The following is a 476,443-nucleotide window of genomic DNA, read 5'->3' on the forward strand; positions in this document are numbered from 1 at the left end:
CCCAAATTTTGTGTCATTTTTTTATTGGGCTATAATTAACATACATCAGTTTCAGATGCACAACATAATGATTAGGTATTTGTATATCACCACAGCAAGTCTAGTTAACATCCATCACGTATTATCCCAACTTGACAGATGACGAAACTAAGGCTCACAGCAGTTAAATGTCTTGGCTGCAATCATAGGGCTTCGGTGTTTCAGAGCTAGGATTTGTACTCAGGTCTGTGCTCTTCCCACTGTATTTACTGCTGTTATTCTATTTACATTTGGCAGAGTGGGGAAAGTTTGAAACAGTCATCAAAGGAAATCAAATATTAAATTTACCAAAAAGAAATTTCTTGGAGGCCAATGGTAAAATTCTATATCATCAGTTCCTTTTAATGTTTTTATTTTTTAGAGAGCATGAACGGAAGAGGGGCAGAGAGAAAGGGGGACTGAGGATCTGAAGCAGGCTCTGTAGTGACAGCAGAGACTAATGTGGGGCTCGAACCCACAAATAGTGAGATTGTGACCTGCGTTATAGTCAGACAGTCAACCAACTGAGCCACCCAGGTGCCCCTGTTCACTTTAATTTTTTGGTCAACTACTGCTTCAAACACATGTACATATGAACTCCAGTGGATATAGGGTAAAGGGAGTTTATTGTAGACGGTGCACGCCAAGCAAAAGCACAGACCACAAGTACTAAACTGCCCAGGTGCCTGCCCCTTCACCAGCTGATTTTTTATCAGAACCCAGCAATCTTCCTAATATACTACCATGTTCTCCCCTTCAGTTGCCCTTATCCCATTTGTTACCCACCCCACCCATTTCTTTTTTTTTTTTTTTCAACGTTTATTTATTTTTGGGACAGAGAGGGACAGAGCATGAACGGGGGAGGGACAGAGAGAGAGGGAGACACAGAATCGGAAACAGGCTCCAGGCTCCGAGCCATCAGCCCAGAGCCCCACGCGGGGCTCGAACTCACGGACCACGAGATCGTGACCTGGCTGAAGTCGGACGCTTAACCGACTGCGCCACCCAGGCGCCCCACACCCCACCCATTTCTGCCTACCTCTTTCTGATTTCTTCTTTTCTCTCAACTAGCCAAAAGACTAGCAAAATGTATTTGCTATACATTAACATTAAAGTGTCAGTTTGTGCAAGGCACTGCAGGGAACACAGAGAAGAATAAAGTATGAGCCATGCCCTCAAGTTCAAAACAGTGAAGGGGAGACACTTAGGAACAAAATTATTACAAGAGGCAAAATACAAGAGGCAAAATACTTCACAAAGGTGAAGACTGATTCCGGGTGGATGAAGGATGGCTTACTAGAAGGGAAAAGTTTGAGCTGAGCTTTGAAGGGTTAGAATTTAGCAGGCAGGGACAGGAAAGGTGTTCAAGAAGTGGGAGTAATGAGAAGAAATCTGTGGAAAAACACGTACTCTGAGGCATTTGCATCACAGAAATGTTAAAGATAAAGCTGCAGGGGCACCTGGGTGGCTCAGTTGGTTAACTGTCTGACTCTTGATTTCAACCCACGTCATGATCTCACAGTAGGTGAGATTGAGCCTCGCATCCAGCCCTGTGCTGACAGAGTGGAGCCTGCTTGGGATTCTCCCTCCTTCGCTCTCTGCTTCTCCCAAACGTGTGAGCACGCACACTCTCTCTCTCTCTCTCCCTCTCTCCAAATAAATGAACATTTAAAAACAAATAAAAAATTTTTTAAAAAAGATAAAGCTGCAAAAGATCCAGAAAATGAGGAATCATGGGACGTTTTTAAGAAGGATAATGACTTGGTGAGAGCTCTGTTTTAGAAAGCTGACCTGTTGTGCAGCATGAAGGATGGATTATAGTGGATTGGAAAGTTAAAGGTTTCCCTGGTGAGAGGGAACAAAAATCTGATTTGGATGAGTGTGAAAAATGAAAAATGGAAACAGGTATGAAAAGCAATTTTGGAGAAATGACAGAACCTTGACAAATAACTGAATGTGAGTGACAGAAAATAATTGTAAAGCAAAAGTTTTTTTAAAAAAATTTTAAATAGACAAATCATCCAGTTTTTTTTTTTTAATGTTTTTATTTATTTTTGAGACAGAGAGAGACAGAGAATGAGCAGGGGAGGGGCAGAGAAAGAGGGAGACACAGAATCCGAAGCAGGCTCCAGGCTCTGAGCTGTCAGCACAGAGCCCAACGCAGGGCTCGAACTCACGAACCGTGAGATCATGACCTGAGCTGAAGTCGGATGCTCAACCGACTGAGGCACCCAGGCGCCCCAACATAAAAGTTTTGAGTGGTTATGTTAAAATTTTCTCTCAAGAAAAACTTGGTTTTATCCAAACCAAGTTATAAAGGAAAGAAATAACTTCTCTTGCTAATTTTCTTGGGAGGGGGAAGCATCCATCTTGATATCTTTCATGTTAAGCAAAAGGTCAACATTATCCATCCCATGAAGGTAACTAGATAATCTATTACTGGCTGAACAGGATGCATGCATATGTCCCAGTCTAGGGCCTATGAGCTTGCTCAGGAGTAAGAAGACCCAGAGAGGGGAAACCAACAACTTTCTAGTGCCTCCATGGGCCTCCATTCAAAATGATTCTTTAAAATCTGGACCTCAAGCTTGTGAGCTATCCAAGTTGTTTTGTTGTTGTTGTTCTTTGTTTTTAAATAAGTTTAATGCCTTCTATAAGCAAGGCACAGTGCCTACTACTTAGAAGGGGAAACAAGGCATAAAAACTGGGTGCCTGCCCTCATGGTGTTTACAATATAGAGATAAGGTAGATGAGAGGATAACAGTAGAATTTACTCATCCTTAGAGAGTAAAAAGGTACAAGTTCTGTTGAAGATAATAAACCACTAACTCAAGAGATGTAAAATTATGCTGTTCAATTATTCACACATTTCCTATTCTCTATTATGACAGATAAATATTGTGAAGAACTCTAATTTTTGAATCAGAGCCTGTTAGCTTTGGTAGAATACTGAGGAGCTGCAGAGTACAGAGAGTGTCCTGGCTGGAATATCAAGTGACTTTTCAGTAACAGCCCCAATTCTGGACTTACCGGTACCTGTGGGGTGTGCAGGCCTACTCAGATCTGAGAGCCAATCCCGGTTTCACAGAGATGACAGAGGGAAGACTGTGTCTCATTTCCGTTCACTCTGTAATCCTTTTCTGATTCCTTCTCCTTCTCCTTCTTCTTTTCCTTCTTCTTTTCTTGTAAGTAATCCCTATACCCAATGTGGGGCTAAATCTCACGACCCCAGGACCAAGAGTTCCATGCTCCACCGACTGAGCCAGCCAGGCACCCCTCCAATTCATTCTTACTCCTATTTGCACAACTGTCCTTTATGAAACCTCTGCTCCCTTAGAAAATACCACCATTCCAAGACCTAACACAATAGCATGAGTTGAATTCAAGTAATTTCATACTTTTTCATGCTTGGATCACACCTGGAGTAATGATTATTTCTAGGTATCATACTTAAATTTTTTTTTTAATCTTTATTTATTTTTGAGAGAGAGACAGAGTGTGAACAGGGGAGGAGCAGGGAGAGACACACAGAAACCGAAGCAGGCTCCAGGCCCTGAGCTGTCAGCACAGAGCCCGATGCGGGACTCGAACCCATGAACCGGGAGATCATGACCTGAGCCAAAGTCGGACGCTCAACCGACTGAGCCACCCAGGCGCCCCAATAGGTATCATACTTTAAAAAACATTAATAAACAATAAGTATCCAGAAAATGGTGACAAGAATAGCTAAGATGCTGAAGATCCAGATTAAACAAAGTCAAGGGGACTAAGGATATTTCACTTGGGGAAGATCTAAAAAAAATCAAAATAGCTGTCCTATAAAATCTGAAGATCTAGCATATAGGAAGAAACCGGATCTTTGCATTACTCTAGAATATAGAATAAGGAATAACAGTAATGGCTTATAAAATAAGTGTGCATCTTAAATAAGTACATATAACTAGAGGCATGATCGCTGCATTAGTTAGGGGTCTCCGGAGAGAAGGGGGAGGGAGGGGAGGACAGAGTAGGGGAGGTAGAAGGAAGGTAGATTATATGGTATTGGCTCACATGACTAGATAGATATAAATGGTATTGGCTCACACAATTACGGAAGCTGACAAATCCTACAATCTCTAGTCTGCAAGCTAGACACCCAGGAAAGTCATTACTGTAGTTCCAAATCCAAAGACTGGTAGGTGACAGACCCAGGAAAAGCCCATGTCTCAGTTTGAGTCTAAAGGGAAGAGAAAAACAGATGAGCAAGAAGAATTCTCATGAGAGACAAGTTTTTTTGTTTTTGTTTTTTTTTCTATGCAGGCCTTCAGCTGATTGGACAGGGTCCATCTACATTAGGAAAGGCAATCTGCTTTACACAATCTACAGATATGCAAATGTTAATCTCATCTAGAATCGCCCCCACAGATATACCCAGAACGATGTTTGACCAAATGTCTGGGCGCTCCAGGGTACAGTTAAGTTGACACATAAAATTAACCATCACAGTAATCATCTAACAAGAATAGTGCAGAAAGAATTTCCCAATTACAGAAATACTTCGCTATCTCCCTCCCATAGGTTTCTTTTACTCAGATATCAGTGTAGAGAAGTTAAAGTTCTTCCACTACCCATTCCCCTGATGACTATGCTTGAGAACATAGGTCATTTTGCACACATGACTTTTCCATATGCTAAAATTTGGTTTAGGAGGGAAAAAACTAAATGTGCCTAGGAAGTTTGTAGTAGTAATTCTAATAACGCAATAGGGCTCGTTTTACCTAACTGTAATAGGTTAAAGATGGCTATAATTTGCTGCCACTTCTATTAACAGGCATAGCTATCTCCCCTCCCCTTGAATCTGTACTAGCTCCAGGATGGCTTGCTTGCATGGCTGTTGATGGTGGGGTGGGGGGTGGGGAGGAGAGGTACTCTTGGCCAATAGCCAATAAAGAACCAAAGTTTCCTATCAACAGCTATGTGAATGAGCTAAGAAGCATATCACCCAGACAGGAAAGGCTTCAGATGACTGCGGCCCCAGCTATCATTTTGATTGTAACCTCACGAGAGACCCCTAGCCAGAAGTACCCAACTAAGCTGCTTCCAAATTCTGGATCCATAGAAACTAAGATGTTTGATGTTTAAGCCACTAAATTTAAATATTTCACAGCAATAGAGAATATAAAACTTTGGGGAGTGTGTGGCTAATAGTGAAGTGCTAAGAAGCCAGGTACACCATAAGAACTTATTCTCTGAGCAAATACTAATAGTATAGTAGTCTAGACAGCAGTTCAATAAAAGACATCCAATCCTTTTTATTTTTTTAAGTTTATTTACTTATTTTGAGAGAGAGCGAGCACAAGTGGGGCAAGGGCAGAGAGAGAAGGAGAATCCCGAGCAGCCTCCTCGCAATCAGTGCACAGGCCCGAGTCAGGGCATGAACCCACAATAGTGTGAGATGACAACCTGAGCCAAAATCAACAGTCAGATGCTTGACCAACTCAGCCACCCAGGCGTCCCTCATTCCTTTTTAAAGGCAGGCCAGGATGCAGGATGGGAGACATACCACATCTCTTCCAATTTCCTTGTCTGACGCTCTTCACATAGGCTCTTGAAAATGTAAAGAATAGATTCTCTAGGATAACAAGTTTGGAGCATCCCATATTATGAGAGAATTTCCACATATGTAAGAGGGGAAAGGGCAGGTCTTTGGGTCATCCTTGAACTGCCAGATCGGAAACTTCAGTGTCTTGAGTTATGCTACCAGTCACACAGGCAGTGGAAAAAATCAAGTTTTTTCTTTATGGAGCACAATGTATCAAATGATAATCTGCAGAATTCTACATTTTCCAAAGCTTTCCCCCTGCCCATGCATATATTTGAACATTACCACCAAAAGCAAAACTGGTTTAGCAGTTTGTACTCAAGATTCAGCATAGCCCACAGTGAAAATCAGTATTTAGTGAATCCAATTCATTCTCTGTAGTGATGATAAAGAATTAAGAGACATGCAATTTGTTGGGACTAATCAAAGTATTTCCTGGAAACCCATACCTTCCACATGCTCTCTCAGTGATAGCTATTAGCCTAAAAATAAGCCTAGAAGAGGCTGATATAGGCAACTCAGTGGTATGTGCTTAATTAACCTTTAATGGGCACCAGGTTGCTACATAACATGATTTGGTGAGGAGAAAATTTAGGGGAGAATGAGAAATTCTAGTTGTTAATTTCTACATAAAATTTTCCTTTTGATCAGAGAGGGCAAGTGGTTTGATATCATTTGCCAACTCTGATCCACTGGCAATGGCTGCCTAAAATACAGCACTGGATGGTACTGATAGGCAACTGTGCCCCTGTTGTGACTGCAAGGCAAGGGAATAAGGCAAATGTGCCAGGAATCCTCTATCCTTTGAGTAGAATAAAAATTCCAATCAATCAAAGTTCTAAAGAGGCTTGTTCTTTCCTATCTAGTAATTAGCTTCTTGGACTCTATAAGAGGAAGATTAGAGACAACACTGATCTACGGTTCAGCACCATGCTATGCTACCATTTGTTATCAAGGTCAAGGGGTAGTTGTTTTGGGTGGTACAGGTGGAATGCAGTGAGCACTGGGAGAACTTATATTCTTAATGTAAGTATACTACATTCAAAGCTCTTTGCCCTTGTTACCTCATTTAATTCTAATTAACCACCTAGTCTGTCTTATAGATGAGAAACATGAGGTTCAGAAAGCTTAAGTTGTTCAAAGCTGCACAATTCAAAGCCCTTGTCCGTCTGACACGAAAACCTATATTCTTTTCACAACTCCAAAAATCATTTATGTGGCCTGTGAATTTGTACAGAATACATAGGACAAAGAGAAGATTGTGCCCAGTAAGCCTAACCACAAAATTGGTTAACATTTTTTTTCTTAGTTAACAAATAGTTGTTTTGGACATATGGTTGGCCCTTGGACAATATGGAGGTTAGATGCACTGACCACATAGACGAAAATCCATGTGTAATTTTTTACCCCCCCCAAAACTTAACTACTAATAACCTACCGTTAACTTGAAGCCTTATTGATAACATAGTAGTAACACATATTTTATATGTCATATGTATTATATACTACATTACAGTAAAGCAAGAGAAAAGAAAATGTTAAGAATATCATAGGGGTGCCTGGGTGACTCAGTCGGTTGAGTGTCTGCCTTCGGCTCAGGTCATAAACTCGTGGTTGGTGAGTTCAAGCCCCACGTCAGGCTCTGTACTGACTGCTCACAACCTGGAGCCTGCTTCGGATTCTGTGTCTCCCTCTCTCTCTGCCTCTCTCCCACTCACACTATGTCTCTCTCTCTCAAATATAAAGATTAAAAAAAATTAAAAGAATATCATAAAGATTGGGGTGCCTGGGTGGCTCAGGTGGTTAAGTGTCCAACTCTGGGTTTTGTCTCAGGTCATGATCTCATGGTTCGTGAGATCAAGCCCTGCGTATGGGCTCTGTGCTAACAGCATCCCAATCTGCTTGGGATTCTCTCTTTCTCTGCCTCTCCCACACTGATGAGCACACTTTCTTTCTCAAAATAAATACACTTAAAAAAAATATATCATAAGGATAATAAAAAAATAACACAAGGAAGAGAAAATACATCTTATTGTACTGTACTTACTGAAAATACCCATGTATAAGTAAATGGGCTTGTGCAGTTCAAACCCGTGTTGTTCAAGGGTCAACTGTAATTTTTTTTTTTTTTAACATTTATTCATTTTTGAAAGATAGAGACACAGCATGAGTGGGGGAGAGACAGAGAGAGACAGAGGGAGACACAGAAACTGAAGCAGGCTCCAGGCTCTTAGCTGTCAGCAAAGAGCCCGACGCGGGGCTCGAACCCACCGACCACGAGATCATGATCTGAGCTAAAGTAGGATGCTTAACCGACTGATCCACCCAGGTGCCCCTGTAACTCTTAATTCAAGAAAATTATTTAGAATGATTGAATCTATAACTGAGAGAAGACAGTTCAACCTTGATACATCCAATATTGTGACACATGAAGTCTTTTTTTTAAGATTTTTAAAAGTAACCTCTACACCTAATGTGGGGCTGAGACTCACAACCCCAAGATCAAGGGTCACATGCTCTAACAACTGAACCAACCAGGTGCCCCAGGAAGTCTTGAGTAAGTAAAAAACTCACTGTGTGGGGTGCCTGGGTGGCTCAGTAAGTTGGGCATCTGACTTGGGCTCAGGTCTTGAGGTTCGTGAGTTCGAGCCCCATGTCAGGCTCTGTGCAGACAGCTCAGAGCCCGGAGCCTACTTCGGATTCTGTGTCTCTCTCTCTCTCTCTCTCTCTCTGCCCCCTCCCCCGCTCATTCTCATTCTCTCTCTCTCTCTCGCAAAAATGAACTAATAAATAAATAAATAAATAAGTAAGTAAGTAAATAGTTATGCACGCTTTCATATGTTCACTCACAACTCTGGTTCCAATGACATTATTTTTATATAAGATTATGTTACTTGGCCACAATTTCTTCTATTTCCCATGGAGATTTTTGGAACTTAGCCTCCACAGTGGGAGAATGCTAAAGGTCTATTAAAATGGAGTAACTGAGGGGTGCCTGGGTGGCTCAGTCAATTAAGCGTCTTTTGGCTCAGGTCATGATCTCGAGGTTCATGAGTTCAAACCCCACGTTGGGCTCTGTGCTGACAGCTCAGAGCCTGGAGCCTGCCTCTGATTCTGTGTCTCCCTCTCTCCCTCTGCCCCCTCCCCCGCTCATTCTCATTCTCTCTCTCTCTCAAAAATAAATAAACATTAAAAAAAAATTCACTGTGTTTCCAGAGGAGTTGGAAGGTAAATTAGAAATCAGGATGTATTTTCTATGGAATTAAGCTATTCTCATTTGTGAAAAACTAATAGTGAAATGTTCAGTCTGTATTTTAATTTTAGTATTAACAAATGTTAGTTTTCTGTATGTCAAACTGTTATGGTTCAAATGATGAAGTGTTTTTAGCAGCTAAAATAAAGTCACCAGAGTAAGAAAAATGTTTCAAATATCAGTTTATCACTTGCATATTAACAACAATAAAAATAAGAATTTTCTGACAAAAGAATTTTAGTTCTAAAGTATTTGGACAGCTATCACTGAAATTTTCATTTTGACATAAGATGCAGCAGGATACGGAAGACACCAAAACAAAGCACAAAAGTTATATTAAAAATTATATTCTTCTTTACTTGGCTCATTACTAATCACATTTTCTGTAACTAATTGCAGTAGCTTACTAAGCTCCTGCATTAACAATCCAGGTTTATGCCACAAATACCTGTATTAAATAAACTTTAGGGTAATAATGCTCTATCCACATTAAAAAAAAAATCAGTAGCAATTATAAAACAGGTCAACAGGTAGTCGTGCATCTAAATCTGGTGTAATATTAAAAAATAGAGAAATCTATCTGTTCTTATGTTTTAGGGAACATCAAGAGGACTCAATTGTACAGAATTCTCCCCATCTATACTTCTTCCATCCTTGGCAATGACCCTGGGTTTTCTAGTGCCAAGTCCTACACCCATCGCAGGCTACTCAAAGATAGGCTACTTGCTCTCTTCCCCAGTAAGGTGGCAGGCATAGGCCACTGTCACTCTTTCTCTGTCTCCTTCCTCTGCCCTTCTACAACTACAGCCTATCATCAAGTATTCTTTTTAAAACAATGTTATTTTCTATCCAAATTTCTAAACCATAGTCCATCCTCCATCTCTACATAAAACTATGTCAAGGCATGTTTAAACTGACAATTACTACAGTGTAACATTACTAATACAAAAAAGGCAAATAGCCATAACTGAATACAAAAATTATGCAAATGTCGACTTGAGTGAAATCACTATTTTGAACTCCAAGATGTTTAATATAAACTTTTATAAAACTAATTATGAAACACAAAGACAATAGAAATATAAGTTATTTATTAATCAATCCACTTACAAAGCAGGTGGCTTAATGCAAGCTTATTGACATCTTCACATATGATCCATGGGAACATGTCTTCCACATACAGACAGTGACGTTACTGACTGATGCATTTGCAATCTGGGGCATATTAAGCATATTTAGACAAATAAAATTAGGCTATCCTGTATATGAAAGTATCTTGATAATATGCATCCTGAAGTGGATTAAAACTTTCTCCAAAGGAGAAATGTTAGTACGTTAACTTAACTTTATATTCTATATTATGCAGTAAATCTTAACTATAGAAATTAAAATTTTTAAATCAGTGATCGACTCTTGGTAATGTATGAAGTGGGCGTCTAAAACCAGAGCAACAGTAGGTTTGTGCCTCACAGTATCTGCAGATTTACTGTTTTCAAGTTTAAAGAGAAATAAAACAAGAGACATGTAGATTCAGCTGACTTTATTTATCTTTAAACTAATAAAATCCCTTAAAAGTGATCCTGGGACCTTTAGAAGTTCTATGAATGCATAGATACCTGCCAATGACTGCAATTCTAACTCCTGACTGAATGTGTTTATTACAAAATCAATGTTAAGCAGATATCATTACTGTAACGTGCTTAGCAGAAGACTGAACAAAATTCTACATGTCTTCTTCAATTTCCCTAAAATTTTGTTAAATCTGCAAGTATGTACAATCCAGCTAATTGAAATTAATATTTAGTGTTCATCAGAGCTGTTTCACAGCAGCAAAAACTGAATCAGGGAAATAAAGTTCTAAATGATGTAGGAAAAAGATAAATACAATCAGAACAGCAGTCTATATGTATGATATCAATATTCAACTCTATCTGCGTTGTGCTGAAAGGAAAAGGATACACCAAGAACATGTCTATTGATCACTCTGGTGATGTGAATACCACCTGCATCTGATTGAATATGGTTTGTATTCTGTTCCCAGTATTAAGGATGGTATTTAACTCAGAACTCCATATTGTAAATATACAGCAGCCATTTTGTCCTAATTAAGGAATGTCTTAATACACAATATTATCATTTTCTAGAGGATCTTTATACATTAAACTAAAGCACATGATTGATTAAATTAAAGGTTAGTAATGGATAAAAAAAATTCATAATTCTCAAGACCTGGTACTATGTAAAAAACAAAAAGACCACAAAATTCTACTTACTAAAGCAGCTAATCTTGCCTGCAAGTTTAGGGTCACAAGCCCATAATATGTGCAAAGAAATGCAATACAAGGAACCATGCAAAAATACAGTAAAATGATACAGGAAAAATGTCAAACCTAGAAAAAAAAAGCTTTTATAAATACATCAAACTCAACTGTATACATAAACTGTAGGTCTAGCATTAGTTGTACCATATAGCAGAGCCGCACTCTAAGTTCAAGGCTTCCAAATCTGCGCAGGTAAGTCACGCCATCTTTGGTTGACTGCAGTACCAGGAGGATGGGAATGAGAGGGAGGGCAAGAGTTCTGAGACATGGTGTCAACTTTCACTTGGCAGCTGGGCCTCAATGTCCACTCTGCATATGGGGCACTTCTTATTGGTGATCAACCACTGGTCAACACACACTTGGTGGAAAAGGTGCATACAGGGAAGGCGCCTATTATAGGCAAACAAAACAAAAAGCAAAAATTGCAAAAGTGAATTTCCTGACAACTACACGTAGCATTTATTTTCAAATAATGATAACATGTAATAATCCATGAGTGTTTTGTAGTTAGCAGGCATCTTCCCCTTTTGTAAAAAACAAACAAACAAACAAACACACAACACTTACACAGCCTCTCTAACAAGTTACACCTATATTAACACTTTGGACAATATAATGTATAAATGACCACAATAATTAACTGTCACAACTATGAAATCAAATTATATGTAATCTTTACAATTTTAAGAACAATTACACTGGCAATTATTCTGATTTGGTTTCTATACGTGAACTGCCAACACAGAGGTTGGCAGTATGTTCCCTGTTACATAATACTGCAAATATATTTTTAATATCAAATCACTGCATTTATACGACACTTTAAAAATGTACTGCATTTAATTTTCTCTCAAAAACGTTAGAACTCATGTTGTAAATATAGCATGACATACTAATTAAGGAATGTCTTAATATGCAAATATCATTTTCTACCTAGATGATCTTTATACCTTAAACTTGAGTACCTCACTGAATAAAGGCTAATAATATTGTTTTCATGGGATAATTGTTATATCCACTTAATACTATGCTACTCCTTTAGAGGTAGGTTAATCTGTTTTGTAATATATTTGCATTATCAAACCATGTTGTATACTTTGAAATTAATACATTATATGTCAATCATATCTCAATTAAAAAATTAGTGGAAAAAATAAAAGTAGGTTAAGAAGTTAAGTGTACTACGCTAAGTTATCAATTAGAAACTGAGAAATAAAGCTTCCAGGCAATACAGGATAATATTAAATCTAAGTGAACAGTGAGATAAAAGTTACTGACTTAAAAGTGTCCATGTATACTTCCATCCACTGTTAAAAGAGTTGTCATACATTTTCAGACTTCCTAATATTTTATAAAATTAGTAGCTAAAAAGAAGCGTTCCAATTACTGCTTGAACAGGATTGTCAGTGCTGTGAAAACAACTGCCTTCCATATTTATAAACCTTCATTGGAAATCCAGTGTTCTAAAATATCCTTACATGTGGTATGGTAGCCAATTGTTCATAATATTTTTTCTGTCTCTGCCAACTAAAGAAATATGATAAAGTTATCCTTATAAATTAGGGCAACAATATCATCATACAGTTCTGTTATATATGTTTCAGAACTTGTTTCATATGGCATTATGTTACGTTAGAAAAAAACACAATAGGAATAAAACAATTACTCAAGAGATTATAAAAAGAAAATGCCTAAAATTAACAATGGGTTAGCACAGTAACATTTCTAAACTGTGCAGCTGCAAAAAGAGAATTGTCCTATAAGCTGAGGGGAAATTTTAGGGCAAACCTAATTTACAAAAGATGCTGTAAGACAAACTGCATGCAGCTAATCTGGACTGCCCTCTTTAAGATTTGGAGAATACATTAATTTACCTGCTTTAGCCTCCAAAGCCTCCAAATTCTCCTTTCTGCAAGATTTACAGAAGACAATTTGACCACAAAATTTCCCTGGCCAAATCCTGGTGTGCTGTGTATTTCCCATTCCCATCCCTTTGTTGGTCATACAGAGACTCTCATCTTTCTATTCTTCCACTCACTAGAAGGGAATTCTACACTTCAGATACTGATAACAGGATATGCAAGCAGTAATCTTTATTTGGTTTCTCGTCTACTTTCAAATCAAATCTCTCGTACAGTTCTGACAACACATTTTTAGATAATTAATGTCTAGTTACCTCACATCTTCACCTTCCTCTAAAATAGACAAACAGATAGTACATTTTTCCTCTGTGTCTTCCTCAGTCCCTTCTTCCCCATCTTGTTTGCAGTGCAGTTTCCTCTGTGAGAACCAATCAGTTGTTACCTTATTAGTAGAGATGACATTATTGAACAACTGAGTAAAGTCTGTGTTTATTTGAAAAACAAAAACAAAACAAAACCACACATTCACACCCACAACTTATTTCCCAGGTACAGCTGTCACGAATGGATGAATTAAGTGACTACCACCACCTGTTCTTTTAAGACCTTTAAATAGCATGAAAAGCAAAATCAAATGTAACAGAAACTCATTAGTTTGAATTCACTAGTTTCTATTATTTGTAATCCACAATTAGGAGGACATACAACATGAACTCTATTTTTGTCCCATCATGAATACAGTTAAATGAACTTTATCTTACTAATGAATGGTTCAAATAATATCCAAATAAATTATTGCTAATTATACTCATTAGCTTACATAGTTGAAAGGACTTAAATTTAATGGTAACACCTCACTAATACTCCTGGAAAACAGACAAAAACTACAAAGGCAGCAATTTTCATACTTTATTATTCTCTGTATATCACAGGACATTATTGCTTGTTGAAAGAAACTTATTTAATATGTCTGCACTTTAACTTCTAGATAGACTACTACATAAGGAGGGTAGAATATAAAAAATGTGTATCAATTAAATGTGCACATAAGTGACAGGCTCAATAATGGTATTGCCATATGATGAAGTTTTGTATAAGCTCTTAAAAAAGAATATGAGTGACTTGTGAGGGCTGAAAGAGAAGGAAAAGAAAATGTGCAAAACTGTGTGCATACCATCCACTTTGTGTTATTTCTGAAGGAGAAAGGAAAAACACATACATATGCACGTTATTGCAAATGCATACAAATATCTGGAACATTACCTAAGAAATCCTTAACTATGATTTTTCTTCTGGGAAGGAAGACTGGAGACAGCAGGGTAAGAAACTTCAAGTGTATATTTTTAGGCTTTCAATTAAAAAAATGTTTTTTCTTTAATGTTTATTTTTGAAAGAGAGAGAGAGAGAGAGAGAGAGAGAGAGGGAGGGAGGGAGGAGAGGGAGAAAACAAGTGGGGGAGGGCAGAGAGAGAGAGGGAGATACAGAATCCAAAGCAGGCTCCAGGCTCTGAGCTGTCCACACAGAGGGCAATGCAGGGCTCAAACTCCCAAACCGCCAGACCATGATCTGAGCCGAACTCAGACGCTTAACCGACTGAACCACCCAGGTGCCCCAGGCTTTCAATTTTTTAAAAAACTATGTATGTGTTGTTTTGGTAATAAATAATAGGGTTGCTAGATTCCACAATCTCCAAAAAGGTCCATAATATTAAACTGTATGCATTTCAATAATAATATAGACACTTCATAGAATAAATTCTTACCTTTTTGTATTTATGTGGATATGTACATCTTTCAATTGTCCCCTGGGATGCACCACGATTCACATTTCCTAATCTTTCTTCCAAATGAATCAGTTCCTGAAGGTAAGGGACAATTAGTATTAAAAACCAGGATGATTATTTCTTGAACAGCACTGTCAATATTGTAAAAGCAATGAAGTCCCATATTTATAAACCTGCAATATAAATACAGTGTTCAAAAAGCCATATATGGTAAGGCAAATCGTCTGTAATTCTTTTCTCAGCCAATTGAAGTGGTATGGCAAAGTTATCTTTACGGATTAGGGCAACATATTACTACAAGGTACTGTATGAGTCAGTTAAGTATGAATGCCAGAAGAAGATGAAATCATTGTAGTAAAATAGGGAAACAAATGAAACAATAGTTTACTGACTCCAACTTCCAAAGTGACATGAAGAAACAAAACAAAATTTCAAATATATTCAAATAATTTGTTTTTCCTGAAAATTCAAACAAGATAGTTAGCTACAAACCAAATTACTTGGGTTTTTTTCCTCCAATAATGTTTCTCTAAAAATGAGCTTAGTCAAAAGCAGTAAGTTTCCCCCACCCCAAATTTAATAGTATAGCTCTTTATCTGACATTTATATTTATTTAATTAATAAATACCTATACTCTTTTATATTAGGTATTTTCATTTATTCATCTTTAACTTTTGGGTACTTTTTGATACCAAGATAAATATCGCTTATAAATCTTTCTGTGATAACTCCCAGAAGTAGTATCAACAATTCAGATCCCCAGCCACCATGGCAATCCTATTCAACTGTGAATACTAAGAATACATACATCATATATTCTCTCTCTACATTAAAGAGAGTACTAAAGATACCGTTGCAAATTATCTCATTAATTTTATTACACACCTCAAAATTTCCCCTGAAAGGACCTCTGAATGATGTTCCATCCAATCCTGATGAAATGTAACGAATATGAGGGTAGCCTGCCATGTCAGGAACCTATTTTAATAGAAGAGATAGGCTAAATCAAGTTAAGAGTAGGCTCAAGTTTTAACACACTAAATAATTGAGACACAATTCTCTCCATTCGGCTAGTCACAAAATTGAACTTCAGTAAGTATATATAACTGCAAGTTTGCGCTCTGTAAAAGGATTAAGTTCCTCTTCAAATATAATCTCGTAAGGTAACACTTAAAATACAATAAAAACACAAACAAAACAAGAATAGCTGTTCCATGATAACAAATTGTTTTAATAAATTGTTTTATTTTGCACAAAGACTCCTAAATAGAAAATACCCAAAGTTAAGACTGCTGCTCTTAGTAGCCTAAAAACATAAAGACTAAAACCTTCGTAAAATTTTGTCACTTTCAGAGAACTTTATTAAATCATAGTAAGAAATCAAAATGCACAAAATTTTCCAATGAAACTTATTTCCCTTACTCTAACTTCCTAACGGCAATAGGTACCCTACTCCTTTTTTTGTTTGGTTCTGTTAGTGAAAGTTATTTTTTTTAATGTTTTATTTTATTTTTGAAAGAGAGAGAGAGAGAGAGAGTACAGAGAAAGGCAAAGGGAGAGAGGGGGACAAAGGATCCAAAGTGGGCTCTATGCTGACAGCAGCAAGCCCAATGTGGGGCTCGAACTTACAAACCATGAGACCATAACCTGAGCCAAAGTCAGACCTCAACCAACTGAGCCCACCCAGGTGCCCCTGTTAATCAAAGTTTTAATAGTGTTTTCTGATTCTTCTGTTAGGTGTACTCAATCCTCATTATTCATGGATCCCTTGTGAATTTGCCTATTTGATAAAATTTATTTGTAACTCCAAAATTAATACCCATGCTCTCTCAATCATTTGTGGACATGCACAGCAGCAAAAAACTCGAGTTGTCCCGTTTCCATCTAGGGTAGAACAAGGCTCTGCCTGTTTCTTTCAGCTCTTATACTATAAACATGGATCTTTTTTGCGGTCTATTTAGTGCCGTGCTTTCCACATTTTTGTGCTTTTTACTGGTGACTTTGCTGTTCAAAATGGCCACAAGCATAATGCTTAAATGCTGACTAGTGCAAGAAGGCTTCAATATGCCTTACGGACAAAACGAGCGTAGATAAGCTTCATTCAGGCATGAGTTTTGCTGGCCCATGAGCTCAATGTTAACAACTCAATAATATATAATATAATAATAATAATGGTATCAGGACACCTGATACTTTGATGTCCAAAATGGACATCAAAACAAGATTATATATTGACTGGCTGTTGTTAGCAGATCAACACTGTGACCAGATGCTTGCAGTAACCTAAACTTGCATTTACCACAAGAAAAATGGCTCTATAGTTGTTACTTCCTCAGTGTTTGCACAACTTTACAGAATGTAACTACCGTGCTTAACAAGAGTAGACTGGGGCGCCTGGGTGGCTCAATTGGGTAATTGTCCGACTTCGGCTCAGGTCATGATCTCGCACTTTGGGAGTTCGAGACCCATGTCGGGCTCTGTGCTGACAGCTCAGAGCCTGGAGCCGGTTTCAGACTCTGACTCTTGCTCTCTCAAAAATAAATAAACATTTAAAAAGTTAAAAAAAAAAAAAAAAAGAGTAGACTGTATTAGGAAAGGGAGATTCTAGGACAGAGTACTGTTCTTCCATCTTTATGTTTTTTTAAGTTTACTCATTTATTTTGAGAGAGAAAGATAGAGAGTACGATGAGGGGGAGGAGCGGCAGAGAGAGAGACACAGAGAGAGAGAAAATCCCTAGCAGGTTCCGTGCTGTCAGCTCAGAGTCCGACATGGGGCTCAATCTCACCAACCGCAAGATTATGACCTGAGCCAAAATCAACAGCTGGACGTTCAAATGACTGAGCCACTGAGGGGCCCCAATTCTTTCAATCTTTATAAAATCTCCAATATTATTTTTTAGTGAGCTTCCACTGAATCACAACATGCTTTTAGCAAGTTTATAGCTTTAAAAGACAATTCATACATGGTAAAGAATTTAAAATAAGCAATAACTTTTAACCGTCAAATAGATTATTTAAATATCTGCAACTTTCCTTATGATCAAAATCAATACTACTCACCTCTCGGCAGATAACCCAACCTCCTACACATCTCCAAGGAAAATAAAAAATCAGAAAGGAACTCCTGCCCCTCAAATTACTTAAACCTGCTCTTACCCTATACCCCTCCCTTAGTCTCCTTTGTTCCTGAGTCCCAGTTTCTTGGTGGGGGGGGGGGGGGGGGCAGCTGTAGCTGTTATTGTTGAGTGACCCCCATGCCTAAGATCTTTAAATACCAACTTACTCAGAGTTCCTTGTGCTTATGTTGTTTGACAGCTCTTTATATGCTATAACCACTGTAAAGTACTACTCCCAACTCCAAAGTCTAAATCGCAGGTATGATAGAGCATCCTGGAAACCATTCCTGCAGTGTCTTTACCCTCACAAAACAAAACAGCTCCCTAGTCTATACCACTTTTATAACCAGTAGGTATCATGAATAGCAAATTCAATCTATCTTTGCTGAACTTGTTCTGTAGAACTCAAATTGGTACTGACAAGATCTGAGTCTGTTCAAATCAGAGAATTAGTAAAGTCCTTCTGCAGATCAGAAAATAAAGAATGAATGCATCATAACCGAACCATTAGCAGTTATGACAAAATAAAGCATATGTCCTAGTGACAGTGGAAAGACTGTCATCTTGGTATAAAAGAAAAATCTTGGTCATTTTTTATGTTAAGAAGAGTACATTTCACAATGCAAATACAAATACAGATTTCAATATATCTAGTTTTTATGGCACAATTTCAGTCTAATAATTCTCAAATTCTATTAAAACACCGATATCAATTCAGAATATTTTTAAAAATTTCCAACAAAATATTTAACTTTTCTTAGAAAAGAATACTTTTAGAAGGAGAATAGGTGAGAATTCTGATATTTTCCTCCTTTACCATTAAAGGAAGAGCTCCTAGTTGTAAGTGGTGAAGTCGAGGTGGCGCATGGTAATGGGCCAAGTGAGGGTGCAGCGCTCCAGGCGTGTAAGTGGCCGCAGTCACTCCAGCTTCAATCCCCAGCTCCCTGACGAAGGAGGAGAACACTTTAACGTTTAGCCATCTTTAGAGTGTCTTGATTATCAACAGAAACGGGGGAGCGTGTTTGCATTTTTTAGAGTAATCTAAAGTTTCTTAACTGACACAGCTGAGAAAAAGATAATTTACCCCCAACACTTAACTATTCAGCAATTAAAACTCAAAAATTCAGTTCTGTGACTATGAGAAGCAAAGCATTTGTACTCAGTTTCACATCCTACAAAGGAAGGAAATATTCAATGAATTACCCTTAAGGTTCCTTCCAATCTAAAAGTCTGATTCTACTTGAGGACCATACAAAATATAGGGTTTAGTTTTCTGGTTTATATGAATGTTACAGATGCTCCCAGGACTTGTGTTTGTTGGACAATGTCTCTGGGTTACTGTCAACAGGAAAATTAGAAGAACCAACATTTCTATACCTTTTAAAGCAAGGTCAAACAAAATTCTAGAAAGAGTAAAATTGGTAAATGCCAAATTTTCATTTATTGTTTCTCATTTTATGTTTTGCCTCAAACGTCATTGTGGACCAAGATCTCAATGACTGCCTACAGACAATGGATTCAGAAAGAAAAATTAATGCAAATCTGCTTCCATTTCTCTAAAAAAGACCACACTCCTAGGAGGATGCAGGCTCCATTTCCCTTGTCAATAAGCAGGGGTTGGTGGTGGTAAAGCAGATCTGAGTACAAAGGTGGTGGTGAGGGGGGTGGATAAGGAAGTTGTGAGAGTAAGATCCATTTAGGGAGTTAACTTTAATGGCAGATACTTCCGAAAAACAATTAACAAAAAAGCTCTACTCTCATTTGACATGGTTCTCTGACCCAGAACTCAAGTTCCTCTTTCCACTCCAAGTTTCTATAACTTGCCCAGAGACAGTGCCTCACAGCTAAGCTAGAATTCAGCCTCTCCACATCACCATTCTGTATGACATTCCACTACAAAGCACCTGTTCTGATAGTTTTACCACAGGCTCCTGAGCGTAACTTTGAAATAAACATGATACTGACCAGGCAGATCTCTCTGGAGCCTGTCGAGGATGTGAGGACATAGTCTGAGGCACATGAATATGATGCCCATGACCATAGTTTGGGTGCATCCTATGTGGATGGGGTGGGGGCCGTTCATGTGCCCGCCTGGAAACACAGAACACAAAAAGACCACTGGAAATAATTGAATAATTGGTTATTTCTTAATGTAGAAAAAAAAAAATCTAGTATTATTACAAACATCTATGAATCAGTCATAAATTTACTTCTATAACAATATATTATAAAAATATAAAATAATCTATTAATAAATCAAGACACCCTAACCCCACAAATCTCAATGCTCATTTATTACAATGTCTCCAATTCAAATATCCTCCAAGGAAAAATTTTAACATTATCTTGTATGCTTTCCCTACAGCAGATATTTTACACAGAGTAACAGGAAATGAGTAGAAACAGAATTTTAAAAATTAAACACCCTAGCAAATGCTGCAGGCACAAAATAAGGGAGGAAAATGGAAACTTTTATTTTGCTTTGCTTTTATACTGTAATGACATTTACCCATTTTAATGACTAAAACTTACTTTAAGAGAAAAAACTTTTAACCTTGTGCACTGTTTTCAAACACATACAAATACATGTTAACACATCTGGGAAACGGAGATTAACTCCATTCACATCTTTATTCTGTATCCCAGATTATTATATTCTCTTCGTCTAAAGTCAGCCACATTTATAAATGTAAATAGTCATAAAATTTTAAACAAAAGATTCCAAGTATTCATTTTTATAGTCTAATTCTTATTTTCTACCACTTTCTAACATATTTACAGGTTTTCATGTGTAAGCTTAATGATTTAAAATGTAATTTTTTCTAGATACTGGAAGATACGAATTTTAAATTGCCAACTTTTAATAGAAAGAGTTACTATATTAGCATGCCAGTAATAAATAGCCAGATATTCTGGAAATAACCTTACATAACTAAAGAAAGAATTTATACATGTGGTAGATTAATTAGATCAAGAATTCTGCAAACAAACAAAAAAGGAAAGCGTTTTTGCAAACATATTCTGAAAAGGGCCAAATGGTAAATATTGCTGGCTGTTTAGGCTGTATGGCCTCTATTTCAACTACTCAATTTAGTCTTTGTGGTGTGAAAGAACACACAGACAATATATAAATGAACAAGCATAGCTGTTGACCTATAAAACTCTATTTACAAAAACAGGCAAGCAGAATTAGAGCAATACAGTTTGCTACCATGAATTAGAAAATCATATCCCGACTTTTTAAAAGAAAACAAAAAGTTCATTTATATATAGTCTTTTCATGATGTTTGGAGAGTACAATACTTTAATATTTAAATTTATAAATAAACAGGTAAAGAATACTATTTTTTCAATGTCAGTTGTTGAAAATTCTACTAGTACTCTTCTTCCCTCTGGAATAAATCAAATTAAGTCTTGACAACTTTATATGTTGTTCCTCAGGATCATCAATTTTAACATGAATCTTTACCATGTGATATTGAAGAAACCGACAAGAGACTGGTTTACAAAAATAAATGACCCTGGGTCATACCCTGAAAATGGTTTGATTTCTTTAAGTAGCCTGATATTGACTTGTTTTGTCAAGCTACCTACAACTCAGGACAAGAAAAAGGAAGATTCTAGTTAGTAAAGAATAATTTCCTAGTGAGCTGAGGATTCAGCATAGTTACATCACTTCTAAAGATTTTAGTTTTAAAAACTAACAGCAATAGAAGGAAGAGGAACACAGCGTGATCGTCTTTTAGAAAACAGAAAACATACGTTGGATGCTGCATCATCCTCCTCCTTTGAACTTCCATCCTCTGCATCACTTCATGAGGATGCAGTCTCTGTGCTGCAGGTGCTGCGGCTGGGATGTGGTGTGAGATTGGCTGGTGTGTGGGAGGAAGATGCTGAGGGATTGGTGCAGCTGTACTGGCTAAATGAGTCGGGGGTGGGGGTGCCACAGGGTGAGATGTTGCATGAGAAGATATCTGAGAATGGAAAGCATGTACAGGATGAGGAATAACATAATCCACTTGAGGTGGAGGCTGAGTCTGAGGAGGAGGGTTTCCATGAGAGTGGGGACAGGCAGAGGCTTGATGATGAAGTGGTCTTGTCAAGGAGGCATCTGTAAAAAAAATGTAGGCACCATGCAGTTGAGCATATATTGCTGTTACATATTCCTTTTGTAGTTTACAAACGTATTAGTACACGTTTAATTTTTATGGATACTGTATCAATGCTTGAGTCTGCTCAATTCTGCTTTACAACCTGCTTTCTTCTTTGAATAATCTTAGGTATCTTCTGTCAATATATATAGCTTCTCATGTCAATATATCACAGCTTCACAGCATTCTATTATAGGGATACACCAACATTTATTAGAGAAATCGCCATTGATAAAAATGGGAAACCCAACACTAAACATCTGTGTGTATGACACCTCTTGTACTCTTTCATACATATATGCACGAGTGCATGTGCACACGCGCGTGCACACACACACACACACACACACACACACTACTCACGGTTTTTGTAGCATAAATTCCTATAAATAGTTCTTAGTCTGAGAAAATCTTTTAAAACTCAGATATCAGTCAACAAAATACCCTTCCCAAAAGGTTACTATAATTAATATTTCAGTGAACAGCATACAAGAATACCTGAAACCCTATACTACTAATTTTTTTTAATGACAGAGAAAAATCTTATATTTATTAACCACTTATATTTCTTCCCAGAATATCTATTCATATTCTTAGGCTATCATTCGCCTTTTTCTCAATGATTTACAAGTATTCTTTGTATACATGGAAAGTTTGTCATAATAAGGTATAAACATTTTTCCAAATTGTCTTCTGTTAATTTTGTTTTACCATATATGCAAGTTTTTTGCTTTTGTCAAATGTAGAATTGACACTTTCACAAATATGTAAATCTTGCTTTCCTTTATGATTACTAGTTATAGAGCACTACAAAGAGAAAAGGAACTTGAGGGTTCTTCTGGACAAGACTGCAAAGATATTCTTTTATTGCTGCTCTTCTCTCTCCCTGCCCCAGGCCACTTTTCCTGAGCTATAGTAAGAAGATGAAGGGGCATATTTGCAAAGATCCTGAAATGGAAATTAGCCTTAATAAAGATGGTTTCCCCCATTTCTTCGTTATGTTTCAAAGTGGCTGCTGAAAAGTCCCTCTGAAGAATACACATCTCTCTTACTGGAGGAGATATGCATCTTTTTGAGGTCTAAAAATATGTTTGTTTCTTCCTTGGATTTCAGCCTCAATTTCACTGTATTTGGAAGATTTTCTTGGAGTCTGGTATGGAAGTATAGCCATTCTCTAGTTTCATGACAGAAGAATTACCCTGAATTTTAATCCTTTTGATTCACCCTTTGTTCAGCATGAATGAATAGGTAAGCATGAACTCATTTCAACCACATTTTCAAAGGACACCTTACTAGCATGTATTTAAAGGAATTTTTAAGTGATTTTCTAAATATCATGTTTTCAAATCTAGGCTTTACTCCAAGCCTCCAAACTCAGTACCTGGGCATAAAAAAAGAAGTCGCTATGTTTTACCATTGTTAGCTATCTTTCCTCAAATTCAGAGCATTTTTTCCAGTTTCAATTCAAAGTTTTCAATTTCTATAGTCATTAGGCAAGAAATAATATTGACAAATATTACAAAATTTTAAAGTTTTGTTTCAGAATGAATCAATTTATTTAACTCTTCAGCAATCATTTCATTTTTCAGCTTTATTGAGATATGATTAACAAATACAATTATATATATTTAAAGTGTACAATGATGATTTGACATACATATACTTTGTGAAATGATTACCACAATCAGGTTCATTAACACATCCATTACCTCACAAGTTACCATCTTTTGTGTGTGTCTGGTGAAAGTTCAGCCATTACTATAATTCACTATATATTCCAAACAAAACAGATTGCTAACCACTGTAGAAAGGTGACATTCTGCATTCCCACAGACCATTTCCCTTCCTTCTCTATTTTATGTGTTCTTGACAGTTAAAAAAAAAAGTTCTTGATATTGTTTCCTGAAAGTTCAACATGTCACTTTGACCCAGCAGCAATTGCACTCCTAGAAGTTACCCTACAGACTAAAAAACTACAATGTGATCATCAACAGAGAACTGATTTAATATACAATGGGATATTATGAGGGTATTGAGAATAGCAACCTAGATTTTTATGTGCTAATATGGAAAAAAATCTAAGATGGACTATTAAAATATTTTTAAAAATGAAAAAAAAAAAAACCAACAAACAGAGGCAAATAATATGTTATGATCCCACTTTTTTTTTTTAAAGGAGAGACATATATATACTTTTGTGTGTACAAAGAAAACTTCTGAAAGGTTTTATAAGCTACAATTAGCAATAATTGTGCCTCGGATAAACCTCATTGGCTACGATACTGCCACTGTGCAAAGCTAGGTTTTATAAGCTACAAACAGTTGTCACCTTCGATGTATCAAGATAAGTGGTATGTGAGAAGGGCCGTTAACTTCTCATTTATGTCATTCTGTAGTTTGAACTTCTTACGATGTCAAGAAAGTTACTTTTATAATAAAAGTAAAACAAATTTAAATCTGAAACACTTCTTTATTAGGGCAAAATAGGTTCCCTTTAAATTGCTAAATATATTATTTTTTGGGAGGGGGAAGAAAACCACACATTTTGAGTTCCTAATAAAAGACAATCAATTAAAGATAAATATCAATAGGTATCACAAAACAGCCTGTACATTATACCAGTGCTCATACATAGAATTTGCTCATTGGTCAATACTATGCAAAAACTGTTTCAAAACCTGTTTTCTAACTTATACTGTACATCTTAAGTTGTATTATTGAAAAGGTAAATGATATATCACCAGGTTTCACTGTACAAATTCTGGATTGACTCCAGCTGTGTGTGCAAAACCCAGATTTTTAAAATTATTGGAATGGAAGAAGAAGTCTAATGAGATATGTAACTGAAAATTATCCCTTGCATGTAATCAGAACAAAAGCAAATGTTCTTGCCAACTTCCTAATTTACTCCTGGCAGTGAATTTTCAGTGTTTGTTTGTTTTTTTTAAACCAAAGTATCTATTAAGTTTCCATTTGATTATTAGCCTGTAATATAACAAAGTAGTAAATATGTGTTGCACAGCCTAAGAGTATCTCTCATTTCTTATGATACTCAGATACCACACAGATTTCAATTTCTTCAGAAAAGCCACATCTGGCTGTATTAATTGCCTGCATCAAATGAATACAGAAATCTTTTTGCATTCGGCCAAGCTTTCTGTGCAGGTGTTCTCTCATATGCCTCAGCTGACCCTCAGAATTTTTAGTCAAAACTCACTTTCCTGTGCCTAGCAACAACTACTGAACTTTCAAATTGCCAGTTATTCCTAAAGGATAAATCTCAATCTCTTAAAATTTCCTTTCATAGGAATCTAAGGTGCCATTCAATGTACTTCAATTTCATGTATTAAAATGAAAATATTAAAATGTAAGAGACAAAATATAATACTTTTATTTCCTTGATGTTTTTAAACAACACCTGTTCTATTTAACTTAGAAGATTGTTTTGGGAATGCGGGGTGAAGAAAGAATGAAATGGAAAAAAATACACCCCAGTCTCAGGCCAAGGATATACCAAAAATGTACCAATTAGGATTAATGAAAGGTTATTTCATGGAGGAATGTACAATGGTTCATTTATAGGCCTCTAAGTTCTTTGCCTGTTAAGTTTATACTTACAAGGAGGTGGCATATAATGTCGACATGATGACAGTGAGGCTTGTGGAGGGGGCTGGGGCTGGGGCTGCGCAACCATGCTTGATCCATAGCCGTCTATGGATAATGGCTGACTCGGGGCAGCAGCAGCAGCCTGATGGCCAAAGATTGCAGCTCGGGAAGAAGAAACAGGGCAGCAGGGGTCAAATGCAGACGCTCCATGAAAACCACCACTTCCATGACTTCTGATACCATTGTTGCTCAGGTCTACTGGCAATGCCTGCTGTATAAAGAGGAACTGTATTTTATTTTTCTAAAGTTTGGTCCAAACACTGTTTCATGTTATATTATAAAAGTATTCCAAATGCAAACCAGAAAAATAGAATCTCTGAATTAAAAATTTCAAAATGGTGAAATTTTTAGTATGAAGACCTATTCAGTACAAAAAAAAAAAAAATACTATGTATATCCTGGATTGTAAAAACTGTAGTGGTTATATCAGTTTTTAAAACTCAAGCATAGGATCACGATACAAGATAAACAAAAATTAATTAATATATTATTTTAAGGTCTATTTCTCTTCCATCCTCTAGATCTTAGAGAGAAATAAACTTTAAAATAATACATCCATATTCTTCTTTACCCTCAAATTTTGATTATTAATTTAGGACTCCTTTGGAAAACATAAAACCACACCAATGAAGATTAAGGATTCAGGTAAAAGCTTGTCTGTCCTATTTCTGAACTGTGTATAGCAAGCACTCAACTAAAACTCTAATAACGCAAACATTATCCAAGACAATAAAGGGTGCAAGATTATTCAAGACGAACTATGAGCCAGCTGTGCCTCATAACCTTTTCATTTACTAAAAAATTAAAAATACGATTTAAGACAAGTCCCTTTACTAAGCTGACAAATAAACCAGACTCTAGATTCCATGTCTATTCACCAGTAATTAAGTTTCTCCCCCAAAGCATTTTGAAAAGTCCTAAGAAAAACACTTCACTTGATCACAATCTACTCTAGGGCAGATTACAAAAACCAAATTGTCCCTTTGTATTCTTAAATAATTTATTTTTAACGTTTATTTATTTTGAGACAGAGAGAGACAGAGCATGAACGGGGGAGGGGCAGAGAGAGAGGGAGACACAGAATCGGAAGTAGGCTCCAGGCTCTGAGCCATCAGCCGAGAGCCCGACACGGGGCTCGAACTCACGGACCGCGGGATCGTGACCCGAGCTGAAGTCGGACGCTTAACCGACTGAGCCACCCAGGCACCCCAATTCTTAAGTAATTTAAATACAAGTTTTTAGTGTTGCGTATAGCTATAATTTTAAAAATGTAATTAAAGGGGCACCTGGGTGGCTCGGTTGGTTAAGCATCCGACTTTGGCTCAGGTCATGATCTCACGGTCCGTGAGTTCGAGCCCCGCGTCGGGCTCTGTGCTGACTGCTCAGAGCCTGGAGCCTGTTTCAGATTCTGTGTCTCCCTCTCTCTCTGCCCCTCCCCTGTTCATGCTCTGTCTCTCTCTGTCTCAAAAATAAATAAACGTTAAAATTTAAAATAAATAAATAAATAAATAAATAAATAAATAAATAAAATGTAATTAAAGAAAATAATAATTTGATGTTCTATTTGAAATTATATGCAAGAACTGTTCAATACTGGAAGCTGAGGAGCTGGAGATGAAGAAAGCTAGGGAACTGCATTTATTAGAGGCTGAAGTCACCCAGCAGTCCTTAGAGGAATCACAGTGGTCTCTGTACTTGCAATGGACTTCTGGCTCTAGGGATAACAGAAACAAAAGGAGCTCGGACTGTTAAAAGGGAAGGAGAATGATGGCTCAGGAGAAGCAGTGGGAAGGTGAAAAAGAACTCCTTTCTTCTTCCGTATCATGTGTCTACAATCAAGCAAACATCTGGGCTCTTTCTTTTGAGTTGGCAAATACAATGTATGTCCCTTGATTTGGGGAATAAGGCTTAAGAAAAATACTGTAAGATTGTGAATTTATATCCCTTCCCTATTTTCCTATTTAGGCTAAGATTTGGCAAATGGACTAGATTATCAACATACTATGAAGATGAGCAAATTTCCTATCTTTTTCTCCAGTCAGTGATTAAGAACACTCGCAGAGGGTGAGTAAAGTAGGGTGAATATCCTCCTAGAAGGAAATGAGGGTAAAGTTAAAAGTAAAGAATCAAAAGAGAAAGGGGAAAAAAACTACAAAGAGAACCCTCTTCACAATTCCAACAGTTCAGTCAATTCTTACTCTAGAAGGAAAAGAGTGGGTAAGCAAGATGGGTACAGAAATGCAAGTATTAATTTACAAAGGTGATAAGGAATGCAAAACACTAACTGAACTGTTCTCTCAAAAGAGAACGCTACATCCAAAGGAGCAGTAAAGGCTAGAGAGTCAAGTGACTGCGGAACCTTCTCTGCTATCAGGCCTAATCCTCCTCAACTTTTTCTGCCTACCCACAACCTGGCACTAATCGTAACACATCTACACAATCAGAAATCCTCAGATCAGTTTGCTCCCCCCACTCCTCCACCTCCTGTTGTGCCCACACAAGTCTCAACTGGAGATACCTGATGTTATCTCATGAGCATGTGGCTGATTTCAGAGGCCTCTAAATGTCTATATGAGTTCCAAATTGTTTTTACCGTCAAAACTTGACTTTCTTTTCTCCTTCATACCCATTATCACCACTGAATGCCTGATCCTTAATTTTCCCCAAGTTCTGTGTGTAGTCCAAATACCTCTATTAGATATAAGTGAGTAGGTTACATTTATATTACAATGAACAAAACTGTGGAAGAGATTCTATCTATAAATAACTCACTTGGGTTAAAAGAAAATGTTACATACACAATCTCTCAAACTAGTTGTATTATTTTATTAGTTCAACAAAAGAGTCTGTAAACAAAAGGCCCATATTTTGGTAGCCCTTGAATGAATATGGGAGCAGTCTGTAGATTTACTTCATCATTTTTCTACAATACTTATAAACTCCCCCTTTAAGCTCAAATTTCTAGTGAAAGAAAATTTTGCTTTTAAGCAAAACCTTTCATTCAGTCCACTACAAAGTTTTTCTTGATGCTTCCTCATTCCCAAGAGGCAGAACAGATTTAGATGATCAGTAGATGTTAATACTTAGAACTTTTACCAGAACCAAAACATCGTCTAAAATTTCTTTAATCATATTTCCTACTAAACCCTTTCTAATTTACTCTTGAAAAACAGCAGTTCATCTTTTGTTTTTTAAGTGAATGTCCCTCTCTCTTAGTTATTTTTAATCTGTCCGATCCAGGAGAGATAACCATCAAAATTTAAAAAGATGAAGCAAGTACTTTAGGAAAGGTCAGGGAATACAGACAAAGAGTGGCTCTGAATTTTCTTTTTGACTATTTTCTAGTATATGTCAGTTACAGCTTTACCTTGAGATTATGTTTTTTTAAGTATGTACCCACTCGGATTTATATCACAATTATACACAGAGATGACACAGCAAAAGTTAAAACAGCATATAATACATGACCTTCATTTACTCCATATGACCACCAATACTAATTTAATATTATTTGACATTTTAAGCACTCACCAATATCCACTAAATTACTTAACTAGAATTTCAATTTCCCATAAACTAAAAACCTCATCTGCTCCTGAGCAACCATGTCATTGGTTTGCATCTGAGAAGGCTGTTTATTTCTAGATGAGTGGAGATAAAAGGAAGCTCTAGAGTAAAAGCTGAAGGTAAAAAACTAGGAAAATTTCCCAATTTCTCATGAATCACGTTGACACTGTAATTTCAACACTCTGAAATAAAATTCCAAAGATCAGATTCACCTTATTTAACTACAAACACTAAAAACCATTTCAGAATAAAAAACAGTATCACTTCTAATTTTTTACATCCTTGATCCTCCCAATTAGTTGCAATAATTTAGACCATCGGAAAATCCTAGAGACTTAATTAAAAAAAAAAATCGCAAACCACGAAATTAGGCCACTTTTGCAAGGGCAATAGAAATGACTTTTTTAGTATATAAAATGCATCATTAGTATTGTTCTCCCCCCCCCCCCCCCAAGGAAAGCACAATTTTTAAAAATTAAGAAAGAAACATTTATCAAATTCCACATACCTGGTCATGATAGCTGGTACCAGAACTACTATTGGCTCCACAAGGTGCTTGTACTTGTGGAGGTCTTTCCACAGGGCAAGTAGGATCACTAAAGGAGGGAGAAACAGGGACAGCCGGGTGGGGAGTATGATGGTGGTGGTGATGATGCTGAAAATGGTGGCCATGCTGCTGAAAGCAACTTGTGTGTGGATGTCCTAATGCATGGTGATTCTGTGACGACCCTCCACATGGTGAGTGCTGGGGACAGCAGGAAGGTAACCTTGGCATTGCAGGAGGGCCAGCTTCTGTTACAGCACTAGATGCAGTTCTCCTCGAGTCATCTTGAAATAAACAGAAATGCACAGAACAATCAAATAATCAGGTATCACTGTGTAAGTAATAGGTACTGTGTACAAGTAAATAAAGAGCTAAAGGAATGTTAATTGAATTCCAATCTCTGTAGGGGCACCTGGGTGGCTCAGTAGGTTGAGTGTCCAGCTGTGGCTCAGGTCATGAACTTGCACTCCACAGGTTCAAGCCTCGCGTCAGGCTCTGCTGACAGTTTGGAGCCTGGAGCCTGCTTTGGATTCTGTGTCTCCCTCTCTCTCTGTACCTCTTTCTCTCTCTCTCTCTCAAAAATAAAAAAAACATTAAAAATTTTTTTTTAAAAATTCAAATCTCTGTAAATAAGAATATGATAGTACCACATTCTTAATATGCATATCATATAATTTCAGGCAGTGATCTTCAATGGGATTTTTCTGAAAGCCTAAATTCTTCAGAAGGCTCATATCTACCATGATATTTAAACATGGAAAGAAATCATCTTTTCCTAGGTCATAACAAATGATTAACTTTAAATTGAATTTAAAACATTCCAGGTGGCTCAGTCGGTTAGGTGTCTGACTCTTGATTTTGGCTCAAGCATGATCTCAGTTCGTGGGATCAAGCTCCAAGTCAAGCTCTACACTAACAGCATGGAGCCTGCTTGCAATTCTCTCTCTCCCTCTGTCCCTCCCCACCCCCACAAACTCTCTCAAAATAAATAAATGAACTTGCATGATTGTTTTTGGAAAAGGTTATGATCCTCTAAGTAGGAAACACTGGAGTCCTGATGATGCTCTCTGCCACATGCCCAGAGTTATTTTGAAGGTATGTTCTTCCATGCCAGAAGAACTACAAAAGTGCCCTGAGAAAGTCTACCCCAGTGCTTCAAACTCACCTAAAAAACAGCACCCTTTCCCCAAGCTGCATATTATGTGGAAACCATATAAAACAGATAAAATTGGAGATAAAAATTTTTACTTAAAATATAAAAATCAGAGAAGTGGGGAGCCTAGAGCCCTAGCCTTCCCCCTGCAAACATCAGCCTCTTCCTTTCCCCGCCTGACTCCTAAGCCATCTCCTCAGAACCCTTAGGATTCTGGAGGACCACTGTTCTGGCTCTATTTCTAGAGTAACCAATACCAGGGATACCCTGCTCCTATTTGGCCCATAGAACCTAGCCAACCTCTTCTGGGTCAATTTTCCAATTTGGAATCTTCTAGTTACTCACAAACAATACGAAAATCCAACCCAAACTAGCTAAAATAATAAAGGGAATTTACAGGCTCACAAAAATGAATCTGGGTGGGGTGCTTCAGGCTCTGGTTGATATGTCTGATTGCAGCAAACCTCCCTGTAATTCTCCCAAGCCTGCCCTCTCATACATGTCCTAACCTGCCTTTCCTGATTCTCTTCTGGGCAAGGTCTGTGATCCAAACCCTGTTAGGGGTTAGTATCTCCATTCAAAATCTCTGTACATTGTTTTTCTCCAAGCTCCTAGTCTGTCCTATTTGGGCTAATTTCTTGTACTCTATTGTAAAGGTTCTTAATCTTAGAACTGTACTTCAGGAATCTGTGAACTTGGATAGGAAAAAAAATTTTTTTTTTTTTTTTGCCTTCCAGAATTAGCACTACCTTATTAGCATCAGTTGAGATGTTAAACATCACAAATAATTTGTAACCAAAAAAAAAAAAAAAAAAAAAAAAAAAGAGAGAGAGAGAGACAAAAAGAAGGTCAAGGTACCTTTTTCTTTTAATGTTTATTTATTCTGAGAGAGAGAGAAAGAGAGAAAGGAAGAACATGAGCGAGAGGAAGAGGGGCAGAGAGGGAGAGAGAATCCAAAGCAGGCTCTGCACCACAGCACAGAGCCCAACACGTGGCTCGATCCCATGAACCATGAGATTGTGACCTGAGCTGAAATCAAGAGTTGGACATTCAACTGACTGAGCCACTCAGGCGTCCCATGTGTTGTTTACTTTTATAACATAAATTATGGCAGATTCAAAGTCTGTTCCATAATTATGTCACTTTCATTCATTTGCATTCCATTTTCTTACATAACATGGACAAAGTTACAACCAGCTTATCAGGAACAGACCATGATCAACAGGCTATCTTTGCTATGCTGAATCAAACATTAATTATTTTCTATATGGTGTAATATTTGTAGCAATAACTATTATGTAACTTTACTTCTGGCAACATTTTAAGCGTTTTATCTCAGCTCCCATGCCAAAACAGTGTACAAATGAGTATCATTTATTGTGTTACTTTATAAAAAAGGATTAAAACCTCTGGAACACTAAATCCATTCAGCGGGTAGACTAAATGACCTTCCAATTCAGATGCTTTTAATTTTCAAATCCGGTTATTTAAGGATTATGTGGAACTCTAAAATTTAGGAGAAGAGTGTATAACCAGAGCAAAAAAGATGTGTAGACTAGTAAGGCTGTAACTGAAGTGACAGGATATTTATTCGTTCAGAAAGAACTTGCCTTCATTGTCTTCAAATATTTCTAATATAAAAATCCGAGTGAGAGAAGAGGAAGCATAATGACTATAATATATTTACAGCTGAATACATATTTAAAGGGTCATATCACTAACAGTTCAGCCTCAAAAAGAAGACTGACCTTATGGTTCTACTTCTTAGGGTACAGTTTGGCTTCCCATTAAATTAGTAATCTATTTTCTTATAGTAGAGAGACTCTTTGTTGCCCAAACAGGCTAGGAATCCTAAGTAAAGGCAACTGAATCTCCTCTTGTTCGAGATTACTGACCAAGGAAAATTGCCATACATTAGAAGTGAAACACAAAGATCTAATCAAATAAAACACTTCCTTTTTATTAAAATCAGCCCACAGAGTGTCCTCTAAAACTGGCCAATAACAAACCTGCACCAGAGAAATAAATTCCACAGCTCAGTAACATCAAGCTGGTTAAAGTATTTTCTTGTAATTCTAGCAGGATTACTGAGATGTATTCATGCATTTATTCATTCATTTGGCAAGGCTTACACATACTAATGGCATGGTAAAGGATCTACAAAAGGCACTGGAAAATACAATGGTGAAAATGAAAGCCCTGGTCTTTAAAATAACTTGTGCTGTTGTCTACCTCTGTTGTTTTATCTCCAGCAACTAGAAATAGGCGTGCACAATGTAGGTGGCTCAATAAGCCCTTGCTAAATATAAGTTAGCCTCACAAGGGGAAAGAGGCATGATGGAGCTAAGTGCTAAGAAGAGAGTAACTTGATCTTTAGTCCTCAAGGAGATCACCATCAAGTATGGAAACAACGTAAGATTTAAATCAACCAGCATTATAACAGCAGCACTGGGTTCTAATATAGCACAGAGCAATGCTGCCCCCCAGGGAACATATGGTAACACCTGGGGACATTTTTGGTTGTCACAACTGGAGGGGAAGTGGTACTACTAGTATTTAGTAGGCAGAGGCCAAAAATGCTGCTAAATATCCTACAATGCACAAGAACACCTCCCCCCCACCCCCCAATACAAAGGACTGTACAACACAAAGACAATAACGTCAGGGTTCAGAAATTCTGGCAGAAAGGAAGAGTGCAGGCTCCAAACCAGACTTCCTAGGTTTGAATTCTTGCTCTACTACCATATAACCATAGGCAAGTAACTTCACCTGTAAAATGAGAGGAATAATAGAATCTGCCTTGTAAGTTATCACAAAAATCAGTTAATACAGATAAATCATGGACTAACATTATAAGCTCAACAGATGTTAGCTATTATTATCCACTAGAACGTTAGTTCTGTTAGGACAGAGAATTTATGTTTTGTTCCCAGTGCCTAGGACAGTGCCTGATTATTAGTGTGTAATCAATAAACACATCTGAATAAATGAATATATAAGATATGCATGCACGAAACAAGAACACATGGAAAAGCCAGACAAATGATGAGCTGCCTGGGCATGTTGAGTTTGAGGTGACTAAAGAATGGTCCAGAGGAGATGTCCAATAGGCAGCTGGATATAAAAGTTTAAAACAAAGAGAGGGCTCTGGAAACACAAAATGTAAGGTCACTGGCATACTGCACAAGGTAGTTGAAAACGTGCAGTTATGAGATGGGCCAGGGAAAAAGGATATGAACAAGGCTGTGGGAGAAAACAGAGATGAGATTACTGCCAGGTTTTTTAACATCATGTTTGTTTTAACAAGAGTCAGAAGCAAGTTAAAGGAAGGAGTTTAAGATACAGAAGACCCTTTTAAGTGCATACAGACTTGACACAAATGTACACATGCATACTAAGATCATGGAACCAATAAAGATGCTGAAGACATAGAGAAGATAACTGTTAAAGCAAGGTCAAGGACACAAGAAGGGACAAGAGGTAGAGGATGAATAAAGGGACTGGAAGGGATGGGAAAGAGTTAAAGGACCAGGAATTAGGAGAGAAGGATAGATATAAAGGTTTTCATGGAGGGCTGGAAGTTATGAGTGCTCGAGAACCTTCATTTACTTTTTATTTTTCCCTGGGGAAATCACAGTTTTGAGGAGAATGAGAAACTTTTGGAAGGCAGGAAGAAGGAAGGAGAAGAAGGACAGGGAATTAACTGAGATACATCACCCTATGGCAACTTATTACCAAAAGCCCAAGATTAGATTCCATAAATTTATGAGGCACCAATCTGCCTAGTTCTATGATTTTCACCAGTCGCATCTAAAAACCTCGATAGGAGTAGTTAGATGGCTTGAATGATTCAAGGTTGGAAATATACAAGAAGGTGCAAAGTAAAGAACAGAATCTAAAGAACTCTACAGAACAAGTTCTATAGAGTCTTAGCAGGAAATGAAGCCAGCAGAACTGAGTGCTCCTAATATAGTCTGAATATCTGTATGTACTTCTATCAGGTTTATACAGAAAACAATTTGGCCTGGAACAAGATTCCCCTAGTCCAGAGAAATACAACACAAACAAGTCTATCCCAAAGGTAATCATCAATATAGGTAAAATAGTATCATGAGAAAACCATTCAGGTAGTAATGTCATCACTATGTTAGATATAAAATGTGAATTCTGAGCAACAAGAGTCTTAAAAAATAAATAGAGGGGCGCCTGGGTGGCGCAGTCGGTTAAGCGTCCGACTTCAGCCAGGTCACGATCTCGCGGTCCGTGAGTTCGAGCCCCGCGTCAGGCTCTGGGCTGATGGCTCGGAGCCTGGAGCCTGTTTCTGATTCTGTGTCTCCCTCTCTCTCTGCCCCTCCCCCGTTCATGCTCTGTCTCTTTCTGTCCCAAAAATAAAATAAAAAACGTTGAAAAAAAAAAAAAAATTAAAAAATAAATAGAGATAAAAGCTTTGAGACAGAATTGAAATAAAGTTGGGACTGTGTCACATAAAACCTAGACAAGAGAGTACATAAAGCTACCAGGGGAAAGGAGTGAATGAGAAAAGTTCAAATCTTTGCCTCAAATATTATTATTGACTTTGATGAAAGTATTTAACTTCCAGATGTCTTCATTTCTGAAATGGGAAGAGTTACATTAACAAGAAAGTTTTTAAGGATTAAATAATAATATATAAAACAATACAGAAGACACTCAGTATAGTACTTGGGAAAGAGTATACACTCAATAAATGAAATAAAAATTAGCCCATTTCATTTCTGCCTACATTTTTTTTTCAAAGAATATAGTATTTAAAAGACACTTTTGGGAAACCTCCTTGGATTCTGGTTTCCACTCTCAATTTCCCACAGAAGGGAGACCTAATCCAGCCACAAGCAATTTCCTAATCTATTCAATGTAACTTATGAGAATATTGTAAAAAGGAAGATACTACGAAAAGTAAAAAACAGGGTGCCTGGGTGGCTCAGTTGGTTAAGCATCCGACTTCAGCTCAGGTCATCATCTCCCGGCTTGTGAGTTCAAGCCCCACATCGGGCTCTGTGCTGACAGCTCAGAGCCTGGAGCCTGCTTCAGATTCTGTGTCTCCCTCTCACTCTGCCCCTCCCCAAAATAAGAGAGAATCTTATTTTGAGTCTCTCTCAAAAACAAACATTAAAAAAATAAAACTAAAAAATGATAGCATAAGGTGGTCTCATTATTAATGCTCATAGATATAGTCAATCTATGAGATACAGGGTCTATAATATCGCTGTTAATAAATGGTCAGCAAATTCCTATCTCTGTGCCATTGTCCAGGAAACAAAGAAGGCTAGCTTAATGCTCAGTTAAACATCTCATAGGAAAATCAATCAATCAATCAATCAATAAATAAACATCTCATAGGAGAAAGTACCAGAGGTATCATTGCTAACTGAAACATAGTAATGTGAGGTAAGAGCTGAAAACACTTAATGACATACAGGAATATCTTTGTGACCCTGGATTAGGAAATGGTTTCATAGATATGACATCAAAAGAACAAAAAACAAACAAAAAAAAAGAAACTGAGAAAATGGATATCAAGCTTTTTTAAAAACCCCTATCCTCATTTTCAATTGTTTTTGAGGACATACTTAGGAGTCAGATTGTAGGTCATATGATAACTATGGTTTAACATTTTGAGGAACTGCCAAAGTGTTTTCCAAGGCAGCTGCACCATTTTACATTTCCACCAGATGTTCATTACGGTTCCAATTCCTCTACATTCTTGTCAACACTGGCTATTTTCTGATTTCCTGTTCTTTGGTTGTTGTTGTTTTTTGGTTTTTTTGTTTTTTTTTTTTGAGTAACAGACATCCTGATGAAGATAAAGTAATACTTCTCTGTGGTTTTGATTTGCATTTCTCTAATAACTAAGTATGCTGTTTTCATGTCCTTCTTGATTAACTGTGTATCTTCTTTGGAAAAATACCTACGCAAACTCTCTGCCCATTTTTAAACTAGGGTTATCTGTCTTTTAATTGTTGAGCTGTGTGAGTAAGCTCTTTATATATTCTGGATACTAGACCCTTATCAAATATATGATTTTCAAGTATTTTTCTTACACTCTGTAGGCTGTCTTTTCACTTTCTTTTTTTTTTTAATGTTCTTTCATTATTTCATTATATATTTTGCTATTTTTACATTGTTCATTTTGTCTTTTTGTTACCCTTTTTTTGGAGTCATGGTGGATATTGCAGAGACTCATAGTTTGATATATATTACAAATATTTTCTCTTGATTTTTAATTTTTGCTTACGTTATGTATCAGGACCTGTATTTTTTTTTTCTTTTTAGAGAGCAAGTGGCCAGGAGGTGGGGAGAGGGAAAATGGGAGAAGGGGAGAGAGAGAATCTTAAGAAGGCTCCATGCCCACCACATGAGTACAATGCCAGACTGTTTCATGACCCTGAGATCATGACCTGAGTCAAAATCAAGAGTTGGATGTGCAACCGACTGAGCCACTTAGGTGCCCTTGGCCCATATATTTTAAATTTTTATGCAGTCACTTCTGTCATTCTTTTCCTTTATTTTCCAGAGTTGTATTTATTTATTTATTTTTTAGTTTTATTTATTTTTAATTTACATCCAAGTTAGCATATATTGCAACAATGATTTCAAGAGTAGATTCCTTAATACCCCTTACCCATTTAGCCCACCCTCCCCCACAACCCCTCCAAGTAACCCTCTGTTCTCCATATTTAAGTCTCATATGTTTTGTCCCCCTCCCTGTTTTTAAATTATTTTTGTTTCCCTTCCCTTATGTCCATCTGTTTTGTATCTTAAAGTCCTCATATGAATGAAGTCATATAATATTTGTCTTTCTCTAATTTCGCTTAGCATAATACCCTCCAGTTCTATCCACGTAGTTGCAAATGGCAAGATTTCATTCTTTTTGATTGCCGAGTAATACTCCATTGTATATATACATACCACATCTTCTTTATCCATTCCTCCATTGATGGACATTTGGGCTCTTTCCATACTTTGGCTATTGTTCATAGTGCTGCTATAAACATTGGGGTGCATGTGTCCCTTCGAAACAGCATACCTGTATCCCGTGGATAAATACCTAGTAATGCAATTGCTGGGTCGTAGGTAGTTCTATTTTTAATTTCTTGAGGAACCTCCATACTACTTTCCAGAGTGGCTGCACCAGTCTGCATTCCCACCAGCAGTGCAAAAGAGATCCTCTTTCTCCGCATCCTCGCCAACATCTGTTGTTGCCTGAGTTGTTAATGTTAGCCATTCTGACAGGTACAAGGTAGTATCTCATTGTGGTTTTGATTTGTTTTTCCCTGATGATGAGTGACGTTGAGCATTTTTTCATGTGTTGGTTGGCCATGTGGATATCTTCTTTGGAGAAGTGTCTATTCATGCCTCTTGCCCATTTCTTCACTGATTATTTGTTTTTTGGGTATTCAGTTTGAGAAGTTCTTTATAGATTTGTGGATACTAACCCTTTATCTGATATGTCATTTGCAAATATCTTCTCCCATTCCATTGGCTGCCTTTTAGTTTTGCTGATTGTTTCCTTCGCTGTGCAGTAGCTTTTTATCTTGATGAGGTCCCAGTAGTTCATTTTTGCTTTTGTTTCCCTTGCCTCTGGAGACACGTTGAGTAAGAAGTTGCTGTGGCCATGTCTTTTCACTTTCTTGATAATGTTTCTGATGTACAAAAGTTTTACATTTTGATGAAGTTCAATTTACCTATTTTTTCTTTTGTTGCTCTTATTTTTGGTCAGCCATTTCATTCTCACTGATCTCTTTCAGTTGAGCTATGACACTTTGGTAATATATAGCACACAAACTGAAATATGAAATCATAGTCTAATTCTAAAGACATTATTTTGCTCACATAGGATTTATTCTACAAATATGCTCTTGCTAATATAGCAACAAGAATACTTTTCCTAAAAAGAGTAATGAAAAATGGTGCTCCCCCACTTTATTACATACCTCCTATGGAAGTACCAGTCATGCTATTGCTTGTAAGAGTAGCTGAAGTCTCTGACACTGTGGGGGGTTGACTACCAGTGACAGCTGAAGCAGTATCAGAGGCCTGCTCAGAGGTAGATGGATTTGAATTGTTAATGGAAGTGCTTGTGGTTTGTGATTCCATTCTTGCAGAAGTGGTTGGTACTACAGTAGGTTCTGCAAAATACAAAATGTTTAATCAGCATTTCAAAATAGATCAGGTAATGGGTTATATTTTAATTCATGGTAACATTTTTATAATTATTAAACTTTAAAAACTTTCATAAAGCTAGCATGCAACATTAAAATGACATGCTACTAAAGTACAATTACTGCATTAAAAAAAATCAACATATATGCATATTCTAACATTCAGGTGATTACCACAGTCTTTTGAGTAACAATTATGTAAATTTTCTGATCACAAAGGAGAAAATGAGAAAAGGAAAGTAAAAGCCCCTTTACTATTTTCATATACATTGTCACAGGCTATCAGACCAGTATTACAAATTACACTTTCTCTGGTACAGAATGAATTCTAGAGTCAGACTGCATGGACACTACAGTCATAGATAAGTTACTTAAACACTCTCCATTTCCTCGTCTGTAGAACTGGGAAAGTACAGAATTTTCCTCACACAACTATTGTTAGGATGAACTGAGGTCACACATATAAAGCACTCTGTATAATGGTTTACATATAGGAACTACTTAAACATTAGCTATGATTTTTAACACTGTGTTCGTCTCTTTCTTACATGCCTTTTTCAAAAATTTGTTTGCAAATATTGATAATCATCAGTGCTTTCCAACAAAAGTAAAATTTTTGTAGAAAGTAAAAGAAATTTCAGGCAGATTTTTCTTTTTTTTCAAATTTATTTTTTAAATATACATCCAGGTTAGTTAGCATATAGTGCAACAATGATTTCAGGAGTAGATTCCTTAATGCCCCTTCCCTGTTTAGCACATCCCCCCTCCCACAATCCCTCCAGTAACCCTCTGTTTGTTCTCCATATTTAAGAGTCTCTTATGTTTTGTCCCCCTCCCTGTTTTTATTTTTGCTTCCCTTCCCTTATGTTCATCTGTTTTGTATCTTAAAGTCCTCATATGAGTGAAGTCATACGATGTTTGTCTCTTAATTTCACTTAGCTTAATACCCTCTAGTTCCATCCATGTAGTTGCAAATGGCAAGATTTCATTCTTTTTGATCAGGCAGACCTTAACTTATGTACAAGTTATATTTCCGACTGAAACAGTTGTTTAAAAGGTGAAAATAAGTCTGTCCAAAGCACAGTCACAACAATTAGATCTGAGAAGGGACTCTCTTAATGTGATACAGAATGAGAGGATAAACTATTCTATACAATGCAGTGTGCTGAGGGGATTCCTGAAACACAAATAGTGCCTGCTGATCTACATGGGACACTGTACTCTGGATGCATAAACAAATATATTTCCTTATACATAAAAAGGGGAGGAAGGAACCTCTGTTTATTGGCAAATGGTATTTAACATTTTGACCTTAGCAGTATTGACAGTTTGGGCTGGGTAATTTTCTGCTAGAGATGGGAGTCAGTACCGGCACGGCTGTCCTGTGCCTTTTAGGATGTTTAATGGCATCCTGGGCCTCAACCCATTAGACATTAGCAGTACTCTTCCCCAACTGTAAGAACCAAAAATGTCTGCAGATATTGCCAAATATCTTCAGGGGCACAAAATGGTCAGCACTTAAGAACCATTGGTCTAACTGATATACTTAATATTTTGGACTTACTTTTAATAAGATAGATGTCTTCCAATGAGAGAAACTAGTAGGGAGAAGAAGGCATCTAATGATCACTGGAATACTTATAACCCAGTGAAAGTATTCTGGTCGAACTAATTCCAATGGGTTAAAAGACTACTCTGTCACCTTTTCCTATTTACTGGCTGGCAGACATCACAGGGAAAACACACAGAGTTTCCAACATAGTAATCCTAATTTAATTAACTTTGAGTAATCTTAAATGAATCCCTAATATATTAATCACTGTCTTACAGACAATTTATGGCACTTCAAAATAAAAGCTGAGACATGGTTCAATGAAATGCAGATAATAGGAGTAAATTACCTCTCCATAAACATCTTAATTCAAAGCAGTCATACACTGAAAGCTTTGATCACCCAAGCTGCAAACAATCCATACAAGAGCTGATTGTACCAGGCCTTTCTTCCTACCTATCTTATGTATCCTTCCTCCAATTTAAAGCTAACAAATTCATATAAGGCTTATCATCTTCTTTTAAGGAAATTATGACTGACCATTTCCTTCTAAGATGTAACTAACTACTATCTGTGGGTAATTTTGACTTAAGTGGGAAAATCTACACCTAAATATTCATATATTCATACATGCTACCACTTTCCTTCACCTGTTTTCCAATTCTAGCTTTCTTTTCTTAGTTACTTGGATGCAGTTGTAAGCCGAAAGAAAACACCACAGCCAAGAAGCACAAAGGTACTGGTAATATTAGAGGATAACATAATTTTTAAAGCAATTCTGACATTTCAAATAACCAGTATTAACCACGTAAATTCAAATTATGTTGCTTTTCTGTTGTATTTAAAAAGTGTCATTTGTATTTTTCTTTTTTTAATGTTTATTTATTTTTGAGAGAGAAAGAGCATGCAAGCAGGGGATGGGCAGAGAGAGAGACACAGAATCTGAAGCAAGTTCTAGGCACTGAGCTATAAGCACAGAGCCTGACGTGGGGCTTGAACCCATGAATCGCGAGATCATGACCTGAGCCAAAGTTGGACACTTAACCGACTGAGCCACCCAGGCATCCCTGTCACTTCTATTTTTCATAGCAAAGTTAAAGCATGACAATAATATTATAAATTAAAGTAATAGGTAAGTCTGAAGGTAGCTCAAACTACCACCTGTAAAAAATAGTTTTTTCCTAAGAAAATAACTACTGAGCAACAACAATGAAAGAATTTTAGGCACAATTTATAAACTGAGGTATTTATATCAAGTGAAAAATAAGATTAGAATATCCAAAAACTTTCCAGTAGTTTAATAATATTAACAGGAAGTGGCAGGAGTTTCATTTTAGGAGCTTCAAAGGTATCTGATTTTATCAGTTCTCTTCCTAATTCTACACTGTTACTAATCCAACTTACCATCTTCATCAACAGTAAGGTCCACAACTTCTGCTGCATTTTGCCTCAAGGGTTGAATAACAGTAGAGATCCTACTGCGGTTCCGTGGCTCCTGTGGCCGACTTGTATGAGAATTTGAACCTTGGCTCCAATGAGATCTGGAGTGTCCAAGAGTTGAACGAGACCTTAAATGACATCAATATTAAATTAGTAAACATAAAAAAATGAACAAGAATTTTAGTTCTTAAGAAATCATAAGCCTTTCTTACAAAACATGTTGTGAAGTTCAAGTTATAAAGTTTCTTCTCCAAGGAAATAATGGTAACAGAATTAAAAATTATGACTAGCACAATGCCTGGCATTCAATAAAACATTTGCTGAATGAAATGTTCAACAAATGTTCACCAACCAACTGACCTGAGAATATGTGAAATGATATGTGAGACCAATCACTGGTATAAAATACAGGATTCTGTTTCTCTTTTCAATGGTTATTTTGAATATTCACCGGGTTGTAATCCAGTATTTACATTTTATTTAATACCTGAAATTATTCACCACAGGTAAAGTAACAAAAACATCAATATGTTAAACATTAAATAACACCCACACAATCTTGTATGTTGAATCCAGACTGAATTTGCAAAACATGGCTTTGAGAGTCCTAAACCAAGATAAGTTTCCGGTATTGTCCTAAGAAAGATTCAAGGTGGGGCACCTGGGTGGCTTAGCTGGTGAAGTATCCAACTTCAGCTCAGGTCATGTTCTCACGGTTTGTGGGTTCAAGACCCATGTCGGGCCTTGTGCTGACAGCTCAGAGATTAGAACCTACTTCAGATTCTGTGTCTCCCTCTCTGCCTGCCTCTGTCCCACTCATGCTCTGTCTCTGTCTCAAAAGTAAATAAACATTTGAAAAAAATTTTTTTTAAAGATTCAAGGCACCAGAGATTTTCTGGGATTAGGACAGGTAAGGATAGTTACAGCTAGTTTACTAGTTTGGTAGTCATAAGAAACATCACTTGTTTGAGCCACTTTATGCTTTGTTTGTTTTTGAGAGAGAGAGAGACAGAGCACAAGCAGGGGAGGGGCAGAGAAAGAGAGGGAGACAGAATCTGAAGCAGGCTCCAGGCTCTGAGGTGTCAGCACAGAGCCCAACACGGGGCTCGAACCCACAAACTGTGAGATCATGACCTGAGCCAAAGTTGGATGCTTAACCGACTAAGCCACCCAGGAACCCCCACTTTATGCTTTTAAAGCATGTAACCACAAACCCTCAACACCTAACACTGATATCATCTTTTATTAAGTGCATCGTGTTGTATTCCACTAAATTATCTCTAAGTATTAAAAAAAAACTCAAGGATTCAGTATAACAGTCTGAACTGAGGGTTCAGAGGGATATTATTCAAGATTCAGGAGAAAAATAAGTGTTTTAAAAAGGTGGGGCTTATGAGTTGATTTTTTTCCTCTTGCCCAAACTGAATGTAAAACTGCTTAAAGATTATTGTCAGGGGCACCTAGCTGGCTCATTTGGAAGAATATGAAACTCTTGATATTGGGGTTGTGAGTTCAAGTCCCACGTTGGGTATAGAGATTATTAAAAAAAAAAAAAATTATCTTTAAGAAAAAAAAAGAAGCTTATTGTCAGCTTGTATGGAAAGGGTGAACCAGATCCGTTAATATATAGTCATCAGGGATGTAGGCTTGACCACTCAGAAAAGAACCGGGGCTGAAAATGAATTGTAGACCCTAAGAATTTAGAAAAAAGCTCTAATTGTAAAATGAAATTCTCAAGTAACCAGGAGTATAAAGGTGAATTCTGGAGACACAGCAAAAAAAGACGCTGCATTCCAGCAAGAATTGTGGAGATCAAGGCATGATAGTAAACAAATGTCTCAGGATGAAATGGTTTTGGATGAAAAGAGAGATCACAACTTAAAATTCTTGAGAAACCAAGAGACTGTAATGAGACTAAATAGTCTATTATTTCTGGGAGGCTCTTAATGAACACATTAAAGTTCCAGGTCCACTTTGCAGTTCATGAAACCTTCAAATATTATACTAAAAACCTGATGTATAAGGAATAGTTTTCACAGAGGCCTTAGTGGTCCCTGTGATTAGTGACAACTGTCAAATCCTAAAATTAAAGAATCTGAAACACAGATGCATTCTTTCTCTCTCTCTTTTTAAAGATCTTGTTTTTAAGCAAACTCTACACCCAACATGGAGCCTGAATCCACAACCCTGAGATCAAGAGTCTCATATTCTACTGACTGAGCCAACCAGGAGGCCCTGGATGCATTCTCAGAGAGGAAAGACTGAAAGCCAGCTAAACAGTGACAAAGTTAATATCCCGTTTAACAGTAAGGAAAATAAATATGGGTCATGAGCACTGTGTGTCTTTTTCAAGATCGTGGTCCATTACTATGGTAAATGCATCTGCTTAAACATTAAGCACCTCCATGACAAGAAAGATCTCCAGTTCCACAAAGATAGGTCCTTCATTTCAGCAATCCTTGTAGCTCATAAAAACTGAGTAGTATTGTATCAAGCACTACGTACAGTCACAGGGTTAACTGTGGCACCTACCATGGAGTACTAATTTTCTTGAGTCTAGGAAAATCATTTAAAACTGAAACAGATACATTATAGAGTGCTCTCTTCCATGCCATTAGAAGCGGCACACCAATGGAAAAGTACAAATGGAGAAGCACATTCTAAGTATGTTTGTAACATGCTTCCAAAATAAACAAAAAATTAATAACACAAATTAAAACACAAAGAGCAAATGCATTTCTAAATTCATCCCAACACAAAAATCAAGGTTCATCCATAGATTAGTTTGGCATATCAAATGGAATAAAGGAACACTTGATTGCCTTTTGTATCAATATCTGTAATCATCTAAAGCACAAAATGAATAGTGTTATGGTTTCTTTTTTCCTTTTTCTTTTCTTTTTTTTCTTTTTTTTTTTGGTCAAAGTAATTCACAAAAGGGCAATATTATTTCCAGTTATTTATCAAGGAATTGTCATTCCTTTTTCATTCATTTTTTCATTCATTTTCATTCATTTTTTAGTTCAGGGTTTAGATAAAATTACTGAGTGAAGGACCAAAAAAATTACAAAAATATGTTTTATACTACATTGCCCTAATAGCACAAATTTCACTGCTATCAATGAAATCCTGAAATAGATTAGAACAAAAATGAATACATAAATATCAATACTCCTTAATATTTTTCACTACTTTTACTTTTAGTACCATTCCTAATACTTATGTTTTATTCACATCTAAAACTCAAAGAAGCTCATGAACTCTGAATCATAAAACAAACTAAATTTTGTAAAGCACTAAGTAAAACTACTGTTTATCTGCAGCATTAACTCTTAACTCCCATTGTACATTTGCAGTGCTTTTCTGTTGGTCCGGGATATGATCCAGGGAACAATTTTACTTTATTATCTTCCCAGGTGAGTCTAATGAAACCTGGTTTGAAGACCACTAATCTGGTTATGCTCAAATGAGGTCTCAAAAAAAAAAAAAAAAAAGGGTAAAAGAATCCAAGTATCTGCAGCACAAATGTTTAAATATTTACATTTAAAACTTCACATCTGCAAACAGGAATTAAAATCATACCGATAGCTTTCTCCAACTGTTACAATCTCCACCTCACTGTCAGTTGAGGTAACATTAATTTCTTCATTGGCAGTGACCTGGGGAGTGGAGGAAGCTTCAATCACCACAACATCTTCATCAATACTTCCTGGAAACAAAAAGGAAAAATGTTTTAAACTAACAAAAACTTTTACTTTGAAGGCTATGAAATTCATTATAAAAGTAAAAATCCTACCTGTCAAAAGAAAATTTTTTTAAAGACCAGAGCTAAACATACATAGTGAAAACAGTACTTACTCTCTTAATCTGTGCATCTTCATGTTTATTTCCTTTTATGATTTGTTCTTTACAACTTTTAGTGGTTTCCATATATTTTAATTTTTTTTTAATGTTTATTTATTTTTGAGAGAGGGAGAGACGACAGACTGTGAGCTGGGGAGGGGCAGAGAGAGAGGGCGACACAGAATCCGAAGCAGGCTCCAGGCTCTGAGCTATCAACACAGAGCCCGATGCGGGGCTCGAACCCACGAACTGTGAGATCATGACCTGAGCCGAAGTCGGATGCTTAACCGACTGAGCCACCCAGGCACCCCAGTGGTTTCCATATTAATTTGCATGATCTTATATAGAAATATTAATCCTGTAATATCTAAAGGTATTAAGATCTTATATAAGATATTCACATTCTAGAATAACTCTTTAATATCTAAAATAAAGATAGTATATTTGCTGTTAATTTTACCCAAGATAGATTTTATTTATGAGATATGGTATTCTTTTAAGAAATACAAAGCAGCTTTTTTTTTTTAACTTACTTAAAAAATTTTTTTTCTAACGTTTATTTATTTTTGAGAGAGAGCACAGGGGAGAGGCAGAAAGAGGGAGACACAAGATCCAAAGCAGACTCCATGCTGTGAGTACAGAGCCTGGTGCAGGGGCTTGAACTCACGAACCAGGAGATCATGACCTGAGCTGAAATCAAGAGTTGGCCACTTAACTGACTGAGCCACTAGGCACCCCAACTCTTTGGTTTTAAATTATGAAATCTGTCGTTTCTTTTGTAGTTCTTTTCTAAATTGCTCTAAGTTTGTAAAGTGCATCCTTATTTAGAGGACAGATACATCTATATTTTGTTCAATGTGTTTCCTTAATTATTGACTTCATCTAGAACTAATTTTTGTTTATGGTATTAGATAAGATTATAAATAGAATCTGGCACTCACTCTCCATGGGTAATTAGCTATCCCCAACCATTTACTGAAAAATTCATTTTCCTCTATTAAATTTTGATACCTACCTTAAATCTTCTTACGTGTTTTAGGTTATATTTTAATGCCATCTATTGATCCCCTTTGACAAAGATTCTTATGTCAGGGTAATGCTGTTTTTTTTTGTTTTGTTTTTTTTTTAAACAGCTTCTAAGATATGACTTTCATACTTTAAAATTCACATTTTGGGCTGCCTGGGTGGTTCAGTTGGTTGAGCATCCTATTCTTGATTTCGGCTCAGGTCATGATCCTAGGATTGTGGGATCAAGCCCCGCACTGGGCTCTGCACTGAGCATGGAGCCTGCTTAAGATTCTCTCTCTCCCTCTGTCCCTCTCCCTCGCTACCTCTCTCTCTCTCTCTCTCTCTCTCGTTCTCTAAAATAAAATTAAAAAAACAAAATATTTAAAAATATGTGAATAAAAAAAAGGATAAAAATAAAAGTCACATTTTGTCTCAAGGAGATACTTGCACACCCAAGCTCACAGCCAAAAGGTGAAAACAACCTAAACGTCCATCAATGTGTGAATGGATAAACAAAATACTGTATATGCATACAATGGAGTATTATTCAGCCTTTAAAAGGAACAAACTATCACATGCTACAACAAGAACAAATCTTCAGGACACTATGCTAAGTGAAATAACCCAGTTACAAAAAAATTTTTAAATACTGTATTAATTCTACTTATGTGTGGAACTAAAGCAGACAAATTAATAAAGTAAAGTGGTGGTTACCAGGGCTTAAGGGAGAGGGGAAAAGGGAGTTAAGGAGTATAGAGTTTCAGACTGCAAGAGGAAAAGTTCTGGAGATTATGTTTCACAACAATGTGGATATACTTACTACTACTTAAATGTACACTTAAAAATGGTTAAGAAGGAGGGGCGCCTGGGTGGCTCAGTCAGTTGAGCATTCAACTCTTGATTTTGGCTCAGGTCATGATCATAGGGTTGTGGGATTGAGCCCCATATTGGGCTCCACACTAAGCATGGAGTCTGCTTAAGATTCTCTCTTTCCCTCTGCCCCCCTCTCCCCTACTTGCGTGCTCTCTCTCTAAAATTAAAAAAAAAAAAAAGTTTTTAATGGTTAAGATGGTTAAACACACACACACACACACACACACACACACACACACGTCCCGTTCCATTTCTTCCCTTGCTGTATTTTTCATAAATGTGGCACGGTCTTTTTTTTTTTAATCTTTTTAAAAACTTTTGTCTCTCTTCATTACTATTACCTATCTACATCAAGCTCGCCAAGAGTTTACATGTCATGTTTTTGAAAAGAATTTCCCCATAAGAAGACTGAGAGCTAAAAATTTCACCCATTTTAAGTGTATACTTCACTGATGTCAGTAAATTTACAGAGCATAACCATCACCTCAATCCAATTTTAGAACATTTCCAATACCCTAGGAAGATCCTGTATGCCCTGTTACAGTCAAATCATCATCCCTCCATGTCCATGCATACACTCCCACAACTGACCTGCATTTTGTCATTATGGTTTGGTTTGTATTTTCAAGAGTTCTATATACATTACATATACTTTTGTGTCTGGCTTTTTTCATTCAGTGTATTATTTTTATATTTATTCATGTAGTTGTGTGTATCAATAGTTCATTTCCTTTTATGGTTGAGTGGTGTCCTATCATGTGAATATACCACAATTTGTTTATCCATATTGTTGTTGATGGACTCTGGATTTTTCTCACTTTTGGCTATTACAAATAAAGTTGGTATAAACATGAATCTGTTAAGTTTTTGCATATATACTTTCATTTCTCTTGGGTAAATACTTTCAAATGTAATTTCTGGGTACTATGATAAATTTATGTGTAAATTTTTAAGGAACTGACAAATCATTCCCACCAGGAAATCGAGGGCTCCAGTTTCTCCACATTCTCACCAATCATTATTATTGCCTTTTATTATAGCTACTCTAGTGGATGTATAGTGGTATCTCATTAATTTTCATTTCTGATGTTGAGCATTTTATTCAAGTGCTTATTATTAGTCACTTTAATGAAGTGTCTGTTCAGCTCTTTTGTCCATGTTTAACTTGGACCTTGGTCTTATTGTTGAGTTGTAAGAGTTCTTTATATATTTGTAATACAAGTCTTTTACAGATACATTATTTGTAAGTATTTTCTCCCAGATGGTAGCATGACTTCATTTTTTCCCCAGTATCTTTTGAAGCATAAAAGTCTTTAATTCTCGGGGCGCCTGGGTGGCTCAGTTGGTTAAGCGCTGGACTTCAGCTCAGGTCATGATCTCACAGTTCGTGGGTTCAAGCCCCACATCAGGCTCGGTGCGGACAGCTCAGAGCCTGGAGCCTACTTCAGATTGTGTCTCCTTCTCTCTCTGCCCCTCCCCAACTCATGCTCTGCCTCTGTCTCTCAAAAAAAGGAATAAACGGGGGCGCCTGGGTGGCTCAGTCGGTTGAAAGGCCGACTTCGGCTCAGGTCACGATCTCGCCGTCCGTGAGTTCGAGCCCCGTGTCGGGCTCTGGGCTGATGGCTCAGAGCCTGGAGCCTGCTTCCAATTCTGTGTCTCCCTCTCTCTCTGCCCCTCCCCCGTTCATGCTCTGTCTCTCTCTGTCTCAAAAATAAATAAACGTTAAAAAAAATTAAAAAAAAAAAAAAAAAAAAAAGGAATAAACGTTGAAAAAAAATTTTTTTTTAAAGTCTTTAATTCTCGAGGTACCTGGGTGGCTCAGTCGGTTAAGCATCCAATTTCAGCTCAGGTCATGATCTCACAACTTGTGAGTTCGAGCCCCGTGTTGGGTTCTGTGCTGACAGCTCAGAGCCTGGAGCCTCCTTCAGATTCTGTGTCTCCCTCTCTCTCTCTGCCCCTTCCCACCTTGTGCTCTGTCTCTCAAAAATAAACAAACATTAAAGAAAATTTGAAAAAGATTATTCTTAGAGACTTTGTTTCTCTTGTAAATGAGCTCTCTTTATTCTTTTTCTTTAAATTTATTTAATCTTGAGAGAGAGAGAAAGAGAGAGAGAGAGAGCGCGTGCGGGCAAACGAGCACGCAGGAGCTGGGGAGGGGCAGAGAGAGAGAGGAGGAGGGAGGGAAAGGGAGAAGGAGAAGCGGAGGGGGAGGGAGAGGGAGAGAGGGGGACAGAGAGAAAGGGAGTGAGAAAGAGGGATGGAGGGAAAGGGGAAGGGGTGGAGGGAGGGAGGGAGGGAGGGAGGGAGGGAGGGAGGGAGGGAGAGAGAGAGAGAGAGAGTGAGAGAAAATCCCAAGCAGGCTCCACACTGTCAGCACAGAACCCCTGAGTCCAGGCTCAAATTCACAAACTATGAGATAGTGACCTGAGTCGAAATCAAGAGTCAGATGCTTAACTGACTGTGACACCCAGGCACCCCAGTTCCCTTTATTGTTCTTTTCTCCTAGTATGTAGGTATACCATTGATACTGTACATTTATTTTTACCCAACTTTTAGCGAACTCTTGCTTATCAACACAAAGACAACAAATGTTCAACTTTCTTTCATTGTGGGGTTTATGCAATCTATTCTTTCACCCAAGGTGCCATTCCTTGGAAACGTTGAATTTCACCTCTAATACAGCTGTACATTATCAAACATATGCACTATTTCAAAAACTGGCCAGTATCTAGAAGAGGTACAAGCCCATGACAAAGATCTACAATGTACTCTCTGATACTTCAAAGAGGAGAAGAGAGCAGGCACCAGCAAATCAGTCAATGAACAATGATCTGATTTGGAGAAAGTTACTTCAGAAGTAGTTTCTAAGTTCCAAAGATTATACACCTAGACATATTGAGGTAGAATGTATTTTTTAATAGCCTATGTCTATCTTATAGGGAAAGAAAAAAAAATAGCACTTGAGTGGCTATTTAAAATAATATCCTATATTCAATTTAAAAATTACTTTTCCAATTCCTCCTTCATAATCAACCACATGACGTGGCTTAAGGCAGGAGTACAAAGAGAATTTTATATTTAAAACTAAAAGCATCGGGGCGCCTGGGTGGCGCAGTCGGTTGGGCGTCCGACTTCAGCCAGGTCACGATCTCGCGGTCCGTGAGTTCGAGCCCCGCATCCGGCTCTGGGCTGATGGCTCAGAGCCTGGAGCCTGCTTTGGATTCTGTGCCTCCCTCTCTCTCTGCCCCTCCCCCGTTCATGCTCTGTCTCTCTCTGTCCCAAAAATAAATAAACGTTGAAAAAAAAAATTTATAAAAAAAAAAACTAAAAGCATTATATATATTAATAAAACATCATAGATTCTTAATACTTCCCTTATTTTAACCCACCAACTGGACATTACCATTCTATAGGGAAAAAAGCTACACCTGCATATAAGCTTTATTACTGGTTTCTCTCCATGTATTGCACACATGAAACTAACTTAAAAACCTATAAAAAAAAAAAAACAACCAAAGATTATAAATACCTTATATGCAATTAGGCAAAACCTAACATAAATGTAACATTTTGAAGTTCCAGTGATAAGTGACACAAAGATAGCTTTGTTAATGCATTAAAATTCAATTTATATAATTTTCTATGAACACAGATTCTGTAACTAAAGGCTAGATAAGTAACTGATAGTCTTATTCTCTTGCTTAAATATTTTTCTAAAAAGGAACTTTACAAGCATAACTTGAACATAATACATATAACTAAATAATAATCTCAATAAGCAAGATTTTGGCATCTATAACCCAGTGTTTTTTTCTAGAATGACAATTATTTGAAACCAAATTTAAAGGAAATAGGAACCTAAAAGTATGAAGTTAAACTTCAATATTGCTTAAAAGAAAACCTGGTCATTTCTTATTGGACCATTTTTATTTTCACACTGACTCTTACATTTAGAAATATTAAAGGACAAGAAACTTGAGTACAGCTAAGACATTAGAGTGGTAAGACTATAGGCGATTTTAACTATTTCTTTTAAAATTACTTATGTTGTTTGTACCTTTTAAAACATCATGAGGGGAAGAAAAGAAAACCATCATGAGAAAAATAACAGGCTGTTGCCTGGAAAGAATGTTGGGTACTGTAATAATGGTTACAAAAATAATGGCTTCACTGACAGAGTTCTTCATTAACTCAGTGACCATTCCTATTCCCTGACAAGAGATCACAGATTGTCTTGGCAACATCTATAAGAAATGTCAGCCAGTATAACCATTGGTTACCCTGGTTCCTCTGTCTTAAGTCTGGCATAATAAGAATAGCTTCCAGGTGGTGCCTGGGTGGCTCAGTCAGTTAAGCATCCTACTCTTGAATTCGGCTCAGGTCATGATCTCGTGGTTTGTGGGTGCGAGCCCCGCACTGGGCTCTGTGCTAACAGTGTGGAGCCTGCTTGGGATTTTCTCTCTCTCTCTCTCTCTCTCTCTCTCTCTCTGCCCCTCCCACATGTGCATATATTCTCTCTCAATATAAATAAATACATTTTAAAGAAAAAAAGAATAGCTTCCAATTTGTGGGCACATACTTTGTGGCATACACAATATTGTGTATGTCTAGTTCTATCAAGAAACTGAAACTTAGAAAGTTTAAATGACTTGTGAAATAGTAAGCAACACTCAGAATTCAAACCTAATTTCAATTCTAAAACTCATACTTTTTTTTTTAATGTTTATTTATTTATTTTTAAGAGAGAAGGAGCACAAGCAAGGGAAGGGCAGAGAGAGGGAGACACAGAATCCCAAGGAAACTCCAGGCTCTGCTATTAGCTTGAACCTACAAATTGTGAAAGCATGACTTGAGCCAAAGTCAGATGCTTAACTGACTGAGCCACCCAGGTGTCCCTAAAACTCATACTCTGTATATAAACTACATTACAGTGCCGTAAGTACTCAACATGTTGGTGCTAATTACTATTAAAAGCATCTTCCTGTTACTAGCTGCTTTTGCTACTACTGCTGTCTTTTGCAGTAACAAACTTACAGAAGTTGTTGCTCTAACTTTGACTCCTCTTTGGGATTTTTCTGTTGGTTATCTAGCCAATAGAAATGAAAACATACATATCCACAAAGATATCTAGCTAACAGAAATGATAACATACATATCCAGGAAGATTTGTATCCAAAAGTTCACAATAGCATTACTCACAATAGCCAAATACCAGAAACAATTCAATGTCAATCATCTGACAAATGGGTAAACAAAATGTGGTACACCCATCTAATGGAATAATACAAAAAAAAACTAAATAGTAAACAGACAGTAATCACTGATAGCTGCTACAACATGGATGAACCACAAAAACATTACACTTAGGGAAAAAAGCCAGACACAAAAGATCACATATTATATTTTATTTATAGGAAATGTCCAGAAAAGGCAAGTCTTAGAGACAGCAACAGATTAGGTTGTGTAGGTCTGAAGGGTGGACAGGGATTAACTGCAAACGAGCAGGCGGGATCTTTTGGAATTAATGGAAATGTTGTAAAACCACACTGTAGTGATGGTTGCACAACACTAAATTTACTGAAAATCATTGAATCACATACCTAAAATGGATGAATTTTATGGTAGGTAAATTATACCTCAATAAAGCTGCTTTGTTTTTGTTTTTTCAGTTTTATTTTGAGAGAGAGTGAGCACGTGAGCATGAGAGTGGGGGAAGGGCAGAAAGAGAGGGAGAGAGACAATCCCCAACAGACTCCATACTGTTAGTGCAGAGCCCAATGCGGGGCTCAAACCCACAAACCATGAGATCATGACATGAGCCAAAATCAAGAGTCAGACACTTAACTGACTGAGCTACCCAGGTGTCCCCATAAAGCTGTTTTCTTAAAAAAATAAAATTTAAAAAAGGCTATAAGATATTCCCTGCCAGATACAGAACTAGACTTCAACAAATGAAAAGAAATGCCATAATCTTGAAAAGGAATACACAAAATACTAAATATGTCAGTTCACTCTAATTTAGCCAACAAATAAAATCCCAATAACAATACCTTTATATGTCTCCCCACTACCACTATCCTCAGATAAACATTCTGATTCATTTGGGGGGGCGGCCCCTGGGTGGTCTAGCCGGTTGAGTGTCCTACTTCGGCTCAGGTTATGATCTCATGGTTTTTGAGTTCGAGCCCTGTGTCAGGCTCTGGGCTGACAGCTTGAAGCCTGGAGCCTGAAGCCTGCTTTGGATTCTGTCTCCTTCTCTCTCTGTCCCTCCCCCACTCGTACTCTCTCTCCCCCAAAATAAGTACACATTACAAAAAAAAATTTTTTAATTAAAAATTAAAAAAAGGTAAGTTCACTTGGAAGAATTAACAGGCAAAGATAACCAAGAAAACCTAAGTGTCTATAATTAAAACAGTGTGCTTCAAGTATATGGAGACCAATGGAACATAAAGAAAACTCCATAAATAGGTCCAAATGTCTATGGAAATATAACATATAACAAAGATGGTATCTCAAGTCAACAGGAGAAAGAAACCTTTTAGTGATTTGGGACAACTGGACAGCCACATTAAAAAAAAAAAACGGATCTATTCTTCATACTGTACATGAGGATAAACATCAAATAGATCTGTGCTTTAAATGTAAAATAAAAAGTAAATAGAGAGGGGAAGAGCAGGGGGAAAAATGGGTTATTTCTCTCATTGACTTGCAGTGGGAAAAACTTTCCTAATTATGATTCAAAACCCAGAAATAGTAAAGATAAAGGTCAATAAATTTGACTGGCCAAAAAAAAAAAAAAATCTGGTATGGTAAAAAAAGCACTAACAAAGTCAAAGGACTAATGACCAATTTGGGGGAAATGTGTGATTATATAGTTTCTGTATCCCATTATAAAATATATAAAGCACTAAAAATGAGCGGAAGAATGAAGACCAATATCCTGATAGAAAAACAGGCAAAAGATACGAACAGATTGCTCACAAAAAATAAAATTACCTTTAAAGATATGAAAAGATATGCAACATTACTTATTTAAAAAATTAAAAATATACTGTCATACTATTTCTTACCTATCACACGGACACAAAAATCTAAAATCTGACAATAAATTCTGATAGAAAGGCTTTGGACAAACAGGCACTCTCAAATACTGATGGTGGGCATCAAAAACACAGAAAGAAATTTAGCTATTATTTTAAAAATAATACATGCATTTATCTTTGGCCCAACAATCCCCTCCTAGAATTCTATTCCAAAGATACAATGGCAAAAAACATTAAATAACATATACCAAAAGTTATTCATTGCAGTGCTGTTTATAACAGCAAAAGACTGTAAACTATTCACCAACAAATTGGCTGAACATCCTTAGGTATAACTATACAATGGAATACTATAAAGCTGTAAAAAAAAAATAAAACGAAAAGCAATGAATAAAGGAATGAAATATAGATTTAATTCCTCTATAATCTCTCTATATTGTAACAATTTTACATATTGTTAACTAAAAAATCAACAAACATATTTTTGGTAAGAGGAGAGAGAATAATACACATATTTATTTATATTATTGTACAGGAAAAAAGATGGAATAACAAAATTAAAAAGTAATGAAAACGCTTATCTGTGAGAAAGAGAAAGATAGGAAGAGAGGGCAGAGGTGGGAAACTAGAGCTCAGTGAATACAATCTTGTTTAAAAGGTTTGACTTTGGGGCGCCTGGTAGCTCAGTCAGTTAAGCATCCAACTCCTGATTTCAGTTCAGGTCATGATCTCACAGTTTCATGAATTCGAGCCCCACATCAGGCTTGAGATTCTCTCTCTCTCTCTCTGCCCCTTCCACACTCACACTATCTGTCTCTCTCAAAATAAGTAATTTTTTTTTTTTAATTACAAAAAATTTTTACTTTGTAACCAGGTAAATGTTTTACATAATTAAAAAGCAAAATTAAAGCTTTTAACAAATACCTTAAAGAAAGAAAAACTCTGAAACGAATGAACCTAAATGCATATTAAATCAATGGCATAACCAAAGAAGACTGACCAACAGCAAAAAGGAACCCAAAAAAATCTTTATTAGCATTGCTGTTAGTAATAACTGTAATATTGTAAATTGTAAATATTTTCATTTTTATTCATTTATGAATGTTCATTTATGTGTATTTATAGTACGTATAGGATAAAGCCAAAAAGCGATTGTTAATTTATTAAGAATCACAGTTTTCAATGTAAGAGTAAAGAGATCCAAATATAAAACAGAAGTTTACATAAAAATCCCTAACCCTAAACTTTCAATGGAAATAGTCATATAAAAATTAATGATTTATCGATTTCTAAAATCTTTATATTCCTAACTTTGTCCATTAAAAATGCTGAAAAGTGGGAACCCTGGGTAGTTCAGTTGGTTGGCCGTCTGGCTGTTGGGTTTCGGGTCAGGTCACGATTTCACAGTTTGTGGGTTTAAGCTCCATGCTCGGCTCTCCGCTAGCAGTGCAGAGCCTGCTTGGGATTCTCTCTCTCTCCATCTCTCTGCACCTACCCTCCTCACTAGCGCTCTCTCAAAGTAAATAAACATTAAAAGAAAAATGCTGAAATGCAGTAATAACTCAGTAGAACAACAAACACCTTAATTCCCAGTCTATAGCCTCTAACTATAACTCAGCAATGAAAGGAAATGAGGAGTAGTTTTTAAAAAATAGTTGTTTCCAGGTTTGAGGCAGGAAATGTAAACTATGGATCTGGACCATCCTGTTTTATCAGAGACCATCTTGTCAAAGACCACTGGGGTGGTATCAAAAGGACATAAACCCAACTTGAAGATGCTCCCACTGGCCAAAGGTGAAACTATTTGAACATCAAACAGAATAAAAAGATTGCTATACATCAACTATGCTAAAACCCATGAGTTCATAATGATACCTGAAAATGAAAACTCCTCTTTGGATACTGCTAGAGCACCAATTCATTCTGAAAAGTGGTAAAATCAAGCATCCATCTTGCCTTTCTCATATGGACCTCATTTCAGAATAACCAGTTAGTTGAAGAATTCTTTGTAGAAGAACCTTCATTAACAAATGTAAGCAGAATGACAGATTTAGAAAGTCAACATTTTGAAACCCCTAAATGAAAGAACGGATCTGGGCAAGATCATCAAAGCTGTTGCTAATACTACATGAAATGTTGATGGGGAACTTTAGAGTGGAAGGATCAGAATGACACCATCAGAACCCTCTAATCAATTTTAACAAGTGATACAATAGGAAATACACAGCACAACCAAGGAAGTGTTCCTGAAGTTAAATTAAATCAAGCTTTTAGATCTAAATACCAGTTGGCAGGAAATATGCAATATATAAAATAACTTAAATGGTAGGGTATCTAGAAATTGTTCTGAAATTCTCCAGGGGAAAAAAAAAATTGAGGGGTGAGAGATGAAGAATGGCAGAATGTTGAAAACTGAAGCTAGATTATGTACGTATAACTGTTTTTATGTGTGAAAATTTCCATATAAAAATAACACACAACAACAACAAAAAAACCCACCTCTATCAATGCTATCTGGAAAAGGAGGAAAAGAAATTTTCACAAATATAACTCCTAGTTATTAGGACTTTATAATTCCAAAGGTTATCTTCAAGTTTATCTTTTTTTTTTTAATGTTTATATTTATTTTTGAGACAGAGAGAGACAGAGCATGAACGGGGGAGGGTCGGAGAGAGAGGGAAACACAGAATCCAAAACAGGCTCCAGGCTCCGAGCTGTCAGCACAGAGCCCAATGCGGGGCTTGAACTCACGGACTGCAAGATCATGACCTGAGCCGAAGTCGGACGCTTAAGTGACAGAGCCAACCAGGCGCCCCTCAAATTTATCTTAAATGTTATCTTTTAAAGTTTAAAAGTAAACTTTTTTTTTTAAAGTAGGCTCCAGGCTGTGGAGCCCAATGCAAGGCATGAATGCACAAGCCCACCCAGGTGCCCCTAAAAGTAAACTTAAAACACTTAAGGCAATACAGTATGGCATGCAACTGGAAAATATGAGTATGTATCTATTGGATATATACGTGTGTGTGTGTGTGTGTGTGTGTGTGTGTGTGTACAGACACACACACACATATTTTAAGCTGTGAATAAAAATACAGTCATTAGATTAAACAGCAACAACTGGGAAATAAATGTGCATTTTCCAGTGCTAATACAAGGACTATATAAAAATTTAAGCAGCAGTTCAGATAAGGTTCACTGAACAGATCACAGAAATATGTCACTAAAATTTAACATCTACTCTCAAATTTAGCTTCTATTAGGTTATTTTCAAGTATCTGAAGCTCTTGGCAAATATTATCAGGTACAAAACTGGATGTATAAATTCTCAACTAACTGGCAACTGGGAATAACTCAAAGTCTAACAACCTAAGTCACATATCATTTTGGCTTCCTTTGCTTAAAAAGAGAGCCATAATAAATTTAAAAAACAATTAATGAGGATGAGGTAAATAGGGTTTTCCCAGAAATCTACTGATTACAACATCGGAACTAATGCTTGTTATACAATATAAGGTACTGACAACTCATTCTTAGATGACTTGGTAAAACCAGTTAAGTATATACAACTGTTACATCTTAGAGAGTTTGACGATACAACAAAATAAGACATCAAACATTCTTTCCATCAGCTCACTGTAGCAGTAGCCAGTAAGTGTTGATGGATAGTGGGTGAAAATTTTGTCCTAGCACCTCCAGAGTAACTAATACCCATCCATACAAATCATATTATTATAGTAGATAAATCTAATTAAAATTTGAGATATTCCAACCCTCTCCTAATTCCCAACACACAAAACCGTACCAGAACTGGAGTCAGAAAGCCAGCCCTAAAAATAAATCTAGAAGAAAAACCCTTCTCTTAAGAATCCAAGTCAGTTTTTGAGAGCTGAAATTTCTTGAAAATAGAACTATGTCCCATCAATATTTCAGTTAATTCTGAATATAAATCATTCTAAAGTGGCTTTACAAAGGCTTTATCTGTAATATGAGGGTGATAATAACAGAAGACACCTCGTAAGAATGCTGGGAGGGTGAAATGAGAAATACATATAGACACTCAGAACATTACCAGCATGGAGTAAATACCCAAAAAGGGCTAGTAGGTATTTTTACTATCATCATGATCATCTACTGTTGGAAGGTAAAGGAACTTGATGAAAACTCCTTGGAGGGCATTCTGATGATAATAACTAGCAAATTTTTAAATGCATGTTAACTTCCTATATACTTTTAGAAATTATTCCTCAAGATATGCTTGCATAGGTATGCAAAACTGTACATACAAGGCTGTTCAATTCAGCAAATATTCACCAACATAACCTGGCTAAATAAATTATGAAATATCCAAAGAAAGGAAATACTATGCAACCATTTTTTAAAAATGAGATAACCATACACACTAATATTTTAAAAACTTGTATTTATTTACCCTTATATATGATTCCACATTTTCTGTGTAAGAGAAGAAACTGCTAACTGAATACTTCTGGGTAATAAAACTGGGACCTAAGAAGAAGTGGTAAACTTTTGTTTTTTATTTTAAACATTCTTGGTATTTTTAAAATTCCACACTATGAGAATGTTATTATTAAACCATTATTTTAAAAACAAATAAATTAGTTCAAAACAAAACACTGGTCTAAAAACCAGGAAAAAAAAAAATAAAAGAATTTTGTTTCAACGTTTGGCTTTGTGTTTCCAGAGACAAACATTCCTCTTAAATGTATGAAAATATTATGTTGAAATAATGCAACTCTTCCAAAGACAGTAAAAACCACATGCTACAGAAAGTATTAAATAAGATTTAAAAATGAATTCTAGAGTTTGCATTTATCTTGAATAGTTGAGAGTATATGAACTCCTTACTTCCTAGAAACAACACTGATATTGACCTACATCAACTCTATCTTCATGCTTCCTACAAATTCCAGCTCCTTGGAACTTCTGCCTCACAGCACCAACCCTTCTGCCTCACTAATTTCAAGCAGAAATTGGGCTCTGCTGCTCCCTCTTCCCCAAACAAGTCTTCACATTCTAACCACCTGAGAAAAATGGCAAATATGTGGCAAAATGTAAAATATGGCAATTAAGCAAGACAACTCCTATTCTCGCCTCCCTCTTTCTCAAAAGACCTCAGAGAATGGTTGCTGTAACCTCCTCCCAGCTGTAGATGATCTCAATGAACTCTTTAAAACAAATACTTGGAGGAGCTCTTGAGGGACTCAGCAGGTTAAGCATCCAACTGTTGTTTTCTGCTCAGGTCATCATCTCACAGTTTGTGAGTCTGAGCCCTGCATTGGGCTCTGCGCTAACAGCACAGAACCTACTTGAGATTCTTCTCTCTCCCCGTCTCTCTCTGCCCCTCCCTCATGTGTGCTCTCTTTCTCAAAACAAATAAATTAACTTTTTAAAAAAAGACTTAAATACTTGGGTAGGTTAAAAAAAAATAAACTGGACATCGCTTAGACTAAAGATCCAAGTTACTGGTTTCAGGGTTCTGGCACAGATAGACAAATAGAAATGGGAATCTTGGAAGGTAAGTACTTCTGTACTTAACCTGTTACAGAAGGAGAAAAGAAACAGGGAAAAATGGCATATCAGCACAGTAGATTATTAGCAGACTCTACCCTTGACAAGCAGGACATCAGGCAAAGACTGGGAAACCTTTGTGTCACTATTACAAACCATGATCTTAGCCCTTTAAAAAGCTCTCCTCCTCCCCCATTCTTTCACATGAAATTAATCTTTTCCCTCAATTTGGACTTTATTCAACGTTTACTTCATCAACTTCCTTTAAATTACAACAAAGCGTAAAAACGGTATATATGGAACATACTTGTACTTCAGAGACTGTACATAATCTTATGCTAGTTAAATATAATATTTACTGTGAGGAGGGGAGACTGCACTCAAGCTAGTCCTCTATCAGTTATTCAATTTTAACTGATTAATCACATGCTCTACTGAGCACTGTCAGGACTAAAAGTTTGTGTTCTAGTATTGGAATAAAAACACCTCTCAAATACTTGAAATTATTTCTCAATTATAAAGATCAAGACAAGATAACTAGTAAACAATAAGAACAGAGTGCTTAAAGGAAAAATAATATTAATTACTTTTTTAGTGTTACTACTGTGGTTGAATGTGAAAGAAATCTATCACAGAGCTATCTGAAAAAAATCTGGATCTTAGAGTCATGGTTTAATACTACAGTCAGTAATTTATTTATATGGCTTAAAAATAAAAGTTAATCGAGCCTCCGATTCCTTCTCACAGCAATGAAATCCACTAAAATGTAGAAAAAACTTAAGCACAAACACAATGCAATAGCAGGTTTTGCTCAACTTAAACATTTTTACCTGAGGGAACAGTTGGATTGTTTTGGTGGTTTTCACTGGTAGAAACAAACAAATCTTCTTCTCCTTCAGTTGATGAGCTGGAAGAGGATTCGCTGCTGAGGTCATTCTCACTGGAACTACTAGAACTGGGGAGCAACGCGTATTTTCTTCGGGCTAATACTTCTCGTTTTTTCCTCTGCATTAATATCCTCTCTTTTTGTTTCTGTGTCCTCTGTGAGGAATTATTTTTCACAAATCTCTTTCTGCATGGAAGTCTCCTTAATGAACTGCTATGAAAACAGGGTCTTTTCATTAACAATCCTGAAACAGATTCTGTCTCTGTCCGAGGCCACTTTTGGGACCGTGCACTATGAGTTCTACTTTTAGCACTCAACATTGCCTGGGAATGTCTTACAGAGACTTCTTTATCCTCATCTGAAGTCACAGTGTCAGAATCTCCAAAATGCAGACTAGATGAAGGAGAAGAAAGACAATCACTAAAAGAGGAATCATTATCTTCATCGCTTGGTGTTTCTAGGTGTTGCCTCAATCCTAATATTCCCTGGTTCTCTTTAACACAATTTTGCATGTAAGAAGGGCCAGCCTGCTGGCTTTTGCGTTTTTTCCTCACAACAACACTTTTTTCTTGCTCTTGTTGGTTACCATTCATGTCCTTCTCTTGTTTTTGAGAATCATCACACAAATGAGAGAATTCATTCCCCACTTTACTGTTAATCATCTCAACTCCTGCAGGAAAACTTTTGGCTGCCCCAATGGGCTGTGGATGCAAGAGGATCCCTTTCAGACTCTCCTGTGTCTTTGGCGCATCAGAAGGAATCTCACTCTTCATATCCACTTTTAAGGTATAGAGCTTGTTATATTCAGGAGTCCATTGAGACATGGGAAACTTTAAGGGAGGCCTAGAAGACACAATTAGAGATTAAAAAGATGGTTAATGTGTTTTATTATACTAACTGAAGAGTTTCAGATTCTACTGAGAACATCCCTATAATAAGGCAGAACTGTCCTTCCCTGATATATCAGGATATAAAATGGCTATAATAAGTCATTTTACTGTTCTTTTAAGGCATATTTCTCTGATACCTCTTCCACATACTCAATTTTTAGAAATATAGTAAAGATTATAGAACATAAGCCTACTTGAAAACTTCTATTAACTAAAAACTTACTATGTATCTTACTACCTTCAGTAACATATTTGGTCAAAATCTAATAATTTCTTCAAAACCTATTACAGTAATCAGAGATTAAAGGACTAGCATTCAAAAGATTCTGATTAGTCAATGTGTTTCTCCTGGTATCCTGAAAGTGGTAATTAAATATTTCTTATACATCTAGATGGTTACCATATTAGAAAGATTACTATAAATAATGATCTAGTAAAAATATATCTTCTCTTTCCCATGGTTCTTTTCTTCATACTACTCTGTTCTCTGATGAGAATCTGAACTCAATGACAGACAAAATACACAATTACTGCATTTCCCAAAGTTTTAGATACATGCAGAAGGACTCCAGCTAAGACTGTGAGTTGCTAAAGATCATTCAGTTAGAGCAGTAGACCAGAACATAAAACCAAACTTCCTAAAACTAACCTAAATCTTTCTGCCTCTGAAATCAGGGGCTGCTGAGCAACAGGACTTGACATTAATGCACCTACATTAATGTAATGTATACACAAGAACTGTGATAATGTAAAAGTAATAAATAAATATGACTCAAAATGGAATGTATTTATTAAAAGGCAGTTAATTGTGACAAGAGCAAAATATGATTAAATAATGTTAACATTTTTAACTTTAGCATTTACTTAAGTATAACAGACACATATATTCTAAATTTATAGCTCAATGAACTCTCACAAAATGAACGTATCTATGTAACCTCTAAGATCACAGAACAGAAGATAACCAGCATCCCAGAAATCCCCTTCCAGTCATTCCACCTACTGGGAGTTGTAACCACTATCTTAACTTCTAAGACTACAGATGAGTTTTGTATTTAACAAAACTCACTTTTGTTAGGCATTTTTTTTTAAATTTTTTTTTAACGTTTATTTTTGAGACAGAGAGAGACAGAGCATGAACGGGGGAGGGTCGGAGAGAGGGAGACACAGAATCTGAAACAGGCTCCAGGCTCTGAGCTATCAGCACAGAGCCCGACGCGGGGCTCGAACTCACGGACCGCGAGATCATGACCTGAGCCAAAGTCGGCCGCTTAACCGACTGAGCCACCCAGGCGCCCCTTGTTAGGCACTTTTGAACCACTTCCTAAAAAGAAGATAAAAAGGGATTGGTAGGAAGTCTTTTCCTTCTCCACAAATGACAATTAACAGGACTATACAACCTCACAGGTCTCCCACTTTATTTTAATATATAACTATTATCAGAACTGAGGAGAGTAATTTTAAAAATGGAACAGCCAACTTCTATTTTTTGTTTGTTTGTTTTCTGAGTGGGCTCCATGCCCAATGTGAGGCCTGAACTCATGACCCTGAGATCAAGAGTCGCATGCTCCATTGACTAAGCCATCCAGGAACCCCAGAAACAGCCTACTGCTATGTAAAGCTATCAAAACCTCCATCTTCTAAATTAACTTCTATTATTATTTAGAAGAACAGGCAGTGCTGTATCCAAATCAAGCCCTGTCTGGAGTTCAGCAGGATCAGTAATAAAGGAGGAACACAAAGATGTGTGAACACATGGGCACAGCAATGAGCAAATTACAAGAGGCAGCCACTCAGACAAGGATCACCATAATTAAATGTAAGAAAACCCAAATCATGGGGGGCCTGGATGGCTCAGTTGGTTAAGCGTCTGACTTTAGCTTAGATCATGATCTTACAGTCCATGAACATAAGCCCCACATCAGGCTCTGTGCCGACAGCTCAGAGCCTGGAGCCTGCTTCAGATTCTGTGTCTCACTCGCTCTCTGTCCCTCCCCTGCTCACGTGTCTCTCTGAAAAATAAACATTAAAAACAAATACAAATCATAATAATAAGGCATGGGTTTGTGTGATTTAAGATTCAAGGGGCAGCCCACCAGGATGGCTATAATAAAAAAATATAGATAACAAGTGTTGGCAAGCATATAATAGAACTGGAATCTTCACACATTGCTGGTGGAATATAAAATGGTGTAGCCCACTTAGGAATGTAAAATGGTGTAGCCCTATTATTCATAGTACCAATTGTCACAATAGCCCAAAAGTGTAAACAAATGGCCATCAACTGATGAATAAATCCATACAATGATTATTCACAAATTAAAAGAAATGAGAGGCACCTGAGTGGCTCAGTAGGTTGAGCATCTGACTTTTGGTTTTGGCTCAGGTCATGATCTCACAGTCAGTCATGGGATAAAGCCCCGTACTGAACCTGCTTAAGATTCTCTCTCTCCTTCTGCCCATCCCCGCGTCTAAGAAAGAAGGAAAGGAAGGAAGGAAGGAAGGAAGGAAGGAAGGAAGGAAGGAAGGAAATATTAATTCATGCTACAAAGTGATATGAACCTCAAAAATGCTACACTAAAAAAAAAAAAGTCACAAGACTACATTTTTAAAGATTCCTTTCATAACAATGTTCAGAACAGCCAATGCTATAGAGACAGAAAGTAGAGTAGTCATTGCCTGGGGCAGGAGAATAGGAGGATTGGGATGTGATGGCCAAAGAGTATAGGGTTACTTTCAGTGAACTGAAAATGTTTTTAAAACTGACTGTGGTGATAATCAACTTTGAATATTGTAAAAACCTCTGACGTACACACTTAAACAGGGAGAATTGTAATGGTATGTGAATTCTACCTCCATAAGGCCGTTGTCAAAAAGTCAAGAGGGAAAGTATAAGATAACTATGGACCCCTCTCCAATCCCATCAAGTGTTACGTCATTTGGAAAAATCTGGGGATCTTCCAGAAGTCTACATCTCCCAGGAGTCTTGACGAGTTGGATCACTGAAAACATAAGTTTTATATGCTGCAGAAAAAAAACCATTTCAGACTCCTCACTCTTAATTACTAAGTTACCCTCTGAGTCCTGGTAATGGAGATCCTGAGAGGCAATGAAAACCTGCCAAAAGGACAGATCACTTCTGAGAACAGGAATCCATAAGTAAATTTACAAAGAAGTGATTCATTGCATAATTTACTAAACTCGATTTCTTTTCCATTAGTTTATGGCCCAAAGCCAAAACAATGGAACTCTTTATGGTTAACTCTGCTCTGGGTTTTGGAGAATTTTATCTGCCCAGCTGACAGCAGGGAGAGAATAAGGGACAGGTGGTATACGGTGGCCGGTTTGGGGGGGGGGGGGGGGAGGGGGGGTGCGTGTGTTTGCACACCAATAACTGTTCTCAGAGTAATCTGTCAAGCATACATCAAATGCAAAATTAACACCCCATGTTATCTAAACTGTTCCCACCAAGGGAGTACTCTAATTCATGTTCTTATTTTAAACTGAGAAAAAGAAGTTCATGAAAAGAAACAAATACCAGTACTGCATTTTTTAACTAAAAACACAGCAAAACTAACACAAAGAATCAATAAAGAATGTTACAAACTCTTTGGTATTTGATGAAATCATAATGTAGTCTTTTATTTCCTTTTTAAAAATTTTTTTTAATGTTTATTCATTTTTTGAGAGAATGCAAGACAGAGACAGAGCACAAGTGGGGGAGGGGCAGAGTGATAGGGAGACACAGAACCTGAAGCAGGCTCCAGGCTCTGAGCTATCAGCACAGAGCCCAACATGAGGCTCGAAACCACGCCCTGCAAGATCATGACTGAGTCGAAGTTAGATGCTTAATGGACTGAACCACCCAGACACCCCTCTAGCCTTTTATTTCAATAAAAATGATTGGTTGAGCTAATTTAAAAAGGAGGTTAAATATGTACTAGATATATCTATCTCCTTAGCCACATCAGGGCTGGTTTGCTATTATACATTATTTCAATACTGAATCTACAGGACTAGTACCTCTTTGTGAGTTTGATCGGATCATTTTATTGCTATGTCATGAAAGTGGCATACCAATTACTCCTGATGTTAGTATAAGATACACAACTAGTAGTAAACCTTCCGTGAAAAAAAGCACAATGACTAAAAATGTTAACTTTTAGAACTAAAAATTAGGGTTAGGATTTGGCAATTTACATCATAAATTACACTTATGTGGGGCGCTTGGGTGACTCAGTTGAGTGTCCGACTTTGGCTCAGGTCATGATCTCACAGTTCGTGAGTTCAAGCCCTGCGTCAGGTTCTGTGCTGACAGCTCAGGGCCTGGAGCCTGCTTTGGATTGTGTCTCCCTCTCTCTCTGCTCCTCCCCTGCTCACACTCTGTCTCTCTCCCAAAAATAAAGATTAAAAAAAATTTTTTTAATAAATTACACTTATGTGAGAAGTGGGAGTAAAAACTCATTAAGATTATGGATACAACTTTGAGGAACTCTGCTTCTAAACTGAAATATGTTTTATAACCAGTCATTATTACTGGTATGAACATTAACCACCAATGGTAAGTATTGTTAAGTTTAAATAAAAATTTGATGAGAGATTTTACAGAGCTCTAAAAGATTTTTAAAAACATCCATAAGATGATTTTGTATTTTTCTATTATACCACCGGGATATTAGAACATGTTTTGAATTTTTAACTCTCCTTTATTGATATTTATTTTACTATGTGCCAGTTTAAGAATATGAAATCAAGTACCTGACAGAATACTCTCTCCTAGTACACCTAAATGCTTAATAACTTCCACTACTTACAGCTAAATAGTATGGACAATACGGTTTGTTACATATTTTGAATAGTCAAAATTTCATTTAGCAAGAAAGATATTTCACCCCAAAAGGCACCATTTTGGGCTCATAACTACATTAGCAAAATGCTCCAAACAAACGAAATTTCTTTTTTTTTTTTCATTTTTTTAATGTTTATTTTTGACAGAGAGAGAGAGAGATAGAGAGAGAGAGAGAGAGAGAGAGAGAGAGAGACAGGAGACACAGAATATGAAACAAACTCCAGGCTCTGAGCTGTGAGCAGAGCCTGACGTGGGGCTTGAAGTCAGTACCACGGAAATCATGACCCAAGCCAAAGTCAGAAGCTTAACCGACTAAGCCACCCCGGCGCCCCATCAAAACAAACTAAATTTTTTTTTCAAAATTTTATTATGTTTATTTATTTTGAGAGAGAGAGACAGACAGAGTGTAAGTCGGGGAGGGGCAGAGAGAGGGAGACACAGAATCCAAAGCAGGCCCCAGGCTCTGAGCTGTCAGCACAGAGCCCAACGCAGGGCTCGAACCCATGAGTGTGAGATCATGACCTGAGCTGAAGTATGAGTTCAATTGACTGAGCCACCCAGGCACCCCAAGAAACTAAATTTCTTAAAGAGACAGTTCTGCTCTTACAGGTGGTAGGAGCACACAATCTGATAATATACTCAATTATGAAAAAGAGTGAGGGTAACCTTGATAAACTTATTAGCAAATAATAATTAACTTTCAGAGTGATTGATACCTGATGGAAAGAAGGAAGTTAGTCAGAATAACTATTGTGACATGGCCAAACTCAACTTCTTTTAGGCGGCTAGATATAATAAAAATGTGAAAAAAGACCAATGATTAAGACAACCTCACCTAACTAGGAAATAATGTTCAGAGGATAGACTGTTAGCTATCAAATAATTCACTTGACTCTTGCTGACCAAAGGCATCAAGATGAAATAAACAATTACAGACAATACACTAAAGGTTCCAGAAGAAGCAATTATAGCTATAATGTTATCAGAGTGCAGAAGAAAGTGGGATAATGTAAAAAACTTCCAGGATAAAACTCACAGAACACTTAAACTGCATTTATTGAATCAACAGTTCCAGCAGGTCCATTATGGTGTGTATCAGGGGCTGCACGATACAATGATCCAACTACTGACATAAAATTAAGATCACTGTCCTAACCCTCACAAAATTCACAAAGTGTGGAGAGAGAGAAATACAGATTATAAAACACTAAAGGGAAAAAAAAAAGAATATCTTCCAATTTGTTGGCACATACTTTGTGCCATATACAATATTCTGCATGTCTAGCTCCATCAAAATAGTAAAACTTAGAAAGTTTAAGTGACTTGTCAAATAGTAAGCAACGCTCAGAATCCAAACCTAAAATTGAAAATGAGCAAAGGAATTGAATAATCATTTCTCCAAAGAAGATATACAAATGGCCAATAAGAACATAAAAAGATGCTCAATTATTTCACTAATCATTAGGGAAATGTAAGTCAAAAATACAATGTGATACTACTTCTCACTCATTAGGATGGCTATTATCTAAAAAATAAAGTGACAAGTATCACTAAGAGGTAGAGAAACTGGACCCCTTGTACACTGCGGGTGGGAATGTATAATGGTGCAGCAGCTGTGGAAAAGAATATGGCAATTCCTCAGAAGTTAACAGAGAATTACAATATGATCCAGCAATTCCATTTCTAGTTGTATACCTAAAAGAAAGCAGGGACTCAAACAGATATTTGATACACATGTTCACAAGAGCCAAAAACAGGAAGCAAACTAAATGTCCATCAGCAGATGAATGGATAAACAAAATGTGATGTAAATACACAGTGAAATACTGCTCAGTCTTAAAACTGAAGGAATCCATATAAAAACTTGCACTAGATATTAACAATGGCTTTACTCATAATTGGCAAAACTTGGATACAACCAAGATATCCTTCAGGAAGTGAGTGGATAAACTGCGGTGCATCCAGACAATGGAATATTATTCAGTGCTAAGAAGAAAAGAGCTATCAAGCCATGAAAAAACATGCAGGGGGGCGCCTGGGTGGCGCAGTCGGTTAAGCGTCCGACTTCAGCCAGGTCACGATCTCGCGGTCCGTGAGTTCGAGCCCCGCGTCGGGCTCTGGGCTGATGGCTCGGAGCCTGGAGCCTGTTTCCGATTCTGTGTCTCCCTCTCTCTCTGCCCCTCCCCCGTTCATGCTCTGTCTCTCTCTGTCCCAAAAATAAATAAAAAACGTTGAAAAAAAATTTAAAAAAAAAAAAAAAAAAAAAGAAAGAAAAAACATGCAGGAACATTAAATGCACATTATTAAGTCAAAGAAGCCAACCTGAAAAAGCTATATATAAGCTGAATGCTTCCAACTACAGTGCAAGAAATTCTGGAAAAGACAAAACTAAGGAGACAAAAAGATTAGTGGTTGCAGGCAGTGGGCTTGAGGGATGATGAACAGGTAAAGCAAAAAGGATTTTTAGGGCAATGAAAAACTGTCTGGCATTATCATGAGGGATACATACCATTATACATTTGTCCCAACCCAGAGACATATCCCAAGAGTGAACTCTAAGGTAAACTATAGATATCTGAGTGATGACAATGGGTCAATCTAGGTTCATCTTTGGTTTAACAAAGCAGGGGGAGGAGGAGCACCTGGGTGGCTCAGTCAGTTAAGAGCCTGACCTCAGTTCATGTCATGATCTCGTGGTTTGTGGGTTCAAGTCCCACATTGGGCTCTGTGCTCACACCTCAGTGCCTGGAGCCTACTTCAGAATCTATGTCTTTCTCTCTCTCTCTCTCTCTCTCTCTCTCTCTCTCTCTCTCTGTCTCTCTCTCTCTCTGCCCCTCCCCCACTCACATTCTGTCTCTATCTCTCAAAAATATTTAAAAAATTTTTAAAGAATGTACTATTCTGGTGAATGATGTTGATAATAGGGGATGGCTATCCATGCATGTGTGGAGGCAGAGAGTATATGAGAAGTCTCTCATAAACCTCCCTCTCAATTTTGTTGTAAGCCTGAAACTGCTCTAAAAAAATATAGGCTTAAAAAAAAAAAAGGAAATTGTGACAGATGCCACAACATGAATGAAGCTTGATGACATTAAGCTAAGTGAAAGAGCCAATCACAAAAGGACAAATACTGTATGATTCCATTTATATGAGGTACCTAGCCAAATTCAGAAACAGAAAGTGGAATGGTGATCAACAGAGTATAGGGGGAGAGGGGAATGGAAATTAGTGTTAAATGGGTACAGAATTTCAGTTAGGAAAGATAAAAAAAAGTTGTGGAAATGGATGGTGGTGATGGTTGCAATACAGTGTGAATATATTTAATGCCAAACTGCACACTTACAAAATGGTTAAAATAGTAAATTTTATATGATGTATATTTTACCACAAAAAATCCAATTCCTTGTACATTTAATCCTGTTGGGGCATCTGTTTCTCAGAGGACCTGGACTAACATCCACTCCATTTAAAAACCAACTTCTTTCTTTTTTTATTTTTGTATCTTACTCTTTTTTATTTTAAATTTATTTATTTATTTTGAGAGAGTATGTGTGTGAGTGTGGGAGGGACAGAAAGAGAGAGAGAAAGAGAGAGAGAAAGAGAGAGAGAGAAAGTTCCAAGCAGACTCCTCGCTGTCAGTGTGGAACCCAACACGGGGCTGGAACTCACGAACCGTGAGATCACGACCTGAGCCGAAACCAAGAGTCAGAAGCTTAACTAATAATGTCTAAGACTTCTTAAACATTTATCATAACCTAATTTTCAGTTGCAGCAGTCCTAGAACTACAGAAGACATTTACTTTATATGTGAGGGCCCAAAAAGTTCTTGAAATAGAGAAACTGATCACAAAAGGCAATGGTAAGGCACCAAGAGATTTTCTCCTCCATAAAATTGGTAACCTGATCTATATGCTGTTTCTTGATTCATAGTAAGTATTAAATAGGAAAGTAGTTGCATCTTCCAGAAAGTCTATAGAGACCACTTTTCATATCCCTGAGAGTATCAAGGTCCAGTGTTAAAAAATAAATCTTCAAAACAGAGAATTATGGCTTGATTCAGCTCACATGTTTCCTTTGGCCTGCATAATTCAGAAACAAAATAAAACTGATGATTAGTTCTCATCAAGATCAAGAAAAAGAAGGTTTTCATCACTACATAACACTGTTCCGGAAGGGCTAGTCAAGTCATTCAAACCAGAGAATGGATATAAATAAAAGGAGGTGATTTTTTTTGGGGGGACGGGGGGTCACTATTTGCAGATGACATCAACAGATGAGATCAACAAGAAAACCACTGGAAATACTAACACAGGGAAGTTATATGTGTGTATACCACAATAATTCTCTAAAATCAATGACTTGCCTTTAAATAAACAGAAACAACTTAGAAAATACTACAGAATAACAAAAATATACCATTCACAATCGGGGTAAAAAGATTTAATATCCAGTATCACCTTTAACAAGAGACACATAGGACCTACATGAAAACAACTATTAATTACTATGAAAGTTATGCAGAAATTATTGGGAAATTTTAATATGACTCCAAAATACTAGCACATTTTTTAAATCATAAAACAAGGGAAACTAGCATTCTAGTTCTCCTAACCTTCAAAGATTCTCTGTCATCCACAGTTCTCCAGAACACATAGATCTATTCACAGTTCCATGTTAAGCAGCTCAGAATTTCTTACTTTTCTCAGTACCAAAGTAAACCCTTGATATCATCCGGGTAGAGAGGTGGTAGGACAAGGAGTATCACTGGATGGGTCTATGCTAATATAATGAGGAATGCCGTATTATATATCCATGCAAGGAGATTCAGGGACATCCTCCATTCCATGCTGCTCTAGATACTATTGCTCATGACATTAAAAGGAATGAAGGTATATATAGTACAATGGAGTTTAGAACTGTCAGGCTCTGAAAGTTGCCCAAGGAGAGGTATGCCCAGGAACACTATCTCCTCTGAAAGAGCAAAGGGGAACTGAGAAGCACAGATAGCACCATGTTTACCTTTAGAGACTTTCACAAGGGTTGACTATCTCAGCTAAAGCTCCTCTGTGAATGAAGTCTTTGTTCTCCAACGCAGAAAAGTGACTTGTTTGCAAATGACTTAGGGAAAAGAACTAGCTGACTGACCAACCAACCAACCAAACAGAAGATTGTAAAACTAAAAAGTCTTATAAAATATTCTCAAAATATTCTATGAAGCTAGAGAAAATGAGGCATTATGATAATAATCAAAAAATCTACAGCTTATCTAAGAACTACAGGAAAACATTATGGGAAAAAGATACTGAATAACAAACAGGGAAGGCGATTTTCCTTTTTTTTTTTTTTTTTAAGTTTGTATTTGGAGGGAGAGAGAGAGAGAGAGCGCGCGCAAGAACGAGCAAGTGAACGTGAGCGGGGGGGGGGGGGGGGGGGGGAGGTAGAGAGAAAGGGAGAGAGAATATCCCAAGCAAGCTCCCAGCCGCAAGCACAGAGCCCAACACGGGGCTCAAACCCATGAACTGTGAGACCATGACCTCAGTCAAAATCAAGAGTCAGACACTTAACCAACTAAGCCACAGAGGTGCCCTAGGGAAGGTGATTTTTCCATGTTTAGGTGGAATCACTAATAGAAAAGAATAAATAGTCAAGCAAAAGTAAGTGTCATTCATTTGTATACTAAACAGATCTGGGTTCAAATCTTAGACTCTGCCCCTGACTAGCTGTGTCACCTTGGGCAGATTACTTAAACTCCCTGTCTAGAAAATTGGGATAATAGTATCTATCTCATAAAACTGCTTAAAGGGTTAAATGAGAATACCTGGCAGAGTCCCTGGCATAATAGCTGTTATAAATCCCTTTTCTAGCGGTTACAGAGATAAGAAATATGATGTTTAAGACCTTTCCTTTCACCTAAATGAAATCCTTAGAGTCAATGAAGGGCATACAATCAACTGTTCCTATAGAACCTTAAAGTATAAAAATAAAGGACTAAGTTTCTTTGTCACAAAACCAATGAAAACAAATAATTCTACACTACTATGGAGGATTTAACTCTGGGGAGCTGTATGTTCCCTCATTTCTAATAGACCTTCTTTCTACTTTTGGAAAAAGGTAAATCTCTCTCAAATAATAGGTTTCTATTACTCAATGAACTTAATGATCTTGTCTGTCTTGTTTAAAATACTCTAAAACCCTCAAGTATTAGTCATCAAAGGAAAATACATCTAACATCTATTTAGGTCTCCTATCAGTACAAACTAGGTGGAGTTCAATATACAGAGTCTACTACTCTAGCCATGATTATGGTAACATCACGACCAGTAGCAAAATGAACGGTGTATCGATCCTGGAAAGGCTGAAGAGTATCAGGGAGTCAGTTTCAACCAGTTAGGAAAGCGGTACTGCAAATCAAAGGGCATACCACACAATGTCTAACATTTCTGGTACAGAAGCCTGGACTCTGGAATTTATATTGCAACATGAAATATGAAATATAAAAATTCTGCTAACAATCTGTTATGTAAAATATATTCTATCAAAAAAACGAAAAGAATCAACCAAAAAATATCTATATGCAAAAAACCACAGAACTGTACAACAGGATGTAAAAGACAATTCATCTAAGTGGAGCAACACCTCATTTCTGTATGATCAAAGATTCCAAACTGGCTTTGTTACAAATTATAAGAAAGCCATAGTTTTTTAAAATATAAAACATAAATACTATCATCATGGACATGTTATGCCTTTAGAAACACTGAAGATTAAACTTAAAGATTAATTCAAATTCATACTAATAATTCAAATTCATTTCTTGCCATTTTGTTCACTGGAACTTTGGAACAATCAACATTTAATTAAAAATAATAATAACTGGGAGCACCTGGGTGGCTCAGTCGGTTAAGCATCCGACTTCAGCTCACGGGATGATCTCAGGGTTCATGAGTGCAAACCCTGTGTAGGGCTCTGTGCTAACAGCTCAGAGCCTGGAGCCTACTTCAGATTCTGTGTGTGTGTCTCTCTCTCTCTGCCCCTCCCCGACTCATGCTCTGTCTGTCTCTCTCTCAAAAATAAACAAACATCAAAAAAAAATTTTTTTAAATAAGAACTGTACACAGCTATATATGTAGGTACAAGGAAAAATCTGATTCAAGTGTTTTTCCTTTCTAATCAAGTTTTGATTTTTACAACTAAGATAAAATTAAGGTATACAAATAAAACTGCTGAGCAGCCTTTAAAAATAAGGTAAGTTTTGCACAAAAGGATACAGAAAGTACAGATAATTTTTTTAAAGCAGGTTGCAAGATACCTGGGTGGCTCAGTCTGTTAAGCATCTGAATTTGGCTCAGGTCATGATCTCGTGGTTTGTGAGTTCTAGCCCCACAATGGGCTCCATGCTGACAGCTCAGAGCCTGGAGCCTGTTTCAGATTCTGTGTCTCCCTCTCTCTCGGCCCCTCCCCCCCCCCCCAAAATAAACATTAAAAAAAATAATAATAATAAAATAAAGCAGATTGTACATAAGGCTGCTATAAAACAATCCTTTTTTTGTAAAACAACTATTGTTTATATGTGCATGTAAGACATATAGAAAAATACATACTTAGTTTGGAACTGAAAGTGTATGAGGGAGATTTACAGCACTGGGCTGGAAGCTTTCAACTTTTGTGTTACAAACTTCTGTGTGGCTTGAATTTTTTATAAAACAATCACTTGCCCCCTTTAAAATCGAAGTACAAGGGAACACCTGGGTGGTTCAGTCATTTAAGCATCTGACTCTTGATTTCAGCTCAGGTCATGATCTCATGGTTCATGGCATTGAGCCCTGGGCTTTCAGCACACAGCCTGCCTGGGATACTCTCTCCTCCTCTCTCTCTCTGCCCCTCCCATGTACTCTCACTCATCTCTCTCTGTCTCTCAAAATAACTTAATTAACTTAATAACAAATTAACTTAAAAAAAAATAAAGTACCAGGATTTTTTAAAGGAACAAAAAATTAATAAAGACAGAATATATTTTATTTCTCCGCTGGACTAGGAGAGAACTTTGTTTTTTGTTTTAACGTTTATTTTTTTTTTGAGAGATAGAGAGCGCAAGTGGGGGAGAAGCAGAGAGAGAGACACAGAGAGAGAGAGAGAGAGAGAGAGAGAGAGAGAGAGAGAGGGAGGGAGGGAGGGAGGGAGAGAGAGAGACAAAGAATCCAAATCAGGCTCCAGACTCTGACCTGTCAGCACAGAGCCTGACCTGGGGCTCAAACTCACGAGCTGTGAGATCACGACCTGAGCTAAAGAGGGACGCTTAACCGATGACTGAGCCACCCAGGCGCCCCCCCTCCCTTTTTAAAAAATGGATTACGCTTTTTAATTATTGATACTGGTCTATGGTTTTAGGCATGTTGTTTCTGAGCTACCTTTGCAAAGAAATTTTAATACCTGGAAAATAATAATTTATCATATAACCATTTCATAAAGTCATCATTAAAAGAATAGTAATTAGTATTGTTGGGTTAACTGAAAGGAGTAAGAAGTAAAAAAAATAATGTACAAGGAAAACAAACCTTCATCATCTTTCATTCTTGATAATTCTTTAAGTAATCAATCTGCCACTTTCAAAGCTTCAAATTTACAAACTAATCTTAGAGATTACTATTTCTTAAACTTCCAGTTTCCAAAACTGAACTTCAAGTGGCCACCAGGTTTCCTTGCAGATTGGAACTCAGTTGAGTTGAAAATTCTTTTTTAAAGTGATAGAAGCCAATTTAAAGATGACCAATATTTTAAAATATGGAAATTATCTGCTTTAATACACCTAATATCTTAATCAAATTTTAACAATCTGCAAGAGCTAACTATAGAATTAAACCATACTGCTAAACAGAATCTTAAATCTTTACAGAAACACATTTACCATTTTGAACTAATTTTTGTCAATAATTTACAATGATTTGGTCTTATAGTCACATATGTTGAAAGATGCTATAGGAGAAATAAAAATCAAAAATACAAAAATAAAAGTTATTGTGGCTTAGACAAGACTCTTTGAAGAAAAACAACCTCAAAGAAACAGTCAGCACATCCTTATAAGCAAGGAAATACAAGTAGGTAGAAGGGATGCCTGGGTGGCTCAGTTGGTTGAGCGTCTGACTTCAGCTCAGGTCACAATCTCACAGTCGGTGGGTTTGAGCCCCGTATCAGGCTCTGTGCTAACAGCTCAGGGCCTGGAGCCTGTCTCGTCTCTCAAAAATGAATAAATGTTAAAAAAAATTTTTTTTAAAAAGTAGACTGGAACCAAATTATGGTGGGCTAAAAGTCAAGATGAAAAGTTCTGACTGATATTGAAAATGTCAGTTATTCAAATAGTTACAGAAAACTACTTTGTATGCCAGATCTCTGGGCAAAGATATAAGATACAGGCTCCTATCCTTCAAGAAACCCGTAATTTAGCACAAAAGAATGTAAATAGCCAAAATATAGAATGCTATAAATAATGATATAAATAATAGTACCCTCCATGGGAACACAAAGGAGGAAGCAACTGGTGTTTCTGGGAAAGGCTGCATAGAGAAGATGACATCCATGTCAAACCACGAAGGATGTACAAGATGATGGTAGCCAGAGATGGTAGTATTTAAATACTCTCATGTTTGGGGTATGGGTGTTTTTGTTTTTGTTTTTGTTTTTGTTTCAGTGGGAGGGAATAAGCTGGAGTCAAATTATCAAGAAGTGAGGAATTCTATGCTTCCACTTAACACATTTTAGAAAATTTAATTGAGGAGGTACTGTCATGACAGACGTAGGCTTGAAGGAAAAGTCAGAGAGACCAGGGAGAAAGCTTTGTTGTGATGGGAGCAGAGGGCAGCTTTAAAGGTGGGAGTGGAGGGAGGGGGGAAGTGGGGGGAGACAGGAGAGGTGAAATAAGGAAATAAGGAAAAGGCAGGATAGGAAAATGTGAGAGTCATTTAAGACAAAGAAATAATATAGGGAAACAGGAAAGAAGAAAAAAGCCAATGCCCAGTCTGGGACCTCCTGATTGGATATCTACAGGAAACGTTAAGTCTCTGTTGGAAAATAAAGTTAACTGGAAAGAGAATGCAGGGATTCAGTTTTGGATATTTTGATTTTGAAATAATAGTAAGACAACAAGGTGGGACTATGCCTAAAATATCAGGTCTGAAAATACAGCTTTTAGCTGTATCATCTACTCTATCATCTACCAAGATCATCTACTTGGAGGAAAATAAAATCACTATAGTCAATAAATTATCTGCTTTCATAAAAGTGAAAGTCAGAATATAGAGAACATACAGCTAAAAGTATTGTATGATAGAGTATGCATCATAAGTAAGACAGCAAAAAAAAAAAAAAAAAAGTCTGAGACAGGAGAAGATTTGAGAAGGCAAAACCCTGGAAGCCATTCTATTTATTAATCTTCTCCTGACTTCACATTTTGACTAACCAGCAAGACCTCGTAATATACCTCAGTACGGCTCTCACCAACTCCAGAAATTAGTGCTTCCCAACTATTTTTTATGTCATGATACACATAGAATATTCTATATGTTGGGCATTTAGGGTAGATAAGACATCTATAAGGTGCCAGCCCTGGGGCTCCAGCCATCCCAGACCCTCTATCTTCATGGCTTGAAGATATCTCCACATACCTGCAACCCAATCATAGTATACAGCTAAAAAGCTCTGCTCTAAATTCTTTATCCCTTTCTTCTGTAAACACTTTTCTTAGCAATAATTCTATATCAATTAAACCACGTGCCTTTGCTTTTAGGCTGCTGCTATATTTAAATCATCCTAACCCAGTACCAATTATTTTTAATTGAAAAGAAATTTTTTAACATCAACGAAACTAATAACAACTTGGCAATTCTTTCTTTCCTCACAGTAAAGGACTCCAATATTAACTTATTTCCTCAAGCCCTCTCCTCCTTTTACATCCTCTCATTTTGAGCAAATTACTAACCTCTGCCCCTTACTTTATAGAAAATAGAGGCTACCAAAATAAAGTCTGGCATCTCATTTCCCTTTACCCAATCTCTAACTTTTCAGTTGATATCAGGACCCTTAATCAAACATGCCCTCCTGTACTAGAAAATAGATAACAGCATCCCTCCACTCAAAAAAGGACTTAAACTGGCAACTTTATGCTATTAAGGCAGCCCAACCAAAAGCCACTATAATCAGTTATTACATGGATAAACCTTACTTCATAGTCCTTTTAAGTTTATTTAGAGAGCAAGAGTGAATGCAAGTGGGGGAGGGGCAGAGAGAGAGGGAGAGAATACTAAGTAGGCTCTACGCTGTCAGCCCAAAGCCTATGATTCCACAATTCCATGAACCTCGAGATCATGATCTGAACCAAAATCAAGAGTCAGCGTTCAACCAACCGTGCCACCTAGGTGCTCCAGCTTATATTCTTTTCTACCTACTCTCCCAGTGTGGAAGGAAAGAAGAGATGCAGGGAGAGAGAGAAGAAGGGAGGGTAGGCTGCTTTACCAAATCAAGGACTACATCCCCAGAATCAACCAAACTTGAGCCAAAATACCAGAATATGACCATGAAGCTTTCAACATTTTTTCAGAGCACTGCTCAAAAATCAAGCTAGAATCACAAACTGCAGAACCCTACAGAAGTATCTTACTTTGGAATCAATGCTGTTTTTTGCTGGTATCATATCTAGGCAAATATTCATATTAAAATATGGTATCTTTCATAATTGCAATTGTCGTGCATAAAATACTCTTCAAGTCTTATCATACTGTTCAAATAACTCCTGTTTTCTCTTTCTGTAAGGCAATAATAAATAGTCCATTTCTTTGGAAGTTAGATTTCCACAACTTCAATTCTTAGAAACATAACCTACAGGAAAATGATTCTCTGAAGGATAACGGTAATTGTCATAAAAACCACATGCAATTCAATATTCAGAGACTATTTTATTTTACATGTAATTCTAATAAGCTTAGTTGTCTGGATTCCAGGTATAACAGCAGAATATTGGTGGCAACACCTAAAAACAAGTAAGGGACAGAAGAACTAATGCACTTTTGTCCCAAAAACTATAAAGTTCAGTTTGTCTAGAATAAGATTATTTATGTGAAGAGATTCTGAGGACAACACTGTAATATAGCACAGAATAAAAGCTGATGTTCAGAATCATAATTCTGAGCCAACCAGAAAACAGATTGTTCTCAGTAAAATAAACACGTACATGGCATGTTTGAGGCATATTTACAACAATACGGTTAATAAATTTTAGTTGCTTGCAAGGAAACATGCCAATTGTGACTAACAGTATTATCTCAATTTTTATTTAACTTGACAGAGAGAGAGAGAGAGAGAGAGAGAGCAAGAGAGAGGGTGCACAAGTGGGGAGAGGGGCAGAAGGAGAGACAGAGAATCTTAAGCAGGCTCCACACTCAGCACAGAGCCTGACATGGGGCTCAATCCCATAACCATGGGATCATAACCTGAGCCAAAATCAAGAGTTGGATGTTCAAAAGACTGAGCCACACAGGTGCCCCAAAATTATCTCAATTTTTAATGAAAATGTAAAAAATAACATGAAAATGTCAATAGTACAAAAAACTGCATATAAATTCATAAAAGTGGTAAAAGAATAAAATTTTAAAATACACAAAATACTTGCAAAATACGAAACTATATTCCTAACTTACAAAGTTTCTTCAAACTGGTAAGAAGGAAAACATGGGTGACTTCTCTATCTTACCTATAATTATTTATTTATTTTTTTCTTTACCTTCTTTTTATTTTGAGAAATTTATGAAGCAAAATAACCAAATGTTTTTAAAAAGAGAGATTCAGGTTTGTTATTTAAAAACTTTGGTTCCTAGGGGGTACCAATCCTAAAATCTAAGGCTAAATATAATTAGGAGGATAAAGGCTGAACTAAAAGGTTTTTAAAGGATAAGAAAGTAGGAAACTTAGAAAACTTGTGAATATCACTGGCTCTTTCACCATTTTGACAAGGACAAACTCTGCTGTTCTAATTAAAACCTTTCTTAGAGCTGCAATTGCTATTTCAAATCAGATTTTGCAAGAGAGTTCAACAATAAACTCATTCCTAGATCAAGGTCCACTCATTTTCTAAAATGTTTAATAAAAAAGTTTCAAGGCAGAAATACATTTTTTTTTATTTTTCTGAATGTTTTAATTTATTTTTGAAGGAGAGAGAGCAACAGAGCATGAGCGGGGGAGGAGCAGAGAGAGAGGGAGACACAGAATTCGAAGAAGGCTCCAGGCTCTAAGCTGTCAGCACAGAGCCCAACGGGGGCTCAAACTCATGAACTGTGACATCATGACTTGAGGCAAAGTCAGATGCTTAACCGATTGAGCCACCCAGGTGCCCCAAGGCAAAAATACATTTAAAAGCTCCAGTTTCCATTACTTGGAGCCAAACTCCAGCCAAAGCAATTGGAAAGAGGCTCCAATCTCCCTCACCTTTTTTTACCTGTCCTGACAGTCTACAAATCATTTGCAAATGATTTCTATAATTAAAAAGAAAAAAAGAAAAAAGCCAGCATTATGGGAAAGAGAGGTAAGGCTGGAGTAACAGTATCTATGGCAAAATAATACTAATATTATTGATGATGGTAGCGATGATGATGATGATGGTGATGATGATGACAGAGACGAACAGACTTTAGGAAGTCTACAATTCCTGTTAGCATGAGTTCTCAAATACATCTGTTTGTCCATGGCAGGTTTCCTGATGACACCCTTTCTTTTTGTATCTAAAGAAGAGTTCATTTTTTGAGGCTCAAAATAAAACAGAAGTATCTGACTTTTCCCTACTTGCCTGCCCTTAAAATAAGCACACATTCTTCTAAAGCATTCCAACTTTTCTTTTTTTAAACGCTTAGAAGTGCTTTTATAAAGCTGTTCCTTATGACTCCAGAGCACAAGACAAAGCACACACACAGATACTACAACGTACTATAATACAAATGTGTGATGCTAAAACTCTTTCATCATTCAACCAAATGTCCAGGTTCAGACTTTCCAGGCATTCTGAATAGGAACTGAAGAGTCAAGTAAAAAGGACGCTAGGACCCAGCATCCAAATTTTGATTTTTAATATCATTCTCCAATAAAAAAGGAACCAGGGCTCCTCGGTTCTAGATCTGTGACAGGGAAGATACAAGATGAGCGTGGAGTAGAAAGTAAAGAACACACACACACACACACACACACACACACACTCAAAAGAACAGAGGCATGTCAAAGCGACACCAGAGCCAACCTGAAAGAGTTCCCAGTGGTCAAAAAATAGAATTGTAGCAACAAAATAAATATTATTAGATTCTAACCCGAAGTATAAAATAAATATTCATTAAACCATACTGACATAAATGACTGAACAAATTAATAAGTGGGAGCAAAGAGACAAAACTTCCTTATAGAAGAATTCCAAATGACTTATGTAAATGCATACCTTCCAGGAAGGGGGTAGAGCTTAACCCCTCTCCCTTTAGTGACTTGCTCCTGACTTGATTCCAAAGAAAGGACTAAGAAGGAGAATAACTACGATGCAGCAAATATTACCCCGGTCAGATGATCAAGGTTAATACTGTAAATCATGCTGCTAACAAGGGACTTCACCTCTGTGGGGCTCTTCTACATAACCCACACCCCCAGTGAAACCAATGAGTAAAACATTAGACAATCTCAAACTGAGGGACATTCTACAAAATACCTGATGAACACTCTTCAAAACTGTTAAGATCATAAGAAAACAATGAGAACTGAGAAACTGTGAGACCAGAGGAGACTACATTCAAATAATATCTGGAGTTTAGTTAACAGTAATGTACCAATGTCGGTTTCTTAGTTGTGACAGATGTATGATAGGCAAGATGTTAACAATAAAGGAAACTGGGTGAAGGGTACATAACAAATTCTTTGTACTATGTTTGCAACTTTTCTGTAAATGTAAAACTACTGTAAAATAAAAGCTCTATTATTTTTAAAGGGAAGGGCACTAGGGCATTATATACAAATTTCTCCCAAGGAAATCCCTTAAAAAGGGAAGAGACAAATGAGTGAAGGTGGAGCTTACCCTGCTTTCCAACTTCACCAGCCCCTCACCACTGCCAAAAACATCTCCAAAAATCTTACACTGGACTGCTGGGGAGGTAGAGGGAGGGAAATCTAAAGCTGGAACTACCATGTAAAAAGAAAAAGCTTACAACTGTCTGGTCACTCCACTGGGATAGCAAGGCATGAATCTGCATAAACTGGGAAATTATGTATAATTCATGGCATTTCTATAGAGAAATTACTAAATTCTTTACAAATTACCACTGGGAATTGGGCAAATAAACATGTGTTTCCTGGGTTAAATGTTCAGCAATCATGCTTTCATAGCCAATATGTACACAAAGCACACATGTTCCCGGGTATGTGTGTAAATGTATGTATGTTTTATCAATATTTTGTGACATTAAAAAAATATATTTTCTGACATAAAGAAAACCTATTATTAAATGAGTACAGTAAGGGAGTACACTTCAAAGCACTAAAAGTTACAGGATCTTAATCATTAAATATAATTACCTAAGTGGGAATTAAGACAAAACACTAAAATTAAGCCACCTTTTCCTTATACAAGCTAGGAAACCTGTGGTTCCAACTTTGACAACCTTGATTTGGTACTGGCCCATAAGAAATCACCATTAGGGGCCCCTGGGTGGCTCAGTCGGTTAAGTGCCTGACTCCTGACTTCAGCTCAGGTCATGATCTCACGGTCTGTGGGTTTGAGCCCCTCATCAAACTCTGTGCTGACAGGGTGAAGCCTGCTTGGGATTCTGTCTCCCTCTCTCTCTGCCCCTCTTCTGCTCGCTCTCTCTCTCTCTCTCAAAATAAAAACAATTTAAAAAAGAAAGAAAGATGGGGCACCTGGGTGGCTCAGTCGGTTAAGCAGCCGACTTCGGCTCAGGTCATGATCTCACGGTCCGTGAGTTCAAGCCCCGCGTCAGGCTCTGTGCTGACAGCTCAGAGCCTGGAGCCTGTTTCAGATTCTGTGTCTCCCTCTCTCTGACCCTCCCCTGTTCGTGCTCTGTCTCTCCCTGTCTCAAAAATAAAATAAAAAATAAAAAATAAAAATAAATAAAATAAATAAAAAAAAAAAAGAAAGAAATCACCATTAGCTGGAATGTAGGCCAAATCAAACTATCCACGTGTTATGGATCTAACTGTGCATCTCCCCCCAATTCATATGCTGAAAGCCTAACCCCCAATACCATGAATAAGAGTATAAATAGGGCCTTTAAAGAGGTAGTTAAGATTAGATAAAGTTATATGATGGGCTCTAATCCAATTTGACTGGTATCATTTACAAGAAAAGGAAATCTGGACACACACAGAGACTCAGGGAAAAGACCATGTGAAGATACAGCAGGAAGGTGGGTGGTCATCTGCAAACCAAGGAGACAGAATTCAGGAGTAACCAACCTGACGACACCTATTCTTGGACTTCTAGTCGACAGAACTGGGAGAAAATAGATTTATGTTGTTCAAGCCACCCAGTCTGAAACACTTTGTCATAGCAGCCCTATCAAAGTTACACACCATACAATAAACACTTCCTTAGTATTTTAAATATGCCAGACTGTCCCAAATATTCTAAATACAAAAATGAATAAGACATAATCTTGTCCTTAACAAGTTGGAGTCTAGCAGTTAGGGAAACATATCAGTAGGTAATTAAAATACAGTAAGTGTTATAATACAGGTATGCACTGAAACAAATTGGAGTAGAGCCTAATTCAGTTCTAAAGGGGAGGGTATGTACACCAGGGAAGGTTTTCTAGGAAGAATAAAAGGAAAAAGAGTGAAGTGGGAAGAAATAAGACTTGATCACCCTGTTTTCCATGGCAGAGGTTCTCTGAATAAAACACATATTTAATGATGAAGTATACCTACAAATGTACCAGTTTTCTGAGAGACAACATATGATCTTCTGATAAACAACATCTAATCTTCAAAAATGTCATTCTATTTCAACTATTTGTCTAGAATTATTGTTAGGAAGAAAAAGGAAAAATAAAATGACTTCTTGAGATATTTTTCAGCATTAAGAATGACTAAACAAAGGTCCAGATAATTACCAAATTTCCCCCAGAATTTGTTTCAATTTAATAATACAGGGAAGAATCCACAGTACCTAGAACCCTATACTCTCCCTTAATCTTGAACATGAACACTAAACTCCCTCCCTGTCACATCAGGCAGCAGTCTCACCTTCACTGACCTTTCAGTTGTGAGGGAACTATAAGCTATAATAGAAAGCTAAAACAGAATAAAGATTAATCCCAAAACTTGTCAAGAAATGTATCAATAATCAGCAATATAAAATGAGCCAACAACATGCATTCCAAAATTTGTTTTTAGCCATGGTTTCATGTGAAGACATAAGTGGAATATTCACTATATTCCCAACTGACACAAAGCTGAAAAGCAATGCCAACAAATTGGGCAATCTGGAAGAAATGGACAAATTCCGGAAACAGGAAGAAATAGGAAATCTGAACAGACCCATAACCAGTACAGAAACTGAATCAGTAATCAAAAATCTCCCAACAAACAAGAGTCCAGGGCCAGATGGCTTTCCAGGGGAATTCTACCAAACATTTAAAGAGTTAACACCTATTCTTTTGAAGCTGTTCCAAAAAACAGAAATGGAATGAAAACTTCCACTCATTCTATGAGGCCAACATTACCTTGATTTCAAAACCAGACAAAGACCCCACTGAAAAGGAAAACTATAGACCAATTTCCCTGATGAACATGGATGCAAAAAATCTCAACAAGATACCAGCAAACTGGATCCAACAATACATGAAAAGAATCATTCACCATGATCAAGTGGGATTTATTCCTGGGATGCAAGGCTGGTTCAATATCTGCAAATCTATCAATGTGATACATCACACTAATAAAAGAAAGGATAGATACATCACACTAATAAAAGAAAGGATAAGAACTACATGATCCTCTCAAAAGATGCAAAAAAAGCATCTGACAAAATACAGCATCCCTTCTTGATACAAACCATTAAGAAAGGAGGGATAGAAGGATCACACCTCAGGATCATAAAAGCCATATACAAAAAACGCACTAATATCATCCTCACTGGTAAACTGACAGCTTTCCCCCTAAGGTCAGGAACACGATAAGGACATCCACTCTCACCACTGTTATTCAACATAGTTTTGGAAATCCTAGCCTCAACAATTAGACAACACAAAGAAATAAAAGGCATCCAAATGAGCAAGGAGGAAGTCAAACTTTTACTCTTCACAGACGGCAGGATACTCTATGTGGAAAACCCAAAAGACTCCACCAAAAAACTACTAGAGCTGATACATGAATTCAGCAAAGTTTCAGATATAAAGTCAGTTTACAGAAAGCGATTGCATTCCTATACACCAATAATGAAGCAACAGAAAGAGAAAGCAAGAAATCGATCCCATTTACAATTGCACCAAAAACCATAATATCCCTAGGAATAAACCTAATCAAGGAGGTGAAAAATCTATACACTGAAAAGTATAGAAAGCTTATGAAATTAATTGAAGAAGATGGATTGGAAGAACAAATATTGTTAAAATGTCGATACTACCCAAAGCAATCTACATATTTAATGTAATCCCTATCAAAATAACACCAGCATTCTTCACAGAGCTAGAACAAACAATCCTAAAATTTGTATGAAATCAGAAAAGACCTGGAACAGACAAAGTAATGTTGAAAACAAAAATCAAAGCTGGAGGCATCACAATTCCACTTCAGGATGTAATACAAAGCTGTAATCATCAAGACAGTACAGTACTGGCACAAAAACAGACACTTAGATCAATAGAACAGAATACAGAACCCAAAAACGGATCCACAAACGTATGGCCAACTAATCTTTGACAAAGCAGGAAAGAATATACAATGGAATAAAGACATCTCTTCAGCAAGTGGTGTTGGAAGAACTGGACAGTGACTTGGAGAATGAACCTGGACCACTTTCTTAGACCACACACAAAAATAAACTCAAAATAGATTAAAGACCTAAACGTAATACAGGAAGCCATCAAAATCCTAGAGGAGAAAGCAGGCAAAAACCTCTTTGACCTTGGCTGCAGCAATTTCTTACTTGACATGTCTCCAGAGGCAAGGGAAACAAAAGCAAAAATGAACTATGAGGACCTCAGTCAACATAAAAAGCTTCTGCACGGCAAAGGAAACAATCAGCAAAACTAAAACACAACCAACCGAATGGGAGAAGATACCTGCAAATGACATATCAGATAAAGGGTTAGTATCCAAAATCTATAAAGAACTTATCAACATCAACACCCAAAAACCAAATAATCCAGTGAAGAAACGGGCAAACGACATGAATACACACTTTTCCAAAGAAGACATCCAGATGGCTAAGAGACCCATAAAAAAACTGCTCAATATCACTCATCATCAGGGAAATACAAATCAAAACCACAATGAGATACCACCTCACACCTGTCAGAATGGATAAAATTAACAACTCAGGCAACAACAGATGTTGGTGAGGATGCAGAGAAAGAGGAACCCTTTTGCACTGCTAGTGGGAATGCAAACTGGTGTAGCCACTCTGGAAAAGAGTCTGGAGGTTTCTCAAAAAATTAAAAATGGCACTACCCAATGACCCAGCAACTGCACTACCAAGTATTTATCCAAAAGATACAGGAGTGATGATTTGAAGGGCACATGCACCCTAATGTTTACAGCAGCACTATCAACAATAGCCAAAGTATGGAAAGAGCCCAAATGTCCATCAACGGATGAATGGATAAAGATATGGTATATATATATACAACAGAGTATTACTCAGCGATCAAAAAGAACGAAATCTTGCTATCTGCAACAACGTGGAAGGAACTAAAGTGTATTATGCTAAGCAAAATAAGCCATCCAGAGAAAGACAAATACTATATGATTTCACTCATATGTGGAATTTAAGATACAAAACAGATGGACATAAAGGAAGGGAAGCAAAAATAATATAAAAATAGAGGGAGACAAACCATGTGAGACTCTTATATACAGAGAACAAGCTGAGGGTTGCTGGAGGGGTCTTGAGTGGAGGGGAGGGCTAAAGGAGTGAGGGGCATTAAGGAGGACAGTTGTTGGGAGACACCTGGGTGGTTCAGTCAGTTAAGTATCCGACTTCAGCTCAAGTCATGATCCCACAGTTCATGGGTTTGGGCTCCACATCGGGCTCTGTGCTGACAGCTCAGTGCCTGGAGCCTGCTTCAGATTCTGTGTCTCCCTCTCTCTCTGTCCCTCGCCCACTCACGCTCTGGTGCTCTCTTTCTCTCTCAAAAACAAATAAACATTAAAAAAAATTTTTTTTAAAGTGGACACTTGTTAGGATGAGCACTGGGTATTATACATAAGTGATGAATCACTAAATTCTATTAATTATTATTACACTATATGTTAACAAACTTGGATTTAAATTAAAAATAAATAAAATTAAAAATTTTAAAAACACAAAAAAAGGAAAAAAAAGCTGAAAAGTGTATTACATACAAATTGAGTGACAAAATCAAGACCTGAAAATAAAAGCTTAGAATAATTACCGAAATCATTAAAAATAAATAAATGTAAAATACTGCCACTAAATTTAGCTTATATACAGATAAAGACATAAAGGGGTATTTTGCTTGTTTGTTTTTACCTGAATAATTTGCCTAAAGTCAATAACTGGGTAATATTCAGAGATATTCATTCACGAATGCTCCAAGCTCTCTGTCTAGTTCTATAAAAAGAGTAAATGATACAACCATCTTTTTTCAGACTCATATGAAAGTTTTCTAGTCTGAATTTATCAAATTTTCAAGACTTTTTTCACAAATCATCACCACCCACTGACTTTTGTAAAAGTTAAATAGAATAAAGCAAGTTCTACTAGCATCTTTTGTCATAGAGATACCCTTGTAAAAATTATTCTCTAAATATAACCCTAAATTTGAGGAAATCTTCCCAAAACTAATAACATATAAAAGTAAAATGTATGACAATAACAAAAAGCATAGGAGGGGAGCAAAGAGAAGTAGACTCTGTTAAGTTTTTATATCATGTGAAATAGTCCATTATTCCTTGAAGACAAAAAGTGAAAAGTTAAAGATGTAGAGCATAAACCCCAGAGCAACGACAAAAGATAAAAAATAAAACAAGTTTGGCTAATAAACCAAAAGTGAAAACAAAATATAACACACACACCAAAAAAAAAAAAAAAAAAAAAAAAAAAGCCAAAAAACTAAAAAACAAAAAAACAAAACAAACAAAAAAAACTCAACCCCAAAAGAGGAGACATGAGAAGGAAAACAAAATACAGAACAGATGGGACAAATAGAAAACAAACAGCAAGATGATGGATTAAAACCTAACTGTAACAAAACAGGGTGGTAGTGGCATAAGGATAGACTGGAGAGTCCAGAAATAGACTCATACATGTCATCAAGTGATTTTCAATAAGGGTGCCAAGATACCAGCAAAGGAATACAGTTTTCAACAAATGGTGGTGGAAAAACTGGTGAACCATGTGGAAAAAACTTAACCTCTACACCTCACACCAGACACAAAAATTAACTCAAAGGGAATCACAGACTGGGGTGTCTGGGTGGCTCAGTCGGTTAAGCATTTGACTCTTGATTTTGGTTCAGGTCATGATCTTATGGTTTGAGGGATAGAGCCCCAAGTCAGGGTTTGCACTGACAGAGCAGAGCCTGCTTGGGAATCTCTCTCTCTCCCTTTCTGCTCCTCCTCCACTCACATGGGCACACATGCATGCAATCACTCTCCCTCTCTCTCAAAATGTATAAATAAACTAAAAAAAAAAAAAAAAAATGGATGACAGACTTAGACCTAAAAGCTAAACCTTAGGGGCCCCTGGGTGGCTCAGTCAGTTAAACATCTGACTTCAGCTCAGGTCATGATCTGACGATTTGTGGGTTCGAGCCTTGCTGAACGCTGTGCCAACAGCTCAGAGCCTGAAGCCTGCTTCAGATTCTGTGTCTCCCTCTCTCTCTGCCCCTCCCCTCCTTGCTTGCATGCATGTGTGTACATGCACATGTGCTTTCTCTCTCTCTCTCAAAAAACAAATTCAGGAAAAAAATAAGCTAAACCTTAAATTTCTAAAAGAAACATAGCAAAAGATAAATGTCATCATACCATGAACAAAGGTCTCATAGAACACAAACAGCACCACTCAATTTTTATAAATTGATAAATTACAAGTGCAGTGGCCCAGTCAGTTAAGCAACTGACTCTTGATTTTGACTTAGATCATGATCTCACAGTTCACAGGTTCAAGTCCCGTGTCAGGCTCTGTGCTGACAGTGCAGAGCCTGCTTGGGATTCATTCTCTCTGTCTCTCTCTCTCTCTCCCTCCCTCCCCCTCTCTCTCTCTCTCTCTCTCTCTCTCTCTCTGCCCCTCCCTTGCTTGTGCTCTCTCTCTCTCTCTCTCAAAATAAATACACTTAAAATAAATTGAAATACTAAACTTCATCAAACTGAAAATCTGCTCTTCACAGATACCATTAAGAAAACAAAAAAGCACCATTAAAACAAAAAAGCAAGGTAACAAGCTAAATACAAAAAATTAAAAAAAAAAACCATTTACATAAGTGTAATTTGTATGTATATAAATACGTACACATAAGTTGAATATATGCAAAACTCTTTCATCTTAATAGGAGAAGCCCACCCAAAAAAAATTTGTCAGAAGATATACACATGGACAATGAGTACATGAAAAAATGCTTGATATCTTCAGTCATCAGGAAAATGGAAATTAAAACCACAATGAGATAAAACTACACACCCAATAAAAGGCTAAAATTTTTAGACCAAAACCACCAAAGGTTAACAAGGATGTGGCACAATTGGAACTCCACGTACAGATCTTTGGTAGCTTCTAATAAAGTCACACATACATCTAACCTATGATCTAGTAATTTCACACCTAGGTTTGAAAACATAGGTATACAAAAAAAATTTGTATGTGAGTGTTCATAGCTTTACTCATAACAACCAAAAATTTGGGAAAAAACAGATCAACAAGGATATATCAAACTAGGATATATAAAAATCAACTAGGATATATAAAAAAATTATGATATATAAATACCAAACTGCAGCAACAATGACAGTAACAGAATGAACCACTGATACAAGTAACATTATGGGTAAATCTCAAAAACATCCTGCTAAGGGAAAGAAATCAGATATAAAGTATATAATTCCATATATATGAAGTTATAGAATAGGCCAATCTAATCTAAGGTAAAGGCAAATTAAAACTGGTTGTGTTCTACAAAGGATTAAAGGGTAGGAGAAACAACTGAGTAGGGGGTACATGAGGGAACTTTCTGAAGTGTTGGTATTCTATTTCTTCATAAGGATTTGGGTTCACAAACAAACTTTTGGCAAAACTTAACTCATACACTTAAAATTTATGCATTTCACTGTATGTAAATTTTACTATAAAAACAAAGAATTAAACGAATATTCAAGTCTAGTTAATGATATGGAAGCTGAATTTGTTTGGGGATAAGATGCACTGATATCTAGGGGCACCTGGGTGGCTCAATCAGTTTAAGCATCCTGCTTCGGCTCAGGTCATGATCTCACAGCTCACAGTGAGTTCAAGCTCTGCGTCGGGCTCTGTGCTGACAGCTCAGAGCCAGGAGCCTCTTCAGATTCTGTCTTTCTCTCTCTCTCTGCCCCTCCCCTGCTCACACTCTGTCTCTCAAAAATAAATAAACATTAAAAAAAAAATTAAAAAAAAGCACCGATTTCAGCAATTTACTTTAAAACACATAACAGGGGCACCTGGGTGACTTAGTGTGTTGACTCTTGATTTCGGCTCAGATCATGATCTCACAGTTGTGGGATCAAGCCCCAATAACAGAACAGCACAGAACCTGCTTGGAATTCCCTCTCTCTCCCTCTCTCTCTCTCTCTCTCTCTCTCTGCACTCCACCCCTGCTGGGTCACTCGCTCTCTCACAAAATAAACTTATAAATTCATAAACTCATGAATAAATAAATCATAAAAACAAACCACCAACCAGTAAGCATGACTGAAAGATGGTTAGAAGAATGAATAGATGGACAGGTGATAAAACAAAAAACAGCAAACCATTAATTACAGAATGTAGGTGATGGGGAAATGGGTGTTCACTGTACAATTCTTTCAACTTTTATGTTTGAAATTTTCCACAACAAAATGCTAAAAGGAAAACATGATGAGCAAAAGAAGCCAAACAGAAAAAGTTCTAGAACAAATTGATTCGTAATGTCAAACATCAAATCAGTGTTTGCCTATGGCAAGAGATGGGGTGAATTTTGACAGAGGAGCAAGAAAAAACTTTCTAAGGTGATAGAATTATTTTATATCCTGATTGGAGTGTTGGCTACATGGATATATACATTTACCAAAACTCACTGAACTGTAGAGTAAAAATATATGCCTTACATTATATATAAATTATACTTAAATTAAATTGATTTCTAAAATATGTTCCCTATATCTCTCTCTGCCCCTCACCCCATCTCAAAAGTAAACATTAAAAAAAACTTAGGGGCACCTGGATGGCTGTCAGTTAAGCGTCTGACTTCAGCTCAGACCATGATCTCGCAGTCTGTGGGTTCGAGCCCTGCATCAGGCTCTCAGAGCCTGGAGCCTGCTATGGATTCTGTCTCCTCTCTGCCCCTCCCCCTCTCTCTGTCTCTCTGTCTCTTTGTCTCGAAAACAAACATCAAAAAAAATTTTTTTAAGATGTTCCCTGTAGAAAATCTGGAATATGCAGAGAAATTAAGCACGCCCATCACACCAACCAAATAAAGTATCACCATCCTTCTCTCTTCTGACAAAGACCATGCCCACTGGAAATAAAAATATACCTCATGTCTTCCTTAAAGGCAATACAGAAATACTAGTTAAGCCCCTGAATTTTGCAATCCCTTTCTCAGGTGAGTCAAAACCTACTAACTTAAATCCCTTCAACTCCATTACTACTTTTACTAACCACTGTATGCCTAAATCTCCTCATCTGAAAAATGGAAATATTTACCTTAAAGGGTTCTTGTAAATTTTAAACAAAATAATGTATGCACACGCTGGCTTTTATTATTATTTTTAAAGGTGAAGAGTCACCTAGCTTTTAGAAATCATCCTGGCAGGGGCGCCTGGGTGGCTCAGTCGATTAAGTGTCCAACTTCAGCTCAGGTCATGATCTCAAGGTTCATGAGTTCAAGCCCCATGTTTGGCTCTGTGCTGACAACTCAGAGCCTGGAGCCTGCCTCTGATTCGGTGTCTCCCTCTCTCTCTGCCCCTCCCCCATTCGTACTCTGTCTCCTCTCTCTCTCTAAAATAAATAAAACATTTAAAAATTTAAAAAAAAAAAAGACCTCAAGTGGAGAATAAGGATAAAGGCAAATCAGAGGAATGGCAGGCAGGAAGGTGGTTATGAAAATAAGATGGTTAGGGGCACCTGGGTGGCTCAGTCGGTTAAGCGTCTGACTTTGGCTCAGGTCATGATCTCGAGGTTCAAGAGTTCAAGCCCCATATCGGGCTCTGTGCTGACAGCTCAGAACCTCGAGAGTGCTTCACATGCTGTGTGTGTCTCTCTCTGCCCTCCCCCGCTCATGCCTCTGTCTCTCTCTTTCTCTCAAAAGTAAATAAACATTAAAAAAAAAATCATCCTGGCAAAAAAAATCCACAAGCTTCCCGTTTTCTCTCTTTCTTTTTTTTGGGGGGGGAGGGGGGCAGGCCTTTAATCCTCTTAGGTACACCCACCTCAAGTTAGTCTATCTTATTCAAATGAACCTCAATTCCTCTTGAAGATCATATCAAAATCCTGGGGGCACCTGGGTGGCTCAGACTGTTAAGAGTCAAACTCTTGGTTTCAGCTCAGCCCAGGCTCAGCTCATGATCTCATAACCGGATGATGGAGGCGTCACTCCATGCTGACAGCACAAAGCCTGCTTGGAATTCTCTCTCCCTCTCTCTCTGCCCCTCCTCCCACTTGCACTTTCTCTCTCTCTCAAAATAAGTAACAAAACATTAAAAAACAAAACAAAACAAAAACCCCTGAACTGTTAAAGCACCTAAAGGGTGGGGTAACAAAATAAATACAAATGAAACAAAAAACTAGATTAGGAAAGATGGCAGCTGGCTGAGAATGTAGGATCTAATGTGGTGAGCAAAACTGCCCAAGGAAACAATTTCTCCTCGGATAAAGTCCAACAAGTTTATTAAACAAAATTTGTTTTTGCTCTTCCTGTATCATTTGGGTCAAAATATGTAAGCTGGAGGATATTAAGAACATGTTCTAAAGAATAAGAACTAGAGTCATAAGGAGAAAAAACAGAGTTACTTACATTCTAATGATTGAAGGTAAAGGCATACTGAAAACTGGATTAGGAAAAACACCTCTGGGTAGAGAGCACACCCTTAATGTGAATTCAACAATATGAAAACAACGAAAGAATAATTTAAACCATGTAGATTATGCTTGCAATTCTGCTCAATAATTATATACCCAAATGAACACAAGAAAGATAAAATTTTACCATTCTCTAGTTGGTCTCACTTCCCATGTGCCTCTCGTGATATAAACATTTTACTGTGCTGTCAGATTCTAATGTTGAGAGCCATTTATTTTTCCCACAACATGGACCATAAACACAGCCTACTACTTCTTCTAGTGTTTAACAATGAAATGTGATTTGTTCCAATACTAAAGGACAAACAGGATACACTGGACTCTAAGAGACTGTATGTCTATATTTTATGGCCAACTTTAGGGATTTCCAAGGTTATTTTGACTGACATTTTTGCCTACCTTGGGTCTGTGTATTCTGACAGCAAAGTGAAAATCCTAGTGGCGAGAACTAAAATAGCAAGCCTATTAGACAACTGAGGATACTAGTAGGGAGAAACCAAGGATTCACGATCCTCTATGCTAATGTCAGCCACCTTATTCAACAAACCCTTTTTGGCTGTTTTGCTACTAGCCACTGCTCAAGGTCATAATTAAGAAGACAGTTAAGATACTATTCTATCCCCCAAAAATCTCACATTCTGGATAAATACAGTAATCTTAACCCCAATGTGGATTTCCATACATGTAAGTCTAGCCTAGACACATTTACTTATATACTTTATGGGCAATCTTTAGAATTTTGGTTTCAGTATATATATGAGTTCTTCCTGTTAGAGATAATCAGAAAAAAAGAGCAACTGAAGATTAATAAAAATGACAGGAAAGAAAAGAAAAAAAAATTTTTAAGTATTTATTTTTGGGAGAGAGAACAATCAGGAAAGCATGTGCACACAGGCTGTCAGAGCAGAGCTCTACGTGGGACTCTAACTCACAAACCATGAGATCATGACCCAAATGGAAATCAAGAGTAGGACACTTAACCAACTGAGCCACCCAGGCACTCTGAAAAGAAAAAATATTTTAAATTGAAGCTTGTTCAAGATAAAGGAAGATGACTGAAATTAAGTCCAGGCCTTAGAACTGCTACTAGAACTACTATCTGTGAAGAAAAATATTCATTCACATGGGAATAAAATGGGTAATTTCAAGAGTCTAAAAAGAATGATGTACTCTGTGATGGCAAATCACAGGATAAATACAAGTTAGGTGATCCAAACTTTTTCCATCCAAGCACCTGGGATCAGACCAGAATCTGGAAACGTTAACTAGGCAACAGAAATTAATTTTACAGTAGCTTATTAATATTTTAGAAGATATACTACCATTGATAATGTATTAGCTACCATTTATTCAGTTTACTATTTTCATTCAACAAGTATTTATTGAGAGTCTATTGTAATGTGGCCACTGTTGTAGGCACTGGGATCAGCAGCCATGAGCAGGATACAGAAAGTCTTTGCTTTCATGAAAATTAGATGCAAATGAGGACAAACAAGGCACAAGTAGACAAACAATCATGATAATTTTAGAGAGAAATCTGTGCTATTAAGAAAATAAAACAAAGAGGAAAAGCTGACCATCAGTGGGCTCCTCACTAAGAAGCTAAAGACCTGAAATATGAGAAGAAGCCACCAGTCAGCCACAGCACACAGTGCTAAAGGAAGAGCATTCCTAGCAGAGGAAACAATAAAAGAAAGATCATGTGGCAGGAAGAGGCCTAACAAACAACAGAAAGAAGGGGAGGGGAGGAAAGAAAGATGGTACACAAGCTGGATCAGAGATGGTCAAGGGCCAGATCAGGTAAGGTCTGTTAAGGAACCACGTGCCATGCTTTTATTTCATTTTATCCTCACTAAAAACTATTATCTCGAAGGAACTAAGGATTATAGAAAGTTAGGCAACTTGCCCAAAGTCTAACACACACATCTGGATCTTAATTCTGACAGAAGTTGCTGGTTTTGGTCTTTCACATTTTAAAAATTAAATGTACAGTTATGCACGCTTTCATATGTTCACTCACGACTCTGGTTCCAATGACATTATTTTTATATAAGATTATGTTACTCAGCCACAATGTCTTCTATTTTCCTTGGAGATTTTTGGAACTTAGCCTCCACAGTGGGAGAATGCTAAAGGACTATTAAAATGGAGTAACTGAAGGGTGCCTGGGTGGCTCAGTCAATTAAGCATCTGACTTTGGCTCAGGTCATGATCTAGAGGTTCATGAGTTCAAGCCCCACAATGGCCTCTGTGCTGACAGCTCAGAGCCTGGAGCCTGCCTCTGATTCGGTGTCTCCCTCTCTCTCTGCCCCTCCCCCATTCGTACTCTGTCTCCTCTCTCTCTCTAAAATAAATAAAACATTTAAAAATTAAAAAAAAAAAAAAGACCTCAAGTGGAGAATAAGGATAAAGGCAAATCAGAGGAATGGCAGGCAGTAAGGTGGTTATGAAAATAAAAATAAGATGGTTAGGGGCACCTGGGTGGCTCAGTCAGTTAAGCGTCTGACTTTGGCTCAGGTCATGATCTCGAGGTTCATGAGTTCAAGCCCCACAATGGGCTCTGTGCTGACAGCTCAGAGCCTGGAGCCTGCTTCAGATTCTGTGACTCCCTCTCTCTCTCTGCCCTTCCCTGGCTTGCACACCCTCTCTCTCTCCCTCACTCTCTCTCTCTCTCGCTCTCAAAAGTAAATAAACATTAAAAATTAAAAAAAAAAAAAAAAGATGGTTAGCTATTGGTTTTTTTAACAACCAAAATTCTCTACATATTCTCTCAGATTTATAGAGGTAAAGCAGTCTGTGTTTGACCTAGTCCTCCTCTTTTCATTTTATTATGACCAAAAAACTTTTTAAGTATAGTTGACAATGTAACATTAGTTGCAGGCGTACAACATAGTGATTCAATCTCTCTGTGTTATGCTATGTTCACCACAAGATGCTGCCATCTGTCATACAATGCTATATAATACCATTGACTATATTCCCTATTCTGTACCTTTTATTCCTATGACTTATTCATTCTATAACTGGAAGCCTGTATCTCCCACTCCCCTTCACCCATTTTGTCCATCCCCACCTCTCCCCTCTGGCAACCACCAGTCTGTTCTCTTTACTTATAGGCCTGATTCTGCTTTTTCTTTATTCATTTGTTTTATTTTTTAGATTCTACATATAAGTGAAATCATATGGTATTTGTCTTTCTTTGACTTATTTCACTTAGCATAATACCCTCTAGATCAATCCATGTTGTCACAAGTGGTGGCAAAATCTCATCCCTGTTTTATGGCTGTATAAGATTCCATAAAATGGCCATTTTCATCTGGTACTATATACAGTTCTTTAAAGAAATGTGATTTCACAGAAAGTACAATCAAATCTGTGACAGTCAGTCTGCAGATGTTTTGTAATAAAAGTATTACATCACATGATTTTCTTCACTTAATGACTACTTTCTATTAAAGAACACAGTTGTTAAAGTAGACTTAGACTTTGTAAAGTGAACCTATTTACATGTGTACTTTTTCACATATTTAAACATGATTCTACCACTAAGAGTTGAGAAGAGCCAATTTCCGTATCAACAATGTAACTTGCTACTGGTATTTATCAAAAACAAAAGTTCACATTTTGTTTAAACATGGTAAATTATACATGTAGCTTTCTCTCAAATTTCCTTGCAATCCCCACTAAATGAAAAAATATTTTAATTCACCAAAAAAGAAAAGGAGCTAACAACAAGAAAGAGCAACAAAATCTTATCATCTGACAACAACTCCCAAAAGAGAACAGAAAAAAAAAAAAAAAAAAATGACTAAGATGTCATGAAAGCTAACACAAAAATATTTCTTAAAACTGAAGGACATAAGCCCTTGCTACCTCCATCTTCAGAAATCACCATTCTCCTCATCCACTCCATTCCAGTCACAACAGCTTCTTGGCTTTTCCTTGAGCAGGCCAAGTATGCTATGCTATTTAATCTGCCCGAAATGCTTGTCCCCCAGATAGCCACAAGGATCTCACTTGTTTCCTTTCAGTCTGTGCTAAAAATGTTTCCTTGTCCTTGAGACCATCCCCGATCATCTTACATTTAAAAAGTTAACCTCACTCCCATCTTCTTTTACCAGCTCAGTTATTGCCATAATTACCATATGTAAAATTTACTTGTTTTCCCAATAGAGCCTAGTCTTTGTTTTCACCATTATTATGTGCCCCAAAGCTTAGAACACAGAGTTGGTATTCAATAAATACGTGTTGAGTTATTACTTAAAATAACCTAAAGTTGTGACACAACTATATCAAAAGAAAGGGTGAAGAAAGAAGTGTGGATTTCTTTTCCATAAGAAGTCAAAAGATAACTGGCACAGCAAGGCTCAAACGTTCTGACTTGAGAACCCCTTTAGACTCTTAAAAATAATTGAGAATCTCCCAAAAGTTTAAATTCTAGGTTATATTTAATACATTAGAAAATAAAATCAATGCTTAAAAATTTATTTTTTAAAAACAGCAATAGTAAGTCTATTACATGCTAATATTAAGTAACATTTTATCTTTTCAAAAAAGTTAAAGAGTAGTACTATTACACATTTGTGCTAATCTCTTTAATGTCTGACTTAATAGAAGAAACTTGGATTCTTAAATCTGCTTCTGTATCCTATCTAATAAGAAATCCAGGATTCTGTGTCTCCCTCTCTATCTGCCCCTCCCCCGTTCATGCTCTGTCTCTCTCTGTCCCAAAAATAAATAAAAAACGTTGAAAAAAAAATTTAAAAAAAAAAAAAAAAAGAAATCCAGCTTTTGGGCGCCTGGGTGGCTCAGTCGGCTGAGCGTCTGACTTCAGCTCAGGTCACGATCTCATGGTCCATGAGTTTGAGCCCCGCGTTGGGCTCTGTGCTGACAGCTCAGAGCCTGAAGCCTGCTTTGGATTCTGTGTCTCCCTCGCTCTGCCCCTCCCCCACTCACCCTCCTCTCTCTCTCTCTCTCTCTCAAAAATAAATATAAACATTAAAAAAAAAAAAAGAAACCCAGCTTCACACAAATATGTACTTAAAAGAGAAGAATATCTTGGGGCACCTGGGTGGCTCAGTAGGTTAACCATCCGACTCTTGATTTTGGCTCAGGTCATGATCTAGAAATTGGTGGGTTTGAGCCCCACATCAGGCTCCACAGCTAGCAGCACAGAGCTTGCTTAGGATTCTCTCTCTCTCTCTGCCTCTCTCTCTGCCTCCCACCACCCTGCTCGCACTCTTTCAAAATAAATAAACTTAAAAAAAAAAAAAAAAAAAGAGTATCTTTAATAACTTTGTCAGATAAGTGTATATACTATTCTTTGATATTAACCCAAAACAAAACTTAGTAAGTATAATTTTGTAAAGGTTACTTGCAATGTTGAATCTGATAACTTATCAATGAAACTTCTTATCATTTCATAAAATATCTATTGATTTATCTTGCACTTAAATAGATCTTTCACACATACATGACTTTGTAATATCATGCACAGGTCATTAGAAAAGTTGGTCCACAAAGTTATGCATATCTTGCAAACACTGACACATTTCATTATGCAATAGTCATTTTATACACATTTTGTTAATATCACCATCAATTTCATCAAAAAGGTCCTAAGAAGCTGCCAAACTCATAGTGGCAGATATGCATTCCAAAATTCTAATTTTTGCTTGAAAGCCTTAATTTTATCTTGGCAATAATTTCTGTCAGTTGTTTTCCCTCACTTCATTTATTTTTGAGAAAACATACACAAATACCCAAGTTTAAGTAACTACAGTTTTCATTCTTTCAAGTAAAAATACAGTTCCATTAAAAAAAAGCAACTAAGTTTGCTAGTTCATCCTGCAACTCAATCACACAAGTACTTTTCTTCAAGACAAGCATAATTTGGGATGAAGCAAAAGTGCCTTACAACATTCTCATTTTATCACATGAAACATTAAAAAGAAAAAAAATATTAAAAAGACATGTACTCAAGGGACAAGATTAATAAAACAGGTTTTACTGCTTTATAAAGAACTTTGTTAAAAGAAACTGGTTTTATTTTTGTTTTTTTCATGGTTTTCATTCTTAAATGAAACTGGCTTTGTAAATGTGTAGTAATGAAAAATATGATGACTATTAGTACAGTTTTAGCCACGGTCTGAATATGCACTGCAGGGCCAGCAGTTTTGCCCATCACTGTTTGTACTATCACTGCAAATGCCAACATAGGTAAGTAGTGAAGAAGAACTTACTATTATCAAATAGTTTCATTCAACCCAGCCAATTTGCTGAAACACTTGCAGAGCTCCCCACAAGACGCCATACTGCTGTGCTGTATACATATGAAATAGTAAGAGGAGATAGATCTTCAGGGAAAAGAAGAGGGATGGCAAGAAAATTTATCTTTCTGTGTATACCCTTCGTATCTTATGAATTTGGTACCCTGTGTACTGCTTTTATCTTTAAAACTTAAATATATTTTTTAAAAGACAACAAAATCACTGACATCAAAAGTAACTAAGCAGATATATAAGCATACTATAAGAAATATGATAGTAATACCAGAAAAAAAAAAAAACAAACCTCTTAGGAGTTCGACTTCAGCTCAGGTAATGATCTCACAGTTTGTGGATTTGAACCCGCTGTGCTGACAGCTCAGAGCCTGGCGCCTGCTTTGGATTCTGTGTCTTCCTCTCTCTGCCCCTCCCCCACTCACGCTCTGACTCTCTCTCTCAAAAATAAACAAACATTAAAAAAATTTTTAAACCATGTACATATATTAATTGCCTCAAAAATTAACTAGTTAAAAACCATACAAAATATTGTCTGGTATCTTGGTGGCTGCTCCTGCTTGGGGCCATCCCTCACCTAAGGCAGGAAGATGGTGGCTGCAAAGAAGACAAAAAAAGTCGCTGGAGTCAATTACCTCTAGTCTCCAACTTCTTATGAAAAGTGGAAGTATGTACTGGGGTACAAGCAGCTGAACATGATCAGACATGGCAAAGCAAAACTGATGATCCTCGCCAACAACTGCCCAGCCTTGAGGAAATCTGAAATAGATTATTACACCATGCTTGGCCAAAACTGGTGTCTATCACTAGAGTGGCAATAACACTGAACTGGACACAGCATGTGGGAAATACTACAAAGTATGCACACCGGCTATCATTGACCCAGGTGATTCTGGTATCATTAGAAGCATGCCAGAACAGACTGGTGAACAGCAAATCACACAAAATTTCCCTTAAATAAAACTGGCCAGAGCTTGTTTTAAAAAACAAAAAAGCCCAAAATACTGTCTGGAAAAATACTTACAAATCAGGGTTAAAAAATAAATAAATAAATAAAGCAAATACCCACATACAGGTGAGAAAATGGCTGTGAGACATACCTTGTAACAATAACTTTCCAGAAAAATGTCCATGTATTTCCACTCATATTTGAAACATTATTCTATATTATAATTAAAAATCTCATTTAAAAAGTTAGTTAAGGGCGCCTGGGTGGCTCAGTCGGTTCAGCGTCTGACTTCGGTCATGATCTCGTGGTCTAGGAGTTCGAGCCCCGTGTTGGGCTCTGTGCTAACAGTTCAGAGTCTGGTGCCTGCTTCGGATTCTGTGTCTCCCTCTCTCTCTGCCCCTCCCCGGCTCATGCTCTGTCTCTCTCTCTGTCAAAAATAAACAAACATTAAAAATAATAATAATAAATAAATAAATAAAATAAAAGGCTAGTTAAAAAGCAACAATTTCCTTCACACTAGAATGTCTGATGACTTAGTTAAAAACAATGAAGTATGCACACCTTGCCATTTTTAATTTTTTTTCTTAACGCTTATTTATTCTTCAAGAGAGAGGATGAGCAGGGAGGAGGCAGAGAGAGGGAGACACAGAATCCGAAGCAGGCCCGAGGAAGCTGTCAGCACAGAGCCCGACACAGGGCTGGAACCCACGAACTGCAAGATCATAACCTGAGCCGAAGTCAGACGCCCAACCAACTGAGCCACCCAGGCACCCCTACACCTTGTCATTTTTAACAGTTAAGTGATTAAACCCTCAACATATGAAATGTAACACAAAGTAAAATAATATTTTATTTTTTTCTATTTCATTTGATCATAATTAAGATCAAATCAGAACTTATTTATTTTAAAAAACAGAAAAATAATACAGTGTTTTATGGCAAATATAATAAATTACTACATTTATTTACTTCATAAATAAAATCTTCATAGAAATATAAACCCACTATCAACATCTAAGTTTAGGTTTCTCAGAGGATGTCCTGATCCAGGAAATAAGAGATTATTTCTATATATAAACAGAAAACTCAAGGGTGCCTGGGTGGCTCGATGGGTTGAGTGTCCGACTTCAGCTCGGGTCATGATCTTGTGGTCTGTGAGTTCGAGCCCTGCATCAGGCTCTAGGCTAACAGCTCAGAGCCTGGAGCCTGCTTTGGATTCTGTGTCTCCCTCTCTCTCTGCCCCTCCCCCACTCATGCTCTGTTCTCTCTCTCTCTCTCTCTCTCTCTCTCAAAAATAAATAAATGTTAAAAAAAAAATTAAACAGAAAACTCAAAAGCAAATTGGACTCCCCACTAAAAGGAACCAGGGCTCCTTAGAGATTCCAAGACTGAGACAGGAAAGATATAAGATGAGCTTGAACTTCTTGTTGTGCCAAAGAGAAAGGAAATACAGTATTCATAAAAAATTATGTATGTCAAAAACACAGGAGCCAGGGTGGAGAGGCTCTCACTGGACAAATGTGGGATAATTTGAGCATCAAAATAAGTAAAGGCAGTAATGGATTTATAATCCATTGAATAAAACACGAAGTAGGTAGGTTCATATTGATAATAGATAAAAGAGTGCTTCTTCCATACAACAGCCTATTGATTAGACATGGTAGAGTTTGAAACAAGCATTCTGCAACCATCAAAGTAAAGATCAACAGAGGCAAGAATCATCAATGGATGTTTACATAATGTCATTATCATCCCTAACAAAATTAACATAATTCCTTAATATCTAATATCCTTGATATATGATATCCATTCACATTCATATTTCCCCCAAAGTGTTCCAAAAATGACTTCCTACAATTGATTTGAGTGAGGATTTAAACAAGGTCAACACATTACATTTGGTTGCTACACATAAAATATTTTTAACATCGTCTGTCAGCAATTATGGAAAAGCCTAACACACAAACCAAACAACTTACACTTGTAGATTCTCCAGAATCAAACACAATCCAATGCCTTTGCTGTTCCCTTTATCTGCAAGATTCCTCAAAATTATCAGTATGGCTGATTCTTTTTAATAAATGATCACAACTCATCACCTCTAAAAAGAAGTTAGGCCCTCCCTAACCACTCAATCCACAGTACAGCTCCACTTCCACTCATTCTTCATTACATGGTCTTATTTTCTTCATGGCACTCACCACTACCTCAAACTATTCTGTTTATTATGTTTCCCACAGTAGAATGACAACTCCCCGAAGGCAAAGTGCCTTCCTCACTGGAGACCAAAAACAATACTGAGAACATGAGACATTCAATAAATACATACTGAGTAACTAAGTAATAACTCAGTACCCTTATTTAAAATGTAAGCTCAATTTAGTATTTGTTTTTAAACATTTGTAGCTCACTCCACATGTAATGATATGCATTGAATACCTGTAGAAACCTGGGTCAGCTGTTACCAAGAATCGGTGGGATCAGGAAAGAAAGAACAGAGGTGTAAGGCATTCAAACGCAATTCTGGACTTTAACTGAACGATTACAGGTTTCTGAAAGAAAAATTATTCAGGACGATTTAAAGAGCATTACCAGAAATAGAACAAATTTCATCTCTTAGTATCATATGAGAGCTATTAAATCATATATAATATCTACAACGGGAGAGAAGTATTATCTAGAACAACAAACATGGCTGCCTCCTGGGTTTGTTGTTTTTTTTCCTCACCTAATATACACATGAAGGAATTTAACTCTCAGTACAGCACTTCTTTCTAGGAATTGAATCATAATGAATACACCAATAAGTACCAAAAACACCTAACTAAAAATATGAATCATTAAATTGGGACCTAGAGAAACCTAGAAAGCCATCCCACACTTCTCATTTAACAATTGAAAGAGATCAGAAGCCAAGGATGGTTATCAATAAAGTCACCTATCTAATAAATAGCAAGCAAAGCTAGATCTAAAATCCAGATCTCCTATCTCCAACCTTATACTCTTTCATAAGATAATGTCACCCATAGAATGCTAATGTCAAGTTACGAACATACTTTAATTACTATCATTTTTAATGTCACTTTTTTTCTTCCTATTGAAGTCCTAGCTCACAGAGGGAAAAGTTAAAAGAAGACACATATAACTATGCTCTAAGTAAATAAAGCATGTTACAGAAACCCCTCTTTGGCAAAATAATAAAATGTCTAAAAAATTTAATTGGCATGACTCAAGAATTTTTAATCCCACTTTAAATTTTAAAATGAAAATAACGGGGCACCTGCCTGGCTCAGTTGGTGGAGCATGGGACTCTTTACCTGGGTGTTCTAAGTTCGAGCCCCACACTGGGTGTAGCAATTACTTAAAAAATAAGTAAAGAGCCACATATATAAGATCCACCATCCCTGTGAACAAGGAGAGAGTCTCCACTCTTCCCAGTTTTTCTTAAAATATTGTTCAGACGAATTCACAAACATCGTCACCAGCTTTTAGAATACTACTCTGAATCTTAGATGGCAAACAAATGAGCAGGGGAAAAATGTCATGTGTCCAAGGTTAATGAGAAGAAATGGACAAAAGTAAAATAATTCAAGGCTTTAAAAAAAATTAAGGATTGTTTTCAGAGTAAGAGGGCCTCTTTCTCATCCCGTTTTATCTCACAACACAACCAAAGACTACTGTTTAGTATGAAAAGCAACAGTTTATATTGACATGAAAATATTTACTAAAAAACATATAGTAACAAACCATCAAAATGTAGATCTTCACCATAATAAAGCTGAGTAAAAATAGTATTACAGAACTTCCACGTAATATCGAAATCACATTCTAACGTTTGAAAGCAAACACACACACACACACACACACACACACACACACACACAAAAATGGGAAAGCAAATGGGACCTCAGCTTATATTTTCCCCAGGCTGTTCTTTTCGACTGAAGAGGTCCCTAATACAAGAAAATTAAACATAAAAATACCAAGTAAAATAAAGTTTGTATTAAGTCGGGTTCAAAAGCTAAAACAACTATAAAATGAAGTCTATGTCAGCTGGCACCTGACCACTCCAGAGAGTTCTAAATTCATACTGCACATAAATCAAGAAACAGGAAAGCACACAATACAATGGAGTCACCTCACAGTACGAACATGAACAAATTAAATGAATACCCTATATACTTCCTGGTATTTTTAAGCACTAAAACTTGGGACTTGCGTTAAGAAGTATCTGTAAAGATCTATTATAGCCTATTTAAAAGCTATGGTGCCAAACCTCTATTTCTACAGTACAGAACAGATATTTCCACTACAGCCTTGCCACTGCCTCTGACAAATTACCTAAGGACAATAATAAAATATACAGTTTCTTTTCTAATGAGCAAACCAACTCTACACAAAAATCTGACGCGTCTGTATTTCTGCTGTTCCGCGGACGTTTCCTTGATCACATAAGACGGCAACTCCCTAACCGTCAGGGCTGACTTAGCGCCCTCCAACACCCCCGGTGCGGGTTACCTTCATCACTCCATTGTCAAATCGCACTCCCACGCCTCAGTCCTCAGTCCCCTTCCTAGACTCTAGGGAGAGTCCAAAGAGGAAAAGAAATCCCCTCACCCACACTCCCTTACTGTGGGGTGTGGGTGTGTCTGTAGACGAATGCTTTGCTCAAACACAATTAATTCTCTTGCGAAGACCCAGACCCTAAGTCACTATGCAGCCAGCAGTAACCGGCCGGTCGCCGACCCCAGCCTTCCGCGGCCGCAGCCCTTCCTCTTTCTCCCCTCCAGGCCGGCCCCTCCCCCGTTGCGCGCACGCGCGGCCTCCAATCGATCCCCTCCCCCCTAGCCCCCTCACCTTAATCATTAGCTACCCTTTTCCCAGAGTCCGGGAATCACTGGCCCAGGAAGGAAGACAGCAGATGGAAGAGGGGAAGAGGATGCGTCGAGAGCCAGTGATCTGGGCTTTCAGATCTCGGCCTAATAGGCCCCTATAGTCAAGAGCTGCGTCTGTCACCGCCACCAAACCGTACGAGCGGCAGCGCCTGGTTCGGCCCAGTTCACCCGGCCTGGGTTCAGAACGCCTGATTTGATCCCACAAGAACTCCTTCCCTGAAGCTGCGGGCGTTTCTGTGCTGCGCAGACCGAACACCTCGCCACCGTCGCCGCCACTGCTGCTGTTCTCCTGCCGCCGCCGCTGCCGCCGCCTAACCAATCCCTCCTCTACCGAGCGAGCACGACACTCCGGGTCTTTACGACAGTTCGGAAAGTGAGGGAGCAGTAGTCTTCACGCCTCCATTAATATCTGTTTCTGCGCTTGCTCAGATTCATGTTTCTCAATGTCCCGCCCCCTCTTCCTCAGCCCTCCCCCTTTGTACTTGCTTTATGAAGTCTGTTAGCGAAGCCTAACGATTTCATGAAGCTCGTTATTTTATTTTCCTTGGTGATTGTATTCTACATTTAAGCAAAATACTATTTATTGGCTAATTTTTTCGTAACTGAAAAGTACAATTAACCACAGAATTATTGACTACATTTACAGTACATTTAAACGAAAACACGGTTTACTGTCACACACAAAAAATGATACCCAAATCATACTCGCTAATGACATAAAGATCATAGCACCCCGATCTTAGGGTGAATTTGCTTCCAGAATCACATCAAAAGTGGTAACATATCCTGGGAACTGACTGTACAATCACCTACGCCTTCTTAATTATTTTATGAAAATCAGTAGATAGCAATTGCTTCATTACGTGCATTAGGAGGATGTACGGAAGGAGAATATAGGCTTTAGAATCAGTCAGACAGACTTCCTTTCAAATCCTGATGATGCCAATTAACAGCATTCGGATTCATTATACCTTTATAAATCTTTCCAAAAAAAGAAAAGAAAAGAAAGAAAACGTTAGTTACACTTCAATTTAAAAAGAAAATAAAAGGGCATCTTAGGCAAAAAATAAAATAAAATAAAATAAAATTGTTTCTTTACAAAAAGAACATTATTTACCTCAAAGGGTTCTTGTGAGATTAAATAAGACAGTTCATATAATGTTGTGAACATTATTTACCAATTAAGTGTTCAATAAACATTAATTCCCTCCCTTTGTTATCAACCTTTCTCAATATGTTTTCTTTTGTTCACTTGTGTTCTCCATACTGTTGTGTGAAGGAAATATATTAAAATAATAATAATAGTGGCACCTGGGTGACTCAGTCAGTTAAGTACCCGACTTCAGATCAGGTCATGATCTCAAGGTCCCTGGGTTCCAGCCCCACATCGGACTCTCTGTGCAAAGAACCCACTTCAGATCCTCTCTCTCTCTCTCTCTCTCTCTGCCCCTCCACTCATGCTCTCTCCGTCTCTCAAAAATAAATATTTTTAAAAAGAAAAAAAGAAAAGAAAAGATCACAGGTTTTGTGGGAAAACTGGAAGAGCATTGGAGTAGGAATTTTCCTCAGTCCTCCTATTTTCTTGCTCTAAACATAAAATTCTACCTGGACTATCTTATCTACTGCCATGGTTTCAATTGTTATTGACTCATGACTTCTCAAAATCATGTACTTCCAGAACGATATTTCCAGACCTAACCTTTTTTTCAAGCTCTTGACCTGTGCTCTTCAAGGAAGTAGACACTGGCCACATGTAGCTATTGAGCACTTGAAATGTGGTGAGTATGAATTGAGAAGCACATTAAGTGAAAAATACACATCCAATTCAAAGATACAATATAAAAAATTGTAAAAATCTCAATAATTTTAATATTCATCACATGTTGAAATAATATCTTGGTTAGATTGGGGTAAATCAGTGTTTCTCAAGCAGGGATGATTTTGTCATCCCCTCCCCCCCCCCCGGGGATATTTAGCAATATCTGGAGACATTTTTGGTGTTCACAACTTGGGGGAAGGATGGCTACTGACCTCTACTAACAAGAGGCCAGGGATGCTGCTAAACGTCTTACAATACACAGGACAACCCTCCACAACAAAGAATTTTCTGGCCAAAAATGTCAATAGTACAGTTGAGAAATCCTGGGGCTAAATAAAATATACCATTAAAGTTCATTTCACCTGTTTCTTTTACTTTTTAAATATAACTACTATAAAATTTAATCTGTAGCTCACATTATACTTCTGTTGGACAGTGTGGACTGATCTAGACCCGTATGGCTATTTTACTGGATATGTAATTTCCACTTTAATGTCCCACAGGTATCCCTAACACATCATGTTCAAAATAAATAAAAATAAATAAATGTAGGTATACATATAGGTATATAATATAGGTTACACTATAACATGGAAGGAACAGGGTGGTGTAGTAGTGCTCTGAGAACACAAAGATGGAACACCATAGTCAAACCAAGAGGAAGTGATGTGTAAACTAAACTTTGCGACATAAATGAAGACAATCAAATGAAGCAAATAGAACATTCCAGGCAGAAAAGATCAGTACACTAAGGTACAGAAACAGCAAGAAGCAAATTCTCTAATAGGATCTACTGAATGTGTTGTGCAGAGAAACTATTGAGAGATAAGGGAAGAAAAGTAGATAGAAACAGATTAAGTAAGGTTGTTTTTGCTAGCATGAGGAATTTGAACTATTTTATACTTAAAACTATGGTAAGCCATTAAAGGAAATCAACCGGAGGAGTAATAATCAGATTGACTATCAGAGATATCATTATATATTCAGAGTAGGGGCTGGATTGGAAAGGGACAAAATAGAGAGGCGAAGACCAGTTGAACTGGCAAGCAAAAAGTGACGAGGGTGGTGGAAATGAGAATGAGAAGGAAGAGACAGATACAAGAAGAGTAAACAACTGGAGTGAAGGAGAAGGAGAATCTCAGAAGCTTCCAAATTTACAGTAAGCGGTTGGGTGGAAATGCCATTCAGGAAAAAGAATGGCAAAACCCAACTTTGGGGTATGGAAATTTTGATTGGGGTGGGATGAGAAAGGAGGTTGAAAGGAAATAATTACTTCTTTATTGGGCAAGTAGAGTTTGAGGTGTCTAATATTTAGCCAAAGCGTAGATTCCAGTAAGCTGTTGGATATGTGGGTTTGGAGCTCAGGAAAAGTCTGGGCTGAAGACAGAGTTTTGATAGGAATTAACTTGTGATCGCTGAAGCAGTAATTTTGATGAGGTCACCCAGAATATCAGTGAAAAGAGACAGATATCTGGGGAAAGGTGGTATTTTAAGAGTGGAAGAATGAAAGTGGAAGTCCCAGAAAAATAAGGATGGGCCAGAACAAAAGCAAAGAAAGAAAAACCCAAACAAATAGGTGGCAGGCCAAGTGAGAAAAAGAGTTTCAATGATGAAGTGGGTGATCAAAGATATGAAATGTCCATTAGTTTGGCAATAAGGAGATCTGTAAACAAGAGTAATCTCAGTAACTGTCATACATTTTAGAACAGAGGTTCTCAACAGGGTTGACTGTGACCCCCAGGGATTGACAATGTCCAAAGATATTTTTTGTTGTCACAACGGGGAAGATGCTGGTGATATCTAATGTCTACAGGTCAGGGACATTGCTAACCATCCTATAATGCACAGGACAGCCTCTAAAACAAAGAATTATCTGGCCCAAAATGCCATAATGATCCAGTTGATAAGTCCTGGCTTAGAATGCACTGAACATTGTACATAGACAAGGACCAGTACTTTTTAATGAAAATGGTAAACTGGAAAAAGAAAGATAGACCTATATTTAGCAGGATATGGAGTCAAGAAAGGGAAGGCTTGAATCCTATCAGTATGCTCAGGGGAGGAGAGTAGCAGAAAAAGAGAAATGAAAGATAATGGAAATATAGGGATGCTCAAAGGAGACAGAGGAAATGGGATTTAAAGCTCAGATAGAAGAATTAGCCTTGGATAGAAGGGATATTCCTTTCATTGAAACAAGTGAGGAGAGGGAGGAAAGGATTGCACAAATGAACTAAATTTGTTAGCTTCAGGGGACAAGTCCAGGGCTTGCTCATTGAATGACCTTGATGTCTCTGTGAAACTCTAAGTAAGGTCATCTACTAAGGCAGCAGTTTTGGAAATGGCTGGGTGGAGAGTAATTAGGAGACAGAGATAAAAAATCAGAATAGTCATTAACATCATGGCAGGGCAGACGGTAGGTAGACAACAAATCAAAGGCAGGAAGCCCATAACAGATAGGGGGAGAGGGGTATGACTGAGAGGTCAGGTGCCAGGGAAGTTGTATTTAGGGGAATAATGGTAGATTATAGATTATAGAATTGGGAGAGATCCCTCACCTGAATAATATACAGTTTCCTGATTTCTGTGCTTCTGCTCCCACCACAATTATCCCACCACTCCCAGTGCAACCTTCAACCACTCTCAGAGTATGGTAGAAACTGATTGAGACACTAAGTTGCTTAAAATCCTTCAAGGACCTTCCATCACCTACACAATAAAGTCACAAGTCCTTGGCTTGTCAAATCAAGCTCTTCAAAATCCAGATTCCCCAGAGCCATTTTCACACCACCCATTCCCACCATTCTATTGCCTGCCCCAGCTTAGACTTTGGTGAACTTCTCAAACTACTTGTAGTTCTCCAGAAAAAAATATAGTGTTCCAGTATCTCCCTGCCTTGGCACCTACTATTCCTTCTGTCTTAAAATATCCTCCCTCTTTCCTCCATATCCTTCATCCCTGCTTTATCTGCTTAGCAAACTCTTATCCATTCCTCAAAGCCCTCCTCCATGAAACATTCCCTTTCCTTGCTCCCTTGTTCTTACAACAGAGCCAATAATCACTCCTGCTTTTGCACTCTCTTCAACCTTTGCATATACTTCTATTAGAAGTATATTTATATATACCTGTCTTCCCACCCCCCCCAAAAAAAACTAAGAATAAAACAAATCATGTCCTTTCAGTAGAAAAATACTGCTCATTAAATATTTACTGAATTTACAGAATAAGGAGATGCGGTTCTCGTCTCTATTTTTGCCACTAAGAAGCTAGAAATCCTTAATCTTAATCAAATCACTTGAAGCCTTCCAAAAATTAATTTTACTCTCCTGCGTAAAGATCACAGCTACCCAGCATATAGTCCAAACCAAATTCCGCTTGCGTGAAACTGCAGCAAAATAAAATTTACCAAATTAGCCTGCATATATGGGCCAGCAGTATCTAACTATCTAGTAGGCAGGAGTTTGAGAAGCTTGCTTTAAACACAAAAATACTGAGCTGAATTAATGGGTCACTTGCAATAAATGGGAAAAAGGAACAATTTCTACAAATTACCAAAGTCAGAGGGAAAGACTGGTATGCCCACCAACCATCGCATACTTCACAATTACAGAAAGTCTGCAAATGAGAGTAACTGAGTATGTGGTCAGCTTTGAGAGCTCTTCGGAAGAAAATGATGTTTGGAGATTAAATGTAATGAGTTAGGGAGACCTTGGGAACTTGCTGAATATAATTATTTCAATAAATATATTTCCTCAGATGAAAAGGTTTGGGAAGAATTAAAAGGACCTAAGAGATGCACTAGTCAGAATATTTAGCGATTCACAACATTTTACTTTCCAATTAATGTACAAGGATATCACTGAAACTTGAAACAGAAAAGAAAATGTTACAGATTTTACAACACTGCTGATTTAGTTGAGGCAGTACAGGACCTCATTAAAACTTTATATATAGGGCTGCCTAGGTGGCTCAGCCAGTTTGGTGTCCGACTCCTGATTTTCAGCTCAGGACACGATCCCACAGGCTCAGGATGAAGCCCTGCAACAGGCTCTGTGATGAGCATGGAAACTTCCTGGGATTCTCTCTCTGTCTCTCTCTTTCTCTCTCTCTCTCTCTCTCTCTCTCTCTCTCTCCCTCTGCCTTTCTCCCCCCGCCCCTTGTGTGTGCACTCTCTCTCTCAAATAAAAACAAATGATTTAAAACTTTGTATATAAATTTTGATTTTAGATTATAAAACACAGACTGTTTAAAGATTATAAATCTTTATTACACATACAGAGGAAGTAAAACAGAGAAACAAAGAGAAAATCTTTAGACACAGAACTTCTTTCCTATTACTAACCTACTTTAAAGTCATTTTTTAATCTAATGAAACTATTTTGAAATATAGACTAAAAAGTTGAGGAGTTGGGGTGCCTGAGTGGCTCAGTCAGTTAAGCGTCCGGCTTCAGCTCAGGTCATGATCTCACAGTTTGTGATTTCGAGCCCCACATCAGCTCTCTGCTGACAGCTAGGAGCCTGGAGCTTGCTTTGAATTCTGTGTCTCCCTCTCTCTCTGCCCCTCCCCCACTCGTGCACGCGTGTGTGTGCTCTCTCTCTCTCTCTCTCAAAATAAATATTTTAAAAAGTTAAAAAAAAAAGAAAATTTGAGGAGTTATTTGGTGGAAGGATAACCTCAAAAGAGTACAATTTTGGTAACTATTTGTAATTTTTAAAGTTTCTCTGACTGCTTTTGGAATGCAACCTTCAAGACACATTTGAATTACGAAGCACTAATACTACCCATGTGGCTCAGTTTCTGAAAAAGTGAGGCAACAAATTATGGACTAAGAGGGAGGCATAGAATGCCTGAAATTTTGTAGAAATTTCAAGTATCCTGAAATAGTTCTGGATATCTGGCCTAATTCTGGCCAGAAGTTTGAGGCCATCTGGTTCTGTGAAAGTATATTTTCAAATAAAACTATAGGAAAATGAAAGAGAAAGGCACCACCCACCATGGTCATATAGGCCTAGAAACACAACTGAGGTGTCTGAATTGATTGCCAACTGTTCTCAGAACTAGTTTCGTCTGCTAATCCCTAGTATTTATATACTCTTTGTCAAATGGTCATAAGTTTACCACTGAAGTTTCACATTAATTTAACACTTTTTGCAATGTTTTTGCAATGCTGTTTTTAAAATCCATAATTTCTGGAGGTGCCTGGGTGGCTCAGTGGTTCGAGCATCTGACTCTTGATTTCATCTCAGGCTGTGAGTTTCAGCCCTGCACCTGGCTCTGGGCTGATGGTGCGGAGCCTACTTAAGATTTTTTCTCCCTCTCTCTCTGACCCTCCTGCATGCTCTCTCTCTCTCTCTCTCTATTTCAAAATAAATAAATAAACTTAAAAAAATAAAATCCATAATTTTTGAAGGACTCACTCCTGTTAGCATTAAAAAATTCACAAGTTTCTGATCATTAAGTTAGGTTACACAATCTCCAATGTCAGAGCTCTAACCTTTCACAGTTTGCTTGTAAGATTTATACAAACCCTGCAAATATTACAATTTCAAGTATGATTTACACACTGGCAAATTATTTGCAAATTCAGAACAAGAAGTAAAAATGTTTTTATTTACTTGCTTGCTACTCACAGATCACATAAAGTTTTCTCCAAACATCAAATGTTTCCCCAAACCATACTGCAATTCTTTAATTGTCTAACGTGTACCTTGAATATAATTGTGGGCTATAGGATTACAAACAGAGACTGTGCTTTTTTAGTTTTTAGATAATACAGTACATTTGAAATATATAACATATAATGGGGGACTATTCAGAAGTATATAGAAGAAAAAAGAAGAGAAATAAATGAAACTGCCCATGTCATGAAAAGAGATTTTAAAAGTATTTTACACCTTGAATCTGAATGACTTTAGTATTCAGTGCTTCTGGTAAGATTTTAACTATTTTCACATTTTATAAAGCATAAGTCATTGTTACACTACTGTTTCAGAACATTGGAAAGATTATTTAGAGATTTTAGTTTAATATCTTATTTTGAAATTTGCTCAAAGTTTTTAAGTTTTGAAAATATGAACGGGTCAAAGTTGACGAAGAGCAAACTCTGAAATCTCATTTATTTGGATTATAAGGATAAATAAAATCATTCTACTCTGAAACCTTCAGTCTTTTAGGATTGAGTTAAACTAGGAAAGAGTGCCACCTGCTGAATAAAAACTACTTAAACATGTCAACATTGTTTTTCAGACCATCTAAAGTTCTAGCATTTTTTTCTCAAAGATGTACATTTAAGATGATCTTCAAACAGGGGTGCCTGGGTAGGTCAATCAGTTAAGCATCTGACTCTTGATTTCAGCTCTGGTCATGATCTCACAGTTTGTGAGATCTAGCCCAGCATGGAGCACTGCGCTGACAGCATAGAGCCTGCTTGGGATTCTCTCTCCTCTTCTCTCTCTCTCTCTCTCTCTCTCAGCCCCTCCCCTGCTTGTGCTCTCTTGGTCTCACTCTCACACTCTGAAAAATAAGTGAACATTTTTAAAAAGATGATCTTCAAACAGAAAATCTTCCTTAAAAAATCATTCAACTAAATGTTCTCTCGCAGTAAAAGATAATAGACTGGCCATATGTGTCTACTATCCCCAACATCATCCTGAGAAATTATAAAGGAATCAAAAAACATACAAACCCAGGCACCTGGGTGGCTCAGTCAGTTGGGCTGATGACTCTTGATTTCCACTCAGGTCATGATCTCATGGTTTGTGTGTCTGGATCCACATTGGGCTCCGCACTCACAGTGCAGAGTCTGCTTCAGATCCTCTGGCTCCCTCTCTCTTCCCCTCTCCTACACACACACACACACACACACACACACACACACACACACACACACACAAAATGTTAAAAAAAAAAGTACACCCCCCCCCAAAAAAAAAAGAAAATGGGAGCAGATTGTTAGCAAGTGAGTTATTCCTCCCAAACATCTGGAAGATAGAAATCAGATAGAGAACTAGTAACTGGTATAGCAGAGTGGAAAAATCTATACCACAAAACACTACTAAAAGGGCTACACCAATGAGGGAGCTGATATTCTTACAGAATACACCAGAGGCTAGATATATGGGCCCAAAACAAGGGAGGATGAGAAACAAATGGAGAAATGAAAGAGAGAGAGAGAGAGAGAGAGAGAGAGAGAGAGAGAGGGAGAGAGAGAGAGAGATATGAAGGATGCCTGGCTGGCTCAGTTGGTAGAGCATGTGACTCTTGATGTTGGGGTTGTGAGTTAAAGACCGACGTTGGATGTACAGATTACTTCAAAATAAAAGAAAGAGATTAATTTTAACTGTACATATAGCATGGTCAAAAGTCTCTATGCCTCTGTTAACCATGTAAAAAAATATATGGCATCTAGGCTTTGAAGTTAAAAAACAAGGATGGCAATCCTGAAAAGAAAGAGATTGAACTAGTTGAGGAGAACTAGAGCAGCTGGTATAACAACCTATACTAAATACTTGTAGGCCATACCTGCCCATACCTGCATAGCAGTAGGCATCACCTTTTTGCACAGACTTTGATTAGTTTTGCTATACTACATCATTTAAAAATATTTATTGACAAACCAAGATATGCCAGATATTTGAGGGAAAAACTGTAACATAAAAGAGACTAAGATGAACATTAAAAAAAAATGACTATAGAGAGTAGGCATAATATAACAAATCAGTGGGAAAATATTTGAAACCTCTACTATCTTCAGAAATTAAAAATGATATTGCATCCTTATAAAAGGAAAGGGATGTTACAAAAAAGCAAGAAAGAATGCTTAGAGATTAAAATGATGGTTTCTGAAACTAAAATTCAATAGAAAAGTTGAAGGATAAAGGCAAGGAAAAGAAACATGAGAGACAAGGTAAGAATTCTAGAGACCCAATCCTAGAAGTAAAATATCTAATACGAGTTCTAGGAAGGGAGAACAAAGAATATAGAGAAAAGAAATTACAAAAGAAAATAAATACCCAGAACTGAAGATGAGTTATAAAATTCCAAAATCATTTATTCATTCATCTCTTGATGGATACTCAGATTGTTTTCACCTTTTAGCTACCGTGGATAACGCTGTTATAAACATTCATGTACAAGTAGCTTTTTGAGTCCCTGTTTTCGATTCTTTTGGGTATATCCAAAAGTGGAATTGTTGGGTCATATGGTAATTATAAGATTAGCTCTTTGAAACGCCATCAAACTTTTCCATAGTGGGTGGCTGCTGAATTGTACATTCAGCAATATATGAGAGTTTTTGTTTCTCCATATCCTTGCCAACACTTGTTAACCAGTCTTTTTGATTATAGCCATCCTAGTGAGTAGAAAGTGGCAACTTAGTGTGGTTACACTCTGTTTCATTCCCTTAGTGGTTACCTTAGAAATTATTGTTACCTTTATACCCGCCTGGGAAGAATCCATAAATGGTTGAACAACATTTACCACATACACCCCCAGACACATGCACACACATCACTTATGCTATTTTTTGTCATGTATTACAACTGTATCATTTAAATGCCACAGACATTATTTTTTCACACCGCTTATTTTCACAATGTGATTTAGACTCATCATCACAATTATCATTTCCTTTGGTCTCCATTGCTTTCTGCACCTGATCTTTCATGCAAGATTTCCTTCTGCATGACAAACAACTTCTAGAACATTCTTTAATGCTTATTTTCTATGGGCAAATCTTTTATTTTCCTTGGAAATTTATTAATTTTGCTTTCATTACTGAAGTATTTCTAGCATGATAATTTTCTCACAGTACCGTGAAGATAACATTTCACTGTCTTTTGAAGCTCTTGTCATTGAGATATCAGTGGTGAGTTTAACTTCAGCTTCTTCAAAGCTAATTCATCTTTTTTTCTGGCTATTTCAACATTTTCCTCTTTGTCTTGCTTTATTAAAGTTTCATTGTTACATGCTTAAGTGAGGATTTATTTTTATATATTCTGCTTGGGCTCTGTAAGGCGTCTTAAATTAGTGGATTATCAGCAATCATGTCTTCAAAGGATTGCATCAGATCCATTTCTTCTCCTTTTCTTCTGGGATTCCAATTAAATACGTTAGATTCTCTCACTGCATGTGATATGTTGCTTGTCTTTTATATTGTTTTATTTATTTTCTAACTGCTCCCAGCTTCATTCTTGATAGTTTATTCTGTAATTTATTCTAGTCACCTAATTCTCTCTTAGATTGTGACTAATATACTAAACGATTTTAAAAATTTTTGTATTTCATTTTCATTTCTGGAATTTTTATTTCCTTCCACATCTGCTATGTCACTTTTTTATAGTTTAAAACTCCTTACTAAAATTTTCAAGCTTGATTTTTTTCAATAATCATAGTTGTTTTCCAAATTCTGTGCCTGATAATTAAAATTTCTGGAGTCCCTGTGAATTGTTTTCTTCTGTTTGGTTTTGCTGCTGATTTTAACTCATGGTCCCTTGTCTCTTTGTGTGCTTCTTTGTCGTGTGTGTGTGTGGGTGTGTGTGTGTGTGTGTGTGTTGGGGGGGGTGCTTCTTCTTCTTTAAATGTGTTCAGGACATTGTGCTTGAAATTCTACTTACAGAAATCATCTGAGACCTCTTATGTCTATGTACTATGTTGTTATGTTTATACATGATATAAACTCTACTTTGGAAAACAAAATTAACTTTTAATATTTCATACAGAAGAAAACTAAGAGCAGAAATCAACGAAATGGGGGAAAAACAGACAACTTAGAAGAAATGGGTAAATTCCTAGAAACATCCACTGACCCAAACTGAATCATAAAATAAGAAATATGAACTTACCAATTACTAGCAAGTATATAGAATCAATAAAACAAAAACCTTTCAACAAACAAAATCCAGGACCAGACAGCTTCACAGGTGAAGTCTACCAAATTTCAAAGAAAAAGTAATACCAATTCTTCTCCAACTCTTTCAAAAGTAGAAGAGGAAGGAACTCTTCCAAATTCATTTTATGAGGCCAGTATCACCCTGATACCAAAACCAGACAAGGACACCACAAGAAAAGAAAATATAGGCCAATATCTTTGGTGAACATAGAAGCAACAACATTCAATTAAATATCAGCAAATCAAATTCAACAATTCATTAAAAGGTTAGTACACCTTGATCAAGTGGGATTTATTATAGCAATGCAAGGATGGTTCAACATCTGTAAATCTGTCAATGTGATATACCACATTAACAAAAAGAAGGACAAAAATTATATGATTATCTGAATAGATGCAGAAAAGGCATTTGGTAAAATTCAACAACACTTATGATAAAGAACTCCCTACAAAGTGGGAATGGAAGGAATGTATTTCAACATAATAAAGGCCATAAACAACAAGCCCACACCTATCATCATACTCAGCTGAAAAGCTGGAAGCTTTTCCTCTCAGATCAGGAATAACACAAGGATGCCCACTTTCACCACTCTTGTTCAACATAGTACTGGAAGTCCTAGCCACAGTAATTAGGCAAGAAAAATAAGTAAAAAGCATCTGAATTGGTAAGGAAGAAGTAAAACTGTCACTATTTGCAGATGACATAATAAATACTGTATATAGAAAACCCTAAAGACTCTATCAGAAAACTGTCAGAACTGATAAATGAATTTAGTAATGTTGCAGGATACAAAATCAATACATAAAAATCTGTTGCATTTCTTTTCCTTTTTAAACATTTTTTTAGTGTTTATTATTGACAGAGAGAGAGAGAGGGAGAGAGAGAGAGACAGAGCATGAGTGGGGGAGGGGCACAGAGAGAGGGAGACAGAATCTGAAACAGATGTGGGGCTCGAACTCACGGACAGCAAGATCATGACCTGAGGCAAAGTCGGACGCTCAACTGACTGAGCCACCCAGGGCCCCACTGTTGCATTTCTATACACTAATGACAAGCTATCAAAAAATAAATTAAGAAAACAATCCCATTTACAGTTTCATCAAAAAGAATAATATACCTAGGAATAAATTTAACCAAGGAGTTGAAAGATTTGTATACTGAAAACTACAAGAAATTAAGGGAAAAAATTGAGGAAGACACAAATAAGTGGAAAGATATTTTATGCTCACGGATTGGAAGAACTAGTATTGTTAAAATGTCCATATTATCCAAAGCAATCTACAGATGCAATGCAATCCTGATCAAAATTCTCACGGCATTTTTCACATAAATAGAACAAACAATCCTAAAATTTGTATGGAGTCACAAAAGATCTGGAATAGCCAAAGCAATCTTGAGAAAGAAGAACAAAGTTGGAGGCATTGTGTTCCTTGATTTCAAACTCTATTACATCACCCCTTGAACAACATAGGGTTTAAGAACACCAAACCCCCAAGCAGTCTAAAATCCATGTATAACTTTTGACTCCCCAAAAACTTAGCTACTAGTAGCCTACTATTGACCGAAAGTCTTACTGATAATATAATCAATTAACACGTAATGTGTATATGTATTATATGCTGTATTCTTATAATAAAGTAAGCTAGAGGAAAGAAAATGTTATTAAGAAAATCATGAGGAAGATGGGTGGCTTATTTGGTTAAGCATCCAACTCTTGATTTTGGCTCAGGTCATGATCTCATGGTTCATGGGATCCTCTCTCCCTCTCTCTCTCTGCCTCTTTCTCTCTCTCTCTCTCTCTCTCTCTCAAAATAAATAAATATACTTTTAAAAATCTTTTTAAAAACAGACACATAGATAATGGAACAGAATAGAGAACCCATCTTTTATTTACTTATGTGTGCCAATACTCTCAAACCTATTCTCTAATGGTACTTGTGATAGCTTACATGAGCACAGTAATATAAGGGTAGAAACGTAGATAGATCAACACTTTAGAAAGACAATTAAAAATAAGGGAGGATAGCAAAATGCAGCCTGAAGTAATTATGAGATGACACAAGAAATACATACCATAGAATCCTGGACAATTTTTAGATGTGAGCCACAAATTTAGCTTTAGATTCCTTTTGGTCAAAGCCAATAAGTGAATGTAATCAGCTGCAAGATTCATGAACATCAGTAAGGTAATATATGTCAGAAGCAGCAGAAATTTTCCTTACATTGAGATCTGAAAAAAATATTACCATTGAAGGGACACCGTGTGACAGTAAACATTCTTTTTTTTTTTAATTTTTTTTTAACGTTTTATTTATTTTTGAGACAGGGAGAGACAGAGCATGAACAGGGGAGGGTCAGAGAGAGGGAGACACAGAATCGGAAACAGGCTCCAGGCTCCGAGCTGTCAGCACAGAGCCCGACGCGGGGCTCGAACTCACGGACTGTGAGATCATGACCTGAGCCGAAGTCGGCCGCTTAACCGACTGAGCCACCCAGGCGCCCCATAAACATTCTTAACAACATCCCTATATAAGTATCATAGTGAGTTTCATGAAGGAAAGAGAGCTGAGGTGGTCTATACCACAGTGAGATCCACAATTCTTTACGAAAGAAGGTGAGCGGGGCACCTGGGTGGCTCAGTCGGTTGATTGCCTGAGGCTCAGGTCATGATCTCATGGATAGTGAGCTAGGGCCCTGCATCGGCCTCTGTGCTGACAGCTCAGAGCCTGAAGTCTGCTTCGGATTTGTGTCTCCCTCTCTCTCTACCCCTTCCCTGCTCACGCTGTCTGTCTGTCTCTCTCTCAAAAATAAATAAACATTAAAAAAAAAGAAAGAAAGAAAGAAAGAAAGAAAGAAAGAAAGAAAGAAAGAAAGAAGGAAAAGAAAAGAAAAGAAAGAGTGAGCTTGGGGTTCCTGGCTGGCTCAGTTGGTAGAGCACGCAACATTTTTTTTAATGTTTATTTATTTTTGAGAGACAGAGCGTGAGCAAGGGAGGGGCAGAGAAAGAGGCAGACACAGAATTCTAAGCAGGCTCCAGGCTCTGAGGTGTCAGCACAGAGCCTGATGCAGGGCTCAAACTCACAAACCACAATATCATGACCTGAGCCAAAGTCGGACACCCAACCGACTGAGCCACCCACGTATTCCTAGTATGCAACTCTTAATTTTGGGGTTGTGAGTTCCAGCCCCATGCTGGGTGTAGAGACTACTTAAACAAATAAACACACAAACAAACTTAATAAAAAAAGAAAGGAGGTGAACAGCTTAACTAAAAGTAAACATACGAGAGGGAGGCTGGTATAGAAATCAAAGTGTGAGTCTGGTAATAAACTATCTCATAATCTCTTACTACAAAAACCTTCTGGGAGGTTTAGGGCCATGTGCTCTCTCACCAAGTCAAGACAAGAGCTTTGCAAGAGAGTTCTTCTATAGGAAAAATCTCCTGCATATCATCCCCTCCTGCCCTGTTGGTATGTATAGCTTATCTGAAATCCAAAAGCTAGGTAAGACAAAGACCACGGATTTAAAAAAATTTTTTTCTTTTTACATTCATTTATTTTTGAGAATCAGAGTGAGACAAAGCATGAGCTGGGGAGGGGCAGAGACAGAAGGAGACACAGAATCTGAAGCAGGCTCCAGGCTCTGAGCAAGCAGTCAGCACAGAGCCTCATGCAGGGCTCGAACCCACAAACTGTGAGATCATGACCTGAGCCGAAGTCAGATGCTCAACCAACTGAGCCACCCAGGTGCCCCAAGACCATGGATTTTAGAACACACTGCTATAGTCACAAAGAGATCAGTTATTGCATGACATAAAGAAGGGCTACTATTCTAACATTACCATGTACGTGTGGAAAACTGTTATATGTGAGAAGGGTTTCAATAGCTATGTCTTGAGTAATCAAAGATAAGGTTTTTTAGAGAATCAACCCTATAAAAGAAATGAGAGACATATTAAGTTGTGTGATGAATTCATGAATGTTCACTATACTTTTTTCTTTACTTTTGTCTATGTTTGAAATTTTCCATAATAAAAAGCTAAAGACAATATAATTACATTGAATATCCTCAAAGAGATCAATGAAGAAGTAACATTTATTTATGAAAAATAAGAAATTATAAAACAGAAATAAACAAGAATAGATGGATACATAATTAGAAATTGCATATATAGAAATTTAAATTTAATAATATAATAGAAATTTAATACAAATTTAATTATAAATATAAATATGAATATAAATATAAAATAAATAGAAATAATGTAATAGAAATTTAAAAGAAACCCTCAGGGGCTCCTGATTGGCTTAGTTCTTTGAGCATCTGAGTCTTGATTTCAGCTCAGGTCATGATCCCAGGGCTGTGAATTAAGCCCCACTTCAGGCTCCGTGCTGAGTATGGAGCCTGCTTAAGATTCTCTCTCTTTTCTCTCCCTCTGCCTTTCTCCTGTTTGTTCTCTCAAAGAGAGAGAGAGAGAGAAAGAGAGAAATCTGCAAACAACCCAACTGTATGTGAGCAAAGATTTGAGTAGATATCTTACAAAAGAAGATATACGAATGGCTGGAACAAGCATATGGAAAGACGCTCAACATATTAGTCATCAGGGAAATGCAAATTAAAACTTCAACAAAATACCCTTTCATACCCACTGGTATGGCTATAATAAAAGAGACAATAACAAGTGTTGGAAAAGATATGAAGAAAAAGAATCTTTATATGTTGCTGATGAATATATAAATGCTACAGCTACTATGGCAGTTTCTTAGAAATTAAACAAATTTACAACAAAGCCCAGCAATTCCACTCCTAGATGTCTATCCAAGAAAATGAAAACAAGTCCACACAAAGACTTATACATAAATGTTCATAGCAGCATTGTTCATAATAGTTCAAAGTGGAAACAATCCAAATGTCTATCAACTAGTGTGGAGAGACCATAATGTTTATATCTGTATGATGGAACATTGTCAGCAATATAAAGAACAACTGATACAAGCTACAAAATGGATAAACGTCAAAGAAGCTAGATGCATACACATGTTGTATAATTCATTTACATGAAATGTCTAGGAAAGGCAAATCTCTAGAAATATAAAGTATATTAGTGGTTGCCTAGGGCTGGATGTCAGAACAAGGGTGATTGCAAACAGGCATGAGGGATTATTCTGGTGTAAAAGAAATGTTCTAAAACTGGATTGTGAGGATGGTTGCACAACTTGTCAATTTACTAAAAATCATTTAATTGTATATTTTAAATGGCATGTAGATTTGCTGTAGATTGGATGTTTGTGTCCCCCCTCCCACCCACCCCAACCCCCACAATTCATATGTATTCATAGTCCTCACAAATAAGATTAGTGCTCTTGTAAAAGAGGCTCTAGAGAGTTCTCTTCGTCCTTTCTGTCCTCGCCAAACACTGAATCTGTTGGCCCCTTCATCTTGGACTTCTGAGCCTACAGAACTATGAGATAAGTATTCCTGTTCTTTATTAGCCACTCAGTCTATGGTGGTTTTCTTATAGCAGCCCAAAGAGACTAAAACATTACACCTCAATGAAGCAACCATTAACCGTTTCTTTTGTAGCCTTCCAGATCTGTCTATATGTTTATATGCATAATTATACATATTATTTTTCCTTTACAAATGAAAGCTTACCATTCAAACTATCTTCTGATGTCTAGTTCCATTTGATTTTTAAGATAGATTCTATAGATATTTCCACAGCAGTATGTGTATTGATCCATCATTCTTATTAATATGTACAGAACATTCTGCTATATAACCATACCATTGATGAATCTTTATTTCCATCAATTTTGCTATTGTAAATAATGCAGTAAATAACTCAGTACATGTTATTTCCTATAAGTATGTTATTACCTACAAGAATACATTATTACCTATGAGTAGAATTTCTGGGCCAAAAGGTCTGTGCATTGTAATTTTGTTATATGTTTTCAAATTGATCTCCAGACAGGTCAATTTACACTCCAATCAGCAATGCATGAGGATATACTAACAACACATTTTTGACAACACAAGTTAACAAACTTTTAATCTCCATGCCAACCTAAACTGTTATGAGGAAAAAAAGCACTTTCCTATATATTAACTTATCTCTTAGAAAAACAAAAATTTTCTTTCCACCGGGAACAACCTTATGGCAATATTTTTGATAACTTAGTGAAAGGGACCAATTCCTCAAAAAACACAAATTACCAAAGCTCACTCAAGAAGAAATAAATTAGTTGAAGAGCCATACACCTTGAAGAAATTGATTCTGTACTTAAAAACATCCCACAGGAAAATTCTAGATTTGGAGCACTTCAATGAGGAACTCTGCCTAACATTTAAAGAAAACATGATACTAATTCTACATGTACTTTAGCAAAAATAGAAGAGAAAGGAACATTTCCCAAATCATTTCATGGGGTCAGCGTTACCTTAACACAGAAAGTAGATAAAAACATCATAAGAAAACCTTATGCCCCATAAAAATAGATTCAAAAATTCCTAACAATGAGGCATGTACCTGGCTCATGACTCTTAATCTCAGGGTTGTGAGTTTGAGCCACACATTGGGGGTGAAGTTTGGTTAAAGAAAAACTTACAGAAACTTAAAGAAAAACTCTAACAATAAAATTAATATAACCCCACACTCTTTAAAAGGATAATATATAACTTCTGGAACAAAAGCAATTTTAAGGAAAAATTTAATTTTCCAATTGGAGTTTATCACAAGAATACAAGGTTGACTCAATATCCAAAAATCAATGAATATAATTAACCATATCAAAGACCAAAAAAGAAAAAATAAGTGATCATCTCAATAAATATGGAATAATGATTTAACAAAATTCAAAATCCAATTATGATAACAATTGTAAGTAAACTATGAACAGAAGGGGAGTTCCTCAACTTGATAAAGAGCATCTATGAAAAAACGATAGCTAACTCATACTTGCATTGAAAGACCAAATGCTTTCCTCTTAAGAACTGGAACAGTGTAAGAATATATGTTCACACCACATCTATACACCATCGCTCTAAGGTCCGAGTTAGTGAAATAAGGGAGAAGAGAGAGAGAGAGAAAGAGGGAAATGAAAGTCATATGGAATGGAAAAAAAGAGTTATTGTCTAACTAGAAAACAAAAAAAAGAATCTAAAAAAATATTGCTATCACATGTAACTTTCAAAAGGTATCAGGACACAAGATCAACATGCCATAATCTATTGTTTTCTGTATACTAATGACAAATAATTGAAAAATGAAATTGGAGCGCCTGGGTGTCTCAGTTGGCTATGCATCCGGGTTCAGCTCAGATCATGATCTCCCAGTTTGTGAGCTGGAGCCCCGCAGTGGGCTCTGTTCTGACAGCTCAGATCCTGGAGCCCCCTTCCAATTCTGTGTCTCCCTCTCTCTCTGTCCCTCCCTTGCTTGCACGCTCTCTCTCTTTCAAAAATAAACATTAAAAATTTTTTAATAAATAAATAAAAAGAAAAATATAATTAGGAAATCATACCATTGAGGTGCCTGGATGGCTCAGTTGGTTAAGTCTCCAACTCTTGGTTTCAGCTGAGGTCATGATCTCATGGTTTTGTAAGTTTGAGCCCTGCATTGGGCTCTATGCTGATGACATGGAGCCTGCTTGGGATTCCCTCTCTCTCTCTCTCTCTCTCTCTCTCTCTCTCTGTCCCTCCCCCACTCATGCTGTCTCTCTCTCTCTCTCTCTCAAAAATGAATAAACTTAAAAAAAAAGAAAATCATACCATTTACAAAGGCATCAAAAACATGAAATATTTGTGATGAAATCAAACAAAATATATGCAATATTTATATTTTGAAGGTTATTACCCATTGCTGAGAGACAGTAAAGAAAGATTGAACTAAATGGAGAGAGAATATCATGTATATGTTTGGGAAGGCAATATTGTTAAGATGTTAATTCTCTCTGAATTGATCTTTAGTTTCAACACAATTCCAATTAAAATCCTGTAAGACCTTTTGCAGTAATGGAAAAACTGATTCTTAAATTTATATGGAAATGTAAAGGATCTCAAATAGCAAAATGATTTTCTTTTTTTATTTTTAATGTTTTTATTTATTTTTGAAGGAAAGAGACACAGCATGAGCAGGGGAGGAGCAGAGGGAGGGAGACACAGAATCCGAAGCAGACTCCAGGCTCTGAGCTGTCAGCACAGAGCCTGACGCGGGGCTCAAACTCACAGACCGTGAGATCATGACCTCAGGTGAAGTCAGACACTTAACCGACTGAGCCACCCAGGCACCCCAGCAAAATGATTTTCAAAAAGGAGAACAAATTTGGAGACTCACAATAATTTCAAGAGTTATTACAAGGTTACAGTAATCAAGACCGTGTGGCAATCCTATAAGGATAGACACAGCTAATGGAGCACAACAGTGTCCAGAAATAGATCAATTGAGTTTCAATAATGTTGCCAACATAATTCAAGAAGAATAGTTTTTTCAACAAATGGTGATGAGACAATTATACTTCCACATGCGTTAAAATAAATTTTGACTGTTACCTGACACCATATAAAAATTAACTCAAAATGAATCAGAGGCTTAAGAATTAAAAATTAATACTTTTGGAGGGGGTGCATGGATGGCTTAGTTGGTGGAGATTGCAACTTTTGATCTCAAGGTTGTGAGTTTGAGCCCTATGTTGGGTATAGAGATTACTTATTTAAAACCTGAAAAAAAAAACCTTAATACTTTTTTTTTTTTTTTTGAGTTTTGGATGACCTTTATTTGTGTGTGTGTTTAATTTTTTTCTCCCAGCTCAGCTATTTATTTTAGCATTTTAAGTTTTATTTTTAAAAAATTTACATCCAAATTAGTTAGCATAGAGTGCAACAATGATTTCAGGAGTAGATTCCTTAGTGCCCCTTACCCATTTAGCCCATCCCCCCTCCCACCCCCCTTTCAGTAACCCTCTGTTCTCCATATTTTTGAGTCTCTTATGTTTTGTCCCCCTCCCTGTTTTTATGATTTTTGCTTCCTTTCCCTTATGTTCATCTGTTTTGTCTCTTAAAGTCCTCATATGAGTGAAGTCATATGATATTTGTCTTTCTCTGACTGACTAATTTCACTTAGCATAATACCCTCCAGTTCCATCCACGTAGTTGCATGTGGCAAGATTTCATTCTTTTTGATTGCTGAGTAATACTCCATTGTATATATATACCACTCCTTCTTTAACCATTCATCCATCAGTGGACATTTGGACTCTTTTGATACTTGGCTATTGTCAATAGTGCTGCTATAAACATTGGGGTGCATGTGTCCCTTCGAAACAGCACACCTGTATCCCTTGGATAAATACCTAGTAGTGCAATTGCTGGATTATAGGGTAGTTCTATTTTTAGTTTTTGAAAAATCTCCATATTGTTTTCCAGAGTGGCTGCAAAAACCTTAATACTTTTAGAAGAAAACATCAGAAAAAATTTTGGGGACTTTGGGTTAGCCAAATATTTCTTACTAAGATGCAAAAAGCATGAATCATGAAAAAAATGATAGACTGGACATCCTCACAGTTTAAAAGTCCTGCTATTTAAAAGCACCTCTAATAAAATGATAGTATAATGTAGAGACCAAGAGAAAATATTCAAAAGACACATATATAAAAAAGGACTTACAGGCACAGCTGGGTGGCTCAGTTGGTTAAGCGTCTAACTTCAGCTGAGGTCATGATCTCACGATTCATGAGTTAGAGCCCTGCATCAAGCTCTGGACTGACAGGTTGGACCTCAGAGTCTGGAACCTACTTTAGATAATGTGTCTCCCTCTCTCTCTCTGTCCCTCCCCCATTCTCTCTCACTTTCTCTCTCTCTCTCTCTCTCAAAAATAAACATCAAACATTTTTAAAAAGGATTTATATGCATACTATATAAAAAAAAACTTAAAACCCAGTAATAATGAGACAACTCAATTTTTTAAATGAGCAAAAGATTGGAACAGACATCTCCTCACATACAGATGGCAAATTAACACATGAAAACATGTCCAAAGTTGTTAGTCATTATAGAAATGCAAATGAAGACAATAACACTACATATCTACTAAAATGGTCAAAATATAATAGACTGATCATACTAAATGCTAATAAGGATTTGGAGCAACTGCAACCCTCAGATAGTGCTGCTGGGAATGCAAAATAGCATATCAAGAAAACAGTTTGGAACTTTCTCCTGAAGTTAAATATACAAGTATATTTAACATACTACCCTTTTTTGGTATCCACTCTCCCCCAAAATAAATACATATGTCTACACAAGTACCTGTATGTTAATATTTACAGTTGCCTTATTCATAATGGTAACATTAAAAACACCTCAAATGTCCATCAACTGGTCAATGAATAAACAAATTGTGGTACAACCATAGAGTGGAATACTACTCAGCCATTGGACAAAAGGAAGTAATAGTATATACAAGAACATAGATGGATTTCAACAGCATTAAGCCATGTAAAATAAACCAGAAACAAAAGGCTTCATTCCATATGATTCCATTTATATGGTGAACTGGAAATGGCAAAACTATAGACAGAAGTTGGATCAATGGTTACCAGCAACTGGGAATTCACCAGTGCTCTCTTCCAGGACCTGTATGATCTCATCTTTTATATTAAAATATCTAATCCATTTGGGATTTATCATGGTGTTAGAAATTGATTCACTTTAGTTATTAAAAATCCCAACTTTTGATCAGACATCATTACATACCTATTAAAATAGCTAAAATATTAAAAAGTAAAAGTACCAAACACTGGCAAGAATGTGGGAAATCCAGATGTCTCATAAATTGCTGGTGGAAACATAAAATGGTAAAGCCACACTAGAAGAGTTTGGCAGCTTATTAAAAAATAAACATGGCTTTTTGTTCTCTACTTTTGGAAGCTCTTTTTATATTAGGGATACTAAGCTTTTGTTTTTGACATGCCATTCACACTCCTGGGCATTTGCCCCAGAGAAATGACTTAAGTCCACACAAAAACCAACTGTGGTATATTGGTATGATGGAATACCACTCAACAATAAAATGGAACATACTGTTAATACACGCAACAGGTTGGATCTCAAGGGGCTTATGTGGAGTAAAAAAAAAAGATATTTTCAATGGGTCACATATTGTATAATTCCGTTTATGTAGCATTCTTCAAGAGAAAAAAATTAGTGGAGAATTAGTGGTTGCCAGGGGTTAGAGTTGTGTGGGTGGGGGAAAGGAGTGAGTGTGACTATAAAGGAGTGGTATGAGGGAGATATTTGACTTTTTATAATGTTTATTTATTTTTGAGACAGAGAGAGAGAGAGGAGACATAGGGCAAGCGGGAGAGAGGCAGAGAGAGAGGGAGACACAGAGAGAGAGGGAGAGCAAGCTCCAGGCTCTGAGCTATCAGCACAGAGCCCAACGCGGAGATTTGTGGTTCTGCAAACCGTGAGATCACAAGTCAAAGTCGGACGCTTAACCGACTGAGCCATCTAGGTGCCACAGCAATCTCAACTTTTGAGGTGCTGCTTAAATCTTTTTCAATTTCCTAAATTTCCTTATGGAACTCAGCCTGTTTGTGGATTTCTGCTCTTTAGATTGGTCTGTTTGTCTACTCATTAGTCAATACCAATTATTTTAACTATAAGTATTTTATGTTTTAATATCTGGTAGGCCTAGCTCACCTAATCATTGGTGTTCTTTTTCAGGTTTTCTAGGTGATTCTTGCTTGTTTCTTTTTCAAAATTAACTTTTTAATCAATTTGCCATGTCCCAGAAAAAAGGATTTGATAGTACAGGAAATGATACAGTATAAACTTGACATCTTTATGATGTCAAACCTTTTATTCAGAAAATGTGGTGTATCTATTTAAGTCAGCTTTTGAATCTTTCAAAAGTGGTTTATAATTTTCCTCATATATGTATTGGATATTTCTTGTGTTGTTTAAACTTAAGTATTTTCTTTTATAGGGTGAAGAAATTCTACCAAGTGTTCTATTTGGCCTTTGTTTGCATATATGAAGCTATTCTTTTAAGTTCATATATTTTTAAGAGAGAGAGAATGAGAATGGGAGGAGGGGCAGAGAGAGAGTTAGAGAGAATTCCAAGTGGGCTCCTAGCTGTCAGCAAAGAACCTGAAACAGGGCTGGAACTCATGAACTGATTATGACCATGAGCCAAAACCAAGAGTCAGACACTGAACCAAATGAACCACCCAAGTGCCCACTATTGCTATTGTTTTTTAATATTCATTTTATAGCATGGGTTTAATGGATACAAAAAGAAAATAAGAACAATGGCTGGGCACTTGTTATATGGTATATAATTTTACATAAGTTATTTAATTCTCAAAATCAGACTTGGAGATACACAGTGTTTCCTTTTTTTCAAGATAAGAAGATACATCTATAAACCTCAAAAGTAGAATGTGAATCTATGCTAATATGGCCCTAAAGCCCATGCTTTCAATTTCTAATCTCTTTTTCATGAATATAATCTACATATAGAAATTTTGGAAAACATAAATATACAGATTTAAAAATTATTATAAGGTGGGCATCCATAGAACTACCACGTGAATCAAGAAATAGAATATTGTTAGCATTTGAGAAGTCGTGTACAGCTCTTCCCAATCACAACCCATACCTATTGTTTAAACCTAAGCACCTTCTCGACTTTTCTGGCAGTGACTTCCTTGATTTCCTTTATATATAGTTTTACCATTTCAGTATATATTTCTAAACAACATAGTTTTGCCCATATTTATATTGTGTTTGAAATGGTACAGTATGTATTTTATGTTTGATTTATTCCAACATCATTTTTGTTGGATTTATTCAGATTGTTGCATGAAGCTATATAATTACTTTGTGATAATTATTGTATTTAAAATTTTTTTAATGTTTATTTATTTTTGAGAGAGAGAGAGAGATAGAATCCAAAGCAGGCTCCAGGCTCTGAGCTGTCAGCAGTCAGCACAGAACCTGACTCAGGGCTTGAACCCAAGAACTACAAGATCATGACCTGAGCTGAAGTCAGATGCTCAACCGATTGAGCTACTCAGGCACCCCTTGCATTTTTTTTATTTTAAGTAGGCTCCATGCCCAATATGAGGCTCAAACTCATGACCCTGGGATCAAGAGTCACATGATCTACCAACTGAACCAGCCAGGAGCCTCAATTATTTTATAGTATTGCTTTGTATGAATATGCTACAGTTTATTTACCCATTCTACTTTTAATTTGATATTTGTTGGATTTCTAGTTTGAGGCTATTACAAATTCTGCTGCTATGTGTATTTGTTTCACATGTATTTCTTGTTATATACTTAAGATATATCTCCGTCAAAGGATATGTGATTCTGTAAATTTGTTAGATAATTCTAAACTGTTTTCTAAAGTAGTTGTATCCATTTGTACTCTCACTTACTCTCAGTTCCAATTACTGTATATCTTCGCCAACACTTGGTATTATCAGTCTCTCTGATTTAGGCATCATACTGGAATATAAAGAGATATCACTGTCAATACATAATCTCCTGATTACTAATGAGATTGATCACTTTGTGTGTGTGTGTGTGTGTGTGTGTGTGTGTGTGTGTGTGTGTGTTTATGCCATTTGACTTTTTGGTGAAGTATGTTTTCAAGACTTGACTATTTTTTTCCTACTTAATTGGTTTCTTAATGTGTAGGAGTTCTTTGTAGATTCTGGTTATGAACTGAGAATTTGTTTTATGTGTTACAAATATCTCCCACTCCATGTCTTGCCTTCTATTCTCTTAATGGTAACTTCTGATGAGCAAAAATTCTTAATTTTAATGTAGCCAAATGTATCAATTTTTTCCTTTGTAGTCAGTGCTTTTTGTGTCCTCATATTTTTTTTCCTAGTCCAAGGTCATGATAATATTCTCTTAATATTATCTTTAAGGAGAGACAATCCTGAAGAATGGCCCTCAAATCACTGAGTTGGGGGGTGCCTGGGTGGTTCGGTCGGTTGAGCGTCTGACTTTGGCTCAGGTCATGATCTCACGGTTTGTGGGTTCGAGCCCCACGTTGGGCTCTGTGCTGGCAGATTAGAGCCTGGACCCTGCTTGGGATTCTGTGTCTCCCTCCCTACCCCTCCCCCTCTGGCGCTCTGTCTCTCTGTATCTCACAAAAATAAACAAAAATGTTTTAAAAAAATCATTGAGCTGAGACAACAGTCTTATGCTTTGGGCTGGAATTTACACCACTGGCTCCCCTGGTCCTCAGGCCTTCACACTTGGGTTGGAATTATACCATGGACTTTCCTGGGAATAAGGCCAGGAAATCTTCTTGATCCATAGATTCAAGACATTCAACAAAACCCAAGGAGGATACATTTTTAAAATCCACGCACCAAGACACAACTCCAGATTGCAGATGGAGTATCTTGGGATTCCTTAGCCTCCATCATTGTGTGAGATTTTATATATATATATATATATATATATATATATATATATATATATGCACACACATACATACATATATATAATCTCCCTCTCTTTCTCTCTCTACACATACACTCACACACACACACACACACACACACACACACACACACAGATATTCTCCTACTGGTTCTGTTTCTCTGAACCTTAATACACCAAAAACCTAAAAGTAATCACATTAAATATTAATGGATGAAATATTTCAGGTAAATAATTGCCAGTCTAGATTAAAAACAACAACAACAACTGTATGTTACTTAGAAAAACACATTTTAAAAATATGCAAAAAGATTAAAGGCAAAAGTTTGGAAAAAGACACACTTTGTAAACACTAACCAAGAGAAATCTGGTATAGCATTTAAGCAAAATAAAAACCACTAAAGATAAAAGGCTCACTTAACTAGTGATGAAGGTGTAAGAATTGCATATTTGTATGTATCTAATAAAGTCTTAAATTACATAAAGTCAGGGGCACCTGGGTGGCTCACTTGGTTGAGCATCCTACTTCCACTCAGGTCATGATCTCACAGTTTGTGGGTTCGGGCCTTGCATCAGGCTCTGTGCTGACAGCTTGGAGCCCGGATTGTGCTTCAGATTCTGGGTCTCCCTCTCTCTCTGCCCCTCCCACACTCACACTCTGTCTCTGTCTTTCTCAAAAATAAATAAACATTAAAATACATAAAGTCACATTTGATGGTTCCACAAACAAATCCACATTCTTGTGAATTTTGTTTTGTGTGTGCAAAAAGGTGATTTTATTAAACCATGAGACAGGGCCCATGGGCAGAAAGCTGCACTGGGGTTGTAAAGAGTGACTCATTATATAATATCTTGTGAAATTCTTAACACATCTCTCACAATAATTAATGTAACAAGAGACAGAAAGTCAGTAAGAAAATAGAAGATTTGAACTTTATATTTTGTCAAGCATTTTTGTTATTTTCAGAGGGGGTATTTATCTGACTTACCTCTTCTGTCATTACCAGAAGCTATACACTTTCCATTAAGAGAAGGACACAGCAACAATTCAACAGCTGTCAACACTAAATATCTCGGTCAAGCAAAGATATATTTTTTTTAATGCTTATTTATTTCTGAGAGAAAGAGTGAGACAAAGCGTGAGTGGGGGATGGCCAGAGAGAGGGAGACACAGAATCGGAAGCAGGCTCCAGGCTCCGAGCTGTCAGCACAGAGCCTGATGCGGGGCTCGAACTCACGGACCGCGAGATCATGACCTGAGCTGAAGTCGGACGCCCAACCGACTGAGCCACCCAGGCGCCCCAAGCAAAGATATTTCAAGATGAGAAAGATTTTAAAGCCTACTTGAAAGTGAGGGTAAAAAAAAAATGATATTGGCCAGGAGGATGATAAGCAGAGACTAAGTTCTCTCCACAAAGAAACAAACAAAACAAAACAACAAAAAAACAGAATGAACAGTAATAATTGGAGCTTAGCATTAGGAGGAAGGAAGAAAATTCTCTTTGGGAATGGAAATAAACTTTGGTGGAAAATAAGATGTTATAATAAAAAAATTGGAGTGGATTTGAAATCATCCTGAATCTTCCTTTTACTAACTCTACACTCTTGGACTAGTTATTGACATTTTGAATCTCAGGTTATGCTTCCATAAAATAAAATCATTCTATCTACCCCTATAAGGGTTAAATTTTTCTATAATAGGTTCTCAGAGCACTGTACCTATTTTCCTTCAAGCAATTTATTACTGAGTGTCTACACTGTGTTAGGAGCCCATACAATGGTGAACAAGAGAGACTAGGTAATCATTATCTTCCTAGAGTCTGGCATGCTTGGCAGATAGCAAATATTCAATATGTATTTCTTTTTTAAAATGTTTTTAATGTTTATTTATTTTTGAGACAGAGAGACAGAGCATGACCAGGGGAGGGTCAGAGAGAAAGGGAGACACAGAATCCAAAGCAGGCTCCAGGCTCTGAGCTGTCAGCACAGAGCCCGATGCGGGGCTCGAACCCATGAACCATGAGATTGTGATCTGAGCCAAAGTCGGACGCTTAACTGACTGAGCCACCCAGGCGCCCCTTAATAGATGTTTCTTAAAAGATGAGCTTATATGAAAACAAAACCCATAATGAGTGCAAAAGAATTCGATAAATGGTAATAAAATATGTTATTATTACCTTTTAAGTAGTGTTCTTCTACTTCTTTTTTTAAATGTTTATTTATTTTGAGAGAAAGTGTGAGCTGGTAAGGGGCAGAGAGAGACGGAGAGAGGGAATCCCAAGCAGGCTCAGTGCTGTCAGGGCAGAGCTGGATGGAGGGCTCCATTCCACGAACTGTGAGATGATGACCTGAGCCAAAATGAAGTTGGATGCTCAACTGACTGAGCCACCCAGGTGCCCCTTAAGTAGTGTTCTTGATGCAGAAATAAGTGCACCATGTTCCTTCATATAAGTATATTTCATTAGAGATCAAGACTGAAAAAAAAAATACATCATACTAAAGAAACATCCATTTAAAGTGAATTATTTAGGGGCACCTAAGTGGCTCAGTCAGTTAAATTCCAACTCTTGATTTACGGCCCAGGTCATGATTTCACAGTTCCTCAGCTGAAGCTCCACATTGGGCACTGCGCTGATAGTGCAGTGCCTGCTTGGGATTCTCTTTTTCTCTTTCTCTCTCTCTCTCTCTCTCTCTCTCTCTCAAAATAAGTAAATAAACATAAAAAAATAAAGATGAACTATTTAGAAAGTAATTTCAAAAACCAAAAATCATACGTTTAATGACAAAATTAAATATTCTATATGTTAAAAGTGCAAAAATATTTTTCCTCCATTTTATTTTCTATTACAAAAAATTAGATTTATGTATTGTCTATAAATAACTTCAAACTTATAAAAATAATTTAAACAGTGTACTATTAACAACTTTATACCTTTCATTTACATTTCCTAATTATTAACATTTTTGCTATATTTGTTTCCCTAATTATTAACAGTTTGCTACATTGAGTTCAGTGATTTGTAACACATCGCTACATTTGTTTTCTCCCGCAACCATTTGAAAGTAAATTGCAGATAGAAAGATACTTCTTCACGTCTAAGAACCTCAGCAAGTATCTTCTAAGGACTAAGACATTCAACATACCCACGATTTAACACTCCAGATATTTAATATTGGCACAATAACACAGTCTACTATATAAATTTCCCAACTGTCCCCAATTTCCCAATTGTTCATTTAGTAGCTTTTTTGATCCAGAACCCAAACAACAATCACTGACAAAATTTATCAAATCCCTTTAGTCTTATTTCCTACTTTTACTTTTAAGATACTGCTTTTTGAAGAATCTAGAGCTTTTATTTTGTTGAATGTCCCACAACTGTCTAATTGTTTTGTCACGATGAGATTCAGGTTAAACATTCTTGGCATTTGGGCAGGTGATGTGTCCTTCCCAAGTGCCTCAGATCAGAAGGCATAGATCTCCATTTTAAGATAATTTCATTATTAAAATTTTTTTAAAGACTTATTCACTTTAACTATCACATTAGCTTTTGCTTAGTACAACCCCTCTGTACAAGTACTCACAAAAGGTGGCAGCAGGGGAGGTTAGTGGGAAAGACACTGGAATGAGATCTTAGGTTTAGTGTCCATTTGGCCAATGATTAGCGGTGGGCACCTAGGTAACTTTCTTAAACTCTTTATTGAGAGAGAACTGAGAATTGTGCCAGATTTCTAAAGATCCTTTGAGTTCTAAAATTCTGTGACTGTGAATCAAGCTGTACGAGAGACAGAACTGGACTTGGAATCAGGAGACCTGGATTTGAGCACCGGTTCGGCCACATACCAGCTATGCGAACATGCACAAGCCATTTAATCTCCCTAAGCCTCGCATAGATTTCACCCCGCGGAATTCGGAAGGATTAAGAGGGTTGTTGCATGTCAAAGCGCATTATAGACTGGTAAGAACTACCCGAATGTCAAGTATTATTTTATGATGTCCAGTTTTTCTCCTTTTTGTTTAGTCAACCAGAGAAAAACATAAAGTGAGACAGACCTCGTCAATTTAAGTTTTAAAACCAGAAAATGCCAGTAAAAGTCCTTGTGCGTCATAATCAGTGTGTGGAATGTATAGAACAGTTTTATTCCACACCTGCTTATACTTTGATGATAAACACTGACTAAAGTTACAAAGAGGTACTCACTTGTACAGGCCGGTCCCTCCTAAGATGGTGATTGCTCTTGGGATCCCCAATTTGGCGGGGACTGTATGAGAATGGTCACGAGTACTTATAAACTAACTTCCTCACTCGGTGATCACTTTGGTGTTGAGCCCTCAGGTCCACCGGAGAGGACGGTAACCTGAGGCCAACGCAGAGGGGAAGTTGTCCTGATTTTCTAGTGAGTAGGGCAGCCCTGAAACAAACGAAGCCTCCCGGGGCTGAAGGCATGTTTCCTCCCGAGCCAGTTAGTGGGACCTGTCACCCAGGCCACCCTCAGAGCCCTCTATGTTCTTTATTTTCCAAAACTGCCCCGCGGTTTCTTTCCGGTCTTTTGATTGGAACTCGGGGAGCCTAGTTCTTTAGTGCACACTGGCCCCATTTTTTTCGATTATTCAGCAGGTCTGATAAAGTATCTCTCTGGAGGAGGTTCAGGGCGCGCACACGCCCCTCGGTCTGTGTTGAGTAACACGCGAACTATCTATGCCGCGAAGTGCCTGACACTATTGTTGCTCAAGTCTCCAGACGCTGCCAGAAAATGGCTAACGAAGAGGCGGGAGAACCGCGGCGCAGCGGACGTTGGTGCGGTTGGACGTGCCTGACCTCCCTGCCCACGCAAGGGGTCGCGCCGCCCAGGTGGCCGCGGCCGGCTCTGAGGAGCGCGCCGGACGCCGTCCCCTGCGCCAGTGCGCACGCGCGCCCGTCATCCGGGTGCTGGCTGCGGCTGCAGGTTGCGCTGGGGTGGCGGACAGGGGGCGGGGCCAGCGGCTCATTGTGCGCAGCGCTGCGCGGCGCCGGCGGCCGCTGAGGCCTGGGTCGAAGTTGGCGCTGCTGCCGCCGCCCTGCAGCCCACTCGCTGCCTCGGCAGCGCGCTGCTCTTCTAAAATGGCTGCCGCTACCGGTGCTGTGGCAGCCTCGGCCGCCTCGGGTCAGGCGGAAGGTAAAAAGATCACTGATCTGCGGGTCATCGATCTCAAGTCCGAGCTGAAGCGGCGGAACTTAGACATCACCGGAGTGAAGACCGTACTCGTCTCCCGACTCAAGCAGGTGAGGCCCGGCGAGGTCCGGGAAGGGGAGCTTAGGCCGCGCCTCGGAGCCCCCACTTCCGCCGCAGCCCCCGGCCGCCGGCAGCCGCCGGGACCCGCGGGGCGGCGCGGTGAAGAGGCCCCGGGCGGCGCCCGCGCGCGCGGGGAGGGTGAGGACCCTCCCGCGGCGCCCCCGCCCCCGCAAGCCGGGCTGGGCCTGCGAGGGACCCGCGAGGCGTCCGGGACCGGCCGTCGCAGCCGTGCGCGCCCCTGCCTCCTCCGGGACGTCCCCGCCAGGCTGCGAGGGCTGCGGACGGCCGGCGCGGCCTCCCAAGGGCGATCGTGGAGACCCGGGAGGCGCTCGGTCCCCAGTCTTTGGCGGTAGTGAGCGCGTGCATTTCTTGGCCTCGGAGGGACTGGTTACTTTGGTGACTTCTGCGAAGTTACCGTTTAATTGTGCCCAACCGTTTCCTCCCCATCTTGTGGGGGGAATTGGTAGTGGGAGTTGAGGGGTGGGTCAGAGAGAGGGTTTGTTTTTCGCTGGGTTTTCAGTTTTTGCATCAGAGCAGTAATCTGCTTTTTCATCCCTGATTATCTTTCTGGTTTGAGTGAGCGGTGGAATGGTAGTACAGGAGAAATAAGGCTGCATTATAGAAATTAGGAGAGCTCTTTTTAGTTATATACTTTCATAGCTAGCAACTTTTCTGCAGTTGAGAATGTTTAGACTTTTGTTCAGTATGATAATATGTGATATTTAATTATCTCGACTCGGTAGAATTTAAAACTCCATGTGATTTTGGTACCTAATGGTATTTCCCCGTGAAAGTTTCTCACACTCGTGTAGTTTAATTGCTCTTTTTTGAAGTCGGTTTATGAAATGACTGGCAATTCTAATGTCTTGAGGCTTGAGGTTTGCTAATTTTTTTTCGTTTTTATAAAATAAGTTTAGATAGATTGTGTAGCATATTAACTTCTCTTTCTAATGTAGGCTATTGAAGAGGAAGGAGGCGATCCAGATAATATTGAATTAACTGTTTCAACTGATACTCCAAACAAGAAACCAACCAAAGGCAAAGGTTGTTACGAGTTATGAACATATTTTAAAATATATTTTGGTTATATAACTTGCCTCTGCTCTTGTGCCACTTGCCCTGTTTATATAGTGCTACTCTTTGCTATTTCCCTCTGGCACTCTGCCTTCTTGGGTCAAGGAAGAAAAGTTACTGTTGCCAGGCTCTGGGTAACTTGTAGCCCTTAAGATTTGGCTGAAGCTGACCTGAAAGTGAGACCAGTTCTTTATTGCTTCCAAAAAATTACAAAGTCAAGTTTCATAATGTTTCTTCCTTCATAGTGTGAAGACCTGAAGAATAAAATGCAGTTTAATACATGTCTACCTTGCCCCACAATTGGCAGAGTATTGATGGAATTCCTTCCAAATCTTTCACCTTGACTCCTGCTGTTTTCTCTAATATATTAAAATTTTATAACCTTTATGTTTAGTATTTTGTTTGACATGGTGAACTTAATTTCCATTTATGCTATTATACATTTCTGATTTTCAGTGAAATTCAAAAAGACCTCACCAATCATACTAACAAGGTAGGGAAAAAATCCATGATTAATTAGCTTTAAAAAAAGTTTTAAATTATAGGGATATGTTAAAGATTTTAATTTTATAACTTTTAAATTAGGCTACAATATATTTCCAGGATATGATTTAATGAATAGGTAAAAAGTGGTTTTAAATTAACACTTTGATGATATAAATGGGACTTAGGTGTTTTAAAAATATTCTGGTAATTGAAATCTTCATTTGAATAATTACAAATTTCTGCCACCCTCCCATAAGGATAGTGGTAGAGGGTGGACATGATGTGGATATCTGGATCCAGGTACCTATTTACAAGCTCCATGTAGAGTATGTCATGGATAGCTGCAGAATTTTTAAAAATCTCACTTTCCTTATTGCTTTAAGCGATCCAAATACCACTCTATCTGCCTTGAACCAGATTGACTGTAACTAGAGTGAAATAATTTAACATTTGATCTTAAGCAATCTGTAGGTACTAGGACTGGATAGATCTTGACGCCATCTCACTATTTGAGTCTTCATATGTTTGCAAGAGTTCCCCTTTTGTGCCAAAGGAAATTGATAAAGGCTAAGGAGTATTTCCTGGGTAGGATGGGAATGACAGGTGGAAATGGAGTTTAGAGGAATAACACAGTTATCTTGAAGATCTGTGGCTTTTAATGTAACTGACACAGTGTATCACTTTGAGAGATACATTTCCCTGTGTTTAGAGAAACTTGTGCTGAGGAGCGTGTGCTGACAAACCAGCGGCTATTTCAAAATGAAGGATAAAAATTTTGGAAATAAAGTTTATCAGGAATTAACCATATATCTTATAGTGATTTTGATTCATGTCATTTATTTAGCACCTTGTGATAGTTTAACAGATGCCATGTATTAATCATAGTTCCACATTATTCAAGCTGATGATCGATTTTAGCATCTGAAGTAAACTGCATCTGATTTGTTCATTCTCACCTATTTTTAATTTCTCTGTGTATCTCTTTTTCAGTTATTAGGAATTTCATTCATCTAACCCTTAGAAATAATTTCAGAAGTATAAAATTTTAAGTTTTTCTTTTTTCTATATACAGTGTGTGTGTGTACATATGATCAATTCATTTTTTTTCCTTTATGTGGATTATTAGGATACTTGAACTTTAATTTTTCCATAACACTGTTGTGCAGGTGTCTTGGGGTCTTTAGTTAGAAGTTGTAACATTTAATCTTTTGTCTGTAGCAGGCTACTACTGAGTACTTAATGGGACTCATTCTAGAACATGCATGATAAATAGCTCTTATCTCCTTAAATTCCATTTATAATTGTACTAAAAATTCTATGAATTACAAAGACATAATGTAAATCCCAAACTAAGAACCTGGTTTGAATCAATGTGCAATTAAATGAAAGATGCCTATAAATAAGATTATTTTAAATTTTAAATTAAGTTTAAACATAATATTTTAAAAATTGAAATTTAAATATGGAAACTTAAAAATATCAATAACAATTTTAAAACCAAGAACTTGAGAAATTAAAGTGTTTTAATGTGGTGCCATTTTTTCAGTCTAATTGCTGAATTACTGCATTAAGTTCTTTTTTCCAAATCGTATTTCACTTAAAAATATCTAGCTTGAAAATAACTTCATTTTGGTCACACTACCTTTCTTCCTTCAGTGATGTGTTTCCTTTTTTTTTTTTTTTTTTAAATTGGAATTTTTACTAGATCATCTGTAAGGTTCTTTGAGTTCTGAAATTTAATGATTATATATAGCCAGGAGCCAGAAGAAAAATGCTTTCTGTTCAATTAAAATAGATGTATAAGGAAGGAAGAGTAGAGCTCATAGGTGCTCAATCATTGTAAATATTCTTTAGAACAGATTATTAGAAAAGGAAAACGAAGGGATTACTCAGAGGTAGTCATGTAGACATCAGCAAGATACAGCATATAATAGCTTGTCAGGGAAAAAAAATATTTCTCATGATCATCTTAAGGTAACAAATAAAAGTTCAAATGATGTTAAGAAAGCAAGAGATTAAGCTTAATGGACCTGGAAAATTATGTGAAATATTAAGCTTATTGTTATAAATGCAGGGTCGCTATTTCTTTAAAAAATTTTGTATGTTATAATGTTTCTGCTTAGGGGCACCTGGGTGGCTCAAACGTTCGACTTTGGCTCTGGTCATGGTCTCACGGATCATGAGTTCGAGCCCTGCGTCGGTCTCTGTGCTGACAGCTCAGAGCCTGGAGCCTGCTTTAGATTCTGTGTCTCCCTCTCTTTCTGCCCATCTCCCACTCATGCTCTGTCTGTGTTTCTCAAAAATGAATAAATGACCGGGCGCCTGGATGGCTCAGTCTGTTGAGCGTCCAACTTCGGCTCAGGTTATGATCTCACAGTTTGGGAGTTCGAGCCCCGCATCCGGCTCTGTGCTGACAGCTCAGAGCCTGGAGCTTGCTTCAGGTTCTGTGTCTCCCCCTCTCTCTGCCCCTCCCATGCTCTGTCTCTCTCTGTCTGTCTCTCTCTCTCAATAATAAATGTTAACAAAAATTTTTTTAAATGAATAAGTTAAAAAATTTTTTTAAAAATGTTTGTGTTTAGACAGAGGGAAGAGGGATCTGTATTCTTAACTGTATTTTAGAGTATTTAAAAAACGTAGTTATTGCAAGCATAAGCTTGTAATAAATTTTGATAATGTTATAGTTGGTTCTAATATTTATAAAATCTGTTTGCATGCAGTTAATATGGTGAAACAGTTTGTAGCTTATACTAATTCTCCCTTCTGAGTGTTTTTACATACAGCTCTCTTTGCTATGAACTTTTTACTAAGTAACATAGAAGAAAGCTTTACCGGGGAAATTTATTGTCCTATTATTTGGGTGTGTGTTAAGAAAGCAGTTAAACAGGTAGCGCTAACTCTTCATTAACTTGTTTTAGAGATTATAGTTTTAAGGTTTCTTTTGCTTTACTTAACAATGGCATATCGCATCCTTTTGATTTGCAACCCTTAGAGTCACCTCTGTACTGTAGCAGAAGTTATTTTATGTGGTTAATCAGTGTAGTATTCAGACGAATTGTATATAACGCAGTACTTATGATGAAACACACTTGCAATACGTGTAGTCTTAGTAAAGGTTCAAACTATTACGTGAAATCTGATTCTTTTTCCTCCTGTAGAGACAAGTATAATTTTGGGTTATAGGTTTATCCAAACACCTGATGCCTAATTTTGTGTGGAAACTACCACAGACAATGAGTTAGTTACATGTTTACTGTGTAAAGCTTTCTGAAATTTATGTCTGATAAGGATATAGTAAACTGCATAAAATATATTTAATATAATACAGTATTCTAATGTACTTTAATTCTTGCCTTTTTTTTTTTTAAACTTAGTTTGTTGGGTGTTAAGGAAACTAATCAGAACTGTGGCATTGACAAGGGCTTTGGGGACAGGATTGTCAAAAGGATAGCCTTTTGGATACCCACTAGGCTAGAAACTTTCTGAGGGTAAGGACATAGTCTTCATTTACATTAGTCTCTGTATACCTATCATAATGCTAGGCATATAATAGATACTCAGAAAATATTTGTTGGATGAATATTGACAGCCATATGATGGCTTTTTTAACTGCTTTTAGAAATGCTTATTTTGGTACTTACTTTAATTGTCTGTTTCTTTGTTGGAAGCATGTATGTCAGAGATTAATAGTGTGTTCCCTTCGAGAGGTACCTTTCCCAGTGGCAGTGGTGGCTCCCCCTTAAGCACTGACATGTAAAGTGTACTTACTCTTAGAACACATGAATCATTGCAACAGCCTTTTATTCCTTACCACTTTGTTGCTCTGTTGGAACTCCTCATAACTTTTGCTAGAATATTGTCCAGGCTTAGAAGTTGTGTATGTCATTTTTGCATCCGCAAGTCAGACCTTTTACCTCCGCCATTAGAACTTGCATTTTGTCTTACGCAGTTTATATGGTGGATTATGTTTATCATCAAAGCACTTGTGTACTTTTTCCAGCTGTTTTATTGTGTCAAACATGGTGTGTATCAAGGTAGGTAGAATTTTCTAGTTCTTTAAGACAGTGTGCTTCTTCCAAGTTAGTCCTCTTCTAGGCATTCTAAATTAGGGGCAGAGGGCTTCAGACTTTAACTCCTTTTTTGTGAACTCCTCTTTCATGAAAATAAAGTATTAGTTGTCCAGGAACTAGGGGAAAAAAATATTTATTACTAGTTGGTAGCGTCCAAAATGACTTTAACGAACAGGTTGAACAATGATTTAGGGTGTAAGGGTAGAATTCATGGGTTTATTTAATTGACTCTACTATAGTTCTCATGTATATATCATATAAAAGGGCCTCAAGGTTGTGCATTTCTAGGAGTTAACTGTTCTCATCCTGAATTCCACAGCCTAAGTTAGCCATCTATGGCAGATCTGGTACCCTGGAATAGTAGTTTGCAATATAGCTTTACAGTATTGTTTTCCTGATTATTAAAGTGAAGTAATGTTCATTTAAAAAAATTGAGTAATCTGGAGAAGTACTAAAAAGTGAAAATTGCCTATAATTCCACCACCCTGAAACTATCACAGGTGTTACTTGTTTATCCAAGGTGTGTGTGTACATGTACTCATAGATTTATGTTTACGGATTTTTTTTTCAACAACTAAAATAGGCTCACATCATACATGGTGTTTTGTTAAAGGCAGATAAAATTGAAATTTTCTCTAGTCTGGAGAACCTGAAAACAGTAGTCTTCCTCGTACATTCTTTTCATTCTACCTAGCTGCTTATTTATGCTCAGTCGTCCTAGGAACTATGTTAGAGTCATTTTGAGTTTTTAAAAATACAGATACCAGGCTCCTGCCTCCTCAGAGATTTGGTTTTGGCTGCTCTGTTGGGGGCATAGGCTTCATTATTTTCTAAAAGTTCCCCAGGTGATTCTCACACAGAGTTAAGAATGGCTGACTGATCTAGACTAGAGCTTGAAGCTTGGCACCATTCTCCTTTACCTCTTTCTGTTTGGCAGTTTTGTGTACTTTACATTTTCCAAAAAACTCCACACCATTTTATTTGATTCTGACAGCAGGAATTAGAGTTAGCCAGGAGTATTTTATTTTTATTGGTAGAATAGATAAGTAACCCATTAAAAATTGAGTTACATTTTTGCTGCCTTTTAAAATCTCTGTGCGCGTGTGCATTTTGTGTGTGTGTCTTTGTTTATAGTTTAGTTATCTATAGATGACAAAGTTGACAAATTTTTTAAACTATATATTTGGGGGCACCTGGCTGGCTCATTTGGTTAAGCTTCCGACTTTGGCTCAGGTCATGATCTCACAGTTTGTGAGTTCAAGCCCCACATCGGGCTCTGTGCTGACAGCTCAGAGCCTGGAGCCTGCTTTGGATTCTTTGCCTCCCTCTCCCTACCCCTCCCCCAATTTGTGGGTGTATATGTGGTCTCTCTCAAAAATAAATAAACAATGGGGCGCCTGGGTGGCTCAGTCGGTTGAGCGTCCGACTTCGGCTCAGGTCATGATCTCACACTCTGTGAGTTCGAGCCCCGCGTCGGGCGCTGTGCTGACGGTTCAGAGCCTGGAGCCTGCTTTGGATTCTGTGTTTCCCTCTCTCTCTGCCCCTCCCCTGCTCATGCTCTGTCTCTCTCTGCCTCTCGAAAATGAATAAACGTTAAAAAAAAAACTTAAAAAAAAAATAAACAAACATTAAAAAAATAAATAACATACTTTGGTGTTTTCTGGATTTATAATGAATAATTATCTGCAGATTAAAAAATATATAAAAAATGACCTATTGGATGGCTGCTATTAGGTCTTTTAGAAAAGTTTTATTACTAAAATATTAGTCTAATAGAAGAGATGTTAAAACATTGTATGCAATTGTATGCAAACAACACAAAGCATAGTCTGATTATTTTTAAATATTGCATGTGATTGGGGACAGGGTGTTGCTGGAAACATTCATGTTCAGTTTGGCTTATATTCTGATTTCCTCCCCTCTTAAATTGCAATTTTATGACTAACCATTTCTACATTTTATATTTTGTAAATGTTTATAGGGAAGAGTTGCTCAAGTCACAAAGTTTTTTGGCAAAATTACTTTAAACCTACTTATTGTGTGGAGTTTTTTGTTTTTGTTTTTGGAGGTGTTTCTGAACTTGAAAAGGAGAATTGCAAATCCTTATATGACCATTTTGCCTTTGGAGGAGAAAGCCAATTTATGACCCAGAATCCTTTATTCATAATTCTGAAATACAAAAGTTCTAAAAATTGGGTTTTTTTCCTTAAGTTTGGTGGCAAAAGTGAAGCTGTTTAAGGCCTTGATTTATTTATAGTCTTGATTTATCTTATTTGGCATGAATGTGCATGTATTTCATTGCACAAATATTTCTGTGATTGGTTGGGAGACCCTGTTCCAGAAGCCACTGGGAAATTTAGATTAATAAATTATATATATACATATATATGTATATATATACATTGTACTCTTCTAAAATCTGAAAATTCTGAATTATCCTTAATTATAAAATTTAAGATCTGTGGACCTATAAACATTTATGTTGCATAAATAAAGAGCTGTTTCTAGCGTCATCTTCCTTTGGTGTAAATATTTTTACTTTGCCATTTTATCCTAGACCCTAAAATCACACGAAGAATATTGCAGTGTTTTTATATGAAATTCTCTAATTCCAAAAATAGCCATGTGTTACTACTATGGATAATTTAAGATGTGATAAATTAATTTTACTTCTATTTGTATTTTGATATTCAGACTATCTTTACTGCTCAACTAATTTTCTAGTTTAGTTCCTCAAAGCATTAAAGTTAGGTTTCAGGGGTGACTGGCTGTCTCAGTCTGTAGAGCATGAGACTCTTGATCTTGGAGTTGTGAGTTTGAGCCCTACGTTGGATGTAGAGCTTACTTAATTTTTTTTTTTTTTTTTTTTTTTTTTTTTTTTTTTTTTTTTTTTTTTAATTTTAAACGGGCACCTGGTTGGTTCAGTCAGTGGAGTGTGGGACTCTTGATCTTGGCGTTGTGAGTTCCAGCGCTACATTGTGTGTAGAGATTGCTTAAAAATAAAATCTTAAAAAAAATATTAGGCTTCAATAACATTAAACTTTAAGTTAGCTCTCATCCTGGTCATACTACTTTCCTTTGCACCAGTTCCCATTTCTGTGGCACGTGCCTGAATCCTTGAAGGATTAAAGATTAGTTGATTAACTTGCTGTAGGAGTTTTGATAGCACAGGCTTAAATGAGAGAGCTATAAATGGTTACTGACTGTACAAAAAAGTGCCAAAAGTGATGTTGTTTATTGGAGTTTGAGGAGGATTTGGTTTTTCTTTTAAGTTACTTCTCATCTGTGACCTAAGTTAGGAATTCATAGAGGTACTTTGTAGCGTCATTGAAGTTGCGAATTTATAGGCCTTACTGACAGGATGGGTTTGCACATGTTTCTAGTTTGACTGGCCTGCCACCTCTTACCTTTTGTCCCCGTGAGAGCTGAATAGCAATCCAGACCTTGTTACATCCAATGTATGATTCACTCCATTATCAGTCAGGTAGCACATCTGCTCATTATATAACATTGTACTAGGTTCTGGGCTGGATGATGATCATCAGAGCTTATTAAAATGTGAGTTATATTTTATATGAGGAAAGGATGATACTTTTTTCAGTAAGGAAGAAATTACTGTATAGTTTCTAATTCAACATGTGTAAAGTAAGCCCAAAGTTACGAATTATGAAATCACTCAAAAGCTAGAGTGTAAAATTTCATGTTTTTTTTTAAATTTTGGAATTATCAAAGGTGTCTTTATGTAAAGTTTGTTCATTCTAAAGATACAGAACAAAAATGATGTCAGCTCATCTGTGAGACACCAACCAGAATTTTCTTATATTGTCTAAGAATTTAAAGGTCAGTTTCCCAAAATGGTAAAATTTCAGTTTTCTTAAACACCGTGTATCTATCAAATTATTGCTACGGTTTTATCACTGTATGTTTGAAAATCTTGTCCTTGTGGTTTTTATGTTTACAAGCTGATACATTAAATTTCTAGTGCTTTCATGTGATAGATCTGTTTAAAACAGTACGGGGTAGCAAAGTTGGGCCCTTTTGTGTACCTCTGCTTGTTGCCTATTTGTCATGCGGCATTTTAATGTGATACAGTAGACTTAAACATTTTATAGATGTGGCTTTGGGAGCCTCTCTTTATAAGACAAGAGATAATAGTATTAACGATAGGCACATTTGTAGCTACTCAAAGATCTAATGGCTTTGTGGGTTTTGAGAAGTGGGAATATAGGCCTAGGTTTAAATTGAAGCACTACCTTCACTAGCTTTGTAATCTGAATAATTTTTCAGCAATAGTTTCCTCTTTTATAGAATGGGGATAATAGTTTCAGAGTAGTTATGATGATAAATAAATACATTAATGTATACAAAACATTTATCCTGGTACTTGGACCATGGAAGCCACATAAGCAGGGATAGTGACTGCTGGTGTTATTTTTGTTGCCGTGGTGTAATTTGGTTTTCCTTTAAGTAAACTAAAGCAAGTGAAATTCACCACAGAATGTGCAAAGCATATGTAGTTTGTCATAATGCTGAAGGCTGCCGTTTTAAAGATGGTATCTTCAAACTGAGTTAATTAACCACTCCTTACTAGGATAATGTCTTTTAAGTAGGTCATAGTAAGATGTAGTGGAAAGAATTTAGGACTGGAAATGAGAAGCCTTGGCATCCTGTTCTGACAATGCTATTTACCAGCTTTGGGCAAGCTACTTAACCTCTCAGGCTCATTTTCTCTTTCATAATATTGTGATTACCTGCCCCATGTACCATACGGTGCTTAGAAAAATCAATTGAACTTTTTTTTTTCCCACATGCTTTGTAAATTGTAAAGCAGGTTATAATCATAAGGAGTAAATACTGTTTGCAAACGTTCTGAAGGAGTTCCCCCCAAAGCTCTACTCTGTAGATTACTTGGTGGTGTGTTTTGTGGTCCTCTATTTTTAAAAAGCTTTTTTTTCCCCAAAAGAAGCATCTTCAAGGTTTTTGTACTGCGGAACTTTATCAAGATGTGATGGAATGTAGTGAGCTCTTTCTCACCTCATACCATTTTCTTTTCCATGGGAGGAACATCTTCACTTATTTTTTTTTTTTTAAATATATTAATAGATGCTTTCTGACTAGCAGACTTTGTTGTCCTTTGTAGTAACTTCCATTTTTTTAAATGTTTATTGAGAGAGAGAGCGAGCATGCATGCATGTGACTGGGGGAGAGGCAGAGGCAGAGGGAGAGAGAATCCCAAGCAGGCTCCATGCCTGAAACTCTACACTCACATTGTTCATAACCTGAACCGAAATCAGGAGTCACTGACCAAGCCACCCAGGTGCTTCCCTTGTAGTAATGTCTAATTTCTATTTTCCCTAAAATACAAACACCAACATTGCAAATAGGAAGTGAATGGCACACAAGCTTCACACTTTGTCTTTTGAGTCACACAAGTCCTTAAGAGACAGGGACAAGCCCTCTTAGCCCTCTTTTACCTCAGTGGGTTAGAAGCACAAAAAGAAACCTCCACTCTTCAAAAAAATTTTTTTTTGACATTTTATTTTATTTTTCAGAGACAGAGCGAGACAGAGCACGAGTAGGGGAGGGGCAGAGAGGGGGAGACACAGAATCCAAAGCAGGCTCCAGGCTCCGAGCTGTCAGCACAGAGCCGAAAGCGGGGCTCAAAGTGTCATGACCGCCTGCTCATGACCCGAGCTGAGGTCGGCCACTCAACCGACTGAGCCACTCAGGCGCCCCCAAACCTCCACTCTTTTTTTTTTTTTTTTTTTTCAACGTTTTTTATTTATTTTTGGGACAGAGAGAGACAGAGCATGAACGGGGGAGGGGCAGAGAGAGAGGGAGACACAGAATCGGAAACAGGCTCCAGGCTCCGAGCCATCAGCCCAGAGCCTGACGCGGGGCTCGAACTCACGGACCGCGAGATCGTGACCTGGCTGAAGTCGGACGCTTAACCGACTGCGCCACCCAGGCGCCCCAAACCTCCACTCTTAATACTGTTTGCCACATACCTGGAAGGATCAGAATCTTGTTGCTTTTTTATCACTCCTTTGAGGAGAGGGTTTCGTATTGGAAGTACATGGAAGATAGGGGCTGTTGAGGAGACTAGGGAAAGGGAGGTACACTGACTTTTTTTACAGCTACCTTACCCCTAACCCTCTACCCTGGGGGTCACAGAAGCTTAAGATAGGTACATGGTAGTCCCTGTTTTAGGCAAAGGGAAAAGTTGATTAGTTGACCTCAGGAAAGAACATCCATTCAGATTTCAAAATAAATGCATTTTTAAAAAATTTAAATATTACAGTTCCAGCAGTTGTGTTTTTTTACACTATTTCTGATGCATGTGTTAGTAGGTTTTTATGGAGCAACCTGAAAATGTGAACTTCTGGCATTGGCTTGGGGGAAAATATGTATTTCTTTAAATGTGGAAAACATTTTTAAAGTTCCAACAACTGATTTGTAAAGTTTGAAGATGCGAGTTGGGTGGAGGAGACCTGTAGTCTCTCTGGAAGCTATTAGCAGTTTTCAGTCTGAAGGAGTTTCTCCTTGCCTTAATATTTGGTTTATATTTAGGCCTTTGGAAAAATACAAAACAAGCATAAAAGCAGTCCCTGTACTTAAGGAATTTCCTTTCTATAATAGTGAAGTAAGATGTATTTGAGAGTACCAGGCATATTTTATCAACTGATGGAGTGTAAGGTGTAGATTAAAGTATGAGTATTTTATTGCAGAGAAAGCTTGTTGAAGAATAGCACTAGGGATGGCTTTGTGGGGACATGAGCCTTGAACTTAACTATCAGATGTCTGGTGATAGACACAACACCGTCTTGAAGGGTGCTGCTACTTAATGGGAGAATTGAAGAGGAGAGTTTGAGTGGCATAAAGGAAAGTGTATTACGTATATCAAGTCAGTTAAGATGAAGAGTTCATGTTAGGATTATTTGTGCAGTTTGTTTTTGTGAAACAGCATGACATTCTCAAAGCTTTTTTGTTTGGGACAGCTATGAGCAGGTGGTTTATAAGCAGTTCGCATTAGTTTGGTCGATGATTTGGGAGTAGAGAGTGATACTGTGGGGTAAACTTTTCCAAATGTTTTTTGCTCTTAAAGTAATAAAATACTGGTTGTTAGCCCATTTTCCTTCTTTCGCAGGTAAAAAACAGGAAGCAGATGAGTTGAGTGGAGATGCTTCTGTGGAAGATGATGCTTTTGTCAAGGTAAAGTGTTAATTACTCAGGTTAAGATGTTTGTTTTGAGTGTAGTATTTTGCATGATGAATTCATGCAGTTTACTTGAATAATAGATGTATGTAGGTAAAATAAAGATAGAGACCTATGTAGTATTGTCAATCTCATCATAGTTGAAAAATACAATAACTGTCTTTAGTTGAATGAGACATAGGGCTAAAAATAATTTTTGTCCAGGTCTTTAAGTAGAAATCAAACATAGATGCCAGAGGAACAGCTACAGGATAATTGATATGTTAGTTCCTGGACAAAGTGCTGCAATGAAGGTATTGATAATTTATTTTTCATCTTCCCATTGCATTTAGCTTCTGTATAAAATATACAAACTAGCTTAAAGTAGTCCTTAAAATGGAGAGAAGATTGCTGATGTGTTGCTACTTAGGAAAGATCAAATTAAGAAATGTGTTTTGCCTTTTAAAGATAAATAAGCCAGTTTCTTTTGGCTAAAAATTAATGTATTTCAAAACTGACCAATCAGAAAAATAACGTATATAGTTTTAGCTGGAGTTGTGGCAGTTCTGTGTACTAAGTTATTTTTAATCACAGGGTTTTTTTTTTTTTCATGTGTGTGTGTGTGTGTGTGTGTGTGTGTGTGTGTGTGTGTTTACTAATGTGATCTGCTCCTTACTGATCATTAGGTCTTAAGTAGTGTGGCATTTGTAGGAATTATTTAATGACCATAATTCCTCTTAAATTATGTACGTTTATACCCCCATATATTCTGTTCTCTGTGTAGTTAGTCCATATGGTCATAACATCTCTGGATGTCTGTGTGCTCTACCGTGAAGTTAGCTTGTGTCCATTCACCTGGCCATCTCTTCCTACTGCTTAGCTCTCTCCCCTCCCCACGTTACAGGGACACACAGACCACAGAGTATACCACATGCCCTACACTTTGCACCTTGCACTTTGAGGGTATGCAGAGAGAAAGAAATTCATGGTGAGGATTTAACTTTGAAATCAGATAATTTTAGGAAATACTTGCCCAAGGAGCCATTAAAATTGATGATTGCATGCCTGTAACTAGCTTTTGTTTGAGCCTTTCAGAACTCTCCAGTCTCTGTATTCTGTTATTCTTGTGATACATCTTCCTTTAGGTTTGTTTCTTTGTTCTTATTTTCTCCAGGTATCTTCACTAGTGCGTGTATGACTGAGTAAAAACTATCCATAACCTGGAAAAACATTGTGGTTTAGTAAAAAACTTTTAATTTTCAAATATCTCTGTTTCAGCTCTTCAGTTCACAAAAATCTCACACTTGTTTGAACTGTTAGGAGATAGATATGTCCATTCAGCATAATAGTATTGTCTCATGTGCTGCAAAGGATAGCTTTGTGTTGTTATTAAGTGAACCTGGTCATAATGTCTAGAAGAACAGAAGAGCTTAAAAAAAAAGTCCTATTTAAATAAATCTTCAGTTCCTTCTTTGTACTTCTTTTTTCACTTTGGAAGTAACGGCATATATGATGTATTCGATTGAAATAAAGTGAATATGCTTATTTCTTAGAATTGGTAAATTTTAGAATTTATACAGTAGTGGTAAGTAAGTATTACCTATTGTCTAGACATGAATAATAGAGTAATTGCTTTCATTTACAAGTGAAGAGAATGGTCCATGTTGGCATTTCAGAATAAATAAAGTCCCCTGGGTGATTTCCCTTAGTCGATTCTCTTTTTTCTTTTCTTTTCTTTTCTTTTCTCTTTTCTTTTCTTTTCTCTTCTCTTCTCTTCTCTTCTCTTCTCTTCTCTTTTATTTTCTCTTTTTCTCTTCTCATTTCTTTTCTTTTTTCTTTTCTTTTCTTGCCTTTACCCCTGTTACATAATCATCTACTCCCATTTTCAGTCTCCAATGTTCCTCACTCATAGGTTGTGAGGTTGGTGAAACCTACTGCCCCAGAAACATCCTGCTCGCAATCACTCCACATTCTAATACAATCATATTGCTTTTCTTTGCCCATCTCCCTCAGAAATTTCTATTTCCTCACTGCAGTTCAGCTCTGAGTGATTGATAGTCATGCCACTGCACTTTTCCCCTTCTAACCCAGAAGCCTTTTCTAAAACCTGTTATATTTACCATAAGAATAGGAAAAGGGGAAGGGTGTTCATTGCTTTCAACCCTTTCTCTGCAGTTAAAGAGGAAACTAACTAGATTGCTACTTTTCTTTGTCTCTATTGAATTATTGTGAATCCATAAACTTTGAAGGTCAAACAGAATTCCTTAACAGAGACAACCCCAACCTGTGTTCCCTTGCCTATCTGGGATTGTGGCACAGTGATATATTTCAGAATAAATACATTTAATTATTTGCATTTTTCAAAAGCAGAATGTAGCAGTTGGGGTGCCTTATTATAAATTAGAAATAAATTTTGTTACAATATGTAAGACTTGCAGGGTCTTTGAAGTTAAATCAAACTGGCATATGGAGAAATCAAGTCATTTCTGTGAAGTCATATCTTCTAGGACAACTCCTGGGATGTGACTTGGTAAATATTAAATAACTGGAACTTGAAAGCATCTCCAGTAGCAATCCAGTTAGTGTGTACCTCAGTGTGAGAGATTTGGGGAGTTAGATGCATGGTTCAGTAACTTTGGTATTTGACCCCCTCTTTTTAAAGACACAGTAATTTAGTAAGGTAAAATGATTGAACTTTGACTTTGGGAATAAAGTCAAAGTATGGTAAAATTTAAAACATGTAGACACGTAAATTACCAAAAAGGTTTGGTGGATAGCCTACACTACTTTGCCTCTAGTTGTACCAAATTTTCTTACCATTAAAAGGACTGTGAATTGGAGAATCAAGAGGCACATGAACAAGATGGAAATGACGAGCTAAAGGACTCTGAAGAATTTGGTGAAAATGAAGAAGAAAATGTGCATTCCAAGGAGTTACTTTCTGCAGAAGAGAACCAGAGAGCTCATGAATTAATAGAGGCAGAAGCAATAGAAGATATAGAAAAAGAGGACATCGAAAGTCAGGTCTTTAGCCAGTTTTTTAAAAATGTGACACGGATAAATTAAGTAATAAATAATAAAAAGTATTTTTTCTAGTTCAATGTGGAAGTTTCAGAATTTTCAAAAATATCATTTTGAAGTTATTTATAAACCACCCAAAATCCTACCACCTAAGATGACCTTTTAAATTTTTGCTTGTCTTCCACATTTGTATATATTTTTATATAGTAGTTATCATGCCTTTAGTTGCTATTTATTCTACATGATGTTTTCATATAACCTACCATAATTTCATAATGCGTGTGCTATACTGTAACTTACTAGATTAATTTCTGTGTGTCAAATAGCCACTCCCTTAATTTGGACATTTACACATAAGTTGTTTTCTACCCCATTATGGATGAGTGTACCAGTTCATTCTGATGTTGCCAACAGTACTGGATGGTAGCTATTTTTTCTTTTGCTATTTTAGTAGATACAAAGGATTAATTTGCATTTCTTTGGTTATGAATGGTGGGTAATTCAAGTTTAATTTAAAGGCATATAATTTTAAAAGTATTTGATTGAAATAGACCATTTGTCTTGTTTTGAAGTATGTTAGTGTGTCTTAAAACCAATGGATTAAGGAGTCAGTACTGTTAATATTCATGCTTAGAATACTTCCATTCTACTTAGCCAAATAAATGAAGGGCTCAAGAGATTTTTGTAATCCTCTATCAGTGTGATTATTTTTATGTTGGAACAAAAAGTGTAGTCTGAATTATTAAGCATTGACTTAGTACCGACGGTATCATAGACACTGTGCAGAATACAAGGCAAGTGATAGTTGGGTATAGCATAAAAGCATTCTCATGTTACCCAGATATTTTGTAAAGCAAAGCTATTGTATACCCTTTTACTTAGGAAATTGAAGCTCAAGAAGGTGAAGATGATACCTTTCTAACAGCCCAAGTAAGTTTACATTTAGTCCTATGAATATGATATTGTGGGTGGAAGGGCTTGGAAAAGGAATCTTATTTTGACTTCATAATTCTCTAATTCATAAAACTGCTTTAAATTCAGTTTAAGTACTGGTATATACAAAATACTTAAAATTGGCAGCTGAAATTTCTGTTGCCACAAAGGTGATTGGAAGATATTATAACAAGGTTCTTACCATTTTCAGAATAAAAATAAAAATAGTCCATCCTTTCTGTTAAAAAAAAAAGAAACAAACTGAAAAACCTCTGGTTACCAGTCTTTTGAGAAGTCTACCTCTCCTTGATTTTTTTTTTTTTCTGGCAATTTGCTATGAAGTGAATCATTTAAAAGTACTAATACCCTTATTAAAGCTTTAATTAAGATTTTGTTAATTTAACACACCTAGAATGGGCATAGTATAAAAATAATAAAAGTCTCTGTTCTAGAAATTTACTCAGGGTATGTGTGTGTGTATGTGTGTGTGGAAAATGACCACTCTTCTATTGTGTGTCGTGTTGTTTTTGGTATATGTGATATAGATAGTGCATATTTTAAAGCGTGACTTACAGGGGCTATAAACACATACCGCTCAGTTGCTACAATGTTTCCTTTTTAACTTATCCTTTGTTTTTTCCTCATCTGTACTCAAGAACCCCTTTTTCATCTACCTTCTTTAAATAGTATGCTTTGAAATAGAGATAGGAGTTTCCTCTCTTTACTAGATTAAGAAAAAATAGGGATCGAGACTGTTATTTCCTTACCGTAATATTTGCCAGAAGAGTATGTAAGTGGAGCTCATACTTGTGGACTGCTTAGCTGATTGCCTCTGGTCACACCTTCTTTCCTGCAGCTCTATTGCCTTTGAAATGATGTTGAACCACAAATGCTGGTGAGGCTGTATTTTGGCTTTCTGCGTTTATTGCAGTGGGGGGAGAAACTGCATTTCTGGGAGAAATGTGTCTGATAATTTGGAATATTCAGGAAGGAAATGATAGGACTATGCATGTCTGTAGATTTGTCCCCCATACTGTCTCCAACTAAGTTAATTTCTGAGTGATAAAGAATAGGTGAGGAATATTAACTCTCAGATTAGGGGAATACCTTTTCTAGATTAACTAATTTGCAAAAAGGTAGAGTTGAGCTCCTCATATTCCTTAGCAACTAGCTTGTTAATTTGCTCCAAGCCCCACTCCTGGAGTTGTGTAGGTTGTGAGCTGTGTAAAGAGATCATTTCTAAGGTCCCCATTCACATCATAGATTACATATTTGTTATAAAAATTTAACAGATTAAAGTACCTTAAGGAGTGGATGCCTTTTTAAAAATCTTCACAAATCTTTATGGCCTGGAGATGGCCATGCTTCCCTTCTATCCTGATGATGAGTGAACGCTTACTCCTCATCAAGGGCTTTACTGTATCAAAAGATAGGGAAGGTACGTCTTCAGAGAAGTTTTCTTTCCGATTTAAAATGACCTTTTTTCTCTTTGTGAATAATGTAGAGTGGAACATTTAGCAATATATAAAAATGTTTCTATGTTTCATTGTGATCTAATGCTTCTGAACGTGTTGTTTTACTGTGTACATTAAGTAATACTACATAGAGCGTAACCATCACCCAGCTTTAGCCGTTACAACTCATGGGTAGTCTTGTTTCATTTATACCTCCTTTCACTTTTCCTTTTCTGCATTATTCAGACAAATCCTGGACATTTTAAATTTTTCATTATGTATCTCTAAAAGAGAACTTACTTTTTTACAATATCACTCCTAATATAAGATTTTTAATCTCCCTACATGTACACTTAGTATTCAGATGTTCAATTGTGCATAAGTTTTTGCTTTTTTTCTTATTTTCACAGGTTTTGTTTGAATCAGATGTAAATAAGATGTACCTACTGTGATTGATTGAAATGTTTATTAAATCTCTTTTAGTTTATAGGTTTTTTTCCCTCCATCTTTTTTCCTTCAGTTTATTTGTTGAAGAAATTGAGTTGTATATTCTGTAGAGCAAGGGTTGGCAAAGTTTTTCTTAAGGGAGTAGGTAGAAAATATTTTAGCCTTTGTGGGCCATATGGTCTGTGTTACACCTATTCAGCTCTGCCATTGTTGTGTGAAAGCAGCTGTAGACCATAGGTAAATGAACTGACATGGCTGTTTCAGTAAAAATATTTATAAAAAGAGGTATCTAGCCTCTTTTTTGCCAACCCCTGTTATAGGCTTTCCAAAGTCTAGATTTTGCTGATTACCTTTCTGTGGAGTCGTTCAACATGTGTCTTTGTTTACTGTATTCTCTGTAAATTGGTAAGTCGGTTATAGGATCTAGAGACTTGCTGTCCAATTCAGGGCACCCCACCCCAACACACCCAACTGCTGCAGAAACAGTGTTCTTCCATTTGGATGCATGTCATGTCTGGCTTTAACTTTTTGGTGATGCTACCGATCATTGATGATCCACACCCCTTTGATCAAAGTAGTATATTCTAATTCTATCATTTCTTCTTACTGATCAGCTAGGATGTTCCTAGAAATAGAAATATCTCATACTGTTTGGTTATCCAGTGGTACCATTGACAAAGGAAAGCCAGCGTATATACTTATGCCTCATTTCTTTTCCTTTTATTTACCAGTTTTGAGAATAATGAGCTGGTTTATCACTGACTAATGAGCTTTTTATTTTTCCTTTTTTTCTCCCTTAGTTTCATTTTGAACTCATGGATTTAAGTATATTTGATGTATTTCAGCCCATTGTAGTTATCCTTGTTCAGTGTTCAAACTGTCCCATCTGTATCTGTAGCTTGTGAGAGCCTCTTCATTTCAATATGATCCTAGTAGTCTTTGATTGCTTCCTTGCTTTCTGGTATGTTATGATGTTCCTTTTTCTGCTCTAGACCTAATTAGCCATTTTTTCCCTTTATAGTGGTAAATGGTTTTCAAGAAAATAGTCTCGGTGGTAGGGATGTAGTTCATTGCCGCTGGGTTTTCATGTCTTCTAGGTCTTTTCTTCCAGTGTACAGTGCTAGGGAATGTATGTGGTTTTTTGGTTTGTTTTTACTTTCAAGTTAAAAAAATTTTGAGGTCACAGGGATACTTGCAAGTTAATCATTTCCTTTGTCTTATGGTACACATAAAATAGTCTTAGAAACTTAATATCAACACTATTACCAAAAAGATTAGTGAAAATAACTTCTCCCCAGTATATCTGTCCTGAAGACGTACCCTTCTAGGAGTGAACAGACTATAGTATTTTGGACGAGTTCTGCTCTATAGGATCATATCACCAACTCATACATATTTAGGTTGACTTGTTTCATTTTATTTTCAATAATTAAGGTGTGCTTTTTAAAAAACTTGAATCTAACTTTTTGTGAGTCTATAATTCAAACTAGGAAATTTAATTTTATAATTATTTACAATATTTATGTGGTTTCAAAATCAAAGCTATGAGAAAAGTACATTCAGAAAAGTCCCTTCTGGGGTGCCTGGCTGGCTTATTTGGTAGAGCATGTGAACCTTGATCTCAGGGTCATAAGTGCAAGCCCCACATTGGGCGTAGAACTCACATCCACACAAAAAAAGTCCCCTCCACTCATTCCCTTGATGGCAAACTTTTAAATTCCTGATACATTCTTCTATTATTTGTTCCTAAAGATACAAGCAAATGGGCAGTATATTTGTATAGGAATGTATTTATTTAAAGCCAGTTTTCAGGCTTACTTACTTTAAATGTTTGGCCTTTAGGTGTTAGCCAAGAATGTGGTTCAAATTCTGCTTCTTTTAGTTGCTGATAATATTTTGACTTTGGGTGGATTCTCTTAGTTTCTAAGTCTGTAAAGTGAACATTAATTCCTACCTGCTGCATTGATGTTAGGATTAATTATAGATCCTGGCACTTAGCATATGTGCATTCTGGTTGTGATCTTGTTTACTAGCTTGAAGATACTCGTTTTACTTAAGAATTTGGGGGAATTTTTCTCAAAAATGTTTGTATTTGCTGATTCTGTAATTCTTCAAAATTTCCTCTAATCTCAGTCTCTTCAGTCTTTGGTAATCACACCATGTATATTCCTTTTTCTGTTTGCCTTTGCCCTTAATATTTCACTAATTTGATACCCTTTTTTTGTCATATGAATTCTGTGTACCCCTAAAGCCAGATTTATCTGTATCTGCTCCCCAAAACTTTCCCTAATATCTTTTATGTAGTACTTTATTGTTTACAGAGATTTTTTTACATCCATTATCTTACTCAGATGTTTATATTTATTTAGGTCATATGTTATCCCTTATTTTATGGGTAAAATTCACCTACATGGATAACACGAGTGAAACTGTTTCGTTGACAACGATAGGATAAATATCCAGGTGTTATGATGCCTGGTTTAGAATTCTTTTCACTAAATCACTGCACACTAGTAAATCTTGTTTTCTGAATTCCATTATACTCACACAGGGCTGTAGCTAAGCTCGTTACATACATGGAAATGAACAGTTAGTTCATTCCCTTCACCTGAAAATAGTAGTGTCTTATACCACAATTACTCAGTAAATTCATTCAATAAATATTTATTGAATGCTTATCACATGCCAGGTGTTTTGTGTTTTCTGTGATCTTTAGCATATTGCCAGATAGATAGCAGACAGTTGGTGGCTTAAGGTTATTTTGAAGGTTTATTTTAAAATCAGGCTGAATATAGTATTTACATACAAGTCAGGGAAAGGAGGCTTTCTAGAAGCGGTCTTCTGACATAGCACATGTTACATGTATCGCAAGATTAACCTAGGGGAAAGGAGAGAGAGAGGGGGTGGGGAGAATGTAGCTTTGTATATGAATTTTGGCATTTGACTAAGGGTTGTAGATCCTGCTATAAGGATAAACAACATGAGTACCTACCTTACAGAGCATTTTCTTAATTTTCATATGTGAAATGTTACTTTTTTTCCAAGAGAAGCTCAAAAAGTGTTTAATATGGAAGGATGCTTTACACTGTTGTTACTTATTATATTTCTCATTCTGAAAACAATCTGTTTTCGGTGGAGGAAAATTGTTTTCAGAGAAAATGCGTATCCTATGTATCATTTAGACAGGAAAAATCTCCCATTGTGTTTCTTGGTTTGTTTCGTATTACAAAGATTTTTAGGCTTATTTAGGGCTTTTGGTTTGACTTTAGCAGAACTTTGTTTACTGCACATACTGCGCAGTGAAACCTGCACTGATACGTGGCTCATCTTTTCTACTAACCCTAGTTGTTTTTGTGCTTCACCTGTGTTGTAGTTGGTTTTATTTTCTAGAAGCCGGGTCCGACTCTTCTAGGGGCATTGAAACATATGTGGTAAAGCTAGTGTTACCTTTAATTTGAGAAACTAACATTATGAGACCCTTCAGAAGACATGTTGAATAATTAGGATAAATATCTGAAAGCTCTTCAGCAAAGTAAGGCAAACCTTACCAGTTATTTTAGCAGCTAGAAATAACATTTGTAACTAGTGGAACTACAGCAGAAAGCATTTTTTAAAAAATATTTTTTAATGTTTATTTATTTTGGAGAGAGCATGGGAGGGGAGGGACAGAGAGAGGGAGACACAGAATCCATGCACAGAGCCTAACGCGGGGCTCGAACTCACGGACTATGAGATCATGACCTGAGCCAAAGTTGGACGCTTAACCAACTGAGCCACCCAGGAGCCCCAGGATTTTGTTTCTTACAAAACACACAATACTTAATTTTTTTTTTAATTTAAAAATTAAAAATTTTTTACTGTTTAAAACAGGAGATAATTTGGCCATTTTTTCTTAAACTTGTCAGTATCGCATGTCTAAAAGAATAACTGGAAAGTGGTGTTGCTGTTGGTAGATAAAGGAGAGGCAAGTTGCATTCTTTAAGTTAATTTGTTCTGCTTCCAATTAAAAGTTAAAGATATTCCAGTATATTTATTCCCCCAAGACAAATTACTAAACTAAAAGAGAAAGATAAATCACCAATTCTGGTCTCACCCCTCCTTTCCTTGCTGCCATTGCCTGTCATGCCACCCAAGTGAAAGCATTTCTCTTTTCTTTCCAAATGTTGCAGATTAGAAACATAATGATTGAAACTAAATTCTGGTTCAGCGTTGTGGTCCAGAGCAACAATAGAGTTATCAGAGCATAATGTCGCAGACTTAAGTGATAATAAGATTCACTTTGCCATGAATCAATAACCTACTTGTTCAGGACTCTTTTACTTCCTAAGCTTTTGTGGCTTAGTTGTTTCAGTGTTTGTAGTTTCCTTCATACGCTTTAGTGTGTAAAACAATTGGGCATTTCCTAACTGGGGCACTTACATGTTAGCTTAAAGTCAAAAAATCCGTTAAAATGATTTCTTAGAAATATGGTTGCTGCCAGATGTAAGTTTGAGCATATGGTAAAATATTTGACATTTTTAAAGAACGCACACTTTTCTATGAATCTAAAATTGTGTTATAAATAAATATGCCAGTTAAAGTTTTATTTACAGTTCAGTTTAAGCCTTTTTTCACTACTGGGCTGTCACTCTAAGGCAGTAGTTCTTAAAGTGTGGTCCCTGGACAACAGCATCAGCATCACCTGGAAACCTGTTAGAGATGCAGAGTCTCAAGCCCTGCCTCCAGACCTGAATTAGAAACTCTGGGTTGGTGCTTAGCAAACTGTTTTAATTAGCCTTCCAGGAGATTCTGATACAGACTCAAAGTTTGAGAACCACTACTCTAAGGCTTTGTATGTGGTAGCTTCATACCACTGTGACCGAAAAGGATCTACTTCTACTCAGCTTTTACTTTATTTATTATTTTTTAAATGTTAATTTATTTGTGAGAGAGATTGAGAGAGAGAGAGAGAGAAATAGAGTAATAGAGTCGAGGAGGGGCAGAGAAAGAGGGAGACACAGATTCCAAAGCAGGCTCCAGGCTCTGAGCTGTCAGCACAGAGCCTGATACAGGGCTCAAACTCGTGAACTGTGATCATGGCCTGAACTGAAGTCAGACGCTTAACCGACTGAGCCCCCCAGGTGCCTCTACTCAGCTTTTATTTTAAAAGTTATAAGTTAAAACATCCCTTCACTTTTTTTTCCTTTACTGAGATTAAATGCATATTTCGTTATTTGTTAAGATCTTTAATGGGAAAATGTTGGTTTTATCTTGGTGTGATTATGACTAACTACTTCAGTGGTTTTTGCACTATTTGCTTGGTAAAGGGAAAATCCCCTTGCAGTATTCCTGTTTTCAGGCTAGTACATGCTTAATTTTAGATTAGGTGAGGAGATACATATTTTAAAATTAAAATCAGTCATATTTTTTAAAAAGTGTGAGTTACTCTTTTGATTACCTAGTGTGCAAACACCTTTTTAAAAGTAGTTGGCCTCCAGGGTGTATGTGGCTGCTGTGAATTAATTTTTAACAGATCAGAGGAATGAGTAATTTGAAGATAACTGCTCTTGTAGTCTTCCCTTTGAGTTCTGAGATACCTAGAAAGAGTTTTTGTTTGTTTGTTTTATTAATATGCATTTAAGCCCTTGAAAGTGCGTGTCTTCAATTTATACTTTCTGGTACTACTTTTGAATAGTATGCCCTAAAAGTGCTTTTGAATGGAGTCACATAAGATAATCAGGTCAGTCCTTTGGCAACTGCTTGATGTGAGTAAGATTCAGATTTATATAAACTAGTTTTGAATACTGAAACTAACACAGTTTATTGATGAGCTGATTATTGATAGATTTACCTGTTTTGTCTGAAACCGTATATACCAGACATGTGCCACATTTCTCTAACTGGCCTCTGGTTCTGATTGGAAGATCCTATATATGCTAGTGATAGGTGTCCCTAATTAATGTTACTAAATTATATACCAGTTTAACTTGACTGATTTTATGCTATTACTAAAATCTAGTTTTAAGTGAATTCATTTTACATTTGATTATTCTTTGAATTTCAGGATGGTGAGGAAGAAGAAAATGAGAAAGGTATGTTTGATGCCAAGTAGAGTTTAAAAATTGCTGACATTTAGAAAAATAGCAAATTATGTGAGAACAAAAACCTTCCTTATTTGAAATCTTATTTTTGAAATGACTTTATTTTCAAATTTATCAATTTAGTGAATTAAGTTAGCATCTTGATTTCATTTTTCAATTGGTTTTAATTTTCTTTTTAACATTTAAGATATGTTCTAACTTAATGGTACATATCAGTTACTGTAGTGGACAATGCCATATTTTTTTTAACCCAATTTTAACTTTATTTTTTACAATAACTTCTAGCATACGGTAAGTTGATAACGTCCTTAAGACTGGCACTGCAGTAACTCATACGTGCTTATTGGAGTGTAACGGATAATTAATTGTATAAACGGTCCTAAAAATGGGTGATGAGGAGACTAACGTTTTGTTTGCTACATAGAGAAACTTTCGTATAGCCTTCTGACAGTTTTCATAGTTTAGGAGAACTGTCTCATCCAATACAATTACAGGGACATCAGTAGTAATACATTTGTCAGTACGAGGTTATCATGGAAGAGTTCTTGGATGGAAGTCAAAGGATCCTACTTTGGACTAGAAAGGACATGGAGCAGGGTTCTAAGCAAGGCAGAATTAAAGGCCTAAAAATGATGACGAAGTAAAGCTACTGACTGAAAATCTCAAATGCCTGAAGCCTTTCTATTTTGGGGGAATGCAAGACATCTTCAAAAACGGTAATTGCGGGACTGACTGGACAGGATGAAGACTGGAAATAACCAATTTCCTGAACGTTATGGAGCAGGCCATCTTTGGAGCCTTCTGCAGCAGTTTTCCATACGATTCTGGACTACCCAAGAATTGAAAAAGAAGAGTGAAAAAGATGGGGCCCTGAAAAACTTTGAAGACTGATTGATATCCTCAGACTGTGACCTTTCAAGACGTCACCAAGGGGATTCTGAAGGTCACAAGGGTTAAACCCAAGATGATTGGAACATTGAATAACAAATCTGCACATTTGTCACTATCTCATGGAGGAAAAAAATCTTCCATATGCCATTAACTTCTAACCACAAATGAAGAGCTGGCATCCTCAGGATGGAACCATTTCCTCACTTTTGTTGTTTGGTATTTGTATGTAGAGATCATTTTTTTCCATGAAGAATAAGTGATCCTGGGTAAAGGATTGTTTATGTTAGTTAATACCCTTGTGTTTTTTTTCCCCTAACCTTCCATCAGTGCTAATAACTGGCTTTATATTTTCTAGGTCCTATTCTAGCTTATGAATATGAAATTGTTTAAACTTCTTGTTTTGCCATATTTATTCCTGTTAAATCCTCTTAGATATAGCAGGTTCTGGTGATGGTACACAAGAAGTATCTAAACCTCTTCCTTCAGAAGGGAACCTAGCTGAGGCTGATCACACAGCTCATGAAGAGATGGAAGCTAATGCGACTGTGAAAGAAGCTGAGGATGACAACATCTCGGTCACAATCCAGGCTGAAGATGCCATCACTCTGGATTTTGATGGTGATGACCTCCTAGAAACAGGTAAAAATGTGAAAATTACAGATTCTGAAGCAAGTAAGCCAAAAGATGGGCAGGACGCCATTGCACAGAGCCCGGAGAAGGAAAGCAAGGATTATGAGATGAATGCGAACCATAAAGATGGTAAGAAGGAAGACTGCGTGAAGGGGGATCCTGTCGAGAAGGAAGCCAGAGAAAGTTCTAAGAAAGCAGAATCTGGAGACAAAGAAAAGGATACTTTGAAGAAAGGGCCCTCGTCTACTGGGGCCTCTGGTCAAGCAAAGAGGTTTGTTTTTCTATGTCAGTTCTTTACGATACTGAATTCCAGCATTCAATAAGATCACTCTACATTAAGGGGGTGGCTTCAAGACCATGTACAGTAATTAGTACTTATGATCCTGCCTATAATATTTTTGACCGTCATAAGTTACTTTAAAAAAAATTTCAAGATCTTCGTAATATGCAGTGTGTCCTACTGATTGCATTGTCGAATTGTCAGCATATATTTGGTTTTTTTTGTTGTTTTTTGTTTTTTTTTTCAAATTGACAATTTTTTTGTGTTTTATTTTTAAAAATCCTTGTGATGATGGTTAATGAACAACTATCAGTCCTAAGAACACAAAATGAAGTCAAGTCCCAGTCCTGAAATCTGGAGAAGATGGCCATATATCCACTGAATAGAATTGTCAGAAAATCTAGATCTTCAGGCATCTTGGGGAAAATCAGTGCAAGAATCCTAAGGGAATCATTTGTTCAAATAACCTAATCTAGACCTTTGGAATTGTTAATTTGTGTGAATAGCACTAGTTTGAAATGTAGTCAATATCAAGCTGTTCGATTTTTGGTTTTTTTGGGTTTTTTTTTTGTTTTCAATTTTCTTCTGGTGATTTGCTTCTTTAGCTCTTCAAAGGAATCTAAAGACAGCAAGACATCATCCAAAGATGACAAAGGTAATGAATTTTTTTCCTATTTATTTCAGTGGTAAATTGTGTATTTTCGTTAAAAAATAATAATTGCCTGGGGTTTCCTTTGACGTTTAGTCATTTAAAATATACATACTAAAATTTCTGTATGGCTTTTGTGCAGACTGTTGAGTTAAATAGATTTTCGCAAACTCTTGGTGTTATTGAGGTGTTAAGCTTCAATTAATTTGTAAACTGGTAGGAGTATGCTAAAAGTTGTATTTTTAACATTGTGTTCTAAGCACCTGTGTTGAATATTAATACAATAGATACTTCATTTTCTTGCCTTATAATTTTAGAAATATTTTATCTTTAGTTGTAGTCATTTGCAACCCATATGCACCAACCTTCTCCCTGTTCTGTCTAGTAGGAAATGTGCCATAAATGATATTTGCATATATTTGTGGAGTCTAATACTTAAAAGAAAATCAGTCTCTAACATTTGGTTTTATTTTTTTCATTGTTTAAATCAGGGCACACTTCTGTTAACATAGCCAGTATAGGGTATTTTTGATTCTTTACAATTTGCTTCTTAATTTGACTTATCTTGGGTCGATAGGAGTTTTATGTAGGAAATTCGTTTTATTTTAAATTCTTATAAGCTTAAAGATACAATATTTGGTTACTTTCTGTTACTGGGATGTCTGGGTCTCTCATGGCTGTTGCACTATAGTTTCCTCTTGTACATATGCTGTCTACTTGAAAAACATTTCCTGTTTTCTGAAAAATCACTTTAAGGGAAATAACACCAATCAGGTGTTGCAAAGTCCTAGAATGCCTCTTCAGTGAATAAATAAGGAATGTTATCTGCTTTTTGTGGTTCATTTAGTGTTATTTTGTTGGTAATTTTAATAGTTGGAATTTCAAGTGATTGTGTACTAAATTGACAGTTAATTGCAATACTCACATCCTTTTACAGTTTTGGTTAATGGACAACATTTAATAGATTTATTGAATGTTACCCTTTAAATTCAGAAGATTAGTGGTCTTGTTTAAATGTTAACTTTTTTCTATTATTGCAATTTTTTTTCTGTAATTAAGAGAAGTACCTGGGCCCAAATGTTACTGTTAACATAAAAAAAGATACGCAGTCTTCTAGTTAGCATTTCATAAAATCGATCCTTTTTTAAATGTAGTTTTTAAGAGTAGAAATGCAGCAGCCATTAATATTTAGAATGTGTCGTCTCTTCATAAGTCTACGTGGACAGTAATTTTTCAACTAAAACCTGTGGCATTAATATTTTAAAGCATTGAAAATTTTACTCTTTCTACTTACAATAACGTGCAGTTATAAAAATTGTTACTTTTAATTGCTTACATACTTTTTTTCCCTTAAAGTGGGTAAGAATTGTTCTGCAAATTAAGTCAAATGAATGAAAGCTCCCTTTTGTAACAGCACATTTGAAGAAAAGCCCTGGGGGGGGGGGGGGGGTGGTTATTGACTAGGCCTGTATTCCAAGAAATGGTACTTAGGTGTATGACAGCCTACTTTGTGTATGGAGGTAGTACAGAAATAATTCGTATAACCATTTACCTATTCTAAAGAATTTTGAGGTTTCTGATTTTATTCTTATTAATAACTTTGTTTTAGAAGATTGTTTTTAATTAAATCCAGAGTTATCTAGCTGCATATAATTCCTGTTTTATTCTTTCTCTACCAGAGAATGAAGATGAGCTGTTGGTTAGTCTTTGTTATTAAACATTTACATTTTTGAATATGGTTTATCCCTTCCTTTGACTGTTCCCTTTTGCACTCCCAATGTCTCAGGATCTAAAACCCAGGACATATGTGGGTAATTAAGCAATCTGTACATTTCTAGATGACTGCTTTCCAGTTGTCTATATTCATTGCAGTGGTAGAGTATAAATTATTAAACTTAACAGTCAAAGTCAAGACCTGTAACTGATTTTTTACCCACTTCAGTTTAACGCATGCAGTAGAAACTATACAGATGTTCAGATTTGTTTCCTCACTAGTTGTATCGTCTATTGTGTTTGATTTTAATAATAGCAAATTCCTAGGATTCTGATACAGCGAGGCTGTGCTATTAGATTTAGTTACGTCAAAAGATAATTCTATAATTTTGGAAGAAGATGGATCTAATCATTTTATTAAAAAAAATTCCAGTGGAGATACTAAAATGTCTGCTATTAAATTTGTTCTAGGCAGTACAAGTAGTACTAGTGGTAGCAGTGGAAGCTCAACTAAAAATATCTGGGTTAGTGGACTTTCTTCTAATACCAAAGCTGCTGATTTGAAGAACCTTTTTGGCAAATATGGAAAGGTACGCTGCTTTTACCTGTTTATCTATCTTTCTCGTGTCTCCGTTTGAAAGGAATTATATTCAAAACAATATTATATGAAACCTTCCAGTTTTTTTGTTTTTCTTACGACTGGTTTAAGCATAATTATTGAATTCTGTGGTAACGTAGAGTTCGTCCTATAATCTCACTCTGAGCCTGGGGATCTTTGTATTAAAAGCTTATATTATAGTTTTCTTTTTTTTTTTTTTTAATGTTTATTCATTTTTGAGAGACAGAGAGAGACAGAGCACGAGTGGGAGAGGAGCAGAGAGAGAGGGAGACACAGAATCCGAAGCAGGCTCCAGGCTCTGAGCTGTTAGCACAGAGCCCAATGCGGGGCTCAAATTCACAGACTGTGAGATCATGACCTGAGCTGAGGTCGGACGCTCAACTGATGGAGCCACCCAGGCGCCCCTAAAAGCTCATATTTTAAGCCCATTTCAGCCAAGGACTGAGTTATTCATCACATTCATCATGATTTTTCTAGGAACTAGAGTATCTAAGGCTAATCTAGTCATTTGGAAAATATTAGACAACGGGATATAGAATTTGGTGGGGGTGGGAACTGATACACCTGTCACCATACAGATTCCAGTACAGTAGTGGAAAAAAATGTAAAACTGGTGAAAATATCCTTCATCAGAAGTTGTGATATGTGCTATGATGGAAGAGTTGCCAAGAGAGCAAAAGGGAAGGCTCGACTGTGGTTGGTTCATCAGAAAAATATATACTGGCATATAAAGGGAAGATCTAACAGAAGAATAGCCAATAATTAAATGCATTAAATACTCAATTAATAGTTGTTGAATTGCATTGTAGTCGATTTGTATCCCTTAGGGCGCTCACTCCTTTCTGCCTTGTATTTTTGTTTTCATTATATGTCATATGTAATCTACTCCAGTGTAAGCTCTTTTTTTCTTAAATGTTTATTTTGAGAGAGAGAGAGCATGCACACAGAAGTGGGGGAGGGGCAGAGAGAGAAAGAGAGGGAGAATCCCAAGCAGGCTCCGTGCTGTCCCCACAGAGCGTGACACAGGGCTCGATCCCTGTGTCCTAGGAACTGTGAGATCATAACTTGAGCCAAAATCAAGAGTTGGACTCTTAACTGACTGGAGGCACCCCTCCAATGTAGTCTCTTTGATAGCAGGGACTTCATCTGCTATACTTTAAGTGCATGCGGTAGGCTTTGAAATATTTGTTAAATTAATGACCAATATTGGTGAATAACCATTCATGAATGTTATAAAAATCTATTCTGTTGATTTCAGAAGTCTTTTTCTTCTTCTTCTTCTTCTAATATAGAGTTGCCTGAGTGTTAAGGATTCTTATAGGTGTCAGATATACAACACTGAGAACTGTAGTCCTGTGATCAGCCTTGGTTTATTTTTTATTTTGTTTTCAGTAATTTATTGTTAGAGATATAAAAAGTTTTTTAATGCTGGCATTTCTTAGGACTAAAACTATATAAGGACACCGTGTACTTTTATAACAAGACATTGGGCTTTAAAACCAAGTTGTTGTTGGGGCAAGTCTGCCTTTCCCAGACTTGAGATAAAAGCTGATAGTTTCTAGCCATCCACACCACCCAGCCTCCTAAATTCCCTGTTTATCTCTTTTTGGCATTATGTCTGTCTCTCTTTTTGTTCAGCACTAGATTGTACTGCCACTTTTCTTCCTACTCATCCATCCCTGTCTCTCTTGACTTTGATAGAATTGAAATTCTTTGTCACTTTTATATTGGTGTATATTTTTAAAGCTCAAAGTGTATCTTTTTAGAGTATGTTTTTGTAGGGTGTGTTTTTAAGACTGCTTTTTTATATGTGGATGGTTCTTTATTCATTTTTTGAAATTTCTTATAGTAACTCATTGGAGAAAATTGTTAACACTCATTTAGAAACTTTCTAGAAAATTACCTCTTATTCCTCTAAGAGATTCAGGGTGGGCTTATGATAGGGGAAGTTTGGCCCAAATGCAATTGAGAATATTAATTTCTTTGCTTTCATTAATTGTGTCATTATTGCATTGATGTGACTGCTGTATTTTGGCTATAGAGTTGAAAAATTTAACACAAAGCAAGTAGATTACAATTGCTTTTTGACACTTTTTTATTATTGTTTTTAATGTTTATTAATTTTCAGAGAGGGACAGAGCGCAGGAGGGGGAGGGGTAGAGAGAGAAGGAGACCCGAAGCAGGCTCCAGGCTCTGAGCTGGCGGCACAGAGCCCGATGGGAGGGGCTGGAACTCAGGAACTGCAACATCATGATCTGAGCCGAAGTCGGATGCTTAACCGACTGAGCCACCCAAGTGCCCCTTGACGCTATTTTTTAAATGTTTATTTTGAGAGAGACAGACAGACAGACAGGGTGTGGGGAAGGACCAGAGAAAGAGAGAGGGAGAGAGAGAGTCCCAATCAGGCTCTGTGGTATCAGCGCACAGCCCATCACGGAGCTCAGTCCCACGAACCGTGGGATCATGACCTGAGCCAAAATCAAGAGTTGGACATTTAACCGACTGACCCATCCAGGAGCCCAGTTTTTGATGCTTTAGATTTTTCCCCTGGATATTTACTGAGTACTTGTATTATAAGCAAAGTAGATAATGATCACAAGAATATGAACCAAAATAATTATATATATCCAAAATGTATCCATCATCACAAATTCATGTATCCTGAATATATCCTTTTATTTGATTAGTATTAGTTCTGAAGTTTGATCTATTCAGAAATGTATGTTGTGGTAAAGTTGTAAAACTTTGTCAAGTGTTATTTTATATTCTAGGTTCTGAGTGCAAAGGTAGTTACAAATGCTCGAAGTCCTGGGGCAAAGTGCTATGGCATTGTAACTATGTCTTCAAGCACAGAGGTATCCAGATGTATTGCACATCTTCATCGCACTGAGCTGCATGGACAGCTGATTTCTGTTGAAAAAGTAAGCTTGCCTAAATGTATATAAAACGGAGGTTACTTCGAGGGCTAGCAGTGCTCAATTTAAAGAGTTTACACCCATAGAGAGTAGAATTTGGAATAGTTTTTAAGTATTATTTTTATGTTTTTACTTCTGTTTTTTCCACATTTGCTCCCCAAAACATACTTTTTTGTGATCTGAAACATAACCTTAAAATGTACTGATTTTTTTTTTTCCTGTTTAAACCTTTCAGGTTAAAGGTGATCCTTCTAAGAAAGAATTGAAGAAAGAAAATGATGAAAAGAGTAGTTCAAGAAGTTCTGGAGACAAAAAAAACATGAGTGATAGAAGTAGCAAGTAAGGATTTATTTTTTTGATAAGCACTAGACTTTTTTGGAAAATTGCTGCAAAAGTTCTCATTATGTGTTTTTCCTGGGTGGTATGATCAGGACACAAGCCTCTGTGAAAAAAGAAGAGAAAAGGTCATCTGAGAAATGTGAAAAAAAAGAAGGCAAGGATACTAAGAAAATAGAAGGTAAAGATGAGAAGAATGATAATGCATCAAGTGGCCAAACTTCAGAGTCGATTAAAAAAAGTGAAGAAAAGAAGCGAATAAGTATGCTATGTATCTTTCTTCTCAATCCCTTTCTAATGCTTTCTACCATTTCATTTTTACAGTGGAAGGGAAAACCTGAGATCCCAGTCCAGATAAATATTTAAACTTCGTTGTTAGGTGTCACTGTGGTAGAAGGGGAAGTCTTCTTTTGTACTCTTGGGAAACAAGTGTGTTCTTCCATCTAAGCCCCTTTATGGTCATTGATAGCTGTGTGACTGAGTTGGGATCTTTTGTTGTTTTTGTTTTTTTCTTTTTTAATATGAAATTGATTGTCAAATTGGTTTCCATAAGAGTTGGGATCTTTTGGTATCACTGAAAGTAATTATGTTTGTGGGTTGAGCTCTTTTTAAAGACTATTTGCAGTTAAGTTCTCATAGAATAAGTAGGTTTATTTATTTCATGCCCTATGTTGTGAATATCTGGCTATCTAAGATTTCAGCATTTTTACATGATAGTTACTGTCTTTTTTAATGAGATAGTGTTTAGACATTTGTTTATGATTTTTTTTTCCTCTTAGGTTCAAAGAGTCCAGGACATATGGTAATACTAGACCAAACTAAAGGAGATCATTGTAGGCCATCAAGAAGAGGAAGATATGAGAAAGTAAGTCTCTGAGAGGGCTGCCGTGTACTATTCTGCTGTTTTCAAAAGAAGATAGTTCGGTATCTCTATAACTTGAAAATCAAGAAAAATAGAATGTCATTACTCTTTTAAAGCTTTTTTTTTTTTTTAAACCTTTTTTTTTTTTTTAACGTTTTATTTATTTTTGAGACAGGGAGAGACAGAGCATGAACAGGGGAGGGTCAGAGAGAGGGAGACACAGAATCTGAAACAGGCTCCAGGCTCTGAGCTGTCAGCACAGAGCCTGACGCGGGGCTTGAACTCACGGACCGTGAGATCATGACCTGAGCCGAAGTCAGCCGCTTAACCGACTGAGCCACCCAGGCGCCCCCTTTTAAAGCTTTTTAAATAACCAGCTGAACTTGAAAACCAAAACTCCACATTATTTTAACTTCTAGTCCTGTTACACTTTTTTTTCTTACAGATTCATGGAAGAAGCAAGGAAAAGGAGAGAGCTAGCCTAGATAAAAAAAGGGACAAAGACTATAGAAGGAAAGACATCTTGCCTTTTGAAAAGATGAAGGAACAAAGACTAAGAGAGCATTTAGTTCGCTTTGAAAGATTGCGACGAGCAATGGAACTTCGAAGGTAGGAAAAGTGTCTCTTTTATACCTGTCGTTACCTATAGGTACATCTTTAACACTAGTTACAAACCAGATTCCTAGAAATTGTATTCCCAAGAAAGCTGTTTGCCGCTTTTAAGAAATGCAGTAAAACCTAATGATTTCTTAAGTTTGCATAGCATTTTGTAATTTACCAAGTACCTTTCCATCTGTTCTCTCTGTCTCAGCTGTTCTGTACGGTTAGGTGTGCCCATTATCTGATTGAAAAAATGGAGGCCCAGAGAGGCTAAAAGACTCTTCCAAATGCCTCATGGCTAATGAGTGGCAGAGTCGGGACTCAGACCCAAGTCTTCTGACTCCAAGTCCAATGCTCTTTCCTCTACTCCAAAGCTGCCGCCATGAAAAACATTTTAAAGGAAAAAATGATGGTGACATAAGATAGCCTCAACGTAATCTATAGGTTCTCAAGTGTCTATTTTATACCTGTCTTTACCTGTAGGTACATCTTTAACACTGGTTATAAACCAATTTCTGGAAATTGAAAGGAAGTGAAGGAATTTTGCCTTATGAACCTTAATGTGTTCAAGCTTTGACTCAAAGCAAGCATTCTCTTTAAAACAGAGAACAAAACAAAACATTTTCTATTTTTAGTGGCAGTATCTCAACAGTTTGCCATGAATGCCAATTTGCTTTCATATGTCAATTTTTTGATGCCACTTAAAATATTCTTGTGATAGTGTTTTATAATATAAATTTCCAAATATTAACCTGTCTCATTGAGAGGTCTTTTATCATGGGATTTCATCTATTCATTCACAGGAGCGTCAGGAATTACCAGACACTTGTGATGACTTAAATAGTACTGTGATTGCCACACACTTTATTAGAGAGAAATAATCCTCGCATTGCTCAGAATCCATTTGCTTTTTTTTTGATGAAGTCCTAATATGCTGAGCTTCCTATTTAGATGACAGATCAGGAGGAGAGCGTGGGAGCTGCTAGAGCAGGGATTCTCATGCCTATCAGACCAGCACCCCTGTTATGTTAAAAAAAAGTTGCAGCGTCCTCTTTACTCTGCTGAAATGTAATTGATGCATAATAGGCCTACAAATGTGTTATATGCCTATGCAAATAATTTCCAAACAACCAATATAATGCCTTAATTCTAATACAAAGGAGAAATAAAAGTAAATTATAATGAAGCATATATTCCAGATATGAATGTTTAGGCACGACTCTCTAGAAGACCTAATGAAGTAGTCAGATGTTTACAACCCTCTTTAGATTCAATGAGAATGTGACAGCTACAAATGCAGACTGATATTGGTGTGTCGTTTTGGTAAGTCAAATGCCAGGAGTGGTGTTGGCATTACAACATGATTTCTGAAATGGTGAACGACTCTTGGTGAAGGTCTTAAGAAAGTATAATTTTCCTTCTAATTGATGTGGAGTTGCATTCCTGGAAATTTTAGTATATATAAAACCATGCCAACCATGCAACCATGCAAACCAACCAACCTAGCATGTATTCAAAATGAGTGAAGTTCTAGGCTCCAGTTTTTTTAAAGGTGGTTTTGTTTTGTTTTAATGACATGAATGTCCATTATGGCATTTGAAAGTATAATGAATATTGGACGGATTTTTTTGCTGTGCTGAACTATCTGACCATTCCATGCAGTGTAAGCTATCTAGAATCCTTGGTCCCCATTCACTCAGTGCTGCTACTAATGGCCCCGATGGTCATTGGGATGATTTAAAATGCCCCTCAGATTTCCATGGGAGCAGTACTGACCCACTGAGAACCACTGGGTGGCTAGAGGAAGACATGCTGATAGAGCACACTGAGGGCCTTAGAGTGAGGGGATGACAGAAATGTGAAAAGTCCCGATACATTATCTTCATTAAGTTCAGCAAACATTTGAACTGCCTCCTGACTCAAAGAAGCACGGGCTAGTGAACAGCAAAAAAAGCCCTTAAGGGCAACCCTTTTATTATATATAGCATCTGCTATAATTCATGTTGATGGATATGATCCCAAGTCACCAAAATAAGGTCTACTTTGTTTAAGGAGATAGAACACATACTAGCTACTGGAAAATTTCCTGTCAAAAACAGAAGTTGTAGTTTTGTAAACATATTTGTAGAATATGTCCTTATTAAAATGTTGATTAACTAATGGGCTATTATTATAGTGGGATTTTTATTTAAACAGGAATCCTCTAAGAGGCAACTACTCTATAAAATTCAGCTGCTCAGTTGACAATCTTAATAAATAAGTGACAGCATTGGAATCTGTTTAAAGTTTTATTTTGAGTTCTCTTTCCAATTACATTAAACCTACTTAGATTGAGTTGAAGTTTAAACTTGCCAACCACAAGGAAAAATTCAAACTCAAAAGCTATTCTCTTTCACACAGTGCTAGCATAATTTAAGTATTTCTAAATACTGATTTTTGTTAGACGAAGAGAGATTGCAGAAAGAGAGCGTCGAGAGCGAGAACGCATTAGAATAATTCGTGAACGGGAAGAACGGGAACGCTTACAGAGAGAGAGAGAGCGCCTAGAAATTGAAAGGCAAAAACTAGAGAGAGAGAGAATGGAACGCGAACGCTTGGAAAGGGAACGCATTCGTATTGAACAGGTGCAGTCAGAAAATCTTTTCATCTTAAATAACTGACCTTTTTCAAACCCTGTGATTTTTGCCCTAAAATTTGCTTTACTTGTTGTAAAGCTTCTATAGAATGAGTTCAGCTGATGAGCATTTATTGAGTGCCCCTGAAAGATAACCATCAGTTAGGTGCTAGTTAAAAATACATTTAGCAGTGACTTTGTTCTGGCCAATTGGTAGTAACTCGAGCTCTGCAATATCATGGCAGCCTAATAGTCTGAGCATAGGACTATGAGTCCAGAGTAGTTGTAATCCAGGCTCTGTCACTATCCCAGTCTCAGCACATCATAACTTATTTCCTTACATATTAGAGTGGGAATGATTTCCCAAGGCTGGAAGGAAATAATGCCTCTCTTTGCAGAATTGCATCAAAGCACTTAGTTTCCATACATATTTAGAACTTTATTTCTAATTCCCTTTAGGTGCTTTTGTTTCAATCAAATGATGAAACTGAATCTGACCTTCCCAATTACTTGCCAGCTTTCACCACCCGATCTCTGTTATTTTTAAATGTTGCAGAACAATAGCCATAGTCTAGATTACTGATTTCTGAAGTCAGTTTTGTTTATGTATTTGTCCCAGGTATGTGTTTTGCCTGGTGCTTGCCTATGGTGGTTTCTTAATGACAGGATGAAAACAAGGTTGCACATGTACTTACCTTATGTTTTCATTTTGCATTGGTTGGTTCTTCCTTCTGTGTTGTCTGAAGGAACGTCGTAAGGAAGCTGAACGTATTGCTCGAGAACGAGAGGAACTGAGAAGGCAACAGCAGCAGCTTCGTTATGAACAAGAAAAAAGGAATTCTTTGAAACGCCCACGTGATGTAGATCATAGGTAGTTGCCTGCTTTCTTCTTTAACAGTTACATTTGTTACCTTATGCCTTTTAAACTAAGACTGACCAGGGAATTAGAAACTACAGGCAACTGTCACTGGAATAAAAGGTCATGATCAGTAGGGTTGGGAATGATTGCAGGACTGGAGTGGGTCCAATGCATTGTCAAGTAGGAAGAGTCTGCTGTCTTTCCCTTTCCCTTCCCCTTCCTAATGGCACATGTTTTTCCATTATGACTGGAAATACATGATTATACTGGGCTTCCGTGATGCTTCTCAAACTCAGACCCATTTGAAAATTCTTACAGGTTAATGCAGATAAACTTGGAAGTTACAAACTTGGGTTGTCTGTGTTCATGCTGGTTAATAGTTTTCAAAATATATATAGTTATTTAATTTTTTATCTCATAAATTCTATGAGATTTAGTTGGTTGTGTTGAAAAATACATGGAATGAATGAACTGTGCTTGGGACTTACCTGTGTAACTTCCAAAGTTAAACATAACTGAAAACGTTGTTAGAATTTTATTATAAAATGGTATCTGTTTTTTCCATTTACGAATTTTAAAACAGACCATTTTTCAACTATTTTCTCACCTGTGAACTTCCTCTAACACTATAGGACTTCATGCAGTCTGATAATTAATTCTTTGCTAGCTTGTTCTTGTAACAGTGTTTTGTGTCTTGAGTTTATTAGCCTTCTGTGTCCACAGTTCCTAGCATGTGGTATGTATGACTCCAAATAAGTGTTGTTGGTTTATTATAAAACTAATTTATATAAATGAGCAAATATTTCTCTTCAAGGCGAGATGATCCTTACTGGAGCGAGAATAAAAAGTTGTCTCTAGATACAGATGCACGATTCAGCCATGGATCTGACTATTCTCGCCAGCAGAACAGATTTAATGACTTTGATCACCGAGAGAGGAGCAGGTTTCCTGAGAGTTCAACAGTACAGTCATCATCTTTTGAAAGGTAGATGCCTTTTTGAAAGTTACTGTATTTGGTACATGAGCCTTGCTAATGATATGTTTGGTTCTCTATTAAAACTTAAGTACAACGGGTCAGGCCTGAGTGTTCAGAACAAATTGTGTGTTTGGTTTCTGTTTTCATTAATTTAATAAATTCACGTAATTAATTTATGTAGCTAGGATTCAGTGTTCAAAATTAGTTTGGGGTACCTGGCTGGCTCAGTCTATGGTAGAGCATGTGACTCTTGATCTTGGGGTCGTGAGTTCAAGCCCCGCACAGAGTATGGAGATTGCTTGAATAAATAAATTAAAAAAAAAAAAAAAATCTTTACTAGGCCACTATAACAAGGTCAAGTAGATTGGCTTTATATTTTTAACTTTGTTTAAAACTAGTTGGGAATACTGTTAGCATTGGATGTACCTCAACTGTTAAGAACAGTATGACATCCTTCAGGTTGGTAGTCACTAGAGTGTTTGATGTAATTTCCCCCAGATGCTAAAAAACAATTTTCATGCCAAACATTTAGCTCATTTTAAAAGAATAGAAGTTATTGATTATAATAATAGTTGTGGCTTTTTTAGTGTTTTTGCCTTAAGTTAATTTTTAAAGAAGTGTAATTTTTGTAAGTTATGCAAATAAAATTAAGAAAAATAGGGCCAAATAAGTACGTCTCAGGACCTGTGTTCTTTGTTTTGGATAATCAACAGGCGAGAACGCTTTGTTGGTCAAAGTGAAGGGAAGAAAACACGTCCTACTGCACGAAGAGAAGATCCAGGTTTTGAAAGGTATCCCAAAAATTTCAGTGATTCCAGAAGAAATGAGCCTCCACCACCAAGAAATGAACTTAGAGAAACGGACAGGAGAGAAGTCCGGGGAGAACGAGATGAGAGGAGAACGGTAATCATCCATGACAGGCCTGATATCACTCACCCTAGACATCCTCGAGAAGCAGGGCCCAATCCATCCAGACCAACCACCTGGAAAAGTGATGGCGGCATGTCCACTGACAAACGGGAAGCAAGGTATTTGTGTAGTTTTCAGTGTCTAGCTGGTGGTACATAACGCATTTGGGTTTAGGGAAAAAAGATGTTAGGGCATCTGACTGACTCAGTTGGAAGAGCATGTGACTCTTCATCTCAGGGTCGGGGTTTCGAGCCCCACATGGTGTAGAGATTACTTAAATAAATAAAACCTAAAAAAATTAAAAAAAAATTTTTTTTAAAGGTGTAAAAGAATTTTGATTGTAGATATCTTTGGGTTTTATTTAACAGAGTTGAAAGGCCGGAACGATCAGGGAGGGAAGTATCAGGACACAGTGTGAGAGGGGCTCCCCCTGGGAATCGCAGCAATGCTTCCAGCTATGGAAACAGAGAGGGAGACAGAGGCGTAATCACAGACCGAGGAAGTGGAACACAGGTAAGTGCTTGAGAGTTTATTGTCCACTCTTCTGTAATAAATTCAGAGGACTTATTTTTTAAGTTTTTTTTTTAAACGTTTATTAAACGTTTAATAAACGAGAGAGAGAGAGAGAGAGAGCACGTGGGAGGGTCAGAGAGAGGAGACAATCCCAAGCAGGCTCCATACTGTCATCACAGATCCCAATGTGGGGCTCAAACGCTCAGAATCGTGAGATCATGTCCTGAGCTGAAATCAAGAGTTGGACGCTCAACCTACTGAGCCACCCAGGTGCCCCAAGGACTTATCATTTTGATGAAGCCTGGATTAGTTAGATTAGAATGATTGGGAGACTAGTTTCTATAAAAGATCTTAAAATTTTTCATATTTTACTGTCACTAATTGAACATCACTACAAAGAAGTAGGATACTAGCCCTGAAAATCTGATGCCATTTTTATTAAAATTCCTACTGAAATTTGAGCATTATTAAATGTTGTAGATGAGCCTTCCTAGTGATGAATGTTTTCTCTTTAAGAAATTGAGGCTTTCATACTAGATGCAAAAATCTTTGGCCTCTTCTTGTGTTTCCCTTTCCCTTTTCCTTTTTTTTTGTCCAGTCCTCTCCTTGTTCATTCAGTAGTTTATAGTGTAGAATTGAGATATAATTTTTGTGTCTTTTTCTTTTAATTCTAAAGGTAGGTGAGTGAAATATTTCATATTTTTAAATTGCTTTTTATTCTTGTGATACTTTATTGACTTGATTATTTTGTAAGTTAATGAACCTGGCCAAAGCGAAGTATCTTCATCTCTTAACAACTCAAATGACCTTTCAACGAATCTGAAAGCATTCTATTGATGAAATACTGGCATATGAGTTGACAGTAGCACAAATAGAAAATCTTCCTAAATTATACACAAAAAAGAATTCTGAAATGTGTGTGTGTGTGTCCATTCTTCAACCTACATTATAGTATGAAGCTCTGTTTTGTATTTGAATACATATTCGATTTTGTAGCGGTATACTTTACTGTAAATTTTTTTAATCCCTTGACATTCTAGCTATACCACTATACACTTTCCATTTCATCCAGAACACTTATGAAATGGATTTGGGAGTGCATTATAAGCTTTCATGTTTTAAGTAAGTTGAAATGTTCAGTGGATCAGTTCATTGATTTCTTTGCCCTGAACAGAACTTTCAAGACGGGGTGTATAATCCAGACATTCTGCCCTATTTAGAGTAACACTTAAGGAAGGCAGTCTCACAGAGTAGCCCCTGTATTCAGATATCCATTCAGAAAAGATGTTCTGAGGAGGAGATCCTGTCCCTGCCTTGACAATTCTGTTTTTCATAATGTATGTTGTTCTGCCAGTATTACACCTATGTAGAGTACCTTCAGCCTTATTTTGTGTAGACTAAGTATTGTCACTTTTGACTCTGCGTTTCTTGGATCCTTAGTTCTGTGGCTTTTGTTTCTTTATGTTCACTACTCTGCTTTTCTCGTCATGTATGTAAGACCTTGTAAGAGTCATAGCATTGATGAGTACTGTGTGAAATAAGACGGTGATTCGTGTGTCTCTGTGCTGTTTGAGTGTTGAGCATATACCCCACCTTGATTTGTCTTCAGGTTTTGACCTTTCACTGTGCCTTCTTACATACCTATAAATCAATGCATGATGTGCCTATCTAGAAATACTCGAAGTCATGAAGGACATGCATGCTAGAAGGTATGGAAATAGAAATGACAGTGCTGAATCCTTGCCCCCTTACCCTACTCTGAAGCCCGAGCAGCTTCTCAATACGAAGTAGTTGGAAACCCTTTGCATATCCTCTTGTATTATTCACCTGTTTTCTTCTCAGACATCGTATTGATTTGCTTCTGACATTAAGAGCACACCAACATAGTGAGTTGGCATGAGGCTGAGGGTATCATGACCTTTCTTTTAATATGTGATTCTTTAGCACTATCCTGAGGAGCGACATGTGGTTGAACGCCATGGACGGGACACAAGTGGACCAAGGAAAGAGTGGCATGGTCCACCTTCTCAAGGGCCTGGCTATCACGATACAAGGCGAATGGGTGATGGCCGGACAGGAGCGGGCATGATAACCCAACATGCGAGGTAAGTAGTTATTCGGTTAAGACTTTTCTGGCAGCGTATATCCAAACCTTTGTCCTTTCCTTAAAGGGCAAAATAATTTCTGAGAGATTAAATTGCAGCTGGTAACAAACAGCCCTAGCCCTGCCCTGCCCAAACATTTCTCCATATTAACTCAAAATCTCCCAGAGATTTTATGTAGGGCAGCTAATGGTAATTTGTTAGTTTACGTTGGCATTCTGCCGTATGGATCGAGATACAGGTACATGTGTGTCTTAGAAACCAGTAGATAATGAACATAAACTTCATGTTGGAGTCGTGATCTTGTTCAGTGCCTGTCACTCCTAAAAGTTCTGGAAAGGAAGAGGAAACAAAATGTATTCTGCTTCCTTCCTTTTCAAATAGGTCTAGCAAAACTTTTGGATAGTTAACTAACCCAAAGCCTGTGTATATTCTAAGAGATGAGCTTCATTTTCCCTGTGCACTAACATCCATCGTGGCCCCTCAGCTGGCAAGTCTTTGGCCTCTCCCGGTCTTCCTTGCCCATCTTTCTTTCCCATTCCCCTGTCTTAGAAGAGGGGGCTTGACTTGGTGATCTCAGTTACTGCTATTCTCTTGGTCACTTCTACCATCAGACTTGAGTGAGTGTTTATTATATTTGGGCCTGCACAGCCTCATCACTCATTTCTGTCTTTGGGTCTAAAGGTTACCAATGCCTTTTTTCTTGATTAATCTATATCTCTTTATTTTCTGAGTTCTCGAGCTCCTTGGCAGTTAAGCACTGTTTCTCATTGCTGCTTTTCCTTTTTTGTGTGACCCACATGTTTTCTAATGCATCATATTTTTTTCCTCACCTTTTTTATTTCCTTTGCCGGCTCCTTCAGATGGTTGAACTTTAAACACCACTCTATATTTAGCTCTGTATTATGATCTTTATGTAAATACTTTGCTCTCTCTCTAAATTCAGGGTCACAGGCAAACTCATTCCTCTGCTGTTTCAGATCTTCACGTCCCATTTGTCGTCTCTAGCTTCTTTTAATTTGTTGGTGCCACTGTTCATCTCATTCACCTAGACTGGGCCTCATCTTTACATTTCTTCATTCCTAGCATAAATATGTAAATGTGGTTCTGTTTTTAAAGAAGAGTTGTAGTAGCTATGCTTTCTTCCTCATTTCAGCTTCTATCTGAGCTTCTCAAATTAGTCTTTTTCCTTCTCCGTTACGCACACTATTTACAAATTTAACTGTTAGAAATGTTTTCATACACCATTTACTTGGTTCCAAAGCCACGAGCTTTGGTCTTATTCTACTTAAAGCGTTTTACCATCGGTTTTTATCTCCCAAATTGGTTGTAGGTTTTTTTGGTGTGCGTTTTTTCCTGCGTCTCTCATTAGTACCTACTATGTTGCATTAAACATATAAAAAATCAACCTTCCTCCAGAATCCAAAAATATTGCTGTGACAATGTCCTGTAGCTCAGTGGGTAAAGTTCCTCATTGATGCTGATGCTGCTGATCTGGGGACCACACTCTGAGGGCTGCTGCTCTGTTCCATTCATGTGCACACCAGTAAATGGCTTACTCTGAGGAAGGGACTTTGAAGCAAGAGTGCCCAAGTTTGTTTGTTTGTTTGTTTATTTATTTATTTATTTTAAATGTTTTTATTTTTTTTTGAGACAGAGAGCATGAGCGGGGAAGGGGCAGAGAGAGAGGGAGACACAGAATCTGAAGCAAGCTCCAGGCTCTGAGCTGTCAGCACAGAGCCTTATGCAGGGCTCGAACTCACAGACTGTGAGATCATGACCTGAGCTGAAGTCGGACGCTTAACCAACTGAGCCAGCCAGGCGCCCCAAGAGTGCCCAAGTTTAAGTCCTCATTCCCCCATTTATTAGCTGTGACCTTGAGCAAGTCACTTAGCCTCCAGATCTCAGTTTCCTCATCAATAAAGAGGAGTTTGTAAATGGTACTTACCTCACAGAACTGTTGAAAAGAATGTTATTTAATATGGGTAAAGTACAAAGAACAGTGCCTGGTAAATGATAAGCACTTTATAGGTATTAGCTATAATTTATTCTTTTGTTCTTGACAGTTTTTTCTTTTAAACCTTTTTCAGTAATGCATCCCCAATTAATAGAATTGTACAAATCAGTGGCAATTCCATGCCAAGAGGAAGTGGCTCCGGATTTAAGCCATTTAAGGGTGGACCTCCGCGACGATTCTGAAAATTAGCTCTCTGCCATGGTTTCAAGATAATTTATTGAAATCTCCTGTAAACTTTACTTGACTACTTACGAAGAGGACCTCTGACTTGCTTGAGAGTTTTGTCAGACTTTTCTTTTTTTCTCTTTTTTTAAAATTTAACATGATTGCTTTTCTCAATTTTGGAGAAGATGTTTAAATAGTTCCGTTGTAACTTTTAATAGTTTTGTGTATCATTCAACTTTTTTTCTTGCAGCACCGAGACACATTTGAAAGGATGGAATCAAAACCATTTTGTTTAACTCTGTGTGAATATAAAGAGTAGTTTGCAGCTGTGTGGTAGTAGTTTAATTTGCAGCATTAGCTCCGTGGTGTCAGGCTCTAGAGTTCCTTCTTGTCACCAAGCATTTTCAGCCTCCATTTTGAAGGCTGTCGAAGCTTAAAACGTCTGCTGTCTAATTTTTAGAGAATAAGATTGTTCCTTGCATTTCTGAGTATTATGTAACCTATTTTTGCAGAAGGTACTGTTACATTAAGTGCATCTGTGTATCCTGGTTTAAAAAAATGTACTCTTTTTTGAAATAAACCTTCCTATTCTGTATAGTTGCTAAAGCGTTGAGAACCTTTTTAATTGTAAAATGAGAGCCGATTTTCAGGTTAGTGTAGCAGCACACTTGTTCAGGTTTGCATGGTATGAAACCAAATAGATGAACGAAACCTTGGCCATGAGGTTTGTATCACTGAGGTTTTTAGACTGAGTTGTGCAGGTAAGTGCACTTGTAGGTAATCTGCACTATTTGGTGGATAAATCCCACCTCTGGGAGTTGTGTGGGTACTAATGTTTCCATGTTCCCAACTATGTTGAGAACTGGAAAAAACCCAGGTTCTAGATTGGTGAATCAGTTGGGTTCTGTAAATACTTGTATGTGGGGAAGGCATTGTTGTCTCTGTGAAAATAAAAATCCACACCTGGAAGTGTATGTGTCTTTGTTTCCAGCTTTTTAGATGTTAGTCCTCCAGCCCTTTCTGGTGTTAAATCCAAAATCGTTGACTAGGTTTAGAGCTCTAAAGGCAGCCTTTTGGTCTTTGTTCCTAGGAAATAAATCTGACCAATTCTTCACCTTGGTAGCTGGGTACTGTGCTCTGTTACAGTGTTAGAGAGTTAACGTCTAAGCTCACAGTCTTTTAAGATTTTTTTTTTTTTTTTAAGACATCTTTTCTAGGAAAGCCCTTCAAGGTGAATTCTGAATACCACCTCTTAACGCCTCCCATATTCCTTTGTATGCAGCAGTGAATAATAATCCAAAAGGTCTAGATTCTTAGATAACTCAGCAGTTTGAATTCTCATATAAAGGGAAAGATGGAACGAGGGATCGCTCTGAGGCCACCTTTTGATTTGAGAAGGAGTCTCTGTAGAAGTTTTTGTAAATGTCTGGGTGGATATGGTCGTGCTCATGAGATGGCTCAGACCTCTGGGTGGTGTAGGCAGGCACAGTACCCTGGTCTTCGGCCTTTTGGGAAGCTGGCACTTCTGTATTGCTCTGGATTTCATTACCTTTTCTGCCCTTCTCAACTCTACAACTGAGTATTTCAATTTGTAAAGGTTGCTGGTTAAATAGAAAAATGAACTGGTACAACTGCTGACTGTACAAAATTGGAGATCTAACTGAGCGGGGTAAGGTTAGTTGTGAAGCCTGGGCCCTACCCCCAGACATTTGTGGCTGGGGCCTAGGCATATTTTTCCACAAATGTTCTCCGAGATGATTCATATGTACAGGTGGCATTGACAGTCACTATAGACATAGAGCCCAGAGTAGACAGGACCAAATGCTCTTTGAAGAGCAGCAGGCATTTTTATGGGTAATAGAGTTTTCCTCATCACTGCTCAAACACATGTTATTTCGGTTTTAGAGACCCCATCTTTTGCCAGCGCGGGTGAGATGCTCTGATTAGTGTGATTTTCTAGTTAACTAGTGGTTAATGACTTTATATAGTTGAACCACTCAGGAATGGGCAAAGGGGGACTTCTTTGTCAGCTTCAGGAGCTTTTATTCAGAGCTTTCAGAACTGTCCTGGTTAAGCTGTGAAATCTTAGTATTATTAATATTATATATTACAGAAATTTGTTTTCATTCTGTTAACTAGAGAGTCACCTCCGAGAAGGGTTTAGAAGAGTTTTAGCCTGGGCATCTGGGTGGTTCAGTCAGTGGGCATCCGACTTCGGCTCAGGTCATGATCTCACAGTTTGTGGATCTGAGCCCCACGGACAACTCTGTGCTGACAGCTCAGAGCCTGGAGCCTGCTTCAGATTCTGTGTCTCCATGTTTCTCTGTCCCTCCCCCACTCATGCTCTGTCTCTCAAAAATAAATAACTATTTTTAAAATTTTTATTTATTATTTGAGAGACAGCATGTACAAGCAGGGGAGGGGCAGAGAGAAGGAGAGAGAAGATCCCAAGCAGGCTTCATGCTGTCAGTGCAGAGCCCAGTGCAGCGTTCGAACTCATGAACTGTGAAATCATGATCTGAGCCGAAACCAAGAGTTGGACGCTCAACCAACTGAGCCACCCAGGTGCCTCAATAAGGTAACTTATGTGTGTTCTCCCCATATGTAGTTTGTGTATTCAACACATTTTCTTTCACAGTCCTAGCATTCTGTTTTGTAGAAGTTATCAAGCTGATTTTAAAACTAATGTGGAAATGGAAAGGAGTGAGATTAGCCAAAAATAATTTTGAAAAACATAAATAACAACATTTGAGGAATTATATTACCTGCTTACTGTGTGTCAGGCATGTTAAATAGGAGTATAAGTCATCACAGAAATTACTGTTAATTGAACACTTACATGGGCTAGGCATTGTTACTAGGTAATTTACATGCATTAATTAATTTCTACAAGGTTATGTTTTAGGTGAAGGTACTTTTTTTTTTTTTTTTAAGGTGTAGTTACTATTATTATTCCTGTTGTATATGTGTGGAAACTAAAGAACAGTTTGCCCAGGACCATAAATATAGCGAGTGGTAGAACTGAGATTCAATTATAGGCACATACTTATAAGAACATCAAGTCATTTCATCCAGTGTAGGGCATGTGTGTGTGTGTATAGTAAAAGTGTGTTTAACCAGTTTCCTGTTTCAGAGTTTTCTCAAGTGGTTGTACCATTTTGCTTCAGCAATGTGATGGGTAAAAATTGCTCCACAGATTCATCAGCACTTGGTATTGTCAGTCTTTTTAATTTCAGCCGCCTTGATGGGTGTACAGAACTATCTCGTAGCTTTAGTTTACATTTCCCTGTTGACCTAGGATATTAAGCATGTTTTCATACATGTATTGACCACTGATAAAGCTTTGTGAATTATGTCTTCAGATATTATCTATTCCATTTTTAATTGTGCTTTTTATCTTAAGGAATTGTAAGATCTCTCTGTGTATTATGGATACCAGTCCTTTATCAGATATATACTGGGAATATTTTCTTCCAGTCTGTGCTTTGCCTTTTCGTTGTCTTAATGGTGTCTTTTGAAAAATAGGTTTTAAATTTTATAAAGTTCAGTTTAGCATTTTTTTTTCTTTGAAAGTTCAGGGGTATTTTTGGTCCTAGGTAGAAATCTTTGCCTACCCCTACGTCACAGGTTTTTCTCCTTTGTTTCTTCTAGGCCTTTCATAGTTTTAGTTTTTACATTTACATAAAGTCCATTTCAAGTTGACTTATGTATGGCATAAACTAAGGGTTGAGATATATTTTTTCTATATGGATATCCAGTTTTTCCAGTATTACTTGTTGAAAAGGCTATCTTTTTCCTATAAATCACTTTAACACCTTTGCTTTATTTTTTTTATTTTAAAAAATGTTTTTTAATGTTTATTTATTTCCGAGACAGAGACAGAGCATGAGTGGGGAAGGGGCAGAGAGAGAGGGAGACACAGAATCCAAAGCAGGCTCCAGGCTTCTAGCTGTCAGCACAGAGCCTGACGCGGGGCTCAAACTCACAAACCGTGAGATAATGACCTGAGCCAAAGTCAGTCACTCAACCGACTGAGCCACCCAGGTGCCCCAACACCTTTGTTTTAAAAAATCAATTTACATGGGCATCTGGGTGGCTCAGTTAAGTGTGTGACTGTTGGTTTTTGCTCAGGTTATGAATGATCTTGCAGTTCATGAGTTTGAGCCCCACATCAGTCTCTGCACTGATAGTGTGGAGCCTGCTGGGGATTTCTCTCTCTTTCTCTCTCTCTCTCTGCCCATCCCTGGCTTATGCTGTCTCTCTTTCTCTCAAATAAACAAACATTTAAAAAAAATCAGTTTATATCTGTGAATCTATTTCTGGACTTTGTTCTGTTCCATTGATCTTTATGTCTGTATTTTCATGAATACCACACTGTGGTATCTTGATTACTGTATCTTTATATTAAGTCTTAAAATCAGGTAATACAGTTCCTCCATTTGTCATTTATGTTTTTCAAAATTATTTTGGCTAATCTCACTTATTTGCATTTCCATGTAAGCTTTAAAATCAGCTTCAGGGGCGCCTGGGTGGCGCAGTCGGTTGAGCGTCCGACTTCAGCCAGGTCACGATCTCACGGTCCGTGAGTTCGAGCCCCGCGTCGGGCTCTGGGCTGATGGCTCAGAGCCTGGAGCCTGTTTCCGATTCTGTGTCTCCCTCTTTCTCTGTCCCTCCCCCCTTCATGCTCTGTCTCTCTCTGTCCCAAAAATAAATAAAAAAACTTAAAAAAAAAAAAAATAAAATAAAAATAAAATCAGCTTCATAATTTGTACAAAAAAAGTATGCTGGAATTTTGAATGAAAGTGTGTTGAATATATAGATTAAATTTGGGGAGAACTGACATATTTACAAAGAATATTGAATCTTCTAATCCATAATTAGTGTTTCTCTTCATTTAATAGGCCTTCCTTAATATCTTCTAGCAATGTGTTAGAGTTTTCATTGTGTAGATTATAACACATTTTTTTGTGAAATTTTTTCCTAAGTATTTAATATTTTTGATGTTATTATAAATGGTATTTATTGTTCATTGTTAGTACATAGAAACATAATTGATTTTTGTATATTAGCCCTTGTATCTTTTCTTTTTAAGATTTTATTTTTAAGTAATCTCTACACTTAATGTAGGGCTTGAACTTACAACCCCGAGATCATGAGTCTCATGCCCCACAATTTTACCAGCCAGATGCCTGACTCTTGTATCTTTTGACCTTGCTAAATTTACTTATTAATTGTATTGACTCTGTTGTAGATGCCTCTGTTTTCCATGTGCACCATCATGTTTTCTGGAAACAAAGGTAGCATTAGATTTTCCTTACAAATCTAAATGCCTGTTTCCCCCTTTGTCTTATTGCATTGGCTAGTATCTCCATCAGAATGTTGAATAGGAGTAGTGAGGGCAGATATTCTTGTATAGTTCCCAATTTTAGGGGAAAAGCATTCAGTTTTTTTGCCATTAAGTATAATGTCACTTTTGAGTTTTTCATTTATACCCTTGATGAGGTTGAGGAAGTTCCCATCTATTCCTAGTGTACTGAGAGTTTTTATTACAAATGGATATTGAATTCTATCAAATGCTTTTTCTGCATCTGTTGAGATGATCCCTTCATTCTGTTAATAGGGTGTTGCATACTAGAGAGAATTCATACGTGGTTGTGACATATAGATAAAGATACAGATAGAGATAGAGATATATACAGCTAGGTTTGGCTTACTAAAATTTTAAGGATTTTTTTTCACAACTCAGTGATTTTAGTACTTTCATGGCTATGTGCAGCCATTGTCACGGTCAATTTTAGAATATTTTCATCACCTCAAAAAGAACCCTGTACTCTTTAAATGTCACCTCCTCCCACATTTCCCTGGCCCTCCCCCAGTCCTCACCTTCCACTGATTTATTTTCTGTCTCTATGGATTTGGCAGTTCTGGGCATTTTATGTAAATGAAATCAAGTGTTACCTTTTATGTCTGGCTTTTCTCTACTTAGCATAATGTTTTCAAGTTTCCTCCATGTTGTAGCATGTAATCAGTACTTCATTTCTTTTTATGGCTGAATGATTTTCCATTGTATAGATATACCACACATTACCCATTTTCAGTTGATGGAAATTTTGTTTTCCTCTTTTGGTTTTATAAATAATGCTGTTATAAACATCCCTGTACATGTTTTTATGTGGGAATATGTTTTCATTTCTCCTGGGTATACACCTAGGAGTGGAATTGCTGAATCATATGGTAACTCAATGCTTAATTGCTTGAGGAACTGCCAGACTTTTTTCTGTATTTCCACTTTCATTTTCTATTTCTTTTTTTTTTTTTTTTTAATGTTTATTTTTTGAGAGAGACAGAGACAGAATGCGAGTGGGTAGGGGCAGAGAGAGAGGGAGACACAGAATCTGAAACAGGCTCCTCTGAGCTGTCAGCACAGAGCCCGATGCATGGCTCAAAATCGCGAGCCACGAGATGATGACCTGAGCCAAAGTCGGCCACTCAACCGACTGAGCCACCCAGGCGCCCTTCATTTCCTATTTCTATCAACAGCATATGTAGGTTCAGATTTTTTCCCCTTTCTTGCCAATGCTTCTCTGACTTTTTGATTCTAGCCAGTCTAGTGGGTATGAAGTGGTATCTCATTGTGGTTTTGATTTGCCTTTCCCTGATGACTAATTGCACTATCTTTTCCTTTGCTTATAGGTCATTTGTACATCTCTGTTGGAGAAATGTCTATTCAGATCATTTGCCCGCTTTTTTAATTGTGCTTTGTTTACCTTTTTGTTATTGAGTTGCAGAATTTTTTTTTTAAGTATTCTATCTAGGTAAAAAGCCCTTTATCAGATATATGAAGATATATGACTCTCAAATATTTTCTTCCATTTTGTGGGTTGTCATTTCACTTATAGTAGCCTTTGAAGCACAAAAGTTTTTAATTTTGATTCAGTACAATTTTTTTTTTCTTGTTGCTTGTGCTCTTAGTGTCACTTCTAAGAATCTTTTGTCAAAGCAGAAGTCATGAAAATTTACCACTATGTTTTCTCATAAGAGTTTTATAGTTTTAGCTCATATTTAGGTGTATGATCTATGTTGAGTTAACTTTTGTGTATGGTACAAGGTAAGGGTCAAATTTTATTTTATTTTATTTTTGCATGTGTGTCATTGGTTTGTTGATAAGCACCATTTGTTGAAAAGACTATTCTTTCTCCATTGAATATTCTCGGCACCATTGTCAGAAACCAGATGGCAGTGAACAAATGGTTTTATTTCTTGACCCTCAGTTCTATTCCATTGATATATTTGTCCTTATGCCAGTATCACACTGCCTTTGTTTTTGTTGCCTAATAAGTTTTGAAATCGGTAAGTTTGGTTTCCTTTGTTGCTTTTTTGCTGTTGTTGTTGTTGTTAAGAATTTTTGCATTGTTTCCATGAAGAATAGTCTGTAGTTTTCTTGTAATGTTTATGAGGGTGATGCTGACTAAATAATGTGATAGAGAAATGTTCTTTCCTTTTGCCTTTTCTAAAAGAGTTTGTAAGATTGGTGTGTTTGTTTGTTTGTTTGTTTTCCCTTAAATGCTTGATAGAATTTACCAGTGAAAGCATGTGAGCATGGAGTTTTCTTTTGGGGAGATATTAAATTTACAGATTCAATATCCCAAGCAGACCTAGGGCTATTAAGATTTTCTGTTTCTTTTTTAACCAATTGTTATAATTTTTGCCTTTCAAGGAATACATTTATTGGTGGAAAATTATTTATTATCTTTTATAAAATCTGTAGGTTTTGTAGTGATGCCACCTCTTCCATTTCTGATATTGGAAATTTGTTTCTTTTCTGTTTGTCCCTCAATCTGTCTGGCTGAAGTAACTTTAGAGTTTCTTTCTCTCCACAAAGGACCAGCTTTTGGTTTTGTTGATGTTTTTTTATTTGTCTATTTTCGACTCATTTTTTTCCTGATCTTACTCTTTGTTATCTTCTGCTTATTTGGGTTTAATTTGCTCTTTTTCTCCCCTTATAGTGGAAACTTAGATCATTTTTAGAGGCCCTTCTTTTTTTAATTGTTGTTGTTTTTAATGTCTATTTACTTTTGAAAGAGTGTGTGTGAGCAGAAGAGGAGCAGAGAGAGAGGGAGACACAGAATCCAGAGTAAGCTCTAAGCTCTGAGTTGTCAGCACACAGCCTGACACAGGGCTCAAACTCATGAACTGTGAGATCATGACCTGAGCCAAAGTCAGAAACTCAACTGAGTGAGCCATCCAGGCGCCCCAGCTAATTGTGTTGTTTTTTTTTAAGTTTATTTATTTATTTTGAGAGAGAGCAAGCACAAATGGGGGAGGGGCAGAGACACGGAGAGAGAGAATCCTAAGCAGGCTCTGTGTTGACAGTGACACAGGGCTCAATCTCAGAGTTCATGGGATCAGGCTTTGTGCTGACAGGAACAGTGAGGTTGGGCCCCTTGTCACTGTCAACACAGAGCCTGCTTGGGATTCTTTCTTTCCCCCTCTTCCTGCCTGCTCACACGTGTGCACATGCTCTCTCTCTCTCTCTCTCTCTCTCTCTCTCAAAATAAATAAACTTAAAAAAAAAGAAAGAAAAAGATTTAAAGACTCATCTTTAAAGTTGATGGGACACAAAAACACTCGGAGAGATAAAAGGCAGAACTCTGTTATTTACAGCTCTGGCCAGGAAAAAACTTTCATTCACTGCAACACAGAGGATTGCAGGGAGTACACTAGGATCGTGGGCTCAGTAAATAGCGAGATCAAGAAGCATAGCAGAATCCCTACTGTTAGGAAAAGCAGTGAGTGACACGCATCTCATTTGTCAGTGCCTTAGCAGACACAGCCCATGGACATTGGTTGGCTGGTAGTGTCAGTGCCTGGGGTACATTCCTCTTCACGGAGATTTGGACGGGAGTCATGGTGTCTGAGGCAATGTCTTCTGTAGTGGTGAACTGGGCCAGAGCAGTGTGGTCTGGGACTAGAGACTGGTGTATCCTTTTCCAAGTAGATGCCCACGCACATTGGTATGGGTCATGGTTTCTTGTTTGTGTGTTTTTGTTCTTTGAGAGTTTTATTTTCTGAGAATAGAAACTATAAAATTGAAGTGTAAAATCCTGAAAATCTGATCAACCATTTAATCCTTTTAAAGTCACTAATTCTAATAGTTTTAATATAAACATCTTAATTTTACATTCGCAAAACTGATCACAGGATATCGGCTACTGTAATGGATTTTTTTTTTTTTTTTTTTGCGTCAAGGTTATAAACATTCCTCCTACAACTTAGAGTGTAAGTTAGACCAAGCTGCTTGTAGAATGTGAAGGCAGTGTCGGGCCTGGGAGCTTAACTTACAAGTATCTTTTCAGTACAAGGGCTTTTAAGTGCAGGGGCTTTGTGGGTGTACGGCTAGCAAAAGTGATGACAGCACCCACGATACTGCTGTAATTGAGCTAGAGTACAAGAACCCAGCTGGTTCAATCAAACCCCTAAGTGAGGGTGACCAAATCTAAAAAATCCCCAGCAGTCCAAGGGTTTTCCCAGATGGGTGATGAGAGAGGGGTTCTGCAGCAAATAGATTTTAAATTTTATGGCCTGATTTCGATGCGTGTCGTTAATACAGTCTCATGTTGTTTGCTAGTCAAAACATCCGCGGCGGAGGTTGCTGGAGCTGCAGCGTTAAAGTGCATGCAGGCCCTCAACCTTAGCCGGTCATTATGGGTCTTTTGTTCTATGTGTCGGTTCGACTGTTGGCGGGCAAGCTGCGGGGCCTTTGATCTGCAGAGCTTTGCATGAGCCACACCTGATGGCATGTGGGCCTCAACATTTGCTCTGTTTGGTTGAAACAGTGACTGATTTGGAGGGCTTGGGCCTCCGGATTGCAGAGCAGAGCAAACGCTCAGACCAAAAGTGACAAGACCAGTGGCCAGTGGGATGGAGTGCAGTTGCACTTGAAGGGCTTTTATCGCCTGCTGCCGATTTTACTCCAGAGTGCGGTGTTACCAGAAGGGGGTGTCTGGTCTCATCATTATGGGACGGAGTATGGATTTTATTATTGTCAGTGTGATTTTCATTTTCTTTTTTTTTTTTTTTTTTTTAAATTTTTTTTTTTTTCAACGTTTTTTATTTATTTTTGGGACAGAGAGAGACAGAGCATGAACGGGGGAGGGGCAGAGAGAGAGGGAGACACAGAATCGGAAACAGGCTCCAGGCTCCGAGCCATCAGCCCAGAGCCTGACGCGGGGCTCGAACTCACGGACCGCGAGATCGTGACCTGGTTGAAGTCGGACACTTAACCGACTGCGCCACCCAGGCGCCCCTGATTTTCATTTTCAAACTGGAATTTTCTGTCTCCCTTAGTAGTCCACAATGTCTGTGGAAATGGCCCTGGACAACTAAGTTTTCTGTCCTTGAGGAGGTTGGCGGGAGATCCCAGAAGAACTACCCATCTTTTTATAATCTGAATATTGAAGGTTTTTTTGCGTGGTGGAAGTTCTGGCTCAAATTGTCCCATATGGGATGAGCAGATGTCTGACCTGACAAAGTCTGTGGTTAACAGGCCCCGGAAGATCGTGCAGAAGAGGTTGTCATAGCCTCTCCAGGGGAGTCTAGCCTCTTGCCCTTATGGGATGGAGGCAGGATTGAAAATCCTTAAAGATAGGGGAGGCATTATCAAAGGGCCTCATATATAATGAGTTTTCACATACAAAGAGGCTAGGCTTACCCTCTTTAAAGATAGGAAAGATGGGTACTGAGGAGGGCACCTGTTGGGATGAGCACTGGGTGTTGTATGGAAACCAATTTGACAATAAATTTCATATATTTAAAAAAATAAATAAAGATAGGAAAAGGCACTGGAAAATTGTTTATTTAGTTGGTATAAGGTGTGAGTTATCCAAGGAGCTTTAAATTAAGAGAGAATTGGGGCGCCTGGGTGGCTTGGTCGGTTAAGCGTCCGACTTTGGCTCAGGTCATGATCTCACGGTCCGTGAGTTCGAGCCCCGCGTCGGGCTCTGTGCTGACAGCTCAGAGCCTGGAGCCTGTTTCGGATTCTGTGTCTCCCTCTCTCTCTGCCCCTCCCCTGTTCATGCTCTGTCTCTCTCTGTCTCAAAAAAATAAATAAACGTTAAAAAAAAATTAAAAAAAAAAATTAAGAGAGAATAAGGCTGAGGGCAAGATAGGGACCATTTTGGGGTCCATTTGCAGACTAGAGTTTAAAAACAAGTTATCTGAAGGGACCATTATATCTCAGTAAACTGGGACCTGTTGGAAAGGTAAAAATTCAGTTGAATGCCTTTTCTAAGAGCCCATCATTGTGTAGTTTGACAAGTGGAATATGTGTCTTGGTTACTATCAGTAACGTCTGGAACTCTGAAGGGATGAGGTGTGTCTTGTGTGGCCTTGTATTATGGCCTTTAGTATATATTGAGGCATGTTTGATTTTGATTTATATCTTGGGTATCTATGAGGCAAGAGATTCTGGGCTGTTTTTTGTTTTGTTTTTTTACCATGAGGGGACAGGACCAACTTTTAGGCAATGACCCAAACGTTTGTACACAGGTGCAGATGGGGCCATTTGCTGAGCAGGGCATGATGACTGCCTGAAGTTTGGCCACTTTTGCCGACTCTTGTATTCTATCCTTTCTTGGGGACACTGGTTAATGGAAAGCAACATGGCACTCAGCTCCCTCACTTATGGTGGTGGAGATACCGTCTGTACCCTCTGTGAGCTTTCACTACTGTTCACTTGGTTATTCCCAAGCAGCTCCACAGGTAGCTAAGGGTTCTAGAGGAGGGGTGACACCTGGCTAGGGGCTGAGAACAAAGGAGGCCATTTCTCTTGCAAGTGGAATTAAGGTCACAGAACCCATGTTTGTTTCCATCTTACAATGAGGCCTCGATAGCAGTGCTACGCTTGTGGGGTGCTGCTTTTGTGACCCAAGACGTAATGGGCAGCTGGGTACAGAGGCTCGAGATCTACAGGAGCCACTATTTCCAGGATATCTCAGTACGTGGCCAGCAATTTCTGCTCTACTGGTATATAGCTTGAGACTAAGAAGGGTAGTTTCTTGCATCTGAAGCCTATGGGCAACTTCAGGCCATCATAGGTGGTCCAGAGACCAGAAGGTAAGAGGGGAGGTTGTCAAAGCCTCTCTAGGGGAGTCTCTAAAGGCACTAAAAGAAGTGTCTGTTGATTTTCATATGGATAGATTCTAGGGCCTTTGTTGGAGGGAGCCCCATTTAAGATGGGCTCATTTCTAAGTAGTGGCATCTGTGAGATTAAATCAGAACTCGTCAATGAGGAATGTGTTGCCTTCCGAACCCAAAAAGGACTAAAAAATGTTGGACTTTGTATGTCCTTAATGAGTGTATCAAGTGAATCTCTTTGGAGATGGATGTCATCAAAATAAGGTAATACCTATGCTTTTGGAGAAAGATAAATGCAGTTAGGAGCTTGTCTGCAAAGTTATTTGTGATGGCAACACTGCCGCAGTGTGGTCTAGTTGAGGTGTATTGTGTTCCTTCAAAGGTGAGGGCAAACTGGTGAGAAGCTATGTGAATAGGCACTAAATTAAACATATTAGCCAAATCTATAATAGCTAAATAGTTGCCAGTTTCTGACTGATGGCATTAGGAATTTCAGTAATACTGGGTATTGAGTATAGGGGCCTTCGAGGAAAGAACCACAGCATTTAAGATTGCAGTAATCCAGCACGAGGTATCAGTCCTTTTCCTGGGTTTAAGAGCAGGCAAAAATGGGCTGTGAACGGGAGAAGCAGTAGGAATAACCAACCAGTATTAATCAATTGGTTGTAAAGAATAAAGTTTCCATACTTGAAGGCCCTGTTTTCACCCTTATTGGGCCATATTAACTACTATAACTATGGGTCTGTGGGGTCCTCTTTTGTCAGACCAGTTTGTAAGTGCCAAATACTTACTTTAGTTTTAATTCATTACTCATGTTCACTGTGGAATATTTTAGCGCAATGGGTACTCTGGCAGTGGGATAGGTAAGGCTGTAAAGTGAGGCATACTTGTTTTTTCTATTTAGATTATTGGGGTACCATATTCAAATTTAACCAAGTATAACTGTAATTAGAGCCCCAGCATTGAGTCCATGAAGTTTTACCAATTGATGTATTTTAGTAAATATTAAAGTTAATTCAGAACCTATATATTGTTAGAGGCGTAAGATCTAATTGGTGCCCTTTTTATTTTTTTTTTAATATATATTTTTATTTATTTAATTTACATCCAAGTTAGTTAGCTTATAGTGCAACAATGATTTCAGGAGTAGATTCCTTAATGCCCCTTAACCGTTTAGCACTTCCCCCCTCCCACAACCCCTCCAGTAACCCTCTGTTCTCCATATTTAAGAGTCTCTTATGTTTTGTCCCCCTCCCTGTTTTTATATTATTTTTGCTTTGCTTCCCTTGTGTTCATCTGTTTTGTATCTTAAAGTCCTCATATGACTGAAGTCATATGATATTTATCTTTCTCTAATTTCGCTTAGCATAATACCCTCTAGCTCCATCCACGTAGTTGCAAATGGCAAGATTTCATTCTTTCTGATTGCTGAGTAATACTCCATTGTGTGTGTGTGTGTGTGTGTGTGTGTGTGTGTGTGTGTGTATACACACCACATCTTTATCCATTCATCCATCGATGGACACTTGGGCTCTTTCCATACTTTGGCTATTGTTGATAGTGCTGCTATATACATTGGGGTGCATGTGTCCCTTCGAAACAGCATACCTGTATCCCGTGGATAAATACCTCTACTAGTGCAATTGCTGGGTCATAGGATAGTTCTATTTTCAATTTTTTGAGGAACCTCCGTACTGTTTTCCAGAGTGGCTGCACCAGTTTGCATTCCCACCAGCAGTGCAAAAGAGATCCTCTTTCCCTGCATCCTTGCCAACATCTGTTGTCTGAGTTGTTAATGTTAGCCATTCTGACAGGTGTGAGGTGGTATCTCATGGTGGTTTTGAGTTGTATTTCCCTGATGATGAGTGATGTGGAGCATTTTTTCATGTGTCGGTTGGCCATCTGGTGTCTTCCTTGGAGAAGTGTCTATTCATGTCTTTTGCCCATTTCTTCCCTGGATTATTTGTTTTTTGGGTGTTGAGTTTGATAACTTCTTTATAGATTTTGGATACTAACCCTTTACCTGATATGTCATTTGCAAATATCTTCTCCCATTCCGTCGGTTGCCTTTCAGTTTTGTTGATTGTTTCCTTTGCTGTGCAGAAGGTTTTTGTTTTGATGAGGTCCCAGTAGTTCATTTTTGCTTTTGTTTCCCTTGCTTCCAGAGATGTGTTGAGTAAGAGTTGCTGCAGCCAAGATCAAAGAGGTTTTTGCCTTTCTTTTTTGATTCTTCAGCCTGCTCATTCATTTTCCTCTGGAGTCTCAAATCAGTATTGTTAGGGTTAGAGACCTCCCTCATAGTGATGGCTATATGATTTAGGTGCCCAGGCTTAAGTTAGATTTGAATTAATACCTTGATGGGTATTTTCTCCTGTAACTGAAAATTAGAGTTTTCATTGCGATGCAGCATAAGATTGCCGGCCCCATAACCCAGAGGTTGACAGGTAGAAACTTTTCTGCTACAGGTCTGCCTTTTCCTGCATGGGGAAAGCCATGGTTTTCAGTTTCTCTGTTTGGGAGAATGGAGGGGATGGACATGGCCTGTTCTTAGGTGGCTGTCTATCCTTCCAGGGCTTCCCAGTCCACCTCCAACAGATTTGGGCTGGTACTTAAGAGCTCTAGGAGCCTCTCCTTGGGACGCTGCAATGAGCCCCTTGTCTGAAGTATCATGCCCTTGGCATTTTCTATGTAGTGGCACTTACTAAAGCCCACATACATGTCTAGTGGTCTAGCACCATTCAAGCAATTGGGTAACTTTGATAGGATATGCTAGGTGAGGTGTGATGGAGGTGCAGGGAAGAGATATTCCTCCCCAGCCCATCCCTTCCTGTTTATTGTTTATTGATTTTCTTTTTAATCACTGGTTATAGCAGTTTGATTACAATGTGTGTTACTATGTGTGTGTATTTTCTAGTCAAATCGGCAGATTCTGGCCACTTTTCTTCCTATATTTTTTCTACACTCTCTTATTCTATGACTTCATTTACATCTAGTTTTGAACTTGATGTTCCCTCAGAGGTCACTGAACTTTTATTTTTTCATTCATTTTATTTTTGTTCTTTCATGTTTACCAGTCTTTTCTACTGTACTGTCTAATCCCCTGTTAATCTTATCCTGTGAAAATTTTATTTCATACATTGGTTTTTTTCATCTCTAAAACTTCTTTGTGGGTTTTAAAAAATAAGTTTGATTTCTAAGTTCCTTGTCTGCTAATTTAACATCTCTTACCATTTCCTTTATTTGAATTTTCCCCTGGTTAGGGATCATCTTCTTGGGTTCTGGCATGTCTACTGACTTTTTATTGGATGCTGGACATTATGATTACTGCACTGTTGACTGTCTTAATTTTGTTTTCTTTTCAATGAGTGTAAGGCATTTATTTGTTGATCAGTCTGATAAATTTGAGCCTTGTTTATAGGCTGTTATGGTGGAGCCAGAATAGATTTCATTCAAGAGATAGTTCAGGCATAGTAATGTGGGATAGCCTCTTTGTTGTTGACACTGAATGCCCTAGTTGACCACTCAGAATTCATGGCTTCAGTTGGATGAAACTTGAACTTCTTGCCCTGCACAACTCTGGGAATTGTTCAGTTTAAAACTGATTTATATATATATTTTTTCAACTGCATGAGTTTCATTTGATGTGTTTGCTCTAATACTAAACAGATATTGAAGGGGATTTATATGGACTCTTTTTCTGTATAGCTCCCTTCTCTCTAGAGCTCTGTCCTGCATGCCAACTGGTCAGTCTCCATGAACTCCCATCTCTGTCTTTTCATATTTAGCATTCTGGGCTCTGATTGATTTCCCCTCCCTGTTAGGAAAATGCATCCAGGCAAAAAGATGGAGTAGCAATCATTGAGTTCACTTTACTTGTTTCTCTTCTCTCAGGGATAACAGTCCTGCTCTGTCTGTTGTCCATTGTTTGAAACAGTTCTTTTATATATTTTGTCCAGTTTAGTGATTTATGATAGAACAGATGTGACCTTTGTTATTTTATCCTTTACTGATAGTGACACACAATAAATTGCAAACAGTTGATAAATATTTTCATATACAAGTATGTATCTCCATGAACCATCACAGTAAAATAAAGAACATATCCATCATTCCCAGGTTTCCTTATGCCCCTTATCATCCATTCCCGTTCCATCTCCAGGCAACCACTGATCTACTTTATGTCCTTTATGGTATTTTCTAGAATTTGATGAGTGGAAGCATAAATATAGATTCATTTTTATCTGGCTTCTTTTACTTACCATACTTAGAGATTCATCCATGTTATTGCAGTAGTTCATGTGCCAGTAGTTCATTCCTATATATTGATGAGGAATTTCATTTAATGGATGAACTACAGTTTGTTTCTGTGTTTACCTGATAATGAACATTTGGGTTATTTTCAGTTTTAGGCTCTTTCAAATGAAGTTATTCTGAATATTTGTGTAGAGATTTTTGTGTGTGCACATATGCCTTCATGTCTCTTGGGTAAATAAGAGTGGAGTAGCTGGGTTGTATGGTTGGTATATGTTAGACTTAAGAAATTGCCAAACTGTTATTCAAAGTGATTATATTGTTTTATATTCATGGCAGCAGTATAAGAGAGTTCCAGTTATTTCACATCTTTACCAACACTTGATATTATCATTTTTTTAAATTTCAGTCATTCTAGTGGGTGTATAATGATATCTCATTATGGTTTTAATTTGCATTTTCCTGTGACTAAAGATGTTGAACATCTTTTCATGTATTTGTTTAATATTTTTCCTTATCTTGAGTTGGAAGATTTCTTGATATGTTAATACCAGTCCTTTCTTAATACATATTTTAGGAATATTTTCTCTTCAGTCTTTAGATTTCATTTTCTTAAGTGTCGTTAGGAGAGGAGAAGTTTTAAATATTGATCAAGTCTAATGTATTGACAATCATGCTTATAAAGAAATTAAATACGAAGATGTCATTTCTTCTCAGATTGATCTATAAATTCAAAACAATCCCAATCAAAATTCCATAAATTTTTCCATTAGAAATTTTCAGTCTCATTTTGTACGTATATAGAAATGCAATTATATTTTAAAATTATATAAAAATGCAACTATATAGGACCTATGATAATCAAAACAACCTTAAAGTAGCAGAAAAAATTCAAGACTCCTTCTACCTGATGTCAAGACTTCTTATTCAGCAACAAAAACCAAGATGTTATAGTACTGACATAAGGATAGAATAAAAATAAAAACCTGAACATATGTGGTTAAAGATTTTGACAAAAGTACCAATATAATTAAAGGAGAAGATGAAAATAGAGTTGAACTAATGGAATAGGCATACTAAAAATGAATCTTGATTTTCACCTCACACCATATAGAAAAATTAACTTGAGGGACATCAGCCTGATGACAGCGTGAGGGTTTTTCTTTCCTTTTAATTTACAACTTATCAGACATCCCTAACAGTGGGGAGAGAGGAGTGCCTCTAGCTAGAAGAGAGTGGCATAATACATTCCAATACTCAAAATGCTGAAAGAAATATTCCTGCAACCAAGACTACTCTATCCAGCAAGGCTATCATTCAGAATAGAAAGATAAAGAGTTGCCCAAACAAAAGTTAAAGGAGTTCACACCACTAAACCAGCCTTACAAGAAATGTTACAGGGGAAAGGAAAGACCATAAGTAGAAGTAAGAAAAGTAGGAAGCACAAAAGCAATAAAATTAAGTATATATATAAAAATTAGTCAAGGGATTCACAAAGTAAGAGGATGTAGAGTGGGAGGGGAGAGGAGTAAAAGGATGGGTATAAACTTAAGCGACCATCAACTTAATACTAATATATGCATAAGATGTCATATGTAAACCTAATGGTCACCACAAATCAAAAAACAGTAATAGATATGCAAAAAATAAAGGAATTTCTATCAATAAAGGAAGCCAGCAGACCATGAAAGAGCAAGAGCATAAAGAAGAACTACAAAAACCACCACAAAGCAAGTATCAAAATGGCAAGAAGTACATACCTATCAATAATTACTTTGACTATAAATGAACTAAATGCTCCAATCCAAAGACATAGAGTGACAGAATATATAAGAAAGCAAATTCCATCTATATGTCACATACAAGAGACTCATATCAGAAGTAAAGACACCAGCAGGTTGGAAGCAAAGGGATGGAAAAATCTTTATTATGCAAATGGAAGTGAAAAGAAAGCCAGGGTAGCAATATTTATGTCGAACAAAATAGACCTTAAAACAGACTGTAACAAGAGACAAAAACAGGTACTGTATAATCATAAAGGGAAACAGTCCAACAAGAAGATACAACACTTGTAAATATTTATGCAACATGGGAGTACCCAAATACCTAAAGCAAATAACAAAAGGAACTAAATGATAATAATACAATAATAATAGGGAACTTTTACACCCCACTTAAATCAATGGCTAGATCATCCAAACAAAATCAACAAGGAAACTGGCTTTGAGTGACACACTGAAACAGATGGACCTAAACAGATATATCCAGAGTATTCCATCATAAAACAGCAGAATACACATTCTTTTCAAGTGCACATGAAACATTCTTTGGAATAGATCACATGTTAGGCTGAAAAATAAGTCTCAACAGATTAAAAAAATGGAAGGCATACCATGCATCTTTTCCCAACCACAACACTATGAAACCAGAAATCAACCATAGGAAAAAATCTGGAAAGAACACAAACACATGGAGGTTAAATAACATGCTGCTAAACAATGAATGAGTCAACCAAGAAAGGGAAAATCAAAAAATAGATGGACACCAAGGAAAACACAAGGTCCAAAAATTTTTGGGATGCAGCAAAAGGTGCTCTAAGAGGGAAGTTTGCAGCAATGCAGGCCTACCCCAAGAACCAAGAAAAATCTCAAACCAGCCTCATACCTAAAGAAGCTAAATAAAGAAGGACAAACAAAACCCAAAACCAGCAGAAGAAAGGAAATAATAAAGATTAGAGCAGAAATAAGTGAAATAGGAACTAAAAACAAAAAAACAGATGAGACCAGGAGCTGGTTCTTTGAAAAGATTAAACAAATAAATAAACTGTTGGCCAGACTCATTAAAAAAAAAAAAGACACAAAATCAGAAGTGAAACAGAAGAAATAACAACCAACACCAAATAGTTACAAGGGGATATTAGGAAAAATTATATGCCAACAAACTGGACAACCCAGAAGGAATGGATAAGTTACTAGAAACATATAACCTCCCAAAACTGAACCAGAAAGAGATACAAAATTTGAACAGACTGATTACCAGCAATGAAATTGAATCTGTAATCAAAAAACTCCCAACAAACAAAAGTCTAGGACCAGATGGCTTCATAGGTGAATTCTACCAAACATTTAAAGAAGTTAATACCTATTCTTCTCAAACTATCCCAAAAAATAGAAAAGGAAGGAAAACTTCCAAATTCATTCTATAAGGCCAGCATTATCCTGATACCAAAACCAGATAAAGACACCACACAAAAAAGAACTACAGGTCAATATCTGTAACACAAAGATGAGATGCAAAAATCCTCAACAAAATACTAGCAAACTAAAACAATACAATAAAAAAGTCATTCACTACCATCAACTCAGATTTATTTCTGGAATGTAAGAATGGTTCTTTATTCTCAAATCAATGTGATACATCACATCAAAACAAGAGAGGATAAAAACCGTATGATCATTTCAATAGATGCAGAAAAAGCATTTGACAAAGTACAACATCCATTCATAATAGAAACTCAACAAAATAGGTTTAGAGGGAATACACCTCAACATAATAAAGGCCATATGTAAAAAACCAACAGTTAATATACTCAATGGTGAAAAACTGAGAGCTTTTCCCCTAAGGTCAACATCAACATAGGGATGTCCACTCTCACCACTTTTATTCAACATAGTACTGGAAGTTCTAGCCATAGCAATCAGACAACAAAAAGAAGTAGAAGTCATCTAAATTGGTAAGGAAGAAGTAACATTTTCACTCTTTGCAGATTGCATGATACTATATATAGAAAACCCAAAAGACTTCACCAAAAAACTACCAGAACTGACAAATGACTTCAGTAAGATTGCAGGATACAAAATCAATATATAGAAATGTTTCTATACACTAATAATGAAGAAGCAGAAAGAGAAATTAAGAATCCAATTTACAATCACACCAAAATAATAAAATACCTAAGAATAAACTTAACCAAGGTGAAAGACCTGTACTCTGACAATAATAAATTTGATGAAAGAAATCAGAGATGACAAACAGAATGATATTCCATGGTAAGGGATGGGAGGAACAAATGTTAAAATGTCCATATTACCTAAAGCATTCCACAGGTTTCATGCAATGCCTATCAAAATACCAACAGCACTTTTCACAGAACCAGAATAAATAATCCTAAAATTTGTATGGAAGCACAAAAGACCCCAAATAGCCAAAGTAATCTGTGTCTGGGTGGCTCAGTTGGTTAAGCATCTGACTTCAGTTCAGGTCATGATCTCCTGGTTCATGGGTTCAAGACCTGCATCAGGCTGTGCATTGGCAGCTTGGGATTTTCTCTCTGCCCCCCCCCCCACCTCCCTCTCAGAATAAATAAACTTAAAAAAAAAAAAAAAAACACAAAAAACTGACCTCATTAAAAATGCCTACATAAGAATAATGGGTATTCCCATTCCCAGAGAAATAATGGGTATTCCCATTCCCATTCCCAGAGAAAAGAGAAAGAAAGGAGAAAAGAGCATAATACCTGAGAGCTTCCCAAATTTGGGGCAGGGAACTGGATATACAAATTCATGATGCTATCAGAACACCTTATTTTCTGAATGCAAAAAGACCTTCTCCAAGCCATACTATATTAAAACTGTCAAAAGTCAATGATAAAGAAAAATTTAAAGGTAGCCGGGGGTGGGGGGCAGGAAGAGTAAACAATAAAGGTACCCCTATTAAGCTATCAGGAGATTTTCTCAGCAGAAACTCTAGGGTCAGGGGACTGCAATGACATTCATAATAGTGAAAGATAAAAACGGCCAGACAACTTTATCCAGTAAAGTTAAATAACCTTTAGGTATGAAGGAGGAATAAAGGTATTCCCAGAGAAACAAAAGCTGAGGGAATTCACCTCACTAGACTTATCTTACAAGAAATGTTGAAAGGAGCTCTTCAGGTTGAAACAATAAGATGAAAGTACACAAAACTCTGATTAAGGTTACAAATAGTCAGAATTAGACTACTGTAACTCTTCTTTAGAATAATATATTAAACTCTTAAGTACTGGGTTGCCTGGGTACCTCAGTCGGTTAAGTGTCTGACTTTGACTTAGGTCATGATCTCATGGTTTGTGAGTTTGAGCCCTGCATCTGGAGTCTGCTTCAGATTCTGGGTCTCCCTCTCTTCTCTGTCCTCCCCTACTCACACTCTGTCTCTGTCTCAAAAATAAACATTAAAAAAAAAAAAATTAAAAACAAAAAACTCTTAAGTACATAATAAAGGTTAAAGGAAAAGCACTAAAAATAATAATAGCCACTACAACTTGGTAGTGAAATCACAGCATAAAAAGAGATAATTTGCAACATCAAAAATATAAAAGGGGAAGAGTAAAAGGATGGAAACTATAGGAGAATTAAGATAATTTACTACCAGCAGAAAAAGGAGTGTGTATTTATGTGTGTGTGTGTATGTATGTTTGTTTGTTTTTGGTTTTTTTTTTGAGAGAAGATGCAAGTGGGGGAGAGGGTTAGAGAGAACCTTACGCAGGCTCCATCCTCAGCATGGAACCCAATGTGGGGCTCGATCCCATGACCCTGGGGTCATAACCTGAGGCGAAATTAAGAGTTAGATGCTCAACCAACTGAGCCACCCAGGCGCCCCTATATATGATATATTCTATGTTAACCTAATGGTAATTACAAAGCAAAAATCTAGAGCAGAGACATGAAACATAATGGCAAGACTCAGCAAATCACCATGAAAAACCACCACTTAGAAAGGTAAAGAGAAACAGAAGGATAAAGAAACAATGGAGAACAAAATAACCAGGAGGCAAAAGATTAAATGGTGGTAGTATATCCTTATCTATCAATAATCACCTTAAATGTTAATGGCTTAAACTCACCAATTAAAAAGCACAGAGTGCCTGGATATATTAAAAAAAAAAACCACGACCCAACTATATGCTACTGATAGGAGACTCATTTTAGTTTTAAAGACACACATAGGCTCAAAGTGAATGGATGAAGGATGATATTCCAAGCAAAGAACAAAAAGAAGACAAGCGTAGCCATACTTATATCAGAGAAAATGTATTTCAAGCCATAAAGGGTAACAAGAGACAACAGTCTCTTGTTTATATAGTGATAAAGGGGTCAATACATCAAGAATATATAACAGGCATAAATATATATGCTTCCAACACCTAAGTGCCAAAATCTATTAAGCAGACCTTAAGGAGAGACAATATAGTAATTGTAGAGGACTTAAATACCCTACTATCAGCAATAGATAGATCATTCAGACAAAATCAACAAGGCAATATTGGAATTGAAACATATTCAGAACAAATAGACTTAATAGACATATACAGAACATTCTATCCAACAGCAGTAGAATACACATTATTCTCAAATGCATACAGAACATTCTACAGGACAGATCATATGATAGGTCACAAAATGAATCTTAGATAATTTAAGATCAAAATCATACCAACTATCTTTTCTGACCACAGTGGTATGAAACTAGAAATCAAAAAAAGGAAAGTGAGAAGATGTACATATATGTGGAGACTCAACAACACACTTCTAAGCAACCATTGGGTCAAAGAAGAAATCAAAAAGCAAATTAAAAATTATCTCAAGTAAGAAAACAAAACGTATCAAGTATCGTGGGATGCAGCAAAAGCAGTTCTGAATGTTTGTAACAATAATCGTATATATTAAGAAATTAGGGGGGCGCCTGGATGGCTCAGTCAGTAGAGTATGCAACTCTTAATCTCAGAGTTAAAACCCCACGTTTGGCATGGTGCCTACTTTAAAAAGAATTTAAAAAGATACATATTTAAAAAAAAAATTGGAAAGATCAAAAATTAAGGACCTAACTTTATGCCTCAATGAACTAGAAAAGGAACAAATTAAAACAAAAATTAGCAGAAGGAAAGAAATAATAAAGATCAGAGTGGAAATAAATAAAGATCAGAAAAACAATATATGGACCAATGAAACTAAGAGCTGGTTCTTCAAAAAGATAAAATTGACAAACCTTTAGCTACAATAACTAAAGAAATCAGGAATAAAAAGACTCAAATAAAATTAGAAACGAAAGAGGAGACATTACAACTGATAGTACAGAAATAATAGAGTCATTAGAGATTACTACGAACAATGATATGCCAATGAATTACATAACCTAGAAGAAATGGATACATTTCTAGAAACAACCTATAAAGACTGAATCAGGAAGAAGGAGGGGGGTGGGTGGGAGGTTTTAGTCAGTAAGCAAAAACCTCTCAACATAGAAAACTCTCCAGGAGCAGGTGGCTTTACTTGAGAATTCTACCAAACATTTAAAGAAGAATTAATGCCAATTCTCTTTAAACTCTTTCAAAATATTAGGGAGGAGGAGGGAACACTTCCAAGCCCATTCTACAAGCCTGCATTATGTTGATACCAAAACCAGAAAAGGATCCTACAAGAAGAACTACAGATCAACATCCTTGATGAATATACATGCAAAAATTCAACAAAATATTAGGAAAATGAATTCAAGAACACATGAAAAGGATTATGCACCATGACTAAATGGAATTTATTCCTGGAATGCAAAGATGGTTCAACTCACAAATAAAAAATTTAATACATCAAGGCAATAAAATGAAAGATAAAAATCACATGATCATCTCAACAGATGCAGAAAAAGCATTTGACAAAATACAACATCCTTCATGGTAAAAACTCTTAATATTCTCACACAGAAGGAACATACCTCAACATAATAAAGACCACATACTGCAAATCCACAGCTAACATTATACTTAGTGGAGAAAAAATTGAAAGCATTTCCCCTGAGATCAGGAACAGTGCACGAATGTACACTCTCGCCACTATTCAATATGGTACTGGAAGTCTAGTTAGAGCAAGTAAGCAAGACTGAAATAAAAAGGCATCCAGATAAAAAAGGAAGAAGTTAAATTGTCATCATTTACTGATATGATCCTACATAAAGAAAATCCCAAACAATCGGTCAAAAAACTGTAGGAATTAAGCAAAAAATTTCAGTAAAGTGGCAGGTATAAAATCAACGCACAGAAATCAACTGCATTCCTTTACATAACGATGAAGCATCTGAAAAAGAAATAAAACCATCCCCTTCACAGTAGCACCAAAAACAATTAAATATTTAGGAATAAATTCAACCAAGGAAACGAAAGATCTATATAATAACCTTGCTAAAAGAAACTGAAGAAGACATAAACAAATAAGACATTCTGTGCTCATGATTCAGAAAAATTAATATTGTTTAATATTGTTTAAAATGGCCATACTACCCATCTAAAGGTTGAACACAATCTCCATCAAAATTCCAAAGGCATTCTTGACAGAAATAGAAGAAACAATTCTAAAATTTATGTGGAAACACCAAAGATCCCAAATAGTCAAAGCAGTTCTGAAAAAAGGAACAAAGCCAGAGGTATCATCATACTTCTAAATTTCAAACTGCAGTACAAAGTCATAGTAATAAAAACATGGTACTGGCACAAAAATAGACACATTGACCAATGGAATAAGAGAGTTCAGAATTAAATCCTGCATATATAATATTCAGCTAATATTCAACAAGGGAATCAAGAATACCCAATGGGGAAAGGATACTCTCTTCAACAAATGGTGTGGGGAAAACTGGATAACCACTTGCTGCAGAACAATGAAAATGGACCCCTGTTCTCAGACCAGTCACAAAAATTAACTTGAAATGGATCAAAGAGTTATAAGTCCTGATACCATAAAACTCCTAGAAAAAAATGTGGGAAAAGAAGGTCATCACTACTGGTCTTGGCAATAATTTGGGAGTTGGGAGTGATACCAAATGCAAATAACAACAAAAATCAACAAATGGGACTACATCAAACTCAAAAGCTTCTGTACAGCAAAGGGTACAATTAACATAATGAAAAAAACCTACAAAAATGGAGAAATTTTTGCAAACCATATATCAGATAAAAGATTACTATCTAAATATATAAAAACTCAGTCAACTTAATAAGAACAACAACAAATTCTTATTTAAAAATGGGTAGAAGTATATAGACCCCTGGGAATGCAAGCTGGTGCAGCCACTCTGGAAAACAGTATGGAGGTTCCTCAAAAAACTAAAAGTAGAACTACCCTAAGACCCAGCAATTGTACTACTAGGCATTTATCCATGGGATACAGGTGTGCTGTTTCGAAGGGACACATGCACGCCCATGTTTATAGCAGCACTATCAACAATAGCCAAAGTATGTAAAGAGCCCAAATGTCCACTGACAGATGAATGGATAAAGAAGATGTGGTATATATATACAGTGGAGTATTACTTGGCAATCAAAAAGAATGAAATCTTGCCATTTGCAACTATGTGGATGGAACTGGAGGGTATTATGCTAAGTGAAATTAGAGAAAGACAAATCAGATGCCTTCATTCATGAGGACTTTAAGAGACAAAACAGATGAACATAAGGGAAGGGAAACAAAAATAATATAAAAACAGGGAGGGGGACAAAACAGAAGAGACTCATAAATATGGAGAACAAACTGAGGGTTAATGGAGGGGTTGTGGGAGGGGGGAATGGGCTAAATGGGCAAGGGGCATCAAGGAATCTACTGAAATCATCGTTGCACTATATGCTAACTAATTTGGATCTAAATTTTAAAAAATAAAAAATTAAATTAAAAAAATAGAAAAAAAAAAGAAGTATATAGACCTTTCTTTACAAAAGATATCAAAATGGCCAACGGATGCATGTAAAGATGCCCAACATCACCAATCATCAAAGAAATGCAAGTCAAAACCACAAAGAGATATCACCTCACACCTGTTAGAATGGCTATCATTAATGGTTACCAACAACAGGTGTTGGCAAGGATGTGGTAAAAAGGGAACCCTTATACATTACTGGTGGGAATGTATATTGGTCCAACAACTACAGAAAACAATATGGAGGTTCCTCAAAAACTCAAAAATAGATCTACCATACAACCCAGCAATTCTACTTCTGGGCATGTACCCAAAGGAAATGAAGAGGATTTTGACAACATGTATGCACTCCCATGTTTATCACACCATTATATACAACAGCCAAGGTTCGGAAACGACTCAAATGCCCAGCAACAGATGAATGAATGAAAAAAAATGGGGTACATATACACAATAAACTATTTTTTAGCCATGAAAAAAGAAGGTATCCTTCTATTTGGGACAACATTGATGAAATTTGAGCACATTTTGCTAAGTGAAACAAGTCAGAGGATGACATGTACTTTATGATATCATTTATATGTTTTATCTAGAAAAGATGAACCTGTAAAAAACAGTAAAATGGTGGTTATCAGAGGATAGGGGTAAGAGTGATAGTCATAAAGGTACAAACTTGTAACAAGTAGAAAATAAGCCTTACAGATCTAATACACAGTGTAATGGATATAGACCATAATATGTACTAAATTATGTAATGTGATATATAAATATGTCAACATGCTATATACACTGTAAACTTACACAATTCTATGCATCAAATCTATTCAGGAAAAAAAAATTAACTTGAAAGATCACAGACCTAACTTTAAGAACTAAAACCATAACACATCTAGAAGAGAAACAAATCTTATTGATCCCAGATTTAGATTTTTGATTGGATCCTTGAAATGTAGATGAAAACTTTCAGAAATATAAGAAATGGTTTAAAAAGGAAGGTCATTGGAATATATTAGGTAAGCAAAAAGTTACTGAATTTTGTTGAATGAAATATTTATAAAGGGAAATAAATCGAAGAGTCAGTGATTAAGTACAATGTACATTTTAATTTGGCCTCCACATCATATCAGAATAATCCACTTCTAGAAAGATACAGTTTTTCAGCTTGACTGAAACTTCTTTTGGTAAATCAAAAGCACAGAAAGAGAAGCTTCAGAAAATTTCAGGCTATAACATTTGACCTTTTAATGGATGATCCAATACCCAGTTCCACCCTAAAGGAAAAAAACAAACCGCTAATGAGGTGAAGTTTCAAATGCTTACTCCAGAATCTGACTTTAAAGAATTTCCCGTAGCCTCCCTATACTGAGATCCTAATTTGGGGAAATGTAGCCTGCACCTTAAACAAGTAATTAAATCTAGGAAGACTGATAACTATTCTTTACATTAAAGGAGTCAAGAATGGGATGCAAATTTGTGAACACTTCCATAATTTTAAGTAAGAGAATGGATTTGGAGTTAGGTCTGGTTTTAAATTTCAACATTGCCAGTAGCAGTGACTTTTTGGAAGTTGCATAATCTTTCAAGTTTTTGTTTCCTTTTTTTTAAAAAAAATTTTTAATGTTTATTTTGAGAGAGAGAGAGAAAAACTGTGAGTGGGGGGAGGGGCAGAGAGTGAGGGAGACACAGAATCCAAAGCAGGCTACAGGTTCCAAGCTGTCAGCACAGAGCCCAACACAGGCTCTAACTCAGATCATGACCTGAGCCAAAGACGGAGTCTTAACCGACTGAGCCACCCAGGCACTCCTCAAGTTTCTGTTTCCTTAACTATATCAATATCAGTCTAAAACTGTTGTGAGGATTAAGAAGATAAACAGTGAAATGTCTGATACATAGTAATATCCTAATAAATATGGAGTAGTGTTATAATAATGAGTAGTAAGCAGTTAGTTTCCTGTTTCAAGGACTAGGACATTTAGTGGAACGCCAGGATTCAGATGCTACTACATTTCATTTACATGATCACCATTCATTTATAGTGACTTAATTTAGTAAGGTTAGCAGTCCAAAGAAAATTCCTCAAAAGACTGAAGACTCCACTGGGGGCTCCTGACTGGCTTAGTTGCTCAGTCGGTACAGCATGTGACTCTTGATCTTGGAATCATGAGTGCAAGCCCCACCTTGGGCCTAGGGCTTACTTAAAAAAATAATAATGAGGACTCCTTTAAATAAATAAAATAAAATTTATTTATTTATTTTTCAAGAGGGTCGGTGGAGAGGGGCAGAGAGAAGAATCCCAAGCAGGCCCCACGCTGCCAGTGCAGAGCCCAATGTGGGGCTCAATCTCATGAACCATGAGACAATGACCTGAGCTAAGATCAAGAGTCAGACGCTTAACTGAGCCACCCAGGCGCCCCAAATGAAGACTCCTTTAAAGGTGACATGTCAGCCTTTGCCTGAGTTGACTAAAGGGTAACAGAATATGCCAACCCAAAATATGCCTTTTTGACATAAATATTATTTTGAGCTGATTATTTTGAGAAACAGCAGAGACAAGAGCTCTGAAAACAGAAGCTACCCTTTTATAATGGAAATTTAAATTTATGAAGGTAATCTTCCTTTCTCAGAAAGAATATGACTAAATCACAAAAAATTTTTGTCAATGTGAAAAGACACCAATTTAAAGGTTAATATGCATAAGAAACCTTGCTTTTGTTTACTATACTTTTCCTGGTTACTTACCTAGACCTGGTCTCCTCCACACTCTTCTTTTGTCTTTATCTGAAATGATATTTAAGCCTGAATACGAAGCCACCTCTGATAGGGGCGCCTGGGTGGCTCAGTCGGTTAAGCATCTGACTTTGGCTCAGGTCATGATCTCACGGGTTCACGAGTTAGAGCCCTCTTGGGCCCTGTGCTGACAGCTCAGAGCCTGGAGCCTGCTTCAGATTCTCTCTCCCATCTCTCTCTGTGCCTCCCCCTCTCACGCACTCTCTCTCTCTCTCTCTCCCATATAATAAACATAAAAAAAAATTAAGCCTCTGAGAGTTAATTCATCTTTCTGAAGCTCCCAACTATACATGAAATATACATGTTAATATATTTTTTTTCTTATTAACCTGTCTTGTGTTACAGTGGCCTCAAGCCAAAAACTAAGAGGGGTAGAAGGAAAATATGTTTTCTTCCCTTACACAAACATTTGCTGAAAGTGCTGACTTTGGCTGGCTCTTTGTCCTAAGCTCCTGATTTATTGCACTTAATTTTTTTTATTTTAATTTTTTTAATGTTTATTTTTGAGGGAGAAAGGGAGAGAGGGACAGAGAGGATCCTAAGCAGGCTCTGAGCTGTCAGCACAGACCCTGATGCGGGGCTTGAACTCACCAACCGTGAGATCAGGACCTGAGCCGAAGTCAGACGCTTAACTGACTGAGCCACCCCAGGCCCCCTTAAATTTTTTTATAGAGAGAGAGCGTGAGCAGGGGAGAGGGGCAGAGAGAGAGAGAGAAAATCTTAAGCAGGCTCCATACTCAGCTTAGGGGATTCAGGGCTCAATCCCACTACCCTGGGATTGAGCAAAATCAACAATCAGATGCATAGGGGCACCTGGGTGGCTCAGTTTGTTAAGTGTCTGACTTTGGCTCAGGTTATGATCTCACAGTTCGTGAGTTCCAGCCCCACATCAGGCTCTTTGCTGTCAGGGCAGAGCCTGCTTCAGAGCCTCTGTTCCCCTCTCTCTCTGCCCCTCCCCTGCTCTCTTGCATGCTCTGTCTGAAATAAACTTGAAAAAAAAAGTCTTTAAAAAAAAAAAAAAGAGGTGGACAGTCAATCGATTGAGCCACCCAGGCACCCCTGTCCTTACTTGTAAAATACAATGTTATAGCTTTAGTCCAAATATGACCCTTCCTGTAAAGTCTAGGTGCCTGGGTCTCCTGCTATATTTTATTCTTGACAAATGAGTAATCTAATAAGTCTTCTAGGAGAACATGCCACAATTTCCAGTTTTATCTGGTATTCATTATTATATTATTCTATGCATTCTAAAGTTTTGTTTGTTCCATGCTTTTCACTCTGGGTCATTCTGAGTCCAGGTTAATCTCAGCCCTCATGGTAGGGTCAGCATTATATCTGGAGATAACAGAAAAATGTCTGCTTTTATAGGCTTAAGTAGCTTTCTTAATCTCCTTAATCAGTCTTTCTTAAAGTTCTTGACTTGTTAAAAAAGTTTTCCCTAGTCTATTAGTACTAATCTGTTACAATTTATTTTGTTATGTATATCACATTTTATATGCATTATTTTTAAACTTTATGACAAGGTATAAATTATGACATTTTAGTGTAGAAAACAGGCTGTGTAGTATTAATTTGCTCTAAGATTAGTGGGTACTTTTAAAAAAGACCAATAGGCCTGATTTTGCAAATTTCTGCAGGCTTGAGACAGATATGACTTTAAAAGTCCAGGGTCAGAATTTGAACACAGATCTGGCCTAGACCTGTATGTCCCCTTCCAGATATATTTGTGAGCACAGCCTCTGGAGTCAAACTGCTTGGTTTCAAATCTCAGCTCCAAAAATTAATAGGTGCGTACTTCATAGGATAATATAAAGTGAAAAAGAGACCCTGCAAGGAAAGATATGAGACAGGAAAGAACAATGCTGCTTACTCTAGTTTTGTTGGAAGTGTTCTTTCATCAACTCTGAGAGGATACAGGATGATGCCCAAGGAAAATCAGAGGCAGGAATAAAGGGAATAGGAATTTTAGTTCCCTCTATCTACATAACTTTTATTTTTTAATGTTTATTTATTTATTTATTTATTTATTTATTAAGAGAGAGAGAGAGAGAGAGAGAGAGAGAGAGGGAGAACAAGTTGGAGAGGGGCAGAGAGAGAAGGACAGACAGATACCAAGCAGGCTCTGCGCTGTCACTGCAAAGCCTGACACGGTGCTCAATTTCACAAAATGTGAGATCATGACCTGAGCCAAAACCAAGAATCAGATGGTTAACCAACTGAGCCACCCAGGCACCCCCATAATTTTTTTTAAGTTTATTTATTTATTTTGAGAAAGAGAGCCGGAGAGGGACAGACAGAGGGAGAGAAAGAATCCCAAACAGACTCCATGTTCTCAGCGTGGAGATGACATGGGGTTCAATCTCACAAACTGTGAAATTTTGACCTGACCTGAAAACAGGAGTCAGATGCTTAAATGAGTGAGCTACCCAGGCACCCTGAACTTTTATGCTATAGGAGAAAATGGATTCAATAACCCAACTTACTTATTTCACTTATTTAAAGGACAGGGAAACAATAACTATTAAAGGAATTAAAAAATTCCTCTAAATAGATATTCAAATTCATTTAAAGTGCCAAGAAAATCAAGATGAGTAAGATATGCTTCCTGTTCTTAAAAGCCTCACAATCTAGCTTAAGTGCTATAATGAGGGGAGGTCAAGAAAACACTATGTGTAATGATTAATTCTGTTTAAAGGGCTATGGTGTCTGAGAAAACTTTCACAGAAGTGGCAGACATTAGCTGATTTGGACAAAAACTTCATATTAAGGTTGGCTTGGTATAAAGATAAAGTGATCCCTTCTCAGCTCTTTCTAACTTAGTCTTCCAAAAGGATAAGAGTATCAGATATAATGAATCTACCATTGGGATCCAGTAGTTGACTATAGTTTAGAGTTGATTGGTTTTTTGTTCATTGCCTCTTGGGTTAAAATCCATCTTTATCAAGTGTTGGTCCATTAAGCATCTGACATCTGCTCAGGTCATGATCTCACAGCTTGTGGGTTCGAGCCCCATGTCAGACTCTGTGCTGACAGCTCGGGGCCTGGAGCCTGCATTAGATTCTGTGTCTCCCTCTCTCTCTGCCCCTCCCCTGCTTATGCTGTCTCTCTCCTTCAAAAATAAATAAACATTAAAAAAAAAAAATGGGGCGCCTCGGGGGCTCAGTCGGTTAAGCATCTGACTTTGGCTCAAGTCATGATCTCAGAGCTCATGGGTTCGAGCCCCACGTCCGGCTCTGTGCTGACAGCTTATAGCCTGGGGCCTGCTTCAGATTCTGTGTCTCCCTCTGTCTCTGCCCCTCCCCAACTTGTGCTCTCTCTCTCCCCTTCAAAAATAAACAAACATTAAAAACAAAGAGTTGGTCCAATTCTAAGAGTTAATCCTAGAGTTCACAATTCTAAATATGAATCAATGTCACTTCCCCATCTCTCCATTTCCCCACTTTGTAAGAAGTACCTTAATGAGATGAATATACATAAGAGAAAGACTGTTTGGTCTAAATATCAAAGTTTATTGAAATAAAATATAATCTATAATAAAAAATACTAAGGGTGTTATCACTGGTTACAGTTTTAAGTATATTAACAAAAGGTCCAACATTTTAATCCAAGAATGACACTATCCTTGTGGTACAATAACAAACATGAAATTAAATGTTGAATAATACTGAATAATTCTATCAGAAATATTTTACACTTTCCCATCTATGTTCAATATGCCTTTTTAAAGGAATAGCCTCCAAAAGTGAAACTTTTGGAATATGTTTAAGACATAGTTTTTACAATTAAATAGTTTTAACATAATTAGCATTTAAAACAATAACTTTCTTTCATAGAAATTCAGTTCAATTCTAAGCTGGGTAGATGCTTTTAGGTATCATTTGAAAAATGTATTTCAATGCTGTTTTGTATCAATTTCTAGGGGTGCTATTATTCTCAAACTGGAATTAAAGCTGGTCATGAAGCAAAATGGATGAATTGTTTCAGAAGTAGAAAGGGCATTAAGATAGTAAAGAAAAGGATAAAATAGGTGCTCATACACAATCTATATATTCAAACTCTTTGAGAACTCTATTTCAATTGGCCAATCTTGGCCTAGCACAAAAAGATCTGTATGTCATAGCAACTTCCTGACCCAAATAGTCAGACAGTGAAGTGGAGGAAGAAAACTTGTTTCTTCTTGCGACATTTCAAAATCACTTGCTCTGCAGTCATTATACCATTTCACTTCCTAGTCCCCAAAATGTGTGCCACATCCAATTATTCTGCACAATTCAAGGAAAAAGACTCACATGCACTAACTTTAGGAAATGACTTTCAGGTACCTCTGAAGTTTCACAAGTGAAGATTATCCAATTATCCCTTTTGCTGACTGCTGTGGAGCAATCATACATCATTCTTCTATGATATTGTCCTACTTGTGATGTGTGGATCTGTGAAAACAATAGTTGTCATTTTATTGAGGAAAATCGCCTTTTAACAAAAACCATTGGAAGTTTTTCAAATCCTCATCTTTAAAAATCTGTAGAACTATGATATCCACTGTACTCTGGAAAATAATGATTATATCATACAACTAAGATGTGAAAAGGAGTAAAAACTGACAAAATTGAGACACATCAGACAGATCTTCAAAGATTAAATGCCAATCTTAGTCTATAAACATATTCTACTAGTCAGAATCACTCTATAGGGTATTTTACTTATAATGCCCATTTGGACAGGTCACTGATATAGGAATTTAGATGGGAATTTGTGTTTTCTGACTTCCTATTTAAAGTTGTAACTACTAGACCCAAAGAAGCCAGCATCACCATCAGAAGAATTCTGCTTTGTATATCCTCTTAGTAGGAGGCATCTCTGCCTCTCTGTAGTGTAGTTAAGATGGATATAAAGTTTTTAAAATTCATGACAAATTATTAAGTTATTTGAAAAAATTCTTAAATTCTTAAAGTTAAAATATTAGGTAAAGAACAGGCACTGCAGAATAACAATAGAACTCTTTTTGTCTTTTAAATCTACTGTGATTTAAAGTTTAGGTTTTGTATTTGTGCTATGGTATTTCAATACCTTATATGGGAGAGTACCATGTTCTAAAAAATACTGTTATAGGGAGAGAAGTCTAAATCTCAGGACAAAAGGACAAACCCGAACTTGAAGCAACAGTTGGAAGACTTTTACCCAGTTTTTAAAAATTTAATGTTTTTAGATCAGAAAAGTGAAACTAGAAATTAGAATACTTTATGTAAAAATACATATGCATATCACAATGTATTAAACTCTAATTTCTAACAGCAGAGACCCTGGGATTAAGTAAGAGACATGCATGAATTAAAAAATTAAGATAAATCTTCAAAAGAAGTTAAAATTATCAGGGTCCTGAAATCTGTCCCTCAGACTCCATTATCTCTCTTTCGTAAATTTTTTTGGCTAACAAGCCTTCGATTTTAAACTTTGTTTTAAAGTGTCACCTGAGAAAAGTAACGTTGATTCTTCATAAGATTTTCTCAGTAGCTATAATTAATATCAGTAAAATAAAATAAAATAAAATAAAACAAAAAGCCATTATATTCCTAGAGAACCTAGGAACTCTCATCCATGCGCAAAAGTTTTACATGTATGTATTAGTGACCTGATACCAATGTGCTTTGTTACATGGAGAAAAAGGCAAAGGGAATCTAAATACTTAGATATATGAAAGATACTGGAAAAAATAGACTTTTAATGCTTTTTATACTCCCCAAATTCTCTTGATTTTGATCGTATAGTCCAAAAGCAACTGCAAAATACATTTCAGGAAGAGATAATGCCATACTCAAAGACAAGGTAATTTTACAAATTTAACAGCATTAAAAAAACTGACTTTAAGAAATATTGTGATTGGGGCGCCTGGGTGGCACAGTCGGTTAAGCGTCTGACTTCAGCCAGGTCACGATCTCGCGGTCCGTGAGTTCGAGCCCCGCGTCAGGCTCTGGGCTGATGGCTCGGAGCCTGGAGCCTGTTTCCGATTCTGTGTCTCCCTCTCTCTCTGCCCCTCCCCCGTTCATGCTCTGTCTCTCTCTGTCCCAAAAATAAAAAAAAATAAAAAAAATAAAAAAAAAAAAAAAAAAAAAAAAGAAATATTGTGATTGGGGAAAAGATCTGCACACTCAAGAACAAAAACTATATATATGATTATTTAAGTAATACTCTGAGCTTATACTTTGTCCTTTACTCAGGAGTGTTAACGCTCTGAAAAAATGAACATCCTTTACATATTTAGAGTAAACTGAGGCATAGAAAGTTTGTCCATTGAAAGATAAAACCCAGATTTTTAGACATAAAACAGTTCAGAATTCCTATTTCTAGTTCCTTAAAATACAAATTACGTACTATCTTTAATGCCTCCATGTATTTTATCAAACATTAGTAAGTTTACAATTACAGTTTAAGTTGTATGCCCAAATATTGTACGACAGGCAAAGCCTGTAGGTTTTCTATTGTATTTTAAAATAACTGGAATATTTAATAGGAAATTAAGTGAAATGTAATCATTTTGCTTTAAAGCAATTTTTTTTTAAATAAATGAGTTTGAGGACAGTTCTGGAAATTTTTGCCTTGAATGTATTTCTCCAGCAGGACTTTATAAATATCAGCTTCATATGCCAACATTAATATGAGGGCTATAATTCTTTCCTTAGATATCTATTTGCCTTCTAGTCCTCTTTTCTCTCAAGATCTCTCTTAATGACCTGAGCTGGTGATTCAGTAAAAACAAAGTGTTAAGGTTTTGTGCAAGTACAAAATGGTTAATGTTGGATTCAGTCAATTAATCTCTAATACTAACTTGCTTAATTAAGCTAAGATCAAGAAGTATGAGGAAGAATTTGAAACATAATATGGGATAAGTAGTCAAATACTAGAAATATGAGAGACTAAAACAAAATATATTATACAACTTAATCCTGAACTCTAGTCTATGCCTCACTCAACTGTTAAGCCAACAGATACCCTGAAACATGGAAGAAGTTACTTCACCTAAGCACACTGGACCAGCATATTATAAGAAACAGCTAATGCCAATTTTAGCTGCCCCAAACGGCTTAGGTTATTTATGTGTGTGTGTATTCTTAAATGGTAAAATTTGAGGGAAGGTTCCCAGATTCCTTTGACAATAGAAGTCATGGATCCTTGCTTCAAACACACACACTCATATGCGCGCGCGCGCACACACACACACTCACATGCGCGCGCGCGCACACACACACACACACACACACACACACACACACACACACACATTCTCTCTCACTCTCTCTCACACGTACTTCTAAGTGTTGATAACCTATTGTAAATCACAGCATTGTTGATTCACTGGGGTTACACATGAGGACACTTTTCATATTGCTAACAAAGACTGGTCACTAAACTTACGAAATAGCCTTTGAAAGTACAAGAAAGTGCAGTGACCATATCCATTCATTCATGTCTCTTTTGCTAGCTTTAATAGTGATCGGCTGATACAAATGTGTCCCTAATCTAGCCTACAAATATTAAAAACAAAAATGTTTAAGTTCTAACTTCTGCTAGCAGTTCATGTAACAGTTTTCAAGTACTACAAAATATTGTGAAGGAAAGCCTGTAATACACCACTATCAAATTCCAATATCCCCAAACCAGCAATGAAATGTCTGAATATGTAATTTGTTGCCTTGAGCAAATTTTAAGAATATAAAGACACAATAGCTCTAACCTTCAAGGTTGGGAAACCAGTATCTCCCAAGAAGTTTGTTTTAATAGAATTGAACATTTAATTTTTTCCTCACAGTAATCAAAGCAAACATTTTATCAGTATTACTCTTGGTATATCAAACTGAATTCCAGGAATGTAAGAAAGTCTGAGTTGGAAATATTATGTAGAAAAAAGGTTGAATTAACAAACACATTACATTTTTTAGTTATTTTTTATAAGTATACATTGACATCTACTTATCTGATAGCAGCACTGCTGGTTTTGAGTTGGTTTTTTTTTGTTGTTTTTTGTTTTTTTTTCCTTCCAGAGGGAATGCAGAATGGCAGTATTATCTTTGGAACAAATTAAGAAGATAGTAACAAATAACAGAAGAATAACTTTTACACATATATTTTTCAAGGGTAATAAATAGATAAGTATATAATTATGGAAAAATACGCCTCAAATATGCTTTTTAAAATTTCTCAGGATTTACTGTTTTGTTTTTCTTATTAAAATATAATGCACTGTCACTGCTATCTCTTCTAGGAAAAACAAACCCTAAGGTTTCATTTTCCTTCTCCAACCAATAGAGTGATATCAAGAGTAAACTTGAACTAAGGTCAACTTGCTTGAGCCAACAGAGAATTCTGTAGTAATTTGATTATTTCACCAATGTACACATATTCTAGGTTATTAACTAGAGACTCACCAGATATTTTGTATCAAAGTGTTATACCCCAAACAGGTTCTCTGATGATTTATCATGCTAGTATAGGAAATCTGAAGGAGTAACAAATGGTATAACATAACCAGACATGCAATACAGAAGGACATGACATAAAAGATACAGCTTGACCCTGGATTTTTCCCTTAGAATAATTCCTTCCATAAATAAGACCTTACTTTTTATTTTTACATACAGACTCATTCTATAAATAGTCTTGGATCATGGAGAATGTTAAAGACATAGCTTAAGAACTCTATACCACATTTTTTTTTTGTAGTCTACTGTCACCCCAGACCACAAAAAACATTCTCCAAGTGGATGCTCAGGTTAGATAAAGATGCTCCTAAACAAATTTACTGAGGCTTAGAATGAATCACATAACTACCTGCAGCAGCAATAGTCTTTTCAAAAATGACTAAATCAAACTTTTAAATATAAAGCATATATAAAAAGGACTATTAAGGATAGTAGAAATACAGGAAAATATGTGTTGCCTTATAATAAAGTTCAATAAATATTCTTTCTGAATCCTATAAACACTACAAGATGTTATAGGTCTATTTGGTTCCCATAAGTTAAAAAAGTCTGATTGCTTTTACATAAATTCCTCCCAATTCTTATCTATTTTCAAACAGATTTTTATTAATGCGTTTCACTAGACTCAGAGATTATATCTCTAACTTCCTTTCAGAAATGTGCTTTTTTGTTGGCTTTACTAAGTATACGTAATTTTCTAGCAAATAAACATGATTTAAATTTTAAGGTTCAAGGTAATTCTAGAAAAAGGTAGACATTTGAACTATCTGCTTTTCTATATTCCTGTATTTACAAGGCCTAGCATCCACTGTGGTTTCCTTCTTATCAGTTATCGCACTTTCAATAAATAGTAACTGTAGTACAAGTTACGTATATTAAAGATTTCAAAATTCCTCAAAATTTCACAACACTACAAAGTCATTAATATCTGATTTTACAGAATATGAGTATTAGTGTTATGTAATTTTTTTGCTATTGGAAAAGAAATACAACTTATTTTTTCTATCTAAATTAAACCCAAGCTCCATTATCAGTTCTCAAGATAGTATCTAAAATGTACATTCCTAAAGAAAGGTAAAGCTGTTCAAGGGCTGAACTAGTCCAATACAGGATTAAAGGTTATTTATTTGTTATTTTTTGTCTTGGTTTGTTTCTTGTGTTTTGTGTGTGTGTGTGTGTGTGTGTGTCTGTGTGTGTGTGTGTGTTTTCCTTTTATATCCCTATATTAACCCCCTGGTTTTCTTGGATTAGATAATAATTTAACATTGTAAAAATTAATTTCAGAAACTATTGTGCTAATATTTAGATTTCAGGAAGGAATCAGACAAAATCAGTTACCTCCATTCATTGTTAGAACAAAAGATAAAATAGCTTACTAACTGATATGAGTTATGAATGTCACTATGACACAAAATTTGCTGTGATTTGCTTATTTGGCTACAAGTGCAGTATTTTTTCATGTATGATACCACACAGCATTTCCAACTTGTAACGCGAAACTCCAGCTCACGAAGAGTGTACTGTGTGACTTGAAAAAGTCTGATTGTAACTAAGTAACAACCTTTCCCCTGAAAAACATGAACAAAATCCATTGGGAAATCAGGCACAGACGGTATTTATCGGTTTTTCTTCCTTTCCTCCTGTGGTTTTGTTTCTCAAGACATACAGACGCATCCAACAGAACCCACCACTTGTTACAAAATGACACAGCTATTTTTGTCCTTTTCTTTTTCTTTATCTTTTTCTCGAGGTTCCTTTCGTTTACGTTCACTATTCCCAGATTGTCTTCCACTTGATGGAGAGGCTTGTGCTGGCTGGCTTTGCTTTAAGAAAAATAAACAGGAAGAAATTACCTCAACTTTCTAAGGTGCTTAATCATAGTTATCTAGAAAGAAAAACCATAAGAGTGAAAGGAATCATTAATAAAAAAAAGTTATTTGGTCACAGACTTGTTATATGGTATCTGAGTAACTGCCTCTATCATTTTAGATAGATCTAATTAATGTATTAATTATTATAAGTAAAAGAATTTTCAAACAATAAATAATGTGGAGGATTATATTCCCTGAAGCCTCAATTCAAGAAATATTTGTTAAAGTTTATGTTAAAGAAATTGACAACTTTTGGTAAACTAAGTTCCCTAAGACCTCATCAAATACTGTAATAAACAGATTTTCAAGGAGAAAAAAAAAAAAAATCCTGAGAACTTTGAGTGTGAAATAAGTGTATTCTGTCAAATAAGAAAATGTTTTTAGTGAAGAGCTAGTAAAAATATACCAGGTTTTAAATTTTAACCTTGGAGTAATCAATATTTGAACTAGGAATATAAATACTTAGTTTAATGGAGACCTCTATGTTTAAAATTTCACCAGACCTTAAAGAGCATCTTATCTTCTTTGTATCCTAAGTCAGAGGAAGAGTTCTGGCATGGTACAGTTAAACATAAAAAAAGGAGAATTTTTTTCATTTTCTCATTTTTCATAAATCTCAATAAAATGAGATTTAACATCACATTTGCAGTGCTTAAAATGTTTAACTGGGAAAAGTGAAAAGTGGAAATGTAATAATCTTTGTTGAATACTTAGTACATGTCATACATTGGCTTAAGTACTAACCTTATTTGTCCTTAAACAGAAATCTAAGAGTTAAGCATTATCTTTTATTTTCAAGATAGGGAAAATGAGGCTGAGAGAGGTAGGGGACTTTGATCCCCCTAGTAAGGGGATACAGAAGCAGGAAATGCAATCCATGTCTATCTGGCTCTGAAGTCTACCCTGTTACCAGTAGTATTTCATACTGCCCTGGAATTTTTACAGAAGACTTTGTTCCAATTGGTTGATATTCTTTGGAGCTATTAACAACTTAAATTTGATTCAATTGCAGCAAAAATAATAAAATGCCTAGGAATAAACTTAACCAAAGAGATGAAAGACCTATACTCCTAAAACTATAAAACAACGATGAAAGACATTGAAGATGACACAAAGAAACAAAGACATTCCATGCTCACCAATTGGAAGAATAAATATTGTTAAAATGTCTATACTACCCAAAGCAATCTACAGATTTAATGAATTCCTATCACATACCAACACCATTTTTCACAGAACTAGAACAATCCTAAAATTTGTATGGAACCACAAAAGACATCAAATAGCCAAAGCAATCTTGAAAAAGAAAAACAAAACTGGAAGCTTCACAATTCTAGACTTCAAATTATATTATAAAGCTGTAACAATCAAAACAGTATGATACTGGCACAAAAACAGACACATACCTCAATGGAACAGAACAGAAAATCCAGGAAGAAACCCACAGTTAATATGGTCAACTAATCTTTGACAAAGGAAGAAAGGATATATAACAGGAAAAAGTCTCTTCAACAAATGGTGTTGGGAAAATTGGACAGCTACATGTAAAAGAATGAAACTGGACCACTTTCTTACACCATACATAAAATAAACTCAAAATGGATTAAGGACCTAAATGTGAAACCTGAAACCATAAAAATACTAGAAGAGAGCACAGGAAGTAATTTGTCTGCCATAACAACATCTTTCTAGATATGTCTCCTGAGGCAAGGAAAACAAAAGCAAAAATAAACTATTGGGACTACATCAAAATAGAAAGCTTCTGCAAAGCAAAGGAAGCAATCAAACTAAAAGGACCACCTACTGAACGGGAAAAGATATTTATAAGTGATTTATCTGATAAAGGGTTAGTATCCAAAATATATAAAGAACTTACAAAACTCAACACCAAAAAATCCAAATGATCCTATTAAAAACTGGGCAGAAGACATGAACAGAGATCTCTCCGAAGAGGACAAACAGATGGTCAACAGACACATGAAAAGATAATGACAACGACTCATCAGGTAATGCAAATCAAAACCACAATGAGGTATCACCTCACACCTGTCAGAAAGGCTAAATTAAAAAAACATAAGAAACAACAAGTGTTTTCAAGGATTTGGAGAAAAAGGAACCCTTGTGCACTGTTGGTGGGAATGAAAATTGGTGCAGCCACTGTGGAAAACAGTATGGAGGTTCCTCAAAAAATTAAAAATAGAAGTAACCTATCCATGATCCAGTAATACACTACGGGGTGTTGACCCAATGAGTACAAAACACTAATTCAAATGTATACATGCATGCCTATGTTTACTGCAGCATTATTTACAATAGCCAAATTATGGAAGCAACCTAAGGGTCCATCAGTAGATGAATGGACAAAGAAAATGCCATAGGAGCGCATGGGTGGCTCAGTGGGCTAAGCATCTGACTTCGGCTCAGGTCATGATCTCATGGCTCGAGTTCGAGCCCCATGTTGGGCTCTGAACTAGCAGCTCAGAACCTGGAGCCCGCTTCCAGTTCTGTGTCTCCCTCTATCTCTGCCCCTCCCCCACTCACACACTGTCTTTCTCAAAAATAAACATTTTAAAAATGTGGTAGATATATACAATGGAATATTACCCATTAAAAAAATGGGAGTACCTGGGTGGCTCAGTTGATTGAGTGTCCAACTTCAGCCCAGGTCATGAACTCACGGTTCACGAGTTTGAGCCCCGCATCAGGCACTGTACTGACAGCTCAGAGCCTGGAGTCTGCTTCAGATTCTGTGCCTCCCTCTCTCTCTCTGCCCCTCCCCAGCTCATGCTCTATCTCTCAAAAATAAATAAAAACATTTTAAAAATGAAATCTTGGGTTGCTGGGTGGCTCAGTCGGTTAAGTGTCCAACTTTGCCTTAGGTCATGATGTTGCAGTTCATGAATTCGAGCCCCAAAATGGGCTCTGTGCTGACAGCTCAGAGCCTGGAGCCTGCTTTGGATTCTTTGTTTCTCCCTCTCTGTCCCTTCCCTGCTCATGCTCTCTCTCAAAAATAAACATTTTTTAAAAATTAAAAAAAAATGAAATCTTACCATTTGCAATAACATGGATGGAGGTAGAGAGTACAATACTAAGTGAAGTAGGTCAGAGAAAGACAAATACCATATGATTTCACTCATACATGGAATTTAGGAAACAAAACAAATTAACAAAGAAAAACAAAGACAAAACAAAATACTCTTAACTACAGAGAACAAAGAGATGCTTCCCAGAGGAGAGGGGGATGGGGGAAATAGGTGAAGGGGATTAAAAGAACACTTAGCTTGATGAGCACTGAGTAATGCATAGAATTGTTAAATCACCAAATTGTACACCTAGAACTAATAGAACACTATGTTAACTCTATTGGAATTAAATTTTTTAACTGAAAAATCTTGCCCTCAGAATCTCAGGAAAAATAATTTTACTAAATAAGAAGTATATTAAGATAAACACAAACTTAGGACAATGCCATAAAATCCACAGGTGCTAACATGCTAATGTAATTGAAGAATCAATACCTAATTTAAAATACTTATCTTGGCACGAATCCTAGCTTTTACCTGGGCCTGTGGAGAAGCAGAAGCAGCAGCTGCTGCTGCTTGTTCCTGTTCCTGATAATATTGAGAAGCCCGTCTATCCTCCTCTTCTTGGAGTTTCTTTGCTAGTTCCAAATCACTGATTCCTTCGGGTATTTGTTCCCAGTTGATCTCTTGGCTCTGCTGTTCTTGTTGTAGAGATAATGCCATAAGATAGTCCTAAGAAATTAAATTATAAACCTCTTTAGCTTTGAGATTTCACTCAAGAACTGGTAAGTGTAAATGCAGAGGTTGTACCTACAAAACTATGAGAATGGCTTTTAAAAAACATACCAGAGCTTAAATATATATAAAAATTAAAGCTATCTAAGTGTTGAGAGCTACAATTTCAGTGATGCTGCCGTTGTTCTAAATATTCTTGGAATTCATTTAAAATTATTTCTAGAAGCAGTATATAAAGCATTCAAGAAAGCTTTAAAAACAACTCCCCTAGGGGTGCCTGGGTGGCTCAGTGGGTTAAGCATCCAACTCTTGATCTTGGCCAACTCTTGATCTTGGGTCTTGAGTTCAAGCCCTGCATTGGGCTCTGCAATGGGCATGAAACCTACTTAAATGAAAGCAAAACAAAACAAAACAAAACAAAAAAAACAATTCCCTAAAAACCAAAACCAAAAAAAAAAAAAACCCTCACCAAACTCCCCCTATGGGTGCCTGGGTGGCTCTGTCTAGAGCATGCAACTCTTGATTTTGGGGTTGTGAGTTCAAGCCCCATGTTGGGCATGGAGCCTACAAACAAAAATAAAATAAACCTTGCCCGGTTTATGAAAGAAACACATCTGCAGAAAACTGAAACAAAATAAAAAAGCATAAATAAGTTAAAATTGCCATATCATTATGCAAAGATAACTATTATTAACAATTGATATATATCCACCTAGCTTTTTCTACATTAACACACAAACTCCACCACATCTTCCAACCCCCATTTAATGTCAAAAAACTTTTTTTTAAAATAAGAATTTCCCCAAATCATTTACTAAATGGTCTTCCAAAACATGATTTTTAAAGCCAACAGTTTTCGAACATACAGGCATATTCAATTACTTAAACACCTCTTCCTCCCATCTCCCACACACCCAAATTATTTCCTCTGAGAAAAAGTGATGCATCTTCGGCTGAAAGTTGTATAATCTGGAGCGCCTGGGTGGCTTAGTTGGTTAAGCACCCAACTTCAGCTCAAGTCATGATCTCATGGTTTTTGAGTTCAAGCCCCATCTTCGACTCTACTGATAGTTCAGAGCCTGGAGCCTGCTTTGGATTCTGTGTTTCCCTCTCTCTTTCTCTGCCCCTCCCCCCTTGAGCACGTGCACATACACTCTCTCTCTCTGTCCTTCAGAAATAATAAATGAGTAAACTTAAAAATACTTAACACCCACATTCATTAAGAATTAGTACTGAATGAAACTTGACTACTCTGTTTATCTCTCCCAGTCTATCCTCAAAATAAGAGAATATTAACCACCCACAGAAGATATCTAAAAGGTGGTTATCTGTGAAGACCTTGGACTATCTAGCATGAATATCTTACTAATATGAAGAATTTGTCCTTCAAATTTTTCTCACTTCTTCAAACTGCTCTTTGCCAAGTCCCTAGGTCTTAAATCCACTCTTTCCTTGCTATTTCCACAGACAGTATCATGTATCTTTTTTCTCACATCTTACATCTTTACTACTGTAGCAATCTATTGCCTTACCTTCATTCCCTCTGCTGATATTTTTTATATATAGTGTTAGAAAAATCTTGCACATTTCTCAAGTAATATATATATTTTAAATAACCCCATAAAGCTTCTGAAGGAAAATGCGTATGTTGATTATTATAGCTGTTTGGATACTTAACTTCCAAAAGTCCAAGAAAGATTAGCATCTTTGAATCAAGGAAGTATTCTTCTGTGCAACTGCCATTATAGAGGATGACATATAATAATTAATTGGTCAAATATCGGCCTCTGTTAGACTATAGAATTGTGAGGATTGTACTATATGATTTATCTGTGAGTCCCCAGGAGCTTGTTAATAGTACCAGGAATACAACAGCTCAGTGAATATTGGCTAAATGAACAGTCTATCTTATCTACTTAAATTGTTATCAGCATCTGATGTTATCAGCATTAGACTCATGTGCCAACTGTTCAACATGACCAATTTTCTGCCTCAGTCAGGGAAGAAGTCATATCACTGTTATACTTCCAATAGTAAACACTCCTATGGCTCCAAGCCTGCCAACCTATAGCAGACAAAGATCTCATCTGTCTCACTTCTTAATGAGACTTCTACTCACTTGAGCAGCACTTGTTGTAAACGTCTGCTTACCTTGGACTCTAAGACTTTATAAGTTTTACTTTTTACCCACTGCATGCTATCTTCAAGACTCTTTTTTCTACTTTTTCTAACTACCCAAATATATCTTAAATCTGTACTCATCTCATCTCTAGCACCAGTGCTCAGCCATCATCACCTCTTGCTTGAATTGCTAGTCTCCATTTATACCTGTGTAATTCCTATGCATTCTTCACATAGCAGCCTTTAAAAAAGGTAGATCATCTTACTTCCATGTTTAACACTTGCCATATCTTCCCTACAATTAAAATAAAATTCAAACTCTGTACCATGACCTTCACAATTCAATATACACTGGCCTTCTGAACCAAAGTGTAGAGTCAATGTACAACACGTAAAATGATCATTTACCGATTTAGAAAATGTCAGGAAAATTTCACAAGCGTATAAATGAATAAATCTTTAGTTCAAAAGTTTTGGATAAGTGAATTCACATTTGAAAGGAGAATTTTAATTTTTTTTAAGTTTATTTATTTACTTTTGAGAGAGAGAGAGACAGCACCAGTGGGGGAGGGGCAGAGAGAGGAGAGAGAGAATCCCCAGCAGGCTCTGTGCTCTCAGCGCAGAGCCTGATGCAGGGCTCGAACCCATGAAGCTGGGAGATCATGACCTGAGCCAAAAGCAAGAGTCGGAATGCTTAAATGACTGAGCTACCGAGGTGCCCCAAAAGGAATGAGCATTTTAAATGATATGAAAAGAAAGCAAATCTACCTGATCTATCTGATCCTGTTGTCCTCTGTATACGGTTTCAGGATCTGAAGGAGGCCGCAGATGAAATTCTGAGTCACAGAAATTTCCATCACCATCCACATTGTGTAGGCTTTCCCAAACAACTTTTTCTTCCGTAAGAAACCCCTGGTCTGTTACCAGCAAATACAGGAGACCCTTAATAAGAAAGAAAAAAGACTGTTATATGGATCAAAACTGGTTAATATTTACAGGAAATTTCATCATCTGTATGTTTATAGCATATTAATGATTCCTAGTAGTTAGATATAGTAAACAGCAGACAAAGTAGATACCTTATTTGTTCACTGAATTAAGTCAACCTGGGTTTGAATATAGTTCATAATTGGTATACTGTAGTATAATGACATTTGGGAAGCCGCTGGCAAACTCAACTACCACATGACTTATAAATAGCCTTTGGGGGTATATAATCTCATTTTATATAACAGAAATATAATCTACAAGTTCCTTAAAAACATATCAGGTAACAAATGTTACAAAGTCACAACAAAATGATATCACATTGCCTGCTTATTAAAAAAATTAAGCTTATGACTAACCTAATTCATACTAATTTTTTCTTTTTCTGCACCATTAGCTGTTCTTCTTTTGTATACCAACAGTACTTGGTACTTATTTCTATTATAGCACTGAATCACACTGTGCCACGATTGTGTTTCCCTGCATCATTCCCGGACTATATTTTTAAATGTCTGTATCTCTGGGCCTAGGGTGGGGTGATCATAAAGTTGAAACCTAAATTTACTGAATTAATTAATGAATTCATTTGTATTTATAGTCACTACCACAGAATTTAGTACCGACTTCTAATTTTTCATACGGATTAGTTCTAAGTCCAATCATATGTAAAGTGTCCCTAGTATTACATATAAGGTTTAGAAGCCATTTTTCCTTCATATATGCCAAGGATATGGCTTTCATTTTACTTGCTCAGGGTTCCCACTGGTTAATATAGTACTTATTACTGCACAAGATTCATGCTTTTCATGTTATTTCATCACAATTAATCTTAGTAATTAAGAAACTCCTTTAAAGAGTTTGGTGGTAGGGTTAGAGAAATCATCGAATAGATCCACAACTATACAGTCAACTCATCTTCCACAAAGCAGGAAAGAATATCCAATGGAAAAAAGACAGTCTCTTCAACAAATGGTGTTGGGAAAACTGAACAGCAACATGCAAAAGAACGAAACTGGCCTCTCTCTTACACCACACACAAAAATAAATTCAAGATGGATGAAAGACAAATGTGAGACAAGAAACCATCAAAATCCTAGAGAACACAGGCAGTAACTTCTTTGACATCAGGCTGTAGGAACTTCTTACTAGATATGTCTCCTAAGGCAAGGGGAAAAAAAAGGAAAAACAAGTAACTGGGACTTCATCAAGATAACAATCTTCTATAAAGTGAAGGAAACAATCAACAAAACTAAAAGGCAACCTTCAGAATGGGAGAAGATATTTGCAAATGACGTATCAGATAAAGGGTTAGTATCCCAAATATATATAGAACTTATACAACTCAACACCCCCCCCCCCCAAAATAATCTGGTTAAAAAATGAGAAGACATGAATAGACATTTCTCCAAAGACTTGCAGATGGCTAACAGACACATGAGAGAAGATGCTCAACATCACTCATCAGGGAAATACAAATCAAAACCACAATAAGGTATCACCTCACACCTGTCAGAATGGGTAAAATTAACACAGGAAACAACAGGTGTTGGTGAGGATGTAGAGAAAGAGGAACCCTCTTACACTGTCCATGGGAATGCAAACTGGTGTAGCCACTCTGGAAAAAAGTATGGAGGTTCCTCAAAAATTTAAAAACAGAACTATCCTACAATCCAGCAATTGCACCTCTAGGTATTTATTCAAAGGATACAAAATACTGATTCAAACAGATACGTGCACCACAATGGTTACAGCAGCATTATCAACAGCTAAATGTCTACTGGTGAATGGATAAAGAAGTTGTGCAATGTATATATATGTATATGTGTATATATATATACACATATACATATATATACACATATATATGTGGAATATTACTGAGCCATAAAAAAGAATGAGATCTTGTCATTTGCAACAAGAAATCACTGAATAAACTCTGAAATTTTATTTATTTAAAAAAATTTAATGTTTATTCATTCTTTTTTTTCTATTTTTTTTTTAACGTTTATTTATTTTTGAGACAGAGAGAGACAGAGCATGAACAGGGGAGGGGCAGAGAGAGAGGGAGACACAGAATCTGAAACAGGCTCCAGGTTCTGAGCGGTCAGCACAGAGCCCGAGGCAGGGCTCGAACTCACAGACCGTGAGATCATGACCTGAGCCGAGGTCGGACGCTTAACCGACCGAGCCACCCAGGCGCCCCATAACGTTTATTCATTCTTGAGAGACAGAGCATGAGTGGGGGTGGGGCAGAGAGAGAGAGAGAGAGAGAGAGAGAGGAAGACAGAGAGTTCAAAGCAGGCTCCAGGCTCTGAGCTGTCAGCACAGAGCCTGATGTGGGGCTCAAACTACAAACCGTGAGATCATGACCTGAGCCGAAGTCAGACGCTTGACTGAGCCACCCAGGTGCCCCATAAACTCTGAAGTTTTTTTAAAAAACTAAATAATTAGTGTTGAACATTTACTATGTGTCCAGCTCTGTGCAGCACAGCTGTTTCTAAAATATGAAATCCATCCTGTTGTCTACTACTAGTTACATCCAAGAGTTAGCTCTACAGAGCTCTGATTAATTTATATGGTCACTAAATTACTCAATCAACATGAAAGTACTCATAAAGAAAAACATTTTGGCATAAACAGTTTAAAGACTTCGCTTTAAGCAAAAATTAAGCCCAGGCTCTTTTTTTTTTTTTTTTTTTTAAATCAAGTAGGTTCCAATTCATCAAATATTTGAAGACCACCATATGCTCAGTATTATGCTAAGTGCTTGAGGATTCATATCATGGAAAGTAATGATCTCTCCTTACTTTGTATTGGGTACCCTTTTTTGTGATTCCATAGAAATGCTGCATTTACCACTATCATAGCACTTTACACATTGAATTGTAGTAGTGTGTCTATTTACTTCTCTGTCTTAATGTATTTCTAGCTCCTTGAGGACCAGAGGCATGTTTTATTCATCCATGCATCCTCATTACTTAACATATTTTTAATGCCCAGTCAGGGTCTACTTTGTCCTAAAATAATTTGATAAAATAATTTAAGAGAAAACCTCAAAGTTCTTTCCAGCCAGTATTCCACTGTTGAATAAATCTGACCCTTCTATACTTGTCACCGTACACTTTAACATATCATTATATTATACAATATTGAGATTTTACAATTTATTTTATGTACATCGTATATTAGAATGGCTACTAACTAGGAAAAGAAACCACAGTCTTACTCTCCAAGGACACTTTAAGATAGGTAAATTCTGGGGGTGCGTGGGTGGCTCAGGCGATTAAGCATCCAACTCTTGATTTTGGCTCAGGTCATGATCTCATGGTACATGAGACTGAGCCCTGCACTGGGCTCTGTGCTGACAGCACGGAGCCTGCTTGGGATTGGCTCTCTCCCCCTATCTCTGCCCCTCCCGCACTCATGCTCACTCTCTCTCTCTCTCTCTCTCTCTCTCTCAAAATAAATAAGTAATCTTAAAAAAAGTTGGTTAAGTGTCTGACTTCAGCTCAGGTCATATTCTCACGGTTCTTGAGTTCGAGCCCCACATCGGGTTCTCTACTGTCAGCACAAAGCCTGCTTCAGATCCTCTATCCTCCTCTCTCTGCCCCTCCCACACTCTCTCTGTCTCTCTCAAAAATAAACATTAACAACAACAACAAAAAAGATGAGTAAATTCTGGGAGGGTTTGTTGAAAGCCATTACTACCCATAGCATATGAATATTTGTAAGCTTAACTAAAATGGTGTCTCTTTCTTGAAATAGATGTCCTGTCTTCTCATGGACCATCAGCCTCAATTTCTTCCTCTTTTAGATCTTGACATGTATCAAAAAAGTCTGTTACTAGTCCCCTGTCAACAATGCTGGTTATTACTCAACAGTTCCTTTATATAATTGCAGTGTAGAATAGCAAAGTATGTATTAATTAGTACTGAATAGTTTAGGCCCATTTGTTCCTGAGAGTCTACAATTAAATCACCATCAAGAGTATTTCTTGCTTATATATCCTAGCACTTTTCTTCATTATCTAGTCAAAGCATTCTTTTCTAAACCTTGACTCTTTCTCCCAATCTTACTCACTAGTCTCTAAACACTAATTTTTAAAAAAACAACAAATACAGGGGCACCTGGGTGACTCAGTCAGTTAAGCATCTGACTCTTGTTTCGGCTCAGGTCATGATCTCACAGTTCATGAGTTCGAGCCCCACATCTGGCTCTGTGCTGACAGTGCAGAGTTTCCTTGGGATTCTCTCTCTCCTTGCTTTCTGCTCTTTCCCTGCTTGTGTTCTCTCTCTCTTTCTAAAAAAAATAAATAAACATTTAAAGGGCTTATGTCTATCATGGGAATACTGCTCAATAAATATCATCATCATTATTAAAAGAAAGAAAATAATGTATACAAGATGCATTTATTAAATTCTTAAATTAGGTATTAATGTATACAATGTATAAGTCTTTTGTTATATGAAAATAATAAATAAATGACATTAGATAATTTTCATAATTTTTTTACCAACGAGGCAATTGGAGTCTGGAAAACAGTATGGAGGTTCCTCAAAAAGTTAAAAATAGAACTTCCCTACAATCCAGCAATTACAGTACTAGGTACTTATCCAAGGGACACAGGTGTGCTGTTTCAAAGGGGCACATGCACCCCAATGTTTATAGCAGCTCTATCGACAATAGCCAAAGTATGGAAAGAGCCCAAATGTCCACTGACAGATGAATGGAAAATGAAGATGTGGTATATATATATATATACAATGGAGTTATTACTCGACAACCAAAAAGAATGAAATCTTGCCATTTGCAATAATGTGGATGGAACTAGAGTGTAATATGCTAAGTGAAATTAGTCAGAGAAAGACAAATATCATATGACTTCACTCATATGTGGAATTTAAGATACCAAACAGATGAACAAAAGGGGAGGGAAGCAAAAATAATAGAAAAACAGGGAGGGAACAAAACATAAGAGAGTCATAAATCTAGAGAACAAATTGAGGGTTGCTGGAGGGGTTGTGGGTGAGGGGATGGGCTAAATGGGCAAGGGGCATTAAGGAAGACACTTGTTGGGATGAGCACTGGGTGTTATATGTAGGGGATGAATCACTGGGTTCTACTACTAAAATAATTTTTGCACCGTATGCTAACTAACAGGGATGTAAACTTGAAAAAAAAAATTAAAACAAACAAAGAAAACTAGGCAATTGGATCACCAAAGACAGAATGAAAAACTATTTTATCTCAAATACCCTGATAGGGGTGCCTGGGTGGCTCAGTCGGTTAAGCGTCTGACTTTGGCTCAGGTCATAATCTCACAGTTTGTGGGTTCAGGCCCCATGTCAGGCTCTGGGCTCTGTGCTGACAGCTCAGAGCCTGAAGCCTGTTTTAGAGTTTGTGTTTCCCTCTCTCTGCCCCTCCCGTTTGTTCTCTCTCTCTCTCTCTCTCTCTCTCTCTCAAAAATAAACATTTAAAATAGCCTGATAAATTAGTTCTATACAGACTATGATTTACTTGTATTAACAACATACATGACAATGTCATCATAATTTGTAAATTGATAAAATAGAAGAAAACTTGTCAAATGTATAAACAAATTAATTATGTAATTCCAGCCTTTAAATATGGTGGAAAGCACTGCCAAATATATTTTAATTTTTTTTTAATGTTTTTATTTATTTTTGAGACAGAGAGACAGAGCATGAGTAGGGGAGGGGCAGAGAGAGAGGAAGACACAGAATATGAAGCAGGCTCCAGGCTCTGAGCTGTCAGCACAGAGCCCAACGGGGGCGGACTGTGAGATCATGACCTGAGCTGAAGTGGGACGCTTAACCAACAAGCCACCCAGGCGCCCCAACACTGCCAAATATTTTTGGTTGACAAGCTTGGATTCAAATTACTTAATGTCTTTGGGCTCTTCTTTTCTTTATTATGAAGTGATATAGAGTAGGTTTAACCAGAAAATTTCTAAGATATTTTATAAATTGAAAGAACTTTACTTCTACTTAACAAGCATCTCTCTCGTCTACAAATAGCTTTCTTATCCATCCAGAGAGGCAGAGCTGTTGAGTGTGGGCTTGAAAGTCAGACTGGAGGTGCTTACACTCTGAATGGTCTCGGGCAAGTTACTTAGTGCCTTTAAGCTTATTCATTCAGTTGTAAAGTGGGAGTAATAACATCGACTCCTCAGAAGCTGTGAAAATTAAATGAGATAATACATGTAAAGTGTTTAGCACAATGCAAGGCACATAATGCTAGTTGAATATAAGATTCAATTCATGAATACCACCTAAATCTATCTCAAAATTTCTGTAGCTATCACCTTTTCCTGTCTCCCATTTAGGAGAAAATCTCTCTGCCTACACTGTAAAATCTATCACCTTAGTCTGTTTCTACATTCCTCACCCCCACCCCCCTTAAAAATTTTTTTTAATGTGACAATTTTTGATGTATCAGCCACCTTTAAAAAAAAAAAAAAACTAGGGCGCCTGGGTGGCTCAGTCAGTTAAGCGTCTGACTGCGGCTCAGGTCACGATCTTGTGGTCTGTGAGTTCGAGCCCCGCGTTGGGCTCTGTGCTGACTGCTCAGAGCCTGGAGCCTGTTTCAGATTCTGTGTCTCCCTCTCTCTCTGACCCTGCCCCGCTCATGCTCTGTCTCTCTCTGTCTCAAAAATAAATAAACGTTAAAAAAATTTTTTTAAAAAACAAACTAAATTTTGGGGTATGTGGGTGGCTCAGTTGGTTAAGCGTCCAACTTTGGCTCGGGTCATGATCTTGCAGTTCATGAGTTCTACCCCACATCAGGCTCTGTGCTGACAGCTCAGAGCTTGGAGCCTACTTCAGATTCTGTGTCTCCCTCTCTCTGCTCCTTCCCCTGCTCATGCTCACACTCAGTTTCTCTCTCTCTCTCTCAAAAATAAACGTTAAAAAAAAAATTAAAAAAAAATTTTTTTAATGTTTATTTTTGAGAGAGAGAGAGAGACAGAGCATGAATGGGAGAGGGGCAGAGAGAGAGGGAGACACAGAATCGGAAGCAGGCTCCAGGCTCTGAGCCATCAGCCCAGAGCCCGACGCGGGGCTCGAATTCACAGCCCACGAGATCGTGACCTGAGCTGAAGTCGGACGCTTAACCAACTGAGCCACCCAGGCGCCCCTAAAAATTTTTTTAAATAACTAAATTTAAAAAATCCTAAATTAATTGAATTTTTACTTCAACGTAGCCTTCTATGGAAAAAGACAAATCCCAGTATAGTCTTAGTCAAAAAGAACAGAGAATAGATTTATTTAATATGGCCTTAGCACTTATTTAGAACTGTATCTCCTCCTAAACTACTTTTTGCTTCTTATCCCTAAATGTAAAGTAAAAATGCAAACAAACAAAAGCCAACCCCAAAAACCCTGGTTTTGATATACTCCAGAGATGTCAGTAATTAAAACCAAGAGGTACAATAAACAGTTATGAATATAAAAGACATGGATATGAAGGCTGACATGGATAAGGGATGATTAAGAGGACGTCACAAAAAAAAAAAAAGAGGGTGTCATGATGGGGAAAGAACTACACAGATGTCATTATATAAACCAAAGATCTAGAAGCCAAGTGATCTATAAACACCCAAGGAATTAGTAGTTTACCTTACTCAAGAGCAAGCAGAATGGAGAAGGATCATAAGAATAAAATGGAATAATTAAATCTTAGGTATATAATTATATATATAAGAATCTAAAAGTCATGATTATATAGACAATATGAAAAGCAAAAGAGACCTACAAAGGTCTGTTTCTACTAAAGAGGTAGTTTATTTACAACTCATTTTTATACTTTCAAATTTCTTGCCTGGATAAAAAAGTCACCTTACTACCTGGAACCACAGGAATGGCACTGAAAGCATCTGCTCTCTCACTAGGGTGGGTCTCTTCCTGCTGCTTTCAGATCCTAATCTAGTTATGCTGATGAAAAGCAAAGATCTTCATAGGATCACATACTCAAAATACGGATTTGCCAAGATGATCTGCCCAGTTTAGTTGTGTACAAGATTAAGTGGTAGTACATGGAGCAAGGTAACATAAGAGATAGCAGAAATTGGGGGGGATATAGGTTACTTGTTCCTGATGGACCTGATGGATGAGGGATGAAGAGTTTAATGAAGGAATCACGGAGAGTGTTATTACAACAAATAACTAACAAGAGCTGTACTTGATTACTTTGCTAGCAACAGGAATAAACAGCAAAGGTACTTGTCCAGGACTCAGTAATGGTAAATCACAAAACTAGGAATGATAAGAGGACTTTCCAGTAACAGGAAGTCAATTAATATCTATGGTTAGGGAAAATGTCATGAGAAGCTATGCAATAAAAACCATAGATCATGTTATGTTAGATAGTTGGGAAGTGTAAGGTCGATTAGTAGACAGTATTCAGGAAAAAAAAAATATCAATTTGACTAACCCATCTATTGTGACTGTGCAATGGCAGAAGGCCTAATAAATAGTCTATGAATATGGAATCATAAAGTTAGTAAAGAGAGAATACTTTGTCGAGGTACAGGTTTTAGAAATATCTATAGTCTTCAATGCTTTACATAGAGTCATCAAAAAGTTTAACCTAACAGAGAATTTGTCCCTGCCTCTATTCAGTGCCTAAAAAAAGGAGTCAGAACAAGGATGAATACTAGAGACATTAAATACTAGAGACATATACCTTCCCTGTGGTCAAATAAAAGTCCTAGATCATATGTCTCTAGAGTTTGAAAGACTTTAAATGAAAAAAGATTTTTACACATCAGAGTTTAGTAAATTCCTAAAGAAATAGTACAATCAATAAAACAATTGTAGATGACAACCTTTCCTAGGTAATCCTTTGCCCTGCCAACACGAACTTCCTCCTTGTAGAGCTTGGTCCGGGGATGATAACGGCATATGATATGACAGGGGTATCAGAAAGCATAAAGACTCTTTCTGCAAATCATAGTAAAAAATAAGCCCCACAAATAACAGAGTTACAGACATGTATGACATTACCAATTTATTATTGGCATTTATATAAATAGTTTAATACACCACAATTTATTATTATAGGCTCCTAGTTATAGACACCATTTATCTGTAGTAGAAAGTATTCTATCCCTGTGTTAAATTTATTTTTTGTTTAAAGTATACCTGGAATTCTGTGGGATCAACTGTATTTATATTATAGGTATTCCAAAGAGTTCACAGGGGTAGGAAGATGAGAAATGATCATTAAATATGAATGCATAAAATGGCCCTAAAATCTGAGGGTCTTCAAAAGTGAAATGTCATGAAGACCTAATGTAGTATTAAAAGCAGCCATATCTTATTTGAAAAAGCAGCTTTATAATTTTTCCTTGCTTATATCCTTATTAGATCAGACTCCCTGGGGCTCAAATTTATAAAGAACTACAGAAATTCTAACAACCCAGGAATTAGTGGTAGAGAATAATAGTTTCAATGCTGAACAGGTTTAATAGAACAAGGTCACAATCTTATATCCTATTTCCTTCTCAAGCTAATGGATGCCATGATGGAGGAATGCCTTTCCTAAACTTTATATTAAGTATTCTATTTTAGGGCTTTTAGCTCTACACCAACAGCCGAAGAAATGTTATAGATTTTGTTGTAAATCAGTTAATCAGCCATTGGGTCAATGAGGAGGGAAAATGTCTCAGACTCTTACAAAGAATGTACTCATTAGGTACTCTGCCAGATGTAAAGCAGTGTCTTATTTATAGACACTCATGATTGGAAAGATAGTTTAATGGGAATACAGGAAATAGGACTGAGAGGAGTATAATGAGACATAAATAAATATGTTCACAGGCCCGTAAGATTCCTAGAAAACACAAAATTTGCATGATATTAAATTAGACTTACTTCACTAAATGTATGTTCCTTCATTAGACCCTGGTTTGAACAAACCATCTATAAAGCCATTTGAAAGACAAATGGGAGACTTGAATATGGCTTGGGTATTAGATAATACTAAAAATAATAGTTAATTTTGTTAGATGCAGTAATGGTACTGTGATTTGAAAGAAAAATGTCCTTGTTTAGACATGTATATTGAAATATAAGCAAAAATACAAAAATAGATGAAAACAGTAAATGTCAAAATTGTTGAAACTGATCAGTATAATAGGCACACATTAAATTAGTTTCATTTTTCTCTAAGTTTTCAGTTTTTCATAATAAAAAGCAAAAACAATGTTACAGTTTCAGTTTGGTGGTCACTATAGTAAAAAAGGGAAAGTAATTATTTCCCTTAGTGACTGGCCACCAAGATTGTTGTTCCAATTTATTTCTTCTGTAAAAACAGAAGAAATACCTTAGTAGAGAATGATGTTCCTCAATTCCTTTGCTTTTCTATTCTTTATTGTACCCACTTAAAGTCCCAAATGTAGAATAATAAACTAGCTACCTTTGCTTTGCCTATACTCTGATGAATACGTCTACAGAAAAATCATCCAGGAGGCATATTCACGTAATAATTACCATCCTCAATTTCTCCGGTTAGAATTTCCCCCCAGGTGCTATAAAGACTATTTCAAACTACCTCCTTCAAATCTGGAACCAAACTTACCTTCTCAGTCTTAGTAAAGGATCGTGCCTTCCAAACAACACAGAAACTAGAAGCATTCAGACAGTAGCTTTCTCTAGTTCCTGCCACCAAATCTATAAATTTACCCGTAGCTGTACTCATAGTCTATTCCTTCCCTCCTTTACAATGAACAGATCTCTTTTTCAATCACGGGTTAATCCCCTTTACCTGTGAAAACTTCTATCCTATCTCACCTTCTTAGGGGCCTTCTAACATCAATTATCTCCTCTCCTGAATCTTCAAGCTTTCTCACTCTATTGAGTCCAAACATGACCAAGTCTCTCACATGAAAAAAACAAAAACAGGGGCGCTTGGGTGCCTTAGTCGATGAAGTGTCTGACATCGTTTCAGGTGAAGATCTCATGGTTTATGAGTTCGAGCCCCGCATTGGGCTCTGTTCTGACAGCTCAGAGCCTAGAGCCTGCTTTGGATTCTGTGTCTCCCTCTTGCCCTTTGCCCCTCCCCTGCTCGCACTCTGTCTCTCTCTCTCAAAAATAAACATTAAAAAATTTTTTTAAAGACACAAAAAACAAAACAAAAAAACCCTCTGGATTCCATATGCCACTACAGCTATGAGCCATTATGTCTATGCTCCCACACAGTTTCAAATAGTTTCCTATAATCCGTTTCTAGTTCCTGACATTCCAATCACCTAACCAATTCAAATTGAGTTTTTCCTGCTACCATTCTCTAAAAGATACCAATGAAATCCATCACCAATGGACAGGTTCCCCCCCAGTGTTCTCATGTTTCTCATCCTCTCAACAGCAGTTAACAAGTGAGATCTCTGTTCTTGAAATACTCTCTCCCCATTGGCTTACATGATACCATACTCTTCAGATTTTCCTTTTCTTTTTTTCTTTCTCAGTCTCCTTTGCTAGTTCATATTCCTTTAGTTGATCCTTAAATGTTGGCACTCCTTAAATCTCTGTCCTAAGCCTTCTCTTTTCTTCTCTTCTGTATTTACCTTGTGAATCTCATCCTTTCCCCAAATTACCATTTATACCCCAAAATTATTCCAGTCTTGAACCATTTACCCAACATTTCCACTTGGAGGAATGCCTTGGAAGCAGCTCTAACAGTTCCAAGGCTGATTTCATGATGTTTCTCTTCTCCTCATCCAGTGTTCTCTGGAACACCACCATTTATCCAGTTCTTCATGCTCAGAATCCAGAAAACATTCTTTCTTATTTTTTATATCGTAATCACCAAATCTGGTTGATTATATCTCCTAAATGTCTATGGAATCTTTCTACTCTCCATTTCTTTACCATCCTCGTCCAAGTCAGTATAACATCTTACTTGGCCCTGCACAATAGACTCCTAACTGAATCCACATCCACACTTGCCTCGAAGTCCAAAGCACCTTAATGTTGTACAAGGGGGGAGGGGGGGGGGCAGGAAGATAACACATCATCTTTGAAACACTGTTTAGCCACAAAAGAAGGTTCCCTGAGAAAAACGTGGAAGCAGAGAAACAGAATGTACACATTCTATGAGTTATCATTATCTCACAGAAATGTATACTTAGTTCAGAAATAGACACATGGTAGAAAGTCTTGAGGGGAGGCATCCCTCCCCCAACCACATAGGAACAGTGGGAATACCTAGCTTGACTAGTAAAGGACTTCTGGTCAGGGACATGGCCTTGATAGAAAAGAGAAAAACATCTACAGTTCCATCTGGAGAGGCTGCATAACCACCACCAATAACAGCCAGAGATCTTATTTTCCCATTGAACTATCTCACTCCTGCTAAGCCAAAAAAAACAAAAAACAAAAAACAAAAAACAAAAAACCACAAAGAACCACTAGACCATCAGGAGACCAAGATGTGTTTCTCTTCTTAACTCAGGACTATATACAAGGTCTGGTACTTACCTATCTCTTTACCCTTATACCATGCCTCTTATTTTCTATGCTTCATACAGGCCTTCTTATAATTCCTTAAAGAGTTCTTTCCTTTCTCAGGGCCTTTGCACACAGGTTTTATATGCTTAGTTAATCCTTTTTTTTTTTTTTGCTAACTGGTTAAACTAAAAGATTCATTTTTCAGTTTAAATGTTACCTTCTCAAGGAAGTTTTTCTTGACATCCCAACTCGGTTCTAAGTCCTGATAAAGGCACCCACAGCATGTTTATGTACCCGTTACATAGTATACCTCAATAGAAATAATAACTATTTGTACAATTATTTAACATATGTTTCTTGACAAACTAGGAGGTGCTTAAATGGTAGGATCCAAAGCTGCCCTGCTCAGGCTGCAGTCCTAGTACCGGCTGAGCACCCAGACAGAATCATGTTTAATAAATATTTGACATAATCAGGCTTGATAGATATTTGTAAATGAATGAAGTGTGGACTTGAAGACATCAGATAAAGCAAGACGACTAAGCACTATATACTACCTAGCAATAATTCTGATTCTGAGGTTTTGGGGCCTTAAATTTCTGAAAAGCATGGATGATTCTGGGCTTGTACCTAGCACACATACGCCTCAAATGTGGGAGCAATACAAATGAATGCCTGCTATAACTAATAAAACAGGAAGCTAGGGCTTTAGAGTATTTTTTTAATTAAAAATTTTAATTCCAGTATAGTTAACACACAGTGTTACATTAATTTCAGGTATACAATATAGTGATTCAACAGTTCCATGTATTACTGCTTAGAGCATTCTTATATAAGCAAACAGAACATTATTTTACACCACTTTGTGCAATCATTGATTAAAGTGTTGAAGGAAATATGAAGACTTGATTTCCGACTTCAAATCAGCTTACTTTCATTTAGAGAAAGAAGGCACATTTGCAGGAAAAGAAAACTGACTGCACATTTAAATCACCTGGGGAGCATTTAAAAAATACAGATGCTTAGGCCCTACCTCCAGACAGTCTGACTTAATTGAATTGGTGATGGGCTCTTGGGCATTGGTTATTTTTTAAAAAGCTTCCAGGTAGTTCTAGCATACAATCTGGTTGAGAACCACTGGTTTAAGGAGTGAATTTGAAATGCTGCTTTTTTTTTTATTAAAAAAATTTTATTTTAATGTTTATTTATTTTTGAGAGAGAGCACAAGTAGGGTTGGGGCCGAGAGATGAAGACATAGAATCTTTTTTTTTTTTTAATGTTTATTTTTGAGAGACAGAGACAGAGCATGAGTGGGAGAGCGGCAGAGAGAGGAGACACAGAATTGAAGCGGGCTCCAGGTTGTGAGCTGTCAGCACAGAGCCTGATGTGGGGCTCAAATTCACAAACCATGAGATCATGACCTGAGCTGAAGTCGTACACTTAACCAATTGAGCCACCCAGAGGCCCTGGGAGACACAGAATCTTAAGCAGGCTCCAGGCTTCGAGCTGTCAGACAGAGGGCTGGCTGACACAGGGCTCGAACCCGTGAACCATGAGATCATGACTTGGGTTGAAGTTGGACACTTAACTGACTGAGCTACCCAGGCGCCCATGAAATGTTTCTTTTATAAACATTTTTTTTTAATGTTTGAGAGAGAGAGAGAGAGAGAGAGAGAGAGCGAGCAAGGGAAGGGCAGAGATAGAGGGAGACACAGAATCCAAACTAGGCCCCAGGCTCTGAGCTGTCAGCACAGGGCCCAATGCAGGGCTTGAACTCATGGACTGTGAGATCATGAACTGAGCTGAAGTCAGTTAAGTGTCCCACTCTTGATTTTGGCTCAGGTCATGCATGATCTCATGGTTTGTGAGATCAAGCCCCACACAGGGCTCCGTGCTGACAGTGCTTGAGATTCTCTCTCTCCCTCTCTCTCTGCCCCCTCCCCTGATCTCTCTCTCTCTCTCAAAATAAATTAAAAATAAACTTAACGAAAAAGGATAGGTGAAATATGGATAGGCTAAAAGGAATGAGATCTCTTCAAATAGGAATTAAGAAGAAATGATAGTAAAAGTGCAGAAATGGGAAAGTATAAAGTGTGTACGAAGATAGAGGAATTAAAAAAAATTTTTTTAATGTTTATTCGTCTTTGAAAGAGAAAGACAGGGTGTGAATGGGGGAGGGGCAAAGAGAGAGGGAGACACAGAATCTGAAGCAGGCTCCGAGCTGTCAGCACAGAGCCCAACATGGGCCTCAAACTCACAGACCTTGAGATCATAACCCAAGCTGAAGTCAGATGCTTAACCAATTGAGCTACCCAGGCACCCCAAACATACAGGATTATTAATGAGCAGACACACTATATGGCTGAAGCTAAGTGTTGGCAAAAGAGGATAGTAGAAAATACCTTGCATTTTTATGCTCTAGGCACTGAATGCTACTGAACATTTTTGGTATATTACAGACATGATCAGGGCAGTATCCTACCACAGAAGCCTCCCTATAAGTTGATAAACTCCTCATTGGTAGCAGCTGTAAAAATGGAAGAGATGGATGAAGAGATAACAAAAAGGATAAACCAGTAAGATTTTTGGCAGAGCCATAAATGGCATAAGAAGAATTTAAAGTCACACTGATAACTTTAATAATAGTAAACACCATCATAAAGCCAGATCCTATTCTTCTAACCTCCTTTAACCCTCAAATATACACACCCATCATTACCAGCAATCCTAGTTCTATTTCTAAGGTTTATGTTTATTTTTTTTCCTAGGAAATAATACTTTTTAATGCAGTAATCTGTGAAAAAGGGATTGAGACTTAAAACAAAAGCTGATTTGAAGTAACACTTAGATTGTGAATCCATTGCATCCTAAAGGAGTATTTAATAATTACCTTCATAATCTGATGAATAAAAGAATATTATGCTGAATTTGTTTTTATTTTGAAGTAGATCATAAGACATCTCTAAATCCAGCTTCTTTAATTTAGAATAACAATTAAATAGCTATTTCTATATCATACCTTGTATTTGGTCATGGTGCTAAAATGATTATTCCGAAAGAACACACAAAGTTCTCCTTCCTGAACCGTTGAAGTTAGTTCACATAATCCATGGTATGTCAGTTGAGTGGCTGTGTTATTTAGAAACTGCTCAGCTACAAAGCCTATGGAACCAATGCATAGTATTAGATGGAAGAATAATTTCAAAATTAATAAGTTTTTTTTCTATTTACATTGTGTTCCAAGTATGAAGAATGGCCAATCAAAGTAAGATTCTCCCTAGTATAACATGATTGACTCCAAATTGAAGATTCTTCTTTCTAATTTTGGTATGGAAGATGTGTCTATAGACATTCTCCATCGCAAAGAAACAGTTATGTGAAATTCTTTTTAACAATAAATGTATTTACTAATACTTCACCTACTTCCAAAAAGGATTTCAGGCACTATTAATAAAAGATAGAGACACAATAAAACTAAAAATCATTCAAACAAATAAGAAGGCAAGAATTAGCAATTTAAAAAGTAGGTAGGAATGAAAGATGTATATCAGTAGCTACTTTCCCAATGGAAAGATGTTTAGAAATTAAAAGTAGCCTTAACAAATTGAGTTGGTTTTAAGATGTTAACAAAGATCCCAGATAATTCTCAGTTCACAAACTGTTCAGTTTTCGCCTTAAAAAACTAAAAGTAGGTGTGAGACCAAACAGAAAACACTGAGATAACTGATGCCAGTTTTATCCTAATAGCCTCCAAACTTACACCACTCATTATGTAGCTATATCAAGGTCAAAGACAGACATGATCGTTATTGTTTTCAAAACATATGAAATATAAAGTTTCTGGGGTTTAGCTGATCTTCATTATTTGTGCACTTTCATATTTGCAAACTCACCTACTAACTAAAATTTATTTATAAATACAAAATCAGTACTTGCTATGCTTTCAGGGTCAATCTTGGATATGTGCAAAGTGGCAAAAATTTGAGTCACTCAAGGCACACATTCTCCACTGAGATCAAAAAAGGCAGCATTCTGCTTCTTGTTTCAGGTTTCTTACCAAAACAGACTCCTCACCATCTAGTAGGTGTGCTTTCTTGGGGTGATTTTTACTGTGTGAAATGGCCCCCAAGCATACTGCTGAACGTGCTGGGTACTGTTCCTAAGTGCACAAAGGCTGTGACATATCTTACAGAGAAAACACATATTTTTGCAGATTCATTCAGGCATGAGTTATAGTGCTGTTGGCCATGAATGTAATGTTAATGAATCAACAATATGTATTAAATAAGGTGTCTCTAAACAGAAACACAAATAAAACAAGGTATGCATTTATCGATTAGTTGATGAAAATCTTGTGACCAGAGGCTCACAGGAACCTAATCTTCTGTTTCCCCTAGGAGCAGTGGTTCAGTATTCACTAATTCAGTGTTCATAGACACTTTATAGAACATAACTACCAGGACTAATGAGAATCTGTATAAATATTTTAAAAGGGTTCTTTCCTTCTTTCTCTTTCTTCATCCTTTTGCTCCCTTCTTTTAATAAGGAATGTCTCAGAAGCAATGAGGGTACGGGTGCGGTGGAAGAGAATGCCCTAAACAGTTTTGTAAGTGGGCAGGGAGGTACAGATATAGGAAGGAAAGATGAACTTATGTTAAGAAACTGACACGTCAACAAGAAATTGAAAATAAACTTGGGTAGGGCCAGAGGCAGCTGGATAACATAGGTTTATTCCACTCCCTCTCCATCCCTCACCCTTACTGCCCAGCTATAGCATTTCAAGCTGCAAAGTGAGTGTAAAAAGCTACCATTATATCAAACTATTCCAAGGAATTGGTTAAGGTCGGAGGGGAAGTGCAAAAAGTTATACAGGAGGCCCCGGCCAAAGGAAATTTATAGCCCATTAGTAACTTCTTGGGTTTATACATTTAGAAGAGCTCCCCTCTTCCATTATTATCATTACTTTGCCCAGTACTAAGTTATTGGGTAGAATGCATTAGTTATATACTAAAGCACTTGCTATATAATAGTCTTAGTTTTAAGCACTATACCTATGCTGAGAAGTACCACTGTTCTATATAATACATATTTTATATAATATGTGTAATGCTTCCTTCAGAAAGATATTTATGAATGCTCCTCCCACAACTCACACAACGTCCTCTCTACAAATCCCTTTCAAAAAGATACAAAAATTCAGTGGAGATTACTGAACTCACAACATTATTCATGTGTGTGAAATTAAATAATGCAACATTAGAAAGGTCTTTCTCAGCTACTTTATTCTACAGAATAGGACATCAGCTCAGAAAGAATACATGACTTGCTCAAGGACATAAAACTAGTTATAGCAATAGTCTATACTCTATAGTTATAGACTAGAACCCAGGAGCATTATTGGTATTAAGTTTAAAAATTTAGTGCTGATTACCATAAATACAGATTGAATTCTATTTCTCCCAAGCCATAAAGCATATCCTGATTTAGACTTATAGAGAACAATGTTTCCTAATTCCTTTACCAACTCTTAAAATGACCCCTGTGATTTTCATGGAATATTTGAAAGCCTAATCTAGTTTCAAATCTTCATAACTAATTCAACAAATTTTGGGAAACAATTCTAAGTGTTACACAGCACTTTACTTATCTGTATTGCTTTTAAAATGAAAGTTTATTTGCAACATTTAGCTTAAATTTCAATTTTAATGTTCTTGATACTATTATTGATACCAAAGGTAAAAATTAATATAATGGTAATAAGAAAAATATATTACTAAAAGTAAATTTAAGTTAAAAATTGTTTTCTTGACACTAGTTTTGAAAATACTTCTTCATTCCAGAAACTCGATACTAAATTTATCAAATTACTTTCCTCTATTACTGAAGAGTTTAGAGAACATAAAAGTACTAAGTATCTTAAAGGAACTGAAATTAGAGAGGCACTAAAATTAGGCAAAAAGGAACAAAAAGGATATAGGAGAAAAGGAAACTTGTCTTATTTTTAAATATTGACTAGATTTGGCACTAAGATTTGTGCTCAAATTTAAACTCAATCAGAACTTTGTCACAGTGATAGCTTTAAACAATGACTGCCTTTTTGGTTCATCTACTGTTGATTTTCAAAAATCAAATACATTACATCAATATTTTTTCTCAAGAGGATGGGGCAAAACAATCCCTTTTACTATGACAAATGCCCAGATTTCCATTGAAAATATAAGGGCTCATATAATTTGATGCCAGGGATGTAGTAGGGAGCCCAGAACATTCTATTGTGCCATAAAATAAGGAAGTACTCAAGAAATGAAGAGACATTATTAAAAAATATGGGGGGCTCTGGGGGACTCAGTCAGTTAAGTGTCTGACTTTGGCTCAGGTCATGATCTCACCTTCTTGACTTCAAGCCCCACATTGGGCTCTGTGCTGACAGCTCAGAGCCTGGAGCCGGCTTCAGGTTCTGTATCTCCCCGTCTCTCTGTCCCTCTCCCACTTGCACTCTGTCTCTCTCAAAAATAAACATTAAAAAAAAAAGGAAAAAAAAAAGAAAATGGGATCCAGGTTGAGAGGACTCCATTGGATATATTTGAGATAATTTTAAGCATCAAAAAGAGTAATGATAATAATGGATTAGAACACACTGAATAAAAAAGAATCCGTGAGTCTACATTGATAAAAAAATTTTTTAATGGGGGAGGAGAAAACATTTATTTTTATAGAAGAATGCCAACTAACAAATGTAGAAGGAATAATAGAAATACCATAACCACTACAGTAATAGTTTATTCAGACAAGAATCAATGAATGCTCATTGTACTGGGTGAAAGATTACTAGGGAACAGGATATTAAAAGTTTCAAAGTTTCAAAGCACAACATCAGAGACTACTTATTAATTACAAAAGATAAAGGACATCTTTACAACAAAAAGATCTAGCAGATACCACCTTAATCATACTTCAACATCACCAATAATGGAAGGAGCAGACATCTTGTGCCACCTGATTTGATGCATTGGGAAAGACAGAATATCACCTATATAGTATTCCCACCAAAAATATATAACTACGGGGCGCCTGGGTGGCTCAGTCGGTTGAATGTCCGACTTTGGCTCAGGTCATGATCTCGCGGTGTGTGAGTTCAAGCCCCGCATCGGGCTCTGTGCTGACAGCTCGGAGCCTGAAGCCTGCTTCAGATTCTGTGTCTCCCTCTCTCTCTGCCTCTCCCCAACTCATGCTCTGTCTCTATCTCAAAAATAAAACATTAAAAAAAATTTTTTTTAAATATATAACTATTCTACTCATAAGTAGACAATCAAATAAATCCATAATGAGGACGATTCTACAGAAAATTGGCCTGGACTATTAACAAAAGTCAGTATCAGAGAAGACCAAAAAGAAAAAAAGAAAAAAGATTAGGAATCTGTTCTAGATTACAGGAAACTAAGTTGATTTGATAAACGATTCTTGATTAGAGCCCACAATGAAAAAACTTAAGAGCTATACAGGGCTTTATTGGGACAACAGGAAAATTAAGAATATGAACAGTATATTAGATAAAAGTACTGTATCGATCAAAAAAAAAAGTATTGAATCGATGCTAAATTTCCTGTGGTAATTTATTGTGACTACATAGGAGAATTCTTTGTTTTTAGGAGACATATGTTGAAGGACTAATGGGCAAAGTGCTGTGATATTTGTAATTAACACCCACATGGTTTAGGAAATAGTGTGTATGTATGTATGTATGTGAACAGAGAAAAAAAGCAAAACTTCAATATGTTAATAATTGGTGTATTTGGGCAAAGTGCATACATATAATCATTGTACTATTCCAACTTTTTTATGTGTTTGAGAGTTTTCAAAATAAACAGGAAAAAAATCAGTATTTAATCAGAAATAACGTGAATTCAAACTATAATCTTTAGTGTTTACGGCACATGATAAAGACTTGATAAGTATTTGAATAAATAAATATCATGGAATTATTTAAGCATTGTTTTAAACTTAGGAATAATTGTCAAAGGAAAAATTATACCTGAGAAAGCATCCGGAATTAAGTGATGAGCTCTGGTGAAGTCTAGCAGCTGCTACTGTGCTATTTTTTTCCTTATTGATTTTTGCTGCCATGCCACACCTATCATTATACCAAGGATAATGTATAATGGCAAAAAAGTACTGCCATCCAGAAGAGGTAACAAATAATATATACTCTATGTACATGTGAAAGTTCTGTACTTTTGCTTACAAGGTATTGTCATCAAAAGAAAAAAATGTTACCTGAAAGAAGGTGAAAGAATATCTAATTCTATTTAACTAACATTGCTTTTTCATCAAAAAAGAATGATAGTAAAAATATTTCTGGTGCCTGGGTGGCTCAGTCGGTTAAGCGCCCGACTTCGGCCCAGGTCATGATCTCATGGTTCGTGGGTTCGAGCCCTGCATCGGGCTCTGTGCTGACAGCTCAGAGCCTGGAGCTGGCTTATGATTCTGTATCTCCCTCTCTCTCTGCCCCTCCCCTGCTCACGCTGTCTGTCCCTGTCTCTCAAAAATAAATAAATATTAAAAAAAATATATATATTTCTTTCTTGTATTCTGTACCTTATGGTGATGAAATATTTGAATTAAAAAATAAGGAGATCACCTAAGATTAAAGCTTAATACCTTTTAATAAATAAGGATTAGATATAAACTACCTCTTAGATATTTTATTGATTCAGAAGGAAAGTTACAGGTATGGGTCAAAAAGAAAAAGCAGACTCCTTCAGCTGAACACTATACCTAAGAAAATATGAAGAAGAAAACAATAGAGGAAAGCTAATTGCTACATTAAAAGTAAAAATATCCATTGTGGCCTTTTCTTTCCTATACTATTTCCTAGTGCCTATACAAGTAACCACTCGAACTGAGTAATTACTTCAGACTACACATTTGTAGTTTCTCATAAACAAAAAACTAGTTTAGCTTTTTAATTGTACTGAATTCCAAGTATAATTATTCCTTGATATAAAAATCTGATATGCAGAATTCTACCATTACAAAATTCATATATCAAGGAATCCATCAATTCTGGTACATATTACCCAAAAATTCTATAGCACTAAAGAGGATGATTCCTTCCTTGATTTTATCAAGGAGTTCTTCTCAAGTTATAACTATATAAATTAGTTATAATGGGGCACATGGGTGGCTCAGTCGGTTAAGCACCCGACTTTGGCTCAGGTCATGATCTGGTGGTTCGTGAGTCCGAGCCCCACATCAGGCTCTGTGCTGACAGCTCAGAGTCTGAAGCCTGCTTCAGACTCTGGGTCTCCCTCTCTCTCTGCCCCTCCCCTGCTCACACTTTGTCTCTCTCAGGAAATGAATACACATCAAAAAAAACTTTTTTTAAATAGTTATAGTTTTTTGTAATCCTGGGGAATCAATGTTAGAGAAATAGGAACATTAGTTATAACAGCAGGTCGAGAAAAAGAAGAAGTGATAAAGGGACTGGATTTGTGTTGTTGGGGGTGCTAACGTTCACTTTGTTAATTAGTGTACTGCCTAAGTCCTACCCTAGTGACATTACAGCCTGCCTTGGGAAAATTGCTGTCAACAAGCATTCCCTACAGCTTCATACCCTATAAGCCTATTCACCAAAATATCACTTCTCTAGCTATCAATCCATCTGTTAACACTTTCTGAATCCTATTGTTCCCTAAGGTACTACAGAATAGCATATTGGAAGTTACTGAGATAGCTGGAATCTACACATGGCAATTTTCTTTATAGTCTATTTAATATTTTTAGGAATATATAGTAATGAGAGTTTGGATCAAGAATGGAAAGTTCTAGGGGCACCTGGGTGGCTCAGTTGGTTAAGTGTCCGATTTCGGCTCAGGTTATGTTCTCAGTTTGTGGGTTCGAGCCCCGTGTCAGGCTCTGTGCTGACTCTCAGAGCCTGGAGTCTGCTTTGGATTCTGTGTCTCCCTCTGCCCCTCCCCTGCTCATTCTCAGTCTCTCTCTGTCTCTCAAAAATAAATAAACGTTAAAAATTTTTTTTTGTTAAAGAATGGAAAGTTCTAGTGAGTAGAATTTTATTAATTGGAAGTTTTTTTTTTTTTTAACACCTTTGATTGCTCCCCTCGCCCCTATAATTAAACTTTGTTTCATTGGGTTGCAGTGAAAGAGTTGTCATACAAATTAGTGACTGATATTCCTGTATACTTACGTGTTTATTCCATGTAAAAATCCAAGATAAGTCTCCACTAAAATACTCTGTATTTTCTTGCTACTTACTTCTTGAATAAATGTGTTAAACTTACGGATCTATTGAGTAATATAATTAGTTGGGTTCTGATTAATCAATATAGTATGTAATTCATGTACCTATTTTCTTTTACATGTTCTATCTCTTGTAGTCACTTAATTTTTAATGTGGTGATTATAATCAACTTTTAATATACCCCATGTAAAAGAACTGTGTCTGAGCGACACAGTTTCTCCTATTTCTCGTGATTTCTCTTTCTTTTGCTTACCCTTTAAACAGAGGAGAATAGCAGCCTGAGTATTTGTGCATATTATGAGAAAGTGAAGGAGGTGGTAGGAAAGGTATATCCAAATACTATGGCTCCTTACAGCATTCTGGTTTCAAATATGCTCTTCCCTTCACTGATCAGAACACAGCTAAAAAAACATGAAACTATTTCTATACTGACAAATTTAGCAATTTTAATTAGTTAGGGACTAGGAAAACTGATGATCAGAGTATACTTTGATTTAAAATGGTGTTTTAATATACTATATACTAAAATGAACACTTAAGCATATAATACTCATTTCAGTCAACTAGGGGATGAATTATAAAATTCACTCAGTACTCCCAAATAATAATCCTAACCCTTTTTTCAAAAAAGAGTAATTATCAATAACTCCTGGGTAATTGACCTTATCAAAGGTAACAAGTGATTCCAAAGATTTTTAGTAGAATCCAGGCCTGATTCTAGAAGTGAAAAGTGTTGTAGAAAAACCTTTCACTGGTATCTTTATGAATAATTACTTCTTTGAATTCCCACAGGTAGCATCACTTGTATTTTTTAGAAGTCTTATTTATGACACTTAAAAGATATTAAATTATAAGACAAGTTATTTTGCCAAGAATATGTCAGATAATAGCAGCACTCACCCACCTTCACTAACCAGCTCACTATTGTCTGACTGCTTACAAGAGATGATCTTCTCCACTAGCTGGTTGTAGCTGCAGTTACCAACAGCTTTTACAATGTCATCAATCTAGAAAACAAATGACTGTCTCACTAATCACAATAAGATTAAAAACAATAACAAAGAAACCCCTATCATTCTTTAGGGTTTTATTCTAATATTATATTAAGTATAAAAGTATTACTTATTAAAAAAATCAACACCCAAGAGTTTCTAATTTTGTTTACATCTCACTATAACATATTATGAAAAATATTGCTTAGCTATATTTCAATTATACAAAAAATAATGAAATGGGATTATTACATGCAACTTTATTTCTTAAGTTGTAAAGATGCATTTAAGTGATTAAAATAAAAAGCAAACTATTTCAGGAGGAAAAATAAGAAAATTTCAGGGTTTTTTTCCTAAAAAATTAATATTTTGCATTTAAAACAAGGCAAATCTGAAGATATTAATTTATGGGATTCACAAAATTTTCCCATTTTATTTATTATTTAGTTCATAGCAAAGTATAGTGGAGATATGAGTAGATACAACTGTCATTTTCCTGAAGAAAAGTTAATATTATATTAATCAGGGACAGCATTTGCCTCATGAGTCTTACTTAAACTCTTTGTCTTTGGCAGTCTAGTAGAAAAGTAAATGTAAAGTTTAAGCTATAGGAGAATAAAACTGGGCATCTCTACTCTCCTTCCATTATACTTTGCTTTGACTACTGAAGAAAAATAGGTTTCTGGTGGCTAAACAACTTGTTTTGATTGCCATCCCATCTGTAAAATATACTTACTTATAAACAATTTACATGTACTACTGTATTGATATATATATATATATATATATATATATATAATACATATACATAATAAAACAAATATAAATACGTTGACATAAAATAAGAGGGCCAATGTTTTCTTTCTATATCCAAATGATCCTTCTTAAATACTTACTCTTTGAACACCACAAGTCTTCACATATAAGTGTACAAGTGTACAAGTAATGCTCTGGACAATGGTTCTCAAACTGGGGAGCTTGTTAAAAAGATCTAAAAGAATTCCAGACTCAAGTTGCTTCTCTTCTCAGTTGTCTAAGTTTTCATTCAATTTCTGCATAGCAAAGTTTAGGAACAACTGCTCTAGGCTATGATTTCTTTGTTCCTGCAAAATTCTAGGGTGGAAAAAGCCTCTGAACCATTGTGGGATAACTGTTGAGAAGAGCAGTTAATTGAAAAAAGTCAAAGCAGGAAACTGTGAAAATTGTTATATATACATATCTTACACATTTTATGTTAAAATACGCAAAGTATTCACTTCTTAATCTTTTAATGCAGAGCCAAATAAGGCCTTTTCTTTGAAAGCAGATCTTTTGGTTATGATTCTATGTAAACAACACAAAAGAATGAGACTTCCAGTTTCGATTTAAAGTGAAAACCTAGACCCTTAAGAAGCAATTTGAGGGCAAAATTCCTTTAGATTTTCATTATTTTTCTTAACACTTTTACTGTTTACAGCAATTTTTTTTAGTGACTCAACTTCATTAAGTCTTTCCAAAGAATCTGAATTTCCGATCTTAAAGAATCTAAAAAAATACATCTATAATAAATACAAAATCAATATACAAAAATCAATTATATTGCTATAGACCAGCAATAAACAATACAAAGATTTCAAGTTTTCATAGGCAGAATCTCTACATTTTTTTTTTTAATGTTTATATACTTTTGAGAGAGAGAAAGAAAGAGAGCATGCATGAGGGCCAGGGGCAGAGAGGAGACAAAGAATCCGAAAGTGGTCAGCACAGAGCCTGACATGGGGCTGGAACTCACGAACTGCAAGATCATGACCTGAGCCAAAGTAGGAAGCTTTATTGACTGAGCCACCGAAGCGCCCCTCTATGTTAGTATTTTATTCAATTAATTCATTTGGGAGGCTTTTATGCACTATTATGTATTACATGCTGTTAGAGAAACTGCAGACTCAGCAGTGTACAAAAGAGATGGTCTATGCTTTCATAAAGTTTACATTCTAAAGACAATAAACCAAATAAACAAGACAATAAACCAAATAAACAAATATGTTATATGCTAGGTAGCTATATATAGTGGTATGCAGCTGTTCTTTGTTCATTTTCAATGTTTAGTATTCCACAGTATGGATATACCATAATTTTTTATCATTCATCTTTTGATAGCTATCTAAATTGCTTTCACTTTCAGGCTAACAAATAATACTGCTATGAATATTCTTACACATTTATCCTGTTCTACACATAAAGAGTTTCTCCAGGGAATATGTCTTATCAAATTGCTAAGTCTTAGGTTATGCTTATCCTCAACTTTACTAGAGAACTCCAAACTGCTTTCCAAAGTAGAAAGTCAATTTATATTTTCATCAGTGGGAAATGAGAATTCTCTACATTTTAAATCTTCTCCAACATTTAGCACTGTAAGACATAAATATTAACCGTTCTAATGCCTGTATAGTGGTATCTTATTTTGGTTTTATTTTGCATTTCCCTGATGACTAGTTCATATGTTTACTACTTTTTTGGATATCCATTCTTGTCAAGTGCCTGTTCAAGTCATTTGCTTTTTTTTTTTTTAAATTGGATCAAAAGTCATGTGCTCTACTGAATGAGCCAGCCATACACCCCCTTCTGTTTGTCATCTTAAAATTCTTTTTGAAGAAAGTTTATCTGAAGAATTTTAGCTTTGTTAATCTTTATTGTATATTTACTTTATATTTTAATATTTTCCGCTCTTAGAGTGGATATATAGCTTATAAATACCTTAAAAAATATTTACTTGTAGGAGCTCTTTATACATTCTGCATGTTAGCCCTTTATTTATTTTATAAGTTATAATCATCTTCTACTCAATGACTTGCTTTTACATTTTCTTTAGGATTTCTTTAAATAATCACAAGTTCTCAATTTTAATGTAGTCATGTTTACCAATGTTCTTCATGATTAATGTATTTGTTTTAGAAATCTTTTCGTATTAAGGTCAGAAACATACTCTCAAATTTGCAGTTTTAGCTTTGACAGTTAAACATCAATGCATATGGAACAGAATTTTATTCCGTGAGTTGGGAGAAACAATTTCATTCTTTTCTAATTGGCTATCTAATTAGAAATCTGAATTGGCTACCTAACTGGCTAATTAGGCTATCTAATCTAATGGCTATCTAATTGCCTTAGCACCTTTTATTGTAAGGGCTGCCTTTCCCTTTTGCTCTACAGTGCTTATTTATCTATATATGTATAGTCTTTTTGGCTTCTCTATTCTCTGTCATTGGTCCAATTCTTAATTACAATATTTAAAATATTTCCTATCTGGAAGACCAAGTCCTCCCTGCATGTTCTGCTTCAAGAATATCACATTTTCTATTCCTGGCCCTTTGCATTTCCATATAAATTGTAGACTCCACTTGTCTCCTTCCACAACTACTCCCCATAAATCTGATGGGATTTTGTTTGGGGTTATACTGAAACTAAACTACTTTAGACAAAAAGGACATCTGTATAAATTGCCTTAAAATCTAAAATCCAAGAATAAAAACCTACATTCACATAGGTCTCTAATTTCTCTCAAATTTATAATTGTCCATACACAGGTCTTGCACATCTTTTTGTAAGATTTATTCTTAGAAACTTATGCTATTTAAATGACATATTTTTAAAATTTCGGTTTCTGTTTGTTACTTTATGTATTTGTTTTTAAAGATTTTATTTTTAAGTAATTTCCACACCCAACATGGGGCTTGAACTCACAACCCCAAGATCAAAAGTCACGTGCTCTCCCAAATGAGCCAGTCAGGCACCAACTTCTGTTTGTCATCTTAAAATTCTTTTTGAAGAGTATTTATTTGAAGAATTTTAGCTTTGTTAATCTACTTTATTATATATTTACCCTCTATTTTAATACTTTCTGCTCTTAAAGTGGATATACAGCTTATTAAGTTAATAAGCTTTTGGGGCACCTGGGTGGCTCAGTCGGTTGAGCGGCCGGCTTCAGCTCAGGTCATGATCTCACAGTCGGTGAGTTCGAGCCCCGCGTCGGGCTCTGTGCTGACCGCTCAGAGCCTGGAGCCTGTTTCAGATTCTGTGTCTCCCTCTCTCTGCCCCTCCCCCGTTCATGCTCTGTCTCTCTCTGTCTCAAAAATAAATAAACGTTAAAAAAAATAATAATAAAAAAAATTAAAAAAAATAAGCTTTTAATCTTTTCTTATTCATTAATATATTAATTTAGGGCTTTAAAAATATGGATTTAGTTATTATACAGTTTAAAACATACTCTAAGTTTCATTATGATTCTTTGAACCCAAACAATTTCTATTGTTTTTCTACTGATTTCTAGCTTAACTGCACTGTGATTAGAGGATATTTTATATTCTATATAATTTCAATCCTTAAAAATTTGTGGAAACTTGCTTTATAGCCCTGTAGTAGGTCAGTTTTTGTAAATTTCATGAATGTATATAAGTAATGTATAATCAGGTTCAAGAAAAAAACAGGAGAAAGTATCACGGACAAGAGGAGACTAGGAAGATATGATGATTAAATGCAATGTAATATCCTATATTATGGAACATCAACAACACAAATTAGGAGAAAAATGGGTGAAGTGTGTGAGACCTGAAACCATAAAAATCCTAGGGGAGAACAAAGGCAGTAACCTCTTGAACATCAGCCGTAGCCATAGCCACTTCTTTCTAGATAGGTCTCCTGAGGCAAGGGAAGGGTAAGCAAAACCAAACTCTTCCTTCCACAGTGAAGGAAACACTCAACAAAACTAAAAGGCAACCTACAGAATGGGAAAAGATATTTGTAAATAACATATCTGATAAAGGGTTCGTATCCAAAATATATAAAGAAGTTATAAAACTCAATACCCCAAAAATGCAAATAAAAAATGGGCAGAAGACATGAAGAGACATTCTTCCAAAGACATACATATGGCCAACAGACACATGAAAACATGCTCACCATCACTCGTTATCAGGGAAATGCAAATCAAAACTACAATGAGTTATCACCTCACACCTGTCCGAATAGCTAAACTCAACTACACAAGAAACAACAGGTGTTGGCAAGGATGTGGAGAAAGGGGAACCCTCTTGTACTATTTGCATTCCTGATGCAGCCACTCTGGAAAACAGTATGGGGGTTCCTCAAAAAGTTAAAAATAGAGAACTACCCTACAAGCCACCAACTGCACTACTAGGTATTTATCCAAAGAATACAAAAATGTTAATTCAAAGGGATACATGAACCCTGATGTTTATAGCAGCATTATCTACACAATAGCCAAAATAGGGAAACAGCCCAAGTGTCCATCAATTGATGAACAGATAAAGAAGATGTGGTAAATATATACAATAGAATATTACTCAGCCATAAAATAAGAAATCTTGCCATTTGCAATGACATGGATAGAGCTACACAGTATAATGCTAAGTGAAATAAGCCAGTCAGGGAAAGACAAATACCATATGATTTCACGCATCTGTGGAATTTAAGAAACAAAACAAATGAGCATACGGGGAAACAAAAAAGAAGCGAGAGGCAAACTAAGAAACAGACTCCTAATTATAGAAAACACACTGATGGTAACCAGAGGGGACGTTGGTGGGGGGACGGGTTAACTAGTTGATGGGGATTAAGGAATGCATGCATTGTGAGGAGCATTGGGTGATACATGGACATGGTAAATCGTTATACTGCACACCAGAAACTAATATTACACTGTATGCTAACTGGAATTTAAATAAAAATTTTAAAAAACAATAAAATAAATTGGTGAAGTGTGAATGAAGACTATAATATAGTTAATAGTAATGTACCAAAATTAAGTTTTGACACATGTACCAAGGTCACATAAGATTAGGAAAAATGGGGTGAAAATCATTTTTGCAAATTTCCTATAAATCTGACATTATTCAAAAATAAAAAAGTTATTAATTCTTTTTAAAAATATGCATTAATTAGGTTTTCTTTTCTGCTTCTATCAATTACAGAGAAAGATATATTAACATTTTCCAGTATGGTGATCTATTGCTATTTACAATTCTGTTAAATTTTGCTTTATGTACTTTGAGATTATGTGATTAGGTGCATACAATTTTTTCTTTTTTTTTTTTTGGTCAAAAACTGACCTTTATCCTTTTCTGACAGTTCCCATGGGTCCAAGGAATGAACAATCAATTAGGTATTTACTTTCTAGGTGTCTCCAGATACATATAAATCTAATTTTCCCCCCTCTTTTTACTTGCAATCTGTTTTTTATGTCTCTTGTAAATAACAAACTACATAGAATCACTTTTAACTAGAGGATTTAGTCCTATTTATACTTACTGTATCTATTTATATATTTGAATTTATTAAATCTATTCTCTTTGTTCCATCAGTTCAACATTCCTTTACCTTTTCTTTCCTCCTTCTTTTTAGATTAAATTTTCTCTCTTCTACTAATCTAGAAGTTACCCACTATGTTTTCTATTCTTTTCATAGTTACGCTAAAAGAGCATTATCGAATAGCACATTCTGTAATAATGGAAATATTCCAAATCTGTGTTTCTCAATAAGATATCCACTAGCCACAGGTTACTACTGAGTGGCTGAAATGTAACTAGTGCAACTCAGAAAATAAATTTTTAATTAAATTTAAATAGTCACACTTGGCTACCACATTGGACAAAAAAGTTACAGAAACTGTAACATCTAATCCTACAAAGCCAAAGTTAATATTCTCTTCTTGAACAATTCTAGGCCCTTAGAATACTTTACCTACCTTCCTCCCAACTTATGTTACTATGTTTACATATGCTAATGCTTTTTTTAAAATCCCAAAAGATAATGTTATATTTGATACAGCCCACATTTATATTTATCCACATGTTTATCATTTTATTTTCTCTTCATTCACTTTTCCCTCTGAGATCACTTTCCCTCTTTATAAAATCCGTGTTTAGACTTTCTACTAATGATGGTCTATTGCCAAGAAGCTTTTTTTTTTTTTAAATGATTTAAAAAAAAAAATTTTAAGTAATCTGTACACCCAGTGTGGGGCTTGAACTTACAACCCCGAGACCAAAAGTCACATGCTCTACTGACTGAGCCAGCCAGGGGCCCCCAACAAGCTCTTAATTTAATTAATCTACAAAATGATTCTTCAAAGATAATTTTTCTGGGAACAGGATTACAGATTAGCATTTGTCTTCTTTCAGCACACTCAGTATATCATTTCCACTATCATCTGGCTTCCAAATGTTGCTCTTCAAGAGTTAGTTATCAATTAATAATGGAGACATACCCTCTCGGTAGGTGACTCTGGTGCCTACCATCCAGAGAACTGCTGATATTTATTTGTGAGATAATTATTTGCATAATGCATAATCAGAATACAAAGAACCAACCAATTCTGAGAGAGATTTCATACAGACCTAGAGGTTTCAAACTGCTGCCTTGTTCTTTTTTCTTTCTCAGTAGCAGAATCACTCTGTCACAATTAAGTAAAACAGATAAAAATCACAGTCCTCAGGCCCTTCCAAGAGTTTGAAAACCACTGTTTATACCAGAAAAGTCTGATGAACAATTTCAGTCCTACATTTGAGTATATGCTTTTCTTTAAGCATATGAATTCAACAGTCTACCAGGCAATATATAGCTACACATATAGTCAGAGAGATGATCTGAGTACAATTTTTAAGAATTCAGGCTTAAGTTTCTCAGGCTGTCAGCTCATTTTCCTCAAGAACCTAGGCAATCTGGCACTATCATCTGCCAGGATCCAGCATGGCTCACCTTGAATATGTAAAATGTTGCACAAGGTTAGACTTTCCAGTGATGTTCTCAGAGACAGAATGCCATAAAGATACAGACACCCTGTTTATAATAAGCCATACTTTCCTTGCCTAGACTACCAGTTGCTTTTACCAATGGACAGAGATGAAGAAACTTGCTACTGTGATCTCTCCATCATTGTGGTTAGTGCGTGCAGATATGTATGCATGCTTCATACTATCAACCAATATTTACTAAGAACCTACTATGTGCCAAGCACTGTTCTATCCAATGGGATATAAGATCCCAGCCCTCATAAAACATTCTAGTAGGAGATGAGAGTCAATCAAGTAAAGAAATAAATAGGGGCGCCTGTGTGGCTCGGTTGGTTAAGCATCTGACTCTTGATCTCAGTTCACGTTTTGATCTCACAGTGGTAAGTTCAAGTCCTGCAATGGGCTGGCTCCACATTGGGTGTGAAGCCTACTTAAAAAAAGAAAAAAGAAAAATAAATAAATAAAATTCCAGATAATATTAAGTGGTAAAGAAAATCAAATCAAAGAGGCTCATGGGAGAGTAAATGACAAGAAAAGAAGGGTGACTAATTTCAATAAGTTGTCAGAAAGGGCCTCTTTTTTAGTATTTATTTTTAATTAAAATTTTTTTAAAAGTTTTATTTATTCATTTTGAGACAATGAGAGAGAGCATGAACAAGGTGGAGGAAGAGAGAGGGAGAGAGAGAATCCCAAGCAGGCTCCATGCTGTCAGTGTGGAGCCCAGTGTGGGACCTGAACTCATGAACTGTGAGATCATGACCTGCGCCAAAATCAAGAGCTGATGCTTAACAGACTGAGGCACCCAGGCGCCCCCCAGGAAAGGCCTCTTTAACAAGGTGATACTTCACCTAAGATCTGACTAATGAAGTACCAGAAACATGAAGATCTGGGAGAACAATGTGTTAGAGTAGTAGAACAATGTTCCACAGTAGGCAATCAGCTAGCACACAAACCTGAAATAGAAATGAGCTTGATATGTCTGAAGAACAGAAAGGCAGTTAGTGTTACTGAAAGACTAGTAAAAAAAATAAATAAAAATTTAAAAAATGGGAGTATTATATGAGGGAAGGTTGGACAGGTAGGCAGAACCTAGGTCAAGCAGCATATCATAAAAACTCTAGTAAGGATTTTATATTTTATTCAAGAGGAGGGTTATTTTACAAAGATCACTCTGAGTACCAAGACAATTCAATGGGGGAAAGAATAATCTTTTTACAAAGAGTACAACAAATAGTACTAGGACAACTGAATAGCCATGTGCAAAAGAATAAAACTGGATTCTTCCTAAAGCTATATATAAAAATTACTCAAAATTGATCATATTCCTAAATATAAGCAGTGAAACTATAAAACTCTTAGAAGAAGTTACAGGAGTAAATCTTTGTGACTTTGGGTTAGGCAAAACCTTCTTAGGACACTGAAAGCATAAGCAACAAAACAAACAAAATAAATTGGCCTTTATCAAAATTAAAAACTTTTGTGCTTCAAGAACACCATCAAGAAAGTAAAAAGACAGAAGCGCCTGGATGGCTCTTGATTTCGGCTCAGGTCATGATCTCATGGTTGGTAGGTTTGAACCCCATATTGGGCTCCGCACTGACAGCATGGAGCCTCCTTGGAATTCTCTCTCTCTGCCCCTCCCTTGCTCTATCTCTCCCTAAATAAATAAATAAATAAATAAATAAATAAACAAACAAACAAACTACAGAATGGGAGAAAATACACAAACCATGTATCTAATAAGAGACTTATACCTAAAATACATAAAGAACTCTTGCAGCTCAGTAACAAAAAGACAAATAGCCCAATTAAAAATGGGCAGGGAGGGGACACCTGGGTGGCTCAGTTGGTTAACTGCCCAACTCTTGATATTGGCTTAGGTCACGATATCATGGTTTGTGAGTTCAAGCCCCACATCAGGCTCTACGTTGAACGTGCAGAGCCTGCTTGGGATTCTCTGTCTCCCTTCTTCTCTCTCCCAAAATAAATAAATAACGTAACGTAACGTAACGTAACGTAACGTAACGTAACGTAACATAAATAAAAATAGGCAAGGGATCTGCAGCTATTTCTCCTAAGAAGATATACAAATGGCCAGTAAGCACATGAAAAGATACTCAACATCATTAGCCATAAAAATACAAACAAATCCACAATGAGATATAACTTTACACCTATCAGTATGACTATAATCCAAACGACAGAAAATAAGAACTGCTGGTGAGAATATAGACTCAACTTTGTAGTTGACTCCTAACTCCTTGAAGTTATAGTCAGTAGTCTTGGACAGATTTAGTAGTCCAGAGGACAGTGCCCTTAACCTCACAATTTGGCTAATTTCAGGTAAAATCACAAAAATATAATAATTAGAACATATAAATCTGATTAATTTTTCAAATCAATAAATTTTTACTACATTTGTGTTTATATATTTAACATTTTTCTACTTACCTGTGGGTCCACTAACCACCCATGGTACAAAGGAATATCAAGAAGATCAAATACTATGCATTCTGGTGTATATTCAAACACTCGAACACCAGTGAATTTTACATTTACATCCAAGCCTGTCTGTAGTTTGTGCAAGATTGCCATAGCATCACTCATATTCTGAAAATAGAAAGGAGAAGGTAAAGATGAGAAAAATCAAACCACAATGACAATGACAACAACAATAGCAAAGATATTTAAATGCAGGCACATTTACTTCTAATTTTCCATTTTATCCAATTTATTCATCCCTTCAACCAATTTTTATTAAGTACCTATGATGTACCAGGCACTAACCTAAGTTCTAAAGAGATAACAGCGAATAAAACAAAGTTCCTGATTTCATATAACTAATATTCTACTTTGAGAGACAGACATACATACATAATGTCAAGTATTTAATAAAAATTGAGCAGGGAAAGGACACACAGACTGACAGGGATGAGGGGCCTATTTTAGACCAGGAAGACTAAAGACAAAGTTTCTAGTCAAAGGTCTCCCACTTTTGGGTATACATCCAAACCCCAGCCATCTACCCCTTTTGTTTTCTTTTCCAAAAGAGAAAAAGCATATTCTTCAAATATGATGTCAGTGTGATCTATTTTTTTAAGTGATAAGAGCAGAAAAAGGATACATAAGGAGTGGATACTTCATTAAAAAAGTAGGGGAGGGAGTAATAAATAGTGTGTCTCTTCCCTCTCCAACGAAGAAATACTTGCACCCCCCAGGTTCATTATAGCATTATTTACAATAGTCAAGAGGTAGAAACAGCCCAAATGTCCACTGACAGATAAATGGATGGAGACATTGTGGTATATACATACAATAGAATATTATTCAGCCTTAAAAAAAAAAAAAAGAAGGAAATCCTATCACATGCTACAATATGGATGAAACGAGGACATTATGCTGACTGAAAAAAGCCATCACAAAAGGACAAATACTATGTGATTCCACTTATAGGAAATATCTATAGTAGTCAAAATTCTGGAAACAGAAAGTAGAATGGTGGTTGTCAGGGGACGGACAAAGAGAGAGCTGGGGAGTTGTTCAATGGGTTTAGAGTTTCATAGTTTTACAGGATGAAATGTTCTAGAGATCTGTTATCAATGTGAATATAGTTAACACTGCTAAATTATACACTTAAAAATGTTAAGGGACTAAATTTTATATTGTTTTTTTAATCACAATTAAAAATGAGCCATCAAGCCATGAAAAGACATAGAGGAAATTTAAATGTACATTACTAAGTGAAAGAGACCAATCTAAAATGGCTACATACATGAATCCAAATGATATTGTGAGAAAGGCAAAACAATGGAGACAGTAGGAAAGATCAGTGATTGCCAGGGGTTAGGAAGAGGGAGAGATGTATAGGCAGAGCACAGAAGATTTTTAGGGCAATAAAAACTACTCTATATGATACTAAAATGGTGGACACATGTCATATTACACATTTGTCAAAACACACAGAATGTTTAACCAGAATGAACCCTAATGTGAACTATGGACTTTGTGTGATATTTTGAGTCAGTATAGGTTCATCAATTATAACAATGCATCAGTGAATGGATGTTGATAGTGGGGGAAGGTTGTGTACGTGTAGAGGAGGGAAGGAGGGACAAGACGTATATAGCAACTGTGTTCTTTCCACTCAATTTTGCTGTAAACTACTTTAAAAAGGCAGGGGAGCTCTTTAAAAATGACACTTAAATAGGGGTGCCTGGGTGGCTCAGGTTGAGCATCCAACTTTGGCTCAGGTCATGATCTCACAGTTTGTGGACTTGAGCCCCATGTGGGACTCTGTACTGACAGCTCGTAGCCTGAAGCCTGCTCTGGATTCTGTGTCTACCTCTCTCTCTCTGCTCCTCTCCCGCTCATGCTCTGTCCCTCTCTCTCTCAAAAATGAGTGAGTCCTGGGAAGCTCTGAGGGGGAAAAAAAAAAAGCATTCCAGACAAAATAAGACACTAGTGCAAAAAGTGATGCAGGGAATGAGTTCGGTATTTGTGTCCATGTAATAGCAAGGAGTCTTGAATGGCTAGAACAAAAATAATTAAGTAGAAAGTAGTGAGAGATGAAGTCAGAGAAAGACATAAAAAGACAGATTACAAATATTGCTGGCCAAATTAAGAAGTCATTCTGTCCACATCTGTTTTTTCTGTAAATATAATCATATTATCTATATTGAATATTTTAAAACATGTTTTTCTAAACAATTTTAATATATTAAATATAATTGTACTTACAGAGGATATATCTGATGAAACAAAAAACTTCTCCAACATATACAATTTACTATAATTTTACTGAACCCCTACTGTTAATCAGACACTGTGCTATATATGGAAGATAGAAAATAGAAGACTATGGCCTACTGGGGGCCTTATAGTAGAAAAGGTGAACTTGAAATAAAACCTTTTATAGGGGTGCCTGGGTGGCTCTGTTGGTTCAACATCTGACTTCGGCTCTGGTCATGGTCTCACAGTTTGTGGATTCAGCCCCCCTGCAGGGTTCTGTTGTCAGCAAAGGGCCCACCTCAGATCCTCTGTCCCCCTCTCCCTCTTCCCCCTCACTTTCTCTCTTTCAAAAATAAACAAACATTAAAAAGAATCCTTTTATATTAAAACTAGGGACTCTCTCTGAAATCTGAAAAAGATAAATTAGGTCATAAGAACAGAATTCTGTTTTACCAAATAACATAAAATTCCATTCAAAGAGACTGTATGGACTGAAAACAAAAATTACTCAAATGTTTCAAACTTATCAATGAAGAATTTATAACAGAATAACACTGTTATATAGTCTGGCTTTTTCACCTTTTCCTAATAACTATGTTCTTCCAAAACAATATATTTTTTCAACTTTCCCCAAAGTTGAAACCTTGAAAATAATCAGCTCACATTTTCTCCCTTCAGTGTTGTAAAACTTTCATCATAGCAATGATGAATCTAAAAAAATAGTAATAACAGTGAGCAATTGTAGGATTATAGTTCTACTACTACTGATTTTTCATCTATATTTGTTAAATTCTTGATTGCCAGTCACCCAATTTCCTTTAGTTACTGGGCTCATGCCTACACTTTTATACACCTTCTGTATTTCTTTATAAATTATGTAGTATTAAAATAACTAAATAGACACCATTTGATAATCTCCATAAAGATTAGTAACACTGATAAAAAATGAACATTCGTAAACAAAGAACTAAAAAGGGTAAGTATATTGCCATTTTGTTCCTAAATCCGAATTATGGTAATAATATAAATCCTTGGGATGGTTGCTTACATCACAAGGAAGGATTACCATTGGTTCCTTTAAGCCAGTGGTTAAAGTGTTCTGTTTTTTGTTGTTTTTTTTTTAGAATTTTTCACAAAGGTACTTCTGACATGGTGAAATATTTTAAATTTAACACGTATTTTAAAAATATACTTGTAGTCATTTAAAAACCTGTCATACACACATACAAACACACACACACACACACACACACACACACACACACACACACAGAGTACTTTCTTGTGTTGTCAGTGTATCTATCATTAAGCAAAACTGGAAAAAGTATGCTTTTTATTTATGTTACTACTTGTGATAAAGAAGTTTTAATTAGGAAGATTTCAGCCTTACATTGGTGTCTCTCAAATATAGGCTTAAACATTTTTGCTCACATAAAATTATACAAAAAAGATTATTCAATCACACCTGTGGAACATTAAACAGGAGCTCAGACTCAGCCTTATCAGCTTGGTACATGCTGTTCTCAAAACTAATGGTAATATAATCATAATATAAATAGTTTAAGAGTTTATCTTAAATGCAGGGTATTTTTCATCTAATATGTAGTTCTCACAAGAAATGTATGTGGTTGTTAGATATTGTTTCAGCTTTGAAACAAAACTTTAATTCCAATCATTTTCCAAGAGTCTAGATCACCTTAATGGAAGTGTCTCCTGAGACTGCAAGATGGACTTGAAAAAACAAAATGCTGATACCACTGGCAAACACACGTTAATCAAGATTTTCTCAAGACTGTGCAAGAGAAGTAAAATGAATGTTGAGGATGATATATAACTACAATTGTAATTCCTAATTTCAAGTTTTGAATTAATCCAAATAGCTTCACTGACTTAATAAGAAATTCTATACATTTGATAAATAATATAAATTGAATCTTACCACTTTATACTTACAAAATGTCATTTACCGCTTTTATATATTGGAGGTTAGCATGAAATTTCATTTGAAAAGAGGTTTCTACCATGAAAAATGTTTGGAAACCATTCCTTTAAACTACAAACTCCAAAAGAATTTAAATGACTTAGCATACCAATTTGGCTTTAGCTATAGATTTCCTACCTTACAGGGTGAAGTAATGCAATATGTAGGCTCTTCAATTCTATTAGGACTAGATGATCTCACCATTCAAATTCAAGTTTTGCAATACTGCAATGAATTTTGCTTCCTTTTTGTCAATTTGATACCAGTGAAAATATGTTAGAAAGGTTGCTTTGAAAGTAAACATAAAGGTTCCAATGATGTCTATTTCTTCCTTGGCTGATCCTTCCTTCCTCTAGAAGAACCTGATTCTTTCTTGCCTTCTATTGTCAAACAGAAGAGGGATACTGAAGAAAATGAAGTTCTGCTTGCTTTCTTCCAGCTCCAATAGTTTTGAGCTTCTCCTATTTTATAAAACAGAATCTCTAAAGAACATGCAAGAAATGTGGACACACTGAAACTACAGAATTGCAGATTTTGTCCTAATGACACACCAATGACATCATTTACTCAAATTCCTCCCAAATATAACTAAATTATAAAATACAGATAAAATGAGGAAAGATGAATCAAAGACAAATTCACTTGAAAGTGAATTTTTCAAGAAAAATACCAAGTTATCATTCTACATAGGTCTGTAGAATAATATCTATGTTTCATTCCATATGGCATATATGTTCATATAAAACAGCAGCAAAGTAGGCCTATGGGCCAAAACTGGCTGTCAGCTAACAATGCTTTTTACATTTTTAAAGGATTGTAAAAAACAAAAAACAAAAAACAAAAAAACACTGACAGAGACCAATGAATACAACCATAAGTTAAAAATTGCACATCTGAATATAACAAAACTTATGTCTATTACCTGCTCATAGTTTAAACGTTGAATTTCTGAAATTTCTTTTGGCTTTGCATCAAGCATGTAATCTCCTGTAAAAAGAAAATGTGAAGTTGCCTGTTGAAAATATTACTTTTTCATTAAAAAGCTAATAGATTTTAATAATAATTGTAGAAATAAGTGACATAAAATTGACCCCCAGTTCTACACAGAGAAAATCAAAGTTAACTATTTGCTATAGTCTCAAATGTTTTTTTCAATGCACATACTATAATACTTTTGAAATTTTTCCTTCCACTTTACAATATATTTGAGCATTTTTCTGTGTCACTATAATAAAGCTCTAAAAGGTTGTGCCAAGTTTCACTGTTATCAACAATATAAACTATTACCTCATTACTTTTTTAAGAATGGGTGTTATCAGTCTTTTAAATGTTTGCCATTCTAAGAAGTACACAAAATATTTTTTACACTTGAAAAATTGACATATTTTTAAATATGTATTTTTATTTGTTACCGCCTTCTTCCCCTTCCCTGGTTTCACCTTTTTAATATATGTATGACTTTTAGTATATGTGGCACCTTTTAATCCATGTAACACCATTTTAATATATGCATTAATTTTTTTTATATAAAATGTTTAAAGTTTATTTATTTTTTGAGAGAGAGCACATACGTAAACAGAGGGAGTGGCAGAGAGAGAAGAGAGCTGACAGCTCAGAGACTGGAGCCTGCTTCAGATTCTGTGTCTCCCTCTCTTTGCTCCTCCCCTACTCACACTCAATGTCTCTCTCTCTCTCTAAAAAATAAAACATTGGGGGTCCTGGGTGGCTCAGTCAGTTAAGCGTCTGACTTCAGCTCAGGTCATGATCTCTTGGTCTAGAAGTTCAAGCCCCACATCGGGCTCTGTGCTGACAGCTCAGAGCCTGAAGCCTGCTTTGTATTCTGTGTCTCCCTCTCTCTGCCTCTCCCCCACTCACACTCTGTCTCTTTCTCTCAAAAATAAATAAAAACAAAAAACAAATAAAAACAAATAAATAAAAATAAAAATAAACAAAACATTAAAAACAATAAACAAACAAACAAATAAATAAATAAATAAAACTTTAGTGGAGTCAGGATGCAGAACATTCTAGAATTCAATATTAAATGATCCTGAATATGCTATAATAGATTGAAAAAAAAAAGTAGGTGCTAAGAGTAGAATAATTATTGTGAAAGACTCAGAGACACAACTCCTCTTTTCCTGAGGCCAGGAAAGGTTTCTGCAGAAGAGAAGAATAGCCTAGGTAAGGTAGGCAGCTTCTTAGATGGACCTCAATAATTCCTGTCTCGTGGTATTCACACCTTTGTATAATCCCCTTACCTTGAGTATGGATCTTCTGAAATTAGAATACTCAATATTGTGGTTTTGTCATGATGCTCTCCCACTTGCTCACTCTGATGAAAGCCAGATGCTGTGTTCTGAATTGCCTTATGGAGAGGCCCACATGGCATAGAACAAAAGAAGGCCTCTGGCTACAGTTAGTGAGGAACTGAGGACCTCAGTCCAACCACCTGTGACCAACTCAGTCCTACCATCAACAATGTGAGTAATCTTGAAAACAGATCCTCCTGAGTTAGGCCTAAGAATGAGACTACAGCCGCAGCTGACACCTTGACTGTAACCTCATGAGCAACCTTGAGTCAGTACTCAGCTACGCATGCCCAGATTCCTGACCAAAAGACACTGTTAATTTATATTCATTATTAAACCAGTAAATTTAGGGATGATGTGTTATGCAGCAATAGATATATTTTCAGGTAAATTTGTAATAAAAGAATCAGATATTTTTAAAAGGCTGAGTTGGAGTTTCTAAGGGAGATTTATTTATCTAAATAATCTCTTAAGAATGCTCTTTTGGGGTGCCTGGGTGGCTCAGTCGGTTAAGTGTCTGACTCTTGGTTTGGCTTAGATCATGATCTCATGGTTTTGTGAGTTTGAGCCCCACATCAGGCTTTGCACTGGCAGCATGGAGCCTGCTTGGGATTCTCTCATCCTTTCTCTGCCCCTTGCCCGCTCATGCTGTCTGTCTCTCTCAAATAACTAAATAAACCTAAAAAAAAAAAAAAAAAAAAAAAAAAAAAAAAAGAGTGGTGTTTTGGGGCACCCGGCTGGCTCAGTCAGTGGAGCATGCAACTCTTGATCTGCTGTTGTGGGTTTGAGCCCCAAACTGGATGTAGAGATTATTTAAAAATAAAATCTTTAAAGAAAAAAAAAAAAGAGTGCTGTTTTGTCTACCTTATCTAACCTTTATATCTAAAATTGGTCAGCAATACTATTTTAATCAAAAAGTATTTATTGAGTCTATTTTGAGTATTTAGTAATAGGCTAAAACAAATATTAGGAAATAAATGTTTCTCTTAAAAAACTCAATGCGGTTGGGCAAAGAACATACAAGAAACAGAATGAGATGACGTAAAGTATAATATAATATAACATGTAATAAATGCCTTAGGTACCAACTGATTTTGAAAAGAGATACTGATAAAGCTTATAGCATCTAGAAATAGCCTTTGAAGGGGGTCTTATCTAAACTGGATTTAGAAAAAGGGGCAGAACTTGGCAAGGCAGTTAAGGAAAAAGCATTTTTTTGAGGGAGAACGACAGAAAAGCACATATAAAAAATATCAGGCCATAGGGTGCCTGGCTGGCTCAGTCAGTAGAGTGTGCAACTCTTGATCTTGGGGTTGTGAGTTCAAGCACCACGCTGGGTGTAGATATTACTGAAAAACAAAATCTCAAAAAAAAAAAAAAAAAAAAAAAAAAAAGAAAAAAGAAAAGAGAAAAGAGGGGCACCTGGGTGGCTCAGTCGGTTAAGTGTCTGACTCTTGATTTCGGTTCAGGTCATGATCTTGCAGTTTGTGAGATCGAGCCCTACATCAGGCTCTGCAGTGACAGTGTGGAGCCTGCTTGGGATTCCCTCTCTCCTTCTCTCTCTACCCTGCCCCAGCTCTCACCCATGCTCTCTCAAAAGAAATAAACTTTAAGAAAAAGAAAAGAAACATCATGCCATACGGACAGGTTATAACCTGTTTATAACAGGTTTATACATGGGCCACCTGGGTGGCTTAGTCAGTTGAGTGTCCGACTTCAGCTCAGGACATGATCTCATGGTTCATGGGTTCAACCCTGAGTCAGGTTCTGTGCTGACAGCTCAGAGCCTGGAGCCTGCTTCAGATTCTGTGCCTCCTTGTCTCTGCCCCTCCCCTGTCCTCCTGCTGTCTGTCCCTCTCTCAAAAAAAATTTTTTTTAAAGTAAATACATATGAATTTATGTATAAATACATATGAATAAATGCATATGATCTATGTTATAAAGTAGTGGGAAATATGGCTGGACCAGATTACAGAAAATCATAAATAGGGGTGCCTGGATGGCTCAGACAGTTAAGCATCTGACTTTGTCTCAGGTCATGATCTCACAGTATCTGAGTTTGAGCCCCAGAGTGAGCTCTGTGCTGACAGCACAGAACCCGGCTTCAGATCCTCTGTCCCTTTCTGTCCCTGCCCCTCCCCCGCTCGTGGTGTCTAAATAAATAAACTTAAAAAAACAACCATCGTAAATAGTAAGTTTGGCTGCTTGTGAAAAATCATAAGGGATCTTTCTTTATATTTTAAGAAGTGAAATATGAAATTGGTGCTTTATGAAGATAACATTGGTATGTAGGCTAATTTGGAGGGGAGAGGAAAACAATAGAGTTTGCAATAAATCACATTATGAAGTACCAGTATACAGAGAGAAGAAAGAATTTCAAAAAAAGAACCCAAGACTTTGGGTCTGTTTCCCACCCCCCGCCCCCAAAAAAAGAACTTTAAGACTTTGTTACTAATGGGACATTCCAGACAAATAGAAATCAAGAAATAAAAACCTGGGGCGCCTGGGTGGCTCAGTCGGTTAAGCGTCCGACTTCGGCTCAGGTCACGATCTAGCGGTATTTGAGTTCGAGCCCCATGTAGGGCTCTGTGCTGACTGCTCAGAGCCTGGAGCCTGTTTCAGATTCTGTGTCTCCCTCTCTCTCTGACCCTCCCCCGTTCATGCTCTGTCTCTCTCTGTCTCAAAAATAAATAAACATTAAAAAAAAAAAAATTAAAAAAAAAAAAGAAATAAAAACCTGACAGCTACATTAGGCCAAAAACTGGAAGAGAGATTTTGGCAATAGTTAGCTTATCTCAAATGAGCATTGGGAACAGAGAAGAGAGGTCAACTCTGGGCAAAATTAAAATACTTCAACAATGACCTCCCTATGTAGTATTTATATGTAAAGATAAAATAAATTATCTTTATTTATTTATTTTTTTTTTTTTGAGAGATAGTACATGCAAACCCGAGTGAGTGGGGAGGAACAGTTAGAGAGGGGACAGAGGATTCGAACTATGCTCTGTGCTGACAGCAGCGAGCCTGATGCGGGGCTCAAACTCATGAACTATGAGATCATGACCTGAGCCGAAGTCAGACGCTTAACCAACTGAGCCATGCAGGCACCCAATAAAATATCTTTTAGAAAGTCAGACAGGGGTGCCTGGGTGGCTCAGTCAGTTGAGCATCAGACTTCAGCTTGGGTCATGATCTCACTGTTTGTGAGTTTGAGCCCTGCGTGGGGCTCTATGCTGACACCTCGGAGCTTGGAGCCTGCTTTGGATTCTGTGTCTCCCTCTTTCTCTGTCCTTCCCCCACTCACACTGTCTCTCTCTGTCTCTCAAAAAAGGAGTAAATGTTAAAAAAAAAAAAAAAAAGTCAGACAATAGCACCATCCCAACACCTGTCTTCCTTACTCATCATCATAGTCTCATCATCATGTGAGCTATTCTGGATAAAGTCATAGTATATATTCCTGCTTGTCTTCTGCTTCTTTACATTATCTTTCTACCCATGTTCTGCCTTCTACCTACACTTCTTCCCGACCTTATTTTATTAAACTTCCTAGCACTTCCTAGGTATCCTGGCTTGTCATGTTCCCTTCTCAACGCAGAAGCCCTCCAACAGGCTGTGTCCATGTTTGCCCCTGCTCTAATACTCTAGTAACAGAAATTTTCAAATTAAAATGTACTCCTCTAACCTTTGCCAATCAAAATTCTCATTCCCTTGTAGTCTCTAAGCTGGGTGCTACGAAAGCAATTAATGGTTTATCTTACAATCTTTCTACTAGTGTTTGCTTACTAACTCAAAAGTTTCTCCAGTTCCTCCAGAGAACTGAAGTAATCTCAAGAGGAGAAAATCCAAATAGCTTAGAAAATTAAACAATTTGTTCTGGCAGGGTTGGCCCTGAATGAAGTTTACTCTTGGCAAGGCAGCGTCTTCAGTACCTCTTTTCTTACATCACTCTTGCTTACTTCTCCCCCACCTCTCATTAGGATCATATTACTTTCATGCTGCCCCTAGGACTTCCAAACCACTTTAGGTACCACAGATGTAGATATTTCTTCGCTTTTCTTTTTTCCCTATTGAAATTCTCTACCCTACATCCTGCTTCCTCATGGCTTTGCTAGCTAACAATTTAATATACAAAGACATCCTAATTATTTTCGAAGAAAAATACCATGTTAACATTTTCATAGTAGAATACACTTATGCCACCACATTCACTGCACTGTTGATACCTCCAAATAACTTGCCCACAGTATGTGCTCAGTCAGTATTTGCTGGACAAGAAAAATAAAAGAAAGAAAAAGACTAGTGGGAATTTCAAATACTGTATCAAAAACACTTTTGAGGGGTGAAGGGGGAGGAGGGACATACTTTTGAGTATATGAGCGTTTCAGCATTCTTTAAATCACCTAAGAGGGTGCCCAGATGGAGACAGCACATCATTTAACCTCTCTGAGCTTTGGTTTCTTCATCTGTAAAATGAAAAAGCACTACAATTTCTGATGCTTTTAGTTCCATTCCAATCTTATCCTTTTGTACTATTAGTACCTCCACACTTAATATCTTTTGGCTCTGCTCATGGGTCTTGGCGCTACAATTGTATTCTTCATTTATGGAAACTAACAGCAAAAGAGCTCATTTAGTGTCAGAAGGTATGCAGACAAAGGCAAATAGAGTGGTGGTAATAACCAGCAGGGAGAAGGTAGGTAAATGGCATCAACCTGTGACAGTACAGAAAGCAGAGCCAGAATGAAGCTAGAAACTGTAGAGTAGCAGTATAGTTTAGGTTAACACTGACCAAGAGAAATATAATGCAAGCCACAAATATAAGCCCACATATAACTTTAAGTTTTCTAGTAACTACATTAAAAAAAAAGTAAAAATAGATGAAATTAATTTTAATAATTTATTTAGCCCAGCATATTAAAAATATCATTTCAACAGTATAAGAATTAATGATACTTTTTTTTTATTAAGTCTGAAATCCAATGTATATTTTATACTTATAGAACATTTCAATTCACATTGGCAAAATTTTAAGTGCTCAATAGCCACATGTGGCTAGTGGTTACTATACTGGACAGTGCAGGTTTAGGTGATTCTGGTCATGATCTGAGAACAAAGGAAGCAGAGAAGATAGTGATTAGATATGGAAGAGATGGGTAGGAAATTAGGTTCACAAATATATGTTCTCATTATTTAAATTATATATTTTAAACATTCAAATATCTATTGATATTTGACCATATCTGAGCTACTGCTCCTACTTCCTAATTGGTCTCAAACAGACCATCTTAAAAACTACACTTAACATGTTATTTATCCCACTTAAGAAACTAAAATAGATTAAATGCCCTACTATAGTAAACCCTAACTCCTCTACCTGGCTCCCAAGAGTCTGTAACCCATCTAATCCAATCTCCTTTCCTGTAACTATACAAAATGCAGACTTAACTACAGTCAAATTGTACTCATTTGCCACTCCTCCAAATATGTCTTACATCTTTTCACGTCTAGCTTGAACTTAAAATATTTCCACCTACCCCTAGCCTTGTAATATTCTTTTTACTTCTTTACAAGGGTTTAGGGTCTAACTATACTTAAAACCTAGTATTCTGTACTCCTCCTTCCTTCTAATACTCCTCATGACTTCACTCTCCTGGCTCTTCTCTTACCTTCCTGGTTACTTCTTCCTTTACTTCTCTATCCTCTACCCCATGCATTTCAGCAGGGGCAATGTTGTCCAGGGGGGTGGGGGGGGGAGTAGCGGGAGGGGGACAAAAACTGATTCCCCGGGGGAGAGGCCAAAAATATCTTAGCTATTATAATAGTTTGTGGCCTTCAAAGGGCACAGTACATGAAGAAATATACAGTGTGTCTGTGGTATTAAAACCTCCTGGAGGGACGCCTGGGTGGCTCAGTAGGTTATGGGTCAGACTCTTGATTTTTTGGCTCAGATCACAATCTCATGGTTCACGAGACTGAGCTCGGCATCAGGCTCTGTGCCGGACATGGAGCCTGCTTAAGATTCTCTCCCTTTCCCTCTGCCCCTCCTTTGCTGGTGTGTGCATGTGCTCTCTTCTCTCTCTCAAAAAATAAATAAATAAATAAATTTCCTAGAGTAGATGACTAGGGCAAAAAAGTCTACAAGGCTCCTTAGGGGGCAATAATTAAAAGACTGAGAAACACTGCTCTATCTCATGTCTGTACGCAGGGGAACTTCAGGGAACAATCCTGACCCTCTTCTCTCTTTATGCTGTCTCTAATAATGATCTCATCAATTTCCACAGATTTTAAATACCATTTTTATTCTGACGATTCCTAAATTCTTATCTTGAATTTCAATGTCCTCTGGAACTCATGGACTCTCCTTAGCAAAATCTTCTAGGTATTTTCTTCTCTTAATGTTTCCTTCACCTTCTAGCCTAAATGACATCTGGCTCTGGCTTGATAACACTGCAGCCTTCTCAAGTGATAGTTCTCAGGGCATCTGGATGGCTCAGTTGGTTAAGCATCTGACTCTCGATTTTGGCTCGGTCATGATCTCACAGTTTGTTGTACGGAGACCCTGCATCAGGCTCTGCACTGAAAGCACAGAAGCCTGCCTGGGATTCTCTCTCCCCCTTTCTCTGCCCCTCCCCCATTCACATGCATTCTCTGTTTCTCTCTCAAAATAAATAAACTTAAAAGTGGCAGTTCTTCTCTCTCATACTTCTTTACCAGTGAGCCTGAAGGTGGAACAAATATCTGTTTGCTCCTTGTCATTCTCTCTCCCACTCCTCCCTAAAACTTCTCAATTTTAAAACTCATGTCATCAAATACTACCCATCATCCATCCACCTGGTTGCAGTCCTCTACCAACTTCAGATTAATCCCTCTCATTCCTAGCTCATTATCTCTCTCCAACACAAATCCTGCCATAATTTTTGGTAATTTCAATATTCATAGAGCTGATCCATCCAAGAACTTAGCCTTTCTGTTCCTTGACCTCTTCTTCAACAAAAATCTTATATTCTACCTTACCTCAGAAACTCATTCCCCATGGTCATACAGCTTTGTCATTATCAGGTTCCAAAAATTCTCAGGCTCCATTAGGACCTAAAATCCACTAATTCCACAACTTTTGCCTTCAACATATTTATATCTTTATTTCCTTTTTATGCAACTTCAATTCTATGGTCCATCATTATACTCTCTCTCTACGCACATCTTCAATTCCCTAGACTCTTTCTTCAACAAATTCACTTGGCAAAACTCCAGCTCTGGTTAAATCCTGCTCCCACACTATGTAAGTCTATAGTAATGCAGCTACATGTGACTGGAGAAATCATACCACCATGCGGTCTGGTTTCACTAACTTCAGGAATCATATCACATCTCCCGTTCACTCTGCTACTCTTCTACAGACAACTATTTTATACCTTCCCTCTCATCTTTAACAACTCCTTCTTCATCCTCACTCACAGTGCATGACCTGGTTCCCTATTTCACTGAGAAAATAAAAGCACTCAAGAGACCTTCTAAAAGCTACCACAACCACATCTACCCACCTACCTGCATCTATTTTTAATACATTCTGTCTCACCTCTTATTGCTAGAGATGAACTATCTGTACTATCTAAGTCTAATTCTTCTATTTGTCAAAAGTACTCTTGGGGCACCTGGGTGGCTCAGTCAGTTAAGTGTCTGACTTCGGTTCGAGTCATGATCTCACGGTTTGTGGGTTCAAGCCCTGTGATGGGCTTTGTGCTGACAGCTCAGAGCTTGGAGCCTGTTTTCAGATTCTGTGTCTCCCTCTCTCTCTGTCCCTCCTCCACGAGCGCTCTGTATCTCTGTCTCTCAAAAATGAATAAAAACATTAAAAAAACTTTAAGTTCTTTTCCTTTTCTCCAGTTGTTTTTTTAAACAGCTTTGAGATATAATTTACAGACCATACAATAAACCCATTTAAAGTATACAACTCAATAGGTTGCAAGTATGTTAAAGGAAATCATCATAATCTAATTTTAGAACGTTTTTGTACCCACCTAAAGAAATTCTGTACCCATTAACAGTCAATCCCTATATGCCCTTTTACTCCTCCACCAATCCCAAGCAACCACTAATCTACTGTCTCTATAAATTTGTTTATCGTGGACATTTCATATAAGTAGAATCATGTATGTGGTCTTTCATGACTTGGCTTCTTTGACTTTAGCATAATGTCTTTAAGTTTTGTGTTTTATTTATTTTTTTTTACAAGAGAGAGCATGAACAGGGCAGAGGGAAAGAGATTTTTTTTTAATGTTTATTTATTTATTTTTGAGAGAGACAGAGGGAGAGAGTGCATGTGCATGCAGGAGAGGGAGAACACCAAGCAGGCTCCACACTCAGCATGGAGCCTGACACAGGGCTCCATCCCATGATGCTAGGATCACGACCTCAGCTGAAGTCAAAAGTCAGATGCTCAACCAACTGAGCCTCCCAGGCGCCCCCTACGTTTTGTTTATCTACTCATCAGCTGATGGACATTTGAGTTGTATCCATTTTTTTGGTTATTTGAAAAATGCTGTTGTGAACATTTCTGTACAGGTTTTTGTATGGACATATGTTTTTACTTCTTCTGGGTGAAATTATAGGGTCATGTGGTAATTCTATGTTTAACTTTTTAAGGAAGTGACAAATGTATTTATACCTTCATTTCCTCTTTTACACAACTTAGATTCTATGACCTGTCATTATAATCTCTCTCTACACACATTTGACAAACTGTTTTCCCAAGTAGCTATGTTATGTTACATTGCTATTGGCTATGTATCAAGGTTTCCAATTTTCTCTTATACCCACCCTGTCTGGTTTCCTCCCATGCACATGTCAAGGTTACCAACGACCACCATGGCTCAATCAATAGTCAAATTTTAGTCTTCATCCAGCTTGACCTATTACCAGCATTTGGTTCAGCTAATCTTACTCTTCACTGAAACTTCATTTGGATTCTAGGAAATCAGTCTCCTGTTTTTCTTCTACCTGGCTTGAACATGCCTGTTATTCCTTATTACACAACCTCTCATCATTGGCATGTTCCACACTCAGTCCATTAACCTTTCTCCTTCTCTTTCTACATTCATTCTTGTGATTTCATGCAGCCTACCATTTATGTATGTTGTCTGTTGCCAAATGTACATTTACAGGCTAGATCTGTACTGCCTAATACATTAGCCAGTAGCAACATATGGCTACATAATTTTAATTAAAATTAAATTTAATACTTAGGTCCTCAGGCACATATGCTGCAGTTAAAAGCTCAAGGGCCACATGTGGCTAGTAGCTACCAAAACTAGACAGCAGAGATACGGAACATTTCTATCATCACAGAAATTTCTATTGTATAGCACAGATCTAGACCTCTCCTCTGAACTCTAGATTTATGTATGCAACTGCCTTACTGAAATCTCCACTTGGATGTCAATAAACACCCTAAAACCAAAATCCTGTTATTCCTCCCTAAACATGTTCCTTCCATATTTTACCTGTTTTAGCTGATGTTAACTCAATCCTTCCAGTTTTTCAAGCCAAAAACTATGGGGTGAACCACTCTCACTCTACATTCAACTGACCACAGAATCTGACCACATTTTACAAATTTCCACTTCTACCACCTTGTTTAAAGCCACCACCATCTTTTGTCAGTTCTAATAGCATCTTTCGTTATAATAGCTTCCTGATATCCCTCCTTCTGTCCTTTCCCTCTTAAATTCTATTTTCACATAACAGCCGGAGAATTCTTATTGAACTCAAAGTCAGATCACATCAGTCCTCTGCTGAAAATCCTCTAATGGTTTCCAAGCTCACTCACAGCAAACATCAAAAGTTGCTGTATTAGCCTATAGAGCCGTATATGACTTGACCCCAATTACTTTTGGAATGTCATCCCCTTTCCACCCTCCTTGGAAGTCATACTGGCTATTCATCAAAGCACCAAGCATATTTCAGCTTTCTCCATGAAATATAATTTAGAAATTACAAAGTTTAGGGGTACCTGGGTGCCTCAGTCAGTTAAGCATCCAACTTATGAGTCATGATCTCATGGTTTGTGAGTTCGAGCCTCGCATCAGGCTCTGCACAGACAGTGCAGAACCTGCTTAGGATTCTCTCTCTCTCACTCTCTCTCTCAAAATAAATAAAATAAAAACTTAAAAGAAATCACAAAGTTTAAGAATCACTAAGCTACACTAAAAGAGGTATAAATAGAAATTCTATTTCCAGATATCTGGGTATTCAAAAGTAATCTAACCTTAACTATAAGGTTTCCCTAACCAGTGAATAGGATTAAATTATATTAATTACATAAAGAAAAGGGTCTTCCAAAAGCTGCAATCTCCATTACTTCACTAAGCCTGTATTTCACAAAAAACCAGTTAGCTAGTTGTCAAAATAATCAGCTGACAAATTTTTTTACAAAATTTTCCTTACACATTTAATTACTAAAAGAACTAAGAATATGGATTAAGATTTCATATTTGTTAACAGTATAAACATATAAATTCTTATTCATTAAATTGTAAAAGACTTCAGTGTGATATACAGCTACCCACTCTGTAAACAAGTTCTACTGAAAGCAGCTGGTCTGCAAACTGTGTATCACTAGTCTGTTTTGAAATAAGAAACTTGCCTAAGTATGCAACTTAATACACTGCTTCCTTCATCAAGAAAATTTGCTCTGAAACATTTCAGATCAACTAAACAGTGTATTTATGTACATGTTTTACATTTTGGCACAAGCCCCTATCTCACTGTGGCTTGGTAACTAATATTTCATAGACTGGCAAAGGTCCATGAATCACACTTTGGATAGCACTACTCTAAATTATCTCCTGGATCTTTAAGTCTACTCAATATATTTTTTAACACTTTCTACATGCAATGTCAGAATTTCTGTACCATTTCCCATTCTAAAATTTATTAGGAATTATTATGTATCTTGTTCTTTTCTGGAAGTTACTCAGTCTCATTTATATTACAGAATTTTAATGCTGGTTAGAAAAGCCTTCAGAAAGGTTTAACATCCAAAAACAATAACATACGGGTAGAAATTTTTAATTAAGAGCTTCAAAATTATAATTTTAAAGTAGATTATATAACAGCACTTCAGAAAGATGTAACTTGGTAATATATTAGTTTTAGAAACGTTTATTTTGAAAGAGATATAAAATCATCCACTTTTCAACACTAACCTAAATATTCCATCAGTTGTTCAGCAGTTATGATTTCCATCATCGGTGGAAGTTTCACCTGAAAAACAAAGTATTTTTTCTATAAAATCAAGTGTTTTAGGTGATTAAAGTGTTTCTTCAGTAGGAAACATATGCATGTATGTGTACATATGTTTCTACTATATGTATACATTAATAACTCATGTTACCAAAATCTTTATAACTAATCTTTATAAAATATAACACAGTCAATCCTATCACCATAAAATTTCCAGGGTGATATAAGATCTCATAGAGCCATTGAGAAATCTGTTTTCAAAGCCAAGTGCTATGCCTTTCACCACCCACTATGATTGTCACTAGGTTCCTACAAAATGCAGTTAAAGGGCAGGAAGAGGCACCAAACATGTGACAGGTCACCCATGGAGCAGTTTTACTGAAGACAGGCTTGAACACAGCTCAATATGCCATTACTTCAGTTTACCTTGGCCATTTTTATTGCTGAATGACTATAATAAATACAGTATTAAGATATTAGTCACATACTGAATAATTTGTACTGTACGATTCCACTTACAAAGTTTAAAAGCAGGCAAAATTAAACTATATTGTTTACAACTGCACACTTGGTGATAAAATTATAAAGAAAAGTAAGGAAATGGATACTATAAAAATCAGAATTATGGTTAGCCCTAAGGTAAGGGAAGGAGTTATAGTTGGAGATGACATATAAGAGCCTTCTGGGATGCTGGCAATGCTGTATTTCTTGACTTGCATGGTAGTTCCAGTGACATTTGCTTTATAATAACTTGTTAAACTGTACATCTCTGTTTTATGTATTCTACATGAGTTATAGTTCACAACAAAAAGGTTAAAAGTAGATATATACATTACAATTATATTTAAGTTTCTAAATTCAGCTGCAACACATTAGTCTCAAGGTTTTAACAGAATTGTCAGATGGGTTACAGAGATATTACAACCAATGGATTTACAACCGTAAATATTTTAACGGACTTATTCAAAAGCATACTCTTGTGGTACATTCATGGAATAGGAGAAAAATAAATACAGTAGGATGGAAACTCAAAGCAAGTATCAATGATAGGAGAACAGTAATGTAATTAAACATTCTTCAGGGATTATTTTTTGGGAATTATTTTCTGTTCAACCAAGGAAATCATTTAAATCATCAATTTCTTCAACAATTCCCCCAAGTATTAAAGAAGGTGCTCTTGGTATTTATGTTAGCAAATGTGGTAATAGCATGTCACAATTTTTTGTTTGTTTTAATCAATGAGTAAGTTTTAAAAGAGATCCCTGTAAAATAGAACAGTTTGATACCCTATGAGAGCATACAAGACAATTGACGCTTATGATTTTTTTCATCCAGGGGATTTATCAGTGATTGAAAACCAAGAGATGCCATGCAGGTTTTAATCATTACTTGATTCTAAATCATTTTTATTTTCTATGACATGTTTTTCAAAAAACTATAATGACTTTTTTTTTTTTTTTTTAGCAGTTTTAGTCTTACAGAATATTGACCAGAAAGTGCAGAGTTCCCAAATACGGTATATTTTTAAACTGAAATTCATTGACAAATTATGGTCCCCTGACTGTCTAAATAAAGTTTTATTGGAACAGTCACTCCCATTGTTTATGGATAGTCTTTGGCTGTTTCTGCACAACAATAACAGAGTTGAAACTTTACAAGAGGGATTATAGAGCCCACAAAGCCTCAAATATTTACGTACTATCTAGCCCTTTATAGGAAAAGTTTGCTTTTAGATGATTTTAGATGATTTTAGATGTTTTAGATGATTTTAACTGTTACTAGATGATGATTTTAGATCACCTTTAGATGATTTTAACTGTTACTAGAATATTTAGATGATTTTAAACTGTTAGATGATTTTAGATGATTTTAACTGTTACTAGAATATTTTATCAGGCTATTTTGGTACCACTATTGAAGGTCTGATATTTAAACCAGTAGTTTACATTCACTGTGAACGCTTACATTCTGACCAAATGTCAGAACTTGAAAGTCTCATTTACACCTAACAATGTTTCTTACATAAAATAAGACCTATACATTCTTTTGCTCCAGACAGGTTCAGTCAGAATATATTCACCAGAAAATTCCACAGACAGAGCTTATTCTCTGCTTTGGTTAATGTAGTAATCCTACTATAAAATTGTCAAAATAAGAATTAACAGAAGTCTTAATTGTGGCATTTCTGTCAAAATATGAAACCAAGGCACTAACAAGTGTATTTATTTGGGAAATACGTACTATAATCCTAGATTTCTACAAATATGATTTCAGGGTTTAGCCTTGAAATTTCCAAATAATAACAACTGCCTACCATAACAACTGCCTACCATGTGTTTGTTGCAAACAAGAAAATGACAACCTCTATACTGATTTTAGAAGTGGGACAACAAACATGCAAATATTTTAACTGACTTATTCACAAGCATACTCAGTGAAATATTCATTTCCTGAATCTTAGCCAACAAAATATTCGTGATATTCATTAAAACTAAGGACAAATAAACATAATTGTGGAGGAACGCCTGCCTCTCACTAACACTGTTGAGCCATCAACAGATTTTTTTTTCTTTAAACCGCAAAATGATCTTCCTGAAAGCTTGCTTCTCTTTTTGCTTTCCTCCACCACCATCACCTCAAAAACAAGTGGCAGGGGCAGCACCTTGGTGGTTCAGTTGGTTAAGCATCCGAATCTTGATTTCAGATCAGGTCATGATCTCACAGTTTGTGGGATCAGGCCCAGCTTCAGGATCCGTGCTGATGGCGCAGAGCCTGTTTGAGATTCGCTCTCTCTCTGAAAATAAAAAAATACTTAAGGGGTTCCTGGGTGGCTCAGTCAGTTAAGCGTCTGACTTCGGCTCAGGTCATGATCTCACAGTTCATGTGTTAGAGCCCCGGATTGGGCTCTGCGTGGACAGCATGGAGCCTGGTACCTTCTTAGGATTCTGTGTCTCCCTATCTCTCTGCTCCTCCTCCTTCACGCTCTGTCTCTCTCTCTCTCTGTCTGTCTCTCTCTCTCACTCAAAAATAAACATAAAAAATTTTAAAAAGAAAAAGAAAAAAGTACTTTAAAAAATGCTAAAGGTTTTGTTAATGATCCTAAGACTTTCACTCCTTTGTCTCTTTAGATTTTACTGAAGAAGAAACAGGTTGGGGAACAGCTAGCTAAGAATACAGAATATAACAACTGTGGTGTTTTGTCCAAATCTCTAAATTTTAAATTTTACAATGAAAAAACGAATTCAAACGAAGTAAGACCTAGATTCTCAGGTGGTCTTTTAGTAATAATCTATAACATATTCTTTTTTTAAAGATTTTATTTTGGGGCGCCTGGGTGGCTCAGTTGGTTGGGCGGCTGACTTCGGCTCAGGTCATGATCTTGTGGTCCGTGAGTTCTAGCCCCGCGTCGGGCTCTGTGCTGACAGCTCAGAGCCTGGAGCCTGCTTCATATTCTGTGTCTCCCTCTCTCTGACCCTCCCTTGTTCATGCTCTGTCTCTCCCTGTCTCAAAAATGAATAAACGTTAAAAAAAAAAAAAAAAAAGATTTTATTTTGAAGTAATCTCTACGCCCAACATGGGGCTCAAACTCATAACCCTGAGATCAAGGGTCAGTCACACGCTCTACTGACTGAGCCAGCCAGGCACCCCATAACATATTGTTTTTAAGTAAATGAATATATATAAGGGTAGTTGGAAGGTACTCTCAAATAGTTTATTCTTCCTAAAATATGAGCAAAGCTTCTCAGCATATAGTAACATATAGCTCCAAATTAAGAGTTCAAATAGAGTCTAGGAAAATAAATGATGTCCTACCCTATAAGTAAGATTTTATTGGATTAAATGGATTTCCTGAGCAAATTAATAACATAAGCAGAGAAAGAATACTGAACAAAAGGAAATAGCTACTCCAACTCCAATTATTCAACTATACAGTAAAACCTCATTAATTCAGCCCAATTATTGCCCGAGTGGCTTAGTTGGTTAAGTGTCCAACTTTGGCTCAGGTCATGATCTTGAGGTTCGTGAGTTCGAGCTCCACTTTGGGGTCTATGTTAACAGCTCAGAACTTGGAGCCTGCTTCAGATTCTGTGTCTCCCCTCTGCCCCTCCCCTTCTTGTGCTCTGTCTCTCTGTCTCTCAAAAGTATATAGACATTAAAAAAAATTTTTTTTAATTTTTTAAATGTTTATTTATTTTTGGAGAGAGAGACAGACAGACAGACAGACAGTGATCAGGGGAAGGGGCAGAGAGACAGGGAGACACAGAATCCAAAGCAGGTTCCAGGCTCTGAGCTGTCAGCACAGAGCCTGACGTGGGGCTCAAAACCACGAACCATGAGATCATGACTTCAACCGAAGTCAGACACTCAACCAACTAAGCCACCCAAGCGTCGCAACATTAAAATTTTTTTTAAAATAAGCATTAAAAATTTAATTCAGCCCAATTATTCTGTAATTCTTAGTCATTTAAAGAGTGAAGTATATTTGACCAACTAATCTTTGACAAAGCAGGAAAGAATATCCAATGGAATAAAGACAGTCTTTTCAGCAAGTGGTGCTGGGAAAACTGGACAGCGACATGCAGAAGAATAAACCTGGACCATTTTCTTACACCATACACAAAAATAAACTCAAAATGGGTGAAAGACCTCAATGTAAGACAGGAAGCCATCAAAATCCTCAAGGAGAAAGCAGGCAAAAACCTCTTTGATCTTACCCGCAGCAGCTTCTTACTTAACACGTCTCCAGAGGCAAGGGAAACAAAAGGAAAAATGAACTACTGGGACCTCATCAAAATAAAAAGCTTCTGCACAGCGAAGGAAACAATCAGCAAAACTAAAAGGCAACTTATGGAATGGGAGAAGACATTTGCAAATGATATTATCAGATAAAGGGTTAGTGTCCAAAATCTATAAAGAACTTATCAAACTCAACACCCAAAAAACAAATAATCCAGTGAAGAAATGGGCAAAAGACATGAACAGACACTTCTCCAAGGAAGACGCCAGATGGCCAACTGACACATGAAAAAATGCTCAACATCACTCATCATCAGGAAAATACAAATCAAAACCACAAAAGATACCACCTCACACCTGTCAGAATGGCTAACATTAACAACTCAGGCAACAACAGATGTTGGTGAGGATGCGGAGAAAGAGGATCTCTTTCTCGTTGGTGGCAATGCAAGCTGGTGCAGCCACTCTGGAAAACAGTATGGAGGTTCCTCAAAAAACTAAAAATATAACTACCCTACGACCCAGCAATTGCACTACTAGGTATTTATCCACAGGAAACAGGTGTGCTGTTACAAAGGGACACATGCACTCCCATGTTTATAGCCGCACCATCAACAATAGCCAAAGTATGGAAAGACCCCAAATGTCCATCAATGGACAAATGGATAAAGAAAATGTGATACACACACACACACACACACACACACACACCACACACACACACACACACACACACACACACACACACATGGAGTATTACTCGGCAATCAAAAAGAATGAAATCTTGCCATTTGCAACTACGTGGATAGAACTGGAGGGTATTATGCTAAGTGAAATTAGTCAGAGAAAGACAAAAATCATATGACTTCACTCATATGAGAACTTTAAGAGACAAAACAGATGAACATAAGGGAAGGGAAACAATAATATAAAAACAGGGAGGGGGACAAAACATAAGAGACTCAAATATAGAGAACAAACTGAGGGTTGCCGGAGGAGTTGTGGGAGGGGGAATGGGCTAAATGGGTAAGGGGCATTAAGGAATCCACTCCTGAAATCATTGTTTCACTATATGCTAATTAATTTGGGTGTAAATTTTAAAAAATAAAAAATAAAATAAAAAAAAAGAGTGAAGTATATTTGAGAACAGACTCAAGTAAGATCAAAAAACTTAAAAAACATTTTTAACTAAAATTAAAAAAATAAAAACAAATCTTCCATGTAAAGTGTTAATAAAATCTTAAACAAGAATGTAAAACATCCCAAAAGTGATATGCCGAGATTTTGACACCTATGACTTTGGTATTCTGTGGGGGGTAGAGAAATGCAGGAGACCCAATAATAACTAAGAAATAAGCAGTTTATACAGGTGATGGTAAGTACAAAAATGACCAAATAATATAAATTTTTAAATATTTAATTAGAATAGCAATAAATAAGAAATACACAGTTTGATTTATAACACCTCCACAAATTGAGGAGTTACTTGAGAAGATAAAAAGTTGAGTATTTGCCAATTTCTGCTCTTTAGGAAAGTCAGAAAAAAATTTAAGATATTCAACTTCTACTAATTGTCATATAATATGCATGTTACCCTTAATCCACAACAATCCTATGAAGCAGATTTCATTACCTTCATTCTAAGAATAAACTAATGGGCTGAAAAGTTAATTTGTCCAAAGCAGCAAAGCTGTGATGTGAATTGAGATCTGACTCCAAAAACAATTACCCTTTCCATTATACCAACATTTACAGACTTAATTGTGAGGTTTAGTTTAACATTCAAATAGAAAGTTGAGTTGGAACTCAGGAAAAACAACCATTTTTAATTTGTACATGAATTATTTTAATTTTTGTGCTGCAGTCCATTTTTGCATTACGTATGGTAAAACGGACCAACTAAACAATACAATTCCTTCTTAGTTCAAATTTCATTTATTAAAAAAATACTTTTAAGTAATCTCTACACCGAACATGGGGGGCTCAAACTCACAACCCCAAGATCAAGAGTTGCATGCTCTATGTAATTGAGTCAGCCAGGTGCACCTACTAATTTTGAATATACAATAAATCATACAGCACTCATGATTTTTTAGATGAAATTGTAAAGAAATTATTTTTAAAAATATTAGAAATACTAATGGGAATCAAAAGGAAGAAATGTAGCTTCTTTCAAAATAAAGACTAAAAAAGTTAAGAATCCTTTCAATATACCTTTAATTCTGGCTCCAGCAAATAAACGTACATATTATAAACTATTATAGAGGGGCACCTGGGTGGCTCAATCGGTTGAGCATCCGACTTCGGCTCGGGTCATGATCTCATGGTTTGTGATTTTGAGCCCCGCATTGGGCTCTGTGCTGACAGCTCAAAGCCTGGAGCCTGTGTCGAATTCTGTGTCTTCCCCTCTCTCTGCCCCTCCCATGCTCATGCTCTGTCTCTCTCTGTTTCTCAACAATAAATAACCGTTAAAAGAAAAAATTGATTGTTAAAAAATTGAATGTTAAAAAAAAAGGATATCATATATCATCTTCCTATTCTAATTTCTTATATGTATCATTAACTTATTATTTATCATTTATTATCAATTAAGAATGGTTCATTTATTATTAATTAAGAATAATTATTATACTTAAAAATACTAAAATTCAGGCTTTATAGTAAATCTATTTATCATCAGTATTTCCTCTCAGGAAAAATTTATGAGACAACCTTCAACTTAGAAAAGCCAATTTCAGGGGTAGCTCACACAGTTAAGTGTCCAACTCTTGGTTTGGCTCAGGTCATGATCTCATGGTTTCTAGGTTCAAGCCCTGCATCAGGCTCTGTGCTTACAGCATGGAGCCTGCTTGGGATTTTCTCTCTCCCTCTTTCTCTGCCCTTCCCCTGCTTGCTCTCTCTCTGAAAAATAAGTAAACTTAAAAAAAAAAAAGAAGAAAAACAATTTGAAACATGTTCGCCATCAATTTCTATCACAATAAGACCCCATTCTCAGAGTAACACCAAGGCCTATTTAAAACTATTTAAAACCATCAGAAACTGCAGATACATTCATACATACTAGATTTTCAAAAATATCCTATTTTATATGCAATCAAAGAGTTTCAGAGCAATGAAGAATGGTACAGTGGATATCTATTTAAGAAGCTCACAAAGACTGGGGCGCCTGGGTGGTTCAGTCGGTTAAGCATCTGATTTTGGCTCAGGTCCTGATCTCATGGTTGGTGGGTTTGAGCCCTGCATCAGGCTCGGCACTGACAGTGCAGAGCCTGCCTGGGATTCTCTGTCCCTCTCTCTCTGCCCCTCCCCTGCACACGCTTGCACACTCTCTCTGTCTCTCTCAAAATAAACAGACTTTAAAAAGCCTAGTTGCTGAAAAATCTACCCAAAGAATAAGTGACAATGAAAGTTTGCATTAGTTGCTTGAAAAATAGATGGGAATAGCTACTGAAGTAGTCCAGATAAGATGAAGGTGGCCTGAACTAGGGTAGTGGTAGTAGAGATAGAAGTTACTAATTAATGAAAATACCAAAGAATGCATTTCATAAACTTTGAAGGGAAAAACAAGCTCATTCACCACAGAAGCTAAGAAAGTCTCTGACGCTGGAAGGGCCAGATAATTCAGAGGACAGGGTGTGAAGTAGAGGGGGCTAAAAATGGAGGGAGTCTGTATAAAGAGCAACTGGTACCAGATCCCCAGGATTTGTTCTAAGGAATCATGAAGGCTATTTCTGCTCCTCTGACTTTATCACTGGTTCTTCCAGACTGATTTGTCCCAGACTTATTGTCCACTATTTAACTTCCAAACCACATATCCCAAGTAACATCTCAAGTTCTGAAGTAGGTGATAATCTTAGCTTGGGCAAGTTATTTAAAATTTATGTACCTCAGTTTTGCATATATGTAAAATAGGAACATTATCTACCTAAGGATTTCATGATATAATTGAAAAAATTAAGAGGAAATGCATATAATGCATGTAAAATATTTAGCAGTGTATCTGGACATAAAAATAACCAAGTACTGGGGTGCCTGGGTGGCCCAGTTGAGCGCCCAACTCTTGATTCCAGCTCAGGTCATGATCTCACAGTAGTGAGATTGAGCTCCAGGTCTGGCTCTGCTCTGTCAGCATGGAGCCTCCTTTGGATTTTCTCTCTCCCTTCCGCTCTGCCCCTCCCCCTCTCTCACGTGCATGCACAAGTGAAAGCACGTGCACTCTCTCTCTCTCTAAATAAACATTAAAAAAAATAATGGAGTACTACTATTTTTCAAAGCCATATGATTGCTGGTACCATCTATGCTCAAATGTTCTTCACGTGGCACTCAATATAGATAAGGTGGATGGGGAACGGGAAAGTTATCTGCTGAAGGACTACTGGGAGCAAGGAGAGAGGAGAAAATGAACCCATCATTAATAGGGCAACCAGCCAATGGAGTAGTCATACTATCATCAGTCCTCATCCATTTTATCTCACAAATGAAGAAAAACAATACCAATCCTAATTCTTAAAAGAGATTGGAAATGAAAGTCTCATAAATGTTACTTGCATCTACTGTGTAAACAAAACTCCACCGTGTGAAGTTATTAATCTCTTCTTACAGGATCTATATTTAAAAAAAAAAAAGGGTGGGCAGAGTCTAATATGGAATCTTTTTTTCCACTTTTATAATAAATACACTCGGAAAGACTCAAAAGAGCTTTGTGCCTACTTTGGGAAAAGGAAAATGTGAGAAAATTTGTATGATTGCAACGTTCTTATAAGTCAGGAAGTTTGAAAAAAAAAAAAGTAAAAACCAGTCTGAAGCAAGGTGTATGAAAACAGTACAAGAAAAGTTTTCAAGCAGGGAGGGAGAGGTAGAGTCATACTCATTGCTGACAAGAAGCTCACCCTCATGATGCCTCATGTGCAAGTGGTAAGAAGAGAGAGGACATCCATTTGAACATCTTTGAATTTTCCGGTAATGGCCTTTTGTTCATTTTGCTGTTGGGTTGCTCATCTCTTTCTAATTTATAAGGGCTCTTTGTAAATGAAGAAATTAACCATTAGACACATAATCTGGCAAACTGTTCCCTCAGTTTGTGGTGTGTGTTTTGGTTTAGTTTCAGGTAGCGTTTTTGGGGGGAAGAAGGGGGTTGCGGTGAGAAAGGGACTTTCTGTCTTTTTTTTTTTTTTTTAAACCTTCAGCTTTTTCAGTTTTTATAGAATCAAATGTATCAACCTTATTTTACAGATTCTAGGTGTAATGTCTGGAGAAACCAGCTTTAATATAAAAAAAATCTTGTTTCAGAATCCTGGCATTCCTCTCTTGACTTGGAGTAGGAGATGGTCTCAGTTCCTACCAAGCAAAGAGAGGGGGGAAAAAAGAATTTCCTACCTAAAAGGGCTGGGGAGAAAATGAGATGTACTTCCAGCATCTTAATTTAGAATAGCGTATTCATTCTTCTACTAAAATGCTACATAATCATTAGATATTACAAAACTATCATAATGCACAGAATAAGTTTATATAAGTTTTTTTGAGTGTTTGATTCTCAGAACCTATAACATTCTACAAGAAAACAAATGTATGACAAAGCAAGGACTCCCTCTATTAAAGTAATACTTTCATAAACATGATGATATTAATGGAGAAACTTTAAAAAATGTTCATAGTATAAAATTTAAGTTACACAAAGTAGAAAAATAATAGCATAATGAATTTCCCAAGTACCCATCACTTGGCTTCAACATTTATAACATAACTATCATGTTATCAGTATCATCAGAAACTAAATTTTTGACTTGTTAATTTTTACAAACACATCCATTTTTTTTTAGTTTTAAGTAATTTCCATACCCTAAGTGGGGTTCAAGCTCACAATTCTGAAATCAAGAGTCACATGCTCTACCAACTGAGCTAGCCAGGCACCCTGAAACACATCTAAATAAGTGGGTCATAGCCTTCAAATACACCTATAAATAGCACTGTGGGGTTTTTTTTAATGTTTATTTATTTATTTTGAGAGAGCGCGTGCATGTGCACACACACGTGGGAGAGGAGCAGAAAAAGGGGGCAGAGAGAGAATCCTAAGCAGGCTCCCTGCTGTCAGTTCAAACCATGAGATCATGACCTGAGCAGAGAGACCTGAAGTGATCAAGAGTCAGATGCTTAACTGCTTAACTGACTGAGCCACCCAGGTGCCCCTAGCATTGTTTTTGATAGATAAGATGAAAGATTAAAGAAAAACCGTAAAAAAAAACACTAAGTTTAGTCTAAAGTAAAAAAGCAAAATGAATACATATTCCAAAGCATAAATTTACCTGGTGTCAGTTAAAGAGAAATAGAAATTTGAGCCTGAATTAAATTTAATGAATAGGTTTCCTTTTTTGATTTGTTGGATTATCACAGCTCAACTATTTCAGAGATTATGAACGATCATCTACTCTTCATCAGTCCTAAGGCAACCTATCTATAATTAAAACTCCAATATTTCCAACACAGTACTGTTTGATAATTTTAACTATCATTTCTCATCCAGAACTATGGCACTTACTTTCTTTGAATCACTCAAATCCTCCCAACATGTTTATTGATTTTTCTCATTACTCCACCTTCCTTCAAAGACATAATCACCTGTTTCATTTTCAACTCTAATTCCAGTGACTCTCCACAAATCAGCCCTTGGAAAGCTCAGTCCCTGATATAACCCTAACCAGCCATTCTTTCTGTTCCTATTTCTAGGTATTAGAAAACTACTGGGGAAACAAAAAGAAACAAAGCAAAATGTATATACTACAAGTTTTTAAAGCATAACCCCAACTTATCCATTGCTACTTACTACTTTCTATTTATGCCTCAAATTCCAAGACATAATCTCTATGAGATTAGAATTTCTTTAAAATACAATGTGCCTTTCTCATACAATCCTCCCCCCCAAGCTTTAAAACCTCTCCTTGCTAATTACTGACAGGTTCAATAGTGATTGCTGATAAGGTCAATTGTTATTGTGCCAAAATGGGAGAATGAGGCCTCAATTGCCATCTGCCTCTCTATTTTACACAACCTTGTCTCTGTATCTTCCTTGTCCCATTCCTTCCATTACTTCAGAAAATGAGATTGTTGCTCCTTTGCTCTGAAGAGAACTTTACCACCTATTCTGAGGAGTCAATATTATTCTGACTTTTCAGCATCTTTGTCCTCACACCCATCCTTTTTCAGTAAAATCTTTTGTACTCCAATAGCTCCTTGATTGCTGTTGCACTTGACAATTGATAACTGACCGCTTTATTACAGTTTCTCTCCAAGACTACTATCATGACACTGTCCTATTTCCAGTTCTCAGTCATATGTCACATTATGCCTATACTGGTTTCTTTTACACTCTCTCACTCTTAATGCTTATTGCCTTTCCCCCACCAAGTTTAATCCTTGTTCTCTGCTTTCACTATTGTCTACTGGAGAATGGGATGGAAGAGGGAGTGGAGAATTACAGGGAGGAATTAAGCTGGCAATTTGTAGTTTCCCACATATTCTCAATGATAAAAAAAAAAAAATTGAGAACTATGGCTCACCACTCTCAATGAAGTATTCATTTATTCTCATACTTATGGTAAGTAAACTACCATACTTAGGTCTATGCAATAACTCCCCCATTCAGTTTTTCTCTATAATTTGACCTCTTCCCTGACACTCGACGCTTCTAGAGGCATGATGAATATTTATATTTTCATGTCCCACTATCAGACATTTCCAACCTGACACAACTAAACTTTGACATCTCCCAGCTGAAAACACTTTATCTTTTGAATGACGCAATCTCTATTACCCAGATTAGAAAAGGTGGGGTCATCTTCATTTCCTTTGTCCAGTTAGCGATCATTTAGGCTCCAACATTATCTTCATCAAAGAGAAGGGGCAGAGAATTCCCCATCCAAAAGGGCCATCCTCATCAATTCTTCATGTTACACTACACTTCCTGCTACACTACAATCTTACCCCTAGTCTAATCTCAAACAAACAAGGCCACTTCCATCATATTATTCTCAGTCGAGTTCCCTATGATTAGCTAAATATAAAGTGTAAGCACCACTTGTGTTTACAGTGAAATCTGACAGCTACTTTTTGTACCCTATTTACTATTTTTCTCTACCTCAGCCTTTCTCAAACCTTCTGGTGTCTAGACCATTACAGTTCTAAAAATTATTGAGGACCCCAAAGAGCTTTGGTCTATGTAGGTTATATCTACCCATACTTACCATACTAGAAATGAAAATTGAGAAAAATTTTAAAAAGAATAAATAAGCACATATTCCATTAACTCTCAGAGCAATGATATTATCACATATCATATAGCCTGGAAAACTCCACTGACACTTGTGAAAGAATGAGAATGAAAAGGCAAATACTAGCTTAGTATTATTATGAAAATAGTTCTGACCTCTAGCACCCCCGGCTCTCTTTGAGAAAACTGCTTTATCAGACCCTGCTTCTCTTAATCTGCCTCCCTATCAATCACTGATTACTGATGAGTAACGTTTGTGTGTAGCCATAGCCTGGAGGCAGACAGGAGGCTTAAAAACCACAGATTTATAAAATAGCCTCCAAATTAATAAGCACGCCTGCTCATTAACAGTCTAACACAAACTATCAATTTTATTTCCTGCTAATGCCATTTCCTTCCCTCTGACTCTGCACTTCCAACCAAGGTTTGAATCATGAAAAAGAACAAATCTTTTTCTGCTTCACCAGCTTTGAATACACCATTCCCTCTGGCTGGAAGGCCTTCTATCAACTCATCCTTCAGATCCAGTTCATAGATTACCTCTTTTATAAAGCTTTCCCTTGACACAACGCATCCCCAATTACCCTTTTCTAATTCCAAAGCACATTTAGAACTTATCACATTGCACTGTAATTATTTATATGTGTCTCCCCACTAAATGGGAGCTACATGAGGGCAGAGTTGCATCTTGCTTGTTTTTGTACTTCTAGTACCTCACCCGTAGTAGGAACTCAAATGTTTGATCATTTCATTGAAGCCATGTCTGAAAGAGTCAATTCAATGCTCATCTATCTCCAAGTATTTCAGATCATAGCACTTGCTCCTTCCTCTGAACTTTGGTAGTACTATTTGGTAACTAAGAGAAAAGAAAATCTAAAGAACTGTTATCCCTTCCTACAAAAAGACTAGGGTCTTTGGCCTGTATATCAAGTCTGACTCTGACATTTAAGGGCTTTCATCAAGTGGTTCTTCACCTTTCAGTCTTACTTTTTATTATTCACCAGTATGAATACTGGTCGGCTAATAAACACACATGCACGCACAGACACGCACGCACACACACAATCCATTCTATTTTCATCCCTTTTGTTTATATCCTTCCCACTCCCACAATTCCATTTCCTTATTATTTCAAATTTAGTTTTCCTTAAAAGCTTGGTATAAGACCCATCAATTCCATGAAGCTCTCTGGGGCTATGACAGACTAAAGAAAAATTTCCCCTTTTGGAATATCTAACACATTTCAATCTGTTGTTTATAACTGAAAAATTTATATTTATGTAAACAGATGTATACAATATATAGATGTATTTATAGTGTATTGCCTTGCATTGTCCTTTAATAAGTCAATGATGCAACCCCAAATAGCTCCCCAGCTAAAGCAGACACAGTCTTCATCAAACATTTGAGTGCCATTATGTACCAGATACTGCCAAGGTTTCTAATCTTATTTCTTTTGCATCAGCTCTTGCTAGTAACAGGAAGATGAAGGCACGTAATATATGCTATTTCCTTTACTTAATTTTTTTCCTAACCGGTCAGAATAATCCAGGTTATTTTTTTCTAGGAAACAGTTTATCAATGGATATACTTATCAATTAGAAAATAAGAGGTGTGCTATAAGATCCTGCATCTCAGCACCCTCAAACTGCAAGCTTGAGTAAGACACTTCAGTTATACACAACACACTGAGTCCCCTCAATATACTTAACTTTTGAAGGGCCCTTACCTTTCTTGTTCCTTTACCTTGAATATATCTTTTCTTATTTGAGTCATTACAATTTTAATTTCCTTAACCTTGACAAGTTCTGATGCAAGTAATATGCAATAATGTAATAACAGTCATAATGCCAAACTGTTTAAGCAGAAACAAATAAACAAGGCAAATAAAAATCATGCATAAAATGAAAACAATCTTTGAAAACCAAGAAGTTACGGTAACTGGGCTCAGACCAATGCTTTCCCTTAAATGGAATTTGTCTAACGGGCCACATCTTCCCTATCACCATTTCCTTAAGTATCTACACCCAAATGGAGCAAGTATTAGTTGGGAAATTGGCTAAACATAACCATCAAAACTTGTTCCCTGCTATCATGGATTGATGGTAAGTAACTTCTAAAGATCATTTTCCCCAGTTCTTCACTCTTGCATATGTGACAGTCAGTAAGAAGGAAACACAGAAAAATACAGTTAAAAAATAATCCTAGGGCTTAGGGTGCTCTAAGTCCTAGTTGTTTTTAAGAACATCAACTGAATGTTGAACTCATATTTAAACACTAGAGAGACCTGAGGTTGCCGGCAATTCTTTTACAAAATACATATAAGAATATTCTTTGGACAAGAGTCCCAGAATGAATTTCATGGGAGAACGAGGAAAGAAAAGAGGAAGCCGTCAGCTGACATGCAGCAGCTCCTTCACCCCGTTTTCCCCCTCCCCAAAAGCTGTAGGAAATAGCTGCAGAAATGTACCTTCCAGGCCAGAAGCAAAACATTGAGGATGGCCAGCAAAGGGCAGGGTCCATTCTCATTCTGAGTGATGATGGGTGTGTTCTCTTCCTTCCACTGGATCCACTTGATATGATAGACAGATTGTCCCGGGAAGCGTTCCTTGGAGGCCGCCAGTACCTGAGCTTCCTCCCCCTCCTCCTCCTCTTCTCGGCAAAGAGGCACAGCCCGGGGCAACACCGCCGCGCCCTCGCCCTCCTCCTCCTCCCCGGGGACCCGGTTCTCTGCTCCCTCCTCACTATTAAACTCAGAGCTACTGGGGAAAGAATGCAGGTTAGAGAACGACTCCAGGGAGTCCAGGCTTGGCGACTCCCCAGGAGGGCTCGGGTCGCTGCAACTGCTACTGAGGCCGCCGGCGCTGCTAGGCTCCTCGGAGCCGGCGGCCGCCAACTCTGCCCGGCAGGTGCCGGCGGAATCCGCGCGGCAGCCGGCGTCTCCGGCCGGACCCGATCCATGGTCCGCTCCGGCCTCCGCGGTCTCCGGCGAGGCGGTCACCTTGTGTTGCCCTCTCAGAGGCGCCTTCTGGGCAGCAGTGTTCTCCAAATCGCTCTCCTTCAAGTCCAAGCCCGGAAAGGAGCTGCAGGGTCCGGGGACCTGAGGAGAGCCGGCGGGAGAAACGGAGTCCAAGAGGCTCCTCCCGGCGGCCGCCGCCCCCTGCCCATTCCCGCCTCTGCTCTCCGCCGCCCATACTCCAGGACCATCTCCGGCGGCGAGCCTGGTCTCCGGTGGCCCTTCCTGCGGAGAACCTGTCCCTGGCGTTGGCCCGATGGCCACCCCGTGTTCTAGTGGCTGCAGGCTCTCGGGGCCGCTCTCCATGCCCAGCCGCCAGCCCCTCGCTCTAAGGAGACCGCGGCGGGTTCTCTTCAGCCAGCGCCTCGGACGCCATGACAGCGGCACTGGCAGCTACAGCGCCCTTGCGCGGCCTCGGCCAGGCACGTCACGGGGAGGGCACCGGGAGCGCGCGCGCGCGCCGCCGCGCGATCCGCCTGCTTGGGGAGTGACTGAGCGCCGCCGAGGGAGGGCGACCCCTACCCGGACCCGCCCCTCCTACGCGCCCGCCTGCTGGAGCTAGCTCTCGGAAGGCGTGGCGCGGCGGGCGTGGCTAGGAGGGTGTGGCCTGAAGGAAAACATCCTCTCACTATGTAGCCGGAAGTTGAACTCTAGGGCAGCCCGACCGCGCGCGGCTTCTTTAAAGGAGAGGCGGGCAGAGACTGTTTCGGTTGTGACCCTTAAGAGCCGGGGTGTGTGTGGCCCAGCCTAGGGCTCAGGATGATGAGTTGCCTGTGGTTGTGTTATTTGGAAAAGAGCTCGTCCCCGAAGAGCTGAGGAGATTTGTTTCCTCCGCTTGTAAGATGGAAAATTGAAGGAATTTCTTACGAGATGCGGATTTTTAAAGGCTGTGCATCTACTCGAGGTGTTTGGATTACTACACCGCATAAATCCCAGTCTCCCAGGGTTTTGGCTGAGAAACACCGGGCTCCTCACCAGCTACTGGTGAAAACGTTCGCCCTACTTGAGGCGTCAGTGCGGTTGTGGATACTGGCCTGCACAGGAAAAAAAAAAAGTGGGTAATTTTGGGCCAATAATAATAAATTAGCTTCTGCCTGAATTAGCCAAGTCTTTGCGGTTTTGTCAACTTGGCTTCACTTTGATGGAGTGGGAAGTGCCTGTTCCTGAAAGAGTTTTCTAATTGCAATTGATTCGTCTTAAGGCCGTGCAATTTTCAGAGAGGACAGAGTAGGCTGCAAATTTTGTTGGTGACAAAATGGGATTTGGGTCCTATTCTGACCTGTTCCCCACAAGGACGCCCCTCTCTCCCCTCCTCCCGTTTTTGTTTGTTTTTTTTTTTTGTTTGTTTTGTTTTCTGGTTTTTTTTTTTGTTGTTGTTGTTTTTTGTCTTTCAACATTTTTTAAGCTCCGGGGATACAAAAGATGACAGGGCAGGTCCTCTTTCGTGGTTAGCCATAGAAATAACTGACATCTAATGGAACGGTATCTTTCTGTATCTCTTTTCGTTCGAGAAGGTAGACAAAATTACAAATTGGTATTTCATTCACTCATTTAACACCCCTCAAGTCCAAGTACATTCTGGAAACTGTGGCACTGGCGAATAAGAGAAAGGGCTCATATCTTCTTTGGGTTTACTATCTAGTAGTTTCTTGTTTTGTTTTTTCTTATTGCTACGTTTTTATTTATCTATTTTCACATTTTTTTTTAATTTTTTAATTTATATTTTGAGAGACTGAGCAAGCAGAGGAAGGGCGGGGGCGGGGGGGGGGGGGAGGGGTAGAGAGAGAATCCCAAGCAGATTCCACACTGCCAACACAGAGCCCAATGCGAGGTTCCAACTCATAAACTGTGAGATCATGACCTGAGCCAAAAACCAAGAGTCAGATGCTTAAGGGACTGAGCCACCCAGGGTAAGACACACCTGGGTGGCTCAGTCTGTAGAACATGATCTCAGGGTCATAATTCGAGCCACACTTTGGATGTAGAGTTTACAAGGTATATGCTGCTGGATCAAGCTTTTTACAGTATTTAAGGCCATTAAGTGTAAATGAGAATATAAGAGATTTCAGGAAATTCAGAATTTAGTATGCTGCCTTGATTATAAATAGATGTCTAAAGGTGTATTATATGGCTGCCTGGCTGGCTCAGTTAGTAGAGCATGCAACTCTTTTTTTTCAACGTCTTTTTTTTTTTTTTTTTTTTTTTTTTTGGGACAGAGAGAGACAGAGCATGAACGGGGGAGGGTCAGAGAGAGAGGGAGACACAGAATCGGAAACAGGCTCCAGGCTCCGAGCCATCAGCCCAGAGCCTGACGCGGGGCTCGAACTCACGGACCGCGAGATCGTGACCTGGCTGAAGTCGGACGCTTAACCGACTGCGCCACCCAGGCGCCCCTACATGCAACTCTTAATCTCAGGGTCGTGAGTTCAAATCTCACATTGGGTGTGGAGCCACTTAAAAAAAATAATACGCTAAAATAAATAAATAAATGAAGGTGTAGTGTATGAGTAAATTGAATGACTGGATCATTTACAGGCCAGAAACCACAGAGCCAGAAAGTATGGAACACATGTCTCACATAATAGTCTTTCACCAGTTTTTTTTTTAAGACTTTGCTTAGATAGGCCTGAACTTGCTCTGGTAGTTTTCATTGGTATATGTTTCAAATGCTCACATGCATAATTTAATAATTTATTTATAATAGAAACAGAACCAATTTTTCTTTTCTATATGTTGTCAGCAACTACATAATGAACAGTGGTAAAAAATGTATGCTTGTATGTAATTATTTAAGTTTGTGAAGATGTGCATAGTTATTTTTCTAAGGGAGGCAGGGAGTAGCATCTAGGGAGAAATGTCAGAAGACAATAAGCTGAAAAATGTCTCACTCATTTTTGCTTATATGTATCTTTGGTTTAAGTTCTTGTTTTTCCCAGAATTAACAATTACCTCATCATTTTGTTTATTTGCTTAACTCTTCACCTACTAGTAGCTCAGCCACAGACTTACCAGTACAGTCACACATATCAGGTTTCCTCCCAGATCCATTTTAATCTTGGGTATTTCCCTCCTGAAACACTTCTCTTACTGTGATCTAAACTTACTGTTCTGAAGGACTGCTGCATGTGTCATCCTGGGATTTCTCTTCACTATTGTCTTAGGAGTTCCCTCCTCCTCATTTCCATGTTGATTCCTTCCTTGAATCTCCTTCTTCCTCTTTCTTGGATCTGGTGGAACATATTCTTTTTTAGCTTCCTGAGAATGAGTGCATAGGAAGCACATTTTTGGGGACTGTCTATGTCTGAAAAAGAGATAGAAGTCTACTCTACCTTTACATTTATAGTTTGGCTAGACATAAAATTAAAGGAAATACTTCTTCCTTTTGAAGTCATTGATCATTGTCTTTCAGCTTCCAAATGATTATAGAGTAGTCTGATGTTCCAGAACCTATTTCCATATTACCTATTTGCGTATTACCTATTTCTTCTCTCTGAAGTGTATTTGATTGTCTTTTTCTTCTTGGTGTTCTGACGCTTCAGTATTTGATGTTGTTTTGTTTTGTTTTGTTTTTGTTTTTAGGTAGGCTTAATGCCCAATGCAGGGCCTGAACTCAGGACCCTGAGATCAAGACCCTGAGTTGGAGAACTGTGCTGAGATCAAGAGTCAGATGCTTAATCAACTAAGCCACCCAGGTGCCCCAATATTTGATATAGTTTTGAGTGGGTCTTGCTTTATTTATTGGGATGCATACTTGATGATCACACAGCGAATGTAGAAACTTATATTCTTCAGTTCTGGAAATTTTTCATTTCTTTTATAATTCTTATTTATTCTTTAATTTTATCTATTTGTTCTATTTTCTAAGAGATTTTCTCAACTTTATCTTTCAATTCTTTTTTTAAAATGTTTATTTATTTTGAGAGAAAGAGAGAGTGCACACCCACATGCACACATGTATGCAAGACAGGGGAAGGGGCAGGGGGGGTAGAGAGAGAATCTCAAGTAGGTTCGGCACTGTCAATGCATAGCTCAATGCAGGGCTCGATCCCATCAAGTGGGAGATCATGACCTGAGCCAAGACCAAGAATTGGGTGCTCAACCAACAGAGCCTCCCAGACACCCATTCAATTATTTTTAATGCATTACTTACTGGTGCTGTTGTATATTTAACTTCCAAGAATTCTTTGTAGTTCCTTTTTATTGCTTAGAAACATCCTGATCATTCATCTCTTAGAATATTGATTACAGTTTTTATTGTATCCTTTATATTTTTGAAAGGATACCTGAACAATATGCTATAAAAAAATATACTTAGTATGGAGTTATTGATAGTTCCAGAGAGAGTGAGATATGGGCGATACAAGTGTATAACATTGGTTTTACTCTTTGGAAGGGCAAAATCTGTTTTGGGAAATAAGATATATTCACATGAAATACTGAGAATATAAGTCAGTTAATAATTCATACTAAATGAGTGGTACAAGCAATAACTTATAAAAATTCAGATGAGGAAAATCTTTTTGTATGAGATAATTGAGGAATTAAGCTATATTAGCCTAATTGAAATCATAGGCTGATTGTTACCTCAAGCTTAAGAAATCCAAAAAATATATCTCTAACTCTCAAAATTATTATTCTTTAAAATTTTTTTTAATTGAATCATAGCTAGCTACCATAACAGCAAAGTTGGTACTATCTTTGACTTTTACCCAGATTTATTTACTATTACCTCATCTGTCAAGTCTTACTGATATTATACACTCCTTTTCTATTTCATTTATCTGTAGCCACCCCCTTGCTAAGTCTTTATCACCTTACTGCTAGTGTGTATCATCATTCTAATTATTCCTCAGCCTATGGGTTTTTTTTCCCCTAAATCCTCATATTCCATAGAAATAAGTCAATAAACAATATCTACAACTTTTTAATGAAGATATAAGAGTGTAATCATGTTACTCAGAAAGAAATTTGGGGATAAGGAACTAAAGAATACCTAGGAGTATGGAACTGCTTCTAAAGAACAGGACTCAAAAGTGTGGAGGGATAGAGCAGAGAGAATTGCTTTGTTTTTATATAAACTATTTGACTTTTAAGCCTAGTCCACCTTGCTTTTATTTTGTTGATGGTGCTACTAAAAATAATTTGAAGGTTCTTTATTGTTAGCTGAACCAAAATTGGGTCAGAGCAGATTGCACAGGCTTGGCATATATACCTTTATTTCTTTTCTCTTAGCTTTCTACTCAAGATATGGTGGTGAAATTTTGAGTTAAAATCAAGTGTTTCCATGTAACTCAAATTGCGCTGGCTCTGGCCCTCATCTGCTTATGCAGAAATTCCAGCCTCCTGCAAAGTACATCCCCTGTTTAATTATTTCTGAGAGCCCCCATGAGGAGTCCCACACCTGTTCAGAAACAAATCCAATCCTATGATATTCTACCAGGTGCTGCTTCTACTCCATGCTGCTTTACCAGATGCTAGTCTGTCCTGGTGGTATTAAAGATGTATGATGGTGAATGGAGGAAAATGACCTTGTTTTCCCTTTATTTTACCTCTACTATGCTAAGTATTGTTGAAACATTTCTTTTTTTAATTTTACTTATGTAGTTTTTTTTTTTTAATTTTTTTTTAACGTTTATTTATTTTTGAGACAGAGAGAGAGCGAGCATGAACGGGGGAGGGTCAGAGAGAGAGGGAGACACAGAATCTGAAACAGGCTCCAGGCTCTGAGCAGTCAGCACAGAGCCCGACGCGGGGCTCAAACTCACAGACCGCGAGATCATGACCTGAGCCGAAGTCGGCCGCTCAACCGACTGAGCCACCCAGGCGCCCCTTTAATTTTTTAATGTTTGTTTACTTTTCAGAGAGACACACACAGAGCGTGAGTGGGGGGCGCGGGGAGCAGAGAGAGAAGACACAGAAACCCAAGTAGACTCCAGGCTCTGAGACAGCTCAGGCTCCACATAGAGCCTGACATGGGCTTGAACTCATGAACCATGAGATCATGACCTGAGCCGAAGTCAGATGCTTAACCAACTGACCCATCCAGGTGCCCCACCTATGTAGTTATTTTTAAGAGTGGGACCTAAATTTGGGTACAAATAGAGTCTAGCAGGAATGAATTCAAGGAATATATTCCATCACCTTCAACTCAAAATCCCTACTCTTCTGGTCTTAGGACAATGGTTAAGGTTTTGTTATTGCCTCACATATATAATGTCTTAGGACCTAGCTCTTCAAACACACTCCTACCAGTTTGCTAGATATCTCTCAACTTTAATACAGTTATTCTCCAAGTGTGGTTTTTGGATTAGTAGTATTAACATCACCTGGGAACTTGTTAAAAATGAAAATTCTTGGGGCACCTTTGCTGGCTCAGTTGGTGAAGCATGTGACTCTTGATCTTAGAGTCATGAGTTTGAGCCCCACATTGGGCGTAGAGCTTACTTAAAAAGAAAAAAGAAAAGAAAAGAAAAGAAAAGAAACTCTGTGTGTAAAGTCCAGTGACACAAAGGACTGTGTTTTAACAAGACCTCTAGATGATTCTGATTCACAATGAAGTTTGAGAATTGCTATTCTAGCACTAAGGGAAGCATCTCTTCCCCACCTTTATGGCAAATAAATAAACCGTAGTGCAATCCCTATCAAAATAACACCAGCATTGTTTACAGAGCTAGAAAAAACAATCCTAAAATTTGTATGGAACCAGAAAAGACCCCAAATAGACAAAGCAATCCTGAAAAAGAAAACCAAAGACATTACAATTCCAGACTTCAAGCTGTATTACAAAGCTGTAATCATCAAGACAGTATGGTACTGGCACAAAAACAGACACATAGATCAAAGGAACAGACTAGAGAACACAGAAATGAACCCACAAACATATGACCAACTAATCTTTGACAAAGCAGGAAAGAATATTCAATGGAAAAAAGAGAGTCTCTTCAGCAAATGGTGTTGGGAAAATGGGACAGCGACATACAGAAAAATGAACCTGGACCACTTTCTTACACCATGCAGAAAGATAAAATCAATATGGATGAAAGACCTCAATGTAAGACAGGAAGCCATCAAAATCCTTGAGGAGAAAGCAGGCAAAAACCTCTTTCACCTCGGCCACAGCAACTTTTTACTCAACATGTATCCTGAGGCAAGGGAAACAAAAGCAAAAAGGAACTATTGAGACATCATCAAGATAAAAAACTTCTGCATGGCAAAGGAAACTATCAGCAAGACTAAAAGGCAACTGACAGAATCAGAGAAGATATTTGCAAATGACATATCAGATAAAGGGTTAGTATCCAAAATCTGTAAAGAACTTATCAAAATCAACACCCAAAAAACAAATAATCCAGTGAATAATTGGGCAAAAGAGATGAATGGACACTTTTCCAAAGAAGACATTCCAAAACTGCTCAACATCACTCATCATCAGGGAAATGCAAATGAAAACCACAGTGAGATAGCACCTCACACCTGTCAGAATGGCTAACATTAACAACTCAGGCAACAACAGATGTTGATGGGGATGTGGAGAAAGAGGATCTCTTTTGCACTGCTGGTGGGAATGCAAACTGGTGCAGCCAGTTTGGAAAATAGTATGGAGGTTCCTCAAAAAGTTAAAAATAGAACTACCCTATGACCCAGCAATTGCACTACTAGGTATTTATCCAAGGGATACAGGTGTGCTGTTTCGAAGGGGCACATGCACCCCAATGTTTATAACAGCATTATTGACAATAGCCAAAGTATGGAAAGAGCCCAAAAGTCCACCGACTGACAAATGGATATATATATATATATATACATATATATATATATGTATATATATATATATGTATATATATATATGTATATGTATATGTATATATATATAATATTCCATTAATATTATATTAATATTCCATACACATACGCACATACACACACAGTAGAATATTACTCTGTAATCAAAAAGAATGAAATCTTGCCATTTGCAACAACGTGGATGGAACTAGAGTGTATTATGCTAAGCAAAATAAGCCAGTCAGAGAAAGGCAAATATATGATTTCACTCATATGTGGAATTTAAAAAACAAAACAGATGACCATAAGGAAAAGGAAGCAAAAAAGATAAAAACAGAGAGGGAGGCAAACCATAAGAGACTCTTAAATACAGAGAACAAACTGAGGGTTGCTGGCAGGGTGTTGGGTGGGGGATAGGCTAAATGGGCATTATAGAGGGCACTTGTTGGGGTGAGCACTGCATGTTATATGTAAGTGATGAATCAGTAAATTATATTCCTGAAGTCATTATTATGCTGTATGTTAACTAACTTGGATTTAAATTTAAAAAAATTAAAAAGTAAAAGTTACTGTAGTATAAAAAAATAAATAAACCTTAGCAAAAGTAAAAGGCTTCTAAATTCACCTTCTATAGCCAATTTTTAATTACTTTCCTAGGACTCCACAATGCTCCAAAGTTAGTCTTTTGGCCATTTTTTCTATATATTCTCCTTTGAGGAGTGTGTGTGTGTGTGTGTGTGTGTGTGTGTGTGTGTGTGTATACCTTCAAAGTCATGTCGAAACCATATTTTGTTATCCTGATCTCAAAATGCTTCTTTGTTCTTGTCTTTCCCACATTTCTCCACCTTCATATCAGTCTCTGTTACTTAGGGTTAAAACACTCAAGTACTTCCATTTAGTTTCCTCATAGTCAACAAGTCCCCTTTTTAAATTTAAAATGTTTAATATAAGTAAATATTGTGCTTTTCTAGTTAAAAAGATTAGCAAACACTTATGAGCAAATAAAGAAAGGAAAAGCCACCTTTCAGCATGCTGTGTGGAATGAAGTATTAGAGAGAACACTAGTGATACTTCACTGCATGTATATCCTCCTCAAACCTTTCTAGGCGTCTGAACACATACATATTTTTGTGAACAAAAATTGGACCATTCTGTGGGGTGCCTGGGTGGCTCAGTCAGTTAAGTGTTTGACTCTTGATTTCGGCTTAGGTCACGATCTCATGATTCGTGAGATCAAGCCCAGCATTGGGCTCTGCACTGATATCAATATATTGTGAACTGTTAACAATATATTTTGAACACTTGGAGTGCCTGGCTCGGTCAGATGGTAGAGCATATAACTCTTGATCTTGGGGTTGAGAGTTCAAGCTCCACGCTGGGTATAGAGATTACTTTAAAAAATAAAATCTTTAAAGATACCTATCTTGTGAACATCTTTAGGTATTAATTTATATTCATCTACAACATTTCTAATGAATCAATAATATTCTGTTATATTGCTGAACCAATCCCTGCTTTTCAGACATTTAGATTGTTTAACCATTTTATGAACTTCACTGTAATCAATGTCCTTGTAACTGAATATTCCTTTTTTTAAAATTTTTAAAAAATTTTACTTACTTAGAGAGAGAGAAAGACCAGGGGAGGGGCAGTGAGAGAGGGAGAGAGAGAATCCCAAGAAGGCTCTCTGCTGCCAGCACAGAGCCTAATGCAAGACTCGAACTCAAGAACTGTGAGATCATGACCTGAGCTGAAATCAAGAGTCAGACACTTAACCAACTGAGCCACCCAGACGCCCCATCTGTATTCCTTTAATAGATTTCCACATGTTCAAGTCAAATCAGGATCTGACTTTTACTTCAGTATTTTATCCACTCGTTGCTTTCCATTCTCGCTGGTGCTATCCTAGGTCAGTGAGCATGTTGGAGTAAACCTGCTAATTGATTTTGCTTTATTTTCCTTCAAGTACATTGTGTATATTGCTAGATTAAACAATGATTTTATTATTTCCATCTACCACTGAAAACCTTTAAAGGCACTTCCTTAACCACTAAATATCATGAGTTGCTCTAGCATTCAAAGCTTTTCTTAATCTATCCTCATTCTATGTAACTAGCCTTATCAATTACTAAAATGTAATAACCCTTTTTCTATACCATTTGAACTAATTATACCTATGCAAATGATTTGCTCATTTTGCTTCCTTAATTTAAAATATCTACTCTCTTTTTCTCTTAATTCCATATTAGCTTTCAAAGTCTACTCAGATTATGTCCAACTTTCTACCTCAAAACGCCCTGTTTTCAATACACCATTTAAAATACCATTATTGGGGCACCTGGGTGGCTCAGTCGGTTAAGCAGCCGACTTCGGCTCAGGTCATGATCTTGCGGTCTGTGGGTTCAAGCCCCGCGTCGGGCTCTGTGCTGACAGCTCAGAGCCTGGAGCCCGTTTCAGATTCTGTGTCTCCCTCTCTCTGACCCTCCCCCATTCATGCTCTGTCTCTCTCTGTCTCAAAAATAAATAAACGTAAAAACAAACAAACAAACAAACAAATAAATAAATAAATAAAATACCATTATTGATAAGAAAAAAAAAAAAGATTACCCTGCACGTTTGCAAAGACATCTAGTCTCTAATTAATTTGATATGTTTGGCCCAATGTAACAATGAGCAACATATAATATTGTGAATCTGAATAATTTTGGAGCTTAATGCATCCTCAGACATAATTTTTTTTTTTTTTTTGCAAATGAGGAAACTGGGGCTGAAAGAAGTCCAAGGTGAAACAGTTCCATTATTACCACAGGTTGGTGCTAGAACAGAGTTCCTGAACTTTCAGTCCAGTGTTGCTCTGTTACAATGTAGCACACACATTACAACAGAGGCCTTGGGAAAGAAAGATTGATTTCAAAATACAAAAATGTCTTGACTTGAAAAATTGTTAAAGATGTGCTGTTTAGCTAGTTAGCATTAGATTAAAATATGATCCATTTAACTAAGCAAAATTGTATTAGTAATTGTGATGACTCCTCAGCATTTGAATTGTTTATTATAAGTTAGCTTTGTTTTTTTTTAATTTTTAAATGTTTTTAATTTTATTTTTGAGAGAGAGAGACAGAGCATGAGTGGGGGAAGGACAGAGAGAGACACACAGAATCTGAAGCAGGCTCCAGGCTCTGAGCTGTCAGCACAGAGCCCGATGCAGGGCTTGAACTCATGGATGGTGAGATCATGACCTTAGTCAAAGTTGGACGCTCAATTGACTGAGCCACCCAGGCGCCCCAACATAGCTTTAAAAGAAACTAATTATATTTTAAACAATTTGGCCCCACATAAATGATTTGTTTGTTCATATAAAGTGTTTAATGCAAAGTGTTTAGTTTGTCTTATACCTTAAAATAAATGCTGACCAATATAGTGTTTATAATGGGTATGTCTTGTTATCTAGATTTCTAGTGCAAGTGTTTAAGTTTGGATAGACTTAAGAGAGATATGTGTTGGTATGAGAAATTAAAGCAATAACAATAGAGCAATTTTTAAAAAATACAATTATTGAATTTTCTTATGTCTAATATTCACTTTCTTAATATTGAAAAAATTTCTAGATTCAGAATTAAATATTTTGTGAACAATTTGATGCTCTTTTCTTCAATAGCTATTGTTAAACCAATGGTGTATCTTACAATTGAGGGTATCTTAGAATCAAGGAAATATATCATCTTTTCTGTTTTCTGTATGTTGACATTGACTTACCAAGACAACCTGGTCTTTTACATTCACTCTATCCCTCATGTTTATTTAGGATGGTGATTGTCAAACTTCAGTGTGGTTAATGCTCACATGAGGAGCCTGTTAAAATGCATGTTTCTGGGCTCCGAGCCCAAGAACTCAGATTCTCTCATTCAGAATTGGAGAAAAGCCCAGGAATCTGCAGTTTTGTCATGCATCCTAAGTGATTCTGATCCAGGTATTTCACTGGCCATACATTGAGAAACACTCATCTAGAACAATATCAGATAATAACCACGTGTGCTATTGAGAAGTAAAGTATAGTTGGTAATTGTTAATATGCATATAGTAAGAATTATGACTCATTTGGCTTCTAATTTCAATAATGAACCTCTGTAATTATGTATTGAGTATCTACGGTGTGGTGCTTTGGGGCACAGAAGGGAATATCAAGCATGGTCACACAGAAGCAGCCTAAATAGTAGGAATTGTGATGAATGGAAACCACAAGACCTGGGACCAAAAGCTGGTCCTGCATTGACTAATTTTACAAGCTTCGGCAAATCAATTTACTTCTCTCAACATGAGATTTCACCTTTTGTAAAAGAAAAAAAGGCGGGGGGAAAAGAGTGAATGATATTGCTATGTTGCTTTGCAAATGACATGGGAACATATAGGAAAGCTCTTCTAACATAGTATTATTATTGTCATTGCCCTGAATTGGTTACAATCTTGTTAAGAAGACAAGACATAAGCATCTACAAGTGAAATAAAAGTATGACACTTGAGGCTGTATATAAGGCCTACTTATGAAGTCCTTCCCAGAACGATAAGAATTAAATAACCGTATCAATATAAAATGAATCAGATTAGGTATTTGTTATAGTTCCCTTACAAGACAGGATTCATTCCAGGTCTAAAAGAAGCAAAAGTGAGACTTAGAAATCTAATCGCAATCTGAATAAATTTAAAAAGGTTGTGGCCTAATCAATTATATTATTCCTGAAAAAAAATAATAAGAGAAAGAGAGATATTGGTCTATGTGGGGCCTAAAGAAAATCCCAAAATAAAAGGGTTTGTCATAGTGCTTCCATAACCATCTAGGGTGGAGGTCACCTGAGCAGGTGGATGGCCTGGTTCCTGTCTAGTCCCTTGTCAGATTCTAATGTGGCATAGTAAGTTGGATAGTTGGATAAACTAGACAGTAAAATCATTTAATTAATTTCTTTTGCAATGATGCCTTGCTTACTAAGCTGCTTTTAATTATGATTTAGCCACTCAAGTGTTAAAAGATAAAAAAGGGAATGCAGTGACTTGCTAACATGACTATGTAACTTGTAGAAAAATAAGGTGATGTTTCGGTCAAAACATGTCTCTTGAGAGTTTAACTCCTTTGAATTAATCCTTGTCGGCTGATCAACTCAGGTTGCACTATGAAAAGTCAAGCTTCTGGATCTTCCAAACCGAGTAGTAGATCCTGGACCATGGCAGCGATAATATAAATGGATTCACCTAGTAATTTAAAAAACTGGACTATAAGATTTACAGGCAGACAAATGCAGGCTAGAAGCCCGGTCCGCCTCTGTGTTCTCATTTGTGAAATGAGATATGTCTACTTCATAGTATCATTGTGAAGACTAAAGGGGATCATGTATGCAAAGTGCCTATGGTGCTCTATGGCACTATGGCAGGAATATTGTCTTGGTAGTGTGGAAATCTCCAAATCAGGAGCAGAACAAATATTTCTTGAATGAATGATCAGTAATTACCATTCGCACCCTGTAAGGTTTTTCTGGGTGCTCTCCGCTTTGCCTCAAAGCCTTTCTATCTCTGTCCTCTGTAATATCAGAATAATAATAATGAGAGTTTCCCTAAAGTAACAAAGGATTAACTGGAGATGAGTGATATAAATGATAAGCGTTTGGTTCTAAAATGTGATTGAGATTTGTGGGGCCCTTGGGATCTAGGAAAACACTTCAGGACTATTTGGAACTTGGTCTAGTTCTCAACAGAGGTCACAAACTAAAATTCTGACAGGAATAACACAGGCTGGGGTGACATTAGACCAGCCCATCCAAGGAGGGCAGCCTCTACCCAGTTTCAGCCAACTGAGGTTTTGCAAGAACTTAAGTCTGCTTAACCTCTCAGTTTTCACAGAAAATCCGGTATCTACGTTTTAACACAAAAGCTCCTAATTGTTGAATATTGATGTATAATTAAGAAAAATGTTTTTTATTGTTATTTTATTAATTTTTATTAGAAAAATTTTTTTAGAGAGAGAGAGAGCACACATGAGCAGGGGAGAGGGGGTAGAGGGAAAGAGAGAGAGAATTTTTTTTTTTTTAAGTTTATTTTACTTATTTTGAGAGAAAGCATGAGCAAGGTAGGGGCAGAAGGAGACAGAGAATCCTAAGCAAGCTGGGCTCTGTCAGTGCAGAGCCAAACACGGGGCTCAAGCATGAGAACATGACCTGAGGCGAAACCAAGAGCTGGACACTTTACTGTCTAAGTCACCCTGGCACCCCTAAGAAAAAACTTTTAACTACAAGTCAAACCAAACATGCCTCTGAGTCTAATTTGGCTTATGAACTACCAGGTTGTGACCAGAGCTTTAAAGGCTAAGTATTAGAAAAACCCCAGGCAACAATTAGATAAACCGAGGCATATTTAAAATTTTTAGGGGCGCCTGGGTGGCTCAGTCGGTTGAGTGTCCGACTTCAGCTCAGGTCACGATCTCGCGGTCCGTGAGTTCGAGCCCCGCGTTGGGCTCTGGGCTGATGGCTCAGAGCCTGGAGCTTGCTTCCAATTCTGTGTCTCCCTCTCTCTCTGCTCCTCCCCCGTTCATGCTCTGTCTCTCTCTCTATCTCAAAAATAAATAAACGTTAAAAAAAAAATTTAAAAAAAATAATAAAAAAAAATAAAATTTTTAAAGACTATTTGGACAAAAATCAATTCAAATCAGGCAACAGATAATAATAATCTAGCAGATAGATAAGGGCTCAGAGGACCTCCATAAAATGAAGGACTTTTAGGGGCAAAAGGGGGTGGGAATAGGGAAAGTTCTACTAGGCAAAAAAGTGGGTTGGTTATTGCAAAATTAATTCCTTTAGGAGATGGTAGGAGCCTATCTGGCAGATTACCTAACTAGTGCTGATCAGGCATTTTCTGACTGTCTGGTTTAAGATTCCATTTCTGAGTAGCAACTATAATTAAGTTTCAGGTTGGTGATGTGGGGCTTAGCATAAATGGCTCCATTCTGAGCCTGCTGTTTTGTTTTTTAACACACTGTATAAAAGGAAGGGAGATAAAGGGAACGAAAAACATAGGGAGGGGATAGTTTATGATGCTTTTCTTTTAAGAAAAGAATTAGGGAAGATATTAAATAAACAAATACAATACAGTTTAATAAAGCTACATTAGAAATAAATGGTATAAATTAAATTTTGTCTAATGACAAAGTTAGGGGAGATTTAACAGAAAAGAAGTCTGAGCCATATCTTTAATAATATCTGTTTCTTTATGTTTGAAAGGAAATTGACATTTGTCACGTCTTCTAGTTGCATGCTCTACCAACTTGGGGCGCCTGTGTGGCCCAGTCAGTTGAGCATCCAAGTTCAGCTCAGGTCATGATCTCAGGGTTTGTGAGTTTGAGCCCCACATCAAGCTTGCTGCTGTCAGTGCAGAGCCTGCTTTAGATTCTCTGTCTCCCTTTCTCTCTGCCCCTCCCACACTCATGCTCACTCACTTTCTCTCTCTCAAAAACAAATAAATATTAAAAAAAAATAAATGCTTTAAGTTTTAAAAGCTATTTATTTATTCATTTATTTATTGTTTTAGAGAGAGAATATGCATGAGCAGGGGGGAGGGGCAGAAGGGGAGGGAGAGAGAGAGAGAGAGTGAGAGAGAGAGAGGGAGAGAGAGAATCTTAAGCAGGCTCCATGCTCAGCTTGGAGCCTGATGTGGGGCTCAATCCCATAACCCTGAGATATGACCTGAGCTGAAATCAAGAGTTGGACACTCAACCAACTGAGCCATCCAGGTGCCCCTAAATGCCTTAAGTTTTAAATATCATTTTTCAATGTTCTCTTTCCCCAAAAGTGGATTTTCTAAGTCCTTTTCTTCTCTGATTCTTACACAGAAAGCAAAATCCTAGCACAAAAAGTGTCTTGGATATTTTGAGCCTAGTTTTATAGAATATATAGGATAAATGGGAGAGGCATTCCTCATGGAGGGAATAAAATGTGCAAAGATGTCAAAGAGGGAAGTGACACTTGTGTTTGGGAAGACAATTGCAGGTGAACAGCAGCATATTGTAGTGATTAAGCACAAAGTTTGGAGGCAGATTTAACTTTGGACATTGGCTCTGCTACAGAATAATCTCTATACCCAATGCAGGGCTTGAACTTACAACCCCAAGATCAAGAGTTACATTCTCTACCAAGTGAGCCAGCCAGGTGCCCCATTTTTTTTCCTAGATGGCAATTTATTTAAGTTCTTTAAGCTTTCATTTCCTTACTAACTGCCAGCTGTTACTGTTATTCTGGTTTTTGTCCTTGCAGCTTTTAGAAGATAAAGTAAGAAAAGAGAGCCATGAAAGATGAATCTGGCAAGGAAGGCAAAGACCAGATCATGAAGGCCTTGCATTTTATCCTGGAAATAAAAGGATATATATATGTATATTTTTTAAAAGATCACTCTTGTAGCAACGGGGGCAAAAGGACAATGAGCGAGTAATGTGAGACAGAGAGACCAGAACTTGGGCTGTGGCCATAGAGGTGAGTGGGGGTGGTTGACAGGATGGAGATTAAACATGTGACCCTACTGGAATGGGAGAAGAGTTAGGTGATTGCTTGCACGGGGTTGTCACTAACCAAGACAAAAAAGTTAGGAGGAAAACGTGGTTTGAGTAGGTTGATATAGGGGTTTGTTCGTTTTGGGACATGTTATATTTGGTGTACTGGGAGGGTTTGGCTAGTAAATGTTAGATAGGCAATAATAACAACACCTAAAATTTTGTAATTACATCTGCCAGGTAATATTCTTAGTGTTTTACATCTACCACTTTATGTAACTCTCACAGCAGCCCTCTGAGGTAGGTCTTAACTATTCTACCCATCGTAAAAATGTCCAAAGTCGGGGCGCCTGGGTGGCTCAGTCAGTTAAGCGTCGGACTTCAGCTCAGGTCATGATCTCGCAGTCCGTGAGTTCGAGCTCCGCATCGGGCTCTGAGCTGATAACTCAGAGCCTGGAGCCTGCTTCCGATTCTGTGTCTCCCTCTCTCTCTGCCCCTCCCCCATTCATGCTCTGTCTCTCTCTGTCTCAAAAATAAGTAAAACGTTAAAAATTAAAAAAAAAAATGTCCAAAGTGTGGAACAGGTGCCTTAACTTACTCAAGTTTACAGCTGGTAAATGCCACAACTAGGATTTGGTCTGGAACTTGGGACACAAGTATAGGAAAAGTGCTGTGTGCTAGGCACTGGGGTAGAATTCATATAAGAGAGACCCAGTGAGTCATAGACATTTTAGAGTAGTAAAAACTGATCATGCACGTGAAGAATGAGAAGACAAAAGAGCCAAGAATAAAGACCTGAGGACCACCAATATTTAAAGGATAAAGAGAAGAAAAAGCCCCGGGGAAGAGATGCAGAAGAAGGCACAGTTAAAAGTAGGAAGAAAAATCAGGAGTGAGCAGGGCCTTGGAAAACACTGGAGGAAGGAATTTTGACAAGAGATGTTAACTGATCAAGAGGTCTAGTTAGATAAGGAGTATGGGTGTCCAGTGACACTGATAACAGATGTTTGATGGCCATGGCAAGATTAGCTTTCTAGGAATAGTAGGGGGTGGAAGCCAATTGCAGTGCACTGAGGTGAGGACCAGAAGTGAGAGACTGGAGTGACATGGGTTAGAAGTCCTGCCGCGTGTAAGCAAGAGAAAACAACTGTGTGAATCGGAGTGACAGTCATGGGAAGGGAAAGATTAAAAGCACAAGAAAGACATTTTTAGTGGAAGAATTAGCATGTGGTGACTGGTTCTGAGTAGATAAGGGAAGAGTCTGCGATGATTCTACCCTCTACCCCAGGTTTGGGAGAGTGGTGGTGCCATTATCAGAGACAGGAAGTTAACATATTGAATTTGGCATCACAGTGAGACATCCAGAAGGCAGTTTATTAGGAGTTGGAAGTTTCAAATGTAATTGTTGAAACATTTACCAGGATTGGCTTGAGTTGTGCAACAAGCATTTTCATGTAGTATTACTTGTGTAATATTCTGTATACAGACATATACTTGCCAAATTTCTCATTATTGCAGCTTGAGGATAACTTTTTTTTTTTTAATTTTTTTTTTTCAACGTTTTTTTATTTATTTTTGGGACAGAGAGAGACAGAGCATGAATGGGGGAGGGGCAGAGAGAGAGGGAGACACAGAATCGGAAACAGGCTCCAGGCTCCGAGCCATCAGCCCAGAGCCTGACGCGGGGCTCGAACTCACGGGCCGCGAGATCGTGACCTGGCTGAAGTCGGACGCTCAACCGACTGCGCCACCCAGGCGCCCCGAGGATAACTTTTATTATACTGGTAGTATCAAAACTGTGTATTGCTGCTAAGGAAGTAATACTATTAATTGCTGCTTTTGAATGGATGTTTGAGTATTCATGGAAGGACTGTGATACTTATATATTCTAACTAAGTAAATGCTTACATACCAACTATTACCTTCCAGGCACTGTTATAATCACTTTACGGTGTTAACTAAATTTAATCATCAAAACAATTCCATGAGACAAATATTTTATCATTCCTATTTTATAAGGAAATATTGAGGTTAGAAAGGGTGAAATAATTTGGCCAAATTCATACAGCTTACACATGGGACAGTGGGGAGCCAAACCCAGGCAGTCTATGATGGTAAATCATCAGTTTCCCATACATTTGCAAAATACCGAAAATGTGGTAAGTTAAAATTTTAAACAAAATAGCAGTTCAAACTTGTAACATTTTAATACCATTCATTATGAAGCTGGTCTTTTATGTATTTATGCTTTAAAATAAAAATGTGGGGTGCCTGACTGGCTCAGTGGGGAGAGTGTGTGATTCTTGATCTCAGGGTTATGGGTTCCAGCCCCACATTGGATACAGAGATTACTTAAAAAAAAATCTTAGGTGCTCCTGAGTGGCTCAGTCAGTCAAGAGTCCGACTCTTGATTTTGGTGCAGGTCATGATCTCACTGTTTGTGGAATTGAGCCCCATGCTGGGATCTGCTTGGGATCCTCTCTCCCTCTGTCTCTGCCCCTCTCCACCTCTCAAAAATAAATAAATGAGGGGCACCTGGGTGGCTCAGTTGGTTAAGTGTCTGACCTTGGCTAGGTCATGATCTCGTGGTTTGTGAGTTCAAGCCCCAGGTCGGACTCTGTGCTGACAGCTCAGAGCCTGGAGCCTGCTTTGGATTCTGTGTCTCCCTCTGTCTCTGCCTCTCCTCTCCTCATGTTTTGTGTCTCTCTGCCTCTCAAAAATAAATAAATGTTACAAAACAAAACAAAAAAAAAAACAAGTGAAGCCAAAAGATACCTTAAAAAAAAAAAGATTGTATTACTTTTTTTTTTTTAAAGCAATTTCCCTTTGTGTCTTTCTTTCTTTTTTTAATTTTTTTAACGTTTTATTTATTTTTGAGACAGAGAGAGACAGAGCATGAACGGGGAAGGGGCAGACAGAGAGGGAGACACAGAATCGGAAGCAGGCTCCAGGCTCTGAGCCATCAGCCCAGAGCTGACGCGGGGCTCGAACTCACGGACTGCGAGATCGTGACCTGAGCTGAAGTTGGACGCTTAACCGACTGAGCCACCCAGGCGCCCCTGTATTCCTTTTTTTTAAAGATTTTTAAAGTTCATTTATTTATTTTTCTAAGATTTTTTTTTTAATGTTTCTTTATTTTTGAGAGAGAGACATAACATAAGCTGGGGAGGGGCAAAGAGAGAGGCAAACACAGAATCTGAAGCAGGCTCCAGGGTTTGAGCTGTCAACACAAAGCTTGACTTGAGGCTCATGAATCTATTTTTTTTAATGTTTATTTATTTTTGAGAGAGAGAGAGAGAAAGAGAGTGCATAAGCAGGGGATGGACAGAAAGAGGGAGACAGATGATCTGAAGCAGGCCCTGAGCCCAAGGTGGGGCTCTAACTCACAAACCAGGAGATCATGACTTGAGATGAAGTCACACGCAATAGACTGAGCCACCCAGGTGCCCGAAAAGGGACACAAACTTAAGTTTGATATTCAGTGGTCATCTTGGTAATGCAAAATATGATTTTGGATTCTTTCCAGTTGAATTCAAAGAGAAAGTGTCATTTGCTTCTAACCATCATAAATCAATTATAAAAATTAATTTAAAATAATTATAATAAAACTAATTATATACTGTGCAACATGAAACATGCCGCAAGATCGTCGAATAACTGGAAAATCAAAATATAATTGTTGACAGCACGACCAAAAGAAAATAGTAATAAGCAAAGGTGATAGACAATGTAATGTTTGCAGGTAACTGTGTCTTTTAAGAAATGGAAAAAAAGTTCATGAAACTCTGCCATCCTTTAAGGTTTTTGTTTTTTGTTTTGTTTTCTTGAGAGACAGAGAGAGAGAGTGCACAGGAGGGGTAGAGGGGGAGGGGAGAGAGAGAGAGAATCTCAAGCAGGCTCTGCATGGTCATTGAGGAGCCTGATGAGGGGCTTGAATTCACAAAAGGTGAGACCGTGACCTCAGCTAAAGTTTGACTCTTAACACACTGAGCCACCCAGGCCTCCCTGTCATCCTTTAATAATTCCATTTATTATTATTGTTGTTATTATTTTTACTTTTAAGTAGGCTCCACACCCATCTTGGATCTTGAACCCAAGATCCTGAGATTGAGTCACATGATGTACTGACTGAGCCAGCCAGGTACCTCATTATAAATGGATATGCTCTTTAAAAAAAATTTTTTTTTCCATGTTGATTTATTGTTGAAGGAGAGAGACAGAGTGTGAGCAGGGGAGGGGCGGAGAGAGAGAATTCAAAGCTCACAAAATCCAAAGCAGGCTCCAGGCTCTGAGCTGTCATCACAGAGTCCCACATGGGGCTTGAACTCATGAGCCATGAGATCATGACCTGAACTGAAGTCAGACACTAAAACAACTGAGCTATCCAAGCACCTTGATAAATGGAAGCTCTTAATGATGGCTTTGGAATTACTGACTGACTGTATTTATTAATGTTAGAGCAAAACTATAATAATGTATTTGTCAAACTGACAAAGAAGCATACTCTTGACTTAGGCAAAGGGTAACAAATTTAAAAAATATACAGCATAAAAAGTATAGGAATACCATTTTATTATTAATAATGATACTACTAATATTTATATTTCCGAATTCAGCCTATTGAAACAGAATGCCAAATAGATAAAAGAATATCTAGTTAAATGCCATCAAAAAGTTGTAGTTAAGGGGCACCTGGGTGGCTCAGTTGGTTGAACATCCGACTTCGGCCCAGGTCATGATCTCCCAGTTCAAGAGTTTAAGCCCCACGTCGGGCTCTGTGCTGACAGATCAGAGCCTGGAGCCTGCTTCACATTCTGTTTGTGTGTCTCTCTCTCTGCCCCTTCCCAGCTCATGCTCTGTCTATCTCTCAAAAATAAATAAAAACATTAAAAAAAAAAAGTTCTAGTTAAGGGGCACCTACATGGCTCAGTCGGTTGGGTGTCCGACTTCCACTCAGGTCATGATCTTGCAGTTTTCGAGTTTGAGCCCACATCTGGTTCGCTGCTGTCAGCGCAGAGCCTGCTTTGGATTCTCTGTCCCCCTCTTTCTGCCTCTGCCCCACTTGCATTCTCTCTCGCTCTCTCTCAAAAATAAATAAACATTTTTAAAAAGTTCTAGTTAATGAAATAAAAGTGTCCTTTCTCCCTTATTTGTCATATGAATATGTTCTGGAACTAGATAGTGGCGATGGTTGTACAGCAATATGAATGTACTAAATGCCACTGAATCATGTACTTTTATTCAACTTTATTTTTTCCAGCTTTATCAAGATATATCCAACATATAACATTGTATAAGTTTAAGATGTATAATGTGCTGGTTTGATACACAATATTGCAAAATAATTATCACAGGGGGGTTAGTTAACACCTGTAACACCTCACATAATTACCATTTCTTTTTTGTGGTGAGAACATTTAAAGTCCACTCTCTTCACAACTTTCAAGTATGTAATACAGTATTAACTATAGTCACCATGCTGTTCATTAGAGCTCCAGAATGTACTCATCTTATAACTAGAAATTTGTGCCTTTTAACCAACATTTCCCTCTCTCTATCCCCAGCCCCTGGTAATCATCAATCTACTCTTTGTTTCTATGAGTTTGGCTTTTTTAGATTCCATATATAAGCATGATCGCACAATATCAGATCTCTTATTTCATTTAGCATAATGCCCTCAGAGTTCACCCCTGATGTGGCAAATGGCAGGATTTCCTTCTTTCTCATGGCTGAATAATATGCTGTTGTATGTATATACTATATCTTCTTTATCCATTCATCTATGGAGGGACTTAAGTTGTTTCCATGTTGTGACTATTGTGAATAATTCTACCATGAACACGGGAGTGCACATTTCAATGTTCTGATTTCATTTTCTGTGGATGTATACCCAGAAGTGGGGTTGCTGGATCATATGGTGGTTCTATTTTTAATTTTTTGAGGAACTATTTTCCATAATGGCTGCACCAGTTTACCTTCCCATCAACAGTGCATATGTGTTCCCTTTTCTTTGCATTCTTGCTAACACTTATTATCTCCTGTCTTTTTGATGATAGCCATTCTAATAGTGAGGATTGTGGTTTGGATTTGTATTTTCTTGATGATCAGTGTTGTACTGTTGGCCATTTGGATATCTTCTTTGGAAAAGTGTCTATTCAGTTCCTCTGCCTATTTTAAAATTTATTCTTTAGGATCCTGGCTGGCTCAGTTGGTGGAGCCTGTGACTATTGATCTTGGGGTTTAATAAATTCACGTCCCATATTGGGTATAGAGATTACTTAAAAAAAATCTTTAATAAAAAAGTTATTTTTTATTCAAGTATAATTAACATACAGTGTTATATTAGTTTCAGGTGTACAACATGAGGATTCAACAATTCTATACACTTCTAGTGTAATTAGTGGATCCTATGATAATTCTATTTTTAACTTTTTTTAAGATAAACAAATTTTTTTTTTAAGAGAGAGAGCAAGTGAGTGAGTAGGGGAGAGGGCCAGAGGGAGAGAATCTTAATAAGCAGGCCTGATGCAGGTCTGACCCTGGGATCATGATCCTGGGAGCATGACCTGAGCTGAAATCAAGAGTTGGATGCTCAAACCACTGAGCCACCCAGGTGCCCCAAGATTTTTAAAAATTTTAAGTAATCTCTACACCCAACATGGGGCTTAAACCTACAACCCTGAGATAAAAAGTTGCATGCTCTGCTAAGTCAGACAGGTGCCCCTATTTTTAACTTTTTGGGGAATCTCCATACTGTTTTCCACAGTGGCTGCACCTATTTTGCATTCCCACCAACAGTGCACAAGGAATCCCTTTTCTCCACATTCTCACCAACACTTGTTATTTCTTGTGCTTTTGATTTTAGCCATTCTGACATAAAGTAATACCTCATTGTGGTTTTGTGTTTCTCTGATAATTAGTGATGATGAGCATATTTTCATGTGTTTGTGGGCCATCTGTATGTTTTCTTTAGAAAAATGTCTATTTGGGTCCTCTGCCTATTTTTAAATTGGATAATTTGTTTCTTTGCTGTTGTGTAAATTCTTTATATATTTTTTATTTGCAAATATCTCCTCTCATTCTATAGGTTGCCTTTTCATTCTGATTGTTCATTACCCCGTGTAGTTTGATGTAGTCCCACTTATTTGGCTTTTGTTGCCTGTGACCAATGTCAAGGAGCTTATGCCTTGTTTTCTTCTAGGAGTTTCACGATTTCACGTTCTATGTTTAAGTCTTTAATCCATGGAATAGAAGTTTAAAGAACCAAAGTGAGTTACTGAGAAACCACACATGAGCTTCAAAGAAGTTGGGGTGAGGACGATAAGAGAGTTTTCCTCAGAGATGTGAAAAAGAGAGTGGTAAAGAGGACATGCTTTGGGCAGGAGACTTAGGACCATGTGATTTAAGCTGCACGCATTTAGAATGGCCAAAGCCTTATCTGCGACAAATTTTTAAACAATTCAGAAAAAATGCCATAGGCTACATCTTTCCTTTCTGGGCTTGAAGGTTTTACATCTGTTTTGATCACTGGTGGCTGTCGCTTGTTGGGACTTTGCTTTCGTTTACTTGGGTGATGTCGTGCACCACCCGAGGCAGAAAAAAAAACGAAATACAAATCTCCCTTTCATGCGAAGTTAAGACAAAAGCGGCCTCTTAACATCCTTCACTCTCCCGTTTTAGCCTTGGGGACGGTCATTAGCAGCGATAAGAACTAGGGAGCCCGGTTAGCTCTGCGGAGCTGCGCTCTCGTTGGAGGGGCGGGACCAGGAGAAACCCCGCCTCCCAAGCCCAATCCCAGCTCTCCGCCGGCGGACAGGAAGCGGCGGCAGGCCTAGCAGCCCGGGAACCGGGCCCCGTGCGCATGCGCCCGCCCCTGGGGTGCCTGGGGGAGGGGGAGGGTCGGGAGGAAGGGGTGCGGCTGGGCCTACTGGTTGGGCACCGGTGCGTCACGTGGTGAGGAAGGAGGCGGAGGCCCCAGGCTCGGGGGAGGGAGGTAGAGAAGAGGGAAGGAACGCGGGGAAGGAACGCGGGGAAGGGAGGAAGGAAACGAACGAGGGGGAGGGAGCTCCCTGTTTTGGAGGAGCTGGGAGCTTTGCCGGCCCCTGAAGTGGAGCGAGAGGGAGGTGCTTCGCCGTTTCTCTTGCCAGGGGAGGTCCCGGCTTCCCGTGGAGACTCCGGACCAAGCCCCTTCAGCTTCTCCCTCCGGATCGATGTGCTGCTGTTAACCCGTGAGGAGGCGGCGGCCGCGGAAGATGGTGTTGCTGAGAGTGTTAATTCTGCTCCTCTCCTGGGCGGCGGGGCTGGGAGGTGAGGCACGACCCCGAACGCCGGGGACGCCTTGACCACCGCGGACCGCGCGGCGGCAGCGGCGGCCGGGTCGAGCGGAGCCCAGTCGCGCCGCGCGGCGGGCGCGTCAGTCAGCCCGGCCGGCCGGCGGCGCCACTCCGGCGCGCAGCACTCCCGGCTGCCTATTGTCCCCCGCGCCCCGACCGCGTTCCCTTCCGTGGCGGGCCGTGGAGGCTCCGAGCCTCCGCCGAGGCCTTCCCTACCCCCACTGCCCCGGCGCCACGGGAGGCGGGGGTCGCCTCCCAGAGAAATAGTCTGGAGATCCGAGTCGCCGGGCGTGAGCCGTGGAGCCCAGGCCGGGGGCTCCATACCTCCAGCCTGCTCGCCGGGTTGCCGGGACTGGCAGTCGCCGCGGGGCCGGCAGTCTTTGCCTCCCTCCTTCCGTCCCCAGCCTGTGCCCGGTGGGGGATTCTGGAGTCCGCTCCACCGCGGGGAACCGCCGCGCAGGCTCGTGGGAAGTTGCGATGTGTGCGGCGGGGCTGATGTATTGTTCTTTACCCCGCTCGGCGATCCAGACTGACCCGGTTCTGCAGAGGGGCAGCCCGTGGAGGGGTAACAGTGGTCCCCTGCTTGTCTGAGACGAGTCGCTTCCGCTGTCGATAGTGCCCTGCCTCTGCCCGAGTGTTTGGAGACAGCTCTCAGGAGGGTGTGTTTATGCTCAGTGAAAACATTGTTGCCCAGGGGAAAGGGTTTGGTGGGGAGAAAGGTAAGCCGTTTCGGGATGTTCTTTGATCTGCAGGTTGGATTGTGTCTGTTAGAGGGACACTCCCTGGGTGACCCACAACTTGAGTTTTCTTAAACTCTGAGGTGGAGTAGACGAACAGTGTAGTTAGTGGGTTGTCAGACTGTAGCAACTATCCCACCCCGCAAATTGGAGTTAAATTTACCGTAAGCGGATACTTTCTTGATAACTCGGGTTTTGAAGACGATTTTTATTTCCAGCGTATCCTAGGACCGGCTGCATTGTTTTGTTGTTGTGTAAAGGGCTTCATTTCAGGTAAAGTTTTTGACTTTGCCCAAAGTGTACTTAAAACACCTCAAAGTGTGTTTAAAAACACTGAATTAAAAAAACTTCCCGGAATGCTTTGGATGAGTATAACCTAATGTGATCACTTAGAAAATGCTGTATATTTTAAGTAGTGCGTTGTTTCTGTTCTTTGTCACTTGAACTTGGCGATTGCAGAGCCAAGTGTATTTTCGACTCGAGTTCTACTTAGTCGGAGAATGATACTTTGTAGGTACACATTTGTTGTAGTTTGTGGTGTTTTTTTGTTAGATACATATTTTAGATTAAGAGCTTCTAGTAGATGTTTAGTTTTAAGAAGTATCATGTGCTACAAACTCTTATAAGGGCCTTTTCACTTAACATTTGTATTTACGTTCTGTATGTGGCTTCCAACAAATCATTTTTCTGTCTGTTCTATTTGTGATTATAGTCAGGTGTTGGAGTCTTGATTTCTAGAAGGTGGTAAAAAGTAAGACAAACACATGAGGTACTTTAAACTACTGAGGAGTGGTAATATATAAAATGACTTTTGTTTTTAAGGAATGAAACAGTAAGAATAGAAACTGGTGTAGCCTGATGGTTGAAGAAAAAGTGAATTAACGGCATAATCTTTGTGGGTTAAGACCCTTCTTACACAAAAGTCTAAATTCAAAACTCTCGAGTCATTCAGAAAGTATCCTTGCATTAAACATTAAAAGGTTACTTACTTTTTGATTTTTTTATGTTTATTTTAAGCAGAACTTAAAGACACTAATAAGAAACTTCCATTTTAAAATTAGCATCAAGATTGTAGACTTTGGGCATATGGAGATATTTGTGATTTTATTGTGATAGGAACTACCTTTAAATATGAATTTGAGCTATTTATATTTATGGTCAAGTTTGTAAGAAGTTTATATGATGATGATACACAGAATAGAATACATTCAAATTAAATGTACTTGTTTAGCATATGAAAGAAATGAATATGTTTATGTATATTAGGAGAAGTTGGATTTAACTTTGGATTTAACTTTATAGATCACTTTTACGTTCTTAATAAATGGTTTTAGTTGCTTCCCCCATTTTGATTTGCCAATCATTGTTTTGCATTAATTTTTTCTTTTAATATGACAAGTGGAAAGTTGGAAGAGAGAATGAAAGTGTTTAGAATCCTAAAACTTCAGCTTTCCTAAGGGTGTTCATTTCTAACATATGTCTCAGTCTATTGTATTTGTAGGAAGATCCCGTAAAGTTTCCAGAGTTAGTGTCTTAACAGACATGTATTCAAATGTATACATAAAAATCTTTTCTTTATTATTCGTAACGGTAGTAGAAATTTATTGAAACTATTCTGAGTAAATATAGTGCAAGGAATTTTTATGTATGTGTGAATATTACTTTTTAACACAAATATTTTGGAGAGTTGTTGTCTTTTCTCTTTTTAAAACTTAGTGTGTTTGAGAGGAGCAAAGATATTTTAGCTCTAGCAGTATTCAGTCCAATAGTACTTGATGAAATTATATATGAAATGAAGTTTAGAGTGTGGCATGTTTTTTTATATTTAAAAATCCAGTGTAAATGATTTGCTTTGTACCATGCATTCTCTAGAAATAAGTTTTCTGGAAGTTTGGCCAACAGTATTAAAAGTATCAAAGCTTAAGCTTAAGCAATTTCTCTCACTTCTATAAGGGTCTATGAAATTAATGAGAGACAGATTTTTTTTTTTTTTTTTTTTTTGGTCTCTGTCTTTAAGAGTTCTGACTGTTCATCTTTTTAACTGAGATCCAGTTAGCTGTATCATCTTGAGGCCCATTCAAGTCATGCCCTACATTAACTATGTCTTCTCTGTACAGGAGCTCTCTGAGTAGCAGGGGTTGAGGGAAAATGGGCATAGCAGGCACCTTTGTTTCCTGATGTTCTTTTTATAACTTGTTTAAGATCTGGGGTGTTTCTTATCTGATCTCTTTTACATTTTACAAAGAACTTGCAGGGTTACGGAGGGGGAGGAAGGGACATTTTTCTGATGTCTTTTGTGTGTCTGATACTGTGTTAGGAGTTTCACTTGTCAGCATTTATGAGAGAGTGGTGATATTTTACAGTTGAAGGAATAGGCTTGATGAAATAACTTCTTGAGCATCATCCACCTGCTGAGTGGTGAATTAGATCTTCAAACCCAAGCCAGCTTAACCTCAAAGCCTGAACTTTTTACCCATTGCCCCCTTATAGCCTTTTTGAAAGCAGTTTTCACATATTAGCTCAAAGGTGGCCCCTGGACTAAAACACCTTAGAGATGTGTTTTGTTTGATTTGCGGTGTCTTTAGATTTCAAATAGTTCTCAACATTGAAAAATTGGGAAATTTCTCAATGAAATTTGTGAATTTCTGGAATTTGGGGGGAAGAATTGGAAACCCCAGGCTCTTCTGGGCCGCAGTCCCATTGTCTGTAGCAGAGTGGTAGAGAGCAGTAGCTGTTCTTTTTAGACTGGGCATGTGCTACCAGTCAGTGCAGTTACTATCAGTGCAGTTACTGGTAATACACTTGGCCTGCTTCACTCATTTTTGTTACTGGTGTGGATCCTGTGAGTATGCTGTTTGCATCTCTGCCTTGGCTTCATCTTGCATAGATGAACCCAATCTTTTAAAAATATTTTTTTGACTGTAACCTATTATCCAACTTTTATTATATTTTTTTGTAATTCTTTATTTCTTCAGTAGTCTTAAAAATTTGTTAAAAGCTTTGGCATACACAGTGCTTTTTTTTTTTTTTTATGTACCATTAGATTATTTGGTATTAAAAAAATTCCTGTTTCCATGATAACAATTTGAATTTTTTTTTTTTTTTTTTTTTTTTGTAATTTGTTTTTTAATGTTTGTTTATTTTGGAGAGAGAGAGCACGAACAGGGAGGGGAGGGACCCAGAGAGAGACACATAATCTGAAGCAGGCTTCAGGCTCTAAGCTGTCAGCACAGAGCCCGATGTGGGGCTTGAACTCACGAACCATGAAATCCTGACCTGGGCTGAAGTGGGATGCTTAACTGACTGAGCCACCCAGGCACCCCAACAATTTGAAGGTCTTAAAGAATGATGGTTATAATTTTTCTGAATCACTTTATTTCAGTGAGCAAATAAGAAACCATTTCTTTTTCTACTTGGATGAGACTCAGAAAAAAGTGGTTGAGGGTCATGTAAGTAAAAACTTAGGCTTCCTTTCTTTTAAGGACAGGTTATAAACATAAACTCTGCCTTTGAATTCATAAAATGAAATGGAGTAATACATTCAGCCATAAGCTACATGTTCCAACATTGTTGGGAGATGACAGTGACAGGTTCACATATGGGAAGATTCCAAATAACAAGTCTCTGGGACTTAGACTTGTAAAATTTTGGCAATTTTTGATGGAAGTTTTTCTAAGATGTATTACACATTTACTGTGTCCTTAAAATGGGCTGACTTTAATCTTTTTTTAAAGGATTGAGGATTAGTATAAAGAACAATTGTTCTTGTTCTTGGTCTGTATTGTCATTTCTGGTTTTTTGTTTTTATTTTTAATTTTCCCAGAAGCAGTTGAAATGGGTATTCTAAGTGATTGTGCTTTTTATTTTTGTACCTAGTTTCAATGGTATTTCCAACTTTTTCGTTAGATTTCCTGACTTTCTTGCAAACTTTTAGGATATCACCTTCTAAATAGTTGTTCCTAATACATTTTCTGTGGGAAACTAAATAACTATACTTGATACATTTACACACAAGGTGGAATGAATAAGTTCTGCATCTTCTATGAAATACATGTACATGAGCTTTGTATATATACATATATATGTGTGTGTGTGTGTTTATATATGTATATATGAAAAATATATATCTATGTCTGTCTATCTATCTCTTTTAACATATGTGTTTGGTTTGGGGAGTTTAGTGTTGGGGTTGCCTTGTTCTGAACAATTAGGATGATGTTGTACCAATGTATTTTGCTAGTTAAAGAGAGGCAGGGTAGAATGAAGAGAGAAAAATGATGAATAAAGGAAGACACAATAATAAAATGCACACTCATATGGCTACAGGTAGATCATTTCCTAGATTTGAATCATGAGTACTGTGGTTCAAAACTAATATACTAGATTGTTGATATTAACCACATCTTAATATAGGCAATTGCAGTAGTCTCTGCAGGAATGTAAACTGCAAGTTAAGACAACTGTTCTCTGTGTTTAAAGAAGCAGTTAGGTAAAAGGTAGGTGACAGAGGCTCCCCATACTATCAGACTGTGTTTTATTGTTTGCAGTAAGTAACTGTTGTGTGTTACATATGGTTTCAGTGACTTTGTGATTTGCATAAAGTTAAATTTGTCTGCCTTTGAATTATATCGCATTCAAATGGTTAGAAAACTTTTGCCAAAGTTGGAGGTATATTTTTGGAATGGTCTAGCATAAAATATATATGTGGAGTAACAAAAATGGAATTTGTGTGTGTAGAGAAGTTGGGGGGCAGGGCTAGCATAGTCATTGGTTAAAGCTGCCAACACAAGTTTCAGTGAGAGGCCTGTGTGGCCACTAATGGGGAGATAAATTGTATATATGAAAGAGTGTGGACAGAAAAACACAGTGTTTTCAAATCTGAGCCCCAAGTCACAGGGCAGACATTCCAAATTCTAGGAATTGATTTGCATTTGGACTGTTTGCACATGGGCAACTCTCTGTGATATGCTTGGGTAAAGAGCCCCAGATTTTTTTTTAAGGAGGAATTGATTTATTTAATGATTGTTAGTGATTCTTCCAAGCAACTCTAAAATGGCTGCTTTTTGTGAATAAAAATCCAGTAATTCTAATTAATTTAGTTGTCAATTTTTATACTAGGTAAAGAAAGCAATGTTATAATAAGAATAAAAGGAAAAACTAATAATCCTACCAGTTTGATTCCCGTGAGGGCAGTAACATTGCTATCCTGCTGTGTGAAGGCTTTGCCTTGGTACCAGTAGGGACAGTCCTGTCTCACTAGGTTGCAGGAAATAGCAGTACTGAGAATAGTTCTTAGAGAATGTAGACTCCTTTTGATACTGGGTGAATTCATTCTGAAGCTATTACAATTCCAAGTAAACAGTGTGAGAACGTGTACAGTGAGAACATTGCTGTTTAGTCACCAGTTTATTGTAGTCTGTGGTTAGTAGGAGTCGTGAAGCTACAGTCTTGAGTGAGGAGTAAAAAGCACTGAGTTTGTCAGCGTAGACAGAAATGCCAAGATATAAAAATACAGTTCCAATTATGTATCGTAGTTGCAGTTGAAATGAGGATTTATTAAGCTAAAGGAACATTAGCCAGTTGGGGAAAGCTTTTTGAGAAAAGGGAATGACATAACAGTCTAGTAAGGTTCTTGTAGGCTTATTTGCCTGGAATGGAGAGTCCATGGCAGGAAATGAGAAGTGCTAACTGGGCCATGATAACCAGGACTCCAATTATTCATATTCTAGGCCATGATAACTGCAAGGTAGAGTATTATGGAATGTTGGTTGGAATCCATGTTGAGAAGGTGCGATATGATACAGTAGGGGATACATTAGCTGCTTGATGAATTATGTGTTTGAGTCCTTGATTAGGGTAGTAATTGTAGAAATAAATAAGGATAGAACAAGAAATCTCACAGAAGAAAAACTGGTAAAACTTGGCGGAAGTTTAAAGTGAAGCTAACAAAGTTTATTGAGGGCTCACTGTTGAATGCACATCTCAGAGGCTGTTGCACTGGAGAGAGTATGGTTTTATAAAACTTAGAGGACCTCAGTGTTTGAAGTTGAAAATAAGACATCGTAAGATTTTGAATCTAGATAGGTTCTAGTGTGGGATGTATGTCAGAGTCTGGGATTTTGTCTTACTTGCAAAACTAATAATTTTGTTGGATATTGGTTAAAAGTTTGCACAGTCTTTCAGAAATATGTGGCTCATCATATGGGAAGCAGTGCTCCAGATAGTTGCAAGGTAGAAGTTTGGTGAATTTGGAGTGGAGGGGAGGGTTAAATTTAAAGATACATTAGCAAGTATATTTTTACTTTGCAAGTATATGTTTACTCTCAAGTTGGAATTAGCCTCTCTGGTTCAAGAATATGCTTGATACTCTTGATACTATGTGAATTATGAACTTCCTATTTCAGAGATAAAGTAGGGAAAAGAATGTGATCTTTGCATTTGAGTCAAATGTACATATATGATTTTTCGAGCAGAATTGTCTTTCCATTTGCCTTTGCTTGCATTGATAATGGCAAGGCATACTCATAAACATATTTGAACTTTGGATTTAGTTTTCTTAAGACTATAGATATAATCCTATACTTATGAACTGAGTGCGATATTAATTTGCTACCTCTTTTCTTAAGAATTAATTGAGTGACTTAGTTGGTTAAGCGTCCAACTTCGGCTCAGGTCATGATCTCATGGTTCATGAGTTCGAGCCAGGCATCGGGCTCTGTGCTGACAGTTCAGAGCATGGAGCCTGGTTTGGATTCTGTGTCTCCCTCTCTCTCTCTCTACCCCCTCCCTCCACTCGCTCTCTGTCTCAAAAATAAATAAACATTTAAAAAGTTTAAAAAATAGTTTTAAAAGAATTAATTGGTATAAGTTTGTAAAAATGCTGGAGACTATGTTATGCAAATATTATTAAAATTATGTTGTTTCCAGGCCTACTTTCATTTGGAATCTATTAGTTTCAAAATACAGATAGATAAGATGTATTTCTGGAAGTCGAAATGCTAGAAAGTTGATACCAAGCATTAGAAAATAGAATTTAAGAAAAGACATAATTCCTTCTCCCGTGCAGTTTTATAACTTTTTAATATTAATCATTCAATCTTTTAAAATGCTTATTATTATGAATTTGCATTGTAGTATTTATGCAGTTTTGTAGCCTTTAAAAAATTAACGTGTAAATTGTATATGCAAAGCAGACACTGAAATATTTATCAGTGGTCTAGAGACAGTTTTGATTGTCACAACTGGAGGGATGCTACTGGCATCTAGTGGGTAGAGGCCAGAGATGCTGCTAAACATTTTACAATGCACGGGACAGCCCCCCACAACAAAGAATTACTGGCCAAAATAGTAGTGCTGAGGGTGAGAAACCTAACTCTAGAGGAAACTTGAGTCTTTTTACCTTTTTTTTTTTTTTTAAATTTCTGATCGCTTGCTGTCTTAATTGATTACTCAAGTTTCATAAGCTTCCATATTTCTATTCTGTTTAAACCTTTTTCTCCTAGTGTTCTATGCACTGTAGCTCTGAAAATTTTACTTTATCATTTATCTTCTAGCATTTCCCATTCTTCATTTTCCAGTTTGTGGTTGGGAAGTAAATCTGATTCTGTTAATTTATAATAGTGGTTGAATGACTGATAACTCATGAAGATTATTTAAAAACCAAACCAAACAAGTTGCTTGTTAACCCAGAACAGCCACAGATAGTAGGATTTTAGTTTCTGTGGGATAGTTTTGAGGGACTCATCCAGTAACTTCTGCAATCAGAATTAACTTTTACAAAATATTTCTTTGAAATTTGAACTCCTCAGTTCTTAAAAACTTTCATCTTTTTTTTTTATAACTTCATTCCCCCTTCCTCTTATTATCATCATTAACACCTTTGGCAGAATTGCACGTCCAAATATCCTGGAAGGAGGCAGAGGCAGATGGGCAGATGGTTTGGGGTGTAATATGGGAGAAGGGTGAAGTAATGAGAATGGGTTTGGGATTAAGTGAGGGTGTGGGGTAGATCTATACCAACAGTACAGTTGTAGCTGAACCTAGTGTGTGTGTGTGTGTGTGTGTGTTTAGGTAGATTGAAAGTCACAGTGTCTTATATGGGTTATTCTCTGTACTTGTGTCTGCTCTTATTTGAAATGGTATAAAGGCATTTCATTCAGTATAGAAATCTAAATTATATACATGTTTCCACTTTTGGATTTTTAAGCTGTATTTCATAAGTTAGTGGTAGAAATTTAATATATTAAGTACGTTTTAACCATTGATGTTTTGTGCCCTTTGTAATTAATTTAGCTTATAATGGACAAAAGAGCTACTTATTTTAACTTCTGAGCCAGCTAGCTTTATTATTTTAATTTTTAGAAACCACTTCATCGCAAAAAGTGGGTGTGTTGAAATATGCTTATAATTGTAGAACACACCCTACAATTGTGAACTTTTACTTAAAACTGTTAGGTGTAGATAGATGTTTCCTTGTAGAAAATGGTCTGACTCCTTTCTAGTGAAGAAATTGATAATGTGGCTTAAGTTTGAAGTCACATTGTTGAAGTAACTTTTCTGAGAATACAGTAAAGATACTTAAGTATATTGCTGAAATTAAGGACAGGATAGTTCCTGGAAGTTTAACTTTGTCATACAAGAGAACAGTTTCGTTAATGGTATTTAGTGCTTCAAGATCAAATACAAGAAGCATTGGTCAACACAGTATGATGTCTAAGACACAGTTGATGACTCAAGTTTCTCAGGAAGGAAATACACTTTTCTGTTGGGGAAAAATGCTCTTCGTACCTAATTTTAGAATTATACAAGTGAAAAGTCTGTTGAAAACAACTTGATTACAAGTAATTTTTCTGAGGAATGGAAATGTGCCAGCCTTAGCTTTTTCTTACACATCCTCCCATTTATTGTAATTGAGTTTTTCTGTAAATAGGGAGATCTGTAATGTCAAAACATGTTTGCAGAGTTTTCTTGTCCCGTTCTTAAAATTGTAGAATAACTTTCTTTGATATAGGTAGAAAAAAAAGTTTGTTGTATAATAATTGCTTTTCCACACAAAGATAATGATATTGACCCACCATCAACAAGATATATTGATTATTTTTTAATCTTGATGTTAGTGAAATTTTCATCCTATGTGTTTTGCCCTATTCTTATATTTAATTTAGATTTAAACAGAAGATTGTAGGATTTGGATTCAGAAGTTGGAAAGGAAGCTTTTGTTTGTAGCCTCATTGTGGAAAGTAAGCAGAATATGGAAAATACTCATGGAATATAGAAAATATTTAATAATATTCAGTATTCATTTATGGAACCCTTATTATATGCCAGGCAATGTTCTTAGGGCCCAGTCTTTACAACACCTCTGAAAGATAGGTTCTGTTATTTTCATTTTATAAATAGGGAGTAGGACCAGGGAGGGTAACTTTTTCAGTGTCAGGATTTGAACATGGTCAGTCTGGCTCCAGAATTCATACTGAATTCATTAAATACTATACTGCCTCTAAGAAACATGTCTCATGCCTTAAAAGGCATTATAGGGGCACCTGGGTGGCTCAGTCAGTTAAGTGTCAGACTCCTGATTTCGGCTCAGGTCATGATCTCATGGTTCGTGGATTCGAGCCTTGCATTGGGCTCTTTGCTGACAGTTCAGAGCCTGGAGCCTGTTTCTGATTCTGTGTCTCCTTCTCTCTCTGCACCTCCCCTGCTCACGCTCTGTGTCTCTCAAAAATAAATAAATGTAAAAAAAAAAAAATTACTATTCTCAAATTTTAAAAAGGGAGAGACTTTCCAAGCTTTCCAGCAGCAAGGGAGACCAAGTTATGTTTTTTCTTCTACTTCTTAGAACTTGCTGGCCATTTTTTTTATCACTCTTGCAAGTAGGTGATTTTCTGGTATTGCTTTACTTTTCCTCCAATTTTTTCTTTTAATTTAAAAATTTTGAAAATTTGTTATGTTTTCTCCATTTAATAGATCCAATCCAGTTATTCTTTACCAATTTGACACATAGGCATTTACTTGATATATATACTCTATTTTTTTCCTAACTTTGTATCTTAAAAGCTTCTATACTTTCTTTTTTAAAATTTTTTTTTTTAACATTTATTTATTTTTGAGACAGAGAGAGACAGAGCATGAACGGGGGAGGGGCAGAGAGTGAGGGAGACACAGAATTGGAAGCAGGCTCCAGGATCTGAGCCATCAGCCCAGAGCCCGACGCGGGGCTCGAACTCACAGACTGTGAGATCGTGACCTGAGCTGAAGTCGGACGCTTAACCGACTGAGCCACCCAGGCGCCCTGAAAGCTTCTATGCTTTCTGAGAGGTTGGAAGTATATGTAGTCCAATTAATATTTGTATACCTTTCATCTAAATTTATTTTATTTTTTTAAAGTTTACTTACTTTTAGAGAGAGAGGGAGGGAGAAAGAGAATCCCAAGCAGCCTCTACACCATCAGCTTGGAGCCCAAGGAGGGGCTCAAACTCACAAACTGTGAGATCATGACCTGAGCCGAAATCTAGAGTCGGATGCTTAATCCACTGAGCCACCCAGGTGCCCCTGACCTAAATTTATTAATGGTTATCTTTTGCCTTGCTTGCTTTATTGCTCATATATAAATAGATGTAAAAAAAAAAAACATACATATATATATTTTTCCCCTCTGAACCATTTTAAAGTAAGTTGTAACAATAAATACTTCGTTAATGCATCTCATAAGATTAAGGACATTGTCTTACATAACCAAGAAGATTACTTTCTCTTTTTAAGTGTGGGATGTTTAAATTTCTCATGAAGCTTGCAAGTACTAGGTACCATGTGAATTTATTACATGATTTCTGAAGGCCAGATTTCTGGCAACTACAACTGAGGACCAGAAAGTAAAATGTTGTTAGTATGCTTTTATATATGAGTAAAATAAAGTATCAGTAGAGAAAGGAGGAGACATAGAATGCTGCAGGATGGAGATATTTAATGTAGTACTCTGTATGCAGTCCGTCAGCAAATCTTGTCAGCTCCTCCTTCAAAGTATGTGCAGACTTTGAATATTTCTCACTAGTTGCACCACTGCTTTTTGGATTGATACAAACCAACATCTTCTCACTTTAATCACGGTAAACCCTGTTAACTGTTCTCCCTGTTCTCTTGTTCTCCCAATCTTTTTTCAACACTGTAGTCTGGAATCCTGTTCAAAAGGTACTTCTTTAGTCAGAAACCATCTACTCGCAAATTGTATACTTTAAAATGTTTAAAATGATGAGTTTTGTGTTACATGAATTGCACCTCAAAAAAAGCAAAAGCAAGCTAAAAAAAAAAAAAACAATTCACTGGCCCACTATTTTAAGTAAAAGCCAGAGTCCTTATAAGTGGCTTATAAGGCCCTATGTGACGTACATTGTATGCTTTTCTCCCCCACAGTACCTCTACAGTTCTTCCCTTGTTTGATTCCACTCCAGCTACACAGAGCTCTTTAAAAAGTGCCAGTCTTGCTTCTGTCTCTGGGACTTTGCCTTTGCTGGTCCTTTTTACATGAAACACTTCCCTTTTAGATTGCGGTTTTATCTACCATCTTTGTTTTTTATTTTTAAAATTAAAATTATTTTACAAATAATGGTGAAATACAAATCACATAAAACTTAACATCATGACCATTTTGTGCAGTTCAGTAGTGGTAAGTGTAGTAATTTCCCCTTATCCATGGTTTTAGTTTCCATGGTTTCAGTTACGCAAGGTCAACCCCAGTCCAGAAGTAGATGGTACTCCCAACTTAGTGTCAGAAGGTCAGTATTAGCCCAACTCTTATGTCACAGTGCCTTTGTCATTCACTTTATCTATTGCTAAGACATTTTATCGTCTCATATCATCACATATAGAAGGGTGAGTACTGTACGTTAAGATACTTTTGAGAGTGAGACCACATTCACATAACTTAAAAAAATTTTTTTAATGTTTATTTATTTTTGAGAGAGACAGAGACAGAGCATGAGCAGGGGAGGGTCAGAGAGAGAGGGAGACACAGAATCCGAAGCAGGCTCCAGGCTCTGAACTGTCAGCACAGAGCCCGATGTGGGGCTCAAACTCACAAACTGCATGATCATGACCAGAGCCGAAGTTGGACACTTAACCGACTGAGCCACCCAGATGCCCCACATTCACATAACTTTTATTACAGCATTCTAAATTATTTGATTTTATTATTAGTTGTTAATCTCTTGTGATGCCTAATTTATAAGTTAAACTTTATCATAGGTATGTATGTATAAGAAAACTTGTATGTCAAGGGTTGGTGCCTCCCCTGGGGGTCTTGGAATGTATCCCTTGCAGGTACAAGGAAGGGAAGGACTACTGTACACATATTGTTGTGCTTGGCCCTCTTAAAAGAGTCTGTGCTCACGTGTTAGTGAGGTCTTCCGATTACTTCAAGACTAACCCTTTTCTTGGCATTCTATTTGCTTACCCTGTGATTACACTCTTATAACCATCTAAAGTTACTTACTTGCTTATTTTATTGTCTGTCTTCCTTCTCTGGAATAAAGCTTCATGGGGTCAGTAACTGTTTTGTCCACTGCTGTATTCCCAGCATCTGCAACAATGTCTAGCATATTAGTAAGTGCCCATTACATATGTGTCAAGTGAACAGATGAATGATCATTGAACTGAATAATTTTAGTTTTTGTTAATTATATAAGAATCCTAAGTTTCTAAGTATGTCTGGAAAAAAAGCTTTGAATGCTTCTAATTAGTCTTTTTTTTTTTTAATTTTTTTTTAACGTTTTATTATTTTTGAGACAGAGAGAGACAGAGCATGAACGGGGAAGGGTCAGAGAGAGGGAGACACAGAATTCGAAACAGGCTCCAGGCTCTGAGCTGTCAGCACAGAGCCCGACGTGGGGCTCGAACTCACGGACCGAGAGATCATGACCTGAGCCGAAGTCGGCCGCTTAACCAACTGAGCCACCCAGGCGCCCCTCTAATTAGTCTTTTTATGTAAATTTACTTTAGAGTGGAATGAAACTACCATTTTTGTTAGTGTATTGGTCTTGTTCATTGAGTATTTTTATATGCTAATTAAACTAGGTAAGTTGAATGAGTTAGAATTTTCTCTATAAAAACTAAGTTGCTTTTTTTTCAACTATTCCATCTATTTTTTAAAATGTTATATATATTTTTAAGTTTACTTATTAATTTAAGTAATCTCTACACTCAACATGGGGCTTGAACTCATGAGCCCGAGATTAAGAGTCACATGTTCTTCTGAGCAAGCCAGCTAGGCACTCCTAAAAAGATGTTATTTTTAAAGTATTTAGCAGTTGTCATTCACTGCAGAAGTTAGATTCCAAGGGGAAATGTAGAATGTCTTCATGGTTATCTGATTATACTCAAAACTTGTAGACTTTATTGTTAACTTTTTAACTTTATGTTAAGATGAAACTTTTTAAAAAATTGTTTATTTTTTTATTTTTGAGAGAGGAAGAGAGAGAGAGAGAGAGTGAGTCGAGGAGGGGCTGAGAGAGAGGGAGAGAGCAAGAATCTCACCCAGAGGCTGCACTGTCATCTATCTGCTCAGAGCTGGACTCGGGCTCAACCCTGTGAATCGTGAGATGATGAACTGAACCAAGAGCGGGAGTTGGACGCTTAACTGACTGAGAAACCCAGGCGTCCCAATATGAAACTTTTAAAAACTCATTTTCATTTTGGGGTAAATTTAGAATTGGAATGTTAGAGCTAGAGGGAAGTTTCGTAGTCTTAGGTGGGTCACTTAACCTCTCTGTGCCTCATTTTAAGATTAATTATACTTGTTCTGTGCAGTTGTACAAGAGTTAAATTAGATAGTAATTTAGACATAATTTCCTAAATTTTTACCTATTATGTACTGTACACTCTCCTAAGCCCTTTCTTTATATTAATTCATTTAATCCATATAACAACACTTTAGGTACAGACTATTTCACCTGCTTTACAGATGGGGAAATTGAGGCACAGAGATGTTAAGTAACTTGTGCAAGATCCCTCAGCTAAATAAGTGGCAAAGCTGGGATCCTAACTCATGAAATTTAGTTCTACTTATAAGTAAAGATAATGCTTGCTAAACTGTTAGAACATCAAGTAGGATATGTTGACCTGCCATGGTAATTGAAAAACTTAGTTGCAGTAGGAATATGAGAGTTATAATTGTCCATAAAGTCATGCAAAATGGTGATAAAAAATCTGCATAGGTAATTGCAGAGACAAGTACCTGAAATGCAGTTGTGGCATCATTAGAAAATTAAAAAAAAAATTACATGGTGGAGTGCCTGGGTGGCATAGTAGGTTGAGGGTCCTGCTCTTGATTTCCGCTCAGGTCACGATCCCAGGGTCATGGGATTGAGCCCTGCATCAGGCTCTGCACTGAGTGTGGAGCCTGCTTAAGATTCTCTCTCTTACTGCTTCTGCCTCTCTCCCTTGCTTGCGTTCTCTCTCTCTCTCTCTCTCCCTCTCTCTCCCTCTCTCTCCCTCTCTCTCCCTCTCTCTCCCTCTCAAAAAGAAGGTGGGGCACCTGGGTGCCTCTGTACGTTGAGGGTCCGACTCTTGATCTCTGCTCAGATTATGATCTCACAGTCTGTGAGATTGAGCCTGTGTTGGGCTCCACGCTCAGTGCGGAGCCTGCTTGGGATTCTATTTCTCCCTCTCTCTGTCCCTCCCTGACTCTGTGTGTGTGTGTGTGTGTGTGTGTGTGTGTGTGTGTGCATGCGTGTGTGCATGCACTCTCTCTTTCTCTCTCTTCCTCTCAGAATAATCTTAAATTACCTGGTGAATAGACCTATAATTTTATTTTATTTTTTTATTAAAAAATTTTTTTTTTTAATGTTTATTTATTTTTGAGACAGAGACAGAGCATGAGCAGGGAAGGGTCAGAGAGAGAGGGAGACACAGAATCCGAAACAGGCTCCGGGCTCTGAGCTGTCAGCACAGAGCCCGACGCGGGGCTCGAACCCATGGACCACGAGATCATGACCTGGGCCGAAGTCGGACGCTCAACCGACTGAGCCACCCAGGCACCCCAATTTTATTTTTAACACATTGCATTTTGCAAATGCCAGGCATGTTAGAAATTCTGATACTTCTTGAATAAGTATCATAAGACCATGTATTTTCTGATTGATTTATACCTTATCAGCAAGGACTAGGCTCCTTTCTTTATAAATACAAATGAGGGGCGCCTGGGTGGCGCAGTCGGTTAAGCGTCCGACTTCAGCCAGGTCACGATCTCGCGGTCCGTGAGTTCGAGCCCCGCGTCAGGCTCTGGGCTGATGGCTCGGAGCCTGGAGCCTGTTTCCGATTCTGTGTTTCCCTCTCTCTCTGCCCCTCCCCGGTTCATGCTCTGTCTCTCTCTGTCCCAAAAATAAATAAAAAAAAGTTGAAAAAAAAAATTTAAAAAAAAATAAATACAAATGAAAATGGAAATTTCCATTAAACATTGAATGGATTCATTAATTCTTAAAGCAAATATTTATTGAGCACTTATTTTCTGTCTCACTTTGTTCTAGGCACTAAGGGTATATAATGGAGGGATATATGTCAATAAGAAACAATGAAGAAGACTAAAGCAGCTTTTTAGAATAAGGGTGACTGGGATACATGGTTTTAGATAGGGTGACCAAAGAAAGCTTCGGCAGAGATTTAGTAGATACCTGAATAAAATGTGGTGCCCAACCCTGCTTTGGGAAAAGATGTTCTAGGCAGAGGGATGATAAGGAGACTAATGAGGCACACAGCATAAGGGGAGAGTGGTGAGACAGTTATGGGGGTAGAGTAAGGGAATGCAGTCCCTTGTAAGGCTCGTGGTTAGCCTTGTAAGCCATGCATGGTTAGGACTGAGCAGTTGGGAGAAACATTTGGAAGTTTTTGAGCAGAGGACAGACATGATATGGCTTTACTTGAACAATATCACTTGGTATGCTATGTGAAAAATAAACTGTATAGTGGGGACAAGAGGCGAGTTACGGTTTTTGATTGCCTAGAAATTTTTGAACCTTGTTATGTTTGGCACTGATTTTCAGTCTCATGAGTTCTGTTTTCCTAATTCAAATTCCCAGCCTTCTTCATTTGCAGCTAGGACACAGGCATGTAAACTTGTCTTCTGAACGAGGCTCCTCTAATCAGAAGGCTCATTGGAGACCTGGATTCTGAATTGAGCAGACCTGTTTGCTCGCTGAAGTTTTGCCAATAGTGTACATCTTCCAAACTTCTTTTTTTTTTAAGATTTTATTTTTTTTAAGTTATCTTTATGCCCAGAGTGGGGCTCAAACTTACAACTCTGAGATCAACAGTTGCATCTTGTACCAACTGAGCCAGCCAAGTGCAGATTTTCTCCTAGTTTTATTGTTGTGTCTCTGGTAGAAAAGTGGTGTTGGAGAGGCGGGGCAGTGTTCGTGTTTTTCATGTGATATTTTTGGGATCATTGTATATATTGCTGGCTTCTAGGATACCTAGATAGTCTTGAAGAAGATAAAGGTAGAGAGGGTTCCAGTATTATTGTCAAGTAATAGACTATTACTTCAAGTAAGAGAATATTGTATGGGAAGTATGGGAATTGAATAAGATCATAATAGAGAATGCTTTAGTATTTATGGAAAAATTTGTAGGTTCTAGGTCAAGTTTCTTAGGATTTGTAGTTTGGTTTGCAAAGAACACAAAATCTTGGATTCCTCTTTGTGTCTGGTATTATTTTGCCTGATTCATGATTTCTCTTGGTTCAAGCTTGAAACTACAGAAGCAATGGTATTGTTAGTACTAAGGCATATATATTTATGTATTGATGTAACCTGGGAGAATCTAGCAAGTAACAAGGGTCAGGAATAGAGTACTGTTGACTCTTGAGCAACATGAGTTTGAATGGCACAGGTTTACTTATGGGCATATTTTATTTGATAAATACAGTACAGTACTGTAGATGTATTTTTTCTTCCTTATGTTTTTTTCAGTAACCTTTTCTGTAGTATACTTTATTGTAAGAATACAGTATATAACACATATACAAAACTGTTTATGTTATTGATAAGGCTTCTGGTTAACAGTAGGTTGTTAGTCAAGTTTTTGGGAATTGAAAGTTACACGTGTATTTTCAACGTGTGTGTGTGTGTGTTGGTGTCCCTGACCCCCACATCATTCAGTGGTCGCCTGTACTTGACAGATTGGAGTAGACAAATAAGCAGCTTAGGAGAAGGGAATCAGGATGATACGCAGTAAGGGGAGAGCAGATACAAAGGTGAGTAGGTCAGAGGCCAGGCTCTCTTCAGATGGAGTTGAGGAGATAGGTGAATCTTTGCATCAGTGAGATTTGGTGATAGAACCGCATTCTGCCCTTAATTTATGAGCTTTTGACTATTTGCTAAAGTACAGGAACATATCTCAGTTGAGTAGGTCCAGATACTCTATGTGGGAACAAGCAATTTTGTGGTATCTGACTGAGATAAGTAATGCAGGGTTGGAGATTGGCATGGGCTCCCGTAGAGTAAACTGTGCCAATTTCGTTCACTAGCTGTGGAAATCAAGGGTATACATATATATTTTCTGGGTGTTTAAAAGGTATGTTCTTATTTGGTATTTTATTACATGTTTTTCCACATCTTAGAGGTAGATGTCAGTTTAGGTTTTAAAAGGTCCCTGCCATGTGCTGTAATTTGATACTTTTCTTCTCTCTCTTTTTTTTTTTAAGATTTTATTTTTAGGTAATCTCTGCACCCAGTGTGGGGCTCCAACCCACAACCCTGAGATCAAGAGTCGCATGCTCTACCAGCTGAGCCAGCGAGGCACCCCTCTTTCTTCAGTATTATTATTATTTTTTTAATGTTTACTTTTGAGAGAGAGGGAGAGAAAATGCTAGCGAGTGCGGGGAGGGGCAGAGAGAGAGGGAGACACAGAATCCGAAGCAGGCTCCAGGCTCTGAGATCTCACCACAGAGCCTGATGCAGGGCTTGAACTCATGAACTGTGAGATCATGACCTGGTCCGAAATTGGAGGCTTGTGAACTGCAAGATCATGACCTGGGCCGAAGTCACACGCTCAACCGACTGAGCCACCCAGGCGCCCCTCTCTTCAGTTTTTATAGTCCCATCAGAAATGTGAATGGTGGCTTGCCTTGTTTATGATGAGGGTAATGGAATTATTGTAGAAAATTATGAAGTCCTTGAAACCAAAATTATCTTCTTGGCACTGCCTCCCGTTTGCTGTGTGACTCTGGTCTTATTACATATCTCTCAAATCTCAGTTTTCTTTCAAGTGGGCTAATAGTTCTTACTTTTAGGTCTTTTGGTCGGGTTAAATGAAAAATAATGTAGAACACTACAGGGCCTGGCAGATTGTAAGTGCTCAATAAGTTTTAGTTATTAGATCTGATTTTAAACATTATTTAATTAAATACTTAAGTTTATCTAGTCAAGTTATTTTTTGTATGTGGTGAGCTATCAGTGCACATTTAAATCAATTAGAATACATTTAAAAAATAAAACAGGCATATGCAGTTTTAGATTTTTAACTTTTCTGTTTAAAGATGTGAAATGTGAAGCTTTTTTAAAAAACAAATGTCTTTTAGCCACACTTTGCGTGTGAATTTTAAAATACTAGATTTCTAAAATAGGAATGGGAAGAAACAACCTTAGCTTCGTTTATGAACATATTATATGATAAAAACTGAAGATACTCTTGTTAAAACCAGGAGCAAAGTAAAAATGCTCTCACTGTTATTCAGCATGGTTTGGTAGTTCTAGTTAGTGTAGTTAAAAAAAGTGTAGTTTAAAAAAAGATAGAATTATAAAGAGAGGAATAAAAGATTTAAATAAGAAAAGCAGAATCAACAAAGTGCCAGCTAAAAGGAGAGAGGGACAAAATAATATTCTTAGACTTTTGCATGCCCAGGGGCTCATGAATCCCCTACCCTACAGAGGTACATGGATCTCTTATTAGAATTCCTCTTGTAGAGAGGGAAAAAAAGAGGGTTTATAATGAGTCAGTACTAATGAAACTAAGTGCTAAAGTGACTGTACAGATTTGATTCCTGTTTTGTTAATACTCTGCCTATTCAACTCTGCTGTTATAGTATGAAAGCTGTGAGAGAAAATACATAAAAGAATGAGCATATAGCTGTATTGCAGAAACAAATGGTTGGCTGGAATTGGCTTTTGAGTTAATTTGCTTACATCTGTTTTGTATTATTTGGGAACTTCTTCTAATCAGTATATTACCTGTGACATCAGGGCAAGGCATTTCTTGCTTAAATGATAGCACCTGTGGCAAACTAGCCCTATTAATATACTGTTAAACACTTAGATTGAAACAAGCATGTAGAAAAAGAAATATGCAGCAGCTGGTAGAAGTCGAGGGAATTTGTGTGTATACAGAAAAGTTGCCGAGCTTCTGAAACTTGAAAATGCGTACAGATCACTGGGAACCACATAGGGCTGGGTAGAGCCTGAGTTGCTTGGGAAATTCCAAAGGGGAGCCCAAGATTTTGCATTGCTAACAATTCCCCAGGAGACATCTATGCAGTCAGTCCCTGAAACACAATTTGAATAGCAAGATTCTGTGTGTGTCAAGACTCAACATCTACAAACACAAATTTCCAGTCTCTCTGATAATAGTTAATGAATGGCCTTATTTGAACACGTGGTGAGTAGTAGGCTCCCGGATTTTCTTTTAGCTTTTTAGCTTAAGTGTTGAGTTTGGAACTTCAGTACTGCTAAGAAGTTCTTGAAAATGGTGTATGTTCTTACTTTCTTAACTGATATTTTTCCCTTGATGTTTGGTTTCCCCCAGTGTTCTTTTGGTACCTGTGATCACTGGTTGTCATTTAATCTTTTTGTTTCCCCCATTTTTTACTACTTATGTCTTATTAACAAAAATGTAGTCAATTATGAATAATGATTAATTATTACTTATTATTAACAATTAATTATTAATTATTTATTAACAAAAATGTAGTTAATTATGAATAATGAGTCATTGCAGGTTGCTTAGTAGTTTCTTGGAGGCGAGTAGAATGTTGATTTCATTAATTTTCCTTAAAGATGACAAGTTGTAATATTTGAGTTGTCTTTGTTTTTGATTCTGGACTTTAAAAAAAAATTTTTTTAATGTTTTATTTTTGGGAGAGCACAAGCAGGGGAAGGGCAATGTGAGAGAGGGGTAGAGGATCCAAAGCAGGCTCTGCACTGACAGTAGCAAGTCCGATGTGGGTCTCAAGCTCAGGAACTGCAAGATCACAACCTGAGCCGAAGTCGGACGCTCAACCAACTGAACCACCCAGATGCCCCTGGATTTTTTTTTTTTTTTGGAAAATTTTATGACTTAGGGAAAGGTAAAAGAAAGACCAAATACCCATATACCTACCAGTTTGATTAAACATTTTTCTTAAAAAAATTTTAAGTAGCTTTATTGAGGTTTAATTTCCATACAATAAAATTCAACAGTTAATTTTGAGAAATGTACATAGCTGTATAACCACTTCCATAACATAGAACATTTACATCAGCCTATAAAATTCCCTTGAGCTCTTTGCAGTCAATTCAGAATACTTAAAAAAAATTTTTTTTTAATCTTTATTTTTGAGAGAGAAAGAGAGAGCATGAGTGGAGGAGGAACAAAGAGAGGGAAACAGAATCCAAAGCAGGATCCAGTCTCCAAGCTGTCAGCACAGAGCCTGACATGGGGCTCGAACTCACGAACCGTGAGATCATGACCAGAGCTGAAGTTGGGCGCTTAACTGACTGAGCCACCCAGGCACCCCCAGAATACTTTCTGATATCCCTTTTGATTTCTTCTTTGACCAATGGGCTAATTAAATGTGTGTTAAGTTTCTAATATTTTGGGTTTTGGCCACACATCTGTTACTGATTTACTTGCAGTATAGTCAGAAAACATACTGTATGAGTTCAGCCTTTAAAAATTTATGGAAACATGGTTTATAGCCCAGAATTAAGGTCTGTCTTGGTGAATATTCCATGTGTCCTTGAAAATAATGTATTGTTGTTTGGCGGAATGTTTTGGTGGAATGTTGTTTGGTGTAATGTTGTTTGGTGGAATGATTGGATCAAATTGTTTGATAGTGGTCAAGTTTTTTGTATTTTTATTTTTTTTTGTCTCCTAGTTCAGTGTGGACTGTTAATGATTTCCAACTATAATTATAATTAATAATTACAACTTCTTTCAGTTCTGTCAACTTTTTCTTCATGTGCTTTGAAGCTCTGTTATGTGATACACATTTAAGATAGTTATGTCCTTTTGATGAATTGGGAAACATCTTTCTTTACTCATAAGTTTTTTGTTTTGAAGTTTACTTTGATAATACCATAGCCATTTCAGCTTTCTTTGTATTGTTTGGATGATATAACTTTCCCATTCTTTTTACTTTAACTCATCTTTATTTTTGTGTTAAAATGTCTTTGTACAGCCTGTAGTTATATTTTCTTTTTTTGTAAAAATAAGAAAATGACTGTCTCGGGGCGCCTGGGTGGCTCAGTCGGTTAAGCGTCTGACTTTGGCTCAGGTCACGATCTCACGATCCGTGAGTTCGAGCCCCGTGTCGGGCTCTGGGCTGATGGCTCAGAGCCTGGAGCCTGCTTCCGATTCTGTGTCTCCCTCTCTCTCTGCCCCTCCCCCGTTCATGGTCTGTCTCTCTCTGTCTCAAAAATAAATAAACGTTAAAAAAAAAAATTAAAAAAAAAAAAAAGAAAGAAAATGACTGTCTCATGTTTACTTATTGGTTTAGATCATTTACATTTAATGTATTTATTGATACGGTTGAGTTTAAAACTACTATTATAATATTTGTTTTCTGTTTTCTTTTCTTTCTTTTTTAATTAAATATGCTCCACACTCAGCAATGGAGCCCAATGTGTGGCTTGAACTCACGACCCTGTGAGATCAAGAGTCAAATGTTTAACTGACTGAACCATCCAGGCAACCCATACTATTTGTTTTCTGTTAGTTTTTTACCCCCTTCTTTTCCTGCAGTTTTTTGGGACTAATTTATTTTAAAAAGATTCCATTTATCTTTGTTGGCTTATGTGTTAAGCCTGTTAGCTATTTTTTTTTTTAGAAGTTATTCCTAAGGTGTGCAATGTATATCAATAACTTATCATTATATACCTTTACATAATACACGCTTCCATTTCTCTTCTCCATTGGGCTATTATCATCTATTTTAATTCTATATCATAAATGCCACAGCATTTAATTCTATATCATAAATGCCACAGCATATGCATCTATGGCATAAATGCCACATTGTGGGTTTTTTTTCATAGTCATTTAACTTTTTTTTTTATGTAACAATCTTTAATTCATCATTATGACCTACACACATGGTTAACAATATGTAGTAATGACGCATCATATTGTGTTCTATGTTTTTCAGTTAATATTCAAAGACACTTTCTAGTTGAATCAAATCATCATAATTACTATTGCTGCATGAAAAATAGGACCTGACCAACATAACGGACTTTTTAGCAACAGTTTTGCTTCATATGCAGTTCCATATTAGTCATTTAACTTTTAAAGAGATTAAAAAAGGAGAAAATAATTATTTTTATTTTCTCATATATTCATTATTTCTGGCACTATTCTTTGTGTCAGTACAGATTTACATCTGGTATCATTCCTTCTGCCTGAAAAACTTCCTTTAACATTTCTTGTAATGCAGGTATACTAGTGATAATTTAGCAGGTTTGATGTCTGAAAAAGTGGTCATGTCACTTCACCTTCATTTGTGAGAGATATTTTCCCTGGATATAGAATCTTAGGTTGAGAAGTTTTTTGTTCTTACAGTACTATAAACATGTTGCTGTATTATCTTCTGACTTATGTAGAATTATGCTGTCATTTATACTTTTGTTCCTCTGTATATAATGTCTTTTTTTCTAGCTCCTTTGGGTTTTTTTATCCCTAGTTTTCAGCCATTTGCTTATGATTTGCCTCTGTGTGGTTTTCTTTTATATTTAATTCTGCTTAAGATTTGTTGAGTTTCTTGGTTCTGTAGATTTATAGTTAAATCTTTTACCTTTTCAACCCCCCCTTCATGTTTGTTTCCTTGTATGCTTTTTACATATAGAACATATTTATAATAGCTGTTTTAACCTCTTTGTATGCTAATTCCATCATCTCTGTAATTTCTGTCTCTATTGTCTGATTTTTTCCCAGTTATGCAGAAAAATATATTTATAGTTTCCTGATTTTTTTTACATGCATGGTAGTTTTTGAAATCATTCTGATTTTTACTTTTTTTTGTGACTTAGATTTTGTCTCTCCTTTAGATACTGTCTGATTTTTTTGGTGTATAGTTCAACTATTTGGAATCAGTTTAATCCTTTGAAATATTGCCTTTAATCTTTGCTAGGGTAAGGTCCATAACACCTTTAGTGTATGGGTAATTTTACCCCATGAATAAGGTGATGTTTTTTGAGGGCTATACCTATGCTCCATATATTGCAGGTCTTTTTTCCCTGGATAGTGGAAATATGAACACTTCTCAGCCCTTTACTGGCTTTGAAGATTGTTCTTCTTTTGTGTGTGGTTCATTTTTCTGGGCTGGCATAGTTTATTCTCTCACGTGTTCATATTAGTACTCAACCAGACACTTAAAGGGACAAGGTCTCAGCTCTCTCTATTCAACTTTCCCTTGACCCTCTAACCCACAGATTCTGAATGCCTGGCCTCACTGAACTCAGTTATTTGGCCCCTCAGTTGAGTGAGAACACCAGGCTGTTTGTGTTCTTCCACCCCACACATTGGCCTGGACACTGCTTGTAGTTAGTAAGTTGGGCCAGTTGTAGATCTCATCTCATTTTGCTTATCTTCTTATGTGTTTTGTTTAGTTTTCTAATTGTTTACGGTGAGGGTAGGTTAAATTCAGTCCCTTTTTCTCCATTATAGCCAGAAGTGGAAACTGGTTTAATAATTTGAGTCCTTTTCCTTTTTTCCTGCGTAGACTACAGTGAAAATTATGCATGTCACTTTACCCCTAAGTACTTTCAAATATATCTCCAAAAATTCAAAATATTCTGCTATATAACCACAATGTTGTTGTACTGAAGAGAACTAACAAGATCTTCTAAATATTATCCAGGACTGATTCTAGTTTGTCCAGGATTGTTTCCAAATGTTTTTTGTTTACTTCTTAATTGGATTATTTACTATTTTGCACTTTTTTTTGTTTTGTTTCTTTCATTGTTTTTGCTCTAGTATATTTGGACAATGTGATATTTATGGTTGTGTGGCTTTTCTCTGTCCTGTTGTTCTTTTTGCTGTGATAAAATGTGGATAACTTGTCTCTGAGCCGTAGTTAGAAGGGCTGATTATTTGTGTTTTACCCGCTTTTCTCCAGTCATGGGGTCATGATTATATACAACCTCTTTGAGAATTCCAAGGCTCTGTTCTCTTTTGGAATTAAAAAAAAAGTGAATTGTATGACTTCTGAGTGTTAGGGACAGACAGCATCAGGAATCCTAGGAGTCATTGCTAGGAAGTGTCAAAATGCAAATCCAGTTCTGTATTATGCTTTTCCACTTTCTCATTAGAATATTGTTTCCTTGGCTGCCTGTTTGAGAGATTATGCCATTAGATTATTCTCAGTGTTGTATTAGTGCCCTGGGTCTCTTGAATACAACAATAAAAAAATCCTCTGTTTGGTAGCCTTTTCTAATTTCAGTGCTGTAAATATCCACACCCCCCCCCCCCCCCCCCCCCCCCGGCTAATTTCAAGCTACCAACATAATGTCATTGGTTACAGATTTGGGAAGAGATCAGGTGCTTACGAGCCTGTATTAGGTCACTTCAGCATACACTGGTTATATTCTTTTCTTACTTGGTTTCAGTTCTTGAGGAATTTGTTTTTAACTTTTTTTTGAGAGATTAGTGAGTAGGGGAGTGGCTGAGGGAGAGGGAGAGAGAATTTGTTTTTAATGTTTATTTACTTTTGAGAGACATTGAGAGCAGGAGCAGGGGAGGTACAGAGAGGGAGGGAGACAGAGGATCCAAAGCAGGCTCTATGCTGACAGTCCAAAGCCCGGATGTGGGGCTCCAGCAAACTCACGGCACTGTGAGATCATGACCTGAGCAGAAGTCTGACACTTAACCAATTGAGCTATCCAGGTGCCCTGAGGGAGAGAGAATCTCAAGCAGGCTCTACACCCAGTGCAGAGCCATCCATCTCAGGACTGAGAGATCATGACATAAGCTGAAATTGAGAGTCAGACACTTAACCAACTGAGGCACCCAGGTGCCCCAAGAATTTTTTTTTTTAATATGGGAGGGTGTGCTGTTTTTTATAAGCTTTTTCCCCCCAACAGATCCCCCTTTGTTTTATTAAGTATTGGGGGGAGATAAATTACATAATTCCGTTTCAATACATTATCTTCAGTGTTTTTTTTTTCTTTTTTTATTACTGGGATTATATCATAAATACTGGTGTTTAGGCATAGCTAACCCAAAAACATGGGTCTTGTGTAGAAGATGATAAGAAGATGGACTTGGTAACCATGTGTTCCTGGATAGCATTTTTTTAAATAATGTTTTTATTTATTTTTGAGAGAGAGAGAGAGAGAGAGAGCAAGCATGAGCAGGGGAGGAAGGGCAGAGAGAGAGGGAGACACAGACTCTGAAGCAGCCTCCAGACTCTGAGCTGTCAGCTCAGAGCCCAATGCAGGGCCTAAACCCATGAACTGTGAGATTATGTCCTGAGCTAAAGTCAGACGCTCAACCTACTGAGCCACCCAGGCGCCCTTCCTGGGTAGCATTTTTTAATTTGACCCATTAAAATCTGTGAATTGTGTTTTATCTCCGTTTTAAAGATCCAGAAAAATCATTAGTCCGATCCTTTGCCAATGAAAGTAAACATTATCTTGCCTTAGAAAATTCCTTTGTGTGTGGGACAGAGAAAAGATGACTGTTTAATAACTCAGGAGTGTTCCATCCATGCAAATAAATGAGCTTTTATCACATGTCACTGAAATAGCCATGGTTATTGTTTTAAGTTATCAGAAATGGCAGAACACTTTATCTGAACTGTGACTTAAAAAGTTGACTTTTTTGGTGCTGAAAAAGGAGTGGAAGCAGTAACTTTGCAAAGCCAAGTTTGTGCTGTGGTTATTCAGTCCACTTAAATACAATTCAGTAATCCAGTGGAAATCCTACATTTGATTTTCAAAATGAAAGAAACCACCCAAAAGTTCTCATACTACAACTTTCTCATTCTTGATTTCTTCTTGATATTTTCTCTTGTGTGGGGTATTTTTTTAAACCTAAGTATAAACTTAAAATTTTTTTTAAAGGATATGGTAAATGTTTAATATAATGTTTGATTCCATTATTTAGTCTTGATTTTTAAACATTTTATACTAGTAGGCTTTATCATCTCTTATACCCTAGCTTCACTGTGTTTTCTTTGTTAGTTGCAAAGATAGTTTTGGATTCTAGTTTTGGATTCCATTCTTGTCATTTCTCTTGAGAACAGTGCATTCAATAGTACAGTGAAGTGATTCAATAATAGTTTAAATTAAATGATCCTTTAATGCCAGCCTTTGTGCTAAGCAGTTTACATGCATTTAAGGTAGCCCTTATCTCTATTTTACAGATAAAAAACCTAAGATTTTTAAAAAGTTAAAAAATTACCCAGCTCATGCAGTCATTGCTAGGAAGTGTCAGGATGCAAATCCAGTTCTGTGTTTATTCCTCAGTATGGCCTCAATTAGTGTATGTAGGTCTCAAAGGCAAGTGTGGGAGGAGGAAGTAGAGGAAGAGATGGAGGAGATGATGGTGATGATGATGACGAAGAAGAACAAGAAGAAAAAGAAGGAGGAGGAGGAGGAGGAGAATTATTTACTGTGCCTAGTGTATTGTAGGCACTTTCCTAATTGCCACCCATGGCTTAAATCATAATCCAAACAGCCTTGAGAGAGAGGTATTCTACTTCTTTCCAGTTAAAAAAAAAAAAACATTCTTTTTTAACGTTTATTTATTTTTGAGAGACAGAGCATGAGCAGGTGACAGGCAGAGAGAGAGGGAGACACAGAATCCGAAGCAGGCTCCAGGCTCTGAGCTGTCAACACAGAGCCTGACGTGGGGCTCGAACTCACAAACTGCAAGATCATTAACTGAGCCAAGTTGGATGCTTAACCGACTGAGTCACCCAGGCACACCTACTTCTCTCTGGTTTTAAGGATGGGGCACTGAAGCTGAGTCTTGCATTTGCTCAGGGAAACAAGCTAATAAATAAAGGTAATGGGATTTAAACCAAATAGTTTTTTTATTCTAGTAAAAAAATGCTTACCATAAAATTTACTACCTTAACCATTTCTAAGTGTACAGTTCAGTAGTATTAAATATATTTACCTTGTTTTGCAACCATTCTCCAGCATTTAAACCCAGATCATTTGACATAAGAATTTGTGTCCTTAACTGTACAATGACCAGTCACAGACTTGTATGTACAGAAAATTCAGTGATGGACACTTAGGCTTCATGCAGTACATTAGAGAAACCATTATAGTTTCTTTTTGAAAACATACTTGGTGTTTTATTTTATAAAAGAGGGCAGTTTTCTTTAGGAAGAAATTTTGGTTTGTTAAGGATTCACTCATGGTGAAGATGGAGAAACCAGGACCAGATTTATCCCCCTGCCTGGAAAAATCTAAGGAAACCAAGGGAAAAAAAAAAAAAAAAAGCAGAGAAACCACAGTTTTTAAGACTGGTCACCAGATGGTAAATGACAGTGATCCCTGAGAGAGGGGAAATAAATGAGTCAAGACGTATGGTTGTTGCAACTTTCTATCTTGAGAAAATTTCCATCTGCAGTGATATGAGAGGAAACCTAGGTGGAAGCCAGCTAACTCTCTGAGTTGAGAAGGTGAAACTGAGACTCAAGCAGGACCAAAGTAACTAGAATTCACAGACAGAATATCAGAGTGAAGAGCACTGCATAGAGAGAGAATCCCTGAGATTTGCGAAGGGTTCTCCTAGTGTTTGGCAGAGTATTGATCAGTGCATACATGTGAAGAAACTGTCTGAGTCCAGGGAAAGAAACAGTGCCTTGTGTTCACATAAGACAGGAAATAGTGCCTGTTCTCACTGGCCAGACTGGGAAAACTCTTAATTTGTGGAGCAATGGGGTAGACTACTCAGAAAAGTCTTCCTTCACTAGTTGGGAATAATTAGCCCTACAGTGAGCACTGCTCCAGAACCACCTAACAAATTAAAAATGCAAGGCCCAAAAGGATCAAACTGTTTCCAAGTAACTGTACTTTCTCTTACAACAAAGCCTGAGAATATCTATAAAAATACAAAAATTGCTTACCACCCAATAAAGTGAAATTTGTAATGTCTGGGATCCATTTAGTGAAAGATTATAAGGCATACATTGAAGCAAGAAAACAATAATCCATAGTGAGAAGAATAAGCAACCAATTGGAACCAACCTGGAAGTGACACAGGTATTAGAATTAACAGACAAGAGCATTAAAAGAGTTATTACTGTATTTCATGTAAGTAGAGACATAGAAAATATTAAACACAAATCTAACTTATAGAGATGAAAAGTATACTGTTTTCAATGGGAAGTACACTGGATGACATTAACAGCAGATTAGATATTGCAGAATATTAGTGAACTAGAAGACATAGCAGTAGAAACAATTCAAAATAAAAAGAGATAAAAGAATTTTTAATGAATATGAAAAACCACTAGTGGACTGTGGGAAGGGTTTGAATGACCTGATATACTTGTAATTGGAATCCTTCTGGAGAAGGATGGAGAGAGTTCAACAACAACACAACAACAACAAAACTGGAAGAAATAATGGTTGAAAAAGTGTCCAGCCACAGATCCAAGAAGTTCACTGTTAGAAAGCTCAAGAAATATGGAGAAACCAAACCACATAGTAATCAAATTATTCAAAGCCAGTGGTAAAGAGGAAAATCTTAAAAAACTAGAGAGGGTAAAGACACATTATATTCAGAGGCGAAGATGAGGATGACAGATTTCTTGTCAGAAGGAATACAATTGAAAAGATGGTGGAGCAACATCTTAAAAGTATTTAAAGAAAAATATATGAACCTGTCAGCCTATAATTCTATGCTTCATGGAAATATCTTTCAAAAATGAAGACAAAATAAAGACTTCAGACATAGAAAAGCTGGAAGAGTTTTTCACCAGCAGAATAAATATTAGAGGAAGTCATCCAGAAGGAAAATGATACTAGATGGAAATATGGATTCACATAAAGGAATAAAGAACCCTGAAAATGATGATTAAAGGAGATTTTTTTTCTTGTTATTTAAACCTCCTTAAAAGGTAATTATTTCAGGACACCTGAATGGCACAGTCATTTAAGCATCTGACTTTGGCTCAGGTCATGATCTCATGGTTGATGGGTTTGAGCTCCCTGTTGGACTCTGTGCTGACAGCTTGGAGCCTGGAGCCTGCTTCATATTTTGTGTCTTCCTCTTTTTCTCCCCTTCCCCTGCTAGCACTCTGTCTCACTGTTTCCAAAAATTTAATAAAATAATTATTTCAACCCAAACAACAACAATATATTGTGGGGTTTATAATATATATGTAAGTAAAATATACAATAGCAGTAACCTAAAGGCCAGAAGGAGAGAAATGGAAGTATATAAATGTTAGGTTCTTACACCTGACATGTTATAATATCACTTGAAGGTAGGCAGGGATAAGTTAATGAGGTGTACTATAAACCTTAAAGCAACTACTGAAATAGCCAAAGAGTTTTGCTAATAAGCCAATGAAGAGATAATAATGAAATCATAAAAAATAGTACAAAAGAAAGAAAAAGGAACAAAGTGCAGATGAGTCAAATAGAAATAACATTGATAGACTTAGATCTACCCATATTAGTAACTTTTATTTTTAAAAAAATTAATGTTTTTATTTATATTTGAGAGAGAGGTACAGAGTACGAGTGGGAAAGGGGCAGAGAGGGAGGCACAGAATCAGAAGCAGGCTTCTGTTTCTGAGCTGTCAGCACAGAGCCTGACATGGGCCTTGAACTCAAGAACGGTGAGATCATGACCTGAGCTGAAGTCAGTGCTTAACCAGTTGAGCCACCCAGGTGCCCCATTAGTAACTACTTTAAATGTAAATGATCTAGACATCCTAATTAAAAGGCAGAGATTATCAGATTGGATAAAAAGCAAGACCCAAGGGGCGCCTGGCCAGCTCAGTTGGTAGAACATGTAACTCTTGGTTTCAGGGTTGTGAGTTCAAGCCCTATGTTGGGCATAGAGATCACTTAAAGAAAAAAAGCAAGACCCAATTATATGCTGCTTATGACAACTTCATTTTAAATATCAAGATACAGATAGGTTAAAAGTAAAGGATGGAAAAAGATACACTATGCTAGTCCAAAAAAAAAAAAAGATAGTGGCCATTTTAATATCAAAGTGGATTTTAGGACATAGACTATTGCAAAGAATAAAGAAGATCATTTGTTTTTGTTTTTGTTTTTAATTTTTAATGTTTATTTGTTTTTGAGAGAGACAGAGAGACAGAGCATGAGCAGGGGGAGGGGCAGAGAGAGAGGGAGACACAGAATTTGAAACAGACTCCAGGCTCTGAGCTGTCAGCATAGAGCCGGATGCAGGGTTCAAACTCACAAACCGTGAGATATGATCTGAGCCGAAGTCGGACACTTAACCGACTGAGCCACCCAGGCGCCCTGAAGATCATTTGTTAATGATAAAGGATGAATTGATCCAAAAGGCATGATAATCATGAACATTTATGCATGTAATAACAGAGCTTCAAAAATCAACAAAGCAAACAGTTGCAGGGGAAAAACAGAAGATCACAATCATAGACAGATTTCAGTACCCCTCTCTTGATAATAGAACAGGTAGGTAGAAAAATCAGTAAGGATATAAAAGACTTGAACAATCCCATCAACCAGTTTGACCTGGTTGAAATTTATAGAATACTCAAGAAGAGCAGAGATTGACATTTCTGGAACACTCACCATTAACAGCAGAAAACACATTCTTTTCAAGTGCACATGGAATATTGTAAATATCATATTCTGGGTCATAAAATAACTATGTATTTAAAAGTATTGATATACAAAGCATGTTTTCTGGCTGTAGTGGGGTAAATTAGAAGTCAATAGCAAAAAGATAATTGAGAAAATCCTTAGTATTCGAAAATAAGTAACAGACTTATAAATAGTACATGGATCAAAATGGAAATTAGAAAGTATGCTGAATAGAATAAAATGGTAACAGCATAACAGAATTTGTGGGATGCTGCTAAAGCTGTTATTAAGGGTACATTTATAGTACTAAACATCTGGATTAGAGAAGAAGCAAAGTCTTGAATCAGTGGCATTACCTTATGCAACAAAAAAGAAGAGTAGTTAAACTCAAAGTAAGCATTAAATAAATAATGAAGACCAAAGGGAAAATCAATAAATAGAAAACAAAGATAATTAGGGAAAATCAAAGGAAATAAAAGTTTTTTTTTTTTAAATATAAATAAAATCAATAAATCTCTAGCTATCCTGATCAGGAATGAAAGAGACAAGATATAGATTACCAATATCAGGAATGAGAGAGGTAATATCACTACAGATTCAAAAAGGTGTAAAAACATAATAAGGGAATTTTGGACAATTTTATTAACATAACTTAAACAGCTTAGGTGAAATGGACAAATTCTTGCAAAGCTCATTTAAGACGTAGATAATGTGAATAGCTCTTTATATATGAAATTGAAATTATAGTTAATAACCTTTTCACAAAGAGAAGTCTAGGCCAGGATGGCTTTACTGCTGAATTCTGCCAAACATTTAAGGAGGTACAAATACGAGTGCTATATGAGTGTGTCCACAAAGTTGAAAAAGAGGTAATATTTTCCAATTCCTCTTTTACTCTGATATCAAAACTTGGCTAAGATAGTACAAAAAATAGAAAACTTCAGACCAGTGTCTCTCATGAACACAGATAACAAAGATTCTAAACAAAGTTATATTAGCAAGTCAAACCCCACAATATTGTAAAACATAGTACATTGTAACCAAGTGGGGTTTATTTCAGTAATGCAGGTTGGTTTAATATTAGAAAATCAGTCAATTTGGGGGGCACCTGAATGGCTCATTCCGCTAAGGGTCCGACTTCGGTTCAGGTCAGGGTCTCACGGTTCTTGAGTTCGAGCCCTGCATTGGACTCTGTCCAGAGAGCTCAGAGCCTGGAACCTGCTTCAGATTCTGTGTCTCCCTCTCTCTCTGCCCCTCCCCCACTCACACTCTATCCTCAAAAATAAATAAACATTGGGGCGCCTGGGTGGCGCAGTCGGTTAAGCGTCCGACTTCAGCCAGGTCACGATCTCGCGGTCCGTGAGTTCGAGCCCCGCATCAGGCTCTGGGCTGATGGCTCGGAGCCTGGAGCCTGTTTCCGATTCTGTGTCTCCCTCTCTCTCTGACCCTCCCCCGTTCATGCTCTGTCTCTCTCTGTCCCAAAAATAAATAAAAAACGTTGAAAAAAAAATTAAAAATAAACAAACAAACAAATAAATAAATAAATAAACATTTAAAAAAATTAAAAAAAAAATCAGTCAACTTTGTCACGTTAATAAGCTAAAAAAATCCATGGAATCAACATACTAGGTGTAGAAAGAGCAGGTGACAGGTCACCATCTGTCCCTGATAGTTTTTATCTATAAAGTATTAATAAAAAACTTAACCTAACCTGATAAAAGACATCAAAGACAAACTTGTGGCTAACTTTCAAACTTTTGTGTATGGTTGAAATTCCCATTACAATAAATTTTTAGAAAAATGTATGTGAAAATAAAGTACTAACATTAGTGAGACAGTTGTTTCATACATATTTATAGATATTTGAATAATCATGGAATCGTATTAGGACTAGAATGGACCTTCATTATGATACTAATTCAAACTGTTTATTTTTTATAGGTCAATATGGAAATCCTTTAAATAAATACATTAGACATTATGAAGGATTATCTTATGATGTGGATTCACTACACCAAAAACACCAGCGTGCCAAAAGAGCAATTTCACATGAGGACCAGTTTTTACGTCTAAATTTCCATGCCCATGGAAGGTGAGTAAACTTATTGCTGTGTCTGAAGTTTTCTTACATTTAGTCTGGTTAGAAGAAGAAATGTATATCATTAATTTTCCTTCTCTAATGGAAAGGTCCTCATTCTAGTCTAGAATTTGGTATATATGCTAGAAAAATGTTTTCTTTTAAAATGGATTGCCCTTTTTATATTAAGGCAACAGTCACATTTAAATGTTTTTAAATTTTGAAGCCAATCCTCTGTTGTATATTTAGTAGAGGATATATCTTTAAAGAAGAGTCTTGATTTCCCACTACTTTTTATGTATTTTATGGGTCAATAGATCTGTCTTCTGGTGCCAACAGTGAAGGTAGCTGGTTTTATGTCATTAATACTTTTAATTTCTCATTAACTCAATTTTATTAACTCTAAAATGACAGTTTGTAGACAGATCACCTACTGTACTGCTCATTTCTCAGACAGAATTGTTAAGGGATAAAGAACAGGGAGCCAGGGAAGAAAGGCAGAAATCACATTTGTTTAGTGCCTGGGGTGTCCCAGGTGCATATATGCTTTATATGCATTTTCTTTTTTAATCTTCTCAAAACCCAAAGTAAATATCTATTTATATCTGAGGAAACTAAGGCTCAGAGAAGTTAAATTATTTCTTTAAAGTTACACAGCATAGGGGCGCCTGAGTGGCTCAGTCAGTTAAGCGTCGCATCAGCTCAGGTCATGATCTCGCTGTTCGTGAGTTCGAGCCCCATGTTGGGCTCTGTGCTGACAGCTCAGAGCCTGGAGCCTGCTTCAGATTTTGTGTCTCCCTCTCTATCTACCTCTCCCCCACTCACAGGCTGTCTCTCTCTGTCTCTCAAAAATGAATGAACGTTAAAAAAAAAAAAAAAATTTAAAGTTACACAGCATAGATTTGAGCCAGACCTGACTGACTCAGACCTTGTACTTTTTTCTTTCTGTTGTTTAGGGGTACATAGATACAAAATCTTGGAGTATTCTCTATTAGACTTTGTCTTGCTTGCTGTAATTGGTAAATCTATTCCTTTTGTGTTTTTCCTATTGATACAACCCTGATTTATTGTTCACCTCCTAATAGGTTTCCCAGCTTTCTTTCCATTTATCATTAAAGCTATCCTATGGACTGCTACAAGATGACTGTTCCTTAAATGCTTACTTTTTCATGTCAGCTTATTTTTCTAAAGTCCTCAGTTAATGATTGTAAGCCACATTTCTTAACTTGGCTTTCACGATTCTCTGTAAATTAATTCTAGTCTGTTTCTGTAAACTTTGTTCCGTTTCCCAATATAAGTGTCTTTTTCACCCAGAATGATCATCTGGTTGCTGAATATACCATGAGCAGTTTGTATTCTGAGTCATTTATCTTAAATCTTGATCATCTTTTAATGTACAGTTCAAGTTCTACTTCTTTAAAAATTTACCTACACCTTCCTCAGAACTTTTAAATTGCTCATCTGTACCACTGGTATTTGATTTGTTCTGTCTTCCTTTTTATGAGTATATTTGTTTATTTTTCTATAACTTTTGTTCCTCACAGGGAGGCATCCTGGCTACTGTTTAGTAATGTTTATTTTTTGTACTTATGCTTAAGTACAGATGTACAGATGCTTGGGGCGCCTGGGTGGCTTGGTCGGTTAAGCGTCCGACTTCGGCTCAGGTCCTGATCTCATCGCTCGTGAGTTCAAGCCCCGCTTCGGGCTCTGTGCTGACAGCTCAGAACCTGGAGCCTGTTTGGGATTCTGTGTCTCCCTCTGTCTCTGATCCTCCCACGTTCATGCTATGTCTCTCTCTGTCTCAAAAATAAATAAATGTTAAAAAAAAATTAAAAGTGTGATCAGATGTACAGATGCTTAAGAAAGATATTAATGGATGAATAATTATTTTTAATCAGATATAAAATTATTAATTACTAATCATATAATAAATACTATGTAACTTAAAGTGTTCTGCACATGTAAATATTAAATTAACTTATTTTCCATATTAAAATGTAATGATCATTGTAGAAAAAAGTACTTTTAAGTTATGAAATCTCTTGCTTTGATTTGAAGGAGGTAAGAAGATACATTTAGGGTCTTTTTTTTAAGGTAAGAATATTACTGACAGCAATTTATGTAAATTTTTATGACCCTTAACTTCAGATATTTTTTAATTCCCCATTCTTTATCAGTATCATGAAATAATAGCAATCTTTCAGCCTTCCTAAGTTTTTAGTGACCACCTCGAAATAAATTTAATATTATATTCCAAATACAGTGTAACTACCAAAAGGAAAAGTCGAGATTCTAGCTGCTTTTGGTTTGGATACCACATTTCTATTACATCATTAGATTTTTATTTGATCTATGACATAATTCATGTTGAGTTTGTGGCAAAGCTAAATTCCTAGCTCTCCCCCACTCCTCCTTTTTTGTTGTGTTTATGCATGTGTGAGAGAGAGAGCATGTGAGTGCATGCTGTTTAGTCATCCATAAACTTATTTATTGACTGCTAGTTAAAAGTTACCTAGTTTAGGCTGTGGGTGGTAGAAACATAAATCAAACATAGATCTAATAGGGGCTCTAAGATGTGTGCAAGTCATTTCGCAGGAGGAAAATGTGATATGGTGCTTTATAGATAAAATACTATAGATATTCAAATGATACAAATGAGACCTGAAGCTCTCAACAAAGGGCCTGCAGCCAGGAGATCTCATGCTGTGTATAAGTGGTCATCTTAAGTACTTTTAACAGAAATCTGTTTAATCAACTATATATATATATACACTACTTTTTCTAGAGTAGATCCAAATTGAGGTATTGTATTTTACTGTTTCAATTATCATACTTGTATGTTGATGCTGTCTCAATTTGTGCCCTAAAATGTGGTCATTTTAATTATGTTGTAACATACATTAGTTAAAAATGTGATGATCTGATCGTTTTATTTCTCTCTTTCCTTGCAAAGGTCTATGAAATGACCTGGGTGGTATAGTTATAGATTTCCTGCTAAGTCTCTCCCCCTCCACCATATACAAAAAGTTAGTTTTGGTACTCTACGACCCCCTTAAACAGGATTTGTATTGATACACAAATTATGGGTTATTTGGTTAATAACAATTTATAATACAAATGAGAAGTGATTATGATAAAATAGTGTGTTGATTAGAAGACCCAGTTTTATTTTGAATATGGTTTTGGGGTGACTTTGGGCTATACCTAGTAGTCCAGTCTGTAAAATGTGTGCTGCTCTTGTGCATTGTGGCTAGACCTGTTATCTATTTTTCCATCTTTTAAAACATAATCAAGTAGAGTTTGTTTCTTCTGATTATATGGTTCAGTTTAATCCCGTAGAATCACATTGCTGTGATTTAAAAATTACAGAATATAATAAATACTGTGTAGTTAACTTAGAAAAGAGGAAAATACCTGAAAAGGGTTCTGCTTAGATGACTTGTATCTTTGAGTACTAGCACAGTCTGTGTGTGTGTGTGTGTGTGTGTGTGTGTGTGTGTGTATTAAAGTCATTCTTTGTGCTGTTTGTTTTATGCTTAAGTGCATGAGCAAACTTTTTTCAACCTGGCTTCCAAGTTTCCTAAATCAGAAAGGGTGTATCACATACCAGATTTACAGATATTAATGTTAAATGAAGAAATGTTGAGATTTTTTAAGCCTGAAGTCCATTCTTAGGAATTCCATGAATGGCACACCTGGGTGCCTCAGTCATTTAAGCCTCTGACTCTTGATTTTGGCTCGAGTTATGATCTCACGGTTTGTGGTTTCAAGCCCTGTGTTGAGCTCTGCACTGACAGTGCAGAGTCTGCTTGGGATTCTCTCTGTCCCTCTCTGTCTGCCCGTCTCCTGCTTGCATGTGTATACTCTCTCTCAAAATAAATAAATAAACTTAAAAAAAAAAAAAAGAATTCCATGAAAAACTAGTGCTCTTGAAATAAAGTTTGAAGTTGTTTGAAAATATGTAATGCCTGGGTGGCTCAGTCATTTAAGTATCCGACTCTTAGTCTTAGCTCAAGTCCTTTTCTTTCTTTCTTTCTTTCTTTCTTTCTTTCTTTCTTTCTTTGTTTTTAACTTGTTTTATTTTTTAAAATTTACATCTAAATTAGTTAGCATATAGTGCAACATGATTTCAGGAGTAGTTTCCTTAGTGCCCCTTACCCATTTAGCCCATCCCCCCTCCCACACCCCCCTCTAGCAACCCTCAGTTTGTTCTCCATATTTATGAGTCTTTTCTGTTTTGTCCCCCTCCCTGTTTTTATATTATTTTTGTTTCCCTTCCCTTATGTTCATCTGTTTTGTCTCAAAGTCCTCATATGAGTGAAGTCATATGATTTTTGTCTTTTTCTGACTGACTAATTTCACTTAGCATAATACCCGCCACTTCCATCCACGTAGTTGCAAATGGCAAGATTTCATTCTTTTTGATTGCTGAGTAATACTCCATTGTATGTATGTGTGTGTGTGTATATATATATATATATATATATACACACACACATACATACATATACACCACTCCTTCTTTATCCATAAATCCATCAGTGGACATTTGGACTCTTTCCATACTTTGGCTATTGTCGATAGGGCTGCTATAAACATGGGGGTGCATGTGTCCTTTTGAAATAGCACACCTGTATCCTGTGGATAAATGCCTAATAGTGCAATTGCTGGGTCGTAAGGTAGTTCTATTTTTAGTTTTTTGAGGAACCTCCATACTGTTTTCCAGAGTGGCTGCACCAGCTTGCATTCCCACTTTCTTTTTTTTTAAGTTTATTTATTTATTTGAAAGAGAAAGCACGAGTCAGGGAGGGGCAGAGAGAGAGAGAATCCCAACCAAGCTCTGTGCTGTTGTCACAGAACCTGATGTTGGGCTCGAACCCACAAACTGTGAGATCGTGATCTGTGCCGAAGTCAGATGCTTACTTAACTAAGCCACCCAGGCGACCCTCAACTCACTTGATCATTTCAGGGTCATGAGTTCAAGCCCTGCATTGGGCTCTATGCTGGGCATGGAGCCTACTTTAAAAAAAAAAAAAAAAAAGCAAAATTTTGAAGGTGGCTGGGTGACTGGCAAAGCCTGTGTGGTTTGGTTGAGGGTCCAACTCTTGATTTCGGCTCAGGTCATGATCTTGTGGTCCTAAGATTGAGCACCGTGCCGGGCTTCATGTTGACTGAGCATGGAGCCTGCTTGAGATTCTTTTTCTCTCTTTCCCTCTGCCCCTCTCACCCACTCACACACACACACACTCTCTCTCTCTCGCTAAAGTACAAATAAAATAAAAAGTCATGTGGGCATGTGGACAGTGCTATAGGAAAGATTGTTAAGGAAATGTAAGTATTTTGAAACATACTTCTGTAATATTGATTAGAGTATTAAAATATTTTGATAATAGATGCTAGGGTAAAAGATACCTCTTAGCTTTGCTTAGAAATTAGGAATCAGTTTTCTCAATTTCAGAAATTGCTTTACTTGGATAAGTTCTGATAAATGGGATGCCTGAGTGATATGTACCCAGAGCATTGCTTCTTCCTCTAAGCTCACTTAGCAATAAGTATATCAATTAAAGCATTTATTACATTTTATTATAACTTTGTTTACATCCATATGTCCTTTGTTCCTGCAAACTTGAAGGGCAAAGCCTGAGTTATATTCACCTTTTTTCTATAGGTGTTGGTCATTTAAGTTATACTGAATGAGTGAATGAATGAATGAATGAAACATTATGAAGGGAGTACAACATTTACAAGCATAAAATGCTGACAGGGAGATATGTAACTAATATTTATGTTAAGATCTGGCCCTTACCAGAGAGTTTAATCAGAAAAAGTAAGGTAAAATAAGTATCAGCTGCTTATTGTGTACTTAATTTTTTTAAATATTGAAAGTACTTTTTAAAAATTGTATTTTAGAGAGAGAAACAGTGCAAGCAGGGAGACGGACAAAGGGGAGAGAGAAAATCTTAAGCAGGCTCCATACTCAATGTGGAGCCCAACGTGGGGCTTGGTCCCATTTGACCTGAGCCAAAATGAAGAGATGCTCAAGCAACTGAGCCACCCAGGTGCCCCTGCATCTTGAATTTGATGGATAATAAAGTACGCTAAGATATTAGAAATCGATTTTCAGCTTAAATATTGTGTAGCCTAAAATATCTCATCCTTTTAAGCAGTTGTTTCTAATCGGTGAGTGGTAGGCAGATTTATTATATTGTGGGATGCAGGATTTTTAAAATACTTGTGGAAGATACATTTTTTGTCAGGCCTCATGTTCATGTGAAAGCATGTGATGTGCCAGGGACTGTCTTTGTTATTCCCTTTCCTTATTCTTCTTTGATACTAGGAAATGACATGTTGTATCCTACCATCCCTGGCTTCATTTGTCTTGTGTTTTAGGCTTGTACATTACCAATGTATTGCAGTTTCATTAGGAATTTTGCTTATGTGACTTAAGTGACTTTAATAAAATGTATATTTTATATTGTTCAAGTTTGGGTTTTATGTAATTACTGAAATATTATTATAGTCCTATATTGGTATAGATGAAAATTTATGAAAAATAATTATCTCTTGGACTTATCCAAGAGTATTAGTATAGCCTGAGAAAAACTCACTGCAAGATTATTTAGTAGTTATTTTTAATATAGCTCACAGTGAGATTCTAATGTGAACTAATATTTTTAAATTTATGCCTTTTGTTACAACTGTCATTAAAGAGAAGCATAAGGGATCATTCCACTATTCCTTTTTTGTTTTTAAAGTTTATTTATTTTGAGAGAGAGAGAGTGTGAGCAGGGTAGGGGCAGAGAGAGAGAGGGAGAGAAGAATCCTGAGCAGGCTACGCAGAGCCTGATGTGGGGCTCAAACTGAATAACCGTGAGATCATGACCTGAGCTGAAACCAAGAGTTGGATGCTCAACTGAGCCACCCAGGTACCCCAACTACTATTCCTATTAATAGAATTTCTATAAATTTTCTGAAATACTGCTTCATAGTGGTATTTAAAAAAATAAGTTGAACGAAAATCTAAGAACTCCAGTATAATACAGTTGATCTTTTTGGTAGGAAGTATGTGTATATTGTTATATTGAGTCATGTTTTTTTTCTTGTTGTGTGTATATATTTTTGAGCCTTTTCCTGCTTTATATCTTATTTTCCAAATTATACGCAGGTGTCTTTATTTTCTGGTCTTCTCACCACTTTGCTAACTTTATTGCCTTTCATAGATTTGATGGTTCAAATCTACCAACTTTACATTTGAGTGGAACATCACTTAGTAAAGAAACTTGTGATTTTATAGGAAGGATAATAAATATATTGAAACAGTCATAAACTAGGTAGAGAAAGGAGTATTGTGATCATTCAGAGACTGAGTGGAGTTCTCTTCTAAGTTAACGTGGATTATCTAGAGATTTCTTACGAGCCTCGGTTCTCTCAGTAAAACCCTGAATTTTAGATGTGATAATGTTTCGGCCCTTTCCTGCTTTAAAATTCTATATATTAGTAACACTCAAGTAACTAAATTAAAAAAAATAAAAACATGTAAGTTATTTTTTGTGCCGTTGTGTTTAATTATTTGGGTATGTAATAAATCAAAAATTGTTTCTATCTAATATGTGATTTGTATATAATGTAAAAAGATATTGGATTTTTTTTAAGTGCTGTAAAATGTTTTGGAAAACTCACAAGTTTCCTTTTTTTCTGATTGTGACAACATAATTCTTCCTATAGCCTTAGTAATATGTTCACAAACTGTTTAAAACAAACGGTCAGACATTTGACATTTTCTTTTGCAGTTTGCAACATAAATTCTCCCTACTCCTAAAATATGAGGGTATCAAGAATAAAGCCTAAGTAATCTGTAAAAGATATAAATATTCCTTTCTATGGATCCTGACTAGATTTGGGTTATTAGTCTGGGCGTGTCTGTATTTTATCTTTGTCATAGCAATAGTGGGGTAGCAGAAAGCTCGGATAGGACACTTTTAACTCTGTAGACAAACAAGCATACTTTGAGAAGCAGAAGTAAGAATCCAGGGAGCACAAACAGAACAGATGCCAGAACAATAAAGAAAAACAGAATAAATTTAAATTGTGTATAAATGCTATTATTGTGCTTGAGGAAAAACTAAATTTTGAAAAATACTGACTTGGCAATGAAATATTTCCCAGCAAAATTTGAGCAAGGTTGAGCAAAAATTTGTAAAGGAAAAGGCTATTTATGTAATACCTACTTTATGTCAGGTGAAGTGCTCTTTAGCATATATCATTATTTCATACTGCTTTTTGTTTTAGTCATGGATTTTCTAGGAGGTCACATTCTTTATTCTTGCCTGTTTTCTTTTTATACGGAAATTAAAAGCCTAACAAATATGTTTTTTTAAAAAAAATCTGAAGGTGGGGTACCTGGGTGGCTCTGTCAGTTAAACGTCCAGCTCTTGATCTTGGCCAGGTCATGATCTCACAGTTTGTGAGTTGGAACCCCGTGTTGGGCTCTGTGCTGACAGCACAGAGCAGAACCTGCTTGGGATTCTTGTCTCTTCCTCTCTGTGCCCCTCCCCCTACTCGCTTGTTCGGCTGCTCTCTCAAAATAAATAAATAAAACTTAAAAAAAAATCTGAAGTGACCCTGGCTATTTGAATTACTTCCTGAATCATAAGAAAAAACAAGAGCTTATTGTGCTCATGTTAATTTTGTATTTAAAAAGCTAAATTGAGAGCTGATGATTGCTCTGAGTTTAGCTTCTTAGACATTTCAACATGAAATATCATTTTTATTTTACATGTTTTTAAGCACTTACTAGGCTTTATGTGGAAGAGATGGAATGAGAGAATGAAAAGGAAATGAAAGAGTTTAAAATTTTTTTTTTTTCAACGTTTTTTATTTATTTTTGGGACAGAGAGAGACAGAGCATGAACGGGGGAGGGACAGAGAAAGAGGGAGACACAGAATCGGAAACAGGCTCCAGGCTCTGAGCCATCAGCCCAGAGCCCGACGCGGGGCTCGAACTCACGGACCGCGAGATCGTGACCTGGCTGAAGTCGGACGCTTAACCGACTGCGCCACCCAGGCGCCCCAGAAAGAGTTTAAAAACATGTTTCTGGGGAACCAGGTTGGCTCAGTTGGTAGAGCATGCGACTCAATCTCAGTGTTGTGAGTTCAAGCCCCACATTGGGTGTGGAGCCTATTTAGAATAGAATGGAAGGGAATGGAATGGAATAGACTAGACTAGACTAGAATTGAATTTGCTAAAACAAAAGTGCTTTGGGACGCCTGGGTGGCTCAGTCGGTTAAGTGTCCAGCTTCTGCTCAGGTAGTGATCTCGTGGTTTCTGGGTTCAGGCCTCGCATCAGACTCTGTGCTTATAGCCCAGAACCTGGAGCCTGATTTGGATTATCTGTCTCCCCCTCTCTCTGCCCCTCCCTGTCTCACACTCTGTCTCTGAAAAGTAAATAAACATTAAAAAAAAATTTTATGGAAAGTGCTTTTCTGACTCTAATTCTTTTAATACATCATTACCTCTAAAAGTTCATCAAAAACAGGTTTGTATCTGATCTATATTTATTTATTTATTTATTTATTTATTTATTATTAATTTTTTTATTAATTTTTTTTTTAAACATTTATTTATTTTTGAGACAGAGAGAGAGACAGAGCATGAACAGGGGAGGGGCAGAGAGAGAGGGAGACACAGAATCTGAAACAGGCTCCAGGCTCTGAGCTGTCAGCACAGAGCCCGACACGGGGCTCGAACTCACAGACCGTGAGATCATGACCTGAGCCGAAGTCGGACATTTAACCGACCGAGCCACCCAGGTGCCCCTCTGATCTATATTTAATGTCGCAGTTCCTAGAGTTGGTGATCTTAGTAAATTTCAGAAGTTAAGTATATTTTAGTAGTAGAAAAACCCATCTATCACTTTCCTCAGATGTAAATTATATTTCATTCTGAAATATTGCATGTGCAGTTGGGTTTTATATGAGATAAGTATTCCAGCTTAGTTTTAATTTAGATTCATAGCCCTTCTTGTTTTTTTTTTTCTTCAAGTGATTAAGCCCCATGTAAGTTGTTGTGCTGTTTCTTACAAGTGTAGCAAGGATTTTTTACGACTAAAGGTTATTTATTTATTTATTTTATTTTAAAATGTTTATTTATTTATTTAGAGAGACAGAGAGAGTTAGAGATCATGTGCACATGAGTGGGGGAAGGGCAGAGAGAGAGAGGGAGAGAGAGAATCCCTAGCAGGCCCTGCTGTCAGTGGGGAGCCCAATGTGGAGCTCAATCCCAAGAACAAAGAGATCATGACCTGAGCCAAAATCAAGTATTGGATTCTTAACTGACTGAGCCACTCAGGCACCTATAAAGGTTATTTGTTTATCCTGTTTCATTATACTTGAAAATTTTTTACGTAACTGTTGAATGGATATGTTTAGTTTATTGGTGTTATGCTTGTTTGGATTGTGTTATTAAAAGCATCAGTGAAATCTTATATAGTTGTGTGATACTTTTAAACTGGTAACTGTGTTTAAAAATTCTTTGGTAATTACATGTATAGTTTCTTTTTGAAAAGTTTCTGAATACTTGCTTTCCTCATTTGCTTGTATCATACATATCTTTTCTAACTTCTTCAAGTCTTTGCTTCTCTGGGTTGACAGATATTGTTAATACTTGTACATAGGGATAAAATCAAGTTGTTCTTTTGTGTGTGTCTCTGAAATCTTACATTATAACCGCTTCGAACTCCTTCTAAAATAGTCTGTACCGGGAGAATAATGATGAACCAACGAATCAAATATAGACAAAAAGTCTAGCGTATTTAGAATTTTGGATATGTTGGTGTGGGACAAATAGTCTTGTTATGGAATTTTGATCGCTGGATTCAGTGAACAAATATATTGTGTATTTTGTTGTTGTTGTTGTTTAAGTTTATTTGAGCTACAAGAGATGTTTCTGTAGTTTTAATATGCTATAATTTACTAAGTCCGCTTTCATATTTTAAGCACCTTATGTATTCCAGGCACTTTAATAGTTGCTGGTAATAGAGTAACTGAATAAGACAGGTCCTTGCTGATGAGGAGTTTATGAATTCATGAGATGGGCAGGTGTTGGATTAGGAATGACAGCTGTGATAAATGCTAAGAACGGAATGTTCAGAAGATTGCTGTGGTAACATTGGGAGATGCCATCTTGTCTGGAGGTTAGAGAAGGCCACTCTTAGGAGATGGCATTTAAATTGATCCTGGAAGGATGACAGAAGAGGAGTTGGTTAGCCAAAGAAGGGGAAGATGTGTTCTAGACAGGGGAAACAGCATGTGCAAAGATACTGAGATGAGAAGTGGCATGTTTATGGAATTGAAGGAATTTTGTATGACTTGTGCTTAAAATGTGAAGGAGAATGGTTCCAGATGAGGCTGCAGATGTACGTAAGAGCCAGATCTTTTGAGAGTTTATGTAAGTTATGGTGACAAGTTTTTTACCTAGCTGTGGAAGGTTTTTAATGATAACTAAGTGTATAAGGTTTAAAAGTTCAGTTTGGCTGTGAATGAAGAATAGTTTGGAAGAGAGTTAAACTCAACGCATTGAGGCTATCTAGGAGGCTGTTGCACTGTCCCCATGGGAGGTGGTAGCCTGGATTAAGGTGGTATTAGAGGTGATGAAGGAGAGTCAATAGATTTAGGAGATATTTTAAAGGTAGTGGTGCATAGGTGGCTCAGTTGGTTATGCGTGTGACTCTCGGTTTCTGCTTAGGTCATGATCTCACAGTTTCGTGAGTTTGAGCCCTGCTTCAGGGTCTGTGTTGACAGCAGGGAGCTTGCTTGGGATTCTCTCTCTCGCCCTCTCTCTGATCCTCCTTCACTAGTGCTGTCTCTGTCTCTCTCAAAATAAATAAATAAACTTAAAAAAAAGGTAGAATTTATTGGACTTGGTAGTGAGGTATAAAAGAAGGAGTCAAAGATGACTTTTGTGGTTTGAGCAACTAAAAGGCTACTGGGTCTACTTACTGAGATAGGGAATACTGGAACAGCTATAAATTTGAGGAGAAATCGTAAGTTCACTTTTGGACATGTTTTGTGAAATTCATGAGGAGGGCCTAGGAGAGAACTGCCAAATGCCAACATTTTAAGTTTAGGTAGAGGAGGGAATGCAAAGACTGATGAGTGGTAAGAAAAGTAGAAGAAAGCCCAAGAGTGTGGTATCCTGGAAGCCAAGGGAAATGGTGTTTCAAGTAGGAGAGTGGTCAGTTGCTGCTTTTTGCTTTTGTTATGCTGCATATTAGCAATATTCTTAATCTGTGTTACTTACTCTTTGAATTTCTTTAGTTTTATTGATCTTGCTGGATCTAATTGCACATGGTAGTCCAGGTTTGGATACATCATAGACCCATATAAATAGGGTAATAAAGTAACTTCTTTTTTGGTTTGAGTTTCTAATGATTCATGATTAATAGCCAATGTATCTTTGGGCATTTTGGTTATAAGAGCATATTAGGCCAGTATCTCTGAGTAGCCATCTCTACTAATTCTGTGGTGGTTGATTATAAGGACCCAGTTATCTTTTGAGTATAGCAAAAGATATTTTGGTTAATTTTTATTAAATTAATTTTTATAGCTTATTTTTATTAAATGTGTGAAGTGCAAACATGTTAAGTAACTTAATAAATTGTTCATTTGTGTGTATCTCTGAAATCTTAAATTGTAATCACTCTGTATTAGTTAGGTTCCCAAACTGTCATTTCTGGGAGAATAATCCTGAACCAACAAACCATGTATGAACATGAAGTCTAGCATATCAAGAATCTTAGAAATGATGGAATGGGACAAATAGTTCTGTTACGAGCAGCATTCATTGTTTTTTGTTTTTGATTTTGATCCATAGTAAAACTGTTCTGACCATATACGTGACTCCCAAAATATTTTTATGTGTCAGTTTCACAAATAGCTTACGCCCACTTGTCAGACTTAGTGAGCCTTTGACATTTTTTATTTTGAGAGCCTGTAGAAGTCACTTTGTCCATTGTAATATTGGATGATGTTTTTGAGACATGGTCATTAAACTTCACTTCTATGTATTTAAAGTCCTCAAATAGGAGATTTTACCTGTGCTTTCTGTGAACATTTAAGAATCTGCTTCTTTAAAATCTTTGCTATCTTATGCTATTTTTTCTTTTCTCATTTTTACCAACTATAAATGTAAGATGGTGGTGGTATCTTCTTCCTAAGTTCTCATCACTTCATCATCAACCAGTTATTCATAGTTTATTAGTATTAGGCCTAGAATAGAAGTTCTTATCATTGTTTTCTTTTTCTTCTGGAAGTTGAGATGATCAGCAAAGCAAATCAGAAAGCTGTCAAATGTTTTGCTTTAGCAAAGCAGCAGTATCTCTGCTTCATCAGAAACTTTATTTTAAGTGGGAGGAAGACGTAGGATAAGAAGTGCGTATAGTACTCACATCTCCAGAGGTAAGGAAACCTGAGCTACTTGAATAGCTACAGTTGGATGAGTGGAACCTGGGAGTAGCTTGGAGGAGGGGTTTGGATCCTCAGGCCTCCCTGGATCTGGATAGTTAACAGTGGCAGGAAAATTTGGACAGGAGTGGAATAATTGAGGAGCATAGGGAAGAGATAATGGTAGGTTTTATCTTTAAAAAAGAGATCTGAAACACTGAGAATGAATGCAGAAGGGCATGTTTCCTTCCCATCCCTTACTTCTCCCAAAAGGGAATAGGGAATATTGTAGTATGAAGGGATATAATCATAGAGATGTTTTAGAGTGTTTCCCACATAATGAATAATGTGCTAGCTGCCCAGACAAGTCTTCATTAATTCAGGAAGGTTTTGGAGTCCCTTCTCTGAACTAGATTCTATTTTCCTACCTTATCTTCTGCTCTCCTCCCCTATTTTTTTTTAACTGTTTGTTTGTTTGTTTATTTATTTATTTATGAAGTAAAATTGATGCATAACATCATGTAAGTTTTAGGTATACAACATTATTATTCGGTATTTTCATATTCTAGAAGTAGTAAACATCCATTTTGTTATCATCTATCACTGTACAGTTGAGCCCTTTTACCCCTTTCGCCCATCTCCCAACCCCCTTCTCCTCTGGTAACTACCAGTCTGTTCTCTGTACCTGTGAGTTTGTTTTTGTTTTGTTTTGCTTTGTGTTTTAGATTCCACATATAAGTGAAATCATATGGTACTTGTCTTTCTCTCTTTGACTCATTTCACTTAGCACAGTACTGTCAAGTTCCATCCATGCATGTTGCAGATGGCAAGCTTTCCTTCTTTTTTATGGCCAGGTATCGTATTCCATTGCATGCATGCATATATGTGTATGTATATACACATACACACCCCGTTCATTCATCACTGGACACTTAGGTTGTTTCCATATCTTGGTTATCATAAATAATACTTAAGTGAACATGGGGTGCATATGTCTTTTTGAATTGTTCTTGTATTCATCAGATAAATACATAGAAATTGAATAGTTGGATCATATTTTTAATTTTTTGAGGAATCTCCATACTGTTTTTCATAGTGACTGCATCAGTTTACATTGCTAGCAGCAGTGCATAATAGTTCCCTTTCTCCACATCCTCTCCAACACTTTTCTATTTCTTGCTTTTTTGATAATAGACATTCTAACAGGTGTGAAGTGGTAGGTCATTGTGGTTTTGATTTGTAATTCCCTGATAATTAGTGATGCTGAACATTTTTTTCATGTGCCTATTGGCCATCTGTATGTCTTCTTTGGAAAAGTATCTATTCAGGTCCACTGCTCATTTTTTAATCAGGTTGTTTTGTTGTTGTTTAGTTGTATGAGGTCTTTGTATATATTATATGTAAACCTTCTGTTGGATATATGATTTACAAATATCTTTTCTCATTCAGTAGTTTGCCTTTTTGTTTTATTTATTTATTTATTTATTTATTTATTTATTCTCTGCCAGAGTTTTTTTTAGTTTGATGTAGTCTCATTTATTTTTGTTTCCCTTGCCTTTGGAGTCAGATCCAAAACAAATATTGCTAAGGCCAATATCAAGAAACTTAACCACCTGTGTTTTCTTCTAGGAATTTTATATTTTTAGTTCTTACATTCAAGTCTCCAGTCCATTTTGAGTTATTTTTTGTGTCTGGCTTAAGGAAATGATCCAGTTTCATTCTTTGCATGTAGATGTCCAATTTTCCTAGCACTTTTTATTGAAGAGACTGTTCTTTCCTCATTTTATGTTCTTGGCTCTTTTGTGTCAATTAACTGACCATATATGTGTGGGCTTATTTTTGAGCTTTGTATTCTGTTTCATTGATCTGTGTGTCTCTTTTTATGCGAGTATCATACCGTTTTGATTACTATACCTTTGTAACAGTTTGAAGTCAGGGAGTGCGATACCTCCAATTTCTGTTCTTTCTCAAAATAGCTTTGGCTACTTGGTATCTTTTATGATTCCTTATTTGTTCTGGCTCTGTGAAAAATGGCATTGAGATTTTTGATAGGTATTGCTTAGAATCTGTAGATTTCTTTGGATAATATGGACATTTTAACAGTTAATTCTTCTAATTCATGATTATGGAGTATCTTTGCATTTATTTGTGTCTTCTTTTATCAGTATCTTGTAGTTTTCAGTGTACAAGTCTTTCACCTCCTTGGTTACATTTATTCCTAAATATTTTATTCTTTTTGGTGCTATTGTAAATGGGATTGTTTTCTTTATTTTAGAGAGGGAGAGAGGGATAGAGACTGTGTGAGCAGGGGAGATGGGAAGTGGAGAGAGAATCTCAAATAGGTTCCACGCTGAGCCCACATAGGACTTGATCCCACGGCCCTGGGATCAATCATGACCTGAGCTGAAATCAAGAGTCAGATGCTCCACTGACTGAGCCACCCAGATGTCCCAATGGGATTGTTTTCTTAATTTCTCTTTGATAGTTTGTTATTAGCACACAGAAATGCAACAGATTTCTGTATATTGATTTTGTATCCTGCAACTTAACTCATTTTTTTTAGTTCTCATAGTTTTTGGTGGCATCTTAACTGTTTTCTATATACAGTATCATGTCATTTGCAAATAGTGACAGTTTTATTTCTTCCTTTTCAATTTGGATTCTTTTTGTTTCTTTTTCTTTCTCTCTTTCTTTCTTTCTTTTTTTTTTTTTTTTTTGGTCTGATAGCTGAAGCTAAGACTTTCAGAACCATTTTGAATAAGAGTGGTGAGAGTAGACATCCTTGTCTTGATTTTAGGAAAAGCTTTCAGTTTTATTTATGTATTTTTTAAGTATATATTTCATTTTTGAGAGAGAGAGAGAGAGTGAGCAGTGGAGGGGCAGACAGAGAGGGAGACACAGAATCTGAAGTAGGCTCCAGGCTCCAAGCTGTCAGCACAGAGCCCAACGTGGGGCCCAAACTCACCAACCGTGAGATCATTACCTGAGCCCAAATCAGACTCAGCTTTCTTTTCACTGAGTATGATGTTAGCTGAGTTTATCAAACTTGGCTTTCACTATATTTCCTCTATATTTCACTACATTTCCTCTATACCCATTTCGTTGAGTTTTTATTATAAATGGATGTTGAATTTTGTTAAATGCTTTTTCTGCATCTATTGAGGTGACCATATGATTTTTATCCTTCATTTTTTTGATGTGGTGTTTCATGTTGACTGATTTCCTTGTGTTGATCCAGCCTTGCATTCCTGGAATAAATCTCACCTGATCATAGTGTATGATCCTTTATTTTTATTTATTTTCTTAAAGGTTATTTATTTTTGAGATAGAGAGTGAAAGTAGGGGAGGAGCAGAGAGAGAGAGAGAGAGAGAGAGAGAGAAAATCCCAAGCAGGCTCTGCACCATAAGTACAAAGTCCAGTGTGGGGCTTGAACTCACGAACTGTGAGATCATGATGTGAGCTGAAACCTGGAGTTCGATTCTTAATCAACTGAGCCACCCAGGCGCCCCAATGTGTGATCCTTTAAATGTATTGTTGAATTCGTTTGCTAATACTCTATTGAGGATTTTTGCATCTATATCTGTCAAGGTTGTTGGCCTGTAATTTTTCTTTTTTTTTTTGGTAGTCTTGTCTGGTTTTGTTGTCAGGGCAGTGCTGGCCTTGTAAAGTGAGTTTGGAAGTGTTTCTTCCTTTTATACTTTTTGGGAAGAGTTTGAGAAGGATAGGTATTAAATCTTCTTTGAATGTTTGATAGAATTCACCAGTGAATCTGTCTGGTCCTAGAGGTTTTTGATTACTGATTTAGTTTCTTTGCTAGTATTTGATATAGTCAGATTTTCTATTTCTTTATGGTTTAGTCTTGGAAGATAGTATGTTTTAGGAATTTATCCATTTTTTCGTAGGTTGTGCAATTTACTGGTATATAATTGTGTGTGATATTCTCTTATGATCCTTTGTATTTTTGTAGTATCAGTTGTAACTTCTTTTTCATTTCTAATTTTATTTATTTGAGCCCTCTTTTTTTTCTTGGTGAGTGAAGCTAAAGGTTTGTTTGCCTTTTCAAAGAACCAGCTGTTTGTTTCACTGAACTTCTGGATTGTCTTTTTATTGCCTATTTCATTGATTTCTATTTTGATCTTTATTATTTCTTTCCTTCTGCTAACTTTGAGGTTGGTTTGTTGTTCTTTATTTCCTTTAAGTTTCTCCTTTTTACCACTGTAGCCCCAGTGATTTTTCTCTAGCACACAGTGCATGCCTTTGTGCTTGTAGTTCCTTTGCCTGAAACCCTTCCCTACCTCTCCTGCATAACCACATGGCTCTTGCTCCTTCACTTCATTCAAGTCTCTGCTCAAATGTTATGTATTCAGAGACCTTTACTAGCATCTTTTTTTTATTTTAAGATTTTATTCTTAAGGAAACTCTGTTCTCAACGTGGGGTTGGAACCTACAACCCTGAGATCAAGAGTTGCATGCTCTACCAACTGAGCCAGCAGGCACCCCTTCCTAGCATCTTTTGTAAAATAACATCCTTCTTTCCTCTTACTGTTCTGTCCTTTTTTTCTTATTTGTTTTTCCTCATAGCACTTGTCACTACAAGACCTTCTTTCTTTCCTCCCGTGCTACCTTCCTTCCTGGTCACTAACCATGTGTAAACTATCATGTATTCTGTGAATTGTGTTGTTCATACCTGTATCTCCCACCTTAGCACTGTGCTTGTCCTAGTAAGTGCTCAGTAAATAATTACAGAATGAAGGAATAGCATCAGGAATCAAGTTCATGATACTGATCACTTTCTTTGTATGTATACTGCGAGTCTTGATCCCTTTCTTTTAACGCCCTTCCATTGACATATTTTTATTTTAGGCATAACAATACCACTGATTACACCTTTTTTTTTTTTTTTTTTGTAATGTTTATTTATTTATTTTGAGGGGGTTGGTGGAGAGAGATGGAAAGAGAGAATTCCAAGCAGGCTTCATGCTTAAAGCACAGAGCCCAACACGGGCTTGATCTCATGACTGCGAGATCATACCAAGAGTTGGGACACTCAGCTGACTGAGCCACACAGGCGTCCCTGATTACGCTTTTTAAGTCAGTCTTTCACTAGGAAAATGTCCTGTATTTTGCCATTTTGGAGCTCGCTTATATATCCTACGCAGGGAATGGTATCTTGATATGGTAGAAAGATCATTGGTTGATTAATTAAAGAATTTGGTTCAGATTCAAGCTCTAATTTTATTTGTGTGGTCTAGGTCAAATCAGCCTTATCTGATTTGTGAAATTAATAAATTTAGGTGATTTTTATGATTTTACGTGTTGGATTTATATTAAATATCTGATATTGCAAGTTTGGTTCCAGACTACTGCAGTAAAGTGAATATTGCAGTGAAACAAATCAAATGAATTTTTTGGTTTCCAAGTGCATATAAAAGTTATGTTTACACTACTCTGTAGTCTGTTCAGTGTGCAGTAGAATTGTCTAAAAGGACATATACATATCTTCACTAAAAAATACTTTATTGCTAAGAAATACTAAGTGCATCAGTATGAGCTTTCAGTAAGTTGTAATCACTAATCACAGATCACTATAACAAATACAATAATAATGAAAAAGTTAGAAATATTGTGAGAATTAACAAAATGTGACACAGAGATATGAAGTGAGCAAAAACTGTTGGAAAAATAGCACCAGTAGACTTGTTAGATGCAGGGTTGCTACGGACCCTCAGTTAGTAAAAAACACAATATTTGCAAAACATAATAAAGTGAAGCACAATAAACGAGGTATGCCTGGGGACACCTGGCTGGCCTGGTTGATAGAGCATACGACTCTTGATCTAGGGTTTGTGAGTTCAGGCCCTACGTTGGGTGTAGAGATTGCTTAAAAATGAAATCTTAAAAAAAATGAGGTACGCCTGTATATAGTAGTTTTGCTTGTCAATTATTTGGTTGAAGTAGTTACATAAAGTCAGAAAGGGTTTACAGAACACTTTTTATCCTCTCCAGTAGATAAATTTACTTATTTTCAAATGATGTAAAATACATGTAGTCTTGTGTTCTGTAATCTTGCCATTATGGTAGATTGCCTCTTCTTTATATGGGAAAGACTTACATTAATGATCTATATATATTTGTCTTCTTACAAAGAAGCTTATGTATTTTTGTGTATTTAATGTAATTTATCTACCTCAGGATCAACAGATAAGCCTGAAACTATGTCTTTCAGACTGTATAGCCCTAGAATTTCTGGGGTGGTTGCCTCAGGTACTGCCCAGTGGGGTGTCCGTGGGCTGACTATGCCCTTTCCCCTTCTACCAATCTGTTCTGTTTTATTCCTTTAAAAAAAAATTATATATATATATATATATATATATATATATATGTATATGTATATATACACACACACTATATATATATATATATATATGTATATATATGATAAATATATATGCCTTTATATATATATGCTTTTTAAAGGACTTTTGAAAAAAGGATTTTTATATTGGCATTTTAAAGATCATTTGAAAAAAGGACTTCTCTATTTCAAAACGTGCACTAGTGGAAGTAAACTGGATATATGACTCATAGTGATATATTAACATTGGGAACTTATGGAGACTCTTTCAAGGATCTTTATTAAGAATAAAGTGAATGTTGGGGCACCTGAGTGTCTCAATTGGTTGGTTAAGCATCTGACTCTTGATTTTGGCTCAGGTCATGATCTCATGATTTGTGAGATTGAGCCCTGTGTCAGGCTCTGCACTGACAGCATGGAGCCTGTTTGGTATTCTCTCTCTCCCTCTCTCTCTGCCCTTTTCCTGCTTGTGCGTTCACTTGCTCTCTCTCTCAATAAACATTAAAAAAAAAAAAAAAAAGAATAAAGTGAATGTTAAGAGATAAAGATCATGGGGCACATGGGTGGCTCAGTCAGTTAAGTGTCTGACTCTTGATTTTGGCTCAGGTCATGATTTCATGATTTGTGAGATTGAGCCTCACATCAGGCTCTGGGCTGATAGTGAGGAGCCTGCTTGGGCTTCTCTCTCCCTCTCTCTTTAACCCCTCCCTCACGCTTGAGTGCACATGCTCTCTTTTGTGCATGTGTGTGCTCTCCCTCCTTCTCAAAATAAATAAAAAAAATAAACAACAACAACAAAAAGAGATACAACCAGAGATATCAGGTATGTCTTATTAGGAAGTATAGTTTTATTTCTAGGAGTCATTGAGCCAGGTCTACCGTAGGTCTGTTTCACTCAGACATGATAGACCTCTATTCATGATGAGAGTCCTGGTCCCTGGGACTGTTGGATTACACGAACATACTTTTTTTTTTTTTTTTTAATTTTTTAAAAGTCTATTTATTTATTGAGAGAGAGAAAGTGGGAGCAGGGGAGGGACAGAAAGAGCTAGAGAGGGGAGAGAGAATCCCAAGCAGGCTCCACGCTGTCAGTGCAGAGCCCAACACAGGACTTAATCCCTCAAACCATGAGATCATGACCTGAGCTGAACACCAAGAGTGTGACACTTAACTGACTGAGCCACCCAGGTGCCCCTACACTGACACACTTTTAAGCAAGGCTTTTGCTTTTAGGTTTCTTCTCTATGTTGTTATGGTACTTCATTATTTGAGGCTTTTTGTCCTCGTATGACTTCAGTTCAAGGGATATACCTTTTATCCATTGTTATTTTCTTCTGAGAATCAAGGCCATACTCTCTTTAGTCAAAATAGCAATCATATGGAAAAAGGTAGCTTCTTTTTACTCAGTATTCTTAATGTTGTAACTGTTGTAATCTACAGGAAAGGTATTTCTGTATACACAGATGTAGAAGGTACATGACCTTCCAGAAACTTTTATAGAATTGTATCCTAAACAAACTTTATTTTGTTGTTCTGCACCTAAAGTGGTTCTGGTACCTCTATTTATTTGGTTTAGATATAGAGTGCTTTTCTAAAGCCTAGAAAGGAAAACCATTTGGTATAGCTATATCTTCAAAGCACTGAAGGTAGAGAATTGGGACCTGTTTATGTTTTTTTAAATTACTGTCATTTGTTAACTGATTTTGCCCTCCTGTAATTTCACTCCATTCTTTACATTTTTACTGTAAGAGGAAAGCCAAGAAAGAATTCCGGTGGAACTAGTATAATTAAGATGAGAGACAAAATACTGTTGATCTGTAGAATCAATATAGTGGTTCAATCTGAGGGTAGAAGAACATCCCAGGTGCAGATAACGTTCTTTATACAGAGCATCTTCCCTCTCAAAGAAAATCTAAAGTTTACCTTTTTTTTTCCCATGTTTTTAAATTTAAAGTTTATCTTTGATGACAGTGTGCTATAATAATAATAAGAAAATTAAACTTACTGAAAGAAACATAGTAAAAGGGGACAGTTTAGTCTTAGTCTTAAAAGTGGCTTAAGCATTAATAAAGAAAATTTCTTATGCTACTATTAAAATATAATATTCAGTGAGTGTTAAATAATACTATATTTTTGTCTCTTTATTATCTTATTTGTTCAGATCTGTTCAGGTTTTAAAAGACGATTTGTTCACAGAGACTGGTAATATTACATTAAAACCACTATAGCACTCAGCATGTGTTAGTTCGACTTTTTTTTTTTTTTTTTTAATGTTTATTTTTTAAGAGAGAGAGACTGAGCAGGGAAGGGGCAGAGAGAGAGAGGGAGACACAGAATCTGAAGCAGGCTCCAGGTACCGAGCTGTCAGCACAGAGCCTGTTGCGGACTCGAACTCGCGAACTGCGAGATTATGACCTGAGTCAAAGTTGGATGATTAACTGACTGAGCCACCCAGGCACCCCTCCACAAAACCATTTTTTAAAAATAAATTTTTTTTAATGTTTATTTATTTTTGAGAGAGAGACACACACAGAGTGTGAGGGGCGAGGAGCAGAGAGAGAAGGAGACACAGAATCTGAGGCAGGCTCCAGGCTGTCAGCATAGAGTCTGATGCGGGGCTCGAGCTCACAAACCATGAGATCATGACCTGAGTCGCAGTCGGACACTTAATCGACTGAGCCACCAGGCGCCCCAAAACCATTAAAAAAAAGTTTTAACATTTATTTATTATTGAGAGACAGAGACAGAGCATGAGCATGGGAGGGGCCGAGAGAGGGGGAGACACAGAATCTGAAGCAAGCTCCAGGCTCTGAGCCGTCAGCACAGAGCCCATCATGGGGCTCGAACTCACAAATCGCCAGATCATGACCTGAGCGAAGTCGGACGCTTTACCGACTGAGCCACCCAGGCACCCTGACAAAACCATTTTTAAGTGTATGCAATTCAGTGGCATTAAGTACATTCATAGTGTTGTGCACCTACCACCATTATCCCTTTTCAGAGCTTTTTCATCTTTTCAAACAGAAACTCTATACCCATCAAACTAATTCCCCCTCTCTGTCTTCTCATCAGTCTTTGGTAACCTCTATTCTACCTTCTATGTCTAGGAATTTACTTCTTCTAGGTACCTCCCATAAATGGAGTCATGCCATCTTTGTCCTTTTGTGTTTGACGTAGCAAAGTGCTTTCAAGGTTCATCCATGTTGTAGCATATATCAGAGCTTCTTTCCTTTTTAAGGCTGAATAATCCATTGTGTGTTTATACCACTTAAACATACACTTTTTTAATCCATCTGCTGGGGGACATTTGGGTTGTTTCCATGTTTTGCTATTGTGAATAATGTTCTATAAACATTGGTGTACAAGAATCTGTTTGAGTCCCCGATTTTAAGTTTTTTGGCTGTATACCTTGGAGAAGAATTGCTGGGTCATATTAGGAACATTAGGAACATATTAGGAACATATTAGGAACATTTAAGGTCATTCTAGGAACTTCTGATGAATCATCAAACTGTTTTTCCAGAGTATAATGACTTTATAAGGCAGTGTTCACTATACTTTTTCTGGCCTTTGAGCCAAAAGTTTAAACAACTAAAAGCCAAGTTTTCAGATAGTTTTTTATTCAGGGCTTATTGAGAAACTGGAAAGTAGAATGTATTTATTATTATTATTTTGTATTATGTTTAATACAGAGGTGGCAAAGAATTTATAATTCATAGAAATATTAAAATAGCATAAAGATATATATTAAACAGATGGTGGTAGAATTAAAATTAAGGAATTTGAATTCAATGGCTTAGTTAATGGAATAAATTATGCCCAGCTTCTGATTATTCATTCATAGTTAATCTGTTTCATAGATTGTGACAAACTTTAACTCAATTTGGCTTCTTTCTACCATTTGCCTGCCTTTCAGCCTCACTGTCATTCCGTTTCCTCTTTTGTTGATACATGGTTGATTTTTCAAAATATTTATTTATTTATTTATTTATTTATTTATTTATTGGGCGGGGGAGAGAGAGAGAGTGAGTGTGTATGTGTACATGTGCACATGTGAACGGGGAAGGGGCAGAGAGAGAGAGAGAGACAGAATCCCAAGCAGGCTCCTGTGGTATCAGCACAGAGCTTGATGTGGGGCTCAATCTCACGAACTGCGAGATCATGACCTGACTGATTATGCATGGGTAATTGAGAACTGATTTTATATACGATTTAGTCCAATTTAAATCAATATAGAGAATAATATTTTGTACATGTGAGATGATTTTCTTATGCTGTCAGTATCAGGGTTGGAAGGTACCTGCTTTAAGTGTTCTTAAATTGTATTACAACATTCCTCTATATTTGCTATGTGCTTAGACATTTTAAGTGATGTAGAACTATTTTTTAGGGGTAGGGAGTGTAGCATAGATTGTTCTTATATTGAACTTAAATGTCTTTCTGAAGCTTATATCTTCCCTTTTTTGCATATAGAATATGCTCTGTTTATAACAGTTTTAGGGCATAACAGTTTTGCTGAATAATAAATACTGAATGATAAATATATTAAGCCATTGGACATTTAGTGTTTTAGTCTCTTTAACAAAAGTGCTCGTTTTCAGATAGTACTTGTACAGTGAATTAAAAATATATATAATGATAAGTTAATGGTTTTTCAGAATACTGTGATCCTTTAAAAATAATGTATATATTTACACCTGCAAATACATTCAAGAATTTCCTGTCAGTTAGCAAAAATAATCTTATGAAAAGACGATGTGCAGCAAGAATTCAGGCAGGATTCCTGTTTATTCACGATAGTCTATTTTTAACTTTGTAGAGTTTCCATTTGGAAGATATGTTTGGCTTTGTTGATTATTTGGGGCAGGAGATTGAAAGCTTAAGGTTCTAACGATGCTTTTCCTAGTCTAGAGTCCTTGAAACAACACCTGAGAAGTTTTAGGAGTGGTTTCGTGAGAGTTTTAGGCAAGTAAAAAAATGAGTACAGCCTCAAAATAAAAGAGTGCCACAGTTGACATGAAATTAAAGAAAATATAAAGTTGAAAAAGGGACACTTTCTGAAGCTAATAAGTATACTGTGTTGACCATATTTACTTGAAAAGTGAGTTTTTTCTTTACGATAAATTTTATTAAAGTATAATTTACATTTTTTTAAAGTATATGTGCTGCCAAAGTGAGCATGAAGTATAATTTACATAAAATAAAATACACAGTTGGCCCTTGAACAGTGTGGGGGTTGGGACACCAACCTTCCGACGCAGTCAAAAACCCATGTACACCTTTGACTCCCCCAATACTTAACTACTGATAGCCTCTTGTTGACTGGAAGCCTTACTGATTATATACACTGTTGATGAACACATATTTTGTATGTCATATGTATTACATTCTGTATTCTTAAAGTAAGCTAGAGAAAAAATGTTATTAAGAAAGCAGTACAGTACTGTATTTATGGAAAAAATTCTATGTATAAGTGGACCCAGGCACTTCAAACCCATGTTGTTCAAAGGTCAACAGTACTCATTTCATGTGTGTAGTGTGAGTTAGGTTTTGACAAATTTATATACTTGTGTAACTGCCATTCAAATTAAGATATAGAACCTGTTCATCATAGCAAAAAGTTCCTTCATCTGCCTTTACCCTTAGTGTCTCTCTACCCCAGGCAACCACCAGTCCACTTTCTGTATAGATAGCTTTTTGCCTATTCTAGATTACATATATATGGACTTATACTATATATGTTCTTTTATGTCTTCACAAAAGTGTGTATTTTTTAGTAGTTTGATATTTTTTATTGCTGAGTAGTTTGCCATTGTATGAATAAGTCACAGTCTTTATCTCTTTACTTGTTGATAGACATTTGGGTTATTTCCAGTTTTGGTCTATTACAAAACTGCTATGGGCATTTGTGTCCAATTTGTCTTTATGGACTTGTGCTTTCATTTCTCTTGGGATATAATTGTGGGTCAGAGGGTTTTCATATGTTTAACTTAAAAAAAAGTGCCAGTTTTCCAAAGTGATTTCACCATTTTGTACTTCTACCAGCTATGTGGGAGAGTTCTAGTTATTCCATATCCTACTAACATTTGGCACTTGCTAATTGAACACTTTAGTTCAGATTCATTGAGTAGAAATTGTGCTATGTGCAGACTTTTATGACAGTTATAAAAGAGACTTGATATACTTTTAAGAGTTTAGTAATGATAGCTAATTAGTTGCCATTTATTATACATCTCCTATGTGCCAGGTACTGTGTAGCCCTTTAAAAAGTTTTACAAGATAGAATGTATTATCTTCATTTGACAGACTGCAATCCTTGGCTAGTAGATTTTAGACATAAGATTTGATTTCAAGTTTGATTCAACCCTAGATTCTTTATTTTCACCTCAATATTTTGGTCTTTCTTGTTAGTCTGTAGAGGACAATTGAGTATGATTTCAGCTAATATCATGGTCTTTTGGGCTTCTCAAATTGAACGGAGGAAGATCTAATGACAGAAGAATTAAAAGTCCCAAGGAAAAAATATGAGTTGAAAGCTGTGCTTTTGTATGTGCGTGCGTGCGTGCGTGCGTGTGTGTGTGTGTGTAAGAGAAAGAGCATGCATACTTGCTTTTCTGAGAAGTCATTAATGTAGGTGCCAGTTTTTAATGTATTATTTGAGTTGTGAAGAGTAGGGGGAAATGGCAACATTGAAGAATGACTAAAGAGAGAAGGCAGGTAGCGGTGAATAATAGTAATTGGGTCTAGAAACGTGTTTTTATGTCCAAGCAACTTAGTTGCTGTTGGAATGAACTTGTTTTTACCACGTAGGAATCAGCCTATAGACACGTTCATTCTTTAATATATCCTAGACAGTTACTGTTTAATTGAATATAATTTAGATTTGTGTCATAACAACTAGATTGAATTTTAGAGCGAAATTTTTATAAGAGAAATCTTGGACAGTATATTTCCCAAGTAGACAGATTGTGTGAAACAGTTTATATTTTGCAGACCAAAAATTTAACCAAAAAATTGTTTAAAATTTGGGTCCTTTTAATTTCATTTTTTCCCGTTTCTTCTCTGTTTTGCAGACATTTCAACCTACGGATGAAGAGGGATACATCCCTTTTCAGTAGTGAATTTAAAGTAGAAACATCAAATAAAGTACTTGATTATGATACCTCTCATATTTACACTGGACATATTTATGGTAAGTTGAACCTTAGAAGAATTCTTTTCTTTAGTTTTTTCTACACAAGGAAACACATGTATTTTGAGGTATAGACATATATTTCAGAAAGGTGGGATAAAAAACCAAGAGCACACTTTACACACTGTATGTTAGCCAATTTGCTGATAAATTATATTTAAAAAACAAAAAACAGAAAGTTGGGAGAGAGATCCTGAGGAGATTTGTAGATTTAAGTATATCATGAAGGATAATGTAATGGTCTTTGAAGAATGAAGTAACCCTTGGATCTATCTTTTCATGTATTTTTAATATTGAATTATATAGTGCCTCGTTTCTGAAAGGTATGATGTTTTGATTCTCAGTACCTACAAACTTGTTAGTTTGAAAAAATTTTTTAATGGCTTTTATAATTTTCTAATCTTTCAAGCAAGAAATTGGATCTGTTTTATAAGAAAAGAGGAAAAATCTAAAGGAAAACTGTAAAGATCATCTTAACAGCCAAAAATAATGTGACAAAGTTATGCATAGGAAAATCCATTCAGGGCCTTCCTTTCTCAGAATTTGTTTGCTGTGTTTACAGTTCTGGCAAATTTCTCTTACTACAGCTGATTAAAAAGGTACTGTAAAAAGGGATGGGGAGCACACTTCACCCAAGAGAAAGTTACATTTGACAGTTTAGTAGTGTGGGAAAAACAGTCAAAGTCTTCTGGAGAGATTAGAGAGGATCAAAGTAGTATTATAATTGTATATTGATAAATAAGATGACTCTCTGTTATTAAGACAAAGTTGACTGAAAGTTAAATTTCATTTCTATGTAATGGATTTCTGCTCAAAATCATAACATTATGAAAAATTAAGTTTTTAAAACTGTTTCTAATTTTTTTTATTATGCCAGACAAATGAGGCATTTCTATACTTACAAATTCTCACTTGTAGATGAAACTTGGTTAATGAAAGTTTTTTGTACTCTTGTAATTTTGTAAACAAAGGAAAGTGTTTTTCTGTCAGTCTAGACTTTCAGTTTCAAACTATAGTTTTCTACTATTCCCTATTTATCTTTCTGAGAAGATAACTTAGTGTCTGCAATTCTTTGCCAGGCGATGGCTAAGAAAAGTACAAGACTAATAAATAAGTTTGCAGATAGAAATCATGTCATTTAAAATACCAGTGTCTTGGGTTCTTAGCTTTAGTCCTTAGTTAATTCACAGTCAGTTAATTAATGTTAATCTACAGTTTAGAAATTGTGGAAAGCCTGATACTTATTTTAGTGAGAAAATTTTAACAGGTAAATTTAACTTTTAAGCACCATCTTCCTACTTCCACTTCTTTTTGTCATGTGACGGTTGGCGCTCAGCTTTTCTTTGTGAATATCTCAGAATACCTTTTTTTTTATCCCATATTTTCTTTCACTAGAGAAGTGTAATTGATGGGACAGTATTACAAATCTAGTATCTTAAAAAGTATTATTGGATTACTTTTTGTTCAAACTACTTCTGAAATATTTGAGACTTTCTTATTTAAAAAATGTATTTATAAAAAAAGGATGCCAAAAGTCTCATGCAGATTATATCAGGTGGGAAAAGAACTTTTTGCTTATGTAATTAGAGCAAAAACCCAAAAGATTATTTAATATCTTTATTTTGAAAGTACATATTGTGTCAGTGGATCTGCTTGCCTCTTTCTGAGTTTGAGTTAATGTAACAATTATTTATTGAGTGAGTGTTGAATGCTTGCCAGGCACTATGCTTAGGTGCTGGGAATATGATTGCCAAGGAGAGATAGAAGTTCTATTTCTGATTGTTGTTGTCTAGTTAAACTGTTTAGATTTTAACTAAGTACTAGTTGCTGTTCACATCTCAGTTTCAGCTTGATATATTTTATGTGAAAATTAGTTTCCCCAATAAATTTGTATCACATTTTTAAAATATATAAGAATGGCTTTTTAAAGGAGAATGAATTTAACATTTACGTGCAAATTAACTTTTCAAGAGTTTGTTCCTTTCATTAATAGGTGAAGAAGGAAGTTTTAGCCATGGGTCTGTTATTGATGGAAGATTTGAAGGATTCATCCAGACTCGTGGTGGCACATTTTATGTTGAGCCAGCAGAGAGATATATTAAAGACCGAACTCTACCTTTTCATTCTGTCATTTATCATGAAGATGATATTAGTAAGTACTTAAATTTTATCAAGTAGCCTTTCGCAAAGAGGCATATAAATAGTTAAACGTATGTGAGACATACAAAGTCTGAGGTGAAAATAGTTTCACAGCCAAAGTCTCAACTTAATGAAAAATAGATCTGTTATAAAGAGGTGATTTCCTTCTCAGTCCGTGCCGTTCCTACTTTGTTGATATGATACAACCAATTCTATATGAACTATGAGTCAACAACACTGATTGAACTGGAAATTCTATATTCTGATATCAGCCGGTCATTTAATGCTGTAATGCCTTTGTGTGTGTGGCCTACTGAAGTATCATTATCTTCTTATGTAAATTTCAAAGTGGATATTTGTATAGTGTTTAAGGAATATTTTAGGTATTTGGTAATATCTAAATCCTTTGAATATTTCTTTTTGGAATCTTGAAATAATGATTTCACTTTAGCTTGGTAAGACTGAAGGTTTATCATGTTAGATTTTGTCCTCTACCATGGTCTTTATATGATGGTAATTTGTCAGGAGAGTCCTTGTTTTACATTTTCAGAGTAGAAAATGTACTTAGACTTCTCCTTTTAATTTTACCATTGTCCATATATTCATGGTCATCTAATTACAAGAATGCTTTCATGAAATAATGCAGAAATACATTCCTGTAATTTAAAATGCCTCTTGAATACTTATATTTTATTTTTGACTATAATTAGACTAGCCTCTTAATTTTTTCCTATTTTCCTAACTTGGTACCTTCCTTCTGGCTTCATTTTCCATTCTACAGCCAGAAATTTATTATCAATAATTTCATTCTCACTCCTAATAATGTATTGGAAAGCCTAACCATCTTGACTTTCTGCTCTATCAGCTCTGACAGTTTCCATACTTTTTCAGTCTCTCCAGCTGCTTGTTATCGCTGATGCTGGATTGTTACAGAAAATAGCATAATTATTCTAGATGGGATGCATTTATGACTTTAGCTACTTGCTAACTCACAAATTCATTAATGCTACTTGGCTATATTTTTATTCATCCCTCTTTGATTCCTTTTCCAGTTCTCCCTCCTGGTATTTCAGACGCTTCTCAAGCTCTAAGCTACAGTCCTCTTCACATGTTGGAATATGAATTCCTCTGCCTTCCTTTCTTCCAACAGAATTACGATATACTTGATTTGCGTGTTACTTTGTAATTTTTTAGTAATTTAATCTTATTGCAGGTTCCCTTTTCTATCAGGGTATATAAATTCTTCAGCTGTGGTTTCTGTTTCTTTTGCTCCTTAAACATACCAAATACTATTTAATCTCTGGAGCAGATTATTTATAGATACTTAATGAAATCTTGAAACATTTTCCTTATAATGTGTTCTCAAAATCAAACAAGACCTTTTGGGAAAGGAGGGAGAGGAAGAGAGTAATGGACAGATTTTGAACTCATGTGTTTAATTGTATTATAATCAAATGTTATCCTTTGCTGATTTATACTTCCCCATAAGCACCCTATACTGTGTTTGTTCTGCCTTTTATGATTTCTGTTATTGCATCTTCTCTTTCATTTCCCTCCTCTTTTCTGTTTGTATGTAGGGTAAGCATATTCTGCTCTTTTTTTGCACTTTTATTTCTTCCTGTCCTATAATTGCATTTTTCCCCTTTGCATCTTACAGTAACTTCCAAATATCTTCCTTTATGTCAACCTTTCTTTTTCCCCAAAGATAATGAGTTAGCTTGTAGGATCAATGAAATTGGACGTGACTGAGTTTTCTATTCTTTTTGGCATTTAACTTTACCATTGGTTTCAGCTCTTATTTTTTATTTATCCAATTAAAATATATGTTCATGCCTTTTCACATTCTTCTTATTATATACCAATAGTGGGATTAGAGCTTACAAATAGTAATGTCAAGAGTGATTTTGTTCAAATGTTTTCAACCATTTAAAAATGTAAAAGCTTTCCTTAGCTTGCATGCCAAACCAAAGGACTCAGTTGTGCAGCAGCCTGTAGTTAGCTTACTCCTTTTCTACAGGACAGATCATTCACTTTTAATTGGCTCTCTTTTTTTAATGTGTATTTATTTTTTGAGAGAGAAACAGAAAATGAAAGGGGAGGGGCAGAGAGAGAGAGAGAGAGAGGGAGACACAGAATCTGAATGAGGCTCTGAGCTGTCAGCACAGAGCCCAACACGGGCTCGAACCCACAAACTGTGAGATCATGACCTGAGCGGAAGTCTGACCCTTAACAGAGTGAGCCACCCAGGTGCCCTTCCCTTTTTTTTTTTTGTTTTTTTTTGTTTTTTTTTTTGGTGCCCTTCCCTTTTAATTGAGTCTTTAACCTTTCTGAGTAGAATAATTAAGGTTATAGTACTAATAATAGTAGTAAGAACAGTTATTACTGTTTAATGTATGTCTGGTGCTGTATAAAGTTTTTTGCTTGCATTATTTCATTTAATCCTCATAATTACACTATCAAGTATAATAGGCACACATAGTCCCCTCTCCACAACTTTATATATGAAGAAACTTAAGGCTTAGAAAACATGTCACTTTATTATGGATCTTGTATTCTTAACCGTGTGCTTTTCTGCTTCACTCAAGGGAAAAAACTGTCAATTCTAACATTACTCCAAGGATTTCTGGGGCTTTTCTGAAATCTGTAAGCCTCTCTAAAATGACACATTTGCAACTTTTGTGGTTATAAGCCAGATTCTCTCCTTAATATATTTAGCAAAGGATATTCTACTTTATGACTAATTAAAAGGGAAAGATTTTCCTTTAATGTATGTTATTATTTTCATAGAATTTTCTTAAGTCCTAATAATTTATTTTCACAACTTAATTACTGTGTGATTGTTTAGAACACTGTGTACATGCTTGAGTGAACTTAGTGTCCGTGTGTCTGTGTGTGTGTGTGTGTGTGTGTGTGTGTGTGTGTGTTATTCTCAGCAGAAGCAAATGACCTGTGAGGTATACCACCTTTGGGTATACCAACTTTGGGTAGGCATTCTGATGAGAATTTGGTTACTCTTCTTTTAATACTGTTTTTGCACCTCTTGGCATAAATCTATGAAGCCACCATGGAGAATGATATTGCTGTTCTGGAGAACCTTAGGGAATGGCTTCTGAGGTGGTACAAGAACATAGGCACAGCTTTCAGTGAAAATATTTAATAACTTCTCCAGTCGCTTTGATACTCAGATGTGGTGGTGATAACCACATGTATTTATCATCTTAAATTCACACTTGTTCAATTCTGTACTTAGTAGTAAAAAGCACTTTCTTCTAGTACATAGAATTGTGAACAGTTATGACAAGGGTCAGAGTACCACTTAATCCTTTGTTCATGGCTTGTAAATTTGTAAATTAGATAATCTGCATAAGCAGTCTTGCTTTCTTGCCTATTTATATTCAGACATTACAGTAAGAATTCATTGATGTCGCTGTTTTTGGTTTCAGCAGCTTAGGGAGTGTTAGAATGTGGATTTAAAGGTGGCCTTGTAGATCAACTAGTTAAAACGGTTTCAGGGTTTAATTTATTTGGTCAGGATCATACAAGTTAGTGACAGACGTAGGGAGAAAGCGTAAGAGGTAATGTGTCAGAGAACTGAGGCATGCCATGTGTATGAGAATGGAGTAGAAGGGAAATCAAGATGATGCACTAGAATAGCTTTGTGACCTTATGGGAAGGTCTTACTTTTTTTATGCAAGTAAATAGGTCTCAGTTTCTATGTATAAAATGAGGGCATTAGACCAGATCTTTAATATCCCTTATCTCTTCTAAAATTGGGTGATATCTAACTACTTTTTCTGTAGAGCTGGAAATATTTTTGATTTTGCTGATTATCAAATGACTATATAAAAATTACATTTTTGCCTGTAAATGAAGTAGAAGTGTGTCCACTGCCATTAACATTTTTCTTTTGAACGGTTGTGTAATATTTTGTTGTTTCATTGGTGAATGTATTGTTTAGCAACCCATCAACTACGTGGACATTTAAATTCTTCCCCCCTTTTTACTATTAAACACTGCTGTGGTATACATTATCTTCAAAACTGCTTATATGTAACGTATACTATTTGATAGTTTTTTGGCATTTGTGTACATCTGGGAAACTATCACCATAGTCAAGATAGTGTATGTATCCATTTCCCCCCAAAATCTTCCTCCTACTCAGTGTAGTCCTTCTCTTCTCAACCCTTTTTTCCTCAGGCACTAAACTTGCAGGCTAGTTTTCATTTTGTAGAATTTTATGTAAATGTGATTTTATATTATGTACTCTTTTTTTTTAAAGTTTATTTATTTTTGAGAGAGAGAGAGAGAGAGAGAAAGCACATGCTCATGAGTGGGGGAGGGACAGAGGGAGAGGGAGAGAGAGGATCTCCAGCAGGATCTCTGCACAGAGCCTGACATGGGGCTTGAAGTCATGAACCACGAAATCACGACCTGAGCCAAAATCAGGAGTCAGATGCTTACCTGACTGGGCCACCCAGGTGCTCCTGTATTATGTACTCTTAAAAAAAATCTGACTTCTTTAATTTAGCACAATTTTTTTGAGATTCATCTATGTTTTTGTGTATATTAATAGTGCATTACTTTTTATTGATGAGTAGTATTTCATTGTATGGATGTTTATGCATTCACCTGTCAATGGACATTTGGGTTGTTTCTAGTTTTGGGTTATTAAAAATAAAAACTCTAAAGCTTTTGATAGTAGCCCATCAACTACTGATTGATTAAACATCATTTTACGTATGATAAATTTGAAAAAAGACAGGAGGATGAAATACATACTAAGGACTTTTAAATGCCTTGGTCTGTTACCTGAGGTCTAGAAAGGAGACAGTTTGGAAACTTAAGATGAACCTTGTGGAAGCAAGAGAGCAGAAGAAACACTGATCTTATAGATTCTTTTTCCCCCAAACCAACACTCATCCTTCGAAATGCAGTTCAGAAATAATATTTCTAGAAGTCTTTTCTGGCCCATCAGTTCTGGGTGTCCTCTCTTTACTGCCATTTATGTATCGGCGAGTTGTTGCTGTGTTTTGAATCCAGCAGTTTACAGGTCAGTGGTCCATATGATTGACCTCTGAGAAGAGGCATGGAAGGAAGACAGCTGTTGACTGGATGAGTAATTAAATTCAACCGATATTTAACTGTTTATGAACTGTGGATAATTGCGGCAACACTTAACACTTGGTGAATTTAAATGGATTCTTGTTTATATATGTCTAATATCCCAGCTAGACTGTAAGTTCTTTGAGGATGTGTACTCTGTGTCTATTTATTCTTGTATTGCTGATGTTTGGTAACAGTTTTTTTTTTCCCTCATTACTTGTTTTGTAAAGAAATTGACGCAATGAAAAATAACACTGACACACAATTAGGAAATTTATGTGCATACACGCCCTAATTTTGAACAGGTTCTATTTTATGTGAATCTGTAAAGTAGTTAGGGATTTAGAGCACACCTTCATGTAGAAACAGTTTTAAGTTGCAGACAGTTCCTAGTTATTGCGGATGGAATGAAGGCCAAAAGGAGGTTATTGGAGTCAGCAGTTTATAGGTCTTTGGTTAATGGATGACCTTTGAAGAGGAATGGAAACCAGCTGCTGACTGAAAAATTCAACAAATGTTTATTGATTTGTGAATGTATACGAAGGATTAAGACTTCAAAAGAAAATCCTTCAGGGGAATTTCCAGTCAGTAATATCGTCAGAATGTGATAAATGCTTAAGCAAAATGTCATCAGAGTACTGAGGGTAGTGCACACTGAGGGAGCCTTAGGGATCCTTAGGAATACTTCTTAGGGGAGATGGCATTTGACTTGAACCTTGAACATAGGGTAGACTTTTGGCTGTTAGAGAAAAGAATCTCTGAAGACAGGAGAAAGGTAGCTATTACTCTGGCTGATAATATTTGTTTTTAGCTACCACAGCTCAGGGACTTCAGAAAAGAAATGAAACTGGCATCTTCTTTGGCCTGGACTCACCCATTTTCTCTATCCCAGACTGAATAAATGGAAATAATGGTCATGTTGATTCAGTATGTTACAGGTTTTCAATACATGTTTCAGTTGTAAGTTTTACAGGTTTAATGATTAGTTATTTTAAAAATTTGAGTGTGGTTGACACATGATTAATTTATTTATTAACATTATTTGAGTGCCTAATTTGTATAAGATAGTTTGAGATCCTGTGGACACAGAGGGTCTTATCCTAATGCACCTTAGAGTCTAATGATTCTCTTTATAATTGATCAGAATAATAGAGCAACAATTCTCCTACTGACCTGATGCCCATGATCTGCTTGGCTCCCAACACTAACCCTTTCTTCTTAAAAACCAGGGATGGGGAAGGACATGCTTGTCTCAGCTTCCCATCTCTGTTTCCTGGGAGATGAGTATTGTGAGTATATGTGGAAAAGGGGACCATCTTCAGCTTCCTCTCCTTCCCAGGGACAGTCATACTATGCCTTTCTTCCCATGCTGCCCCCACCGTCCCCAAATAGAAACTGGATGTGGAGAATGGGGACAGGGTGTTTGGGAGAAAGGGACTCCTATCCCCTGGAGTTAGAAGAAAGGACATTTGGGGTGTGTCCTAGCTATTCCTTTATTCCTCCAAACTCCTCTGTTCTAAAATAAAATAATAAAATAAAATAAAATAAAATAAAATAAAATAAAATAAAATAAAATAAATAAAATAAAACAAAATAAAATAAAAATTAAATAATAAAATAATGGCCTACTTTCCCTTTTTACTCTCCATCAGTGAATCCTTGTTGGTTTTTGGCAACTTTAGGAATAAATGGCATTTTTGTGGGCAAGAACCCTACCCACCTACCCTCCAGATATTAACAAAACAGCTTTTTGTTCATTGTCTGTCTGTGGAGTCCGTCTGTTTTAAACTCAATTAATACAATAAAAATTAGATTATTTCATTGGATTTGGTAATTTATAGCATGTTAATGGAGAGATTACACCAAATGTTTTGACTGTTAGAGTCATCTCATAGGCAAGACCTTGGTTTTGCAGTCACATTTCTTTTTTTTTTTCTTTTAAAGTTTATTTATTTTGAGAGAGAGAGAGAGAGAGAGAGAATGCATGTCCTCACACACCAGCACATGTGCAGGGGAGGGACAGCGAGAGGGACAGAGAGAATCCCAAGCAGACTCCGTGCTATCAGTGATCATGCGGGACTTGATCTCACTAACTATGATCATGACCTGAGCTGAAACCAAGTGTCTGAGGCCTAACCGACTGAGGCATCCCTGCAGTCAAAATTCTAACCTGTCAGTCACAGTGAGGTGGGGAAGCCTTACTGGGAATAGTGAGGATGCAAGGTCTACTCTAGTTAGGATGCAGTAAGCAGTGGGTGTTTTATGTACCAGTTCTGTTGGACAGAGAATCTGAACAGTAAATATTTCCCTCTTCCTGGAGTGGATGATTGAGAGTTAACTGGAACTGTTTCCTGCTTGAGGTAGTATCACAATATATGTATTATTTATATTTGTCCCTCCTACAGCAAAACAAAAGCAAGAGTTTGGCATGCAAAAGAACTGGAAGAAAGGCAATAGATTTAAAGCTGATCTTTGTTTTAAATAGGCTGAATATTCTACACCAATGATTCATTCTTTGTGAAAGAATATGCTGTTTGGCCTTTTCAGGGGAACTACAGTGCATCCTATGATTTAGCATCACAATGAGGGCTTATTCATTAGTTGAACAAAGGCTTTTTCTAGAAATGGGAATTATATTGTCAGTAATTTTAGAGGGAAAATGTCATTGTCCATTTTCATAGTTAATGTGGTGACCAGGGAAAATAGGGTCTTTTAGAAGTTTTGAAAGTATGTAGGGAAAATTCTACACTTGATTCCTTTTTTTTTTTTCTGTTGGGGCAGTTTTGTGCTGACAGGATTTGAAGCATATGTAAATATTGTTTTGTTGCTTTGGAAATATATTTTTTACCCTAAATATCCAACTTTCAAAAAGGTATATCTCTAGTTGATGATATATAAAATACAATTTATAAAGAAATAAAACACTATATTTTTCTTTAGATCTAATTCTTCATGTTTCTAATGTTTTAAAGTATGGTGTACTAAATAATAGTTTTATTATTTTCATTGTCCTATAGATTTATAAATAATAGGAGTTTTAGTATTGAGAGTTTTACTATATTTAGTAAAAAGGTATTAGTATTTTAGTATTTAAATATTTTAAAGCCTGGGAACAATTATAATTTTCCCCATTGATATTAAGATCATAGTTTGCATAGTTTCAGCTGGCACAATCAGTTTTATTGCTGCTGTTCATGTGGTAAAGCAGTGAGTGCCTACAGTTAACTGGGTAAATAAGATTGAGAATGGACTCTGGAAATAAAGTATCCATGCCAGGTAGCACAAAGGAGCTGCTAGGAGTTACAGATTATGATTTTTGAGTGAGAATAGTCATAGTTATCAGTTTTTTTTAGGCCTATTCATTTGCAGGGCTGTAGGTAGAAAGTTCATTTTAAACAGGATTTGGTTGAGAGTTGGGATTGGGAAGGGAAAGGAAGTTTTAAGCCAATGCAGTGAAGTAATTATGATAATACTCGACTATTGGATTTAAGCTGAATAAACAGAAGAAAGAATATTCATAGATAGTGAGCAAGGTGGTAACATTGGTAAATGGAAAGTTCTTAGTGGTGTTGCAAGATTGTTGGAGGGAGTGTTGTGAAAAGACAGCCATGGAAAGAAAGTAGGATGTGCAAGTTGAGATTGTAAATGGGTTTCACTTATTAGTAATGACAGGTTCAAAAGAATTATTATGTAAGTGAGAACTTCAGGTAGGAGAAGATCATTGGAGAAAAGGTAAGTGTACTGGAAGGATCATCAACATTAATGTTGGAATCACTAAGAATTATGTTGGGATGATGTTAGAGAGTGACAGTGAGTTAAGAGCTAAAAATAAGGAAATAAAGGGAAGTAGTGATCTGGGGGGCAGCAAATACCTATAATGAGTTAGAGTAGTTGGTGGTATAGTCTCATGAATATAAAAGCTGGGTTACAATGACAATAGTCCTTGAGGGTCCCAAGGCAGAAGGTGGTAGATAGTTGTGAGTGTTTAGAGACATGAGGGGCAGGGGAATGTCTTCCCTAAAACAGGAAGAGTTTTTGGGTCCCCCCTTGATTCTTGCTGGAGCCTGCCTGATGGAGTTGGACAGTGCTGCAGGAGTTTCTTGACTCTCCCAGGTGGTGGACCAGAGGAGGTGATTTTCTTAAACATAGGTAGTCTCTTGATTCCAGCCGTACAACTTATTGGAGGTGGGATGAGGCTGAGTGATCTTCCTATAGGCCGTCCTTTCACCCTGGGGAATAATGGCCTGCTAGGTGATGGTTGTGTTCTTAAGTTTCTACTGGCTTCCTTTCAACTGCTGCTGATGTTAGCCTATAGATGGTGTGCTATTATACTAGTATTTGTTTGACTTCTTTAAAATATATATTTTTTTAATATTTATTTTATTTTTGAGAGAGAGACAGAGTGTGAGTAGGGGAGGGGCAGAGAGAGGGGAGACACAGGATCCAAAGCAGGCTCCAGGCTCTGAGCTGTCAGCACAGAGCCTGATACGGGGCTTGAACTCAAGAACCGCGAGATCATGATGTGAGCTGAAGTTGGACACTTAACTGACTGAGTCACCCAGGCGCCCCAATATGTGTTTGACTTCTGACTGTGGAGGAATGGTAGAAAGAAATCTACCCTAACATCAGCTACATGTATAGTGTCACAAATATGTATGTGTGTGTACACCTATGTATGTTTATTTATGTCTGTAAATATATTAGCTTTATGTATTTTATCAAATAGATGAGATACCCTTTAGGCAGTACTTGTTTGCTTACCTTAACCTTTAAAAAAATTTTTTTTTAATGCTTATTTATTTTTGAGAGAGAGAGATGGAGTGTGAGCCGGGCAGGGGCAGAGAGAGAGGGAGACACAGAATCCGAAGCAGGCTCCAGGCTCTGAACTGTCAGCACAGAGCCCTACACGGGGCTTGAACTCACAAACCGTGAGATCATGACCTGAGCTGAACTTGGACGCTTAATCAACTGAACCACCCAGGCACCCTTGTTTACCTTAATCTCAAATGCCGAGCATCACTGGCAATGTATTGATGACAAGAGTGTCGATGTGTCTAGTATTATTAATATCTGGAAAGTATTTATATTTTATTGGGTTACTATATAATAGGGACTGCTGGGTTTATATAAATCAGACGTGTATATTCTTCTTTGGCTTCCCTTATTGTATTAAAGAAAATGATGTTACACTTTAAAACAGGGACATTTTTGTTTTGTATCTGAATTCAGTAAGATAATACATTAAATGCCATGCACATTTACTGGTTCAAATGTTTGGAAGTTTAAATTCTCTTTTCCAGAAATACTTTGTAGTAGCTCTTTTTTGCCTGTGTAGAAACAGATTAAAAATATATTTGTTAGTGTGTTTTGAATGGAGGTAAATCCCAATTCCTATCATGATCAGATTATTTTTGTTATTTCTCAAGTGTGAATAGTATCAAGCTAATCAAATGATTTATATCTTGAAGTATTTTAGTTGAACTAAATTATATATAATATATATAAATTATATATAACAAAAATGTTATTTTGACATACGTATTATGTGGTGGACTTATAACCACATTGCTAACAAGCTTCACAGCTCTTTTGCTTTCTAAAACTGAAAATCTTGCATTGAGTAAATTTTGAAAAATTCTTTGAACAATGATAATAGTACATTTCCCTAAGCATGTAAAATATTTTATCTGGGTAGTATAGGGTTTATGAGATTTATCTTTAGTTAAAAGATAGAATTATTACTGTACTGTATCAGTCTTCAACTTAACTATATGATGATTTTTTGGCAAGAGTTCTGACTGGAGATAAGTGAAAAGTAGTTATAAATGAAAACATTCAGAAAATGACAATAAATACTAACACTGCTAAAGAATTTCTGATATCCTAGTCTAAGATTATTTTGGTACTGTCGGTGATTGGAAAAAATTGCTAAATGCCATTGGAAAGCAGGTATAAATGAATTGTTCTGTTCTCCTTGACAAACGTTTTCACCATGTATTAAGGCATTGCTAACTGCAGTACCAAATAGCTCCCATATTCAGTGACAAAATGCACTAAAAATTCATTAAACAGTGACAATGTAATGTGAGTATTCCTTATTAGGCAGCTTTTCTTCAATAAGTAATTCAGGAATCTGGGATACTTTTTAAAAAAAAATGTTTATTTTTGAGAGAGGGAAGAGAGGGTAAATGAGAAGGGAAGGAGGCAGAGAGAAAGGGAGACACAGAATCCGAAGCAGACTCCAGGCTCTGAGCTGTCACCCAGATGCGGGGCTCGAACTCACAAACCGTGACCTGAGCGGAAGTTGGATGCTTAACCCACTGAGCCTCCCAGGTGCCCCAAGAATCTGGGGTACTTTATTTCATGCTGTTCCCAGGTTATCTCCCAGGAGACATTCAGGTGAAAAGAGCATGGAGGATCCTGGCTAGTGCACTTCCCTACTGCTCACATTCCTTCAACTTGAACTTGGTTATATGTCCTACCTAACTTGGAACGGAGGTGGAGAATTCAGTCTGCCTTTGAACACAGGATAATGAGGACCTGTTGGTCAATGGCTGCCAAACTAAGCCAAGAGTAAAATTGTTTATTTTTTTTTTTAATGTTTATTTATTTTCTGAGAGAAAGAGCTTGAGCTGGGGAGGGGCAGAGGTGGGGAGACAGAGGATCTGAAGCAGGCTCTGTGCTAACAGCAATGAAACCAATGTGGGGCTTGAATCCTAGAACCTGAGGTCATAACCTGAGCTGAAGTTGGACGCTCAACCAGATGCCAGAAAAAATGGTTTTTCAAGTAAAAATTTTGAATAGTTAAATACTTTTTTATTGGTTAAGTGACATACTGATACGAAGGGTTTTTGGGAAGTTTATATATTTTAGTAAACACATTAGTCCCTCTGCCCCCATTTTCTTTCTTTCATTTTTCCCTTTCCTCTTTCTTTCCTTTCCCTTCATTTTCTTTCTTCCCTCTCCTCCCCTTTCCTTCCCTTGCCTCCTGTCCTCTCCTCCTGTCCCTTCTCCTCCCCTCCCATCTTTTTTCCTTTCTTATTTCTTTCCTTTCCTTTTCTTTTACTTTTTCCTTTTTCGTTTCCTTTACCCTTTCCCTTTCCATTTCCCTTTCCCTTTCTTTTCCTTTCCTTTCCTTCTAGTAGTTGCGTGGCATGCGGGATGGGGAGACCAAGGACATTTAGGGAAAGTTCACTTGAAAATTGATTGTAATGATTTAATCACAGGGTTTGTTTTTTGAAAGGCTAAGTTAAATAGTTTTTTATTTGGGAGTGGGGTCATCAGTGTTCCATGCTCATGTGTCTGTGCTCATGTCTGTGTGAGAGATAGTTTGGATTTGGCACTTCTTAAGACGGTTTTAAGAAATATGATAGAACTATAGTTTAAAGTAGTTCTTTTTTTTTTTTTTTTTTTTTTTAAGTAGTTCTTTTTTTTAAGTTTTTAATTTTAAAGAAAATACAGTTAACATGCACAGTTGTATTAGTTTCAGAGGTCAAAATAGCTCTTTTTTGTGTATGTTTTGGGAGATGTTTAATTCAACTATAAGAATTTCATCAGATGGTAAATATATATTTATTTCATTGATTTTAATTAGCCTAAGTAAGTGGTGAAATAGATTCTTATTAACTTAAATACTGACTTAATAAACAAATCTAAATTAGGGCACCACACACTGACCCATTAGTGGAAAAATAAAAACATAATGTACTAATTGAATCATAAATTTAGTTGCTTATCACATTGGAACAGAAACTAAACTTTTGAAAATGTATAGTTTCATCCATTTTATATGGCAAAATATTTTGTGTATCAGTAATTCTGAGTACAGTTTTTACTTATCTGCCTAGTTGCTGCCACAGTCATCAGCAGAGGGGTTCCTCCTTATACACATTGTTATCTTAGATAAACCATTTCCTTAGCCAGGAGTTCAGGGAAAACTAAGCCAAAGAATCAGTCCACATTCTTAGTTACTAGAGACTGGACTGTCCTAGCATGGGAGTAAAATAAAATAGTACAAAATTATGGATTTATAAATAATATCAAACTCTGAACCTGGCTTTTTAATAAAAATTAAAGTAAGGAGCAAAATTTCAAGGGATCTAAATTCTGTTAACTGCAAAAGGTGCTTAAGTATGTGTATACACTTGTCTATGAGTATGCCTGTATAATTTTTCCTTATTTATTAAAATGAGTGTTCTTGGTATGGAGGAACTTCTTCACGTGGTGGTTCAGGCAAGTTAGATTCCATTAAGAATCTGGGCAAGGCTTATTGGGATATTTTCAGGTTAAAATTATAGTATCAGAAGATGGTATTGTGATAATAACCCCAAATATTCTAAAAGGTGAGAATTAAAACTCTGGGCATATTCATATTGAAAAACTTTTCAGCCTTTGTGGTAGATTCTTATTAGATACATGTTGGATGATATTGTATTTTCCCACAGCCAAACTTTGAAATGGTAAAATAATAAATGTATTAATTTTTTTCTCATTTAGCACTTCAGTTGTATGTTTTCCACTTTGAAATCATTTAAGTTTGTTCCAACAAATATTGCAGTCCTTTAGTCCTAATTTTATTTTGAAAATTTCAAATGTAAATTCATCCCCTAAAACGCATATCCCTAAGCATATGTACATTTTCCTAAATAGCTAGTAGTGTTTCACCCCTAAAAATTTTAACATTAATTCAGTAATACCATATTTTTTTGGTATTAATTTAAATTGGTATTAATTTGGTAAAAAGAATCACATTTTTTCAGTTGTACTAAAAATACCTTTTTGACATTTGTTTATTATGTCTTTTTTAGTGTCTCTATTGCCAGGCTCCCCACCCTTAGTTCTCAACTTTTTCTGTTTTTTTTCCCCCCTTTAAGTGACATTGCTGATTTTCACATGTCTAGGTCCGTGACTTAGGATATTCTGCATTTTGGTGTGTGTTTGATTGTTTATTCATGATTAGGTTCAATGAGCATATTTTGTCAAGAATACTGTAGAGGGGTAGCTGGGCATTCCTTATTGCATTGCGTCAAGAGGCACATATCTCTCTACTACTGGTAGTGCTTCGCTTCATTATCTGGTAAATGAAGTGATCATTACCACATCTTTAGTGTGAAGTTATCTTTTTCCTTTATAATTAGTAAGTAATTTATGGGGTGATACTTTCAGTGACCATGAATATCCTGTTACCTCATATCTTTCACCTAGTGGTTTTAGTATCCATCGATGATCCTTACCTAAGTCACTTTATACATGTGAGGTTATAAAGTGGTACCTTTTTAAGTCTATCATCTCACATTTATTGATCAGAATTTTACAGCTTTTGCAGTCTTGACCTCTAATAAAAAACTAATTTAAAGTTTAAGTCAGAGTTATTAATATCAGTAAATGTAGGTTGTCCATACCACTACTTCTTAACTGCCAGTTTAAATTTGTATTGTATTGGGGTACCTGGGTGGCTCGGTTGAGCGTCCGACTTTGGCTCAGGTCATGATCTCACAGTTGGTGAGTTCGAGCCCCGCGTCGGGCTCTGTGCTGATAGCTCGGAGCCTAGAGCCTGCTTTGGATTCTGTGTCTTCCTCTGTCTCTGCCCCTCCCCCACTCATGCTCTGTCTCTCTTTCAGAAATGAATAAATGTCAAAAAAAAAATATGAATAAATAAATAAATAAATAAATTTGTATTGTATTATGATGAGCACTGGGTGTTATATGTAAGTGGTGAATTGCTTAATTCTGCTCCTGAAACCAGTATTACACTATATGTTAACTAGAATTTAAATAAATTTGAAATAAAATTATTACTATTTCCAAAGAAATAGGCCACTAGTATCCACTATAGGTTCTAGATTTTTTTTTTCTTTTTTAAAAAGTTTATTTATTTTGAGAGAACGAACGTGAGGAGGGAAGGGGCCGTGTAGAGAGGGAGAGAGAGAATCCCAGGCAGGCTCCACGCTGTCAGTGCAGAGCCTGTCGCAGGGCTCCATCTCACAAACTGTGAGGTCATGACCTGAGCCAAAACCAAGAGTCATAGGCTTAACCAACTGAGCCACCCAGGAGCCCCAAGGTTCTAGATTTTCTTAAGAAACTGCCTGCAGTATTTCTAATTATAGTTCTGTGTATTATGTCTTAAACTACTTAAGGACTTTTCAGTGCTTCCCCTCTCACCCATGTCTTGGTATTTTTATTTTGACAGTTCTCTTAATTATGGTAACTTGATTAAATTATGAAATATGTTCATGAATATGGAGAACCCTAATAAGGGAGAAGTACATGAAATTTGACAGAATGGAATAAACTTTTAAAAGACTAAAAATAATCACTGCTTAATTATAAAGGGAAAACAAATGATGATAAAATTGTTCCTGGCTAATTGCATTCACTTGAATTACACATGGAAGAAATTTAAACTCAGTCTCCTTTTACTATGCCATGGAGCATGTTCCTAAATCACTTTTCCTTGAGTCCAGTTGGTATTCATTGAAGGAATTCAAGCCAGTAGAATATTATATTAGTCTAACTGTAGTTCAGCTTGAGGTGTACATGTGCAGCATATGAAATTTAATGTGGAGGGAATGTTATAAATTACAAAATGAAGTAAATTTCAGTATTAACATACTCTATATATCTGAAGCAGGAAAGGTTGGGAAAATTAAACCTAGAATAAGGAATATTATTGTTCTTTTTAGAATTCACAAATCATTTATATGACAAAAATCTAGAGACCAGTGATATTTTATTGAGGGAAAACTTACAAACCTGCCAGGTTTTAAAATGAGAATGCTCAACAAGTATTGGTGGCTTTCATGAATTGTGACATTGTTTTTCATTTATCAGGTAATTAGTAATATCAAGCATGTGATAGTAATGACACTGCTTCTTTGTGTTGTAGACTATCCCCATAAATATGGTCCACAGGGGGGCTGTGCAGATCATTCAGTATTTGAAAGGATGAGGAAGTACCAGATGACTGGTGTAGAGGAAGTAACACAGGTAAGGATTTTAATACTAGCTTGCATTTAAGAAATGGAAATGGTCTTTGGCATGTGTTCCTGCATTAAAAAAACATATGTTCTGGAATTTCTGAAAGATTTATGCCTCTGTGGAGAGATGATGATGATGATGATGATGATTATAAGTTAAAACTTCTTTAAAATTCTTTTAATGTTTATTTATTTTTGAAAGAGAGAGACAGAGTTGGGGAGAGGCAGAGAGAGAGGGAGACACAGAATTCAAAGCAGGCTCCAGGCTCTGAGCTGTCAGTACAGAACTTGACGCGGGGCTTGAACCCACAAATCTTAAGATCATGACCTGAGCTGGTCGCTTAACTGACTGAGCCACCCAGGCGCCCCAGTGACTATTGTGTTTTTTTTTTTTAACTCTTTTTTTGACCTTCTTAAAAATAGTTATTCAAAACACAAATTTAAATGAAAAAATTATATTTATGGTAAACATTTATTATGTATTTTGTCATCCTATAAGTAGTAAGATAGAGTAATGTTGCTTGAGTTTCTTGAGTCACGAATGCAGATTTGTGCATTTCTTGATCTGCAGAGTGGGACAAACAATTCTATTTCAGGGGATCTTTCAAATACAAGTGAGATTTTATTTTTGCACTTGTTGAACAGTTATGTATCAATCTTCTAACATGTTAAAGACTGGTAGGTTCTGGGAGTATGTGGAAATGAAGATACAAGCTTGTTCTCAAAAAGTTAATACAACTTGACCCTTGAACAACATGGTAGTTAGGGGTGCCGACCCTCATGCAGTTGAAAATCCACGTGTAACTTTTGACTCCCCCAAAACTAATAGCCTACTATTGACTGGATACCTTACTGATAACACAAATAGTTGATTAATGGATTTTGTATGTTATATGATCATATAGTGTATTATTACAGTAAAGTAAGCTAGATTAAAACATGTTATTAAGAAAATTAGAAGGAAGAGAAAATACATTGACAGTACTGTAGTTTATGTATGGAAAAAAAATCCACATATAAATGGACTCACACAGTTCAGACCTCTGAAGGGTTTGTTCAGGGATCAACTGTAGTTTAATTGGAGACAGAAACAATTGAGAGTGATAAGAGATGGAGGATTAAGCATAAAAGGAATAGTTAATTTAGTCTAGGAAGTATTTGAGGACAGCAATCAGAAACTAAAAGAATAAGGAGAAGTTAGGTTGGCTGCAAAGAGATAGGAAGACAGGAGGAGTAGTGTATACAAAGGAGAGATAACAAGACCAGTAAAAATTTTTAACTCCAGGGTCTCCCAGCTGACTCAGAAGACAGTGAAAGAGCATGTGACTCTTGATCTCAGGGTCTTGAGTTTGAGCCCCTTGTTGGATATAGACATTACTTAAAATAAATAAGTTAAAAAAAAAAAAAAGAATTTTTAACTCCAGGGTGGAGTGCAAACCTAGAGACTAGGAGACTAATTAGAAGTTGTTTCAGTTGACAATAGTGGCCTGTACTAAGGTATTGGTGATATGAATAGAGAGGACAAGACTACAGATTGCTAAATATAAGAGTTTAGCAGTGGCTCGATACAATATTCATATATGAAAGTAGGTTGCATTTCTTTATATCAGCAGTAGACTACCAGAAATGTAATGAAAGAGAGGACATCATTAATAATAGTATCAAGAATACCATGTATTGAAAGAAGCAGTGTAACAAAGGATTATAAGGGTTAAATAAGGAAAATTGTAGAACTTTGGAAGAAATGTTAAAGAAGATTGATTTTAAATAAAAGGAGAGATATACCATATTTGTGGAAAATAATACCTCATATTATAAAAATACCAATTTTCCTCATATTGATTTGTAGGTTCACTGCAATTCCAATATAAATTACAACAGGGTTATTCACACCACACGATGGGTTGAGAATGTTATACAGAAAAGTAAAGGCTAAGAAGAAGTAGGGACCACCTAAAGATTGTAAACTGTAAAGAGGGATTTACTCTGGAAGATTTTATGACTGATTATATAATACTTGAGAGTGTGATATTAGCATAGGATGAACAAATTGACCAGAGGAATAAAATTGAATACTGAGGAAGAGACCCATACACGTGTGAAACTTTGTTGTTAAGTAGTAGAGGTGGAATCTCAAATCAATGTGGAAAAGTAGAGACCATTGAATAATTGGAGCCAGAAAAAAATGTACATTTGAAAAAAAATGAAGTCAGGTCTCCATCTCACATCATGTATAAAACTCCAGATATATTAAAGTACTAAATGTCTAAATGAAAACTTTGAAACTCTTAGTGGAAAAAGTAAATAGAGATTTTAACTTCCAGCTGTGATGGAGTAACTGATTTCCAACTAGACTACTTGCAGAATATATGAAAGAATTGTCTCTCTAAATCTCTCTGTGATTTCCCTGATGGGTTTTTTTTTGTTTTTTGTTTGTTTGTTTTTTTTTTTTTTTTTGGCTGGTGGCAAAATTTTAGGTATGGCACAGAGGAAGGGGATCTCAAGAAGAGTAAGAAGTACATAGCAGTCTTGCTGAGTTGAAGAGACAAGTCAAAGTTTAGGGAGGATGAGGTATCTGGACTTAGGGCAGAGTACCTGAGAGGAGAGGATTACACTGAGAAAAAGCTCCAGATATCTGGACAGAGGTTGCCTTGAGTTTTAGCTGAATACTCATCTGTTGGATGCATAGGGTGAGATTCTATTAGACAACTACTAGACAAAGACAAACTACTGGAGAAACTAAATTGAACAACTGTAAGGAATTACACTTGGTCGAGATCCCGACATGCTAGGAGTAGGTTGACCTTACCCTAGAGTAAAGACTACTCCAAGCCTTCCTTTATAAAGCTGAAAAATGAAGCTTGAGAAAGATCAAAGTGATTTCAAGTAAATTAGCTCCCTGTCAAAATAAAACTCAATAATATTTATTAAAGGAAGACACAGAATGCAGATACTCAACAATGTACATATCTAGTAATGTTACATTTGAATGTCTAACATTCAAAAAACATTACTGGATGATAAAAAGATAAAAATGTGATCAGAAACAGAACCAAAAATTATAGGCATTAGTACACAAGGACTTTAAAACAACTATCATTAATATGTTCAAAGAGTTACAGAAAAACATGAAAACAAACAGGAGAGAATAGAAATTATAATAAAGACCCAGATGTAACTTACAAACTATGAAAAGTACATTTTCTGAATTGGAGAATTTAATGGAGAGACTTAAGAGCAAATTAGTTATTGCAGAAGATAACATGAGTAAACTTGAATAAGGGACAGTAGAAGAATAGAAACAACCCAAATCTAACCGGAAAGAACGAAAATAAAGAAAACAATTGGATTCCAAGGAGGAAGGAAAGTAGAAAAAATATTTGAAAGAGTAATGTTTCCAGAATTTTAAGATATGAAGAAAAATTTTAACCCATAACCTAAGAAGCTCAGTGAAACTTGAGCAGGATAAACATAAAAGCATACCAGGACATATTAAAAAACCAAATTACTGGAAATGAGAACATCAGAAAAGCAGCCATAGAGGGGCACTTGGCTAGCTCCATTGGTGGAGCATTGAATCTTGGGATTGTGAGCTTGACCCCACGTTGAATGTAGAGATTACTTAAAAATAAAGTCCTTAAAAATAAAAAGCCATAGAAAAGAATATACGTTTACATACAGGGAAGCAAATATTGTAAGAAAAACTGCTGACTGCTTATCACACATTGCAAACTGAAGACATATATGGAATGACATCTTTAAAATGTTGAAAGAAACCTTTCCAACTAAGATCCTTTATTCTCTGAGAATAATATTTAAAAATGAGTGCGAATTAAATATCTTAAAATTTATTTTAATGTTTATTATTTTTGAGAGACAGAGACAGAGCATGAGGTGGGGAGAGGCAGAGAGAGAGGGAGACACAGAATCCAAAGTAGGCTCCAGGTTCTGAGCTCTCAGCACAGAGCTCAACATGGGGCTCAAACCCATGGACCGTGAGATCATGACCTGAACCAAACTCAGATGCTTAACCGACTGAGCCACTCAGGTGCCCCTAAAGATCTTTTTTAGGCAAAAGCTGAGAGAATTTGCTTCTAGGAGATTTACATTGCAACAAATGTCAAGGGATGTTTTTCAGGTAGAAAAAGAATACCAGATGGAAATGCAGATTTATACAAAGAGGTGAAGAGCCTAAAATAGTAAATACATAGGTAAAATATAAAGGACATTTTTATCATTTAAGTACTTTCTTTAAGAAGATGATTATTTAAAATAGTAACAATGTAAAATGAGTTTATAATATACGAAGAATCAAAATTTATGATAATAGCACAAAGGATAAGAAGGGGAAGAGTGGAAGTATATTGTTGTAATCTTCTTAACACTATACAGGAAGCAGCATAATTTTGTCAGGTAGACTCAGCAAACTCAGCAAACTACAGCCCTTGGGCCAGCTGCCTGCTTTGTAAGTAAAGTTCTGGAACGCAACCACAGTCATTCATAGATGCATGTTTGTGGCTGCCTTTGCACTATACTGATAGAGTTGGGTAGTTGTAACAGAGACAATGTGGCCCAAAAGTCTTAAGTATTTACTATCAGTCCTTTGAGGAAGATGTTTGCAGAAATGTCCCCTGTCCTGGAATTAGCACTGAAAAAAATAGTGGAGATACATTTAACAGGGCAATAAAGGAAATCATATGTACAGTTAACCCTTGAACAACATGGGTTTGAACTGTACAAGTCCACTTATATGTGGATTTTTTTTTCCTGTAAATACTGTACAGTACATAAACTACAGCATTGTAAATGTATTTTCTCTTTCTTCTGATTTTATTTAGCTTTATTATAAGAATATAGTGCATAATACATATAATACGCAAAATACATTTTAACTTACTAGTAATCGGTAAGGCTTCCAGTCAACAACAGGCTATGGTATTTAAGTTTGGGGGGAGTCAAAAGTTATATGTGGATTTTCAACTGTGTGAGTGGTCAGCATCCCTAATCCCTGGGTTGTTCAGGGGTTAACTGTAATTTAAAATATTCAGTTAATCCAAAAGAAGGTAGGAAAAAAAAAAGAACAAAGAACATATGGGACAAATAGAAAATAAATACCAAGATGGTAATTTTAAATCTAACCATATTAATGATTACATTAAATGTCAATGGACTACACATATTGATTTAAAAAGCTGAATGTAAGAGTGATTAAAGAAGTAAGACCAAATCTGTCTAAAAGAAACGCAGTTTAAATGTAAAGACACAGAGGTGTGCCTGGTGGCTCGGTCAGTTAAGTGTCTAACTTCGGCTCAGGTCATGATCTCACGGTTTGTGGGTTCAAGCCCCACATTGGGGTCTGTGCTGACAGCTCAGAGCCTGGAGCCTGCTTTGTGTTCTGTGTTTCCCTCTCTGTCTATCCCTCTCCTGCTCGCACTCTGCCTCTGTCTCTCAAAGATGAATATATGTTAAAAAAATTTTTTTTAATGTAAAAGACACAGTGTAAAAGGATAACAAAACATGTATCACACAAGCACTCATCATAAGAATGTTAGAGTAACCATATTAATATCAAAGAATGTATATTAGTTTACAGAATATTACTGTAGACAAGGGGGGGGGACATTTTACTTCAAGAGAAATAATCCCTAAAAGTTAGTTAATAGTGCAGTTATTAATAGAGCTATGAAATATATTAAGGAAAAACTGACAAAACTGAAAGGAAAAATGGAAAAATCTACAAAGTATAGTCAGAGGTACACTCATTTCTGAGTAAACAAGTAAGTTGACTGATAAGTTGATAGAGCAAGTAGACAGAAAATCATTTAGGATATAGGGCACTTGAACACCACTCTGAACCAACCCAACCTAATTGACACTTAAAGAACTTTCCACTCAACAGTAGCAGATACATACTCTTTACAAGTGTACATGAACATTTGCTAACATATGCCAGGCTGCAAAATAAGTCCCAATAACTTTAGAAGGATTGAAGTTACATAGAATAAGTTCTTAAGTCTCAAGGAAATTAAATTAGAAATCAGTAATAAAAAATTTGGAAAATCCTAAAATTTTTAGAAATTAAGTCATATGTAAATAAGACAATTGGAAAATAATGCAATTGGAAAACATTTTGAAGTGAATGATAACAAAAATACAAGACAATAAAATTTGTTAGATTCAGCTTAAGTTGTATAACCACTGAAAGAAAATTTAAATGCAAGAAATGTTAAAGGATGTTCTTTGGGTAGAAAAAGGTACCAGATGGAAATTTAGGTCTATACAAAGAAGTAAAGAATGCACATTAAACATCTGCTAACAACAAAGAATGTAAAGTTTTAAATGATCATATTGGAAAAGAAGAAAGATCTAGAAATCACTCATACAAGCATCCACCTTAAAAAGCTAGAGAAGAGGGGTAGCTTGGGTGGCTTAGTTGGTTGAGTGTCCGACTCTTGATTTGGCTCAAGTCATGCATGATCTCATGGTCATGGGATCGAGCCTCTTGTTGGGCTTCTGAGCATGGAGCCTGTTTAAGATTCATATTCTCTCCCTCTCTCCCCCTCTCTCTCCCTCTCTCTCCCTGTCTCTCCGTCTCTCCCTCTCCCTCTCCCTTCCCCCTCTCTCCCTCCCTCTTTCTCTCTCCCCCCCCCCCCCCCCGCTTTCACTCTTTCCCTCCCTTGGCCCCTCTCCCCCACTTGCACACTCTCTCTTAAAAAAAAAAAAAAAGCTAGATTAGGAAGTACAAATTGAACTCAAAGTATGAAGAATAAAACAATAGGTAAGAGATATATCAATGATATAAAAATGAGAAAAATCAATAGAAAAGGTTAATATAATTGATAAACTTTTAGCTAGTCTGATCAAGAAATAAAGAGAAAACACAAATTAATAGTGTCAGGAATGAAAGAGGGGATATTACCATACACATTAGTAGTTTAAGTTTTCAGTACATTGAGCCAATAAATTCAACAGCCAACTTAATACGCAAATTCCTTTACACATACAAAATAAGAAAAACAAGCAAAAATAGAATAGTAGGTGTGTATACCATGAGATTAGATTGATACTTAATAATTTTCCGTTAAGGAATGTTCAAGCCCAGATATAGTTTCACTCTTTTTTAAAAAAATTTATTTAATGTTTATTTTTGAAGGAGAGAGAGAGAGAAATAGGCAGAGAGAGAGGGAGGCACAGAATCCAAATCAGGCTCCAGGCTCAGCTGTGAGCACAGAGCCCGATGCGGGGCTCGAACTAACGAGCCATGAGATCATGACCTGGGCCAAAGGTGGACGTTTAACCGACTGAGCCACCCAGGCGCCCCGTAGTTTCACTCTTGAAGTCTAAACATTTAAAAAATAATATCAATCTTACCCAAAGCCCTTAAGAAAATAAAGGAGAAAGGAAAACTTAGCACATTCTGTCAGGCCAGCATTATCCTGATACCCACACTATACAAAGACATTGTAAGAAAACTAAACTACAAACCAACATCCCTTATAAATATGTATGCAAAATTTCTTAAAATATTAACAAGTCAAACTCAGCAATATTTAAAAGAAGATAACACATCACGGTCATAGCACAATTAGGCAAGAAAAAGAAATGAAAGGCATGTAGATTATAAAGAAAATAAACTGCATTTATTTGTAGGTGAATTGAGAGCATGCTTAGAAAGTCCTAATGAATCTAGGAAAAGTTACAAAATTAGTAAGTGAATTTTCCAAGGATATAGGATAGATAAAAAGTCAGTATGCAAAAATCAGTTGCATTCTGTATACTACCAATGAACATTTAGAAAATGAAATTCACAAAAACCGTCTAGGGGTGCCTGGGTGGTTCAGTTGGTTACACATCTGACTCTTGATTTTGCCTCAGGTCATAATCTTGTGGTTCATGAGTTCAGGTCCCCCATTGGGCTCTAAGTTGACAGTGTGGAGCCTGCTGTGGATTCCCTCTTTCTCTCTCTCTCTCTGCCCCTCCCCCATGCTCTCTCACTGTCTTTCTGTCTCTCTCAAAATAAATTTTGAAAAAACCTCTAAAAGTATGATTAAGAATATAAAATACTTAGAATAAATTTAATAAAATACGCACAAGGCATATATATGAAAACTGTAAGACATTGCCAAGAAAAATAAAATATCTTAATAAATAGAGGAATATGTTGTGTTTATTGTTTGGAAGACTCAATATATCAATTCTCCCCAGGCTCTTCTGTAGAGTCAGTGCAACACCTATCAAAATCTTAGTGGGGATTTATCTAGTAATTGATAAACTGATTCTGAAAGTTAGGCTGAAATGTAAAGGATCTAGAATAGCCAAAAGAACTTTCAAAAAAGCACATACTAGAGGATTTACACTGCCTGATATTAAGACTTACTATAAAGCTATAGTAATCGAGATAGTGTCCTCTTGACCTAAGGTTAGACGTATAAATCCATGGAACAGAATAGAGAGTCCATAAGGTCAGTTGATTTCCTCAAAAGTCCCACGGTAATTTAAAGGCGAAAAGAGCAGTCTGACAAATGGTACTGGTATAATTAATTGGATATCCGTATGGAAAAAAAAAAATCGAACCTCAACCTATACACTTAACACCTCATACAAAATTTAACTGAAAATAGATAATGAGTCTATATACTTAAGGCTAGAACATAAACTTCTAGAAAAAAAACATAGAAGTTTTTGTGACTTTGCTATAGGCAACAATTTTTTAGGACACAAAAATACCCATTCTAGGGGCACCTTGGTGGCTCAGTTGGTTGAGTGTCTGACTCTTGACTTTGATGCATCGAACCTGCTTGGGCTCTTCCTCTCTCTTTACCTCTCCCCCTGCTCATGTGTTCTCTCTCTGTGTCTCAAAATAAATATTAAAAAAAAAAAAAAAATACCCAGTCTCCAAAATTTATCAATTTGACTTTGTCAAAATTAAAATCTTCTCAAAAGACACACAGTTAAGAAAATATAAAAAGCCACAGACTGTGAAAAAATGTCAACAGTACATCTATCTGGCAGAAGGCTTCTCCAGAATATACAAAGAAGTATTATAACTCACTTAAAATAATGCATCAAATTCCAATTAAAAAATGGGCAAATTGTTTGAAACGATATTTTAAAATATTTTGGAATTTGGGATAGAGAAACTCTTAGAATATGATGTAAAATCTTTTGACTATAAAAAATTTGATATATTTCACCATATGAAAATTAAGGGTAAAAGACACCTCAAAATGAAGACAATTACAAGCTTTGAGACAATATTCAGGATACATAAAATTACCACAAAATTGTTTTCAAGATACAGAGTAATCCTTTTCCTGTTCAGAACTGCTAATAAAAACCAATCTGGTCTCAAGATAAAATTTTTTTTAAATAAATATTTTAAAAGTACATATGTACATGTTTATATGTGTGTCTGCATGTGTGTGTTTGTGTATTGGCTTGGAGGCATTGGGGAGAGAACAAGGCTGTGAAGAATTATGGGGCTAGATCTTAGGAAAATATGAGGATGACTGAGTGAGCATGGCATTTGGATCTACCTTTTCTCCAGCTCTGTCTTCCAGTTCCGATAAAGTAGCTGAGAGACTGAGAAGCTGAGTAGAACTCTCCAGATTCTTGAGCCTTAGGGTAAAAATAGTACATGAGGCCTTCTCTGTAGTGCTTTAGGTTTGGATCTTGAAGGTCTACTCCCTGGAAGTAAGGGTGGGTCAAAAAAATGTTCTACCTCTTCCTTTCAAAGGGATTACAGCTTTACATCACAGCTGCTTAATCTGTGATTAAAGTAAGGTGATCCAGGATTACTAGTGCATCAAGCCTAACGGTGAAGGCCAGAAGCAAAAATAAATTTTCTCTTGAGAAAAATATCATCGCCTCAAGCCTAAAATTCTATCTGTGGTTTTTCATGTACGCTGTCTGGCATTCAGCTGAAAATAATAAGCATATGAACAAATGAGACAACATGATGGAAGAACAAGAGGAGAAAAGTTGTATACCAAACATCAGTGATGCAAGAGTAAATGGCATAAAGTGTACACCCTCAAAGAGTTTACATTGTACTGGGGTATCAGACATGTAAACAGCCTAAAGGTTTCGAGGTAATGAAATGATCAGACACAGATACAGACTTTAATATGTTCAAGTACATAAAGATGGAATTTAAAATTGCAGCAGAAAACTGAAAATGAACAAAAGAGTCTGATGGAAATTCTAGAATTAAAAAACATAACAACAGAAATTAAGAATTTGATGGATTTAGATCTGGGTGGTATATCATAAGAAAACAGAATGAACCAGTCAGAAGCAAAAGGATAGAAAATACAGAAAAGAGATAGGAGACTCATCAAGAAGGTCTAGCATATGTATAATTGATTTCTCAGGAGGGGAAAAAATGACAGTGAAATAAGGACAGATAGGGCAGAGACTTTTCCAAATATGACAGAGGATATCAACAATTTTGGTAAGCCCTGTAGTTAGAGCAGGATAAATACTTTACAGTGAAAATAACACCCTAGGATGTTATTAGAAAAGTCTAAAAACTGAAAGATATATACTCTTAAAGGCAACCAGTAAAAAAAGTCCAGTCACCTTTACAGAAGCAACAGTAAAAATGACAGCTCATTTTTCATTGGAGACCATTGAAACCAGAAGACAGTAGGGCGTGGTGAAGCTGAGTAACTGCCACCCTCGAATGCTGTACTCAGTGAAAATAGATAAAGGCAAAATGAAGGTGGTAACTGAGAGAACAGAGAAACATGGAGTTGTCAAGGGAGAAGCAAAGTATGAAATGTGAGAGTAAATTTGGAATTGTGGCTTAAAATCTAATTTAATTTGTTTAATAGAATTTATTTAATGTTTTTGTTTATTTTTGAGAGAGAGAGAGAGCGCGCGCGCACATGTGCAAGCAGGGGAGGGGCAGAGAGAGAGGGAGACACAGAATCTGAAGCAGGCTCCAGGCTCTGAGCTGTCAGAACAAAGCCTGACGTGGGGCTTGAACCCATGAGTGGTGAGATCATGACCTGAGTTGAAGTTGGATGCTTAACCGACTGAGCCACCCAGGTGCCCCAAATCTAATTTAATTTGAATTCTCCATAACTATGTCATCAAAACTCAGTTAAAATGGAGTCCTCAGATGTCAGCAAATGTTTAAGTGCTTGGATTCAATAGCAGTGTTAATTCTTACTTACTGAGTATCTGCTGTTTGCCTGCCAAGTCTGTGTTAGGTGATAGCAATATAGTGAGAAGCAAACAGGGATTGTTCTTTCTGGAGCTCCTGTTCTAGTGGTTGAAGTAATGGTGGTAGGCTGGAAACAGAAATTAAACCAATCACCACACAATATACCATAAGGTTGCACTATGGAAGGGACATGGGTGCATTCTGTGAGGTGGTGTAATCGATGGGTCTGAAGGAAAAAGCTTGGTTAGGAGAAGGCAGCTGTATGTGCATGTGCAAAGACTGGCAGGAGACAGACGATGTTGGAGGATTGGAAAGAAGTCTGTTTAGCTGTAGCACAGAGAGCTAGGGTTGGGTTATGTGGTAGAGTCTCTCTTTGATATAATATAGAATGAGAAGAAACCGGGCATGTAAGCAGAGACTGCAATGTTGATTTGGTGGCACATGTAAAGCATTTAGAGCTTTATCCTTAGAGCATTAGGAAGCCATTGAAATATATTATGCAGGTGGGTAATTTTGCAAGTTGGCATTTTGGAAAGAGTGTGGTTTGGAGAATAGAGGGAAGGCCGGTAGTGGATATGGATAGAGATATTGCAGTACCCTAGGTAATAAATGATGGTAGCCAGGGCTAATGTGAAGGCACCAGAGATAATGGGCAGATTCCCTAGGTATTTAGGAGATCAATTTGATGGGGCTAGGTAATAGATTGGGTGTTAGAGGGAGAGAGAAGAAAATATCAAAGTAGTATAAGCTACTATAAGACTTGCTTTATATTTAAAGGATTATATATTAAAAAATATGTTTTGAAAATGTTTAAAAGTGGAAGAATTGCTTGAATAAATTATAAATCATGTATATAGTCTGTATATATCGTTATGAGACTGAAAGTGAGATTTATAAGAATTTTTATGGTGTGGGGGAATACCTATGGTGTTACATAATAAAGCAGAATATGAAATTGTACATAATGTGTATTCTTAGTTGTATGAAGTATAATAGTGAAGCATACTAATTATCAGAAATGACTCTCTTTTTGACATATAGACACCTCAAGGAGAACATGCTGTTAATGGTCCAGAACACTTGAGGAAAAAACGTACAACTTCAGCTGAAAGAAATACTTGTCAGCTTTATATTCAGACTGATCATCTGTTCTTTAAATATTATGGAACACGAGAAGCTGTGATTGCCCAGGTATTTATAATTTTGCTACTATTTTAGGAGTTCTCACACTGTTTCATTATACCTATATTTTCCTCTAAAATTAAAGTTATGGCATATCTCTTTTTTGAAAAAAAAGTACGTATTTTTAATAATTATAGAATATGTAGGATAAGTAAACAGATGACTGAAAGACCAGTTAGGATGTTTTAGAGTCATGAAAAGCTGAAGTGTAAGAAAATGATTTCATGAAGATGATAGCACTGGAGCTTAGCTTTGAAAAGAGGATTGAATTTTCTTTTCTTTTTTTTTTTTTTTAATTTTTATTTATTTTTTGTAAATTTACATCCAAGTTAGTTAGCATATAGTGCAGTAATGATTTCAGGAATAGAATCCAGTGATTCATCCCCTACATATAACACCCAGTGCTTATTCCAACAAGTGTCTTCCTTAATGCCCCTTGCCCATTTATTCCTCTCTTCCCCACTCTCTTGCCAGCAACCCTCAGTTTGTTCTCTATATTTAAGAGTAAGAGGGTTGAATTTTGAATTGTGGTCCTAAAGAATGGAAGAATAGAGGAATCCTTCCAACAAGAAGTATTTAATTTCTATTCTGTATTCCCATTGTACTTAGTGCTTTTTTTTTTGTACTTGGTGCTTTCAAAGTTGCATTGTTTGCATTTGTGTCTTTTCAACACTTACTATAAAGTAAAAAGTTTTTGGAGATAACCATGCAAGATACCCTTTGTGTTGAAGAGTCCCAGTGAGAGTTTGAGGATGCATTTTGACTCCAAATTTGATTTGAGACTAAGAGGATTCAGGTGCCAATAGTGTAAATGATAGACTCATTTTGGTGGTGTTGACTAGCTTAATTTTAGATGTGTTTAAATGCCAAGTGGTCATTCCTTAGGATATTGAAGTAGACCTGGAGTTTGGGAGAGGTTAGCCTAACCTTAAGCTTTCTGCATAGAATTTATGGGTACAAAAGATATAGTTCAAATAAGGGGAGAGAATGAAATTAAAAGGGAGGAAACAGGGATAATATCTGTATATAGTGAGTAGGATGAGGAAGAGAAGCTATGGGGGAAAACATAATAGTTAAACATGTTGGAGATGAACTGGGATCAGCCAAGGAAGAAACAAGTTTCAAAACAAAATGTCATATTATAGAGATATCAAAGAGAATGAAGAATGACTACAATATGTTAATTTACTAGATAGGGGGAGTCCTTTCACAATGTATACATGTATCAAATCATCAAGATGTATACTTTAAACATCTTACAATTTTATTTGCAGTTATGCCTCAATAATACTGAAGATAAAAAAGACTATAAAAGGTAGTTGATTTTTAGTTACTAGAAGGTTATTGAGTTTTAATCGGCTCTTGGTAGAGTCGTGAGGGTGAAAACATTGCAAGCATAATGGATGGGTTGGCTGAGGCAGCAAGAATTTTTTTTTTAATTTTTTAAAAGTTTATTTATTTTGAGAGAGAGAGCGTGTGAGTACAAGTTGGGGACGGGCAGAGAGAGAGAGACAGAGGATCTGAAGCAGGCTCTGTACGGTCAGTGAGCAGAGCCCAATGTGGGGCCTGAGCCCACAAAACTGTGAGCTCATGACCTGAGCTGAAATCAAGAGTCGGACACTTAACCACCTGAGCCACCCAGGCGCCCCAGTGAAGCAGCAAGGTTTTTAAGAAATGTGAAAAATAGGAAAAGATATGGTGATTTAGAAATACTATGAAGTATTTGGGGGTGAAAGGAAGACAGGGAATACTCAGGAGCAAGTTGGTAGGAAGAGGAAAATGATCTAGTAGAAAAGCAATGTAAGGTACAAGAGAAAGAAAAATCGATAGGAGCCAATGTTCTTGCAGGTCCAGCCAGTAAGGATTGGGATCAGGAATAAAGAAAAGTTTCCCTTTAAGGAAGAATTACACTTTGAGAAAGATAGAAATGGATAAAGTTAGAAAAATTTGAAGGTTAGGAGGGAGGGGAATCAAGACGAGCTCTCAGTAAAGTATGAAGTATAATCATCTGTGGAGGAATGTTTGAACTACTGTCAGGAATGGAGAAGAAACAGAATCTGATAAGGGATTACTAGGCCAAGCTGAGGTTAGATAGCATGAATTTATAATAGACCCTGTCAGCATTGTTAGGACTTTCTTTAACAGTATGTCAACCTGAGCTACTTGTGAAATTATTACTGTTCATTCTTCCACCTGACTGTGTCATGTTTGTATAATTTGTTTGAAAATAGTTTTAAGAGTGTATATACATGCTTTTACATAAATTGTAGCAAGAATGCTTTTTATATATAAAGTTGGGAAAGTGGTTTAGAAGCCAGAGAGTTTAGTTGGGAGTCAGGTACATAAACAGAGAAGTCTTTTGTGTTCTATCACCATGTTTAATTTCCTCCTAGAATTTAGTAAATCTTTTTTTTTTTTAATGTTTTTTTAAAATTTATTTTTGAGAGAGACGGAGCATGAGTCAGGGAGGGGCAGAGAGAGAGAGGGACACACAGAATTCGAAACAGGCTCCAGGCTCTGAGCTGTCAGCACAGAGCCCGACTTGGGGCTCGAACCCATGACTGGTGAGATCATGATCTGAGCTAAAGTTGGATGTTTAACCAGCGGAGCCACCCAGATGCCCCTAGAATTTAGCAAATCTGAATGTATCTTATTTATGTTTGCATTACTTCCTCTCATCCCTCCTCCTCTAGAATAAATCTTTGTAAATTTGTATGGACCTTTTCTATTTGTTCACCATTAGATTCCTAGCACCTAAAACAGTGCCAGTGTATAGAAAGTGGTCAAAAGAACTTAGAGAATGTGTACTAGTGCAGCAATAGAAAGACTAAAGTCAGAGAGTGACTGAGTGTCCTGATTATTATCAGGGAAGTTCTTACAGAAGATATTCAAACTAAGCCTGAAGGATAAATAAAGATACTGTAGGCATAAGAAAATAGCATGTGAAAAGGCATGGAGGTCTGACATTGCAGGGTTGATTGAGGGAACAAAGTTTTATATGATTCAAGCAAGAGTGCATGTTTGTTTTTGGCTGGGGACGAGTCTGGAAAAGGCACAGAATCTCCCCTCTCAGCCCTAGTTGACTAATCTTATTTCATCTTTTCATCCAGTATATGATGTAGACATTTTAAAATTTGAGTGTGGTCGAATATGAATAATTCTTGATTTGGGAGATGGAAATTCACAGTCTTTTTTTACATTTAATACTGCCTCTAAAATATTGTTCTTTTTTTAAATCTATAGATATCCAGTCATGTTAAAGCAATTGATACAATTTACCAGACCACAGACTTCTCTGGAATCCGCAACATCAGTTTCATGGTGAAACGAATAAGAGTAAGGAATTCCTTTATTTTTTTATTTTTTTTCAATGTTTATTTATTTTTGAGAGAGAGAGAGAGAGAGAGAGAGAGCACGTGCGTGCACAAGTAGGGGAGGGGCAGAGAGAGAGAGAGAGGGAGACACAGAATCTGAAGCAGGCTCAAGGCTCTAAGCTGTCAGCACAGAGCCCGATGCAGGCCTCGAACCCACGGACTGTGAGATCATGACCTGAGCTGCAGATGTTCAACTGACTGAGCCACCCAGACAGCCCAAGAGTAAGGAATTTCAGTAGTTCAGAACATTAAGAAAGACCATAAGGACCATGTTTACAAAAAGAAAAATACTTGGTTTTTACTTCATCTTTATGTAGTAATAGTTTATTTTACATTACTGATCCTACTATATTTACTCTTGGCTTTTACACACACACACACACACACACACACACACACACTGGGTTTATGATTCAGAACGAAATCTATAGGGCTGTAATCTGTACTGCAAAAGAGGTAACAGTCATACTATATTCTGTCTGATTAACATTTAGAAAGCCATAACTTCTCAATAACTACAGGTATAGTACTTGACCTTTTATCCCCCTGATGTCATTTTCCAGCTTCTTAAGATTTGCTTTGTGTGGTATTTTTCCGAGTGTGTCTCATTTGGTGTTCCAGGGAAGGAAAAGATAGATGGAACGGTTAAATAAAATTGGAAGTCGGAAAAACAGTACTGTACCCTCGTTTTGTAAATTCACAGTGCACGCTAACTTATCTCAGATTTTGAGAATTCCTTCATGAGAGAAACTCATAATTTTTTCTTAAAATGTTTATTTTGAGAGAGAGAAAGAGAGAGAGCAAAGGAGGGGCAGAGAGCAAGGGAGAGAGAGAATCCCAAGCACGCTCTCTGCTGTTAGTGTGGAGCTTGATGTGGGCTTGATGCCATGAACTGTGAGATCATGACCTGAGCTGAAATCAAGAGTTGGACGCTTAACTGACTGAGCCACCCAGCTGCCCTGAAACTCATAATTTTCAGAAATAATTTGACCATGGAACCTTTGCTGCATTAATGTCAACTGAGAGTCCAAATAAATGTAGAACACATTTTGAGAAATGCTCACCCAGAGCCACAGGGTCACTGATGATTAGTTTTAATGTTATAAATTTAAATAAGTAGATTTTAAATTACTAACAAAATTGGGTTGGTTGTTTCAGAAGTTTTCCAAATGTGAATCTTTCCATGTGTATAGCTTTTAAGAATATGAATTCATAAACTAGATAAGAACCTGAATTAAAAAAATTATTTTACGAAAGTATTTACCACAGGGTTTCTTTATTTTTGTGCTTCTAACTTTCTTCAAATATGGTTGACTAAACTATAATTTGTGTTCATGGATGTAATATATTTAATAGCATAGGCAAAATTGATCCTTAGTACGATTAAATGTTAAATTGGAGTTTAAGGTGAAATGTGGTTTGTAGATAAATAATGTAAGAATTGTTCATAATCAATTTCTTTCACGTATATTGAGAGCAATTTAAACCCTTAAATGACCAAGAAAAATATTGTTTAGTAGGCAAAGCAATAAAATGCAAAGTAGTGAATCACTTCTTGGCCTTTTGGCTAAGATCAAGTGTAGTCTCTGTTCTTATCAATTTAAAATGCAAAGTAGTGAAAAGTAAAGAATACCAGAACAAATTTAGTGAAGCACTTTTCTTTGAGTAAAATGCTTTGCATTATGAAGAAATGCATGTGTATGAATGGATAGTGTGGCAGTTAGTTGTTTTCAGGTTTTTAGCTGAGATTGAAATTTTAGTTCAGATTTCATCTGCTGAAGATTCCTTGTGACCCATTAATTAATTTGAAGTTCGTATCAATACTTAAATAAGAATTATCTCATTTCTGATATAGGTAGCTAAAATTTAGATGCAGTTTTTATTTGTAGCCAATATTACAGAAATATCAAGGAATTTCATTTGACTGGGAAAAAAGCCATTTATAGCATGTCTCTCAGCATGTGTTATTTACAATGTAGTGTGATAGCTTTTGGAATTATTTATGTTAGATGACCATTACTGATTGTTTTTAGTTAATTGTTAGTAGATAAATCAGATGTTCTGAAATCTGTCCTTAGGCAGTTGCCCTGAGTAGTGTTTTTGCAATCCTGCTTCTAAGCCTCTTGGTTTTCCTGAAGGGTGTGGATCCTAAAAAGACCTAACATTCTCATTTTATCAACTGTTATATCCTCCCTTTCTACCAACATTTTCAATAGGATGAAGTTTGCCTTCTAAAAAATGTTTACTTTCATGGATACCCCTTTTTATTCTGTATCAACAGTTCTGTCTGTAATGCTCTCACTTACTTGAGGAAAGCCACATTGTTCTAGGACTTCAAAGGTTAGGCAGGGATCTCTGAAAGGAGGCAGGGGCTAATAAATGAAAGCTTTTGTTTGTAGAAGTTTGGTATCAGAACTGATTATTCTTCAGATTGTGAAGGAGGAACCTGCACTAGGAGTATAGTAGCTAAGCATCTTAAGAAATATTCTGGAGGAACTCAGCTTGATACAGTAAGAGAAGAGAATTGTCAGTAAAAATAAAATCTTGCCCACAGTCAGGGAAAAACAATTGAACTTGCAGTTTATTGGGCTCGACTCCTGTGATTTTAGGCAAGGAGAACCAAGAAAACGATTTGTCTGTTGAATTGACAGTCTTGGGTTTGATATCTATGTTATGTTCTAGTAATTAGCTAAAGTTTAAGGTTTTTATATCCTTATATTTTCCACCATGCGCAGGAGATTAGCACCAAAAGAGACTTACTCAGATGATTAAATTTGAGAAGCTGTACTTTTATTAGAATTTTTCTTTCAAGAAGAACTTGTTTTTCCATCCCAAAGAGAATGCACAGTGTTCAGGAACCTGGTCAAACCTTGCCCAGAAATTTAACATGCTCAATTTTAATTCTCCTACTCTGTTTCTCGCCGCACTCCCCCACCCCCCCTTCCTTCTTTTCAGCTTCTATAATCAGCTCAGGGGTGGGGGCATTGGGGGATGAGTTGTAGAAGCCTTAATTCAGGCCTGATTTCCCTTGGGTCCCAAGCATATTGTGCAGGCACATGCAGAAGAAGGGGAGCAAAGACTTTATACAAAGGCTCTGCTAACTTTAATTGCTTATTTAAATAATTGTTTTGAATTTTAGATCAACACAACTGCTGATGAGAAGGACCCTACAAATCCGTTTCGATTCCCAAATATTGGCGTGGAGAAGTTTCTGGAATTGAATTCTGAGCAGAATCATGATGACTACTGTTTGGCCTATGTCTTCACAGACCGAGATTTTGATGATGGTGTTCTTGGTCTGGCTTGGGTTGGAGCACCTTCAGGTAGTTTATTTAACTGTTTCTTGCCTTAATGCTTGAAACAAAAAGCAGTTTTCAGGGCAACTTGAATTTTATAAAAGTATAGGAGAACCTGATGCCTGTACATTATCTTAATTTATTCAACTTGAGTTAGGCAAGCATGATGTAAGTAGAAAAATAGATGAAACAACTTTTTATTTTGTCATGAGTACTAACAAGGGGGTATCCTGACATTTGGTACATTGAGTGGCTGAAATAAATAATTTTGTGAGAAAAAGAAGTACTCATTCCTGAAAACAAAAATGAAATATTAATTTTTTTCATAGAAGTTAATATTATTAATTAAAGATTTTTATTTTTCTTGGAAAGAGGGCCTTAAAATTACAAGGGGAAAACTATGTTCTTGCTTCTGTTCTGGAATGAGATAGAGAGTGGAGAAACCCTGGTCAGGAGCAGTAGGTAAAAAGAAAAGAAAGACTGCTCTTATTATTATTTTATTTATAGCCTTTATTTTAACAAAAGTAAAGTGTTCCCTGAAAAGAGATGTAAGCAGCAGGTGTCAGTACCCACAGCTCCACTGACCTCGGCACCTGGGCCCATGTTCTACTGGGGTCTCTGCCTTAGCCGTGAACACTGCTGTTGCTGAGAAATCTGGGATAGGATCCTCTACCCATTGCAGTGGAGGTGGAACAGTCTGTGATTTACATTAAGTTCAGAAGCCTCGTTTAGAGAAATACAGATTTATTAATTGAAAGGTTGAGTAGAAACAATCACATACTCTTTGAATATAGATTTGGTCATATAGAGTTTGATCAACAGTCTGTCAGCTTTTGAGCTGTATACAGTAATGTCTCTTTCTTCTGATGTATCATTTCTATCTTTTTATAAGAATCACCTTCTGCTTTATGTAGGATAAGGCCAGCTTTTCTGTTCCTAGTTTATTTTGTATTCCTATTAGTTTATTGTTTGATTTGTAATGTGTATTTTAAATCTTAAGTGGTACTATATTTTAGCTTTTATACTTTCTGCTCTTTTTTTTGAGCCAGCAATGAATATTCTTTTTACAATTTTCAAAACTTCTTTTGTTTTTCTTCCACATTTTCATAATGTCCTTAAGGTGCAAGTTTATGTCATGGATTGTATATATCATAGTACAGTATTTTTGGAGATTTATATTTGTCTCTTACGTTGATCTGTCCTGCTTTTGTGTTACTTGCATTGTCAGCAGATTTTACAAACTCATTCTTTTCTTTGATAATTTCACATGTTTTATAACTTTTATATTTTGAAATTTCTTTTCCCCTCCTTTAATAAGTTGGATGATTTTATCACAAAGTTTATAATTTCTTCTACTTGTTCATTAGTAAGTACTCTTAAAATTCAAGGATGCTTTTGATTTTTTGTTGTAAATTACCATTAATATAGTGATTCTCAAAGTCTGTTCCTTGGACTAGCAGCATCAGCATCACCTGGAAACTTGTTAGAAATGTAAATTCATAGGCCCCACCCAGGTCTACTGATTCCACTAGGTGTGGAGTCCAACAATCTTTGTTTGAACAAGCCTTCCAGATTCTGATGCACTCAGAACTACCATATTCATTTTTGTCTCTAAAGAAACTTGTTTACAGAATGGCTCCTGGGAAAATGATTGGATGATTACAAACCAGAAACTTGCTGTCATTTTACATTTTCACCTCCAGACTTGTGCTCTTTAAGAATGTAATGCTCCTGAAGGAGCTTGGTCTTTTTTTTTTTTTTAATCTTTAGATAGCTTCATGTCTATAAATGCAAAAATAAGCTATATTTTTAGGACAGTTTAAGATTCACAGAAAAATTGAGCAAATGGCATAGAGAGTTCCTGTACACCCTCTTTCCCTCATATTATTAACAGCTTACATTAGTATGGTGTATTTGTTATAGTTAACAAATATATTGCTTCATTATTGTTAACTGAAGTCCATAGTTGATTCACATTTTTTTAGTTTTTACCTAAGATCTCTTTTTTGTTCCAGGATCTCATCCAAGATACCACATTACATTTAGTTGTTATGTCTCTTTAGTCTTTTCTTGGCTGTTTTAGTTTCTTGGACTTTTTTTGTTTTTGATGGCCTTATCAATTTTGAGGAGTACTGGTCAGGTAGGTATCTTGTAGGATGCCCCTCTCTTCCAGTCTCTTTGATGTTTTTCTTATGATTAAACTGGGGTGATGGATTTGGGGGACAGTTAATTTTTATATCTAGTTACTTTTTTTATTTGGACCACCAAGTATCATGCCGCTCATTTTACTGAAGTGGCAGTGGGTAGAGTTCTGGATTTTAAATGGTGGGACACATAACTTATTTTTTTGTTATAGGTTCTACATCTGCTGCCTTTATTCTGTGTTAAATTCCCAACTCCAGTTCTTAGAAGCCTTATTCTAAGAGCTGTTGGGAAGGGGCTAGACAGGGACAGAATGGAGGCCAGAGTGGGCAAGAGAAGGGATCTTTGTTCCCTTGATCCAACTTTTTCTAGTATAGGGTGCCTGCCCTATACTAGACATTGACAGTTTTTTTCTTCACTTCCCTTTGCCCTTTGACTATCTGAACTGAGTCTTATATTTGACTTACATTGTAATTTTTATAAGGAAAAATATATTTGTCTTTATTGATTATTTCAGTACCCTTCTGAGGTATAGGTGTTATTGCCTCCATTCTGCAGATGAGGAAAGGATTCAGAGACTTTATGACCAACCCAGTATCACACAGAGCCTAGAATCTGGACCTTTTGTTTCCAGGTTCAGTGCATTTAGTAGTTACTGTGCTAAGTATTATATACTTTAATATCTTAGCTTTCTGTAAGACACTTCTGATAAGAAGTTGAAATGTTTTCCTGCATTTTAATGGAGGTTTTGTATTGTTGGAATCCATTTTTTTAAGAAAAAGGAGTTATAAAAGAGTACTACTCTATAATATTTAGATATCATTTTGGGTAATTGTCATGGCATAATAGGAAGAGCACTGGTTTGGGAGCTAGGAGACTGGGTTCTTGTCTGTTCTCTGTAAATTCAGATAAATCATTTTGCTTCAGCATGTTTATTTTTCATTGTAATTTCTTCTCTCATGTTCATGCTCTTTGGGACTTCATGTTTCTGCCTATAGATCTTAGTAATGCTTCCTGTTACCTGTTGTGTTTTTTTTTTTTTTTTTAATGTTTATGTATTTTGAGACAGAGAAATCGTGCGTGTGGGAGGGACAGAGAGATTGGGAGAGAGAGAATCCCAAGCAGGCTCAGCATTGTCTGAGCAGAGTCCAACGTGGGGCTTGATCTCACCAATCATGAGATCATGACCTGAGCCGAAATCAAGAGTCGGATGCCTAACTGACTGAGCCACCCAGGGCCCCCCCCCCCCCCCCCCGTTATCTGATATTTTAAAAATGCCATTTCATAGCTGATCTGCTCAGCTTATGATCAGTTACTATTTCTTAATCTTTTCATTTTTATTTGGCCTAATTTTGATTTTGTTGTATTATTTAGCTTTTATTTAATTATGTAGATATTTTACTACTTAAATGGTGGTGGGAAAGATTTTGTTGTGATATTAATTTTCACGGAATATTACTTTAATTATTAGCTGTAGTCTCTGCTGACTTTGTTAAACTGGGGAAAAATGAAGGCTGAAACATTTGAATGGTAGGTTTCTTTAAGTCTTCTTATACTACTTTTTATTCTTATTTAATATCACACTGTAGTTGGGTACTGCCTTGGGTTTCTTTAATGAGGAAAACAGCACCTCCTGCCCAACTCCATAATAAGTGGAAACAACTAGTGAACTGGGCTGGCTTGGAGGCTCCCATTTAAAATTATATATATATTGGGGCGCCTAGGTGGCGCAGTCGGTTAAGCGTCCGACTTCAGCCAGGTCACGATCTCGCGGTCCGTGAGTTCGAGCCCCGCGTCAGGCTCTGGGCTAATGGCTCGGAGCCTGGAGCCTGTTTCCGATTCTGTGTCTCCCTCTCTCTCTCTGCCCCTCCCCCGTTCATGCTCTGTCTCTCTCTGTCCCAAAAATTAAAAAAAAAAACAAAAAAAAAAAAAAAAACAAAAAACGTTGAAAAAATAAAATTATATACAGGTTAGGGGCGCCTTTGGGTGGCTCAGTCGGTTAAGCATCTGACTTTGCCTCAGTTCATGATTTCATGGTTCGTGAGATAATAAAAATTTATACACAGATTAGAAGAGAGCCAAAAAAGGGAGTCTGGTCTTCCAGACAAAGTCAGTCTTAGATATGAATCTAGAAAGATTTCTTTAAACTTTTCTTTGTATGAGCACTCATCTGTGTTAAGCAGGTAGCCTCTTATTTAATTTCGAGACTGAAACATTGATTCCTTGACTGAGTAAATGACTATATTAGATAAAATTTTTGTTTTATTTCATTTGTGGCACCCTTCCAACATGGCTTTTGATAGGGACCTTTTTTTTTTTAATTTATTAAGGTATATTTTGTTCATATATTGTCCTTCTTAATGTTATCCTAATGAACATAGTCTCACTTTGGGCAGGACACCGAATAAGGCAAGCTCTGGAATTCGTCTCCATAATTAATCCTGAACCATTTAGTATTCCTCTAACTCATTTGTGAAAAACATTTTATGAGACATTTCATTTGGTAGCATTGGTCTCTTCTGTTTTTCTTAGTTAAGAAATTTTAGTTTGATTTTACATATTAGGATTTAAGGGCATACAAAGCTCAAAATGGTGTTCACAAGATAACCCACAAACTGTCAAATTCTTAACATGTTGTTTAAAAGTCTAATTATAGGGCTAGGAGAATTGCATCATTAGAATATTACAACAGGACACTAAATATATTGGCATTTTGTGCAGGTCTGGATTGTTCCGTGCAGGATGTTTAACATCTGGGGTCCCTACCTATTATGTGTGAGTTCTGCTCCCCAGACATGAAAGGTGAAGAAATGTCCCAGGACATTTCCTGATAACCTTTCTGGGAGTAGGACTACTGTCTGGTTCAAAATTACTGCTCAGATTGATACTGCATGGTCAGCATGCTGCTGTTAAGTTTTAGGTGTTTAGGCCTGTTCACATCAAAACTGTGTTTGTGGACTCTGTCAGGGTATTATATTACCCTTGTGGTTTTTCTAATTTGGAGGCGGGGGGGAGGTCTGTTTTAATAGCTTTTAACTCAAATTTAAAAAATCTTACCCTTCTCATTACTATTTACAATTTGTGTTTTGCAGTGATGACTACATGTAGTAAAATTTTAAATGTATGATATCAAGCAGTTACTGAACTAGAGCTATATAGTTTCACTGTAGATATGTATGATATCACTAATTGAGTTTCTGGCACATCAGAACTAGTTGCAGTATTTTAAATTTTTTTTTTTAATGTTTATTTATTTTTGAGACAGAGAGAGACAGAGCATGAATGGGGGAGGGTCAGAGAGAGAGGGAGACACAGAATCTGAAACAGGCTCCAGGCTCTAAGGCGTCAGCACAGAGCCCGACGCGGGGCTCGAACTCACGGACCGCAAGATCATGACCTGAGCCGAAGTCAGACGCTTAACCGACTGAGCCACCCAGGCGCCCCAGTTGCGGTATTTTTTACAAAATTAAACCATAACTGAGCACTGGGTGTTACATGGAATTGTTAAATCAACACCTAAACTAATATAACACTGTATGTTAACTGTATTGGAATTAAAATTTAAAAAAAGTCAGTGCACTATTGCCAAAAAAAATTAAACCATAGCCTATAAAATTAAATTTAATGTTTTATTTTTTTTTGTTAATTGAGTTAACATGTTAATAGTTTGTAACAAATACCAAACATTTCTGTAAGTGATAGTTATTAAAACCGAAAGTAGTTTTTAAGATGTTAAACAAGGTGTGAATTACTGTATTTCAGAAAAGTACATTTGAATTTATGTATGATCATCCCTTAAATGAGATAGACCTTAAACATACAGAAAAATATATTATCAGAGTTTTTAATCCTTGCTATTTATTTCTTCTTTTTTTAACTGATAAAGATTTACAGTGTGAAGTCTTCTATGCTTAATTCAAGTTTGACAATACTGCATTGGACCAATTTCCATATGACAAATCTTCACTAAGGCAGGATTTTAATTTACTATTTGTTTAAAACTATAATATGTAGATGATAATTACTACATACAGAGTGCTATTCATATCTTTTCTAGTCTGGAAATAGTGATACAGTCCTTAGGACTCATCTCAAAAGTAGAAGTAGCATAAGAAAATATATTACATATTATTAAATTATTTGCTGCTTTCTTTGTTAAGATTTCTTTGTAGAAGAGGTAGTAAGTTTTGAATATCATAAAGGTTCTCTAATTTTTGGTGGTTAAAATCTGCATAGGCCCAGTCTTTCAGTTTACATTTCTGTGAAGCATGTTATTTCCTAACTTCTTAACTCCTATCATAACAGTAATTCAGATTTATATTTTGTTGCCATATATTTTCTAATGTTAAAAGGAACAGGGCAACAATTGTAGTGTCATGACATTCTTGCAAATCTATTTTGAATTGCCATCTATTATATGCTTTATTAAGGATTATAAATATTAGATTTTTTTAATGGTTTATTTACTTGGTTGTAACTTTGTGTATAGAAAGCTAATTTGAAATAATTTGATCAGTTATCAGAATATCCTAACATTTGATTGTATTTAAATAAAAAACAAAGAGAGAAACCTTTTACATGTGAATTCTCACTAAAAGTCTTTAACAGAATTTTAAAAAGAACTATGTTCTTGTCAGTATAATATACATAAAGATGGGTTGGTCAGCCAGTTTCTGATTTTCCTGTTGTTGTTTTTCTAATTTCTTATGTTAACTGCTTTTAGATGTGCAAGTACTTTCGTTTTGATATTAAGCTTTAAAGTTCCTATTATTGCAGAGGTGAACTACAAAATGATTTAATATGTATAATAAAGTAGCAATATGGCTTCACTTTTTTTCTTTTTATTTTTTTAAGTTTATTGATTTATTTTGATAGAGAGGGCTCATGAATGTGTATACACCCAAGCAGGGGAGGGGAGGGGCAGACAGAGAGAGAGAGAGAGAGAGAGAGAGAGAGAGAAAATCCCAAGCAAGCTGTATTAGTGCAGAGCCTGACTCAGGGCTCGAACTCACAAACCGTCAAGATCATGACCTGAGCCGAAGTCAGACACTCAACAGACTGAGCCATCCAGGCGCCCCAGTGATACGGCTTTTCTTTTAAAATTTGAAAGTATTCTTGAGACACATTGGAAAATGATAATTCAATTTTTTGAACTTATTTTGAAGAAAATTTCAAACCTGCTAAAAAGTTGCAGGAATAGTACAGTGAACTCCTGATATATTAATCAGTCAGGTTTTTTCCACATTTGCTTTATTCCCCTTCCATCCCACCCTCTATCCATCCATTCCTTCTTCCTTCCTTCCTTCCTTCCTTCCTTCCTTCCTTCCTTCCTTCCCACCCACCCCCTTTTTTTATTACCTACTGGACATAATTCTTTTCTTTTTTCCTCTGCTTTATTGAGGTGTAATTGACAAATAAAATAGATATTTAAAGTGTACAATATGATGATTTGATATTCATATACATTGTGAGAGGATTTCCTCCCCTTGAGTAACACATCCATCACCTCACATATTTATTTGTTTATTTTCGTTGAGAATATTTAAGTTCTATGCTCTTTGCAGATTTCATTTGTGCAATATAGTGTTATCAACTATACACATCATGTTATATATACATTAGCTACTTAGACCTTATTCCTTCTATTTTTTTATTTTTAATTTTTTTTAAAAAGTTTATTTATTTTGAGAAAGAGAGTGTGTGCAAGCTGCGGAGGGGCAGAGAGAGAGGGAGAGAGTAGACTCCATGCTATCAGTACAGAGCCCTATGTGGGGCTTGATTTCACAAACCGTGAGATCATGACCTGAGTCGAAACCAAGAGTCAGATGCCTAACCAACTGAGCCACCCAGGTGCTCTGACCTTACTCATTCTATAACTGGAAATTTGTACCCTTTTACAAATCTCTCCCTGTCCTTCTCTTCACTTGCCCACCAGCCCCTGGCAACCACTAATTATTTTCTCTTTTAAAAAATATATTGTGTATTGCCTCTCAGGATAGTGAATTACATACTCCTATGCATCACTGCTATTATTTGTAGAAGTGACTTTCTCAGAATCTACTTGAGCATATTTTGTTCAACTTTCATTTAAATTAAATGTAATTTTTTAACATGAAAAGGTATATAGGCTTTGGCAGCATAAATACGGATATATTCAGATTTAACAGAAACTTAAATACTTGTTTTGCTAAATTGATGGGAGCAAAAATTGGGGAATACTTCGATTATGAAGAACATTTTATTAAGGGCCTTGTTCTACATCCTGGCACTTTCTTTATGTGTACCACTAAAACTTACTTGAAATGACTTCCTAATCTTGGACTAAAAAAGCTTCTGAGTACTTGATATAAGTGGGATATGTAGAATGTTTTAATTTAATATAGCATATATTAGAAAGTTATTTTGAGGGGTAAATAGATGCTAATTTAGCCATCTTCTGTTCTGAATTAGGAAGCTCTGGAGGAATATGTGAAAAAAGTAAGCTGTATTCAGATGGTAAGAAGAAGTCCTTAAACACTGGAATTATTACTGTTCAGAACTATGGGTCTCATGTACCCCCCAAAGTCTCTCACATTACTTTTGCTCATGAAGTTGGACATAACTTTGGATCTCCAGTAAGTATTGTCTAATTATTTGATTTTCAGAAAGTTACTAACCTAGCTTTTATGTTGAATGATTTGTTTGTTTGCATTGAAAACAAGTACATGTGAATGTTTAGGGATTTTTTTAGTTGAAGTATAGTTGACTGATGTTAGTTTTTATATATTGGAACACACAATAATGTCCTTGACAATACAGAAAGGGAGGAAGGTAGAATATTTGTGAGTCAAATAAGAAGAGTAAGCATAACAATGCAGGATTCTATGAAGGCAAGGAATTTTGTCTGTTTCATTCACTTCTCTGTCTGCTGATCCTAGAACAGTGCCTGGTATGTGATTCATTCAAATATCTGTTCAGTGAGGATCACTTTTCATTGTTTAAAGTACATTTTGAATGTTGCAAACTTGGAGTTGTTTTTTTTTTTTTTTTTTTAATTTTTTTGCTTGGTTTCTGTTAAAACGTTACTGTGGTTTAGTAGATTTATCTTGAGTGTGGAGTGGAATGCGGTATTTAAAAATTTTTCACTATGAAAAATTGTAACATACAGAAAAGTAGAGAAAGATGGTACAATAAATTCTTACATGCCCGTCGTCCAGAGCAGGCATCGCACTTTTTCTGTAAAGAGACTGCTAGTAAACATTCTAGGTTTTGGAGGCAATACCTGTTTTTCTGTTATTTTTACAATTCTTCAAACACAGGAAACCATTCTTAGCTTACGCCATATAGAAATGGGCTATGGGCTGCCAGTCTCTGATTCAGATGCAACAGGTATCAAGATTTTGCCACATGTCCTTTCTGTATTTCTTTCTTTTTGTAAGGTATTAGAAGCAAATTTGTTCATCCTTACATATTTCAGTATACATTTCTAAAGAAATAAACATTTTCTTACATAACCATGATGTGGTTATGATACCTGACAGAATTAACAATCCTTTGGTATCATTTAGTCCTCAGTTAATTATATTGATTTTCAGGGGACCTAAAGCTTAATGCACACACAAATACAAAATACTGAAAGATAATCTCTTTGTGATTTTGATAGGCTTATTAAATAACAAATTTGAGAAAATTTCATTTGACAGCTATACATGAATTCATTTTACTTGCACCATATCACTTAAAAAAATGGAAGTTTTCATGAGTTTAGAAAAACAGTAAATACTTGGAGCTTCACATCCTCAAATGCACTTCTCTAATTTTCTCCCAGTTTGTAAACTGGAAGTCCCATCTCATTAAGTTGCAAGCCTTTATTCTTCTAAGTCTCTATTAGAAATTGATAGATTATTATCAATGCTCTTGGATAAACTGTTTAAAATGTGTTCAATCTCTCTACTTCTTGACTGCTTCTATGATCTGTTCTTTCGTTTGTTCTGTTCTTGAGTTCGATATATATTTTTTTCAATATATATTGAAAGCGTTATAGAGGTTCAAAACCCAATGTGGTTTCTCTTTATGTAATCTGACTATTGTTTATGGTTAGTTTGCTTTTTCAAGGGCAAGTAAATATTCTCTTTTCTCTCCCAGTCCCTTTGATTCCAGCCCTTACTAGGGGAGTTGTGGTATTCTTTAGCTACTCCTCTGCCCTTTAGTGTAGGGCCTCCCAATTTTTAATGTGCATACAAATTACCAGGGATCTTAAAATACAGATTCCATTTCCACTGGGGGAGGCAAGTTTCTGAATTTTTAAGACACTCCCAGGTGATGCTGTAGCTGCCCCTGGTCTGCAGACCACATGTGGAGTAGGGAATCTATAATCTGTTCTCTTCATTTCCTGTGTAATCTGTTCTCTACCCAGCTGCCAGAGATTTTCTTTTTTTAGTATATTAATTTCATATTACTTAATGCTTTTTGTTTAATGGATAAATTGGTTCACATTCTTTGCATAGTCTGCTATCTTTTCCTCATACGAGATTACTTTTAATGACTCTACCATGCTCAATCACACCCCATTCCTATGTGGGGTAAATATTTATAAGTGCTTTAATAGAGCAGCCAGAACCATAAATTCCTGAGCCGATCCCCTTTGACTTCTTTATCTGAAATCTGTCTTTATCTCTCCTGTTGTACATCTGTACTTTGTCAGTGCTACTTTCTCTCTGAGTGGTTCACACTGTCTCTTTTATTTATTTATCTTATCCCAAATCTTTACTGCACACCTGTTGTTAACCATCTTAAAAGCTTTGTCTTGGGAAGTTATAATCATAATGACACTAGTTTCTGTCTCTCAGTATGCAAGTTATGTGTTTACTCTTACCAAAGTAATCTTTGTCTAGGTTATAGTTCTGATTGTTTTGATCATGTCACTTGTGTTTACAACCTTATGTCCTGTACCTGCTAATATTGCTGATACAGTTTCCTAATCTTAGCATTTAGGGCTTTCCATCATTTGGGTTTAAGTATATTTCCAGTGTTAACTGCCTTCTCGTGTCAAAATAAGTAATTTATAGTCCTTGAAAATTTTCCTTCTGCCAGAAATCCAGTTCCTTCCCATCTCTGCCTACTGAAATCTTGATCCATGTTATTATGTAATATAAATTGATATAGCCCCTTTTTCAGTTACTTGTCAGTAGATATCAAGACCCTTAAAATGTTTGATCAGAAACTACCACTGGGAATCCAACTAAAAGAAAAATGCAGAATCTGTCAAAGATTTATGTACATTAAAAAATAAAAAGTACCCACTGCAGTTTCATTTTTAGTAGCAAAAAATTTTAAGCAGCCTAAATGACCCCACAATAGGAAAGTATCCTGGAATGCTCTGCAATCATTTAAAAATCAGTGCTTGCCTTATACTGTTAAGCTGAAAGAAACCATGTATGTAACTGTACAAATGGTATAGTTCAAATTTTGCATTAAAATATGGTATGACTAGGTACAAGTCAGGTCAGAAATACTGTGGACCGAACTGTTAATAGTAGTTATTATGGTTGGTTGATTATGATTGAAAATTTTAATCTATATTTTCTAAATTTTCTAAAAGAGTATGTATTGTTTTTATAGTCAGAGAAAAGTTTTTCCGTTTTCTTGTCAAACTAAGATTAGAGTTTCTTTGTAAAACTGTTTGAACTCTCAGCAGTTTTTGGGGTACGGTCAAGATAGCCTGTATATTCTGTTGTATATTTTGCTTATTGGTGTGTTTGTTTGTCCCCTGTTGTGAGGATGACAAATACAAATAGCTGGTAGTCTCGTTTATAACCTGTTACTCTTTCCATTGCCATTAAGAATGATCGATTACAATGTCCTTTGGGCTAGTTAAGTAATACTTGATTAGTGATACCTGTTTGTTTGTATGTATGTATATAAGCAAGTAAATAAGCAAGCAAGCTCTGTGCCCAATGTGGGGCTTGGATTCACGACCCCAAGATTAAGAGTCACACACTCTAGGGGCGCCTGGGTGGCTCAGTTGGTTAAGTGTCCTACTTCGGCTCAGGTCATGATCTTGTGGTTTGTGAGTTCCAGCCCCGCATTGGGCTCTGTGCTGACAGTTCACAGCCTGGAGCCTGCTTCGGATTCTGTGTCTCCCTGTCTCTCGGCCCCTCCCCTGCTCATGCTTTGTCTGTCTCTGTCTCTCAATAATAAATAAATAATAATAAAAAAAAATTTATAAAAAAAAAAAAAAGTCATACACTCTACCAACTGAGCCAGCCAGGCACCCTTCATTAACCTGTAATGGATTTATGGGACAAAGAGACTAGGCAGGGATATCAAAATATGCTATCTCTTTAAAGTAGATTGTAAGGCCTTCAAGGGCTAGGGATAGTGCTTAATTAACTCATCCTTGTATTTTTATATTCTGTTTTAGTTCCTCCTAGAATACTGGACACATGCTAATATTTATTGAATTGAAATGTATAAAATATTTTGTGATGATATCAAGAGTTATACAGTATTGGGATTTATTTTCTTTTTCTAAAATTCTAATGCTGAGAATAATTCCAGTGTCCTATATTATCATAAACCAAATTGAATTCTATAGAATGAAAATATAAAGCAAGCTAATATTGGAGAACAGTAAAGAATTGTTAAATGCTGAATGTAGGTTCAGGAGAACAGCAGGAGGTATCATAAAGAATAAATGTGATAGTAGAGGTCTTATTTTTAAGTTGCTTTTTAAGTTGCTTCAAGGGTTGCCTGGCTGGCTCAGTTGGAAGAGCATGTAACACGATATTGGGATCGTAAATTCAAGTCCCATCCTGGGTGTAGAGATGACTTACATAAAATAATAATAATAATAATAATAATAATAATAATAATAATAATAGTAAATCTTAAAAAAAATAGTTGCTTCAGATTAGGGAGTAGAAAATGAAAGTAATTTAGATGGGCTCCAAGAAGAAACAGAATGCCCTTGGGCATTCTTTCTTTCTGGAGGGTAGAATTGTATTCAAATGACAATTTAATTAAATAGAAGAACTTTACTCTAGGACCCAAATATGTTCACCCTTTCTGACAAGTTCTGCATTGTTGTTTGAGGAGCATTGTGAGGTTTGTTTGTTTGTTTTTTAGTGTTTGTTTAGTTTTGAGACAGACAGACTGACAGAACAGGAGTAGGGGAGGGGGAGAGAGAGAGGGAGACACAGAATCCAAAGCAGGCTCCAGGCTCTGAGCTGTCAGCACAGAGCCCGAATGCGGGGCTCGAACTCATGAACTGTGAGATCATGCCCTGAGCTGAAGTCCGATGCTTAGCCAACTGAGCCCCCCAGGTGCCCTGGTTTGTTTGTTGTTTTTTTTTTTTAATGTATACCCTCTAGGGGAGGAAGGAAGGAGGGGGAAGCTTCTGTGATCTGGTAGTATTCTGTTAGTTAATCTCAGTGCTGGTCACGTAAGAATATTTACTTTGAGAAAACTCATGGAACTATAGTTGGTACTTTGCACTTTTCTGTATGTATCTGATACTTTAGTAATATTTGCCAACACCATAAATATTTTGTGTACATATACATGTATGTGTCCTGTTTGATTCTGAAAACAGTGTTTTAGTTTTACCTCTTAGCTTTTCTTAATTTTCATTTAAAAATAGCATTTGCTTATCTTTTTTTATGTACTTAGTTAATAAGTCAACTCTCTTAGATGTCTATCTTGTATGTACTTAGCCTCATGCCATTCTCTTTTGTTTCCTGTTTTTCCCCATCTGTGTCTTCTCTGAACTAGTCATAGTAAAGAATGTCATATATGTTAAAGAATAGTCATTTTAAGTTTATATTCCTGTTACTAGTTTTGAAAGTAGGCAAGCTTATTTTTTTTTTCATTTTTATTGTTTTTCATTTTAATTCCAGTGGAGTTAACATACACTGTTATATTAGTTTCAGGTGGACAATACAGTGATTCAGCACTTCCATACACTACTCAGTGTTCATTGTGATAAGTGTACTCTTAATCCCCTTCACCTATTCCATCCACACCCCCCTGCCCACCTCCCCTCTGGTAACTATCAGTTTGTTCTCTGTAGTTAAGAGTCTGTTTCTTGGTTTGTCTCTCACTTTCTCTCTCTTTCCCTCCTCTCTTTGTTCATTTCTTTTGTTTCTTAAATTCCACATGAGTGAATTCATACGGTATTTGTCTTTCTCTGACTGACTTACTTCACTTAGCATTATACTCTCCAGCTTCATCCATGTTGTTGCAAATGGCAAGATTTCATTTTTTGTTGCTAAATAATATTCCGTTGTATATATGTACAACATCTTTATCCATTCATCTGTCAGTGGACATTTGGGTTGCTTCCATAATTTGGCTATTGTAGATAATGCTGCAATAAACATAGTGGTGCATGGTGAGCTTATTTTTGATAGACTTTATCATGGTTTGTCCTCCATTCTACTCCCTATTTACAGAGCTATAAATTGTTGTGGCTAGACCTGCACTCATTTTTCCTTCCCTTCTAAGACAGGACCCCTAAAAGAGCAAATTGTTTTCCTTCTCACAGTCTAAAACAATTGTAGGATCTTTTTTTACAGGAGAGTCCACAAGCTTCCATTGTTCTTCTGGTGAGAAAATTACATTCAGTCAGATGACCCGAAAACCTTATTTTACTTCCTGTTTATGTAACTCTATATTCTGTTTGGCAGCATGATTCTGGAACAGAGTGCACTCCAGGAGAATCTAAGAATTTAGGACAAAAAGAAAATGGCAATTACATCATGTATGCAAGAGCAACATCCGGGGACAAACTTAACAACAATAAATTCTCACTCTGTAGTATTAGAAATATAAGCCAAGTTCTTGAGAAGAAGAGAAACAACTGTTTTGTTGGTATGTATATTTTCCCAACATATATTTTCAAACATTCAGAAAATTTGAAACACCCATGCACCTACCATCTGCATTTAATAACTATTACAACTCTGCTGTATTTACTCTGTCACTGTTTATTAACTTATCCATCCCCTCCGTCTATGTTTTTTGTTGTAAAGTGGATTGTAGACATAAGTGTACTTCACTCCCAAATACTTCAGCCTGTATAATTGACTAAAGTTCAGTATTCTTTGTGGTTCTTTTTTTTTTTCTTTTTAATTAACATAAGTGAAATGTTGTACCATAAGTCCACCATTTAATGAGCTTTGACAAATGTATTTACTTATGTAACCTAAGCACCTATCAAAATAGAGAATATTTCTGTCACTCCGGAAAGTTCTTTCATTTCCCTTCCCGGTCATTTTCTTCCCCCCAGGACACTCTCATAGGCAACCATTATTCTGATTTATTTAACTATAGAGAAATTTTGCTAGTTTTACTTCATATAAGTGGAATCATATGGTTTTTATCCTTTTGGGGGAAGAAAAACCTTATGCTGCTTTCATTCAGCATATTTTGAGATTCATCATTAGTGTTTTGTTCTATTTTATTGCTTAGTATTGCATTGTATGAATATATCACACTTCACTCATCCACTCTTCTATTGATGAACACCTGGGCTCTTCAGGTTTGGACAATATGAATAAAGCTGCCATGAAATTCTTGTTTTCTAATGGTAAAGAAAAAAAGGTATAAAACATGTATGATACAAATAAAATAAATAGAAATAAAAAATACACAAAATGTGTATCTAAACTAATTTTAAGTTATAATTCAGTGGCATTAAGTACATTCACAGTGATGTGCTACCATCATCACTATTTATTTCCAAACTTTTTCATCCCTCCAAATAGAAATTGTGCAATCGCTAAGCAGTAATTCCTGCTTCCCTCTCTCCCTAACTCTTGGTAACTTCTAATCTATTTTCTGTCTCTGAATTTGCCATTTCTAGGTACCTCATGTAGGTGGGATCAGACAATATTTGACCTTCCATATCTGGCTTATGTCACTTAGCATTCATTCAAGTTGTAGCATGTATCAGAATGCCATTCTTTTTATGGCTGAATAATATTCCGTTACGTGGATATACCACATTTTGTGTGTCCATTCACCTGCTATGCTTCTCTTGTGGCATTTAATGTATTCTAAATATACTACCTTGTATTACGTGTGTTTGGGTTCCTGTCCTGTTTGACAAGATGTAAGTTACCTGAGGGCAGACACACCTCCCTCCGTCCTGCTAATTCCCTCACTATTCTCCATTTCTAAAATTTTGTCACTGCAAAAATGTTATATAAATAGAATCACATAATATGTAAACCTTTTGAGATTGGCTTTTTCTCACTCAGCATAATTCCCTGAAGATGCATTCAAATTGTTATCTGTATCAGGAGTTTGTCTTCATTGCTGAGTAGTGTTCAATGGTATGGATGCTCCACAGTTTGTCTAAACCACTCACCTGTTAAAGGCTGTCCGGGCTGTCTTCAGTTTCTGGCTATTATGCAGAAAGCAGCTATAAACATTTATGTGCAGGTTTTTTATGTGAACATAAAGGTTTAATTTCTCTGGGATAAATGCCCCCAAATCCAGTTAATGGATCAAATAGTAATTGTTTGCTCTTATTTATGCAGAACTCTCAAAGTGTTTTCCAGCGTGGACGTATTAGTTTAGGTTCCTGTCAGCAATGTATAAGTGATCTGATCTCTCTGTATCTTTGCCAGCTTTTGGCATTTTTACTGTTTTTATTTTATCCATTCTGATAGTACAGTGATATTGTGTTGTGGTTTTTGTATTTGTATTTTTCTGGTGAGTAAAAATGTTGATCATCTTTTCATGTCTTTATTTGCCATCTGTATATCTTCTTTGGTGAAGTGTCCATGTTTCGTGGCCATTTCTCATTGGGTTTTTTTTCTGTTGAGTTTTAAGAGTTTTTTTTTTTTTTTAGGTGTGTTTGTTTGTTTGTTTATTGTGTGTGTGTGTGTGTGTGAGAGAGAGAGAGAGAGAGAGAGAGAGAGAGAGAGAGAGAACACCAGTGGGGAATGGGCGAGAGAGAGGGAGACAGAGGACCTGAAGCGGGCTCTGTGCTGACAGCTCAAACTCACAAGCCATGAGATCATGACCTGAACTGAAGTCAGAAGCTTAACCAGCTCAGCCACCTAGGCGTCGAGTTTTAAGACTTCTTTACACAGCCTAGATACTAGTCCTTTGTCAGATATTGACCTGCAAATATTTTTTCCCATTCTGTAGCTTGTCATTTTATCCTCTTCCCAGAATCATTCCCAGAAAAATAAAATTTTGGTCAGGTCCAAATTTCAATTGTTACTTATTTTGATTGGCTTTTTCTTTTAAGGCCTTCTATTTGTTTTAAAAGGGCATATTAAAATTACACTCATGTTACCATTGTTGTTATCACTGGTAGTTTCTCTAAAACTTCTTAATGTAGAAGTGCTGCAGAGATTGTTCATTTGTAAACCGGGTTTTCACCATAAACTTTCTGATTGAAGTGGTCTTTTAAAAATGAGATATTGTTTTATAAGTCTTATGGTAGGAAAATTTCTTAAATTGTAACGAGATATGTATATATTATAATTTTTGCATTTAAATTAAATTAAATTTGCCCCCCTATGTGTTATAGCTTATTTGAGGTAATATTTCTGTGTGAGGTAAAAACCAATGTGTAGTAAATATTGCATCCGAGGTTTTCTAACTTGATCATTTTTCCTTTTTTCCTGAATTACATGTCACATGAATTCTGAAATGATTATTACTAGACCTTAGAAAAATCATTTTTATTTACTTGGTATATATGTCCGTGTGCATGCTTCTAGTTTTAGAGAACAAAAGAGGTGGTATAAAATGAAAGAGACGGATAGAACTTCAGTTAGCTCTAAGATTTCCTTTAATATTTGATGTGGTTAAGGATAAGAATGCACTTTCCAAATACAAAGCTAGTCTTTCTAGAATAGTTTGGATTCAGATATGCCTTGTGTTTAAGATGTGTTCCCTTCTGTTTACTCAGTTCTCAATTTGAAGCCTACAACTACAACAGTTGTGCTACAACTGTTTCCCACATTGATTTGATGTATCAGAAAGAGCAGAGCATCAAATTTAAGATCTCAGAATCCTCGGTCTGGTCTGCTATTTGCCCATACTGGAGCGTGTGGTTACAGCAAGTCACAGGCTCTCTGAAACTTAGTTTTCTTTTCAGTAAAGTGAAGACATTTGATTTTTATCATTTCCCTACAGATGCTAAAGTTCTGTGATTTTATGAACTTAAAATAGCAACATTCCTCTTTCGATTTTAAGCCCCATTGACGAAATTAAAGAACTTTAAAAGACCCTAAAATTTTTTCTAAAATTATTCACCGTGTTTAGACCAGACTGTCTAACTTTAATGAGCCAAGATTTGATCCATTATGGCTAGGCTCTGTGGGAATACAAAAGATATAAATAATATGTGGTTCTTCCCTAAAGGAGCTTGGGTCTAGCTGAGGAGCAAAATTAACATACGCTTAAAAAAAATATTTGTTGGCTAGGATACAGTCAGCCAAACACAATGTGGGAAATTCCATTAGACAAAATGATCCAATTTCTTTAACAAGTAAATAGTGTAAAAATAAAAAAAACAGAGGGAGTCTGTTATATATTAAAAAAACGTATGACACGTATCAACCATCCACCAAAAGTAGGTATGGGGTTGAGGAGCCTTGTGTGGAACTTGGTTTAAATAAACAAATTGTAAAAAGACAGTTGAGGAAATTGAACATGGATTGGCTATTAGATGTTATTAAGCATATTGTTAATTTTGTTAGATGTGATGATACTATTATGGTTAGATTAAAAAACAAAAACAAAAAATGCCTCTTAGATTCATCCTGGAGTATTTACAAGAACAAATAAATATGTTAGGTGGAATTGTTTATAGCATTTTGTTGATAGTTGTTTAAGCTAAGTGGTACATGGGAGTTCATTGTATTTATTTCTTTACTACTTCTAATGTGTGTTTGAAATTTTTTGTTAATACAAAAGGTTTAATTTTTTCTGGGTGATAAAGCACTAACTTAATTCATATTTGTGTGTGAATTACACAATATGTAAATAGTGCAGTCTTTGTTTAGTAAAGTTGAATGTGGCATGGCCTAAATAGAATATTACCATTCCCAGAAGGAACCTTTGAGGGGACCAGGGGGACCATAATGTCAAATCGTTTTACTGTTAGAAACTGAGGTCCCACAAAAAGGAAGTGACTTGCCCAAGGCTACATTGCTAGTTAGTGACTGAGCCACTGTGAGAATGGAATTTACATGTCCTAATTTCTAGATTCCTGGCTTTTTCTACTTTTTGTATTCATCAAGTATCCCTTCTGCCTTTGTAATGAGGCTCTGAAGAGTTTGTGGATTTTATTTTTTTTATTTTAATTTTTGAATTTTTTTTAATGTTTTTATTTATTTTTGAGACAGAGAGAGACAGAGCATGAATGGGGCAGGGGCAGAGAGAGAGGGAGACAGAGAATCGGAAGCAGGCTCCAGGCTCTGAGCCATCAGCCCAGAGCCTGACGCGGGGCTCGAACTCACAGACCGAGAGATCATGACCTGAGCTGAAGTCGAACGCTTAACCGACTGAGCCACCCAGGCGCCCCTGTGGATTTTAAATCAAATTAACATGTGCATACAGTGCTTACTTTGTTTTATTTGTTGTCTTCAGAATCTGGCCAGCCTATTTGTGGAAACGGGATGGTAGAGCAAGGTGAAGAATGTGACTGTGGCTACAGTGACCAGTGTAAGGACGAGTGCTGCTATGATGCAAACCAGCCAGAGGGGAAGAAATGCAAGCTGAAGCCTGGGAAGCAGTGCAGGTACCTTGCCGGTTCTGGTAGTGCTCGTGCTCCTGTCAGTCATCTGAAGGCACTTAGGACTGATTTAAAACTGACATTAAGAGATGCATATGGTTTTGAAACTTTGTCTTTATTTGCTTTCGTTTTATTTATTTTTCCAGAGTAGAATTGGTAAGTGCGCTGTGGTTGGCAGATGGAGCTGCTTGTAATTGTAACTTGTGTGGTGGGTGTTAAAGACATGCAGGGATGCTCAGTAGAATACACACTGTTTAGTTCCTAACTTAAAAATGTGACTGTCATCTGTATGTTTAGAATCTTAACTTTAAATATTTAGGAAAATGAGCATTTCATAGATTCTTGTCATTAGTGTCATATGATTATTTTACTTGTCAAACTTGCTTTGGTAGTGATAGATATAAGCTATAGAATGTTGTTTGTGCAAGACTTTTTAAATGGTTGGTCTGTGTACCTAGTTTGATTTTAGCATATAAATGTGAGAAAAATTGATGAATTGACCAATGTATGATGTGCTATGAAAAACACTGATAACTCACCTAATATTAAATCCATTTCCTATTGTAGCATTTCACTAGAGACAAGTAGAGTAAGACTGTTGAATATAGTATGCATTGATTGTAAAAATAAGACAGTCATTTTTTTATTTACACTTATAAATGTTGAAATTTAGCAGCCTCTTAGTCCAAAATTTGAAGTTTTATACCAGTAACCTACTTAACCTTTAAAAGATGAGATTGACGATTTAAAAATTAGGACCATATCTATGTATATAGGAAATATCCTAGTCATTTTCTTTAAACACTTCAATGTTAATTCTAGCCCAAGTCAAGGTCCCTGTTGTACAGCACAGTGTGCATTCAAATCAAAAACTGAGAAGTGTCGGGATGATTCAGACTGTGCAAAAGAAGGAATATGTAATGGCATCACAGCTCTGTGCCCAGCCTCTGATCCTAAACCAAACTTTACGGACTGTAATAGGCATACACAAGTGTGCATTAATGGGGTAAGCATTTGATTTATAAGCTTTTATTTAGTTTTATAAAACCTCCTTTTTCAGAATAATTGTTTGTTATTTAAAGCTGCAGAGTTACAGCCATTAATCCCAGTCCCTGTTTCAATAAGAGCCCTGTCTGTTTCCCCATAAAGCCATGAATGTATCATGTGGCATAAGTGCCTGGTGGCATTCAATTAGTTACTGACTTACCTTTCGTCTTTCCACTGCATATGTTTGATGGTCTCTAGAGAAAAGTAGTTGTATGACTAGGCACATGACTTTGTATTGCTTTTGAGCTTTATAAATTAGTTTTTAACAGCCCATATAAAAGAACTCTTCTGGTCATTTTCTCTGTGAAGTGTTTAAAGCTTTCTTGGCTAAATAATCACTTTCCTGTACATGAGGAAAATTTCATTTTTCTCTTCTTACAAAGGAGCAATAATCAATGTAAAATTGATGCTCATCTAATCTCGTCTCTGTTTTTGTTTTGTTTAGATTTTTTTAAGTTGCCATTTCTTTGAAAGATTTCCTGTATTTTTTGCACTTACCTCTTTTTCAGATGTGTTTATGTGATCCGTTTCTGATGCTAATCTATGCTTGCCCCCCCCACTCTTATTTCTATTTAATTATATTAGCATTGGACGTGTATATTTGTCTATTACTATGAATTATAGGCTTGACTGTATAGGGATTAAATAATTTGTCTTCTATTTTTCTTTCAGCAATGTGCAGGTTCTATCTGTGAGAAGTATGGCTTGGAGGAGTGTACCTGTGCCAGTTCTGATGGCAAAGATGATAAGGAATTATGCCATGTCTGCTGCATGAAGAAGAGTAAGCTTTTAAAATGCAAGAATATAAAATCTGTTTCAAAACCTAATTGTTTCCTAAAAAAAAAATTTTTTTAAGTAAACGCTACCCCCAGTGTGGGGCTCAAATTCACGACCCCAAAATCAAGGGTCATTTGCTCTACTGACTGAGCCAGCCAGGCACCCCATTTTTCTCCTAAATTTTAAGGATTAAAGTTTGATATCCAGTTTGGACAGATAATTTCCACCTAAACCAATCCTCCGTGGAAATTTTCAAGTGTAGCGCAGCATTGTATTTCTAGTATTATCGTCCCTACAGTGTTTTAAAAACGATAGGCTAGACAAAAACCTTCCAGCTTTAGGGCAATAATTAGTATAAAAACTGTTAGAGGGTTTTAAAGCCATGGTAGGTACTAAGTCAAGAGTTGCTGGCTATTTGTTTATATATGTATTTTTTAAAGTTTATTTATTTATTTTGAGCTAGAAAGAGAACCAGCGGGGAAGGGGCAAAGAGGGAGGCGAACAGAGGATCAGAAGTGGGCCCTTTGCTGACAGCAGAGAGCCCGATGCTGGACTCGAACTCACGAACTGTGACATCATAACCTGAGCCAAAGTCGGACGCTCAGCCGACTGAGCCACCCGCGCACCCCTATGTTGTATACTTAAGGCGAATTACCTGTGATGTTATCTAGCCTAACTAATGAAAGTCTATATAACATGTCATGGTAATGATTTTAGGCAGTTTTTTCCTTTCCTCCCTCTCTCCCCAGCTAGCCTGGTAGGAAATCTGACCTTCAACTTATATTTGGCACTTCTTTTCCAGTGGATCCATCAACTTGTGCCAGTACAGGGTCTCTGCAGTGGAGCAAGCACTTCCTTGGTCGAACCATCACCTTGCAACCTGGATCCCCCTGCAATGATTTTAGAGGCTACTGTGATGTTTTCATGCGATGCAGATTAGTAGATGCTGATGGCCCTCTAGCTAGGCTTAAAAAAGCAATTTTTAGTCCAGAGCTCTATGAAAACATTGCTGAATGGATTGTGGTAAGTATAGTTTTTATTTGTAAAGAAACCTTATCTTAAAATGGTTTTATCATCATTTTACTTGGCCAGAGGTCACCAATGTTTTGAGAAAATCACTTCTCTCCTGTTTATACCAGAATCACTTTATCCAAAGAATGATTTTTAAAGTTCAAATATCCCCATGTATTATTTTCTTTTAAAGTGATTAGAATCTCTACATGTATACTGTTTGTAGATTAATTGGTAGATGATGAGAGTCCTTCTATTTTACTCTGCTCCCTGGTTCTTCTCCTGAATGGGTTACTTCTCCCTTTGGTCTGTATTATTAGGGCATTTTCATGGGATTTTTTTCTCAAGTTGTTTTGGAAAGCCTTGCTTGCTTTTTATATTTCTCCCTTGTCTCAGAAGGACGGATAGCCAGCTTTGGCTTCTACTTTATGGAATGGGAGAAATGAAAGGGAAATTGGTGATTTTCTGAAGGTTTTTTTTGCTGTTTCAGTATAATTTCTTGGTCTTTATCTTGTCAGTGATCAGAAATGTTGAACAGTTAAGATGTGATACCGAGCCTTTTGCAGATTTGTTAATGAATATAGATGTTCATCTAGCATAAATCCACTGAACTTTATTATTTTTAAGCCCACATTTCTCCAAGCTGTACAGATGTTGAATTACCTGAAATTTTCTTAAAAGACTGCTGAGAATGACTGTCTAAAGTCACTTGAATATTCACATTTCTAAGTGATTACATTAAAATATCAGTAAATTTTGACTCATATATCACTTGTGTATTTTCTACTATAGTATATATTTATATATATATATAAACATGTATATATATAAACATGTATATATATAAACATGTATATATATAAACATGTATATATATAAACGTGTGTGTGTGTGTGTATATATATATATATATATATATATATATATATATATATATATATCTGAATTGAAGGAGTTTGGTTTGGAAATTGACTTAGAACTCAGCCTCTTCTCCCTTCCCCCATTCCCAAATTGTTTTCTTACATTTTTTGTGTGCATGCAGCACTGAGGATGCCTTAAAAGTAAACACACACACGAAAGTCATTTGTGGGTTGTGATCCTTTTTGGTACTCTTGTAATAACATTTGTAATAAAAACTTTGGAATTATCTCTAACATTAAAATGGCATTTATTATACACAGGAAGAATAATACTATACTTTGTGTGTTAGAATATACAATTTTTAGACGTATAGGCGTTATAAGGTAGGAGAATCACTGAATCTGAATTTAGGAAGCCTAGGTTTTATCTATTTTTAGAGAATACTTTACTTTTTTTTTTTTTTTTTTTTAATTAAGCCTCATGCCCAATGTGGGGCTTGAATTCACTACCCCAAGATGAAGTGTTGCATACTCTACTGACTGAGCCAGCCAGGCACTCCTTAGGAGACCTAGGTTTTAAACCAAAAAATGGGTCAATTTATTTAACTTAGGTCTCTTTAAAACATGATATGTTACTCATTTTTGTATTCCTGTGCTTTGTGCATAATAAGTGTTCAAAAAATATCCATTAAGCTAATGTTGCCTTTGGCATTGTGGCAAAATGGAGAGTGCAGGCTTGGGAACTATGCAAGGATTCGTATCATCCTCTGGCATTTGTCAGTTCTGTGACTTCAAGTAGCTTGCCTTTCTTAGCTCTTTACTTCCCTCTTTTCAATTTGGATCCACTTCTTCCCCCCCCCCCCCCCTTGATTATCTCTAATAAGAACAAGTTGAGATGTGGTATACTTGTCTACTGTAGAGGACAATGTATTTTAAAAAGTAATCGGATAATGGAGATCTCAGAGTTATGTTCTACTGAGTATATGTTGTACCAGGTATTTTAGGTTTTCCAGGTAGTGAATCATATCTAAAAATAATACTTTTTTACTTTCCTCCATTATCTCAATTTTGACTCATTTTATTTAGCATTTCAAAAGCTCATTCATTCCTATTTTAAAAATGTTTGATGGAAGTGATCTCTCAAAAGTATTTTTAAAACCTTTTTTTCATATTTAGGGGCACTTGGGTGGCTCAGTCAGGTGAGTGCCCGTCTGACTCTTGATTTTGGCTCAGGTCATGATCTCATGGTTCGTGAGATTAAGCCCTGTGTTGGGCTCTGTACTGACAACACAGAGCCTACTTGGGATTCTCTCTCTCTCTCTCTCTCTCTCTCTCTCTCTCTCTCTCTGTCTCTTTCTGTCTCTCTCTCTGCCCTTCCCCAGGTTGTACATCCTCTCTCTTTCTCTCTCTCAAAATTAAAAACTTAAAAAAAAAAAAAGCTTTTTTCATATTTAGATTTGAGGATTTAGTGAAATGCTTGTTACGATAAATTGAAGTCTTTTCTTGTCTTGTGAAACTGTTTAATCAGGCAATTTTAGGTTGTTTTTTAAAATCGAGAGAGAGAGAATCTTAAGCAGGCTCCTCACTCAGCATGGAGCCTGACGAAAGGCTCGATCTCCCAACCATGAGATCATGACCTGAGCCAAAATCAAGAGTCAGACTCTCAACCAACTCAGCCACCCAGGTGCACCAGAAGTTCTTCTTTTTTGTTATTATTCTGATAAGAATTGGTTGTTATTTCGGGGGCCCCTGGGTGGCTCAGTCACTTTTAAACGTTCAACTTCAGCTCAGGTCATTATCTTACGGTTTGTGGGTTCGAGCCCTGCATCGGGCTCTGTGCTCACAGCTCAGAGCCTGGAGCCTGCTTCTGTTTCTGTTTCTCCCTCTCTCTTTGCTCCTTCCCTGCTCACACTATGTCTGTCTCTCTGTCTCTCAAAAATAAATAAACATTAAAAAAATTAAGAAAAAAAAAAAGAATCAGTTGTATTTCTCTCTCTTTTTTTAATGTTTTATTTATTTTTGAGAGAGACACAGAACAGGGGAGGGGCAGAGAGAGAGTGAGACACAGAATCTGAAGCAGGCTCCAGGGTCTGAGCTGTCAGCACAGAGCTCAACGCAGGGCTTAAACTCACAAACCACGAGATCATGACCTGAGCCAAAGTCGGATACTCAACCGACTGAGCCACCCAGGCGCCCCTGTATTTCTCATTTTTAAATTAATTTCTGCTCTCAGATTTTGCTGTAGCTTTATGAACCTGCATATTAAGTATCTGTTATTCTTTATGAAAGATTTAGGCCAGTGTTTCCCAAGTGCTTCATAGAATTCTACATCCATGGATTTGATGGTCCAATGAATCTGGAAAATATTGCATACTGTAGTATCCTCTTAGATATTTATGATAATATCATGGGAAGTCTTACAGTAAAAAGTCTTTAAATTTCATTTTTCAAACTTAGCTGACCCAAGAAACCTTTATTCATTCATAAGGCTTATTAAACCCTAAATATCAATAGAAGTCACTTGGAAGAATAGTGGTCAAGATCAGTAATTCTTATTCCTGGTTGTTCATTACTTAGGGCTTAGACTAATTCAGAATCTCACAGGATGGGGCTTAAGTATCTGGGTCTTTTAAAAGCTTCTGAGCTATTTCTGGTGAAGAGCCAGGATTGAGCACCAACCATTGATCTAGAAACCAGGGGTTGGCAAACTATGTTTCATTAGCCAAATCTAGCCCACTGCCTGCTTTTGTATACCTCACAAGCTAAGAATGGTTTCACATTTTTAAGTAGTTGAAAAAATGAAAAGATATTATTGAAATATTCCATTGAAAATGATATGAAATTCAAATTTCAGTGTCCATAAATAATGATTTATTAGAACACGGCCACACCCATTCACTTATACATTGTCTGTGGCTGCTTTTGCACTTCGAGTAGTTGCAACAGAGACTGGCTTCTCAAATTTAAAATATTTATCTGGCCTTTTAGAGGAAATGTTTGCCAACCCCTAATCTGGAGCAGTGGATCTCAAAATGCTGACCAGCAGCATCAACATCTGGGAACTTGACAGAACTGCAGATTATCAGACCTTACCCCGGATCCACTGAGTCAACAGGTGATGATGGTGCATGCTAAAGTGTGGGAACCATTTTTTTCAGTCTCTGCAGTGTTAGTACTCCTTTTTGAAAGGCTTATAATAGAGATTTTCTACCTTGTCATCCTCATCTGTTGAAATGGAGGGTGGATCTGGACCTCTAAGGTCTTCATTGCCTAGTGGAATAGGCTACATAGCTATCACTTGTGAAACTTGAACAACAAAGATGCAGTGTTGTCACAAGGCTTAGCATATGGTAAGGATTCAGTATACATTTGTTGGATGCATGAAGCAGATTTCTTAAATGTCAATTTATATGGAAAAGAATAAAAATTGTGCATATTATCTTCACTCTGAAGCTATAATATCTTCAGGTTTCTCTCAGTGGTATTTTATCCTGCTGGCCTAGGCTGCACTTAAAGTAACTAAGGGATTAGAAGCCAGTTGCTTTCAGCTCGGCAGATTGGTGTGAGGGGTGGCACATGGCTGGAGGGGTGGTGGCTGGCGGGGCGGGGGGCGGGGGGGTAGTTGAAGGATAGAAGAACATTTAGGCAAAGTCTAGACAACAGTATATTCTGAAGGAGAGAAGGGAAGCTTTCTTCCTCTGTAGGATGGCAAAACCAGGATCAGCACAAGGAGCAGTGGGCCTGACAAGGTTTTGTGATCCCCAGGAAGTCTAGAGTGCATTTGCGAAGAGTGAGTCATCAAATGCTGAAACATTCGCTGAAATGATTGTATGGTTGACTTTTTCTGGAGATGTTTAAAAACAGTAAAGACTGTCTTATGTCTGAAGAGACTTGAGTGTATGTCTTACCCCTTCCCCCTTACAGTTTTCTTTTGGGTTGGGGGGGAGATACCTGTTTTATCATTTTATAATCCTATAGGTCTGTTTTGTTTATTTAGGTTATTAAATAAAAAAAAAAGTCAAATTAGTATGTAATCAATTAGACTAGTAAATTTTGACCTTTTATTTTGTAGTTTTTACTTATTTTTTTCTACTTTGTGTTCTTTTTGCCATATAAATGACTGTGTTGAATAACATCTGTCTGTGTCCTATGTAGAATTATTTTCTCAGACTTGATTTAGTGCTTGGTAACTTCAAGGCTTTGTTTTAACCTTTTGGTTATCTTCTCTTCTTTAAGTTTCACTTAGCACCCTTGTATCTATGAAAGATGAGCTTGGTGCATAATTTACACTCATTAAATGTTTGTTGAGTAAATGTTGGCTCTCCTTTCTTTCAGATTCTACCAGGTGGACACATTGTGATCTTTCCTTACAGATGAAACACATATTTTGCGTTTATTAGCCTGGTTTGGTATTCTTGGTATTCTTTCCCCCTGATTTTATAATTTTCTTTTTTATATATAAAACTCACAAACTGTGAGCTCAACCAACTGAGTCAGTCAGGCTCCCCCATTTTAGGGAGTATTAGGGCTCCCCCTTTTAAAGGGAGTATTAAAAAGTACCCTCTACCAAAGGTGGCCATATTTACTACACTCTCAAATACACCATTGTTTAGTTTTTCTTGCTATCTACTCACCACTGTGATGTTTCATTTCCTCACACACTGAGCTGAAGAGCTGCTGGCATTGTTACTAAAACATCTCAAGCTTTGGGCTTTTGAGATGTGTAGTTACCTAGAAAAACTTGGAGGAAGTCCAAGAACACTGCTAAAAGGACCTGGAAGTTCTTAAGGACCTGGGTGCCATGTTTTAGTAAATGTCTATTGATCTCAACTGGAACTAGGTCCTCTTGACTTTTGTTTTCTACAGTTATAACCATTATTAAATCCAAGCTTTCTTTGTTACCTGCTTCTGTTACTGTCATACTACTTGCATCTGTATTTGAGACTTTTTAGATGCTGAAAAACTAGTACCAGAGGTATCAAAACTACCATTTTTTACATCCAGTCTCCGTTATAAGAGCCTTGTCGCATTATTTGTATGGACAATCTATAAATAATAAATGAGCTGTTTAGAAGTGTTTCAAAAAGTCAGTATTTGGAATAATGACTCACCTGTAATAACTAGTCTAATAGGTACTTTTTTTATGGGATAGGTACTGAGTTTGTAGGATATAAATTCAGGGAGCTAGTAGCCAAGTTTGAATTAGAGTGACAAATACATAGAAACATGTTTTCATTTCTGCCTGATGTTTTCACAGAAAATAGGACCCTATTTAGGGAAGACTCTTTATTAAGGAGGTGATGCCAAAACTAAATTCTTAAGGGCCAGTAGAAATAGAGGATACAGATGGATGTTTTATGGATAGGGAGCACCTAAAAAGTCACATAAGTATGAATTTTTTTTAATAAAAGAGGTTTTTGTTTTTTACATTTTTTCCTTTTGAAAGTGTGGTTATCCTTTTTTAAAAAATTTTATTTACTTATTTTGAGTAGGCTTCACTCCTAATGTGGGGCTTGAATTCATGACCATGAACTCAAGATCTGAGCCGAGATCTAGAGTCAGACACTTAACTGACTGAGCCACCCAGGCACCCCAACCTTTTTTTTAATGGACAAAGTAATACATTGAAAAATAAGCCATCTTTTTACCCTGAAGCCTAGTCTTCTGAAGATTATTTTTTGTGTATTCTTCAGAAAGGATCTATACCTTTACAAGAATATACATATATATATTTAAAAAGTGGAATCATATAGGTACTTTGCTGTACTTTATTGTGCTCAAAGGCTTTTTTTGTTTCTGTTTTTTTTCTCTTTCCCACTTAATGGTCTTGGAGATCCTTGGTATGAAGCTTTTGAAAAAGGGTTTTACATAGAGGAATGGCATAGTCAATTCCATATTTTAGGTAGTTGTAACACTGATGACCCTGTGGAAGATGTTTTTTTAAGTTTATTTATTTATTTTGAAAGAGAGCATGTGCAAGTGGGGGAGGGGTAGAAAGAGACAGACAGAGAGAGAAACCCAAGCAGGTTCTGCACTGTAGTGCAGAGCGTGATGCAGGGCTCGAATCCACAAACTGTGATATCATGACCTGAGCCAAAATCAAGAGTCAGATACAACCACCTGAGCCACCCAAGTGTCCCTGGAAAATGGTTTTGAGCAGGGAAGACTGGAAGGAAGGAATGGTGTTAGAGAATATAATGAACATTAGGGATAGATGTGCATCTCCTGTAATTAGCCCATCAGCCTGAAAGTAGTAGGAAACCATTGATCCTTTCTGCTTATGGGCTGGATCACATTACGGGTGGTACTTCTTTCCCAGAGGGAATTTGAGAATGTACCGTATTTGTCAGAGTAACTGAAGGGCTCTCCCAGCATTTGATGGATGAGGTTCAGGGATGCTAAACTTCCTGTATTGCTCACAGGGGTTGTGTACCACAATGGCAGCATGTCTAAACTGGGTAAGAAGCACACATCTGCATCCTCATCACTGGTGTACTCATTTAAGATGCAGTTTCCTGGGCCTTTCACCAGAACACCAGAATTGGAATTTGTAGGGTTGTGGCCTGAGAACCTGTGTTTTAATAAGCATATCAGATAATTCTTAGATCTACTCAGTGATAGGAACCATCCCTTTACCATATGTGTGCTGATTATTTAAGCAGCATTTCTCAGTCATAGGACTCTCTCTTTCTGTAGCCAGTCATAGACTCTCAGCTTCTCCCAAAATTCTTAGGCTGGTAGTTGGGCTAGAGATTTAGAACTAAAGAGTTAGTGTTGGATGGTATCCATTTTAGATAAAGGCTCCAAACTAATGTCCTGTATATGGGTGTAGAACAGGGGTTGACAGACCATGGCCTATGGGTCAGATCCAGCCTGCTCCCAGTTTTTGTAAATAATGGCTTACTGGAATATGGTCACACTAATTTGTTTGCATGTTATCTATGGCTGCTTTTGTACTAGAATGAAGAAATGAGTAGTTTGACAGAGACAAGCCTAAAATATTTATTGTTTGGCCCTTTACAGAAAAAGTTTGAGACCAGTGGTTCTCAGTCTTGCCTGCATAATGAAATACCGCATAATAAAATTACTGATGTCATAGTCCCACCCCCATGCTATTTGGGTCTGGGATTTGCTCTAGGTATCTTGAGTTTTAAAAGCTTTCCAAATGATTCTAACATGCCAAGCCAAGGTTGAGAACTACTGGTATAGAGCAGGAAGAACACTTGAGTAGTACAAACTGGTAATTTTAGTTCTTTATGTAATTTACTAGGTCAGAGTGTCAGAAATGCAGACAGTGGAGGGAGAAGAAGGTCCTATTTCATTAAGTGGCATATTTAAAAGGGTTCCGGGTGCTAGAAACAGGACAGAAGCTGTGCATATAGACTATGGAAAATTCATGCAGCAAGAGAAAGGAAATACTATCCTAAAAACTCACAAGTAGAGCAAGGCTCTGGAAGTTATTTTCTATAGAAACCAAAAGAAAATTCTAAAAGATTCTCTAGCAGTCTCGGTAGGATACAAAAAGTGAACTCTGAAAAGTAGATTGTAAACTTGTGGTTTCCAACTGAGATTCTGTAAACATGTCTTGTAAGGTCTGTGTATTGTTTTTAGAAATTTTGAGTGAGTTGACAGCACTTAAAAATAGATTCCACATAAAAACTGAAATTTGTAGCTTCTGTTGAAAAAATCAGATCTTTCAGCAGTGAGGCTGAATTGCATTACCTCTGTCTTTTTGAACAGTATATTCCTAAAGCTATTAGGTGAGGACAAGTAAGGTGGGCATCCATGCCAAGTGGGGGGAGCTATAGTGGCACACAACAGGGTGTTAGAGCCTGAGCAAAGTAGGGAGGGTGCGGAATGGGGAAGAAGACCAATATGAGGTGTTAAAGCCCAAGCAGGTGAGAAGGGCACCTTGTGGCGGGGCAGCTGGCTTGGGATATCTGAGTACAAGTGTTGTGTGAGAAGGGTGTCTACATAGGAGGGGCAATTCTGCCAGGGCTCCTTGGAGAAACAGCTGATTCGAGGGCTGGGGTAGGGAAAGAATAAGATAAACCTAGAATTAATTGTGCCAGAAAGTAAAGTTGCTCAAAGACTGGTAGGGACATGTTCAAAAGACACACTGTGATAATAATGGATTATAAACCCATTGAATACAATAGGAAACCATGAGGCAATACTGAGTGAAATGAGCAAGTTGAAAGTTTGATGAAGAAGGGGATATTTTTGTAGCTCCAAGTTATATCCCTACAGAAGACTCACTGACTACAAAAAAGAAGAGTGTCTCTATGGTGAAGTTTGGCAGGTATCACCTTTTAGTCTAGTGATCAAGTTAACATACCAGTCACAAGATCAAAAACCTGTGTCATCTGATGGAATGCGATGTGAACAACACAGCATCACTTCTGTGATATTCTTACTAAAGATGTATGACCTGAATCTAATCATAGGGACACATCTAAAAAACCAAAACTGAGGGACATATAATACAAAATAACTGGCCTGTAATCTTCAAAAGTGTCAAGGTTATATAAACCAAGCAAAGACTGTACAACTTCTCCAGATTTTAGGAGACTAAAGAAATACAGCAGCTAAAAGCAACGCGTAATTCTGAATTGGATAGTATTAGGACAAATGGCAAAACTTGAGGGGGTCTGAGGATTAAATGGTAGTAATGTATCAGTGCTAACTTACTGATCTTGATGATTGTGTTGTGGTTATCTAGAAAACCCCTTATGGTGTAAAATTACATGCTAAGATGTTTAGGTATAACAGAGCATCATGCTAGCAATTTACTCTCAGATGGTTCCAGATTTTAAAAAGTTTGTTGTACTAGCAACTTTTCTATAAGTTTGAGATTCTTTCAAAATAAAACCAACTTAAAAATAAATTTGTATGTGAAAGCCTTTATGCACACATGAAGAAAGTGGCTTGGGGCATTTCCCACAACATGTATTTTTATTTCAGTTTTTATTACTTTAATTATGTTGTCACTGCTGGATAAAAAAACAGTATAGAAGTAGTAGGCTGTTATAAGACTTCATATCATAGAAAATCTTAAATGGGGGTTTCTTGGGCTATAATTAGCAATAACTATATATGTAATACATCAGTCTATGTTAAACCAATGTGAAGGTTATAAAGTTGTAACTGTTTTGTATGATGCTTATTATTACTTACTGTCTTAAAACCAAATCTGAGTATTTTGAATTGCAAAATAGACTTAGAATTTATTAAGAATAGAAACAGTAATTTTTCTGTAAATAAGATTATACTAGTAATTTTTGAAGTTTTTGGTTGGCTAATTGATTATATGATTTAAGCTAGAAGTGAAAGTTTTACTTCCTTCTTAGACTGGGTAAACTTTGCTTGTAGAATGTGTATATCCTTCCATTTTTCATATTAAAAAAGACAATTAACCTTTAAATAAATTATTATAAATAATAGATGTTATGATTCAAATATATAATATTTATATATTATAATATATAAAATACAGTGAAAGCTAAGATTTATGATAAAATAATTTCATAGCAGTAGTCTGGGGCTTAAATTTCAAATGAAATAGAATAACAGGAAAAGGGGGGAGGCTCAAAAGAGAGAGACTTTAGTATTTGACGATTAGAAAAAAGCATAGGTTCAAGATTATTTTAAAAATTTATCCGGAAGTAGAATTTAAAGTAACTAATATACCCTCTAAGCCCCTGGAGAATCTAAAGGCAAACAGACATAGTTTATGAGAGAGAGAGAGAGAGAGAGAGAGAGAGATAAATAAATAAATAAATAAATAAATAAATAAATAAAATATTCAAACCATAAAATACTTAATAACATGGGAAAGTACAGTGTAAACTATATACAGGATGAACCTTAGTTTTGCATGTGAGTTTATCTGTGTGTATGACCACCATAGCTATATCTAGAAAAGAAACTGAAAGAAAAATAAGATTGAGTGGTTTCATCTAGGGTGTGAAATTATGGGCGTTTTTTGTCTTTTTCCTTAATATTTCTGTGACATTAAAAAAAAATCTGTATGTGCTTATATATGGTATCTGTACAACTCCCAATGAGCAAGTGTTCTGAACAAATGTTCTTCAAAAATTAAAATGTAATATATATATTTTGTGTAATATAAAATATCCTAAAATATTTTATAGCTTTTTCAGTAGAGAAATCTGTTTCTTTCTAGGTTTATTGGTGGGCTGTATTACTTATGGGAATTGCCCTGATCATGCTAATGGCTGGATTTATTAAGATATGCAGTGTTCATACTCCAAGTAGTAATCCAAAGCTGCCTCCTCCTAAACCTCTTCCAGGTAAGACAGTCTGAGCGAGACTGTGTTTTTTTAACTCAGAACTGTTCAGCGGGCAGAATTGAATTCTAAATGAGTCTTTAGTAACTAATTTTATAGTACTTTCTCCTTGAAAATGAGATCACTGGATGAATTATTTAGTTGAGTTTTGAGTGTGTTCTTTGTGAATCCATTCTAACTTATGGCTGCCAATTTAATGCTAATCTGTCTTGAGTCACTAAAAATATTTAGACCTAGAAAAATTTATTTTTTGCCTGATACTTGTTTTCTTACTTTTCATATTCTAAAATCTTCCCTTTTTTTTTGTCTTTATTATGATAAACTACTTTTAAATGATTGGTTTTTCTATTCTAATAGCTGTACTTCTGCTATTGTTTCTAATGTTTATGCTCTTGAAATATTTCCTGGCACATAAACTCATTTTCCCTAGGGGTGATGCTTATGGGGAAATACAGATGACAGTCTGTGGGAGGGTCTTACGGTAGAGGCTTCAGTCACCAAGTAACCATAGTTACTCTCCATCTCTGAAAATAACTCCTGAGGTTTGGTCTCTACCCTTTACCTCTCATGGAGACACAGCTTCGGAGAGGAGGCTTTCTTTAGATTAGCTCCAGGGATTTGGAAAAGAAAAGAGTACGAGGCAACTGCTCCAGGTTATTTAGTCCCCATCTGTTTCTCCCTCACCTTCCCCAAGGTATTTGTGGCTTCTGTGCTGCCCTCAGAACGCCTGGACCAGAACTCTTCACTCTAGGAGTAGGGCATACATCATCCCATGACAGTGGCAGAGGAGAACAAGAGCTAACTGGCAGCTGTCCCTCTCCTACCTTGCACAGACTTCTCATGAAGCCTCTTGCCTCAGGCCACATCTACTACCCTACATAAAGTAGTTTAAAACTAGGGGGTTCCTTACAGTTTTCTCTATTTTCCCTCAGTCGCTCCCCTGAATTTACCTATCGTGGGGCAAGAGAGCTCAGTAGTCTCAGTACTGCTTGCGACAGTATCTTGGTGGCAATCAGGAAATTGGATTTTGATGTTACTGCTTTTTGTAAATTGACAGTGTCAGTGCTCTAAAACTTATATTAATTTCTTAGGGATTCCTAAGGGCCACATGACCCTCTTTAGATATGTTACCAATTATGGTCTCATGCAATGTAGCACTTCTTTTATTTGATTTCACCTTAAGCAAATTTCACCTTTAAAAACTTAAACCAACAACCCTATCATTTATTGAACCCTCACAAAAAAACACCTTTACTGAATTGTCATATAATCTTCACAGATTATATATATAGACTATATGAGTTCATTATTATCCCTGTTTTACAGACAAGGCATCTGAGTTTCAGAGAGGTTAAGTCATTTGCTCAAAGGCACTCAGTAATTTATTCCTCATGGATTCTGTCCTCAGAATTCATGTACATCTAACAGTTGTGTCTGTTGAACACTTGAAATGTGGCTAGTTTAAATTGAGATGTGTTATAAATATAAAATACATACCAGACTTGGAAGGCTTCGCATATAAAAAAGAATGACATAGTTCATTAATACTTTTTTGTATTGATACACCTTGAAATGATAATATTTTGGCTATATTGAATTAAGTGATATAAAAAAAATTATGAACATTATTTTGCTGTCTTTTTGCCTTTTTTCATTATGGCTACCAGAAATTTTTAAATTACATATACAATGCTGATCTAGAACCTTTCTTATTGAAGTGTTACCTTTGTTTTTTAAGATTAAAAAGCACACAGTAAATCCGTTTTACTTTTGTGATTCACAGGCACTTTAAAGAGGAGGAGACCTCCACAGCCCATTCAGCAGCCCCAGCGTCAGAGGCCCCGGGAGAGTTATCAAATGGGACACATGAGACGTTAACTGCAGCTTTTGCCTTGGTTCTTCCTAGTGCCTACAATGGGAAAACTTCACTCCAAAGAGACACCTATTAAATCATCATCCCCAAACTAAACCCTCACAAATACAGTCGAAGAAAAAATGGCAAGAGATCATGTCCTCAGACCAGGTGGAATTACATAAGTTTTAAAGCCTGAAAATTCCAATTTGGGGGTGGGGGGGTGGAAAAGGAACCCAATTTTCTTATGGACAGCTATTTTTAACGTAATGGCACAAAGTCTTAGAATATTATTATGTGCCCCGTGTTCCCTGTTCTTCGTTGCTGCATTTTCTTCACTTGCAGGCAAACTTGGCTCTCGATAAACTTTTATCACAAATTGAAATATATATATATTTTTTTCAACTGCCAATCAAGGCTAAGGAGGCTCGACCACCTCAACATTGGAGACATCACTTGCCAATGTACATACCTTGTTATATGCAGACATGTATTTCTTACGTACACTGTACTTCTGTGTGCAATTGTAAACAGAAATTGCAATATGGATGTTTCTTTGTATTATAAAATTTTTCCGCTCTTAATGAAAAATTACTGTTTAATTGACATACTCAGGATAACAGAGAATGGTGGTATTCAGTGGTCCAGGATTCTGTAATGCTTTACACAGGCAGTTTTGAAGTGAGAATCCATTTACCTTTTTATAATGATGGAGTTGGTTCTGATACTCATCTTGTCTTCATCAAATGGCTGCTAAGAGCACATGAGTGGCTATGCTGAGGAACACAGTTACGTGTGCAAACTGGACATACGCAGCATACTACTTCAGAGTTAGTTCTTACGCAAATGTCTGATTTCTGCTTACTTATTTTAAACCTTCTAATTCAATTCCAGTTTTGAATCGATAGGTGAAATTTTATTCATGCTTTGGTAGAAATTACGTCAATGAAATGACTTCTTTTTGTTTGTAGCCTGTTATTTGTGCTTTCCATATATCTAAATTATGCTAATTATGTTTTTGGTTTTCTCCGACCTGGAAAAGAAAAGCTGGGTCTTTTATTTTATCAAAATACCGAAACAATTTTTTCAGCATATTATCACTGATCATTGGTAACCACTAAAGAAGGGTGATTTGCTCAACTAGTAGTTAAAATTGTAGATAGGCCTTCTGACATTTTTTTTCCCTAAAATATTTTAACAATGAAGGTGAAACAGCACAATGTCCCGTTCCAAATTTATTTTTTAAACAGATGTAAATAATTGGCTTTTTAAAGAAAGCAAAAGCATTTAATGTATTAACAGGCGTATTGCTATGCAGAAATGGAAGGGGGCATTACAAAAAAATTTTAAGCTTGTGACGTATTTATTGCTTCTGTTTTCCAACTACATCACTTAAATTAGAAGTAAACAGCTATGATTTTTCTGGCTTCACATAGGAGGCAAATTTAGGGAACAGTGAAAAGATTTGTGTTTTGGCTTTTTTTTTTCCTTTTTGTTTCTTAAGAGTATAAGGTTTACACAATCATTCTCATAATGTGACGCAAGCCAGCAAGGCCAAAAATGCTAGAGAAAATAATGGGATCTCTTCCTTGTAAACTTGTACAGTATGTGGTGACTTTTTTCAAAATACAGCTTTTTGTACATGATTTAGAGACAAATTTTGTACATGAAACCCCAGATAGACTATAAATAATTCTAAACAAACAAGTAGGTAGATATGTATGTAATTGCTTTTAAATCATTTAAATGCCTTTGTTTTTGGACTGTGCAAAGGTTGGAAGTGGGTTTGCATTTCTAAAATGGTGACTTTTATTCTGCAAGAGTTCTTAGTAACTTCTTGAGTGTGGTAGACTTTGGAACATGTACATTTTTTGCCTGTAATGTTATCCTGTGGTAGGGTTTTGGCAGGTACACACTGCCCTATTTTATTTTGAGTCTAAGTTAAATGTTTTCTGACAAGAGATACGTGCACTGAACTCTTTCCACTGCAAATCAAGATGTGGTAAAACAAAAGGATCAAGACAAATGAGATCTAATACTACTGTCAGTTTAATGTCCACTGTGTTTTATACAGTATCTTTTTGTTCACTTTGGAAATTTTTACTAAAAATTGCAAAAAATAAAGTATTGTGCAAAGATGTAAGGTTTTTTGAAACTTGAAATGCATTAATAAATAGACTTGATGAAATCAACTCAAAGGTTCCATACTCTTTGAACTCTGAGAACTATCAAAAGAAGCTTCCCACAAAGCAGCTTTTCCTTACTAACTGAAAGCGATTATTAAGCAGAAAGACGATTGTCTCTTTTCCTGCACATACAGATATTATTCCTAGTTAGGAGTCCATGAAAAAAATTTATGATTAGATCTCTCTGTATCTACACACAATGATCATTTTAAAAAACACTTAACTGCTTTACGTTATTTCTAAATAATATTCAAAATGTTTAAAAGTCTTTGTCTTGGTAGAAAAGCAGAGTCATTTTGGAAACCATGGTCTTACATGTATTTCGCAAAGGTTTGAATACTAAGTACCTCATTTATTTTCAAAGTCTATTTTAGTAAAAAACTATGTTTTAAAATTTGGAGCCACATTTTCCTGTTTTGTCAGATTCATAGCAAATAAGGAGAGAACTGACACTTCAGTCTTAATCTAGGAAAAGAATTGTAAGACCAGAATGGTGCCCTGCACAGAATAATCTGCCCCCCAATTTTTAAAAAAAAATCAAGACCAGCTACAACTAAGTAGTATTTGTTAAATGGGTAAGTATGCAATACTTTTAGTTACTGTGATTTACAAACATCAAAGTATATCATACTTAATTTTGCTTCTGAAGGCATTAATACTGATTAATTCAGATGATTGCAAATGTGTTGTTTTTACTTAGAATTGAATGCCTAAATTTTGTTGAGAATGTTTTTGCCCCTAAGTTTTCTAAATTCAGACAACAACTCACAAGCAAAATCAATAAAGTAAATGATTACAGTTTTTAAAGTTAGTGTTCCCTATAGCTTCAGGCAAGATCTAAGTTTGGGGAAGGACTTTTTAAAGGGAAAGAAAATTGATCTGATCAACCTTGTTTTCTGAGGTGTCTTCAGCCCTCTGTGTTTGGGTACTTCATTTTTGTCATATTCACAGGCTAGTGAAAACCGAAGATTTCTCCAAATTGAGCAAACTCCCTTCCACTTCTTTCTCTGTCCGCGCAGCTGGTACGTGTTAAGATTAATAATAATTATTATTTCTCCAAAGATGGGATTAGTGTCCTTGGCTGTGCAGTTGTGGGGGCTTGTGCTTCAGGAGGCTTTTAATTTCTTGTTAGTAAGTGTTTCTAATGAAAAGTATAAGAGGGTGTAGTAAACACATTGCAAAACTGGACAGCCCATATTTGGGGTTAAGAGAGGAGATGTTCCTTATCTAGATTGAAAGGGTCAGTGTCTCCCCAAACTGGAGAGATGTTAGATACAGCTTGAAAGCAGCTGCCAGGGACAGTTTATCTATCTTTAAAGTAGTCGAAATTTGCAATAAATTGTAAGTTTCCTGAAAACCTTTTTTAAAAAATTTTTTAAAGTTTATTATTTATTTTTAAGACAGAGCACAAGCAGGGGAGGGGCAGAGAGAGGGAGAGGGAGACACAGAATTTGAAGCAGACTCCAGGCTCTGAGCAGTCAGTAGAGCCCGATGTGGGGCCTGAACTCCTGAATCTCGAGATTGTGACCTGAACTGAAGTCAGACCCTTAAGCTACTGAGCTACCCTGGTGCCCCCTTGAAAACATTTTTTGACTTCTAAGTAATAAATATGGTCACTTTGCCCCACAACTCAGTTTCAGTTTCAGCGTTTCTGGTTTTACGTTCTTGATTAAAAACAACTTTCGTTTAAATCTCTTTTTCCATCTATTACCACTTTGGTTTTTCCACTATTGTGTCTGTATCCAATCCTTTATATTACTAGCATACAAAGTGAGCCCTTATGTGCTGCTATATTACAATTTTGTTTGTGTGTCTTAGATACATACATGGGTGCACTATTTTCAGTAGAAATTCATATATTCTATAATTGATAAGCCCTTCAGAGTGTGTGCTCTCTCCCATAAAAAACAATGGGATGCTAGGTAAAATGGAGGGTTGAACAAAATATTTATTAGCCTCTGCTCTTTCCTAAAATCTCCACTAAAGTCATAGTGACTGGGGAAAGAAGAGAGCATAATCCAACAAGGACAAGGAATGTTGAAGAGAAGACAACAAAAACAAAATTTTAGAAACTGGAAAGCAGAAAGAGTAGTGTCTGATTTGGCAGATCCAGGGAAACCAAGTCCTAAACCAGCGGTGGAAGCAGGAGAATGGCCCAGTTTGCCCTGGTAAGATTTTGGGATATAGCCTTCAAGACTTCCTTTCTAGGCATGTGGCTAAAGGCATAATATGAACACTTCTGTACCCACCTTTCTTATTTAACAATATATTGATACGGTATCTACATCATTTTAATGACTGTGAAGACTTCATTCTATGGATGTACTGTACATTGTTAAAATTAACCAATTCCCTGTTGTTTGTACTTAGAGATTTTTATACTATTTATTATTTTAAACAGTCCTACAAGGAAAATCCTGAACCTTAATAAATTCCTAAAGGTGGAATTAATTGGGTTAAAGGTTTTTTTGAAGGTCATGGATAAAAATTATGATATTGTCTTTCAGATAGATGGTACCAAGTTATACTCCCACTATTAACATAGAAGAATAGTTCCACCATTAGCATATTACATATTATATAATTTTTTAAAACTAATCTCCACACCCAACGTGAGGCTTGAACCTATGACCTTGAGATCAAGAGTCGCACACTCTACTGACAGCCAGCCATGTGCCCCAGCGTATTACGTAACTATTTTAAAATCTGAGAGCCCCAGGCTTAAAATTTCACATGTATGCAGCTACATGAATTTGTGAGAAATAGTAGAAGACTGCTTCTTAATTGACTTCAGTAGCTTTGAACATAATTCAAATGGAGGTCAAATGTAGTGCCCCAGTTGTGGTCTCTAAAAGCCATTTTCTTCAAAGAAACAGGACATCCTTGATAAATGGCTAATTCCAGATCTAGAGGAAGAAATGTACAAGAAGAGCCTAAAAACCACTGTATCCTACCAGAGAGCAAAGTAAGGCATTAAAGGTCTGTCAAAAAAGATTCAGGAGGCACCTTGAAGAAGTTCCCACCGGCCACAGCTAATTTTAGCAACAGGATAGTATCTGCAAGAGATTGAAGCTCATGTTATGTTTTACTCTAGGAGTTTACAAAATCATAGTTACCCGTGGAACATACTCTTTTTGTCTTTTGTTTGTTTGTTTGTTTTGAGAGAAAGAGGGAGAGAATACACGAGCCAGGGAGGGACAGAGAGAGAGAATCCCAAGCATGCTCTGTGAAGCACAGAACCTGACGCAGGGCTCAGTCTCACAAACCGTGAGATCATGACCTGAGCTGAAACCAAGAGTTAGATGCTTAACCTACTGAGCCACCCAGGCGCCCCTGGGATATAGTCTTAAAGAAATATACCAGCTAAGAAGTTAAAGAGGAATGATAAGATATCACCATTTTATCCCACAAAGATTAACGGGTCTAGACAGTGATCACCCGTGACTTCACAAAGAGCACACATTTGGTGCTTCCTAATGGAAATACACATACCACTTAGGAAGCAGTCCTTCCAAAAGTTGAATCTGATCCTGACTGAGCCTCCGTAGCCAACCACCTCTTTACTAGACATACAGGAAAGAAAGGAGCATGTTAAATGATACCAGGAGAGATTCAATCGTCAAAATCCAGACTCTGGAAAAACTATAGTGCAAGTAACCCTGTTTCTTTAACAACTGAATTGCAAGGGGGGAAGAAAAAGATGGATTGGAAGTGACGTAAGAGATATATCTACCAAGACAATTTATGGGCTTATTAGGATCCTGATTTGAATAAACTTAATAAAAAAATGAGACCATGGGGGAAGTTTGAAAACTAATTGAATATTTGATGACTTTAAGGATTTTAATGATTATTTTTAGGTATGATAATGGCATTGTGGTTACGTTTTTACAAGGAACCCTATTAGAGATGGGAATTGAAATACATTAAAAAATGTAATAATAGGGTATTTAGGATTTGCTTAAAAATAATTGAGGAGTTAGAGTTGGGTAGTTGTCGGAATATATGTGAAACAAGAGTGACCATGAGTTGACAATTATTGAAACTGGGTGATGAATACTTGGGAATTCATTATACAGGTACTATTTTCTCTACCTGTGTTTATATTAGAAATTTCCCATGAAAGGTGTTTTTTTTTTTTAATGTGAATCAAATTCATACAGAAACTCATTATTGTTTTTGTTTTAATAATTCATGATAATGGCCTGTACTTACAGTAATTTTGTATAATGATTTTTTTCCACTGGAATTAAACTTGAATCAGTCAAGCTAACGTAATTAATTATATTCTGCTCCAGTTACAATGAATGATTAATTGATTTCCATTGCGAGGGTAAATGCTTGAAGCTGTCAGTCATTTCAGCAGTCGTAGTAAGCAGGCCACTACATCCCTCTTTGCTCACTAGTTCATCTTGCTAACTATTTAAGGGGAATATTTAGTTTTTGTTAAACCATGTCAGGGTCCGTGATTAGGTTTTTTTCACATTTAACCTGTGTGTCCCATATTAGAATAAATGTTAAGTAACTCAGTACAGTAAACTAGGTTCTACTCTTTCTTGTTGAAATGATAATGATCCCCAGAGGTGGAAATGTGTCTTTAAGAAGATATCCTGGAGGGATACATGGGTGGATCAGTTGGTTAGGTGGTTAGGTGTCCGACTTCGGCTCAGGTCGCAATCTCATGGTTCAGGAGTTCGAGCCCCGTATCAGGCTCTGTGCTGACAACTCAGAGCCTGGATCCTGCTTCAGATTCTGTTTCTCCCTCTCTGTCCCTTACCTGCTCGTGCTCTGTCTCTCTCTCTCTCTCTCTCTCAAAAGTAAATAAATATTAATTAAAAATAAAATTAATTAAAAAATATCCTGGGGTTGTTTGTTCTTGGTATGAAGAAATGAGAATAATTTGATATGGTGTAGGCGGTCTTCCATAAAAAGTAATTCCATTACATGAGTTTTCAAAATAATTTTGGGAAGGTGAATGCTGAACAAATTAAGCAATTCTTCATTCTAAATGTATATTTTATTTATCCCCCCTCTGCCTTTGGGCATGGGAGTTTTACTTTGTATTTCTAAACAAAAAAGTCTGCCTTTTATAAATTGAGGTGTCGATATGTTGTGATTAATTTTCATTATTTAGTTTTGTGATTGTAGTTAGTTTTCATTTTCCATCAGTCCCTATTAGTAGCACCTCTGATGTAATGAAATGACCTTTCCACCATTTTTCCCCCTGCTTCCTTGAAATCTTACCAGAGGATGTTTGGAATTCTTTGGCTCCTATGGTGTGCATATGCTGGTTGGCATGCGTTGGTTACCTCAGTTATTCATTGGGCAGATAGTTCTTTTTGTTTTTTTAATGTTTTTTTATTTTTGAGAGTGAGAGAAAGAGAGACAGAGTGCAAGTGGGGGAGTGACAGAGGGAGACACAGAATCCGAAGCAGACTCCAGACTCAGCTCTCAGCACAGAGCCCCAAATGGGGGTCAAACCCATGAACCTCAAGATCATGACCTGGGCTGAAGTTGGATGCTCAGCTGACTGAGCCACCCAGGTGCCCCTGGGCAGATAATTGGTTGTGCCCGCACCTCTGCTGGATAATAGGAATGTAGCGGTGCGCGTAACAATTTCCCCCACCCCGTGAAGCTTACTATCTGGTAGGTAAGACAGATGGATTTTAATCAAATAATCATGTGGGTACATGTACAATTCCAGCCCTGATAAGTGCTACGAAGGGAACACCTCTGGTGATCCAAGAGCTGATCATGTAGGGATGGGACTGAGGGAGAAGGTGAGACCCAGTTGGGAAGTTCAGGGAAGGCTTCCCCAAGAAGGTGATGCTTGAGCCCAAATCTGAGTTGAGGAAAGGCTCAGTGGCGCAAACAGAGTTCTTAAGAAATGGTGAATGGTTACGTCCTGGGTACTGATAGCTAATTTTTCTTTGGGGAAAGGTAATGTTTTTTCGCTCTTGATTTTATTATATGGAAACCTAGCCATTCACATTCCCTGGTGTAGTTTTTAAAGGTGATTTTTCATTTTTGCTCAGCATTGTATTCATTTACTGAAAGCTGGCTTCTTCTTTGGCAGATGTGTTATACTTGGTGGTGGTTCTTAAGGATGTTGGCCTCCCAGTTATGGAGGGTGTGAAAGGCCCCTGGCTTTTCAGACCTTTTCTTCTGAATCAGGACTACCATAAACTCGGGATCAGAACATCTAACTTCATATCATGCTTCGTGAGGTGACGCTCAGATCTGCTCTCTGGCATTCTTTGCATGCTTCTGTCACAGCACATACCACACCGTGGGGTAACCCTGCTTCATCTAAGCCAAGCTCTGGAATCATCTATACGCAGTGGCTACCTCAGTTCCCATTCACTTATCCAACTCCCAGGGTTGGCAGTCCATGCTTTGAGGGAGCTCATGGTCTAGTAGAAAAAAAGAACCCAACAATCATAATGCTGAGGGATTTGTGCTGTAAAATAAACAGATACAGGGTGGCTAGAAACTCAGAGGAGTTGCACGTGTGAGCCAACATGACTTCTGAAAGGAGGTATACTTGAGCTGAGTTTTAGGGTTCTAGTTTGCTCTGACTTACCCAAATTTGTCACAAGCTTTGAGCCATGATGTAATTGCAGGGCGGTTCCTTGACTGCTCCATGCTCTGTCATACTTTCTTACCCATGGGTATGTTTTTCTCTCCGCTTGGATTGCCCCTTCGCTCTTGGTTCCTCCACGTTACTAGTCTCTGTGTCCTTGAACTTGGCTGTCATAAGTGTTCCAGAAATATTTGTATTTTAATAAAGGGTGTGTTCTTTGTAAATAGGCAACGAAGCTACTTTCATGAGATAAGCACAAAAGTTGGTCCCATTATAACACATTACTGATGCCCTTACTTATAACTTTTAACATCTCTGATTCTAAATCCCCTGGCTGCATGACCTCCTCTCTTTGCCCCCAAGGGAGAAACTCTCTTTCAAAATCTAATAAGCACTTGTGTTTATAGAAAATAAAATATACCCACCATCGTTTGCACAAATGGGAAAGGCACAGCTTAGCTTTGGACTGCGGAAGCAACAAATTGTAGCTCCTGGCAGAAGGAGAAGTGGATTCAGAAAGCTCGAATTAGAAATTAAATGAGGAGGCCCTAACTACTTCATGTGTGTGAACAAGTGTTTTCTTTAGCTAAATCACCTTTGGCAATTTTTATTTGACTATTTCATAATGAAAAGTAGAAGTGAAACTTTTTATGGATAGTATTTTCCTGCCACAAACCCCCTGATCAACATTTTTCTATAAAGTTTTCCTACAAAATTCTAGTTCTGTGGCATTTTAGACAAATATCTAGAAAAAAAAGGAAAAAAAAAAGGTTGGGAGGGGGTATGGATCCTAGGGTCAAATGGAAATGCTGGGTTAAAATCAAACAAGTTTTTATTTATTTTTATTTTCATTTATTGATTTCATTTAAATGAAGTACCTTTTAGAGCCTCTACTATGATCTCTAAAAGGGCTTGGGAGTATGCAGTGCTTCTAATTAGCTCTTGTCCTTTTTGTCCCCTTAAAGAGTCTGGGCTCTGCAGAAGCATTTTGGGGACTGCTGCTTAGATGGCGGGTACGTTTGTCGGGTCCCTGACCAGGGACTGGTTCTCCTTACCTAAGGAGTTTTCACTGAGCTGGAGTTTCAAGAATTCTACATCTCTTGGTGTGGAGGGACAACTGGTTGCAGAGACTCAAGGGGACAGGTGATCTAGCCCCTCCTTGGCCTCTTAGAAGCAGCTCTGCAGTCTATGGTATTCATTAAAACAAGCTGCCTCAGACAGTGGTCTTCATCTTTGTACCTTGTATCCCCTACTTAAAGATTTTGAGTATATGGAAATATTTATAAATTATACAAATGTGTTATTTCACTATTATGTACATTTGAAAAGATGTAAAACTGTTAAGGAACAAAATTAAAAGTCAATGGAAGTTGTACTATTTCTTCCCACATTCCAGTGAGTCATTTTTCACATACCTGGGTGTGTAAACATCCCACTTTGTAAACCTCTGGCTTTAGAGACAGAATCTACATATCTTTCAAATCACTAGCTGTCACCCTTCCTGAATTCCTGCGTTAAGTATGCTTTCCAGTGGAACATTGTAGCTGTTGAAGAATGCAGGCCACCTTTACATATTTACATCTAAAGATGTTGAAGACAGGGGCGCCTGGGTGGCTCAGTCAGTTGAGCGGCTGACTTTGGCTCAGGTCACGATCTCACACTCCGTGAGTTCGAGCCCCGCGTCGGGCTCTGAGAGCCCGTTTCAGATTCTGTGTCTCCCTCTCTCTGTGACCCTCCCCCATTCATGCTCTGTCTCTCTCTGTCTCAAAAATAAATAAACGTTAAAAAAAAAATTAAAAAAAAAATAAAGATGTTGAAGACAGAGTAAGTGGAAAAAGCAAGTATTAATAAATATGTATGGTTTGATTTCTTGTATGTAAAATTAAAAAAAAAATTTTTTAATGTTTTTATTTATTTTTGAGACAGACACAGAGCATGAGCAGGGGAGGAGCAGAGAGAGAGGGAGACACAGAATCCGAAGCAGGCTCCAGGCTCTGAGCTGTCAGCACAGAGCCTGATGCGGGGCTCAAACGCACGGACTGTGAGATCATGACCTGAGCTGAAGTAGGACGCTTAACCGACGGAGCCACCCAGGTGCCCCACTTGTATGTAAAATTTTTTAAGTTTGTAAAAATGTATAATTTATATATAGAAAATGTCTAGATTGATACATTAAAAATGGTTGTTTCTGAGCACTGAAATTAAGGGTCTTGGGAAAGGAAGAGGATTATATTTTTCCATATTGTTTGCATTTTTTATGAACTTGGATTCTTTTTATAATAAATAATTTTAAAATCACTAAACCCATTGTGATGTCAAATATGTTACAACACATCGTTTTTTTCCTAAGTTTTATTTAAGTAATCTCTACCCCCAATGTGGGGCTCAAACTCATGACCCCAAGATGAAGAGTTGCATGCTCTACCGACTGAGCCAGTCAGGTGCCCCCAGTACATTGTTAATGTGGATTGTTGAAGTTGAGTGATGGTAACATTGGGCTTCATTATTCTATTTTTACTTTTATGTATGTTTAATATTTCCATAGCAAAAAATTAAACATAAATGAAAATAAATGCATTGCAAAAAAAAGTCTATAGAAATAAAGCACAGAGGTTTTTATTTTATTTTATTATTTTAGGGAGAGTGAGTGGGGGAGAAGGGCAGAGGAGAGAGAGAGAGAAAGAATTTTTTTTTTTTTTTTTTTTTTTTTTTTTTACTTTTGAGACAGAGAATCCCAAGCAGGCTGTTCACCTTCAGCACAGGGCCCCACATGGGGTTCAAACTCACAAACCATGAGATCAGGATCTAAGCCAAAATCGAGAGTCAGATGCTTAACGGACTGAGCCACCCAGGAACTGAGAGAGAGAAAGAGAGACAGAGAGGGAGAGAGAGAGCGAGAGCGAGAGCGAGAGCGAGAGAGAGAGAGAGAGAGAGAGAATCTCAAGCAGGCTCCATGCTCAGCAAAGAGCCCAATGTGGGGCTTGATCCCCCAACCCTGGGATCATGACCTGAGCTGAAATCAAGAATCAGACTGAGCCACCAGGTTCAGGAACCAACTGAGCCACCCAGGTTCCTCTAAGCCACATCATTAACAGTGTTTATCTTGTTGTTGGGAGAAAGAGAGTTGGGGAGTAGAGCTTCAGGTACCTTTCCTGGGATATGTTCTATGAGCATGTATTGCTTTTATAGTGGGAAAACACATAATTAAACAGAAACACACACACACTGCAGAGCCCCCAGTGCAAAGAGCTTCATGTGTAGACAGGAGTCTAAAACACTTATTTGACTTCCCAGATGCTTGTTAGTTTCTAAGGGAAAAGACAAAATGAACGTGCCAGCCAAGAGTGTTTAATGTACAGGGCTCACCTGTTCCATGTTAAGATCTTGAGGCTTGCTTTATAATATAAGGATTCTTGAGCTTGTTACATAATAAAACAAAGGTGAAACTCCAGGCATAAACAAAGCCCCTTGCATAGTTCCAGCAGCATCAGGGAGAGCACAGCTAGCGGTCTGCCGTAAATGAATTGCACTGTTAGCTAGTTACCAGGTTTTAGAATATGAAAGACAGTATCTTTAAGTAGAGTATCTAATTATAGCGCTCACATGGGGCTCAGGGGAATTAATATGTACAGGACGTTCTCTGTTGCTTACTGCCTGGTAGACTGCATTCATAGACATATAGAATCTAGAAGGAGGGAAATGATGGCTCATTAACTGTGTGACCTTGTAAAAGTCAGTTAAGCTCTAGGTACCTCATCTGTGAAGCAAGGATCATACCCCTAGGCACCTCAGGGTACTGAGATGAGGATTACGTGAGGATGTTTGGAAGGCACCTTGGATATGGTGAGTACTCATATGCCAACCATTCTTGTTTCCATGTGAAAAACTGCTCACTGAGCTGAGAACATTTAGCTTGCAAGCAGGTGTTCCCTGATTTTTAGTCTCTTCTCCTCAAACAGCCTTGTGGTTAGGGATGATTGGTCTTTGGTTAATCCCATTATCCTAGCCAAGTTTAGGAATGGACTTGTAACTCAATCTGGCCCGTGAGATAGGAGGGGATTTCTACTTTTGTTTCTCTGGATGCTGTCTTGTCTTAAGTGTGCTGCCTGGAACCACAGTAGCCAACTTTCTCTCAGCAAGCCAACATTAAGGATGGTAGAGAAGAGAAAAGAGAAAAAAAAAAAAAAAAACAACCCTCCTTCGTCTTAATGACATTACTGAGCTGCTAAATCAACCATCCCTGAAGTCCACCCTACCTTAGAACTTACTTTTTTGTAAGACTGAAAAAAAAATTTTTTTTTGTTTTTAATGGAAGCCTATTTCATTCAGCTTCCCAAAGCATCATAATTAGTAGAAGCTGCACGGGAGGAGATTTGAGGTAGGAGTGATGGTATTTATGCAGTCATATTTATTGGGCACCTTGGAATGCAAAAATAAACAAGAGAAGCAGCTTCAAGCACTAGGAATGGGGGTTCTGGAAAAAAGCAACTTGAACACATCCTGCCTCTTTCCTACTTGCAATTTAACCCATCTGCCTCTCCTGAGAAAAGCAGCTGCTGGGGCCTCCAGGAGGCAGACAAGGTCCGGAATGTGAGTGAGGCTCCAGGCTCTGGCAGAATCCTGACAGAGGACCCGAACAGGGGCCACAAGGAGGGGAGCAGGGGGAAGGTCCTTGTGAGTGTGCCTGGGCTCCCTGGTTCCTGAAGAGCTGAACAGATGGGCTGAGTTGCCTCCACCCCTGAGCTGCAGAGGTGAGAAGAGGAGGAAGGCTTCCTCCTAGTGCCTTCACCACATGACTGGAGGCCCATCTGCTGCTAAGCTTGGGCCAGGGGAGGCCGACACTACTGTTCCTTCTACTGCTTTGGGAATGCTGCCATTTAAGATATCCCAGGACATGGGACAGAGTCCCCAGGGAGCAAATAAAGAAAAAGATTCCTAATGTGGCCCAGCAGCCTAATGGAGAAGAATTACAAGGAGGACCCTCAGGACAGAAATAGCTGCTGGCATAGATAACTTGAACCAAAAGACTAAGAGAAGTTAAGGAGATTCAAGTGCCCCCCTACCACACACACACCCCACACTGGTTTTTCTGAGACCAAAACTGATTTTGATGTCAAAATTTCAGGAGACGAATTGAAGGAGAAAGAGGTCACAATGGATGTCTGAATTAGTGTTCTGGAAGATAAGAGAAAGATACACCTAAAGGCACAGAGCAAAAATACACAGATATAAATCAAAAGATGGATAGAAATCCAAAAGGAGAGTGGGGGTGTGATAGAAGAGGTGATCGATAATACAAGAAAAGTTTCTTAGCTGAAGAGAGACTTGCATCTCCCCAAGTTCCAGGAAGGGTTGATGATGAAAAGGCTCCTAAGCGTGTTATATCTTTGAGCTACAAGAAAGAGAAAAATCTTGTAAGTTTCCACAGAGAAGAACAAGTCTCCCCTCAAGGGGAGAGGACCATCCTACCATTGGACTGCTTATCCACAACACTGGAAGCTACAGTGTGAAAAACTGACCAGAGAAGAGGATGGTGTGGAAATTCACCAAAGCAAACCTCCTGTACCTTCAGTTCACTCAGTCCTGCAGATTAACCCACAAATAGGTTACCACTTGCTTCTACCTAGCAAATAAATTCAGAGTCAAAGTTTCCAGAAGACTGGGGAAAGGCCAGGGTAATATAAAATCTTAGGAGGATGGTAAAAGGGCTCATCACCCAATTCTGAGTGTATCTTCAGCACCTGGATACTCAAAGTGGAGAAGCCCGTTTCTCAGGCTGTTGAGTGAGGCTGGGCTCTCCACTCTGTAAGAGTATATTCTTTCTCCGAATTGATCACATCACCATCTGCCTTGACAACTTTTCTAAAAACAGTCTGGAACTAAAAATAATAAGCGAATCTCAGCAAATCTGGGCATCGGGGGTGGGTAGAAAGGAGGGAAGTGTTCCAAAGGTCTCATCTGGGGAGTGACTGTGGAACTGGTGGAGGAAGTGAAAGTATTCTAAAGTTTGGAGTGGAAGTGGGAGGGGGGGTACAGTATTTTGGTGGGAGAAATATACGTCTGGTTTTCATATGATGGTAAAGAAATATGTATCTGATTATGAGCAACGGGAAAGGGAGAGTAGCTGGAATAGACAGTGGAAATTCACAAGAGAAGTCCTAGTGACAAGCTGGAAAGGGAAAATGATATCAATTTGATCAACCTGCAAGAATAAATACAGTAAAAGGAGGAAATAATAAGCAAAACAAGTCACTAATAAGATGGTAGGAGTCATCTAATCGTTGCCCTAAATGTGAATGGACTGGATTTTCCCATTAAAAGTGAGAGACGGATTGAGCTAAAAATATAAATAAGCCCACTATGCACTATCTAGAAGAAAAACATCTGAAACAAAATTTTAAAGAAACAAAATATAAAGAAAGTTGAAAATAAAGGGATAGACAAAGATACCAGGCAAATACAATGAAAAAGAAAATAGGTATAGCAAAATTAATAGCAGACAAGGAAGAATTTAAGGTTAAAGGGACTCTAAGAGGAATATTACGTAACAATATAAAGCACATGTGCAAAATTAACATTAATAAACCTATTGTCTGGTATCAGACGATGTAGATACAAAGACAACTTAATAAAAATATTGTAGATTTCAAAACATTTTTTCAGAATCAGAATATACAAAAAATAAGGATATAGAAGAACGAAATAATACAATCAGCATATTCAATTTAACAGATAAACATATAACGTTATGTCCCTTAGGTAAAAAAACAGAATTTTTTTATCTATCCAAAAGAACGTTATAAAAATCGATTTGATTATGTGCCTGATCATGAAGAAAACCTTGCCAAATTTAGAAGTGAGAGATTTTTGTGGCCACATTTAATAAAATTAGAAATAAATAATTTAAGTGTCCAGAATAGCCTATTTATAAATTAAGGAATACTTTCCAGATAACTTCTGGAGCAAAGAGGAACATAGAACTAAAATTGCAAACTAGAAAAGCAATTGGAAAGGGAAATGCTTTGTATCAAGATCTGTACTCAGAGGAAAATTATTAAACTTACATACCATTATAATTAAAGAAGAGTAACTAAAAATAAAAGTCCTTGTTTTTCTATACAACAAGTTCTATGGAAAGAACAAAATTAAGCAAAAGAAAGTTTGAACAAGCAAGGACTATAAACAGAGTTGGGAGTGTGGATCTGTAAGCGAGGTGCCTAGGGCACAAAATTCGAGAAGACAAGGCTGTGCAACCGCCTGCACCTGAGGCACCTCACTCTTTTTTTTTTTTTTTCTTTAAGTTCATTTATTTATTTTGAGAGCGGGAGGGGCAGAGAGAGAGGGAGACAAAGAGAATCCCAAGCAGGCTCCACACTGCCAGTTCAGAGCGCAACGCGGGAGGGACCCCATCTCACAAACCATGAGATCATTAGATCATGACCTGAGCCTAAACCAAGAGTCAAAAGCTCCAGCTCCACCAACTGAGCCCCTCAGGCGCCCCTCAGGCACTTCACTGTTAAGGAAGCACTCACTCCCAGGGTCACACACAGTGAGGGGGGCAGGCACCTGAACAATCTTGCCCTTTTGGATTTTGTAACAAAGATGCCTTGCTTGCCTCACTCTAGTCCTGGCCCTGACTGAAAGTAACAGCTTCCTTTTTAGGGAGAAAAGAAAGCATTGGCCTGTATTTCTATTCCTTTCTTTTTTAAATTAACTAAACTCGTAATAACGTGGATGTAATTTATGCTTGTTCTTGTGACCTTTTAATTTTACTAATTTTATTCCAGCCTAGAAGAGAGTAGAGTCAGAAGAGATCTTATGTAGTCCATTAGGTGTTTTTTTTTTTTTTTTTCTAAAAACTATTTTTTGTTTTTTTAAAGTGCATTAGGTCTCTTATCTTACTTTGTGTTCCTAAATTGATGGGCCTAGTTTACGGGCCTACCCACATCAGTGTATGTCATTGTTAAAAAATAATAATAATAATAAGACTCATTGTACCTCTTATTCCATTAGGATTTCAGGATATAAGGTAGGACACAAACAAGTGGTGGGTGATGTTCAGAGAGCATCAGCCATGCAGTGGATGAACCCACCAGTCACCCAGCAATTGCAAGAACTTAGAATTACTCCAAATGTGTGTTCTAAAAAGATAGTCCAGATATTTAAACACAGTAAAACCTTGCAGTGCAAGTAATCTGTTCTGTGAGTGTTCTACAAGATAAGTAACATTTCTAATATATTTTAACTTGAAGGGGCGCCTGGGTGGCTCAGCTGGTTGAAAATCCAACTTCGGCTCAGGTCATGATCTCACAGCTCATGAGTTCTTGCCCCATGTCGGGCTCTGTGCTGACAGCTCAGAGCCTGGAGCCTGCTTCATTTTCTGTCTCCATCTCTCTCTCTGCCCCTCCCCCACTCTCTCTCTCTCTCTCTCTCTCTCTCTCTCTTTCTCAAAAATAAATAAACATTAAAAAAACATGAATTTTAACTTGATAAATGAGCGATGTCTTGCCATACGAGTAGTAGGCCACGCTGAATGTCACATGATCACATCTGAGCAAATGGTTCTTGAAATTTGCTTTGGCATACAAGTGCTTTGGATTACTAGCATGTTTCTGGAATGAATTATGCTTGCAAACCAAGGTTTTACTGATATTTGTAAGGAGTATCTCTAGATCTTGGGAGGAATATTATCATTCTCTAACATAGTTTCTCTTTACAATTAGCTAACTTCACTTTATAGTCTATTGGTTCCCCCCTCCCATTTTTTTCCTTTGGTGGATTATATCTAAGTTTAATGCTGGACAGAGCACTACATAGCATTCCTGTGACTTACTCTTATTTTCTGTGAAAAATGTGTGCATTTGCTCAGTTACCTCAGGCAGAATTATTTGAATTTCAGAGTTTAGTTTGGGATTTTTTCCTGTGCTTTAGTGTTATGCCTTCATTTACTCATTATTGTGATCATATATAACTTTGTACTTCTCTTTCTTGAAGGTATTTTGCAAAAATAATTTTAATAAATGTTACATGCAATAAACAAGTAAAAGCTGAAAACCTAAGAATTTTACATGCAAAAGCACAAGGACCAGATGGTTTCACAGCTGAGTTTTTCTCTAATTAAAAAAATAAAAAGATCATCACAATCTTATCTAAACTATTCAAGACCATATATTAAAGCTGTAAAGTATCACAGCATGAAAATGATAGTACCAAAAAAAAAAATGTAGATCAGTTTCACTTATGAAAACAAAGGCAAAATTCTAAATAAACTTTTAGCAAGTCAAGTCCAGCAATGCTATGAAAAAATGCACTGTACCCAAGGAGGGTTTAATCCAAGAACGCAAGTAGGAGCCAGTGTCAAGAAGTCTATGAGCATAATTTATTTTCTGAATAAACTAAAGAAGACAGTCTTTATATTACTAAGGCATTTCCTAAATTTCCCAGCCATTTATAATAAAAATAGAAGAAAACCACCTAAATACAATAAAGTTTACTTTCCGAAATAAAAAAAAAAGATGTATTATAAAGGCAAAACATTAAAACTGTTAATATCGATAACGAAACAGTAGGTGCCCGTTATTAGCATTTTAGTTAGGAAGTTCTGAAAAAAATCAGTAAAGTGAGAAAAATAAAACATTGAATATATATTGTCTTTTTGGTGATGAAGTGATTGTATACTATGAGATGGGGGTAAGAAAAAAACCAAATAGACTTAGTAAGATAGTTTGGTAAAGTAGACAAATATGGAATAAATAAAATCCAAAGTTGTTCCATACACTAATAACTATCATTAAATAGAAAGGGAATGAGCAATTCTGTTCTAAATAATGATAAAAAATTAAAATACTTAGGAATAAATGAAAACTAAAAAACTATAAAATCTTATTGAAGGACGTGAAACAAGATTTGAGCAAATGGAAAACATACTACACTCATGAATGAGAAGGCCTCATATAACAAAATTCTCCCCGTGCTAATTTCTATATTTCATATGATTCCCAGTTAGAACATTAACAGAGATTTGGAGAGAACTGGATAAAATTACCAGGAAATCAATGTTATAAAAGTAATGTTAGACGTTTTAACCTAAACAAAATTTCAACAGCTGTATGGCAAAGGACACTGTCATTAAAACCAATAGAGGAACAGCTTTGGAAAAACATTTGCAAAGAAGCTGAAAGATAAAGGGTTAACATATTTCATAAGACATAGTTTTTACCAACCGATAAGAAAAAGACAAGTATTCTAATGGCAAATGAGGTTTGAACTTTTAATTCACAGAAGAGCAAATCCAATAAGCATCTGGGAAGATTCTCAAACACAGTAGTAGGTAGGACAATGTAGAATAATGTAACAATGAGGTCACCACTTACACTCATCAGACAAGCAAAAACTAGAATAAGCTATAAATATTTCTGCCTGGAAGAAGGTGGGGAAAGGATAGGTACTCATACATTGCTGGTGCAGCTGCACAATATGGCAGTGTTTTGGGAAAACAACATGGCAACATCTATAAAATTAAAAAAAATCATTTGATTAGCAATCCCACTGCTAGAAATATTTCCCTTAAATAGGTATGTATAGGATATGATGCTAAACACAGCATTTTTCAGAGGGGCAAAAAACTGGAAGCAAAGTGAAGGCACTTTGGTACAAGACTAATTGAATACATTAAGATGCCACTACAACGTGGAATATTATGCAGTCATCAAAAATAACGAAAGCTGTACCCATTGAATACCTAGACAGATTTCAGGAGGTACTGTTGAGTAAGAAAATCGATTTGTTGAAAAGAATATATAATATCATTTCATTTTTGTAAAATAGCGACATCTCCCTTCTACATGAGAATGTGGATGTGTGTTTGGGCATATGACTGTAGACCAATTTCACTGACACCTCTAGTTACTAATGTGGACTGGGAGACAAGGCACTGGCCCAAGCAAGAAGAGGAGGAAAATACTGTAGTAACTTCTCTAGCATGTGTAATTCTACCTGTATAGTAATGAGGAAAAGATCTGTATCTCCTGCCTTATAGGGATACTAATAATATATCATTAGCTAAAAAATAAAAAATAAAAGTAAGTTGCAGAGTAATCTATAATCTGGTTTTCTTTTGGTGAAAATCACAGACAATCAAAACCCTGGGCAAGTATAAATGCTTGCAGATGTTCAAAGGAATAAGGTGAGAGGCTGTTCCTAGCTCACTGGGGCCAGGGGGTAAGGGGATGCAAGGAGATGATTAGTTTTTCTTCTGTGCATCTCCGCATTGTTTCATTTGTTGCTTTCATGCTTTTGTAAAACATCTTAAAAATGAAATTTAAAACAACCACGTAAACAAAACCCAAGGACACCTTATATCTTCTGCCCTTTCGTGCTCACAGTCTCATACAGACTGTCATCAGCTATTTGGGGCATTAATTTTGTCTCTATGGCTTCCAGGGAAGAAACTGAGGAGAGGAAGTTATGGGCAATCAGATTTCCTCTCTGCAAGGGTAGGGACCTCTGCTCAGGGCAGGTGCTCAGCCACAGGTGTGATGTTCCCCCAAAAGGAAGGTTTTGGATGAGGTCAGTGTTGTCCCAAATGTTCTGATGAGAAGAATTACCCAGAGAACTTGTAAAAATAAAAATCTCTGGGATCTGTGCTCGCCCTGCTGAATTAGAATCTCCACGGGAGGGGGTCTGGGAAGCAGTGTTTTCGTCTGCACCCAGGTGATGCGTAACACCAGACAAGGGTGGGGAACACTGGTCTGCGTTCCTACGTTTGTGCTGACAGTGGGACCTGGAGACCAGCAATGGCATCACCTGGGAGCTTGCTGGAAATGCAGGATCTCGGGCTCCATGGCAGACTTACTGAGTCAGAAATGGCACTCGACAAGGTCCCCATGCACAGTACGGTCTGAGAAGCCCTGCTCCAGATGATCTTTAGGGTCACTCGCAACTCTAACTTATTTGGCATGAAGAGAGCTCTCGGTCTCTAGAAAACCCTTTTTGTGACAGACACAGATGAAAAGTAAAAATGTAGTCAAGGAACACAAGGGCTTTTAATGAACTGACAGGCAGAGGCTGAGCCAGGCTGAGAGGGGGCTAGTAGGTGGGAAGCGATGGGGGTGTCCTTGAGGTGGGCCGGGAAGCCAGGCCCGACACCAACCTGGCTGTGTGCTTGATTGTAACGAGGAAGCTATGAACTCTATTGTGAATGGATGCACTAGTTGGAGTTCACAGTTTGCTCAGAAAGATAAGACTTACCTCTAAAAAGATGACCATCACTTGTGGGTTCAACACGTATTTGCAAGATGGCAACTCTGTGCCACAGTGGGCTGGGCACTTCAAATAAAGCAGCCGAGGGGCGCCTGGGTGGCGCAGTCGGTTAAGCGTCCGACTTCAGCCAGGTCACGATCTCACGGTCCGTGAGTTCGAGCCCCGCGTCGGGCTCTGGGCTGATGGCTCGGAGCCTGGAGCCTGTTTCCGATTCTGTGTCTCCCTCTCTCTCTGCCCCTCCCCCGTTCATGCTCTGTCTCTCTCTGTCCCAAAAATAAAATAAACGTTGAAAAAAAAAAAAAACAACAAAACAAATAAAGCAGCCGACAGCTAGAAACTCTCCCTGACGTCATAGAGCTTCACTTCCTGTGGGGGAGGAGAGACATTGAATAATCGGTCCCACAAATTGCCGGATCAAGGGTGAGGTGGTGGCCCTGGGTACACAGTTTAAGAGGGGCTCCAGAAACTGTTATGAAAATAAATAATATTTTAATGCAATATATATATTATATGTATAATGCAATATATATATAATGCAATATATATAATGCATATATATAATATACATGTATAATATACATGTATATTATATATATAAGGTTTATCTTTAAGAGAGAGAGAGAGCAAGTATGAGCAGGGGAGGGGCAGAGAGAGGGGGAGAGAGAGGATTTGAAGTGGGCTGTGCAATGACAGCAGAAAGCCCAATGCGGGGCTCGAACTCACAAACCATGAGATCATGACCTGAGCCGAAGTCAGACGCTCAACCAACCGAGCCACCCAGCTGCCCCTAATACAATATATTTAAAAGATCGAAATCAATGGAAAAAGAAAAACCTATGATGAATAAAATATCAGAGTTTTATATAAAGACAGGATCAGTATTACCGATTTCTCGTTTTGGTCATGGCTCCACGGATTTACCAGAATAAAAAGACGTTAAGAGTATGTAGAGCAGGGTAAGCTGGTAGAGGCTGGTGGAGGGTGGGGTCATCCTTGTTAAATTGTCCCTGATGCAGTAACACTGGAAGCACCCACGTGAGAGCCTGGAAGAGGAGGGGGTGTGGGCAGCAGAATAAGTGAAGGCCCTGAGGCAGGAGGGAGCTTTTGCATTTTTGAGGGAACTGAAAAGTGACCCGAGTGTCTAGACTGACAGTTCTCAAACGTTGTGCATGTTAGAAACACCTGGAAAGGTTTTAAGTCTTGATGCGGGGTGTTGCCCAGACCAAGTGAATGGAAATCTCGAGGGCAGATAGATGGGTGCTTCTGGGGCAGTTCCAATGTGTGGGCTGGGTTGGGACTTGGTGGATGACAATGGAGTGAACTTGGGCGAGGAGACTGATGGGAGGGAAGAGCAGGGCTTGGTGAGAGGCCTTGGAGCTCAGGGTAATGATTTGGGACTTTTTCCTTTGAAGGGCTTTATGCAGGACGATAGGATCTGACCTTCTTTTTTTCCCTCTTTTTTAAGACTTGCCCTAGTTGCT

At 36.9% G+C, this 476,443-nt stretch overlaps 4 protein-coding genes, 1 non-coding gene and 2 pseudogenes across 27 annotated transcripts; 4 read left to right on the plus strand and 3 right to left on the minus strand.

The window, feature by feature from the left end:
- Positions 1–9,921: 9,921 nt before the first annotated feature.
- RNF111 (ring finger protein 111) lies at positions 9,922–136,616 on the minus strand. Of its 8 annotated transcripts, none has more exons than XM_078448658.2 (14): positions 136,145–136,616; positions 61,335–62,233; positions 45,791–45,917; positions 42,173–42,336; positions 38,989–39,183; positions 29,827–30,146; positions 25,704–25,962; positions 21,697–22,045; positions 19,900–20,052; positions 18,752–18,878; positions 15,704–15,796; positions 14,798–14,893; positions 13,350–13,477; positions 9,922–11,563 (listed from the first exon to the last, which is right to left on the minus strand). In XM_078448658.2, exons 2-14 carry the CDS (start codon positions 62,212–62,214, stop codon positions 11,446–11,448), a joined length of 3,009 nt encoding a protein of 1,002 aa, XP_078304784.1. In that variant the 5' UTR covers positions 62,215–62,233; positions 136,145–136,616; the 3' UTR covers positions 9,922–11,445. The 8 variants fall into 8 exon arrangements, with proteins under 8 accessions (XP_078304784.1, XP_078304787.1, XP_078304786.1 ...); XM_078448661.2 differs by lacking the exon at positions 136,145–136,616 and adding an exon at positions 105,732–106,116 and having other exon boundaries at positions 13,350–13,453; positions 19,900–20,025; XM_078448660.2 differs by lacking the exon at positions 136,145–136,616 and adding an exon at positions 105,732–106,116 and having other exon boundaries at positions 19,900–20,025.
- Positions 24,250–24,385, minus strand: LOC132670464 (U4 spliceosomal RNA). Its single transcript, XR_009606703.2, has one exon. It is a non-coding gene; the product is annotated as a U4 spliceosomal RNA (small nuclear RNA).
- LOC132669645 (large ribosomal subunit protein eL30 pseudogene) lies at positions 100,516–100,882 on the plus strand (annotated as a pseudogene).
- A 313-nt stretch (positions 136,617–136,929) lies between the features above and the next one.
- On the plus strand, positions 136,930–218,612 carry SLTM (SAFB like transcription modulator). Of its 9 annotated transcripts, none has more exons than XM_060621057.3 (21): positions 136,930–137,206; positions 138,173–138,260; positions 149,970–150,055; positions 152,864–153,061; positions 153,941–153,988; positions 161,936–161,963; positions 163,296–163,764; positions 164,379–164,428; positions 166,607–166,725; positions 169,526–169,675; positions 169,905–170,008; positions 170,101–170,267; positions 170,785–170,870; positions 171,313–171,476; positions 173,911–174,091; positions 174,828–174,952; positions 175,755–175,925; positions 176,630–176,944; positions 177,194–177,338; positions 179,283–179,443; positions 218,549–218,612. In XM_060621057.3, the coding sequence occupies exons 1-21, from the start codon at positions 137,045–137,047 to the stop codon at positions 218,595–218,597; spliced, it is 3,066 nt and encodes a 1,021-aa protein (XP_060477040.1). In that variant the 5' UTR covers positions 136,930–137,044; the 3' UTR covers positions 218,598–218,612. The 9 variants fall into 9 exon arrangements, with proteins under 9 accessions (XP_060477040.1, XP_060477037.1, XP_060477039.1 ...); XM_060621054.3 differs by lacking the exon at positions 218,549–218,612 and adding an exon at positions 181,531–182,591; XM_060621056.3 differs by lacking the exon at positions 218,549–218,612 and adding an exon at positions 181,531–182,591 and having other exon boundaries at positions 163,350–163,764.
- Positions 212,565–296,066, minus strand: MINDY2 (MINDY lysine 48 deubiquitinase 2). Of its 7 annotated transcripts, none has more exons than XR_009606692.3 (11): positions 294,957–296,059; positions 279,450–279,507; positions 266,856–266,920; positions 261,676–261,834; positions 251,353–251,455; positions 243,210–243,352; positions 227,505–227,678; positions 224,418–224,612; positions 220,675–220,809; positions 218,933–219,003; positions 212,565–214,942 (listed from the first exon to the last, which is right to left on the minus strand). XR_009606692.3 is itself a non-coding variant. In XM_060621063.3 (10 exons), the coding sequence occupies exons 1-9, from the start codon at positions 295,806–295,808 to the stop codon at positions 220,681–220,683; spliced, it is 1,878 nt and encodes a 625-aa protein (XP_060477046.1). In that variant the 5' UTR covers positions 295,809–296,059; the 3' UTR covers positions 218,243–219,003; positions 220,675–220,680. The 7 variants fall into 7 exon arrangements, 3 of the variants coding, with proteins under 3 accessions (XP_060477046.1, XP_078304788.1, XP_060477047.1); XR_009606691.3 differs by lacking the exon at positions 212,565–214,942 and adding an exon at positions 218,243–218,573; XR_013556310.2 differs by having other exon boundaries at positions 218,933–220,809.
- A 23,720-nt stretch (positions 296,067–319,786) lies between these two features.
- Positions 319,787–456,124, plus strand: ADAM10 (ADAM metallopeptidase domain 10). Of its 2 annotated transcripts, none has more exons than XM_078448652.2 (16): positions 319,787–320,115; positions 353,830–353,980; positions 380,835–380,953; positions 382,947–383,105; positions 399,081–399,181; positions 411,383–411,532; positions 414,767–414,859; positions 418,037–418,220; positions 426,786–426,949; positions 433,001–433,184; positions 437,931–438,081; positions 438,898–439,081; positions 439,795–439,903; positions 440,702–440,922; positions 451,957–452,083; positions 453,864–456,124. In XM_078448652.2, the coding sequence occupies exons 1-16, from the start codon at positions 320,061–320,063 to the stop codon at positions 453,956–453,958; spliced, it is 2,247 nt and encodes a 748-aa protein (XP_078304778.1). In that variant the 5' UTR covers positions 319,787–320,060; the 3' UTR covers positions 453,959–456,124. The 2 variants fall into 2 exon arrangements, with proteins under 2 accessions (XP_078304778.1, XP_078304779.1); XM_078448653.2 differs by lacking the exon at positions 319,787–320,115 and adding an exon at positions 320,636–320,860.
- Positions 416,445–416,607, plus strand: LOC132670658 (U2 spliceosomal RNA; annotated as a pseudogene).
- Positions 456,125–476,443: the final 20,319 nt, after the last annotated feature.

Source organism: Panthera onca, chromosome B3, assembly GCF_046562875.1.
Source record: "Panthera onca isolate mPanOnc1 chromosome B3, mPanOnc1 haplotype 2, whole genome shotgun sequence".
Classification (NCBI taxonomy): domain Eukaryota; kingdom Metazoa; phylum Chordata; class Mammalia; order Carnivora; family Felidae; genus Panthera; species Panthera onca.

Bases quoted from the DNA above. Each gene is read 5' to 3' on its own strand.
- RNF111 (XM_078448658.2), bottom strand. From the start codon at position 62,214: ATGTCTCAATGGACTCCTGAATATAACAAGCTCTATACCTTAAAAGTG. The intron at 20,053-21,696 runs GTATGTTTTCTG...AATTATTTCCAG, and splicing joins AGGATGATGCAGCATCCAAC to TGGTCTTTTTGTGTTCTGTG. The intron at 18,879-19,899 runs GTCAGTATCATG...CTCCTTCGTCAG, and splicing joins GCTCCAGAGAGATCTGCCTG to GGAGCTGGGGATTGAAGCTG.
- SLTM (XM_060621054.3), top strand. From the start codon at position 137,045: ATGGCTGCCGCTACCGGTGCTGTGGCAGCCTCGGCCGCCTCGGGTCAG. The intron at 153,062-153,940 runs GTCTTTAGCCAG...CCTTTTACTTAG, and splicing joins AAGAGGACATCGAAAGTCAG to GAAATTGAAGCTCAAGAAGG. The intron at 170,268-170,784 runs GTATGCTATGTA...TTTTCCTCTTAG, and splicing joins TGAAGAAAAGAAGCGAATAA to GTTCAAAGAGTCCAGGACAT.
- MINDY2 (XM_060621063.3), bottom strand. From the start codon at position 295,808: ATGGAGAGCGGCCCCGAGAGCCTGCAGCCACTAGAACACGGGGTGGCC. The intron at 266,921-279,449 runs GTTAGTGTTGAA...TTCTTTTTACAG, and splicing joins ACAACTGATGGAATATTTAG to GAGATTACATGCTTGATGCA. The intron at 227,679-243,209 runs GTATGATATAGA...TTTCTTATTAAG, and splicing joins GCACCATGACCAAATACAAG to GGTCTCCTGTATTTGCTGGT.
- ADAM10 (XM_078448652.2), top strand. From the start codon at position 320,061: ATGGTGTTGCTGAGAGTGTTAATTCTGCTCCTCTCCTGGGCGGCGGGG. The intron at 383,106-399,080 runs GTAAGTACTTAA...TTTGTGTTGTAG, and splicing joins TTATCATGAAGATGATATTA to ACTATCCCCATAAATATGGT. The intron at 438,082-438,897 runs GTACCTTGCCGG...TGTTAATTCTAG, and splicing joins AAGCCTGGGAAGCAGTGCAG to CCCAAGTCAAGGTCCCTGTT.